The sequence below is a fragment of the Apus apus genome, chromosome 10, assembly GCF_020740795.1.
Source record: "Apus apus isolate bApuApu2 chromosome 10, bApuApu2.pri.cur, whole genome shotgun sequence".
NCBI classification, from domain to species: Eukaryota; Metazoa; Chordata; class Aves; order Apodiformes; family Apodidae; genus Apus; species Apus apus.
The window spans coordinates 7,523,412-8,076,824 of NC_067291.1; the positions used below are offsets into that span (position 1 = coordinate 7,523,412).

The 553,413-nt window shown below is 38.5% G+C and overlaps 7 protein-coding genes and 2 long non-coding RNA genes across 41 annotated transcripts; 5 read left to right on the top strand and 4 right to left on the bottom strand.

The window, feature by feature from the left end:
- Window positions 1-4,124: 4,124 nt before the first annotated feature.
- CGNL1 (cingulin like 1) lies at window positions 4,125-64,096 on the bottom strand. Of its 6 annotated transcripts, none has more exons than XM_051628994.1 (19): window positions 64,004-64,096; window positions 46,419-48,021; window positions 45,865-45,959; window positions 44,817-44,910; window positions 43,736-43,837; window positions 41,934-42,082; window positions 41,284-41,419; window positions 39,651-39,863; window positions 24,810-25,016; window positions 24,383-24,487; window positions 21,584-21,712; window positions 20,775-20,945; window positions 18,328-18,489; window positions 17,365-17,454; window positions 10,625-10,708; window positions 8,784-8,908; window positions 8,106-8,214; window positions 6,991-7,154; window positions 4,125-6,342 (listed from the first exon to the last, which is right to left on the bottom strand). In XM_051628994.1, the coding sequence occupies exons 2-19, from the start codon at window positions 48,000-48,002 to the stop codon at window positions 6,204-6,206; spliced, it is 3,858 nt and encodes a 1,285-aa protein (XP_051484954.1). In that variant the 5' UTR covers window positions 48,003-48,021; window positions 64,004-64,096; the 3' UTR covers window positions 4,125-6,203. The 6 variants fall into 6 exon arrangements, with proteins under 6 accessions (XP_051484954.1, XP_051484951.1, XP_051484948.1 ...); XM_051628991.1 differs by having other exon boundaries at window positions 4,125-6,339; window positions 21,584-21,736; XM_051628988.1 differs by having other exon boundaries at window positions 21,584-21,736.
- Window positions 64,097-85,196: 21,100 nt separating this feature from the next.
- Window positions 85,197-92,453, top strand: LOC127388970 (uncharacterized). Its single transcript, XR_007890524.1, has 4 exons — window positions 85,197-85,326; window positions 88,197-88,344; window positions 88,877-89,028; window positions 92,130-92,453. It is a non-coding gene; the product is annotated as an uncharacterized LOC127388970 (long non-coding RNA).
- A 2,141-nt stretch (window positions 92,454-94,594) lies between these two features.
- On the bottom strand, window positions 94,595-257,092 carry TCF12 (transcription factor 12). 10 transcript variants are annotated; one of them, XM_051629001.1, is made up of 22 exons: window positions 256,940-257,092; window positions 255,725-255,821; window positions 254,862-254,934; window positions 213,753-213,826; window positions 210,387-210,455; window positions 201,242-201,344; window positions 166,906-166,970; window positions 149,419-149,554; window positions 146,338-146,390; window positions 125,523-125,628; window positions 124,250-124,389; window positions 123,779-123,923; window positions 122,182-122,246; window positions 117,942-118,020; window positions 113,293-113,366; window positions 112,296-112,367; window positions 111,378-111,581; window positions 104,291-104,405; window positions 103,302-103,473; window positions 101,815-102,047; window positions 98,520-98,673; window positions 94,595-96,888 (listed from the first exon to the last, which is right to left on the bottom strand). In XM_051629001.1, exons 2-21 carry the CDS (start codon window positions 255,797-255,799, stop codon window positions 98,531-98,533), a joined length of 2,196 nt encoding a protein of 731 aa, XP_051484961.1. In that variant the 5' UTR covers window positions 255,800-255,821; window positions 256,940-257,092; the 3' UTR covers window positions 94,595-96,888; window positions 98,520-98,530. The 10 variants fall into 10 exon arrangements, with proteins under 10 accessions (XP_051484961.1, XP_051484959.1, XP_051484957.1 ...); XM_051628999.1 differs by having other exon boundaries at window positions 111,372-111,581; XM_051628997.1 differs by having other exon boundaries at window positions 111,372-111,584.
- A 443-nt stretch (window positions 257,093-257,535) lies between these two features.
- LOC127388532 (uncharacterized) lies at window positions 257,536-268,625 on the bottom strand. Of its 2 annotated transcripts, XR_007890398.1 has the most exons (4): window positions 268,526-268,625; window positions 260,254-260,346; window positions 258,362-258,467; window positions 257,536-258,233 (listed from the first exon to the last, which is right to left on the bottom strand). It is a non-coding gene; the product is annotated as an uncharacterized LOC127388532 (long non-coding RNA). The 2 variants fall into 2 exon arrangements; XR_007890397.1 differs by having other exon boundaries at window positions 257,536-258,467.
- A 22,611-nt stretch (window positions 268,626-291,236) lies between these two features.
- On the top strand, window positions 291,237-340,153 carry ZNF280D (zinc finger protein 280D). Of its 4 annotated transcripts, XR_007890396.1 has the most exons (18): window positions 291,237-291,394; window positions 295,285-295,430; window positions 299,231-299,296; window positions 299,399-299,769; window positions 305,239-305,356; window positions 312,097-312,206; window positions 313,890-314,116; window positions 317,636-317,793; window positions 318,217-318,317; window positions 318,413-318,559; window positions 319,147-319,281; window positions 320,816-321,060; window positions 321,879-322,019; window positions 323,672-323,734; window positions 324,301-324,419; window positions 324,607-324,643; window positions 327,188-327,285; window positions 338,309-338,393. XR_007890396.1 is itself a non-coding variant. In XM_051628121.1 (17 exons), the coding sequence occupies exons 2-17, from the start codon at window positions 295,292-295,294 to the stop codon at window positions 338,943-338,945; spliced, it is 2,814 nt and encodes a 937-aa protein (XP_051484081.1). In that variant the 5' UTR covers window positions 291,242-291,394; window positions 295,285-295,291; the 3' UTR covers window positions 338,946-340,153. The 4 variants fall into 4 exon arrangements, 3 of the variants coding, with proteins under 3 accessions (XP_051484081.1, XP_051484082.1, XP_051484083.1); XM_051628121.1 differs by lacking the exon at window positions 327,188-327,285 and having other exon boundaries at window positions 291,242-291,394; window positions 338,309-340,153; XM_051628122.1 differs by lacking the exons at window positions 299,231-299,296; window positions 327,188-327,285 and having other exon boundaries at window positions 291,242-291,394; window positions 338,309-340,153.
- A 21,447-nt stretch (window positions 340,154-361,600) lies between these two features.
- On the top strand, window positions 361,601-377,402 carry MNS1 (meiosis specific nuclear structural 1). Of its 2 annotated transcripts, XM_051628137.1 has the most exons (14): window positions 361,601-361,679; window positions 362,618-362,830; window positions 365,525-365,780; window positions 366,221-366,340; window positions 368,993-369,080; window positions 369,451-369,564; window positions 369,761-369,888; window positions 370,801-370,903; window positions 371,758-371,987; window positions 372,733-372,949; window positions 373,029-373,136; window positions 374,596-374,853; window positions 375,742-375,867; window positions 377,086-377,402. In XM_051628137.1, the coding sequence occupies exons 3-14, from the start codon at window positions 365,728-365,730 to the stop codon at window positions 377,182-377,184; spliced, it is 1,644 nt and encodes a 547-aa protein (XP_051484097.1). In that variant the 5' UTR covers window positions 361,601-361,679; window positions 362,618-362,830; window positions 365,525-365,727; the 3' UTR covers window positions 377,185-377,402. The 2 variants fall into 2 exon arrangements, with proteins under 2 accessions (XP_051484097.1, XP_051484098.1); XM_051628138.1 differs by lacking the exons at window positions 361,601-361,679; window positions 362,618-362,830; window positions 365,525-365,780; window positions 366,221-366,340; window positions 368,993-369,080 and adding an exon at window positions 369,314-369,337.
- TEX9 (testis expressed 9) lies at window positions 376,378-402,235 on the bottom strand. 11 transcript variants are annotated; one of them, XM_051628139.1, is made up of 12 exons: window positions 402,115-402,231; window positions 401,944-402,035; window positions 400,963-401,026; window positions 399,351-399,421; window positions 395,159-395,207; window positions 394,003-394,088; window positions 392,457-392,635; window positions 388,509-388,591; window positions 385,998-386,171; window positions 381,705-381,839; window positions 381,083-381,217; window positions 376,378-378,779 (listed from the first exon to the last, which is right to left on the bottom strand). In XM_051628139.1, exons 1-12 carry the CDS (start codon window positions 402,139-402,141, stop codon window positions 378,702-378,704), a joined length of 1,173 nt encoding a protein of 390 aa, XP_051484099.1. In that variant the 5' UTR covers window positions 402,142-402,231; the 3' UTR covers window positions 376,378-378,701. The 11 variants fall into 11 exon arrangements, with proteins under 11 accessions (XP_051484099.1, XP_051484101.1, XP_051484103.1 ...); XM_051628141.1 differs by lacking the exon at window positions 381,083-381,217 and having other exon boundaries at window positions 402,115-402,235; XM_051628143.1 differs by lacking the exons at window positions 401,944-402,035; window positions 402,115-402,231 and adding an exon at window positions 401,656-401,919.
- A 25,684-nt stretch (window positions 402,236-427,919) lies between these two features.
- Window positions 427,920-477,712, top strand: RFX7 (regulatory factor X7). The gene is made up of 9 exons (XM_051628254.1): window positions 427,920-428,319; window positions 449,655-449,688; window positions 456,858-456,940; window positions 457,769-457,891; window positions 463,881-463,997; window positions 466,577-466,661; window positions 467,282-467,489; window positions 469,341-469,636; window positions 470,583-477,712. Exons 1-9 carry the CDS (start codon window positions 428,174-428,176, stop codon window positions 473,895-473,897), a joined length of 4,407 nt encoding a protein of 1,468 aa, XP_051484214.1. The 5' UTR covers window positions 427,920-428,173; the 3' UTR covers window positions 473,898-477,712.
- Window positions 477,713-486,435: 8,723 nt separating this feature from the next.
- Window positions 486,436-540,379, top strand: NEDD4 (NEDD4 E3 ubiquitin protein ligase). 4 transcript variants are annotated; one of them, XM_051628222.1, is made up of 29 exons: window positions 486,436-486,503; window positions 497,687-497,760; window positions 499,349-499,427; window positions 499,972-500,010; window positions 500,449-500,502; window positions 519,952-520,002; window positions 521,286-521,347; window positions 522,959-523,061; window positions 523,958-524,127; window positions 524,718-524,835; window positions 524,961-525,128; window positions 525,923-525,988; window positions 526,641-526,760; window positions 527,147-527,353; window positions 528,335-528,412; window positions 528,641-528,695; window positions 528,784-528,842; window positions 529,760-529,825; window positions 531,967-532,196; window positions 532,595-532,716; window positions 532,813-532,883; window positions 533,348-533,443; window positions 534,507-534,580; window positions 534,723-534,783; window positions 535,353-535,412; window positions 535,504-535,611; window positions 536,204-536,300; window positions 538,397-538,469; window positions 538,546-540,379. In XM_051628222.1, the coding sequence occupies exons 1-29, from the start codon at window positions 486,462-486,464 to the stop codon at window positions 538,646-538,648; spliced, it is 2,706 nt and encodes a 901-aa protein (XP_051484182.1). In that variant the 5' UTR covers window positions 486,436-486,461; the 3' UTR covers window positions 538,649-540,379. The 4 variants fall into 4 exon arrangements, with proteins under 4 accessions (XP_051484182.1, XP_051484183.1, XP_051484180.1 ...); XM_051628223.1 differs by lacking the exons at window positions 486,436-486,503; window positions 497,687-497,760; window positions 499,349-499,427; window positions 499,972-500,010; window positions 500,449-500,502 and adding an exon at window positions 504,677-504,718; XM_051628220.1 differs by lacking the exons at window positions 486,436-486,503; window positions 497,687-497,760; window positions 499,349-499,427; window positions 499,972-500,010; window positions 500,449-500,502 and adding an exon at window positions 504,725-506,596.
- The last annotated feature ends 13,034 nt before the right edge of the window (window positions 540,380-553,413 follow it).

Genomic DNA, 553,413 nt, shown 5'->3' on the forward strand with positions numbered 1-553,413 from the left:
CAGCTCAAATGGATTAGAAACCAAAAGCCTCCTGGTTCCCACTGCTCTACTTCCAAATATTAGACCACCCTGTCTTCCCTGGATGGTTCAACTTCCTTTGTTTTCCTTTCGGTAAAGTGTTTAAGTGACAAATTAAAAGGCTTGTTGTAACTCTGTCAAAAAGCTCTTTTACTCAGCAAATACCCAATATACCAGAACTCTGATGAAGATGGTGTGTGTCAGCAAGGATTTACAGTAACCAGTGTGTCCACAGCCACTGAATTTGTGTATCAATTTGTGTATCAATTTTAAACAGCCAGGATTATGTTTTCAGGCAGGCAGCAAATCAGCTGATGCAGCACACACCGCAAAGCACTCTCCCTCTCTCTGCCTTCAGTGTATGTGCACTTGCATGCTCTAGTCACAAAAACCCCATGACTCCTTTTTCCTGAAATAGTATTTGCTGTGCTTTAACCAAAAGACTTGAAGAACAAAATTAAAAGTATACCAATCTCAGTCTCATCTTTAGTACAGAAATCACATGTTGGCAGCCTCAGCCAAGCCAAGTTCCAGGTCTCAGTCCTTATCTCCCAGGAAAATAGAGGCCAGGCTGGTCTAAGAATAGCCAGCTCTGTGGGTGTGAGAGGTGAACTTTTACTCAACAGCTCAGCTCTCCTATGCACTGGCACTGCTTTCTAGAAAAGTCAATTTCATTTTTGGCACAGACTGAGTTTTCCAAGGGCCAAGTCCCAAACAGTCTCATATCTCATTCCACTCCAAGGACAGCAATGCTTTCTTTCTCACTCACAAAAAACACAGAAGTAGACACATCTTTGACAAAAAGCCAAATCCAAAGGAAAATACAGAAACAAACATAACCTCTTTCTAGAAAAAAGACAGGATAAAATATAAGTCATACAAAATCAATGCTTCTGATACTGGCAGGCACTTGGGTATTCAAGGTTTGAAGATGTTGACAGCATCTCTGCAAAACAGAACTACATGTGCCACAGAGGGGTAGGCAGCTAGTCAGTATCCATTAACAGTGCATCCACAGAAATATCAGAAACATATGCTGCTCCTTTACCAGCACTATGTTTTGTCATATCTGGACTCCCTTGTATCTCTGCTAAAAATACATCTAGGAATTAGGCATTTCCTAGCACTACTCCAGTGTGCTTCCTGCCATTCTGATCTTGAACCTTTACAGTCTTTCCCTGGAAATAAAAGATTACATCCATTCCAGCCCAAGTTAGGTAGCTGTAGGTTCATCTAATGCCAGGCTCTTTAAGTGAAGCGAAGGTAAAAATCAAACTAATCAGAACTGGATCCTGCGTGGAGCTTTCTTACTGTCTGTATTGTCTCCCTTACTTCACATTATGCCATTAGCAGGTTTCATCCTAGCCAGACTGCCTGTAACCAAAGTAAAAGGACTGCTTGATACTAGTGAAAAGAGCTTTGTAACTTAATATATAAAGCGTGGTTCAGACAGCCTGTTCTGCTGAAGAAACAAAACTACCCAGAAAGCAAAGAAAAACTCAAGTTACCTGTAAGAAGTTCCTTCTCTGCACTCAAACAGAAGTGTTCCTACAGTTTTCCTATTGGCAACTTGGAGAACTTAAAACTTTCCTCATCCACTTATGCTCAGAATTTAAGTAAAATGTTTGTATTGCCTGTTCTTCTGCTAATGGCATGAAACTTCAGGATCTGAATAAAACAGCAAATTGTTATTAAAAGTGGAGAAAAGATCAAGTGTTCCTTCTTGCATAAAACATACAGTCTCTGCTTGCTGGTACTACCCACTGCCACACTTCTACTGAGGTAGGCGAGTGCAATTCTCTACTGCACGTGACCTTATCCATTGAACTTCCTCTTCTTCTTAAGTCCTTCCTTTCTTCCATGTTAAAATAAAAATCTATAATACAAAAAACCTTTATATTAATTTCTATACCTTTTTCCCAAAAGCTCCATGCTCATGAATAAATTTTGAAATAACAGTGAAATTTTCACCACTATAACCTAGTAGGTTCAGGGGATTAAGTATGTGACCTAATTGGCACTTATGCAAAAAGAACAAGTTACATGTGTTATAAACCCTGGCAATCTCTTAAAGAATGTTGCTCATTCAGCAAAGTCTTTGAACATTTCACAGTGTTGCTTGATAACTGCAGTTGGTAGATATTAGCAGTTGAAATGTGTAGCTCTACTTGAAAGATAGGAAGCTTCAGTTAACTAAAAGCATCAACAGTTAATTACTGAAATATGCTGTGTGATCCAGAAAAGGCCTAAAAGCTGAAGCTACTGAACTGTGTAGCTTACTCAGCAAAGCACACAGCTGGTCTGTAAAAAATGAGAAATGCACATGGCTTCTAGAATAGTTTAGAAAATCAGCTATAAATTTGAACAGATTATTTAATCAGGAAAAAGGAAATAATTAAGTTGAGAAGAATTAGGATAAAACTGAGGGATATGCAGATTATTCAACAAGTTATAGAGTCATCCCCAAGAGACTACATTGGAGGGGGGTAACTTACCTGGTTATTGAACAATAAAAAATAACTGACAATACTGAACTAACAAAGTATTTGGATAGTACAGAGTTTTCCTTAAATAAGGTGCAGCACAGGGAAGCAGGTACAGGGGGAGAGCAAGAAGACTACTTTTCCTTTCTCCATGAACTAAAGAGATATGATGTTTGAAAGACCTTAATGCTTCTATGAAAAGAGATGCCTTTTAAACTCAAGGATGCTGAAACCCATTACATGTGACAAATATCCCTAATTTTATTACATGGATAGCGAGTCAGAAGCTTATGGAGGTTAGGAGGATTTTGTTCCCTTGTTTGTTTTACATTTACATATTTTGCACTGTATAGCAATTGCCATTGAAAAATCTTGGAGCACTTGCCAAATGGTACTGATTTAAAATATCAAAACACAGTTATAGATGTTCACTTGAATTATCCTATCTACAAAATCAGGCTCAGAAAACCAAGAGGATCTGCCAGAGTGTAACAGATTAGTGAAAATGCTCAAAATAGAACTTCAATTTTATTTTCCAAACCAGGAATTATAAACAACCATGCAAGTCCTTTTAAGGCACAAGTTGTCAAGAATTGAATATGGCAATACTAATGTTGCACAGTTGTTTGAAAAACCTGTGTATTTAGGCAGAATAGAATTTTAATGTGAGGAAATGCTGTTTTTGTAGAAAAACTCATCACATAAATGTCATAAAAATATCAGTGAAATATGAAAGGCAAATAATCCCAGGCATGACAAAAAATTAATTGATCATCATAGATCACTTACACTGTGAGAGAAGCATCCACTATCTAAGTCATCAGGTCAGGCTTATATCAAAAAAGTGATTTAGCTTGGGTCTGTTTGTTTATGAGATATGATGGTATCATCAAAAAAGCCAGAATTCAAGCCATGTCTCTGTAATACATCAGAAACTCTGATGTTTGTACAACCTTCTAGCGCCTGAACATCTCTCAACCATGTTTCTTCACATCTTCTCTCTCGTTTCCTTGTATGGGTCACGAGCTTCTTCTGGAAGTTGGTAAAAAACAGAAATGGAAATATCATGAAAATTTTTCTAGACTATAAACTCTGACTTCGGATGAGTTTTGATCAAAAACTGCCATGAGATGGAATGAACAAATAAGATGTACTTAAAACTCTTGTCAGTGAACCCTACCCTCACCACCACTAGCAAGTATTGATAAACAGAGCTACAGTCTGCTTTAGATTTTCTTTGATTTTAGTCATATCATTTGAGAACTCTAAAGAGGAAATGCCATTTCCAAGTCTAAATGATCAAAACACAGACCAGTTCCTTAGACACTGGAGGGGTGTGTTTGTGGTGTGTGTGTGTGTTTAATAAGCAGGATCCCTCCCATTAGGAGACTGCAGCAACACATCTCCCTCCTTCTAAGTTCAAGTGAGAAAAAGAATTTTCTAGATATTATATCTGCCACCTGCTTTACAAGTAACAAAGAAAGTAGCTATCCAAAAAGAAGAAAATGCAGAAAGTTATTTACAGCATCAGTATTTCCCATATAATTATTTTCTTATTTGTTAAACGCACACATCTTCCATATGAGATTCTATGGTCATATCAAGCTACGGGCACATACAACGTAGAGCCGAAAGAGCTGTCTGACTGTTTATTTGAATTGAATTTGTCTTTTACAGTTTAGTGTAACTGGAGGTAGATGCAATATTAAGTGATTTTCTTCCAGTGGTTTGAAATAATAGTAATCTATGAGCATTAGGACAGAGCACTGGATATTGGAATCAGTTGTTTAAAGTGAAGCCTACAGAAACATGCAAATGAAACGACAAAATCAAATCACATCAGGTTATATAATGATTGTCAGAACCGTACAGTGCAGGTCCTCCTGGAGGAAAGGCTGTTTCTATGTTGTCAAAACAGTAAAGCTAGTACTTCAAAAAATAAGTATGCTACTTGGAAGGATATACAAGATTCAGAGTATTACAATGATGATGTTAATATTATTTCAAATTTATCTCAAACCATTAAAATAAAGTTTAAGGCAATTACATGGCAAAAGAGTCTCTAATCTGCTATGCATTAATACATTTCTGATCCTGCAGGCAGGAATTTCATTTCATATAAAGGTATGAAAATGGATACTGCCATTGTCAGGACTTTTGCCTTAACTAAGTCTATCAGTCTTACTTTCAGAACTGGTAAGTTTATCCTCTTCAGTAGATGCCTTTATGGGAGTAACGGAAGCTCCCAGGAGCTTCAGTTTAAAGTACTTTTCACAATTACATTACACTATTATTTGGTCCATTCAGTGAAGAAGTGGTTACTAACCTGTAACTGGAGACAAATACTAATCATCATACAGGACTTAGCTATCAGCTGTTTAATTAACAAAATTATGTAGCAGAGGCCTTTCCTTAGAATTCTAGATTTTTAAAGGAGCAAAAATGGTCCAGTGTAATATAAATGGCAACAAAAATATTTTTAGCAATAAAATGGAAAACGCTTTAAAAATAAAATCTGCAAGGCTTTTTTTTTTCTTTTAAATTTCCTGCAAAGTTTGTTGAACAGATCTGCACCCCAAATACAGATACTTCTGTAAACTGAAATACTAATATGTACCTGCAGACTATACAGTGCAGTACAGCACAAGTAGTTGCTCAAGAACATCTTAGAAAGCAGTGCTTTGTGTTGCCAGGTGCATAAAATTTTGGGACCAAATAATGAACAAATTTAAGCATGTACTTAATTCAAAGACCACAATTAATTTTACTGGAACAAGTGGGACTCCTTAAAGACTTTAAGATAAGCCTTCTCCTGTTGTCTTCAAATCAGCAGGCCTCTAAATGCTGCCTCTGGCAGCATGGAGTCCATTTCAGGAAATGAAAGATACCAAGTAGTACCTGACCTCATTCTCACCCTTCCCTACTAAGAACAGAAAGTGTCCCAAACGAAGCTTACAAGAAAGCTGTAGGCAAGCCTCACTCATCATTCAGATTTGATGGCCCTTTTGAAGTCAACAGGCAGGATGATAATTTGATCTCTAATATTCAGAACACATACAATAAAACTTGCACTGGTTTCAAAATGGAAATGTACTTCCTGGCTCAGGCACTGTGATTCTGCTCTGTAAAGCACAAAATGTATTAATTTTCATTTGTTTTCTTCTTAAACAAACCTCAAATATAGCATTCAGTATAAATTTAAGTACATATGAAACTGATTTATATAATATTTGACACTTTATAAAATAGTACTGAAGTAGTCAATAAAAAGATTAGGTTTAAAATATTTACATTTTATACATAATCTCCCCCTACTTACAATTATTAAATAATCTTCTCTGGTTTCCTTAGTTTTAGGGAAAGGCTATTAATAATTACAAACTAATTTTGAATTACTTTTAAATGGCTTTTTACTTAAACAGAATTTTAGCAAAATAACATTTCCCATGTTAAATATTATCCCTGTGTTTTCAGTAGTAGGTAAATATATGTAGCTCCATGTTTTATAGCTGTTTTATAATGCAATCCTGTTTTCCATAATAAACAGTGGAGATTTAAGAAATAAAATGGCACAGTATGGATGGAAACATTATATTCCCAACTTTTAAATCCCTTTGTCGTTTGGCTTCTTGATTATCCAGTTTCTTGATAAGATATTTTAGTCATCCAGTACTTTCAAGGAATCACAGATTTGATACTTATTTAGGTTTTTGTGTCATCATCTTTTGAAAAATTATTTCCTGCAGCTGCTTCACAGACACTCTCACCATCCGTGCTGAAATCATCATCGTCATCATCATCAGAATCAGCCAACACTTTACTTGGTGACTTCTTCAGTCTACTAAAACAAAAATACAAGTATCTTTGGTCTTAAAACTGTACATCTACATGCAGAACACTTATGCAGAACAGCTTAAAGCACTGACAGGTAGCATTTACATATTTAAAGGATGTCAAAGAAACTCGTGCTCCAATAGGGGTAGTTTATCACAGACTACATCTCTTCTGAAAGAAACACGCAAGAGAATGGAGATCAATTCATAATGGTTTCAAGCACCTCAAACTTAAGACAGAGAGGGGAAACTGTAAACTGCATAGTGAGATATTCAAAGATGGCTGAGGAAAATTAACACAGGATAACTGTACCTCTCAGTCATTAGCAGGAAATTTTATTACTAGAAATGATAAGAGTGCTGAGTCTCACCACCTTTTTCCATGTATTTATTCCCTGCCTCAACTACTTTATTCAGCAAGCAGATCTTGGAAAGAAGGTTTGGGCACCTAGAGCACCCTGGAAAGAATTGGAGAACTTTTGTGGAAAAAGAAAATGCAGAAGAACTTCACAGGTCTGTCTCTTAAACTCTGTCTGCTTATGACAAACTTGAAGTTTGTTAGAGAAAGCCCTTAGTTTATGGACTAAAGGAGTAAGAGATCAATCTTGAGGGTGGTGGTGTAAAATGTAATTGTGAAGTCTGACGAGTCATCCTACCTTAATTCCTTCTTTGCAGCATTAAGCTGTCCTTGCAATTCCTCATTCATGTCTAGTTGCTCCTCCAGTTCTCTCTGGAGTTTCTTTTTAGCACTTTCCAGTCTGTCTATCTCTTCTTCAGCTTCTTCAACTTGACGTTTCATTGCTTTCAAACGCAAACTCAACTGAAATATTCACATGTCAGCTGATTAGAGGACTATTTTAATAAAGGAATTTTATTCTTCCAGCATCTATGAGAGGGAGAATAAAGACACAACTTTGCCAGTGCAAGTGACACTGTAATCCTATGTTTCAGAAGTATTAGAAAGTCAGCATTAGACTTTGACAAAAGTGATGGGATACAACTTTTGAAGAAAAAAACAGCAACAAATTAATGTAGCTTTGGTAAAGTATGACTGTATTATGTCATAGCAAGAGGTGGTATTAAGTAAAGGAAGACTAGAGCTATTAGTGTGTCTAAGTTAAATAACTTTTCTGTACTACAGATAGATACTATAAAACACATTTTAAAAACCCAGAGGAATTTAAAAGATTGTTCCCTTAACAGATGCCTTGCAATTTGAAACAATGTTCTGCCTGGAAAATGAATAGCAACTATTTGACTCATGTACTGAAATAAATTTTAAGCAAGGAATCAAAAAAGACCACAGGAATAGTAGAACACGTTGCTATTACAATATCAGTGTATGCCTAATACTTATAGCTTATATTAAACAATAAATAGCTCATCTCTTTTAACAACATCTTATGGTGGCAAACCAGAATATATTATTTGTTGGTGTATGTGTTTATAGGATCACATATTGGTGTGTGTGTATATATATATATATAAAAATATATATATATAAAGAATCATATACTGTTATTGGCTTTGTTTCTTAAAATGACTTTAGCACTGCTTCTATAAGGCTTCCTTTTCATAATTCTAGAAATTAATAACAATTTATTACTAGACAAAAGAATATTATGACAGTGGGAACTGCAAATCTCACTAAATGGGAGTTCATTAAAAACACAGTAATCAGTATCTACTTATAGTCTTCTCATATCTTTTGTTTATCATTTATGTTAATAGGATTAATATCAGATATTTGCATATTAGTCTTTCCCTCTACCTGGTCTTTTTGATCAGTCAATGAGAGATGTTCATCATCTACTTGCAACATTAACTCCTTCACTTTTCTCTCAAGTCTGCGGTTACTTAGTTGGAAATTAGCTCTATCCCTAGAAGAAACAAGACAAAAGACAAGCTTGTAAAAAAACCCAAAACAAATGGAACGGAAATATTTCCAATCCTGCTGATGTAATTCCTTAGCAATCTCCTAGGAATTGAATAAATACTAATGGCCCCTGCTTTGATTTACTGATTCCATGTAACGTAATAAGAAATTTGTTCCAAAGCTTTAATCACCAAGGGGAATTTCTTCTGTACCTGGAGCAACGTTTACAATTAAAAAAATACATTTCTCCAAGATTAAACAATGAAGTGAACATGAAAACAGAAGTGTTAGATGATAGTTAATTTCTAAGCCTGTTACTGATATCAGACATTGCTAAAGTAGATCAGATATGGAACTATGTTAGCACTGTGCCAAGTTTTAAATTTATAGGGCAACTTCTAGTGAGCTTTCTGTCAAAAAGAAAATTTGCAATACTTGTATGAAACAGTAACCACTGTGATTCGGTGCTTGTGAGAAAAAAACCAAGTTAATTGTATTAGAGACTTAATATTAGTAACAGGCCATATTAACAAACAAACATGCATGTTTTGATCTTAACATAACTACTTTCACCTCTCTTCATTTTCAAGCCGTTCTTCTAGCTCTGTGATCCTTGCTTCCATTTGAGCAACAAGTCCCTCTTTACTGGATCGGTAAGAACCCTCCAAGTGAAGGATTCGGCTCTTCAAGTCTTTGTTCTATGGTTGGAACATACTTGATTACCACATACATGCTCGTATTAACAAGTATCACCTTACCACAAAATCAGTTTCTCCAGGCAAACATAAGGTCATCAGTATATTTTTATTTCAGTAAATATGGAAAAAGAGTCACTGAGATTTCACTGTTTGCTACAAACAAATCTTCCATTACTGTGCTTCATTAAAAAGAAGTTAGTGTTAAAGCTTGAGTTAAATTTTTAGGATCAAATGGGCCCTTGAATTTCAGATGCTTGCAAGCCTCTCCCAACAGCATTTTTTAATATGGCAAAATTTTTCAAATAGCATTGGATATGTCTTAGTCTCCACACAATTCTCTTGTCAGTTTCTGTATTTTTCCCCTTTATCTCACCGGTGTATGGCTAAAACAAGTAGACAAAGAATTTATCTGCATCCAACATTGCTTTAATATATCGAAGTTGTTACTGTGAGTTGTTCCCTGCCCCCTTTCTTAACTATCCAATGTTACTCCTACTGCATAAATAGTTTGAAAAACTTTGCAAGCAGACTTTTTGCTGAGATTTATAGTTCGGGTGTTTTTTTTTGCCATGAGGGGAAAAAAAAAAAGGAGGTACATGAGTACATGAGGAACAGAACTTCAAACCATGGTCTAAACCATGGCCACAGATCTCCAACACTAAAATGCTACGACAGAAAGTCAGAATTAAAGCATAAGAACGTACATGGGACGCCAGTAGGTGGCGTTCTTTTTTCTCAAACAGTTAAGATAGCATTAATTTCACATAATTTAAGGCACCAAATTAGGTGTCCGATATAAATGTGTTCTCTAAATTCCAATTACAACCCATCTTATGCTCTAGAGAGTGTCAAAAAGCTAAGATAGCTTTTCTCTGGATCTCACCGAGGGCCTACAATAGTAGTCCTGCTTTCAAAGACCTCTGAGCTGCAGAGTAAAATATTGCAAAAGGCTAGAAAGTATTTTTATGTACTTTTCAGCACAGATATTGAAACGTAGGAGTTATGTTCCTTCCTAGGCAGAGAGCAGCAGTTCTCTACCAAATCTGTATCTTTTCTTGCAGAGGAAAGTAGTTTTTTCACTTCTTTGGTACTACAGAAGAAAATACTCAACTAAAATCACAACTGCTTGAAATCATGATTCTCAGCAGTGGTCCTGAAGTTCTGTCAAGACTTTGAAGAACAGCTCCTCCAAAAGTGGTCAAAGGACGTACAGATAAACTAGGTAAGAGTGTCTTTGATATTGTAGTCTTTTCTGTATATTTGCTTTTTAAAAATCTATATGGATATCCCACTTTTAGCCTAAAGCAAGTGTTCCATACCAACTGTCTTTGATGCTCTCATGTATAGACAGAATCTGTGTGGTAGAGAGATGCCTGCACTTGCTACAACAAAAATGTTGTATTATATAAACAGATGTATGCACAGTATGAGTGTTTAGTATATGAAATACATAAACTGTAACAAACCTCAAGCTAAAACAGGACAAACAGAAGGAAAAAATACTAAGTGGTCACTTATGTCAATATTATATTTTGAGCATCAATATTAACATACTAATTTTAAAAATCTATTCTTAGTAACACATACTTCCAGCAGCACAACACGGTGGGACAGTGCCAGCTACTGTATTCCTTAAACCCTTCTTTGCATTTCCTAATGAAGGCAGATACCCAGCCTATTATCTTGCTAGTGTGATGATATGCCAGCCATAATTACCTGTCTTTCCAGTGAAATTTTGTCACACTCCAAATCTTGCTTTATAGCTCTTTCCTGTAGAAGCTCTGTCCTCATTTGTTCAATCTATTACAGAAAGACAGAAAATTTAATAATTTTTTTAACTTACATTTATCTAAACAATACTGCATGTATGTGCGTGTGTGTATATACACATAAACTACACATACCTACTGTGATGAGAAAAAAATTGCTTTCTTCAAACTCAAGAAACAAGCATGATTTCAGATGAAGTTCAGAATTACAATATCAAAGTAAATTTTCCACTTCAGGAAGCCAATGTTATTCCCAGTGCTTATTCTAGGCATTTTCCAGTCACATGGGGTGCTGTTGAAATTCAGTATATATATTCTGTAGCAGGGAACTGAACTCTAAAATGCTGCATAACAGCCATACCATGTAGCAGGGAACAAGAGTTCAGGAACATAACACCAGTCTTCAAAGACCTTCTACAGTTGTTTTCTTTATACTTAACTCTGAATAGACACCTTACCTTTAAGCTACTGTCTACTTTAAAGTTTCAATCTATTAAACACAATCTGCTAACTGCAGAGAAGTGCCTAAAACTCAGCAAGACACTCCACAAACAATTGCAGTTTTCATTGTCTGTGAGACTAGTAAAAGCTCTTTTTCAACAGACTCTGTGACATACTGGATACGAACACTGCTCCCCACCTCCAGTCTATTTTATGTCTGTCATACCAGGAGAGCAGGGACTGCTGGATTAGGACAAGGGGAGGGTTTTGGTTGTTTTTTTAAAACACAACTTTTGCTACAATTTATGTAAATATTTCAGTTGCATATTCTGTAACCAAAAGGAAAGCATATTCTCCATATGTAAGATGTTAAACAGAATCAAGATAATAACACAGAATTAGTTTGGTTTATCTCCCTGCTGGACTTGACTGGAAAATAAATATTCTGAGGATCAAAGAGAAACTCTAAACTGCCTAACAGCTGCTACTGAAACTTCGGGGCTACAGGAAAATGTTTGTAGTGCCCAAATACTTTTCTTCCTTCTCATTCCTGCTGTGACTGCCCTCAAGTCTTTACAAACGCCTTTGAAGGCACAGCTAAGGTTACCACAGCATTTGTGCTATTCTCTGCACAGAGTTTACTAGGATGAATATCACCTGGGGAACACAGTGAGCATCTATGCCAACTACTGTACCTGCAAAAACACTGACAAAGGTTTCAGTGGCTACAGCATTCCTCCCTTCTTTACAACAGTTAGGTATGAGCTTACATAAACACATGCCACAGTTAGGCAGCTCTAAGTCACAGATTTATCTCACTTAAGGTGTTTCAAAAGCCATTGGGAACTCTTGCATTAAAAAAAAAATCTAAAATAAATGCTAAGAATGGGAAGGTTAAACAAGTACAGCACATGAAATTTTACCTTAGGTTCTTTTTGTTATTTTAACACATTATAATATTGAAATATCTATTTTTGGTTAATCATATGTTTAAAATAAGTAATTTACACTGTTTCTGTAGCTTTGAAACTAATATATAAACACAAACAATGGTAGCAAGGCGTGCAGTTGCATGTGTTATGCCACAGAACAGTTTCAGAACAGTAAAAGGCACTTCTGAAAACCAAGGTCATAACAGTTACTGGACTACAAATGTTAGCACGTGGCTGTATTCTCAGCAGCTGGGTAAATTCCTAAAAGCTCTCATTGTCGCATAGAAGCCTAATAATGATGTTTTATACAGTATATAGCAAAATACTATTTTATATATTAGAATACTATTTTGTAGATAAAATTAGAATCATTCATGTATGCAACTGCTGTGCTTATTCACTAAATATATGGAAAAAAGTTATAATGTGAGGGATTACACTGAATTTATTCCACTATAATTGCTTTAGCCATGAAGACAGACACAGTAAAAATGAAGCAAAATTTGTAGGAAAATGAACAACTAATTAAAAATGCAACTGTTAACTGAAGAAAGGGGTTTTGTTTTATGTAGGAACTTGCTTAATGGACCACTCTGAAGTTCTACTGTGCTCTTACTGTGCTCAAAGGCTGTGACAAATTTGTGCAACCCTCCTAAGATCTCAAATGAAGGAATTATTTAGAGGACAATTATTTTATTTGCAAGATGAGTGCTACTGTTGGTGAACACCTCATAACAGCAACCTTGTAGACTGAGAGAGAAAATATACTTTATCTGACTAGGATCAAAAAGTTACTTGCAAATACATACAAGAGCTTGTAAAAACAGAGGGGCAGCAGGACATGATTCTTGCTGGGAGAGGTGGAAACTGCTTTCACTTCTCTCCTTACACTTTTCATAAGTAAACACATAATTAACATGCACAAAGGAAAAAAGCAGTTGTCTGCCAAAAACGTGCTCAAGCTTATTCACTTATTTCACAGCAGTTAAGATAGGGTGTGGGTACATACCATGTGGAGCTTTATGCTTTTTATGCTCTTTCCTATATCTAGTATATTCTGATTATGTTAAAAAATTTAACTATTTCTGCAGCATAAAGCAACAGCTATCACAGTTGAATTTGAAGAATGCTAAAAACAAATAACTGAGGAAAGCAATAGCATCAGATTTTACAAAGGTTTAGATATAACAGCATTTTGTGCCAGCTGTTGAGTTCATTATTAGTGGAAGCAATTTGATTTCTAATGATATTTTAGATGCTATCACCATTGTCTACCATCTTGGACTAGGTTCCCAGCCTATGTTTCTTGTTAATACCTAAACAGGGAAAAATAAAATATATATATGTATATTGACCTACATACACAATTCTCAAGTATATGACCAAAAAAACATGGTGATTTTTCCGAAAAAGTGAAAGCCAAGCAAACCCCTTCGTCTGACATAAATGAAAAGCAATTTTCATGTCCACATTTTTGTTTGCTTCCCTGGTGCCAGCCAAAGAGCAGGTACAGAGCTACCCATTGGGAACGTTTTACCAAAAGGAACTGAATAATGCAGGCCAATGCAAATTTTTAATTCTATATTTATTCTAAAATTGTCACAAAAACTAACTAGTCCATTTTTCACATTTACTAGAAACAACTCTGAAGCTAACAGACTCATGTTTGCATTTTCACAGAATATGAGAATTGATAAGGAGTATATGAAGTATTTCTCAATTATGCCTGCAAAAACAGAAGGCAAGAGGTACTTCATTGCACTTCTTTGTAGGGAGAAGAAAAAAAAAAGTACTAAAACGTGCCCTGTCCCTGCTCACTTTAGGCTCAAAGGACAACAGAGAACTCTAGCTTTCTATGTTTGTTGACCATCAACCTCTTTCCAGCGTTGCTAATACCTTATCATTTTGTCGTGGTTTGGGCCCAACACAACACAAGGCCCCATGGCTGCTCACTCAACTCCCCACCCACACACACTCTGGGATGAGGACAAAGCTCCTGGGTCAAGACAAAGGACAAGGAGGGTTCTTCACCAATTAAGTTCCCAGGCAAAACAAACTCAACTTGGGGAAAAAAAATAATAATTTAATTTCACACTAACCAAACACACACGGGACACAGACAACAAAAAGAGCAGGGCTTGCATATGCAACCCCCACCACTCCCTTCTTCCTGGGCTCAAATCACTTTGTTCCCGGTTTCTCTCCCTCCTTCCCCACAGTGGCACAGGGGGGTGGGGTTTAGAGTCAGTTCACAGGCTGGTGGTTCTTGCCATGCCATCATCCTCAGGAAGAAGGATTCCTTACAGTCCTTCCCTGCTTCCCCATGGGGTCCCTCCCATGGGAGAGAGTCCTTCACGAACCTCTCCTTCATGAGTCCATCCCACGAGGTCCAGAGCTGCTCCAGCCTGGGCTTCTCACAGAGTCACGGGCTGCTTTGGGAAAAAACCCCCCTGACCCCGGGTCTTCCACAGCTGCGTAATCAGAGTCCAGAGGCAGCAAATCCTCTGGCCACAAAATCCAAGTCCACTGGCCAAGTTCACCCCTCCTGGTGCCTTCAAGGGGATGTTCCACCACGTTCCTCCACGAGTGCAGGGGGACAGCTGCCATCTCGCCATGGGCTGCAGGGAAACTTCTGCTTGGGCACTTCCTTCCCCTTCCTCCTCACCAACCACCAGCACCGCTTTCCTCCCGCACAACTCTTCTCTCTCAAGTGATTCTCTGCTCAGGTGTTACAGCTGTTCTTTCATATGTTAATCGCTGAGGTGCATCTGTTGTCCCTCTAAGGGCTCCTTGGCTAGGTTTTGGAGCAGGGGGAGCTTCTCAGCTTCTTACCGGAGCCACTCCTGTGGCCTTTCCCCCGCTACCAAAAAACCCACCAAACCAAACCAGAACATTTAAAAACTAATGGGATATCTCCCACCTTTCCCCCAGTTATTATTATTATTTTTTTTTACTTTTACTTGCCACTTCGTTGTGGTACTCCTTGACAATGAGGTAGGCAAGGTGAGAATAGTGTCTCATGCAGCCATTCCCAGATTCAAAAGGGTGTTTAAATTAAAAAAGGATAACATTTCATGGTAAATTAAATGTGATCAGCTTTGCCAATGTTTATTCAAACATTTAGCTTTATATAAAACAGAACCAGTTGTTTCAATTATTTTTTACTAGAAATTTGAGTATTATAGTTCATTATCAGTATATTAAAATAACCCATTTATAAAAAAAAACAAAAAACCAAAACAATTACAAAGTACAGATATTACCAAAACAAATCTATTATAATTTCTCATGTCATTATAAATGCCTAGCAGACCCTGAAATACTCTTTAGTAATTTGACTACTTCATCATTCTGGCATAAAATCAAAACAAAGCAACCTTTGTAACTCATGTGTGAAACAAGAAACTCCAGACCTCAAAATAAACATGTCTTCTACCCGTTATGTAACATTTTGGTCACCCATCTGTATTTCAGGTTTCCATTCAGTTAGCAAATCAACTTCTTATAGTGCCTACTAGTGCAGCTGTGACTAAGGTTCTTCTATCCCAGGCTTGTAACACAGGCATAGATTCTAGTATTAAAGGCTTCCTAATTTAACAATACCATGACCCCACATCATTATGGGTTCTTTACATTTTATTTCACCCACTGACTCAGAATAGGTACAGTATCAATGGAACAATAGCAAAAATACTATATTGCAATCAAACAGAATCTCACCAACCTAAGTCTCAACAAAGTCTCAAATACCCTTGGTGTTTCAAGGGTGCATGAAAGAAAGCTGAGCTCTAATTCACTTTAAAACTCCATGTGTTTCAGTGGAACATACAATGGCATAGAAACTAAGATTTTACTTTCTATTCTCCCTCCAAAATTAAAGCTATTCAGAAGAATGCCAGCCAGTCTTTTTTTCTGGAGAAAGGAAGAGAAATGAAACCAGAAAGGCTATAGCTGATTGTACCTCAATGCAAATTGTCTTCTGGACTTCTGGTAAATTACTGATGAGGTATAGTACTTAATGTAAAGCTACAGAAGTAGACATGCTGTAATGAGTTACACATCAGTTTCACATCTTTCAGAACATAAAACCAAGGCAAAGAATGTTGTCTAGGCCATGATACTCCAAGACAGCCACATCATCATATTCCCTTTCACAGAATAATACAAAAATTGCATAATACTGCCTACTTGGCCATGGATGCTTTTTCACTCAACAGGCCCTATCCTCTACTTTTCTGGTTTATTATAAATCTTTGTTAGAGGACTTGTAATCTCATGTTTTTGGATTAATATTACTAAGGCCCCTTTCTTCAGAACAACAAACTCCTAATTCTCTTAAACTTGGTGATTTCCAGCTGAATGGTCTCCTTTCCATTAGCCCACTCCACTTTCCCCTACCTCCACATTCACTGGCCTTACTGAAGACAGAGGCAAATTAATTTGAGGATCCACACCTGGATTACATTTTACCTTAACTGATACCTCATCACACAATTTCCACAACTTCTTTCTTCTACTTATACAGTCAAGAACCTTTTTGTTGCTTGTTTGAATTACTATGGTAAGTTTCACTTACCTTGGCAAATCTGACTTCATCTTTTCATTTTCTGTCCCATGAGACACAGCCCTGTTAATAAATCCTACTTCCCCACTTTTTGGGCTACCTACTTATGTAATACTTCTGGAACTAATGACTGATGTTTTTATATGGAATATGCTTTTCAACTGTCTTATCTTTCATATATCTTAATAAGTTTTTACACTTGTAATGAAAACACAGCTTCCTCTCTGTTGAAACTGGCAGCATCTTCAGTTCAGCTGACTTCATTAATTAATGCCACAATTTCCTAAGCTCTTCCTTCTTTGAAATCAAGATCCTATTATGTTGGCCTGCTTTTCAGTACAGTTAAAAAAATGTGATCCTTCAATCTAAGGTACTTTCTACAACCAGGCTTTCACTGATAGCCTCACCACCTAAAACTAAGCCTAAGACAGCATCATGTCTGCATGCATCAATGATTACTTGATGAAGCTCACTGCATCAACAATATCAGAGAGTGATACTGTCTTTGCTCCTTATATGCAATCTCTGTCAGTTTTACAGTTAGGAAAACAGGAAAAAATTGGTCTGTGATGACATGGAGGAGTATATTTAATCATGTTTGTGAACTTAGGTTTGTTTTTTTTTTTACATACTCTTCTTTAGTATATAAACACTACTGCTAATAATTACTTAGTTAATCAATATTGTTTGTGATCTTAAGAACACTTGTACCTCATCATTATACAGCAGTTGGAAAAATTGTCCAAGTACCTGTTCTCTGCATCTACTGATCCTCTCAGACAACAAATCCGAATTACTCTTCTCTTCATCAAGCTCAAGTTGCAGGTGAGATAACTTGTCCTAAGTGAAAGAAAGAAAAGTAATATCAACACACTTTATAAACAACCATACTTCTGGGCAACCTGGTCTAGTGAGAGGTGTCCCTGCCCATGCAGGAGGGTCGGAACTGGATGATCTTTAAGAACCCTTTCAACCCAAACAAGTTTGTGATTTTATGATACTACTTTTGCATCCTCTTCAGATTGCTACCAGGGCATTCTTCCTCAAACTTCAATGACTCTCAAGCTGTTTCAGAGACCAGGCTTGAAAAGTGACATGCCTTTGAAAACACATACAGAGTCTAGAAAAAGCCTTTGAAGTTAATATGTGTCTGAAAGAAATAAAATAGAAGCTTCATTTCCTGCTAATCACTCCCACCAATTTTAAGAAAATAAGAGAAATTCTGTAATGTTTTTAGAGAATGTTATTACAATGTCCAACTTATACATTTGGAAGACAAGTTTCTTTTCATATGAGAAGTGTTTGCTTATCAAAGTCAAATGACAGCTTAGTTGAACTGAACAGTTATGAAGCTAACCCTACAACAACACAGTCAGAATAACAAAGCTACTTAGACTCCTGATAATAACTTATATTAGACACTAAATAGAACTTACACATATTTTTTAAGTTCTGAGTGACAGGTCTATGAACAAAAGTAATACAATTTTCTCTGATAAACTCCAGAGAAAATTAATTTAAAACACATAATGATACAATAGATATGCTAACAGATCACCTTTTGAATATATAAGAATAATTCCTGAAGTAGTACTACATGAATTTTCAACACAATCAAGCTATTTTGTTTCTTCTCAGGCAGAATCCATATGAAATACCAAAAATTTTTTAAACAAATCCAGTAAGATCCCAACACCCAAAAATATCTTTTACCTCCATTAGTTTGACTTGTCTTGCCCGATCATCTTTTAAGTGGTTTTTGGCTTCCAATTCATACTCCAAGCCTTTCACAGTCTGTTCTAGCAGCTGAGTTTTTGTTATTGCTTCATCCTGAGCTCTCTGATGGTCCCTCAGGTTTTCTTCCATAAGACGCATCTGAAATAATATTATGGAAATACACTAAATAACATACATTCTATAACTGATGTCAGTATAAGGAACTGACTACAAACATGACAGATACAAAAGCATGACAGGAATGGCATCAAGTTATATGCTTTTCACAGTAATTTTTGTTTTATCCACAAGATGGCACCAAGAAAATAAACTTAGATTAAATATCAGATCTGAAGAGATGCCTCACACTACAAATTTTATGGTGACAATTATACATAGTAAGATTTAAAACATCTATTTCTCTACCCAGCTCCAGCAAGTCAAAATGTGTACAATGTTCTAAATGGTTATATCTTTGGAAATTTTGCAATATTATTCCTTTCCTTTTCAGACTACCAGTACTTTAGCTTTTAAATAATACGTAGTTTACATGTCTGAGGCACTTCAATGACAGCATTTTACCAATGACATAACTGCTAACATATATATATATATATATATATACACACATGTATTAGTATAATTTTAGATACGGCAGGACTATCTGTGATCAGTCCTTGTACTTGTAACTTATGAATATATGAATTTTTTTCTTCAGCATTAAGTCTTCCACCATCTTCCTCTGCTTAGTCAAGTGCTTATTTTAGTGATGAAGCTAAAATAATGTATTAGTGATCGTTTCTAGAGTTTGCTACCTATTGCAAAGTCCTGACAGAAAAACACTGGACATTAGCATGACTCAGTGGACAGCTAGTTCAGCACAGAGAAATTCATAGCATTGCATACCTCAGAATGACATTGGATTGACAACTTTCACATTCTTTTATGTATCCACAGAGAACATAAAAGAGACACAGTCATGAAGAACTCCCCTATTGCCTTGGAAGACTGTTTTGTAACTTTCCTGCTAGAACAAGATTATGATACTCGTGTTGCCGTGATTATTGCAATCTTGGCTTTTAATGAGCCTCTTAGAAAGAACCTTTTGTGCAGTATGACACCTACCCAAGAGGATTTTGACAGACAATAGGCTCTTTCATGTTGAATGGAAGAACTATCTATTTGTACTTCTTGCTAAACACAAAGGAGGAAGAGATAATAAAGACTTTCAATTGTCCTGAATATTTAGTCTCTTTAGAAACTCTGCTGTTCAACCTGCCTATCCTCTATTTTCAGATTTTTTTTCCTCTTTTGCAGCTAGTTGCCATACTGCATTTCTAAAGCCCTAGGATTTTAAATATTGCTTCATGGGGATATAGAATTCTACAACCAGTAATATTTTATCCCTTTATATAGGGTTTGGATTATCTGTCAAATAATGAAGGTGTGTTTTGTTCTGAAAGTTTTTCTTTATTTTACAGTTGTAATAAATAACACTAGAAGAATTTTTCATAATTACTGTAAAGACAGTGTGTATAGATATTTACATACACACATATTTCATTTAAGCTGTATATTCTCATTTATTCAACTCAAAAGCCATGTTCTCAATACCCCAATACCTCAATATTTTTCATCTTTTATTATGAGTCTTCATCCCTTTACAAAAGCTCTCCAACCCTGAATGGAATGTAGAAGGAAGACAGAATAAAATACAGGAACTCTACTTTCTTTGATTACTGTTTTTTTAAATTGAACTTAAACCCAGTTTGTTAAGGGGAGAAGGCAATGTAAGGGAAGTTCTGAACTGGAAAAATCAAATTATTAAAATATTCTACATACAGAAAACATCTGTGACCAGTGTATTCTTATAGGTTTCCAATTGTAGAACCAGTATATATGCAGATCTTTAAGACTGAATTGTCTTTATGACAAAATTTGCATGCTAAGAGGCAGACACATTAAGGCTGGGGTTGATTCTTGGTTGCACAGACACCTTTGTCATTTAAATCTGCAATTTGACTCATACAAAGGAAGAGTGTATGCCAGCTCCTTTAGAGCCAGAATTTGGTTTTGTTTATGGTTGGGTTTTTTTTCTAAATTAACAGCTATGTGTTTTTCGCCTTATTCAACAATACTTTCATGTTCTTAACTCCTTCAGAAGGAGGCATTAAAAGAGCAGCAGATCATCATATCACTTAAAGTACATTCATTTGTCAAACACTACATTTATCCTTATAAACAGGAAACCCCCATTTCCCTGGCAGAAGTAACACCCTGGTCATCATCATGAAGAATGGAACTCAAAAGCATGTTGATTGAGATCAGTCTCTCATGATGAAGTACACAAACATGTGACAGCAAACATTCATTGTCTTGAAAACTATCTGAGCTGAATTCTAGGTCAAAGGTCAGAATTTGTCACTGAGTTTATGAGTCTTTACCTCATCTTGCATTCTCATGGTTGTCAGGCGTGATTTTTCTACCTCAAGGTTTTTCTCTTTTAATTGCCTCTGCACATCTGCAAGTTCCCTGCGATTTTTCTCCTTGTATTCATCAAGCTGGTTCTGAAGCTCCAGAGTTGATGTTCTTGAGACCTCTACCATTTCAGACATCTGGGAAAAAAGTACATATAATTTTTCTCTTAAAACAGTGCTACAAAAGTTTCTATCATGCTTAATAGACCAAAAGACTTTTTTCTCCAGGTTCAATATTCAGCTCAGTATTTTCATATGAAAAATTTACCAAACGTATTCCCAAACAAATTAATTTCTATGCAGAAGTGTGAAAACATTTGCTAATAGCATGCTGGCAAGTCTCTTCTCTTTTTTGTCTGTCAGCAGTTCTTCCAGCTGACTGACATAACAAACTGTACAGTGACACTTCAGTATATCAAGTTGTATGATTTACACACAGATGGTAAAACAAGTCTAATGCAATAGCATTTTAAGAATGAGCTGTAAACCACTGAAATATCGCTGCTGCATACAGCAGAACTGAACTCAAATCTGGCACCTTGTTTAAACAAAAAAGAACTGCTTTACAACAATATTTTGAGATAGCAGCATTGCAACAACTGTTTGAGCCCTGAAAGCTTTTACTGATAATCTCTAGGTTAAAGAGACTAACAGTAAAGTTTGCATTTCACTTTCTTTTACACATTTAAAAATATATATATTCTTTACAATTTGGCAGCTCCTTTGCTTCTGTCTGTTAGATATTTAGATTCCTATGGTTCAAAGTCAACTCATACCTCCTCCTGTAACTTTTCAACAGTCTTGTTCAGTTGCAGCCGTTCATTCTCCATTTCCTTCTTTATCTGCTTTAAATGTTCCTTCTGGTGAGTTTCATCTTGTAACCGCTGAGTTAATTGTTGCCGTTCCTGTGAAATACAACGGATGTTCTCCTACAGCAGATGTAAAAAATATATACAATGAAATGTAGACCATTTTTTCTAATGCCTTAAAGGAATGTGATTTATACACATTGTGCAGCAGTAACACCACTAGCTAATACAACATTATAATAAATTAAAAAAGTTTATGGAGTTACAGTTTTCTGTAACATTTCTGTAGCTTTATCCTTCCTATTAATTCCTAAAACAATGTTGGAACATTCATAGGAGCAATGTAGACCCTTTTCATGGTTCTGTTACATGCAAAGTATACAATCCCCTGCAGTTGCACACACGTCAGCAAATCCAACCTCTTGCACAAGGTTCAATATTTATTTCAGATTTCACATTTTTCTATATGCTCCCTTAAAAGTTTTTTCAACAACCTTTTTCCCTAGGTAAGAAAAATCAAATCAAATACAAATCTGTTCTTACAAGGAGTGAGAAATAACTAGCAGGGATTTTTTTTCCTATTACTGTGCTTCTATAGCACCCAGAAGCTTTTAAGCAAGACAATGTCTCATTGTGACAGATGCTGTGCAAACCAGACATTCAGTATCTGGGTTAATTTTGGAAGGGATTGCAGAGCTCTGCAGTATGCTCATCTATCAAGACCTCCAAATATTTCTGCTATTGCATTTAGGATGTTTAAGAACTTACCACCCTCCAACTTTTAAATGCTGTCCATCAGCAGAATAACTGAGTGCCACTAGCACATTCCAGTAGAAGAAAAGCAGGTTATCTTCCTGCATGTTGGGACTCTCACTTCTTCCTCTCTCTCCATAATAAAATACCTTAATGGTCCTACTCTAAATAGACACAAGACTAGAAAAAGGGGTTGTTTTTATGAAGTCTGAGAGGCACTGTTAACTTGATTAAAACCAGATTATGGACAGTTTACATGGTTCTACCAGAAAAATGTAAATAATTAAAGTAACCATAAATTGTAAAAAAAACATTCCAAAACATTATTTTACATTTTAATATTGGAAAGTTAGTTTTGTCGAATCTGATACCCACAATGCTTACTTTATTACACTTCAAAAAACTTTAATGTCAAAGCAATGGAGTATTTCTGCAGACAATATAATTCAGAATCTCACAAGATAATTGCTCTGTTATAAAAGAAAGAATTATCACCAAACATGAGAAGTTAGATATTTATTTAGATTTGTTGTCTCTCTTATGTTCCTGCATAACCTGTCAACAAAAGACATCTCTGATACAAACAGGAGTTATGATGGATGCCTAAGAAGTATATACATAACCCTAAAACATGCTGGGGGCTAATAGATGCTGTTTTGCAAAGTGTAATCCTACACTAGAATTTATTTAGCTGACACCGAAAGATTTTAAGAACCTTGAAAACCTTTAGCACCTCAGTTCTAAAAGCTGCAGAAGACTTGGGACCCTGATAATGTGCCATATTTGAAGAGGTTACTTTCCATCAGCCTTTCACGGATCATTCAGCTTTACTGTCTGTTTACACATCCTTGAGAAACAAACTGTGCAGACACAGGTCAGTGAAATACATTGTGGCAGAATACTGGTGCCAGCAGGATGCTGTTCTGCATTCCCAGTGTGCTGAAAAGGAAAGTAAACACCAGAGCAAATCTGGTAACTCTGTTTACTGGTTTATAATCCATTTATAGATAAACTTCCTTTTTAGATTTTCAGAACAGTAATGTAAAATCTGCATTGAAGACAACAAGGGAAAACAGTTGTTAAGTTATAAATGGGTCGCTACCAATGTACGTTTACCTCACTTTCAAGTCTGACTTCATTGACTAAGTAATTTAAAAACTGCTTCTAGCAGCAAAGCTAAGAGAATTCTAAACTATCTGATACTGTAGAAACAGATGTTTCTTCAGGACAAGTAAAAGGTGAATTACAAGGAGGAAAGATTAGGTTTGCAGCTGTTTCAGATACAGAATATAACGTCAATAGGAAGAGTTTTAAGATTCGTACACACTCACCTCCTTACTAAACAGACCTGAATTTTCATTCCAACCAAATCATTCCATCTTTACTCATATGCAATATTGCCAACATCACGCTGCACTGCTCTGAATCTCTACATGATTAATTTTTGGGCTAATCTGGGAGAAAGCATATCCCTTTCCTGGATACTGAGTAGACTGAGAAGCAAGGTGGAAAGAAGACATCATACAGAACTTAAGAGGCTGCAAGTCTATTGTTATGTGTTAAATTTATCTGGTTTTGTGACGAAATATACCAGGTCCGTGCAACATTTGCAATTAAGACAGGTTCATAAAAAGAGAATCCAATTTCCTGATGTTTGTCTACTACCAATATTTTTATGTATATTCAAGTACAGCTTTTTATTATTTTACATGTAAATACCTACAGACAACCAGAGCTGAATGTATAAAACTTTAGGCAATTTATTTTGCGATTCATCACCCTGAAATTTTCCTGGATCCATAGGAAAAAAAAAACAAAACTGTTCAGCAAGAAAATTATTTTAATTAGATGATGCTATGTTTGCAGGAAACATTTGAACATTGCAGTCAGGTCTGGACTGTAAAAAAAGTGTACTTCAAAAAGAATGAGATGTAACACTGCGGAAAGCAGTGGTGACTCAGGTAAACAAACAGGAAAATTAAAAATTAAATATTCCAAATTGCTTGTTCTTACCTGCATATCTTCTAGTTGGCTTTCCAAAGACCTTTTTAGCACTAACATTTCTTTTGCTTCCTTTTCAGCATTTTTCAAAGATTCTTCTAGTTGTTGCTTCTCTTCCTGCAATGATACAATTTGATACACTTAGAAATAGTGGGGAGGCCTTGAATTTAACAAGCAAATTGTGCTATGAAGCATGTTCACTCTGGCCTACAACTGATCTCCCCAGTTCCAAGCTGTGACTTGCTTTTACACTGGTTTTCACTGGGGAAATCTTTCTTATACTTGTCAACAACCTGCACTGTACTCCTTGACAACCTGCTGGGTTTGCTTAGCATTCCCAGTGGCATTGCTCATCCTCCTCTTTGTCAGTTTTTGTTCTACAGTGTAACCTTTGCATACAGGAAGGAGACCACATAAGAAGCTTGTTTTCTTAACTTACCTCATATCTTTTTACTTTTTCCTTTGCTGAATTTTCTTCTCCTTTCATGTTATCAATTTCTTTGTGCAACTCTTCAATTTTACTCTCTAGCTCATCAACTGTTCTCTTCAACTGTTCATTTTCCTCAGTCAGCTCTTTGACTTGATTTTCTATGCTACTTCGCACCTCTTGTGCGGCGTTTCTTTCACTGGCAAGGACAGCAGCACTCTAGTGAAAACAAATCATCACATATTTTAATAAAAAACAACTGATGCTGTTTTCTAACAGAAGTTTCCTATGGCACCACAGCAAAAATAGCTAGAATTTAACATTAAAATGTCAACAAAGAATTTCACTTGCAGTCTGTATGCATTACAAACGTATTTTTATTATTCACATTACTGTGGGAGAGCACACAAGGAGTGTTCTTCTTCCTCAGACACGTCTCCCTGCTAGCTGAAGTAACATACACCACTTGAGCAGTCTCATGCCTACTGTCACATATTTTCACTGTAGCATCTTCCTTCTTATTGCCCTAAAATATTTTCATTACCAAATCCCATTGTTAAGTACCTCCAATTCATCTAAAAAACTTAACAGACATCAAAAGCCATACGGACCTTTAAGGAAGAACAGACCAACAAAGAGTGTCTTCCACAGCAACACAAAACTTAGCCAGACTCATCCCACTGCTTGTTCTAACTAACAACATGCACTAACTGCATCCATGCAACTATTTGTGGGGTTGCAGAGTGAATCAGCTTAGCAAACAGGATCAACTCTAATATATACACACAGAAACAGATACAAAGACATCTCAACACTAAAAAGGGGTAGATGACGATGACACACAAGGGAAAGGTGTTCCTGTAAAAAAGCCCCAATCCATTTCAAAACATGGTTGAAATGCTGTGCCAGCACAGAAGAGCAGATGGTGAGCAGGCATGGACAAGCAATAGAGACTGTAAGACCCTTACCGTGATATTGGTGCAACTCTACCCACATAACTTACAGCCCACACTCAGGACCGTACTTATTCAGTAGAAATTCTGCTTCATTTTCAGTTACTGCCTGAGGATGGAAGTAGTAGCTATTGAGTTCCAACTTGTATTCAGAAAGATACTAGTATTTTTTTCAGGAACTCAAACCAGCAGAGAGCACAAAGATAAATTATAATAAAGCTACGCATCACAATTAATCACATGATGGTAGATTTTTGTTTTTTTGGCAGGGCAATTGGCTGCAGCATGTAACTTTTCAGAGCTAATCATCACCTCTGTCTCACCATTACCCTCTTGAAAACACTATCATTTATTATGGAAACCTTGAGTGGAAGTGTATGTGCCTATATTGTTATAACTTTGTAACTATGTTATTCTGTTATACTGTAACAGAATAACAAGGTATATACTGGTAAACATTTAGTTCTGTGGAGTCAAGACTTGGAAGCTCTTCCATTGACTTTTCAGTCAGAATCCCCTCCAAAGAACATAAAAGAATCTGAGATAGTTTGTGGTTCTTGCTCTTGTGCATTCAAGGTCTGATACAAAGTAATACTCTGCATAACTAGCTGATTCTCATGTACAGGCCCACTGCCTTCTACACTAAGACCTTAAACAACACTAAAACCAAGAGAGCAGACATGAGAGTCAAAGAATCACAGAATTGTCATGGTTGGAAAAGGCCTTTAAGATCATCGCATCCAACCGTCAGCCTCCCTCTGACCCCAGAATAAAATAAACAAACAAATAAAAGCCCATGAGTCAATCTAGTCCACTATTCTCTCCAGTAATCACAGCTGGTATTTATGGGCAAAAGAGGAAGAACAACTACAGGGCAAGCCTTTCCCCTTTACACACTTCCAGCTCTCACTGTTCTTCCTCCATGAATGTATCATCCCTTAATTTCTCTAATCCTTTTTGAATCCATTTATACCTTTGACCTCTACATTATCTGGTGACAACAGGTAATTTACACATTAATTACTGAGGCATAACATTTTTGCATGTGAAATTGTATTTAACTGAGTGAAAACAAAAGAAAACCTACAGAATAGTTTGGTAAGTCACTATTTTGTAAAATATTTTATGAAAGCATTAAAATCACTTTTCAGTTATGCTACTTTTGATTGTAGCTCCCAGTTTTCCCCTCCCTATTCCCAAAAGGAATAAGCAAAGTTATATAAAGGGTGTTTACAAAGTGCACCCTCACTAGATTGTTTTTTAGCAAGCAACAGCTTTAAAATCATGCAAATTAGTTTGATAAAGCAGTAACTCGGAAAACTCTCAGACTGTCTACAGGGTCAATGAACTTATTATACAAAAACTGGCAGCATAAGCAGGCAGACAAGTTCTGGTCTCTTGAAAATACTGAAAAAACTTGTTCTTCTAAATACATGACTCCTTAAAACCTCTGAAATAAATCTCTGCTGATGCTTTAAATTCTCATACACAGACATCTCAACAGCGTTTATATATTCCTTTTAATTTTTGCTTTTTGCATAAAGCAAAGTTTTACTAATTAGCAATCACTCCACCAGCAGCTCCTTTTTGTCTCATTTCCCCTTTCTGGAGCAGAGTGAAAGCAGCTGATGCATGCTGGGGAGCTCAGGGAAAGGAATGTTGATTTGTCTGTTCTTTTTCATCCAACCGCCTACCCGGGGCTGCACAGTACAAGGGCTGCAGCAGACCCACACTGTACCTGAAGATTCCACCACTTCATCTACCATGGTTTGCTCTACTTTCCCAACACAGGAAGAAAGCATAATTTAATTACAAGTACATGCAGACACACACAAAAGCAAAAAAAACCAAAACCAAACAAAAACCCCAGATCCACATACATAAATATATACATGAAAACATATATACATTTTTATTTAACTAAACAAGTTCAAAATGAAGTTCAACCTACACTGATGCTGTCATATCTAGAGATCTGTTCCAGCCTGCCTTTTGCTGTATGTATCTTAGGATCCTGTTCCAGCCACTAAAATTGAAATAAACTGGTATTCTGTCTGCTTTTTCACTATGTACTTCAGTAAGTTAGCAAGATCCTAGGCTAATATATATATATATATATATATATATATATATATATATATATATAAAAAAGGTAAGGAAGTATAAAGTGCAAGTTGCAAGTACTATCGTTACTAACCTAATCTAAAATCTTGGAAATAAATTTGGTACATAAGCAAAATCTGCAGTTCCAGCTGCCTGAGTGAGCAATATTTAAGCAGCACATGTCCATGAGTCTTGGCATCATTACACCTTCATATGAATTAACTATTCCCAAACAAATTCTCTAACAAAATTGCCTTCTTTCACCTGGAAGGGGTATGGTTGAAAAAAAAACCCAACAATAAATGCATACACTCACACTCTTTCTCATGATGGTATGAAAACTCTCTTAATATATACAGGGAGCTTTATAATATACACAGGGAGCTTTACTGCAATGTAGTTGGAGCATGGGCATTTTTCCTACATATCTTCTGTGGAGAGTAGGATAAATTTTCTTCACAATGCACATTTCACTGAACACTATTGTTTCAACACTTTCAACTTGTTTCAGATAAGACTGAAAAGAAACACAGGAGTATCTATCCTATCAGTTTATCTTACACGATTGTACTATGTGCATAAGGCATGAAAGATCACCTTCAAGATACCATTCAGGATGATATCAGGAAAAAACAATATACGAGTGTCTTAAATTTTATAGTGGAATTTAAACAAAGTCCAACTTCATAAATACTATTTAGATGTTCGCTGAGTAGAAAATGCACACATAATACCACTTCTCCGAAAGAGCCAAATTATACAGCTGGGTTTAGATAGCAAAAAAGTCTATATTAATTTATCCCCAGTGTAATGAGAGTTGCACGTAAAGCCCTTCACTGGCATAAATGAAGCTTCCAAATTACAATAATTGCTTTTGGCACTACATGCCATATCCTGAAACATATTGCCACAGAAAGTTAGGGTACCAAAAAACCCTGTGCCTCTTTCCTTCTCCACTGTTAAGTCTTACACAGCACCCCACATCACCTTCTACTTCCCCTCCAGGTCTTCTTTTGGGAAGACTGAACAAACATGATAGAAAAGAATCTCGCTATCATTACAAAGGATGTGCAAAGGAAACAAGAACTGAAGTGTATTTCTGACAGACCTTTTAGCAGCATCATTAGGGAAGAACCTGGTGGAGAGATAATCCTACCCATATAGCAAATTTACATATGGTTCAGGCAGCTATCAAACCATACATGGACACTGCTGAAGCAGAAACAGATTGTTGAGCTCTTTGACTATGGAACCCTATTACTGGCAGTGTACTCAACCAGCCCCAAGCAACTAGAAGACAGTATTACTCATGCAGAGACCATACATTTAATTTACCACTCTGTCTAATGTTAGTGATGGCCCACTACATTCTGCATAAAATTCCCTAATCAAACATGCCAGTAGAATATGTGAAAAACACTGCACTGAAATTAGAGAAATTACTATGTACACTGGTAAATTCTGAATGCAAATCATTGCACTTCACAGGCTAAAACTGAAAGTGGCAACAGCACAAGCAGTTTTAAACTGTACAACAGATGGTATTTGCCATCAGTCAGTGGTAGTCCTGTTCTTTCTGGGTTTGTCTACATGAGCAAGAAGGCACAGATATTAATTTAAAATTCCATTACTAGCTCACACATTCAAAAAGGGAGTTGAAAGCTGTTTGCAAAAGCAATGAATTATCCTTAGAGTGATAAGGATGAAAGCAGAAGGATAACTGAACGCTAATAGGCTAGTAAGTACAAATGAGGAAAAAAGCCAGACAGGGAGAACTCAAATGTAGAGATTGTGCTGTGGATCCATATCCTTTAGTCCACAGATTACTTATTTTGTAATGGTGCTGTTCATAAAAAAGTGTGAGTTGACAAAAGGTTCTTCAGTTTTAATGACACTACATGAACTAATGACTCCTGTAGGTACCCATTCATGAATCCTTTATGTTGCTACACTGAATATTTGGGAATGTTGGTAAAGTTCTGGCAATCATTTTAAGTACATTTATATAAATTTAACCCATGGTAACAGAACTGTGTAAAGTTCACAAAGTAATTACTTAAGTTGAATATGAAACATTAACAAACATGTTTTAATATAACATGATCTTTAGTTCACAGAATTGTGGATCAGCTTCTTCATAGAGTTGAAATGTGATTATGTACATAAATACATACAGAGCCCATAACAGACACAACTGGTTAAACAAGATACTTAAATACAAAAACTGGAATGAAATACTGTGTATTCAGATATATTTGCCATACCAAAAAACCCAAACGAAACAACACCCAATTCTCGAAAAAAAAGAAAAAACAAGGTGGGGGAAATTGTATCAAGCATTGAAGTGGGCTCTTTGGATCTTGAAATTAACACACTTCAATTCCTAGATTACAGTTTCTTCTCTATGATATATAAAACATGCTTATTTTCTTTTTACTCCCACTTGCTAGTTGTGGCAGTATGTTTTAGTAACCCCAGTTTTATTATATGATATAAAGGAATTGTATTTATACAAGGTAAAAAACCCGATAGCATTTTCCTTGTTATGCATGCTTTTTTGCTGGCATTTGCTTTGTCTTTCCTTCCAATCTGCCTGTCCTCACTCTGTCTCCCAGGGCATTTGATGCCTTCTATTCCCTACATTAAGCCTGTTTCACATTCAGATTTCCATCTCTCCAATCTCTGAAGGAAAAATACCTTCCTCTTAGTACCCACATCCTTGCTGACTTCTTAAACACACTCGTACATTCTTCTCATTTATTCTATTTAAACACATTAAATATTTTACTGTGCTTTCTCAAATCTTATCATGCTTAAACTCATTACTTAGGATGGAACAAACCTTATCAGCAGACTTAAGCTACAGACATTGGGTAAAAGAAGGTGGAAATGGGTTGCAGATTTCTATAAAAGTGGAAAAAAGAAACCTGTCTAGAAGAAAGACAACACAGCTGCAATGATAAGGTTCCACAATACAAAAATCCTCTGTGACTGCTTGAAGATAAGCGTCCCCATTCTGACATTGTTATTGGACCATACTGCACATGCAGTAGCTTTACTTACTAGCCCAACAGTGGACTCAAACCACTACAAACAAACAAACAAACAAAGTTATCCAAACCTAGAAGAAAGGCCCACTGCAAAAATCAGGTTCTGACCACAAATAAAGATCATACATTGAGGAATATAATCTATGGCTGTCAATAACCACTGAATTTTTTTAATAGCTCGCATTCATTTTAATTCTGAAGCTTAAATGATTAATCAATCAGCTTGAGAATAAGTCAAGAGTTTACAGTAAAAGAGGCTGTTTCTGCAGAAATAAAGGAGTGCTGCAGAAATGAGTGAGGCAGTAAGAGAAAGGATATTTTCACAGCTAAGGTACCCAAATACAGCCCTAGAGAACATGGAGTCTATTCTTGTCTTTACCAAAGAACTCCCGAGGCAAGCCACTCAGCCAAAATTTCCAGAGGGGATCAATGACTGCATGCCCCTTAATTTCCTTGGTGCTTGATTTGAGACATTAGGGTTTGTTTTCCAGTCTTGAGTGCACAGCTACAACTGAAGCCAGTAAAAATTATACCCATAATATATCAAGGACTATGTAACGGTTAACATGATGTTAACCTAGGCACCACAATCTGAACATGCACAACTAACGGATCCTTTCAACAGCAATCTCTCCACCTCTTACCTTCCTATACTTAATATGGGGAACAACATTACTCATGAGTTTGCAGCTAAGCTGAGAAAGCAAATTAAAGTTTATGAAATAATCAATATAATTATTTCTTCATATGAAGTTTTTAATAGTATGTACTGAGTAAACAAACAGACCCAAATCTGGAAACCATTGATAACTGAAATACTCTCTAACATTGTGTGTGAGTACAAAGCTAATTTTAACTCAGAACAGATGGATGAGAAGAAAGTGAGTGAATGCATGCACAATATGTGTGTACTATTTGATTTGGTATGTACACCTGATTGATAAATCTTTACCTACCATAGGTCTGCTCCTCTGAGCCCACCTAGGCAAAGCCACTGGAGTTCACACGCATGTGGCATTAGTTTTCAGCTTTGGGCCTAAGGAAGTTACTCTCCACAAGGGAATTTCAGCAGTGAAATTCAGTTCCCTCACTCCTCATCCTGCTCCTTTGAAGTGTTTTGCCTAACAAGAAATGAATCTAATAAAGTTTGGGTTTGTGTCCTTGTATATAGTTGTAAATGTGCCCATAAATATTCTAAACCACAGTAAAATTAGTCAAGGCCAAGTCTAAATAAAGCACTAAATACTGTTCCAACTCCCTTGTTGCAGAAATCTCAGTAAGGCAAATATGTTTATATACCACTGTAGAGTCAACTTCAGTGCAAGCAGTGAACAGATTTTTAAAAAAATCAGAGATGAGGTGCAATTAGTACAAAAGGCATCAAAATCCTTCCCACCAACCATTATTGTGTAAACCCAAAGAAACTGGACAGAACATACAAACAAGGTCCTCAAGATGGAAAGGAAACACTCTATTTCAACTTGAATACAACAAAAAACTTCTTGGATAGGAATGCAGAAAATGTTGTGTGGCTCCACACCTTTTTTTACCACACCCTCAACACTGGCAAAGACATGAGAGTGGTTGTGTAACTGATAATTAAAAAACTGTTTTGGCTGACTTAAATGTTTCAGCTGGTGAAATTCCCCTGTGGCACTGACCGCACAATATGGAACCTTTAGAGTCCTTTTACAAAATACAGGAAGAGCTAAAGTGAGGGGAAGCTAAGTATCTCATTCACAGCTTATTAGAATTGTTAAATTTTGGCTAGATTCAACATTTACTGGCACAACTCAGCTATTTTTTTCTAAAACCCTTTAAATTTCCTTTAAAAATCACACTCAACAGAGTAAAACTGAATTCAACCAATTAACTGTTTGTTCTGAATTGAAGTACAAATCTAAAGAATAAATCTCCATTCAAAATGAGCTAGAGCACAAATAGAAGATTCTTAAATCTCAAATTCAATCACTCAAATATTCTTTTCCATATTCACACTTGTAGAATCAAAGTAAAGGACAAAATCTTCCAAAACCTTCTGAAAAAGAGGGAATGGTGTGGCTTTCATTCTGTTTCTGGTGTGAAGTGCTTAAGGTATCAAGAAAGATACTGTCTGTTGAAACCATCTTTTAAGTCTCAAGGGTCAACTTTTAGGCTGATGCTGGATGAATTGTTAAATTTCTTGAACTACAAATAAAAAGCTTCATGTGGCTTCAGGGATTCAGATCTAATCAGCTCTCTCAGATGATCCTGAGGAGTTAGCAGTGACAGAGTTATCAAATCCCTATTGTCTTTTCGTCTCATTTTTGTATATAAGCAAATTAAGTTTCAATAAAACAACTAGACAATTATTTCCCTACATAGTATGTAGGTGATTTCAAAAGAAAGAAAAAACCAAAACCAACCTACACCCCAAGAAAAAAGACAAGTATTGTGAGTCTCAACACAGGGACAGCCCTTTAATTGTTATCCTTATTAGCTCTTTAATTGTTATCCTTATTAGCTAGTCAGTAAAGAGAGCTTCTGAAATCAGTATTATTCAAGTACTGTCATGTAGTTTTAAAGCTCATGAATGTAAATAACAGGTCTTTATTTCTGTTTGTAGCTCTGTTTGTAGTTCCGGTATTTTTTCCTCACTGTGCACCTTTAGGCAATTTTTCTAACCTCAGACACTGTTTCCTAAAGCAGCTGGAAGCCCTGGGATTAATAACATGGTAGCATTGTATAGTATGGATAATAAAATCTCACACCTCTATGAGAGGAATGTGAAAACTTCAAAACAAAACAGGGTGTTATCACCCCACCAAAAAAAACCCAAGCTTGTGGAAGAGACTAAATGGCTAAAGAGCTTTACTTACTGCTTTTCTGACTTATATTAATTCTTCCCATGTCCAAGTGAGGCTTAGCCTACTTTAACACATGGCTATGCCTTTAGAAGTTAACTGTTATCAGTTACCTACTAAAAAGGATCAGTATATTTTTATCTCTTAGTGAGGTATGCTGCAACCAACTTGAATACTCAGCTGTACTTCCAGAGGTTATTCAGTAAGCAAGTGCACAAATTTACAAGCAAGTCAGACTGTCTTTCCTTCTATTTGAGCTGGAGCCATTCTATAACTGGTTAAAAATTACTCACTTGTGACAGTTTAACAGACAAGACTTGATTCCTTGCAAGGCCATTGTCACTGATGGCACAATATCCTTAATGTTATTTCCAAAACTATTCAGGTTTTCACTTTTGAGATGTAATGACAGATTTAAACACCTACATTTTAAAATTAAGAATGCATCTTTTTTTTTTTTTCTTTTTTTTTTCTTTTTTTTCTTTTTTTTTTTTCCAGAGAGTGTATTAAACAAAGTTTCCCAATATAGGCATGAACTAACATTTACACAGTTAAAATCCAGAGCCAGGGAAGTATTAACCTCTCAACCAGTAGCTATAATCTATGTCGTATTATCCTCCCAGCTATGTAACCTGACATACTCAGACTGGCTTATACTAACAACTTTTTCAAGGTCAGAAGTTGTTGCAAAGACTACAGTAAAATATTAACTAGTCCTGTGTTCACATTGAACCCTACTGAACTGACTTACACAGTCAAACATTTCACACACATACACAAACAAACATACACTTTAACAGGACAAACCACTGGAACATACATACACTGTCATCTGCTGATAAGGACCAGAGATCCTCCTGAAGGTAATAAAGACATATCTGACTACACAGGCTCTCAACAACTTTCAGTAACAAAAACAAACAAACAAACAAACCCCACAAACAAACCCCTTACCAACCCAGACTCATTGAAATAGTCTTGGCTGAATAAGGTTCACAATGGCAAAGTGATTACTACAGATAAACAGTTTTACTTTTGGGGGGGGTCTTGTTTAGAACTTTGTGGGACAGTTTTGCTCAGAGGTTTTCTTGACACCACAACCAGTATAAAGAACACTCAGTTGTAGTTTTCCGGTACTGTCTGCATCCAAACATATGTCCCCACTAAATAAATGGAGGAGTAAATTGCAAGGAAGTGAAAGAGCAGAGGAGCTAGAATTTAAAGTTTCTTTTAGCACCAAAGACAAAGTCACCAAGTTACACCTTCAGTGCACTTTAGAGGCATGGTTATTTTTCTTATTGATGACACAACTAATATTCTGTAATTTGTTTGGTACTTCATTAAATGGGTGCCTAAAAACACACATGATGCTATTACCAAACAACTTCTTTTCCACAGAACAGACACTTACAGCAAAACATATCAAATATGCCTCCCAGATTTTCCATATACAGTTCTAGAATATGTTTCTAATAACAATATGTATTTAAGAAGTGTCTGCAGCCTTTCTTCTACCATCACACTTCTGTCAGTGTACTCTCTCTCACTTTCCCCCCACTCCATCTGTGTTTGTAGAACCACCCTGAAAATCAATCAAAATCCTACCAGGCTTTTAGAGGGCTGGTAATGAAAAATGAAAAAAATGGGAGGGAAAGGGGGGGGAGCAGGTAATGAAATAGGAAACACTGACTTGGACCATTCACTACACTATTCTTTTACTCTGAATACAGTTTAGATCAGTTACAAACCGGCTTCTACACTTGCAACAACAGCAACAAAGTGTTATTTCAACCTCGCAAAAGCTTCCTCAGGCAAACAGAGGAAAGAAAAAAAAATTATCAGTGGCATTTGAAATCTTGGTTCATCTTCTCCAAATCTTTTCCAATTGTTGTGTACCTTGTTTGAGGTGAATGGACTAGCCTCAGACACAGTATTCAGGATGCAGATTAAGACAGAATCATAGAATAGTTTGGGTTGGAAGGGACTTTTAAAGGTCATCTAGTCCAACTTCCCTTTTATGGAGGTATGTATACAAGGGCATAATGGTGCTCCTATGCCCACATAATTCCTACCACATAATTTGTTTCTTTTATCAAGATGATGTTTTTACAGAGCTGTTTATTTTAACCATTATTTCATCTTAGAGTGGCAGAAGTTAGTTGGGATCCTATTGTTTTTTCCATATATATTTTACAGGTATATATATTAAATCTGTCTATCACTTCATGTACCAAAGTGTCTCTGAGATGCTCCACAATCAGTTATGTCTTCACTTTACCCTGAGTAATCTGGGTAACTGCTGTTGATGTTTGTAGAGCATGATTTCTAAATTGGTTCTCAGTATACTAAATGTAGTTATGTTTTGTTTGACATTAAACCTATATATGCTACGCCATTTCTACAAGAAAGGCACATACAGTATGTATCAGTATCATTTACAGTGCTTAAGCAAGTTTTTCTTAAGCTTCTGCTTCTATGTGGGATTTTTTTATTAGCTTTGAAAAAGAAATATATCAGGGTAGGTAGATAAAGATTCAATATTCACTTTCATTCAAAGCCCTGTGCTAGAGTCATCTAAATTCACAATCACTTCATACAGATGAGGAAAAAGTAATGACTAAAAAAAGTTTCCTCTCATCTACAATGGTCAATACTGTATATTGCTTTCTTATTTTAAAGGAGTACACCTTTAGTTTGTAACAAGTGCAGAAGACCACAGTGATTTGCTGTTCCTGCCACTTGCTCTGGTAAAATTCCTTCTTCTCTATAATCATAGCATGTTTTAACACATACATGTCAGTTAAAGCTCACATGACCAACAAGCTTCATTGCATTCTTAAATATGCTGATAAATTAATCAGCTTCTACACTCTCAGTGTCTGTTTTATCATTTTGAGGACAAGGTCAGAAATATAATAAACCCTGAATGAAATAGTCAAGATCAGGCTTTTAGATAAGCCTCTTCATAATGTGATGATTACAGGGTTTTCTGAACAACACAGTTTGTGCCGACTGCTTCTCAAAACAAACATATATTTTACAGTGCTGAAGTAAGGGCAATTACTATCTCACAAAGATATATTATGGAAGAGTACAACTTTTACTATTGTTAAATGGAAATAATATGGTCTCAGACTTAATAAGCAAGCAATACAGTTTACAACAATCAGAGCCACCTCAGGATGACCACAAGCAAAAGACATAACACAAAAAATGAGTTTAAAAGATCAAGTGTAGCAAAGAAAATTAATATATTAATATCTGTGGCTTTATATAAAAATCTCTATTTAAACAAACAAAAACCCCCAACCTACCACCACATCAGTGAGCATGAGAACAGAATCACACGACACATAAACCCACTCTCCTATCAGATAACCCTGAGTATGTTTCTAACATGACTTCAAAACAGAGCTATGTGGCATTCTAATCACATACGATAAATGCACTGTACATCACTTGCCAACCTAGCTGATCTCCAGCAGCTGAAAAATCCTGCTGATTTAACACTTGCACAAAAAATACTGTCTCCCTGCAAATACTTCCTTTTTGGCTTAATACATATCACAAAACACACTTTTATTCAGTGTATGAATTTGGATGATATAGAAGCAACATAAGAACAGTCTTGTAAATACAGACTCTGATACACCATGATCTATCGAACATCAGTATCCATACTTTCTGTATAAGCCACTATTACCCCATTTACACACCTATTTTCCTCATTAAACACAACAGAATGGCCCTTTGTACTCATCTTTGATGTACATTTCTTGTACCTTCCAATATGAATCTTTCCAGCTTCCACTAATATAAAAAATAAATAAATAATTTACCAGGTCAAGCAGCACCAATCATATAAAACGTGATTTTCACAAAGTGTTCAGTATTCTAGACTAATTATAAAACCAGTAACAATATCATGTATAAGATCACTAATCTAACTCCGTGCAGAGACTGGTTATACTTTCCTGATAGATGATATATCAAACAACTAAATCTCAGCCAGCAGGCATAGAGATAATGATGGGCTTCAAAAAACCATTAAGGGTACTAATACTAGTGAGATTATAAAAAAGAAAAAGCCCATCTTCAAATTAAGCATGATAAAAGTTTTACTTAAAATAAAAACAATAGAAGCACTTGAAGAAAAAAAAAAAAAAGAAAAAGCAGAACTGGTGCTTAGAGCAACATTAATTAAATTTCACTTTTGAACATCCTATTAAATTTACTATTAGATAGACTACGTCATGCAAGTAAATAAATGCTATTTATAACTATCTCTAAGCCACAGCAACCCAGTCATAGAGCCATTTCCCAGACTATGTTATTGTTATGCCAAACAGACTGCTCTTTCATTTCTTGTCAGTTGTAATTACAGTTCCATAATTGAAATACAGTAAATTACCATGCAGTAACTTTGAAAGATGGTTCACAGAGGTTAGGCTGTCACTACAATTACTGTATAATAACAAATGGTAATTTAAATGTTCTACTTTTCTCTCAAAGAAAAAATTAATTCAGTTCAATCAGCTCAGATCAGTAAATATCTTCACAATGATGTAAACAAAGAGAAACAACATACTTAAGCAAAGCAAATCAATCTCAAGTAGAAGTTCTAGGCTGCATACAAAGATCAGTGTATATAAACTTCTCAAAGCACTGCAGAAAACTGCACATTTAAAAACAATCCTTTATATAAAGAGAATACTCTTTATCAGAATTCAGTCATATAATATCTATCCAGCATCTTCTGTATGTGTTGTTTGTAAAGCATATAAAGCCTTGGAAACATCTTTCAAGTTTCAAGCTTAATTTTAGTTCAGCTCTTCATCATGGTTTCAGCCATGACCAGTAGGATAACTGCAATTTTGCCTAATGACAATGAAGTGTAGATAAAAGACACAAATTAGCATGGACATTCCTATTGCATAAATTTTGTCCTAAAATTTTGACTTACACTGGTCAAGTGTAGCTTGCCTGTAGAAATTTTCTCAAGTATTTGACAGAAATAAAATGAGAGAAGAGGATACAGAAAATGCACAAATAGCTGTCACTGTAAAAATAATGCTCAAAATTATATGAGAACTGTCCCCTTATGAAAAAATAAATAAATAAATAAATATTTCAATAAATTCCTAGCTGCTGTCTCTGCAAAGGTAACTTCATGAAGGACATCTTTTGGAAAACAGTAACAAACATACATATCTGAAAGCCATTCCTATTCTCCCCCTCACAAAGACTTTTTGCTGATGCTAGAATAGGCAATTCCTTAAATTCTGTTTTCCTCCTGCTTCCAGGCACCCAATCACTGCTGTTTCACTTGTGCTGGCACTCATTTGACCATTCAGTAAACAAAATAAGCTCAATAACTGAAAAGAACAAAATATACACAACAACAAGAAACCACAACAACCCTGGTAGTAAGTAGTTGAAGGGACAGGTAGGATAATGTAACCTGGGAACAAGAGGTGACACAAGGAGCTAAAGACAGGAGGCTGCAGAGAACTGTTAGAAGCTCCAAAACTGTTATTTCAACAGCATCACTGGCAAAGCACACTGGCATTCTTGGGGTACCCTGAAGGTTTCAGTGGTTCTACTTAACCTAAGACAAGCAAATGGTCCTCTGTACTGTACTCCCATCTATTCTCTCAAATAAAGTAAGGCAAATGTAGTAAATAACTGCTTGAAGAAAGAGCCACAGCCTCAGCTGTGACAAAAAATCAAAACATTATATAAATGCATGAAATAAAACTTATTCTCAGCAGCTAAGAATTTCCTGGCCCAAATCTTTACCTATTTATTTTGCTAAGGATCTAGTAGTATCTGAAAGCATCTAGTATACGACATCAATGAGAGGCATTTTTCCCAGCAGAGATTAACTGTAATAATTTATTTCACCTCTGTTGCTTTCTCCAGGCTCTGTTGTAGACTGAGCAATTCTTTACAGTGTTGCTCTTTAAGTTTATCCATCTCCATGTCATGACTAGATACTTCTTCTTTTAGTGCTCCTTTTAAAGCTGTAAGCTCTCTCTCTCTTTTCCTCAAAATCTCTTCTTGTTGATCTTTTGCTATTAATACTTCTTGCAGATCCTGCTTCATTTGCATCAGCTCCTAAAGAACAAAATAAAAACAACTGTATTACAAATAGCTCTAACAGATATTCTGTTTGTTTCAGTGAAGAAAAGCATATAAGCATAAGCTCCCCAAGGCTAACTTTGTTTTGTATGACTGATGTATTCTTCGCAGCTTTTATAATAAGCCAAAAATTTACTAACCCCTAAGATTATTAAAAGTATAACATATAGCTGATTTTTTTAATACCTGATGCTGCAGAACTATGCAAATATTTTGATGGTGTATATTATGCTATCTGTAAACAAGGAAAGAATCAAACTAAAGTTGGGATTTAGTAACTCCCTCAGTTCTACCTTCTGTAGCAAAGAGGTAGATAAGAACAAGAAAAAACTTTTTTTCCCAAAACAGCAAGAGAAGTGAAACCAAAGATAATACTTTATTCTTTCCAGGAGAAAAGACAAGGAAAGTTGCTTCTGCAAGTGCTGAAGACAAAACAAGTGCTTCCCAACTGAGTCCATGTCTTTACACCCTTCCTATTCCCATCGTGTTCACCCTAGAAGTCATTTCCTCTCTCCAAATTGCTGGGAAGGAAGTGGATTGACAGTGAATTCAAAGAATAAATACACATATGCATGTATACAAACACAGATTAAATTAACAGCAACAATCAAAAATTTAAAGCTTCAAGAATCACCTAATTCAGCATTTCCCAAGCTGTGAATAACTGCACTTTCAAACAGAATGTAAACTTTTCCTGTACTGAAGCAGGATTAGTACATTTGAACCATTCCTGACACACACCATCTATGCTGTTCTTAAAAGACTACAGTGAAAGGGATTCTACTACCATCTCACATAGTCAGGTTTCACTGTTTAATTATGCATATTGATAGAAAATGTTTTCCAACACTTACTTTAAATGCCTGCAGTTTAGGGTCTCACTTCTTACTCTATCCCCACAGAACATAGAAAAATTTATCCCTATCTCCTTTATAGCTACATTATTGACTCTTCCCTCACTCCTCCAATTCAAATTAAAACCCTTCTTCATAGATAACATTTTTCAGTACTATCACCATCATTCCAGATATTGCCCTACTTATGTACAACTTTCAACCGCAGTGCCTGAGATTTAAGACAGGAGTTTAAGAGAGAAAAAAACCAATCTAATTGTTAAAACTGACTATCTGGTAACAGTGTGTAACTCAGCTGTCCATCGACCATTATGCTATTTGTTCTCCTGTTCCATAAAACAATGGCATTTCTACTTTGTATTCCTTTTAGTCCTAATGTAGTTATTATAACATGCTTCCTTAGGTCATCTGATAATGGTATATTGTTTTGAATTCATCGAATAGGAAAAGCTAAGGTATGCATTTCTTTTACATGCATCCTAGTTCCTACTTTTTATGAAATTCTTATTTTTTTCATCCTTTTTCTGTACTTTATAACTAACCTCAATCAGAAGCTCTTTCTCCCCTTCATCAATATGTTTTGCATGATCCAGTTCATCATGCATCTCAGAGAGCTGGTCTTGAAGATCTCTGATCTCAGTCTGGTGTTGTTCCTGCTCCATCTTGACTTGAAAAAGCCTCATAGGGGAAAAAAAAAGGCAGGATTTTTTACTTTGTAGAAATACTAGTTTGGTCTTTCAAGTACCAAAAAGAAAGAAGTATTTATTCCCATGTTTCCCACAAGGGAATGCAATAGAATAAGGCAGAAAAAATGAAATGTCAGAGGGGTAAAAATAAGAACTCTTTTAAGTAGATACCTAAGTGGAAAGTTTTACTTCATTTTACACCTGATATTGTATTATTCATAAATATGTTCAAGTGCTTCCATATTTTAAAGACTTGAACTACATATTATTACCATGAAATATTAAAAGCAGATCACACTAAGAGGAAGACTGAACTCAGCAATCTTTCTCTTCTTTCCAGATATTCTGAAAACATGCCTCTTTTAAATGGTAGAAAATTTCCTACAATAACAAATGCCACTCTGCCCGATTCCAATAACATATTCTGAAGACACAGGTACTTTCAGTCTTTAATGTTTAAGGAAAGGTCCAAATTCCAATGAATAACTTTTATAGAATTAACTTACTCCTCCAGGTTTTCCCTGAGATCCTTCTCATTTTCTTCCAGCTGCTTTTTTAAGGCTTCTCTTTCACATATGCTTTCATCAAGTTGCAACTGAAGATCTTTCAAGCTTGCTCGTGTAGCATCTCTCTCTTCTTTGGAATTCTGCTGATTCTGAATTTTGTACAGCAAAAGCAAGATAAGTCTAAACTTAAATAAGTTAAAGGCTTCTTCTATCAAAGAAGTGTTTTCAAGACACTAATATTTTTCACTTGTAGAAGTGCCTGTTCATTTACTAATACTAAAAGCTTGGAATGTTTATTTAAACACAAAGAATCATAGAATCATTAAGGTTGGAAGGGACCTTGAAGATGATCAAGTTCCAATCCCCCTGCCATGAGCAGGGAACCCTACCACTAGGCCAGGTTGCACAAAACCTCATCCAACCTGGCCTTGAACACCTCCAGGGATGGGGCATCAACAACCTCCCTGGGCAACCCATTCCAGTTCCTCACCACCCTTACAGTGAAGAATTTCTTCCTAATATCTAACCTAAACTCCCCTCTCTCAGTTTAAAACCATTATCCCTTGTAGTATCACCATCTCCTCTGATGAAAAGCCCCTCCCCACCTTTCCTGTAGCCCCTTTCAAGTACTGGAAGGTGCTATAAGGTCTCCCTAGAGCCTTCTCTTCTCTAGGCTGAACAGCCCCAACTCTCTCAGCCTGTCTTCATAGCAGAGGTGCTCCAGGCCTTTGATCATCTTGGTGGCTCTTCTCTGGACCCTCTCCAACAGGTCCCTATCTTTCTTGTGCTGAGGGCCCCAGAACTGGACACAGTATTCCAGGTGGGGTCTCACCAGAGACAGGGCAGGGGCAGAATCTCCTCCCTGGCCCTGCAGGTCACACTTCTTTTGATGCAGCCCAGGACACAATTGGCTCTCTGGGCTCCAGCACACACTGGTGGCTCATGTCGAGCTTCTCATCAACTACCACCCCCAAGTCCTTCTCCTCAGGACTGCTCTCCAGTCATTCTCCCCCTGGCCTGTATTTGTGCCTGGGGTTGTGCTAACCCAGGTGCAGGACCTTGTACTTGGCCCTGTTGATCTTCATGAGGGTGGCACTGCCCCACCTCTCCAGCCTGTCAAGGTCCCTCTGGATGGTGTCCCTTCCCTCTAAGGTGTCAACCACAGTTTGGTATCATCAGCAAACTTGCTGAGGATACACTCAATCCCACTTGTCCATGTCTCCAACAAAGGTGTTAAACAGCACTGGTCCCAATACTGACCCCTGGGGGATACCACTCATCACTTGGTTCCATTTGGACAAAAAAAAGCACTACTTTCCAATTTTTATTAGAAATGTGAGAAGTCTCCTCAGTAGTATATTGATTCTTCTCACAGGCTCAAAACACAAACCAAAAGAAGCCAAGCATGACTGTAATTACTTTGAATTCAGCACTGCAAAAATAATGCTGTAAATAACAAACAGCAGCTACATGAGTTATACAGTTTGTCTTTCATTCAGTATCTATCTCATCACAGCCAAAAGACTAACATTTACCTCTGCAGACACCAAGAGAAATTATACAAGCATGTGTGCAATATTTTTATTCACTACTACAAACTCCTACTCAGATACTAAGATTTCTTAAATAGCATAACTATCCTATAAGCAACTACACTTAAAACAAGGAGTATTCTGTAAAAGCACAGATGTATCTGGATTAAAAAGAATATGAAGTTAAAAAGACTCAGCTGGTTGATCAGCTGTCACTTAGAAAAGTGTATTAGAAATAGTCAAAAGTTGCATAACAACAAAGTGCCATACCCTCATTTCTAGATCCAGTTTTTTCTCTAATTCTTCCACTTTCCTTTCAAGTTCTGCTTTTTGTTCCACCAGTGCTTTTACTTCAGCCGAAGAATCAGAAACCTACAATTAAATAGAGATGCTTATTCCCACAAAGCCAAAATGTTCTTTGACAATTGTTTTCCAAAGTCTAAAGTAAAGCTGCAAACAAGGCTAATAAAGTGTAGCATCAACTGTCTGAGCTGACCAGGGACTTTTCATATGGGTCAAGCCAAGGTAATATTTTAAAAGGAATCATGATTATATTTTCATAAAAATTCTTGGTTATTGCTCTAGGCATGCTGCCAGTAATACAGAAAATATACAAACCCCAAGAAAAATTCAAATTCTATTCAATTATATTATGATTTAATTCATATATTTGAATAATATAATATATGAGTACTTGGGCCAAATTTGACTGAGATATCACCAATTACACAAAATGAACAAAGGGATTCATACTCATATGTCAAAACAGATTTTGAAACATTTGTCGGTAATTTCTTAAGATGTTTTGTATTTTAATTTTGACTAATGACTATTATCATTGCAACAACTGGGCACTTCCCCATCTTGCTTTAGAACTAAATGAGCAGTGTAGCATGTAGCAGGAAACACAAACTTCTCAGTAGACAGACTGTCAAATGCTGTTATTGAAATATGGCTTTTAAACGATATCATATAGATTACTGCTTTTCTAAACTACAATTTAAAATACTCTCTCCACTTAGGAATCTATTCACATCACCATAAAGAGAAGATGCTCCACCATTTTTTTTTAAACTATGTTTGCTGTTTTCTCAATCTAACAACCTTTTGACATTCACATTGTTTGTATCTTTTTCCTAAAATGCAGCTCTTGTGGCTCCTCTACATTATTTTTTAATTGTTAACAGATTTCCCATACGTCATCTCAGTGCATTATTAAAATTAAGCTATACTACAGAGTACTACAAGAACAGTCTAAATTGAAGTCACTGAGGTGGTTCAAATTTTTAAAGCCTTGTTTGAACACTGTATTGCTATGAAACAAGCCAAAACAACTTTAAAAATTGTTTACCTGCGTCTTTCCTGCAGCTCTTGACTTTAAAGTCTGAATTTTCTCAAAAACTAAGTTGACTTTCCTCTTTGTTGCATCATCATTTTCAGCACTTCTAAAATACAGACAGTACAAGTAAGCAACATCAAAGGCACTATTTTATTACCATCAAAACAAATTCAGTGTCCAGACTATTGAAAATCACCACTACAGAAAAAAATAAATCTAACAGGAAGACAGCAGAAATTTTCTTAACTACTATTTCATTAAACCCTCAAAAGAGAGGCTGATAAAAATTTATATTCCAAATGTTTAAAACCAACCAAAAAACAACCAAACAAAGAAAAAACAAAAAAAAACACAAACAAAAAAAAACACGCCAGCACTGAACTCTTTAATTGCATCTCTTCCATGAGACTATAGCTGTGGAAAGACAGGTGTTAGTAGGTATATTATTCAAATATATTGAAACTAGAAGTAATTAGTACTAGGTTTTTCAAGTCCTGACTACTGCAACATGAAAAAACACTTCAACAACTCCCAGAACCTGCTACATCAGGAATGCAAAGAAATTTAAGTGCACCATACATTTTAAAATTAATTTATCCTTCCTTCATCTTACAATAAGCTATCCTTAGAAAATACCAAGTAGGAGAGTTACAGGTGGACAAAGGATTAAATGCATAGAGAGCTTCTGTCAAGCCTTAAGAAATAAAACTTTTTTGTTGTTGTTTAAAAAATTCACAAGCTTAAACTCCCATGAGGTAATTATTTTAACTCTTCATTCTCCACATCACATGACGTGTAACTCTCTAGAAGTATTTAAAAGACAAAATATACTCTGATTCACAAATTTCAAATACATTTAACCAAATCCTGTAAAATGCCCTGTATAAGTCCTGATTCCATGGGTATTTTGAGATCCTGTAATGCCTTCAAGGACACAGCTGAGATACAAGCATTTCATTTAATCATAGCTTTGATTTTACAACTTCACATTTTAAATGTAATGGAAGTAAACACTGAGAAAATACAGTCTCCTCTCCAGAAGTTAACTATGTTTACTAACCCTTCCTTAAGGTAATTGTAAAGTATCTGTTTAGCAGTCTCTTCATTTGTTTGCTGTGCAAGATCTTGCTGGCCTTTTAACAGATCAGGAGTTGCCTGAAAGGACAAGATAAAATGTCAAAATATATAACCCTATTAGGCTTGTAAATACAACCTGTACAATTGAAGTTCTCCATTCAATTCTATTAAGAAAACATTTGTATATTGTGGACCTAAAGTTCACAAAGATCCACTGGAGAGAGAGATCCACTTTGGCTTACTACAAAAAGAAATTGAACTCCACATCAACAGAAGGAAAACATCATTTTGCATGAAGCTAGATATATTTCAGCATTCTACTTTCAGGCCTTTCTGTTTAAGAATCACCATTAAATCATTTACAATAACTACTGCAAAAATTTTTGGTTTTACATTTCTCCAGAACAATTCTTCTCTCCCATTTGGAAGTATTGTGTGATGGGAGTTTGTTCTAATGAAAAGCAGAAAAACATGCATTTAACGACAGCTTTATCATGCTGGAGTGCAAAAAACAACTTAGAATAAATTCAAAATTACCTGTATGTTAGGGACGGATGAAAATGTTTTTACAGAAATCTTCTTGGCTCCTGAATCAGGTGGAACTGTCATTCGGTTTGGCAACAACAAAGTAGAAGTTACTGTTCTAACTTCCTCTCTCTTATTCTGTCCTGGCAGCGTTAAAGACCTAAACACCACGTTCTCTGTATCAGCTCCATTTTGTTTATGATATTGCAAAGAACTGAAATTGCTGCTCTGAATGTCTTTATCAGGCATTTGCAGTTTTCCAACACTTCGAGCAGAAATCTTCATATCTTTGGAAGGTGACTTCTGATCTCTGGATAACTGCTTGTGAAGGCAAACTTTAGATGGTCTCAGCAAGTGCTCCGTTGACTTACCCAAGCTTTTACCAAATTCACCTAAATAATCTGTACTTATATCAAGCCCTAATGACAAGGCACTGTCAACACTTCTTGATCTTTTACGATCATCTGGATGAATTCTATTCCTTTTTCCTGATCTACCTCTTCTGTGAGGATCAACTTTCTTATCAAACTTTTCAATTAGCTGATCTACTCCTGGAAGTGAACCAGTGTCAATATCACGACCAGTTCCCGGCAAAAATGGGATGTATCTTCTGTTTTCATGACGGTTAACATTGTCTGCATAGATGGCATACTCCTGGTCATCAAGTAAAAATCTGTATAAGGAATTTGCAGAAGTGGGAGTAGCTGATGAAGATGATGATCTTCGTGAGTCATCCAATATTGGCCCAGCTGAATCCTGTCTGCGGAAGGGAAGAACATCTGGTCTAGGTTTTCTTGTCTCTGGATAAGCAGTGGGACTAACACACGGGGATCCTCCTGCAGATGAAAATGATTCTGAAACACTCACTTTGTTGGGGCTGATTGTGTCACTGGGACAATCCAACAACTGCTTATTTTTGTCTTCTACTTCTACTGACCTGTTCACCTGTACCTTCTTTGAATTTGCTTTGGCTGGCTCTGCAAGGTATGTATTTGTTTTCTGTAGGGACAATAATTTAGATGAGGAAATCCAAGGCTTAGCTTCAGATTTTTCATCTGCAAAAGATTCAGGTTTACTGCACACAGAAGACTGGTAATTGTCCAAGTTCAAGTTATTTTTTTCAGGATCATAAGGCTGTAAAAGTTCCGGATGTTTTTGAAAATTCAACAAATTAGAGGATTTCATTGTTACATCTTTAAAATCTGATAATCCTTTTTCCTTTTCATCTATATTGGTTATCTTAAGGCTTTCAAGCATACAGGGTTGCATATGCCGTGTTCCAGGAAACTTGGTGTGTTCACTGTTTTTGTCCTCCAAATTAAAAGCAGTATTGGAGCCTGTGGCTGGTTTGCTTACAGTCTGAGAAATGACCTGGTATTCGTTTCCAGGAGGAGGATTTTCTGACAAACATCCTTCTGTATTGTTTAGTACTATGTAAGGATGTCCGTCGATTCCTTGGACTCTAATACTGACACCATAAGACCCCGTCCTAGAATTTTGTGTATTTCTAGTCTTTTGAGTCTCCTCACTTGCAAGTTCAAGAGTGACTTCATAGTCTTGCTGAACGTGCTTAAAAGCAGCAAAATATGGGTCCATGATTATCAGACGATTATAGCTGAACAGAAGAAAAAATTACAAAAATGTCATTGTTTTAAATACTTTAGATTATTTCATTAATTACTCTATTCGACCATTCAGTGTGGCTATGAAGACTAACAGTAATATGCATAGAAATCAATACAGAAGCTATACAAAGCCCAAAGCAAATGCATTGTGATACAAAGAAAAATCTTTGACTGGCTGATTCTGGATCAATGTAATGTTATTTTATGACTGTAGATGTTAAGAAATAGTAATGGTTAAGATACCTACACAGAGTTAGTGTTAGCTGCTTTGGAATCAAATTACTTCAAATATAAGCAATTTTACTGCAATTTTTTGAGTGAAAGCAGCTTTTGTTTTGGGTATCTTCACTGTGTTTATGGAAAGACAGTAAATCTTCACAAATCAATGATCATTTTATAGTCAGCAGATAGTACTGGTCATACTAACATTTTAATAAAAGCTTAGGAGAGCAAAACACAACCAGGCAGCTTTAGGTTATGAGTTTAGGTAACTAAAGCACTGCAAGGAAGGTAAATATCCTCACGCCTTTGAATCGTACTTCTATGTACCTGTTTTTCAACATTTGCTTTTAAAGACGTCTGAACATAAACTTTTTCCTTTATTATCTCATTATCATCCATAAGAATAAACTTTTCTACAGATTAATTTAACAATCCCCAAAATTGTGGGCTTATTCCAGAAAACTCCAGTTGCCATTTTAAAACGCATACTTTGCTGAGCAAAAGAAATGGAAAAATAGTGCTAGCATTTCCAAGACTGACAGTACCTTTTCCAGAAGCAATAGGAATGCTATCCAGCCTATATGCCAAAACTGTTCCAGTTCTAGAACACAGCAAACCAAACCCTACCTGCACTTTTAATGTTAAGTGCCATTCTTCCCTTCTGTAAGAGCTGGTTTTGTAGGTAGTTTTACTTTTCTGTCTGTTGTGTATTATGAGTCAGCTGTCTAGTGGCAGAGGCAATGCAAGGACAGTAAGAGCTGTGTCTATAGAAGAATGGAACACAAGACTACACCAGACTGATGCAAAATCTGGAGGGAATAAACTTTTGAACTGAGCTAGAAAGTTAAGTAATCACTGAAGCCTGACAAAACAACGATCACGAAACGATGGTGAATAATCATCAAGAGGAAACAGAAACAACAGGATCTCTCACGGAAAAACAAACCTCTGCAGCCGGTTTCACTCTCCTGTGTATCTCAGCATGAACCATCTCCCTCAGATACTCTAATCAACAGCAGAATTATAATTTTTTCCTGACAGTGAATTAAGAAGTTTGGCTCAATATTAATACTATGCTAGTTTCCATGCAGTTCTTCCTTCTAGCAGGACAGATCCACTCAAAGACCTCTTCCTCTCTGTGAAGACCAAATCCAGCTCCTCAACAGCATACTTACTTAACCTGAAGGAATCAACATAGGTTTCTCTAAACACAATGCTAGATATCAACTGATTATTTTAATGAAGAAAAAGAGCAGTCTCACTGTCAAAGTCTTCCTTAGATACTAAATGATTTAGTGAACTAGTTAAATTCACCAAAAATAATTCAGTGGTTAAGTTCACTTAGTAAAGAGAAGTAAATAGACACTATGAATTTGATCTGCATTTAAGACGTCCTGGAGTACAAAGAGAAACAGAACAAGGGAAAAGCAAAGATGCGCCAAAGAAGGCTAAAGGAAGTGGAAAAATGAGGGAGCAAGAACAATGGAAGGAAAGAACAAGGATCAATACACTTCATTATCTTGGACTTCAATTCTGTGTATTCTTCCACACTTTTTAACCTTCTTTTCTGAATACTCATCTCACAATATATACTCTGTTTCAAATGTATAAGCTGAGACAAAACCAACAAAGTAAAAATACCAGAAGCTTATTCTAATCACCTACAGTCAATTAAGAGATCTCCGTTGATATAACAGGTCTTTGACCAGGGCACTGAAATCATCTTCTGAGCTGCACTGATAGTGGCCAAGAAAGGAGAGAAGGGGAAAAAAAGATACCACCATACAGAGCTGTAAATTAAACTATACACTGTAAGGGAATCTGACCACACTAGGTTGCTGGAGGTAGGAAAGGTAGGATACCAGGCTCTGCAGTCTGTTCTTAAACTGTTGCATGGGTCCAGCTAAATTCATCAATGTCTCAAAATCATTCCTTGTTTACTCCAGGTAACAAAAAGTAAGTATTTTTTAAAGTTCAAATGTTGTTTTCAAACAAAGCAAGCATTTTGAAGCTTTCATGCTTTCCATTTTTATACTGATGTTACATTAAGACAGCATTGATCTGAACTTACTATTACACGTATGTAATGAAATAAATATTTTCAAGTTTTAGCAAAATCAAAAGTATGAAACAGTTTCTCAGATTTCTAAATCAAAGCTGTATGATTGTCTAGGGAAAAAGCATTAACAAGACAAGATTTTGTAACTGAAAACTAGTAAAAAGAGACACAGCCCATGAAAAAGGAACAAATTTCTGTCTTATAAAGAGCAAGCAATTAAAGTGTCTCAGTGTTTTCAGAAAAAAAACACAAATTATTCAGAATGCTATCTTCATAAAAAGAAATCTGGTTTGCAGAATACATTGTGCTGATATTCTAAGTTAAAATCACTCATGGCATGTTTGCATGAGACCTGTAAGTGAAAACCCCCCGATTTATACATTATTGGTAGCACACATCTACAGTAGATGAATATATGAACGCCTTTAAAAAGGCTCTCCACTCAGCAATTCTAGCAAGATTAGAAATGTCACCAATAAGTTTAGATAAATTGCTTGGTATATGAAAGTTTACACTACACTTTAAAGCTATATGTATGAGCAAAGTTCATCTGAATTCGCCAACAGTGGTAACAATTAACAAACACAGAAAAGAGAGGTCGATAAATATAAACCTAAAACTTAAAAATAAGGATACAAATCAACCAACATAAAGAACAGATAAGCAAAAAATTACAATACATCAAATTCAGGGTGACTGCAAATGCTGTACTTTCAAGAGCAGCAAAGCTGCTAAAACTATCACATACACAAATACACAAAAAACCCACAACAAAACAAAAAGAAACCCTGAAAACCAACCACAAAACAACAAAACCCTAGTGTGTAGTGGAAACAGTATGTAGGTTAATAATCTATCCTAAATTAACCATAAATATATTTAATTTATCCTTAAAACTATGAAGAAATAAGTGTATTTGTCTTCCTCATGTGCATTATACTAAAAAAAATTTTTTACTATACAAAGGATAAAACCTTGAAGAACTCAAAGTGCTAAATGAACAAATTCTCAAATAAAACCTTATATTTTTCTGGAACCATGAAGAACTACTTATATAAATAGCCATTACATCTACAAGAAAATAAAGCAACTGGCCCTACCATTCAACTATTTGAAGGCTTTACTTAGATATCCTATTTTATAGGATGTGAAGCCAGTGGATAATGCTCCCTGAACTACATAGTATCAAGAAGTTATTTTACAATACATAAAACCATTGGGTTTGTAATACTGTAAACATTTTTAAATTTAAAAAAGCATTGCTGGTTTTCCTCCTGCACAGCCTTTCTGACTAAAACCTCTGATTATGTTAATTGTTAACTAGTTACACTCACATTTCTACACACACATTTTACAGTCATCAGTTCAGGCACTGGCAGGCTTACAGCAACAGATTAAGATGAGAGGACCGAAGCTGTTCCTCTTCAATCTCTCTGGCCCACTCCTCTGACAGATGTCACTATCTCAAAAATAAGAATATCTGAGCACTGATGGCTGAGTATACACCTCAGCCACAAAAATTTGCAGACTGACATACTCAGGTAAATGCAATCAGCTTTGTGTTCCATACTATTCCATCATTGAAATTCTGATATCTGATACAGTGGAAGAGCTGACAGCTGGGAGCACTGACAGCTGTAACTCTCCAGTTTTAATCTTCTTTAAGTCTGCTGAAGTCCTCAAATGTTATGATCAAACAGTTTGTTTACCCGTAAGCTTAAGAAAAGAAACTCCCTGGTTTGTAAGGCTGCTTGTTGCTTCCTTGTAGTTACTTACAAAAAATAAAACTTCTTCTATTTAATAGAGGATGTTATAACTTCTAATTCCATGTTTTCTGCCAAACCAGTACTTTTAATTTTAAATAACGAAGTCTTGCTAGTAATTTTATTTGCTGTCCCAGAGGAGTTTAAAAACAAAGTTTTCAGATAACAAAGCAATACATTCTTAATTAGGTAGAAGACTGTCATTCTATTATTTTTTTAAATTAGTTCTTATCTCCTATTGTGAAGCAAAGATTATCACAAGAGCATATAGAAATTAATCAGAGCATAAGAAATAAGTACTTTAATAAATTATTTTCTTTTTGCAAAATATTCCACTTGCTAAAGCTACAGATAATTTAGATAAGGACGTACAAGCATCAGTATCTTTCAGAGATTAAGAGTTCAGCTTCAGTTTAGAACAACGAAAATACATTGACATCTTCTGATTGGTAAATTCATCTGCTGTTCATACCAAACCACTTTTTATTGAGCAGCAAAGTTTCACCTGAAAACTTTAAAGCAGCCCAGAAAAGAAATAGCCTGATTTTCTACAGTTGCATCATATAACAATCTTAAACAGCTGGATTTACTGATCAGCAAGTTCAGTAAATCCAGTCATCATCTGGAGCAAGTCCAAAACAACATAGAATTAAAGATGCTGGAAACACAGGCACAAAACAAATTCACTCTACTAGGTAACACATTCAGTTTTACAGATATTATTGGCATGTGTTCACTGTATGTCCCAGATAACAGGATGCCCCAGCTGAACAAAACTGACTTAATGAGTTTACCATCGACTCAGCCTCAGCCTGCAGGCCTGAGCCTTTGTATCTACATAGGCCTTTCCTCACTCTGAAATCCCATGAAAACCATGCGTAATCCCTAGGTGGTCACATCCAGCTTCAACAGGCTACAGCAGGATCAAGTTCTTTAGAAAGTTCAGAGTACATTGGTTTGAAAGAGGCTTACTTCACTCCAGTGTTACCAACTGACTTAAAAAATGTAGGTCATAACATACTATCCCCAAACACAACAGCTCTAGCATGCTGTTATCTCAGCTTGTACAATCCTCCCCTCTCATTTTGTGAGCCAGCAACCATGCAGCCACACAGCTTTCCAGATCCAGAAACACCAAGCAGTTTTCTACCAGATCAGGGAATGATGGGATCACCTATTTTGGCAGCAACACAGCCTTCAACTGCTTGAGGCCATCACAAAATTCCAAACTGAATTTGTGTTTTAACTCCAGCTTCAGAGACAGAAACATATTAAAACTTCTGCAAACAAAATGGGCACTCAAAGCTACTTAGGCCTTTCAGTTTGGGGATGTCTTTTTAAAATAAGCCTTCATAAAGGTGTTAAAACACTAGGTTTTTAATATTAGCCTACAGTGGGTATGAAAGCCCCATATTTTATCATTACTCAGAAGTGGTTTCATTTTTCTGAACAACTTATTTTTGCCAAAAATAGAAAATATTACATTTTTGTTTATAAAGATAACTTGTCAGAAGAGGTTCTTATATCTGAAAATCCAATACTGCTGTAATTTGGAAGCCCAGCTACTGTCCCTGTCAACATGAGAAGAAAAAAGTGCTTTTGAGAAATATATTCCTGTGCCAGACATGGTTGTTCCCTTCAGTGGCTCTGCAGCCTTAACACCACAAAAGCATAGAATTGTGTCCACTCATCCATTTCAGTTCTTTAGCCAAATCTACAAGACAAACATATTAAAAAGGTCTCCTTAAAGAGGCACAATCTTTCACAGCTCTTGCCTCATATTACATGTATGCTCCCTTTGCATATATCTAGTGAAGGAATGTGGAAAAGTAAAATTAATCTGACTTTTCCTATTGCACTAGGACTCCTCCCTGGCTTCCTTGATGGAAAAACAGCAACTCCCTCATATCAAGTATCACAATCCTGAGACTCCTAAGACTGAATCTGCTGCAAGTTTTTAATTAAAACAAGATCAGGGCATACAATGCTATCTTCTCTTCAGAAGAGTGAACTTCTAGAATTCTAGAATTCATATTACATTTTGTTCCATGGAATTTATTTCCAAATTTTCTTACCACAAAAAAAAAAGTCCGTGTCAATATTATTTAATTACTGCCTTTTTTTAAAAAGAGGGACAAAACATCTGGATATTTACTCCACATTTTTCACACATGCACAGCAAAATTTCCAGGAAGGAACTATAAAATTTGTCCTCTAACTTTACATAACATTGAGTTTGCTCTCCAAGCTAAATAATGGACTCTGTGCAGCTGACTGCTCAGAAATTATCAGCAATGTCACATGAAGACAAAGTGGGTGTTAGGTCAATAATAAATGACAGTGCTATGGAAAAAGGACAGGAAATAACTTCAGAAGAGAAATGGAAGGAAAACTTGCATACTGTGAGGGTAAAGAAAAGGAAGCAGACAGGATAATTCATGGAAAGACCAAAACTGTAATGTTTTTACACTTGGTGGAAACCATCTCACAAACATGCTTTGCAAGCATTAAGGGAAAGTTCATCACTGCCAATCCTACCTACAATCTGAGACTTCTGCAAAAGGAAAATAGGCCTGGGTTGCTGTCCCTTTTAGTCTATAAAGAAGATAGCTCTGGAGAAGCTGAGTTTACCTGATCTACTGCTTACAGAAGAGCAGAAGGAAGAAAAGAGAAATTTTAAAGTTTTAGATATGGGACTGTAAAAAGGGACAGTGAGACCCATTTACAGGTAAACTGACAATATCCAGCAACAGAAAGACATCTGAAATAATAAGTTTTCCATCCTTCCAGTAGATTCCTTATCCCCATTTATTATTTTTTTTCCTACTTTAAGTCTATTTTTTATATATAAAATTACATTTGTATCATATCTGGCAGTCACTCCTCACAATTATTAGAAAGAGAATTATGACAGTTACGGAACACAGAAAAACTTCCACAGCATATTTTTCTTGTCCCTTTCTGCAAATGCCACTCCCTGTCTAAATTCAAAACTTCTGAATGGCCTACACAGAGGATTTCCTACAATATACATTGTCATAATTCAGTATATGCAGGCTGGCTGAAGGCAGAAGTGGGGGGAAAAAAAATTACCCTAAGAGAGGTTTATTTTATTATTGGTCAGCTCTTCTGACGTCAGCATCAAAGACCTACCTAAAATTTCTGTAAATTCTGAACTGGAAAACAGACCAGTTTTAAAACATTCATTCACTTGAAGAGCAGCTTGAAAGTTTCATGTCCTATCCTTTTTACATGTTGTAATGAAAGAAACTGTGAAAAATTCTATGCTTGAAAAAAATCAGGAGTTGCTGAGAGCCACAAAAACTTATACTTGATACCACACAGACACCAGGCCAAATCAAGTTAAGTCTTCAGCCTCTAAGACAGGGCTGACCTACTATTGTTACAGGCAGAATCTTACATATTTCATAAAAAGTAAGACAGCAATTTATATTATTCCAAAAACACTACGTATAGTCAAACTACACAAGCTATTTCTGAGCTTAGTACTAGATCCCATCCACCGCCCTACATACAGTCCCACCTTGTGCAGTCACTGCATACATCTCTATTACTACCTGGTGCAGTGCAAAGAGAGAAGGACCAGGTTTTGACATGCTGCATTCCATTACAGTCTCAGGACTGCACACCCAACATTGCATTGTCATCTGCACTGAAATCCATACCCATTGCCAAACCAAGGTGTGCAGAGTGCCCATGTAAAGAAGTAAATGCTAAGGACCACACACCCTCACTAAAGTGGGTCACTCGAGCCTTCCTTTGAAAGCAAGAAATAATTCCAGCCTCCACACCAAGAACCACGTAAGTCTATACCTTCCATAAACATAACATGATTTTTTTTGTTTGGTTTTTTTTGCTTTCACCAAGTTGTCATTAAGTATGGTAGTCATATGGCTTTGGATGCATAATGAAAAGTGAAGTCCAGCCAGGAACACTGATCTATAGGGAAGGCAGGGGACAGAAGGAGGTGTGCTGTCACAGTAATACATTGTAGTAGAGTATTTCAACGTTTCAGAATTAATTATTTTCATTTCCATTCTGTGAAAAATATCATTCTCTGTTCAGATTTCAGGAAACAGCCTAGGGATGACAAGTTACAATTTCCTGCAGGATGAAAATTCCAAAGAATACTTTTCTTCCATAGCTGTCAGTAGAAGCAAACAGTTATGCTCAGGTCAACATGGATTACACAGATTATCAATTTCTTCTGAAACACAGCATAGCAAACTGGGTGAGTTTTAGATTTGCTGCCTTAGAGACAAGGATGTCAGTTTCAGTTTTGCCCAAATATTAAACAATCTTATTCAGATGTTCAGCCAATAAGAGAGAGTATGAATAGCCACCATTCCAAGAACAGGAAGAGAATTGTATTTAATACAGACTGTCAATTGAAATAACTATTAACAGTAGTTAAAGGAAAAGATACTGTTCATTTGCTTACAGCTTGGTTCATACTCCCTCTGGCTGAAAAATGAGTGCAAGAAAGCCTCGATGTCTCAAATGTAAAACATCTTGTTAGTCCTATGAAAGTATGTGACAGATCAGCCAAATGCTTGAGCTGTGTGACAACTAACACATTTTGTTGGTTTATTTTTTGGGTTTTTTTCAAAAGGAAAATCTGCTTCAATGGCTGTAAGTCAAAAACAAGACATTTTGGCAGATGCCCAGGTCTCATAAATTGTGGAAGTTTGGTTGAAGACAAGGACATAATATATATCCCATTTTCTTAACCTGCTATATATGAATTCATATAGTAATAATTTTCCAGAATTTATCCCCCAAGGAAATATGGCATGACTTACTAACCTTGCTTAGTGAGTGGAAATTAAAGCCTTAATTTTTGTTAATGATAAAAATACTAAGAAAACCCTGATGTAATGTTCTAAACTATTACAACTGCAATGTATATTTTGTATCAGTATTTAAAACCGGTTTCCAGACTCTCCCAAATCATAAGCAAAAGGGAATCAGAGACAAGAAGTACATGAAGAGTATACTAAAAATCAATCTGCACCTGAAACAGAAATTAATTCATGTCATCTGCCCTGACTAGTGCCAGGTCCTATATCCTGTGATACTAGTTAAGTCACTGGAGGAAGATAGTTACATTTGTTGATTGTTCAATTGGTACAAGCTTTATGCAGACATGAATATGTGCAGAAGTGTAATTATACCACTATACAGTTTCATTTCCCACAGAGGCTCATATAGACCTGTACAAGCTCTTTTCTGCCTCAATCTGCTGGAGTTATCTACTTGCATTTCAAGGATCCTGACATCATTTATAAACTTCGAATACAAAAAGCGAGTAAACAACAAAACCTTATAAACACTTATCCCAGAGTTAATTATAATACACATTATATAAACCCATTCAATTTTTGTTCACTTTTATGACAAACTTGCAAAAGAGAATGCTAAAAAAAAAAGTTAATAAAGTCACCAAGGAGAGATCAAGAGGAAATTTTATTGTATATACTCTCTTCTAGTTTATAAAATTCTAAATATTCATATCTGTTGAAGTATTGACAGAAACAACAGCTGAGTGACACAAAGAAAGATAATTACAGATTCTAAAAGCAGTTTGTGATTTCAAATACAATAGCTGATCTGTATCCAAACATCTGATACTATTACACTCACTACACATGGGATTCTATGTTGTTTCACTATATTTTCCTCCAATTCTCAGTGTTAGAAACTTTGTATTTTTGCTCCAAGGAAGTTACCTTAATAGATCCCAATGATATAATTATTGTTTAAAAATAGTATCCTGTTCATATTTTTAAAGGCTCAGGCAAAAATCACAAGCTTGTTAAAACAGTTTCTTAGAAAGCCCTTCTCAAAGAAATGGAAACAGAGTTAGGGCAACCTCTGCTAAAAAGTTTTGCCAGTGCTTCAAGAACACAAAATTGTTCAGAATATTATCTTAAAATAATAAATACAAAAGGTTCCCCTACTCCAAAAATTATTCCTTGGCTTTAGATGTGACACATAATTGGACCTTATTCTCTGTGTTCCCACCCCCAAAATAATTATAATCTTGTCTACAGAAATTACAGTTAAATCAATACAACAGATGCAACCAGCATAGCCTTGATTATGCAAGTATAGCTTATTCCTAAATAAAGTTAAGGATGAGCTATTAAGGTACAACTGCTTGCAAAGACCAAGGTCTCACCTATATGAAGACACACAGAAAAGGGTTAATCTCTATGGAAATGCAAGTATTTAAGTACGAAAACTACATGTAAAATAGACTTTAGGAGTCATATTTACACAGCCAACACAAGCCCACATCTCAGATGCATTCAAGTTCCCATTTTTCTATTGTTAAACTTTGCCTTAATTACATTGTATTCTTCAAGCTCTTGGCTTCAAGCCCATCTAGTTTCTTTCAACTAACTCAACCATGCATTTGAAAATTTAAATATGCAGTCAGAACTGTAGGCCCAAGAACATTGTATCATCACACTCCATTTGCAAGACAAAGCTGAGTAGGGAAGAGAGAGACTGGGTAACTCCACAGAGGAAAGGACCTTCACAGTGCACTACACTGCTGCACTGCTCCACTAGATCAGTCACTTAAAGGATTTATGAAGCCTATGCAGCCAAAGCTGACTGGTGTGGACCTTGCTTGTACACTGAGCACAGGTTTAACCAGCTCCCACAAGCCACCACTCTTCTCACCTTCACACTGGAACAGTGTAATTACCAGGGGGGAAATGAGAGATGTAGGGCTGCTTCTTTATGAGGCTTGAAGTGTTTGTGAAATTATAATATAACGTTACACACCAATTGTTCTTATAAATAAAGGCTGCTCCTGATGAACATTTGTTCCCTGCATATAGTAGCTAATGGTATGCAAATGACTGTATGAAGGCATACCCCCAACCAGTACCAGTTTCAACAAGACCTAACAGGCTGAGAGAGTTGGGGCTATTCAGCCTGGTGAAGAGAAGGCTTCTAGGAGACCTTATAGCACCTTCCAGTACCTGAAGGGGCTACAGGGAAGCTGGGGAGTGGCTTTTCACCAGAGACAGCAGTGAAGCATGAGCTGTCCCTGGTGGAACTTGATTATCTTTAAGGTCCCTTCCAACCTTAACCATTCTATGATTCTAAAACATTCTGAGCTTGATTCACATCACTGAAAACCTTCCTCCATCTCTATGTAAATGTTCTGTATTATGCTTTATATTGAAAGAGATCACAAATCACTACCCACTTCTGAGTGCTTTTAGGTACATATAATACATATTCCATTCTAACAAACAGCTCCTAGATATAATTTTTAATAAAATTTAAAATAGGGTTGAAACATCCCTAATGTCTGGTAATTACTTAAAAGGCTTCCACAAGTGTCTGTGAGAGTTTACGTATATATACACAAAGAAATACATAGGCACATACAAATATGAATGTGTAAGCAGTGACAGCTGAGCCAGTAAGCCTCTTTTCCATAGTGTATTTATATAGTTTCCATATTGACATTTTAGCTACATTAAAATGGTCCGTGTAATGTACATAAATCTAAAGAATTACCAACTTCTATAAATGCCTGGAGTTAAACTCTTGTCATGCTCAGACTGCTGAGATTTGAATGGTAATGACTCCTACCATGCCTGGGGACACTCACAGAAAGGGGCTGTTGTGGTAATAACTGGGGCATCTTCCAGTCTTACCTATCTCCTTGTTGTTTTTTTTTAAGTAATTTTTCTCCAATCCTCTTTATTCCTCATTGCTCTGTCATTACCAGAATCAAGTAGAAGTGAAAAGATTATTATAGAAAATTAATTTTAAATCTGATACCGTCAATCTGGTTAATGCATCTCAGAAATACAAAAGATGGATCAATTTAGTTTAAAACAGTTTCACTTGGCTAAAAACTGAGAGGGACTCATGGAAAAATATACTATGTACTTCAAATGTTTGGCTGTGGATTTTGCCATCCAACGTATTTCACATAAAACAGAAGGTTATAAGCCTACACTTGGATAAACTCCTTCATGGAGGCTGCCAGCTCTGTTGTACCAGAGATGGTACAAGGTCACAGTAAATACATTGAGTTCTGATCTCAGACAGTGGTGGCTCCATGGCTACCACTTCACATGCATTCCTAACATGCCAATTTTTCAGGTTTAAACATTAAATTTTCATACTTGGCTATTCTGGGAAATATTACCATTTAGATTTAAGTCCACTTGGAGAGCTGGGGCCAAAATGTTTCTGAAAAGTGTTACTGTTTACAGATAAACATGCCTGGAACAAAACACTCCATGAATGTGTGAAGTACTTTCCCTCACACAATTACAATAGTAATGTAGCCCTCTCAGCAGGATTCTCCATTCTTTGTCCAAGTAAGAAGAGAAACACATAACCAACTTTTTTCGGTTTTGTACATTCTACAGCATTGGAGACGTATTAAAAAAAAACCCCAAACACAACCAACCAAACCAAAATTGTAAACTGCCAAACCTAAGTTGAGGATGCATCAAGTCAGTATCATCTTCCTCAGTATGCAGTTGGTTGAGACCCAGCAACAACACAGGAGGAATTCTAACCTCTTCACCTCAACCTGGCTATTCAAGTGACAGTTGTTAATCTCTATGTGGTAAAGATGTAGATCTTTGTAAACCCCGGCTATGAGTCATACCACCGAAGAGATCGAGTAGAAGATAACCTTCTTCTGCTCCGAAAAAAGAAGAAGAAATGGGACAGACAGAAGAAACACAAATTCCTTATGCCTGCTTTATCTGAATACACGGGCAGCAGGCAGCTCCATCATTTCTGCTGCCCTTCAGAGTCGCACAGAGAGGGTGCAGAAGTGAAAAAAATGGCCCGTTATTTTAATGTTCATTGCCATTTCTCAGATATCTCTCACCATCAGTAATCTTGACCAGATTCTTACTGGTTCACCTGTCAAGACAGGCAGACATTGCCATGGGCTGAACACCATTAAGCATAACGAGGCTCATGCACTTGACATTAATATACACCTTTTCAAGTTATCAACATAGTAAAAGGCTAAATATTAATGACAGTATCATCACTGACTTCGAAAATTAGAAACGGTAAAACAGCAGGCTGCAGAATGAAACTGTGCTGGTCTACTTTTGTTTAATTTCTGACATTAGCAGAATCATTTGTCCTCAAAATACTTAAGTAGCTATTTTAAAATAATAACCTGCCCGCTATGGTCCAGCCTAAATAAACTCTTTGCATATGTGTTCATTTCTTATTGCTTCATGACAAATTATTTAAAAATTCAAGTTTGAGGTCATGCCATTTCACCTACACATTTCAGACGACATTACAGATCCTAGACAAACCAGTTTCACCAATACTTCCAGAAAGATCAACTTCCTATTACATAAGGTAAACCAGAAGAAGGAACTGCCACCAATTCTTTTTTTTTTCAGTTTTGTCATCCTTTTACTGAGGTAGAATTCCTTATACAGGAGACACCACGAACCGTTTTTGTAGCCAATTAAATTCCACATCCGCCACGTATACCCTCTGTCAAGAGAACCTAGGTGCATTCTCAACCATTTTAACTAGAGACAGTGAGATCTAGTAATGCAATTAAGAGAAATTAAAATAAGCTGGTTCGCTGGGAGGCAATTCAGGCACCCTAAGAAGTTATCCCATTTAATAGATTTAAAAGCAAAACACAACTAAGTCAGATCCTGAGAATAAAAACAGTTGCATGACACAGTCATGGAGAAGACAGGCTCTTTGCAAGATCACAAATTCTCTAATCAAACAGGTTAGCAATGTTAAGCCCTCCCCTTTCATTACTATAATAACATTACTAACATTTGCTAAAATAATCCTTTCTAGTGAGTATTTGCACTGAAGTGGGATGTTGAATTGCAACAGACATTAACTGTTCCTGTATTTATGTAAATCAAGCAGGGAATTATTTTCCAACAGTCAATAGTTTCAAAAATATCTCTAAATTGTAAATAATGCAGGTAAAAATACCAGTCCCTTTGTAAGATAACTTCATTTGAAGCACTGAATTTTTTAGCTCATGATTTTTTTAATATATCTGAACACTAAACTGAAAAAGTCTAATTATCTTATGTTATGTGAAATATTACCTTAATGGCATAAGAGTATTTTAAATAAATATTAGAAGCATTGCTTTCTAATTTTACAGAATTTTCTGTTTAAAAAGTGTAGCTATGTCTGAAAATTAACAACATACAATAAAAAGCAGTATAATTGCCTTTCATAACATCACTGATTCTTCATCTCTGTAAAACATACTGCTTACAACATTACCCGTGGTACATTCCAATACTGTATGAAAAGTACAATTTATGTTTATAATCTTTTTCCAAAAGACCCAAGTTCAAGCTAACACTCTAACTATTTAAAAAAAAAAAAAAAAAGGCGGGGGGGGAGGGAAGAGAAAATTCCATTACAATGACATTTCTAAAAAATATTGCTAGTCAGACTAATTTTTACAAAGCACCTTTAAAAAGTAATCAGTGGTTTGGTTTTTTTGCCATTACATTTTTCTAAATGCTCTAAAGTTCTGTTAAAACCAGCTCCATAAAGAGACCCTTAACTATGAGATGTGACAGTTGTCAGAATAAGCATCAGGCACTGAACCTATCAAACTAATACGGGTATACCACAAACCATTATATCCTAGGGAGCTTATGATTCATCTACAGTATTCATTTTATATTAACGTGTACAAGTTAAACCCAGGGTAGATGTTCAGATAAATAAAACAACTTTCAAGGATGGATTTCCACTATTTCTACTTCAGTAATTATTTGAACTACATTGCAGCGATCTTTTAAAAACATTTACATGCCAAAGAGAAAAACAGGAAAAAGATAAAAGCTTTAACAACTATTCCCCTGTCAATTGCAGATGCTAATCCAAACTCACCACAAAAGTTTTATCGCAGCACTGATCTCCACATAAAGTTGTCATCATATGGGAGGGATATAAATGATGTCAGGTGCAAAGTTAATTGGGAACAATAAATGGCGGAACTGGCATTCTCAGCTTTTCCCGTGGAAAAGAACACACACAATGTGGACACACCCTTTTGCAAAAAATACGCTAATTCGTGAACTAAAAGGGAGACGAAGAAGCCCGAGCGCCCTCAGCTCAGGAATGCCAGGAATCCCGGAGGAATGCGTGCGGGCAGGCGGCCACGGCGCCCCCGACGCAGCGGGTTCCGGTGCCCCGCGGGGGGCTCCGCGCTGGCCCGCCCGGGGCTCCCGGCCCCCCGGGGCTCCCGGCCCCCCGCTCCCCCTCTGCGTCCCGCAGACCCGCCCGCCTCGGACAACGCGAGCTCACCTGAAACCAAAGGCCGGCAGCGGTGCTGCGATCGCCGCTCCCGGGCAGCCACGGCCCGTAACGCACTCGGAGAACGCAGCCGCCCCGGCCCCTTCGCAGCCGCGAGGGACAACTAAGAAACATTCCGGTCTTCGCGGCAGCTCCCGCTCCGCGGCCCGGCGCGGGGCTCCCCCCCGCACAACCGCGGCTCCCGCACAGCCCCGGGCAGCGCGGGGGGAAGGCCTGCCCGGCACGGCGGGCGCTCCGCCAGCCTCCCCGCGCCTCGCCAGCTGGGCGTGCAGGGAGAGCCGCCTTGTTCCTACCTCACACCCGGGAGGACTCGGCGTCCTTGGCCTTCGGAAAGCAGCGCGTTTAACGGAGCGAGGCAGACAGCCAGCTACCCCGGGCGCTTCAGCGCGGGGAGCCGCCTCCGCAGCCCCGGCGGCTCCACACGGCGACTCCCCCCGTGCCCACCGCGCGGCGGTCGGGCTCCTGTGCCCGCCCGGCCACGGCCACCTCGGCAGGGAGAAGCGGACGACGCGATGCCCCCACCTCCCGCTTCCCACACCTCCCGTCGCAACTGCCCGCCGCCGCTCTCCTCACCCGTCCCGGGCCTCCGCGCCTTCTCAGGGGGATCCCCGTCAACTTCGTGCGGTGGGTGCCGGTGCCGCCCCGCCAGCCGTGCTCGCCGCCCGAGCTGAGGGCGGAGTGCCCGCCCCGCCGGCGGGCCGGGCCGGGAGGAGCCAGCCGGGGGGAGCCGGCCGGGGGGACGGGCCGGGGGGAGCGGCCGTGGGGGGCCAGCCGGGGGGAGCAGCCGTGGGGCGCTCCCTCCCACAGGTGAGGCAGGGGCTGCCGCGCGCGCCGCCCTTTCCCGCCGCGGCCGCTGAGGGGAGCGCGGCGCGCGGGGTCTCCTCAGGCTGCAGCCCCCTGAGAGACACGGACAGACCGCAAACCCAGGGGCAAACACCCGGCCCCTCTGCTGTTCAGGCTGCGGGCAGCGGTACCGGGGCGGAAGGGGGTGGCTAGAACAGTCCTCTGAAGCAGGAGCCCGGGCTCAGGTCCTGTCAGCTGGAGGCCGCTTGACGGGCGGGCTTGTTTTCCCTCGGCGTGCGGAGGCGGCGGGCGAGGCTCCCGCGCGGCGCGGGAAGCGCTGAGGCAGCAGCAGGACGGGGGCAGGGCCGGAGCGGCTCGGAACCTGTGGTGGAGGTGAGAGGGAGGGAAGGAAGGAGTGAGGAGCCGCGGTGTTCCCGGAGAGCCACCTGACGGGGCACCTCTGGGCGCACCTAGGCTGCCTGCAGCGCTTTGGTTGGTTTTCACGGTACCTTCAGCTGAAGTGGGAATGCCGCAACCAGGTGTTCACAGATTTCTAGAATATTCTACATATCTAGTGAGAACTGAAGTGCTGCCAGACTGCATCATGCCTCCTGCCCCTGACCCATGTGTGAAGGAAGCCAGGTGCTAAGCACTTGTGGTTTACTAAAATCATACAAAAAGCCACAGCGACCATAAGCATCTCACAAGGATTGGGCCTCAGTTAATGTCTTCCACCCTCAGAAATTTATTCTCAAGATTTAAACCACCTAAAGCAAGCACCACTGTGAGAAAAAGTTACAGTGAATATAAAGGAAAACAAACAAAAACACACAAACCACAAAATTACAGATCCCTGTCTAGAGAAATTCAGGGCAGTGAACGTGAGAAGGAAAAATTCAGTTTATAAGCCCTGAAAGCCTCTCAGTATGGATAATCACACATCCTGTGCTGGAGGTCACTGCTCAGATTTCTCTCATGGCTGCTCTGTTACCTCTTAGACATCTGTCAAAACCAGCCTAGTTAGCAAATACCATTGTGTGGAATTGTATGGTGTATAGTATTCTGGATTTTCTGTAGAAGATGCCCCTGTCTTAATTAGGATGTATAAACAAAAGAGGTTGGACCAGAAAAGTAACTGTTCCCAATGCACCACCAATACTGACTCTTCTGGGGCACAGTACCCAGTTTTAGTTTCTGCGCTGGGGAAAAAAAAAAAGTTCACACAAGTCTATGATACATCAGAAAATTAAGTACATTCTGAGAATTTTAAAACTTGTATTTCGGTAGTTTCCAAGTTGGTATTCTGTAAGGATCTATTGACAGCTGCAAGACACAGTCAAAGGCCTAACAAGGAGATGGAGAAGTAGTAACAGACAGCAATAGCCTGTGACAAAATACTGATGGTTAATCAGTAGAAAGAAGTGTAAACTGTGGGAACTGGGCAAATTATAAACAGTTTTGAAGAGGCAGCTACTGAGGTGTTTGCAGACATTTTTCCACAACAATGTTTTCCTTTGCTGAAAGAATTAAAGTATTAGGTGTGACAGGGGCTATCAAGTTTTGGAAAAATGCACCTCTACGTAGAGTACCAACTTTATTCTCCATCAAAATGGTTGAGAGGAAAGTCAAAGATGTATGGATTCTCCTGCCCTTGGTGTTACAAAGACTTGTCAGAAAAATGCTCATTGCCAGAACAGCCCAAACTTGTGTTGCCACGATGATACTATTTTACGTATTTTGCCATTTAACATTTGCTTTTCATATACCTTTTTTTTTCACATAACCAGAGGCCATGACTAAACTTGGAGCTGTTTAAGTAACATATTTTTATAGTTTGCTTAGCTCCTTTCACTGTAGTTTTCAGAGAGTACATGAAGTTTACCTCCCACACCTCCCTTTAACTGGTAAAACTGAGAAACAAGGAATGGAAAAGAAACAAAGTAATTATTTATTATTTTTTTCCTTCAGAGTTACAGGAGCTATGTGGCAAAGTTTCTGGATGAAGTCACAGACATGCAGATATGTGACTGTATTTTATTACAATCAAAGTGTGAAGAAATATGCTGACAGTTTGTTCAGCCTTGTATTGTAGTTTTGTAATGCATGAAGGAATTGAACTGAATAGAAACAAAATGCTTGATTAAAGAGGTGTATACACCTACAATTTTCAGGTTATTGTTAGAGGTTAATTAAAACAGGTGTTCATCAATGATGTTATACAATAATATAGTTCCATTGCATTTAGAAGCAAACCAGGAAAAAACCCCAACATACACACACAAAAACAAACAAACAAAAAATCCCAAACAAACAAAAAAACATAAAAAATTAATTTAATGCTGAGACAAACCAGGCTATGATGACTACTAGTCATTATAATAGAGTCTATTATTAATTTTTTTATGAAGTTACCTGTCAAGTAGCAGCCCAGGAGACAGTGCAATAGCTGTCTGAAATGTTCTGCATTAAAAACTTAGAAAACTGTTCTCCTGTATTGAGTTACTGAGTTTCAGAAAACTTGTTTCATATGATATTAGGCCAAGGCTTTTTTTTTTTTTTTAATTAAAGGGGAAAAAAAAACCAACAAAGAGAAAAACGTGGGACCAACAAAATTGCTAAAACTGTTATACTGGCAGTGAGCATACCCAGACTGAAAAGGAGAGCTTTGACTGGATTTTGACTCAAAACTCTATCCTACACTTTATGAGCCTTTGAGGGAAGTTTAATATGAACCTTTAAATTTTCACTAAAACTGTAGTTAAAACTGAACATTTTGTCAGTTTCTTACAGATCTTTGGTATATTCTTAACATGGGTTTAGTAGTACTTGTTATAATAATGCTAGAAAGATGAAGACTTTATTCACTAAGGGCTATAGTCTAGCTGGAATACTGCAAAAGTACAAGGTTGTCCAGTGAGATAGGAATTTTTTGAAGGCATGTACTTAAACACAGCACTAACCTAAAACTGCACTGAAGACAGAGTTAGGTCACACACAAAATGTCATCTCAGTGCAGGGTGCCATTTCCTTTTTCACCCCTCATCCTGCAGCTTTTCTCTTTCTCTTCTTTAAATGAAGGCTTAGGTACTTGTTTACAAGACCGGCTCAACACTATGATTAATGTCTCTCTGTCCAGGCAGTGCATTATCAGGCAGTTGTGAAACACAATACAAAATGGAGTATGCAGCTAAAGCAAAAACAAACAACAGTGCCCTAACAGCTTGTGCTGTAGATTATTTCCAGCTGCTGGCTACTCCAGCACACCTCTGGAACTGAACAGCACTCCCTAAATTCAGCTCTCCTTTTGCATTGAGTCAGGCTGGCTTATTAGTGCTATGCTTGGGTCCTAGCAAGATGCATCTCTATCTCTTTCTGTTCAACTGCACATCCAACTGAATTTTCACACTTTAATATAGTCCCCAAATTTCTTGCAGGAAAGGATCTGATCAAATAATCACAGTGGAAAGGAAAAAAAGTCTCTCTCACAGTATAGAATGACTTTGAAACATTGCTTTTGACTCATCTTTTACAAATAAATATTGCAAATTTTCTCAAATTCTTATAAAAGACTAGGTGTCTGTTGCTTAAGAAATAACAACATCCCTGTTGTTACAGTATTCAGTAAGGTATTGAATAGACATTTTAATCTATTTCTTACTTGAAGAAATTATCTTCAAAATTCAAGTATTTTTTTCTAGTCTTTACCATTATTTTCACTGTCTTGTTTTCTCAAAACACTTTGTCTTAAGCAGAATGTTTACCAAGTTGATTCTGAAGTTGTATCTGTAAAATGGTATCTGTATCTCAACCATTTTAACAAATTAAACAGAGCACTTTTGAGTTATATAAGCATGAAAAAGTACCCTTTTATAAAGATCAGACAACTTTGGCTATCATAGAACACCAAGAAACAGTTCTGGTTTAAATACTACATTTGCTGTGATGTAAATTGACTTTCAGAGGAGGATTTGGGTTATTTGAAGAAATTTAATTTTACACTCTTAACAGATGTGTTTTGATGTATGAACTCTGCTTTTTCCTCAAAAGACAGCTGAACAGAGAGGCCCTTTGTTTTCTACCTTTGTCTTTGTTTAGGTTATGCAGGCAATTTAACACATACCTAGTGTACCAAGGAAGACAGCACAAAAGAATAGAATTACAATTTTCATGTTTTAAAATGTACTTTTTATTAAAAATATAGCAGGACAAAGTTTTACTTAGTGTATCTGTTAATTAATACTTTTAGTCAAATGAAGATTTGCAGACATTACGTCATATTCAGTTGTCTTAAAAAAATTGTGTGTGCCATTGATAAGAACTAAGGCCAATCTCTAGTAAAGAATTTGGGTTTCTAATTGCCACTGAAATAAAATTATTTCAATAGAGAGGTGAAATTTTAAATATATTCTTGGATTTAGACCCTGGTAACTTTTGGAACAGAGATAAAATAATCACTACCCTATGTAAATTTATTTTTTTTTCCTTATAGGCATGAATGGATATCTTAATTATTGGCTGGGGTTTTTCTTCGTTGGCTTTTTTGTTGCTGGATTCTTTTGTTTGTTTGTTTGTTTTTCTGCTTTTGGACAAAAATGAGGAAATTTATCTGATCCAAACCCTAACTTCATTTTGGTGTTCTGCCCAGTACACTTTTCTGATATTGGGCAATGGCACCACCTGGTGGCGACAGTCATTGTAACCGTTGGGAGCCTTTGCCAAACAGCCACGTGAGCAGATCGAAAATAAAGACCAGGAAAAAAAATAATAATATTCTTAAGATTATTTTTATCTCTAGCCACTTTCCTTAATCAAGTGAGGTAATATAATTTAAATAGCTTTGTGAAGTAATATTTTAGGAGAGATATCAACGTTTCAGGAATGCCCCATATATGAAACTTTAAGGATCGACTTACAAAGATACTGATCCTTCTGCTTTAAAAGTAAAGCATCACTTTTTATTCCCTTGCAGTACCTTAATTACTGATGCACTGAGGACATAAGAAAATATCAGTATCTCTGCAAATCTAGGCAAGATTCAGAGAGACAGGTTAAGAAAGATAGGTTTTAGAGGATTTGAATTTCCAGCCTTCATAGCTTTGTTTTGTCAGGACTGATGCAGAAAACTGCTTAAGCACTTGCTTAACTTAAAATGCCTTCTTCAGCCCTACTCATTTCTATATGACATAAGCAGTTATTTAGAATTAAACATGGAAAATTATTTAGGGCTGAACATACCACTTGGAAACCAAAGCAGGGAAAAGGGAGGGAGAATTAATGAGTGATCTAGAATCCTTTGCTTTGTCTTTTTCAAGGGGAAAAATAAATAAAAAAGGTGGCAGACATGCAACTTTTTAAACTCATTTGGAAGAGTGAAAGATGTAGCAGAATAAAGTCAACTCCTAAGTGAAAAAATATATCCTCTATATATTTTTAAAAATAAATTAACACCAGAAGACAGACTTATAACCTATAAAAAAAACTTGCACTGCAATAACAAACAAATTATAGTCACCATGTTAGTTAATCCTGTTCTCTTTAGGTAGAGGAGCTTTTTCCTGGTTAGATAGTGTATTGTAACTGTAGAGGGTGCTCTTAAAATACTGGTGATGGTTGTAATATATGGCAATCAGTTTATCTTTCTGTAAAGCTTATCAATGTTAGGATGTTTATATTTAGCAAAGAAAGTTGTTGTACAGCTAGTGTGTTTTATTTTGGGTCTGGGCAAGAGTCACTATAGACATTTCTATCCACATACATCCCTGGAAGCTTTTCTGGATTTACTTTGGTTTTGCAAGTATGTTTTTGCCAAACAATGGTAGTATCTTCTGAGAAAACTATTGATGGTGTCTAAAACAAATTGAAAGAAATTATAATCGAGTGTGTTTTTATCTGCAAGGTCATTCAGAGTTGGATAAGAGCTTATTGTTCCAAATATGTCATTTAAATATTCACAAAAATTCTTTAGTTACATGAAGTTGATGCTCCCACATTGTGCTATCTAGAATTCTGTTGGGAAGGATTTAACTTTATTTTATTTTGGTTTGTCTGTAGTTTAGTTGATTGCTCCACCATACTCCCAAACTATCTATTTTTTTATACTTTCCTAACTGAATTAGCAAGGGGGGAAAATCTTTGATACAATAGACTAAATCAAACTTTGTCCTGCTGTGGTTTTACCCCCAACCATACAGTATATATACGTTTATATTTTAAATGTAAAATTATGTGTTCCCTTCAGTACAGCCAAGAAATTATTAAGTTAATTCTGTATGTTTGAGAAATGTTACTTCTTTACAGAGAGGGCAGGGTCTGTAAGCCTCAAAGATTTTTCTTTTAATAATCAGAACTGCAGTAAGCCCATTTTGGAGCAACATGAAGTGAGTTAACATTTCTGAGGTCAGACCTTTAACTAGGCTGCAGAATTCTGCCAGCACTGCTCTGTCAGTCCTGGATGTGATGAGGTATGTGATCTTTGGCCAACGTGACTGTGTCAAACTTACCTATGCCATAACTTACACCTACAACAGCAAAGCTACTCTTTCTCTTGAATAGGTTGTTAGGCTGAGAGGAGATGAAACACATACTGCAGAAGCTGAATTTTCCCAATGTATAATTTTCCTAACAACAATTACTCTGCTTCTTATACTGGATTTTTACACCTATCCTGAGAAGGTATTCTTAGGCAGGAGCGCAGCAAGACTTTCACCAGTGGTCACTAATTTGAGATCCAGACATCATATAAGATTAACCTTATTTCATACCAGGCCTACAGAAGGTTTTTATTATATATTAGAGTGTCACAAAGGCTGCGACTCTTAGCTGCACTTTTGCAACAGCTCTACTGTAGGCTCAGTGAAGCTTGTTTTATTTGGGGAAGCCCTCTGAGCTTTTTGGCTAACTTCAGCAGCTTCTATTCTAGGGAGACTTTGCCAAGATCTCTACATTAGGAAACCTTTAAGCATAGACCAAGCTTAACAGATGTTTGCTGGCTTCTAATGGGATGAACTTGGCCTATTCCAATCTCCAGTTTCTGCACCAAATTCATCACACTATCAACTTGCAGGTTAGGGTGTGTCCATTAACATGCTTGTACACTATATCATGCAAAGGGACTTTACCTAGGTCTGTGGCTGCAGACTTGCCATATGAATAGTCAAATGAAATTCTGTCTTTGTGAAAGCTGGCAAAATAAACTATCCCTGCACGTCAGGCAGTTCTCTTCAATAGAAGAAATTATATTGTCTGAGCTCAGATGGTGGAAAATATTTCTGGTGTGAGTCATGTAACAGGGGAATGCAATAATAGGCCAAAGACAGGGAGTTTGTCTCACAGGGCTTTCCTTCCTGACAATTTAGTATTTAGTAGTAATTTGAACAGAAACCTAGGCGTCCCCCAACCTTGACAAATACACTAACTATTAAGATAAATAGTAATGCTTAATTATCTATCACAGTATTTCTAGTGAGCAGTTTTCACTTCCATAGGAGAAATCAGAAATGTCTCACCTAAATATCCCTTATATTGAGGTTCTTAAAATGGGAAATTAGAAATGCAAACCTTATACCCTTAGTAAGAGTCAAGGCTTGAACACAGACTTCCTTTGATCACTTACCTTCTATTCACTGAGCTATTAGGTAAAACAGATAATACTTTTCCTCCATCTGTTTTGTAAGAGAAGGTTAGCATAAATTTCTAACTCTAGGAGTGAGTTCAGAAATATATTTTGGACATTTTCACATCTCTAAAGCTCACATTAAAGGACCAGAATGTCAGGAACAGATGGAGCTCAAGACCCATCATCCTTTCTTCAGAGTTTAATAATGGCCAATCTGTAACCTATCAATTTTGATAACTTCTGTGGGGGACTCTCATCTTCCCAAGTGAGGAAGGAGGCAATGCACTTTATTCTGGGTTGGAGATTCCCCTAGCAGGAAAGCAGCACAGTACCAAAGCCTCTAACAAAAATAACTGAACACATTCTAAATTGAATCCACCTTTACTGGTTCACTTCTTAAACTCTACAATTTTAGAAAAATCTTAAAAGCTCAGAAAAAAAATTAATAATCTTGCATTGTACAGTACTTGTGTATTTCAAGCAGTGAAAGCTGTAAATGATGCACATGCTGGAATTACAGTAAGACAAATGGAAGTTTTCACTGGGAAAATGCAAACCAGAAGACAGATAGCTTGTTTTGCTTTAGGCAAAGCACGAATGCAAACATTTAAACTGGAGAAACTCCCCTTTCCTTCTGTGGCCCCTCTGAGCCATTACATTAATTACATGGAATTATTTACCTACTTCCCTTCATTTAGGCCCCAGGTGCAGACACTCTGTATACTGAAAATTATTTTCATTCTTATCACTAGACTGAAAAAAACAATATATGGAAACTAAGATTTTCCTTTCTGAAATCCAGGAATGTGAGGAGAGATGGCATATATATTGTGCTTGCCTGTTTTTTAATACCCCGTAACAAAACATGAGAGTGGTAGGGGAAGTCAGTGATATTTCTTTTTCACAGTACAATGAAAATATTTGTTTAATTTTGTTGCAGTAGCAGAGGCAGCTGGCAGTGTTTGCACTTACGTGTCTTCCAACACTCCACTGAAGAGATACTCCTTATCTTTGAAGAAAGACAAATATCTCATTTTGCAAATGTGCTGACCTGTGCTTACGCAGTGTCTCACAGCTTTCTTCTGTGATCAGAATGTGTCCTAAAAGTAAAGCCAGCCAGATCCAGGCATGCACTTTTCCATATGTGCAGCTAGAGAATTAATGGAGGCATTAAATATTTAGAAAATAAACAATCAATCACATTGGGGGCGGGGGGAATCACAGCAGAGACTCAAAACCTAAATTTCTAAATTGGTAGCAAATAAGATCAGTCTCGATACCTACAATTCTTTTTGGAAATATAACCATGTCTCAAAGCTCTTGCTTAGAGTTTCATTTCCAGCTTCCTCTGGGGAAAAGATGAATTAAGCTTTTTCTTGTGCTCTTACTGAGAACTTCTTCTGCTCTTGATTCTTCTGGAATACAAACAATAGACTGTTGGACGTTGACTGTATAGGATCTGTAAAAAATTATTTGAAAAAAAATCTATGACTATTTGCACAAAGTGTATTCAACGTCCGCCATCCCAATAAGGGACATCAGTCAATCCCAGGTCATCAAGGGGTGGCTACTGAGTCTGCCGCCCCCCACCACCCCTGTCTCAGCTGCCTGGCAGCCAGCCCACCCTCAGGAACAGCCAGCTGGCTCTGCTGTGCGTTTCAGCTTCCTCCAAGTTTGCGTGTTGACCTATGAAGCAGCTGAGTTTATTTTGTCCAATTGGATTATTTGTTGTCAATCCAGAGAGTTTTCCCATTGCCATGACTGCTGCTGATGCAGTCCGCGTGCACTTGGAGTTTTTAGCGTGGCCTCTTTGCTCTGTCATTTCTGCTGGTCTGCACTGACTCTTCAAAAGATCTGAACTGTTTCACACATTTTGTTAGTTTCAAGTCAGTTCAGCACTTCTCTGTTCCTATTGTCCAGATGCACAAGTTTCTTTTCTCAGTCTGCTAACTTCTGCCCCCTTGCAGATTCAGCTTATGAGAAAGACAAATCCTTCTACTTTCTTTTATATTCTCACCACATACCTGGGAAACTATACAAGCTACTAGATTCACCCTTCATTTAGATCTTTTAAAACATAGACACCTATGGTCATCATTAATGATGTATAGCAAACTTTAGTCAGAAATGTAACTCCCTCATAGAACTGTGACCAAACACAAACCAACTCATTCTGTATTCATCTTTTCATGTCAAAATAAGGGTATAAATAGCACCTGCCATACAAACAAAACTTTGGATTCTAGGGTCTAAATCCACACATTCAAGTATTTTCAGAGGCAATCTTTGAAAAAAATCACTGTTAAAAGTAGGAGAGGAGACTCAGAATAAAAAGACTATTTCCCAGAACATTTTTCTTCAAATAGAAAAAAATAATAATAAATTAAAAGTAGAATGTATGCCTAATCACTACTAGTCACTATGTCTACTGACACTAGTCAGTAGAGTTATCTCATTCAGTGTGATTTTTTTTTTTTTTTTAATTCAGCTAAACTCAAATTAAACTGCTTTAATAGATTCTCTTCCCAAATCCTGTTGCAGCTTGTCAGAAACTTCTTCCATGAGCACAGTCCATGTTAGCAGTTAGCATACTAAAATTTGCTGGCAGGTAAATTTATTACGACTGAAGCCTAGTCAGGATGGCATCTGAGCTTTGTCCAACTTAAATGGGCAGAATTACTCATACTTGAAGCTACTGATACTATTCCTGCACAAGTAAGTACCTTCTTGAAATGGGACCTCTGTCACCTGTAAGGATGAGCAGCTGCTGAGTTTAAAAAAATTTAAGCAAATCCTCTGGGAGATCTGGTTTGTATTCCTTACTCAGTGTCTAATACTCAGCTAATTCTACCTATACAGCATTTAGACATTCTGACTCTAATTCCTGTTAAATACAGTGTCTGAAAACTCGGTCAGGATTAGTATGGAAGTATATAAAATAAATATATCTTGGAAAAAGAATTAATTTTTAATTGTAATGTTGTGCATGAGAGTTAGTGATTACATTAAGCATGGAATCTGTGTGATTCACAATTATTCCTGCTATTTCTGATTTTTCACTTCAAATGGAATTGGGCCTATTGTTAAGAATGTTACTGAATTCTTCTCTTTGTTTTAAAAGAAAGTTGGAATTGATGAGGGATGTAGAGTGTTAGTACTGTCATAGTATTTGAGGGCAGGCAGCTGAAGAGCCTGAGAGATGCTTTCCCATAAGTACAGTGTTCTTCAGGCACAAAGACTTGGGAAGGAAACAATTCCTTCTAATTAGGAAAGTAATTTTAAGCAGAGAAATATGTAAAAGCTTAAGGACTCTTCTTGTCAGAAAGACATCTTTCTGAGAAGAATTAGGGCAATAGAGGATTATTGTTTTGTTAAGCCTTTGATTGAGATCTCAGACTTTCATCAGTTCTGCAGCAATGCAAGCAAGAGATCTAAGGCTCAAACACATCTCCAGAAAAGAGATCTTGGAGAAATAAAATAAAATAAAAACCCTAACTCAGACTAGGATTAAGCATTTGGGTATTTATAACTCCCAGTTGAGAGAAGATGAAATTTTCTGTCATTACCCTGTTACTTTTAAAAACAGAGGGGGAAAAAAATATCTTTTGATTTCTCAAAAAATAGTCTTAAGTTATTTTAAAAATTCCAGACCAGAGCATGAAAGATCCTTTAGAGGAAAACTCCAGAGCTGTTGTTTAGAGGCTGCTCCAGGGATAATCAAGATTAAAGCCTTTAATGAAGGCAAAGCTTACTTATCTGATCAGATCCTAGTATAATGGTCTAGCATGTGATATTATGCTGTATAAGTTATATAACTTTTTAAGAGCATACTTTACTTCAGCAGCACAAACAACATTTTTAACCTGTTCAGGTCCTTGAGAAACACAACAGATTTGAAGAAGAAAAAAAGAAGTATTGGTTAATAAAATAAACTCAAACCTTTCTATGACGTGGTTAAAATGAAAGCAAGACAGGAAACTATAATAAAGAGGATCAGAGAAACTGGAAATAAAGGTTGACAGGCTTGTGCACTGGCAGTTTAAAATCACGTACTAGTAAGCATTAGTGTTCTGCTTAAGTGTTTGCCCATGATTGCCTATCCCTAGGAAAGGCTAGAGATTACCCACAACTCATTTGTGTTTGCAGGTTTTCTCTGAGCATGTGTGGATACATCCTACCATTTATCAGCCACAATGCACTGAGGTCACAAGTACCCTGCCCCATTAAAAGACAGTGAGCCAATTGAAAAACAACTCCCTTCTCCCTTGGCACATCTGAACATATGGTGCAGGAGTAGCATGCTTAATTTTGGAACAGTCAGATCTGGGAAGAAGCTAAGCAGTTAGGCAAAATTAGGTAATAAAACTTCAGATTTAAAAAATCCTGTAGTTTTTCTGTCGTGACAACAGAACTGGTGGACTACAGCTTCAAGCTTTTCAGGGTTTCTCACACACTGAGAAACAAAGATTACAATATTAAAAGCTTCAGTAGAACAATAAAACCAGAAGCATGACCCTCCTCCAATGTGGAAATACCTTAAAGCTTCAGAAAACAAGCTGAATATAGAGTGCTGATGTACTCAGCATACCATGATGTAGGTGCATTTTATCATCAGGGCAGTTGTTACTCACAGAAAACATAACAACCAAAGAGAAGGGAGTTGCTTGACTCCTTATATGTCTAATATGTCACATTAAATAACTGTTTTAAGTTCCACAATACAGGCTTGTAACAATTGCCATTCCACAATTTACAGACATAGCCTGAGTATGGGTGGTGCTTAACTGGTGTCATTCCATCAATATCAAGTCTCACTTTTTGCATTGACATGAAAATATGGTGCCAATTCCTGCAGTTCAGACTGCTTCTTGCAAAGATAGATGTATCTCTTTTTTTGGGTGTAGTATTTACATGTAAGAGTTAAACTTCTCAGTAATCTCTTCATCCTTTTGCACAGGGAAGCTGCTACTGCCATGAGAAAACTGTCAGTTCTGTACAGCTTTTTCCAGGCTAAGGAAGTGCTATACTTTCATTCATCTTTAAAAAGAAAATAGTCACCAAACATTTTATACTTAAATGCAGACCTTAGGAGTTTTGTTCAAAGTGGTCTTCCAGAAAACACAATGAAAACAGTATCCCCTGGGACAACAACCAAGAAGCTTTCATCAGCAGTGAGAATACAAATATTCATTGTTTCTGTAGCCAAGTAAACACTATTTTTTTGGCACCATATATTCAATCAAAATAAAATTACTTTTGGTTTTCTTCATCATTTTTTTCTTCTCCCAAGATGCTGAATATTATTGATTTTGGTTAATTGGAAAACAGTAAAATTAGCCAGCATAGAATGCGACTTTATTCCCAGATAAAAGGACTCTCTTCTACTGCATCATGACATGATCTCACACTGATGTAAATAATGTAGAAGAACGGATAGCAGCAATTTTCTATCTGCTTAATGCAATGAGTTCAAACTTTTGCATGAGGAAAAGGCCAAAAGAGGATGTTTAAACAGTACTCAAAAGTAGCTTTTCTTTCTGTGTCATATATCAAATAATTATTTTTGCTATATTGTTAACTAAAATGCTGGAATGAGGCTTCAGAAAGCTTTTGCTAATGTATTTGCACAATGAAAGCATAATACCCAACAAGGAAATGTTTCTGCAGCTAGAAGAAGGTAGAGGGGGGAGGGGGGGGGGGGAAAAAGACAACTTTAAGATACAATAAATGGGACAGATTTTTTTTTCCTCCCTCCTCACCAGCTGTACAGACTGCTGGGATGGAAAGAGTGCACCACATTCAGTTACTTCCTTCCACAACACACCAAGAAGCAGAGTAACTGATTTTGTTGTCCAGCTTCAGAAACAGATGTGGTTTGAATTTCCATGCACATGGTCATGAGTGCATATGCAGCCATAAGCATGTGTACATGTACCCTGCTTATTTCCACTCGAATGGGAAGGCCTACCTCTAACTTTTGCAATCACCCACAGCCTATAGGCAGTTCATGCACAGCTCCAGAGCCAGGGTTATGCTTTGTCACCAGCAGAAGGGCTGTGATAATGCACGATTAGTCCAAATCCCTGAGAAGAAGCAAGACAGCTGGGACTACTAAGCTTGGCATCCCTGGATTGTAGTGATTGAGTTGTGCACTGGAGTAGGGAGACACCTGGAAGCCATTTCCTGCTTGTGAACAGATCTCCCTCCCCCTTCCTCTCAAAGATAAGTACATGCAATGTGGCTTTTGGCCACCATGAGGTTTTTTTGATTTGTAATGTCAGGAAGGTTTGCTTTAAAGGCACAAATCCAGGACTTTCCTTACATATAAAACTTCAAAAGACCAAATTTTTCCCTCTGATGCTTTTTTTTTTTTTTTAATCTCTTCTGACTTCAAATTTTTCCAACTCTGAAAAAGGCTTTGTAATTTCATCTTGAAAAAGTTTGTTTGCCAGTAACAGACTAGAGACTGCTTAGGTACTGGCCTGAACCTTCACCCTGCCAATACCTAAGCCACCAATTGTTGCTTTGTAGCCATACCTCACCAACAAGGCAAGGAAGGCCCAGGGGAGGTAGCAGAGATTAAGCAGAAGTCCAAATACCAGGCAAGTTTGCAGTGACACAGCAGGTCCAACACAGGGCAGATGGGCAGTCTGCAGGTCAGGGTCAGCCCAGGAATCATCAGCCAGGACCACAACAAGAGGCAGAGAAGATGAAGCTGGGCAATCAGACCAGCTCACGATCTGATCAGCAGGATCCATGGCCAAGCACAGGCACACCTAAAACACAGCTCAGGCAGGGACTGAAGGCTGGGGCTGAGCTTAAATGAAGCTCCTAGGCCCATGGGTTGGGGTGTGGGTGGAGGCCCCAGGTGAGGCTGTTCAGGGACATTAAATCCTGTTGGTGCACTAAGGCCCATGACATAAGTCAGTAGAACATCCAATCTCAGATCTTCATGCATAAACAAGGAAAGGGAGAATTATGATTGTGGTTTGACCTGTGCTGCATTTTCTGACCCCTGAGTGCCTGATTTCTCAACCATGATATTACAGCAATGCTATGTCTACCCATAGTTTATATAAACACAGAGTGCATTTAACAACTGACTTATGATGTGATACTTCTGTTTCCATTGAATTCTAGACCATCGGTGTACTAAAAAATTTCTGGTCTTGGAAAGAAGATCTGATCTATTCAGTTTTTTCACTAAGTAGTTACAGATGCTGCTGGAGTATTCTTCTGAATGTACCTTCACATTTATATTTCATTCCTTCTTTCATTGCCATTAAGCATCTGTTGGATCCCAAAACTTGGTTGATATTTCTTTATTTTCAAAAATGTCTTCTTTGCTCATCTCAGACGTTTAAAATTATCAAATTATGTGATGTTCAAATTGTAAAAATTAATTCAAACTTTTTTTTCCCAAGGCTTAGAGTTGCTATTGCAGAGTTGCAGATCACCTGATTTCTGAGAAATAGTTTGATCCACGGCTATTGATAAGCAATGTTTTCTTTTTCAGCTTTCCTGGCTGAAGTAACACATGCTGCTCTCTCATGTTCTGGGACACAGAGCAGGATGTCAGCAGCATTGCAAGATACAATTATAACGGGTACACTGTGCTTCTTGGAATAACTCCTGACAGCATGTTAAGTGTCCAGTTGGCTAACTTAATCCTCCACACTATAATTAACAAAATGCATGATTGTCCTGTTGGCAGAAAGAAGATTCAAAGCATACCAACTTCTACCAAGTTCTCACTGGGGAAATTCAGGCAGAAAAGATCCATTCAGTGCCTCATATAAAGGGATTTCATCCCAGCACGTTGTTTCAGTAGTTACTGCAGCACAGTCATTTGCCTCTCTTGTTCTGGCTGGGTGGAACTAGAAGCAAATGAGAAACAATGGGCTTTGTTCCAGGTGAATAAAGTGAATATTTAAGGAGTTAAGAGCACCTGTGCTGGGTCAAACCAAAAAGCCTGACTAGATATTATTCCAATAGCCATATCAGACTTCATAATCTGTCTCCTTTTGATGACTTCTAGCAGATCATACCACTGCTCTACTTATAGTCTGACATTTTGTTTTTATTTTCATAACCTATGTGCATAGCAACACATTTATAGAATGAGGATGTTTGATGCTAATAAGCATGTTTAGCCAAGACTTTGCTGAGCCATGGCTTTCATCTATGTCTGTACTTTCTTTCTCTCTCTATATATATATAAGATTAAAAAACCCCAAAAAATTAACCCCTTAGCTTCTGGCTAAAGGATTGTGAAAAGCATGTATAAAACAACATTAAAAAAATGTAAGTCAGTGAAGTAATGAGAGATTGTTAGGAAGAGGAAAGATTCAGTTTGATCACTTAAATAATATCATTGTACTCTGTATTTTTAATAATAATGCTATCAACATCGGAAAAGCTAGACATGGTCTGATAATAGACTGATGCATCTAAAAGGAACCAAACACTACAGAGAAGGATTCCTGCCCAACATAAAAATGAAAGAAAAATCTTGGCATGAATACCAGCAAACTGTAGTTTGCATCTAGTGGAAAACTGAGGGCTCATTGAATGAAAGGGTTAATGAAGGGATTACAAGAAGAACTCCAGGCAGCCCATGGATTCAATTCCCCCAGATTGTTGGGACAAGGCAAAAGCTGCATATCTTCATCTCTTGTAATTGCTTTGTTCATTACCCTTGTAAATCCCCAAAACAAACAACAAACAAGCCAAGCCCTCCTGTCACACAGACACAGTCTTGCTAGTTATTACAAGAGTTCCACTTGTAAAAAAAACTCTGATCTACTTCTGTGCTTTTTAACATATTATCCTCTTACTAGGTTGGAGGTCAACAGAACTCACAATGAAAATATTGAAAGTTGTTTCCTTAACAAACTAGTACTTTACTGGAGGCACATACTCTATCAGACTGTGATAGTGCAGGCTTCATATTTATCCTGAGTCCAATTTAGAATTCTGCAAAGACAGCCCAGTTGGACTTAATTATCTTTAAGGTCTTTTTCAACTTAAATGATTCTATGATTCTATTGTGGGTTTCTGCTACAGCAGGTTCAATGTATCATTTAGTTTCTCTTCCAGCTTCTGGGGCAGACCCTTTACACTCCAGATTTCTCTCACATGTTATCAAATCTTTTTGCATTCCTCTCCAGAAGCTAGGCAGTGTTTTTGCTTCCCCCAGGCCTGCTGTGTAACTTCTTTCCCTAGTCCAAAGCCAATCATTCACCAGTCTCCATCCCCATCAAGCTGCAGCTTCGTCTCAGGGAACAACAATATGCTGAGGCCTGGTAAACTGCTTCTCACCCCACATTTTCCTCATTCTGCTCTTTTTTTCGTAGAAGCTGCTTATCAAATAATATTTTTTTAAATATTGTTGGTCCCAAATATGACTTAGTGTTAGAGGTATAATTATATTCATTCTCAGCAAGGAAACAACTGCTTAAGTCAAAACTTATCCCAGAGTTTTCCTCTTTGGCAATAAAATGTCTTGATTTACTTTCAGTTTGGATGAAGCTCTTAACAGACTGCATGCTGCAGAACTGCCTATTAATTTAGTAAATTCAGATGCACTTCATGCTTATTTTACATGGGTAAACCTTTGTATTTGAAGTAAGCGAGCTTAAACTGTGCAGCATAATTAGACGAATGAGCCTCAGGTCCTTTGTCAAAACATTCTTTAATTGCTGGATTTTAGGATTATTGGATTAGAAGATTAGATGGGATGCCTAGAAATCTTAATTTGGAGCATCTAGAAAAGTAAGGCTATAAACCTCACAGTTTATATAAATTGCTGTAGTAATTGTTCAAAGATATTTTCATGCTAGGACAGTAAGATAATAACCGTTTTCTCTGACCTCCCTTCTTTTCTAACACATTTTTTATTTCTAAGGAATTTACTAACTTTTCTCTGTGAGAGTCACTTGCCAACTTTCATGTAGCCATGGGTACTGTAGTTACTCTGACAATGGTCTGTGCATCACTAAGCTTCCTTGCCCATATGTTACTAAAGGAATCCTGATGCTGACCAGACTTGCATAGCATTTACCTTGCAGTGTATGTTTATTACTTAATTACACTGATCAGTAGGCACTGCTACATTTTTATGGCATTCTTACATTTACAAGACATACTCTGTTGTCAAAGCATTCTGCTTTCGTTAAACACTGTCTCTGAGTCCCAAAGAACATGGTGGACTACAGGCTCTCCTCTTTTTTTCTCAGTGGAGTAATAGATTCACTAGCAAGTGCAGAGACTTCACACCTGGCACAAAGAAAGTTGTTCTGTCAGTGTAGCTTATCTCAGTTCCAGAGGATACTTAATACTTCACTCCTCAAATCTTCTGTGATAAAGATTGCTCCAGCTGCTGGTGCTCTCCCTGCTTGGTCCAGCATGTCACACACCACACATATAGCTATGAAAACCACAAGAGAGACTGTCTATATGCTGTATATATGAATGAGTAGGAGTAGAGAAGTAATGGCACAATGATAGATTACCAAACAGGGAGGGAGACTCTGGGCCCTGGTTCAAATCCCTCTTAAGAAAAATGCTGTGAAGTTGGTCATGTCAATATTGAGCATAAATGTCTGGTAAATTCTGCTGGGGGTTCAGAACCCAAAGGTTTAGAGTCCAGATGTTTTAAACGAACAGTTTTACTCTTTCCTGAGATGGTTTCATACATGTTAGGAAGATGACTTTTAATTAGTATATTAAAGAGTTTCAAAAGTTAATACTAATACTCTGTCATTATGTGTCATGAACAAACAGAGGAGGAATTCTGTTCACAAGCAATATGGAGACAGCTGTGCTAGCCACTAACAGAATAGTCGTCAGCACTTCAAAGCACCATATTATATTCCCATATCACTTGGTATGTGCACTGCTAAAATGACAGTATTCAAAATGAAAGCCAGAACACTTAAGTGTGTCCCAGTTTGATGAAGATCATGACTGTCTGAACAGAAGGATCAATATAGGAAGGTGTAAATCATATTCTTATTTGCTGTGGTTAAAAAAACAACATTGATACCATTTTGGCATCTTCTAAAATAAACTGTACTTTTTGAGTCTGACAGTCTTGTCAGGATTTAACACACCTGAATTAGCAGAGTTATATGTAGTGAGAGCTGACATATTTTCAAATTGAAACTATAGGAATAAAAAACTAGCACTTTATCACTTCATTCTTTGGTGACAGGACTCTATAAAAATAAAATTTTTCCACTAAATTGCCACTATTTAAAAAATTTCTGTCTGAGGTAGCACAGAACTCTCCAACTTCCTTAAAATAATGATCTGTGTTTCTGTTTAACCCAGGGACTGATACAAAATGTTTTACTATTGGGTAGCATAAAATAAGGAAATGAGTAGCTTAACAGATGTTCAATGGGATGCATTTTTTCTTTTCTGTGGGTACCCACTCCCTACTGTTGAACTGAAAAGAAAGTACTTGCAAAAGCCACTGACTTGCCTAAACTGGACAAGCAGCCTGACTAAGTCTTCTCCAAGAATGAGAGGCAGGGGAGTCTCTATGAATGTCAAGAAAGGGAGCTGTAATGTAGGGCAGGCCTTTTGCCAGCAGGGAATCTTCAGGTTCTCTTTTCCCTCATTTTACATCAGTTTAACTGTACTGTCTTCAAAGGATATTCCTCACATGCATCAATGTAAGTCAGAGAACAGCCTTTCTTCAGCTACACATCCTCCAGAAGCACACACTTCTGTGAGACATTGCAGCAAAACTCATCTACAAAAAGCTAAACCAGAACCTGTAAATAGGGACAGAGGGGGGTATGAATCACTTGCCATCCCCAACATCCACCCCATGCCTTTAAGTGTAACTATAAACTGGAGGCCTGGAAATCAGGTGAAATCTCTGGCCTCTTCTGAAATGCTCTCACAGGTAATACTATCCCCAAAGAGCATGATACCAACCACACATGATTTGGGGGTCAGTAGAACCACTGCTAACTCAATCAAGTTATCAAAGATTTTTGTGTGCCACTGGCTCTAAAAAGACAGTTGCGTTTTTTTTGCTTCTTTGCCTCTTAAAAGATACACAAGATACAGTTCTAAAGAGATTTACAGAAAGACAGGACAGTGTAGAAGGTTATACAAAGTGTGTGAATTCTGCCATTTAGATTATAGAAAGATTTTTGTAATGAAGAATATCCTTGCCAGAAACAGTTTCAGGTTTCTTTGGTATTTAGAAATCCTTTGCTAAACAAAGTAAAAATTAATTATAAACAAAATGAAGTTTCCTTTGAGCCTGATATTCTTGCAGCTGCACTCCACTTTTAAGAGTAACCCATTAACAATTAATTTAGAATGACACCGGAAAGCAGTCCCCAAACTTTTAATTAATATCTTTTTTTACAAGCTCATAATCTTTCTAGACAGTAAACTATCCCTTAAATTAGTTTAACTCTGATTTCACTTACCCTTGTAAGCAATCAGCATCAAATCTAGGGTACAACACAGTACTTTCTCATTTAAAATGCTTTTAAAAAGAGAACTGACAGTTACTTTTTACAGAGTAGAAACAGCATTTTATGAAGGTCACCCTCAATCCAGGGGCAGAACTGGAAAAAAAATATTCTAGGTTCTTGAATGATCTTCTAATGTTCGATTGATTAGGCAATGGTGCTGTCTCCTGTTTCAGTATCTTGCAAGGAAGGGATTAAATTCTGATTCTGAGTTACATAATCGATTATTTTCCTTTATGCCAATATCAATATCTTAGAAAGTTACAGTACAATATTCTAGCTATAATATAGTGAATTCTTGTCTGTAAATGTTACTTAAATAATAAGTATCAGTATAGGACAACTTAGGGGTCAATTTTTCATTTGAATTTATGCTCTTAATATATGTATCTACTTTTGAAAACTTTGCCCTTAAAGTTTTGTGTCAGTTTTACCCATATGTCTTAAATATAGAACCAATCTACATGAGATTGTTATTCAGACACATCATTGTGTCTTGAGAAACAGGAGATAATACTGTGAATTGGAAAAGATGCTGAGATTAAAATCTTCTTTGACCTCTTGGTAAGTCAACAACTTTTATATAAATGTTCTGAAACATGCAATACATGTGCCTGTTGCATATGTGTATTATGAGGAAAAATAAAATCCTTTACTCACCTAAACCCATCTTCTTATGTAGATGCTGTAATGAGATACTTTTTGATATGTAAGATCACTTCAACCTTTCTTTCTGCTTTGCCTACAAAATAAAGAGGTACAAAAGTCACTGTTGGGCTTAGAGTCCGAGAGGGGTTTTTTCAGAATTTTGAAAACTTCAACTGTCAGAATGTAAAGTCTTAAACTTATTACACATACAAGGGAAGGAGACGATCTCATTTAAAAACTAATCAATGTTTTGTATCTAACAGAAAACCATGAGAAATATCTGTCTAAGCATTGGATGACTCTACTATATGTTATTCCTGGAGGAGATTGAAGTAGGATGATTTTTTAAGGTAATTATTACCAAGTGGGGATAGAACAGTTTTAGTTTGGTGATTCACAGGGATGCCTTGTTTTAATTTTTACTTTTCATGAAAGATGAAGAATGAAGTGAAAATGGGGTATGAAAAGAAAAAGATTTGCTTATTAGCCTCCTCCATCTTAAAGAAATCTAAAAGTCTAATTTAAAAATGTCTCATTAACAAGAACTAAGATGGCTGAGAAAGGTCAGTGATGTTGTGGAACTTAAATGGGATCCTGAGACCAGAAGATATTTCACTGTCTCTAGTTGTGAACAGTCTGTCTGTGCACTCCAAAAGTATTTGTCTAGGACATGTACAACTGAAAATAACATGTCCCAAACACCTTCTAGAACAGTTTTATTAGCAATAGGCATCAGCTTGTGCCATGACTTTACAATACTAACTTTGCACAGGGGAGTACCTTTAGGTTCCTTCTATTTTTCCCCCTCTTTTTAAGACAACACTGGGTGAAAAAAAGACATGATACAGATTATTAGCTAGTGAGAAAAACTGAAAATAAAAAAAAAAAGTGTTCAATCAGTAGGATATTCCTCAGCTGAATATCCACAATATTTCCTTAAGTGTTTGCTGTCAGTATCAGCAGCTGAGCTAGAGGCCTTATTGCTATGACAATGTCTGTGTTTCTGTGGCAATGATAATTCCATTCCAGAAGCCACAAATTAGAAAACGGTTTCTTACAATGAAAAACCAAACGAAACACAACATGATCTTCCTCCTCTCTCATGTATGCTAACTGTAAAAAGTTTCTTTGTCTGGAATGTGGCTCTGATTACATTTCTCTTTCCGAAAATAAACATGGTGCAAAAGAAAAGGATATGGGGAGGGGGAAGCCTGTCAATGGGCCACCCTCAGGAAAACCTCACAAGATCTACTGTGTGACTGTGCAACCCATGGAAGAGCTAAGGAAGTGATCCCAGCTTGGTGGTCTTAGTTTTAATTAAAACAAATGAGGCTCTTTCAGCTGCTGCAGATAAATATTTGATGAAAAGAGACAGGGACAGATGTCAAAAAACTGTAGTAAATATAGAATAAGACCAGAAGAGCAAATGTTACAACAGCATTTTATATACAAAAAAAACCAAACCAAAAAAACACCCCCAAAACTTTACAGATTCCTGTCATGTCTAATTTACCAAAATCTTTCCAAAAGTGGGAAGATTCATTCTTCATATTCGTTTAGACAAAGCAGAGTGAAAATACAAATGCATATAGATAAAGAAATGTTTTTGAGTCAACTTGTAGCACATTATGTGCTTAAACAAAAGGGTTAGTTCTTGGGCAACTGATGAGACAGAAGACTTCAAAGTCATCTGTATACTTCCATGAGAGTTTGTGCTGATTTTTAGATTGACTAGTAGAGTTTTGCTCCAAAATATACATTAAGGATGCAAAATGAGAAAGTACCCAGCAAAATATAATAGCAACACCCCTATTGCAATAATCTGCAAATTGCGAGGGTACTAGAGAGCTATAGTGTCCAACAATAGGACATCCACTGACATAAAACAAAAGTTAAACATGTTCAGATGAGAGATGAGGAATATATTTTAAACACTGAGGAAAAGTAACCTTAGATTGCAGTAAACTTTCTATAATCCGGTGATTAAATCACCCTAGAATTCTAATGAGTATGTGTTCATTAAATTGAGAGGTATGGACCTCTATAAAAACTACAGGAGGTACTTCATAGCTTGTAGAAGGTCAAAATAAATGATAATAATTCTCTCTTCTGGCCACAGCACCTGCAAATTTTTGGTCTTGTGCATAAGATTGTGTCCTGTAAAAATCCTAATCCATGGATCATGCAAAATACCTGCCCCTTCCATTTTTGCAAATTTCAGACAAAACCAAAGAGTGATAGTCTCAAGTGCAAAACAATCAGACAGGTAAATTTTAATTTGATGATCAACATAGAGAACTCAATAGCAACACTGCTTGGCACAAATTTGCTTGTGATCCAACAGAACCAGTCTGAACCCAACAAGCTCCCAGAGATAACAGTTTGTCAATTTCCCATTTCAAAGGCAGTGTGATAATTGAGAACTTCCACATACATCACATGGAAATCAAACTTGCAGCAAACAGCAAAATTTCTGATAAGGCCTAAGCCGAATTCCATTGAAGTCAATGACAAGCTTCAGCAGCTTTCAGGAGAAGTTGAGTGAGGCTCGAGGCAAAAAAACAACTCAGAGCAGTTATAATTAACTCAATCCTCAGTTAGGACAGAAAAAATGTGAGAGGATTCTTTATAAGGGGTCCCTGGGTTGAGAATTCCCATAGTGAGTTGCCAGGATCTCTGACAGCTTTAAGGGACCCTTGCAGAAGCTGACAGCATTTGGCAAGGTCACCATGTCCCCACTTACCATGCCCAGCTGAGAACTTCCATGGAACCTGACAGCAGTTACCCTCTTTATTTAGCCTCAAGCCATCCACGGGCTGTCAACACAAGCTGCAGCCAAACTGTTGTACCAGAGTGTAAACACACAGTGTGGCTGATGAAGCAATAGATAAAATGAGTAGGCAGAAAGGGGGCAACAACTTTGCCTCTGTTTTCTAAACAAGTATAAGGACGATGAAATGTGAAATGCCAACTCTATGGCATGTCCAGTGCAAGAGGAGAGGCAGGAAACCGATAGATACGCAGCTTCTGCACGGCTCTGAATGGCTGCAGCTTCAGATCAGCAGTGACCACACTGGATGCACATGCACCAGTTGCAGATAAACACTCGAAATACCCATACACCAGTTCTGCAGTAATGGAGCTATGTCCAAGCAGCACTGTCATTTACACAGGCAGAAAATGAGCAGCTTTTCTAAGGAATTTCCCTTCTGTTTTTCAGAGTGCAAAGGAAATAGACAAGAGACGTGTTTGGTGCTCCTGATCATCAGTGTGGTGTTTTATAAGGATCCATTTCCACAAAGACTTCTGTGCTGAGTGAAGTACAAAGAGGAAAAAACAATTTTTCTCCAATTCCTTATGAAAAAAAGGTAAGAAGCCCCCAAAATAATAATCACTGCTTCCTCTCCTTTACAGATGAGGTTAAGACAGACAGAAATGAAAGAACTCACCAAGGTCATGCTACACAATCAGGATTTAAACTCAGAACTTCTGAATCCAACCTCAGTGCCTGAACCACACATTCATTTTCTTCTCTGTATTCCCCCCAGTATGAGGCCATGTGGCCACTACTGGTGAAATGAAAAACAGGTGCAGATCCATGAACAGATGGGAGACCAGCCCTGGCTGATCTCTAGAGGATAATACCAGGTTGTTTTCCTGCAAAGAGGATTCCAAAGAACCACAGAGGCAGCACCCCTGCCCTAAAACTGAAGCTGCTCTGCCTCACACTAAACGTTATCTCCACCAGCCCAGCAAGTGGTAGTTTTGAGGCATGGTCTGTTGTCTGTCAGCAAAGGACACTGCCTTCCTGACCTCTCAGACTTGCAATATTGACATCTCTGTTTTCCAGGAATGCCTATAAAGATTGTAGAAAACTAATTGCAATTACATTCTTTGCAGGAACTGCAGCCAATGTTTCAAAGTTGCTGAAACATGAAGTTTCTTCCCTTGAGTAGACAACTTTGGAATGTCTAACCCTCAAAAAATGCCGTTAGTCAGATGCAGAATCTTTCTCTGGGAAAATCACTAGTGGAATGGGACAAATCAGCCAGGTAAGACAAATAATGGATTTGTTCTGAATCTGTAAGGACAGATCTACTTTTGATTTCCAGTTCATGGGGAGCTGATGGCTTCCTCCACAATACCTGGTTAAACAAAGATCTTGGGCTGCTTTCTCAGTGAGAGAGTGATAGTAGATAACTGACAGGGCAATTGCCTGGTCCTAAGCACAGGATGGAGTGCTAGGATGCAAAGTACTTCCATGCCTTCTCTGTCCCTGCATTGGTACAAGACACATTTCCCTCCATGTGTCACCTGACACACCAGCCAGATGTTTTAGAGAAGGCACAGCAATCCTCAGTTTCCACAGATTCACAGAGCACATATCAATCCCAAGAGGACAGCACTTGCTAGAGGACAGGGTATGTTCATAGAATCATAGCATAGTTTGGGTTGGAAGAGACCTTTAAACATCATCTAGTCTGATTCCCCTGCAATAACAAGGAACATCTTCAACTTGATCAGGTTGCTCAGAGCCCCAGGGATGGGGCATCTACCACCTGTCTGGAAAACCTCTTCCAGTGTTTCACCACCCTCACAATAAAAATTGTATTCCTGATATCTATTCTTATTGTAGCCTCTTTTAGTTTAACACTATCGCCCCTTGTCCTATCACAACAGGCCCTACTAACATTGCATCTTAGATAACACTGGTTCCAACCTTCTCATAGGTTTCTTTTGCTGCTTGCAAAAAAACTCATTTAGTGCCTGTGTCTGGGAGAGATTGTCCGTGCTAAAGCTGCTTTTACAGCAAAAACACATGTCCACTTGTGCCAAAAAAATAAAATAAGACCTGTTTCCTTAGACTCTATTTAAATTGGGGGCACAAACCTGATCTGCAACAGGAAGGCCAAAACCCCACTGCTAACATAAATGTATTCTGCTCATGCTAAACTGTAAATCAGATTGGTTGGGAAAATCGATTTTATCCCAGTTTTAGCAAGGTTTTCAATGAGAACATTTTCCACAGATGACACTAATAGAATTTAACAGCAAGGACCACCCAGGACACTGGGAATCTCAAACAGCTTGGCCTCAGGTTCTCTGATTTGTTCTCAGCTTCATACGTGCTCTTTGAGAGACAAAAAAATCTTGCATTTCCTTAATTTTGAACTTGGATTTCTCTTCCAGCCCAACATTTGTGAAAGCAGCTGGTCCCAGAGGTAGAATGTTCCAAACCCCCTCTGGAGCCAAGTATGTACATTATGGAGTCAGTCGTGACACCACTTTATAGAGAACAGTCAATGAGTTCTGGATCTCAAGTACCTTTCCTCCCTGCAAATAAGTCCCCTTCCCCCATTCTTTTGGAAAGATCTTAGTCTGTATTGGAAACAGAGGATGTAATTTATTTTTATCGCTTTCCCTGTCAAACTGGCCAACTGCCACAGGGTTCTGCTTTCAGATGTGTCAAGAGGCAAGAGAATCACAATGGAGAACCATTTATTTCAATGGCTCCTCCTCTGTTTCCTTATCTTATTTTGAGGCTACCTACTGTGCTATCTTATCACTCTTTCTAATCCTGCAAAACTTCTCTGCAACGTGACCCCTCCACAGAAAGAGCTGACCTCCTTAGACCTCCCTGCTTCTCTGCTCCTTTCCTTGCACAGCCAGTTGCTCCTTTGTTACCTTAGGACTCCTTTCTCACTGCCTATCTTACCCCCTCACTCCTCCTTTTCCTAGTTGATTACATTGCATTACATTTCCTAGCTGAATGTACATTAAAGTGTGTGGCCTCCTTGGGGTATGCTTAATTTCTCACTGTCCAGCCTGCCCTTTGATGTCTGCTGAAGAAGGATACATCTTATTTTCCATCTCTTCACATGTGTCTATTAATTACTCTCTTCAGGGAGACTGTTTACTGACTATCACTCTGTTTACAGTTGAGTACAGCTAAACATTTGGTCTTCACAGCTCCCCCTCTTCTACACCACCCACCCAGTTTCTTCCCAATTGTTGCAAAATAGATGTCTCTAAATCACTTTATAAAGTCACAGATGCAACATACATACATTCCCACACCCAGCCTCCTGCTCTCAAACACTCTTTTTGCTTCAGTTCCAGAGAAGTAAATAAAGACTTCACATTGGCATTTGTCTTCAGCTCTCTAATAAAAAAGAAACTGTGAGGCTTAACAATTTGACCTCTCTGCTGCACATATTCCTACCTTGGGTACTGTAGGAAACCCAGAGAGATCTGTAAGCATCAGACTTGTGACCTGTGAAAAAATAATAAGGTCTCAGTATGAAGTACAGAAATGAGAAGGGCTATCCTATGCATAAACTGTGCATGTCTTTATGGGACCAAGGGCCCTTGGGAAGCAGACATTTCAGTAGCTTTGGGGGGTGTGTTTGTGTAAAAATTACTCTAGCAAACGTGTAGAAGAGAAGAATTATATGGTTATAATGCAACAATTTAGATCTAAGATGAAAAATCCTTAAAAAGTCCTTCTCATTCCATATGGAGCTTAAGTATTGCAAAATAATATGAAATAAATTTAAAACAAATGTAGGCCAAGTGATGTTTTTTTCAATGAATAGATTATTGTCAATCTTTTGTCTTAAAACAGTATTTGGGAAAAGGAAGGAAGCAGATACCTCAAAGTTTAGAAACTGATTTATGACAAGGTGTATGAAGCCCCCTGAGTGTGAGCACAAGCAGCAGAGAGTGAGAGGAAGGCAGAGGGTCGTGCGCTGACCCAGCTCAACAGTGGAACAACCCAAATACCCCAAACCATTCCACTTGTGCTTTGGCAATGGCATCCTCATCTCTACAATTAGAGATGGTTACATTTTCCATCCTGAGAATTTGGGCTGAATTTTTTTTAGATTTTTGGAAAAAATAACCCAGCCTTTTCAATAATTTGCATAAGAACTTCTGTTTTGTGGATATTCCTTCTTTTGTTACTATTCCTGAGAAATTTTGCTGCCCATAAATTTACTGCTCACAAACAGAATGGTGACAGAGTCTGATATGTGTTTACAGGTCCTTGTATCAGGAATGTTCATTTTCATTGAAAATTACCTAAAAAAAAGCTACTGGTTTAGTAAGCATGTGTTCAGTTTAGGCTTATCAGACTTGTGATGACTCCTTCCAGCCTGCAGGGTAAGTGCAACGCTGCATGCTGCAATGGAGAAGGACCTGCTGTCTTCCACACGCTAAGGAGGAAGAGTCAGTTGCTGCTCCATCTGAAGGAGGCAGCCCCAACACTGGGCTTGGAAGGAGCAGCTGCCAGCATGCATCAGGCTGGAAGGGAGAAGGGCTGGACCTAGAGCTGCAAGCTAGAAGGCACAGATCCTCAAGGATAGGCAAGGGGCCCAGGCAAGAAGTGGCACAGGTAAGTGAGGCTGTGGTATCTCTGACACTTACCTGTGGGTGCTGGAAGGGACCTGGCATTGCTGAATCTCACTGTTGCAGGAAACCAGCACCACACTAATAATTCCATTAGTTAATTAGCAGAGGTGTGTGCCTGGAAATTAAAGGTTTTAAGCTTGCTTATAACCAATACAAATTGGCAACCGTATCCCCCCAACAGAAACTGGGGGTGGGGCAGGGCTGGGAGAAGGGAGGAAGGAGATCAAGGAAGACCTGTGGAAGCACCTATAGACAGCTCAGTTTACACAGCCTTCCAGTTGAAAAGTCAACGGATATAGAAACAGTAGAATTAACCAGGGTGTGGTTACTCTTCATAAGTCATCCTGGATATGCAAAGTAGCCTCACCAGAAAAACAGACAGGGAAGCTTAACAGGCACACGTCTGTTTTGCTCTCATTCACACTCTTCTCCCTGGTAACTCCTGTAAATGCAGAATCTGTATTTATATCCAAAAAACTTTATAACGAGAACTTTAATGGCACATTTGTTATACTTCTATATAACAAGATAATGATGACCAGCTGGCTACAGATAATGACAGGCACTAATTTATATTGGGTTACTACCTTCCTATTCTGTAGGCTGTCATTTTATTGTTATTTTTCTGTTTTTAGCATTCTTCCCCTCTTGTACTTGCATTTTATGATGCCCACATTTACTATTATTGCATGCTAAGAAAGGAATGAGCATTTTAAAAGCTTTATGTTTAATTACACTTTCAGCTATTAATTAGTCATGTAAATGAGTTAAATGGACATTTAATTAAATGTTACCCTTTTAAAAGGGTAAACTGAAACCAGAGCCCATCAACTTAAAACCAATATTGCATGCATTTATCTTAATTAGTCAGGTAGTGTTAGGGATTAATGTACTTTAGGTGTTATGTTCATAATCAGAAAGAGTAGCATTTATCTCTCTACAGCATAGGGAAGATCAGTTAAGATGTGAGGTCCCATCTGCTGGGTACTGAACAAACAGAATTTGAAGTGTATTTGCAAGTCTTTCTTCTGTTATTCTTCACCTTTAAGAGATAATAGTGATACCATCTTCAGCTATTGCAGGTGTCAACTGACCATTCTGATGAAGATTCAAAACATCATCTGACAATTTCCCCTACCTTATCATTTTGTATTTAAATATAGATTTCTCTCCTAGAGAGCAAGTTGTCAGTATTTTGAGATGGAGATTTTTCATTCTAGCACATCAAGATTCTAGTCTGAGTGAATGAGGCTGATACAGTAAATATCAAGCCCACAGCTGCCCCAGATTTAGCACAGACATGCTGAAAGATGTGCCTACAGGGCTGAGCCTCAGCTTCCATTTGGCCAGACACCCAAGAGACTTGCCTGTGGTTAAGGCACTGGGCTGTGACCAACACTTGCCTGTATGTGCAGACTGACCAGTTCTTTACAATGTAAACTAGGTCTCAATACTTCAGTTTTCTAAGGTTACAAAGAAACTGCAGTACAGAGCAGTCACACTGAAATACACCACATTCAGTTAAACATCATAACTTTATATATATTTATAGTACCTCTATTTGCTTTTGTCTTTCATGTGCTTTTCCCAGGGATGTTTAGTTAGAGAAGAGCTGAAAAAACTCAAGCTTGTACAAAGTCTGCTCGTCACTTGAGGCTTTTGGCTTAAACAGTTGTGGACTAGGAATTGCATGAAGATTTCACCACTGTCTGTGTAGGCCTGGGTCACTGCACACTTCCATTTTTTTGTTTACACTTGCAGAAAGAAAAATTGTAGAAAATGTGAAAGTTTAAATTTTCAGGCTTAAGTGAATTTTCCCTCCCCATTTCTCCCCCCTAAAAAACCCCCCTGTGTAGATGCATCAATCAGTTCAGAAGTAGCTCAGCACTGAACTTCAATGCACACAAGTCTTAGATCTTAGAAATCTATCTTGAGGACAGGCAAAGGAAAGGAAAAGGGTGTAGCAGGAGACACATGCCTGCAGGATCAGGTTCTGCTCACAGTCACTATCTGCTGCTCCTCCTCAGCTCTCTGGGAACATCTGTACTGGCTTCACAGCAGCACTTCTTGTGCTGCAACTTAGGCTGCTCACTTTGAGAATGTCTCAGGTTTTATTCAGATAAAGGTAGGAGCTGTCTGAGCTGGTGTTTTTCAAGCAACACAACCTACGAGGAGAGAGAAATGTAAAAAACTCACTGATTTACCATGTTAAAAAAAGATGGCACATTTATTGCTACATAAATGTTATATACATAGTGTTTTCTGTTACATTGACAGAAATTTTTTTGAACTTTTTGCTGCTGGTTGGGAAGGTTTATCAGCAATACCTTGAAATTTGACACAGGGTACAAATCGGCAATAAACCAACAATGGAAACTGGAGAACAAGATGAGAAGCAATTCATCTCGGACAATTAGCTCTTACAATACTCCATAGGTACTACACGGTATGCTAGAACCCTACTATGGTCTTACAATGCTATTGTAAATTTCTGATATTAATGAACAGGTTATGGTAAATAACCCTACATTTTTACTACCTAATATAGTAAAATAAAGTAAGAAACTTTTTACTGAAAACTTTTTCGATTTCAAAAATCTAGAAAGAGTAATATTTAGAATTCAAGAAATTTTCTTACAAGATTATTGTATAAAAGACTAGCTACAGTGAAAAATAAGCCAAATGTTTTTTTCTTTCTATTTTATGAAGGAAAGCTTCTGGGCATACTGCAAAGTCTAATATAGCCAAAAAGACAACAAGCTTAGAAGGAAAAAGGCCAGGCAGTGGCACGTGATCACTTTCACACGTCATAAGCAACAAATTTTTTAGCTGATAAACACTGAAATGAAGAACAAGGCCACAGATATAATCAGGTGTTATTTGATGATATATGCAAATTAAAGTAATAGAAATGAGTCCACTAATTCCACAAACTGGTTTGTTAGGAACCATCCAAAACATGAGCTCAAAATCGTTAGTTTACTTCAACAATTCATCTTTTGTTCTTTCAAATTAAATGACTTCATAGAAATTACTGGTTTGTTCCTGTTTTGTGTGTGAACCAATTGCCAGTGATGAAAGATGCCCTGTATAAACAATAGCTCAGACAACCTTGGCTTAGGAAATTTCCTCCCATGGTCATTGCAGTGGAAGACAGTTTCCATGGAAGTTCAAAGGGATGTTAACCATTTCAACACATCTGTGACAAAGGAATACTTATGGACACTGTTCTGGTGGAGAAACATTTAGAGGTTTGATGCTATTATGGCTTGGGAGGGGGGTCATTTGCTTGCATTTGATTCGCACTATTTTTTTTCTCCACTGACAAGCCATACAAAAATGACAAGGTAATTAACATATACAGTAAGGAAAAACTGGTGACCATTGCTCTTATATTCCATTATGTAAGTAAGCCCACCTGACTGGTGGTTGTATCATCACACTACCTGCCATGGTGAATTTAGGATTTTACTGTTCACCACAATTACAGCCTGAAAAAAATCTCCTTTGTATTTTAATGCATTTTGTGCTTACATACAGCTAACACTTTACATGTACTAGATGTAGTACTTACTGCTTGGAAAACAAAGCAACTCTAACAAAGTAGATTCTCCCCACCCAATTTACACTTCACGTTACAAGCTTTACTATGAAGCCTAGAAGCCTAAAAAGGTTTTGTTTATAATTAGAAGAACAAAAAAGATGCTTGAGGAAAGTCTGAGGGAAAATAAAAATCACTTTTTAAATCCAAGAAATGTTATGGTCACAGTATTGCTCCTGCCTGCAGCCTTCACTAGGCCTCTTACTTCCTTGAAGCACGGAGCTCAGTCTGGAAGGGGAACTATGACCATAACTGTTCAGGTTACCAGAGACCAAAAATAACATAAAAAAAGCAATACCAAGGAATAGTTTCCTATTGCATGGAAAACACTAGTCATATGGCAAAAGGAGAGGAAAGGACAACAAAAGACTTTTCCCTTCCTTTTTTAAGACACTAATAGGTATGCTGGGAATGCTACGGGTCAAAGGTTGTCACTGCTTTGTTCTCTGAATGTGAACAGCTTTAGTAAATGCTGGCATCCAGCTGAAACTTTATCAGCTTTTAACATGTTAACTTTTCCCTTTATATGTAGACCTTTACAGTTCCATAACAATAAATAAAATTTGTAGTTACAATGCATTTGTCAATTCAGTTTAGGCACAAGGCAACTTCCACAATGAGTGGAGAGATCACAACAGTCTCTGATTGTGCAGAAGCGACACACTGCTTGCAACAGAATGATATGTTCAGAGTATTCCATGGGCTGAAATTCCATCTGAAGATCTGGTGTCTTCAGTCCTGATGCAGGTGTTGACCAGTAGCTTTGATCATAAGATTGCATCTGGGTTTCTTGCTTCAAGTGTTTTCTCCTGTCAGGTTTGTGTCTTCATCTAATGTTAGTTGTCTGTGTCCTTGTGAAGAAAGGTCACCTTCTGTGTATCCTACCAATAATTCTGGAATTCTAGAAAGAAATTTGGAACAAGAAAGGGCTATTAGGAAAACAGCCAGTAAGAAGCATAATATCCACATACTAGGTAATGAAGTTAAACTGTATCTTAACTGCAGTTAAGTGCAGAAGACAACCACATTGAGAAGCCTTAAAATCCTTGTTCCCACAGATAACCATATTGAATATGATGTATTGAATGTTTACGCTCAGGAACATTCTATCTGGACTTTCTGGATATGAAAGAAAGAATAATCTGTAAATCTCAGACCTCTGATTTGCATTTGGCTTTGCTCTCTAAAACAAGCAGGAACCAGTACCCAGTGTGATGGTTCTGCTGCAGGTGCACATGGCCACAGGGTACAGAGCCTGTGCAGCCTTCTGCCAGTGTCACACCTGGTCACCTTACCACATTATTGCTACTGAAAAAGCAAGGATAAGAGTAAACTTTGAAGAGTGGTTATTTGTATTAGTATGGCAAGAACAGACTATAAAGCCTGCTGTAAATCAAGAATTATCTGACAACTTAGAAGTAACTCGTTGCTTTGGTATGAAATGAAACAAATTAAATACATTCAAAGCACCTTGTTTTCCTAAGAAAACCCATTTCATTTATGAAGAAAGAAGCTGCCTAGAAGGGATGGGGGAAAACTACTGACTTGAGTAAGGCTTTATTTTAATGCCTTTTCACTGCTTTCTAAGGAACACGAGGGAGCAGTAACTCCCATGGGATACATTCTGGCAAGATACGTGCCTTTACCTTAAGCTAAAATAGAAGCAAAGCAGGATATAGACATAGCAACAACAAACCTCCCCACACAAGCAATTTGGTAAAGTTACAGATAAAAATAAGGGCATCAAATCCAATCTCTTACTTTTTTAAAGTGGCAACAGTTCTACTGCTTTAAAAGACATGGAATATCCAGATATTTTTTTTCTTCTCAGTCAAGTTATTCCCAATTATTTAAAAAAACCAACCAACAGCAGGTAATAAAACCAGAAAGACTAATGTTCCTGTCAGTCCCTCTCCCATCAGTGTGTTTTAAATCAACTATTGCTTTTGGAAACACTGATTTATCTTGCAAAGCTGAAAACAGTTACTGGTTTAAACCTTAACTGTCTTCACTAACACAGACTGTGAATTAAGATGGTGTAACAACCTCTGTTGGACAAATGATTCAAGTCAGAATGACTGGCCTCAAGCCAGACAGCAAATCTCTGAGATGAGAAGCCTCACTAGCAGTATCAGCACTAGGAAACAATACATGGATTTTCAAATGAGCAAATCTGATATTTAGACCATTTATAGATGTATAATTCATCTCTATTATGCTTGGCTTATCTAGCAAGCTGTTAACTACTCCTCTGATCTCATGCCAAGGCCACCTGAGCCAAGTGATGTCGCCACTGGCAGCAACGTGTGGAATTGAAGACTTCAACAATAATTTCTCGGGGTTTTGTTTTCTTCTCAAGCTGCACAGATCTGCACGCTTTTGGTTGCGCTCTGAGATATGAAAGTCCTTGGCAACATAAAGAAGTTTGGTGCTAGTGACAGCTCAGTAACTAAGAATGAACACATCCAGATCTCCCAAAAGTCAGCCAATTAAAAGCAACAAGAGCCACCCCCCTCCAGACAATAGCCTTACCTGGCTGGTGTTCACATATGACCCATAGGGTTGGTAGTTTCACTCAGGCCAGGGTGGCTTCCTGGGTGTGGTGTTGGCGGCTCTGCCGATACGGCAGAAACTTTTTCTTCTTCCCTTCTCTTAAGGCAGGCTGCTTTAGGGTTTAGGTTTCGTTCTGGAACAGAAAGATGATCGTTAACATCCCACACATGGATACCAAGGGGAGTATCAAGACATGAACCACTGCACTAAAAACAGCCCCACAGCTTCCCTCTTCTAACTACTTACGTCCCTGTGGTACGATGTAGGTGTCTAGGGCTGCAGACAAGCACTACTGGAAATTCTACCAGGCATCTCCTGAACTGGTATTACTTTTTCCCAAGACAAATTTTACAAGCTGCCTACATACACCTTCAAAGAACTCTTAAAAACTGACTCCCTTGCCACCAGAAGCTGTTGAAGTGCAAAATAAGAACTGTCTGTAATTTACAACGTAAAAAAATAGATTTCTGTGTTTTGCTGGTGTGTTGAAGTAATACCAACTCTAGCAACCCCCACAGAAGTTTTAGTAGTTACTGCTTCTTCACTTAACTATTAGCTTGCTGTTAGAACAGGGGAGGTAGAATGCCTTAAACTGGCCTGTGAAATAATACTGTGACCACCCTGCTTAAATCAGAAGAGTACAGGGACAGTCACACAGAGCCAAAGGATTATTTAAAAAGAGTATTTCCTCTCAGTACTTGATAACAGCCAGTTGTGGATTAGCCAGCAAGATACTGCCAGCAGTATGCCTCCACTTCCCCAGTTACCTTCAAGAGATGTAGGTTTGGATCTAGTTTTCAAATAATTAGTTTCTAAAAGTCAGCAGTTTCTGTTGTTCAAAATGGCCTTTCATGAATCAAAATCTAAGAGATGCACATGGCAATGGCCAGAAAGGCACACAAAAGGTATGTGATATATTCTGCCAGAGCACATTGAATTTAATCAACATTTTGAGGTATTTTTCTAGCTGTCAGTGAGTTCTGTTGTGCAGTTTAAGTCCTGCAGATACAATTTTAACTGCAAGGAGACTGCCAGAACTGAACCAAAAGCACAAGCCCTTCTCTTGCACTTCACAGGCACCCCTCTAAGCAGCTGCAGTTTGCTGACCCCTGTGCCTTTTACAAGGGGTAGAATCTAGCTAATCTGGCAGAGGCAATTTTGGACAGACTTGCTAATTCTGCCAAGTCATTATCAACAGCTTCCAACTGCACTTTCCAAGGATGAGCATTGCCTACTTGAAAAAGACCAACCAGCTAACTTTTCCTAATCACAGTTGTCTTGGTTTAAATGTGGCTTCCCTTGGAGTTTTAAAGAAGATTTAATTATGTGAAAACTTTGAAAGGAAGTTAATTTACAGTGATTTAGGGAACCAAGATAAAAATCCTAGCCTAGAATTAGAGTTTAAAATCTGAAATGTTTCATTTTGAATAGCACTGATCACAAAATTCAAATCACAAAGCTTCAATCCTAGCAGAAAGAGGAACTTGTTCTTGCAATTATCTAATGCCCTGGTGGAAGCTCTTCTGGGCGCCAGAGAAAGCCCTGGTCATGCACTTTCTGAACAGGTGCAAAGAAAGATGGGCAAGAGAAAATGGGGAACACAGCCTCTGTCATGGTGTGCTGGTGACAGGCTTCCTCACATGCAGAGACAAGAGGGGGAGATGTATATGCAAGGAAGGAAAAGCTCTCCATTTACACTGCCTGTAGGGTAGGTCCAATTTCACTGTAAGCACATTTAGAAAGTATTTCAACCAGAGGCAAAGTTCAGAAGCAACCTCTGGCCAAGGCAGGAGTGATTTTATTGGTTTTCACACAGACCTTGCTGTGGATTAGAAAATCTGTGAGAGCAGGGAGATGGCCTGGATGGTTTTTAAACATTCAAAACTATGCTTGATTAATGTTATTCTTCCTTCTTTGCAATACTCAGATGTATCTTCTAGACTATAGCAAACATTTTGAGACTAAAACCATTTCCAAGATCCAAGTGTCAGAGATGCTGAAATAGGGCTTTACCACAGTGCCTCATCTGCAGAGCAATAGTTGCTCTACATTCCTTGGAAGAACTCTGACAGGAGACTGTGTGTTTCTTTATTAAAAACTGGGTCAGTAAAACTGCCTAAAAACACAGCATCTCATCCTTACTACAAAGTACAGAAGCTTGTGTTAAGTTATTCATGTTGTCACTTTCAATAAACTTTTAGTAATTGCTTTCATCTCCTGTGCAAAATGCAAGTAACAAATTAGGAATTGGAAGTAAATCCAAGGAACAAAACAACAAAACACAATGTCATCATTCAGTGACATCAGTGATTCAAAGATGCAGCACATCAAGCAAACGTGACCACGGATATCATGCACATCTGAAAGACTTTTCCAGTCACTTGATGCACTTCCATCAGTGACACACCAGGGAATATGGTTATTCACTAGTCCAAGCCAGAAAAACATGAGGATGCTCAAGGAGTGCCAGCCACACAGCATGGCAGAGACTGGTTCAGCTGAACCAGGCTGTAGCTGACCTTCAACCACCACGTTCCCACTGCCTGACCAGCTCAGGGCTGACCAACAGTTCAGCAGGATAACTCAGAACTGGTCTTTGACACAAGATTAAAGGGAGGCTAAAAGTCTAGTGTAGATTCACCAACACAGGAGAGCAGAACAGCTGAAGAACTAAGCACAATTCCTAGCATGAAATTTGCCTAAGAGAATGAACTGCACAAGAACTCTTCCTACTGCCCCTTGCAATATGCCTATTATTTCTTTCCTGGAAAAACTCAAAGCAATCAGAGAAAGAAAATCCATGCAAAACCAGCCCTGATTCAATTAAAGTACAAGTGTTCCTTCGTCCTCCCCAGTATGTGCTTAATGCAAAAGCCTAAGTAAACGCAGTTAAATTCACTGCATTTTAATACTTCAGTTATGTGGGGATCCTCTTAAAACAGATCCCTTATTTTTTATAAAGCTTTTGTACTGCTAAATAAGTGCCTGTTACAATTTAAAGCAAGATGTGTCAATATCTTAACTAATTGATTTACCTTGAAAACACAGGTGAAGAGATGGCTAATTGCACAGGAAAAAAACGAGGAAGATCAAAGTATAACCCCTGATACCCTCCCTTAACACCCCCCCATTTTTTTTAAGTAGTCCTTTTCTCTTCCTAAAGAACTTCAGCAAACATTAACACCTTGTGCATCTAGTGATGCAGGTATAACGAGACACTGCTCCATGAACAAAGCCACTGGGCAAACTGCCACAGCACCATGGGGCTACTAACCTCTCACTTGCTGCTCCAGACTGAGGATGACTGCCACAGCCTGGTGAAGAATGAGCAGCTTTGTCTGTGGCTTCTCACTCTTCAGGTGAAGCTGACACATGCGGCCAAGCTCTTTGAATGCCTCATTGATATCTCGTACACGCAAACGTTCTCTGGCGTTATTTGCCATTCTCCTCTCCTTTTCTCTTTCTATTTTCTGCTCTGGGTTTAAATCCTCATCTTCATTAGTACTGCTGCAAGAAAGTATAAAATAAAGAATATTGAAATATCACTGGGATTTCAAAAACAAATGATCCTGCTGCTGGTTCAAAATTTTCAGTTGACTCATCGAAACGTTTTCCCACTTAGTGTATTTCGTATTGAAGCATATTTAGATAACTATTAGGTATCAATGCTTAAGTATTCAAGGTAAGTTTTGCTGTTCCTGCCTTTTCTTTAAAATAAATGTTAAGCGTTTTTTTTTGCCAGAAGAATATCCACAGAATATTGTCTAGAGATGGTAAACACCTCTAGGAAGAGCAGTGGTAACATGCTGCCCCTTGAAGCAAACCAGTTCACCCAAGTACTGACAAATAGTTAAGAGGAAACTCAGCCACCTTGTCAGGTGAAAAATAATTTTTAACAAATAAGATTCTGCAAGTTTTCAACATATCAGCTTATATAAAAAGGCACTCTAGTACTTTTCAATTTAATGTGCTTATTAAAAAGTTTCAGTTTTGTTAAAGACCTTGCTGTCAAATTTCAGAACTATTTTTAAATCTAATACCCAGTGTAGAGCTAAACAGTTACATTTAGAATTCTTGTATTACTTCAAATGATTATATTTAGTTGCACAGCCTTTTTTTCAATACAGGACTGTCCAACTAAGTCTAGAACTGTGCAAAACCTCCACTCTACTGGAGTTAATACACTGAAATACCATTAAACACATGTGATGATACAGACTCTGCTGCCTGTGGTTGCACAATTCTGACTGTTTACTGTTATTTCACATTTCAACACCTGTGTCAGGCCTATCAAGCAGATCCAGAAGCATTTCACCCAGTGTCACCTCCAGGTTTTTTGTCCACAGCTTGGGAGGGGAGGAAGTGTGTAAAAAGGGTATTTACCTACTGTATTCATCCCAGCCTGAGGCTTATCACACTGCCTCTCTGCATCACTGCTAGCTCACATTTAGAAGCACAGCCCTGGCCCAGGTAGCAAGTCTCACAGAGTTCTGACATTCCTCCATCTATGCTGGGCAGGGCCCTCCAAACCTTTTACTACTTACCTGTACCAGCAGGTACTAGACAAGGCACCAACTTAAGGGAATGCACTTTTCAGGTGATTTTCCCAGAAAATCCTCTATCTTGTATTTAAATAGATGCAAATACTGTAAACTATATCCTTCTATTTCTGCTGCCTATTAACAGGTGCACTGAGGTAACAATTTATCAAACTACAGATTATTAACAAAGCTGTTTCCCTAGACCATGTCACCAACCCACCTTGTTCTGCCTCTAGATGAGACCTTGATATCCTTCTGCGAGGACTCGTCATCCGATTTCATGTCATCCGATGAGGGGGGTTCATGTATATTTTCATCCTTCTCCTTATGTTCAGACTTGATTTCTGCTGGACCTATAGCCACAGACTGGCTCTGTAAGCCACCTGACAGTGCTGCAAGCAACCAGAGAGCAGTGTGAGTCTCACAGGAGTGAAACATTTAAGAGAATCTCAGGCAAATATTGTGGCTGGGAGGCCACAGCCGAGCAGAAGCCTGGGAAGACAACAGGATGAACTACACTGGCCCCAGAAACAAAAGAAATCCTGGTAAAATGGCTGTGCTGGGACATGTCATGGGATCGTAATTCATATAGCAACTTGATCAGTAACAGCTTAATCTAAGAAAGACACTGTTAAAGAAAAAAGGACATGTAGCAAAGTAAGGAAATTTGCACCTCGTGTCTGGGCTGCAAATCTAAGGGCAGAGCTGCACGGACATCAAGGCTTGGGCTTAGGCCAAACGTGCAACACACACATCCCTGCACTGTGCAGGCACATAACAAATAAGCTGAGTTCTGTTTCCTGTAAGCTTACTTCTTTAGGCTAAAAACTGAGGGAACTGTAAACACTTGTGTGGAACGACTTCCTTTCATTGCCAAGACTAAAATCTGGGCCCAGCTCCCTCTGCAGCCCCGCTGGCTGGTTCAGAAAAGGTGCAGCACTGCAAAGGGCACTGTGGCTCCTTAAGCCAGGAGAGTGTGACTGTAATGTAGAGTCTTCTGCTGAAACTACACTGGGGCATGTCTCACACAGGGAAACTGCTGCAGGAATCCCTAACAGTGGTGATTTATGACATTTATAGTTTTTTTTATTTCACAACATTACCTATGTCCCTACCCCTGTGTTGATGCAAGTTTATCCAGATCTACAGCCTAACTGGCTCTGGATTATTGCAGACCCTGTTCAGCATTTAATATTGCTGGAAAGTTACCTCTGTAGCTTTCTTGTGTTTTATGATTTAGTTCTGTGCTCTGAGCAGAAACTGTACTGGGAAGAACTGAATGGTTGCTGTTGAGGCTGACACTTTCTTCCCGATGAGTCCCAACCTAAAGCAAAGCAAAGCAAAGATTTCTATTAAAGATGTGATTCAAAGAAACAGTCTAAAAATAGAAGTTTAAAAGATTTAAAGTATTTGCTAGATTAAAGACCCGAGTTAAAAGTTCTCAGTAAAGGAAAGATTTAGTGGAAAGATGCTGTTACACTAAAGCACTTGATGACTCCACGCTGGATTAAGCCATGTTTCAAGCAGTGACCAACACCTGTTTGGAATACCGTAGCAACCTAGCAACATTTTTTTCCTATTTTCCCACAGAACACTGCAGAATTCTCCTTGATCTACATGTGAAGGGGATAAGAATTGATTAATCTTCTATTTCTTTAAGCTAATACAACTAGCAACTCTAGTACTTAGAACATTGTGATCTGTGAAAGAAAATAATGGGAATAATGATCTTCACCACATGTGAAAGGTGTGTGTGCCACCCTGTGCTCATGTGTACAGATACATAAACACACATTTTGAGAAAACTTATAAATAACATCTCCTCACTTCTTGTTGGCTGAAACAGGATTAAGAACTGGATCTAATACAAAAATATTATTTTATTAACTTTAGTAATTCTCCCTCATTTTCCTCCTTTCTCAGATAAGTGTATTTGGTTTAGTCCCATTACAGAATCTTATCATACAAAAATCATCCAGGCAGCTAACTAGTCTCACCACCTCTCTTAGTATTTTTTAATCTGCTCCTTCAAGTGTTCCAATTAAATTTCTAAGCAGCAAGCACTAAGATGAAGAGTCTTTACGAAATTCTAATTTTGTATTAACTTGAATTAATGATACTTATGTAAGACAGACATGAGTGCACAAACCCAGCTCGAAGAGGCAAGTTCGTCAAAAAACTGCTGCTCAATACAGAACACTATTATCAATGCAAACCTCTATAAAAATAATATTCTTTTGTTTGAAAAAGGAAGAGGTAAAGACACACTGCTTGTGTTTAAACAGTTTGAACATGGGCCATTTACAGCTTTTGATTCCTAAAGACACAAAAGTCCTTTAAATATTTATAATATAACCAACATAATAAAATTAAACAGTAAAAAAACTGAACAAAGATGAGGGATTCTAATATTATTTGTATAGTTACAAAAATTGGCTACAGATGAAGCTTTTTATTGGAACAGTAGCAAACATGTCAACTAGAAGATTAAGCCTTTAATTAAATAGGTTTATTGCCTGGAGTTACACATGAGAACCACTGTTTTTCAATAAATCCTTCAATCCTAGTAAACTGCTGAGCTTTGAATCCCTCTTGAGTAATTAATGCAGCTTTTACCTTTCATGTCTTAGTATGGGTTTTACCCAGAGAGAGATAAATACCCTTATGCAAGTTTATCCTTTGTTTAATACACACTCGTTCCTGCAAGCTACCAGCAACCCACAACTAATACCAGGTCATTCAGGGCTGCTATTTGTATCTATTGTTCTGCAGAAAATCTCCTCTTGTGTACTGCAGAATATCTGTTGCTATTTAAAGTATATTTTATCTTCCCTTTGTGTACAATAGGCTTTGTGAGCAGTTCTACTACGATACAGTCACCTCAGCTCTTGCCACTGTCAGGAATTCACTGGAGTACAAGGCAGAGCCCAGCTCTTCCAGCCTCCAGGACAAAGCTCTTTACAAGGGGAACATGAAACTCATTCTCCATACTGAACTTCCAAAAAAGTCTTTCCCCAGTTTTGCCCTGCAGGTTGTGTGTTTTATTTTATTCTTCCAGTCATGCTTAGTCCTAACACACGAGGGTGCTTTTATTCAAGCTAGAGACTATTAAATCACTTCAGGGCCAGGTTTGTTCCAAAATCTACTACTTAAAAAAGGCAAAAATTTCTTAAAGCTGTGTACAAATCCAGCAGCTGCCAGAACTCTGGCAACTTTCAAATCTAGAGCTAATCTAGAAGTGACAGATTAGCAAATCAGTTCTGATAAAGGCAGAAAATAGGTTGGAAATAAAAACTGAGTTCAAGTCCATGTTCCAAGTCCCTTGAAACAGGCTTACAAATTCAAAGCATACAATTTAGATTAACAAGATTTTTACAGAAATCTTATCAGCTAAAGTCTTACAAAACTGACAAAAATGTGAACTTTTATCTATGATGTCCTAGAAAATCTAAAAAGGCAAACAAAAAGCCCCCAAAACCAAAAGACTTGCTAAAAGTCAACGCATCTCACATGAAGGCCAAGAGGTCTGTTTCCTGCAAGCACAAATTATCAGAAACGGCTTCAAGGTACCAAACTGCATCTTTAGTATTTTAAACATCGAGTTTAGAAAATTTAAGTTTGCTTTTCTTTCCCTCCATTCCCACTTCACAGAAAAAAAAAGGCTCCATCTGCATTTCAATGGGGCACAACCTCGGCCTTCCTCTAAGTCTTCTGAAAGGCACTTTGTACCATCAAGGCCTTCAGAACAAACAAGCTGCTGACACGCTTTATTCTGCTGTTATTTCTAAGTAACTCCGGCGGCGGCTGGGGCGGGGGGGTGCCCAGCTCCGGGGGCACAGACCCCTCCTCGGGCGCCCCTTGCACAGACGCCCGCAGAACGTTTGCAGCCCCCCCAGCCCGGGCAGGAGGCGGCAGCCGCGCTCTGGGCTGTCCCGGCCCCCCGGGTGTTGCAGAACTCCCTTTCTAGCCCCATTCCTCCTTCCCATCTTCCTCCCGCCTCTTCCCGGCCGGTCCCGGCGGCGCGGGGCGGGGCGGCGCGCGCTGCCCGCATTAGCATACAGCTGCCGCGCGCTGCCCCATCTCCCGCCACCCGCCCCATCTCCCGCCACCCGCCCCATCTCCCGCCACCCGCCCCATCTCCCGCCACCCGCCCCATCTCCCGCCACCCGCCCCATCTCGTCACTCCCGCGTCCTTCGGCCGTTCTTTGAATGGGTTTTATTAAAACCCGCCCGCTACGATCCCAGCGTCCCCCTCGTAACGGCTGCGGGGCTTAATTTTATAGGCAAACAAACGCGGAGTTAATTCGCCCTTTCATCAGCTAATTGAGCCTCCCTTTCATGATCCCTCCTAAGGAAACCCCAGCCACTCCCGGGCACACAAAATGGAAGGCAAATGGGAAGGCTGGATTCACGCACACAGCACAAAACTGAAGTTTTCCGTTGCAAAGGCAAAATATTTTAGAGACACCAGAGAAGCAACGGGCACAGACAACGTTTCTGTTGAAGGCATTTAAATCACTCACCTTTACGCATTTTCTCTAGACAATAACAACCTAATTCTCAGCAAATCAAGGAAGTTATAGCTCAGTAAAACTAGTTTGGGAGAAGCAGTAGTGCTGTATGTAAGGCTGCAAGTTGTAATTTAGCAGGTGAACTCTATTTTTGGCGTTTCAAGAAAGACTTGCACATGGAACAACCTGCAGCCACATCCAGACTTCTAAGTTTTTTTAAAAAAATCTGAGTGCAGAACGTGGTTGTTGATTTAAGTGAGAACATTTGGGATCTGAAACCAGAAAACTAGTTAAGTATTTTTGGCAGCTAAATCAAAACTAGCCAAAACCTGGCCACTGTTGACACACCACTGCATGGAGGGGAACCGAGAGTGACACCTGGGGAAGGGACAGACCTTGTCCTGTGAGCCTTGGCCCCACATCTCATGCTTCTGGTTGATTATTAATTTTGAACTCCTAGCAATTAAAAACTTAGTGAACTGGAAAAATATAATAATCATCAGTCTTTGTTCATATTTGCTTGAGGACGTATCTACGTATATTTAAAAGCACACTTTTCAAGCCATACCAGCTGGCTGGTCGAGGTCATTAACATCATTTTAACTAAGGTGAACATAATGAAGACAATGAAAAGGGCTTTGGAATAAAGATTTTCACACTTCAGACAGCTCAAAGTTGTGCAGCGGGAGCACATCCCCTGTGGAGAAACACCAATGCTGGGAGGGCTTTGAGCAAGAGCAGAGGCTGGTGCTGGCAACGCTGCCTCAGCTGCCCTTCCACACTCCTGTGCTACAGCAGGCACAGGGAGACCAACAACTTTCTTAGATTCCTGCTGTACCTGGAAAAAACCCTGTGACTTAAGGATTGAGTTTCATCCTTAACTGAGCTTCCAGGCCTTTTATTTATTTATTTTTAATCAATCCAGGCTGTTCTTTTTTCATTGTATTACAATGACAAATAAAAAGCAGCTTGGATAAGAACAAAAAGAGTATTACTTCTTAACTTTTCAATAATACTTGAAATAAAACACAAATCAACTTCAAAGGCCACTTAGCAAATATTTGGTGAGTTTGAAATATTAAAAATCTATTTGAATAAGTCTAATGGCCGGCCCAGCTAAAAAGAAAACAAGGCCATTCAGAGCAAGCAGGAAATGAAGTCAACTAGAGTTTTAAAATAAATCTGGCTCAAAAATTAAGCAAATGTTAAAATAAAACCATGTCTGGTTACACTAATTACATAAAAAGGAGTTAAATTACTCATTTCCTAGCTCCTTCTGCCAAGATCATCTTCTTCAAGGGAAATTCAATTTAATTTTTTTTTTCCCTAAAGAACAAAAATGTTTTGTGTAAAGATCCCCCTCCCTCCCTCAACAAGGAAGTTTCATTTAGTGCTGAGTCCCAACGAACATTTCTTGACTGAAAAGCCCTACAAGCACGTCAAACAAAAACAGGCAAACACCCTTATCAAAGCTGATATTTGTCACTGTGTTAGCTAATACTATTTTCTTAAAATTGACTGCAGGTCCTCTAGAGAAAAGTAACACTTCATTCCTGAACAAAGTCTAGATATTACAGTTCAAGTTGTGTGTCAAATTCTCTGCTCTTAAACTTACTACCTCAAGAAAAAAAAACCAGTAAGTACAGACTAAAATTAAACGATTATTGAACACTCTAAGAATTACACCTCATACTTGGGAGGCATTACTGAAATGCAGTTGTCACTAACAACCATTCAGTTTCCACTCCAGCAAGCTGTGCCAACCTCTGCTCTGTACATATTTCAGGACTCCATCCTGAGCCATGCTCAGTTCCTGCAACTGCAAATGATGTCAAGGGGCACTCTTTGGGGACTGGGCAAGGCCATGACAGGCCCTCTGTTGGAGCCAATTATTCTGATGTAACAAAATTAAGGTTAATCCAAGAAATTCTTTAGCTGACTCACTTTTCAAGCCAAAACTGATCTGCAGGCTTGTTCCACACAGTGAGGATGAAATATAAAAGCAAGTATCTTTTCCTTTTTCCTAATTTAAGCCTATTTCTAACAGACAGCAAATATCCTTCAATCAGAGCTGCAGATCAATCATTAGATGATAAATTGAGCCTGTATTACATTGAAGTTACACAACTGCATTAAGCTAGAGCAGACCAAGGAACCTTTATTCATTTTGGACAGTAATTTTCTGCTGTGACCTATTTCAATCAAAGCAGAGTTGATAAAAATATTTATCATAGCTTAGCTTAAAAGAGAAACAGAGATTTTTATGTACATTTCAGCACTTTCTGCATTTGACTGTATCTGGCTTAGCAGTATCAGAAAGTTCCACAAGTCAGATAGAGAACAATTTTATCACTGCAATTTCAGTCACACACTTTACCACACATCATTAAGACCTAGGGAAAAAAAGTTCTCTTTTGTATGACTAAATTTCAGTCTGCCCCAGAATGCTGTAAAACTTTCCCTTTAACATTTAAAAAAATATTAAATATGAGGCAGTATTAAAAAAAAATTCTAAAGTATTTATGCATCACTTCCTTCATTACCATAAGTAACTGTAAATTTGTACAGAAACCTGAAGCTCGGTATGTGTTTGGAAAGTACCCCCCTCCCCAAAAGCCCCCAGACACACGCAGCTTATAGAAAGTAACCAGTTCTGTTTGATGTTTACTGCAGTGGTTCTGAAATTAATATAAATGGATGTGTGACGTGCGAATGGGAGAGCCTGGAACTAATTCTGTTTTATAGAATACAAACCCTTCAGCAATTGGGGTACCTAATTATTTTGATGATAGGTGAAATTTTGCCTTGATCACACAGTACCCAGCTGTGAATCTGTTTTATAACAGAAAATTTCACAGCATGTAACTGCTCTTTAAAATTACGCTGTAAACATGCAAACACATGGCACCACTAAAATAAGCATGTTTTTAAAAAGGTCTTTTCCCTTTAAACATTTTTAAGAAGGGAGGAATGAAAAGGAACAAAAAGGGAAGTGAGCAATGCTACAAATAGATTGCATTTACTGCATAATGCTTTTAACATACTTCTGATCTATGAAAAGCTCAACTACATTTTTTCAGAACAGTTCACATTTTCAAAGAAACTCAAAAAGATGGATTGAATTATTTCACTCTTCTTGGGAATTAATCTGAAAGTTGTTTCCTCCTCATTGTTACTTACACTACAGCTGTGCTCAAGCTCCTTTTCATTTAGGAAAAAAAGTTTAAATGTTGAGCCTGCGCACACTATGGTTCCACATTCCAACAGCTTCCTCCCAGTCCTCTGCCAGCATCTGCTATTGAAGACTAGTTCCAATTTACAATAAACAGCTTTTCCAGACCAGAACACTTGAAATTCAGTCCTTCTTGACTGCTTTTCCCATTCAATCTCCCTATTCACCATTTCAAGGAGAAAACTGTTCTGCCAATTATTACACATCTGGAAAAAATGCATGTATAAGCTGAAATGCTCTCAGCAGAAAGTTTCAGCTTTCTGCATATGGTCACAGCAGGATTTTATGGGCCACTGACCAGGCCAAAGTCAAAGTTTTCCCATCTTTCTCCTCCGCCTCATCTCTGCCCACCCCCACCCCAACCCTCTAATTGGAAACCCATAGCAGGTGCAACCTGTCTGCCATCTTTTCCTCCACAACAACCTTGAGTAGCTTCTTCTTGATTAATATTAATCTTACAGTCCAGTTTTAACTCCATAGGCCCTAGGATAATTTAAATGCATCAGCTGTAATTGCTTTGCATAAATATAGATGTGTTTGAAAATACCGTTACCATTGATGCTTGTCTGTTGGTTGTTACAAGGCTAGATGCTCCATAGTTTGAGTTCAGGCTTCCAATTGGCCCATTGTGGGATGGTCCCAATAAACTGTGTATATCTCCATGGCCACCTGATAGGCTTGTTGAAGGCCCCACAGCATGATTCCGTAGTACATGGATGGCATCATCGAGTCTGTCCAGGCGATCCTCCATCCGAGACTGCTGTGGGGAGGGACAGGGACAGTCATCACTGAGGAGCTCTGCAGACCCACCAGACCCCAACAGTTTCTACCTCAGAGATATTAAAGCCAGAAGGTGAAACGTGGTATCAAAAGACTTTGAAAGCACCTACCAGCACTACAAACAAACAGGAAAAAGGAGAGATATCTGGAGATGTTGCTCGAGATAGCATTCATTCCACAAATAGGTGGCAGCTTTTGAAGTGAAGCTTATTATAAGGTTAATGTTACTCAGCTTCTATCACACGGCATAAACAAGAAAAAAAGGAAGTGCTACAAAATAAGCATCTAATACAGGACAATAAAGAATGATCATAAAATCAGCCTCACCACGTTGGTAGCAATTAAAGAGGCAGTAGCTTTTTGAGAACTTGCATTACAAAAAAACTGAACAAAACTTTAAGTTATCATTTTCTAAAATGGATCTTTAAGATTAGGTATTTCAGAAATAAAAGCAAGTTATGTGTGTTGCTGGAGAAAAGTCTGTCTTAAAACTACTTTCCTTTAATAAAAAAGACCAAAAAAACCCCAAAGCGAAAGCAATTCTGACACTGCAGCTCTCTAAAAACTCAAATAGCAGAATGTTGGAGTCAAAAGATGGGTCATATGCTACACTAATTTAAGTTTTTAATGGGGAATCCAAAGGAAGCATTAATTGAAACACAAAAAGGCACCATCTAAAGTGAAATAGTACCTCACAGACATCCTTTAAGAAGGACATTGCATCTTGCAAATGCTCGTGAAGTTGCTGTTCAACTCGATTTTTCTGGCAAAGTCAAGACAGAACAGGAAGCAAAGCACAGGTTAAGATTAATTCAAAAAAGAGGTGAGGAAACAGCTGATGTGCATGTCAGCAATAAATTGTTAGTCAAGTTAATGCAACAGAGATCTGACTGTATTAAGATAAGAAAAGGCTAATACTTAACACTGAAGTTATGTTAGGATTCTAAGACGTAAATATCAATTACATTTAATTGCAAAAATATTGAGGAAAAGAAAACTGATTTTGCTTAAATTTATTCCTGTTAGACAGAAAAAAACCCAAACATGTCACATCTGTGGAAACCAGAAATATTAACAGGTTATCAAAACCTTCCCTCAAAATCTTCCCCTTTGCTTCCCAATGCTGTATCAGAAATTTAAGAAGTCAGTAACTTAAATCCTCTGCTGAATCTTCACAAGAAGAAAATGTACAATGCTGTAATTATTTTGTGTTTCTCTGTAAAATATTTCATCAATTAATAAATGAATGTTCCCTGATAACAAACCATAATTACAAATAAAAATATATTAATACTTTAATGACAGTGTAATGAAAGCAAGCCCAAGAGACTACCATTTCAGGGAGACAGAGCGAAGGACAAGTAAATGCGAAGGCATGAAGTCTTTATCTTTTCTCCAGACTGAACTTTAGATAAGAATTAGCTATGGATTTGTGAAAAGGTACCAGAATCTCATAACAGTGCTTTAGCACCAGCTGTCCTCAGCACAGAAGCCTGATGCCCAAGGAACAGATGGTGAAAGACACACCCTGCACGTCTTATATTGTTCAACCGAACAGGCCATTTGTTAGCAAAGAATTCATTTGTAATGCTATCCTACTGTTTCCTTTAATGATATGCAGGATTTATGCAAAACCAAGCCTTCAACTCTTAAGTAAAAAGTACTGTGTTGCTTTCAGCAATTCTTACCAAGGAGTGTAGAGAGTTTTCATAGTTTGGAGATGAGGGGGCTTGTCCTCCACTCCTAGACCACTGACTGGCACCTGTCAAAATTGTCTAGGTTAATACACAGATTTATGCAGCATAAATAGGAAGCAGAGACACAATGTTTCTCAACACAGTTAAAACCAACATATTCCACATAAAGGTAAGCTAACATATGGGCATATGAAGGAGGACAAATTCCTTCGTTCTGCCTTATCATGGGGTAATTTTTAGATCCTGACATCTGCAGGGTTAGACACATTATAAGTGATAAAACGGTGACATCTCCCAAGTACTTCAACATTAAAACAGTGGACTAAACACATACACCCTGTATCTGAAATACCTGCCTTCCACCAGAGTCACCATAAAAAGTCTGCTGAATTCTTCCTTCTTCAGATTATGTTCAGTATATGTAGGCTTATCTTGATTAGCATTAAAATACACAACACAATGATTTGAAGAAATCAGACACTGAAATAAAGATAACTGGAAAACCATTTTTATGACACCTGTCTAACTAAATCTAGATCTAAAAGCTTTCTTTACCTTGTCTATCTCTACACTATCCCCCTTTAGACTAGAATGCATTCCAAGTTTAGAAGAGTAAAAATACACTTAAGTTACTCCTATGTGATATTTCTGATATATTTTAGGTAAACTGACAGCTGAAGAATCACTGGCTCTGCAACAAACTGGCTATTATATCTGTATTACCTATACACTGCAATTTCAAATATATCCATTCTGATACAAATATACTTAATTACCATGTAAAATTTAGAAATAACTACATGTGAAATGCAGTAAGTAATAAAGCAGTACTTTTAAAACAAAGCCTTAAGTAGTACAACATGTATTTTTCTCACCAACTGATAATGCATCACTTATAAAGATACTATATGAAATTCTATGTCCATTAGAGACAGCTTCCTTTCAGCCATACAAATGTAATAATAAAGCAATTACATTAATAAATTATGGACATACAATCCAAAGCAGCTCATTAAAGGAAGAGCCTGTGGGCTTGTTCTTTCAATAACAGCCAGAGCTGTATGTCTGGAAAACTGGTAAAGGGTTTAATAACATTACAGCTCCTTTGTTCGAAGAGCTGCAAGTAGTTACCTTTTAAAGAAAAGGTTTTATTTAACAAAAAAGAGTACAGCTTGCATAGCTATTAAAATACCTAAATATTTCCTTTCTAATTGAAAAAAACCAACAACCAACCAAATCCAAACCATCTCCAGTTTCATAAAAGCCCAGAGCTGCCATAACTGTGCTGGAATTCTCTTTTAAAATACAACATCAGTAAGTAAGTTTATAATTACCAATTTTCACTTCACACAGCTACTCTGGGTCTGGATCTGAAGTCTCCCTATCTGCATTATTGTCATTCCTGAACTTGGGAATAATGCTTGAAGTCCCACTTACTTTTGCAAAGCATTAATGAAACAACTTTAGAATATTTTGGCTCAGTGTAACGTAGAATTTTTTTATCTGGTCAAAACTCCATTTTTAGAGTCAAGACCACAGTCAAGGCTTTAAGGAGTGCTCACTACCCACAGGATCGAGTGTGCTACTTCCTACAATAAAGCATCAGCTGAATATTAAGCAGATAGGCAACCAGTTAAGAAAATCAAGCAAATTGACTCAAGGCCTGTGCATCCAGTCTGATGAGTTTGGATTTTTTTTTTTTTTTTATGGAAAAAAAGATACTATTTTCTTAATGTAAGACCAGAACTAAACTCTAAGTGGGACTGTTCACAAAGGAATCAGAGAAAAGGGGGGAGGGAATACCCAACTCATCCTCTCAAACGCACAACCCAACTGCAACCTGCAGTTTTTAATCACACCTCTAGTAACGCTAGTGCTCTTCCCGAGCGGTGCCGTGCCCTGTCTCCATGTCTACGCAGGTTGCCAGATGGCACCGATTTCCTGCTTCCCTCATTCCACTCCCCCTCTTAGAAGTTGTGCATGAAATCCACCAATTATGTTAAAAAGCATCCTGGCACCACAAGCCCCGCAATTAACAACTGCAGCTTTTAGCGCAGCACCAACATAGCAGCATGAAAAAACAAATAAGCCAGGCAAGTGTCAGGATTTACAGGGGTCATCGATAGTAATCACTGTGGTATTGTTCTTACCCCGAGTCTCCCCAGCACTAATCCCTGGCTCCCTTTTCAAACACAAACTCGCAGGGCAGTCGGCAAAGGGCGGGTTTTGCTTCCTCAGAACCCACCGAACCCCTGTGAATACCTCTGATGCTGGAAGAAGGATTCTTAAAATGCCGAGGCTCCCACCATTCAGAGCCAGATATAAACTTTACACACACACACACACACAATCATTAAAACTATGCAAGAAGCTAAGCTCTGGGCATGTTTCTGTAAAATTAGAAATTAAATGAGGGCAGGGAAGATGAGACATACACCACTGCCTCAATACTTAGGGGTTTTCATCATGTTGTTCTCAAAGCTTTTACTTAAATTAATTTTAAAAAAGTTGTTAGTCCTTATTCAGTAACAGCCCAACAGTCAGACATGACGTTATATACTTAAGTGTCTCAATAAGTTACTATCTCTTAATGCTTCAAGTGGCAAATAGTGTACCCACAGCAATTTACAATTAAAGGCTAGGTAAAGCATTAGTCAAATCTATAATAGTAAGAATGCTAAATAAACAAAGGACTGCAAAAGAATAAAATAATGATGAAGGCTAAAATGTTCCAAATATATATTATTTTAGCATACAGAAAACATTTTTTTTATCTGCAATAACTTTGTGGGTCAGGAGAGAAAATGGCTACCAGAAGTATAAATAGCAATAAATATAGTAGTAATTACTTTACATTGTGCTTCACTGTGTTCCTAGTGACTCAACTGGGAATAAAGATAAAAGTCCAGATTCATAAATGAAGGTAATTAACTACTGGAGCAATTTACCAAAGGCTTGATAAATTCCATATCACTGGAATTGAAGGGGGTGGGGTGGGAGGGTATAACTGTAAAGCAGATGCTAAGTTTGCGCCCGAGAAGGATTTCTCTATTATTTGCTTCTGTCTGCACTGCCTTAGTCATCAAGTACAAATTCTGGAGAGTTTCGCATTTCATACATGTTTGAACGAAGGCATCAACAGCAAAGGGAAACCCCAATTTTTAGGGACCTTAAATTTGTATTCTAAAACCAGAAATTAGCAAGTTCTTTCATGCTTACAAAATCGGGTGTGGTATCTCAGCAAAGAACTCAAATTAGGTAAAATTCTAAATAATTGAAAATGTCACAACTTCTTTCTTCCAGCCACAGAGATCTTTTCAATATTTGCTTTGATGTTAAAAACAAAATAATAATAATTTTCTGGTCTGATCTGCCTTTTCAATACAAGGATACACAGAATATTTTTTGTCAACTGTAATCACTAAACCAAAAATCCCTTTAATCCCATCATTACTAACTGAACATGTTTTTTTCAGTTACAGGAACAAAATGCCCAAAGCTCCTGGTCAGGTACAGCATGTCAGATATTCATGAATCCATTAAGGCCACAGAAAACCAGAACAGTGTCCACTAAACGTGAGGGAAAGATGAACATTTTCTGAGTGACACTGCAAATATAGAGATGCATATTCACATATGTATGTATATGAAGCATTCTGCATGTGATAACTTTATTATTCAGCTGGATTACAAAAGTGTTCGGCCCATTCTGTACACCTTTCACTGCAAGTTATTTTCTTTAATAAAAACTCTGTTGCATGAGACTGAGCAACAGCCAGGAGTCTGCTGGGATACATTAAACAACAAAGAATGGGAAAACAGACTGTTGTATAAATGTTAAATAATTTAACAAATTGCACTATCGGAAGGAACAGGGTTAAAGTTACATCATCTTGCTTGTAATTCTAGTTCTTTGTTAAACAACAAATTTAAGTCAATGGAGCTTTCACAGTCCTCTCTATATGGAGAACAGCTGTTCAACTTTTACTAGACAGCTGAGGCCACAGTGTCTGTGAAAGCTGCACTACCCACTAATAGCTGTAGGCAGCTGCCCACAGTTCATCTCCACACTGGAATGCTTCTTCCCACATTCACACTACAAACACACAAAACACAGGTGACAGAGGTGGCTGCAATACAGAGCATTCATTTTGAAAAATGCCAGAAATTCTTCTCCCATAGAATGAAAGCATTCATAAAAGATGTGAATGAAAAGCTATCCTGTGTAAAAACCGGATAGTCTCTTTGCCTACTATATTTTCATTAGAGGGAACACACATCTGCTGTGTTTGTCACTGAAAGCTGTCACAGAGTTTTAACGTTATAGCTTTAAAGAAAACCCCAAACAAATCACTCATTTCTCTCCAATGGTAGAGATCTGAACAGATATCTCTATAGCTGTGATAGCATATGGCCATTCAATGCTTTCAACGATTATTTGAATAAGCTATTTTTCAAAGTCAGTTGCCAGAATTTAAGGGAATGCTTGTAACAAACACTTTAAAACATGAATTTATAAATCTGGGTTTAGTACAATGGAAAGATAAACAAAGTATAGAAGTATCTATGCAAGGAAGCTACTGCTGATTTCTCTAGTGATTCCAAGCAAGAAGTTTTAAAAACAACACACAAGTCTCTACCTGTAAGAGGCGATGGTGATCCAACTGGTGTTGATGGATTCGATGGAAAACTACTGCTGGTGTGATCAGGAGAATAAATCTAACAACAGATGGAAGAGTTTGGATATCAATACATGTCATAACACACAATCAAAAAAAAAATGCTATTCAGATTCCTTTTATGCTTTTACTTGTTACTCTTAATGCTGGATACATTAAAAAAAACAATTTCATCCTTCAATCACGGCTCTGCTTCATTACACTCAAGGCTCTAAAAAAATCTGGGGAACTTTAATTTTAAAGCAGTTACCAAAATAAGCACAGCCTGTATTTGCTAGTGACAAGATGAAAATTGATCTGCCTTCTACTTTTACAGCAACAGAAATGGCAGCCTTTTTATCACTCTAGGGGAACCACGTATCTAAGTGTTACCAGTGCACAGATAGTTGTAACAAACAAAACTTCAGGAAAATGCAGAGGTATAATGACTTCCCAAACTTTGGGTACAGAAAAGATTTTGGCATTCAACACAGGTTATCTTCTAAAAATTAATTATTCACAAGACAAAATACCAAGAAAGCATTCAGCTCCAGTTACTATTTGTACCCACCAAACAAAAACCAACTGAAATTTTGCTGATCTTGCTTTGTGTTGCAGCACATAGTTTTCCTCTTATTTCTATTTCAATTGTTCCTTGATATACTAAATCTCAACTTGCAACAACTCATTCCTTCCTATTAACGTAAAATGCAATTTTGTTAATAAAATGTAATTGATAAAAACAGAATACATAATGCTTAAAGCTTTAATTGAAACTTAAAATTTCAAGATTCTTGGAAAATTCATTTTGTGAAGGGAATTGAATAGGTTTAGAGGCTGACTATGGACTTTAGAACATATTTTCATAGGTCATCAGTTCAAACGTGTTTTACTTGAGCAGGCATCAGGATTTGTTAGGCATCAAATGGCAGTTAAAAAACCTTCCCTGGCAGCATGGTTGATGTCTCTTTACACAGACAATACGACATTTTAGCCTTTAGCTGACAATAAAATGGGACTTGGTTAAGTTGCACTTTGTATTTTTTGAACTGACAAACTCAGCACACAGCAGACTACATTCTCCCTCCTGGTTTAGCATAGTTTTTAATCAGAAAAGATCATCAGATCCCTAGTGGGAAATATCTCTTCCTTTTCATACATGCTAGAAAGAAAATACACTTAAAAGAACAAACTCTCTCAGACCATCCTAGGAAACTCATAGAATGTACATCAATATAAAAATAAATCTTGGGTGTCAGTATGGGAACTGTAGAGTTCCAGACAGATAAGATACAGAAAGTTACAATTATGTCAGAGCAAAGGCCACAAAGTTTCCTTTGAAAGAGGTAATTTTCCACCACTCTACCTGCCAATTTAATATTTTTGCTAGATTTTCTGAGGGAAAACCTACTTTAAACCAAAGCCACAAGTAAAACACGAGGTCAGAATTCATTCTGCATGCAGTCCCTGGTCGCTGTGCTGTTAAATGACCAATGATGAACAACCCTGACACCTTCTGCCAGGCTTAAACGGTAACATGACTCATTTTACTGCAACAAATGAGACTCCTCCTCCTATCAGTCATGGTCCATTCCAATCAGCAGGGTGCCAATATGCCAAGGTCTAATGAAAAGGCGCTTAGACAAAAGCTGCACAATTGAGAGCCTGCAGAGCCAAACCTCAGAGCTGTTAGTCCAATTTTTTAAACACTACAGTGTACATTTCAGTTAGGCTTTGTTATGTTAATGTTATTGAGTCTAAAGCAACAAAGAAACTTAATTCATGAATTACTTTTAGAAGTCAACTTCCCTACATTTTCTTTTCTTTTGTGAGGAGACCAGTGGCTATTTAACTAAGGAGACGGTACAAAGGCCTTTACCCTAGTTCTGAGGTAGGAATCAAAACATAAGTTATCACAAAGAGGTCTGATATAATCAACAAAGTTAAACAGTCCTCCTGTTTGATCTCCTCTAAATTAAAGACCAAGTGTTTTGATTTGGCATTAGGCAATGAAATAAACCAGATGTTTCTCCTGCCATATAACCCTCCATGGGCACAATCTTAAAGGGTTATTGTTTGGCAAATGTTCAGGGAAACACATTAGAAATGGCACGAATACCCAGACTTTCTTTTCTTTCTATCTATACTAGTTCATTATCCAAACTAATGCATAATCCACAGGGCTTTGGGAACTTTGTGTAAATACTTTCATGTACAATTCTCTTTCTTGCCTACCCTGAGATTAAGACCACAATTATCCAGGCTTAAACCTAAAATAAAAGAACCTTTGCAAATGTATTATCTGGCCTTACATGTTTAATCACATACTATTCTGTATGGTCTTTAATACCTAAACTGAAGAACAAATGTCGTATCCTCTGATGTTTCACACATGAAAGGCCTATTGTGAGATGTACATCAACAGAATTTTAGAACTAGAAATTCCTCTCAACAGTTGCAGCAGGAGCATTGCAAACCCTAACAGGAAGACACTGAGTGCCGTCTTAGGGGAAAAAAAATAAATGTAAAAAGTTAAGGCAATCACAGTATTTAAATGGAACTTTGTTCAAAGAGAAAATACTCCTGGTTTAGTAGCCATCAAAATTCATGTGCACCAGCTTCACCTGCAGGAGAGACCCCCTCCCTCCCCTCCACAGCCCGAGGGGGCTCCTCGCCGAACGGGCACAGGAAACGTGCTGGGTGCGCGTGTTGCGGGGCGCAGGGGAAGCAGATGGATGAGGAGAGGGATTTGAAGTGTGCAGACTATGGCATGCACTGATAGAGCAGATGGAATGCATCACCATCAGCTATGACAGAAATGATTTATGGAATGACCTGGCTGCTCCTGCCAAGCAACAACATGGGATGACAGAAACAAGTTTCTATGACAACCAGAGCCCACCCACTAGTTAGATTAAACATTTCTGCCCTGATTTCCACTCTCAATATATTTAGAGTTTTTCCTCAAAACATCAGCCTGGTTTTCTCAGCTAATGACTTGGGCAAAAATACCTGAAAGGATGAGAAATAATTAAAAAAAAGGAAAATGCCAGGAAGCCCCACAGGTCTAACTGGCCAGCACATCAGACTTTCAACAGAAATTTTGGTTGGGCAGCAGAACAGCAGACATCCTAATATATCTGCTGAGTAATGAACAGCCTCAAGTATGTAAGCATTGCTACTTCTAGGAGGCAACATGATCCCAGTTATTTTCTGACAGGTCTCAAACAGACAAAAAGAGGGCAGTGTTAACTGCCCTCTGGACTCGCCAATTGTTATCTGCTTGCTGAATCCCCAAAAGCAACAGTTTTTTTCCTCAAAGCCAGTAGGTCAGAGTTCTCCTACCCAATATGGACATTACAGACATTATCAGATCTGGTAATCTTTTAACATATGACCCTCTGAGGGATGCAAGGGCAACATGATCTGCACGAATACACACGTTTGCATTCTCTAGTATGAGGTGAGGGATGCAGAATCGAAACCAGGAACAGTCTTTTGGGGCTGCAAAGTAATCAGCTGCCTTTTAAATCAGACTTAGTCTCCCCTTCACTACATACAAGAAAGTGCTCGCCCAGTCACCACTCCACCAACTCTGAAATGTCTGCTACACTGTATCAATTACAGTTTTATAAAAAAGCCCATCTGATTGTATTAATGGAAAAATAATGGCTGTACAAGTGCACATGCGAACAGACTGAAGATCCTGGTAATGTTTTTTACATTATCTACATTATTCCAACAAGAATTAAGAGTTTAAACTTTCTGCAACATGCAGAATTTTAAAGGTTGTTCCATAAATTACAGCTATACAACACAGCATTCAAAACTTCTCTGTTTTATAAGGCCACTATGAAAACATTTTAAATCTTGAGGCAGGATCTGCTCTAAGAGTAACATTAAAAATATTTGACTTTAACTAGAACACTACAGAAAAAAATCCCTAATATTTTTATTATCTTTTACTTTGCCTAAACAACTTCCTTATCTGCCCTGATTTTTTTGATCACCTGAAAAATAAATAAATTAGAATAGTCTTCTACAAATAATTTTGCACTTGCTTTTTTATACACATTTGTCTACTATGACATTGTATCATAGCACATTATTTTAACTTCATACATGAAAACTGCTGATTCCATATTATAAAATGGACACATAAATAACAGATGCAAAGATCAAAGTAAGTCTTTCAGATCTGAATATTCTAACTGCTACTTACAGATGCCAATGCCTTTCCAAGTGCATCACCTGTCTGAGAGCTTCCAGCACCATTTCCTCTGTTTCCTGTAATGTGGAAAACAAATCCAACACTTACTTTTAAAGCTGAAATTGTATTTACTTTTATTATTTTATTCATCACATACAGTTGAACAACCACTTTTTAAATGGATATTCTGAGGAAGTCAGTGTCAACAGAATCAGTTCTCATTATACTTAAAAATTTAATTAAAACAATTAGATTTAAATGTAGATGCTCTCCTCTTAAAAGTCAAACACAGTATCACCATGCTAACTTAAGGACCCACAAGTGCAAGCAGTTAGAAAAGACTGAATTTATTTTCTAGGATCACAAGCTAATTTTAATGAAATGTGAAAAGAAAATAAAAATCAGAAAAATTTATTATTGCAGCTTATTTCTAAGCTGTTATCACTAAAGTGCTGCATGTTTCATTAATTCTTAAAGTCAAATGCACTGAATAGTTCCTTTTGTGACTCCTTGCTTCCCCTGCTCCAATTCCTCAAGTTGTGCTCTCATCTTTATATAAGAAAATCCCTGAAAAGCTCTTATCCACCTAGCTTTTTGCCACCCCTACTCCTAGTTGCATGTCAGCTGCTTTGCATGCCCTTTTGCTCCACACACCCTCAAGCCACCAGATCTGAAGCCCTGCCAATTGGAAACACAGAAAGGACCTGAATCCTCTCAAATACCTGCTTTACTGTAGAAGACAAACCCTTTAAAAGTGAATCTTTCTCCAGTGATCAACTTCTAATGACAAAAAAGATGTATTCAACATGAATGTATGTTATTCACATCAGAAATCTAAATCATGTGACTCTTGCTATTTCAAGTTTGTGGCAAGCTTGGATTTTCCAGCCTGAATTTCCCAGGCAGATTCATTAACTGGGTTCTGTTTAAAGATCAGAGTGTAAAACATGTTACCGAATGAAAGCCAACATAGGCACTCTTAACTAAATTCCACTTACTTAAATGAAGCTAAGTGAAAATCATATTGAATTGACAAAGGGATATCTACAAGCATTTAATTTCTATGGCTGTATCCTAAGCTGTGCAAATACGTGCAAGGAACAGATGATCATCCTGTATTTCCTGCTTTCTAGGTAAGCTCGGAAGAGACTAAGCCAGCCACCATCCTGGCTACTCAGTAATCTCCAAATCAGTTAAGAGAGGAATTTACTATGTAGTTTATCAAGCTCCCCAAAGAGACAGTCTTCCTGTCTTTCTCTGGCACAGCACCTTGATGATACAGCAGCTCTGACAACTGCAACACCGGAACTACCAATATGAATATGCACATGTACTAAACTATGGAGGGATAATTGCTGTTAAGTTAGACGAGTACAATTTCCTGAGCTTAGGCTGGCTGTGAAAGCAAATAAACCAGTAAAAGTCTCAGTCTGACTGCAAAACAATCTGCCTCATCTCAGCCATACTGAGGACAGAAATGTCACAGTGATACAGTATCCCTGATCTACAACCATCCCATAAATTAAATCTTACTAATTTTGTGCGTCATGCAGCCCTAGATTTCATTTTCTTGTAAAATTAAAAAAAAAGCAGGAAGGAATTTTTTTACCCAGAATGTTATCTGATCCATTGACAGGTGGAGTGTGTGAGGCAGCTACATAAGGTGAACTGCTGGTGCTGCCACGGTGGAAGCTAGACATTGGAGGAAGACTGGCATTTATATCTGTAGGTGAGACCGAGTGCGGGGGATAGCTCTAGAGAGAGGAGAAGCAGATGTAAGACATTATGCAGTCTTTAAATAAATGTTGATTTTTTTTTTTTAAGACACGAAATAAACAACACCCAGCTTATTATTGAAGAAAGGGACTCATCCATCCTCTGAACAGATTGCTATACAGCCACAGATTTTTATTTATACAGCAGACATAAATAAAAGGACATAAATCTAATACAGTAAGTTTGTGATTTCTGACAACTGTTTTTTTAACTGACACATACGAAGAGCAAACAAGACATGAATTATTGTAGTCAGATCTCCACATACAAGTACAAAGACATGGGTCTGTGCTGCTTATCTTACCAAACGGTCATGTGTGTGCAGGCTGCCGTAACTGCCGGACTGGGACATGTGGGAAGAGGAGCCTCCCAGCATCCCACCATAGCCAGGCTGGCTCATGCCATTGGATGAACTCCAGAGGTCAGAAGAGTTGTGGGTCCCATCTTTTTTTTTTTTTTAATATATATATTTTTTTAGAAAAAAAAGACAAGAAAAATACATTTAACGAAGAACAGCATCGAGTTCTACTTTCCTTTACAAAATCGTTTTAAAAGAACACAGAATTCAGCTACTCCAACTAACATCAACAGAGAAATGGTGGCTGGTTCATACTGTGCCTTCTATTCTCATGCCACCACACTGTTGCTATATTTATAAAAAAACCCCAAAACCAACAGAGGCTTTATAGATGAAATACAATCCAACCACAGCTGAGAAAATACCAAGTACTTCTGCTAATTACACAGACCTTCAGTAAGGCCAGATTTATATCAAGAGGGTTGATAAAAATTCCAGACTGAAAGAAATAATAAAAAAGGAGGTGGAGAGAAGTTCAGCTAAGCAGAGCTCATCATAAATATACAATGCAAAACATCTACTAACCTCAAATAAGCAATTTATAGTCTAAAATACCTTAGTACCATAAAAATATGAAAACGTCATAATAGCAGATCTAACTAACTGAAATAACTACATTACATAAGCCGTAAACCCACATGTCAATGCTGCTCTCCTGTAGCACAAACTGAGGTGCTCTGTAAATTCCTGTACTAAAGACTCTGCTTTCAATACGCTCCCAAACCTCGTCAGGCTGCAGTACAAGCTAATTGTAGGACATGAGGCTGAAGAAGTGAATTCTGCTCTTGCTTTGTTCAAGGCAAGTCCCCTTCCCCCCCCTTTTTTTTTTGCATGCTGGATATACAAGCATTTGAGAACTTAAGACTGTTAGCTGATATTGTACAGTCAAATTCCAGAACAGTCAAGAAGCCCTCACCTCATTTTTCTCTATCATTCCAGTGTGCTGCTCTGAAGCCCCTACAAATCAAAGGATGGGGGATTCTGTCCATCTGGCCTGGTGTATAATCCCCTTAAATTTCAGTCAGCAATTAATGTCATGAGAAAAACTTTAAATCAAACAGGCAGCTCCCTTCATCCAGTATATAAAATTTAATGATAGGCTCTAGCACAATGTGTTACCTTTACGCTTCCTCATTCATTCAGTACAACAGTGGCCAACTGCTGATTTCTACCTAAAGGGCAAGTGACATCTACCCATTTATTTAGTCATTTTACCCACCTTGCATAAAGAAAGTGCTAGCAAACATACTGCTCGGTGGCTTAGGAGACGGGTAACTTGGAGATTCTCTGTTGAAATCATCAGAATTTGGGGATGGTGCATACACCTAAATATTGGAGAGCAAAAAATCCACGTTAGCACTATTTAGGCGTCATGCATTAAAAAACCCGTAACAGCATGCATATACAAAGCACAAATAAAAAAAGAACAGTGTAGCAAGCTGCAGCATTTGTTGCCCTTGTTTTATTTGCTTTTTAGCAAGTTGCCACAGTACAGAGGAACTACAGTAGAATGATCCTAACAACACACTTTCTGGTGTGCCAACTCAGCCAGGTGGCCTGATAAAAGCTTGAATGCTGATTTTGCTTTCTAAGTGCATGACTCGTACAGACTTGTTGCTCAAGATAAAAAAAGCAAGATAAAACAACTGGGCCCCAAACAAATTTTTATTTTAAAACAACTGTATGTCTGTTTGAATATTTAAGTAGCTGGCATCCCAACAGTTAGAAAGAAAAAAGAACATCCAGTGACAAGTGAAAAGATTTTAATGCAACCATTGTATCGTCCATTCAGAGACTTGCACGCTTTTGTACAGTCATAAAAAATACATGCACTGCAAGTCCTGAGGAATAATCTTAATACAGCAACATGGACCAAATTATTTTCACACTGGCCCAGCATTAAAGAAAACCAGCAGAATTCTTCTTTTTCAATATATCATCACATTGGAATGACCATTCTCAACTTGCAAGCACTAAATTTTCTTAAGTTAAAAATTGTAAAACACCAAAAAATCATAATTATTAGAAGTCCTTCAGTGCAGTGACTCTAAGAAGAAACATAAAGCACATTTAGGAATAAGTCAAATCAACAAAGCCAGTATTCACAGACTCTACCCATAACATCAGTTGTTCTTAGAAATGCTCTTTCCTCATAGCAGTATTTTGGTCGATACACTGAACATTACAATACGACTAGTGTATGTTAAAAAGGAAAATCTAAAATTAAAAAAAGGCAAAAAAAAAAAATGGCAGCAAAGAATATAAAATAGAACATCGAAACCAGAGCATATTTTTGCTACAAAGTAAAAAATGTGGTATTTTTATTTTTAATCATTCACCTTACTTGTAAATACATAAGAGCTTCATAAACACGTGTATGAAGAATAGTTTTTAAACTTTAAAGCTCACACAAAGCAACTTCCAAAGTGCACGATGCCCTAAAATTAAAAAGCTAACATTTTAATCCCTTCCTATGCAAATAGAGGCACACGCGTGTTTCTACACCATTAACATCTCTCCCTTGTCTTTCTGCTACGCTGTTTACCAAGCAGGAAAAGGGCCAGGGAAACCAAGCCGGGCAACAAAAAAAGCTCAAGTTGCCTAAAAGAGAACCATTGTTCTCCCGGGGTTGACTGTTCTGATACGGATATTTAGAAAGTGAAGTGGGCAAGTCCTGCTACCATTTGCATAGCAATACCCCTCCTCCCCACTCCCGAATGCTTTCCTAGCCTGCTGTTGTCAGACCAAATGGCTGGGCATGTGCCTGCAGACAGCACTCTTTTATATCAGAGAGACTGAATTACCACTCTCTTCGACTCGTTTTACGTCAACAGAATTTCAATAAAACCTATCAAACTACAGTAGGATGGAATCAGGACCAGGGCACAAGGAATTAAGCCAGGGCACGGCTGTCGATAGGAGCCATGTACTGAAAACGGCTGCAGGTAAAGAGACATTCGATAAAAAGGAGTCAAGTGGAAAACTTACAACTTTTACAACTTGCTTGTTTCAACAGCATTTAAAAACAAAAACAAACGAAAAAAATTCAGAAAGAAAGCCTTCAAGGGAGCTTTTGTTCAGTATTTTACTTGCAAATTTTAATTAATGAAATAAATGTAAAGATGCTTACCAAGCCTGAGTGACAGAATGACAATACGTTGCAAGCAACGCTAGCAGTACATATGTATTTACTATATATGATGAACGCACGTATATTCCATGCCTCAGACATATTTTAACAGAAATGTCACTCTTGTCGAATTGTAAATAGGCACACTCATAAGACTGCAAACATATTAGGCAAAACTGGGCTTATTTTACAAGTTCTCTGTTGCGCAGAACAACACAGCATATGCTATAGCTGATGGATAATCTATCACTGTCACAGGACAGCAGTGGAAACAAAGCTTTATGACTTTTAGCACTGCCATGGAGATACACACTGATTAATGCCAAATCACCTACAATGACAATTATACTACTTTTAAACTGTAGTGTTATGAATGAGATTCATAAATACAAGCTTCAGACTGAAATTTTAACGTTTTACGTAACTGGGTGATTTATAAAAACTGATTAAACACTATGTCAAAAGGGAAACTAAACTGAGAAAATCCTACAAATGTATCATTTACAGGTACATATGTATAAGCCATTAACATAATAAAAATGTTACGAATTATGTTAACGTAAAAGAGGCCCTTCTAAACAGCAACATGAAAGTCCTAGCGCAGACACATAACTTTATATAGTTTCTGCTTGTTTTGGTATCTTAACTATAGCTTGCAAAAACATAGTTGCAATGTTATGAAGCTGCACTTGTGCCAGTCTAGATTTTTCAGATCAAAGGGTTCTTGCGGCAAAACACAACTGATGTGGTCTCAAAGACTTCATTAACTCCAGATGTGGGGAAATAGCCAGCCAATTCCACCAAAGGAGCCAGTCTCTTTTAGTTACAATCAGAACTACCCACAAATTAAAACCAGGCCTCTGATGTCATCTGATCACCTGCAGATGAGCACCAGGTTTTTTTCTGGTTAATGACCTAATCATAATTTTTATGTTGTGTTACTACAAACAAAATTTAAAAGCAAAGAAGAAAATTTACTAAGATTAACTTGAAGTCCACGAGATGCAAAATGCAAAGGTTTTAAATAAAAAAAGCTGATTAAAAAAAGGAGAAATTCAACTTCAACTCAGGAAGCGGGGCAACTAGTTTATCTACTCTGAAAGCCCCACATGCCCTAAGACCCCTACCCAGCCAAACACAGCCCCTGAGGCTTGTGTGGCTATGCCGCAGCTCCCTGCTCTGTGTCCCAGCTAAAGGCCTTTCTCCTCTGCAACAGCTGAGTAAGGGAGTTATAAATGTGACGTGGCTGCTCAAGACGGCCTCTTTTAGCTATTAAACTGATAACAGTAACATCCAGGAGGCATCAAACCAGTTTTTCCTGGCTGACATTCCCACCAAGACAAGGAATATTGTTAAAAGGTCAGCCTGTCTGTAGAGTCCCCTTGAAGGGGGTCTCCAGCAGGTAGAAGAGGAGCCCATCTTCCAACTTCCCTTGAACGCACTGCGCCCGAAGGCATCGATGTGTCTCCAAGCTGACAAGCCAAACACTCTCCAATTATGAATGGGAAATTCCCTGCCGATAAGCGCACGCCAAAACCAGTTTTTTTACATGACTTATCAAGTGGAGGACTCGACTTTTTTGGAGCTGTGCTAGAATATACATCAATCCTAACCCTGCAATGCTTCTGAAGGGTAGAGAGCCTGCGCAGAGGAAAGTAGAACAAGCAAGTTCCAAAGGACATCAAGTCAGAGATCTACGTTGGTCCTTTCTGCACCCTGACACGGTTTCTGTTTCTCCAGTGGGAAAAGCAGGATGACAGCTGAGGTTTTTTTTTTGAGGGGTAGTGGTGAGAGCTGACTTCAGAACAGAGCTGAGAAGACATTATCTGTACTACATCAGGTTTAAGCAAAACAAACACGTCATCCAGTTCTGAAATCTGATTAACACACAAAATGAACGCTATCATGAAAGTTACACAGCCCTTATATACCTAAAACTTACCAAAGGATTATACAGTGGGCTTCTGTATACTAACACAAGTGCCAATAACATGAACATTAATTTGATGATCTGGGTTTACAAGATTTTATGCCAAGTAAAACTTCAAAGTCTCATTCTATAAATGCATTTAATAAATATAACACTTTAAAGTCCTCCTGTTGGCATACTTCCTCTCAGGCAAATTTCCCATAATCTGTTTCAAATTCTTAAATATTTATCAATGTTTAATGTTAAAAGCAAACAAAACCCAAAAAAACAACAAACAAGGAAGCAACCAAACCTTACTTCCGATGAGCTCATACTAACTATCTCAAGACCAAGGCTTCCATACTGTTTATGAAATTACGAATTATGTTACTAAGTTAAGCCTAGTTATTAACAATTCTTGGAAGTTCAGAAAATATTTATCAAGCTGCTGGGGCCAGAATTTTTTGAAATCAGTAGAGATGGATAACCTACTCTGTAGCTTGTAAACTCTGCTAAATAACCTGTCTACACTCCATCTGCATCAGTCATGCACTAAGCAAGTGCACACTGATGATTTGTACATGTGGCAAAATTTTACAGTGCATTGTCTGCAGGTTTTGTGGCAAAAACTAACTCTGCTGAGAGGCAGCACTGGGAAAAGGAAACTTGTGTTCATGTTTATAGTATTTCTGACAACATAATGTACTAAAACTTCAGGAATGTAGAATAGTAACTATAGTTTTCCAACATTCCTCTTTACAGCAAACCAGAAGCTGCCAAAACAAGAAACCCGCCCTAAATTGTTTAGATGATATTTCAGCTGGATGATAAAATTAAAAGCCCTAGTATACAAGATGAGGACGCCATATCCTCAACCACACTTTTTGTTTCCATTTCCAATACCAGGTGTAAAGGTTCATACATTTAAAAAACTTTCTCACCCCCTAGAGTAAAAATAAATTCATCCTTCAAGAGAGCAGAGCATCAGTCTTGTCCGCAAATCCAACCATCATTTTTAAGGATGGTATAAGACTCAAACCTCTCAAAGTAGCTAAACTGAACTCCATATTAAATAAATGTTCATGCAGTTTAGGCATGCCTGTTTGGGTATTTTTGAAATGCATAATCCCACTCCAATTACACAGAACACAAATACTTCCTAGTTTCTTCCCCAGTAAAAGACAATTTTCAAGTCATGTTAAAAAGTGACAGGCAAACTTACCAAAAATTCAAAAATTCAGTATATGGAAACCTTTTGGTCACTTCTTTTTCTTTTATTTTTTAAATTGTAGTGTGAGGCAGAGAGGGAAGGAAAAAGAAGGTAAGGCAGCAGGAACAATACCAGAAATAAAGATATGTATGTAGTGCTTGAAGATTCTTTTTACATTTAATTTACTAAGCAAAATCTCTTCCCCTCACTCTCCAAACTATGCTGTTACTAAAGGATGCATACAACTAAGTCTTCAAAAATTCCTGATTAAATTCAGATTTTAAGGAAACAAAAACTAGAGAAGTTGAAACTAATAAGCCTGTATCTCAACCTGTTCCCTGTATTTCACAAGGCTATTCTAGGAGTGGTAGGAATCCCCATATCACCAGTACTGACCACAACAAGATGCACTAGCAGATTAAACACTATCTTTTGCATTTGTTTATCTCTTCTCTGAACTCACTAGTGTACTGTCAGTTTCTGCAGTTCTGACACAGACTATTGTGTTTCTACAAAGAGTTCAACACACACGTGATTATGAAAGCAAACGGGCTGAGCAACCAGGGATGTTACTCTGTGGTGCTCATGTTTTGAGAAATATAGATCTGTCCCATACAGCACCTGATCCCATCCCTAGCTGCTTTCATTTGCCCAAGGAAATGGACATAACCTTCACTTGAAAGCATCAATAAAGCTTGTTGCAGACAAGACACCCTTCTGGCAGGGGACCACTGCTCAGCAGATTGGCAGCTCAATGCAATGGAGTGGAGCAGGGAAAACTCTCTTGGGCTGGTGTGTTGTAACTCATCGGGTTTTAGTGGAATGGGGAGGGGAAAAAGAAGGATGAGGAACAGGGAAAAAAAACCAAAAAACCTCCAGCTGACCAATGTTTACTACCTCTCTTTATTCAATGTCCACAGCCCTGTGCCCCTAGAGATTTTCCAGATGATCTTATATTTGTCCTGACTTACAAATGTTAGCTTTGACCTTGTTGAAGTTGCTGTGGGCAGCATATGGTACAGAACTGCTTTAATTGTACTATCCTCCCTTATACTAACTGGCCCAGCACTAATAAAACCAGAATTTAATCATTCTTCTTAGCACCTGGTTGCTTCAAAATTTACAAACTGAAAACATTCTACATCGATGTTAAAAGACTGAGTCCATTATTTATTGTGTAACAGCTACAGAGAGGCATGCTGCCGTGTCATCCCAGCATCGCGCAACATTATTAACACGTTTCTCTCTGCTACAACTCTGAGAGCAACTGCCACAGACGGGCATTTTCTCCACTAAAAAATAACAAAATAGACACAAATACATACAAGTATATACTTACACCTGTGTGTATTTATGCATCTGTACATATGTGCTCATACGTGCAAACGTGCACGCACATTTATAGCCTTTTGCGCTCAAAATTCTCACGGAAAAAAAAAAAAAAAAACACTTTATCAAAAAAACCCCAGTATAAGCTACAATATAAACCCCCACTAATCACAAAGCATCACATACATGCAAAATAAATATATGTTGATTTTTTTTCCCTCTCTTTTTAAAAAGGCAATGTAGGGCGCTACTGTGAAAAATGCAGTAACTGCACCTTGGAAAAGGTCTCAATAAAATCTCAGCCTATGCTAAGAAAAATAAATTCAATAATTATTCATTTATTCAGTAATAAAAAACACTCATCCATAGACTGGTACCTCAAATTATCCATACAATACACAGAATATGATAACGTGTAATATATCCACCAATTTATCCTCGTATGAAATAGCAGTCATAGGCGGTAAGAAATAAAATATTATCAATATTGTTCCTCAAGGTAGTTTTGGTATTAACTGACATGTTACTCTATTGCAATTTATTTAAAAATAACTCTACAGCACAGTTGGAAAATCGCAAATTTATTTCTAAACTTGTAGGCTGAGAAAAGTGGAAATCCTTACTGTCGATATTTTATTCTTCATGCACAAAGATATAAAACACCTATCAATTAAATATTATTTTGGTGCCATTATCTTTCATAAAATGTAAATTAAAAGGTCGCAGTGAATAAAGAAGTTTGCTTAATTATTAGTTTAAAAATAATGTGTTTTAAAAGTATAACTTAATTTTTTGCTATTATGTAGATCTAAACATATTTGCACTTTTTTTTAAAAAATGGGATTAGGTACTTTTATAACATTTTCTATATATAGCAACAGGTGAAGGGCAAAAATAAAGAAAAAAACAGGCAAAATCTTCTAATTCAGTGCCAGTGCTTTATTGTCTCTACAAAACAGATTAAGATTTTTTTCTTTTTAAAATGGTGAGAATTCTTGGAATACCTACTTTTTTAATAACATCTGTTATACACAACAGTAAAGATTTTACTCATTAGTATGGGATTTGTACTAAAATGCTACTTTTCACTTTCATGTGTTCCTTCTAAAACAAACAAATTTTAAAAATTGAACATCTTCTAATTGTAAAACCCTTGGCTCAATTTTTAAACTTTTAACTTGTGTGCCAGTGAACACATGACACATCTGGGTTCTCAGATACTTGTTTTTTAGCTTAATATTAAACTTTCTTCTGGCTTAAAAATGTACAAAGTTGACAAAAACAAATCATATTTAATGAAAAGTTTAAAATACATTTTCTATGTGTCACTTGCCAGTTCCTTTGTGTGTAAATAAATAATATTTTTTTTTATACATCAGCAGGTATCAAGGAATGTCTATGTCCGAAATCTAATAAAATAATCTAGATAAAAATGTGAACTCAAACAATGAGGTACACACTTAACTACTAACTGATCAAACAGTACAAATACAAGCAGTAAGACATAAAAAAATAGGGTATTTTCTGTTCTCTCATTATGAGAAGGTTCATACAAAGATTTGGCATACACAACCAAGCTGTGTGCTTCAAAAACTGTAGCGCATAAACCCAACCCCACCAACTTCACATACCCTCCTTCTGTATATTTAAATTAGTAATTTAGTCCAACTTGCAGAATTCCTAGGGGGAAAAAATGCTAAAAGCTAGTGAGAAGCTAAAAAAAATAAGAAATAAAACCTTGGGCAACATGATATGTGATCATCATATGATTTGTCATCTATTTACTAACTCTTCAAGCTCATAAAGGTCACCTCTGACCCATAGCAGGCACATGCTATCAATTTTCAAGCCATGGTCTCCTACAGTACCAGCACTTCCATCTACTATATGCCTGGAAATACTTAATAACATCAAAGCCTTTTTTCCTGCTACAAGAACAAAGAGAAATGTTGTAATAGAGTGATCTGTGCTCTAGAAAGAATAAAATCAAAACTCCATGCAAGTTATATTCCCTTTGCTTCAGGGGTATTGTATAGTTAATTTTACTTAAGTCTTATATATATCTTCACATAAAACTTCAAACAGATTGTTTTAGCCTAGGAACAGACATGAAAGAAAAATAATTTCATATTTGAAAGACAGCTGGCATTTATACCAAAGGAAATTAAATAGAGACCAAGCTATTTTACTCATTCCCCTAACCTCTTCTCCAGTATCTATTCAAGAAGCTCATACACGGTGTCTTTAATGAATATTAAGACCCACAATCTTGGCAAAAAGTTTACTAATGAAGGCAAAGCTCGCATAGGCCCACGAGAGGAGAAACAGCAGAAAAAGCAACAAACAGAACAATATTAGCATCTCCCTTTTTCTAGTTAATGGTATTTTTATACCAGAGGAAAGCCAAAACCACATACAAATAAACAGAATAGAAAAAAAATACCGTGTTATATTTACCACTGTACGCTAATTTTTACACACAAAAATCACACCTGGTGTCATAGGAAAACACTTTAAAATTGTATCAAGCAAGAAACAGAAATATCCCATTCGATTTCCATAAAGTTAAAACACAGAAAGATTTAGGTTTTTCTTTTTCAGAACGCTGCTTTTCTTTTTTCCCCCTCCCTTCAGTGGCTGCAGTAATATTTTTCTATTTACTCCCGAAATCAGCCAAGGGCAAGGCCCAGCCCAGCACGGGTCCCGCCGGCAGCTCCCGAGGCACGGGGAGGCAGCTCCGCGGGGCTGCGGGAGAAGAGGGAAGAGCCCAAGAAGCCCCGCACCGCAGGGACGAGCGGCGGGCGCGCAGCAGCCCCGACTGCCCCGGCCCTCAGGGCCCCTCAGGGCGCAGCGCGGGGCCGCGGGTGCTGCCCCCGCCGGGCCGGGCCTGCGGGGACCCGAGGGGACTCTCCTGCCGCCCCGCCGCACCGCGCAGCCCGCACCCCCCGCGCAGCTGGCTCCGGAGCCCCCCGGCCCCCCGCCTGCCCCGCCAGCGGAGGCGCGGGAACCGGCTGCCCCCTCAGCAGAGCCGCGCCAGGGGGAGCGGGAGCGCTGCGCTCCCAACTTGTACTTGCCCGCTGCCCGCCCGGCAGCTCCCGAACAAAGGCGGCCGGCCTCACCGTCTTCCCGTTGTAGTAGTACATGAGGGAGTTGCTGCCCACCCCGGGGACGGGGTACGCGCAGTACATGGCGCGGCTGGCGGGCCGGGCTGCGCTGCGCCGCCTCCCCCCGCCGCATCCGCCCGCCCGGCCGCGCGCCGCTCCGCGCACATGGAGCGCTCCCCGGCGCCTTATGCAAAGCAGGACTGAACCATCTGCCCGCGGCGCGGGGGTAGGGCCGGGCGCGGCGCCCGCTCCTCTGCCCCGCACGGCCCGCGCCCGCCGCGGGGAGGGGCCGGCACACGCACAGCCCGGGGCGGCCTGCGCATCCCGGGACAGCGGCAGAGCCAATGGACACGTCCCGAGCCAGTGAATCGCCTGCTTTCGGGGTTAATTCAATTAGAGCGCTTGTGGCGGTGGAGGGGCTGCTTGGTGCGGCTCCAGCCGTACGGCCATCTGGCTCTGCCTGAAGTTGCCTCCAACTTTGGCAAACGCTTCCCACAGCCACCGGGAGCTGCTGGGGTGAGTTCCCGGGAGCAGCGGGAGACCCCGGGCCGGCAGCCCCCGGGCCGGCAGCCCGCAAGGAACCCGCGCTCCCGGGGCCCCACACAAAGGCAGCACGGACACGGCTTGGCTTAAAAACAACAAACACGGACGTGCTTCCATGTTATGGAATCATCCAACGTCCATCTCTAAGATACCATACACAGAGGAGGATGGTCCCTCTGGCAACATGAGCCCAGGCTCCCCTTATATCGGCTGCTACATTTTTGTATGAGAAGAGCAATTCTGTGCCCATGTAAGAAAGGGAAGAAAAGTCACGGGGGATGGGGGGGAACCCCCGACAACTTTGGCACATCACAAAAATATGAGTCGTACAACACAGCAAACAGACTGCAACTTCCAGCCCCAAAATACCTCAATATTTGCCTATGATCTATGCTTGGTCAGTCTTTTTGCTTTCTTCAATGAAGAGTGGTATTAACTGACATGAACTCTTAATGAGGGGTACTTAATTTTTTTTATTTTCTACAAAAGAATGCAGTTGGCTATTAACTTGCTCCTGGTAAGTCAGATATGGATTTCAAACCAGGCAAAAAAAACACCACACAACCCCCCACCCCCCCCCCCCCCCCCCCCAAATACAGAAGAAAAAATGCAAAACCACATTTCTCTGCCTCTGTGTCAACTACCAATGCTGTGCATTCTCCCTGCCTCCCTTCTGAAAAAAGCGGGGGGGGGGGGGGGGGAACAAACAAAAAACAAAAAGTTCAATTCAGAAATTTACAGGAAAAGAAAGCAAGTTGCAGAAATTTGGATCCCAAGCACCTCATGTGTGAGGGAAATCTTCTGAACTAAAAAGATCCGCAAGGGTGACAAACTGACTACAGTAGAACATGGTGTCCATTATCTCAGGGCATAACTACTGTAGTGTCTGTAAATATACAGAATATACACATGCTGACAAAAAACATTCACACCTCCAGCCTCAAGTGCTTTTTCAGTGAACTCTTAAAACCATTTAGGAAAATACTGCACTCAGAGTATGTTGGCACAAACACCCTGAATTTACCTCAGCTGAAGGACACTTGCATTTTTACTGCAAGTCAAACACCACATCTAGAACTCTTTAGCTATGCAGAAAAGCTAATGATACCGGAGCTGAACTCTTCTCCAATACAAAAGGGGCAGCAGCAGCAGCTGCAAAAAAGAACACCACTGTACTTCAGACTATTAAATCGCCAGGCCCGCAAGAGTGACTTGCGGCTTCCTTCTTCCCCTCGGGACCACAAAGACCCATTTCAGGCCCCAGAGAGTCCCTAAGACGCTTTGATTTGCAGCTAACAATGCCATTCCTTAAAGCTTCTCAATGATGTGCAGGACTCTACAGATGAGATATGCTAAAAGATCTTCAGATCTTTGCATGTGCTGCTTCTCATGGTGCACTAGATTAAAAACACTAATTCAGACTAATGTACAACATAACAATAAAAGTCTAAACACTGGAAAAGGTGCTTTCAGCAGCTTGCAAGAGTTGAAGTAGTAAGAGAATCTTTCCCCCCCCCCCCCAAATAATTCAAGCACACCAACTTTTAAATAATGAAAAATACTTCCGGAGTAACTAGTCAGTTCTTTGAAGTAGATCATCACCAACATAGTTGTAACTGCTGTGTCTCCATGCATAAATGCTCAATTTTCAAAATATTTGTATTTGAGATGAAGAGCATGATCAAGCCCCCTCTCAAACAATAAGCATTATCTATCCAAGGAATTGGAAAACTGCTGAAACATGCAGCAGAAAAGAGATTTAGTTTACCATGTAGCATTGAGAGGGGGGCTTCTTTGTATCACAACTGTGCTGTACTTGTCCAGCGCAATTGTAATGACGAATACACACGTAATATTAGCCAGTAATATTTACTAACACAATTAACATTTATCAGTACAAGGAAAAAATTGACTTTGCTCACCATCACATGTGTAAGACAGCAGTAACAATATGATCAATAAAACTGAGTAACGCCCCTGCAAATGCTGTCTGTTTGTGGACAAATTAGTCCAAAGACTGGTACCTCCATAATGAGTCAATATATGAATTTGCTCATGAGTTACTTCCCCACAAATCAAAGGGATAACAATTTCATTTTACCAAAAAGGAAACTGGTTGTCCTACCCTCAGTAACACTGGTGGGAATAAAATCTTAATGTACAATATTTTAAATTTATCACTGTGCTCTACACTTACTGTACAAAAACATTGTTTCTCACAGGGCATTTGCTACACAGATTCACCGTGTAGGATCAAACCATAATTCCACCAAGCATATCAAGCTTTAACCCACAGGAGTTTACTTTCACCAGAACAGATGAAAAAGGAATCTAAAATGGAAGAACTGGAAAGACTGCACAGAAATTGTGATGTTGCTACCAGTAACTCTGTGTTTGCAGGAGCTACTACAAAATAACTATTCCAAAAGCTCTTGAAGTCCAAAGTAGGTTTTTGTTTTGTGGTTGCAGTTTTTATAATCCCCATTTAAGCCAAGCAACAGCTGCTCTGAAATTTGTTTTCTTAAGAGAATCATGTTACAGTGAAATGAATCATAGATGGATCAGCGATACTGTACTGGGTACAGTTGTTTACTCCATTTTTCCTTGGTGACAAGTCAAGGGTTAATCTTATGACTCAGCCTGACAAAACAAGTCAGCTGGAGACAGGGCCAATTTTTTAAACTTGATTTCAGACAGACATGCCGTCAGCAGAGGAGCACTGAACTGACATGCACTTTGTAGCCTGAATTGTTTCCACTCATGACCCTGTGCTGTATGTCAAAAACAATAAACTGCCTGTTTCTAAAGTATGTAAAGAGATTATGAAATGTGATGCAGAGCAAAATACTGACCTAATAATAAACCAAACTACCTGTAGGAGAATTAAAACTAAGATATTTTCTGAATGAACGACACCTCCCTGAAAACAAACTTTTATGTGAATTACATTTTTGTCCAACTTGTCCGAGCCACAAAGCAAATACAAAATAAGCATATGTAACACACCATTTGAATTTATAAAAAATAAACAATTTATCCAGAGAAATTAAAACCAAACCATATGAAATACAATTATCTGTCTGAATGGATGGGAGCCATTCTCTGGTCAAATGTATTCCACAACAAGACTGAAATATCAAAATACTTTTTAAAAGTTACTGCTTTTTATCACAGATTATTTCAAATGGGTCTATCCAAACATGACAAATAACAAAAAACTGTAAAATTAAATATGTGCAACTAGAAATTTAAGTTCCTTTTTCACCAAGAAAAACAACTGTGATGTGTAAACCCAAGTATCACAAATTTCCTCACAGAGATTTGGCTTCAGTCCTGCTGAATAAATGGTAAGTTGGTAAGAGCCCAAGCCTGCTTTTGATAGGGACACCAATTCTATTATTCTTACTAATTTCCATTTAGTTTCTTAGGGGCTAGGTTAACCCACTACCTTTCAAAACAAGGCGAAGGCCACCGCCCCAAGAAGTCTCTCGTTCCTCCCCACCCGGTCCACGGTTGTAACTTATTATCAATTTCAACCACATTTGACAGAGGAACAGAAGTTCACATGTGATAAAGTTCTTACCAGTTCTAAGAAAACTGGAACCTGAACAGGAGAGACAGCTGCAACTGACGACCCGTTGAAATACAGGCAAAGAATGGGGAATAGAGGAGAAAAACCAAACTCCAAAAATTATATCCATACTGAACAACCTGCTGCTAATTAAAATATAGAAAGTAACTTCAAGCTGATTATCTTGCAACAATTCAGAAAAAAAAATGTAGGGGTCTTAGAACTCCCAATTTAACTTATTTTGAAACCAAACATTTATGAGTATTAACTATAGCAAGGCAGAGCTAGGATCATCAATACAGGATGCACTGAACATCGTGCATAACAAAGCTGTTAGAATAGACAGGATTTCAAGGCATAAGAAACAAACCTGCCTGCTTTAAGGGGGAAGCACATTGCTTATTATGCCACCCTTTATTTCATGAATTAGCTAAGTAAAAGTTAAGTTTCTTTAAAATCCTGGAAGTATAGCCTTCTGTTGTTAACCAGCCTTTAAGCATGCTGTTCAGCAGAGACAGAGCAGCCTAACCAAATGGAAGACAGTAATAATAACCCAGTGCACTAAATTTCATAGGCAAAACCCCCACAGTACCGGAAGGAAAATGTTTTAAGCAAACTAGTTTACTCATCTATGCATAAGCTAAAATAGTTTAGTAGTTTTCCTGTTCCAAAGGTTTGGTTTTAACTTCACATTTAACAAGAAGGGACAGTTTGAAGGGACAGAGAACAGACAAATACTAATGAAATTGATATTAATTGCTAAGCAGTACTTTTACCTAGGACTATTACAAGGGTTTTGGGGATTGGAGGTGGTTGTTGGGTTTTTTGTTGTTGATTGGGTTTTGTTTGTAAAAAACTTCAGTGACCTATGAGAGATATGGGTAAAAAATAAAGTTTCTTATTAAAAAACCCTAACCCTGGAAACTACAGCTAGGAAGTTTCTCCGTAGTTTTCCAAATACTATTGAATTTAAAATGTTTTGGTTTTTACAGAAATACTCTGCTAGAATGGAAAGGATGAGGAAAACTGTGCTGTATATCATATGTTTTTTAATTAAACACAAAACAATCTGCAGAGGTTTTAAGACTTGTTTCAAAGTCTTCAAATACAACTTCAATAAAGTATTGCTCAAGTTCAGGAAGCTTTATGATTTTGCTGAAAATATTAAGCACCTGAGGTTTACAAGCCTCTATATGAAGATCTCGACCACCTGTATCTGCATTAAAAAGCAAATAAACATGTTTATTATCCTGAGGTGATAAATTATCCCATCAGAAGCCAGATGATCAACATCCCAAAATGTGCTAAAACCCTACCCAATCTAAAAATGCATACAGACCTTTAAAGAATTTTAAAACCTGACATTAATTAGCACAGTTGTGGTACTGAAACTTGCCAAAGACTACCTGAACTACAAACCTTTTCACATCAGCTCAATATGGGCAAGAGATTTATTCGAAAAATGAAAAAGGTGATTAAGGGGTCCCTCTGCTGGTCCAGCCTTCGCAGCATTTAACTGTTATTTCATTACTGAAGTACAGTGGTTTTTTCACCTTCTCCCCTTGCCAGAATCATGCAGTTCCACCTGCACTTGTGTGGTCTCCCTGTAGGTGGCTCCATAGTCAAAACCTGAGCCCAGCCTAAAACATAAGTAACACGCACACTTTTCGAATTTATTAAAGAATTCAGGGTCAGAGAGGCTTTAGAACATTGCATGTCAAAATGCACAGAGCTACTTGCACTTCAGCATGTACTTCCTTGCATCTCTCCCTTTCTTCTGTACTCGAGCTTGCTGCTTGCAAAAACTGTTTGAAAAGAAGCCAAGTGAGCTATCAAAAGCCAAATGATCAATCCTTCTGTCATCCACACTTAGGAATCTGCCTACTGCTTCCCTACAGAAAGAAAAAACGCTGTAACAACTAATCCTAGCTATCATTGCAAGTGGTATGAAATCCCATAACTAAATCTCCAAGACTGCAGAACTCGCTTTCTTTTGTAAGTCTTGACATCACAAGAACTTCTGTGGCACTAACACAAGAGATAATTTGATTCAATTTCCTCCCTTCAGCATGTAAATACACATCTTCACCTGAAATTTCATTTCAGGATTATGCGGTGCTTTAATTTCAGTACCATTATTTCAAAAAAGCAAGCGTTTTTGTATTGCCCATTTCCAACAAACTGCAGTCACAGGCAAAGCAAACCACTCAATACTTGGGCTGAGCGAGCAACTGAAAGGAAACATCTGAGTTCAACAGCATGTAAAAGTCCAGCAACTACTGAGCAACGTTGCTCACTACTTTTCCAGCTCACTTTAGGGAGTCTAAAAGCCTTCCCACCAAAGCCACAAGTATTATCAAGCAAAAGACATTAAGAAACAGTCTTCAAAAAAGCTTTTATCCTTATCTTTGTTACAAAACACCACACTAATTTATAATAATGGGCACATTACTCTTTGAGGTAAAGCAGAAGTAGCAGCAATTCCAAATAACTTCTCCTTAAATTACACAAGTTGCAATTCAGTCATGTTATTTTTTGAGATAACAGTTTCAGAACTATGCACAGAATTAAGGTTCTTTTATGCTGATCTACACTTTAATTTAAGAGCATCTAGTATGGTTATTTTGATACTTTGGAAAAATTCCTAAAATCAAATATGTCCAGTGAATCCAAGTGCAAATAATTTGACAATATTATTATATATCCCTCACATATGTCTATGCAGCATTTTCAGAGAGAAGATCCCTCAATTAAGCCACTTCACAATAGTTCACCACAGTCAGATGACAGAATAGTTAAGACTGACATTAAGAAAAAAAATGCTATTAAGAGAGGGTTTTGTAAGTACCTTCGCCCTAATCCAGTGAGAACTTGATCTGAACTCCCACAGCAGGACTTTGCAATAGACTGCTTAGTTGTTTAATGACAGCTAAATGTCCTCCTATGACAAAGGGCAGTGGGATGCTATAACGTGAGGTTACTACTGTTTTCAGATAGATTTCATATCAAGGCCGTCTTTTCTTGAATAAATACAAAATCTCAAGTAAACACTTTTACTTGGTTTGTGACACAATTTAGGTTGTTTTATACACTTGCTTTTTGTTCAAGCTCACAGATGAACATGGTACTCAAAAAAGAGCATAGAGCAAGTCCCTAAAAACTTTATCCTTTGAAACAGGTGACCAAAGAATGAGCATAAAGCAGAAGGGAATATGAAAGACTGAGTCATGAGGAAGAAATAGCAAGTTCTCTGCTGCATTATCCATAATTATTTATTTGCTCAGTTTGTTCTGAAATTGCCTTCTAAAACACAGTACAGCACCAGAAGCAAGGATCAAGCAAGGATCAGTCGAGCCACTGCTGTCTTTGGGAGTATTCACAGGGCTGGGTCCTTTCCACTCCAACATTTCAAATAATCTCCTTTCACCCTTTGGAAGGGGTGGAGGAAAGAGGGAGCACAGAAAGGAGTAAGATCTATAATTTTTATTCTAGTACCACTGGTATCTTTGAGACAGTTATTGTAATTTATTTCTCAAGCTCAGTCTTAAGAGACTCACATAATGACAGAAAGAGAAGTGCCTGAAATGTTTGGGAGGTAGTTCTATGCATGCAAACCAAGTTTTCTCTAGTTTTGCTTCATAAAGAATTATTGGAATACATTAGCACCCATGGACTATATGCACATTATAGAGGTAATATGAGAAACCTCTATGATCAAGCTACACATTGTCTTTAATGTATTGAAAAACATGAGTCTGAGTTAAAAAGAGATCTCTGGCATTAGAAAATACTCATTTGAAAATATCTTATTCAATAACTGGCAATCTAAAGTTTAATATTAAACTGAGAATCTGAGGTACTATGGCAAGTCTAAAATATTCAAAATAGTTATTAGAAATGGCATTACACAGAAAATAATCACGTCTTTTCCCCTTTATATGTCACAGCAGATTTTTCTGTAGCAAAAATCAACAGACATGATGTATTCCAGGTTATTTCTCTGATACAAAACTAATTAAATGGCAATAGAATAATGATAGATATTCATACTGTTTTTCTTAGAATTATGACCTCATGATAGTTACTGATTGTGGTGCTAATCATAAATATTAGTTTGAAATATATTCTCACTACACATGTAAATAGTATGTTTCTGCTCACAGCCCATCCATAATTAGATGGCAATCTCCCCGTGCATTTCCAGGGAGCCTTACTTCTTTCTTCCCCCACTGCAGACTGAACTGCTCTTTGAAAACCCTGACCCTCTGCTCTTCCCAACTCAGCCCCACCGATTACTTACTGGTTTCAACTCTCATGATGTTTCTTGGCTTACTTAAGGTAACTCTTATAATCAGAAAAATTCTCAGGAACGGAACAGTTCTGAATGAATCTCTGAGGGTAATGTACCTCAGTGAACATCATTTCCCCCCCTTGCTGTAATACAAACAGCACATCATAATGTTTCTGTCCACTCAAACCTGCCTTGAGCTTACAGTGAGTAAAAATAAACCACTGATTTTTAAGTTCCTATGCTCCCCAGAAGGCTTTAAATTTAGTAGTTGTAGCTTAACATAAAAGCTTGCATGTCAACATTCAAAATGTTTTGGGCAATGACTCACCACTTAGCAACTTACCACAGGGAAACTTAAAAATGCATTTGCCTGGTGCATTTATTTTTTATAGTCAAAGGACAAGTTCAGATTGAGCTGCATTTCAGAAAATAACTGAAGAATTCATTAGCACTTTTCTCTGTAATTATTTTTACTTTAGGCCCTGATAAGAACACATGAAGAAAGATAAATCTCAAAGCAAGTAATTGCATAAAATACCATGCAAATCGAAACATTAAAAAAAAGTAGGGGAAGATTTTAAAAAAAAAAATTCTTAAAAGATTGTTACTAAATTAGGGTTATCTAGTAAATTAAATTAATGTTGAGTATCCACTGACATGGTAACTCTATACTAACACAAGCATTGCAGAAAACTATTTTAGAAACTGGAAAATCAGTCAAAGATTTTTATAGTAACACTAAGTATCATCTTTCTTGTGACTTTCCATATTACAATTACATTTTTCTGCACAACACATCAGCTGAATAATTTTTTATCTTTCCCACAAAACATTCTGACTTCTTACCAAGGTATATTTAAAATATAAGCAATACTTACATAATTATCTACTCAATTTAAATTTCCTATGGTACTCAGTGAAATTTAGTTTTGTGTCATCTTCCAAACACATAGTATTTAGTCTAACTTTTTTAAATGTCATTTTACCTTAAGGCTTTATTCAGCACTGAAAGCACCGAAACAGAGAAACGGTACTTAAAAAGTGCAGCAGTGCATTGATTATTCACAGAAACTGCACTTTACTGCACAGATTGGTACAGTGTTAATACAAATAAAATTTATCAGCATTTTGTTGTCTCTCCTCACCGAAGAAGAATTAAATTAAAACCATTTGAAAAATACTGCTTCTTAAAATTAAAGCCTGGTAAGAGAAACGAGAGAAAATTTTCATTTGCTAAAACAATCTCTACCTGGCTGACACTACTAAATATTAAATATGTAATGTAAGCTTTATTACTCGCCTAGAATTACAGTAATAAATTACATGAAAATTGCACTGCTATGTGTTTTAGCTTCTCTGACATTTTAAATATATTTTTGTTAATCTAGCAAAAATCATCTGCTAGACTGTAAAGCCACCCCACATAACACGCAACTGTTAAAATGTAAATTGCCAAACTATTTTTAGCTGCTGCTGAAGGGGTAAAAAAAAAAAAAAAAAGGGAGGGGGGAGACTGGGGGAAGGGGGGAAGGGAGAAGAATATTCCTGGCCTCGGGAATAATGATTTGAGGCATTGTGTTCATTTTGTTTATCAAGCAGCTATTCAGCCTCTAGTGGGGCCCAAGTGCTTATGCAAGCAAAAGCTTTTAAGAGTGCCTGCAGCTGCAGTCCTGGCTTCCAGGTAGGCTGCAGGTTCAGAGCACAGCTGCCCCAGGCTAGCTGTACTATCGCAGCTCCATCTGGAAGTACGGCTAAAATAGGATTTCAGATCCTGGTTTCTGTATATATCACCGCGAGCAGGGGGAGGGAGAAGGGGAAGTGAGGGAGGAGAGAACAGGGGAGATGCAAGGGCTAGAAGACACCATCCATACTTCAGACTTAATACGAAATAAAAAGATCAGACCCATTTTCCTCCACAATATTCCTGTTGCCAGTGCAGTATGTTCTATTCAGCCTCTCCGGCTCTGAGTTATGACTCATCCCAGTGCACCTGCGCCCATGTGTTAAGTACTGCCAAATAAAAGCCCAACATCCATTTACACAACAAAGAGATGTACCCCGCAAGGCAGCGCAGCTTCCCCCTCCCCTCCTGTTTGTTCTGAGCAGGGGAAAAAAAAAAATCATTCTGTCCTTCACTTCACTGGGGATTTTTCACTTCACGTGGATTTTAAAATGCAGATTCACTTATAAACAATTTTCTTCCTTTTAAGAATAAAGGATATTTAATACCAGAAAACACCCCAATAGCATTAGATTATCACAGCCATTAATGATTTTTCCACCAAAACCCTTCCAACCTTTTTCATCAAAGCCCTTTATTCTCGAAGGATACATTTTCAAGCAAAGAGGGATCAACAAACTAGTTGCTTGAAAGCTTTCCTGATGCTAGGCTGAAGTTAGGAAAGGCTTAATGAAGGCTTTAAAATCCACCAGGGCTTCACAATGAACATCTGACTCGGTGATTTATGCATATTAATAACCTCAGTCCTACTGAGGCAAGCTGAGCTGTACATGTCCTCCGAATCTTAATGTCTTCAGCTCCACTGGGATTATTACAAATGTAAATTTCTAAGATTCTCAGCTATTAATCTCTGTCTGTCCTCCTGTTCAGCAACATAATGACTAATTAAACATCAAAAGACCTGTACAGGAGATCTTCTTTGACAGCTCCTGGCCCAGCTCTCTTCCCAAGGGAGGAATTCAAATGACAGGGACAAGTGGGTAGGAGCATATGAGCAAGCTACAAATCACTCTTATGAAATCTAAAAATTCCACATCAGTTGTGTATTTAGTCCTCCAGAACCACTCCCAATTACCTAGCTTAGCTGTTCATGTCCAGCACATAGATTTCCTCATGCTAAGGTTAAGCAATTTGCATGTGTATCAGGTAAAGAGAGCACAATTTGAGCTTCATTAGCTTACTATAAGTAAAAAACGTGGTACTTACAGAAGAAGGCAAACCAGGGGGCACCTTTCTTACTTTCTTTGTCTGTAGAGGATCTGTACACAGAAAAATAATGTTCCATCAAGTATCTATGTTACAGATGAAAAACAACAGCTATGCTATATAGTTTTTTATTTCCACAATGGATTTCACATTTTCCCATTTATTGCATTTTTTTATTCTGTGCCAATGAAATTTGTCTTTTACATCAATAAGAGTGTGCTTCAATATATAACATACTGATGTTCTTCCCCAGAATAAAGCTTTGCTAATTAATTACTTTCAATTCTTTCCATAAGGAAAGCAGCTATTCTTAAGAACACTAACACTGAAGGTTCACTGGTGCCCTTTACACACTTGCTAAGAAACCAAGTAAGGTTTTGAGATACATAAGGAAGAAAAATGGGGCTGAATAGCAGGAGAAATGCTTTCGCTTTCTACATGTCAAAGTAAAAATAGAACTATCAAAAAGGAACTGATGACATGTTGAAGTATAATTTATACTCTAAAAATACTAACATGATGTAAATTTCTATAGCTTTTAAACTACAGGTTTGTAAATAAAGATTGTAAATCAACAGCAAATCTAATGACCTAACTACTTTTCTTAATAAAGGCAATACAATTCAAATTTGCATATAATAGTAAAGTTGGAAGTATGATACCTGCTTCCTTCTACTAATAATTACTGTGACATCACAAAGATAGTGAGCAATTTCACTACCTACATCAAGAATCTGAGCCAGTTTAGTCAGCTGCTAATAAAATGAATCTGAACAGTATGCATGAAAATGAGAAGTTAACTGGTGTTCTGAAGACAAGCATCTGGCAAGATTACCAGTTCTAATGCTGACTGACTGAGTCTTCAATTAAAATACAAAATTCCTATTTTTCTATTTTCATTCAGAACACTTAATCACAATTTTATGATATGAGAAGATAAAGGTGAGATAAGAATATCTGCTGGATATCTTTACTCTGATCATTCCCAACAGGGTATGTTCAAAAATAAAATTAAAGGACTTCTGGAAGAGGTATTTACACTGCACTCAGTCACCTTAGGAGGGAACATGGGTTAGTTTCAGTGAACTTCAGTAGCAATTTCAAAGAGTGGTTAAGACCCCAGTCAGGCAACTCCTTCTCAGGGATAAAATGGCCACAATTCAACTTCTCTTTAAGTTGTCACAGCAGTCTTGTAACATTTAACTGTCCCATTAAAAAAAAATTAAATAACATTCAGACATACTTTCTCAAGCCATTGGAAATATGGCTTGAGATAAAAGTGTTCTTCCTTTTCCTGGCATTTTTGCAAAAACATTCCCATAAGATGTACCACCACCTGCCATGTCCCAGGTTACAGTCCCCCAGACTCAGACATAACAGAACGAGGAATAGCATCCTGTTACCAGTTTTAACAGGTTTAATTAAACCTCTTGAACTTCTCTTTCAAATAGAAAAAATACTTAGAGTACTACTTGGAAAAGACCACACATAGCTTCAGTTTGTTTAATTTAATAATATCTGGAACTTTGCAAACTTTATTCAGTTTGCACAACAAACTAACTGAATAACATATTCAAGAATATAACAGAGACGAGACAATCTTGTCTGGGATTACTCAATGACTGCTTCACACCAAAAACTTTCTGCCCATGTTGGTATCACCCTCTGTCCAGCACCCAGAGTCATGCTCTAACAGCCCCCTTGTTACTCAGAACCATAGCAGGTTACTGTTACAGTAGTTTCTCACTAAAACAGGTTCAGTGGGGCTAACACTTATAAATGCTAGCAATAATAATTAAAAACCCAACTCTTTTCTATTAAAGTTAAAACACAGCGGCAAACAACTCCACAGAACATTCCTCAGACTGTTCCTCTTCTGAAACAGATCTGAAGAACTTGTCTTTGATTCTTGTATTATGAGGAAACAACCATTAAATGGCAGTTGTCTTGACAACAAGTTTAAAAGTTCTTAAACAATGGTATTTTAAAATAAACGCATACACACACACTATATAGGTAGAGTTCCAAAGTTGTATTTCTATTAATAACAATTTAAAAAACAACTTCAAGCATGTTCATTACTATTTTAATGCCCAACAAGTTTGCAGTTGTAGTTAATACTAAAGCTATTACAAGAAACAACTTACATTTGATGAAAGCTTGTTTTGGGTAAAGTTAAATGGTTCCAAACAACAAGTTTTTATTACGGCAGAGAAGTGCTATACAGAATGAGAAGCACTAAAAAGCCAAGCATGTAACTAGAGTAATCCTAGTGACACAACATGCTAACACTTCAATATGGTCTTTTTTAAACTAGAATATCAGGTTAGAGTCTGTCTTTTTGTACCAAAATATTCTTTAAAAACACGCACACCTAATTATTCAGAATAGCTTATAGCAGAAACTATAGAACAGCTGGCTCATTCTTGATTCCCTAATTCAATAAAGTCTTCAGAGCTATGAAATATTACCACTAAGACGAAGCAGGAAAATTCTATTTATCTCTAAGTATATCCAGAAAAAAATACTATCATAAGATTATAACTATTTTAAACAAGTTCCTGCCTGCTTATTCTGCAAGGTTTGATTTTAGCATTAAATACTAGTTTCCAATTGCTAAAAACTTTAAAGGCATGTTGAACCAATTACAATGAACTATATATTGCCCTGAATAAAGTTACTTTTAGCATATAAAAGGATAATTGTTTCCCCTTTGTGTCTTTCCCCTACTAAATAATGGTAATGACCTCAAGGTCAGGCATTTCCAGGAGTTAATGATGGCATGGGTTAAGGGCACTCAGCTGGTCATCAGCTCCTATCCATCTGTCATTATTGCTTTTGCAATTAAGGGGTTTATTGGAGTTTCTTGTTTGTTTTATAAGCAATACTGACCAGTGTTGAATCCAAACTAGCGCTTCAAAGAAAATGCTAAGAGTTCCAGTTTATCTCTGTATAGCAGTTTGCTGTAATTTGGCCAGTACAGAGCAATCTCCAGAACGTAAAATGAACTGTCAAAGAAACTAATAAAGTCTGCAGAAATGCATCATGAACAAAAGTTTTAAAGCTGTCTACATTACTCACCAAGAGCTGGTGAGTCATGAAGTGGTCTTCGGCGTTGATTTGTGCCAGAAAACGGATAGTAGGGTGTTCCAGGTTTTCCTGAGGATGACAGCTGACCTGGACTTCCAAGCCCCATATCTGACCGAAGCAGACTAGACTGCAAAATACAAACAGAAAAGTAAAATTAAGCTCTAGAATAACTCAGTTGTTGATTTACCAGGCTATCAAACTATTAACCACACATGCTGCTCTTTGAGTTCATCACAACTTCTTGGGTTTCCAGTGCAGGTCCTAGAGTTCCACAAACATGGACTTTTAAAAATTACTATTCAGAAAATACACTATAGCATAATTTGGAAAAGGCACAGCAAGTTTGGCTGTGATCCTCCAAAAAAAAGAAAAAGTAAACATTTCAGTTTAAAACATCTGAAAGAAATCAATTCATATTTAAATTCTAAACAAAAATAATAATACTTTGTTCAGTTTGCAATGTAACACCTCTTCTATTATACAATATATACATAAATGATAAAAACTGCTAAGAGTTTATAGTGTGACATTGGGTTTTAGCACATACTTAAAAATCCAGACTTACATTACATTCATAAAAACATGGAATAATTGTCCAAAAATATAAAATGCAGACAAGAGATAAAATATTAGCTTTCTGCACAGGACATAAAAATTATGACATTTTTAAAGCTTCAAACCACCAATGTAGTTGAACCCTACCCTTTCTATGCAGTGAATACAAAATTATTCTTAAGACTTAATGAGTGCACTATATATTGTTCGGCCTCATGCTGTTTGGGTTTCTTCTGTGAAACTGAAATGAATGTTGGTGATTTATGGTAACACAGTTTTTGCATGGTTGATACTGTGCTTGGCCTTGTTTTAGTCTAAAAATCCCCATGCTTAGAGCAAAACCCACAGAACTTTTTGCACAGAAAACATACTACTACCAAGCAGTAAAAATGCATTTACTGCCTCATCACTCCTGGCTGTTGCATCCAGCTTCCTCATGCAGCAGCATCCATTCCATCGTGCACATCACTAAACACACTTTGCTTTTAGTATTTGCAAAATCAGGTAGTGTTTTAAAGGTCACCATGGAACCAGCAGCCTTCAAAAACAAGTCATTTGAGGTCTTCATACTTGGTCATGATGTAGCGCAGTCTCCCCATTCCAAAGGAGGTGAAGCAGGGCTGCCCAAGGGCAGGACAGCAGTTGTGTTTTGCCCACATTCAGACCGCTCCCTTTCCATCATCAGAGGATGCCAGGACAGAAACTGCTGACTAGGGTAACTTTTACACCAAAACAAATTTGAAGTACTACCAAGTTGAAGTTTCTCCTTTGACCCCACTGCTCCCAAGCCAGGTTTCCTCCTCCTCTCAAACTGCTTTCAAGGATGAAGACCACATATTCCCAGTGGTCCCAGAGGCTGCCAAACGTGCTGGCAGGATGGAGGTAGCAGGAACCACTCTGGCACTGCTGCCTTCAAGGGCTCTGTCAGCCCACAACAATATGTGCACAATGCACCGCGGCTCCTGGCTCCCCTCACCTTCCTTTCTGAGGTGTATGTGCCCTCCTTCATATATAAACATGTATTTTCCAGGTTATGTTATATTGTTCAAGCTGGTTCTTGCTGTCTCACGACTTGTGGAAGGTGAGGCTACCTTGGCTCTCAGTGAAGCACCAAACCCCTTCTAACTGGTACTGCACTGGGATTGCAGAAAACCCAGAGTTCATGTAAAATTACAGACTACAAATAAAACAAGCAACAACCTCAAGTGCATTTCTCCAGATAAGTGATTTTGCATCGTAACCCGGCTGAAATTTCTCTCTTTTCCTTGTCTGGTAGCTAATTTGAGCATGAAAATCTTTATCTTTTAATTGAAAAGAGGGGGATGTGAAAGAGTCATGCCGTCACAAACTGAAGGAAGATCCAGAAGTGTTAGCTATGTCTTACAAATCTATCACACAGTTTGAAGAACAAAGTTCGTAACGATTAAAAATGTTAAGGCATAAGAATAAAAAGTTTCCCCTCAACTAAATTTCTTCATTCTTACTCTTAAAATAAAATAATCTTTACATCAGAGATGTATTAAACGTATTGAAATGAGAGAGCCTTACAAGGAGTGAGGTGATCTTTGAAAAAAGTGCACAGGAAATAAGTGTGTGTGTGGTGGAACCTGCTTGTAGACTGTTTCAAGATTTGCTAATTTTGCCTTTGACAAACAGTTGATTATTTTGCAGAAACACTATGATTATCAGTATATCTGGCTTACATAGCATATGTCTGAATTTAGCAAAGTTGCTATTCTAATAATCTATTAGAGTGTGAGTGAACACTGCAGGAAACCCGGGCAATGTTTTGTGAAAAGCTGTTCCTTCAAATCAACAACATCCAAAAATTGATATCAGTTCTGCGCTTCACCCAAGACTTGACCTTGAGCCCAAGAATACCAAAGGCTGAAAGCAAAAATTCTTCACAGAGCCTGTGGGGAAGGGAAGAAAGTAGCCAAAGCAAGATCCCACTCTTCGAATCCCAAAACCTCTGAGGCTGGCAGGGAACCTCTGGAGGTCATCTAGTCCAAGCCCTGCTCAGTCAGAGCAGCTGTCAAACGCTATTAGGAACTACGTCTCATTCACTGTAAGGACAATCCCTCCTGCTCCCCCCCAGCTTCTCCTGATCACTGGCACTGATTTTCGAAATGCAAGGGATCCATACAGATGACGCCATTAAAAGGACTTGGAGGGTACTTAGTTTCTCTTTTACTGTATTCATTAAGGAGGGGGGGAAGGAGGTGACCAAAAAATAAAGACTAAAAAACTCCAGTAAAAACTCCCAAATTCACTTCTGCCAAGCCATTCCAAAAGGCGTGTGTGTGTGTGTGTGTGTGTACCTCTTCCAGACTTAACCTCCAACCTTTCCCTCCTGACATTTGCCTCCCTTGCTTTTGTCCTAAGCATTCCAGTTCTTGACAGTTTCATCAGACCCTGAATTTCAAAGCAGTATGACTACTAAAACAACACAATGTATAAGTAATATAACACATACCCAGTAAATCTCAAGCTATGCAACACACTCTAAAGAAGTTTGCTGATCTATATTGTTTGGGTAATTATTTTTAATTATAATTTAAAAAAATACAAACCCACAAAACCAACAAACACAACTCTCTTCTACCATTCCCACAATCATGTGAAGCATCTGTTTAAAATTTTATTATTGTTCCTCAGTCTTCCAAGAGAAAATAAAAATAGATGTCATTAGTTCAGCTTATTGATTCTTCTGCCTGTCTGAACCAATTGAGAAGCAATATTGATTAGGACTGATCCTTTCCTGAGGGCATCTGATAAAGAAAGGAATACAGAAATACCACTGAGGATAACAAAAAAGCTTTGTATTATCATCACCAGGCTTCTCCTGACTAAGTGCCCAAGGTCCCTGCGCAGAAGCGGATCCCTCACACACAGAGTTTGCAGCGCTCTCCATAGAGAAGGTTCCCACTCACTCCGAACCTCATCTGCCAAGCACAGATCCAATTACTAAAGAATAATCAATGACTGGTTATTCTCCTGGACGCTGCCAAGTCTTGTCTGCATTACTGTTATAAATAAACAGGCATCACCCTTAAAAATTTGCCTCTTTGAATTTTATAAGGCATATTTTCAGCTTCAAAATAAACAAGTTTATTTAAAGCATTATTTTCCGTAAGGATGTGTGTTCAATAGCCAATCAAAAAAGAAAAAAGAAACCATAAGAAAGACTTTTATTACTATCAACTAAGAGCACAGCAAGCCTGATTCTTAAGAGAACAGAGAACAAGAGGTGAATACGACTGTTTTACTTTTCAAATATATCCCTTTCAGCAAAACCAAGAAACATTTTTGACAGCCTTTGGGGAAAGAGCATGGCCTGACCAAAAAAATAAAGGCTTTTACTGGGCCACCATATAGAAAAATGCCTGAAGAAGTGAATTGCAAGGGAGTAATCTATTCAAACATTGCAAGTGTGAGACAGAGAAAAGAACCAGATCTACATATGGGGGAGTGTGTATCTATGCACCTTTGTCACAGAACACAAGTAACTTGGTATTGCAGCTACACATTGTCCACACACAGTCAGCTTCCATTCCAGCTAACAAGCTAATCAGCCATAAGCTTCAACCAAAATGGTATGCCTGAGATAAAAATCTCTTTGTTCAACACATATTAAAATGTTTTTTAATTGAGTCTTTCAAAAAATTTGAGCATAAAAGTAAGAAAGAGTTGACTACTTTGGAAGTTCTCTTTTTCAGCTCAACTCTATGAATGTTTAGAATCCAAAAGATACAATTTCATGCCAAAACACCGCTCTGCCTTCAATGAACTTCTAGGACATCAGCCAGCTGAATTCTAATATGTTGGTAAACAGTTCTTTGATTTTCTTACTTTGATATAAAAAAAGAAATGTGGACAACTAAAGGCCCACAGATGCCCTTATAAAATATTCCTTGCAGTATTCCAGCATTTAGCCTACATATAGTTAGGACAGACAAGCTACCCAGCAAAACATATAAACATTTTTAGCAAACACTCCATGCACTAACTAATATATATAAGGCTTTCCCTTTTCAAAAAAATATATTAGCTTCATGCTTCTTGGTCTAAATCTCATTCACATTCATTTCTAAAATGCAAACTTATTAGCAAACAATTTAACAACTCAGATTTCCTAGTGTAGCCTTAGCCAAACTATGCGATAGTCCTATCCAAATACAACTGTGTGCCTTTACATTATTCATTATTTTCTATCAAAAGAATAATACAGTTGAGAATAAAAGCATTAGCCCATTATATACAACTGATTATGACAGGGACATTGTGCTGGCATAATAAGGCAGGCTGCTTTGGCAGTGAAATGAGAGTTGCAACTTACCAACTGCAAACTTAGATCTTGAAGAGGCCCTGCCCCCCAAATAAATTACTCAATTAGATTTTCTTTTTCCTAGCTTGTTTTGGCTTTGTTTTTGGATTTTATTTTCCCATTAGCTTCCTTTTCCAAGAACTTCTACTTTGAGTCCCAGTAGTCAGGCTGTCCCTAGTTAAGGCAGAAAAAATGCCTGAAGTTTTTTTTTAAAAGTAATTAAGTATTTAGTTAAAAATTGAGAGCTTAGATACATTATTTTGCCAAATTAAAGTAACAATAGCACTCATCTCAATCAAATCCCTCCATTATCCTGACACTTGGTTGTAGACAAACCCACTTGGCACTTCTCAATTTCTTAGAATTACACAGAGCAGACAGTAAGTGCATTCCTTGCATTACTGTAAATTTGAAATGCTGCACTGGGTAGAGCAAAAGTTTCACATACATGTGAGCCATTCAGATGGCTTAGAGCATTTATATAATGTGTCTTAATATTTTGCACATCTTGCCATATAGGTAAACCTGACAATTTGCATGCACTACTTTAAAAAAATGTAAGAAAACTGAGAAGTCAAACTATGCTAAACTTGCAAAATCTCCCACATAGGTAATATACACTGTTACTGTGATTGCAAAGGAAAACCTAGCACAAATTTAAAACATTAACAAATAATTCCTCTGTGAGATACTAATACAGAGGTTTGGATTGCAAAAAGACCATTCACCCAAGTTCCAAGTCATGCAGTTTAAGCCAAAAATATAACCAAGATACAAGGAGTTGAATTTTACTCAGGTCTCCAGTCTTTGGAAACTGTAATGACTACGCACTCCAAAATAGGAGTTGAATTTGGAAAAACACTGACATATGATGTAAATTCATTTAAAATTTAAATTTTAGAGATATGTTTGCAATTATCAGCATGTTGTTAAAGAATTTCATCCTGAGACTATCATCAAATAGTAATGTGAAATACAGCGTTACCATTTGGAGAACAAAGGGACCCTGAATGAGTAATCAATAGCAACTGGCAGAAAATGAGGGATTAATTATGCTCCTCTCTAGTGTTTTGTCTCAAACAAGGTTTCATTAAATATATTGTGCTAACCTGTACATCTTCAAACCATTACCAATAGATTTGATCAGATACGTTTCTGGTCTGTTTCAGGAGGAGGAATGTGTCAGAATTAAAAAACAACAACAACTACAAACCACAAAACAAAAAACCAAAACAACATTGAAAGTGTTATATGATAACTTGAGCATTTTTTCTTGATCAATTTAAAGGAAATCAAGGGTTGCTAATAAAACATCTCAGGAGAGGATCTCTAACAACATGCTGATAATTGCAAACATATTCCTTGTTTAAAAAAAATACTCAGATCTTACAATCTCAATGTAGTCTCTTAAAAATTTAATTATCATCTCCTATACCTAAAGTGTCATGCAGGTTTGAGAAGATAATGACAGTCATCCATCAACTGCATCCTGCCAGTGTAATCAGGCTAATCTAGCTCACTGGAGCCAAAAACAGCTACCTAGGGTACTAAATACTCAAGTGATGCAACATCATAAACAAAGTAACAGACATTTACTTTTACTGTCTTCCCAATTAATGTTAACACTGAACAATATCAAGGTATCAACAAATTCTTTTTTTTTAAGCCACAGCTTTTCTGGATGACCATGAGCTGCTTATTCAATGGTGTATACCTAAGCAGAATCTACTACTACAGATAATTCTGTGTGTAAATACACAAACTGAGCACAGGGAGAGAGGAGAGAGAAGGAAGCAGTTTATTCAGCATTCCAGATATATTTTCTTAAGCAGTGGGAGGAGTAAAGATTAAACGTCAAGGGAAGGAAACATTTTTGCATTCCTTCTGCATCTAAATGGCTTTAAAAAACCAAACTGATATGTATTTTTTGAATGTGCCCCTTTTCCTTCGCAGTAGTGGCTTTCTCTGCTCTGATATTGCTTATTGGCAAAACTACAAATTCTGCCTTAGCTTCTAAAAGCAGCACCCTGCTGCTTTTGGTCTCCAATCCCCAAGGTTATGCTGGCTCAGCTTGTCTTCGCTCATCCCCCCAGGCAAGGTATTTTTGCATTGCTGACTGAATCCTAGGAAGACATTACTAAGCATTGTGATTACAGGTCAGGCTCCCCTCCCTTTGCCTTTGAATCTTTTTGCTACATTATGAAAACAGTAATTTGAACAGCTTCCTTACTGTGATTATACAAAAGCAGAAGGTTTGCAGAGAACTGCAAAATGTCAGAAGAAAAACAGCTGAGGGGTTACTCAACTACTTTTTAATTTTTTTGGTACCAGTCTTCCTGCTTTTCTCCATGATTACATGAGCATGAGAAGTCAACATTATAATGAAAGATGTTATGCTCAATCTTATTTACAGAAATTAGACTATAATGGATATTATAAAGCTCAAACTATCCTTGCATCTGTTTTTTCCTCTACATCTTCAGTAAAATAATTTCAAAATATTTCAGACCATCAGCAGGATGTTTCATGTGTCTGGTATGTAAGCTGTGCATCCCTCCCACACCACCAAGAGAAAAACCTCACTTGCTCAAAGCACCAAGTTAGAAAATGTGTAAGGTAATAGAATTCAGAAACTGTCATTAATATAGAAACCAGATAACTGTTAGGACTTAACATGGAGGACTCACACATTTTCATATATGATCTAGTGAAAGCAAAGTCCAGTACTAGGATGCTTGTCAATGGATGGACAAACCCAGTAAATATCTTAGGCTACTATCTCCTCCCCTTGATATATGTTATCCTTCTCTCCCTGCTCTTTAGGAATCTGTGGCATTAGGAGCACTATCATCTTGCAAAGCACCCCAACACAACTAAACCAGTGCAAGCTGGATGGTTTAGTTTCACAGAAGAGGAAGCAAAATGGCAAATCTGTCTTGTGCTTCTTTTTGTCCATTGAAATCTGCTCAAGCTACAATCTCTCCTCGCCCATCCCAGGCAGCAACCAGTAAACAGTGCAGATGCAAAGTTTGGGAAAGGACTTTCTTTCCCTGTGAAGTAAGAAAGGAAGGTAAATGGGGGCTCAACATCTTAAGTTGTTTATAGATAGAAAGAATAAACACTTCAAGAGAATCCAAAGGGCAATCCAGGTCATTCAAACAGACAGATATGGCTGGGAGAAAACAACTGAGCCATTTTTTTCTCCATCCTCCAGTCATACCATAAATTTGTAACTGAGAAGCACCCAGCTCTGAGGCAGTAAGATTAGTGGCAGACAAATAGTAATTGGCCAAAGAAATTGTATCTGCACTCTATGGTGTGACAGGCTTCCACAGCAATGTGTAAGATACTACATATATATTTTTTATATATACACGTATATTGATTTACAGTATATTAATTACCTTAAATACAATAAAAAATTAAAAGGAGGTAAGAAAATTTAAAAAAATTAGGAGGAAGCCAACCCCAAGTAGTATGAGAGAGAAGGGCAAAGACAAGTAACAGTTTGTCTGCTTAAGCCATTCAAAATGATTCCCTGCAGAACTGCTTCCCTTTTATAAATAGTATCTCTCCCCCAACTAGAACTAATTCCTAACACCTGCTACCCACTTCATTCTGGGGGTATGTCTTCCCTGATTAACTTCAGGTGGTCACCTCCAGCTCTGGAAAAAGGAATCTAGCCTGTGCTCAGTACATTTTTACTTTCTAAAAAGGTTCTGCAGGCTTCTTTTCTGTTGAGAGACAGGAGATATTTTCCCAATAGCACAATAAGTGATTCACTTCTAATAAATCATAATAAAGAGAAAGTTAATATTGTTTGATTTTACTTGAAGTAAAACAAAGCAAAATAAACTCAAGTTTGGAAATTCCATCTGCCCTTAAACTATATATCCCCTCTCCCCATCTCAACCTTTTCAGATAGTATCAGCTGGCAGAATCCAGAGTCCCTGCTTCAGTTAGCATTGTGTCAGCTTTTCCTCTAGAAGCTGTTTCCCAGAGATTGATAGCTCAGCTGTAAAACTTTGCTTTGGGGAGACACTTGATATCAAAGGTGTCAAAGAACAGGAGATTAAAAACAAAAATTTACAAAATAAATTCAGTTTGTCAGCTTTAAAGTTATACTGATTTTTAAAACCTCACACATTTAAAAGCCTTAATTTGTTTATACTTCAATAACTCAGTACTACTTGGATTTAAATTGGAATTAGGTTCTCCATACTGTTTCTAAAACTATGTGAAGAAGGAAGAAAAGCAACTGGTGCCACAGTCTGTAGTCTAAGGCCCCATAGATAAGAAAGGCCCAGAATACATTTTTCTGCCTCATTGGAAAGATTAGTCTAAATCATCTTCAAACATACTGCTAGCAGGGAGCAGGAAGAGCTTTCCTGTTGCTGTTTAACAGATATATTGGATGGAAAAATAATAAAAAGAAAAAAGAAAAACTCTTGTAAGTCCATAGCTGATGCAATCTGACATCTTTTATTTTTTTTTACACTACAAAATAGTAGTCCCTCTATACCACCTATGCTTTTTATAATTAGCATGTTTACTGTATACATATTTTTCCTTATTTTACGCAATTACATTGAAGAGTACATTTACTCTCTATTTATGTATTATTTTAAAAATATATAGTTTCAAAATATTGAAATAAAGAAAAAAAGTGCCCAAAGGGATCCAAGACACACTAGCTACAAGGTTCAGCCTAAGATTCTCCAAAGAGAGAATTATCCATACTCTAGTATCTCTTCTGCCACACTATTACTTCCTCTACTGTCTACCACCTAGGTGTGGTTTAAATACGCCTATTTCCAATTATTCTTAATATTAGCTACTTACATTTTTTATTAATTTAAATCCTTTCATTAGAGTTTTGGGATTTTTTCCCCATCTTTTCAGTAACACTACAATATCACTGGAGCAGATGGCACATCCCCAACACAGAATAGCTGCCTAATTATTTCTCTCAAGGAAGCCAAGCAGGGATAGAAGTCTTAGACACAAGCAATAAAAAAAGTTTCAGGATATGAACAGAATTCCTACAGAAAGAAATGAAAACTTCAGAACTCTGAATGCCTGTGAGAGGGCTTGCATATGCAAACTTCAGATGTACAGCAGGTTACCCAAGAAGAAACTATGAAGTCCTCACTGGTCCTACAAAGAGCCACCTAATAAATTTGATCTACACAGTTGTCCAGTACTTCTTTCATCTTCTACCAGACATCTAGTGCTCACTATCCTTCGACATATAATGCCACAAAAGCATGTTAGTAGTTGTCTAATACAATGGCCCTTGTATTAAAGTCAGAATTGTTAAAATCTTAGCAAAGCATCCTAGGAGCAACTACAGACCTGTGCTGCCATGCTGCTGCTTGGGGCTACTACACCTGCAGATCAGGAAGGGCTTGTTTTGAAGCAGCCATGTTTAGAAGTGTGATGTGCTATAAATACCTTTTACTTCTTTGACTTACACATTTTAAGAAATATCTCAGCTGTCAAATACCACTGAAACACAACTCTAACCCAGTCTTCTCAATTACTCATTTCTTTCACTCTTGCCACTTCCAAGTTTTCAGTTCTTACAAAACATTTATTTCAAATTAGATTTTTGATACTGTTTGCTTTTCCATTTTTGTCAGTATATCTTTTTTGCTCCCCACACACATTTTTATACACTCTTACTTCCTACTGTTCACATTTTTGCATGTGCTTATTCTTTCAGCTGTTTAATATCACCCGACACTTTCCTTAAAAAAAATCAGTTAATCTTCTCCATTATATTATACACATCTTAAAATTATACTGTTTATGAACATATTAAAAATACTTTTAAGTTGGTGCTATTCAGTTCCATCAGTTTTTCCCTGTGCTGCTATCTACATCCTACTATGAATACTTTTTTTCACTCTTGCTTGCATATTCCTCGTCACCTCACCAGTACCAAAAAAGTTCCCATTTGTGCCTCTGCACAATATAAGTGAGCTTTAATGCTCTCCCAGGCCAACTCCGCTGTCTGGAGTTCTACTCTTACTGCACTTCCTCAACCCCTGAGATGGCTGTCAAAGAGAGGCTGCTCTGATACTCTTTTCCCCAGCACTGCAGGATTGTTCTTCAGATTTGCATTTCCCTCAAGCTGCTTTCAAGTCTTTTTAAATTTGAAAGAGGCAAATTACCGACTATGTGACATACACTTGCAAACATTTGTTTTGCCAAAGTGATCATCTGTTAAATTGCCCAAGAAATTGGTGCTAAAGGCACTTTTTGGGTTTATTTCAAAGTTTGTATAGCTGTTTGTTAAGAAGCGACTTAAGGGGTGTTTTGCACAAAAATAAAACTTTTTAGTCTGTGAAGGATGTAACAGGTAATAAACATTTTTCATACTTGTAAATTTATTATTAAATACAGTGCTAAATTTGCAGACAGCAAGATGCAAACCTTTAATGTTCAACATTAAATTGTGAAGAACGTTGCTCTTCAGTTAATTAACAAAAACCACAAATTTTTGCTAAGAAATCATCAGTATGAATCTCAGGTTCTCAATACCTATCCTGTATTAAATTCTGTCATATTTTTCAGCACAAACAAGTCAAGCATACAAAAATGCAGCTTTCTCTGACTGGCACCCAGATGAGGAGAATGTATCTGTGTTGAATGGTAGCAAAGGTGGAAGATGGATGAGTTTCTTCCAACTTATTTTAATAATCAGTGAGAAGTCACCTAATTTTTTCTCCAAGGTACTACCCAAATAACAGCATTCATGTAAAGTAATTTAAGGAACAAAAGATGCTCTGAAGAAGTACAAAGGCCACTACATCTGTCTTAAAATTCCAGTTAAGCGTATATTTTTTCCTGATAATGAAGAAACTGCTAAAAATTCGTAAAAGTTGTCTGAAATAATGTCTCAATATGTTTACTTGAAGTATATTCCCATAAGGAGCACTAAGTATAGTGCTAATGTGCATAAAATGCTACTGTCATACTGCAAAATTCAGGCTAATTTAATAATGCCTGATGTGCCTTACATCATGTTGCAATGATGCAATAATATGCTGCTAAATGAGTCACCTCACATTAGCTTCACAGCAATAGCAGAGCTGATGGCTATTGAAGGGAAAATGGTGTAGCAATATTACTGGAAACATTGATGGATTAGCTTTCTATTGGATTTTTTCCTTCATCTAAAAAATAAAGATTCCAAAGCAGCCTTTTTTTATTACCAATATGCACAAAATTCACAAATAATAGCAGCAGGAATTAGTTAAAAATCCATCTGCCACTAATAAAATATATATCATGTACACAGCATCATATGAATTCTTCATATACTGTGCAGCACTATATTTCATACTGTATGATAATATATGTATGTAATGTACTGTATATTGTAGTAAATATTTTACGCAGTATTACACTTTCACATAGACCAACGTATTTGATCAACATAATCCATAGCTCCTTCCAGGATTCATGTATTTTACAGATTTTATCCTCAACTTTTTTCTAAAAGGGTTTTATGACATTTAAAGTCTCCCATCATCATATAGAGAGTTAGCAAAATAAAGTAAATTAAGATGCGTATCTTTACAGTAAGGTTACACTTTAAACAAAAACTGGTGAATGCCTCTTTAGTTCTTGTCTGACATCCATTACATTTACACTTGATTTTAGCCGCTTTCTGGCACATGGGATAGTATGTGGACTTAACATTATGAAGTAAGGGTACATATGTCATCTCCACATGTCAAAAAATCCATAATGTGTATTTTTCATGCAAGATTATTTAGAATTGAAGTAGAAATTAAGGGGATAGTCACAAATAATTTAATGTCTTCAGCCTAGTGATGTCAGTGGGGAGAGAGAGACTTGACCAGGCAGATGAGAACAGGCACTGCTAGGCTGAAGAAGCATCCCTCCGCCTGTCTGCCAATTAGCCAGGGCACTTACAGGCTCGTGGGGATAAAGTTAGCTTCTGTGAAGACCCACAGAAACAATTAGAAGAATTAGTCTAGCAGCTACACATGTACTGCACATTTATCTGAATTTCACTTTGAAAATAGTGCAGATTCCTGGCTTTCTTAGAGCTCAGACCTGTCAAAGCAATGTGCAGTGACAGCTGGGTACCGCTTTGATGATACTGGTAACAGTTGTGCCTTCAGCATCTGAAGCCTGTGCTCCTTTCTTTTATATAAGCTACAGTTTTCAATATTAAATGATATAAAGTGTTTTCTTCAGATTTGTGTAAACAAGAAGTTTTCTGAAAACTTAATCTATATCCAGTTTCAGATTTGCGAAAAGATGCTGTTCCCCAGTCTGCAGTTACACAGCTAACAGGAATGCTGGAATCCCCCACTAAAATCACAAAATACCCCCTCTCTCCAATTCAAAGACACAAATAGAGACATCATGTCAAGTCATGTAGCAGAACATTTCATCCTGACCCCAAAATACAGTTTTTAATCTAAAAATCAGCTCCACATATATCTCTATTTGTCATCTTACTCATCCCCTTAGAGTCTATAGAAAAAAAGGCAGAGTTGGAAGGGTGCAGAATATAGTGAAGACCTGGCACAAGGAGAGGAGTACGCACTAACATACAAATAAAAACAAAAAAAAGAAGAGGATTCAGACCCTGATTGCCAAGCACTAGACAAACATGTTTTAACGAAACACAGAGACATACACCATTAGCCTCATTAAGACTAACACTGAAAATTAACAAAAAACACAGCTTAAGACAAATGCAACTACCTTACTCAACACTGTTATTTGCATTAATGGGCCCAGTGCAAAGTGCTATACCCTAAGATGCTCCTTCTTGGCTTGCTTAAAACACCTGATGGAAATACAACCTCAAATTAGAGACTTCCCATTTGGTAAAATATTAATCAATTAGCCATATTTACATTTTTGTGACCAAATTTTACACCCAAATCACATTTCTTTATCTAAGTTGCTTAGATTTCCAAGCTACAATGCAAATCAATCAGCCTAAATATAAAGCCTGCAGGTAGCTAACAGTCCCTACAAATCACTGTTTAGATACTTTTCAGTAAAGGCTGAGAAGTGACAGTATGAGTCTTAAGCATCTGAGTTTAGAGCAGTCTTGAAAGTTTTCCTTCCAGACCTCTACTAACTTAATAGGAAGTAAAAATCAGAACTCATCACCCATCTAGAGGGGGTTATTAATATAGCATTTACAGCAATAACATATGATTAGGACATTGGTAAGAGAAAAATGGTTTAGAGAGTATTTGGACAAGTTAGGCATTTGCAATGTATCTGTACTCAGTAAGATACCCAATTACACTGCCTTTTACCCTTCTTGCAATTTCAGAAACTTTATCTGCTGTCTCTGCAAATTCATGGTTCAGAGAGTGCAGAGACTAAAAAAGAATAAGGTTGGTTCGTTTGTTTTTCCAGGGAGGAACAAAAGCAGAGGTCTGTAATTCCTCAACAACTTAAGTTTTGAGGTTTTTTGAAAAATACTGGAAGAAATAGACTGCCCACACTAGAAGATAATGAAGAAGTGATATGGATTCAGCTGGAATAAACTATGTCAAACCAATCTCCTTTCCTTCTCAGAGAGCATAAGAAGTGTTTTAATAAGGCTTTTACTACCTTCACATTGCACAGGTGAACTAAAGAAGCAAGGATAACTCTAACTACCACTGAACACAGAGTGCAGCTGTTTAAAAAACAGTAGCTAGGAGTTCGTGATCAACACTGCGTGAATACATTAACTGAGACTTTGCAGGCGTCTCTTTTGGGCACGATTCCACCTCTTAATTAGTGACTTGGATGAAAAATGAAGACCACATTTACTAAATGAGCAAAGCAAATAACCCAGAAGGATCTATAAATGCAGTGCAAGCCTGGCATTCAAAATTGCACTGACAAAGTTAGAGAAGGTAGAAGCAATGTGTTAAAAAGTAGATATATTTTTGCATATGGAACCCGTAAACTTAAAAATATAGGCTGAGGAATGACAAGCTGGCCAGCAGTACCATAAGAAGGTATTAGAAAATTTTAGACCATCACCAATCAAAGTTCTCAGATATCAGATATTTGTTATGGAAAAGGCAAAGAGCACATGGCAAAAAATTAACAGTACTGTCAGAAAGATACAGGAAATGTCTTTTTGCCATTGTCCTTTGCTCAGTTTAAAACATTGGAATTCCCTAGGGTTGTGAATCTACTGGAGAACATCTAGAGCAGAGCATAAGCTTTTCTACCAGTATTTCAATCTAAAATAGACCCTGCTACATATCCACTAGTTGAAAATATACCTGCACTATATTCTGCACTACACACACTAATGTAAAAACTAACTAAATGTATGTCTTATCTTTTCCAAGAACTCACCATCTTAATAGACTGGATTTACAGCCCCTACAGACTTAAGGGAATATATAGATCATTCTCTGCATCCACTGTCTGCAAGACAAGTTAGATGCTCTAATTAAAATATTTAGATAGGGTGTTAGGGAAACTTTTTAAGAGTAAGTGTGTTTAAATAATGGAAAACAAAACCCAGTATGGTCATGCAGTCTCCTCCACCTCTAGAGTTTTTTGAGAGCTGACTATGTGAGCACCTGGCAGGCACAGTGCAGTTGATTCTTCACTCAGACTGTCAGAATGACCTCTCACGATCACTTTCGACCTTCTCAGCTACAATAGCTTTCAAATATTGTAGCTACAGTGAGAACTGTATTTCAGACACTGCCATGGATTTACTGAAAATATTAAAAACCCAAAAAAGATACATGCATTTCACCATGTTCCAAGTAAGCAAATGATTTCAAACAGTCAGATTTAACCGATAAGATAAAATTAAAGTACAAACTGTAACTTATCACATACATTTAAATGGAATTAAAATGTAATTGAAAGCTAACTCTATGATAATTTTATACTATTCTGAATACAAAACCAAAAGAGGTTTACCTACAATAACATTTTTCCCATATACTGAAGACATTTTAGAGAGAAGAAACTAAGGAAGAGGAAATAATAGGAAGCATATAAAAAAATAAATAGCAGAAGTGAGATTAGTAGAAACAAATGTGTAAGATTTTAGCTTAAAAATATCTACATGTAAAAAATTAATATTAAATGGTACTAGATATGAACAATTAGGAGATATAAAAGCATTTTCCTCAGTGAGAAGCCAAACAACAGAAATTACACTCATTACCACAAAGCAAAACATAATTTTATGCAAAGTTAACAAACTCATTTTCCAATCTAGAACATGAACTTAATGAAAGAGTAACATGGAAATTAATTTGCATCCAAACTCACGTCAAGTTTAAGTTATTATATTTAAATATGGTACATACTGAGTTATTTGAACAATAGTAATAACCCTAACACAATGTTCTACTGTCTAGACTGGCAATGCTGTGAAGCTCATAACTTGAACTGAAGGAGGTATACTGTTTTTTCTGAGAATGTTACTAAAAGCTCAGCCATACAGCTACAAATGGGTCTTTGTTCGCCACATCTGTGTTGCAGAGAAGTAGTAAAGGCTGCAAGAATGATCCTTTCTTAATAGGGAAAGTGATGTTAGGACTGCATTGCCACATGGTGCTGCCCATTCACACTTGACAAACTAATAGTTAAGATTTGGAACTGAGGTGTCAAGCTCCTATGCTAAGTTTTATCCTCCAGAAGAAAGATATTCCTGAAAATATCAGCTCAAAGCAAGCAGTCTGCTTACAGTAAAATTAAAAATCATTCCTCTTTGAGAAAACAAGCATAACAAATTAATTTCTTAGAATTAAAAACATAATATATTAGTTATTTAAATATTTGTCAACAAATACTGAGTGTAATCAAATGCTAATTATACTTTTTAAACATTTAAACTTCCTGTACATTCAAAACACTTTTAAACAGAGCTTTCTTAATGTGGCTCATTAGAAGTAACATGGAAAAAAATTTAACTCTAGAAATGAGGATTTAGAGACATAAAAAGAAAGTTTTCTTAATTAAAAAAACACATTCAAAACCACAAAACAATACAGTATTAGGCTGCATAACCTAATAGTTAAAAATTGAAAGCCTAGTACACTGTTTTCCTTAAAAAATACATGATCTCTGCTAGGAGTAACAACTAACTAATGAACTATAGTCAGCAATTGCCACTGTTTTTTTAGAAATCAGATGTGAAAAATTCTAGCATCACAGACCATTCGTAATGAGTACTGGTCTGCAACTCTGTTTGAAGACTTGGAGAGAGAAATTAATAACTGCAAAGAATAAGAAAACTCATTTCATTAGGATATGTAAGAAAGATGCGACACGCGCAACCGGAACACATTGCTCAGTACGTTCAGACTAGCCACAATCACCCTTTTACTAAAAACATAGAACTTCATGGTCATGAACTACAGAACGAGTTTCACTTGCATGTAGCAAAATATCTCCTCTAAGAGGAAGGTAATCTGACCACACAGAACCCAGAAAATTTGCTCTGCAAATTATGGAACACATTCTTGTTTATGATGTTTGGTAGCCTGACACGTATTAGTAACTTAAACTGAATATAAGTTTAGATTGTTACATTTGCTTTGAATCATCACTATACTTACTTGGCAGCCTGGTAACCCCGTATCTCTGCCGTACAATGGAAATGGACCTCTATCCGAGGTTTTTCCTACAAAAGAAAGACATTTGAAATTAGATTAATCTTAGAATCTGCTGGACATATGTATCACTTTTCCCTACGTCCACAATTCAGAAAATCTGTTAACATCATAGTAAATTTACAAAAATTAAGTTACATGAATAAAAGTATGCTTTTTGCATGTAAAGCTCTCAAACAGCACTTCTGCAATAGATGACATACTTACCTAACTCCATTTCTTATGTAAATTATGTGTATAGAAGAACTACTGCAACTTTTATTCTTATAAAATCTCCCTATCAGTATGTTTGAATAGAAAGGGCAAAGGTCCAGCTTCACTGCCATTATTAATGTGCAAAGGTAGAGAACACTTTCAGACATTTCTCCTTCCTACATGAATCAAACACATGGCTGGTATCATCTGAGGTGATTAATATACTAAACAGTAAAATAGAGCAAACAAAACCCCACGAAAAGTAAACAAAAATTTCAATTTAGAACAATACAAAAACGCACATCAAACTTCAACCATGGCCGAGTCATTCAGATCTTGACACTCATCCTTTAAATCCTTAAAATCCTTTTGTGTCATGTACATCCCAGTCAGGTACAAAACTCAAGGAATAACTAGTCAAGACACCAAAACAGACTCTTGTCCTCTGCCATAGATGCACTATTTGCCTGCAGGGAGCACAGACTGAACACAGCAGAGCCACCACTCTCTGACATCGCTATGAGAGGTTACAAGACATTGGCAATGTATTTATCAATTCCAGAAAAAACTAACTAGTGTTGAATTTGTTGGCTATGCCACCAAATTGTCACGTTTGTATATTAAATTCAGTTCTCCAGTAGGGCTCAGAACTTTATCAATCAAGATTTTTTTTTTTTAAATAAATTAATTCAAGTCTCTGCTGAACAATGTCAAGAATCAGACAATCATCAAGTGTGTAACAGAAGACAGCAAGTGCATACGCCTGCCCTAATTATGACACAGTTAGAAGAAACACCCCAGAACACCATTCAGAGCATTAATAAACTGTGATGCCTATTTGAAAAATCTTTTTACCCAACTAGGCATTCCCTTTTCTAAACAAGGTGTGTGTCATCCAGTCCTCACAAGAAGAAAAAGTAGCCTTTCTTACACCTGCCTGTCCCAGTGACAAATGGCTCCAGGCTATTGCAATTGCTCTCCTAGAACAGGACTCCCTTTGCTTTTTCTGATCTTCTCTCTTACTACCAAAAAAATCCATAAATGTAATTTCATACGAGGAAATATTGAAGTATGTTTATTTTAAAAGGGCACCTTGTGTAAGCAGAGAGGAAGTCTGAATCTCTTTGAACAACATCTTTGTAAGATTATAATCTTAGTAACTAGAGGTAGTCTAGTCAACAATAGTTTGCTTGAAAAATGGCATCTCTGTTGTAACAAAGGAAGGAAAAAAGAACATTTTTCTGCTGAAGCAATTTGCCTCTAACAACTACCAGGCACCAAGCAAATAAAATACCTAGCATGCAAAATTATATGAAGTAGGATGAATCATGCTGTTGATATTAAACCAGACTCAGCATTTTCTTTCCAGAAAATGAGAATCTTGTACCACATGATAAACAACTTTGACTGAAGTACACAGTATTCCAAGCAGGCTTTAAAACAAATATTTGTACAAGAGTCAATTACAGAGGCTAGAAAAATTATTTAAATTATGGTTTGTGTAGCAAGCAAGAAATTGTTAGATAAGAACGCATAAAGTCATGTTATTTAAATGTTATCACTTAAAAAAAGTTTGGTGGGATCATACTAAAGGAAAAAAATTGATTAGAGGAGTCAAATCTATACTCAATTTGGTTAGAAGAAATTATCAAGAAAAGTAAAGGCTGCCTGATGCTGCACTGCCTAAATATTTATCATGAATTAGAACTAGAACAATGTACCATTTAGCCTGTGTTCAAAGGCTAAGCTTTTCTATGAAAGGTTTTTTTGGAAAGTGACCTATGATCTATTACAAGATGGTGCCTTTCCTAGCAAGAGTCTCTCAAACATATCCCAGTGCAAGCACTTAGATATGATTCTCAAACCTCCAATAGTGTCACCGCATTAAAGGTACACATTTTTAAACAACATCAACCAACAGGCACAGACTGCAGAAACACATGTTGTGCCCACACTCAAGTCCTATTCATTCTTCTCTCTTGGATTGTGGAACCACACCCAGTTGTCCCTTTTGCAGGACTGGAGAACTGTACTAGTGCCATGATGTTCACATTGACATAACAGAACAGGAGAGAGTTGAGTTGTCCTGGGCAATGCTACAGCACGTGTCACATTCATGAGAGAACAGGCAGGACTCCACCTTCAAGCTTCACTGATACTACATCAAAAAAATGTTTACTTATCAAAAGAAAGAGAAAATACTTAGCAACTACTCCAGATAGTACTTGAAAGGTGAGTGTTTACAAGTTTGAGAAGATTATTTCCTCGTTGGTTTAACAAACAGGTAAGTTCCACATAATGTCTGATCAATGCATGGGCAGTCTCTGGAATCCAATAAAGATCAAATAACCTCCTAACTTACATGCTTCAAAAGTTACTGTGCTGTCATTTTAGAAGCAAAATCTACACCTTGCTTACATCATGGTAAACTTTTCAGGTTACATATTGGTAGCTCTATAGCTCAGAGCTTTGTCCTCCAACTGGATTTACAGAATCAAAGAATTTTTGGAGTTGGAAAGGACCTTAAAGATCATCGAGTTCCAACTCCCCTGCATGGGCCCGGACACCTTCCACTAGAACAGGCTGCTCAGAGCCCCATCCAGCCTGCCCTGAACACCTCCAAGGATGGAGCCCCCACATCTCTGGGCAGCCTGTTCCAGTGTCTCACCACCCTTAGACTGAAGAACTTACACCTGATCTCTAACCTAAACCTCTCTTTTTTTCAGTTTAAAATGATTACCCCTTGTCCTCTCACTGCAAGCCCCTGTAAAAGTCCCTCCCCAGCTTTCCTGCAGGCCCCCTTCAGGTACTGGAAAGCCACTATGAGGCCCGTGTTTCTATCAATAAATACTTTAATGACCTAATCGCTACCTAACAGGCTTAAAGGCCCAGCATTATGGAGTTAAAAGAAACCCAACCAAGAAAATCCCACTAAGCATTTTGAACCACAAATATTTTCTAACTTCATAAACTTAAAATCTTAACACATTCTGTATGAACTCCAACATTAACAGGCACTTAGTAAATAATTATTTTTCTCTTGCAATGGCTTGTCTAAAATGTGATATGATCACGACTTAATATAGCTGTTGAACACCACACAAGGAATTGTATTCCATAATAAATCTATCTGTATAACAGCTGTGCAGCCTAAATGCTCTTACCACAGAATGAACTGAAACAGTGAGCTGCAAAGTGATAGCGAGCTGAAAGCAGCACCACATTAACTCAGCTGAGGACGACTTCAGTGTCTGTGCAATGCCTGCCAGGAGCAAACCAGCCTTTCCCCACAGGTCCTAGATACTGCTTGCTTTACGAGAGGATGACAGAACATAACTCTGCAAAAAACTACTTTAATTCCCACCATTTATTTTTTTACAGACTAAACATCTTTCTATGCATTGCTAAGAATTTATTGGGTTGGCAACGTGGAAATCACCAACATTTTTAAACGAAGCAATGTTTATCATCCAGTAAGAACACCACAGGGACCACAGCTGGCAGCTGCTCTGTTTGTCAGACATGAAGTGTGTCTGCCCTCCTTCTACAGAGAATGAGCTCTCAGGGAATCCTGAAGCCTGTTTTTACAGTTTCTAATCATAATTTCATCATTGACAATACTGTAAACTGGTCACAACAGATAGCCTACCCAAAAGTCAGTTTATAACAGAACACTGTTGATACCTTTGAGGGTATTTTTTTCTTAAGTTACTAAACTGGTGTGGGTAGATTTGGCTAGAAATCAATTTTTATACTTCTTTCTTCCCCTCCACATCCTGGAAGAAAGTAACCAGCAACTTAGTCTTTGCTACTCAAGGAATTAACACATTCAAATAATTTTTCACATGCAGATCTAATACAACAAGGAGCAAGCTGCCAGAGCTTACTGACAGGTGCATACAGATGATGCAAGAAAAATACTCAAAGTGAGTATTTTCCTACAACTTGTCACAAAGTAAAAGGAAAATACATAAAGTTTACAGAATAACATCATTGTTGCCTCCAGTAGAAGCCTATTCTTTATTTTTTTTAAATGTTCGTGTTAAAAATTGTTATCAGGCAATTATTCAGTATGGTGAAAAAAAATTATGTTTTATTAAAACACAAAATCAGCCCTGCTCCTAGGATATGGTGTGCTGCCTTCTTCCTAGAGGCAAGACGGACTGACACATGCAGCCATAGAAGTTTTGCTGTTTTACATTTCCCACAGCACTGGAGAAATTATTTCTTTCTCTTCTACTGCTATATAGGCATACTCATTAATAGAGGCTGTCACAATCTTAGACCTACAGTCTTATCTCTAATATTTTAAAGGTACATAACATACATGTATAAATTGTGGATACACAAAAATATTAACATACATTTCTCCTTATAATACTTGTGACCAAAACTCACAGAAGTTAAATGAGATATGAAGGAACACAATTTGAAGAAAGTGCTTAAAACAAATGACCTCCTATTCTCTTCACAACAATTTGTTTAAGTGTTATTGGCTAACGGATGCCAAGCCTGCTGCTGGCTACACTGAGGGTGTTTAACAAGCCAGTGCCAACGAGTGCAGCTGCTGGACTTACAGCACCCTCCTCCTGTTCATCCCAAGCCAATTTACTCACTCAGCTATGAACAATGAAGCAGCAACACAGGAAAACGCCAAGTGCAAGTGAGATTAGTGATAAACTACAGGATCCTTACAGAGGTCAGCAATTAGCAGGTCCCCACTCGTAATCACTTCCCTACCCTAGCCTTTATGTCATCACACCTCCATCCTAGCCCAGCCTTCTGACTGCAAGCAGCTTTCCAATCAATTACCCTCGAAGTCTCGCAAACTCATCCAACACTGTCTTACCTTTTAATAAACCAGTCAAACTTACACCATACAAACTATCTGCAAACTCCTAATAGATTTTGAACCTTCAGCTTATTAAGTAATTAATACATAACATCACATTACTGGATTTTGCAATAAAGTAACAGAAGAAAAACCACCAATATTTCACCAGGAATGCCATGCCCAAGGGATGATCAGCAATGCAGTCTATACAGGCAATCATAAGAACATTGGCCTATGTGTTCTTGAATAACAGATAAGGAAATGGTATGTACAGACTGTGACTAGTGAAAAGAACACATTTTCAATTTAAATTTTTTCCTATACTATGACCATTTCTAAAACAAATTTTTGCAATATGGGAGAAGAAAAAGTTTAGCAAAGCTTGCTTTTAGTACTGTGGATTTGCTTTCTACTCCTTATTTCAGTCAAAATTTTGAAAGACCATGATCCTACAGAACAACTCCAATAAACTGCAAGAAGCAAAAGATTATGATTGTGAATGAGACTTTTGGGACTTAATTGTCCAGTCTCAGGTCTGCCAGGATTCACCTGGCATTTCGTAGGATTGTCCATGCCATAAATTCCTATTTGTAAGATAGCATTATAATTCTGTTATCCAGTTCTGTTACTTATTTGGAGCAAGAACTGCTTTTCATATCTAAATGATCCAAAATATGGGAATTCTGAAGGTGGAATTACCTGGAATCAATTTCCCATTATAATGGTTTCAATACAGAAACAATGCTTTGGACAAATACTAAATTATTGCTTTTGTTGACATTTGGACAGGATCACATGGGGAAAAAAATAATAAATCTGTTGTGCTTTCCAAAGATTAGAAAAGTTCAGATGTTCTTTCATGCTTGAAGCTGTGTGGTCCCTTGCAAATGTCTTTTGCTTTAAAGAATTCTACTGATTTAACTGACCAGGCAATAAATCTCACAGTACATTTATTAAGACATTAAACATGTAAGTCAAGGGATTTCTCACAACTTCTTTATGCAATATTTTAAAAAGAAACAATGTCAGTATGATAAGTGATATTAAAGAACCTGCTTCCCAAAGACAAGCCTTTTATACTTTCATCTCATTGATTTGTAAGTACTTCTAAGAGAAGATGGGATATTTTGTCAGTTTGCAGAGCACTGCACAGATCTTGTGCTATAAAAACAATTTATTAATGCTCTTATGTACTTCAAATACACAGGAGGTAAGGGCGGACTTAATTCTACATTATATTTGGACTGACCCCATGAACTTGTTATTTATATGCTCATGTCAAACTGAGAACATTTCTATTCCTCCAGTGGCTGATCCATGAAGGTTCCTCCCTCACTGCCATCCCTGTCCCTCCAATTACCAGGCTTAAACTGTGCTAACTAACAAATCAAATGTTTGCAAGGCTAAAAGAGACTGAAGTCTCTGGCATGAAGATGCACATAAGTAACTAAAGGCAAGTGGAAAAGAGGGAGTACAAACCTCTTGAAGGAAGAAATAACTTTCTTTTCCTTCTCTCTCAAGCGTATGTGGGCAAGTACCTGTGAACCAATAATTCCTGATAGCCATTCTGTGTTTTTGGTTTCAATTCTCTACTACTATGTCCATCCTAGGATAAACTAAAATAATGTTACTGCTCTAATAACCCATTGATATGTGCTATGCATGGACAAAATATCTGTGGGAGAAACATGCTTAAAATTACTATACTAAAAATACACTAAATGTGAGGAAAATCAGGGATGTACTATATCCAGAAGACAATAACCAAATGGAATATACACATTCCACCCTGACGACAAGAAGGCATTTCACTTACTCACCTCACTTATCTACCCCATGTATTCATAGAGTATCCAAGTGTCTTCACTTTGTCTATTAAAACGATTCACCCTTTGCCAATCTTTTCCAAGGGATTTAGTTGAAATTTTCAAGCAGCTAAGATGCTACTTCCAACTAATTTTAAAAGCAGCCTTTGCTCTCTTGGTGTGGAATTTGTCCCAGATCTAAGGGTAAATACTCAGCTTTTATTAGTGACTTTGAACATCAAGTACATTATTAAATCTAAAGTCAAGAAGATTTTATAATTAGAAATGAATAAAGAATCCACACTCTACAACAAAATGCTACACCTGTTTCCAATTAAAATATTATTTTGGTGACACTACTTACTACAAATTCCTAAATTACTTTATATATATAATTATATAAAAAATAAAAATTACTTACTTCTGTAGGCATCTACAGCTCTGCTCAAAATGTAAGATCTATTAATTCACATAAAACTTGAAGTCAGCCTTGTCAACAAAGAAAGATTCCCTCCTCACCCATTCTCTATATAAACACAGGTACAAACATGACAAGCCATTTATGATCACCTCCCATGAGGCAGCTGGTGAAAGCATATACCAGTAGTCTGTTGGACAGAACTTTTGGCAGTTCTTATCTGGATTACTTGCTTATTCAAGCTCCACTCTTCCCAGGCAATACAGACAACCCAGTCATATAGAGAGAGGTTTGTAAATCAGGTGTTCCCGAACTGTTGTCTCCAGACTATCAGTAGCTGCTAAATTGCCAAAAAAAACCACAAAAAAAACCAAAACCAAAAAACAAACCCCACAAAACAAAACCCAAAACAAAACCAAGAAAACCAAACATCAAACATCCATTAGATGCAAAACAGTTTTCAGACAAAACAAAACAACACATTAAGTATTTTCCAAGTATTACTGCTACAAGAGAACAATTTCTGCAGGCACTGCAAAGTAACCAAATTTATCTGTTAAAACAGGAGGGGAAATCCTCACTAGACAGTGCCTGACACGAGCCATCCCGTTTGGGGGTTGAAAACTGCTAACTATTCACATGCACTAGATGCAAGCACACCAAGCCAAAAGAAGGTGAAACAAAAACCCCATAAATAATAGTTAGTCTAGATCAATACAAGAACCTATAATGCTGAGAAGTTAAAATAGGTGTTCTTAATGTAGTATAAAACCAGAATTTACAGTAAGGGACCTTAGACTGTCCGGAAATTGAAGCAATCCTACCAAGCCCTGAAATACTACGGATAACTGCACAATAAAACACCACTGTGTTGCAGAAAGACAACTTGGAGCTACACAGAGAACGAACTTTTAAATATCTGCTAAAAAATACTCAAAAAATACAGAACTCTCTAAACCATCCTCTCATCTGTAGGCACCCACATCTCTATACGTTAATTAAACCACTCAATATTTACTTCCAAGGCACCTGAAGGATGAATACTGTTTTTTAAAGTCATATAAAAAACCCAAACCACACCATAATGGCAAAGGAAAAAGTGTTCACTGTTAATTCTGGGAGGTGAGACAAGTGGCACTCTTGATTGAGAAAGAAAAAAGGCTTCATAAGAGATCATAACAGTCGTGGAAAAGTGACTGCAGAAATGTTAACAATATCATCCCAGGTCCAGACATAGTAAAAGTGAAGGTAAGCCTCAGATTTAAAAACATGAAGGAATATGTTCAGTGAAAGAAGGAATAAAACTTCATATACCACTAAATACTGCCTAGCTACCCATCTTTTCCAAAGGCATCACTGTGCTGCTTTAAATGACCCAAAGCAGATAAGGAAAACACTTTTCCTCTGCACGTTAAGAACAAAATGAATACTCATGGCAATATAGGTAATTATTTATAGAAAGGATAACACAAATAAGAACGATTAAGTGTTTCCTATTTCAACAGTAAGGAAGATGTAAAAGCAATTGCTAACATTCTGTACTTTCATATCAACTGACTCCAAAAGGATTTAAAATATTTTTAAAATATATATAAACCAAGAAGTTCTCTCAATTATTAACAATGGTGTTTAATCAGTCTTAGACTACTCAGGAAGTGAAGATCTCTGGAAGAAAGTGCATTTTCTGCTATATTTAAAATAAGCAAGTAGGATTACCCAAATAGTTTATTCCTCTGACAGCAAACAATAATTAAATCACCACTATGGATTTTTACTAATGAAGGATTAGGTAGGTTAATGATAGCGCTAGTCAGCCTGAATTTGTGGAAAAGGTGCCTTTTTACACTGCAAGCTGGTGGAACGGAGCAGATTTTTGTAAGAAACATGCCTTGATATGATAAAGTATTTTTACAACAAAAACTTGATTACTTAAAAAGAACAAATTAAAGAAATAATATGACTCTTAAAATAATAATGCACTAGGGGAGAAAAGCCAATCATTAGACAAGGTTTTAAAATTCAACTGTAAATAGAAGATTATCACTGAAGATTTTTCAGTGCCATCAACGTGACTCAAACCTTACCCCTAGATTTAGTGGTTTGGTTTTTTGTTTGGGTTTTGGGTTGGTTTGGGGTTTTCTGGTTTGTGTTTTGTTTTTAAATCATCAAAGTGACAATCTAAATGTGTTACTGGAAATTCGGAGCTTGTTGGCAGATTGAAACAACTAAAGACAGGTCACTGATCTGGAGTGCTCTGAACTGCACGTACAGAAGCAAGCTGCCCTTTTATCCAGCCAAGTGCAAAAAAATGCCTGCAGGATCAAGAGAAGGCCCAACAGCCTCCTGTTCTGTAACCAGATTTATCCTGGGGAGGAGAGTGGCAGCTATAGAAACTTTCCATGGTCCATTCTTATCCTAACCTTTTCTGTCCACCTGCCTATGTATGCAGCTCTGCAAGTGACATACTGGCCTTTGCAAATCCCACAGGAAATCTTCCCAAGCATTGAGCAGGAAAGCCCAAAAGTCTACCTTGGAGCTAAGAACATGTGGTTGTGGTACCTGAAAGCATTGCAAAGTGAAACTCTTCCTTCTAAGCCTAAATGGTAATTAAGAGTGAAAGTAAAAAACAGGTGAGTTTTGTTTCTTTGTATCTGTTTTACCTGCTTGTACTTCAATTCCCTGCACTACAGAAGGGTAACTGTGGAGCCTGCAAATTATTATAGAGGTCTTTTATACACAAACTAGGATTAATTTCAAAGACACTTTCCCATTTCATATCTACCCTTTATCTCTGCTGTGAGCTCTCAGCTACACATTACTCCTTGATCTCATCATAAACACTTAAAAAGAGGCTTTTCTTGATCCTGCTCTCTCTTGAGTATCAGCATCTCAAGCACCTATTTTACTTCTCATGCAGTTGCTTTTCAACCTAAATTTGTGTTTTTCACGATAATTTTGTCATAACCAACTATATAGTGTAGATGGAATCTGCCCTGCCTCATGTCTTTATCAATAGCCTGGAGCACAAGACAATGTGCACCCTAAGAAAGTCTGCAAAAGACTGCAATTTGGGAGACATAGTTAGTCTGCTTGAAGGCAAAAGCACCATTCAGATGAATGCAGATGACCCAGAGGACCGAGCCAGCAGCAACCTCACAGAAGTCAACCACAACTAGTGTGAAGTTCTGCACCCAGGACTAACCCTCTGCAGTGCTGCAGGCTGGGGACCAAGTCTCCTGAGAAGGACCAGTGGTCTTGAAACGCAAGATACAGGTGAGACAGCAGGTGTAGGGCAGTGATTATCCACTTCTAACTCAGCACCCAGTACACTGCATCTAAAATATCACATACAATTTTGGATCCCCCAATCAAAAAACAAAACAAACAAAAAACCCAAACCAAACAAAAAAACCTACACAAAAAAACCCCAAACAAACAAAAAACAAACAACAAACCACAAATCAAAAAACAATCTACCCACCCCCAAATACATAAAACCCAACCTAAGACAGTGAGGAAGATAGCCAACAGGAAGATTCCCACCACCTCTACTGGACACTGAGGGAGACCTCAGTATAATGCATCCCTTCTTTTAACTGGTATCACATTCATTCCAGAATCCTGGATTCTGAAATACTGGAACTAGCAATTTTCCCTCCAACATCCTGTCACTCAAATAACTTCCGCTTCTCAAATTTCTTTTCTCAGCTTCCTTTTTCCCCACAGTGCTGCAGCAATGACTTTAGGTATCTTATTTCTGTGTTGTTTTCTCTTCACCTCTTGCACTCAGATCTCATATTTATTTTTCCCTCAACATCCAAATTTAACTGAAGCAAACAAATTTAAGCTTTCCAATTCAACTGAATTAACTCCCTTATTATTCTTTATGTATTGGCTCTGCAAAAATGCTCATGAATTTTAAAAAACCCACACACTATTACATACCATGCCTGTGAGAGCACTTTCTTGGATACCTGGACTCTGCAGCAAGTTTTATGATTTTTGCTATGCTGTATGAAACAGTAAATGATACTGAATGATGACCAAAACTATTCTGCTTTGAGAAAACCATTTGAAGTAACAAAAAGGATCAAGACTGCTATTGAAACATCTGGACCTCTCAATTTTTAGATTAAAAATTGTACAATTGAATCATTGTAGGAGTTCCATGCTACAGTTGTATCTTAAAACTTTCACTTCTTTTATGTGAATTTAATTCATATGTACATCCTAATAGAAAGACAAACTAGTACTGAGGTGATTAAAATTGTTGCACTCTTAGTTTTAGGGTTATATTCACAAACTTTATTTTAAGAACTGCCTTGGAAGCAACTGATGTTTTATGCAGTGAACTGCTATTTTCCCAGATGAACAGAATATCCATTCTTTGGCTCACAGTTTCCATGACACTAAAAACAAAACATTCATCGGCAGCAACTCAGTGTTTGATGGTAAATGCAGCTGCAGCTCCCAACAGCTCGCAGTGCCTCGGCCTCCTCGGCCGAACACAGACGCTGTATTTCCCCAACGCAATTTCATTGTTTTACAGACAAGCCCTTTCTAGCCAAACTCAAACATTTCAAACCCTGCTGGTGTCCTGTCTTGAAATGAAAAGCCATTCAACCCTGAAAGTAATGATACTAATGTGAAGTCTTCCAAATTACTGAACAAAGTATATATCCAGAAACAAGACTTTGGTAACAGTAGCATTTGCCCCCACAGTTCACGAGGACATTTTTGGCCAAAAAATTTCAAACTTTGCTCCCTGTTACAATTCCAACTCACTTGCTATGAGTGAGCTGTTGAAAAAATATATTACAGGGACCATTTAAAAACTGGTAAACTGAGGAAGTCACATAGCAATTCAGACACAAGGAACAGCACTCAGCTATCAGTGCTGCTTGTCTCCCCAAGAGGAGCATTATGGCTCACACCTCTCCTTAGAACAAAAGGTATCATGAGAGACAGTCCTTTGCTTTATGGGAATATGCAAGACAATACTCACATTAGCTAATAATTTAATCCTGCCTCCTATTAGCCAGCTTTTCATCTGTTTGAGATTTCATTTAAGTACATGGTCACTCACCTTTTCACACTCATCACACTGTCACACACTCCTTGACTTAATCGCATTGGTCTCATTCTAAAAGCCACATTGAAAACAAGACCCAAACAATACTCTGCATTTATTAGAATAACTTTTAGGTATCAACTCTGTAAAGCAACTAAACACATGTAGTCACAAGTATAGGAATGAACTAAATTCAGCGGGAATTGCTCATATAAACTACACACTTAGGAGAATATTGCTGGACTGCAGACCAGAGAAATCTAACCCAGAAAGATGCATCACCTCCATCAGTCTATTTTTCGTGTAGTCCTCAAGAAAGTAAAAAAAAAAACAACTCAAAATATAAAAAATGTAAAATCAATAATAAACAACTTGCAACTTAAAGGAAGTGCTATTTTAAGCTAGAAACTAATTTATTGAAATTATACTGACTGAAATCCATTTCTGTTTTTTTCCGATAAAATATAGCATTTGTACACCCTCTCCAAGCAAAGAAATTAAGTCCTGGCTCACAACATACATGTGTTTAAGGACAAGAAGGAACAAACCCCCATATTTAACTACTGAAATACTTTGAAAACAACTTTCCAAGAAGATCGTGAAATGGAGGAGAGTTGGTGGCACATCTTCACCTCTCCCAGGGTGCTCCCTCTTCCTCTGCTGCTCCTGCAGCCCCTCCTGGCTCTGCTGTCCCCAGGCACTGCTCTGCTCCCCGCTCGGCCCCGCGGCTGCTGTGCCGAGAGCTCCCTCTCCTGTTTTAACGGGCTCGACTCACGCTGAAGACGGAGCTGCCCACACGCCCAGCGATCAAACGGCGTTTTAAGAAACGTCTACATCATTACAAAACTAATCGGGTGGGAAATACAGCCTCAAGGCTTTCCCTTATACCACAATGGAACAAGACTCCTCTTCCAACCAAGTTCCTTTAAAATACGACTCAATAAAAACATTCATCCAAATACTGTAGAAATATTAACAAATATTAATACATAAATAAATAAATCAGTGCTTTTTACACCCAAACCACTGACTTCACCTTGAGAATCAGCAGATTCTTCAGGCTCAAAGCGTGTTACAGAAGCTTACTGTCAAGTGGCCCATGGAATTTGCTTTCAAGCATTACTCTTAATAAATTTCTATTGATGGCCTTTCTACTGACAACCTACTGGACTTTTAGAACATCCTTACACTAAGCCATTAACAAGACTGCATCATCAGTCCACTCCCCACAGGCCACTACAGATTAGAAGATCAGAAAAAGTAAAGCCTGCTTTTGTAGCTTTTCCAGGAGCTGAATAAAAACCACACACACAAAATAAGCTTTCTTACGCAGCACTTACATATTCAGTGATTATTATTAACTGAAGTGTAATCTGTGTTGCAGGTAGTTTTCACTGTAACCTAGGAAGAATATTAATATAATTTGCAAATACAGTCCTGCAGAAGTTCCTTGGTGGGTCAGCAAAATGCTGATACAGGACATGAATGTTATCTTTAAAATTTCAGTTTTATTAAGTGTTTGCTGAAGTTCTGACTCTTATTTTCTTTCTGAAGCCAAAAATGAGACAAGAAGTCTAAAAGCCATTAGAAATAGTCAAGTCCCCTTACAGTTCTTGGAAAGAATTTTCTTATCTGCAGGTTTAAATTCTTCCAGTTTAGTCACACTGGTGCACATTTCCCTATCCTAGTGTTTCCCAAACAGTAGAAAAACTAGAGAGATCCACCAGCTAACATACTAGATATTATGTTTTCTTCCTCTATCTCAAATACAGACCAAGTTTTATTTAAAATGTTAAAGATATAGCATGTGTTTTCCTGAGACTCTTTTTGCAATGCTAGTGGCAGTAGCAAAGAAGGGGGACTTCATCATACTAGCGATAATATCCTGAAGCCCACAGTGAATTCCCACCTGGCTGTGATTAGCACACTTACAGTCTGGCATGCAGGGGAAGATGAATGAACCCAGAGGAACTTAAAAGTATAATTTGCAGCATGAAAACCTGAAAGAAACCCTGTATCTTAAGCTAACACAGATTCTTCACAGGTCAATAGCTACTGATCCTTTTTATCACTGCCTTCTCAAAAGCAGACTCTTTCTAGCTGTTTACTTTCTGAAACTTCGGATAATGATTAGAGATGCTAAATTGGGATATCAACCTATGAAGTCAGCAATGTGGGAGGAAGACTGGACAAACAGTATCTACTATAATCACAAGTACCCCTCTTCCCCAACCATGAACTATGACTTCTCCATCAGCTCAGGTACTTACCTCAAGAGCTAAGTAAAAAATTAACAAATTCATATTCATGTGATAGTGCTTTAAAGAAAAAAAGTCACCACATCTATTTTGGATAACAAAGGTCAAGATCTCCAGAGACTCAAAAACCTAGTGTTTTAAAAGAATCTCCAAAACCACTATCTAAAAAATGTCTGCTTTTCAGATAGCAAAGCACCCAATTTTATTTGGAGTATAACTCCACCACAAGTGCACAGGAATGCTGAAGCCATCTCGTGGAGCTCTATTTGACATCCTAAATATGGATTTATGGTCCTGATCCTTCAAACATCTACATATGTGCTTAACAGGATTATGCGTGCTTAAAGTCTCTTAGATGTAGAAGTATTTGTAAAATTAGGACTTACCTTCGGCACGCAGATCATTCAGTAGGATGCATTAGATTTATGCTGACTTTTGTTACACTCAAGGACATTTGGACACTTCATATCAGGCAACCACTGAAGTAAGCAAACTATTTGGACAGTATTTGACCTCCCTATATTACAAAAAGCTTCTAAGTTTTACTTTCTTCCTAAAAGAAAACCAGGTACCATCAGAGCATCGACAAACCATCACAATGCTAATTAACTGGTCATTTTGCTTATGACCAAACCAAAGTCACTAAAATTAAGTAACAATCAGGTATTTTGTTTCACATGTTTTTTTTCCACACTCTCCTAGAACATATCCTTCTAGAACTAGAACTATACTAAAATATTTTGAAAAGTGAAAATACTTCAGTTATTTGAAAAATCTTGTATGTGTGTGTATAAGCAACAGGACCTCACCAGTGTTTCAGCATACCCAAAAAGAGTTCAGCCACAGATATACACAGTTCCACTGAGATTTTTCTTCCCTGAATAAGACCCATTCTTTTGTTTACTACTTTCTAATTCTTTTTTTAAAAGTCTTTTTTTTTTTTTTTTTTCCAATTACAGGCAGGAAATAAAAAGAAATGCAACTCTTTTATGTAAAGTAAATCCATCTGGATGTTTGCTGCATCCTATATTATAAACTTGTGATCCCCAACCAGAATGAGTTATAGTGAAGCTGCAGGCAAAATTGTCTCCATATACCACAATCCATTATCCCTGTCAAGTTAATGTTCCATGTTGAGCCATATGGTGTGGGTACACACTCAACAAAGGAAATTCCTTAAACTTGTTATAATCAGCACTTACAGTCATCCAAAAAAACTGACATAAACAGCTTTATTGTGTTTAGTGCATTTCAGCTGATATCCATGACAAAAAGAGGAAGCTTCAGGGGGAAAAAAAAAAAAAGCAAAAAAAAAAGCAGGAGGGGGGAGTAAAGTTGCAATAATAAAAAGGGGGGGTGGGGGGAACAGAGAGACTGTACATTTCATAGTTACACAACATTTTCTTAGCAAGTGATTTTCAATTACAATAAAGCTCAAGCCTCCTGACACTGACACACTGTGCCAGGTTAACAAGAAACAAACAAAAAAACCCACACCCACCAAAACCCCTACATTAATACCTCATTTTCAATGCAAATAAGAAATCCTATAGTTTCAAAGTGCCCGAGTCATGTAAAAGATTCTCAATTAGAGAAAAAAAAAAATTTAGTTTTCTTGACTTCGGAGTGAAGGTTTGCTTTCAGTTATTATATAATTACCAAGAATTTAACAGTCCTTCATTAACAGTACAGTAATTTAAGTAAAATATCTTTCTGTGCATTAAGGGTAGGTCACAGATGAATTAAGAACTCCCAGAAGCCTCTGCTACCTGGCACAACCCATCACATCAAGCCTAAGTCAAGGTACAAGTAGAGCAGAACTTCATTCCAGCCCCCGCAGTGACAACAATAAAACGCTGAGAAAACACACTATCAAATACTGAACTCAGCATCAATTTCTGTTAATTACAGCCTTGTCAGCAACGTGATTATTCAAACAGCTCATGCAAATGTTAATGAGTCCTTATTTGCATATTTATTTTTTCCTTTGTTGAAATGTCATTGATTATTACATTCTACAATGATGAATGCTGCTGATGATGTGCTCTGATATGTAATTAGTCATTAAGTGGAATGAATAGATCAATTATGAAAAAGGAGTGAGATTAAGAAATATCAAACAAGACCGCCCAATGTAACTATAGAATTTTTTTTAAAGGAACTAAAATAATTTCTTGGCAGTTAAAATGCAACATCAGTAGTTTTCAATAAATAAACTACTACTTTTCTGAGGTTAAATAAGATCTTCCACGTGCACTGCTACTTGGGTAATCTAATTACAATAGCAGAGAGCTTTGATAAAAACAGTAAGAAATCCGCAGAGTAACACGTAGAGTTCAGGCTTTGGCTGTTGTGTCCTGTCCCTCCCCCAGTTTTTTTAAAAAGTTACCTATGTCCCAGAGCTGCTCATGATCAGACCACAGACTATCTGATCTTTCAGCAGAAATTAAAACAGCTCTTGCTGCACTTGCAGCAGCCTCACTTTGTTCTCAAGGCACAGACTGGTACTGCCTTTTGCAACTGCCTGCTCTTAACTACTCAGCCAGCGCTCGCTGTTCGTGGATGAAGGGGAAATGGGAGAGAAGAGGAAGGAAGGAATAAAAAAAACAACCCACCAACCCCCCCAAAAAACCCACAACAACAACAAAAAAAACACATTACTGCAGACCAGATGGGAACATTCCACATGACCAAACCAATCAATCACCTCGGTGGGGCGCAGGTGCAACACAGCCGTGTAGCAACACACCATTTCACAGTCTATCGGGCACAAACACATGGTCACCAATCAATGGCACCCCCAGGACGTGGGGGGGAGGCTCTCTCGAGCCTTACTGGTCCATGCCTGATGACTTCATAATCACACATCATTTCATTCACTGGAGGATACAAACCAGCATTCTAATAACCTTCCCCCGAAACCGGTCATGTTGTGCATATTAATAGAGTGCCGGGTAGAGCTGAACCACCGGCTCCGCGCTGCAATCTGAGCAGAGCCTGCAAGACGGAAACAACCTGAAGCTAAGAACTTCTGCCCAAGGAAGGATTGTTGGCTCACACCCAGATCAATGGCAACATTATTTATTTTGCCAAAATAAACCCTGCACGATGCTCACACCTTTCACAAAGCAACCCAGGAACAATAGCAAGCGAGCAGAGATAAAGGACAAAGTGGAATGAAAATCAATGGAAGAACAAGCTTCTGCACTCTGCAATAGGTTAGACAATTCTGAAATGAACAGGACCATCAGTAAAAATAAAAGCAAAGTTACAACTATAAAAATTATCTATACGCTTGCCAAAGCTCTCAGTTAAAGAAATAATTTTACTTGGTTTAAACCAAGTATCACAGATTAGTTTTAAAACAAGCAGATAAAAAAAAGACACGATGTGATGCAATCACACCACACTAAGACTTGAATCAGAGCACTAGCTGCTTTTGACTGCAGTTTGCAAAAAAGACCAATTACAAATGTTAATTTATGTTTGTGTTAATAATGACTTATAATATACACTGCAGACATAAGGACGTGGAGACATTTTGGCCAGAGCTTATCACACTATGCTGCTAAGTATTCGCACTGTTACAAAGGTACTTGGAAAGCAAATGAGACAAGGAGTACGTCTTCTCTTGAAATTACATTATACCTTGGGTCTAAAAGTCAAATGAGTTGCAACTGAAACCTAAATGACTACACAAACTATTAATACACACTTCTCAAGTTTAGAATGCTGTTAAGTGCCCAGGTAAGCAGGGCTTCACCATCTGGTATCAAAGAGCTTAGTTTTACTTGTGTTTTTCTTAAATTGATTATATGAAGAGCAGACATCTCCGAATTATACAGTTAAATCTGGCAAGTCTGGCATCTGATGAACACCCTCAGCTCTGCTTTCAGGCAAACGTTTGCTAAGAACTACTTGGAGAAATAAGTTTAGTAGGCATGATAAGAGTTTAGTTGTTAGGTTGCACTCTATAGCACTACATGTCACTTCAGATCAACGGCAAGTCCTCCTTCCCATGGCTACACAAAGGGACTACAACATACTTTCATTCATCAATGCAAGGAGAGGGGAAAAAAAAATAATGTCAGAAGGATAAAGCACATTTTATAATACAATTCAGATAATTTGGTGGTTCGTACTTCTGCAGGCTCGTTTATCTCCTTGGCTTCCTCAGTTTCTCAAATATTTTGAAAAATACACAACAGCATTTGCATTTTGCTCTCAATTCAGAGTCTGGGTATGATTCACCTTTTCATGGGGTCAAATCTGAGTTCTGTAATCCAAAAACTTCCCACGATAAAAAAGGTGGCAGACTCATAGACAAAGAAGGGTTCAAGAACAAATGTGAACAATACCAAAGGAATATTCACAGCATTTTGCAGGATTATGTTGACCAGCAGCAGATCAGGAAGTGTTCTCCCTCACTAGAATACAAAAACCATTAATCAATAAATCATTAAATTAAGGGCCTGATGACCAGTTCTATTCTGGATACTTACAGAATGCTAATTACTGTAGTATCTGGGGAACCCATAGTGTTAAGATCACAATATTTTCTTTAATAAGATTGGGTTTTTAGATTCAATTAATCTTTTTTTATTTTGAAAGCTCTTGAAAAGAAATGAAAAATGTCATATAATGAATTAAGTACTAATAGTAGTCACACTTCATATGCAACACAGAGCAAGTTGATAGCTATGCTAGACTTGACATGTCTTAAGAGGCAAACATCTAACAGCTGGTGACAATCACAATGGAAAGGACTGTGAGAAGTTTGACAAAGAATCTCACTGAAAATGAAAAAGCCTCTGTAAAGTTTACCCTTACCTGGAAACATTAAGCAATAGGAAGAACAAGGGGACAGCTAAAGCAAGTGTCCAGGCCAGTCTGAGCACCTCATCTGGGCTCCCTTTGCTAAAATGCTACACATGTGAAGCCAAGGACACGTCCCTCTGATAGGAGGCATGTCCCAGACACTAAACCTCAGACAAAACTGAGCCTCTCTTCTCATTGGCTAAGGTGGGAAAGGAGTGGGGTTTTGCTTGCTTGTGCCATAATCATACCTAAAAAAGCTCAGAAAATGAAGGTTCAGATCCACACACGGAAAATAGAGCACGAAGGGGTAAGATTTATCAAAGAAACTTCAAAATAAAGGGTATTCCAAGATAGTAAAAGATGGTACTGCTTGTGAGCAAGGAGATTTCTACAAAGACAGCACGAAATGCAGAAGAGAGAAATTTTAGTGAACTACTGGAAACTATTTTTTAAGAGTGCATGGCACAGACATCAAGGATCCAATTGTTATATAAATTATATAGGCTATAAGGAAATCAAGAGAACAATAACAGGTTTTAATCAGTTTGTTCAAATCAATGAAGAAGTTATAAAACAGTAACACGAGTTTTCATTCATAACCATTACAAAACTCCTGAGACATTTCTTACAGCAAAGGACTTCAGTGAAAATTTGCTTATACTACATTTCTTGCTCCTAAAATATACAGAAGCAAAGTTATCAATAAAGCATTATACATAATTGACAAGTATATCATGTATGTATTAGTAAAATGTATTCAGTAAGAAGTAGCTTTGATTTATTCATTCACTAAAAATTAAGACCACTGTTTGGAATGAGAGCTAGAAGTCAATGAACAAAACAGTTATAAAAAATAACTTGTCAGTGCAATGGTAAGTGTTTACAAGTCTAACCTGAAATGGATATCAGCAAGTACTTCTCACAGTTTCATAAATACAGCAAAATTAGTGTTTACAATAAGAAGAGGCAGAAATGCGTCAGAACTTACGAGAGTTGACAGCTAAGACTGAAAGAGTTTTGTGATTTCTTGTAAAAATATTTAAATGAGACACAGTCAATGCAAATATTACCCTAACAAGCCAAAAATGTGCATTTGCTTGATACTAAAAAAAAGCTTTAGAGGAACATAGAAACCCAGCTAAATTGAATGCATTTAAGTTTAGATACAAGCTACTGCTTAACTGGTCCCTTTTATCTAATCAACTGTATTGGTGCTACTCAGCTTTACCCAGGGTCAACAAAAACTATTCATTTGATGTTTTGCCTAACTGGATTCCTTATGATCAGCTGCCTGATTTCCATTCAAGCTTCACAGCTGGATTCATAATTAAAAAAAAAGAATATTAAACCTTACTCAGGCATAACTGCCTTTGACTTCAAAATAAGCATTTTTATAATTCATCATGCTATACTTTCAGGTATTAAATCAAATTTTCATTCCAATAAAATTTTGTCAATGTGACAGACTGCGCACATTTAAGAATTTCCAGTAGCTGTCCAAGCTGCAAATGTAAAAAAATCTAACAACCCCAAAATTTTTAATGAGAAATTAAAAAAAAAAAGTCAGGAAAAGGATCGAGAATGTTTCTTCTATCACTAAAAGTCTTGTTGCAAAGAAGAGTTGGAATCACATTAAGGCTAAGTTACTTTATTTTTTAAAAGGTATGAGGAATGTCTTGGGATTTGTTTTTATAGTATTTACTGAGTTGGTTCTTTAGGAGTTATCTTTTACATTCTCAACAAAAAGAGGGATTTTAAAGTTATGACAGAGAGAATGCCTAAACTACCTAAAGCCATTTTATATGTAAAGGCTATGCTTGATAATGAAAGTATTTTCCACAAGATGGATAGTTATTCTAAACAAACAAACACCAACCAACAAAAAAACAAACAAAAAAACAACACCCACCTAATATAATCAGAAAAAAAAGTAAAGCCTGTGGAAATTTTTTTTAGATTCATCTTCCAGAAAAGAAAATAGATGAGCAGCTCTGTCAACAATGCTTATTTAAGCAAATATATTAAGAGTGAACAGGACAGAAAGGAGAAAGGCAGCCTAAGTTGGAAAAGGTGGTTCTGTGTAAAAATGCAAAATACTAAATATGGCCATCTATTAATTCACAGTTACATTTCCATCCCCTTTCTAAATCACTGCAGAAGTCTGCTCCTGAGGAACAGGTGGATTTTCTCAGGGGGAGGAGGCAAAGAAGGCAAAGGGCCATCTCCTCCTCCTGCTCATGACGACAGAGCTTGAACAGGCTACACAGGGAGTTAGGGGCTCCACTGATCACTCAGGGAGGGGAGAAATCAGGAATACACATTGCCAGAAAGTCAAAAGTAAAAAGGCAGGAAGGACAAGAACATAAATAATTACCATGGAAAAAAACAAAAAGAAAGCTCAACATAAAATTTACAATCTGTAGTTTGTCACCTTCTATATTTTCTTGCTGACCTACTATTTCTATAAATTTGCAAAAATGGGAAAGATACATCTTGACACAATAAAAATGGTCAACACACATCAGTTTAGACCACTGGACATGAATTGAAGTTTACTTGCTACAAATGTTGAACTATTTAAAAAGCATTGTCTTAATCCTAAAAACATTATGATACCTTTGCAAAATATTCTTCTTAGGGTGGTTCCCAAGGCTGCTTCTAGCAAATTTATGGACCCCTGAAAGCAGACAGTTGACCAGATCTATTTCAAGACCTTTTCAGTATCTTGAAACTTCAGGTTTTATTACCAGCTGCCACTAATCCTGTCTTACAGGAAGAATGTATCCAAAGAGAGACACAAGCAGGAAAGCCATGAAAGTCATGACACACATTGGTTTATCAACAATAACTAAAAAACAAAACAAAAACACAAAAAACCAACAACCCACACACAAAAAACACAAACAAAAATAAACCCCACCAATACATTTTGGACAGTATTCTACACTTACAATCACTTGACATAATTCTTGCAATAAATTAAATTAAAAAAAAACTTCAAACAAAAAAATTGAAGTTATATTGTCTTCTTAAAGCCCATCTAGGGTTTTTTGTGCCTTTTTTCCAATACTGGTCAGCAGTGTCCTCTGCATATGTATTTATACAATGTGACCCCTTTTGTTATTTAGAAGCAGAAATAAAATTGTGCAGAAGTTTGGATTTAGTACTTTCTAAACTGGTCACAGCAGAGTAAGCTCAGATGGCTCAAACTGAACATCCTTAGGGAGACAGAGCCACCCCAGAGGCTTTGTGGGCAGAAAATCTTTAGGCAAAGTGATTCATCATGTGTGGCAAGATGACTGTGACATCTAAAGATTCTTGCCTTGAGCAGCACGGTACATACTACAAGGGATCAAGCATTCTGGAAAGTATCCATGCACATCTCAGAAACTTCAGTAAAAAGGACATGTTTTAAAACACAAAATACTGGACAGTAAAAACATTCATGTGAATGTGCTTCTTGCAGTGGAAAACTATGAAGTTCCCCTTCAGCATGTCTGACCCATGCTGTTGGCCTAACACAGAAAAGCAAATTTTTACTAATTTTACATTCAAACTCACTCTTTCAGAGTCTTTCCAAAGGATGTTTTAATATCTGCCTCATATTCCTTCCTCCAATGTAATTAAACCACAGCCTTGCAGGTTTGTTTAAAAGTTTGCCATGAATAAATGATTATTTTTCCACTTTAAAGCATATTCTCCTATACTGGCTTTTATTATCTCATCTGTTCACCACAACTTCTAGCTACTCTAACAGAGTATCAGGGAATGCATTACTCTTTCTTCATTGTAATATAAGAACCAGTAGTTTTGATCTTCCAAATCTAGTGCACAGTGATCTTCACTGTGAACTAGAGTATTTACTATATTTACCCAGTACCCCTGTTCAGAATCTGTGTTTAAAGACCACTTAGATGATACCCCTTCTAAATGTACAAATGTCTCAGAAACAAGCAAAAAGACCCACAGAGGAACAGAAGACAGACTCCTCTACCACGGCATCCCATGGACAGCACGGGCCAGTAACAGGTGCACAAAGAAAAAACCTCAAAAAACCAGAGCAAATGTGAATGATGATACACTCTAAATTTCAACAGTCAGGTGTTAGAGCCAAGTAAGTCCATAATGTTAGCAAAAGCAGAGGATAATCAGATTTAAAACTATTTTCTTTATATTTAAGATGAAGGAAACAGAAAGACAATAGAACTAAGAAAAGCAACACATCTGCACAAAACCACCAAAAAAAATGGGCTTTCTTAAAACAGTTTAAAAAGTCAACAGACCAAAGAAGACAGAGAAGCCAGGTAAAGGGAGGAAAAATCCCAAAATGCAGCTGAGTGTGAGCCTGATGGAAGTGCTCAGGTGGAACAGTGTACTGATCCAGATGGGTGCATTCAAGGGACAAAAATACAGGTTTAGCAGCACAGTAAAACTACAGTAAAATTATACTCTATAGATTTGATGACAGATGATTCTATTGATGATTTTAGTGTGAATTCAAGTTTATATTGTTTTCTACCGCTGATGTTTTGGCATTTTTTGAAGGAAATTAACTGGACCAATGACAAATAATTGTGTTATATTAACAAACAAGAAAGCAACATAAAAGTATCATACAGAAAACAGGAGAGATTGGATAGAAGGGCAGTGGCAGCTTTAAAAGCATAGCTCGCCATTCAATAGCACTTCTGAAATTGATTATCAAGGGAATAACAATGCTTTAGAGCACAGGTTAAAAGAAGAAAAAATGTTACTGGGGCCTGGGTAACATTTTCTCCCAGTGAATCACTGCTTTTCAATTTGGTGTTTTATTTCACATGGTTTTACTGGCATTTGCACTATGTCTCTATCATGAGACCAAGCTGGGGGAAGAGGAAGAAGCACACAAACCAGAAACTCGGAGGAGTAGGATCAGCAGGGAAACTTGCCTCCTTCATACTGCAGAATGTCAAGCAAGCACTGAAGAGGGAGTCAAAAGTCAGTATGCTCATTTGAGACATTTGTGCTCCAAGTTTTTTTCCATGTAGGTAAAACGAGATAAATCAATCAAGAAAATCCAGTATGTTTTTAAAATTGTTCTTTATCTTTACCCCGTTGTAAATATATTGCTGAAAAACACTGTTTATTATGTATACATGAGCAAGCTACCCTACATAAAAATGGTTGCCAACAGGACAACCACATGGACTTTTTTCTTTCTGCCAATAAGCCATATTCCTTTTCATAGTTTGCAACTGTGCCACTAAACGAATGAAACCCAGCAGTATTTCTCTTCTCACCCCCCTCCCTTTATTGCACTTCTCCAAACTACTAAAGGAACATTTCTAATCAACTCCTGTAACAGCTTTACCAAGTTGTTGTTCGTTGTTGTTTTTTTTTTTACCTTTTGAAGCACATTTCTAGGAAGATAAATTTCTAATGTAATAGCAAAACCAGAAATTAAATAAGAAAGTGTATACACATATAGTGGACAAAAATATTCATTACAATTGTGCACAGGGCCTAGTGCCAAATAGCTGTCAAACAAAGGAACAAAATCATACAGTTGTTTGGCACTCAAGGCTGAAATCATTGTGAAACACGCGCTGTTTATAAATGGTCATTGATGAATAAAAGCAGTGAACAAAAAAAAATTAAAAGACATGCAGCCAAGCACCAGAAAGACAAGCCAATCATCACTCCTCCTCCCACCACGCTCAGTAATCCAACAAAACAAAATAACCCCCAAGCCCCCAGTATGCTGGGCAAGAACAAGGTAGCGTGGGTAAACTGAGCACGGCATGAACAAGTGACTTCAGATTGTGCTCCCACAGCTCAGCCCAAAGTACCCAGAGAAGTGATAGATTCAGACACCTGAAAAAATGAAAGGCACATAGATTTCTCAGCTTTGTTATTTATAAAGTAGTATTTAAAACACTAGTAATGCTAGTGACATTTCTCTTAAGCTTGAAAATATCAATCTCAGAAGATGTAAAGAAAAATTGTTTCAGTGATGGTAAAAAATATACTTGTGGATCTTTTGTCATAAAACAGCTCTGCTGAATAAATATCACCTCACCTATTACTGAAAATAAATATTTAAATCATGTCAGGTGAAAGGATGACATTTCTCTAAGTGTAAACTAAGGCAGAATTGTATCCTGGAAAATAATCAAGAACTCAGTTTCTCATCTTGCATATCTTCCCAATTTCAGTATCTTTCAGAACATGAAGTTGTATAATAATGTAACACACCTACATGGAAACAAAAGCTTCTCTAATATTAAAGAAAAACTAACCTATAAATGGATAAAAATCCCATTTTTTGACCAATATGTAGTGTGCTAAATGTTTTATGTAGTATAAAACATACAAGCTTCTGCAAACTGCTCTGAAGTTAGGGCGACATGATCAGAAGATCAATTTTCATAATGCAATGCAACTTTCAAAATAGGTAGGGCATATTTAAGAAATATAGTCCTGTAAGGAATTAATTTTCATAAATCTCTACTATCCAAGCAGGACAATCAGCCTGTAGGCTAAGATGGAAAGTACCTCAAGAGTCCAAATAAATATATAAATATATTTAATCTGAGGAAACAGCTTGTAATAGACTAGCAATATGTGAAAGAAAAAAAAAATTATGTCACAGCAAAAGAATCCAGTCAGGAACAGAAGTGTTATTTATCTCAGCAAAATAGTAAGGCAAACTTCACTTTGCTCCTATGATGCAGAAAATGTACTTAAAACTGCAGTACCCTGATAAAGAGTGTACAAGCACACTCTTCCCTATCTCTGCAGAACTTATTTTAAACATTATACAAATTTATTTATGATACAGTCGTGCATTTAGGTACTCCATGCAGACCCCAGGGATCAGCCTTGAAGCTTACAAGACTTAGCAAGTCACAGATTACTCTCAAGACTTCTACCTTCTATGTCTCCATTGTATAAGAGGAAGAAACTGCAAGATGCCTTATTTGTATTGCATGTGCCGAACGTGCCAGGCTTATTTTAGAGGTCTCTATTATACTGGGAAGTAAACTAAAATTTTGTTACAGTTATTGTAAGGATAGTACTGGTTTTGCACATGGTCTGTACAATATGATTTAAGGTTTTACATTTACATATCAGGTATTTTAGCACGCTTGGTTCCCAACTACCTTTTAGGCTCCTGGCAGACCTCAGCAGTTTCAGGAAAGACTAAAATGAGTTTCAACTTATTTCAATAGTAATTGCTCTGTTTCTTCCCCATTCCCATTTCAATGAACTTTTTGTCACTGTAATTAAGGCTACTGCTTTCATTAAAGGCATCAGTAACAGTAATCCCACATACTGCCAGTTTATTTAATCCTGTATATAACACAACATCACATAAAATGAAGTACCAAATCTCTTCCCATTTCAGCTTCAGACAGGGAACCCCTGTGAGCATCTTCCAAAAACCCCCAACCACACAGCACTATCCCCACCAAAAGCCATCCCTGCAAAATTTCCACACATTAAGGATAACAAGGTTTCAAATTCTCGAAGTGACCCTCCATCTAGATGTCTAAGAAATAACTCTGCAGAATTTTCAGCTGACTTCCCAGTATACATCTCTTTGTTAGAGTGGCAGAAGTTGAACACTCATCTGAAAGCCTTCAGAAGACACCAACCAAGAAAGCTGTGCAAATAAAGCAATGTATTACCATAGCTTCACAGAATGAGTTGCAGTTTCTCTGGTCTTCTACATGTTTCTGTTGCATGAAAACATCACCTTTCAGAAACAAGACCTTGGTGCAATGTTGGACTGAAGTGAAAGTGTCCAGATGTTATTTTCAAAATCAAATCTGAAATGTTTGGTTTATTTTAATCATACTTATTCCACTAATCCACTAGAGAGCTGAAAAATTGCACACCTACAGCAGCTTACAACTCTAGGGAAAAATGCAGTGGCCACTCAGGGAACTCACAAAAAACAGTAGTAGACATCAAAAACCTCCATGCACCTAAAAACCAGAATAATATTTTATAGGCTGGCTCCTTCAATTTAATCTGTTTTCCTTTCCCCTCTGAGGTCTCTGTGGATCTAAACAAAGTCAGGTTTGCAGCAGCAACAAACATTTGACTCACTAAAACCCAGTCTCCAAAGAAAACTATTAGCAACTTCAAATCACATTAATGCAAATACTATAATGCCTCAAATCACAAAAGCCACTTCTTTCAGCAGGAGTGGCCTAGTGACAACATTCTGGGTGATCAGAATTTCATCACTGGATACAGTCTGCTGCATTTATTAAAAAGAGGACTGCTAGCAACTGACAGGCTACAGCTACATGCATGCAAGAATGAAAAAAATTAATGGAATGAAATAGAGATTAAGTAAATTATTTTTATGCACCTGGTGATAAGCAAACATCTTTATTGCAAAACAAAGACAAGCCATGAAAAATTACAAAATTATCTTTTAATCACCAGTGAGCCTTCTACAGTCTCCTGTTTGAACAGGATAATAGTTATATGCAGATCCCTAAGCAACTGCCTCATGGGGAAGTGACATCACCAGTACGGGAAAGAATGCCCCCTCCTCCCTTTTCCCTGGAAAGGAGCTTGGCACCTTCAGACAGACTGAAATTTAAAATCCTACAGCTTCACCCAGCTGATCCCATCCACTGGAACACATCTACAAGTGCCCAGGGATGGCAGGAACCACAGGAGAGAAATATGCCCTTTCAGCATTTCATGCACTGATGAGCCTTGTAACAGATAAACATACCCTACAGCAGCTAAACTGACATGTTACAACAACGAGGAAATGCAAGACTTAAAAATTTCATCAGATTACTATTTATTCCCCTTTTCAGAGGCAGAATACACTGTGAATAAATCAACATTCACATGTATCACACTGCATTAACAGAAGCCCAAGCTTTGCAGAACAAATTTTATAAGAACTAAAATATATCAAAATTTAAAAGCCACAGAATTGCATGTTTAAATTCTCAGACTGGCAATTTAGAAGTACTTAGTATGACAGAAATTATTGGGTTTAAGTGTGAGACCTTTTTGAAGAAGGCAACATTTCATCTTCCTCCAGCACAATTAACACTAGGGTCACACTTTTCCTCTCAGTGTAAGGAAAGCTAGTGCCCAGGGCCACCAGAACTGCAGGTTCTGCTCATGGGACATGCCTGTGAATCCTGTGCAGATGCCTGTGCCACTGGTAGCATTCAGTGAAGAGGTATCATCAGCTCTTCCTAGTACAATGTTAAAGAGAAGGATTTTCAAGGACAGATTTCTTCACTTTCTTACTTGCCAAGAAGAATTTATTTTTTTTTTTCCTTGGAACTACAGCCCAGCAGACCCAGTCTGAAAACAACTGCAGCACTGATTTGGAGATCATAAAAATCTTCTAAACTGGCACACTACCTGTGCTCATTAAGGATGAACTGCCTCAGCACTGGGGAGCAGCCTCGCAGGCAGCAGATGCCACTGGGAGCGAGGCCGGCCGCTGTGCACCTGCTCACCCCTCACCTCCCTGCGCCGGGAGCTGCTGGGGGCACTGGGGAGGAAGGGGACAGGGGACAGGCAGGCAGGCAGCTGCAGCCTCACATGCACCTACCTGGCAGACCCACACCTGAGCACCACCTGAGGAGGATGGCGACGGCCCTTCTGCCACAGCTGCTAACTAGGAAGAGGATGATAGTCTCTTGGGGAGAGAGCACAAGCGGACACCTGCTACAGCATCACATTACAGAGGACACGAGCTCCCCACTGCATTGGTAGAAAGCCTTGAGGTATTACTGTATTTAAATAAATGTTAGGAAAGCTATTTGATTGAAACATTACAGTAAACAGAAGAGAAAACTAAGCTTAACACACACTCTTGTGAGCAAAAACCCAAGGGTAAAAATGCCCGGCACTTAGCACTGTCACTAAATGACTGTGTAATTTAATTTCCCAGAAACCCATTAGCTTTCACAAAAGGAAAATGAAGAGCAGATGAGAGCAATTCTTTGGTGTGAGTGGAATTTATTTCATGTAATACCTGCGGGGGGGGGGGAGGCAGGGAAGAAGATAAATCTGAAACTGTACCAACAGATATAAAAAAAAAAAAAAAAAATTCACAACTCTAGAAAGCCTCAGCCTGCAGATCAGCAGCTTTGGACCAGCAATAACCAGCATGCCAGGTCCAAGGTTTTACAGGCGGAACTGAAGAGAGCCTGCCTCTGCCCAATATGCCACAGCAGAGCCAGGACACAGCCAGAGGCAGAATCCACCCCAGAGCAGGATTGCTACCCCAAAAGTCATGCTGGCAGAAATGCAGCCATTCTTACAAACCAGCACTCACAGGCAATCGAGTCAAGTAAGTGAACAGTAACTCTAAAATCAGAACGCATCCCAATCCAAGTTTTTGATCACTCATATGGATAATTAATCCACAAAATGAGCCTTTAAGGTTCACAGCAACTTGAAAAGACAAGCTTTGAAAATTCATGGCATTTGGCTTCAACCCATCAAGCACCTCTCTGTTCCTGCCTCACTTCACTCCACACGGGAGTTTCTGCCCAGCACATACCTACTAACCACCTGCTACACTGGCACAAGACAGTTCAGCACTAACAGAGGATAAAATAAATGCTGTGTACACATATATATATATTTAAGCAATTTACTTGCAAACCCCATTTTGTGAATCTTGATGGCAAACCACCCAAGTGATTCAAGCGTATCAAGTACAATCAACATCAAAGGAAGCCACACTGCAGAAGACCCAAAATATATTTCTCTGCTTCCGTTAGAGAGTACTATGTCTGGTTCTTTCACCTATTTATTTCAATCAGGGCTAGAATCAGGCTTACCATTTATATTCACAATATAAATAGTTATAGAGTATAAGGAATTACATTTTGATTAACAATCTGAATAACTTGGAGCTCTAATTACTGTAACAAGCTTCTAGTCCCTCCCCTCATAAATCCTGGCTGAAGTTCGTCTTGACTTGCTTATGTTGTCAGGTCCTCTAAAATCTTAATGCTGGCCATAAAAAATGTATCATGGCCCTACCTAACATGGATGAAGTTAGTTTGTTAGGAAGAGAAGCCCAGTCATCACCTCACTAGCACACTAACAGAGGCAAGTATTACAACATCAACAGATTCTATGAAATAAACTAGTAATTACAACCTTGTAGCTGGTCTACTAGCAATCAGTGTGTAGGTGAAGTCAGGAAGATGCAAATGATCTAGAATCCTCCATTCCCACATATTCCAAGTTTCCAATTATTACAGCTTCCAGTAATCTTGGTTGAAAGGTCTTCAAACCTCAAGGCTAGCTCAGGAATACCCAGAGCTCTAGAACTTAGCCCAGTCAAGCTTTAAAGCAAATAATGAGAAAACAGGGAAGTATACTTCACATAAAACTTGGAAGAATTATCTCTTTATGCTTCAAGGGACCAATTTCAACATGGCAAGCTTGTATTCAACCTCCATCTTTTCACTCACTATTGACTAAGTGTTTAAATTACTTTTTATCACATACAAGCTTGTGGAACTGTGTATTACACTGACTATGAACACAGCACAGAAGTTTTGTGTTTATCTTTTCTACCTCTTGTGGAAAGACAGAGACACAAAATAAATTAAGTCACCCACTTCAAACATTCAAGACAGATCAACCAAAACCCCTACAATTTATATTCCAGAAAGATCTGCTTGCTTTCTTCCTGACAAGCAGAAGTAGAAAAGCTCAGTAGAATAAAGTCCAGGGAACAGTTCACCAGAAGATACAATGTCACATTCTCAAGGGGTCCTAGCAAAAACCTCTACTTGTAAGTGCAGAGTACTAAAAGGCAGCACAATTACAGAGAAAAAAATCTTGTATCCTTGTGAATAGTTTTCTAGAACATAATTAAAACAGAAAGTGTTGAATAAGCAAAGATTATCAAGTCTACAATGGAGCTACAATACCATCAATATATCTTAGCCTGATTTTCTACATATCTCTATGGATACCAACAGACTAGGCTGGTGCCAAGAGGATGCAGTGGTTTTACTTAAAATACAAGCAATGGCCCTTCTTTTTTCGTACTAATGAATCAACAGGATAATTCTGGAATTCATTAGTGAAGAACACTAACCAATCCAACATAATAGCTTTACTTCCTCTGCAAAACACTTCAGAAAATATCTAAATGAATATGGAAATGCATCTTTCTGTGGCAAATTGTTCATTATTGAATCATTATCAACTCTTGTTAGACAAAATTTCTCTCTTTTGCAATGTACAAGATCATTAAAATGTTTGAGAGCTCCATCATGAAAGACAGTGGCACTTTATAATCCTCTATCTCTTCAGGCAAATATGCTTACGGCTGAACATAATACACAAAATAACAACATCCCCTTGACACACAATTCTTTCTTTTAATAGTGCTCTTAAGTGTTGACAGCAATGGTGAAATATGTTGTTGCTCTTTTTTTTTTTTTAATAGTTCTTAACTATTTCAGTCATGAAAAAAATGTTGGGAAGGGATGTGTTTCTTAGACCTTCAGCATGGTAACCCAGACAATCTACCGTGCCTATTAGCCCAGTGGGATATTTCCTACAAATTCATCAAGTTCATGTTCTTAGCCTCCACCTCTGACAATCACAGAATAATCAATCAACACATAAAATATCACCTAGAGTAATTAGGATGAAGAAATTGAGATTTTTCATTCTGTCTATGGGAATATACCCACAATTTGATATTAACAAACTCTGTAACTTTTTTTTTTTCCTGAAAAGCTTAAGACAACATCTCATTTTTCTTTCCAATAACAAAGAGCCATAAACACAGGCATTGGCACTACACAGAAAACTACTTTTTTATGTAGCTGTTATCATTCCTCTCTCCAAACTTTCAGCATCAGCTTAGGATACTCTGCAAAAATTCTTTATATGAAAGTATGATATACAAACCTACATCCTATACTACAAGTAAAATTAATATAATTTTAATATATTTTACTATCACAAGCCAAAAAGCCCCAGGTGGATTACATTTAAAGGTTAGAGTTTTGAAGTGTACATTTCTTTGAGACACATTCTGAAAACTTTCTTAATTCTTTGCTGCATATAGCAGTAAATGAAATACTATTACTCCAACAAAATAAATTCCCTAAGAACTGTTAGCCATAAAGCATCACAAAACTATTCCAGTTCACAGCTGCTTTGGCTAAGTGACTGACACATACACATCTAGCAATTAATTAATTCTCTCTACAAAACAATCTCAATGGAGGCTTATTCTCAAAACGGTATTAATGATGTAATTCTATTCTGTCTAATGGAATCACCTAGCAATTTCTTCACTAAAACTGAAAAACTAAGTAGATTTAGTTACACCAATTATTTTCTTCATATATTTAAAGGCATATATTGTTTAGAAATTGGATGGCTCAAAATGAAAGCATGAGCCAATAGTCTGCCTTCGGTAATAAATATTAAACATTGTTATATATGTTTGTAAAATAAAACTAGTATCAGCTACAAAGCCTAGAGCCATTCCATACATGCTACAAATCAAAATACAGGAGAAGCAATTGAAGTAACTTGTCTTTTTAGTCCCTTGTATTTAAAAAAAGACTACATAATTGAAACAGTATTGGGGTGAAGCTCTACTCTGCTTTATTAAAATTAACTAAGGGAAACTACATTTTAGCTTTACTGTCTTCAGATATAAGTATCATGGACCAACTGCCATGTACTCTCTCTAAGCAAAGACTACAGAGACAGTAATTTTAAAATTACATATTTTAGGGTTCAGACATGAAGATTTAAACAAAATTCTCTTTTCAGCAGTAGCTGTGCTTTGTCTGCCTCTATTTCAGAGAAAATTAAAGTAGTAAACAAAGACTGAGCAAAGTAGAAAGATTTCCAAAAGAAATTGCAGACCACCAGGATTTGGATTTAGGTAATCCACTTAGATTACCATGGCTATGTCTTAAAAGGACAATACTGAGATCACAAAATAGGTCATGTCTACAAGACTCAGAACATAAGTGAAACAATGCCTAACATACAAATTCAGAACAAACATTCAGAGTAATCTCTAAGTTTAAGATACAAGAAAAAAAAAAAAAACCTTGTTCCAAGATCATATGTTGCCAAACAACAAGTATTTTGCAAACAACATTTTTACACTCCAAGCTGGAACAGGGAGAAGAGTTTCAAACATTACCATGAATACATTAACATGTTTCAGATAACACAAAAGCACTGCCGATGAAGAAAAAGCTTTTGATACCTCAGCCCAGAATATAATACACATTTTGCTTGATTGTTTCTCCAATTTCAAAAGCAGAAAATGCTAGACAACCACAAGCCCAGAAGTAGGAACTACATTTGCCCAGAAAAATAGGAGTTTGCATCTATTAGAAGTTAAAACTTGTCCAAGAAAACAAATACAAAAGAAATTGTAAAATTAAAAATAAGAGGCAAGTCATCAAATGACAACTGGAGAAAAGCCTCAAGTATATTGGTAGGTAGTTCAGGAATCCATAGTGTCCGAAAAACATTTCCTTTTTAAATGCACAAATTAAAAATTGCTATAGATGTCTTGCCAGCAAAAGTTAAGGAAAATTCAGCTTTAAAATAATTTAGAATTTACAAGGCATATGTAAAAATCAAATAAAAACACAGCAGTTCTTTAGATCAACTCCAGAAAATCTGTGTGATTACTTCTAAAAAGTCCTGGACAATGGCCTTTATGAGGGATTTGCCCAACATAAAAAGATTTCAATAGGAAAGTCAGTGTTGCTGCAGAAACAGAGCAACTTCCAGATGCTTGACATGTCAGGCCTAGACAAGGAAATGAAAAATGTCTCTTTCTGACCAAAGAGGCTTTGAGGGGTTACTCGTAAAGAATTACCTACTTACCCATCAGATTTGAGTTCATGAAAGGTGTCGGGGACAATCCTTCATGGGGCCCTAATCGACTGTCATTCAAGTGATCACTGTAATGAGGACTGTCTGCAAAACCCTAGAGAAAAAAAAAGACCAGAGTATTAAACAGATTATTTGGCAGCCCTGCTAATTGAGTGTAATGACACTTTCCTAATTAAATGTGCGGAGTCACAATTGGTCATTAATCACAAAAGTTGGCTTTCGTGTCTATCTCACAGAAATTACTCCCTACCCACATTTTTCTTCCTCTCACTCTTTTATTTCTCCCCCATCAAAAAGAAACCACGTAATTTCCTAATAAGCAGTGTCCTTAAGGACAATATTTCTAAAAATTGAATAGTACAGAGGTATTTTGATATTTGAATCCTCTTAGCATTATGTCACTAACCACTGAAAAGAGTAAAATTAGTCTGAAGAACTCACAGCTGGGTTGTTGGGATTTTTTCCCCTAAGGTTTCTGTTTGCATTAATAAAACAACACAGTAAGTCAGGAAGAGTCACTGACATTAGGAAAAATGTTAGTGCAATTGGGAAGAAAAAAAATCCATTTCCCCTTGCAGCCTGCTTTTATTGTAACAGATTAATAGGCATTTTGACACTATCACACTACTAAACAGCACTGCTGCCTGACAAAAAGTTCACTTCCAATTAGTGATTAAATAAACAACTTTGTCACCTGATTTTCAGACAAACATTCAAACTGAAATACTCTTCTGCACTTCTCCAGCATTATGTATAGCCAACTTGGCAGGCTTGGAGTGACCCTTATACAGTCAGGAAACACTGGCTTATTGAAACTTTGCATCAAAAGTACAGAGACAGAAAACACAGAAGTTCGAAGATGCACGTATTATTAACCCCATTACTTAAAATTCTCTTTTGGACATTTCAGAATGTTTTCAGCTTTTCCATATAAAGGTATAAATATGGTATTTGCAATTCAGACTGATCAGATGTGCTCTAAATAATTTATTCTACACCAAAACATGACAGATATGGCACTCGAAATTGTGCCTCCCTTGTAGCCATAGTTTTGAAAAGTATTTTGTAAATCTAATCTTAGAATTCCCACTTAGTCAATTCTTTAAGTCTGGTAAGAGAAACCTAAAGCTCAGGCCTAATTAGGGGAGGGAGGAAAATTGTTCAGTTACCAGAAACCATCCCAAGTGCCCTGGGACTTTAAAATCATCAATCACTGAACATTTATCATTTTTTCAGACCGCAGGCTCACATTCAAGACAACCTTAATGGGGCTGAAACAGGCCTCACTATCTCAGCAAGTGCTGTCAGTTCTACCAAAGGGCCAGTAACTGAGGGCTAAATAACTGTCAAATCACTACCCCTGCTTACGGATGCATGTCACAACTCTAGCTGCTATTCAGCTTTAGGAGTAATCTTCTGGGAGTCCCAACTCCCAGATGAATCTTTGGCTGACTTTATCTACTTCAGAATCGGTGATACACATGTGATAGGCATTCAGAAACAATCTCAGTGACATTTACAACTTGGTTATGACCACAAGGGTGTCCTCTGGTAATCGTGACCTAGCCCAGTCTGTCAGACAAGCAGGGTGTAGCAGCAGCTGCTGAGGAAACGGAGTTGCTCCTAGCTAAGGTCACCACATGTGGTTTATTTTTGTGATGAAATGAAACAAAAATTACATCTGCTGAATAAATAATGAAAGAAAAATGTGCAAATAGAAGACCAAAAAAATAAAGCTCCTAAGTACATAGCTTCCTATTTGGCTCTGCTTACACTTGTTGTTGTGGGTTTTTCTAAAGCCTTTTTTCCTTCAGACAATACATCAACTAGATTTTATTTTTAAAAAAAGAAACTAGGAAGGGCAGTACCAATGATAAAGGAGAATCCAGATCTCAGACATTCATGAAGTGGCCCCTAGATCAGCCACAGAAACTAAAATCTTCAAGATAACTTTATTTACAAAGTAAAATACGAAACTACCAAAAATATAACAGGAGTAAGACTCATTTCATACACTGTTACACATCATGCAACACAATCTACTTAATGCATAGAATCAATAAAGCTCCAGCCCAAGTAAATACTACATACTCCTGCCTTAAATAAATGGGCTGGAGAACTGGGTGGATAGTTTACACAGAAAGGAATGTACTACTGTCAGAATTCCTTCAAATAATACTTTGCATATTGTTCTCTTCCTATGCCCTCTCAGTTTTCAGAATGCAGTTGTGTCCAATTACCACAGCATCAAAGTTGTATTTTTACACTACTAGACAAATCAACTACTGAATCCACTGAAAAAAAGCTCCAGAAAGTTCTTCAACAACACAAAAGCCACAGAAAACAGAACATTTGCTATACAGGTGGGGGCTGGAATGTATTAAGGCATATGCAGGCACTTGAAATAGAATTTTTTTTTTCCGAATTTAAATTCAATTTCTAACTAAAACTAATTGTATCAGGCATTTAATTCTTTCATTACAGAATTTACACTAGTGCAAAGTGTAACTTCTCTCAGCCTTCAACTACAGTGAACCTACAAAAAGAGGTCTTAACATGGCCACCATCCTTGACACCAGTTATTCAGAGTCTTAGTAATGAGTTATGGATTATCAGCTCAAGCAGCCGAGTTTTGTTTGGGATTAGAAACCCTGGGCTGATTCCCACATATAACTCTCCCATACTAAATGAATACGAAATAACCACAAACACACACAGTTTTCATTTAACAAACTTCTTTTGCACTTCACAAAAGCAAAGTAAGCAAAACCAGAAGAGCTTCAAGGACAGTGATTTAAATTACAGTTACTTCAGAGCATTCTTCACATTTAAGCTGTATTTCATATAATACTGCATTCCTGATACCATTCCTTGCTTTTACATCTATATTATTAACTTACATAACAAACAGCATAAAGTTCTACTGGTAAGAGCTGTCATAGGTGAATCATAGATGAAAACTTAGAAGCTTCCCATAGCTTCTGAAAACTAGTGGAAGCTTCTAGTTGTACAAAGTGTATTTAACAAATATGATAGTGCAAATTGACAATGCATGTTTACTGCTTAAAAAATGCAGTTGAGATCCTTAAAAAGACTGTCCGCAACACCAGTAAAGAACAGTGGTGCATCCCACCTGCATGACAGAGTACCAAAGAACAAACACCATCAGCTGGCATCTGACCTCACCATGGCAAAAGCAACAGAAGGTGGTGGGAAGGACAGATATAGTTTCTATCAGGGCCCCTTTTCAAATCTCTATTTTAAAGAAGGTCCGATAATATATATTGCCAAATTTCATTCCTTCTTTCTGAGGAAGGAAGGAAACTTCAGTTCACAGGAATTTTGAAGACTACTCTCTGAAAGGAGACTGACTTGGTCATAGCTAGATTGATACAGGCTCCAAGCAGAAACAGGAGCTAAATAATTGTGCCAACAACTATCCTCTCTCATAGGAAGAACTATCTGATCGTACACAGTTCTGACTTGACTTTACTGGCAGGGGCTGGTGATGTTATTCTTTGACCACAGGTGGGCTTTCAAAGCCCTTTGGAGGATTGCCACATACTGTTACCTGCAAGGCAAGTTTGACATAGAAAGGCTGTAAGGAGACATCCCACGCTGAGTACACATCACTACTTCTGCCACCTTTGCTCCCCAGCAAACGTACCAATGGATTAGAACCCATGAGAGTGCACTGTTTGAATATTTAGCAAATAATCGGCAAAAAAGTCCCTTATCCCAAGCTATCTCCTACAAAAGTCCCTGGGATAGATGAAAATCAGACCTAGTTGTGGCTCATAATGGAGCTGCCAGATCAATAAGTGGGTATTTGCATTTTAGCAACTTACAATATGGCCTTTAAAGTTAAAGCACTAAAATGTCACTAAAATGAAGTTTGATGTGGCTACAGACCAAAGGATAAAATTTCATCAATGCTGCTTCCTATTTCTCAAGTTCTATGGTTTGGCTAGCCTTGGCTACCAGTTACTGTTTAAAACTCAGGAATACTGAGATCCCTTCCAAGCTAAATTTAGCTATTATCATATGAATCAGGCAACAGTCATCTAAATGACTAATGTGTAAATGAATGACAGTGGATCTACTGCTGAAATCCACTTTATTTTGGATTACCTGCCTCTCCAAACTAATCTGAGATTTCTAAAGACAAACAAGAGGGAATAAACACAAGGGGGAGAGGCAGAAAGATGCAAAGACCCAGAGAGACTGACTGCACCCAGGACCATCGTGATGAGTCACTGACTGCAAATTAGCCAAGAGGCTCTAGGCAATAGCCATACCAAGGTGTCCTAGCTAACTTAAAAGATTATGGATTATGTGATCATGTATGTTTCCAGAAATAAATCTTTTTGTTTTGGAAAGAGCATTTTCAGTCATTGAGTCTATGTATCTGCCAACGGCTCCTACAGGAAAGACCACAGAGCCAAAATCTGACTGGGTTTGTTGAACACAAAGATAAGGAAGAAGCTTGCAGAAATGAAGGTAAACTAAAAAAAAATCCATATTATTCCTTTATGCCTTGAGGATCACATATGCTACATTAGTTTATCTTAACTGAACAACAAGAAACATTGCATTGACACAGGTCATGGTGTAACTCCATTTAAATCACCTAGTCTTGCAGCAAACTGGCATTACGATCAAAAACTAAAATGAGAAGCAGTTTCTTCAACGATCAAACCTTTTCTAACATGACCAATAACAAACACACCCAGCAATCTGCTTTTCTCTGGTGTAACAGTACCAACATCCTCCATAAGGACAACGCACAAGTCTGTCACAGGTCAAAGAGAAAATTACCTTAGTTTTCCAACAAGGAAAAATGCCAGGGTGGGAATGGAGCAGATGGATGATGATGGGAGACTCCCGACACTCCTTAGACTATTTCATCCATATTATTATCAGCTGCCTGCTATAATCCAAGAGCTAAGAGATCAAGCTGAAGACCTGTCCGCTGTGCCAGGAAACAGACACCTCTCCCCTCTGCAGGCCCTGCCTGTGCCATCATCTCCCAGCCAGCTGAGAATAGGCAGTACTTTCCACCCTATCTCACTTCATTGTACAAGAAACTTGTTTAACACTTATCAAACAGAGGAATGAATGCAGCTGGCTGATGGAGATCACACAACTGCACCAGAAACAAGGAGTTGTACACTTTTGAGTTTTAATTATTATTCCCATTCATTATTAGCGAGTTTTAACCTTACACTACAATATCCTAAAGTCATAAATTTAGCTTTATATGTTTCTTGGTAACCTGCTACACATGGGGGAAAAAAACGGAGCTATCACTACCACAGATTTCAGGTCCTATTGGGAAGTCAAGAGAGCTTTCACAAGCACTCTCCAAGTGTCACCATAAGTTAGGTGCTTTGTAACAGAGCTCCAAAAATATTCATTAGCTTATTTCCACATATCAAGTTGAAATGGATGAAAACTACGTATGCAGAAACGGAATATGAGAACAAGTGAAAACATGTCTTGTTTATTTTTAACCTGGTAGAGTTTTGGAAGGGGGAAGGGGACATAACACATTGAGCAAGGAATCTATTTTGAAATAATCACCATTTGTTTCCAGCTCTAAATCCATTTCTAGGAAGTTAACTCAGTGAACGGTAAATCTGATTTTAAATAGCTAAACCCAGTGGCCAGTTACACCTCTCAGCTCTTGTGAGATAAGTATCAACACAATACATAATGGGACCGTCCCCAGACCACACTGAAAACTAATTGTGAACAGATTCAACTATGATAGGTAGTTACAACCAAAACTAAACACCAAAAGAAAAAAAACCCAGTTCTCCAATACAGCTCATAAGACTGAAACCAGATTTTTCTATCTCTTACCTAAGCTATAAACCAGGAAATTAAATAATACAAGTACAGCCAACATACTAAAAAGAAATGCTTAAAGATAATACTTAGAAACCTAACTAAAGCATTCATAACTTAAATACCAGAATTTGCTTTAAAACGTGCTGCCTGTAATCAAATTACAAAGTAAGCTGCACTTGTGAAAGTGTCCTGTGCACTGAATATGGGATACTTAATTTTGGCTTTGATTTTGCACTGAATCATCTGCTTATAGAATACATCAGGAAAAGCAATTAACCAGCAGAACCACAAAACAAGCTCCCTCCCCCGCAAAAAGAAAAACCAGAGGACAAAAAGGACACAAATACAACAGACTTGATAACACTTACTGTATTTCTGTGTCCCTCTTGTCTTGTTTTGCTATTTAACAGCTTCCTTTCTTGTTATGTACCTGAGATTAAGAGGTATAAAATACTATTTCAAAACCTGCTATCTCATTACTATTTTTGATGACTTTGCAAGTTAAAAGCACTACTGGTGGTAGGGGCAGAAAAAAGAGTTTGGGCACATAAGATTTTTGGGTTCCAATTCTATCCTGAGCATTTTACATCCAACAGAGGGTATAACCTGTTGACTGATGGTACCCAAACCATCTAAATCTATGCTGGGAGACAATGAAAATGCCCACAGTTAAGATTCTGGAAGAAAAAAAAAACCTCAGCTAACTTATGCTAAACTTTAACAGTTAAAATTATTATGTGTGTATATATATAAAAAAGGCTACACAGCAAGGAAACCTCTTATGAAAACTATTTTTAGATTTCCTTGATTTGGAGACAGCAATCTAAACAGATAAAACTACCCTGCTCCTTTTATTGCAAAGGCATGTTACAGCAAAATCAAAACCACGGAAGAAAACCTTGCTTCATGAAGTAAAAGCAATCATTAGCCACACCACACTAAAAACTATGGTAGAAAAAGTGTCATTAAAAATGTTTATCCCAAAAAAGTGATTATACCATTTTGCTTATGAGCATAAATTATAACTCCCAAATGAAGTGGGAAAGCTAAAAAGTTAAGAAGCACCTCACAGCAGGAACCCAAAACTTTCAAGTGCTATAGGGCAATATATTATTGTGCAGCAAACACACTACTTGGTTCAAACACCTCAGAATTTACTTCAAAGAGCTCAGTAGAGCAAGGCTTTCAAAAAGCAGCTCTGCAGTCCTCTGCAATAAACACTAAAAGCCAGCTACCCCTCTAATGCAAGGGATTACGAACACACGCAAAAATATCTCTAGCTCTGTATCACACAGATAAGGGATGAACTTGCATATGTTAACCAGGAGATACTCACTAAAAAAAACACCACTTTTGCACATAGAGAAGTAAAAGCAAGATCTGAGAGTTGAAGAGAAATAAAGTACCATAAGAGACAGAAAATTCTGATAAGGACCTCAGCACGTTGCAGAATTCTGGACTTGCTAACAACCATTCCTGAATTATTCCTCTAAAAAAATAAAAGATAAAGCTTTCCTACTTTTTCCCCGCATAACAAATATATCTTCTAACTATTCACTGGTCTAACAAAACATCTGATCTATGCAAAAGAGATTCTGCACACCTAAGTCACTAATGTCTCAATTCGTACCTTTTCAAATTGAAGATAGTCACAGCCAATTCTCATACAAATACCCTCTGCTCTTTCATTGTTAGAACAATCTTCAATATTACTAGGTAATGAAAAATCAAGGCTCTTATATGAGGTTTTCTCAAGCTTGTAGTGCTTCTCAGCCTCCAATGTTAGTTAAAAACACCACTGAAGTAAGAGTATTTTAGCTTTCAATAAGGTATTACCAAAGAGTCTTAAAAAAATGAACTGCTATGGGATATGAAAGAAGGATCTTTTGTGAATTAATTATTCATCAAAAAGATTAAAATACATAAACATCCTGGCCCAAGCATAGGTATATACGTCCAGTTTTCACAGTGAAAAGAAGTTACCAATGTGTTTTCCCCACATCCCCCAAAAAATCTACTCAAACATTCTTTAACAATTCCATAAATGTATCAGAGAGTAGGTGAACAAAAAACATAGTACATTTTGATAACAAAATTAATTATAAAAATCATTCTAACTAAATGTTAGTGCAGAGTTGCAAAGCAAGTTCTCCACGAAACTGGCAATAAAACAGCAGATAAAATTTGCTGTAAATAAAACAAACAAAAAAATGTTTAAAAACTTCATGTCATAACAATGTGGTAACTACTGTACAATATAAGAAAAAACATCTTACTATTTTTCTACAATGTTGGAAACAATATTACTTTAGAGCTCAGTGACTGTCAAAAAATGCCAAACTTAGTAATGGGTAAGAAGGGAACAGGGAATGAAAGTACCATTATGTCATAGCATCGATGGTTTACGCTCTTCTTCACTAATGCATGCAGCTGTAATCACCCAAACCCTCAAGTCACACAGAAAAAAAGAAAGATTCAGAGAATGGCACTACGAGCTAACCACAGGTTAGAAGTTACTCTACAAGCAGAGGCCAATAGGTTACAATTCTCCAGTTTGTCTGAGAGGAGGAGAGACATACAAGTGGCATGTGAATTAAATTAATAAATAAAGTGTGAAGTACATCAGTAACAATCAATCATTACTATTCAGAACACAGGCACACTGTGGAAATCAGTGAAATCACTGGTCTGCACACATAAAAGAAAAACAGAAGTATTTTTGCTAGAAAATGCTTCTAACTCTTGCCAAAACTGTAATCGAAATCAGAAAAATTCACAACTTGCAGAGAACGAGTCCACTAATAGCGATAAAGAAAATGTCCCAAAGGTCAGCTCTGTCCAGGAAATCTCCTAAGCCTCTAAGTGCTGGGCTTTGCCAGGACAGCATGACAGTAAAGGTGGCAAACTGTTTACCCTATACTTACACTCTTCCCTTAAACATCATTGCTGGACACGATCGGACCACCTACACTGACCTGAACAGACCTTGGGCAGGAGCTGGAAAAGGAGTGGAAACAAAGATCTCCTTTAGCCAGTATTCCACCATCTTATTTAACCAGCCTTTAACATGTATCACCTGTAACTATCAACAAATTCCAATTCTGTTTATTTGAAAATTGCTTATCTTTACGTGCCTTTGGAAATCCCAGCCAATACTGGTCTAACAATTTAAACTCTTAAATAATTTGGTCACTGTATTGTGACCTTTAAAGGAAAATTCCAATAGTCAGCTGCATGCGGGGGGGGGGGAAATCACACAAAAAATGAAAAGAATAAGTGGTACCTCTTGAGATTTCAACTTTTCTATGTCTGTGGAGAGGTCTGAGCTTTTTCCATGAAGACTGCCATTTTCCTGTAAACAGGCAAGTTGTAAGAACAATTAGGAGAAGGATAACATTCTATATTGAAATTACGGAGGAAAGCACTGGATTTTGAAGTTGAACATGTAAGACAATAGCAACTTATTTAAACTCTGTTAATCTTCACAAGGAATAACCTAGGAATGTAAAAGGCTAAGTGTACCATTTGCCATGGCTCCTAAGAAATTTTGATCTATACTCCTACAAAATGGACCCACACACACATCAGCTCTTCCGCTGAGTTGTGTGATCTGGCAGGATATGAAGCAGCAGTCAGAATTTGTCCATGCAAACTTTACTTAGACTGGTAGAAAAAGTCCAGTGCTTTTGCAGTTATTTCAATGCAGATGAATTAATTTCTGCCTTTTTAACCATTACCAATTCTATGCAGATAGTATATTTTTCTAGTGTTCATCACTTCTTTGGGTAAAACACAGAAGTGGAGTTTTCCTGTAAATGGAATACAGTTATCTTTAAAAGAAAACTGTTATCATTTAAATGCCATCCCAGACAACCATTCTTCACAGCTTCATGTAGGGCCTCTAAAGAAAGGTGGGGTTTTGCCCCTCCCACTATAAATTTTTTAGGTGTACTGAAGACCTGGGGAAAGGTCTGTATTCATCAACCAAGTCCTCTGATTTCCTCTGGATAACCACATCAATTCTGCATAATACTTATTCCAACCCTCCGGGACAGGCCTTCCTCATGCCTCAGTGCATGAAGATATGCTACATAATGCATGGAGAAGAACATGCTTTGTAATGTTTCAAAACCCAGCACCAGAGACAGATGCCTTCTAAGACAACCCAACCACATCAGGCTCTCAGGAAAATCTAAACCTACCAACATCCACTACCTGGTCAGTGACCCTGCTGGGAACTGATGCTTCAGGAATGGGAAGCCAAGAGTTCGTGGCTAAATTGACCCCATGGAGAAATTTTACAGGCAGTGTAATGTCACATGCTGTGCTAACATGAGACTTGCTCTTAAATTTGTATCACTTCGCAGAGTTTCCAAGAATAAAGTTCATATAGGAAGACATTTGTAAAAATATTTAACTAGTAATAATCTTTCACTAGAATTCAGGGCTATTGGGGTGGTTTTTCCTCCCCCACGTGATTTCTGCTGCTTTTAGGAAAAAAAAAAAAAAGCCCTATCAAAGTGAAGGTAACTTTACCACCTCAATACTGCAGGAACAAATTAATATTTTTTTACAGAGAGATGGCAAAACATACAAAAAATTGCTTTGGGAGAGAGAGGGAAAAGGTGAACCCAATTATTTAATTCTTGGTTTATAAATCAATAAATTTTGTGTGCAAGTAATCAGTCTTCTCCTGTTCTAAATTTTATACCAATGAACACAAAACCATCCTATAAAATAATTCAATTCAGCCACTAATACAAGTAGGGAAATAAATCTATACATCAGTGTTTTCAAAGTCCCTAAATTTCTGAAAAAATCCTATAGCATTAATTGTCAATCCTCTAAAACTGAGCATACTTGTAATGTATTTATCATGAATTAATATGTATCTACTTAAACAAAAAAAATATCTTTCAAAAAAACCCACCAACAACAAAAAACCAAAACCAATCCATCAGAAGTCATAAATAATCGGTGTTTCAGAACGAGCTCTCAGTATCATCTCAAATCACTAGCACGTAAGACAAAAATTCTCTGCACTTAGCCAGCAGATGAAGAAATACTTCAATAACATTCTGGGGATAGAGTCCATCAACTTTTAACAATATATTCAATTTGGCTTGAGTCCAACTGACTTTAGCTGAAACTGTCCTAACAAATTATTATTCATCAAGAACTGTTTGCTGGGGGATAATTTTGGGGTTTTCTGGGTTTTTTGTTTTTCTGGGGGTTTTTTTTGTTGTTTTTGTTTGTTTGTTTTTTAAATATAAACTATTTTAAGTCCTCCTTTATTACCAACTTCAGCATATAACGGTGTAATATGTGGAGGGTTCGATTCTTGACCAGTGTTTCCTAATAATGACCTTCAATTATAGTAGGAAAAAAACAAACCGAAAACAAAACCACAAAAAAAAACCCCAAAATAAAAAGAGAGGGGGAAACACACCAGGCACCCTGACTTCTTTACATTATTGGAATGTATTAGCTGGCTGATTAAAAAGAGTGTTATTTATAAAGCCACACCACTGATGAATCCTAAGCTCAAATTCCAGTTAGGTGAGCTTAATTCATGATCGGTTAAAACCAATCAGCAACATCATAACTGAGTGTCAAAACACCAAACACAATAAGAATACAGGTAATTTACAGCTACCTAATAAGGTTCCATTTCAAATGTAGGAAAGGCATCTAAAAGCTGGGTTTCTCAAATTATTCAGGGTGTTTTAAAATAATGCCTAACTCGTATGTTGCACAGAAATACTTCTGCAACCCATAAAATTGTTCTATATTTTTATTATAATTTATTTACCAAAGATTAATGGAAAAATTAGGACTCCATAATACACCTTTCTAACGTTCTCTTCCAAAGTCAGACAGAGGCTTTAACAACATCCAGTGGGCTGGACAAGACCTTGCAGCCTACCCACTTGATTCTCCAGCAAGAGAAAGCTGCAAAGATGCAAGAGCCAACACAGATCTCTGGCTCAAGGGTACTGAAATCTGAACAGAACTAGGCTCCCCATCAGTCACACTGCATATTTCTAGTAATTAATTCACTAGGTACTTAGCTCATTGGCTTTTTAGAGAGTACATATTCATAAATAGAAAATTGAGTAGATGAAAGGGAATGTGATTAACTAAAGGGAAAGCTTGCTTTTGACTATTGGGGTTTATAAAGACAATGCTATTTTAGGATATTAGATACTATCCAAAATCTTTAGCTCAATATACAGGATGGATGATGCTGCAATGGGAACAGGAGGAAGGTATTTCAAAAGAGAAGCCTCTCTCCAAAATCATGACACAGCACATACTACAGCTGGCTAACATTAATGGAGAGGCAAACATTCCCCACCCCTTGTAATGTGAGCTCCATTTTCAATTTCTGACTGTAAGATAAATAAAACACATGCTCACCATTCAAGCATACAGTTCTGTACAGTTTATTGTCATAAATTCTTAATATATTTTTTAGCCATACAAATCTGAACGGCTCTGGCAGCATACCAGAGTCACCAAAGTCTCCAAAAGATGCTAATCTGTATTTAAAGGAGCTGACCCTTCAAAAACGTTGCCAAATCATCTGCTGATTTTCACTGTACATTCCCATAAACTTTTACTCTGAATTATTACATGGGAACCTTACCCTTGAAGATTCATATGAAGGACTTGGCTGACCGCTTGTTCCCCAGGACGTGGCACCTGTTCGCTCATCCATACCTAGCAATAAAAAGAAAAACACAGACCTGTAAGAAAAGACAGCAAAAGCATCATGTTGTCTGATGCAGCCTGAAAGCAAGTTCATCCGCTTCCACACACTAAAAGCAAAATCATCTGCTTCTGTATACTTATAGCAATATTTCTAAAAACAAAACTCAAGATTCCGTGTTAACGAAGCTGGCTACAAAGCAACCTACTCATTTGGACACCTGCAGCTGATGAAAACAGGAGCATAAAAAGTCAAGAAGATTTGCCAATCTGCAACGCCTGCCCTACCCAATCCATAAGAAATTAGCATGAGTAATAAAACAAGCACACAAAGTTAGCCTGAGTTTTTGCACAGCCTGATTTCTCCTGCATCTTAAGCACTGAATATTGCAGCACATAACTGTGAAACATATACTTGGTTCTTTACTCTTTGCTCTCAGATCTTGCTTAAGAACTGTAAAATGTGCAAAATTATTTCCCCTACTTGGTCTTTACACAACATGCAAGATATTTTAGCATGAGGGGGAAAAAAGGCAAGGCAGACTGGTTATATTTCAATGGCTTAAAAAAACCAAACCACAAAACAAACCACAGAGACTCATGGTGTCTGCCCTGCTAGAGGAAGAATCTTTTTTTAACTCTGTAACGGTTCTTCTAGAATCAGTTCCCCTTATGCAAATCCAGGTTACAGCTCAAAAGAGAAAGGGGAAGGAAAAGATAGAGAGACCTTTAAACTCAGTATCAGAATATAAATCCCATGTATTATCTAGCCAACAATTAGAAATATTGCTGTCATCATCCTGTCCAATTACTTTCTATTCAGCATTAATTGGGTCAAAGGATCTTTAAACTACATTCCAAAATAATTGCATGAGTAACTGAATTCCTACAGTCTATTCATTAATATAGGATAAGATTACTACTGTAGTGATTAGGTTCCTGATTATCGGTATCACAAGATACATTTTTTAATGGGTGGAACATTTAAGCCTAAATGGCAGACTTCAGACTTCCAGCCTACAAAACATAACTCATTAGTTTCCTGTTACCCAAACGTCACACATAACGAGGTTTGATATAAAGCATAAATTCTTTATGTGATGCATAAACTATTTATGAAGCTTTATAATGTAATAATTTATAAATAAGAACTAAGTGTCACCATTTATAAGTAAGAGCTGAGTGCAAGTTACTCCATACAATCACTCCTAAACTCCAGCTTTACATTGCAACTATAAAATTTTTGTGCAGATACCTCAGACTGGCCATGCTACAAAATAAAATACAAAGAACTATTGTAAATAACTACCCACAGAGTAAGAGCATGCTAATAATTCTACCCACAGAGTAAGAGCATGCTAATAATTATTTCCTTAAGAACTGTGTTTTGTGAAGCTACAAAATCCTGTCTTGACAGACTGGAGAAGGCATGTTAAAGTACAGAAAACCCAGATAAAAACTAGAGACACTTTTTATGTACTGCAGGAAAGATCCTCAAGGCTGGAGAATGCTCTTTGAAAATGCAAAACCACCACTATATTATGCCAACAGTTTGTGGAAGTTTACTGCATTTTGCAGCTGACAGCATCGTTGTTATTTCATTGTAACTGATCCAGGAGCTGAGTAAAAAGTCGTGGCTGGCACTGACAAAGGCAAAAGTAATCTTTTGGCACAACTGACTCTTTTCTGCCAGAAACAACAGCCCTAGTAATCCAGTGATTATCATAACAAGTCTTCCATTGCTTTAGTTTCAAAGCAGACATATAGAAGAAGGAGGGGGAAGATTAAAAAAGAAAATCTATCTTACTGTAAGAAAAAGTCTTCAGGAAAGTCTAAGGTGCAGTACATGATACCAACCCAATTCAGAAATATGTTAGTAAATAACGGTTATGCATAGAGTACTTAGATGCATGACCCCCGCTCAGTAGAACATATTATTCATTTAAAACTTTGCATCAGTGGGACATAAGGACTTACATTATGGTTCTGCTAAATCAGCACATGTATAACTAAAAATGAAAGTATTTTAATTCTACCATTTCAATTATGCAAATAAATTGTTTAAAGAAACGTCTCTAAACCAAAATGAAACAGCTTAAGATGGGGAGGAAAACTAGTTTTTAAATACTTCCAGAGTCCTTCCTTATAAAAAAGCCCTGTACAGTTAGAGTAGTCGGGAGTCTCAACACACTTCCTTTTTTCTACCAGGTGTCCTATTCCTTTTCACACAGTAATTTTTTTGTTCTTAAAAGCCCATCCAGACCTACCCTTAAGTCAGAATTTGCACACAAGGCATGTGAATTCACATTTTAGATGCTCCTCGAAGGCTACTAGGAAGAATTTTCATACAATGCACACTCTTGATTTACTGCTGCCTGACATCTGGATTTGACTTAGACTTATGGTGCTCAAGGAATCTGTTCTGGATTGTACACTCACATTTTTCCCACCAATGAGAGATTAAAAACAACCAAATGCTGTAAGAGACAAAGATCCAAACAAACCCTGGATCACAAGCAACCAACCAAACGTTGGATCACAATCCAGACAAACTGTGGGCACAAACAAGCAACTCAAATACAAACAAAAGCAAACAAATACAGCCAGGCAAAGGTACATTAATGGGCCATGAGCATAAAATATATCCTCCAGGCAGGAGGAGAGCCTGAAGCAGGGAACCCACAGTGAAGAAGAACACAAGAGTCATCTATACTAATACATTCAATAAAGTCTCCCAGCAAGTGTCATCAACAGGGTTCAAGCATTTTCCTGGGAAACACAAAACAGAATGGAAGAACTAGAGGGATCATCACCTTCACATAAACCCTCCCACAAGGAAACACAATGTCCAATTCCAGTATCCACTAATTCATCACGGATGTTAAATGCACAGGAAAGCTGTGACAGTATGGAGAGCCCTGAGAGACCTGCCGCACAGGGAAAGGCTAGAGAATCTCAATCTGTTTCGGCAATGCAAAAAAAGGGGGAAATTTGATAACTGTTACAAAGGTCTAACAACACAGACATATGCACTTGGGCAGGCAGAAGTGTAACAAGGTTCTACCCCCACTTCCTCACTTCCTTTTTTTGATTCGTATTGAGGATGGAAAGTAGCTGAAGACTCATGAGTTTATTTCATAGTTCTCAACGGAAATCAGCTACTTCTATAGCAGACAGCCCATCGGTTACCCAGGGAATAACTCAGTAAGTCTGATGGTTGTTGAAGAGGATTCAGCTGGCAGTCTGTGTCTGATCTGGATCCCACAGCACCTCCACAGCACTTCCCACTGCTGTGGCAGGAAGGATGGGCAGGACATTGCCCTAACCACACAGGCCACATCCAGGACCTCAGTCAGGCTGCAGGAAAGGCTGAACCCTTCCTCACTCACCGTGGGAGGATCAGGCCAAGCTGTCACAAGAATGCTTTCTGGCTTTATACACTGACTTCTAAAAAGGCTTTGCTTAAAGTCACTTTAAGATGGTGCTGTGAGCACTTAAAGCTCTTCTAGAAGAAAAGCTGAAGAAACCTGTTGCCTCATTATTTTAACATATGTATTCATTCTGAAGAAACACGTCCAAGCATTCATCTAATAAAAAAATTGGATCTTACAATAAAACTGAAATTAAAGTTGTTGTTCTTGCTGGTATAAGACACAGACAACCATATTTAAAAGTTATTTCAGGAGATAAAGGCTCTGATGTTAGTGTAAACAAGATAATATACTTTATAGGGTTACCATCTGCTATGATGTTCAACAAATAAATGATTTGACCAAAAAAATCACATTGTAGATTGTTATACTAGATACTCAAGGTATGAGTTTCTATCTTTTATAGCTTCTTTATCCAATTTTGTTTCAGAGTAATGATCCTTCAGATAAGATTCAACAACTGAAATCAATTGTAAAAAAAAAACCAACAAACACCACAACCTGGAGAACAAACCACAACACTGTTGATTGTATTTTGCATCTTAGGTACCCAAACAAATCAATCTACCATTAGGCCCTATATTGCAACAGTCTATTTTGAAGTATGATACAAATTATTACCTAAGATTATATTTTAGATCTAGACTTTATACTAAAGGGATGCAAAGAGAAATATTTGATGGAGAAATACTATTTCAATTAAAGACTTTAAATATCAATAGGTTAAGACTAGTTCTCAGCCTTCTCTTGTTGACTCAAAACAGAAAATATTTCTCATTATATAGTAGACTTAGTATTTTTAATAACACAAGAAAATAAATTATATTCTAAGGAAGTACCTGAAATTTACAATTCAGAGTAACAAGTAAAGACAAACTACAGCTCCACATGAAATCCAGGCAACCTATTAACAGTCTAACCCCTTCAGATGAATCATTACAATTAGGTAAAACACAAATGACTTTCATTTCAAACTATACAAGTAGAGGGCTTTCTCCCCACCCACCCCCAAAGGAAAGGCAAGGAAAAGTACTTCAAACATGAAAAAACAAACAAACAAAAAAAACCACAACACAACAATGAAAAAAAGAAATCTAGAAACTTCAAACCTCACTCTACAGAGTTTCTTGGAGAACACCCTGATTGCCTTCCAGCATACAGATACACAGTTCCTCCTGTACCTCCAGATGAAAAAGGAAAGTTCCTCTCTAGTAACAGAACTACTGATTGGAGGCACCAGTGGGAGTAGCAGAACAGTATCACTTTTTGTGCCTTTTGATCCAGAGAAGATTAATGGAAGTGCTATGGATATGTCACAGAAACACTATCTTGAGCAGAGTTATCTGGTTCAAACTCTGGACTGCACAATTCCTTCAGGAATCTTTCTGAGATAACATTATTCAATTGCACGATGCTGTTCACTCCTCCCTGTATTGAAAAAAGGAGTCACAGACTGAATGTTTCATTCATCATGTGGTCTAAAAGTGAGATTTCTCCTGGGTCAACTGCTAGTTTCAATAGTCTTCCCCACCTGCCCAGTCAGGTTTATAATCACAGAGCAGAGGCTGATAACTCCCAGCCCACAATGGCAGAGATTTAAAAGCGTAACGAAGCACTGCAGGGATGGAAGATGCCCTGAGTAGGCATCGGTTGTCTCAATTATTACCCATAAAACACTAGCTTCCATTTGAATATTTTTCTTTGCAAAGATTGGCTTGTAAAAATCTGTTTCAAATATCAACAGTGGTTATTAAGAGTAGTAAATAAATTAATTTGCATTTTGGAAACATTGTTTATCTTGTAGAAACCCAGAGCACGATTATCTGATGTAGGAAATAATAAATATCCACCGTGCCAGTTATTGTGGAACAGGCAATAAGAGAAGCTATACAAAGTTAATCTCTATCCCTAGAATAAGCAATTACAATTAAACCTTCAGTAAAACAAAATTATTCAAATGGGAGGAATGTACAGCAAGCACACATCTTGCCTGGTCAATGACCAAAATTAGACCAAAATTAGCATTGATAGGTGTTAAAAATTAGTTGCAATGTAAAACCTATCAGCAAATTGAATTCTCTCTTTATGGAAAGCTGTTTAAAAATTATACTTTCGTACAGAAAACTATTTGCAAAAGCAGTATTTTCTCAGGTCAGAATATAACATCAGGGTGTACGCTTGAACTTTTTCTAATACAACAAAATACTTGTATCATATAAAGTCAGAAGAAAATTGAAAAAATAATCATGCTGGTTCAGGAAAACTGCTGAAAAGCTTTGATTTAACAGTGTCTATTAACATCAAAAGCCAGTACCAGTAATACAGTTCCTGTATAGCTATCAAGTATGTTTTAGATTTATTTCCACTCATTATCTAAATACAATTTGCTATTAAAATAATAATAAAAAAGCAACTACTACTTTTAACTTAATTTCAGAAACAATCCTATTCATTTCTTGTAATAAGGCCCATGTATCCCCCAAGAACATTAGGTTATTCATTCCTGCAATAGCAGAGCTCTTACAGAAATGTCACAAGTTGCCTGGGTCTCTCTCCTCATCTTCTCTGCTTCCTAGAGTCTAAATCACATCACCAAACACACCAAGGGACCTAGCATGACCTGGAGGAAAGCATATTTATAATACCAGAGCACTAAGGAGTAAAGCTAACCTTTGCACCTGAAAAAAAAAAAAACTTCCTTTTATTAATATTGTTACTCCTTCGACTTCCAAGTTAAGATTCTAAAAGAAAAATTAAAGTGTTAATCTCTATGGATCATATCCTATATATAAATAATATCTTACATGTGTGCACACAGAGCATATTTTGAAACCTCCCTCATTATAAATATGAATAAAGCAACTCAGCTTGTAGATCAAGCCTCTAGCAGGGGTACAACCCAGAGCTTTTATTCACATGCAAACACACAGACAGGTAAACTGCTATTAAATTTGATCATGCTGCTTATTCTCCTCTCTGATTTGAGCCATGAAGTATCAGATTGAACAGCTCTAACAAGCAAGTCTCAACCCTACAATATTAGCTATCATAATAATCCATTCTACTGGCAAATTTTCCTGTGGTTACTTCAGTTATGACTCAACAGCTTTAATTAACCACACGCTTTTTTTAAAAAAAATAATATATATATATATATATATAGACACACACACACACATATGTTTATATATACACACACCAAATCGAAGCCAGTGTCACAAGACTGCACACACCAGGCCAAAAATATTCAAATATAGCTCATATAGTCAACAGCTACTGTTACCAACTGTATTACAACAGTACAGAAAACTACCAATTCAGGCACCAGAAAAAAAGACAAGCTAAGTTACAGTGTGGAACTAAGGTGCTAACCCTCATAAGCAAAGAAAACACTGCAAGTGTGACAGCTTTTCTAACAGTGTGTCCAAATAGGCTAAGAAAAAGCACTTTCAGTCATTTACTGTATAACGAGGTGTCCAGTGCACTTTGACTCTTGAAAACAAATTCCAATATTATCCTGAGGTCAGGATCCTTTCATGGTGTTGATGATTGTCATGCATCTTTATACACATATAATTAAAATTATCCAATTGAGCAAATTAAAAATACTTTATTGCTATTTAGATGACCATTAATGCATAAACACTCAAACATTTTAAAGAAAAAGAGACTCTCTGAGATACCAAGCAGCTGAAGAGCAGAGGAAAAAAAAAAGAACAACAACAACAACAAATTTGTGAGAAACATCACTTACGCTGAATTTCTGAGTGAACCAAAGGAGAAATAAAGAATCAGACAAAACCTTGCATCTTAGTGAGCCAGAATGTTGAGCTCTAAGTATAGCATCCAGTATAGCCAAGGAAATGACAGTGCAATTTAATGTTTGCACTTTTATGATTGGAAACTAAGATATCTACAGATATACAGGTCAAGATCACAGAAGTCAAAGTTTGATTTTCAGAAGATCTAGACCAAGCCATTTTCTAAAAGCATGTGGAAGAAAACCCTATACTTTGCTAAGGTACACACAGTACCTCTGCATCAGATTCTACGCTACTCTATGCTAATGAAGCATTAAGTCTATCTATTAAAAGCAGCACGGCATCTCATATTGTAACAATACACCAACTTCTTACATTTTTCATAAAACAAAGTACATAGAATACAAATACATTTGAGGTTTTCCCATTTACCTCTGGACAGGCATATCTTGAAAAAGATTTCTTACTATTACTTTTTCTAAAGAGCACATCTAACAGACTCACCCACAGGACTGAACTCTCACTACTGAACAAAACAGAAGTTACACATCAAGGGTTGTGTGAACATAAGTTCTTCATGAGAGATTTCTAGCTCTTTCAGTTCTGCTAGGGAAAAGTGTCTATTATATTAAAATGTGAGCATTAAACATCTTTTAACTCTAAAACAAGGTTTATCTGGTCAGTATTTAAACAGGGAAGAATGCTTAATGGATAAATGCAATCACTGCACATCTGTTCATCTAAGCCAGAGATGTGGTAGGCTTGCTCTAAGTCACATGTGAAAAAACAATAGAATAAATACACCAAATGTTGACTTAGGCAATCATTACTACCTGGTTTACTTATCTCTCTCCTCTTTTGCCAAAAATCAAGAAACAACCCTCCATACTTCTTCATTTTCATCCAAGAAAGAAGCTTTTGCAAGGTTAGGGCTTCGACATCTGCCCTGAAGCACAATCAAGTTCCCTGCTCTTTTGTCCAAGGGAAAGATAGCATCCATTCTCTCAGCAAAAAAGCTGCCTAGAGTAAAGCATGTTTTCTTCTATTATTTTAGGCATGGAGAATAAGAAGAAATAAAATGTTTAAGATAAACTATTAAAAACTTTCAAGGAGCATCACTACATGCATTTATGCAGTTGAGCACTTGAGCTGATGGAAGGTAGCTTTAGCCTGCAGTACCAAGCATTACATTTTCCAGTCTGCATTTTGTACTAACTAGCACTTCCCCCTAAGCTAGCTGGAATGTAGTAAAGCTCCTGCCAGATGTTCTCCTTTTGCAGTGGTCCAAAACCAACAGTTCTCAATAATTCCATTACTTCCAAAAATCATAGCCAGAATCCAGTCTGAACAAACGATGGAGATCTGGCACAGCCTGTGCTGCCAGCAGGGTCCTCAGACACCTTAAGAAAACCCAACAAACCCAAACACACTGAAAAAAACGAGAAACCTTCATTTCCTCAACATTGAGGTATTTCTTCTAGCCACTTCTTTGACAAAGATTTTATTGGTATTTTTGAGCCTCATTCTCAAAGCAAGAAATTGTGACATTCTCTGTCAAAGGAGAGAAATCTATCTTTAAATTTCCCAGATATCATTGTATCTGCCCAAACATTTGCTGAACCAGGCTTCTTGCTGCCTGGGCTGTTAGCTGCCTGCTGAGTCAGGCAGGCAGGCTTTGTGTTGACAGCTCCCTTAGCATGAGTGGCAGTAAATGATGGTGTGCCCACAATGCTGGAAAGCTGATATGATACTGTTCAGACTCCTACATCGACAAACGAGGTGGAAGGAAGATTGCTGCCTGATGTTAATGGGCTTTGCACTAACACACAGCACTACTACTGCAGCAATCAAGATGTCTGAGGAAGCCCAGTTTACCTGCAATCCCCCAAAATATTTGTTTCTGTTTGTTAGGCGCTTCTAACTCCTTCCCTTTATTTAAAAGAAAGGCTGTTCCTCCCATTGAACCCAGATGTTTCACCACCGGTCACTAAAGTAATAAGTGAATATACCTGTATTCACTAGTTTCTTCCTTCATAACCCAAAGGTACTAGCTGACCTACTAATTTCTGCAGCATTTCAGAATCACCTGAATTTTAACATTATTCTGCCAGTGTTGTCCTTGTTGATACATCTTCTAAGTCTGGAAAGATTACCCTTCAGCAACAAAATTACACCTTTAGAGGATCAATAACGCAGAAGTAACAACTCTGCAGTAGTCAAGACTCCCTGTTCAGTACTGTGGTATTTAAACGCTGAAGAACAATTACAACAGTGTAAGATTGCTAATAGCAGAAATACCTGACTATTCCAAAAGGAACTTAAAGTAGTATCCCATTAATTAAAAAGAAAACATATTTTCCTATTCCAGAAAATAACTACTAAATCTGGCAGGACCCAGGTTTAGTGGAAATGAATCCAGAAATAACTACATTTGCTAGCAAAGATACCAAGATTTCTCCAACTGTACTTCTTAACCAAAAGAAAGACTTATTTCCTGTTTGAAGACTTCCCTGCTCTTCCTTCTGTTTCTTCTGCTAGCTTTTCATATAATACTCCATAGTCTGGCTGGACTGAGTAACATTTCTCCTTGGCTTAAATCCTAAATATCACACTTTTTATAGAAATGTGAGTTTTCAATGCTTTTATTGTAACAAGTGTTACATGAGCTAAAACACTTTTAATAAAATGCACTTAGAAACCATACACACTTCAGAAGCAGAACTTTACTGGAAAAGTTAGAACTGGAATTTATATTCAAGTAACCCCATTTTAAATTGCCTTCATTCTCCAGCAACATTACATCTGGAACTGACGTACCTGTTGCTGTTAATGAAGTGTATGCATGCCTTTTTTTTTTTCCTTTCTTTTTTAAAATTAGGACAAAGTTGCACTTTGAATAAACAAAAAATAATCCTGCTGCTTCTCAAAGTATGCTGCTACAGCAGTTCTGTAAGTCACAGCTAGAAAATGCTGAAAGCCAATAAAATGTGGTAGGCAGTCTTTCCGTGGTGAAACATATTCCTACCTGGTAATTATACTTCCTACAATAATAATACTGTATTAAACACTTCCAAACATCAATTTGAATAGTCTATAGACAAAAAGCAAGGAGCAATCAATAACTGGTTGTTGTGTTTTTTTTTAATTCTTCCTCCTAGGATGTATTAAAAGTTTCTCCTTCTCAAAAGCGTCAGTCTCACAACTTCTTTCCTATAAAACTTACACCTTAAAATTGAGAACAGATTTCCAGGGATATTTAATGAGAACACAGAAGCTAATTATTTTACATTAAAATCAGAACAAACACTTCAAATTTAATATTACAGGTGAGTAAGAATAAGTGGAAGGACACTAAAAGCCTTCAATGCCCTAGCACGGCAGAGCACCAGTCACCACCAGCACAGTGCCCGGCAGGTCCATTAGCCAACGTGTAAGCTGCAGCCATACAAAACCTTCTCGTGCCAAGTAAGCACACAGGCCCCACACAGGCAAGAAACATTTGCCAGCTCCTCACAAGGGATTTTGATGCAGGAACCATTACCAGACGACAGCTTATGAGTCAAGTTATACGTATGCACACACAAGCCCATCTCACTGACCCCGAAGGGCTGGCTGCCACCCAAAAAAGGCCCATCCTGGTCCCCTCTGCACTGCACTGTGCTCACTGCCCCACTTTTATATCTTCCTCCCTCATGCTAGTGTCAGTGTTCTGTAGTGATCTGCAGTAAACCAGTTCAGGAAGAAACAAGTACAAAACAGAACCATAAAAATCCTTATTGGTTTCTAGCCAGATTAGCTCATAGAAGTATTTCACTAACAGGCCAGAAGAATGCAAGTGTTGGCAGAAAGGAAGGGGAGAGCATGAGAATCAGACAAGGCCAAAGCCAGGGTTGCATCAGTGGCCAGGGAAGCCACCACATCCCTTTTCAAGCATTCACTAGCTCTAAGACTGGCTATATTTTACAAACACAGTGATTTCTTCAGGGGGGAAGAAGGAAAGACATCACTGTGTGGTGATACATAAAATCCTGCAGTCTACTTTGGGACTACTGCCTTTACCATTGATACTATGCCACTGTGTGAGAAAAACAACGGAATAAATGCATATCTGAATTACACCAAACACCAATAAGTTTTATAATATATTAAAAATACTGAATCTGCCAGAAGCAGGTTACCAGGAAGTTCAACACTGCCTGAACACTCACACACATACTTTAGCATTCACTTGCTAGAAGTTTCACCAAAACTTAGAGGAAGAGTAAATTACTTCAGAGTAAATGGCAAGAAAACTCCAATAATTTCCCTTTCCTTTGTTTCTTTGGTAATTAAAAAGACAAAAACCAAAAATCTTTATTTAAAAATTTGTAAATTCACTTGAAATTTTAGTCAAGTCTCTGGTTCTGCGTGCCACTATAAATTCCTATAGCTCACTTTCTCATTTGTGTTTTAGAATCTTAAGCATCACCAGAACAAGCCAATTCAAACATTTAATCTCTCTGAGTAGTGACTTTGAATTCAAATTTTGTTGGCCTTAAATCCTGCATTTGGTTCTCTTAAGTTACTGCTTCTAGCTCTGGCAATGGCTTTCAGACTTTGTTTCACTTTGTGCTTTACTTTTTAACACACCAACACTCCAATATGATGGATTTTGTGTAAGTGCCCAGCTTTGCTCAGCCACTAAAAAGAAAATGTTGCTGTTTCAGGGGAATTATCAAATGAATTTTCAAATAAATTTAACAGAAGACACATTCAGATAAATACATAAAGTAGCAAAAGAGGAAAAAAAAAAACAAAACAGTTTCTGCCTTTTTGAAAGAGACAACCATGACTTAGTATTTGGGAAATAATTTCTTCTATTCCAATCACAAAGAATATTACCCTTCAATATGTTACCACTTAAATGCTTTGCAGATCACACTTTGTGGAAGGGTAGTAAGGCATCAGGTGTCTCTTTACATCCCAAACCATATGTGAAGGATTACTGACATGGGTTCAGAACATGTCCCCTCCCAGATGTAAGAGAAGATTCACAGGTGTAATAGGGCAATTTAGAATAAACATTTCATAGAGCTCCACGCAAATGTTCACAACGACTGAATATGCAGAGTGTATTCCTTTAGAAAGGCTGGCCCACATATTTTTAAGAAAATGAAGAAATACTTGTAAATTGACTTGAATTCAGAATTCAACATTCTTCACCTGAATTAAAAAAAAAGCAATAAGCTCACATAACTGAAGGGCTATACCAGACTGCATTCATGTCCCTTTCTGTCTGGTCCACAGATACATGTGGGACTTTCCCTGGCAGTCAAGCCAACACAAGCACCTTAATGAATTTTCAGAAGTTATATGAAAGCTGGCCGAATTAAATAAATACACATTAAAGCACCTGGCATGACACGTTACACAAACATAAAAACTCAAGTACAAAAAGTTCCAGTTGCAATTCTGTTCTACTTCGTTACATATATCTTAGATTTTGAAGCTTATATTTAAAAGGTCTAACAAAGGTAGTAAACACACACATCACCCAGGTATTTATAAGCAATTCAGACTTAAAAAAAATATATCTGCATACATGACTGATAACAGTATCAACTTTACATTAGAGAATACCAATTGTTGTTAGGACTGTACTCCTTGCTTGACTTTTATTTTTAAAAAGAAATCTGAAGCCGCTTCCTTTTACATTTTCAAATTCACTGCTGAATTTTTAAAAATCAGGGGCATGATTTACCTTGAGTAAGAAATACATTCTTAACCAATTATCAAGAAACCACAACATTGTATAAACTTCATCCCCTAAGATCTCTTTAGCCTAGTTTTCATTTTCCTAGAGGACTCAAAGTGTATCATTATCTTATTACTAAATCTATTATGGAAGGAATAAAGAAAACTAAAAATAAAATAAAATTTTTAAATGCTATGAAATATTACATTAAAAAGAAGACAGAACAACAGACAAAAAGCCAGTATGGAGAAACAATCTATAGCTGCTTTCATTAAAAAAGGTTCCAAGTAAACAGAAACTCCACACGTGACCTCTTTAAGATCTCTGAAACCCCCAAATTACCAAGGACTAAAACACCCTATTTGTATAGAATTTCAACTGAATATAGGTAAACTCCTTCATTGTAAAACCAAAGTTCAGTAGTTTACAAAAGATTATAAAAATACAGATGAAGCTAATTAATCTTATTTTCCATTAAGAATGAAGCACATTTGAAGCCAAAATTCTATACTTGCTGCACTTGATTAAACCCAGAGTAATGCCATCTGTAATTCCAGTTACAGGAAAGTACTGGAAGAATCTGATGTGGCACCTGTATTGATCTTGTGTTGTACTTTACACTTCTCCACCGAGAGTCAATTACCCACATCCTTCATTCTAACACAAGATTTAAAAGATTTTGTTAAATCATAACAACAAATTTTCTGCTAAACAGAAAATTTTAAAATTATACAAGGGAACATCTATTTCAAACAGATCTATCAGACTCAACATTTGGCCCAAGAAAAATAATGACTACAATTACAACAGTATCATTATTATGTGCCTGCCATCTTTTACCCAAGGAATTCCACTCAAAGCCATTTTTAAAACAGCTTCAAAATTAGTCTGTAACTGCAGCAATCTTAAGGCTGTTAAGCTTCCAGACCACAGCCAGTTCATAGCAGGGCTGATTAGTTCAATCACAGCACCTTGTTAACAGCAGCTGAGAGCTCCAAACTGAATCTAAATCACCTCAAGCAACTCAAAGCACAGGGAAAAGTAATTTATCCTCAAAGCATCACAGATACTAAAGTAAAAAAGGACAGATAATCTACAGAAGCTTCCAAGTTAACCAAAACTCTATAATACATAACATTTCCACAGACAGCACATATTTCAACAACAAAAGAAGTATTTAAGAACAAGTCTAGAAATCAATTTCATGAATGCTCTTGAAGTATGGAATACTTCTAAGTTTAATGTTCTGTTTGAACTTAGTGATTGCAAATATGGTTATAACACAAAAAGCTATGCGGAGAGGGAGGAAATATGCTATTGATAGAGGGTTCACTTTTCAAATGCAATAGAAGTAAATCAAGGCCACCAGCAGTGTAAAGAGAAAGAATGAACCACCTGTAGAGGTCAGTATTCTAAAAGCATATCAATAAAAATGAAGCAAAATACACCCAACTCTCTATTCAGGAGAAACATTATAATGTGTGTGCTTAATAGTGATAATCTAATGCATCTATATGGATGTATGCATTTATCTCTGTCTTTTTAACCAACACCATAGAAATCATTATGCTCTGCCTAATAAAATGTGTAAGCAGATGAAAACACAAAAATTCCTGAACTGGTTCATCACAGAAGTAACATTTGAATAAAACCAGATTCATATGGCAGAAAAGAGTCACCAGTGTGATCAACTGTTTAATGAATTTAATGTCAAAATTTCCTATTGCTTAGGAAAACAAATATATAAATGGCACATCTATTTTCAAATTTACATTCACAGTTTTCCATATTAAGTCAAATGGTAAAATTACTTCCCAGACCAGAGTTTTGCTCAACTCGCATCACAAAACATATAAGCTATAGTAAAATGTCTTTCCAGAAGACTGAGAAACACATCAAAAATAATTCAAAAATTTAAAGTACATACTATACAACAACTCAAATGTTTTTTACTAGATCATGAAAATGAGTTAGATGTTAAAGAATGCCTGTATGGTGCATGCTGTGCATGCTTAATATGCTGTAAGGTGAAAAGTATCATAAGAATTCCAATCATTGCATCTTTTCTCTGAAAGTGTATGAGACATACACCAGGCAAGATACCAGGTTTAATCAAAACTTTCTATTGATTTCAGCAGGAAACTCGCACAGAAAACACCTGCTACATAAAATGACTGCTTCATTTCTTTTGGCAATTGCTCCTTTGTGATGAAATAGAGAGTAGCAACTTGATTTTAAATTATGAAACTGAAAAGGAAAGGCTCACAGCTATTACAAACAAAAAAAAAACAAAACCAAACAAAACAACCCACAAACAAAAAGAAAAAAAAAAACACCTAACAAGCCTCCAAGCCATAACTTGAATGTCTAATTCATCTACAAAATTCTGGTCTGGAATTCAGAAGAGTTTTCAAAACATAACTGGTTAGGCATCAACACTACAAGGCAGGAGAAAGTTACCATATCTACTTAGCAAGTATGACACAGAAACCATATTATTGCTCTGAAATGGGTCAATAGGACAGAGATTTAAACAAAACTGTATTTGCCCTGGAGCTCTAGCCGTTTTTAAAACACTTTTACCTCATATTCTTATGTTTGTTTATCATTATATTTGGTCTTTAGGACACGCTACACATCATTACTTATTTCCTGATTGCCAATCTTTTCCTCTGAGAAACACTTTTTCTCCAAGGTTCTCCAAGTTTCCATCCTCTTCAATACACATCCAGCTACTGTATTTGGACCTGGTGGGCAGGTACCATCACTTACGTGACAGAGGCTGGCAGCAATAGGCAACAGGTTGACCTTACAAAGCATTTGTTGAGGAACCTGCTTCTGCCAAGCCAGAGTCTTGGCTGTTTGAATTTTTTTCTGTTACAAACAAGGAATCCACTTATTAATCCAGAACACTCATGTTATCCAACTAAGCACACAAAAGAAGCAAAAAGTTCTTTGAATAACACAACCTTTGAGAAATCCTATCAGCAGGACTCCCTGCATCAAGGAGCTCTGCACTCTTCAACCTATTTAAGCAGCCAGAGTGTGAAGGAATTACTTCAGTGCGTGATCAGAATATTAAGTATCTCACACTGTCCAGATCCACAGCAAAGCTATCAAATAACACAGTAACTATTTCAGAGCAAAACTTTTCTGCTGACTGCCACAGTCAGTAGCACCAATAAAAGCAGCATCCTCAGCTTTGTGCCACATGCTACTCTGAATTGTCTACCATAATTTGGAAAAAAACAGTTATAGCTGGCAAACATCATCTATAGGCAGAACCACTGTATGTGGTGACAGAGACTGTCTCCCTACAACTTCAGTCTCACCTAATTTTAGGAAGCACTGAAGTATCCTGCCATTTCTGAGAACCTTAAGTGGATTAGCATTTATTAAAAAACACTTACTGAATTCCTATCTCATAAAGAATGCCTTCCGTAAGTCTCCAACTGAAAAATATTTGCAGACATTGTACTAGAAACACCTCAGACAGAAGGTACAATTACCTTGTCAACAGATTTCCACTGCATACCTACATCTGTAATATGTGGTAGCAAAAGTAGACAAGAAAAAACACTGAAATAAAATATGAAAGTCTGAAATGGTTCCATAGCCCAGAAAATATATATTTATGTGTGTGTACTAAAAAAAGAACAACAAACCAAACACAAAACACTATCATCCAAATAAAATCACTACCTCCTTTAGTCATTCCAGTTCAAGAATCCAGGTTAAAAACAGAAAGAAAAAAACCCTCAAATTCACAAGTCATTTTAAAACTGCAGAAAAAGGTATTTTTCTACTGCAATTACACAGGGAAAAAAAAAAATATATGACCCAGAGAGAGTTTCAGCAAATTTGATGTCCCTGGTGACAAACCTGCAGAGTTAACCATGGACATTCATCTTAGTTTAAAATCACTAATTTCTCTAAGAATACTGCGGATTCCAAAAAAGTGCAAACAGGAAACTTCCAATGCTGTATCTGTCTCAGCACTTCAAAAGAGTGAACCTGGTCTAGTAGCTTCTTTACAGAAGGTAAGCAGCTATATCTTGATACAAAAAGGTAAATTTTGCAGAAAACTCCCCCAAATTTATTATGTATCCTTTTCTAGAAAAGGCTCTGGAAAAGTTCACTCTCTACCCAATAAAATTTTCTATTAGGCTGTTTTTCCTCAAGTTCCTAAATGCATATGAAGAATTCAGCAAAAGCTTTTCTGATTCAGTTGTAAACAAAAACAATCTGAAAGGAATTAAAAGTAACAACAATTTATCTACAGCTTGAGAACGTTCACTAATGACAAAGATGATCCAGAATCTTTGAAATTATTTCAAATGGTTGAGCTATAATACACAAGTACCATTCCTCTTTCTTGTAAGACTGCATCTCACCATTTAAGTAGTTTCTTAAGATGCAGGCTAAAGCTGAACCTGAAAAAAAATTAAAACAAACAAAAAAATACCCACACTTCAAAGTATCTACAGAATTTTTTAATCAGACATTATTATCTGGCAGACTGATAAAAACGTCACTAGTAAATCAATAGCTGCATCACTGCAAAGAGCATTTCTTCTGACTTTTTACTAAGAAGTCTGTTTCAGAAGAAGCAATTTAACCACAGCAGAAATGAGAAACTAGCTCTGTCACCAAGAGAAGATTTTAGCAAGCTTTTTTAAAGAAGAGAAACACCTTGAAAAAGTAAAAAGGAAAGAAGAACACTGGAATAGGACTGTTCTCCTCCAATGAGTGACTCAAGAATCCAAGAGGCAGACACTAGTTACAGAAAAGAGCAGTGTTTCCCTAGAAGTATTCTCTCCATATGTTAGCATATGGTCAACAGATTCAGCCAAGTAAATGTTCATAAAATTATTGTCCAGATAAAGCTATCCATAATTTAGCAATATAAAACAGAATTGTAAATTTTCATTACCTACTACAGCAGTGTTTAATTAAGCACAATATTGCATGTTTTACTGAATTAATCATTGTAACATATATAGACTAAATACTACAGCAGAATGTTGAAAAGGTGTAAAAACAAGGGAGATAAACAGAAGAGATTTAGGTATTAATTCAACATTAGATGCCTGGCACCAATGTTCAAACTTTTAAAAGGAGCCACAAAGAAAATAAAATTTTCTTTTTACTTTAAGTTTGACCTATTTGTGTCTGTGATGACTCATACATTGAGGAAACTGAAATTTATTCCAGAAATTGTTTAATGTGAAACAATAGCTCTACTTAAGATTCAGCCAAAGTTGCAAACTCATTAACCCTCCATGCTGAACACTACACTTTCTTCATTATCATAGGTAAGTGCCTTCAGTTACAGTTGTTCCATAAGCCTATACATTTTCTCCAGTACTGTATTTTATATTCTTTACAGTCTGCATCAGAAAGGAAAAATTAAAAAAAATATATTAAAATCAAATGGATATGAAAACAGAGACTTTGTCTGGAAGCAGTCTCTTAGAAGGCAGTCTCTGCCACCATTCTTGATGGGTTTTTGGGTTTGGGGTTTTTACCCCCCCCAGCTTAATGATGCTCCCAGCATTGGGGTGGGTCAATGGGGTGTTTGGCTGCTATTCATCTCTTCTTACCTAATTAACAATATAAATTACTACATGTCTGGCAACCTGCAGTGAAATTGAATTTTAGCCAGGTAAAAAAAGATATACTTGATAAAATATGTAAAACCACAGTCAGTAAAGATTAGTCTTGACTATAACACTGGATATAAGTTTACCTGGAAACTAAAAACTATTTGTGCTCTACATGTATTATTGTAGTACAGTCTTCAAAATTACATGCAGCATTTGCACGGAAAACATTTTCAACTGATATATTAAGTTTATAATTCTCTTTTACATCTGCTACATCTGTCTTTGGAAGCAAATATGGGAAAAGAATTACTTTACCAGATTTTTTTTTACATATTAAAAAAGGTCCCAACTAGATTCAATTAGAGAAAACATAAGTTTTTATTAATGACTGCTAGAATAAAAAATAGAATAAAAGGAAACAGAAAAGAAATAAGTGATGCTGCAAGACAACCAAGAGGAGTTCTAGGGACTCAGGGAGTGAGACAGGTTGGGAGGGATAGTAAACAAGTACAGGACAAGGAAAAATAAGAACGAAGTCAAAGTCTTTGAAAAGCACCAAAGACAATATTTTCTAATCATCAGCATACGTGCACACAGCTCCCTGTCTTATCCTCCTCCTCCTGATCATTTCAGTAAGCACTCCATCGTAACCTCTCAGATGAACACCCCTGCCTTCCAGCATGCATGCACGTGGCCCACCAACACCCTCCAGTGGGCAGGGTCCCCTGCTTCCCACCCAGCCTTCAGCTGGGCCACCAGCAGAGAGTTGCAGCATCAGTGCTGGACCCTCCTCCTAGCCTGAGCAGGACTGGGTTTTGGATGACAAATGAGGAAGATGGTCTACATGACTACCTTGAATAGATTTGGCTTTAAAAATAAAAACAAGAAACAAAAGCAAGGCCCCACACAGCACCTCTGCCTACATTTTAATCAAGAATAGAAAGAAAGGAAAATTAGAGCAGGCACTACCTGGACGGATTTAAATAAAAAGGACAATTCTTTTCCATAGCAAGCTTCATTCTATCATCCAGGTGCCACAATAATATCCATTTTCCAATTTAACGGGAGTTGACCATTTTACAAAAGAGCAGATAACAGTCACAGGCAACATCAGACCATTAATGCCACTATCTCCTAGAATGGAGAAAAGTATTTAAGCATGCATGATATTGATTTGATAAGATTTAAGATACCAGCACACATGCAACAGTCCAGTCTCTAAGACATTTAACATATTGATATTAAATGGCTGGATTAATGGATCATAAAGGAGCGATACCATAAATTAACTCCGATACATCTCAGCTAAGTTGCTGAAAAAGAGAAGAGAAAGAAAAAAGAAAAAAAAGAAAAAAGAAGAGATCAGCATTCTAGGCTTATCCCTCGGGGAAAGCAGCAGCCTATCATGGCACACATTACCTCTGCCCCTTGTTCATCCATCTGCTGCACCCCAAGGAATGCCACAGGGGAAGCAAACATGTGGAGCACAGCTAATAACAGCAATTCTGTCCATATTAGAAAGTAATTATCACCCTTTCCTATCAGGATCAGTGCTTCCAGAATTATAAGCAATTTACCCTACTAAATGCAGTTTAGAATTTAACACTCAATAACTCAATAGCTTATTTCTAAAAAATGCTGATTTCGATCTGTATGTAATACGAATTATATTTCCTGTCTTTTCTATACAAGCTGCTCTCCTGCATCTGAAGATCTAATTATTTTTTTATTTTAGTGAAGGTATGAAGAGAAAGGATCTCAAATATAATCCTGTGCATTTTACCTCTTGGTTCAAAACTGCACAATCGCTGTGATTAAGTCTATGTAAATCTAACAAAAAAAGACAAACATTGGTTTTGCATTGTATTAGCAATTTTCTGGAAATAACAGCATGATTCTTCCCTACCAAATATATTTCTTTTCCTGAGGTATACAGACCATAAAACTACAAAACGAGATAAAAAGCTGTGAATAGCATTTTATATACTGACCTTGCAAATAGAAATCAGGGTATTTCCTTGGTCTATTTTCATTCTATCAAACTAAAAATTAACAACTTAGAGAATTGCTGAGATCCCTCCGCATTAGGCTGCTTTATAAAAAAGTAATTATATACTTCAAAATAATCAAATTAACATGTTTTGTTTTAATTAACATTTGAGGCACTACTTCTGCACACAAGCAGTCCAAATGTTCTGCAGCACAACCCAATGAAACAAAAAACAGGGAACACCAAGGAAAAAAATTTAAAAAAAAAAATCACGAGTGCCAACACCTGAATAAAGACAATCAGGTATTGATCAAAACAGTGCTTTTCTCCCAGATATTCTAATTTCTGTTTGTTTTCTACCCAGCCACTCCTTCAGCCAAGTAATTCTTTGGTCCTCACAACCCTAAGTTTCATATCAGTTACCAAGACCCAAGTACCCTGTTCCAAATTCCCTCAAATCCTCTCCAAGTTAGCCAGCAGGTGCCACTTTTTTAAAGAAAGACAAGGTCAACATTCCCCTAAGGATCTGAACAAAATGCCTCCTTGAGCAAGAAGTCTGGGATTTGAACAGGGGTCTGCCCTCTTGAGGCTGCACATGCTGGCTCAACGCCTTGAGGTAGCAACGTCAAGAACTGTTAAGGAAGGACTTACAGAAAAGTCTTGAGGATGTAAGTGAAAAGTATTCTAATGAAAATCACCAAACTACTTAGTTTGTACCTTTGAAGAAGATACACTGATGTTACCATGTCAAACATTTTTAGATGGAAATCTAACATTCCTCTAAATAATTAACTCAGAAGGTAAATAGAATGTAGAGTTAGATGATGAAAAACTGTAAATATATATAGCAGAGCACTACTTTTTGTAGACAGCCAGATGTAATACCAGAATATATTCTAAGTACTTATAAAGCTCTCTGGTTTTTTTAATCAAGAATAGTCAAGACTATATTTGTGATTAACTATATCCTTCAGCACAAAGGGATACAAAGAGCAAACCTAACGCAAAACACCAGCAACTTGGATTAATAAGATTACAGCACATTAAAAGGTGCTCATAAGCATTTTCTATAAATGAAATGTAAAGCCTGATGACTACATACGATCCGGAAGACCAACCTAAGCTCATAATGAAGGTATTGTGACAAAGCTTAGTGCCTAAAACACCAGCAGAATGGTGTAATTTTGATGTAGTCAAAAATTTTACACCTATTATAAAACAGCCACGATCAAGTGACTAGTTTTAGGGTAGTAGTGTTCTCGTTTCTATAATCCATGTAAAACGTATAGGCAGAGAGTACTGAGTTTATCTAGTCAGTAATATTACTCCTTCCTGCAAATCTCACTTCTCAAAATGCAGCATTTTTATAATGCAATGGGATATGGCTGGAAAATTTAAGCCATACGTCAAGTACCCTGAAAGAAATCTGTAATAATACAGGCATATTTAACTAAGTACAAAACCATTTATTTTTCTCAAACACAATGAAAAAAAAGGGATATTATGTTCTTCTTTGGGACAAGCAAACTGGCAGACTAAATATATTTATTTAGTATTTATTTATGTATCTATTCATTAATTGCAGTGAAAGGAGGGGGAAATCTAAAACCCAACAGCCCAGCACTCAAATCACACATGCCCTCTAACAGCACACAGCAGTATTTATCTAAGGGAATCTGCAAAATATCAAGAAAAATTAGTTTTGTTTCCTCACCTTTACAATTTTGAGCAGCTTTAAACCCGTGCCCACCAGAAACATACACAGCTATTTTTTATCATCTGGATCCCTCCAGAAAAGAGGGCATTACCACAGAAGATCATCTAGACTAGTAATGAAACCAGTTTTCCAAAACAGACTTGTCAGCAGCAATGAGAAATAGCACATAAACTGCTCTATTGACATCCTACTTACTTATTACCCTTAGCTAGATTCAGTAACTAAAGTTACATTAAGATAATTGTACAACTCTACTTCAGCATACAGCAAATACTGCATTCCTTAAAATCTCTGCATGAATCATCCCCAGGCTTAGGGGAAAAAAAAAAAAATCTTTTAAAAGCGTAAAACATAAAACCCAACATCATCAGTCCAATCAAAACATCAATTAAGTCAACACCAGTTGAGGTCTTTATTTCTCTAAATGAGAACTCAAACCATAGATTTACAGATCAATTCCTTTTTATTTGTAAGAGTTCCCAGAAGGTCACTGTGCATGCACAATGCATATGGTGTGCTGAGAAGTAGTAAAATAAGGGTACTGACACAAGCTAGTCACCTGTTCTTTAAAAAATTATTTTTTAAAAATCCCTTCTATAAACTGAAGTACTTAAAGGACTTTTTTCTGCTTGTTCAATTAAAAGGAAAACTCAATTCTAAAAAATAATAATAATAATTAAAAAAAAAAACACTCTTACTTTTTAATGCAATTGACATGCAAGCCTTTCAGTAGATTATAATCCTACAGCTGGGTGTCCATTTCTTACAATTCTCATAACAAAAGCAGATTTTTAAGTACAGGTCCTTTCTGAGAGAGGATATTTTTTTCTTATATACTAGCAACTTGACACAGGCCATAATATAAAATCAAAAGGCAAACTTCTTAATCAACTTGTCACTCCTAAAAAGGCCAGCTCTAACCTCAGACATCCAGATAAATACAGCTGAATCAGAAATTGCATCAGGAAGAAGGCCTTGTTGTTGTTTATAATGTGCAGCAATTTACTACCTGTAAGTACCTTCACAGTCAGCACTGGCAAAACAAAAGGGACATCACACTCAAATGTAGGCACATTCAGCCATCTTCTACTTCACAGTATTTACACTCACAAAACATTTCCTTCGTTGCAGTGTGCCCTGTGTGACCATGACATTTACTTTGAAGTTTTCCATTCCCGGCTCCAGCCACATTTTACAGATTTTTTTTTTTATGGACATGCAATATAATTAAATTTTATTTGAATGCAATAAGCACAAAAACCTTCCTAGGACTACTTTAACTAACTCTCATGCTAAAGAGCCCTAGAGGAAAGTGCTAAGAGAAGTCATCAAAATCCCCAAACATAAAGGCAAAATAGAAAAGCCAAAGACAAAAAAGGCCAAAAATCTGTTATGTCCAGCAAAGGAACGTTCAAAAATTTCACATTAAAAGTTTTCAGAAGTGTGTTATAGACACACGGAGAGGAGTGCACAGAGCCCTGTGTCTCCTTGCACACTGTTGCACACACAGGTGGCCACAAAGTCTCCAAACACTCAATCTGCCAGTGGTTCAGGGGTGACTGCAGCCCCTGCTGTGCCTCCCAACTACCTTTTCAGTTGTACACTTCCAGAAATATACATGTGAGAAGAAACTTTAAGACAAGTGATTTTTAAAAGGAAAAATCTTTCAAACTGCTCAAAGGTAAGTATACCAATCTTCATTCAAGGCATTCTGGAAGAACACATATACAAGTAAAAGTGAATCAAAGTATACTTCAGAGCACAGTTCCTATTCTTAATATTTATATCCATGCCACTCCATGTGTCATGTATTCTTTTCTTGTAGACACACAAAAAAAATAACACTTCTGCAAGACTCTGTTGTATCAAAAAAATCACAGCATCAAGAACAGCAATGGAAAAGAGTTACTGAATTGTCCCTAGGCATTTTGTCTATCAAGACATGTTAGAAAGATTAACTGAAAGTGAAAAACACAACACAGAATACAGCATTCAGGACTTGGCATTCATTTGGTTCATGTACAAATGCCTAGAGGAATCACATGCTCCTAGGAGCAGTTAACTGTATTAATGACATGGATGAAAGCAAGTCTAGGACAATGCAAAAGACCAAATAAAATTTAAAAATTACTAGACATCAGCTGAACATCCAGACAAATTCAAATTCACCCCGTGCCAAAGAAATCAGCTTTACTGGTTTTCTTGCTACCCAGTGGCAATTCTATTAAGCAAGTTGTAATTATGACATTAATACTACCAGAAGCAGTGCCACTAACAAACTGTAACCAAATAAATAGTTCAACAGCTCATCTTTCTTTTTGCTTGGAGTTGAGAACTGAGTTCATATTTTAAAAAATTAATTCAGAAATTGAGAAGTATTCCACATCAAAGCCAGAAAAAAGACAACCCCAACTACCAAACCCAGTAACAGAAACCTGGTAGTAGACAGTAGTAAGCACACAGGAACAGATGTGGTCACCTGCACAAAGAACACCAAGGGCAGGGTAGCACAGTTCTTTATTTCCCAAGCTTCAAAGTTGAATACTACTCTTTACAAATGTTGAGGCTCTTAAGCTTTGTTCCGAGAAGAACACAATCCTGCCAAAATAAATATCAAAGTTGCTTTTGTATTCTGTGTCATTACCACTTAAATCAGAGAAATATTCCTCAGTAAGCTGGAGAAGACATCTGTCTAGAATAACAAAACAGCAAAGCATCAAAGATATACCCTGCACATGAACAACAAATAAAGAGGTAAGAATCACTAATGTTTCTTGCACATCAGGTACGTTAAAAAGCAAATAACCTTCCTACAATTTGAACAGGATCAGTCTCCTGTGCCCTCATTCTTCTCATTTCACTTTGCTTCTCACTTCTACCTCCACATTTCCCCAGCTTTCTCTCTCCCCAAATACTACCCTCAGTGAAAATGTCCTACTTTTCACAAAGGCTGCTCTGAAGTTTAAGAAAAAGTACCGCTAATCACTTGAACTAGACATAGATGAGAAAGCAGACACTATTTTTAATTTAAAAGAGCCTCACAACAAATATCACATTCAGTTGTTCAAATGTAATCTATAAACTGGGGTGAACAGTTAATTCACCTTCCTAAAGGAATATTTAATTCCTTAAATTGGTTCACACTCTCTCCCCTTCAGTGTTTACTGAAACACTGCTCCTGTTAGCTATATCAGAAATTCTATTCAAAATAAAATAAGACAGAACAAAGTTACAATTTTTTGAACACTTGTTGGTTTTAGCCTAACCTGTCTGATTTTACTGAGGTTTATAGAATGTAAAGCAGCTTTTTTCCCAAAAAAAAGCTAGACCCAAATATAAAAAAGTCATAACCTGCTAGTTTGCCAGAAGACACGAGTTTAATTTTGCATTACAAAGGACTGCTTGATAGCCAAGGCATTGTTTTTCTCTTAAAGGACATTTACATACAATGTAGGTTTCACTAGTTAAACACAATTGAAAGCAAAGCAGACTGTTAGTATGTAATAAAGTATTTGTTTTCAAAGTATCTGTAGTGCTTGAAGTCCTCCCCTTTGACATGCATTTACTCATCAGTACTTTTTAAACTTGCCCTCACCTCACAGAATTATAAGAATAATTTTTATTAAAGGTTCTATTTAATGGTACACAGCTAATTTTTATGACAGAAGAAACAGACAAGTTAAAAAGCACTTCAGGGGAAGGAGAAACTATTGTTTTGAAACTAAGTTCCCTGTGATCATTAGGTTAGATCAAATTTGTTTCATAACTTTAAAACACATACTGCTGTGGCACAATTAGCTTTTCCATCTCTGTTAAAGCATGGATTCTCTCTACAACATCCCAAGGGGTATTTATTAAATATTCAGAATACAGGCACAGTAGCACATACAAGTTGCATTTAACACAGCCTCATTTCTTCTTTCAGTCAGAGCAGGTTTTGTCAAAAAACCCACTTGATTACTGAATCTTTTTAGACTACTTGTTACCATATCCATGATTATTAGATCATGGCCATAGGCTAGACACTGGTACATATAACCAGCTGTCAAAATTAATTTAATCTGTTAAATACAAAGAATAGCTATGGACAGGGCTGTTTTCTGCTTATGTATTAGGAAACCTTTTTAGACTAGTAATTTTCCTTCTTAAAGAAATGTAGGCAAGTATATTTATCCATGCTTTCTTATTTGGATTCGATTAAAAAAAAATTACAGAAATTAGACATACATGTAATCTGTGAAGGTGTGCTGAAACAGTTTCTAGAACATTGCTATGAGTCCTAGACTGAAATCTGCACTTTCACATTTTTAAAGAACAGAACTGTAATAGTAGATACAGTAAGAACTGATTAAAAAAAAAAAAAAAAAGACACCACAAAACTCAAAACAAACTAAAACCTTATCAACATAAGTAAAAGAATAAATTAAACAAGCAGAGTCATAGAATTTATATATAAAAGGAGGGAATGGATATTAACAGAGGAAATATGTGCAAGCTTATTTAATTCTGCTTAGGTCACATGAAGCTACTCCTATTAACCCATTCACCAAGGAAAGTAAAACACACTGTCTCTTCTACAGTGTAACACAGCCCTCATTTTAGAGCTGAGAAAACTGGAAAATAGAAAAGGGGAAAAAAAAAAACACGGAACAAAACAAAACAAAAAACACCCAACACAAACAAACATCAGTTCCTCAAAGGGACATAAGAACTATACAGCAAGATACGAATAGACATATTTCCTCTTAGCTATGTCCTTTGAAACTCAAGATTATCCTCTCATATGTAATACAATTATTGAAATAATACAATCTTTGCAAAAGTTTTTGATGGAGATGCTTGTTTGAGTTTATTTAAATTACAGAAATAACAGCACTAGGTATCAAGTGAGTACTAGGAATTTGCTATACCTAGTGAATTTCTAAGTATGAATTTTCATGAAAAATTTAAAATAAATTGTATTTTGTATTTCGTTGATAATTCAGTATTCCATAGCCCTATAACTTAGCAGATGTCATACAACAGTAGCATAGATGGAACCAAAACCAGGGGATATTGAAAAGTATTTCATATCTCAAGACAGAAGCCCGCTACATTAATTTCAAGCTGCTCATTGTATTTTAGAATCAGTCATCCAAGTACAAAACTATTTCGTAATTAGAATTTCAAAAGATAAATACCTAACTTCTCGTACTAAACTCATTCCAAATGTTATCTTTGCTAAGCCTGATGAAATCAGGTCAGTATTAATACATACTTACATATTCAGAACACAATTAGCTTGTCTCAAAATATTTCAGTGAACCTATTGTCACAATCCCAAAACCAGTGCCTACTCAATGAGTATTAATTGACTCAAAGGCTAAAAGGACACATAAATAGAACTTTTGTTGGAGCTGTGAAAGACCTTTTTTCTCCCCAGACATGACTTGAGACCAACAGGGAAAACATTTAGAGGAAACTTAGTTTAGTAATGTGGTGTTCATTCCCAAGGATAGCAAGAGTTTCAGTACACATGTCTGCTGATACAGCATTAAATTTGCTTAAAAAGGGAAAACAACAACAAGCAGACACCTTGCAGGGTCCAATTCCCTTGGTTCATGCACTTAATGTGATCAATGCTGATGTCTCCTTGGCACAGGATCTGGTCACTATGCCAAGGTCACTTACACCACAACCTATCTGTCCAGGTTAGACCAACACATATAGAAACTGTACATAATGTGTCCTGCTCAGAGCAGAGCAGAGCTTGGGAACGTTCCCCAAGGCCAAGCCAACCTGAAGCATACACTTCTGTCCTACTCTGAAAAAGGGACAAAAGCGGTGGGGATTACAAAACAAAACCCAATCTAAAGATGACCGAGATGGCACATGCACACATCTGCTACAGCAGGCAGAAAGTTATTTTCAAGTACAAATAAAGTATCGATTATTTCATTCTTCCTTAACTTCACCTGGAACGGGGAAGAAGAATGAAGTGTTTATTTAATTCTCATCTATAGCTACTAGTTCAGTGATAAAGCTAAAGACTATGACAGAAAGAGCTGCAAAGGATGGAGCAAACTGTATGGTTACCTTCAAAGTTCTTCTCTTCTAGAGGCTCTTTCAGTAATAAAGGAGCCCTTAAACATGGAAAGTTCACATGAAAGAACATGTTCTATAGTGTTAATCACATTAGTTGTCTCCTGGAGATGTAGAGGTGTTTTCACTTTTTCCTTATATTGTTATTAAAAATTTGATCTTTTTAAATAAGGAAAAAAATTATCAACTCCATCCTCACAGGACATGTCACCGCTGCCTACAGTATCTTCACGATACAAGTTGCCTCTGAACTCCTACACTTCATATTGGGGAAGAAATACCAATTTACAAAAAAAAAAAAAATAAAAAAAAATTTATATATACCTGACAAGACACAAGAAATTCACAGCCTTTTCTTCATTTGATAAGAAAACCACACTCTGAGAAGGAAGTATTTATACACAAAGATCCATCCAGGTTTCCTATCCTACATAAGGTATCTTTCCCATATAAATATAGAACTATGCATCACAAATTATTCTCCCCCATTAGTGTCTCATTTAAGGTTCTGTAATATAAATAACACGGGAGCAAGACAACCATTTCACTTAGAACAAAGAAAAACATCAAGTTGAAATGCATTACAAATAAAGCAGTGTATTTTTACAACTGTCTTGCAGTAAACAAAATCATGGATGAAACTCTAAAAATATTTTTTCAAAGTACTAAAAGGGACAAATACTGTAGGAAACTATGAAAGAAATACAGTGATACTTTTGCACTAAACACTACTTAGCTGTTACAACAGTTTAACTTACACATGCATTCAAGTTAAGTGTGTTCAATGTAAGAATTGTTCACAGTATAAGATTCTAAAAAGCTATAGCTTTATGAACAGGCAGTTCATCCAACCATCAGCTGTGAAAAAAAGAAAATAATGTCTTCTAAAGAAATCTATACTTCCTGCTCTCTTCACTACAGCTATGTGCTAATACTGACAAGGTGTTTTCAGATCAATGCACCAAGCACTTTAGGAGATGCAACAGCTCTGCCAAGAATCCTGCCTTCAAAAGGACTTTCATTGCTATGGCAACAGCATGTTCTCCAGTATCCAATTCGGAGGCAACCTATGACACATACAGGAGAGATGGCCAAACTCTGACCAATTCCTCACAGCAGCACAAGTCACATTGTCACACACACACACACCAGTTTTCACTTGCAGAAATCTAAGGTACAAAACACAGTTTTTTGATTATAGCTCCCAGGGTACTTAGGTTACCTGCAAATAAACAGCTGCATCTAGGAGAAATAATGCCACTTTATAAAACAAATATAGAACCCTAAAAGGCCAAAACTAATATAAGCATTAGCATAGAATGTAAATTACATTACACAGCATCGCCCACATGCAGACGTTTACCTCTCTGCTGATCCCAGCTTCCCCTAACAGAATGGGGGGAAAGTGCTAGTACATAGCAAACAGGTGACTGAAGGCATTACTGAGTACTCCACAAGTGTCTTGAAAATCAAGTGGGTTTAATGAGTATAACAGACATGCATAAATGTAAATTCTATTTTTACTGCAACACTAAAAACAAACAGAAAAATGCCATCTCTTATAATGCTTCACCTTCTAGCCAGAAACAAATGCATAGCCTTGACATGTCTTGAAATTTATTCACCTAACATGTAGTTTTAAGCATCCAGGCCAAATATACCATGCTTACACAAAATCTTACAAGTATACTACTACACAAGGACTAGCCAATAACTTAAGTCGTCAGAAAGAACAAGGAATTTAAGTTGCATATCAATTTCTGCACTTTTATTACAAGATGGATTTGAAAGAGTAGACAAAACCCAGCCTGCTGTTGCTCACCTAAGTTAATTCACCCTAGATGGTCAGATGTATCTTTCCTGTAACACAATGAGAAACCTAACAACATGGTCACATTCTTTACGTTCCTGACAACCTTAAAATAGTTCAGCAACCTTTAAGACGACTTCTGGTTGTACCATCCAGCACTCACATACTGAAGACTAACACACAAGCAGAAACTTTTCAAAAAGAATCACAACCTTCTTTAAAATATTAGTGGAAGAAAAAATATTAAGTTTCATAGAAGTTGACCACTTCACACTTTAAAGGGATTGAGGGGAAAATAAAAGGCATTTTCGTTGATTCACAAAGGTCTTAAAAGACTATTAGAAGAGTATGTTCTGGAGAAGATATGGTCTCCCATCCTGTAGGGTCTTTCTTTTCTACCTTTTGAAGTATCAGGCACTACCTAGCTTGCTTTGCAAGTAGCAATATTACAGATTATTTTAAAAAACATTCCAAATAAACTGATTAAATGAAAAACAAAGGGAAAAAAATGGGGTTTTGTTTGTTTGGGGTTTTTTTGGGTTCTGGGGTTTTTTGATGGGTTGATTTGGGGCTTTGGGGAGGTTTTTTTTGGTTGGTTAGTTTTTTTTGGGGGGAAGGGGAGCTGGTTTGATTTGGTGGTGGTGTTGTTTTGGGGGTTTATTAGTTGAGGAGCTTTTTTAATTCAGCATCTTACAAGTAGCTGAAAGAAAAATACCTAATTCGGATGTTCCTGTCATAAGTAATATTGATAAAGTTCATGGTGGTTTTCTGTGTGCTCATTACTGTCCTCTGGCAAGGGAATACGATATCAGAGATATTTTCAAGGTTACCAAAATAAAAGCATTACACAGAGCAGAGAACACATGTCAGACATTACATGCATTGATACACAAAGTGGCAGAGATGTGCATTTCTTTTATAAAATCAAATGAAGGGAAAAATTTCTGATTTACCGTACGATTCAATCACCTTGCATCTGAGCATCACAAGCAGTTATCTTGCAAAGACACGGTACAAAACACAGCCATTTGAACTCTGCAGTAGGAAGCACTAGACATTTTTAGAAATATACAAAAGCATTTCATTACTCCAAAACTCGGTCATCTTCATTAAATCACCATCCCTTCATAAAAGCCTTGGCTTCATTTAGCATTCAGGAAGATGAAAGAGCAGCTACCCTCCTTATGGATTACTTCTCTATTACAAGAGAATGTTTTGCACGTCAAAAGCAAACATTAAAGGATTAAATGATATTGTCATTTCTGCTCTTGTTTATTTGCAGTGGGCAGTGAATAGAATTGCAAAGAAACAATCAGTGATTATTTTAAGCTGTGTTCTTTTGCAAGGATTATGACTCATGAAGTTGTTGCACAAAGAAACTGGAACAGGATAGGTGTCGCATTGCAAATCATTGAAACATCAAATATAACAGAAGTTTGTCCTACAAGCAAAACTGTCTGGTTTAATAATTTCAGAGTAGCCACAATAACACCAAAACAATAGTATCGTATATTCAAATAAACAAAAAATAAAAATATAAACAGTTAATTCCATTCTCCTACGGAAGACTAAAAATACTCTAGGATTTTCTGAAGTATATTTATCTCCACAGCATCCTAATGCTAATGCAACACAGTAAAAAATTTAAGAGTATTTAGTTACAAGACATCCCTGCAGCATGCAAAATATCAAATTCAACGACTTTATCATGGATTTCTCTACATCTTTTAGGCTTTAAAGATGTTTTCCAACAGAACTAGAGAAACCAAACTGGCAAAGCAATGTTATTTTAAATTAAACTCTTTACAATTTTCTCACATATTATATGGTAACAGTTACGAATTGCACCCAGTAATTTTTATGTTTCACTAAATCTTCTCTCTAGTTCCCTTCTTATTGCCTCACTTAAGTAAAAACACAGTTTATTTTGGACTTTAAGACATATTAAAAATACAGATAGTACAAAAAAGCTGAATGCACATTGATGGTTTTTGCACTTTAGGTAAGACTTGGAACCATTCAACACAAAGATTTTGTGTGTTAACCTGAACACGGAAGAAGATAGGAGGACTATAAATCAATTCACTCTCCAAAAACAATGTTGCACCTATTTAAATTAGCAATATTTTTTTGTTCATACTCTGAACAGAATAAACAGACACCAGGTAATACTGCTGACAAAGTTCTTGTTTATATTGAATTAAGGGTAAACTGTGGTTTCATTTAATACACAGAACATACACACTCATGATCCGATATTCATTGGTATTTTACCTGCAAAACACACAATTAGGAATGACCAAATTTGCATTTTCTTTAACTAGGCATGTTTTTCTATTAGTTCTGCCTATTCATCTTTAAATTAAAAGAAGGGGAAAATACACTGTCTAAAATGTAATTTTCACAAATCATGTCTCAGAATACACTTCCATTTAAAACGCCAACCCAGACTAATTCAAGTTTCTCCCTGTTACCACTGCTTCACCTTCAGCAGCAGCCAAGAGTTCTTCCAGGGACAAGGCACAAACAAAATACTTCCTGTAGTTTTGTTCATGCAAAGGAAAGTAGAAGAGCAAAAGCAAGTGGTTCAACTAATTACAACAACTCCACATAACTAACAACCTGATAAAGACACATACACCACTGTTTCTGCAGTTACAACTGGTACAGAAAAAACAAATCTGCAATACCAAACAAAAGCAGACTTGAAAAGCATAATATAAATCTCACATGCTTACCAAAAACAATAGAGGCAATCCCTGCAGAACCTCAGGAGCAGTAATTCAGGTCCATTGCAATAAACAGCATTAATTCAGAAAAATAATCTATTAATTCAAAATTGTCAGTTATAGGTAAATACCATCTACCCATTTTCCACTTACCAACAAAGAGAAATAATGTGTATTACCAGAAATGTACACTTTTTTCCTTCTTTTTTTAAATGCAATTCTACAGCATGAGCAGTATTTGAAGTTTTCCTTAGCACTAATATTGAAGCATACAACTTCCCTGTCCAAGACAAACCCCACTTATTTTTATGGTAAGAAAGATTAGCCTACCAACAGGGCTGAAAAGTAATCCCTTTCTATCAAGTCTTTTCCACATTTCATTCCAAGTACTCCTTTAAAACACCAGCAACGATTATTTTTATGTGATCAAGTGAATTTTGTCTACATTGCATTAGTAAGAATGTGAAGTTTATTTCATTTAAAGCAATTTCAGCTCCTTCTAAAAAAAAAAAAAAATAAAAAAAATCACACACAAGAAGAATCTAACAAAGTCCTAAAGACTATCCTCTGAAGACAGTGAGATATTATTAAATGTAACAAAAGCTGCTCTTTCTGATCATTCTTGGCATTCAGTTAACTTCTTCACCAAAAAAGTATGTCCTTTATGTTTTTGAATGTTGTGTTTACAAACACAGCTTTGTTTTACAAATGAAAAAAACAAGGCACTCATTCAAGACATTTAAAAAAATTATCATTATCTCATCTTAGACTCATAATAGAAAAAAAAAAACACAAAAAAACTTGCCCCTACAGCCACTAGTAAATAACGGATTGTAGTATTTTAAAAGTTCACAAGTACTTCCAAATCATCAGGCTGAGGTACAGAATAGAACTAGGGACTTCCTGACTTTCACACTAATAAAAACCAACAAATTGAAGAAGTGGCCATCACAACTGAAAACAGAAAAAAAACAGAGATATAAAATACACTTCCTGTCCTTAGAATTCTAATTATGCATTGAAATAACACTATCTCCCTTTTGCTTATGATGCTAATAAAAAAACCCAAGTGATTAAGGTGTATACACAATATAAAACTAGTCAGAAGTGTTCAATAACATTATCCATCAAATAATCCACAAGCAGAAGAGTGCCTTTTCTTATTTACTTTTTAAGTTTAGTGACTTCCTCACAGGAGGACACACACAAGTTATTAAGTTTTGCCATATACTTCTGAAGAAGTGCTAACACACTAAATTATACAATGCCTCTAAAAAAAGCTTTTTAGAGAGCATACTTTGTTTAGTGAAGGCATTTATTGACACTCAATTTTCAAACAAGATAAACTAATATTTCTTTTGAAGGAAATTTAAGATAGGAGACTTTATTTTATCACATAGATGACATCTGGCTCTATTAAGTAATTTCAAAAATTTTTATAAAGCTTCTAAAAATGCTCAATGCTATTGCCCAAAAAACATAATCCTTCAGTATTAGTTAAAAAAACCTGAACATCTCCACAGTCAGGAGAAGTCAACTCCAGAGGTCTAGTAAACTACTCAAATTTATACACATATTTCAATTTTTAAAATGGACTACACTAACTCAAATTTTACTAGGCAATGTGGTATTATTATATTAGGGCCTTAAACATCCTTCTGTTCATAAACACACAAAATTTTCAACTACGAAAAATTTCACTATACTTTTTAGCAACTTGAAGAAAATACAGTTTACCAATGTTATAGTCTACAGGAGATTAACAGAAATCATACAACAGTATCTATAGGCTCAATTATGGATAAAGTAGAATTATCCAAGACAAACAGCTGTCATATCAACTAGATAGCAAGATGACTAAGGGGTTCAGTCCTCTTTGTGTGACAGCTGTAAAGAAGTGGGGGGAAGGGGTTCTTTGGCATGTATGTATGAATGACAAGCTTTTAATATAAAATTCCCTTGCTAAAGACCAAAAGAAGACCACAAATAAATAAAACCAAGAAACCTAAACCTTAGCAAAAGCTACAACCATAATAAATGTTCTACAGTAATTAAGGGACTGAGTACAAGTTCAGCTGCCATTCAAGGATACACAAATACACAAGGAGCAAATTTATACCTCTCTTTAAAGAAAAGGAATTCCTCAAATAACATACATTTCTCCTCAGTCTCTTTGCAGGATTCTTCCTCCACTTCACCCAAACCTTTTGTCCTCATGTTCACCTTTATATCAACACAGCTCTCTGATTAAATCCAAAAACACAGAAGCAGACAATTTCTAAATCATATTCCTTCCCATATGCCATTAAGGCCACTCTTCAAAGCATCTGGATACTCTTCATCACTTAAAATAAATCAGAAAAAAATGGCAGATCAAAGAGATACTGGCTGGGGTGGAGAGTGATGGTGGGAGGTGCCCCATCCACATCAGGAAAGGGCAAGGCACTACTGTGACCCCAGACCTTCTGAAGCCACCCAGAAATAACATCACAAAGATCTCCTTGCATTGTGAAACAAGAACATTGATACATGGATTGAAGGCTAGATGCTGTGCTTGTAAACACAGTGCTGCTCTCACTCTAGAAAAAATAATTGCTGGAAATACAAGACTAACTTTTTGAATTAATACCTTCTACATGCTAATACAGCAGAAGTTACAGTTTCCCTTATTAACTGTGTCAAGTGTATCTCTAAGCAAAAGATAGGCCAAATGCCACTAAAATTCCTAAAATTAGTTATCTGGGAGACAGCAAGAAATTTCTGATCAATTGACACTAGGTTTGTAACATCACCTTAACAGCCATTTCAAAACCATAGCAAACGGCAATAAATGATGAACAAACACCTCCTTGTCTGCTGCCACCCTAGATGTACAATACCCAGCTGTTCCTGTAACTTCTCCTTTTTTCCTCTTTTTTTTTTTTTAAATCACAAAAATTCTCAATATCCACATGACCACAGTGCAAGACACTGTGCTTTAAAGTTGGGTTATCAGTTCACTCCCTTTGCCCAATCTCCTCCTCTTTCTTTAACAGGCCTATGGAAGCAGTTACTTAGCCCTTTTTTATATGCTGTACTTCTCAAGACCGTTCATGGAGTATATGTCTGATCTTTCCAAAGGCATGGGAAGCAGAGGAGGAAAGAATTCAGCAGTAGTGAGACAGAGGTTGCCAACAGGCAAGCTGCAGTGTCACTTACTTAATAGCACTGTATCACCCTTCTAGGTTTCTAAATGAAACGGGTGATGGATCCAGACTGAAATCTTCATCTCACTTGCGTTTGGCCTTTTTGGAGGGTAACCCATGGGTCTCTCCTGCAAACAACTAGAGGGGAAAGAAGCTACAGACACCTTTCTGCTTTCAATCATGAGGCTGCAACTCTTCCCAGGCTCTTCAGAAGAGGACAGAATTTAGCATCCCTCAGACCCAAGGTGAAATACCAGGTTACCAGGTTGCTATTTCACTTTTAATGGAACTAGAGGACAAACTAGATACTAAAAAAATAAAGCCATATAGCTCCATGACCTAATGTTTACTTTAACAGGCCATGATAGATTTCTGGCATTTAACACACAACAAGCTTATCTTCTTTTGAAAAGCAAACAAAACCACACAGGATCTTAACATTTTGGATGGCAAAAGCAGAAATATGGATCAAATTCCTGAAATAGAGGCCTTCAGGTTTTTTTAATTTTCTTTTTAAACCTAAAAGTGTCTGTCATGACCTAACACATCATAGGACAAGACTATATGACTACATGAGACCACTCATCACTCCTTAATCCCTGAATTAGGAGCAGGCACTAGGAATTTCCTATACCTCAATGGGAGACTGCACCAGAAACACACATAAAATTTTATCAGAGAATTGTTTCTTCCTAGGAATCACAGTTCTATTAAAAAGGATCAAAAAAATAACGTATTTTGAAAGGTTAGGAGAGCTAATTTAAATACATTAAAAGTTTCATCTTTCTGCGGTTTTCTCCAAGGCTGTAATTTGGCTGTCAGAGTTAAGAGTACCTTTTCTCTCCAACAGCATTTACAACACTGCCCATCCAAGTAACTCACACAAGATTGTTGGGGTTGGCTGGTCTATCTGTTTACAAGGAGCTACCAATGCAAAACTAAAAAGGAAATAAGGTCTGACAAACAGTAATCAAGTCAGGTTTTGCTAATTTTGGAAACATTGTTTGGTAACTTAACAGACCGATGAAGAATTGCCATTGTGTCCAGTCTGAAGACACATGGCCCTAATTTAGGGACATTCAGGTTAATGGCAGGCTATCAACTTAAGTGGTCTTTGCATCAAGCTACTAATTAGTGGCCTATCCCAATCCATTCCTTACTAATTCAGTACTTTGTAGACAGAAGCAGAAAGGGCAGCCTCTTTAATTTGCATTAAAGGGTACCAAACTGATACAGATATCTAAACAGATACATTCAGAAGTGGGTTTTTTTACATGTTTGTCTAGTATGAGCAGAGTCTGGGTACATACAGGATTTCTGCTAAATGCTGTCTGCAGACAAACACGTGTACTCATTAACTTCAGAAGAATCCTACAGGCAAAATAAGTGTCCAAATATATGGACGACTTCACTCTTGATCTGTATTACTGGTCCAATTAGTAGGCTACAAAAGCTGAAGACAGTGGGCCACAAAGAAAAATACTATCTCAGCTATAGCATTCTTTAACATCTAACACCTTATTTGCAAAATAAAAAGGGTTTTATTTTAAGGTATCATATCCGAGATTAAAAGATTTCCGTCACAGGAAAAACTGAAATTGAGATCAAACCTACTGGAAACCATAGACAAATGGCACTATTATTGCCTATTGCAGGCATGTGAATATTGTGTGGATTTTAATGGCTTTACTGTAATAAATAAAGAGCATCAGACAGAATGGGTAACCATCCAGGTTTGTACTGGCATACCTTCTGTGGTTTTGACAAAAGCAAAACAAAGAAAAATTCACTGTAAATCATAAGCACTGCTACTCACCATAGAACCAACACAAAAGATATTAATTTTTAAATAAAATCTGCAAAAAAGCCTGATTAAAAAGCTCAATAGAGCATATCTCTGACCTTTGCCTTCTCCTTCTACAATTTCCAAGACAGAAATGGCTTTATCTTCACAAGTTGATTTTGGAGGAGAAAAGAATGGGAAGTTCTGTTTTAAACAAGAGGTAATTACAACAGGTATGACAGGAATATTTTGTGGCTTAACTCACTGACTTACATATCAGGTTACTTTTCCAATATGTTTATTTTCACCAGTAGTCTGACCAAGTTGTTTGACTTTATCAGCAGCTTACATGACTTACTGTCATAAAATACTACATCAGATTAGTTCACTTACTTCATTTGCAGCTTTCATTCACAACTGATTGACCTGCAGAAAGCAAGCCTGCCCCATCACCAAACTTTAGCTATCTTTTAATCAAAACACAATGTTCATATCCTAATCCATGACAGTATTCTCTTACAAATTATACATATCAGTCATATTAGCTGTTTTATTTATGAAACCCAGTTACACATATACTTTTACAGTATCATCAAAAGAAATACACCAGATCAAGCTTGTTACATCAGAATTAATACCATATACCCTAATATTTCCAACACTTTGTTAAGCCACACCTGAAAAACAAACAGAACTTAATCATCTTTGAACAGCAACTAATTTGTCCTTTTAAACTAGGAGCCTAGGGGATGGCAAGGAAAATCAGATTTCCCAGAAGTCATGCAGACAAGCAATTGATTTTCACCTACTTGATGGGGACCACTAGACTGCATCTCAAATCACTGATAGGTTGAGAGGGGCAGGGAAGGTATTTTCAGATTTATTTTAAGTTTAAATAAGAAAAAGAGGGCTGTATAACAACAATCAAACACATTATTATTCCAACCAGGAAAACACCTTCCTTTAGCACGCTTGTAAAGACATCAGTAAAACAAAATAACTGAGTTTAATGGGAAAGATACTGAAGCAAGCTTCACTTCTGTAATTGCCATCAAATCACAGAAAGTCTCTGTAAGAGGTAGCATCCTTCCATATTCAAAGAAAGGATTTTAAAAGTATTTTTTAGGAATCTGTGCATACTGCGCTTTTCCATGCTAGATAGCTCAAAGGAAGATATACCTCCCCCTTTCATGTTTCTCTTTAAAAAGTGGCCTATAGCCATAAAAGACAAAGTTTTCAAACATTATTTGTCCCAGAAATTACAGAACACTTTAAATTAAAAGCAAGACCACAATTAAATCACAATGCTAGACATTAAATGTTTATACTTCAGCAATTAAAGTAGTCTTTCTACAACATTTAACAAACTCAGAACACAACTAATATAGAAGTTTGTCACCTCTCACTCCTGCAGAGTAATCCCCCCCTAGGTCAAGGCTTAGGTCACAACATTACAAGAATTAGATCATATAATCCCACTAACCAGTAAATCTCTACAACAACAAATGTTCTGAACTAAAACACACAACTATATACCATTACCCTTTGCAAGCGGAATTCAGCTGAGGGTGTAGCTTGTTTGACAGCTGCAGTGTATTGCTCATTATTGGTATCTATGTGATGATATACCTTATTGGTAAAGAAATTCAAGGAGTCAATAACACTGTTTCTCTCAGAAAGCTAAACATCCTGATATTCTCCCTTTTTCTGAGCCATCCAAGGAAAGAAGGGGAAACAGCACACAGAAATAGGGTGAGCTGAATTACCTAAGACTGATGTAAGAGCTAAACTAAAAATCAAAGTTTTATTATTCAACAGGAAGTTATTCTACTGATTCAGGAGAAGTGAGGGGAGAGGGAGATGAGATGCTCAGGTTTTGCTCCCCACAATAAGTTTCAGCTGTCTGAATGTCTTTTAAACCAAGCTTTTGAGAAACAACTGTCTTGAATATCTGTTGTGTTGTTTGTTTTTTTTTTTAATAAATAAATAAAATATTAACTACATTGTGTATGGACTTGCTGTCTTACTATTGACATTAATTTAAACTTTATGTACTTTCAAAGAACAAGACAAAACCACTTATAGGATAGAAAAAGTAAAATTCTTCAAGTATGTTACAATGACAAAACTTATTTTCATTAAATAAGATGTGGAGATAGTCTCTCAAGAGTTGGCAAAACTAAACAATTCAGACGTTTTATGGTGCTTTTAAAAGAAAAATCTAAAGTGTCACTAAAATGCAAGGTTTCATTCAGGCTATCAAAGTAACAGCTCTGACAATAGAAGCAGCAAACAGGTAATGGTACTGCACAACTTCAAGCAACTACTTCACTCCTCTACTGACACTCTAAACATTTATTTTCATGAAACTTAACTAAAACCACAAACATCTCTTTGTTACATTCATAAAAATTAAAAATTCACTTCACTGTATTGACAGAAAATACACATACATAAAAAAAAGAACAAGACACACCATCAAAAAGCTACTTGAGTTTATCTTTAGTAAGTAGTAATAAATACACCCTTTACAAGTATGATGCAAAGTATCCGTTAAAAAACTGCACTTATTTCCTGTTGCAGGCTTAGCTTCTAAGCCTCGAGAACAGCTATTGGGTGGAGCTCAAGGAAAACACACTGAAGATACAAAATAAACGCAACATGTAAACACAGTTACTTGTTTTCCAGATGCACTGAAAAAGGTTCTACAGGAGAGAATTCTACACCTCAAGACTCTGAGCACAGTGCTAGAGAATTGTATTAACCTTGTATTTTCCTGGAGAACTGAATTTTAAACCATATCCTTGAGTCAGCAGTATATAATGATTCTGCATTTTACTGAAGTGTTTTTGCCTTTCACACAGGGCCTAGGAAATACTTAAATTGAATGATTAAATTTGATTTTACCAAACAAATAAAACCAAAGAAACCATTCGTTTTTAACATAACAGGTAAACAGACAACTTCCATGTCAGCATGACTACAGGTACTCAACACTTAACTGTACTGGGACAGGTAGCCTAAGGCATAGAGAGGAAAACTGTGGTTAAAGTTAACAAAATGTATATAAAGTCAGATCAAAACAGCACATCTCTCACTAATCTGCACATCTTATGAGAATATGTACAAAGGAAAGATTACCATACTTTGAGCACATGAAGACTAATATCTACACCAAGACCTAGTTACATGAACTTTATGTATCTTGGATGCATCTTACCTGATCCACTGAACTGGCTGCTTCCCAGCGTAGTTGGTCTGGTTTTCCCACTATTAACAGGAGGCGAAAACATCTGCAAAAATGGAAAGAACATGGGTTTAAATTGTCTTTGAAACTCTGAGCTAGGTGATTAATAAAAATTCAAAAGAAAAAACAGCTGATTCTTTTTTCTGCTAGCAAACAGAATGTAAGTTGCTTATTTAGACCCATAAAACCAAAAAGCCCAAGCACTCCTTGCAATTTATTCACACCACCAAGATCTCTCTTTCACATGAACACAACTTTAAAAAAATGTTAAAAAGACACCTACCACTATGACCGGAGTATAGAAACAGCTATCCATCTTAAATTTTGCTACTCAAAAATATATTTCTTACTGATCTGTGAGCTCGAAGTCACTGGATAAAGAAAACTTTTGAGAAGTAGCAGTTTTGTACTGCACCTTCCCCAAGTCTGCTGAGTATCACACAGAAAGCACCTATAATTTTCTAAGCCAAAATTACTGCACGAACCAGCAATGAATAACCCCTGTTATTTCTGCACATCAAAATTCCTTTTGGCTTGTTTAAAAAAAATAAGAAAGAAATAAAAATAAAAATAAAAAACAAAAACAACAAAGTACCAGTGCCACACACCAGCTTAACAAACGTTAATTATTAGATTATGCCATCACTAGGTCAGCCTGATTTTAACCAGTTAAACCAATTGACCCAGCTGGTATTACAGTATTAAATCTGGAAGTCTAGACATGACATCAAAGTTCAGGTGTCCAACGTGGCTGAGCGGGGCCCAGCCGAGCCCCACGGGCGGCTGCCCCTGCTCCCCAGCGCGCTCCACCGCGAGCAGCCCCCGCACGATCCTACCGCGCTGAAGTCCAGCAAGTCGCTCAGCTCCTTGTCGGTTCCTATCGCCGCCATCCTCTGCTGCTGGGAGTTCATCTTCCTCCGCTCCTCCGATCACCTTGGCGGGCACAGGGAGAGAGGCACAGAGGGGACTTCACCACCGGGCTGCTGCCCACCCCCCCGGCCCCCGCCGCAGACGGGCGGGGGGTACCGGCCCCCCCGGCTCGGGGCCGGGAGGGGATCCCAGGGACCCCCCTTCACCGGGCGGGCTGGACCAACCAGCAGCGGCTTCTCCGAACTAACCAACTCTCCTCAAGTTTCCTCAGGCTCCCTTTTCTCCCTCATTCCACTTCTCCCCCAGCTCCACCAAGGCACAGCCACGCCGCAGCGGGGCCGCCGCCAGGAACTATGTCGTGTGTGTGTGTGTGTCCCAAGGCAAGCGAAAGCAAACAAACAGCCGCGGCCCGGCGAAGTGCGGAGAATTAGCGAGAGATTAAGTGACTCACTGTCTCCGCAACAATGGGGCTGCCGAGCGGGGCTGGAGGTGCCTCAGCAGGGCCATCTCAGCCCCGGCATTGCCGCCCGCCGGCACCCCCCGCCCACGGGCCGCGCTCGCCGCTCCGCGCTCAGGACCGCGCCGGGGCGGGACCCGCGCACCGCACGCGCACACGCGGCGCGGGGCCGGGGGGGGGGGGGGTGTGGAATGCGCCTGCGGCGGGGGGGCGTGCGCGCGCCCGCGCGGCGGGAGGGGGAGGTGGGCAGGATGGGGCGGCGGGTCCGCGCCTTCCCTTGTGCCCGGCGGGCGCCGCGGGGGCCGCAGCCCCGCTCCCCTCCAAGTTTCGGAGCCGCCCCGGCGCGCCGGGGCCAGGCTGCGGCCGCCGCGGTCTTGGATGAGCGCAGGGAGCCGCGCGGCGGGGAACGCGCGCCCCGAACGCCGCCCGCGGGGAATCGCTCCTGCCCGGGGCCCGAGCGCCCGGGGGCCGCGGCCCGCCCAGCCGCCGGCGGAGACCCCGGCACGGCAACGCCGCCCCGCCAGCCGGCCCCGGCCGCCGCCTCCCGGCTCACCGGGGGCGCCTCCTTCTCCTCCGCGGCCTCCCCGCCGCTCCCGGGCAGCCCCGCTCCCGGGCGGCCGCGGCCCCTGCCCCTCACCGCCGCCTCTGCGAGCGCCTGGCCGCCCCTTCCCTCCCCCCACCGCTCTCTCCCAACTTCTCCCGGCCCCTCGCCGCCCGCACTTACCTGCTGCCCCCCGTACGCTCCGGTGCCGAGGGCCGGGCCGGCACGGCAGGCGGGCCGCGGGCTGGGTGGGAGGCGACGAGTCGAGCGCTCCCCCCCCGCTGGAAGGAACTTGTGGGTTTCCCTCAGGCAGACATTTTTTTGCTTACAGAGCCTCAGCACCACGTTCACGGCTCCGGCTCCGTATCCCTCCGCGCCGCGCGCCGCCACGGCCTTAACCCCTGACGCGCCGCTCCGCTGCCGGCCGGGAGCTGCCTCCGCGCTGGCGCCGGCCCCGCGACCACCCGCCTCACCCCCGCGACGCCCCAGCCACGGGGGGATAGCGGCGGGGCCCGGGAGCGGGGGACCTCCCGCACAGCCCACCGGCGGGTGTCGCGGCGCGGGGAGGAGCGGAATCCATCGGTCCCCAGCCCGGTTGGGGTGTACCGCAATGGGCACCCGCAAAAACACGCACCGCACGGGAACGGAGCCCTCCCCACGGCTCCTCATCTCGTCTCCGAGCCGCCAGCACAAACCTCGACATGTAGCGCTGGGCGCAATGCACATGCCCCAAAATGCATTTGACACTCTTGGCTCCACACACCCCAAAATGTGCCTGGATACTTTTAATACAGCAAGATACAGTCTTAATTGGCAAAGTGAAATTGCATATGAATTACATCAAGCTTTAAACATTCATTAGCACTTCCTCTTAAATACATACAATTAAAAGCATAACGCTATGTATCTTAAGGCAAGAACACCGATTCAAACAAACTGCCGTTCTCCGAAACGGGTGATGCTCAGGGTGAATCAGCCCGAGGGTTCCCCTGCGGGAACGGGAATCAGCGGCCGAGGAACACGCGCCCTCCTTTGGGTCCTGCCACAAACCACTTCTCTGCTCCATCTCCTTCGGGAGAAACAGCAACTGCAGCCTGTCCTGCGGGCAGCTGATGTTTGGAAGACGCTCAGACACACCCGCCCAGCGGCCCAGCCCAAGCGCCGAGGAGCGCGGGGCCGTGCGGGCAGCCCCCCGGGGCCGTGCGGGCAGCCCCCCGCCCCGCCGCACACACGCGTCTCCCGAGCCTACAGAGCCCCCAGGTGGCACTGACTTGCCACCACCTGGGGCTCGGCCTGCTCTGACCTCTGGCTCCTCTCTGAGAGTTAAAAAATAGTCTCTGCAGCTCCTGGCATATTAATCTGTTGGAACAAGGGGCCTTACAAAGCAGGAGGACAGCTCCAGGGAGACAGACAGTAAGTCATGCTGTGCAGGGGAATCTTCATCCCTCACAGGCTGCTGCTTGGCAGTCCCCCAGCTCTGGAAAGCAACAGGCTGTACAGAGGGCTCTCCAGCCCCATGCCCGTCTCTTCCAACTCAACTCTTCCCACCCCCAGATCCCCACTGTGACATCTTCCGCAGGAAGGGGAGGGTGATAGCAAACTTACCACCCCCAGGCAAAGACAAACTGGAGATTCGGGAGCCTTCAAAACGTTCTCCTCCGTTTTTCTCCCGTATGTGCCATGTACTGGATGATCATCTGGCCTTGTGATTCTATGAATATTCATATATTTGCCACTTAGAAATGCAGGAAGCAATTTGTATTAAAATATCAACACAATGACTTCCATTCTTTGTGCCCGAGGGACATAAATACATACTTTTTTTCCTTTGATGTATAAATGATACTTCACTTTAGACGAAAGCACCCAGTGACTGAGATCATTATATGTTTCATGAGGAATGGCTCTGAACATATATTTGAGTAACAGGGAAGATCCCCTATTTACATACTATGAAAATACTGTTGTTTCTCTTGAGGCATTACTTTTTAACCAGTATTGCTACTCAGCACCAGTTAGTACAGCTGCAACAGTGATAAGCATAGATTAACAAACTGACTAAATCTTAAAAAGGTGGAAGCAATAATGCTAACGTATTTGTAGTGATGTGTAATTGTATTAAAATTAAAACTTACTTTAAAATACATTTTATTTGCCTTCTGACCTAAGGTTTTAAGATTCACATGCACAGGCTTTTATTTGAAGCCTGAAATGCCAAGTGGAAGATTATATATCCATGTAATCCACGAGATAAGGTTTAAAGATACACAAACTACTGTTAAGATATTCCATTTGGCCCACAATGGCATGTCACATTCTTATGCAGACACTGGCGGGAAGCACACTCATTAGCAAAAGTCACAGCAACCATTCTTCTGCATTACATCTCTATGGGTTAACTCTGAAAAACTTAATTTCCAAGTACCTATAGAAAAATGACTGGAACACAAATGAAGTTTCCAGAGATCACTGCAGATGATGTAGCAAAGGAACATATGCTTTAGCCCAAAACACACCATGAGTCTGACCTAGTGGAGATTGCTCTGGGAGCCAAAATTGTGATGAGTTGGTCAATTCAGAAATTTCAAAAAAGCCTCATTAGCTTGACTAAAACTGTTGTGAAAGAGATCAGAAACTATCACATTGGGTATTATAACAAAATTCTAAGAAGAGATTTAACTTAATGTTTCTTGGGGACTGAACATCATCCGCCACACTGGCGAGGTCTGGAAGCCTTAACCTATTCGGGTTTTAAGCCCTCTCATGTAACACTGATCAGACTGGACATGCACACTGGAAACTTCGTGGCAGGATAATCTACGCCCATGCAACATTGTCTTTCACCTCTTCTCAGAATCTCCAGCCCCTTTCACAACCTGCTACTTAGTATATCCTTTCATCCCTGCCACTCCCTACACATTCTTCCTGGTCCTTACAAAGATAAAGAGGGTTTTTTTTTGTTTGTTTGTTTGTTTTTTAAAAAAAGCCTTGCACATGCTTATCCTGTCACAGGCATCCACAGAAAATAATGTGGATGAGATTAAAAAACAAACCCACCAACAAATACCTCAAAACAAACACTCTGCTTTTAGCTATTCAGAGATCTTGATGAGAAAATATGACAGAGATAGACTTTATAAATATTTTAAAACATGAAGAAAAGGGTATCTGAAACCTAGTTTGGACAACTTCAACAGTTTCCTATTTGCAACAAATATTTGTCATTTCATTCCTGCTTCAATCCCTAGTTATGGTTCTTTCCTGGCAAATGTGCAAATCCAGCAAACACACTACATGAACTGTACAAAAATTAAAACCTTCCAGCTTTGCTGTGTCACATTAGTACTTTCTTTGAACATTACATAGAAGGTTTAAATGCTGCTGTCTTCTGCAACTGTTACACCTTTTTTTTTTCACTTTAAAAAGGTCTTCACGTCCTAGGGATCAGCAGGTCAGATGGACAGCACAGAAACATAGGCGCAATCATAAACACCAACCATTTTACTTGTGATTTCATGAGCAAGGACTCCAGCAGTCAGGGCTGAATTCCTGAAGATGCCTTCCCAATCATATTATCATTGGTGAATTTTCTATGGAGACAAATGAATTTATTAGTCTTGTGGATAAATATCCTTTCCTTAGAGAAGCCTTAGGTCTTCCATGGAGTAGTGCAAGTAATTGGCAAGTTTACTCACATGCACAGAGTCATCAGTGAACTCCAGACTCAGACAGAGCATACAACACAACTGTAAATCTTTATGGTAACAGCCCTGACAGCTGATCTACCAACATCAATATGGTCAGATACCAACCAGAGCAGTCAGGGAACTGCTAGCTGCCAGATGGTGATGGCAACATTCTTCCACATGCTTCAACATGACCATGAAAATGAAGAATTACATACAGGACATAAAAAAATTAAGAGGAATATGAAAACCAAATCACTTGAGCACAAACTCCTGAAAATAATCACACTCATACACTGTTTCCACAGGCTTCAGGAATTGCTGTCAACCTTAAAGGAAAAAAAAAATTGATAGAGCAGACAGCTGCTGTGCATGTGAGAAAATGTATTCTGTATTACTATTTAATGTATCATGCCTGTGTGAATAAAATAATTAAGCTTGCACGTCTCCTTTTGGTTTATTTATTCACAAATTTACAGACACTGAACTGATTCCCCACTACCACCCAAACTGTACAAGGGTATTCCCCAACTGAGCATTTGAATCAGGATGGAGTTTTCACTGGAATGGCTCCTTTAAATCAACACATATGTGCTCAGCCTGCATCCACAGTCAGCAATTTGTCCATGATAAATGCTATTGCTCAGCAAATTCATAGCCCTAGAGAGAAGTCAGCAAAGATCTTCTCCTGCTCTTTTTTTTTTTTTTTACAACGAATTTCCACCCTCACCTAAACCACTGAATCCTTTCCACTGCTTCTAGTACACTTCCCAGTACAGCCAGCAATAAGAACACAACCTCGTTTCCTTTGCAACTAACACGGACAAAGCAATTCCATTTCCTCATGCATTTGGATTAAGCTCTCAGGGAGGCACTGTGCTCTTTCTGCAGTTTTTCCTTCCAAAGCAGACTTTGGAAAAGTATCCTACAAATAAGCTTACAGCTCCCTTCCTACGACCGAGCCTCATGCCTGCGCAGTGCTCGCTGCTATCAGTACAGCCCATCTCACAGATAACTGAATTTGCTGCCTCACTCGCTGCTATATTTATCTCGCAGTAATTAAAATTATATAACGTTTATATTATGTAACATATTCTACAACAGGAAAGATTCAGAACACTTGCGGGAGGCTGTGACGGCCAGACCTCTCACCAAGAAGCATGACTTAGGAAGGGAAACAGGCAGAGCACGCCTGGTGACTGCTGTGAAGTAAAAATTTCACTCTGTGGGTGCTCTGACGGCAACGCTTGTTGCTGCTGCTGACAAAATGTTCCCTGACAAGTACTTCTGGCTGAGCAGGGTGTAGGAGAAAGCTTTAGCTCGCCGCGAGGGACAATCTTCATAGGAGGAAACCTTACAGAAGCACAAAGTTGACTGGGGAGAAGGAGGAGGGGGGGGACAAAAAAAGCCATTAAAAGGAGAAATTGGGGCGGGAGGCTCCCACGGGAGGCAGCGGGGCCTGGCACTGCACAGCGGGGCCTCCCGCTGCCGTGACCGCGGCCAGAGACCCCGGGTGGGCCCCGCCTTGGCTGGGCTCGGGGGCCCGCCGGGCAGCTCAGGGCGGGCGGCAGGACCGGGGCCGCCGCGAGGGCCGGAGAGTCGCGCCCCGCGGGCCGGTCCCTCGGGCGGAGCCGCCAGCGCCGCGGGGCCCCGAGCGCTGCGGACCAGGCGGCGGCGCCCGGGGCTCCTGAGGGCGCGGCCCGGCCCCGGCCCGGCCCGGCGCCGCCGCGGGGAGGGCGAGGTGGGCGCACCGAAGTTGTCCGTGCCCGCCAGGCCCGCTCCCCGAGCGGCTTCAGGGCCCCGCCAGCCCCAGCGGGGCGGCCCGGCTGGCACCGGCCCCGCTCCTCGCCGCGGCGGCCGAAAGTTGTGCCGAGCCGAACAATGCGGCGAGGACTATTTGTCCTTCCGCCGGCCGGCCGTGCCGGGAGGGGGAGGGGAGCGGCGGGAGGGGCGGGGGCTGCTCCGCGCCTCAGGCTGCCGGGGCGGCCGGTCCCTCCCCGGGCTCGAAAGCTGAGCGTGCCCAGCCTCGCCGGGCTTCGGGTGCATGTGGAGCCCGGTCCCGCCCCGGGGCGCGGGCCCGCGCTGCGGGGCTGGCAGGGCGGCAGCAGCGGAACGGCTGGTCCCCGCGCGGGGAAGGAGCCTCGTCTCCCGGTTTGCCCGGTACCGCCCCGCCGGCGGCGAGAGGAGCCAGCCCGGCTCCCCCTCGCAGGAGCCCTCGGGCTCCCCGCGCTCTGCCGCGCCCCGCACACGGGTCCCCGGCCCCAGCCCCGCGCGGCTCGCAGGCCCCGCACCCCGGAAAACTTCTGACCGTCCTGCTCGTCGTTCCAGAAATGAACCTGAACATTATCGGTGGCAAACTAAGCAATTCAAATCAAAAAAGTGACTTTAAATTCACTCAGGAAGGGGTGTTCGGGTACTGATTTTGTTTAAGCCAACCTTTCAAAACTCACCTAAAAACAAGTTTAAGCTAAACACAGTATGTTTTCTTGCCTTTTCAGCACCTTGCTACTTGAGAGGAATAAGCAGTCACAGGAGATTTACACTAGGTTAATAAAGATAATCTAAAATTATACTGTCTTTAAAGATTACTTAAAAAAAATTTAGTATGGTACGAAGCTGAACTTACTCCTAAGAAAAGCATTCATTCAATCAAAAGGAGATCAATATCCTTGGAGAAGAATGCTCCTCTCTAAAGAAGTATCTCAGCCTTTCTGCTCAGGACACCCTCAGCACAGCCACCCCAATTCCTTCTACAAGGCAACACCGTGACAATGAAGAGGTGCTGGAGATTACAACAAGGGATCATGCAACTGAGATTATAAAAGGAAAATATTTCCAGTAACTGTAAGTTACCTACACCAACTATATGCCCTTCACTACAAGTTTTTATGATCAATTGCATCACACAGTTTAACATGAGCCATTTCCAGTTCTCTGTAGGACAAACTACTGGGGCAAAGCATCTTTCACCAAAAAGGCCTCTTGCACTGCAAGACACTGGCTGGCCAGACTGGAGTTAATTAGGAGAGCAGTATCACCATTTTTAGCCTGGTTTCCTAAGGAAATCACTTGCAGACAACTAGAGTGTTCATGTGGATGGATGTGGCTCCTTGTAACTAATCTGCTAATTTCAAGGAACACTAGGAGATCACATTCTCACACATTCAATGCAAATGGGGATTAGAGCAGAAAAAAAGGACCAAAGGACCACTTGTTAGTGACCAAAGAACACAGGCACAGGGTGCAAAGCCACAGGAAGGTAACTTTAGGTAGTCTTGCTTTCTAGCAGAACCATTTCTGGTATTCTGCCTGCCACCAGGGAGCTGGAACCAGCAATCTGTTTTTACACAGACCTTTTTGAACGTTTCCCCACCTCCAAAGTTCCACAGGAGCCAGGAAATAATTGCTTTAATATAATCAAAAGCCATATAACCCACAGATAATGTCTTCCATTTTAAAACTGCTTGAAAGAATGTAACTGAAGTCTGAGCATGGCCATCCATCAGCCAGTCCCAGATGGGCCTCTCATGCATGGGATTCCTGCTGAACAGTAATTCCCTCCTTGGCACTGAAGGGAACAGAACTAAGGGATGACAAAGAAGACCAAATTCACAGAGGCAAATCACAGCTTTGAAGAACAGTAAGAACTCTCTATACCAAGGACATAGAGCTACCCTTTAAGTTACACTGAAAAAAGTTTCACTTCTTAAATGAGTGGAGTGAGAATATATTTGGGTTAATATTGTTTTCTGTCATTGGTTTGGGGTTTTTTTTAAGGTTTTGGGAAGAAAAAAAAATCTTTGTTCTATTTGAAGACTGTGGCAATGTTATCTTAGATGGACTCTTATAATGAAGAAAATTGTGAATATACAAGTATTTCTCTCCTCATATGTTATCATGATTATTTTGTCCAACAAGGTTATCTGCAGAGCACATCAGATTAATTTTCATTTGGGAATACAATTGTGGGTAGTCTCCTTGTCATATGTATTTGTAGTTTCTTTCTAAGTAAAACAAATTTCTGCCAGAAATAAGGGACAGTCTTGCAAGTGCTGTTCATAGACCTATTGACTGACTACATTTAATGTTCTTTTTCACACTAATCATATGGTATTAAGCTCCACAAAATACATCTCATCTTTCATAAATTGCCCTTATGTGGCTCTTAGAAAAAAAAAAAAAAATCTGGAGTTTACTCAGTTATCGAAATACTGGATTATCTAAGATCCAGAAAATCCTGGTTATCTGTCTCAAAGTACAAAAGAACCAGTTTCCGAAATAACGTGACAGGATTCCTGTGTATAGCATATCACTCCTTTGACCATGAAGTGTTTCCATGACAGACATGCAAATATTCCAGGCCAGATGACTTCAACAACGGTGCTCACGCTTTGAACGAAGTAGTTTGCATTATCTCATCATATCTCTTTTATCATATGCAAATGAGACATCTTTTACATCGCGTGGTTTTAACATTGTCACGTGCAGATACTTACTGGAACTACATAGTTTCCAGATGCTACAGAATGGCACAGCAACCTATCCAAGAATGTGTCCAACAGTCATTTCATGAGTTTGCAAACTAAAAAATAGCACATTACTACAGAAAATTAAGCACATTATAGCATGTAGTAGATAGTACTATATACTCTCAAGTCTAGAGGTAAATACACTTCAAAGAAAGTGAATTTTTTAGGTTTTAGTTTTAACCCTTTTTGTTGGGGGGGGAAGTATTTTCTTTCTAAATGGCGTATTTAAGCTTTCAATTCTTCTCTGCTTATACAGCACTAATTCTAACTTCCAGAGCCATCATAAATCACAGGTAATCCTGCCATAGCTGCAGGTCCTGTAGAGCTGGCATGTGTCAAACAGGCTTCTGAATGAAATATGACCTTCAATCAAGTTTCAACAGCTTGTAAGCACAGAGAATATGATCATGGCCATGCAGCTCAGACCAAGTTCTACCTAGTCCAGTAAACAACAACCCAGTATAGTGTCTTTTCTTTTTAATTTAATCTCTCATATGTTCTCAATGTAGTGACTATTCAGTAGGGCTCTGGAGAGTGGAGATGAGTTTGGCTCTGTGCCTGTTCCTGGAATTGCACTGTTTGCAGAGCAGGGAGAAAGAACCATCAGTAGCCAGTACAAACACCCAGGGAAGTGTGTAAGACCCAGGCATGAGCAGAATCATGCTCTGTCTGGCATATTCCCCCTTCTGCCAATTAAAAATATAACAGCTTCTCAAGCAAGAAGTTGTATTTTATTATTGTTCTTAATGGCTATTGAAGGCTTATCTTTATTAATTTATTTGGTTCACATTGAACTGTTTTAATTACTCAACAGTTGTCCACATAGAGATCATGAAAAAAGAGTCAGCTAGTAATGAAACTTTTTATTACTGTTAATGGGGCAAACATATTTCAAGAGGGCAACTCTCTGAAAGTCAATAAAGAAGATCCAGTTCTTGAGGAGATAGACTTGTATTTGTTCTCCAACAAATACAAGATAAATATATTGCCATTGAAAGCTCTAAGGACCAAGTTTGATTTTTGTATAAAATCTGAGATTTTAAGTCAGTCGTTTCACAATTCCCTCCATCACCTTATCTCTAGTTATAAAATTAAGGTCTTACAACATGGAACATACTGTGATTAGTCCAGGGTTTCATGCTTAGTTTGCTACAATATGCAAGCTACTGCCTCCTGGCTGCTGGGCAGACCAAGCAGAATGGTGAAAGGTCAGTCTCTCTCTGCATTCTTCTTAGTACGGCTCAATTCCTATTTTCATGAAACTTGTAAGGATTTTGTATCATTGAGTAAAGTACCCTCTGTTAAATTTAATTAGAATTGGAAAATATTTAAAGTTATTCTAAAGACAGACAAACAGATGAAGTGGTAGTGCAACCTACCTTCCACACAGAAAAAAAGAGAATAAAACTAGTTATAAAAGGTACTTGCCATAATACTGTTCTGATTGAAGTCAATGGATATGAAGCTATTGGCTTCAAAGGAGGACAAAAGTATAGCCTGTCTAGTGTCTCTTTGATAAAATTTCCAGAATAAACATCACAACCTGTCAAAATAATTCATATTACATGTAGAAATTTTTCATTAAGTGCCATAAGAAAAATTGTTACTTTGAACTCAAGAGATTTTTTTCTTTCTAACATTGTTTTGTATTAATCCTCTGTTTTTCAAACTGCACGAAAAATTCAAATTAGTTGTATCGCTCAAGGCAATTCCAAAGTTTATATCCATTGTTGATGGTGATTGAAGTGATGGTTATTAGAGACCTAAGCAGCTGCACTGCCATCAGGGTCCTGGCTCAGAACTGAAAATTAAGGGGTTGCTGAGCCCAAGCTGAAGTTCAGAACATACTTTTATCTCTGGGAGGCAGGAATTATGATACAGTTTGCAAATTTTTTTCAATGTCAAGACTCAGCATAAGGTTTTTGAAAGGCTACTGTTGCATAATTGTCTGAAGGCTGCCTTTAGCTTTAAATACTACAATCCTTGTTCTTATTTTAATATTAAGAAAAGTATTTTAGCAACCAACATAGAATACTTGCAGCAGAAACCATAAATTTAACTTTCTATGTAAAATTACACATATTTAGTTTCTCAATTTACTTTCTGAGGTCTCTTCCAACATGAATTATCCTATGATCTTGTGATCCTTTGATTCTTCGTATTAGTTGGCTTAACATTTCTTTTAAGGCATTACAGCAGCAGACAAATTGCACATGAAAACCACAGAACTTTCTCACAGAGGATGGAATGATGCTGCTGCTGATCTATAGTCAGCCTTTAGAAAGGTTAGCAATAAAGTATCAGATAGTTACGCAGATGTAGAAAAAAAAATGGAAACAATTTGTTTAGCATGATATAAAGCCAAATTAAAACTAGGACAGAAAGCTTTTGGGGGAATATACACATGGAAAATAAAAGTGGCTGCTACCACTGCGACCCTGCAGGGCCTTACAAGATAACATAGAATGTGTCAGTGTGATTTATTTTTATGAATTATTCCTATGGGCATTATATATGTATTCTGGGAAGATTAAAAGGAGGGGGTTTTGTGTGATAGTACATTAAGAATCATCATAATTACTGCAGTTTTATTTTATAAAAGATCCCACTCACTTAAAACTGTATAATAGAATAAATATTATATACAAATTCCATCACAGAATAATTCACAAGATTGAATAAATTTTTAAAGCAAATTAAGTTAGAAATTAAAGAGATGAGGTAATGAGCAAAAGTATCTTCCAATTTTGAAGCAATGTCAGAGACTTACTCCCTGTATTGTAGGATTTTTTTTATTATATCTGTTAGCCCTTCAAGAACTTATAAAGTGGCTCCCTCCATTGCCCACTTGTTTTAGAGAGGTTACCAAACCGTCCAGTCTGTCTGCCTGTAGCAGCACCAGTTTCAGAAGGATCTGTAAGTTCAATCCATGCTGATCAAGACTATGACTAGCTCAAAAACATTCTTTCCAGTGGGTTTCATGTCTTTCTAATGATCTGCTCTGAAGGTCACAGTACACTTGATACAGGACTACTACAGAAGTTTGTATAATACTTAATCACAATAGAACAGGGTATTTTTCTGCACAGTGCAGTACAGAAGCTCCAAGAAGTGCACAGCCTATTTGTTTCAGCATCAGAAAGCATTCAATGCACAGCCTCCAGAGCCTGCACTCATCACCTTTGTCCCAAATGGGACAGGATGGCAGACAAGATGTATACGCACAGATGAAGATTTATTACATGTAACACTGGGGTCTTAACTCCTTAAAGTAGAAGACACAAGCACAGTAAAATTGTAGAGAAATTGGAAGATTGGAACAGAAGTTGAAGTTAGAATGCAAAAGGTATCTTCACCATAAAATTTACTACTCATAGTTAGATGACACAATAAGGGTTAACCATTAAAATGTTGGCAACTTACTTATTATCAAGTTCTATACTAGGCCTAGAACATTAATTATCATCTTTAAAGGACTCTATAATATTAAAATTTAATTATGAAAATTACTTAAGTTTACTAATAAAGACAATAAAGGAGTTAATATCTCTCACCCTTGCCTGTCCGCAACCGGGTGTCTCTGGGTGGGTCTTAATTCTGGAGAATTAGTCTCGCTGGCAGGTGTCCAGGCTGGAGAGGAGAAGGTCCCGCAACCTCCTGGGAAACTGCAGGGGAGTCCCCCCCCAAAGATGGGACCAGGCTTTTATAGGATAAAGTGGATTGACTGCTGTAATTTAACTATTTAGCTGTAACTCCAACATCTCTCATTAGAGAATACAAGCAAAACAGTAGAAAAAAAACATGAAGGCCTTGTTCCCACCAAGCAAACTCTGTTGTTTATCTGTTCTTTCTTACTTTATCTCTGTTTCAGGCCTAGTTGTAGCTGGGCTGGGCTCCATGTTCTTCAACACCACAGAGCAGCTGGTGTTAGGTAATGTCAACTTAGCCTCTGTTTGTACCTTTCAGGGTTGTAACCAGCTCTTTAATATAGGCTTAGATCTAGTTAAATGAGCTTTCTAAAAATACCCTTGGACACAAAAGCAAGAGAAATCATGAAAATTGATTTGGTCATATTCTGGAGGTAGTTATGAGGTGATTTATCACTTATGAAGGGACTTCAAAAGCTCATAAGCAATTGGGGCACTATGTATCAGAAAAGAAGTCAAGCTTATAAACGACTCACCAAATGTTACAGAAAGAGAAGGATGATGCTGGGTATCTGAGGGAATGGTGATTTATGTCCAAAGGCTGGCCTAGAGTAGAAAGCAGTCTGGTGAATGGAAAGCATGTGTAAACGTTCTCTTGTTTTCCCTATGCTATGTTGCTAATAAATATATTTTTTTCATTACATTGCTTATGACAACAAGACACTATTTTATAAAACATGCCATGAAAATTGTAGAACCTGTGTCAGGGCCCTGAGTGCAGTAATAAGCTCTCCTCTCAGCAATTGCTCTGACCAGCCTCACCTGAGACCTCCCCACACCCTTTGACCAGGGACTCCATTTAAACTCAGTTTGGGCCCCTCACTCTTCCCTGAGTTGTGGTTCAGGTGTGCCTACTGCTGGTTCTGTTCCTGAAGTGCTGCAGTGCCCCCCTTGATGGGCCTTGGATCCTGTCTTGCCTGATGATTACTGAATGTTGATGGGATCTGTTGCTGTCCTGCTCCATTTACCTGTGTCTAGTGCTGTGGGACTGTGTTCTGATGGTGAGTAGTTGCCTGGTCTCCACTGTGCCCACCCCTTAGCTGCCAGCTAAGCTTCCCCTGGGAAGCTACCTGCTCTTGCTGTTCCCTGGCACTGTGCTTAAACTGCATTCCTGAAGAGAGAAGTTGGGTTTCAGTCCAGAAGGCTCTCTGAGGCAGTGTGTATCATTAAGATCCTACTGTATAATTCAAACTCTTTGATCTAGAGAATAACCTAAATAAGCAGTACAAGAACATAAGTAGCCTCTAATTCATGTAAGTGGTGATAATGCTTAGTTTTGACCTTCCTGCTCTGAAGTATGCAGTGTTTGTAAAAGTGGTAATGTAACAATTTTTTCAGGGTTAATTTGAAATTACACACTACTCAGATCACACTGAAAGATCATGAGAGTCTGTATGTGAATATTGTTGACAACTGAAATCCAACTACCATCTTTTCATGCACCCTTCCACAGCCCTCCCCAATTGTGATTCATGAGAAATAGTAAAAGTTGTGCTTTCTAGAAAACAGGACTTAAGGACTTGATTCTAAATGTGATGTATGTTAAAGTCACAAAAATAGTATGGAAGGAGAGGCTCAAGGCTAAAACAGCAGGTGTTTTTCAAGCTAGAATTAAAATCAGTTGGCAGCACTGCATAGGGGAAGCTTACATGGTGTCTTCCTGAACTCTGATTTAAGCAAGAGTTGGCAATTCTTGTTTTTATTAAGCTAAGATTATCTAGCATTCTTTTCAATAAATTATTTTTTAAAATCACTTCTAATCAGGCCTTTTCACATTAAAATTTTTTTTGTGAGCTTCCTGACAGGAAAAATCTGATAATTTCTTGGGTACAAGCAAGAGTTAATATAAAATTGCAGATTTTTTCTAAGTGTTTTGAGCAGTAGCTTTATGACTGTGAAGTCTGTCAGGTTTTTGTAATGGCTTACATTTCAGTATCAGAACCGTGGGTGGCATCAGGTGCTTAAGTTTTGCACCATTCAAACCTGGCAGCTGTTTAATTTACTTTTGTTGTGTAATAAAACCTTTTTGGAATAAAAAGGGAAAATTTTGGTAAGCGCAGGATCACTAGGTGCCATTTTAGTTGCATTACACAGTTCTTCCCAGCATTTCATGAGTATAGGTAACGATTTCAAAGGGACAGATTCCCTAGGTTTCTGAGTTATCTGTGCTCAGCTGGTGAGGACAGACCAGGAACAGGGCTGGCAGCAAGCATAAAATGAGTGAAACAGGAGGCAATGGCTCACCACCTATAACTGCCAGTCTTAATGGGGTAAGTGGCTACAGCACCCTAGGGTAGGGTGGTGAGGGTGACCCTAAGTCCTCTGGGTCACTGCTAAGTAGGAAGGATTAGAGCATGTCCCAGGTTGCTGACATCTGTTACAGCCAAAGCAGAATAACAACAGCAGATCATCTGTAGTACTCTTCCAATTCCTCTTGTCTCTCTATATAGCAGAAATTTGCTACAGCAAAGAATAATGTATCCATTTTAATTAGACTTCTTGCAGTTCTTGCATTAAGGAGTGCCCTGGTCCTGGCCACAAGGAAGGTGACTGTCACTGTCTGGGCTGATAGCTGTCTTTCATGCTACTCTTTGTCACTTGCTGATTTACTGTAGACATTGCTAAGAGCTCATAATGGTCAGCATGAAGATTCTTCCTGTAATCACGACTGAAGGTTTACCCCATAATTTCTTATCCACGTTTATGTCATTCTGGGGGTAGATTGTATTTCCAGGTGCTATTAAACAAGCACATTTCAAAAGGAAAATTTTTTAAGCAGAGCATGGTCAGGCTCTGTCCAGTGACAGGACAACAGGCAAAGGGCACAAATGGAAATACATTATATTCCATCTTAACTGTGGAATTAATTTCTACTTCATTGTGAGGGTGACTGAATGCTAGAATAGGCTAAGAGTTATTGTGGAGTCTCTATTCTTGGAGACACAGCCTTGGGCAACTTGCTCTAGCTGACCTTACTTGAGCAGTGGTGTTGCATTGTATACAATTTAGGTGTCTTCCAAACTCAGCTATTCCATGGTTCTGTGATTAGACCACATTCCTTAATGTGGCCATCATATGATTGATGCCTTTTACTTTGAGATTGGCTAACTGATTCAACAGGGCAAGGCCTCATGACCACTGAGAGAATGAAGCTGCTAAGAGATCCACAACCTAATGGTGAAAATGAGAAAACTACAATTAAGCAAATCACATTAGTGTCTATCCTGACTTCAGTGCGTTTGAGGAGGAATCCAAGAATTGGGCTGACTACATGTTAGCATTCTGGAATTGCCCCAAAAGAGAATTGTCAGCCAGCATCTCTCCCCACAGGCACATCTTCCCCTCTAGTCTTGAATAGGCAGGTGTTGTTAACTCAAGCTAGTCTATAAAGTTGCTGGAGTCTCAGAAGAGAGATGCTGCTGAGAAGACTCTCTTTGGGATCTGCAGGGTACTTTTACTCTTTAAAATGTTCTGAGGAGAAGCATGATCTATTGCTTGCTGCACTGTGTTTGTAGGCATTACTGGTTTATGAAAGGGAGTAATTTTAAAGAATTATAAAGATTACATGTATTCTGATGGAAAACACCCTTTGTCTTAGTACTTTCCAAATAAACAGTTTAAAATTCAGCATCCTTACACTCTGCTTCTCCCCCTAAATGTTAGAGATTGTGTCATTAAGATGTATTGGAATGCTTCCCCATTTCAAAAGCTATCCATACAGAAATGTTTATCTTGCCTTCAAAGGGAACAGCATAAAAAGAAGAAAGAAGAGACAACCATGCAGGTTAGCAACAGTTACACTGTTATATAATTGATGCTTTAATGACTAGGGGACTCAGTTTATACTTCTGAAAACAGAACAAGTACAGCAGGAAGGTGATGAAAATCAGGTTGGACCCATAAAATGTGATTAGACTATTAGCAATAGAACTTGCACAGACCACAAAGTTACACATGAGCATTAGAGAGCCCCAGCTGTACTGGCCTGGATAAACTCACTTGTTTAACAAAGAAGCTAAAAACAAAATAGCTCACTTTAAAAAGACAGATGCTGAAAACCAGAGATTTTTGTTATGCTTCCAAATGTATCCAGAATGTGTTGGGCTTTTTTAAAACTTTAAAATATGATTTCCTAATTCCTTTCAGTGGATAGCAGTTCTAAAAACAAAACAAACCCCACAATTTTTAAGGAAATAATCAGTAATTTTTTGTTACTATTCCTATGACAAAGGAACTAATTGTATGTATCACATATTTCAAATGTTAAGAGTCTCAACAAAATCTGAGTATGTATTCAACCAGCCCTCTCAGCAGTTAGATGAGGTGTTAACACACCATGGTCCTCCTTCCCTACACCACCACGAAAATAACCCACTTTCTTACCTTTTTACTATAACAAACTCTTTTATTCATTTCTTTTACAAGCTGCTGTTGCCACTATTCCCCTTCCTGACTCTTGACAGCTGACTTGATGGCCACACTTCCACTGACTGCTGAAGAGTAACTGTCAGACTTACAAATAGCACCAGTCTTACGGTATGAAGTAACTTCTCATTTCTGAATTTGCTTCTAATGTCTATCATTTCATTATGTATGTGCTGTTGTAGAAATGATAAGTATGTAAAGTGTGAAGTGAAAAAACAAGCTTTGTTTTCTTTTTTGCTCTTTTGCTAAAATGGTCAAATCTTTAGGAGTTAGTGCAAAGCAGAACTCCTTGGCACAGCATGGCTAAAACCCATGGAAAGGACTACGGTCTAAAAGCAAACTTAATTACAGAAAAAGGAGGAAAAAATAAGTTGAGGATGCTAAGCAAACAGTAGAAAAAGTCCTTAAGGAAGTATGATGGTGTTGAATGTGTGATATGGGCCAGTTTTTGAGGAAAGAAGGGTTATGTTAAAACAAGGTGTGGGCCCAGAAGCAGAGATTGTTGGCTATAGGTGTGTTTTGCAGACAATAGGAAGCTGGGTTTTGACTGGCCATCTGCTCTGCACTCTACAGCTCCAGCTGTGTTAGCTCAGAGGAGGAGGTGCAGCTGTGTCATGAATATATGCAGTGTAGGAGGGTGTGATATTTATGGCAAAGATAAGAATTGATGAAAAAGTAGGACTGGACATGCTTTAGGTTTAAAGATGTAATTTAAAATCCTGTTGTTTATGATTCAATGTTGAACATTTCCTTGAAGTATTCAGAAACCTGAAATAAGAGACCTGATTCACAATTTTACTGTAGTATGCATACATACAGATGTTAGGAAACAGCACACAGGTGCCCAGTCCAGTTGTTCTAAACACAGTTATACAACCACAGAATTTTTCTGCCAAACAGAATGATCAGATGTCTTTGGTTTGATATCTAAGAATTAGGAATTTATTTTAGATAGCTCAGAACTGTGAACACCTTGAGCACAATTTTTTTATTATTCATGGCAACAAATCAGACTTGGAATTAGAGGTGGTCTGGGCAGACCAACAAATTGTCATCACAAGACATCCTCACTGATGCAGCTTGTTGGTATTTATACTATACCATCTTGCTGGTACTTATACTTGTAAAAAAATATTTTTAATTGGGCTTTTTTATATTTATGTAAACTTAGAAAGAGCAGATGTTACACATGCTCTATGTACTGTCCCTTATAGAGAGATGGTGAATAAATGATTTTAATATAGCTGCCTAGAGATAGACCTTTCCCTAGAGGACAATATATAGCTGCCACAGGTGAAGCCATTTGCAATGGCTCATATACTGGTAGAGAAGTATTAACCAGCTCACCAGTTACTATCAAACAGGAGCTAACATGCAGCTGCCACAGCCCACAGCACCAACAACAAGTTAGCTGGCAACGGGGTGGAAAAATAACTGCCAGCAAGAATTCCTCATTTTTGCTGTGTAAAAGAAATGTACATCGGATAGTAGGTAGTGTCTTGGAAAAAATATTCAGCTAGAAGCCCTTGAATAGGAAGCAGGCACATTCCTGTGCCCAGGAGAGTTTGTGACAAGTACAGACAAGTGTGAAAAGCTTTGATAATAAATTCAGAGATAACGTTAATCTGAAGAGTTGGTATCCCTGGAGCATGGAAGGAACGGGTTATTCTTTAGTATTCATTAAAACACTCAAAGCAAATGGGTATTACTCTGCCTATGAAGACATTCTCAGGAATCTAATTCTACCGAGTGCTATTGCCTTAAGAAGTACTGTAAGAGAGTTAAAATCCTATGCCTTCAAGAAACATTTGTTCTCAGTGGAAAAAATGGGCCACAGTAAATCCTTAGATATAAGGGTGGACATAAGTAGCTGGCATTTGTTTCTCATTTGTATTTATCTTATTTCATTGCAAATTTTAATTCATCTCTTCCAAATGAATATGGAACATTTCATTTGCTGATCTTTCGCATTAATGTGGTCAATATAATTGGAGTTGAAGTGAGCTGTTTGCCAGACTTTCTAACTGCTGCCAAGAAAAACTTGGGTGTCATTTTAGAAAAATCCATGAGTGGAGGAGGAGGAGATCATGACCATCTGTCTATGCATCAAAGACTAAATCATTATAGGGGAAAAATAACTCCTCTGTTGTGTTCGCCAGTCATGTTCCCCTTTAAAGTAAGTTCAGTTAGTAACTTTTGAGGCTAAACACTTTCAATATTGTCCTGTGGGCTCAAACATTTATAGGAAGGAAGATGGGGGAAAAAAACTGAAAGACAAAATTGTGAAATTTGGAAGTGCATAAGACAGCAGGAAGACAACATTAGAAGGAAAATACAGTTTCCTTGGAATCCTCCCAAATGCTTGCTGTAGTATCCCTTTCAGTTCCAGGATCTAACATGTCTATAGAAAAGGAAGCACATAGTCTCTTGTCCTGCAGACAAATGACACACATTCCATGCCCCATAGCATTTACAGACTTCTTGACTTAACATTCAGTAAAAGGATAACAGACTAACAGCATTCAAGTGACGTGACAGTCAATATGCACCTGGACCTACTTGAGCCTTACAACTCCTGTTGTCAGTCAGGATAATAGTCTGAAAAGTAAACATTCTACAAAAAATCTGCATAGAGAAGAGGGGTATTATCTGCAGTATAGCTCATACTTTGTTCTTTTTATTTGGTTGTGGATTTTTTTTTCATTTAATGCACTGCAAAATTAAAATCTTGGCATCAGGCTGAAATCCATCATACAGAGCTAAACTATGAATGTCTTGAAAAGCCATCAGTCTTTCAAACCAGGACTCACTGTTGCAGGAGTGCTGTGGGCTCCTTTATCAGTAGTCACTGTGACATAAAGGTCTCTAGGATGAGAGAGTGAAATGACAACAAATTGAAAATGCCAGTAACCATGGGAGTTCTGTTTAGACTGCCACTTTCAGCATTGCTACTGCTCTAGTTGAGTCTGCTATAGTAACGGCTTTAGTTTCCCTTCTAGCACACTCTCTCATCAAAATATTTGCATTTTGTAGGGTATGACACCTAAGTCCAGACATTGTTACTTAAAAATATTGCTCTGGCTTCTCTGAGCATGAATCCTTCATAGTGTCAGTCTTCAAAGGAAAGATTTACAGTTCTTATCAGGAGTATGGGATTTTTCTTTGTATTGAGAATCTGAATTCTCTCCTTTGAAGATAAGAAACCCCTGCTATCACAGACTTTATCTAAATACGAATGGGTCTCTGGATTTGATAAACTATTTAGGTCTACTAGGATCAAATCCCAAATACATGCACATTGAGAGTTCAAAAGGTGAATTAATTTCACCTTTGTATGCTTGCTGTTCTTGATTCCTGTCTTTCCTGACAATAAGTAGAAAAATAAAAAAACAATAATTATGGCTTTTTGGAGTTACACTTCACATTCTGCTCCAGCATTTGAAAATTAAAAAAAAAATCCAACCATTTACAGACCAGTGTGACTTTGAGAAAAATAATCTATTGCTCATTTTTAATAAATGCAAAATGAAGCACAAGTCAATTTTTATATGCAATCAAATGTCAATAGCCTGTCTCACATACTTGAAATGGAACAAACATTTTAAATTTGCACTAGATTCTGAACACAGAGCCACAGCATTCCATCACATGGGGAATCTTTGACGAGATATACATGTATGTGACAAGTTTCTTCTTAACAGTAACTATGAAGTCTTACTTCAGTCTCAGGTAATAAAATGCCATTATAAAGATAAATGGAAAATGTAACTAACTAGGATTTTTAAGAAGAACTGACAATTCAGACAAATTATCCTTTTACATTATTGAAGTTGAATACTATCTTGAAAAAGAACTCAAAATCTGCAAGTTCTCTATAAACTCAAATTAGTTCACTGCAATTATACTGTTAAGTTTACTAAAATGTTTGTTTGCATCAGGCTTTCTGCTTTATTTGCATATTAAACATCCTTTCAAGCCTTTAGTCCTTGAGTTAACAATGCCATGAGATTTGGGTATTAAAAAAAAAAAAGGCTAAAAGAGTAAAACCTATTAAGCACTCCTGTAGCACTTGTAGAAACCTAGAGGTAAAGAACGAATTTGCTTCATTATAATGAAAAATATATATGAAGTATATATATTGTTCACAGCATTCTTCTAAGGTTAAAAAAAAAACAACAATAACAAGAAAATCCACTTTTCTGCCCTTCCACTGTGTCACAATCCACACGATCATCAAATAGTTGACCATGAATAGTAAAATTTACTGTCTGAGCTGAATAATAGGATATCCTGTAAAGCAGCAGTGTTAGAAATCTGCATGGAGGATTGAACTGGAAAATTGCCAAAAGTTCAAGGGCCACATCTATTTTGCATAAAATGGAGCAGATGGTAGCTGACTTCATCTTTGATACCATGGTACAGTCCACAGGGATTATAAATCCCAGCATGAAACACTCCATTTCTTTCTTGCATTGAGCAGGTGATAAAGGAAGATACAACAGATCTTGCAGATATTTTGAAACAGCAGCTCTGAAAATAGGGTCTATGCTGCATTGTTGTTTTCCATCTAGATTTTTCTAGCAAGAGTTCTGTTTTTAGCACCCACAAGTAAAAGCACACAGTTGATTAATCACTATGACTAATTGGCAGTTTCTTGGCTATATTATTGGAGCTTTGCCTGTGCTGGCCCAGAGATTTACTCTGTTTTTAATGAAGTCTTTTTGCTATGTTAAATGAGCATTTATAAACTTCCATCACTACATTTGAGCCATCTGATGCCATTCACAGGCATAACCAGATCAACTAATATATCAAATGCTGAGAGTCAGTATTTGAAATTCTTAAACTACTCAAAAAGCTTGTGGGACAAACACATTGCTAAGGAGAGGATGTCTTAGGTTGTCCCTGAAGACCATCATCTAATAGATACATAACATGCCATGAGCATTTAAGACTATCAGCTTTTTTGGTTGACAGGGTGAGAGATTTAAAGCCCAATTGAGCAAATCTTAAATTTAAAAATAGTTCCTCTCATATTAAGCAAAGCAAATAAACAAAAATAAAACAATACTCTAAATAGAAATCTTAATGTGTGCATCAGAATTCCAGGAAATTCACACCATCTACGTAAGCAGACAAAGGAAGCATATGACAGAAAAACACGTTATGGATAGTATTCACTTCTTGTAGGCGTCTCTGTGCTGCACCATATCACATTAACACTGAGTATGATTTCTGATTTGATATAAAGGTTCTTAAATGGTTTTAGCTGAAGTTCAGGGGCAAAATACTAATCTGAAAACACAGGCATTCCCCTTCTCCCATGGAGGTGCTGCCAAACAGTGGACATAACTTTGTAGCTCTCTACTGCTTGTCTGGATCTCTGGCTAAACCTTTAAAAACTGCCCAAGAGCTGAGGGAAGCTCAAATAAATTAACTATTGAGCTTGCTGGGGCTATAGCTCACACTATTGGTACTGTCCAATTTGTCAGGAATAGTTCCAACCTCATGATGTGGTAACAGAGAGAGTTGTATCCTCTGCTTCAACCAGAACAGCATTAGAGCTGCTGCTATTTGTGTCAGAGTCTGACTCACTGCAACACCTAAGGGCCACCACGGCAAGCTAGGTAGTAGTAAGGTTTACTGCTTGCCAGGAGAACTGCCCTGAGCCTGCTTAAGCAGTAATATGTCAATTTTATGGAAATGAGAGAACGTGAGAGAGATATTATTATATCTTTCAATATTACAGGCAGTTTAGCACCCAGGAATTTCTGCTCTTGTTGTAATACTGCAAGAGGAAAACAAAAAATCAAGGGGAAAACACATTTAGAAATGATTGCAACTGCATCTTTTGTCCCACTGAGGATTTTGCTTTCAAACAATGGCTTCCTCTCACAGCTTTTCATGCTTAATTATCATTTTCATCAGTACGGAGTTGTTCTAATTTGTTACTTCTATGTTCTGATTATGAAATATGACAGAATTCTAAATATTTAATGGGAATGGGATTATTAGCAGTGTGCCCTTGTTGCATGCTGCATTGTTATCCTCTTTAGTATCATAAAATATATGTAATGTACCTGTAGCAAAGAGACCTTAGTAGAACATAGAGATGGAACTTAATTCCTAAAGCAGTCATAGGTCTGCAAGTGTTATTCTCAAGATCTTGATGCAGTCTTTTTAGATGATTTTACATTAACACCAGCAAAAAAATATATCTTTGCATAATACATGCACTTCATGTATAAAAAAAAGATGCACTGGTACAAAATTATCAGTTTGATTCTACCCTAAAATTGAAAAGACCATTAGTTTTGGTTGGTGTTCATCAACAGAAAGTAAATTTATTATTTAATATTTTACTGTATGGGATATTTTTCTTGCAGATCATAATGCCTCTCAGAGTATTCTTGGTTCTTTGCTCACCATTGAAAATGATTTCTTCTAATATTCTCAGAGAAAGTTCAGACTCTGCCAAAGGTGTTTAAAGAAATATTCTAATTTGAAGCTGAATAGTTCTAAACATTACGGTTTAAGACTTTGAGAATAATGTAGTGAGATCTTCTGTTTGAGTGTTAAGCCAATGAATGACGATTATAATATATGGTAGTCAGTGCAAGAACACAGGGCTGGAAAGCCTTCTAGATTATTCACTTTATACTACATATGGATGATTGGTTTCTTCAGAACTGATTAAAAACAGAGTATTAAACACGCTGGGTTTTTTTCACTATGAAGATGCTTTGTCCTATATCTATATAGTTCATAAAAGAAAACTAACTCAAGACTGACATAATCAGAACTATTGCTATTCTGAATCTGTGAATTTACAGTTGCTTCATTTAGTTGCTCTACTCATTTCTCTTCAGACAGAATTTTCATTTATGGCATCTGACACAGTTCTGTATTCTAAAATTCAAGTTTGGAGGAAAAATGAGGTTGTCAATTTAGAAAACAAAGATTTCTACAATAAAGATCCTCTAGTAAGAGTCAAAAGATTTTTTTTTTTTCATGTGGCTCTTACACATGCAGGTATTAGGAATAAAAATTTCAATCTACGAATATGGAGGACTGTAATTTTTTAAACTCATAATTAAGAAACCAGACATAGGCAAACAGTTTGTCCTACTGCCTGCAAAATATTCTGGTCAGAAGCTCTATGAGAAGGAGATGCCCAACCATGGAGGGTTAGGTTTACAACAGCTTTCAATCAGGCAATCTGTTTTTTACAAAAAATATTAATAATCTTGTTGTCGAGTGTAGATTTTTATTAATACTGTACAGTCATCCATTTTTAATTTTTTTAATTGCTGAGACATAAGCTATTAAAATAGAAGTTATTATAAACCTCAATACTTTTTTTTCCAGCTTGTTCTTTCAGCCTTGAAAACCCCCTGAAACTATTCAACTGGAATAGAACTGTTACACTCTTGGGCCAAACTCCCTGATTCTTATTTTCTCAGAAATAAAGTTACTCTCTACACTTGCCCCCCATTCTACCTCCAGTTTCCCCACAAAAAGAACCAGGACTGCATTCAAGCAAAGTAGGATTTCTATAATTTTAAACAGCAAACTCAAAAATAATTGAATCAGTTTTACCAACCTCCCCACCTTAGGAAAACAAACCAACCACAACCACAACAAATCCACAGAAGGTAAAGGAATGCATATGTTGCCTTGTGCTTTTATATTTATATATATTCTTTTTTTTTTTGCTAGGTCTGGACACATATGCACTGCATTTTCATAGCTATATTATATTTTATTTCCAAAACATTTTCCACTACTCCTGAGAAGCACAAAACTATGAAGATAGTAATGAGTGCCTCAAATATTAATAACTCACACTTTTTCTGTAAATACTGTGTTTTCCATTAATATTCAGCTTTATACACAAAGATAACTGATAACAGCAAAAGGGTACCTAGAGCTGATCAATTAATCATAATGGCTTTCAAAGCACTGTTCTAGAAACTGTAAAATTGCCCAGGAGAATTGATCCTATCCTAAGGGCTGGCAAAGGTCACAATCCTGGTAGTGGATCCACATGGAAGCAATTCTTGTCCAATACACATCCTTTTGTGTAATTCTATTTATAGAAAATACACTTCTGACATCTAAGGCATCAAGTTTCTACTTCTTTAATTTTGTTCAGTGAGTTTAGCTGCCTTCTGATCTACAGTGCCACTCTAGGCTTAACAGTCATGTTAGCCAGCTATGCTCAATGTTACCAATTTTAAAGTAAAATTCTTGAGTAGAAATGCAACCAAAACAGTAAATATCTTGGAAAAGACAATGCAAAAACTGTTCCAACTTCAATATATTTAATTTTACTATGTTACAGCAGAAATCTGTACAATTAAATATTTTTTAAATCTAGTTAGCAAAATATTTGATTTATATATGGTGAGAAAGCTATGTTATGTTAATGGACACAAGAATACCTAGCTTGGACTCAAAGTATATTGCTTTAAATATTTTTTATGTTTAAAAGGGTAAGTTTATCAGATGAATACATTTTATTCCTCTCCAAAATAATACCAAATGGAAAATACTCTAAATGAATTAGATGACTCAGATTCCATAGAAGCAGGTTCTCTTCCTCTATTACAGATCATTAAGTGGTTAACAATGTGAATGAACATGGCTGCTTCTGCAAATTGTTTTCAATTAGCTTTTGAAATAGAAAACTAATCTGAGAAACAGCTCTAAAATTGTACCACTAGTTTCCCAAGTGAGTACCTTCCTACTGAACTAGAAGAGCAGTCCTGGAGCATAAGCCATGAGAGACTGTTTATAATTAATACCTAATTTTTCACAGGTGCATTTTTACACATTTTGCCAGAGTACTGGTATTTTATCACTAACTCTGATTTTGTCAGACTGAAGCTTGTAGTTTTAATCAACACAGCCTATACTGATAGAAGGTGTGTTGTTAAATTTGTAAGTCTGTTCCACCTGGTTAACTTCTGGAAGATTATTTTATTTAAAAATTAACTTCTTGTCAATGCTGGTAACCTAAGTTGCAGCACTATGTGTAAGTCTTGAGAATAATAATTCAGAACGGAAGGCTGCCTTTAAGTACCCCTGCTCCATATATACCACTGCTTCCTGATATTTCATCCTTATCTTTCCTCAGAAGCAAAATATTAGCCTGTCTCCAACCTTCAAAGGGATGAGCTGTTTTTTACTGACTTGTACATGAACTTTTAAAAAACTAATTTTGGGGATTGGCAGATCTGATGAGTAATCCTGGCTTTTAAAGGATATGCACAGTATTCACATTAGCTTAGAAAACATAAAAAAAATACTATTTTAAAATTTTCTGTCAAATTCAGATAGGCATCTCTTTATTATTGAAGTTTAGTATCTGTACTCCACCTGTCTAAATAAAAGCAGAGCAGTTGTGACTGATTGTTAATGCTTCCCAATGAAACCATATACTAGAAGTGGGACACTAGAGAGAACCAATAGTCTGACAACTTTCGTTTGTGACAATGACATTAACTACAAACCACAAACTGTTTAGGGCTTCAGTGTTTTGCCAGACATTTAAGGTCTAGAAAAATTATTTTTTACAGTACATAGATTTGTCCTAATGTGTTAGTACAATTAAGGAAATCACCCTGTACATGTCTGCTGCAGGCACATTAAAAAAAATAGATCTGTGGGATGTAGAATGTTATGATCAAGATCCCTTTAAGAATTCTGTGCAGCCCCTGCTTTACCTGTATTGTTTGTTAGGACAGATTTTTTGCCATAACATTGTTAGTTGTGATTTAATACTGCTTGTTCATATAATTAGAAGTCATTTTTAGCTCTTGTGACACCAGAATGGCTTTTTGTTGTCCAAGCCCACAAGAATTTTCAGCTCGTACCAATGCAATACTATGAATTGCAATCTCATGAAAATTCCAGTTTCTCCCTGTAAAATATTACTCTAAGATGAAAAAAGCATCCATCAAAATTCACACTCCGATAACCACTATGTGGTTCTACAACACAGAAAAATCATATTTAGTGCAGGTGGCATGAAAAGTAACATTGTCCAGACAGAACTTTTACAGAAAAATTAAAGGATATTTTCATTAGTTTTATGCACTTAGCACAGGAAGCTGGGACAATAGGGAATATTGAGAGGAAATGGAGCACTATGGGGTGTTGAGAAAAAGGAAAGAGAACAAAGATAATCAACTAGAAGTGAGGTTAGCACAGAAATAGTGCATTTCCTCCCTCTTCCATATGCTGTGTAATGCAAAAAAACCTGTTCTAGTTTGAGACTTAAGACTATTAGAATTTTAAGAATATTTGTAGGATGCAGAAAAGTAATAAAGTGAGCAGAATAATTTGTGACAAACAGCTGACAAATGTTAAAGTGGTGATAGGGTGGCACAGACTGTCACTTGGACTCTAGCTGTGTTTTGGCAGCCAACTCAGACTCCGATAGCTCACATACCACCCTTTGCCTCAGAGTTCAGGCATTTGTGGGATATTAATGGTGCTTTCCCTTTGTTAATTCAAGTCTGTGAGAATCACAACAAATGAAACCTGGCTCTTGTTGGTGAACTGATGGAAACCACAGTTGTGGCATTCTCAGATCTCCTGGGTAGAATGAGCATCTCTTCATTGTAACTCTCAGTATGGGCACCTTCCACGCAGGAGGTGTTTTTACAAAAATTTGAAGCTCTTTATTACTTTGAAGATGTATCTACCCTTTTTATCAAATTTGCCTCAAATCAGCCTATGTGCTCAAAACCTATTAACAGGGCACATTTCTGCTATGATTGTACAAATCTGCTTTCCTTAGTAAACTAAGCTAAACACTTCTAGGAAGCCAAATGGAAGTTTAATCTTTAAATGACATTTTGAAAAAAAACCTGTATTACAGATATTGCTACCAAATTTAATGCCATGTTAATACTACTATTAAAATGTACCAATGTTCATTTTTATATGAATTTTTGATCTCTCCTCCACATTTTCACAAGAAATATAACATTTTCAGTCTAGCTGTTTTGAACACTTGAGATGCTGCAAAGCAAATTACTGCCTTGTCTGCTTCAGAGCTAAATCAATATTAATGCCAAAGAAGTATGTATCACCATGGTATTCAGGTGAGCTTTGCATTTTGAAGTACAAACGTATGCAGGCTGACAGACATGTACTCCAGGTAGGATGTATGCATTCTGTTTTGTAGTTTTGCAAGGGAACTACAAACTGGCTAAATTTTGGTCAAGGATCAAACACTCAAGAATCTGGAGATGATGGAGAGTCTTTGCAATATTAACTGTTTAGAGTTGCTGCTCGCAGCTTTTTTTCTTAGATTTTCTTCAAGGCATACAATAATTTCTGCAAAGAGTACTATATATGCTTAACATGAGGGAGCTTGAAGGAAAGATAAACAAGTCAACTTTGCTGAATATTTTGGCAAAAAGGAAATAGCTGTTTAGATATAAGGGCTGTCGGACAGTTTCAGACTGTATAAATAACGCTCAGTGGATTAGAAAACTTATGACAAAAGAAACTAGCCCAACAAAATCAGTTTTTAAAACCACAGTTTTTAAAAATGTTATTGTACTATGTTATCATTCCTATGCTACAGAGGAACATTGTAAAACTGAAGAGAAAATGTTACCTTCTTGAGACTTTTCAATAGAACCTGGCAAAAAATGCAGTTTAAGGCAAGGCAGTGATACACATGAAACAGACTGTTTCAGAGGGGCCAACCCTTTCTTTTGATGGTGCCTAATTTTCATAAAGCAATGTGAATGCAAAAGCCTAGGAAATGACTGGCTCGGATCCACAGGCAAGAACAGGAGGGTGGAAGTGATGCTGCCTTTCATCCAAAAGTGCAGGCACTAGTGCATTCATCTGGGAAAAATGCAGGAGGCAAAGACCTCTGCCCTTTTCCCTCTCCTGTTTGAGCAATCTGCTCACTCAAACTAGTAGCAAATTTTAATAAATCTTGTTTTGTTTCACGTACTCAGAATTACTCCAGCCTGATGTGTAAACCAGGAACTGGGGAGGTGGGGCACCCTTGGCTTTTAATTCCTGTACATAGACATTTAAGATTCTTAAAGTGGAAGAGGTAAATCAGAGAAGCACACCCCAAATACCTGCAAAGCTCTGATTAGATCAGACCCATAGGATGTGTTCATTCTAGGGCTAATAAGGCTTGGGCCTTACGGAGCATAAATGGCTACTGGATCCAACAGCAATCCTTCCTGTTTTCTGTTTTGTTATCCTAATAATTTATTTCCTTTAAGTTTGCCAGCTCATCTAATAAATAAAAATTGATTATTGGCACAGATTTTCTCATAATTCATGGACATATTTTACAGATGTGATTATAGTACCAAGGAATTGGTTCCAGTTCTAGCTTTATGAACAGCAACTGTGAAGCAAATACATGATTGCTTGTAAAGAATATACAGAAATCTAACAGTCTAAAAGTGTAGCACTTTCCCCTTGCTGTGGTTTGTCCAGAGTTGCTGATACCTCAGCAGAAATGATGAATAATATTCTACTAAAGCAATATTACATTCAACAGATTTTCTGTCTTGATTTGTGTATTATTAGTTCCTTTCTTTTGGATGATGAGCAAGTAATTACTGCTTCTAAGCTGATGTTTATTCTTCAGGTATTTTTAAAATCTTAATAGAAATCATTCTCATGCAATGTAAATTAATTTATTATTTCAAAGCAGGTGCATAATTTATTACTTCCAGTCCTATCTGCAGTACTTTAAAAGCAGCATTGGACCACTGTAAGGTTCAAGTTTTAAGTAACTTTTTGCCTTTTCTTTTTTTGAAGGAATTATCCTTTTTGTCTGCCCAACACAATGTGGATTGCTTGTGGGAACCCATATGAAGAATGGCTAATATTTTGCACAACTTGTTGAATTTTTACAAATCACAACAAAAGGAAGCACCATAGGAGAAACTCTCACTTCCTGTTACCAAAAGTGCACATGCTGCTGAATATCTGCTCACAATATTCTGATCTAGAGTATCTTGGCAAAGTAATGTACAACCCCTTTTCTGTCTCTGACAAGGATTGTGAGGGAAGAACCAATCTAGCAGTAAATATTTTGCAGTTTGGCACTTGTCAGTATGAGTTGGCAATTGCTGTCAATAAGACAACTTCTCCAATAGATACACATTACCCCTTTTGATGTATGACTGTAAACTTTATCCAGTAGTGCCATTTTTAAACAGGAGTATTGGGTGTATGTTACATTGCTATTATGTCACTCTTCATGCTATTTAAGGGTTCTGCCAAGTATTACGTCTGGTGTCAACCCAGTGGAACAATGTTCTTTACTACTAAATTACTGAACAGAGTGGAAGTAGAGGCAAAGGCTAGATCAAGTAGTTATTTGCTTGCATTTTCTTCACAATGTGGAGTACACACAATAGTAGACATCTAAGATTGAATTTGTACTAATATGAATGATAAAAATGAATCCAATAGACAACCTACATGCCCCACATCTCTCTGACTTGGACAAGCAGTTGTCACAGATAAATGGATGTACATATCATTTTTCTAAAATCAACTGCTTAAATGAAAACTAAATTATTTCAAGGCTTTCTTAATGTTCATCTACTAACTTTATTCTAACCTAAAGTCACCATGAAAAGCTTCTGAAAACAAACATTTAAAAAAAAAATTTTTCTTTTGCATCCAAATAAACCAGATTTATAATAGCAAGGGCTCCGTAGCCATTTTCACTCTAACAGAGCTTATCCAATTCAAACATTTCTTGTAACTTTAAGCAATTTAGAGTATGTTCTCATCTGATGAATGTTAGGAGTAATGTTGATAGGAGAAATACATGCACACTGAAGAGACACTGACTCTTCTAGATGTTAATTTTTATTATTCTGCATGATGGTATATGGAAAATGTTTAAGAAGACAATTTATGTTTTGTGTCGGGTTTTCTTCTTAACTTAGAGAAACACACTTTCAAAGTGTAAAAGATTAGAAGCTTACGCTTTTTTTCAGAGTTGCATCTTAAGACTTTTCATATTGTCTCAAAAAGGAAACTATAAACATGTTACATATGCCTAACAAACATTATAAAATAATATTACAAACAGATTAGGTCACCCCTAGTGTTCATACTTGTGCCAGATTCCTGAAGGTATGATGCTGTAATAACAAACCACAGCATACCAAATGCAATCAATTTTACAAGAATACCTTATGGAACATTTGAATAAACCATACATGTGTTGAATAGTGTTTGTTTTGCAAATGTTCATTTGGTATCTGTTTGTGTACTGACAGGTACAGGTTTCCCATCTGAACATATTCATTCTAATAAAATTTTGGCAGCTGCTCTAATTGCAATGGTATGCAGGTTGGTACTTGCTGTGTGTGTGTAGTGCCTCTAAGAATAACAAATAAGATTAAACAAATCCATAACTTCAATAATTATGAGCAAGACCTTCTCAATTTGCTGTAGGTTTTTTACTGACACAAAATCAGAACTAGACAACTGAGCTCTGAATCCCAGATTACATCAAAATAGCAACCAGACACAACATGGAGTTCTCATTCAGTAGGAATTTTTTTAAAAGTCATCACTGGGTATATATCTCACACTAGTTTGGTAGCCATTCCCCTGATAGCTTAGCACGAAATGTCTGCTTCTGACATGTCTTAACTTTCTCTAGAAATGCTCAGTGATAGGGACTTGACAGTCTCCCTAGGTAACTCTGATGAAGTGAACTTTCATGTTACTAAGGTAACAAACTCAAGTCATATATAGCATTTACTTTTCAGGATTCTGGTCAAGATGTTTCGTAACATGCTATAAACCCCTTTACTCTTCAACCGCTCTCACCAAATATTGTTTACTAACTCTACCGTAAAGCTTTAACCTGTTTTCCTAAGTTTGATAGCTTTGTTCTCCTAATATTCTGCTTGTGTTTCTGTGTAGATAAATTCATGAGCTCTATTTAAATATCCTATTCATCTTCTTTGTATATAGCATTTATCTCCAACTGGAACCCTGCTGGCACTATGACTTAGACCTTCAAGTTCTATGACAGAGGCATGCTGATTTATGGTGACATCTGTGGTACTTCAGTCAAGAAATGTGAATTCCCATTTTTTGGATGCTATCTCCCATTCACCTCCACTGTTTGTGGAAAGAGTTGGGGATGTTAAGACTTTAAATCTAGCGGGACTGCTTAGGTCATCACAGTAATAAAAAGGATTTCTTAAGATGAATTTCAATAGCACTAGTTCTATGAATTTCTTTATAACTTCTTAATGCAAAGATCATGTAATTTGTAATGTATATCTGACTTTCAGTCCCTAGTGGCATGGTTGATGGTTTTCTAAATCAGCCTGTAACTACAGATGAATAAAACGCTAGCTTGTCTTATGATGCCATGGAAAGAGGTAAGGTGGTTTACATGTTTTAAGCACACGTTCTGCTGTTCTTGCATAGCAAAGTTTCTAAATTATCAACTACGTTTCCTGGTTCCCCACTATCTACCTCTTCAATCTTGATCTGGAAATACAAAACAATTCAACCAAGCTATTTGTGTTGCAAAAAACCTTGATGGAATCTTTGCCTTGTAGCTACATATGGATGGGATGGCTTTGGTTAAAAATCAAAAGCATCAACAAGTTTAAAAGTTTGGAGCCAAGGTGAAAAGTAATCCAGCATTTGCAGACATTGATGCATTGTTTAAAGACCTAACATCTCCCAAGTCATTTCCATGGCTGATGAGGAACATTAAAAGGGCACCTCCGCTGCTGATGCAGTCTATGAAGTTTCACATCTTAATATTAAGGAGACACAACTGACCTATATCATAGTACACCAAATTTTCAGTCTCTTCTTTATAAAGAGCTTTTTCAGATATCATTACACTTTCTACTTTTTTCTTTAGTTAGTCACCAATTATTTCCTGCAACACACAGTTTTAGGGCTTTCTTATTAAATATCTACTAAGCTTAGCCAAGATGCTTATCTATAAACTGAGGGAGCCTTGGAAAGCATTGGGGTTTATTTATTTGTTTATTTATTATGGGGGGGTATTTACTAGCCATCATTCATTTCGAATCACAGAATCATTAAATGGTTTTGTCTGGAAGGGACTTTAAAGATCATCTAGTTCCAACCCCCCTGCATGGGCAGGGGCACTTCCCACTAGGCTAGGACCCTCCAAGCTGCATCCAACCTGCCCTTGAACACGTCCAAGGATGAGGCACCTACAATTTCCCTGGGTAACCTGTTCCAATGTCTCATCACCCTCACAGTGCAGAATTTCTTCCTAAAGTCTAACCCAAATCTCCCCTCTTCCAGTTTTAATCCATTCCCCCTTGCCCTGTCATTAGATGCCCTTGTAAAAAGTCCCTCCCCAGCTTTCCTGGAGCCCCTTCAGGCACTGGAAGGTGCTCTAAGGTCTCCCTGGAGCCATTTCTGAGTGAACACTTATTTCTCACTTGGTAAATTTCTTTTGCTACTATGGCTTTGTAGGATGATGCAAACCCATGACACTGAATGAAGTCTGCCCAAGGACTGAGGCAGCAGCCTCAAAGAACAGGCAGTGTGCAAGAGTGCACCTTCAGAATGCTAAAAATTAGTAAATTATGTACAGAGCTGATCTTAATTCTGTTATTTCCCACTTTTTCTGTGCTTTACATTGTCATCTTAAAATTCTTTTTGTACTTACATTGTTTTAGAAGGAACATAAACACCTGCAATGATTTCTCAGTAGGTGAATGAGTAGTTGAAAATGTTTCAAATAACTGGACTTATACCTGCCCATCACTTCTGTCTCAAATACATTCCCTTATCTAGTTCCCATTCTTTTTCTCCACCTTCTGCCAATGATATTTCTTTATTTTTTTCTTCTATTTTGGCAGGATGGTATAGTTTAATATTTGTTTGATTACTAAACTGTAATAACCAAATTATTTAATGGCATAATCACTAAGCAGCAATTATTTAATTACTAATTCTGTTTTTTTCTTCTGTTCTGAGAGGTTCCAAAGTACTTTAGAGTTTAAGTTCACAAGAAGTACATTTCACTAATTCTCCTGAAAAATACCTATATTTGAGAGAGAATTTACACTATCAGTTGAGGATGCCTGAAGGCAGCTACAGCAAATGTCACCAACAGTAAGATGTGAGAAGTATGGGCTTTAGAAAGTTGAGCTACAGATTATATTAGGTTAAGTACTTTCCTATTATCTCCAAAATTCACCAGAAATATTTTCATATTTTACTAGAGGAAGAATCACACTTTTTGTTTAAGTATGGTAGAATGAGCAGCAAAACTGAGGGAAAAAATATCTAAACACGGGAGCATTCTTAGAAAGATGTTGGTCAAGCTGAGAGAGCAACAGAGACAAAAGGCATGAGAAAAATAACTTCTCAAGTCACCTTTTCAGCTAGATTTTCATATGCAAATTGCGTTGAGTGACAATGCAGTTCCTTGCAGCACTGTTTTCTCCAGTGACTGTGGCTTCACTGCCCACCTAAGGCCTTGTCCAGCAGTTTTGCAATGTCCTACTGAAAGTAATGGGAATGGCTTATTAAGCAAAGCTTTGGAAGAGTTTATTATATATTTGACTATGTTGTTTAACCACTAGGTAACTGCTATTAAAACCCACAACACAGGTGCCTGGTGCACCTCAAGCCTGAACAGCATTCAGTGTAGAATCTTACGCTCCCCTAGCTCCAGTAACACGCCGTGCATTATAGCCTCAGTTGTCCGTATTCAACGATCCCTTCGGGTAGAGCTTTCTCCAGCTGCCCTTTGCGTGTGCGGGGCAGGCTGCGCCGCAAGGGAAAGGCCTGCCTGCCTGTCACGGCCTACCAGCCAAGCGCGGGGCGCGCGGGGCCTGCACGCGCAACTGACAGCGGGGCGTGCGGGGCCTACTTACAGGGAGCGGCCGAGGTGACGGCAGCTGGCGGGTCCTCTCCCCGGCGCGGCGCGGGGCGGGGCGGTGCGGGGAGGTGCGGTGCGGTGCGGTGCGGGCCGCGGCGGCCGCGCAGGCCGCGGGGTGTGAGGCCCGGCACATGGCGCGAGGCCCCGCCCCGCGCCGGGGCTGACCCGCGCGCTCTACCCGTCAGGCAGCGCGCCGGGCGCCGCGCGGCCTCCCCCGCCTCCCCCCCTCCCCGCGGCTGAGGTGGGGCGCCGCGCTCCGGCGATGTGAGGCGGCTCCGCCGGCGCCGCTGCCTCCCATCCCCCCCCCCCCCGCCAGCCCGGGAGGAAGGGAGCGGGGCGGCCCGTCGCGGCCTCTCCGGACGCGCAGCACGGTAAGCCAGCCCGCTCCTTCACCTCGGCCCTCCCGGCCCGCTGGCCTCCCCGCGCGGAGGGAGCTGCCGCTCGGCCCCGGGCGGGCCGCGGGGGGATTGTCGCCCGCGAGACCGGCGCCATCTTAGGTCGGAGCGCGGCCTCGCATCCCCCTCGTGTCTGTGAAGCGGGGACCCCAGGCCGCGAGGGCTTCTTCGGGCCGGCCGCGGGGCCCCGCCGGGGAGCGGGGGATCTGCCCGCAGGGGCGTCCCTGGCAGGGCTCGCTCCGCCCTGCCTGTGTGGTCCGGTGGCCGCCGCGGCCAGGGCCCCGGGCCGTTGGCAGCGGATGCCGGGCTTGTCGCCGGGCCTCCTCCCCTTCCCGCTGTAGAACGCGGGCCTTGTCCAAAGGCGAACCTGCAGCCTCAGTGGAGTCCTGGCGGTCTCCCGGCGCCGGGGAGGCGGGACGCGGGGCCGTCAGGCTGTGCCGGGGGCGGCGGCGCCGGGGGCGCTGCGGGCAGAGCGGCAGCTGCTCGGCTGCCCGCGGGGACTTGGCTTCCTCCCGCGGCCTCGCACCCATCGCGGCTCGGGGGTGTGAACTTCTGACGGGCTTGAAAAGGCAACATTGCCCTTCCCTAGGCGGAGCTTACAGCATATCATAGCAGAGAGGGCAGTGTTGGCTGGTTTAGTTTGGTTTTGAGGGAAGATGATTTATACCGTGGCTTTTTAAAACTTAGAGATTCAGTTTCAGCTTGGTCATGGTTCCTTCACTGTTGACACCATTGCAGTACTCAATAAAAATACAGTTGCTCACAGTCTTGGTGGAGCAGTGGATTGCACACTCTTCTACAACTAATGTGATGCAAAGCTATGTGTGGGCATGGGAAGTCAACTGAAAAATCCAACATGGGTGCTCACCATATTATCTGTGCTGTAAATAGTGTGGCTTCCCTGTTGATTTGAACTGTAGCTATTAAACCGGAGGGAAAAAAAGTTTGAATAGTTTAGTGATAATGCTGCCATGGACAGATGTCAAACAAAGGTAGTCTTAGAACTTTCTGGTTACTGTAGGTGTCCTCTTTAAGCTTGCTACCAATTTCGTATTAGTTACCTTGTTTCAGTTATTTCAAGGTAGTTTTAGAATTCTTGAGTATTGGAAAGCTCACTTGACCCTAAGAGTGGAACAGGTGAATTGTATCTAAAGTAACAAATGGATTTTCAGTAAACCTAAGTCTTAATGCAGCTACATTTGCTTTGAGTTTCTATAGTATTAATTTCTGTACATCTTGAAGGTGCACTTCTATGGACCACTTTCTACAGCTGTTGCAGTTTTTACTGATGTTTGTGTCAGTTTTGTTTTTTCTATGTGAGTACTTTTAAATCTTAACAGTACTAAAAGCAGGTTATAAATACAAGTAGCTTTTAATAAAATTTGGTCTTACACATGCTTACCATGACAAATAAAGATGTCTGAACTGGTTCTTTTAAAACAGATCATAAGAAGCTTATTGTTCTTTTGTGCAATGAGTTCAAGGTTTTTTCTGTCATTTATCAGGTTTTTAGTTAATTACTTGTCTAGTAGCTATAATAATGTTCCGTGGAATCATGTTTTTGCAGATCGTTGATAAACTGTGACTGCTTAATGAACTTTCATGACTAATCTTAGTTTTTGCTGGGCACTTACCTTTTAAAGCAGTGTCTTGATATAGTCTAACGATAATTCTAACAAGTTTTAAATAACTTGTGAACAATTTTTACACTTTTTAGTCCAGACCAAGGTTTTTTTATTACATATTACATTTAATTGGAGTTTTGGACCTCATAGATGCATGGCCTACCTTTGAGGAGGTGTGTGCATAAATGTGTATATATGTTTATACATATTAAAAATTAGGAAAATAAAGTCTGTTGTTAATAGATCTACCTGTCTTAAACTGACATCTGCATCTCCACTGTGAAGTATTTGGGGAGAGTCGAGGCACAGATTCACTGTGGGTTTTTTGGCTTTGAGAGCAACCACTAACAGGATTTCTGGAGTGCATTTTCTGTGCTAATTTAATTTCTAGTTTAAGAAGCTGAGAACTTGGAAGGTAGTTGTACTGTAACAATGGAGGTAGAAGTTGCCTTTTGCATTACAGACCATTTGAGCAGTTCCTGCACACCTATAATCAAATCTCTTCCCCCTTTCTGAGACTTTGATTGCTGAAACCTCACGTTGGTTGTTTTTTTGACCTCTCAGTCGTGCCGGTAAAGCTGTTAGTGGGCCAGGATATTTTTAACCTGCACTGGTTCATGTCATAGTCCTGTGAAAAATAGTGCTAGCACAACTGAAGTAGCAGTGCAGAAGCAGGGTGGGAACTCACTTGGCTGGTGTTGTTGCCAGGAAAAAAGTCAGTGGAAGCTTGGCTTCAAATCATAGCATAAAGATGAAAAAAAAGATTAAAAGATCTGAAATAATATTGATGCTTGCCTTTTGAAAGCTGCCATATGTTTTGGGCCACCTTTTGAAAATATCTTAATATGTACATCCTTATTCATAAAATGAAACATCCATAAGAGATGCTACCAATTGGTGTAACCTTCTAAGTCCATGCCTATGTTACCAAATCACAAAACTCTGCTGCATTACAGTGTCAGTGAGGTTATCTTGTCTCTTGTTAGAATTCTGCTAACATATAGATTGCTTGTGCCTATTTTGTGTTTTTAATTTAAATTACATGTGCTTTCCTATTTATCATTTCCATGAGCAAAGTCTTTGAAAATAGTCTTTCATTTTGCCTTGAGGTCTAGTGAGCTTTGTCTGAGTGTTAGTAAAGAAAAGGTGTTCTAAAGAACATGCTTCCAAAGATGAGAATCTGGTTTGATCCTCTTTCTAGGACCTGGCACATGGCCCCTGTTTCTCTGTCAAGTGGAAGTTGGCTTCATACTCTTTCACTTTTCCCTCAGCAAGAATCTAGTTTAGTGTCTTATTCTCTGCTTTCCTGCTACCATGTTAATTCAGCACCCTAAGGTGGTGGAGTGTAGCTTTGCTATTGTATCCCCAAGATTTAGCATGGAACACTAGCAACCCCATTCTCATGCACTTTAACGCAAGGAGAGGCACCATTCTGTTTGCTCCTTAGTGCAAGAAGAAGTCTCCAAGCACAAGGAATTAAGTCTAATGAGATCTGTGCAAAATTTTTATTAGGTCCTAATTGATACTGGAAAAATATGCAATGCATTGTGGGTATGGCTTTGGATTTTTAGTGTTGTTGTGGGGGTTTTTGTTTGAGGGGGTTTTTTGGGGGGTCGTTTGTTTGTTTTTTGTTGTGTGGGTTTGGGGAATTTTGTTTTGGTTTTGTTGGGTTTTAAAGAAAATGTGAGTATATGGGAAGCCCTGGAAAAATACTACGAAATTGGTGGAGCTGTAGTAGATTACAGGTTTGGGTGGGGTTTTGTTTGGTTTGGAGTTTTTTAGATGCAAGGAGAATAAAGCTGTAACTAGTGTTTCAGTGACTCAGTTGTGCCAGGTGTATTACATACTTCATTGTAGGGTCTGCATGTGTTTTGTGGGTCACTTACCTGGAATAGGAATATTTTTTTAAAGATACCTTTCGCTGTTATTGCAGAAGCTTCCTTTGATAGTAGTGGATTATATAAAAGTAGTTTAAATCATGGGGATCATATCTTTGGTCTTTTTTCATCTTTAGTAGCAAAGGTGAGAATTCAAGTAATTATCAGGAAGATGATGTGCTGTCAGTCTTTGAAGATCATCTATATCAGATCAGGTTCAACCTGTATGGAACATGAGAAGGGGGAGGAAGACTTCCGTGGGATTATGGTCAAGTGCAGTAATCTCTACTGAACAGTGAAACTTTGTTTTTTTCATGACAGTACTGAATGTTTTGGTATGTATGTTTTGTTTTTTACTGTCTAGTCTCAAGATGGCAGAATTATTTATGGAATGTGAAGAAGAGGAGCTAGAACCATGGCAAAAGAGAGTGAAAGAAGTGGAGGAGGATGATGACGATGATGAGCCAATCTTTGTTGGGGAAATCTCAAGCTCGAAGCCGGCTAGTACATGTAAGAGAATATTTTCAGTAATTTAAAACAGATATTTCAAGGTATAAGACTTCAAACTTGCTTTGAAAACACATAATTGCTAACAGTAAGACTTAGGAAGTTCTGCATCATAAAGCTGTTCTCTAGTTTGCTGTCATACTGAAAATTGGCATTTTTAAGAAATTCTGTCCTAAAACCCAGGTTTTGGGGCAGCTCTGTCTAGCTGTAACCTTAAATATCTGAAATCAAAGCGAGGATATTTCAAGGTTTTAGCATTAACAGTATGGTTAAAAATTCAATATATACAATGCTGAAGCCATGCATGCTGTTGCTCTTAATATGGTTAATATTTAGTTAGATACTTAATAGTGTCTCCCTACTCAAGGAATGTGCATGAATGTAAGTCTTCATGTTACGGTCCCTGTTGTTTTTTCCACCTCACATTTCATTTGTTGGTGGGCAGACTGAATGGATGGGACATCATTCTGAGAAAACCAGGGTGACTGTCTTAAGTGTCTATAATAAAATCACAATCAGGAAAAGTGATTATTGTGGAAATAGTAGAAGTCTCTGTTAAATTTGACATTTTTATTATTCAATTAATTAATCCCCTGTAAAGTAGTTTTTTTCATCAAGTTCTGTAGTTTTCTCCTAATGCAGGCAGTGCAGGGAGTCAGGTTAGGTGGTTGGGGTGACAACAGATGTGTCAGGATTCCATGTTTGTCCTGTTCTTGGACTTTGTCAGGTAAGTAAAGGAGAACATTATTTTTGTTACTTAATTTTAGTAATTAGAGTATTTGATTTCTGTGTTTGACCATCTTGTAGTCAATTGTTAAGAGGCTTGACCTAAGGTCTAGCTATCAAATACACAAGACTTTTCTTGGTGAGGTTTACTGCTTTCAGTTTCTGCCTCATCTCTGCTATGCTGGTATCCAAGATTGCCATAGTTGTTTTCTGAAGGTGTATAATTTGCAGTGAAGCATTTCAAGACAAATAGTTAAACTAACCTCTCTGTCACACTGCTGCATGGACTTTGGAACTATTATTAGCTGTTCAGTCATTTTAGTTCACAGTATTTTCATCTTGCATCCAAACTTTGTTTTACTTTGTTACTTACTCAGGTGGTAAGTCTAATGCTTCTTACACTAGATTTAAACTGTGGAAAATTATTGTTTAAGTATTAGAGAAATACTGAAGCTGCTGTTAAAGTTCTCTCACCTGAAAATAGTTCTTCAGGTTTAATATTTTGAAATATTTAAAAAATATTCTCGATCTGCTTGAAAATTTGAAGAATATTTTTAAATTACTCTAAGAAGTTTTCTGTTGATACAGACTTCTAGAAGAACTGGAAAATACCCTCACTGTTTTCAGGGAAGTCCAGAGACCTCTGGATTGCAGTTGATCATTGGAAGTAGGTCATGGTATAGAACAACTGTGAAGCCACAAGGCGTATGTTGGATCCACAAATATGCCAAGTTATGTTGCAGTTGTCGTAGTCTCAAGATTTTTTGTAGCCATAAAGGATAGAAATAGTTCAGGTGAAAAGTTTAACTTTGCTTCAGCAACTTCAAGATCTTTGGTAACAGATGAGAGACATACAGTGTATGCATCTTCTGCTAGTGCTGTCCATACTCGGTCCTGACAAAAGTAAAATCACTTATGGTATAACTTTTTACTTTATCTCTCTTCCTTCCCTTTCCTCAACTTTTCTCTTTGTAATCTACTTCTCTATCAAAAACAGCTATGGAAGAATGACCTCAGTTCTTCTCAGGCTTGTAAGTAGTACTACCTGGCAGTAGTCAGGCTTCAGTTTGTTATTGGTGATAGGGAAAACAGTGAACTCAACTCTGCTTATCACTGTTGTATATTTTCTACCTGAGAAAATTCCTGTCTGATCAGATGAAAAAGTAGATGACAAATGAAGACTCATGTGTAGTTCCTAATTTTTTTGAAAGTTGTATTTTCTGCAATACATAGCAATGTCTTTTAACCTTTTCTTGACAATGCGATTACCAGTTTTTATACAGACTGGTGTGGAAAACTTGGAAGGAAATATTTGACAACCCAACTTTGACCTGCTGGCACAGTGTCATGTACAGTGGAAGTGCCTCTTCTGATGTACTGGAGGATTAGTTTGACTGGGATGAAAAGTAATTCACACTTTGTTCTCTTTACTGTTTCCTGCAACTGCTCATTTTCCCTACAGTTACTGCTCATTTTTTCTTTCTTCCTTATTCATAATAATACAAACTTGTAATTTGTTGCTACTTTACATGTTTTTGTGTGTGTTAGCTTTCTTATACTTCAATGCTGTTTTACCTGAACACGACAAAGAACACTTTGATGGAGAAGGGAAAAGGGCATATCAAGTCTGTAATGAATCAGTTATGTAAATCTAGTATATAATTTACAATCACCAATTTCCTGAAATGTTCTTTTTAAAAACAGTAAAATCTACCTTTGTATTTTAGAATGTGAATTGTGTGTGCATCAGACTGACTGAAGCTGAATGTTTTGTGAGACATAATTTGTAAGATAGCTTTTTTTTGTAGGTAGACTAAAGGTTTTCTTTCATTTCACTCTGGAATTCAAATGTGAGATTTAGATTTATTAACTAAAGTGTATACTCAGTTAAATCCTGAATTAAATTAATCCTTGCTCATAGTTCAGAGTTGTGTTGAAGTAAAAATAGTTATTACTATTACAGGATGAAGTTTTGTCATATCTTAAAAAAATGCAAACCTGTTTGGATCTGTTGGTCGCAGCTGCTTTTTTATTAGTATTATCTGAATGCAGGTGAAAACTGTAATCTTCTGAGCTCTACTGCTATTAGATTTCTTTATCAGCCTGAGCAGTGTTACACTAATAAGCCATTTCTGGTGGAAATAGCCTTAAAGGTGTTAAATAGAATGTGTAGATCTCTTGTTTAAGATCCTGATGTAATTTAATTCTGGTTAGAGAAGGTGGTTAAACCATGTTGGTTGGCTATTGGAGCATCAATCTAATTTAATACACATTATTTTCACATCGGAGCAAGAAACTTGATAGCAACACTAAGGAAATTGAGAATCTGGTAGTATAAAAAATACTTTTATTTGAATATATGTGTAACATTCTGGGATGATCAGAAACCTCAGACTAAGACTTAAAAAGTCAGGGAATATTGGTGGCATTAATTAGGGAGTAAACATTGAATCAAAGACATTCCATGTGGTTCTGATGAGCTAGAACTCTGTTTTTTAACTACCATGTAGAATATGTAAGAAAATCAGTCCTCATGTAATGCAATTCCAGCATGACTCTTTTGATTACTGGTCTATTTTTTTTTCTTTTGTATTGGAAAATGGAGATCATGAAGTTAAAAAAAAATAAATAAATTAGTGTTGTGTTTTCCTGTAGCACAGCAGCAAATTGTGTAGTTACTGGTTTAAAGAAAATTAATCTTTACTGTAGAGCAGTTGTGGTATTTGGGGAATTTATCATATAGATGAGAAACAGAAGTGAATGAATGCATTATAATCAGCCAAGCTAAATATGCATGAAATGTCATTTTTTTGTTGTTTGCACTCTTACTTGTGTGTTAATCTGTCTCCAAGAAAATAAAAATTGAGATTCTTAGGTGAACTAGCTTAACCTAAGAGAAGAGGAGTAGAAGATAATTTGTACAAATTGCACTTTGTTTTGCCAGGTATTTATTTTAGAAATATTCTAATTCATAAGTCAAATCCTAATTGGCTTAATTAGTGGATATGAATGCTATTTTTAATTTGAAAAGCAATTAAGCTATTAACTGCAATTAAGATAAATGTAACTTTTGACAGATATATTGAACAGAGTCAACCTCAGCTCATCACGAAGGGGGATACAGAATGGTGCACCCAGTAGAGGTACTTTATTGTCCTAATATGGTAATTAAAAAAATGCACAACACTTACGAAACATCTGACTGCAAAATTGCATAAAGATAACTTTGGAATCCTTTGCAACAGGTACAGTTACTACATTCGAGCCTGACAGTCACCATTATGCGACACCTGCCTCCAGCCCCAGTGCCATGCCCGTTTCATCAGTCTTTCAGTCTGTATCCAGACCTACAACTAGCTCTGTAGCAGTTCAGCTATTGTCTATACCAGTGAATGTTTCAGAAACTTCACAAATGCTGCAGAGACCAGTTGCTGGATGTTTATCAACACAGCAGATGCCTGGGTCAAGTTCTGGAATACCACAGCCTGTTACCAGACCTGTAACCCTTCCAGTGACGACACAGCCAGTATCAAGAGCTATCACGGTTCCTGTAGTGGATCAACCTGTATCCAGGGCAGTGACTACTGTAACTGCACAGCCTGGGTTACTCAATCAGGTAAATTTTTATTCCCTTAAGCTGTGAAATACTTAGGTGCAATTACTTCTGCATAAATGAATGAGGAACACACAGATTCCATCTAGTCCTTTGAATAGATTATAGACTAGCATGATTCTGTAAAGATTCTAGAACCATAACCTTGTGTTGGTGAATTAAAATACATATTAAAAAATACTGACTTGCAAGACTCAGATGTTAGCTTTAGTAACAATGATATTGGGATAGCTGAAAATACTAGACACAAGGGAAATCAGTACAGTTTTAAGATATTTTGCTTATGTTGTGTGGAGAAATTATGGAAATTATAATTCTCCAACTTTTGTAGATTTCTCTGCTCAGAAATGGATCGTCTGTATCGATAAATTAATTACACTTTGGTGTTTACAGTAACTTTGTGATTTTCCCACCTGATTTTTATAGTGCCACTCTTGGGATTTTCACTTCTTAAGAGAATGCTATAGTGTTATGTCCTATGGGGTTTCTGCTTTTTGGTTCACATGACAGTTGTAATTAAACAGTGTTATGTTAAGGAGGGCTTAAGCAACCAAAAGTTGCAGAGTCAGTAGAGGAAACAATTCAGCAACCTGCTGGCTTTGTCCAAGAGAATGATGCACATGGACCATGTATCATATACCTTCCTGGACTGCCATACAACCTCAGAATGAAAACTTCAGGGAGAAAAGTCAGATGCTGGTTTTGCTGCCTTAGGCATTGGACGTTTATGAAAGAGAGAATAAATGTTAAATTTCTGTATTTGTATGAGGCAAACTATGGTGGAATACCTTTACTGAAACTAATTTAAGCTGAAACTGTTTAGACAATGATATATTGTATTAGCTACTACTGTCAAGTTAAAATTAAGCCTGACAGTAGGCACTGTCTCCACCACCAGTGCAAATATGCACACCTGCAGTTGTCTTAGCTGTCAGTTTTATGGTATAAATAAAAATTATGCAGCCTAATGTATTCTGCTTTTGCTGAACAGGAGAATCAGTCTGAATGAACATAGTTAATAAGGCCATTAAAACTTGAGAATTCATTGGTGTTCTGAAGACTTGTGGCTAAGCCATTGCTGATGGTGGTTTGTATTCTAAGAAGAGCAATGCAATAGAGTAATCCCCTATCAACTAGGTAGCTAAATCTCAGGCAGATTCATTAGGAAAGAACTTGCAGTTTCCAATCTTGAGTCTTCAGCAGCTGATTGATAGTTTGCAGAGAGAAACTGAACGTGTCTAGTGACATGATTTAGCTAAATCAGTCTGTCACTGTATCGAAGAAGGCCTAAAAATTATATGATCAGAAGTCCAGGTATCAGTAGGATATGTAGATTGCCTCTTTGTAAAGCAGCACATTAATAAGAATTATCTGGCACTTCATGTGATGTGTACACATATTTGAAGTCTGAACTTTATTTTTATAAATATTTATGTATAACATAGTGTGCTTTAATAAATTCTTCAGAGGAGTGCTGGGATGTCTTGCAGAATCACTACTGCAAAAGGAAGCACCGTCTTCCCTTGCACGTACCTACTCATGTTTTGGTTCTATAAAGCTGCTAGTGACCTTTACATTGTTGTTTTAGAAAACCTTAGAGTAAAGAAACCTAGGAGAGCTGAACTTTTCTGAAAGCTGTATGTAAGGCAGACATAATTCATAAGAAAGTGATTTCCTTAAAAGACAGTATGCATACAGCACTTCCTTTTGTGAGAGTTCTTTCTCATGCATCGAGTTTCCTTTCAACAGGAACATCACAGATGAGACTTAAGTTTTATAGTGTGACTTTGCCAAAAAGTGCAGGTTGTTCTTCCATGGCAGAGTAAAGAAGCACCTATTTAAAGAAGTTGCAGCCTGAAATATTATTTTCAAGGTAGATGATATGGAAAAGGATCTCTAACCATGTATTGTTAGTTAGTTCTGCCTATTCCAAGTTAGACTGATGTGCATTAGAAAGCAATGCATCCATTTCTGGGATATCCAGTGTATATACGTTGTGGGGTCTCTTAAAGCTTCCACTGTTGAAATTATCATATGTTACATGGCTTCTTTACAGTATTGACATTTTAGCCATGGCTTTCATGACCTCTTAATTTTTCTAAGTTATTCTACATGTAACATTTTATTTTTTAGATGTTAAGTGTACCTTTAGGATGATTTTTCTGTTTTTTTTTTTCCATCCTCGGCACATGCTGAAAGTGCATATTTATTCTCTTCAGCTTTAACTTTCTAAATTCAGAGTTATTTCCAATTTCAGCCTTATCCAGAATAATTTGTTTTCTTGATTTTTTTTTTTTTTTTTAATTGTTTCTGCCACTTGACTATGTTATAATTTTTAATGGGGAAGGAGGCTTGGTTGTTGTTGGTTTTTTTAGGGAGGTACAATAGTTCACCTTCTTGGGCAAAGATTAGTGATTTTTTGGTATCAATCCTGCCACATTATGTCATTTGTTCTTAGGGTCAGATGGTATACTGCCTATATCTTGATTTGTGTCCTTGGTTTGAATTAATTTGAGAGTGTCTTAGGTGTTTTGAAAGTTTTTTTCCCCCTTTATCTAGTTTGTATTTCACTTGGGGCCACTGTTTTAAATTTATTATTTTCTGCCTTGAGCTTTCTGTGACATTTTGATTCACAAATTTTTTGTTTCTTACCACTTCATTCTTCCTAAATGGCAAGGGCTTCAAAGAAGTTTTTTTCTGGGAAATGCTTGACATATGGATTTTCAGCTTCCAGATGCTGAAACTTACCTTTGAATTTAAAATACTGTGATGTAAAGGGGACTGTAAGGTATGACTAGACACTGTGTTGGGAACTCTATTTAGGTGAACATCCCTCAGGTTGCCTTAGCTCTTAATATGGTGCAATATATTTTAATATCAGGATGTCAATTTTTTTTCTGTGGGAACTGATTGCTTTTGATCACTAACTGGGTTGAAACACGTTTCCTCAGTTTCATAAGATGTAGGTCTATATTTTATCAATATTTTAGTATTCCAGTTTTGTCATTGAAATACCCCTTTCCAATCACAGGGTTCAAACTCACTGACTTACTGTAAATGTTTAGATTTCGTTCTCTTATTAATGCACTATGTTAATGAGGTTCCAGAAATTCTGAGTTGGATTTGGCTTCAGTCATACAGCATTTAAAATTCAGTCAGAGCTACTGCTGTTGTATAGAATAGCACAAGGCATCCTCTTTAAGAAAAAATGGTTCTTAGTGAAGAATTCAGGGTTCAGAATGATCTCCAATAAACCTCAGCCAATTCTGTCCATATTGTTCCCCTACTTAATAGGCATTTTATTCAGTCTGAGTGTAATTAAACTTCTAGTTGTTTCTAGTTAATTTTGGCAGAGGTCTGATACCACTTCCGCTGTGTGGACTTGGTTACCAATTGCCATGTTTGTTTCCACAGTTAGGAAGTGTAGGATGCACAGTATTTTCGATTATCCTCTTAGAAAACTAAGAGTGGTGGTGGATTATTTTTCTTCACGTGGGCAGGTTCCCTGCTCATGGCAGGGGGGTTGGAACTTGATGATCTTTGAGGTCTCTTCCAACCTTAATGATTCTATAATTCTATTGTATGGCTAATGTTTCAAATGTAGGTGTTGTGTATAGTTCTCCATTCTAAGAGCCTACCACAGGCTTACCACCTGAGCATTAGATGTTCTTGAACTGGAGTTTGCAGGTGGAGTTGATTTCCTGGCTAGTCTGATACCACTGTGACTACAGTAGCCTGCACTGTTGTGACTGCTGCTGGTGTGCTGTTACTTGTAACAAATACAGCAGAGAAATTTTGTAACGTTTCCACAGCTACTCTTGAATATATGTTTCAGTTGGTTAGATTGGATTAGGTCAGTCACCTGCAGAAAGAATGGTTCTTCATTATCATTAAGTCCTGAAGGGTCTATATTTAAAAGTTAGTTGTACACAAAAACACAGGGTAGGGAGAAGCTTCTTTTAGTTAAAATATTTTCTGGTACTTAGGAGCCCTAAGCTAGATTATTATACCTGTATGCGTACTTGTGCACTTGTTTAGACTTTTTTCCATAAAGTTTAGTCAACATGGTGGTAGTTAAAAATGTGTTAACTTCCACAGGAATATCTTCAAATAAATATTATAGTTGTGAATGAGAAGCATTTTGTGAGGTTGATCTTTATAGGAAAAAGTGTTTTGACCTTTGTCTCATGGATACACAGGTGATTTTTTTCTTATTTTTATGAAAATGGAGCCACTCTTTCCAACTTTTTGTTTCACAGCACAGCTTGGTGAAGTGTAACGAGTTGAATTATTTCAAAGTAGAAGGATAAAGTGCCAGTATTTTCCTGTTTATGCCTTAATGCTGAAATGAAGCCTAACTGTATTCTAAGGTTTTTCTTAAGTCCTTATTGCTGTTGCTGAAAATATTTCCTTTTCCATATTGTTTGTGTTAGGAGGAATGACCTATTAAAATGTGAGCAGTATTGATGAATCTTGGAAAGCATGAGTCTTCTACCTCATCCCTTGAATATCTGTAAAGATAACTAAATTTCATATTTCTTTTTCCTCCACATGTTACCTATTGAGTGGTCAGTGGAGGTGTTCAGTTTTAACAGTGTTCAGTGTTGGAGCCAAGAAATGCATGTGGGCTATTTCATTTTTTAGGTTATATGTAGTACTAAAAGGCAAAACATTTAAACTGAAGAGTATAAGGATACCTATTCTTGGAAGTGCTCAAAGCTTATTGTAAGAAGGTGCTGAGGAACATGAAACAACTTTTAGAGTATCTTGTGCTTTGAAAAATGAGTTTGATTGTATTATTTCCAGAAGTTCTGTGAACTACTCTGCATAAAAGAAAAAAACCCTTAGTGATATCATGAATGGATGTCATTACCAGTCAACATGCTATAGATACACTTTTATTAAAGCCTGACTACTTAGTAGAAATTAAATTATTTAATATCTTATTGTTTTGAGAAGTTTCTGCTTAGTGCAAGTTTGTGCTACTTTTGAGTTCTGTTTTCTCATCTTATTTCATTATTCTCATTAAAATGTAGTTAGCTGTTGCAGATGAGTAACAGGCAAATTCCTGAGTTTGTGTTGAAGGAGGAAAGCATGATTTTTTTTAAAAAACAGTATAATTTGAAACATCATCAGACTTTTGAACGAAAGCAATTACAAATAGCAATTCAATTAGGTTTTGCAGTATTTTTGCAATATTTCATAAAATGAACTTTCCAAGGTCTTCCAAGTTGTTTTTACTGTTCTGATACACAGCTATGAATAAACTAACAACCAATGATAAAGAATTGCAAACTTATTAAAATGTCAAACTAAACTATTTTAGGGAGATTGTAATTAACTTGATTTACAGCTGAGTACTTATGAGTACTTTTAAGCAATCACATGTTTTTAAAATAAACCCTTTGAAGCCTGCAAGTAAAAAGATGTTAAACCTCAAATTTCTTTTCCCTCTTGAAAATATCTTATTAGGATTATATTATGGATTCTCCACCAGCTGCACCAGATAATACATCTGGTATACTGTTTGGTGTGAGACAGAACTCGGGAGTTCCACAGTACCAGACTGGGCCAGCAGTGAATGTAACAGGTGGGTATAACTGTAGTAGTTGATAAGAGAAACAAAAAGCCTAATGTCATTTAACTGTAGCGCAGATCTTCGGGTTATAGCTTAAAATAGGATTTCTAGAATATAGTATAGCTACTTTTTTTTCCCCCCTGTACATAACACTGTATAATGTTTAATGAAATAAACTTTGGAGCCTTGTGTTGCCAGACTTTGCTTTTCTGTGCATTAGACTGACTGTGATATCAGCTGGTGTCTTCTTTTACTGCTCATTTAGATGGAAAAAGGTATTGCCAGATCCACTGTAATTTTTACCAATAAAATCTTATTTTCAGTATATCCAGTATTCTTTGACTAGCATGAATAGGAATGACTTAGCAAGAGAGACACTGTGAAGAGTACCAGAAGAACTTCCTGAGTCTGCTGAGTGGAGTCTCTGTGGTGATGATCTTGGTTACCTGACTGCTGTATGTAAGAGCTGGAGTAGGTGGGATTGAAAGTATCTTGTCTGAAAAAGAGGGGCAGGGAAAGAGTATGTAGTTTGTCAAAGAAATTTTTTTATTCTTATTAGCTAAATTGTGTTTCAGCAGAAATTAACCTACTGAAAAACAAAAAAACCCACTTTTTTTGTCACAGCAGATCAAGTAGATTGGAAGCATACAGTTCATTCACAAACAAGCTGTATCTTGGGATTTCTCTTGTGTTTTGTGAAGGATTGTACTTTTGTAATAACTGATCAGAATCCTGTCATTCAGTCCTTGTCATAATTTACAGGTGACAGTCACTTCTGATTCTTCAATGAGGTAACAGGTTATGTACAATGAATGGCCTAGCTGGTCATAGTAACCAGTTATGTAAAGCAGAATGATTGCTAATTTATTCTGCTTTGTGATGCTTTTGCATCTGTAGTTTAGGCTTTTATTCCACGTACTTTTCAATGAAGGGTTGATACTTGCATTTGTCCAATTATTCTGTGATGTCATTTTTAGTCTTACTGGGTTAGATAGCTTTTTGTAAAGTAAGAAGAGGCTTTATTTATTGCAAATGTATTCAGTATTCTAGCCCTTGTTCTCCAAAGAACAGATATTAATGTTTAATTGTTCGTGGGTTTGTTACTTGATTTTTCTAATCTAGGAGACCTTCTTGCATATTTAAATATTACTTGTGTTAGTCTCTTACTGAGAAAAATTAAATACTTAAAAGCATCAAAGATTGTAATTCAGAGTGTCTTATACCATACTTGGTCTATGTTTATTTCTGTAAGATGGCAATAGTATTTAGAAATGAAAGGGTTATAATTTTGGGATGAAACACAAATCTTTGACACAAAAGGCAGATTTAAGATGCATTTCGTGGTTTGGCTTGCATGGGGAGTGGCAATGTGCTTATATTCATGTTGTTTGTATGTGGCAATACCTACTTGCTGGTGTGCTGTGCTTCTTCCAGTTCATCTGCAGCACCGTGGGCACAAGGCAGTCTGTAATATGATATTTAAAAGCAGAATCTTTTTGGAAACTGGCTTGTGATACTCTGCAGGACAATTTAACTTCTGTACAGGGATCATTAAATAATTTTTTTTAGCTCAGTATAGCATAACTGTTTATTTCTGAGGTCTAAGCAGGGAAGTTACAAGCTACTGATGGACACTGATCAACCATTTTATGCATGCTAAAAATTTAGTCTGCTAAATAGGTGGTGGTAGTAAGTTAAATAGCAGTGGTAACTCTTATCTGCAGGTTGGATAGACTCTGGGAATGTCTGTAAAATTCTCCCACAAAGTTTACCTACTCAGAGGAACCAAAAAATGCCATAACCAATAGAAAAACTGTTCTGTGGTATTTAAGAGTTGACTGGCCTGTTTTCATGTGTTTATAGCGCTAGATTAATGGGAGGTGTTGGTGAGGGACAATGCACTGGAGGCCTGAAACAATTTGGCTATTATTATGTCCCTGTTCTGTTCGTTTGATATGATTGTTACCACAAAATATTTGATGCTTTTATTCCAGGTTACCATTTCTGATGTCTTTTGCCATCATTCATAAAATCAGGCCTAGGCAGCAGAGATGCAAGTAAGTGTAGCCAACTGTTTCATAATAGCTACAAAATAGTTACAAAAGTATTCACTAATAGCCTGATATGAAGGTCATAGACTCCTGAGCAGCCTGAAAACCAAACAAAAATGGTTTGGCGGCTCCTTTGCTCACTTGTGTACCTGGAGTCCCTGACAGTTTCAGCTGCATGGTCTGCTGGATAGAGGATTGGACAAATTAGTTTGGAACATGGATGGTTCAAGGAATTCTTGTGTCTACACACTGAGAGAGGAACTTCGGTTAAAAGAGGGATCAATCTCACTTATGCCAGCTAGGTATTAAATAATACTTGGAATTGGTTTGATTTTTTTTTTTTTTTTCCAAAATAGACCTAGTTTTTTTTAAATGAGCAAATGACAGAATTCAAATGCAAACCTATATATATTCTCCTAGTATTATTGTAGTTATTCTGAAAGAGAATTTATTCAGTCAGAGTTATACAAACTGATTTAAGAATGGTCACCTTTATAAATATATAGAAGTTATCCATTTTTTTTGTTACAGATGTGTCAGGCTTTTTTAAATTGAAATTGTTACCAATTTTGTGAACATGTAAAAATAGTCCTTTTTTTTTTTTCCGAGTCAGGTTTTCTACAGTAAAATAAAATACTATACTGAAGATTCTTGTAAAATCAGTTAGACCTTCTGTCTTTTCCTAGGCTCTCATTACACAACTACACATAATTAATTGTACAGCAGCAGTTCCTGCTGTAGGTTGATGTGTTCCTGTGTGACCTACTCTAGGGGATCCTGCTCTGGCAGGGCGTTGGACTAGATGATCTTTTGAGATCCCTTCCAACCCCTATGATTCTATGATTGTGATACAAAGGAGGAAATTAGAATGACAAGATAAGTACATAACAAGTCAATTTGGTTTTCCTGTATATGAGGCATAGTGTGTTAAATTCTCCAAGGTGCTTAAATATTAGTATTCCCTGCTGGGATTCTTTGCCTCTTGTCTGGATGGTCTCACCATTCAATCCACTATTTGCTAGGTGTAGATAGTTACCACTGAGTAAACACAACTTGGAGGTGGGAGGGGCTTGTTTTGTTTGTTCTCACAAGAAGTTTAAATAATTTTATGTGGCACAGGTTTACTCTGCTTGGTGAGAAGACTTCAAAAGTTATTAATTTGGTTTCCTATTACACCCAAAGAAATCACTGGAGCAGCTAGACCACTGAGAGGGGTATATACAAGAATGTCCTTAGTTCAGGTAATTGTGTCTGAAACTGAAGTCTGGTCTTTATCATAGTTTATTATAGTCTTAAGGCCTTTTGCAGTCTGTGATTGTGAGAGATTTACAAGGCCTGTGCTGGCACTTCAGACTTGGTATGTAGCTGTGCTCTTTCAGGTCTACTCGAAGACCGATCTCTGGATTGAGATCATATCATCAAGAGTAGTCTTACAGTGATAGAGACATGGGTTTCAGGACAAGATGGAGCCAGGTATGGGCATGTTAATCAGGCCCCAAGCCTCTGAATTTCCAGCTTACTTTTTAGTACTTTAACAATAAGTAAAACAGCTTTTCTTTCAGAAGAGAGCAAGTAGTTGTGCTGTGGTTGGTCATTAGAAGTCTCAAATGTTTTACAGAGTTGAATAACAAACTAAACCAGTATTAACAGAGGACAAGAAAAAAGAAGGTTTTTCATCAGAAGAGCAGAGGTTGTTCTGAATAATGCACATTGCAAAAACCAGCTGTTTAGTTTAACTTTATCACTGTGAACTCATCCTGACTCAGATTAGTGTGGGTCAAGACGTGAAAAATAGGCCAAATAAATTCAGTTGGTCATAATGTGATTTACTTGGTTTTGGGGATGAATCTGTATCTCTTTGCATTTAACTTTTTCCACTGGCCTTAGAATAGTCAGTCTGAGTTGGATATTGGTTTTTTAGCTTCTGTAGGACTTACTACATTAGGGAAATACTAACTGCTTTAGGTAGGTTTGTCCATCCTTTAAAGTATAGTCATCAGTAATGTGTTCACAGTATACTGTGGGGAAAAAGACTGAAGTTAATTAATGTAGGTCTGGATGAGAGTAGTTTTGTATCTAAGCACCCTGCTACTTCTGAAGGTAGAAGTGTAACTAAAAAAAGCCAAGACTAATGAGGTTGGTGCTGGAAGCAATTCAGCTGTTTCACCTACAGTTAACTCTCCAACACTTAACACCATCACAAAATTTATCTTCAAAAGGTGGGGTAGATCAAATGGTCTAGCTGTCAATCCTTGCATTTGGAAAGAGCTAGTGCTCTTGTAATGTTTAAGTTGATTGAGATTATTAAAGTTATTAAGCCAGTGCAATCAACTAACTCTGTTCTTGGGCTGTAAAATGTAAAAAACGTTTCTATGCAAGGATTTATATACCTTTATAAATTAATAGACCCTGTTCAAATCTTAGATCCTTTTTTTTTTTTTTAGCTATGTTTGAATTTTGTAAAGCAACAATTAATTGTTTAATGGCTGTGAAGACAGATAATCAAAATAAATGTCCCTGACCTCATACTCTTAGTTCAGATGTTCTATGTCAAAGAAGGGAGTTGAAATCTTAAAAAGCCAACCAACCAGAAAATCAAGGTTGAAAGAATTCTGGGACTGCTAAATTTATATACTAATTTTGATTAGATAAAAGGAAGAAAAAAATAATTGTAGGAATGTCAGGCTAGGCAGCAAGGACTAAGACTGTGGGATCTCTGTCCTTGGGACTTATGTTGATTGGACGTGGCTCTGAGCATCCTAATGAGGTTGGGCTTGCTTTGAGTGGGAGGCTGGACAGAAACACCTCCACAAGTTCAACCTAAATTATTTTGTGGTTCTGTACTTAAACTAGCTATTACAAAGTGTGTCTTGCCATTCTCCCCTTTCTTTCACAGCAGTGTTTTTGATACAGTTTAAAATAGTGGGAAGGGAGGAGGGAGATTCTATTTTCAAAGAGAGGATGTCCTTTGCAAGACCTTTTCCTCCCTAAAAGAAGAGGGGTAGTTAAGCTGTTTTGGCATATTAATAATTAGATTCACTTTCCTCCTGAGCCAAAAGGTACTTTGCAACTGATAGTAATAGATGAGGATTTATTCTTTACTTTGAGGTATTTCCAAAGAAATAGTCTCTCCTATAATGTTAAAATGAGGAGCTACCTACTGTGTGATTCTGTTGTTTAGAGTAATTTAATAACGGGGTTTTTGCATGTCTTGTTTTCAGTTGGTTTGCTATCAGACTCTTCCCCAGCATTCAGAAGGAAATGGCTATAACATGGAATAATTTTGTGGCAAAAAATTATCCTCAACCCTCTGTTGGGTGAAACAGATACTGTGCTGCAGTGTACGGTACACTGGAGGTTCTTAATAAATGCAGTAACAAAGGAGTAGATCATGTTCATTGAGAACATTATTTTAATGAGTTTGTCTCCAAGCTGTCCTATGCTAGCATAGCAATTTCTAATCTGTCACAGAATCCAGCACTGAAGCACCACAGAAAACGAGATGTTGCTGCACAACCTGTTTTCCTCCAACTCTGCTTGCACTGAGTTGTGATGTATCAAAATGTTTCACAAACTGTAATAGTGAAGACTTGCAGCACTGTCTTGTACATCTCTTGCATGACCATCCACTCGTGTAGGACTTTCTGCTTAATTACAGTTCTTAGCAATACTGTTATCTTCAAGGAGAAATACTGTTTGAGCCTGGACTTGTTTGAGTTCCTGGACTCTGCTAGACTATTGTTTTGAAAAACTGTGTAACACTGTTGCATGATCATCTCTTAAATCATATACTTCCTCATTCCCTTTTTATAAGGTGGATGTATATTTGTGTGTTTGTTTTTGTTACATTTTTTCATAGCCATGGCAGAGTACAGCTGACTCTACAGTTAAGATGTAACTTAAAATTCCTCTCGTGTGTTTAACTGTTCTTCTGAACTACTTAGCATGGAGTCTTCCGGATCTGTGAATGACTTGAGAATGAAACTTTGGAAAAGTAGCTCTGGCTCTCATGGGTTTTGACACTTGGAGAAAGCTGGAAGCCTATGGGTTTATTCATTTCAGTTTAAGCTAATGCAAAGCATTTTTTTGTTTGCTCGAAAGGTATTAACTATTTTATGTTGATAAGAGAAGTACTATTTCTTTTCATTATGCGAAGTAATTATTTAGAGGATTTATTCTCTAGGTTCTCCAAAGACACCTTTGCTCAACAGAAATGATGAATCTGAATAAGCCTAAGTTCCAACAAGTGTCCAGAGAGAAATATTCTCATCATTGAGAACCAGATGTTGAAATTTTCTAAAACCAGTTATCTGAACCCTATTGTGATAATGATCAGGTCATGGCATAAAACAATGTTAATTTGAAAATTAAAGTTCTTAAAACCATTTAAAAAATCCATCTGATCCAGGGGTGGTGGGGCACAGAATTAATGCTTTGTCTCTGTTATCCTGCCTTCAACCCCCTTCTGTTTTTTCATTATTTATTTCTCAAACTTTGTAGAAGTTGGTTATAGGTCTGTATCAAATGGAACAAACTCAAGCTTGGTTTGGAAAAAAGGGTAGTTAAAAGACAGTTGTAAAATCTTATGGTTACTACAGCGACATCAATCCTAATAGTTTTCATTTGAAGTAGCAAATTTTGCTAAAATAATAATAGTGTTCTGCTTGAATCCTGAATCTTAACATATTTTAAATTTTACAGATACAAATGTTGCATCAAACACCATTAAAAATGGAGGACCTTATCCACGAGCTTGTCCAAAGTGCAATATTCATTTCAATCTGATGGATCCTCTAAAAAATCATATGAAGGTAAAATATTTTTGGGTTGGTAAACATTACAACAAACTTATGTGGGCTGCTGTTTGGTTGTGAAAGGGTGCTGTGTTTTGGTATGAAGATAGGCTGGCTTCTGGCTGTGATCAACTGAAGCCCAAATGCTCAATGTCTTTCAGTTACAGAAGGGAAGAATGCAGTAGGGAGCTCTAAATTTTGCCACTTTTTGCCTTATTTTTCAAATTAACTGAAGCATGTTTGCTGTCTTGGTATGATTTCTCTTTGCCACAGCTGTGACTTCTTTAACCATCAGCCAGATTTAGGTGAATTTGATTAATGCTTATGATAATAGCAGTCAGTTGACCCACATCTGTGTTTGTTACTAAGACATCGGTTTTTATCTGGATGTATCACTTGGTAGCTAAAAACGTTTTTAAGCTGAGGGGAAAAACTTAATGTGTAGTTCATCCTCAAACACTGAGAAACAAAGCTCTCAGAAACTAAATAATCACTTAGCATGCTTATAAGACTACTTGCTGTTTTTTCTGGAACCATGTTTCCAGGAAAAGATTATTATTTGGTGAAGATTCATGCAATTCTCAGGCATGTGAATTCCATTTCAGGGGACAGAGACATGGCTTTGCACTCTGTATACAATATAAATAACCCATGCAAAAATTAGTATGGATTACTGTAATAGAAATCTGTGAGGCTGTGAGTTTGTGTTAACACAGATCATTCTAATTTACTGGGTGTAAGATACTGTAAATAGTAGCTGCTGTCCCCTTCAGCTTCCAAATACAATTAAGAAATATACATAATGGTGGAAAAAAATCAAGGGTTTTATCTTTCTGTAATAATTATTTGCAGAGAATAGCTTTTGCACTGAGTATGAACCAAATGGAAAGAATAATTGAAGAAGTGGGTTTACTTAGTATTATTTAATTAAATTTTTAGTTAAGCTGTATACCAAGTTACACTTCAACAGTAGGGAATTGACTCCTTACTTCTAGACTTACAGAAAATAGTCCTGCACATTATTCAGCAGCAGAAAGATCTGTCCTCTGAAGCATTTTGATTTTGTTCGCTGTTGGAAACTTCATAGCATCTTCTGTATGAAGTACTTAATACTTTTTAAGCTTAAGTTTCACAGTGTAGCTATGGAGTTAAACATTCATTATGTACACTGTGACTTAAGGAAGCTCGAACAGTGTATGTGTTGTGTACCTTAAAATTTTTTAATTTTTCAGTAATGCTGGAAATAACTTTTGCAAGTTTCAACATATGTCCTCTCAAAAGAAAAACTTTCCAAGTATTTCTCAGTAAACTCATAACTGTCAGCAAAATACTTGCATAAAAGCTGCTTTTCTCTTTCTCCTTACTAAATGTAAATTAAGTAGACATTTTTCTAATGAGTCAGGCCACACAGGTATTCTGATTTCCAGCTTAAATTTATTACATGAACCTATAAGAATAATCAATTTTCAGTTTTTATAATACATAATGTTTTACTACCTAAACACTACTTAGAGATCAGTTCCTCTTCAAGATCTATATGTGAATATGGATCAAATTGATGTGTCAGAGATACAACATTTGTGTCTAGCTCTACATAGTGAGTGGCATTAATTTTTAAAGTGCTGCTGTTGTCGATGCAGTTTCTTTAGAGACTAACACCCTTGTCTCTGTCTGTCTTTTCTCCTCCCTCTTTCCATCCAGTATTGTTGTCCAGATATGGTAAATAATCTTTTCCCAGCAGTGGCCAAAACAGAATGTTCAAGCGCAAGCAAGATTGCTGAATCTGAGAAAGGAAAATTGATTATGTTAGTTAACGACTTTTATTATGGGAAGCATGAAGGTGACACCCAGCAGGTACAACAGGAGCAGAAGACTCATACAACATTTAAGTGCTTCAGTTGTCTGAAAGTTCTTAAAAATAACATAAGGTATTTGAATTCACTTCCTTAATTGTTTGGTAATCACAGCCCGTAAGACTTAGTCTCATGCATTAAACATTTGTCTCTCTGGAATAGAACTTTTTTTCCTATTGAAAACTGATAATATTGGGTGACTGAGCAGAAATTGAATTAATTTTTACTATGTGTGTATGGCCATTACTTAGACATTTTACAGATTAGAGTACAGGTTTTGATGGTGTCTAACACAAATAGTACAGTTTTAATGATAGCTGTTCTAGGACTTCAGGGTTAGAAAGGGCAACACAAAGTATTATACAAATTGCCATCTGGATTGGTAGTGTCAGATGCAAGTGTTAATTCCCTTCAAGGATGCAAAACGACTAATAGTTGGTGGTTTACTTACGTAACATCTGTTACTTTAATGGAATAATTATGCTTCCAAATGCTGCAAAAAACTTCAGTAGTTTGTTTTAATAGGTAGACAAGCCTATGTCATTATTCTTTTGGAAGCTGAGGTCATAGAACTTCTTTACATGCATTCTTCAAAGGAAGCTGAAGTAGCAGAATGTAAAACTGAAAAATGGACTGTTCCTTCAAAGGGCACAGTCTGCAGGTTAAATGAACAGGTTTATGCTAACATTAGACCTACATTATTGAACAAAACTTGAGTTCATGTAATAATAAACATTAAATTTGCTATTAACCCTGAAGTATGTGTAAATCCTAAGTAAAAGTGCTGATAATTTGTCTTTAGCAGCTTGAAAACGTGTGTTAGACTTGAAAAGAGTTTACTCTCATGATTTTGTAGTTTCTGTTAGTTATGGCATTGCAGTTTATCTTTTTAAGAGCAGTAGACAATGTTTGATAGGGCTGAGAGGTTTTTCTTCTGTTTTTTTTAATACATAATACTTTTCAAGTAAGTTTTTCCTGCAATATCATGAAAACTGGTCCCCAAAAAGAATACTTTATTAAGATGTCTGGGTTCATTTAAAAAATATTTTTTTCAGGCACCATTTTCTGCTCAGCATATTTGTGAACTATGGGTGCTGTGGTGCCTGTGTGTTCCACAGCAAGTTATCAAAAAGCAGCATTTAATTTTTTCCTTGAATTTCTCAAGTCAACTTGCAGCCATACTAAATTTTGCTGTAACTTTGTCTGTGTAGTCCATAGTTCTGTAACTTCAGAATTTTTACCCTTAACCATTTATAGTGGGTAAAATAAATACAGAGTTTACAGTTGAAGTTTTCTAAATCTTAATTCAGTGCTAGTGTCAGTTCCTTCTGTTTATGTACCTGGATATCTTTTGTTAGCTTTTTTCCCTTTTCTTTTTGTAAGCAATTGCATTATATTAGAAGCTTGAGCACGATACGCTGTTCTTGCTCATTTGTTTTTTCCAAGGTGACTGCTTACATTGCTCTTGTGACTGTGACCTACATTTAATAGCTGCTCTAGTTGTACTGAAATGAAGCACATTCAAAATGGAACAGTTTTTGCAGTTTTATTTTAGTGGGTTGTGCAACTGGCCTATTCTTGTGCTGTTCCACCAGTAGCTGTGACCCATCAGTGTTGTCGTGGGTGCTTAGACATCTCATTCAGAATAGGTTCCTACTACAGATAGGTGGGCATATTAATGAGGAATAAGTGGTAGCTTGAAATGGAAATACACCACCAAGTTTTTCCTGCTCTTTTGATTGTCAGCTGCACAGTGGCATTCTTTGATAACTGTCCTTTGTAATTCAGCTTAAGTCCTAAATGCTTTATACAAAGAAAGCTCTTGGAACCCTGCCAATTTTGAATTGAGGTAGTTTCAGATAAAGCTATAATGTCCTGATGGTAGCTATGTTCTTACTACTTGATAGTTTTCAGCAGAGCTAAAGTTATACTTGCTTCAGAATGTGAATTTGGTGAAGTGTGAATAGCTGACTAACATGTTTTGTTGTTGCCGCCTTTGCTGATTTCCCTTTATTTCAAGGCAAGAATTGTCTAAGCAAACATGATATGTTACATGTTCCTTATATAATAGTGAAAATGTCTTTACGAGCTTTGAAACATAATTTCTGACATAGTCAGCTTGCTTAACTTGGTTGCTTTTTTATTTAATTTTTTAACTAATAGTTATTCCTTAGATTGAGAGGTCCTTACAGAGTAAAGTTTCTAAAGAATCCTGTACGTGTTGCATGTGGTGTTTCATACACAGAATTACAGAATGGTAGGGGTTGGAAGGGACTTCTAGAGATCGAGTCCACCCCCCTGCCAGTGCAGGATCACCACAGAACATAGGGCAGGTCACTCAGAAACACATCCAGATGGGTCTTGAAACACTTCAGAGAAGGAGACTCCACAGCCTCTCTGGGCAGGCTGTTCCAATGCTCCGTAACCTTACAGTAAAGTAGTTTTTCCTCATGTTGAGATGGAACCTCCTGTGCTCTAGTTGGCATCCACTGCCCCTTGTCCTATCACAGGGCACGACTGGGAAGAGATTGGCCCCTCCTCCTTGACACCCACCCCTCAGATATTTGTAAACATTAATGAGATCCTTTCTCAGTCTTGTCTTCCCTAAACTAGACTTCCCTAGACTTTCCTAGCCCCAGGTCTCTCAGCCTTTCCTCATAAGACAGGTGTTCTAGTCCTTAAGTCATCCGCCTAGCCTCCGTTGGACTCTCTCAAGTAGATCCCTGTCCCCCTTGAACTGGGGAGCCCGGAACTGGGCACAATACTCCAGGTGTGGTCTCACAAGGACAGAGTAGATGGGGAGGAGACCCTCCCTCAACCTGTTGAACATGCTGTTCTTACTGCACCCCAGGATACCACAGGCCTTCTTGGCCGCAAGGGCACATTGCTGTCCCATGGATAACATATTGTCCATCAGGACTCCAGGATCGTCCGTGGAGCTGCTTTCTAGCAGGTCCGCTCCTCATCTGTACTGGTGCATGTTGTTACTCCTCCCCAGGTGCAGGACTCTGCACGTATTTTTGTTGAACCTCATTAGGTTCCTCTTTGCCCACCTCTCCAGCCTGTCTAGATCTTGCTGAATGGCTGCACAGCCTTCAGGTGTTTCGGCCAATCCTCCAACTTCATATCATCAGCAAACTTGCTGAGGATACACTCTGTCCCCTCATCCAGGTTATTGATGAAGATGTTGAACAGACTGGACCCATCACTGATCCCTGGGGAACTCCACTAGTTACAGGTCTCCAGCTGGACTGCACCATTGATCAACACACTCTGGGCTATATTGTGTAACCAGTTCTTAATCCATTTCACTGTCCATTCTTCTACCCCCCACTTCCTGAGCTTGCTCACAAGGATGTTATGGGAGACAGTGTCAAAAGCCTTGCTAAGGTCAATGTAGATACATCCACTGGTCTCCCTGCATCTACCCATTCACTCACATCATCATAAAAGGCTATCAGATTAGTCAAACATGATTTACCCTTGGTAAACCCATGCTGGCTACTCCTTGCTTCTTCCTTGTCAAATACTAAACTCTACCATGTCATGTCAGTGAATGTTAACCTTTTTGCACCTGTTTACTGTCATGTAAAGGTTTATGAACCACATGAAACATCACTTGGAGCTTGAGAAGCAGAGCAGTGAAAGTTGGGAAAGCCACACAACCTGCCAGCACTGTTACCGTCAGTTTCCCACCCCATTCCAGCTGCAGTGCCACATTGAAAGCACACACACGCCTTACGAGTCATCTAGTAAGTCGGATTGTATCACATTCAGTCTTTTTGTGAGCTAAAATTTTTAGATGTTTTTCAACTTCTAGTTTGCTGGTTTGTAACTTCAGACTTAAAGCTATTGTACTTGAGAGTAATAATCTTGAGGTTTAATATAGAGCTGAGCACTCCTTCAGTTTATGTTAGAGTAATGTGTGTGGAAATAAGTTTTTAAAGCTTTTTGTTTTGTTTTATTGAAAGCTTGAATGCAAGAATTCATGCCAAGAGCCTTGCACTTCTGACTTCCTGAAATTGTACAGGGCATTTCTTCTGAGGAGTAGAAAAATCATTAGATTGCTTTAACTTTATATATTTCTATAGTCCACATATGTGTATCTATTATAATTTATCTACTTATGACCCCAAAGGAATTTTTACTGTTTTCTTGTTTTTCCCTTTTTCTAGCAATTTGTAAAATATGTGAATTATCCTTTGAAACTGAGCAAGTTCTTTTGCAACATATGAAGGACAATCATAAGCCAGGTGAAATGCCGTATGTTTGCCAGGTATCTCTGAGTGACTGTTTTGTACTTAGATTACACTACCCCCAGTCTTCACTGTCCATGAACATTTAACAAGAAAGTCAAATTTTTTGTTTTAGGTATGCAACTACAGGTCCTCAGCTTTTTCAGATGTAGAAACACATTTTAGAACAGTTCATGAAAACACAAAGCATTTGCTATGCCCATTTTGCCTCAAAGTAATTAAAATTGGAGCACCATATATGCATCACTACATGAGACATCAGGTAAGCAGATATTTTCAATCATTAATGCTAAAATCATGCTAAATATGTCATGAATATCTCAATAAAAAAAAGCTTTGCTGATTTGTATGGCTGTTACTGGGTAAGAATAGGTAAAAGATATGGTAGGAAAATGATAACTGCTTCTTTTGAAAAGGCTTTAAGGAATTGTTAGACTGCCATCTTTTTGTTTGACAGCAGCTCCCTCTTAAAAAAAAATGTGGAATATTATTGAAATACTATATGCTATTTAATTTCTTCATTGAGTTACAGTGATATGTTCTGTTTTTCTTGAGGTTAGTAGCAAGTCTTTCACTAGTTCGAGTAGAGAAGAAGAGTATGAAGTACTGTGTTGTCTTTTAGTTAATAACCCGATTCTTCCTCCTTTTAGTAATGATGCTGCCATGCATTTTCAAGTATTTAAATATTCTCTCAAATTCCTATACAGTATCTTTGCTTTGTACAATATTAGAAGCTTGTCCTGTCAGTGTTTTAGAAACTGGAGGACTATTGCTTGAGACAAGCTAGGGTTGGAGTTTTGTTTATCATGACATTCATGCTTACTATAGATTCTTTTCTATTTTTAAAAGAAAAAAGGCATATACCGTTGCACTAAGTGCAGGCTGCAATTTTTGACATGCAAAGAGAAAATGGATCACAAGACTCAGCATCACCGAACATTTAGGAAACCCAAGCAGTTAGAAGGATTGCCTCCTGGAACAAAGGTAAGTGTTCATGCAGGAGAATTAAAAGGGGCAAAGGAAGGAAATGCATCGATAAAGAAAGGAGTGGAATAGAATTAACTGCTTTCCTCTGTTCTTTTCCAAAGCAAAGTGGGGTTTTTTTGCCACCTCTAAAACTCTAAAAAATATTCCTCTTGCAAAAATTGCCAGGCACAGCCTATGATGTCTTCCTGGTGATCTCTGTCCCATTCATGCATATGCCAGTTGTTCAATCAGTGTTGCTGCTTTCTTGAGCATTTGGTTAATTTGCCCCACTGATCCTTTCTTGTGCTAGGAGAAAAGGACATAGTCTGAATTATGGACTGAGGTGTCTGCATCATTTCCTGTGAAAGTTCTTCCACTTGTAGAAGGTGGTGGCAAAAAAAAAAAATCATACAGAGTGCATGACCTGCTTCTCCGTGGACAATATGTACTTAAAAGTTGAGTTCACTGGTCTTATTTAGCCCCAGTATTTGAAGGCGGGGGAAAGGCTGCCATTTTCTGCTAGGTGTTTTATGAGGTAAACTTAGGTCTCCTCAGAACACTTAGGCTCTCTTTAAATCATTTTTGCATTTCTCAAGAATGAACCACTTAGACTCGTTTTTTTTGCTGTGGATTTCAGAACTTTTTACTACGGTGTTCTAATGAAGTGTGAAGATTTATGTCCTTTCAGTTAAAAGGGAGAAGAAAATTGAACATTTTGATCAGCTGCAATTTGTTTGCTGTAGAATCAGGAAGGGAAAATGACTGAAGTTTATGTTGATTGTGTTGCTTGGCAGAATGTAAAGCACTAATTTTCTATTATGTGACAATAATCCATTTTTCTAAAGATTTCAGGTTCTTTATGGTCCAATAAAAGCTTAGATTATGTTAAAATTTTGTTTTTAGTAGACCTTGACAGGATGTAGATGATGAGAGTGAAGAGCTTGGAACCAGGTTCAGATGATGACGTGCTTCTAAACTAGAAGTATGGGCAAGAAATTAAAATTAGGAGTCAAGCTGTGAGTGAAAACTGGAGAACCAAATTTAAGGCCAAGACAAGGGAGTGCAATAATGCCAGATGAGAGTTCAGAGACCAGAACTGGTCCTTGGAGGGCTCTAGGATGAGGAGGAAAAATGGCTAATCATGAGGCAACAAGACGTGGGGCTTTTGTTAAATCTAGGCTCTAATGGTATTGTTTGGAATTATTCTTCATAGGGCTAATTGACCTGATCTTTCTGTTTCCTTTCCACAGCTACATTTTTTGTTTTAAGAAAGCAGGATGTAGCCAGTTACAGGTCTGAAAAGAGAGCAGTTTTGCTTTGTCATGGCTAACTGTTTCCACCAGAACAAGAGCTTTTTAAAAATCCAGTAGACCATTGAGGTTAACTTTACTCTTGTCCACAGTATTGCATATTTTTCAAAGCAGTCTTTACTGAGGAGTGTTTCACATGCTATGATTTTTATCCTAAATGGCTTAAACTTCAAGACAAATAGAAATTGGGACTTTAAAAGCTTGAATCTAAATAAATTATTTTTTTTATTTCATACCTGTAGGTGACTATTCGAGCATCTATTGGATCTCTTCATTCAGGATCATCAGCAACATCTTCTGTTAGTACAAGCACTTCCACATTTCAGTTATCACCTAAAGCTAGAAATACAGCCACTAAAAATCATAACAGATCTAATACAAGTAGATCAAAGGCAAAATCAAAACCAACTGCATCGAAGAAGCAAAATGTGTGGACCAACAGCAAAAAAAAAAAAGAAATTGCAAATACAGCATTGCATAATCTAAGGTAAAATATTAGCACTAAAATATCTTCATGCTTTGAATGTAAGTAACTGACCATTTAGTTATCTTTCAATAACTTCTCATACTGCAATACAGAAGATTTGACACTTCAGTTTTGCAGAATAAGTGGGTGCATAAACTTTCCACATAAAAGTACTGTAATTCTGAATCTTCACTCACCACATTTGTTGGTGGCAGACTACTTGATGATGAAAGAACAGCTGTTCTGGAAACTTTTCAGTTCTAAATTTAGAGTTTTTCTCTGCACAGAGCCAAAGACTCTTGAAATACAGACTCATTAGGCAGGTTTATGTTAGAAAGAGACCTGTGGGAGGGTACGTGTCTGCCTGGGTGTTCTTTGTGCATTTTAGTATGGTGGTGAAAGGATTTTCCTCCCTCATTTTTTTAAGGGTTTTATTTGAACCCATTAATTTATAAGGTTGACTCTTGTCTGTCCTGGGAGGTACCTTAATTTGGTGAGCTACCAAAAAACCCCCGAGAAAGTTAACAGCAAGCTGTTAGGAGAATGCTCTCCTTGTATTTATAATTTACTGGGGTTGGCTATCCTTATTTTAATAGTTCAATGGGTGTTTTATGGACTAGAATATAATTTCATTGGCCAAGATAAGTTAGGAGTTTTCTTCATCAAAGATTGTAGATGTCTCCCTTACAGTAAGGTGCTAACAGTGTTACATTTTTAAGTTCCTATTTTTTTTCCCTAACATAGGTAAGCTTGCTACTGACTTCAAACAAAAACTTGAAAACAGTTATCTTGTCTTACAGTGTTGATATTAACTGTTAACTTTTTCATATTGCTGTTAGGTGTCGTTTGGGAGCTCACAAATGCATTGAGTGTTACTCAGAAATAAAAGATTTTGCAAGCCATTTTCCTGCTTATGTCCACTGTAGCTTATGCAGATACAACACTAGCTGTAGCAAAGCCTATGTGAATCACATGATGAGGTAAGAACTCTTCAAAACTTTTACTGGGTTATCAAATACTTCCTTAATTTATATAAGATGTTAGGTGTTTCTATTTGCTGAATTCTTAACTGGGTCCAAGGACAGGCAGGGAAATGGGTAAAGGTGGATTTTTTTACTTCATAATGAGGGCCTAAACCCTGTGTTCATGTTCTGCCAATAATTCAGGAAGTGTTCTGTCTTTACTTTGGAGTTGCTCCGGGATCTTCCATACTCATTTCAGCCAGACTTAACCAATAATGACTAATTGCTGCATGTTCTCTGGGTTTCAAATTGAATACCTCATCTGATTTTACAAGTGCTCAATGCATAGAGGCACAGCTACTGCTAATGAAATCTGTACTAAGAATACCGTGTACAGGATGTCTCAAATAGCATACTGAAGTGGATGCTTTTTATTATATTACTTCTGGTCATCTGAAAAAATAACATTCATTTTTGCAGGAGGTTTGATTGTGAGGCAGTATAGGGTAATAGTGATGATAGCTGTAAAAAAGCTTTTTAAGAAAATGAACTAGTTACTTTTCAGAGCAATAGAATTTTACTGTTCAATAATTAGACACAGATCATGCAACAGTGAAGGTAGAACAAAATTTTGAAAACCTGCTTGTTAATCCTGTCCCCTAAACAAGCCGGATGTAATGCAGAAGAAAACAGAATGCAGTTGTCTTTTTAAATATGTATTAAATGCCTTGGCATCTTTGAATGCTTGAATTGTTGAATTTATGATGCAGATCTGTAAAAGTTTTTGTTTATATTTTATATGTTGACTTATTAATTTCAATGCTCATGTAAGTCATAGACTGAAATAGCTTACATGCTTTTATCTATATGACCTGTTGGTTGCATGCATATAAAAAGAATAAAAATTAATGTGCTTCATTTCAACTGTAGAAGAGAAAGTTCACTCCAGAAGGGGAGAGGGGAATCTAAGATAAATTGTTCCTACTGTTGCCCATGTTCTGGGTGTTACCAAATTCAACCACGCAGCACAACAGCTTTGTCTCCTTTGTCTTCTTGACACAATAATGCTCTCCCTACTTTGACCCCTCATAGCATCTATCGTCACCTTGTTTGGTGAGTTTAAGGAACAACGGATGGCGATTAGGAAGGCTGTCAGAGGGAGGATGTTTCTGCAGTAGCAGGCCCTGTACTCAGCTGCTTGCTTTTTGCTTCATGTGGGAGTACAGTGTTGGCACATACTTAACCTGCATATGAGATAACTTACAGGTTGTCTGAAAATGTGATTTGTCTCTTTTAAAGTCATAACTTTAGGAAGTGTGAGTTCAGCAAAGCTTCACTTCTTTTGTGGAGCACTGTGCAGCTACAGCCATGATGCTTCAAGAGCTAAACTGCTGATGGAAGCAATGTAACTATGTTCTTGCAGGACTGTGAGGATGAAGTTAAACCTTGCCCATCCCAAACTCGTTATTTGTGAGAGTGCTAGAGCTAAGATTTACAAGCCTGTAAGCTTTCAGCAATTTAATTGTTTTAGAATAGAGCAGGTCAGTAATTAAGCCTTCTATTTCATGCCTTGTCGTAAGGAAATTGCAGTACCATGTGTAATGTAGGGGATATGTGGAGGAATGTACTCAGGAAAACCAGCCTAAGTGGTAATGTTTTCTTATATTTAGTTTTCACAGTGCTCGTCCAAGTAAAAGATTTTGGATCTATAAGAAGCATTCAGAAGAGCTACGGTAATTCTGCTTTGTTCAGTTACAGATCATTACGTTTTCACTCAGATAGTGAACTGATCAGTTAAATGAGATTAGAGCCTCTTGAATTTCTAAGCTTCCACAATTTAAGAAAGGGAAAGGAAAAATATTAGCTCTTCCACTAGCAGTGTTCTGTTCAGTGACAAATATTTGTTATTTGGCCACATTTATTAACTTTTCTTAACCCTGAGCAGTTTTAAAAAATATTTATTTTTCTTTATTTTCCAGTTATTCATAATGTGCAAAATGGGGGGTGAGAAGGGAAACAACAAAGAACCAACCAAAATTGAGAAGCTCATGCTTTTTACAGATAAATTTGTGTCTGAAGTGGTGTTCTTTGCACTACATCCAGGATGGAGATGCCCTGGTCATTGACTGGGATTTCCAAGTACTAGCTGCAGTATAAAAAGTAAGAGTAGGTTTTTGTGAGTCATCTCATCTAAAGCTGGAGGAAGTATTTTCTTTTCTTTAGCCTGTCCAGTTGCTGTAAGTTAAGAAAATTATTTTTACAACCATGTTGTATTTATACTTGTTTTTACTTTCTCTAGAGGTGTGACTGTAGTATGTCTTAACTGTGATTTTCTGACTGATGTTTCTGGCTTGGATAGCATGGCCACACATCTGAGTGAAAGCCACACTCACACTTGTCAAGTTATTATAGAGAAAGGTGAGCACATAAAATGTCTCTTTTTTATGTAGTATACCCATATAAATACTTAGATGTGGATATCTCTGTGTTATTGCAGTCCTTTCTTCAGTTGCATTATTTCTGTGCAGTTGGATTTGAAAGTGAGTACTTCTGTATTTTCACATTTTAAAATATTTTTAATTAAATCCTTTATTTTTATTTTCAGTTTCTGTAGATATCCCAGCTGCTGAACAAGTATCTGAGTAAGTTTTTTTTACTGCTTAATGTTTATTTCTATTGATTTAGTGATGGCCAAAATTTGAAACTGGGTTTCTTTTGAATTTCATAGACTTTGAAATATATGGGTGAACACAGACCCTTCCTTTACTAGTGTCTTTTGCTCTTACCACATCCGCAATTACAAGAATGGGGAGATAAAATGATTACCCACTTCAGCCAAAATCAAAACCAGGTTTTTGTTCATTTTGGCCAAAGAGATATAAGTAATTCTTGCAGTATTAAAACTTCTCAGTTCTGTCTTGAAAGTCTAGACATAGTGAGACCATTACTTCATCTTGCTCTTAATACTAGCTTTATTAAGTGTTTTTTGTTCTTCATGTAATAGTTGTATGAATGAGAAAGTTACATTTGTTGAAGTAGGTAAAATTCAATCTTTATATGTATATCTTTACAAATCATTTTCAAAATTCAAAATATGACAGTGGTATACTGTTTTGTATTAACTTTTCCATTTTTCAAAGAAAAATTAATATGAGGAATTTGGCTTTCATTTTTTTAAGGATTTGAAAATGAATCTGCAGTATTGTGTAGACTGTGTTGCAGAGTTCGTTTGACTTTTTTTTTTAACCTTAGAAGAAGCAGATGTACCATTCCCCATTATCCTGAAACAGTACCTGAAGCTTTAAAATGTAGCCTGTGGGCCTACTCATGCTTTAATTGAGAGTTCAGAGGTGTGTCAGTTGAATCAAACATTTGAGTTTTCTCTTAACTATTTCAGAACACAGGAACAAAAATGTCAATCAGACTGCAAAGGAAGGTATTTCAAAAGATGAAAGAAAATCGTTTAACCCTGATTTAACAACAAGGTGCCACTGAGTCCGTGTAACTAACCTGTAGGAGGATTCTAAAAGGGGTAGCATATTCTCATGCTTGATGTGAACTCTTCCAACAGCGAGAATTTCATAGGTCTCTAAGCATAAACCAGCCTTAATTGAGTGTTGGAAATATCTCCAATAAGTTATTTCATAACTATTCAGTATTTTGTTTCTTTGTTTCTTTAAAATGGCCAGTAAGAGGGGATACTGGAATAATCTGTCATTTGATCCAAAGAGGGAAATACTTATTATCTCTGGCTATGAGTAACGGTAGAGCAAAATACATGGTATAAACCTCAAACCTGTACTGGTAACTGTTTAGCATGTCATGCATTTGAATAAAACTGGTGATCTGATGGGATGACTAATAGACATTATTGAAAAGAACAGTGAAAGGAAGTTAATGTGGGAAAGCATTCCAAATAGCCATTTGAAAACTGAAATTTCTTATTTTGGAGCACAGTATTGAAACTGGACAAAGTACTGGAATGAGTCATCTTGGAAGGTGAACTATAGTCACTTCATTAATCCAAGGTGGCTTCTGTCCTTTAACAATTTAGATTTTAGTGAAACTCGGACAATGTAAAAATCAAATGTTGATCTGTGATACAACGTGAGCTTTTCTATTTGGAGTTGGAATTAGGTGTTGGGAATTAATACTTGCTGAATTGTATATAAGGAAAATCTATATTCTATGAAAACACTTAGGAGTGTTGGATATATGATGTATGAATTAGTGAGAAACAGATGGTTGAGCACTGAGAAGGTTTGAAGTATAATCAAGAATATGTGCAGGTTTGTTTCTGCGAGCTGTTGGATTAGGACAGATGCAGATAGCCTTTATTTTTGAGAGGTCTGATGTTGGCAGTAAGATTAGTTGCTGGTACTACGTGAGGTGATAAAGTCAGTGATGGTGTTTTTTGAAACTGCCTGCTTGTAGACTTCATTAATTTCATTTATTCTTGTCCTGTTCCGTATACTAATTCTGTGATACTTTGGACAAGAACATAAAATTGCTAAACCTAAGAGCATGAGGATACCTGTGTAGCAGATTTTCTAATTTGTTATTTGACATGCAGAATAAGCACAGAAAATTTTCTTTTTGCGGGGTGGTTCTTCATGGTACTCTGTGGTTTGTTGTGGAAGAGGAACTTGCAGACAATAGTCACTGAGAAACTACACAGTAAAACTTACGATCTATGAATGTTTCTTCCCATTCTCTGCCCTGTAATTCAGTGAGGTATGATTTGCTTTTGGGGGTCTTCAGAATCATTTCATCTTTGGAAACGATAACTCACGGTTACAATCTCAATTTTTGGATCTTCTCTTGCATCTCTCAGATGGTATCTTTTGGTATCTTTTATTATATAGCAGACTGTCTGTGTTGTAAAACTCATCTGGAATGCTAATGACCAGATGTGTTCTGTGAGCTCAGTGTAGGTTTAATGAGACTGTCTTTGGACCAGAATCCTGCCATTAGTAATACAGATTACCTAGCTGGAGATGTTCCAGCAGGAATTGCTTTTAAAATTGTTACTCTACATAAAGTTGCCTTGTTTATTTGGTACCAACCTTGTGCTGAACAAATAAGGCTTAATAACTATGCCAGTACACTTCTAATGCTCAACTCTCTGCTTTGCGCAACAATTAACATATTTTTAAATGAACTGACAGCAGACATTTTTGTTGCAGGGGAGTTGAAAGTGAGCAGGTATCCTATACTGCCTTGGCTCACTGATACATCATTGTGGACCAGAAAGTTGAACCCAGTCCAGCTTGGGATTATTTTGGTATGTAAGCGAACAAGGATCTGACCAGACCTTTTCCTTTCTCTTCATACATTGAAGCTGTGGTATTCTCTTCCTGCATCTTTTAGGCAGCAGGTCTGGTCTTTTCTCCCAATATTATAGTCTGACAAATGCCCTCTGTGATAACGTTCTCGGCTTTGCAACGTTTACTTGCAGCTTTCTGGGGGCTGTACTCCTTGGAAAAGAGGCTTATCAGGAGTTTCACTTATGTGATGCAGTGTTTCTTTGCTGCTAATTTGCAGTGTTTCTTTGCTGCACATTTCCAGTTTCCTTGCTGCCTAAGTCTATTGATACCATCCCAAGCTAGAGTAGTGTATAAATAAATGATATGTATGTGTTGACATCAAAGCCCATTTGTTCTGAACTTCCTAGCTTCTGAAACTAAAGGGCTTTGTCTCTGAATGTTGACCGAGTCCTGCTCTGTTTAATATGTCAGTAAGTTGCATTTTTGTCTGCTGGTGATTTTCGGTATATAGTGGCAAAAGATGTTTTGAATTACTTCTGTCACGTGTAATTGCTTAAACTGAGTCTTGGCTAAAGGAATTTATTAGTTGCTTTACTCTGGTAGCTAAGCTTCTTTTTGCGCCTACATAGGATAGGAGGAGAGCACATGGTGGTAGCAGGTACATTTATTGAGCCTTGATTCAGAGACGGAAGCAGCTACAGATCATTCACACCTTGTTCTTTTGGTATCATCTCTCATCTTCAGGGGTGCTCTACTTGAGCTGCTGAGTCATCTGCTGCTTTTGATTTCACTGCATCTGACTTCATCTTGAGTTCTAGGTTATCTATGGCAAGTTTATTCATCAACAGGTTGTCTGGATATACAGTGGGCTTTTCTTTTGTCATGATGTACATCTAGTGGTCCTCCAAACTCAACCTTCTGCTTACAGGGGATGTGTCTTGGTTGACTCTTCCAAGCTACCTAATAGATTGAGCTAATAGGTTGAGATCAGTTGTTTCTATAACCTCCTAGAGATTATTTCTGATTAATGCAAGCAGCTCTTGATTTGCAGCACTTCTCTTCTGCATAATCAAATTCTGTGAGATTAATCCATTTTTTACTGGTATTTGTGTCCTCTTAGTATTCCATCAGTAACAGTTTTGGTGCTAGTGAGCTTCTGAAGCCATTGTGGTGTTGCTAATACAGCAAGGATCCTGCCATTCATTGTCTCTTATGCGTGTTTTTTGATGGAGCATCTCAACACTTACTCTAAAGTCTCGTGGTTCTTTTTTTTTTTTTTCTTTTGACAGAAGCTATGTCCCATCTTGAATGCTGCTGTTCAACTTCAAGCATCTGTTTCCTATTACAGTTTTTTCTTGCAGGACTTAATTTTGTTTTGGCACAGCAGTATTCAGAACAGCGTAGTTGGTTTGTATTTTCATTGTCAATGTGCTTTTGCTTTTCAGAGGACATTGAGTCTGATATTTCACTTTGGTACAGGTTTCCAGCAACAAAAAAACTGGAATATAATTGCAGATTTATGTAGCTTTCAGAAATGTTCCCTAATTTTCCAGAAATTACACCAGATTGACACAGCAATTTGAAGTGACGTGAATTATACCTCTTTTGAATGTTAATCTGAGACATTATCATTTGGGTTTTTTACAGCTTTGCTACAGAAATCTTTTAAGTTTCAGGCTTGGCATTGAAAAACTTAAAAGCTGCATTCAGGTTTGCCAGCTTTGAGTAAATAATTCATGGAGAACCAATGAGCATCATGGTATGAGATTTCCATTTGTGCGAGTATCTCATAAAAGTTATTCATGTGGCAAACTCATAACATAAAAACAATACTAAACCATACATGTAAACTTGCTTGACTTAATATTAAATATCCCTGATGGTCCCAGCAACTAGCAAATTACATGAGTAATGCCACATATTGGACCACATCTGCAATATGCATGGTATAACCAGTTTAGCTTATGGTCAAAGAAATAAGATTTCATTTTTATAAATTTTAACCTGTCACTTCTATGTTATTTTTAGGAAGTTGAGTGTCACTGCGTTATGGGTTCTTAGAAGACATGTAGTTGCAGGGCAGCCTGGCTTGAATAGCACATTCTAAATTACTTCTGTTTTGAAACGCTTTATAACAAGAAAGTAAATGCCTGTTTCTGGAATTTTGTTAAATATTTGTGACTGTTCAGCATTGTATATAATAACACTTCACTGATGATGATAGTTATTATGTAGCTGTCATTAACAGTGTAACACACCTAGTGTAGAGCAGCTTTTTCTTCTAACTAGGCATTCATATCTGCCTTCCCAGTAAGTGCTCATAAAATCAGGTATTTGGGACAGAACTGTGCTTTATGAATCATCAGCTCTATTTAAGAGTTATAATTTTCAACATGGGGAATTTCTGCCAAAAGCTGAAGCTCTTAAACCCAAAGACCTTTCCATTCCTGTGCTTGTAAAAAGGACTTATAATGCTGAGTATGGTTCAGTTTAGGAGTGGAAGGTGCCTTATGTCACTTAAATAGCATAAAGTTGTTTTCTCAAAATTCTTGAAGCTACAGTTGTCCTAGAAAAGGTTACTTTTGGTTAGGGGTGGACAGAAAGGGGATATTTGGCAAAATAATCCAGCTCAGTTAGAGTACTGCTTATCCAAAGAAGCTCCTTGGTTATAAGAAAATGTGAGGTCACTGGGAAGACAATTAGTCGCTTAGGTTTTGAGTTCTCTGTGTGTGTGCAAATATACATAACTTTATTATGTGAGAGCAGGGGAAGCAAAGAGAGTGTATGAAATTCAATAATGAGAATACTCCCATCTATGCTTTATGCATTTTAGAGTCTTACTTTTTTCACCCATTCCGGATCGCTTCCGTTAGTCCTAGGTTACTCCTTACGTATCAAATTTCATATCAACTTGAATTTAGACTTTAAGGTTCCTTAATGTTCTTACTTACCTGGCTTTTATTTTGTCTTTTTGGTTTTATGGCCAATCCATTATATTTAGTATCTTGATCAAGCTAAAATTTTGTGCACAGCTGCTATGTTTTTGAGGCATTTTTAAAGGGATTGACATTATTCTTAAATAGTTTATGTAGAATAAAGAATCTTTGAGGAGTTGTAGAGAATTAGAACTCAATCTCAGAACTGCTTGAAATTATGGACCAGCAGGCTGTGCTTAGCAGGTGGCCCTGATCTTTGTTTTATTTTCATAATGTTCTTGCCAGAAGCACTGTAGCTTCACAGATGTAAGAAAGTACGTTGCCTTTGTTGCTGTCTGAGAACTAGGGGATTTAACATTTCATTTTTTGTAAGTGTTGGGAACGTCACAAAGTGAGTCTTTTATGGTTTACTACCCGTTTATGAAACTTCTATTTATTACAAATTAGAAGGAACTGCTTTCTAAAACCTATTCCTAAACAGAATTAAGGTTGAGAATATTTGTCAGGAATTGAAGATAAACCCTATTACAAAATTTTAGTAACCCTGTTTTGCTTCCAAAACAGCATAAAGTAGCTAATTTGAATCTGTTTTTGTAAGCTATAAAACATAATCACAAAAATCTATTTGTTTGATGCAGAATGTTTCATAGTCATATATTTCAGTGGCAAAGCTTAAACTTATTCAGACAGTAAGTGTTTTGTCCTTGGATATATAATATCTGATTAATTTGTGTCTAACTTGTTCTGCTTTTTCAAGAGTGACTTTAAATAAATTACTGTTTCTAGCATATTGGTTGAAGTCATTAAAGCAGTGAAGCTGAGCTTAATATTTGATGTTGCATCATCTTTTACTAGGGTTCTTACCCATGATTAAAAATTAGAGAGTATTTCAAGTCCCTGGCCCAGAAAATGTTTTGGCATTTGGTTTACTCTGGATATTTTTTTTACTGTTAGGTGAGCATTGTTATAGTGCTATAATAGCAATCTTATTTTAAAACAACCTTTTTTCTTAGTTATTTTTGCCACCTTTTATTGAAAATCAATATGCAGTAACCAAATTTGTTATAAATGGCTGTTAACCTTGTTGGTTACATGCTACAGCATTAGCATTATAAGGTGTTTATGGTGTGATGAGAGTATGTGCTAAATGTCTTTAAAAGTTCTGGTTTTAGTACTACTTACTTGGATTAAATTAGGAAAATATAAGTAGTTGATATAAATCTAATACTAGTAAACCTTTTTCATAAAACTTAAGTTGATAAAGCTGTTTCTTCTGTCAAGTGTTTTGTACCTTGTAGACAGCCTTTAAGACTCGCTGAGGTCATGAATTTATTTATGATTAATAACATTATTTCAGTATAACAGAGGCAGCAGTATGGTTCAGCAGATTAAGTTTGCCTTTAATGCAGCATCAACAAAGAAGATACAGGCATAAGCAATTTTGAGGGTTCTGTTCAGTTTTTATTTTTTTATAGGAAACCTTTGAAAGGTTACATTTTATATTAGAACTGATGACTTAACAAGGTTTCATAGGAGATACTTCTTGCTACCTCTGTGATAGCATTTTCTTATATAAACACAGAAAATCAATTTTAGTGATGTTGTGATAAGCTGCTTAATTAATGGGTTTTAAAAGTCAATACATTTAAATAATTTATAGCTCATCTCGGGACTGTGCCTGTGAAGGTATTTTGAGGGAAATATCTCCTTCAAATAGTAGTTGGAGGTCAGCTCCAATGTTTTACAGTTGCCCTAAAGTAAACTACAGCTGTGCTCTGGGTATTTGGGTCATGGTAGAACATTAAAAGAAAACTGAGCTTGTTTTGCAGAATGTTGTTGTTGAGTAATAATGTAGCTTTATGTGCTTTTTAAAAGTGCATTTCAGCAAATTTATAATTTCACATCTTAAATACTTCTGTCATAGTTTAAAAGGCCTTCATGGCGAGGAAATGGCTCCTCATATAGGATAGCAGGAAGTGCTAGAATAGGAAGTTTGGCTAACCATCTTAAGATGCTTTCTTCCTGGTTTTCATGAGGTGAGATAACTGGAACAGGTTACATGAAACTAGTTTATCCTATAATTTCTGTATAGCAAATAAAACATTTTAAAATTCTGAAATGCTCTTCTGTAACTCCAAAGTGTGTTTAAGCTCAAAATAAGTATGAACTCTAAAAAGTTATTTCAGATTAACAAGTTGCTTTATCTTCAACCTTATCTCTACCTTAACCACACAGTGTTTTAAAACATTGAACCCTAATTTGTTATCTACTAGGTTAAAGAATGAAATCTCCATTACAGAGAGAGAAGCCAAGTTGGGCAATATGGGCAAGATGCCCTGTAGCACAGGAGATTATTTTAGAAGACTGGTGTGGCTGCTTTGAAGTGGCAGCTTTCAGTCACTTGCTTTCCCACTGTTCTAAAAATGGGAGGAAAAAAAGTTGTCTTTCTTCATACTATTTAAGTAGTTATTGGGAAGGATTTAATAGCGACTGAAAAGTTTCTTCTGTGACAAGCATTTTGTTAAGAATCTTCCTTATACTTAATGTAATAGCATCTGTAGGGCTAAAACACTGTAATGCTTAAAAATGCTTATTTTCCTTTCTTTTTTTGAAGATTAGTTCAGACTTTTTCCCTCCCTCCCAATAAAAAGCTGTCCAGACTTACTTTGCATCCTGTTCAGTAAGGCATAATTGAGATTATGGATCTGAAAAAGGCTACAGGAGTGACTTGAAAGTTTTGCTTTGCTTCTGTGTTGTTTTTTTAACTTGGAAGACTATTTGCAAACATCTGCACTGGTAGACATGCTCAGTTTCTTCTACATAGCAGATTCATGGGAATGCCAATGTGAAATTATTTCTGCAACTTTATATTGCAAACATGAATGTGAAATAAAAGAAATACCATTAATTATTGCAGAAAATTTCAAGACCTAGTTTATCTGAAGGAAAAATAGAAACACCACCTTTTGAAAGGTAAATATAATCAGCTGCATCTTGAAATCAGATATTTAAAACAACACATGCTGTATTATTTCTCAGGTAATTGGGCAAAAGTATTTAATTGGTATTTTCATAATGTGTATTTTATATGATAGAAAATCTTGAATGGTTGTTACTCAACAATATGGTTCCAAGTGTTGAAATACATCCTTAGTCATGCTGAAACCAAATTAGTCAAGATTCAGAACATATTAAATACATTGTACAAATTGTTAAAAGAAACATTTTTATAATATTGCATATGAGTTAACCTTTTACTGGGGCAATTGGAAAACAATTTTAAAATAAAATATAAAATGTTAATTCTTGAATATTCATTTAGGATTTTAAAAAGCCCTGTGTAATTTGTGGACAGCATACTCAACCAAATTCTTAACAGATCAAATATGTGAAATTGTTGGGTAACTAACAATTTTAGCTATACACTTTAAAACATGCAGAATTGTGGAGGTTTTTTTTATCTTACTGTGAGGAATTAATTTAAATCTTACATATTGCCTTTGGTGCATATTGTGGACAGACTTATGCTTCATATAATTAATCTAATTTGTTACACCATAGCCTGAAAATGTCTTACTCTGGTTAGCAATCTTTCACAATTGTTGGTGCAAATTTAATCTTTAAAAGTTCAGTCAAAACATAGTTAGTTTTTGCTATATATGTGTTTATAGTGTCATTTAAAAAAAAAAAAAAGGCAAACTGCTTTCAGAGTCTCTTTATAGGTTACTTTTCTATTTAGAAAAGGCTTTGCTTTCTCTAGTCATACAGTGTGGGCCAAATCATTTGAGAGGTTACTTTAAAATGCTTAAGAGTCGAGACTAAATGGTTCCGGTATTAGAAGCTAACTTTGTCTTTATGCTATGGGTTAGTAAGCAGTCACTGTACTTCTAATTGAATATGATGTACTACTTTCACCTATCCTTGTGTTTAAATAGGCAAAAATAATTTTAATATATTAATCTGCTTCCTGTTAAAACTTCATTTCATACTGGTTTATGGGCTTTAGGACAGACATCTGGAGTGTTAAAGCTCTAGTACCAGTGTTTCTCCATCCTCACTTTGCTCTGTTATTAAGCCAAGTTTTGAGGTAGTAGGATTTTAAACCTAGAAATATTCAGAACCTAGCTTCTCTCAGTCTTATAGAGCACCCAAATCTTGCAGCTTCTATACAAAGAGAAAAAGAAAAAAAAAAGAAATCCCTTCAGTTTCTAGGCTTCAGCTGCTTGGGGTGTGTGTATGTTTGCACCTGGTAGACTCATGTCCTGGATTCAAAATTGTCTTATACTTGAAGTAGTCTTATTCTAAACATTGATTTCATAGAGATCATGTGGCAGCTGGTTCATTAGTGTAGCCCACATTTGATAGTCTGGCCAGTGTTTGGTTCATGCTTTTGAAAATGAGTTCATTGCTTTTGTTCAACGAAAGTCAGATTTTACATTTTAACTGTCACTGAAATCCTCCTTTTTATGTAATATAGTTATAATCATTCTTGCCTTTTCCAGTCTTTGTCTGGATTTTTTGTTTTCTTACACTTTAACCAGTATTTTTTGCACATAAGAGTATGTTTAATTCCTAGTATTGGGTGGAAGGCAATGCTTTTTCAGCTACTGACTTAGTAACAGAATGATTTCTTGAAATTCTATGTGATTTTTCTTTTTTTTGTGAGATTTTAGTGTGTCACAATTGCTATGTTCCACTTACTCAGCTGCAGTTCTCAGCAGAGATAAATTATTTTAGTGGAGAGCTGTTCTATCTAAATAGACTTATTGCTGTGCTTACTGATCTAAAAGATAACTGTTCTTTGTGGTAATTGTTTTTGTAATGGTGATTGTTGTGCAAAAACTTGTTCAGTTTTATTTTTATACTCTTATTTGGTATAAGTAACTCACAGGAAGGTATGCTGATGAGATTGCTTTTTTTCTGCAAGAGAAATTAATGTATAGGGTTTTTTACTCTTCCTCCTTGCTTCCTCTCCCTCCCTTTCTGTGTTTTGCCAAAAATAAGTGAGAAAGAGGGGATGGGTTTGGATGAAGGCTGGGATTTTGGTTACTAGAAGGTGAGGGAGATTGTGATGGATTTATTTTTTTTTGTATATTAAGAGCAGATTTGTCCTTTGAAGAATTTCTCCATGTGAATCTTGCGTGTGTGTGTATGCATATATGTAATCCATCTGGGATTTCCAGTTTGCTCTGTGTGTACTAATGAGGCATTAGTCATCCCGTTATTGAAAACTTTTTTTGCATATCTGTGGTCAAAACTTCTTACATAAAACATAATGTGGTTGTTAACTGTGCAGCTACATCTCATCCTCAAGATGCTTGAAAAGTAGTAACTGAAGATCATGTATATACATTATTTCACTGTATTTTCATATGAAAACAATTCTAAATATTTGCTAGCATTTGTATGGCTCTGTATAACTTAAATGTTTCTCTGGAATAGATGAGGTAATTAGGAACAGTTATGGCAAGACCAGGTATGTCAGCTACAGCTGATGGGTGGTTCTGAGTGTTGGCTTTTGTCCTGGAACTTTCCTCAAACCGTTTTTCCCCTTTTTGTCTAGAAGTTTGTGAGAGAAGAGAAGAACTTGGATAGAAAATTTGTGTATTTGAGAATGTCACTTACTGATTTATAGTCCAATAAATGGAAAAAAAAAATCCTTTGTTTGACACAAGTAAGCAAATTTAGGTTGTAATTTGGTGAATATCCTGAGCAAAGTCCTTGTTATGTATGAAAAATTGGTGAACAGGATAAAAAGATTCTTATGACTACCTCAGTGACCAATTTCACTACTCAAGGATATCTCAGCAGCCTCTTATCCCTGCTAAAAATATTCCTCTTGCTTATATTTGAAGTAGGAAATGGAATATTCTTGGATTAGTTTATTTAGGTGGAAGTAAAACTTGAAAGCATATTTCTAAGTGTGTCTAGTATGTAGCATGTCTTCCAGAATAACCCTTTTCTGCAGAACTCATTTAGCATATAGGCAAATCACGTGAATTGCTTTAAGTTCCTGGATCACTAGAACGACATGTCTAGACTTTCAGCTTGAAAATATATCATAAAAACATAGTAGCAGGAAATTGGTTATCCCTTGTAAGAGTCTTGGACCTGCCTGTTGCTTAGGTAATGTTAAAAGTGGTTTTAGCAAAAAATTATTTCAAACCATTTTTTTAAGTATTTGAAGAAATAAAATACAAAGGTATTTTGATTGATGAGGTATTTGGTGATATATTGCTCACATCATGTCACTGTTCAGAGACTATTTTCAATTTAAGTTTTAAGAATCATAGAACTGTTCAGGTTGGAAAAGACCCTTGGGATCACCGAGTCCAACCATCATCCCTACTCTACAAAGTTCTCCCCTAGACCATATCCACCAACACCACATCCAAACAACCCTTAAACACATTCAGGGATGGTGTCCCAACCACCTCCCTGGGCAACCTATTCTGGTGTCTAACCACTCTTTCTGAGAAAATTTTTTTCCTACTGCCCAGTCTAAACCTGGCCTGTTGCAGCTTGAAGCCATTCCCTCTTGTGTCACTAATTACCTGCTGAAAGAGATCACCACCAGCCTCTCTACAATGACCTTTCAAGTAGTTGTAGAGACTGATGAGGTCTCCCCTCAGCCTTCTCTTCCTTAAACTAAACATTCCCATCTCCTTCAAGCATTCTTCATCAGATTTATTCTCTAGGCCCTTCACCAGCTTTGTTGCTGGTGTCTGTTGCTCTGTCCTTGCTCCAGTACCTTGATATCTCTGTTGAATTGAGGTGCCCAAAACTGGACACAAGACTCCAGGTGTGGCCTCACCAGCGCTGAGTACAGGGGGACAATCACCTCTCTACTTCTGCTGGTCACACTATTCCTGATACAAGCCAGGATGCCATTGGCTTTCTTGGCCACCTGGACACACTACTGAAGTTGAATTGGGAGACTTACTTGCTTCTGATTTCACTTCTATATAGAATTGTATCTGAAATTAGACCATATGTCCTTCCATCTTCCCCTTCAATTTATTTTGTCTGTCACCATCACCTTTTTAGGTAATCTGAGCTACTTATTCTGATAAATTTTGAAAGGTTTAGAATTTATATTAAACTTTTAGCAAATTTAAATCTTCACAGCAAAAGCTGAGCTCTATCACTGAGAGGATGGGAGAAGATGATGTTCCTATAACAAATGAAGAGAAATATTAGAAATCAGGATTTAGGATTTTGACTGTTGGACTATGAACATGTGAGCAAATTGCCTACAGCAATAGAATTGGATTATTTTGTAGTTTTGTGGGTACAGCCAGCATTTGAAGGATACAGGTTAGTCTTTCTTTGGAGCATTCTGATTTATTTTTAATTCCTGCTCACCTTAAAACACTGTATGCATGTGGCTTTATTGAAATGCTACAAGGCTTAAACACTCAGTTTGTATACCAACTTCATACACTGTGGTTTAGTTCTTATTGTACAGTAAGTTTCTCATTTTTACTTGAGTAATTCAGTAATAGATTAGTAATCCTGATCTGTATTTCCTTTTTATAAACATAGTTTTACTCTGAAAAGTGACTGAAAATGCTACTTCACTTTTTAAGTGAATCCAAATTTATAGTTGTCTAAATTTTAGATTGAAGTTAATTTAGATATCCAGGGGTTAGCATTTTTCCTCACTTTACTCAGATTAGTATTGCAGAGTCAATTTGATGGCATAAAGGCGTGAACTGGCTACTCTCCTTTGCACTTCATCAACAAAAATTTCCAAGTAGTTGTATCTGCATCTGTAGAAGAGGCTGTGAGGGAGAAGAACTTAGCATTGTAATGGGAAAATTCCATGTATCACAAAGGGGAAAACAGCCTTCCTTTCTGGAGATGAAATCCCAAGAACTAAAGAGTACTAATTCACTGCTAATTACAAAGCTGAGTTTGTAAATAGGTAAGAAAAACGCGACTGTTAATTAAATTCAGCCCATCTTGCTGTGGAACACTTGAGAAATACCAAACAGGAGATCTACACCACCACTTTGAGTGTCACTTTGCAGAGTACAACCACATGTTGCTTTGTTTCATTTGTTACCAAAATAACCTGTTGTGTTTGGTTGTTTTTTTTCAGCAAACAAGAACATGACTCTTCAGATGAAACAAAAGAATGCAAAAGAAACCAAACTAAAAAAACTGTATCAGCTGAAAAGAAAGAAGAAAATTCATCGCTGTCAAATACAGGAATTTTTCCTAGTTCAGAACTCCCTGACAACAGCTCAAAGAATTTTTTGCATGAAAAAGGAGTATGTTGTGATTCAGATAATAACAAACAGTTATTAGATGAGAAGCAGAAATGTATTAATGATGAAAGTGAGTTGAAAACTTGCCAGAGTTCAGATAATGTTGTCTTGAATGAGCAGACTAAAATACATAGCTTGGATGAAACTACACTTTCAGCAATGAACGCAAGGGATTTAAAACTAACATTGGGTGAAGATGTTAGTTTTGAGCAGTTCTTGAGGAAAAGAGATGACCCTGAATCCGTTAGTTCAGACATCAGTGAACAAGGCAGTATTCATTTGGAGCCTTTGACTCCATCAGAAGTACTAGAGCATGAAGCTACTGAAATCCTTCAAAAAGGTAATGTTGCACCTTCATCAAAGAAAGCTGGACAGCTCTCTGAGCAAACAGATGAGACTTCTAAAGAAAGCAGTCCCAACAGAATGGAAACAACTGTAAACAAGACAGATGAAAATGAAGAAAGCTGAAATTATGTTCATTTTATTGTTTGTTATAAACAATGCTAAGAACACCATGGACCATTCCTGATGAGTGTGCTCACTGATGCTAACAATTAAAAATGAAAAAGCAGGAGGGGGAGAGGAAGGAGAGAAAGAGACACTAAAGGGAAGCTTTGCATATGAAGGTAGCATGTATGTGTATGTACAACTGAATTAACTAAATTTACAAGAGGTAGCACGTTCAAATTTATCTTCCTGTCTCTTGGATGTGTTATATCTTATTAGATTGATATTTGAAAGGAGTAATAAATTCTAATTTTTATAGTTAACTAGCCCAGGATAAGGTGATTTGTTTGCCAAGAAGATATTTTTTTAAATCCTTCAGTGTGAATATCATTAAACTGTGGAATTATTATGAATTCACTTCTGATGCTGAAATGGAGCACACTTGTAATGATGGTTATTGGTCTGCTGATAATTTGGGTAAACATAAACCTTTGGACTTGGTGTCACATTCCTGTCTGTAAAAGCATGTAAACAGAATTATACAAAGCTATGCACCTCTGTACAGGTGTAATCCTGCCAGGCTGTAAGCTTACCTTAATAAACTTTCAGTGAAAGTGGAATTATTACAATAAAAATATATATTTGTGGGGTTTTCAGTGCGGGCTGTGCAGAAATACTGAACTTAATAGCATAAAGTAGAACATACTGCTGAAAGTACTCTAGCTGTTAGGCTTTTACCATTGTTTAATTATTCTTAACTGTAGACCCATAGGAATGGTCTGTAAGTCACACCAAAGTACAGTTTTATGTAAAACCTGTTTTAAGCAAAAAGAAGGAAAACCCCAAACTGGAAACACCAACTGGCATGTATTCTGCTGTTTTGCAGCTGCTACTGGCTAACTGTTAGAAAAAGGAGACAAGGGCATATAAAGTAGAATTGTACAGTTCAAATTTAGGACTTTTTGTAGTCTAAATTGTGTACAGAAAGATGGCTGCTGGGGTTTTTTTTGTTTTAATTTGTGGGGTTTTTTTGTCTTCTAGTTAGCAGCTAGATTTAGGAATGCATATGATTAGTGGTAGCTTGCTCTTATGACTTCATTGCTCCATTTGAAACATTCAGAATGTGCTTTTGAATTACAGTTTTGTTTCTAATGAATGTTAAATGTTTTGAACAGCTGTTAAAGTACTGCTGTAAATTATTACTTTTTGAGTAAATATTTGCAACAAAATTGTCTTTGTGCATAATTTTATGCTCAGCTTGAAACTTTGGACGTAGTCTTCACACATTTAAAAAAAGATTTAGTGACCCTTCCCGAAAACTATTTTCTTTTTAAATTGTGAATTTGAGACTTATTTGAGGTTTTTCTTTTGTTGGGTTTTGGGTTTCTTGTTTGGTTTTGTGTTATTTTGGGGGATTTTTTTAGAATTAAATGATCAAGTGCCTATGCATAAACATGTTTTTGTAGATGTGTATTGTGCTAACTTTTCCTGATTTTATTAGAGGTATTTTTCTGGGCCATCAGCATGCAACTGAAGTGTCTGCTCTGTCCTCCTAGGATAACTGGGCTCAGCTGCTAAATGAGTCCAATCAGCAACAGTATTAAAATTTAGAGACCATCCAGCTTATTGCTGGAGACTGTAAATAAGCCACTTAAATCTCAGCATCTCAAGAATTGCTTCAAACTCTTTAGAGTTGTATGATGTAAATTTTCAATTGCATCTTAATTTTCATCCATGCAGGTTTAGAAGACTTTTAAAAAGAAAAGTGGAACAGTTTGCCTAGTCACAGCTCTTCAAGATCTGACACTTCAAGAACTTCAAATAACAAGACACACAAAAAAGCTGAGAGCAATAAGTTGCAGTATTCTTTTATTATTTAAAGATTTTTAGTGAAATGGTTAACTCAAGGTCCGATTAACCAGTCTAATGTCTTCATGCGTGTGCCCATGGAAGATTATAAAATATAGCATGGCAATGAGGACAGCTTAAAGGATGTGTGTGGTACTGAGGGAATCCCTGAATGCATCTCTTTTAAAAGTCAGAGAAATCTCTAGAATTTTTTACCTGATTTATGATCTTCCATGCAAATTATACATTTTGAAGAACACTGTGATATGTGGTGTTGGAAAATATTAAGTTCAACTGGAAGCAGTTATATGAGACTTGCTTATAAATTCCTCATATTTGTCTTTTATTATGCAATTAATTTTTTTAAACCATTACCATTTAATAAGAAGAATTTGACCTCGTACTCTTGAGAAAAGTTGAGAAACTCAGATTGAAAAGTCTGCATATTTGACAGAAGTATATATATATATCATGTTCTCAGATATTTAATATGTAAAGTGTTGTTTGTTTTAAACTATGTAGAGAATGCTTATACAAAAGGTAATGTTGGGTACAAAACACGCAAATATTCAGTAGCCCTGCCAAAAGAAAGGAATGAATGAGAAATAAATTGTTCAAGGAAGACCATCAGATAGCTTTCAATAGGCAAAAAAGTTGTGTCTTGAAAACAGTGGCATGCTATTTTTGTGAATGAGAAACTAACATTTATTACAATGTTTCCTCTATGAAGCAATTGATTCGTTGAATGAACACTGTAGGATGCTGCATAATTAGGAGGATTAATCTCTATCATGTTATTTGGAAGGTTTCCTAGAGATAAGTTATAGTGGTACTTCTAGCTGAAGTCACTGATGAAGTTCAAGTTAGATTTTGTTGTTTGGATGGAACAGCACACAGTTCAGGTTTTTTGTTGTTTCAAGTTTCTTTTCCACCCAGCTGTCAGTACTTCTTACTCTGTGCTACTCTCTTTTTGTACTTATCTCAAGTTTTCATTGCCTTAACCAAATCCAGTAATTTAAAGTTAATTGTTGGTATTCATACTAGAATCACCATTTCCCCTCATCTCAAGAGATTTACCACGTCTGCTTGAATAATAATTTCAGGTAACTTTTTTTTGTAAGAAATCATATGTCACACATATGCTATATCTTTATTATTTGCACATAATGGAAAACTGTTGTCATTAGTAGCTTGTGATGAGTGTGTTTTCAGTCACTTGGAGCTTCCTCAAGTGCAGCCAACATCTCTGTTTGCCTTGTGCAGTTTGGGGAAGAAAGTGCCGTACCTATGGCTCAGTTTTTCTTTAACAGAATGGATAAGTAAACCAAGGGAAAAAATATCTGGTCAAATTGTAGCACATACTGAGTTCTAAGTATGTGGTGATGTATTTTAAACAAGAAGATTTTTATAACAAAATCATGTCCACTTTTCTTTTCCTGGAAAGCGGGAGAGAGAAGATCCCTGGGCAGTTGGTGTTAAATCACGTTCTGTGGTACTTTACTGCTGGAAGACATGAAAAACTGAAAGTCCGCGTAAATCATCTTGAGTAACACTTGGTGTTCTGCAAAGATATCAAAGCTTTTCTGCAGGCTTTAAGCATTGTTATATATATGCTGGCATGTAGAGAGCAGTTATTTTTTTATGCTGTAGGATACACTGATATTCCATAAAAGACTGTGGTCATAGGGTATCACAGTAGTGTTCTGTTTGTAGGATGAGTTTTATACCTGATTGTTCTCTCTTTGTTTTCACTAGCATTTGATTTTTGAGGCTTGTGAGCTTATTTTGTCTAGTTGCAGGCTGTATTTTTGATGTATGCTTAATATGCCTCTAATAAATAAAAAAGTGGTAAGTATGATTTATGATTACTTGAATGGTTTTTGCATTTAGCACATTTTCACCTGTTCTCATGTAGCTCGAAAGGACAGGTTTTATTTCTTAGATGAAAACCAGCATATTATCTCTTTGAAGGTTACAATTTATGCATAATTTTTACTCTATTTTTCCCCATTAATTCAGTGCTAAAGGGGAAAATATGTTGACTGGAATTTCATATTAGTTTACAGACACTATGAAGAAAGTTCTTTGCTATGCTCCTTTGAGTTTTGGATCACTGTTCTAGCTGTAAGACACTTAATTAAAATTTTGTGTTCAGTCATTTTATTGACCCAAAATAATCAAGTTAAGTTGATGTTTCATGTATTGCACTAGATTAAAAAAAAAAAGTGGAAAACATTTGGCTATGAAACACTTAATTTTGAGAGAGATTAATGTAGTTGTTAAGCCTGCAAGGTGCTATAAATAGCTAATGTGTTTATTCATGTAAAACTGCTGGTTTTGTTGACTTTTCAAACTTGTTTCACAGAGGCTGAGATTTTTGTCACAACTACAAGGATAACTGGTGTTCTGTCTATATCTGCATTTAAATTTGGGCAGATTTAGCTTAATATTAATAAAATTAGATGCTTAATCTATGGGATGTATCAGACAATTTAGAATAAGATTAATTCCATTATCAAAAAGTGTTAGCATGTCAGCAACCAATTCTCCATACTTTATTTTTCAAGTAGCATTGCTAAACAAATCCTTTATGTTATGAATGTGATGGAAATGAGCTTAATTTTATATTTCAGTTCACTGAATTCTCAGTGTGAGGTGTTTAATTCAAAAGAGCTGTTTTCCCAAAAAGTTTTGATGAATGGGATAGCATATATAAAGACAGTTGTCTTATAATGCTGATATATAAGGCTGATAGCCTTGAAAATGGAACCTCTCTATGATTTACTCATAAATAATATCATTGAGAATTAATCCTTTTGACTACAGGAGAGTAATATGTAGATCTGTTTCTTGCAGCCTCTTGTGAGGCTGTTCCAAGTTTCATTCTGATTAACAACAAATTGATGTCCTTGCTTTTGTCTCTATTCAGGCTGTAGAAGCCAAACATGAATACTTTATAGTTTTAAAATTTTATATATTTGAATTACCTGGTTAGTTGCTGCCTGAAGTGAAAGGTTGATGCCTGAATTTTTTGTATCAGTTTCTCAGATTTTCAGCTGAGTTCAGCCGATATTTTTATCTTTCCACTTAATCTTGGAAAGATTTAACCTCTTCTTTGAGCTAGCAAGTTAATGGCACATGTTATAATTTTCCCAGGATATTTAGCGAAATGCAGTGTATTCATTAGAGATAATTTAAACTGCTTCTTTTTCCCTGTCACAATCCTTTGCATCTTGAAATGTCTCCTTGTCTTGACTGTTGGTGTATCATCAGCTTTTAAGTTGTGGCTCATGATGGAAAGACACTTCTACAGAGGAGAATCAAACATAAGTTCAGAATTTTAGTCATGAATAGTAATGTGCAACATGCAGAACCTCCTTCATCTGATAACGTGAAGTTTTTCTACTGACTCCTAGAATTGCAACTTGAGGAACCAGAGCAGTTGGCCACATCCAACTTGGATGGCTCTGAAAGATAGCAAAGAGCTACCTGATAGCCTTATCAGATCAGAATTCCCAAAAGAAGATCAGGCAACACGTTCATGGTAGGAAAGCTTTGCTTCTATTTGTGTGAATTTCCACTCAGTTTTCTTATATAGTGGACACCCTCTTGAGACCATAGAAAGGCCAGTTATCCTAGAGGAGATGAGTGCTTGTGTGATCTTTGATGGAACTTAAAGGAAGTTCTTAACATGTCATGTATGCTGTTTTATATTAATATAGTAACGTGAGCCTTAATGTTGAATAATGACATTTTATTAATCTTTGCTAAATAATTAAGTTCTGTCAGTTCTCTGAAGAGTCTCTTTAACAATACTGTTTAAAACAAACATCCTTTGAGCTATAACTTGTCTCTTTTCAGTGACCTTTGTCTGATACAAGCTGGTAAGTACCACAGCAGAGAAGTTATCAAGTCAGGCTGTGTCAAGCCTCTGTTTTAAGGCTGCTAATCACTTAACTTTTCTTGAATATAACCTCTGAATTTTCTTCGAGTTTGTTATAAGAGAAACTTGCAACAAACTTAGGATGAGCCTCCAGCACAAGAAGGGCATGGACCTGCTGGAATAAATCTAGAGGAGAGCCACAAAGATGATCCCAGGGCTGAAGTTTTAAGATGCAAGAGGGTAGATTTAGATTAGATATTAGGAAGAAATTCTATAGTGTGAGGGTGGTGAGACACTGGCAGAGGTTGCCCAGGGAAGTTGTGGATGCCCTCTCCCTGGAAATGTTCAAAGCCAGGTTGGACAGGGCTTGGAGCAACCTGGGCTGGTGGGAGGCGTCCCTGCCCATTTCAGAGGGGTTGGAACTAGATGATCTTTAAAGTCCCTTCCAACCCTAACCATTCTATGAATTTACATTAGCATGACAAACCTATTAAAGCAGAGCATACTTTTTAATACCTTAAAACTTGTGTTTGATTCATCTTTTGTCCTCTGGGTTCCTCAGATGATGTAAAAGGAGTTGAAAGTACAACCTGTATTTAAAATACAGTAAACATACAAAAGTTGTTTCCTAGCAAAAGTTATGCAGGTTAGTTGTGGATGGAAATGTATAATTATCTGCTCTGTCCAGAACAGTTTTATTCAGTGGAATGAAAGAGAAAGTTCCCTTCCTTCCCTTTGCAGTTGTTACCCTCAGTCTATATAAAATACTAGGGAGAGAACAGTGCCAATGTCAAACCAGATGTTGCATTTGTGTGGTCTTTAAATATCTGAAGCAACTTTATCATAAAAGATCTTTGAAATATTAGGCTGGGAGCTAAAATTCAAACTTTTAATGGATACTAAAAATAATGAACTGAGTATTGCAAAAACCTAAAATGTACTGGAGTGAGGATTTTGGCATCATTCTTCTCATTAGCCATTGGCTGTTTCATTGTGATTTCTTTGCCCATCCTGCAGGGTTTTAAAACCCTTCTAGTTTCTCCACTAGACAGTGGATTGTGCTCTTCACTTGTTAAATCTGCCTTTTCTTTCCAATTGGTGAATGAATGAACATAACAAAATTCAAAATCATTATTCCCAGCCTGTACTTTGCTGCAGTTTGTTGCTTCAGTTTCACAACCTCAGGAGGGCTGTGTACCTGAAAGCTTATCTTTCTGTTATAGCCACAGATACACTTGAGAGGAAAAAAAGGTTATTCTCTTCCCTTGTAAACCTGCATCACCAGCACCCTTTGGACTATCATACAACACCATCACAAATAGAGTTAAGGGAATTTTGCTTATAAATAATTTATTTTACTTAACCTTTTCAGCTCTTTTAGAGGAAGGTAGCTGAGTTTTACAGGTGTCCACGTTTAATCTCATAAATTTGCTAAACCGAGGCTTGTAAGGCTCTGATTCAGTAAGAATGTTGTCAGTGAAGCAGCCCTTTCCCCCATAGCTGGTAAGTTTCACTTCAACCAATTTTTGCAGATACATGCTGAGCTAAATCACAGAGATGCTGATCAGGCTGAAAAAACACCAGGAAAGAACAGCATGGCCAGTTTAGGCCATTGAGTTGCTACTGAATGGGAACCACAGCTTAAGAAATGGAGTTTTGGAGTAATCTATAGGGAATTTTAGACAAATTCCTACTTTGTTGGGGCAAAAGCATTTCTGTAAGAGGAATAAACACTGAGCTTTCAGTATACCAAACAGCTGCAAGTAATGAAGCTATTGGACCAGTTCCTTTGGAAATTAGCTGCTTATTAAGCCTGGATCTCCAGAGATGTTACTAGTTGTGTGTATTTCAATTAACTGCTGCCACTGAAGGTAGAAACCTTTGAGTATGACCTGTACATCCTTCAGGCTAAATGCTTAAAGGTAACAATACCACTTCTGTAATTCACATGGATGTGATGTATGGTTGTAGATCTATACAAATTCAACATATTTAGTTCAAGCAGGTATGTTGCAATAGGGGCACCTGTTGCAGTTACAGAAAACTTATTTTCAGTATAAATTCTGAAATTTCAGATGTTATTGTGCATTAGTTTAGAAAATAGAAAACTAGTCTGCTACCTAAGGAAGACCTTCATAGAATCATAGAATCATTAAGGTTGGAAGGGACCTTAAAGATCATCAAGTTCCAACCCCCCTGCCATGAGCAGGGAACCCTACCATTAGATCAGGTTGCCCAAAACCTCGTCCAGCCTGGCCTTAAAAACCTCCAGGGATGGGGCATCAACAACCTCCCCAGGCAACCCATTCCAGTTCCTCACCACCCTTACAGTGAAGAATTTCTTCCTAATCTAAATCTTCCTAACCTAAATCTCCCCTCTCTCAGTTTAAAGCCATTACCCCTTGTCCTATCACTATCTCCTCCCCAGCTTTCCTGTAGCCCCTTTCAAGTACTGGAAGGTGCTATAAGGTCACCCCAGAGCCTTCTCTTCTCTAGGCTGAACAGCCCCAACTCTCTCGGCCTGTCTTCATAGCAGAGGTGCTCCAGGCCTTTGATCATCTTGGAGGCCCTTCTCTGGACCCTTTCCAACAGGTCTGTATCTATCTAGTCTTATCTTTCACTCATACTTCAATTTTTAGTTATTTATGTATGAAATCTTATTGGTAAGTAAACTGGGATGAGGAGTGACTCAAATCCCAGTACTGTGGGTAATGAGGAAGAATTCAGCCCAAAAGGAAATGTTTGGAAAAACCAAACTTGATAGAGGGTAAGAGGTGGCAGCATAAGAAGTCAGGTGAAGTCTTAACAACATTGGACTGTTACTGCATTCCCATTATTTTTCCTTGTACACAAAATGCACACTTGTTTATGTGCAACTATACCAAATACATAACTTGGTTTTATTTTCCCTGATATAGATGAACAGACCATGAAAGAACAAAAGGAATCCTATTTTTTTATCATGTTACAAGAGTTCAGCAACAATCCTGCTCTCTTAAGTACAAAGTTGTTGGAACAGATTGTTGTAAAATTGCCATAATACTTGAATTAGAACATCTCGCTAATCCAAGCACGCTTCTGACTAGGTGAGCTACTCAATGGAGGGAAATGGGATTTCATCTCCACTCCATAGAAGTAGGTGAGTTGTGCATTCAGTCACTTTGTGCTAAGGAATTAGGGCTCCCTGTGGGCTGAGGGATGTATTGTTCCTTTCCAGGACAGCTGTGCCTCTCCAAGTGTTGCTAGGCTAATGCATTTCCACAAGGCTAAAGCTGACCCTTTCTAGTACAGCTGATTCATAGACACTATTATATATGGGAAAGTTTGTTCATTGTTGAAATTAAACAACAACAACAAAAAAAATTCTGCATTAAAGTAGACCTCTTTTCCTGACTCTGAGCTTTCACAGTGATTTAACTGCACTAGGGAACTGCAGCTTAGCAGTGGTATCTTGGAAGCTTTTAAGAAGCTGTTACCACTTATTTCCATTTGTATTTTGGCAGTAATAAAAATGTATCTGTTGTATTCTCATGTAATACGTGGTTTATATTAATGTTATTTATTTGTTGTGTTTACACAGTCCTTAACAATGCATTGGTTCTTTCCATTAAAATAAAATTGTCTGAGAGAGCTGGCAATCTACTTGCACTTTTATGAGTGATCATTCCTCTTTTATATAATTTTTTATGTGACCCTGCATAAAATAAAATTGGGGGAGCAGTAGGAATGAACTATGAAAAAATGTTGTAAAGGTCAGTCTCTTGCTTATCTCTAATTAGAGTGGGTAAAATATATCCAGCCTGAACTGCTGACTTCCTGCAATAACAGCCATATTCTCTTTCTTATAGGGGATACTAAAGGTACTTGGAATTCTGCTGAACACAATCTCCAGAGAAAATACAAAGAAGCAAGCAAAGTGTCATTGGATTGTCAAGATCCTTCACTGCAATAAAAGATCAATAAGATTCAGCAGCAAATGGAAACTTCACTGTGAGTGGAATATAGAACATAGACAGGAAAAATGCTTCTGCTTTTGGTCTTTTCCTTGATGGCAGTAGAGGTCTCTATCAAGAAACACGAGATTCTGTGCAGCATCTGACCAAACTCTGTTATCAGTCACTTCACAACACAAAGAGATTTGACCTGACTGCAAACAGATATTCTTGAGTATAATGTGCACCAATTAGGTAAAGGTCAGTAACTGAGAAAATTAACTCAGTCCAAACTTGAGTAATAATTCTGTCCGTCAAGCTAAATATATTTCACTGCCTTATCTGCTTCCCAGGAGGTGAAAAGCTCTTTCTGCACTTCACCAATATTATCCACTAGGGTCTCTTGTCTGCTGAAAAGAACAAGCAGAGTAGGAAACCTTTATGCTTCCCAGAGACCATATTAAGTCAGTACTATCTTTTTATTAGTGCAACACCTTGCATTTTGGGGATGCTGTAAAAACACTTTCAGTTTAACTATCCTTGTGTTCTTTCTCATACCATAGGAAATGGACTTTCCTACATTTTTTTTACACAAACATGTCTTTACTGCTCTGCTATCAGTTTGACTGTGTATTTTAGTTGTGCATAGTAATGTTAGTAATGTTTGAGATATAAAATCAAAGTGCAGAGAAAAAAGAAATGGTTTTATGTATTTGTAGGTTTAATATTCAACAATTTCATGGTGCTTCTTTAATACCTTAAACTTTGAATATTATGCTGGATCAGTTCTAAGGTCAGAAATATACTGGACCTCTCTGGAGAAAGTATTTATTTTACTCTTACTTTATGTTCATGTTAACTGGAAATTCAGAGAAAAAACAACAAAGATAAAGATTTTTTATTTTTTTTTAAATTGTCCTCCCTACTGTGACAGCAGGCAGAGCTCTGTGATTGTAGAGGCCATGTCACAGAGCCAGTGATCGGACTCTTCCACACAGTGCCTGCCCAGTGGAAGCTGAAGAGGAAATTACTGAAGCTGAAACCAGCCGAATGAAAAGCAGATTCATCTGTTTAGGTTTCACAAGAGTGTCCTTTAGAATTCCAGTAGGTTCTGCATCAGATGCTTGTATTTTTACTGTTCTCATCATCAGCAAGTTCTGTTTTACAGATGGTGCATGACTAGAATAGTTAAAAGGTAAAAGTTGATCAAAGAAAGATAATGAAAGAACTATTTTATTCCCCACATTAACTGTGCAGATAAACTTAATTGACTAGGAACATGCACATCTAAGGAAAGGTTCTCAGTGCAGGTGCTGAGCTTGAACAAAGAACTGAGCAGCCCTTCAGCTGATGGTGGAGAGGCTCTGTCTGTCTGCGCATGCTGCTGAGGTGCACCTGACAAGCCATCCTGAGTGTGTGGATGGATTGCTGCAGCAGTTGCCTGTGAAACCACAGCTCATTAATCTTTGCACCCTTTTATGGACTGTTAGAGTATATGGTGGAGTAAATGAATTGCAAGGTTAACCAGCTGTGGTTGTGAAATGGAGACATGCTTAACTAGATGTGATTTGAGATGTTTAGAACTAGTCTCTGCAGGCAGTCCAGGCAATGATTTCTCCTATTACTACAGAAGCAAGAGGGTAATTTTTTTTAACAATATAATATCTTTTTCAAAGTACGGGTGAAAATCTGGGTTAAACTCTCTGAGGCTCAACTAACTCAGTAATGAGCTAAGACAGCTTGGTGTGCAGTAGCTGTATTGATGATTGAATCTGTAACTACTGCAAGAAGATATTAGCAAAATTGAAAACCGAAGTAATTGGGCCACCTTTAGACTTGAAAAATTCTTTGCAAAAGAGCAGAGACAGCAACTGTAAAATACTCTAGTCTTCCTAAAATTGAATTCAAGAGACTTCTCGTCAATGAAACGTGATAGGTTTATTAAATATACTGTAGAATACTGTATGAGAAAGTTGGTTTCAACTGCTACATTTTTCCTCCTTAATTTCAGCTGTATGTATGCTACTGCAGCTTCAAAACATCTGGGTACAGCAATTTTTTTCTTTTCTGCACCTGCAAGTGTAAGTACACACATAAACAAAAAAGAAATTAAATCTTTCACAGAGCCAAAGAGAGAGAAAAAAACCAACCAGCCATGAAGCTCAGGGGAGCAGTATGACAAGTGCTGAGCTGTAAACAAGCTTGAGAGGGATTTAATTCTTATGACAAGCGCCAGTGGTAGCATCTCACATGGACTCAGCATATGCACACATTTCAGAGGAGGAATCACAGAGGACTTAATGCAAATACAAAAAAGCTCAGAGCACATCAGCCTATACTGTTCTAAAAATAACCTCTCTAATCAGAATGAGATAGGGTTGTAATTACATTGATTTTTCAGAATTTTGCCACTTGTAAGAGGGTTTCTGGTTTACCCTTACACTATAATTAGACTCTAACTTATAAGCTGCAAAGTCTTTGGGGCAGGAATTGTGTCATATATTTGTAGGACGAGTACAACAAGACCTCATTGGGTGGTGTTTTCAGGGTGATAGTATAATCTAAAGGCTGAGTAATAGCTGCTGTACTCAGTTTTAAATAAGCTTATTTTAGGTGAGAAGCTTTGTTGTTTTTTTTAAGGAAAGAGAACTGAGATGTAATTTGGTATCTAAATTAAAATTTAAAAGCCTCTAATGCACATTTATTCCCTAATTACAGTCAGGCCCTTTCTCTTTCAAGTATGCTCATAACTGCCTCATTTCTAGCAGCATTCTGAGAAGCACATACCACAAACCATACCCTGCAGTCTGTATTTAAGCAGATTTCCCTATGGCAGGTGATGAGTTAGTGCTGCAAGATCTAGCTGGTTTTCACTTAACCTTCAGGCAGCTTTGAGATGAGTAGCATGCTCCCTGTGCTCCAGCCACTACACAGGTTTAATTCATTTAGGAATCAAGAGCAGTGCTCTATTCACCTTAAATCTCCAATCCAGCTGCTTTCTTCTCTGCTTTCCTCAGTCTGCAATAAATTAATTTAAAGGTTAAATTTACTGGCAAGGGGTTAATAATACATGGCACTATGGCTTCGGGTTGTCTGCAGGCTCAGCCAAATGTTAGTGTGTTGGGTTGTAGTTAGTTAAACTGTTATTAACCATAGTTTAGATTTCATTGCACAAGGAGGCAGTCTCTAGGAAAAGAGTGTATCTTCAACCCAATCTTTCTTGCTAGTTTAGGTAATTCACAATTGGAAGGACATGTTATTTTACAAAAGTTCTATTGTGTTTTAAACGTACTGGATTTTAGATACCATTTTACAATGCTGGTATTTTTGGGGTTTATCTGAGGCTTTTTTGTGTGTGCAAATTATTCTTCATTTGTATGATGTAAATACTGTTTCTCAACCTGGGTGTGTATTTTGGACATCCCATGTACTTCAAATGATTGAAAATGGCCTTGCATTTGCAGTTTGTTATTTTGTTATTCATGCAATTAACAGGCTTGACTTCAACAGTGGAGTAGTTTTTACCTTTGGCATGGAAAGTTAGAGCTACTTTTTCTTCTCTTTCGCAAACACTAGTATCTTGTTTTAAAATGTTGGGGTTTTTTAATTTTGGTTTCTCTTTCTATAATTTCTTTTTTTTAAGGCTAAGGAAGCATGGAGGGAGCTCATTTTGTTTTGATGTTGGTATTCTAATGGTTTGCAAAACTGCAAATAAACATTATGTCTTATAGGAACCTGCTTTACTGATTTAAAATTTCCTGGATAAATCAATGTATGGCAGAAGATTAGAATGTCAAAATCCTTTTTTACTAGGTGGCTATAAGGAAAAATTTTTAACTAATTCTTTGTTACCAGTGGAGATGGAAAGTCCCAGTCTGAAGTGTCCATTATTTGTAGATGTCTTGGGATCCATGTCTAAATAAATATTCAAATTGGAGTAAGTTAAACAAGCATTAAAATCCAAGCATCCCTGAATCTTGAAAGCAAAATCCCAGTGTAGTTTGGATCCCTTAAAGTTGATTTTCTTTTTAAATGTTGAGCATAGTGCTGCGTAATGCAGAAAGCCACATAGTTATTTGCCCAAAATTCTGGAACTTTAAAGAGCTCTTGTGTGAAGGTCAGACATGTTTCCCACTGAAAATCATCTTTTGCATAGATCAAAAGCTAGGATCTTGATTTAACAAAGCAAGTTAGAGTGACTCCATTTATACTGCAATCCTTTGAAAGAATGATGAAGAGGACATTTGCCAGAACACTAAATTATCCTAAAGACATTGGCTGAGTTTAAACCTTGCTCCATTAACTTCAACCCTCTGTGGATGCGCAGGCTAAACATCAGTAACCTGCAAGATTTGTTAAAGTTTTTACTCTTCTAATTCTCACTGGAGTATTTTAATGTTGACAGCTGTTAAAATTCTCAAACTGGAGCTTTACATCCATATTTTCTTCCTCTCACACACCTGTAATGGGATTCATTTGTTTTCTTTGTTATTCCCTCTGCTCATTTAAACGTAATGTGCATTTCTCATCACACCACTGGATTAACTTTTATATAAATTATAAAAATGCACAGTTACACATATACATGCATTTTTTCCAGAAGAACAGAGCATGGGATTTTGGTTTTTAATATAAAGCTGGCCAAAGATAAATACAGTACTACAATCCTCATGCCTTCCTTTAAAACAGAAACAAAGAAACAAAAAAGTATTATGGGGCCAGTAAGTTTTGGCATTTTGAAGCTCCTCCTGAGTTTTTTCATCTTGTCCATCCCCTCATTGAGTGATGTTCCAGGAGTGGAGGAACTCATTGCATTTATAATTCTGGTGTTTTACTACCAGTCACAGGCTCCAGATCCCTCCAGTCCATCATTTCTGCTTTATATTAGCTGGAATCATGGCTTTGCTAATTTTTTTCCTGGGCGGGGTTAGCTAGGGTGAATATTGTATTGCTTCAGGGATTATTCATTTCCAGAGCCTTTATTCTGCAAATGATGTGTTAATAGGACATGCTAATGGGTGTTTTAATCTGCTGTCTGATTGAGATTCCTGTTGAACCAATCTTATCTGCCTTGGTTCATCTACAGTGGGGACAAGTCAGAATGCCAGCCTTGTATTTGCAGTTGAGGTAACTCTAAACCAGCTTGTCTACAATGGCTGGTCAAGCTGAGGGAGGATGGCTGAACAGTCTGAACAAAGCTGTTAAACCATACAAAGTTTTCTGCTGCCACAACTGTGTTCCTTTGCAACACCTCACTTGGCCCACTTGAAGTCTTATTGGTGAGTCTCCGTTGTACTCTGGTCATAACATGGATCAAGACAGAATAGGTCAGGCATACGAATTATGAGTTCAGCTGAGATGTAGTCATTAAAAATCTAATCTGCAGAAGATGCATGTTGCAATGCTGGTCAAATTACATTCTAGTAGGAAGTCAGACTTGTATGTATCTTATTTAATTCCCTTCCTCAGTTAGCAGGGAGCAAAAGAATAACCTAATTGAGATGGGTCAGTGTTACCTGCCTCTGCAAATACTCTATCCATACCAGCAGTGTTGTCCATTTAGCAGGAAGAAAGGCCTGCTGGCATGAAGACTCCGGGTATCAATTTGCTTTTTCAGCCTGTACATGAGGCTGGCAGGTTATTTGCTCATCAGTCAAGGGTGGTTTTTTTGGGATAAAGTGATATGAAGCTGTGGTCCTTGTAGGTGTTGACAAAGATGTGGGTTAGACTTTGGTAATGCAGTAATTGGTCTAGCAGTCTTGTGAGGAAAGACAGTAATGCAAAGAAAATATGTAAAATACTACATTCTAATCTCCCTTGACTTTTGTTTTTAGCTACTTAAGGAACTAGAAATAACGTGCTCTTATTTTAACTGTGCCACTTTGGCATTTTAACTCCAACCCTTATGGTTGTTTTTTGTGCATGCAGAAGGCCAACCCAGATTTGTAGTTTTGAAATATATAAATGTGGTATATTTTTTTTGTTACCCAGTTATCAAAAAATCTTGTAAAAAGTTTGCAGTGGGAGGCTGGAGAAAGGAAAACTTCTAATGGATCAAAGTTAGAAATGTGGGGAATAAGCAGCTTTCTAAAATTAGCCCTCAGTGAAAATCAGGTTAAGCAAAGCATTTATAGTACTTATAGCAGAGCTAGAACAAAGTATTTCCTTAATTTCTATTCCAGTGTTTTCATTTAAAAGGCCTTTCCTGAGCGAGTGACCAAAGTATAATAATCAAAGTGAGAAGCATCAGTCAAATAGAACAAAAGATTCAGCGTGGAAGAGTACAGGTAACTTCAGTGTTACAAAAAAAATTAAAAAATTTAAAGAAGTTCCTGCAACATACTTTGTATGAAGGTATGCTTTGAATCTGGTTTTTATTTTTGATGGTGTAAAATTCAATCATATTTGCATATTTGAAGATTTTGACATCTCATTTAATTTTTTCCTGTCATACCTTAAAAGAGACTGTGTAGTTTTTAATAATAAAAATACTTTTTTTTCTAACAGACACATACTAGTATTGAGATGTTGCCTGTGTGTCAGGCATAAAGAATAATGTTGTCTTATTATAATGTGTCAAAATATTCTTTAATGAGGAAAGATATATAAAATGTACAAAGCAGGGTAAAACAGCTACTAATGCCTTCATTACTTTTTTCATCAAAAAATGACAGTCCTATCAGTAAATGAATGAGCTAGAAGGAATAAATGGACAGCTTGTAGAAATTGCTTTCACAGTGATCTCTGAACACAGAAGATGCAGTTTTAAGCCTTGAAATTTCAATGCAGTCATTTTGGCAACAGCAACATAGGAATGTGTTAGGTGTCCAAAATGTTTTACTGTTTATATTCTGTAGTTATGTTTTGGAGTATTTTTTAGTTTTAAATACCTTTTGTGAAATATGACAGTGTTCTACCCTTGAAAAATTGTTTAGCCACTAATATTAGTCTAGAGTGTATAATTCAACCTACTAATTACACTTCTAACAAGTATAGTTGTTGGGCCTTTCAGAATTAATGAACCTTTTTGTGTTGCTCAAGGCATATCCGAGCATAATACCATGATCAAAATTATGACTGGACCATTGGTTCCAGGACATGATGTTGGGGCATAGTATTTTGGAGGCTGATTTCAATAATAAATTACAGTTCTATGATGGTTCTGCTAACATCTAGAAAATAGAAAACACTTTCTATAGATTAAGCAACATAACTTCCAATAAACCTCTGCAAGGACTAAAGAACAGTAAATTGTTAAACACCTAAGTGCTCATTTGTTGTACTACCTGTTTAATTATTTAACACCTACCTCCTTCCTGCTTTAAGGTATAATCTGCATTAGAAATACTATCATTAATCAGGTTGCTAAACTTTAAATCATGTATACTGCTCCTGCTGTTTTAAATCTGTACACAATGTTTACCTGAGAAGCAGTGAAAGGACTGAAATTTATTTCAGGAGTGAAATTTATTTCTCATAAATTAATTTATTAATATATACCCCCAGCTGGTTTTTAAAGTGCTAGCTAAAATTGATGGTGTTTAGGCCAGAGCAACTGAGAGAGATTAAAGTAAGAAATTCATTAAATTATCTGTGCAGAGGTAGTACACTTGTGACTTCTAACAGCCAAATTATTTATGCATTTGGAAGTGTAGTTTGCCTACTGCTGATACATTCTTGAGCTTCACATGCTTGGTTGGGCATCTGATCTTGTAGTTAGCTTGTGCTTTTAAGAGAATGCTTACTGCTATACATAGCACAGGATTAGCAAAGTCTGAAAGTATGATGACTTCAGTAACATGAATATCCATCCACAGAATCCCTCAGAAGAAAACTGACTCAATGCCTCACTTTCCTGTGCACACTTTGTTTACTGGTTAATGTTTGAAGTCTGAGACATGGAGGAAGAGGGAGCAGAGGAAAGGTGATGGTTTATTTTAAAAGGCACATTCCAGCCTTTACTTAGTTTATGTCTATTTTATACAGTTTAAGTTAGCTAAATTTCAGTGTATTTGTCTTAATGTATTTGTCCAAGCAATCTGTCACTTATCTAGTAGTATTTAGTTACAGATTGAATTTTGGTGCCATCATCTGTTACAGTGTATAATTGCAACGTGGGCAGATTGGGAACCTAAAGCATCTAAGATTATACTTTTTGTATTGCTTTTTTCACATAGAACTTTACTTCTTGTACTTAAAGATCTTATGCTTCTTTAAAGGCAAAATCCCACTGAAGTCTATATAGTGGAGCAGCTGCAATCTGTTGGGCTGGGTGTCATGTGTGGATACTAGTGCAGACAAAGCATAACATACACAGCAAAGTAAACTAGACAATGTGAACTCTAGAAGAGCATCTGTACTGATTTTAAGTAGCCGCTTATATAAAGTCTAAAGTTGCTCCTGAGATTTTACAGCAAGAGTGTGTGTTGTAGTCCTTATTCTGTTTGGAAACTTCCTCTCTTGGTCTTGATAAAGAGTTTGAGCTGCATGAACAAAACTATTTGAAAGGCGTTAACACTGACTTAGTTCTGCTGCTCTGGAAAGCAGAGCTAGAACTCACATCCACTTTTCTGGGAATGAAGTATCTGCAAGTATTCTGTGTTCTCTTCAATACTAGCATCTGCAGAAAGAAAAATTACTGGTTTCTTTCCTTTACCAGTATGGTATCTTTAAATTCAGCAGATCATCCTGAAACAAGATGATGATTTAACATAATTATCACTTACTGGTAGTGGATGCCCACACTAACTGGGCTTTTCTAGCTGTGAGTGTTGTAGTAGTAAGGTTCCTTTCCACATTGGTAGGTTGTTATCACTGGGTGAAACTCTCTTAATTTATAGTCTCAGTCTCAGCCTACATTTATCAATTTATATCAGAGTCCAGCAAAAATAAATAAGTATGAAGATACACGAGAGATATCTGGTATAAGAGTCATACTTCTTAGAGTGGTGAAAGAGACTTGGCTTCACCTGAGGGCTGTGTGCCTGAAGTTTGTGGGTGGAAGTCATTGCCCAAAGATGTCTGTGTTTGAGTTGTTCTTTTTCCAGTAACAGCCAGTGGAAAGAGATTCTGGCATGATCTCACTCTGAGGTAGGTGTTTGTAACTGTCAAGTGTATCTGCTTCTATCCATTGGCACTACTAGGACTTTGGACTCAACTGGAGCTGCTGCAGTCTGAAATTTCCTTAGATGAATCTTGTACAATATATCCACACTGTCACCATATTTCTGTTGCAGGGAAAGAAGCTCTATGATCAATATCTACAAAAAGTTGTCATCTGAAAAGGAAAATCCAGAGACCAGAAACAGAGCAACGTCCTGGAAACTGACCCAGCTCCGAGCAGGGGTTCAGACCAGATAACCACCAGAGTCCTGTCCACCTACACCTTGTGAGTGTTTTTGGGTTTCAAGCAGGTACCCTCTCTCAAGGGTGAGAATCCAGGGGAAAGTTTATAATGTGTGCAGGTTTTTTGTGTGTAACTCTTAGCAATGAAACAGATACATAATATGTGTAACTAGATGACAGATCGGTGCTGCACAGTAAGCTGCCCAGGTGAGCTCAAAACTTGTCACTGAGTTTTGCACTCTCTTAGTCTTCCTGTTTATTTTGTGCTTCATTAAAGTCAATCTCTGCTGGACAGACTGTCACTCAGACTAGGCCTGTCCCACTGTCTGCACTCTCTGGGGAGCACCCTTCATCCTGATAAATGGTCTATTAGGAGAGCACATGTCAGAGAAACCCTTTGTGAAGCTAAATAGATTAGAGTCTCTTCCCTCTGAATAGTCTCAGTGGAATGGAGTAGGTGTGATTGCTGAAGTGGATTTAGAATGAGAAGACACTTTTTCCTCAGGGCAAGAAATTCCTCTGAGTGTTTAGAAAGGTACAGATTAGTTCTAGTGAACTTATAAAGGGAAAGCTCTCAGCATTAGCACTTGCCACCAGAACAGGCACAGGGTGTTGATGGTCTGGAAGTTGCTGAACTTTCTCATGGTGCCTGCCTGGGACCTGAGTAGAGACAGCCTTTCTCTGTGGAGGTTTTGTAATGCATTTCTGTAACTACAGCAATTGATAGTAGTTGAAGAAAGGTACTAAAAAGCTTTTAATATTCTTGCAGTGTAGTTTAGCAACTGCAGCTGTGTCAGTGGGACTAGCAAAGGGAGAGAATTTCTGGTTCTTACAGATCTCCCATCCCCTTCGTTGTGGTATTGTAAATAATTTCTGTGCTGTCCTTCACTTTGTAAACACAACATGGTAAGAGCAAGGCTAGAAAATCCCTTGCAAATGGGAAAACTGCTCTTGAAATCGTCCATTTACAAGTGTTACTTAGTATGAGTTACCACACAGCCAAATGCCTCTGGATCATCAACCTGGTGCTGCCCCCTCCCTGGTTCAGGTTTCCTCAGGCAGGACATGGGGAGGGGAGAGAGGAGCTTGGGTTGCTCCTGTTGGCTTATTTGTAGAGCTCAAAAGTGCTAGGGAGAGAAGGATGACCTTCCTCAGTTGTTCCTGCGGTTAGTGGACCTTTAGCAGAGGTTAGCTCTGTTCTGCAGACCCTCAGAAGCAGCTTCAAACTCCTGAGGTTGCTGCTGCATCTTTAAGAAAAAAAAAAAATATTTTTTTTTTTCCTTCAGTGTATTCATGCCTTCCCTTTCTCTGCATTAGTGAGTAGGCATGAAGGGAAAACTGATTTAGACCTTTCCCTCACAACTCTGTGTCCGGAGCAGCCATTTCTGTCGGCAGCAGAAGGCTCCGCTTCTCCGGCGTTGAGCTTCTCTGTGGCTGTTGGAGGTGTTGCCGGGTGGCTGCGGGAAAGGGAAAGCCTGCGTGAAGAGGGGGCAGACAAGATCTCGGTGCTTCTTTTTTGCTGCTTGCAGGAAGTAACATGCAAAATCTCTCGTTTTTACCGTCGTTGGAGCCAGTGTAACAGAACCGTCTTGGCTCTGTTGGCACCAAAGAGGGTGGAAGGTCCTCATTGGTGGCATTTGTACCAAAAGGGAGGGAATGCTGACAAGAGATTCTCTTGTGGCTATTGCCCAGGGAGAGGATAGAGAAAGATTATCCTGAGAGAAGCTAACTCCAAATGAATTAAAAGAAGATAAATTCACATTTTCTGGTAGAGTGTCTTCCAGGAAAATATATCAAATCAAACAGAAAAAAAAACACACAAAAAACCAACCAAACAAAAAAACCCCAGCAAATTCAACATGATTTTTAATGAACGACTAAGCAAATATTGTAGCCTTTTTTAATAACAGTAATAAAAAGCTACAACAGTCATAACAATTAGCATGTTGTTAACTCATGTAATCACATGCAGTTATTGTTCCTAAACTGCATCTTGGTTTTTGCAGCAGTAATATATTCTCTGTCTGTCTGGGAAGATTTGGTAGACAATAGCTGCAATGATGGTACAAAAGTTGAAAGAGGTAATGTGGGGGAAAGGGAGTTCTGGAGGATTTTTTTCAGCTCGCTCTTTTGTTATGTATTTAAATGCAAATCTTTCAGGAGGGGGGGGAAAAGTGTCAAAAATCTGATAAATATTCAGTAGCTTTGGTCAATTCATGGACATGAGGCTGAAGTTACAGAAATGGTGAGTCATACAGAAACTTGTTCAGGGAAACAAGGCACTTCTGATACTTCAAGTTAAAGGAAGAGCAGAATATAGCAAACTCTTAAAGGCCCATAGTGTATTTTAGTGTCTTCTAACAGTGTACTTCACAAGTCATCTTTTAAAAACAAAAATCTGGTTTTGTATCAATGGAAACAGCTCTCCCTGGGCTGGACACAGTCTGATGCAAACAGGTGCAAAACCTCATTTTCCCTTTCTGTCCCTTGGTAAATCAGTGTGCAGTGTGGCTTTTACCCTGGGGCAAAGCATAGCAAAAATGTGGCTGCTCCCTATGACTTCTGTGGTACTAAATCTTCCTGCAGTACTGGGGGGCCTGGAAATACCAACCCCTTCCTCTGCCAGTCCTGAAGAGGGTGTGAGAGCCAGCTCCTCCACCTGAACAAAATAATTGGAAGCTATAAATATGTTGATTCTTTAATTTATTAAGGTAAAAACTTACTTGACCTATTTTTAAAATGTTGCTGTTTCCAGGGTAGCAGCAATAAAAATAACACCTGAAAGAGACCTAGGGAAAACTAGGATACATGTCATGAATGTCATGTTATTTCATGGCTTTATGCTTAAGCATCTTATTTACTGCATCTACTTACACTTAGGAGATTACCAACTAGAACAGGTTCAACACGTTGTTTAAATTAAATCTATATAGCATAAAAAGAGTTCACAGTAAACATATTAGGGATATAAGTAGAGATGACAAAAAAAGTGTGGTTTCGTATTGTGTACTGGTATTTTTATTCCTGTCTTTTTTTAATGTTTCTCCCATGCTTCGAGTTTGCTACAAGGGCTTTGCCCTTACAGTATGACAGAAGTAAGCTTATGTTTAGCGTTGTTATTATTATTATATCATTTGCTAGTAAGCTCTGCCTATTTTATTGCTGAATTATAGATTTTTAGCAATATTATTAGAAAATAAATGTCAACAAATGTCTAGGATTTTGTTCTGGCTTTACCCAAATCAGTTTAATTTAAAGTGTTCAAATCTGAGATAAAATACAGCTTAGTAAAGTGCATAAATATATCCTTAACAGTTGTTTAGCACTCACTGGGACTGGCCAGAAAATTAATATTTAGTGTGGGCTTCCTTAATTTTGCAATGAGAAACTTTCCCTCCGCCCCCCCGCTTTCTTCTTGAGGAAAAAGAGACAAAGTCTCTATTTGATGCAGCTGAGGGCATGGAAGGTGGATCTACTACATCTAAGATCACTGGGTCCTTCTTTTAAAGCAGACTTGGATTATTATTCTTTGTTTGTTTTCTTGCTTTCAGTCGGGGACAAACTGCTACAAGGACTCAAGCTTGTGTCCTGAAGCTCAAGGTGTCCAGGGAAGGACCTGTGCACCTTAGAGACTCCCTTCTGCACCCTGGGTCTGAACTGGTTGGATGCCATTCTCATCCCAGGCTGTGTGCAGGGCAACAGGATGCTTTCCCATGACTTGCTAATCTGTCTTGGATGCCAAGCAAGGTGAGTATTTGCTGACAAGCTGCCTGGAATGCAAAGAGAATCAGTTTTTCAAATACTGACATTCATAAAAGGAAAGGACTTGCCTCTTCCCTCTGCCCATGCCCCCAGCTATAAAATAAAAATGTATAGTTCTTCAGGAAATTGGCACAGGACATAACAAGTAGATAAGAATTAATTGTTCCTTTCAAGTCAGTTTTTAAAAGAGGAAGATATTTAGGAAGTGAATCTTGCCATCTAGGTAATAGTAATTTTGTTTAATGCAGCTGCTAGTGAAGAGTCTGGTGTCAAAATGCAGCGGTACTTGTAAGTAGTAATCAATAAACATGAATTACTTAGGAGACACAGGATAAAAATGGACAAGTATTAAAACAGAATCAGTACACTGTGTAAGCATTAAGGAATGTGTATGAATTCCTTGTAAATTGATAGTTCCTTACATTCCATTTGGAATCTCAGTTTATGTGCATAAAAACCAAGTGTAAGTGAAATGTTTCATTATCTAAATGTAAATAAATTATTCATACATTTTAAATGAACTGCATAAACTAACTGTTTAAGTATCTTAAGTTAGAACATCTACAGTATATAAAAGCAGACATGTCTGAACAGATAATATGAGAATAAGTGACTGCATTTCAAATAAATAACAGGCACCTAGAAGTCATGTGAGGTCAGCTGGGGAGCAGAGGGATTCAACTGAGCACCACATTTTAAGACAACCTGAAAGGAAGAGATGAGACAATTTAGGAGTGACTGCTTTCCCTGTGCAACTGGTAGAGAGATTTCCATACCATTCCAAGGTGGAGGAAAAAAAAAAATCTGTAGTAGAAATGGCAATACACAAGAGACCTGTTCAGGTCTTTGTGTTGCACAGGACAATGAGAGAGTCCCATTAAACACAGGCACTTATTCACACTTTTTGCTTATTCTGTCTGCAGAAGCTGGATCCCAACAGAGCTCTTGGATCCTGAATAGCCTGATGGGAGATGTCATTCCAGACCCACTGACAGAAGAGGAAGAAGAGTGATAGTCCTCACATGTAAATGAAGTGAGACAAGGCCTGAAAAATGCTTCACAACTAGAGCAAAATAGAGACCAGGAACTAGGAGTGCTCAAAATAGCACTTAGGAGAGCAAGCATCTGTGGGATGGGTAAGAAAATGCCAAGAAAGAAAGTAGAGATAATCCCTCTGAAAATACTAAAATGAGCTTCTTAGCCTACAGCTGTATCTCTGTTGCACGTGTCTGATTAGAAATGGGGACAGGAAATGTTTTTTTGTAACCAGACAGGACTAAGGCTCCTGACTGGCAGCACAGCACTTTGTGGCTGGGAGCACAGTGCTTCCCTCTGCTCTGGGTGTCCTTAAGAGCCCAAACTGCCCTAAGGACATTCTGGGAAAATGGGCCATCCCCTTTTCTTAGGAAGGTTGCATCAGTCAGAGCATGAGACTTTGTGATTTGCAAGGAGCAGAGAGGCTGAGGAGAATGCCAGTGGTGCATCTGGAGAAGTGTCAGTCTTTAACAGGGAGGGATGTACACATTCAGATGCAGTACTGCTGTGAACACACTAATCCTTTTGATGCTCCTGCAGTGTAACTATGACAAGCATTGTTGCAGGCATGCAAAAAAGGCAGTATGATAAAATAGTTTTCTGAATGGTATGCAGCAAATTACAGACAAAGCCAGAATTCAGGCACACCTAATCCTTAGTCTGTGTCAAATCCTGCTAATTGCTCCAAGTCTCTTTGCTGTTGTCACATATAAAAGGTAATCACATATTTGAAAATGTTGCCCCTCTAGTTGCTTGGAGAGCTATTAAAGAATGAGGGATGAACAGAAGGAGACTGTTTCTCATTGTTTAACAGAAATGCAGGTCTGGCAAACTTGCAGGTTGGTGCTCTGAATCACAGAAGAGAGACTTTTCTGGCAGTGTTTAAAGTGGAAGTGACAAATCAGTTCACAGACTGTAAGAAAATTAATCTGAATATTGCAGCCCTTCACTGTTGGGAATTTCCATTGCTTTCAGTGTCTGCAAGATTAGCCCCCATTTTGCAAAGGAAAAACCTTACCTGACAGGGTTTTGAGGAATGGTCCTCTTTGAAGAAGTAATTCAAACCACCAGTTCATTCTAGAGTATTATTAGGCACCATCATCCTTGCGCTGCAGTTATTAGTTTCCTTGTGCATGGAGTGAATTAGTGCCATGTTTCAGCTGGATTTCATGATTGTGTTATTCAGTGAGTAGTAAAATCCATTCATGTCAGCCCTTTGAAATACCAACCATGCAATGTCATGTTTCATGGGAGCTGCTTATGTTAGAGAAAGAAAATGTTTGCACAGTAGGCTATTTAGCTCTTCTTTGAAACTGAACTTTTGGACAAGCAGGAGGAGGTAAACGGGGGGAAAAAATCCTGACAGATCTCTAGATGGAAGGAAGTTTCACCAAGTTCCTGGTTACTCAGCCATATGAGTTGCCTCAAAGGCAAAAACTCCATGTGCCTTCACTCTGCTGTTATCCTGCTGGAGTAAATGCATTTAACAAAGTTGTTCAAGCAAAGAAGTAAGCCTAGCTGTGCAAACGTCACCACTGGGCACTGCACATTGCAGAGGCAGAGAGGGCACATTTCTGCTTCCCCTGCCTGCTTCTAACCCTAACCCACCACCACCTTGCATTTGTGTGTGTGAATACACAAAGTGTGTGCTTATTGTATTCCAGGTCCACTAAAGTTTCCATTCATAATCTTAAAGTTCCTTCTCATGTTTGTTTTTTTTTCCTCTCCTGTGACACTTAAAATATCTCCTGCCCTGTAACCAGAAGTAAAAGAAACACATTGACATTACTTTCAAATGTGTATTATCTAAAAGGCAAACTCATGTAAAATGTTTTCCAAGTGAACTTGGTTAAAATTTCAGAAGTGTAAGGAGATGGGGAGTGAGAATTTCCAGCATACCTGACAATAGAAGGAAAGTAGAAGCTGTTTATCTTAGCATAGCCTACAAGATTCTGTAGGTCATCAGCTTCAGGTGACTTGCCCTTATTAAAGCACCAAATATGTTCCTAGACTCATTGCAGCAAAAGCCAAGTTGTTTGACAGCAAAATAATCCCTGATTCTTTCAGGAGTAACAGAAAGGTTCAGTTCAAGGTCTTGAAAAGGAGGACTTTTTCTCCGTGTTTTGTCCCTAGTGGCTGAAAGAAAGGACTAAAGAAAGTTGTATACAAAGCCATTTAATGCAGCTTTGCCATAAGGCAAGATAATAGTGCTTGAATGTTATGAACTGCAGAAACTCCATGAACACATTAGATTTTAGACACTTAATCTGTTCTACAAACTATGTACATTCTTCTGCTAAATAAGAGGAATTGGGATTCAAGAAGCAGTACATCCTGACAAATCTCTTCCTAAAGGCATCCATTAATATAAATCAACAGTAGCAGTTTTGTTTGATCATTTATTTGCAAGAATCATTAAGGTTTATTAGCATAATTATTCCCTGTGGGACTTACTGTCACATAAATGAAAAATGGCATTATCAATATTTAAAAGACGTGTGGAATGCTCTCAGTACTTAAACAGTGCTCTGCAGGTGGTGTCCAGCTGTAGCAAATTAGGTTTGATTTCTAAATTGTAGAAATACGATTTCAATGCAACTGTTTATATCAAAAGTGTTTGCTTAGTGTGCAAAGCCATAAACACACACCCAGACTCTACAGGTACTTGGTACAGTACACGTATGTACATTGTTTGCTGATTTCATCTGACCAGCTTGTCTTCAGATATCAAATGAGAAGCGAACGTTGGTTACTGGTGGAATTCCTTTTGTAATCTTGTCTTTTTTACTTTGTAGTCTTCTATAGCTTGACCTGAAATTTTCCCAGTGAAATGAGAGGACTTCTTCCCTCATCCTCCTGTGAAGCAAAATAGATCTCCTTTTCTGCAGAGACACAGAGAAAAACCCTGCTTTCCTGCAGTAGTTCTGAGACCAAAGTCAGCTGATGCTTCCATACCAGCTCTGTGCTCGTCTCAATACTAGGAGTGAGCTGGGCTTACATGAGCATGGTCTGGAGCAGACACAGGGACTGGTGCACAGCAAAGCCATTGGGGTAAGGTTGTGCTGGTCCTGCCCCCAAGGGGCAGCTCATGTGGGTCCTGGGCCCCCAGCCTGTGGGGGTTTCTAAAGGGTGCCAAGGAGGCTCGGGTCAGGAAATGAGTATATGGGGATATAATTATGATAACTGGAGGGAGGTGAGATGGGTGAACTGCCTGCTTGTCATCTGCTGTGGGGAAACACTGTGCATCTTTGGCTCCCCTTGCTGCTCCTGGAGCAAGTGGCGAGGGGCAGGCATGAGCAAGAGGAGCACACGCTGCTTTGGGAAGAGGTAACAAGGGTCCTGCCCAGACCAGTTACCATCTGGGCACTGCTCAGTGAAAGCCTTTGGGTGAGGGGAGGGACTAGTGAGACTCCAGCTGCAGGGTGGCAGGGTTTGTTTTGGTGTTATCCTGCCCTTTTTACTAGAATAACAATTATTTCATGTCCAACCAGCAAAAATACCCTCTGTAAGAAACACTGGAGTGTAATGTCACCGTGGAGTAAAATCCCTCTGTGGACCTTGAAACTAATGTATGCAGTTGTTAAAAACAGTGTGTCTTCTCAGAAAAATAGGTGAGTGCTTTATAAACTTGAATAAATCAGTAATAAATATTAATAGGAAATGTTAAGAACTCTGAGTTTACCCAGAAATACACAGTATACGATGCTGTGGAGATAAATCTATTCTCATAGTTGTAGCCATGTCAGCCTGTAGGCCCAGAGCTCACAGCTTCTACCCTTGACCAGTAGGACTGAGAAGACATGGAAGCCCAAAAACAAAGAACATAGCACCCCTAAAACACTAATTTATGCTCGTGCCCTTTGCACAAACATCCTTTCTGGACTGAAACCCTCCATTTATTCTCTTTATTCTTTGAAAACTCACTATTACAGATAGATATTAATTATAACTGCATTTTTCTCATCAGGAACAACTCTAGTTGTGTTGAACATGTTTAAAGCACTGAGTATTTTTGTTCCTTGTAATATTTTTGTTTACAGCCCACAATGTCATAAGTAAAAGATCACTTCTGCCTACTACGTATTTTCCCTACTACTGCAGGATAATTATATATATATATATATATATATTCTTGACAGTGATAGCCCCTTAGCTGAACTAAATCTGCTCTCCCATCCATCACTCAGCTCAGCTCAAGCAAAGCAAGCGTTAGTTTCTCTGTGACTTATCTAGGTCTTTAGTAGATCAATAGCACAGCTCAGATGTTTCAGACTCTTCCCTGTTAATTCACGTTTATCTTTTCATCCAAAGAAGGTAAATTACCTCACAGAGAAGCTGTGTTGTCCCCAGTAGCAGTTTCTAATGTTGCAAAGTCAGCATGACCCACATATCTTATCTCAGCTGGAATGCATTTGTCACTGTCTCATGTTATGATCATCTGGTAAAACACCCTGGAAAAGTGGTAAACCTGCAAAATAGCTTCACCCTTTTCATTTAATGACCTTCTCTGCTGTGTGCTCCTGCATCACCTTCAATTTAAACTGCTAAAGGGAACTTTATTTTTCCCTTGAATGCTCCATTTCACCATTTTTATCATTACCATTAGCATAATTTTATCATTAGCAAAATTTTCATCCCTCAGCAGTCGTCTGCTGCCATGAGGTGATCAGTTGGTGGTGATACTGAGAATGGAATAATGTATTAATGTTATCTTAACCCTGAGAAAGGGCTGCTGGGTTTAACTCTGCATTTGTACAGGGGGCTGCTAGTTCTGAAGCTTTTCAGGCCCTGGGAGGGTTTAATGCTGGTAGGGAAAAGGAATGGGAAGCAGGTCACAGTCCTGCAAGCTGTGACCAGGCTGCTGAGAGAAGAAATGCTGTGTGAAACAAGAGTTTGACAGCAAGAATGTGGCTGGGACTCATTCTTTTCTGAGCTATAGTCAAGTAGATATTTTGTTATCTGTCTTTCTTAACACCTCATAAATTATATTATGGGAAGAAAAATATAAATGCATCTGACTTTTAACAAGTCTGGCCCAGCTGGTTGCAAAACCATTACATTTTTATTCTGTTCCTTCAGCTGCAGTGAGCAACTCTGGCCTGAACTCTGTTCTGCAAGTGTTAAATTCTTAGGTCTTTAACTGAGGAATTAGTTGGTGCCATCAGGGAGATGTCTGTTGGGGTTTTTTTGACAAGAGGAAAACATGGGCCTGTTTTCAAGGCAGTGCTTGGCTTGTTTCTAGGTGAGGCTGCACAGGAGGGAGGGAGCAGCACCAGGAGATGGTTCCCCTGCAAGTGGAGGTGGCTGAGGTGACCCTGGGGAGAACAGGATGTCCTAGGAGGGCACAGGATGGAAGTGCTTGCCCAGGTGCATCACCCGTGTGCCTGCACCCCCAGCAGGTTTGTGTGTGACCCCAGTGGGAGGTGCTGGGGTGCCCAGGGCAGCCAGCAGCAGTGCCCGTGGGGAGGGCACCCAGGGGACAGGGCTGGGCTGGAAGGGCAGGGGGAGTCTGAGATGCCAAACACTCACTGGAAGACAGGAAGTCCTGGTTGGATATAAGGGGAAAAAATAAAGATGCCCAAGGTTCAGGACAGGAGTTGGCAGTTTTGGGGGAAGCTCTCAAGAAAAGATTAAACCAGCAGCTATTTTTGAACTGGGGGGAAACGATTCATTTCCATCTGTAAGTACTCAGATTAAGGAGCAGGACAAGGGTATATTGGGTGTTTCTGTGCAGTTTCTGGAGTGTCTTCCCCTCCCTATTTTCTGGCTTGGCTGTGCATGCCGAAAGGCTGCTGACCCTGCCCTGGAGCTCCGCACACAGAACGCCTGCCAGACTGACCCCGCGGCTTCCCTCACCTTGGGGAAAAGCATCCGGATGTTCAAGGCAGGAGTTTCTGAGCACAAACTGCCCCAAGTGCTGAGGATAAAAGCATTCTCCGGCTGCGTTTTCCCCTTTGCACTGCGAACAGGCTGCAGCAGATCTGACACGTGTGGGAACCAGAGCGCGAGGAGGCACCGAGCTCCGGTGACCCCAGAGGGGTTTCCCTTGGGAATCCTGCGGGTATTTATGCTGCTCCTGCTGCGGGCGGGCTCTGCTCGCGGGCAAAGACACGGCGCTAATTAATGTTAAAAAGAACTTGGAAGCCACTTGTTGGCCTCTGAGAGACAGGTGGGGGTTTTGCCTTTTTTCTCCCGCTTTTCCGTCGGAACGCCTTTGCTGCCCTGGAGACTGGATCAGGGTATCCTTCACGGGCTCGTTTCAGGCGCTGCCGTTCCAGGAGGGAACTTCGCCGCTTACCGGCGGTTATCTCCGGGAAGGAGGGAGCGGGGCCGCTGCTGCCACTGTGCGGGGTAAGGACGGCACCCCCGCTGCTTGCGGGGCGGGCCAGGCCAGCCCGGGGCGCAGAGCGGACACCCCAGCCCCGCCCGCTCCCGCCCCTTCCCGCAGGGAGGGCGCGCGGGCCCAGCTGCCCGGCCCGCCCGGCCCCGCTTCCGGGTCGTGTCGCCCGCTCGGCCAATCAGCGCGGCGGCTCTGCCCGGAAGTGGGGCCGTTGCCCGCCCGCTCGTTGCCATGGCAGCGCGGCGGCCGCGGGGCGGGCGGGGCGATGGTGAGCGGGGCGAGCGGCCCCGGGGGGGGAACCGGGCCCCGGGGGGGGGGGGGGGGGGGGCGAACGGGCCCCGGGGCTGCCCCGCGGTACCGACTGTCTCTTGTCGCCCTCAGGCGTCCGTGCAGCGGTGCTCGCGGCGGTGGGAGGAGCGCGGCGAGCGGCTGTGGGCCAGCAAGCGGCAGGCCGCGCTGGAGCGGGAGCGGCGGCTGGAGGAGGCGATCCTGCAGGTGGGAGCGGCGGGAGCGGGGCCGGGCCGGGCCGTGCGTCCCGCGGCAGGCAGGCCGTGGTGCCGGGGAGCGCTGCCGGCTTGGCCTGGCAGCAGCTCTCTCCTCTGGAAGTCACGTACGGGCCACCTGGCCTTGCGATGCGCCTGCTTCGGATGCGCGCGGAGGAGAGTTGTTACCGAGACTTTGTCCTGATTAGGCAGAAGAAGCCAGGAAACAGAGAGAGCAGCAGCAGGAGCAAGAGGAAAGGCTGGCGGCCGAGCTGGCCAGGCTGAACCGCGAGAAACTCAAAGATGAAAAGATGAGGCAACAAGTAAGAGAGAACAGGTAGTGCTTCAGAGATCCTCAGTGCTGCATTGAACTAGCTGTGAACCAATCCCAAGGCTGCAACGTGTGTTCATAGAACTCTTCCCTCTGCTGTCTGCCCTGCTCGGTTTTTGCTTTTCTTAATCACATTTTGGACTGAACCTCAGATGCAGTGAGATTACAGCTTGAGATGTTTTCCAGCAATAGAAAGGAAGTTTTAGGGTGCTAAAATCAGGTACATGCTTTGCTTTTTAGAATAGGCTTTAACTTTTTGGATATTTGTAGCAGAGAAGATCATAACTGGAAAAAAAACAACAAAGGAGAAGGTAGATTTTGAGGAGTGCTGGGGAGAAGGATGTGATGGGGGAGTTACTGGAGGGCCAGGGAACAGGGTCAGAATGAAGTGTACGAGGGGAACATGAGGGAGGGGAGAGTCTGGGCAGGGTGAGGGGAGGTCAGTTAGCTGGAGAGAAGAGAGACTTTGTAGAAGTTGTAGCAGAAGCAGAAATTAATCTGACCTGGAAGGAAAAGCCATGGAAGGTCAAGATGTGATAAAAGATTACTTGTAAGCAAATTATGTCAATAAGAAAGAAACTCTCTGATCCACAATATTTTCATGTTGAGTAGGTGCTTATATACATGTGTAGGTGTACATGTTTATATATGTGTACACAGTTACAGAGTTAGGTGTAAATTATGCAAACTTATTGATAATATGTATAAAAATATAGATAATTCTTGGTTTGAGACAGGGTTTGTTTTCTTTTTCCACTCTTTCACTAAAGCAGTATATTTCATATAAAACTGGGCTTTTCCCTTTAGAAAATAAATTTTTGAAACTGTTTAAATAGTGATGGAAACTTCAGGTTTTTTCCCATAGGCATTGACCTCCTTGTAATAGTGTAAATTTCTGGTTTTTTCTTTTCCCCTCAGTCTTGAACTTCGAGACTTGGAAAAAAAACTCAAGTCTGCATACGTGAACAAGGAGAGAGCTGCACAGGTGGCTGAAAAAGAAGCTGTGCAGTATGAGAAAATGGTAAGTAGCTTCACAGTGCCTGCCAGCACCTGAGTGCTGCAGCTCTGTGCATTGTGCTGGAAAAATTCCTTTGAAGTTGGCCTTTTCATCTAAAACAGTTAGATTTAGGTGGTCAGTGTTCATTGAAAAGATATTTTGTGTTGCAAAGGACTAATTAGCTGGTGATAACTAGCCATAAGGGAAAGGCTTACTCTGCCATTGCAATTAAAGTAGCAGTGAATTAAGTTGTATGAATAAATATAGCTTTTATTTTTCTGGTTTTGTAATTTTTTTCCAAGTTTAAACTCTGATAGAGTTTGCCCAGTAAATGCTTGTTGTGGTGAGTCCTGATCTCAGGATCAGATTGTTGAAAATGTTACTTCTGTTAAAAAAAGAGCTGAATAACTGCAGAGAGTTGTGGCATTTTACTTATGCATAGAATAATGCAGCTGATCAGGGAGATGATTCTGATTATATTAATGGTTTAAACAAAATTCAATTTAAGCAAATTACTGTGAAGACAGCACATTTATTGACTGTGTTCTGTGCAGTTAAACCAGATTTCAGTCATGCCCATGTGAGCTGGTTTCACTTACACTGAGTGCTCTGCTGTGTCTTGGATCAACACGTTGCTGCCTTTAGGTATTATTAGATCTTCTTAAGTTGTTTAGATGTTGATGGTTCCCTCCAAGGGTTCTACTCTCTGAATTGAGCTATAAAGCACATTCAGGCACATTCAGGCACTCCATTTATAGACTGAGGTGGAAACATCTGATTTTTGTAATGCAGCGTAATTCCCTCTTGCACTGTGTCATTTCCCTACCCGTTGTGTTAGTGGGAGTAAAAAGGAGCCTCATGTTGCTTTCCCCCTGTAGAAACGTGAGGCTGAAATAGCCCAAAAGATGAAGGAAGAGTATGAAAGGGTAATAGAAGAAGAAAGTTCTGCAGAGCTGAAGCGAAACCAGGAGAAGATAATATATCAGCAGGAGCTGGAGAAACAGCTTGAGGAGCAAGAGAGGAAGAAGCAGGAGGCTTATGAAGAGTTCCTGAGAGAGAAGCTCTTGATTGACGAAATTATAAGGAAGATCTTTGAGGAAGACCAAATGTAAGTTACTTGGATTTCATATTATTTATTAGTTTCAACCAGTTAATCTAAAGCTGTGCAGAAAGCTAATTGTTAAACATTTATTTCATAGTCTAAGGCCCATTTTAGTTTTTCTTGGTCATGTTTTACTAACAGGAGACCGGCTGGCATGGGCTTTGCTGTGTCAATGTCAGAATGTTCTCGACATCCCAGTCAATCTCGTGTCCTTATTCCCCAAATACAAAATGCAGCTTATTCCAAGTTGTGCTTCTGTGGGAGCTGTTGTGTGGGGAAACAGCCACGTGTCACAGATTCCTGCCTCTGTGAGGCCTTATGCTGCAAGCCTGTCTGCTGGGCAGGGACAGGAGAAGAGGTTTCTGAGGGCAGGGGGTGGTGTGTGTGTGTGGAGGAAGAGTTCAGTGCAAATACATAAGTAAAAAGTGTAGTAGATTCTAGTGTCATTGGGCTTCCTTCTCCTTTCTGTTCTGATGGAGCAAGAATAAAATGGGGTAGTGAGGAGTACCTGTGTGTATGGTCTGTCCTCCTGAAGAAGAGTATTAGACATGAGATTCCCTTTTGGGGGCAATTCATTAATAAGTATTTTCCATTTAGGCATTTAATTTCTAGCTGAGTGGGTAAGGAGAGTCATTTAACATAGCCTCTGGAACATATGAAATATATATTTAGAGATATAGCATATGGTGTGTTTAATGTTACTGTGCAGAATGTTAAATAACTATTGAAGCATTTTTTTCTATTTTCTAAGGGAAAAACAAATTAAGTTAGAGAAAAAGAGAGCAGCTCATAATTGTAATGAAGAATTCAAAAAAGAACAAGCTCTCTGGAGGAGAAGGAAAGAGGAAGAGATAGAAGAAGAAAATAGGAAAATCATGGAGTTTGCCAACTTCCAGCAACAAAGAGAAAAAGATCGGGTGGCTAAAGTTCGAGACACGGAGGAGAAAAAACAAAAGCTTCAAAACATGGTATCAAAACCTGAAACTGTAGAAAGAATTGTCATACAATTCTTGTCTTTCATTTAGAAATCCTTCCTTCTTGTTATAGCTTGCCCAAAATCTGGAAAGAGAACAACAGAAGCGTGAAGAACTGGAACAAATACGACAAGAGCTGTATCTGGAAGAACAAGCGGAGAACGAAAGGAAGAAGGAGATGGTGAGTGTTGGCAGGGAGATGAAGTAGTACCTGTGTATTGGAGGGGACCAGGGGGAACATTCAATTTCTCTGGACTTCCACAGGTACAGGAATGGATATTTTGGCACTTGTTGGATCCCAGGTTTTCATGTGTGGCCTGTATGTTGTGTGTGCCTGTGCATGAACTCTGCAGGTAAAATGCAAGTGGAGACTTGCAGCTTTGCCGTAATTCCTGCAGAACATTTAGGTTAGCAGAACTGGCCTGGATGAAACTTTAATAAAATAAAAATACTTGTGTATATGCAGGACAGCATCTAGCTTATCTAGTACTTACACCTGTGGGCAAACTGATCTAATTTAAGCAGACCAGATACAAACATGTAAAAATCAAACAAAACCAATTTGAATGACTGATCTAGAACATGGGTAATAAAGGAATGCAGGGGATGGTATTTTGCATAGTCTTCGTCTGTCCCCTCACTTCTGGTCTCTGTGATGGAGCAGCATTCATTTGGGCTTTGGAAATTGTCACTGGAGTCGTGTTGTTTAAAGAACATTTTGTGAGCCTACCCCACATGCAATTCCTTCTGCATCTGAGGATGTTCCACAACTTTAACAATGCTGCCAAGTTGTTCATGGGTCAGGGCTTTGTTTTTTTAACAACATGGCAGAGTTAGCAAATATACAGTTTGACTTTTGAATGGTTTTGAGGGACTTCCTTTGCACCCATTTTGTCTGTGAGCTGTCTCAAAGCAAAAAGCTTCATTCTGCCATGGTTTTAGGTATATTTATTAAAAGAATTTGAATCGTTTCCACTTTATTTTCTGGCATAAAGCGTCTTGTCTCCAATGCTATTTCCTAAGTGTTCTTAGCCAGACAAGCAGTTTGTATATTAACTTCATTTTTGGAGGGAAAATTCTGTCCTTTGAGTTTCCTTTGGTGCCCATAATGTAGTTATGTTTTTATTTCAACCAGGAAGACAACTGAAGGTTTTTAATACCCTTTTGATCCCCTTTATACAGTTATTTCTCTCACAAAGGAGGATGCCAGTAACTTTCAAGTTCAGGTTTAAGCTGAGTAGTCAATTATCTGCTTGCTTTTTGCATGTCCATTTGTGTTTGCCTGTGGGCCCCCTCAGTGTCTTACCTTGCCGTGGGTGACAAAATGTAACACAGGCTGAGTTACCTAACACTCTTATTTTTAGGAGCACTCTCTTGTTGATTCACTTCAGACTTGTGGGGTAAAAAACAACACCCTCCTTTTGTTCTAGACTAAATTTTGAGACTTTTGAGACATTTTCCAAACTGGTTAACACTGGAGAGCACTGTCAGACACGGAGTGTTTGCTCCAGTTATTTATGCTAGAAGGTAACAGCTACAGCATATTTATTCCAAGCTAAATTGGGTAGGTTGGCTGATGATGATCAAAGTTTTCTGAGGTGTGTTCAGTAACGTAGCATTTTATTGCATTTCCTTTACAGGCAGAAATTGAAAAGAGAATTAGGCAACGTCTGGACTTAAGGCAAACATATGAAGAGCAACTTGCTTTAAAGATGTCCATGCAACAAGCTATGCAAGAAGAGGAAGCAGCCTTCAGGCAGCAGATGTTGGCCAAGTTCGCAGAGGACGATCGCATTGAGCAGATGAACGCTCAGAAGCGAAGGATGAAACAGCTTGAGCACAACAGGGCTGTGGAGAAACTTATTGAAGAGCGTCGCAAACAGTTTATTGCAGATAAAGTAAGAGAAGTTTTCACCTTCACTCTTCGGTTTAACCAAAATGTTCCAATGAGAATGCTTTTGTGTTTGGCAGGGAAAAGGTGACAGGGCAATTGCAGAGCCATGTGCAGGGCGGAACCAGGCCTTTTTTTTGGTTTGCTGACAAGAAAGGATTCTTTCTAGAGCTGACTTTTTGTAGCTCAGGACGTTGGAGGCAGCAGCACCCCTTGCCCCCTGTGCACCTGACAGGCTCTGCAGGTGTCTCTTCAAGAGCTGCTGTCCTGCTCCGTGTCCCTGCCCAGCAGCACTGATGATGGTGTGTGAGAAGGGGCAGCCCCAGCCTTGGTTTCTGATTAAGTCTCTTTTAAGTATCATCTCAATAAGAAAAGGTGTAAATTGAAAACAAGCCATGGAATTCCATACTGCAGTTTTTGGACCTGTTTATAAACCACGTGTAATATGAATTGCAGTTTCTAGTCATCAGCAGGAGAACACTGTTTGTCCTGTTTCTCCTTTCCCCGGATTAGCACAGTTGGGCACAGACTGCCTGGTCTGAGAGCCAACAAGGAAGCACAGCTTCAGTGAACTACCCATAGAAGGGCTTCTAGTCTGAGACAAAACACTTAACCAGCAGACTAGGCCCACACCCTGCTTTCTGTCTTCACTTTTGTCTGAGATTTTTTTCTAGTTCCCAAACATTTCTTGTTTGAACAGTGCTTTGTGAATTTTACATGTGCTTTTCCATCCTTTTCAAATTTATTTCCCTTGGCCAGGAGTTAATAAGCAGAAGTTCAAAATGTACTCTACAAAAAAACAAACCCTCTTTATTCTGTGGTGGGTACTGGTGCAAAGAAATGTTCAGAGAGTACATTTCCTGAACAGTTACAAAAAGTTACTCGTTTCTTGCAGGAGCGTGAACTTGAAGAAATGCGGTTAGAGGAGAGAAGACAAGAAAACATCCGTGCAGTTGTTGAGGAGGAGAGACAGAAGCTCCTGAGGGAACACGCATCTAAACTACTGGGCTATCTTCCTCCAGTAAGTGAATTGTGTTTAAATGCTTTGAATCTTTGTCCTGTAAATCAGTTTTGGACACTTCGAAGTAGCAGAGCTGTGTAAATTCCTAAAGTCATTGGGTGTCCGTATTGCGTCAGCTCTTCTGTGCTCACCTTTTCCATTTTTCTTTTTGAGCTGGGAAGCAATTTACAAAAATACTCTGAGTGAGAGGCTTTGGACTCTACTGCCAGAAGTTGCTGAAAGCTTCCACAGCACTTGGCTCATCCAGTTGTCGGGATATGGAATGTTAAGTTCTAAAGCAGGACTTTTAGAAGGGCTCCACCATATCTTAAACCCTGTTTCCACCAAATTTCCCAGTTGGGATTTTGGGAGCAATTTCTTACAGTGTTGGCTGTCTTTTGAGTCTTCTTCACCATGGAAATGAGGCCTCCTCTGTTGCAGTGCACTAAGCTGCAGTGCTTACAGATGCACTGCAAAGCTCCTTCTGCTCATCCTTGGGTTTTCAAAAGTTAAGAAGATGGAAGCAATTAGTGTAATAGGAATAAAGTACAATTTATTTAGTATTATACTTCATAGTCAGAAAGATCACCTGATGTTACACAAATAAACAGAGCTGCTTTAGGGATGTAAAAATGCATTTACAGTAGGGAAGGAATCCCACAACTATTTAAATTAATTTTTTTGCAATACTGGAAAACATTGTAAATACAGCAGAGTATTGATTTTTATTCAGATATTAATACACTAATTTGGTGTGTGAATTTGTAACATTCAGAGTGAGTGAGTTTTTCTAATGTGAATTTAAATAAAAGCTAACTCAAACTGGCAATATTTGTATACAATTTTTGGGTTTGAATTTATTGTTGTAGTAAAGCTTGTCTGTTTCAGGGGGTCCAAGGCTCAGACCCGTTCCATGGTATCAAAGTGCTACTTCGTTCTTTTGTCTGCTTCAACAGTGTCTGAACATCGTGGTCAGACATCGTGTCACTTCACTCAAAATGGCTGAACAGAAAAGCACTACCTAGTTGTGAAGTCTCCAATACAAATGCAATTTGTAATTTATTTGTTCTAAATGCTGCAGGATCTGTTCTGTGGGTTATACATGTTTTTAGCCTTAAAGTTAATTTAGAATTAGAGATTTAGATTTATGGGTTCCCCTTCTTCCCTCACCCAAACATAATTTCTGATTAAGTTGCTCAGTATCAGTATTTCTGACATGTTTCTTTCTCCTGATTGCAGGGAATCTTCAAAAACGAAGATGACATTAACATGCTTGGAGAGGAATTCAGATTGGCTTACCTGAATAGAAGAGGTAATCCATGTTCCGAAGAGAGGTGAAATTTCCACCCCATCGCATCTCCTGGTTCGCCACTAGGTGTCGTCTGACTTCTAATGACAACTTCCATTTGCTGTTACCAGCGAGGAACTCTCTTAATACCCATGAAACGTCTCCATTTTAAGACCGGAGTTGTAAACTGGTGAGAAGCTAGTTTTATTGAAGTGTGTGTTGTACCAGCCTTTTCATCAATAAACTATTCTGGAGTTCTCGGTTATGCTCAGTTAGTCATGTAGGAATGTTAAAAACCTTTTCTCCAGCAGCTCTGCAGAAATCTAAGCTAGCATAAATTCATATGTGTATTTATTTCAGTGTGGACTCAGAGTCCCTCAAAGCACTATTTCTGGTTGAAATGTAAAGATCTCTCTGCATTGGAATCACACTATTAAAACACTAATCTCAATGTATGAGGAGGAAGATCCCAGCTACATTTTTCACTTTGCTGTTCATGTTGCTTTGCTGGTGAGGTGTAAGCAGAGGCACTTTTCCTCTTCAAAGTCAGAATCACAGTTTATACCTTTGTTTTGGTACCTGAACTTGCTATTGATGTGCCATGTTCCTGCCCAGTTACTCTGAGGGAGGGAGTCCATTGAACCCGCTGGGGTCTGACTGAGGTTCACGCACACAGCACAGGCCTTGATTGCTCCTGGTCATCATTGTACACGTGATGTGCTCAGCTCAACTACACTATAACTTTTATCTAGTTCCTTTTTAAAACAATGACATAATGAAATCATTAGGATGTGGTGCTTGCAGAGCATATGTGAATATGGAGCCATTGCTCCTGACGGTGCCCTGAAGCAGCAGCTGATGGCTGGGGAAAGATTTCATATTTTCATCTTGACTGAAGCAGCAGTTTTAAACAACACAACTGTAGCAGATTGTGGGATCCACCTGGATAGTGAGGGGCAAGTCTCATGTATGGTTTTTTGCCAGCCAAGGGTGTAAGATGGAAAAGCTAAACCAAGTCATGATCATTCCTATAAAAGAGCTGCTGGTGCTTAAATTAGATGCCAGACCAACGTGCTTTGGGGGGAGATCTGTTACAGGGAACAGACAAGGCCAATTTTCCAGCCACGTGTTTTGAAAAAGGACATGACATTTTCTTCTCAACTAGGTCACTGGTTAATTTATTTTTGTTGCAAGCAGGAATTTCCTGAGACTAAAACCTGACTTCTTTGGACTGAATGTTGCCTTAGATGAGGTATAGTTTAAAATGCTAAAACAGAGCAAACAGGTAATGAAGTTCTCTTGATGGAATATCCCTTGCATGGTCTGTGCTTCTCCAGTCATTACAGAATGGACAGCATGGCCTGAAACTTGAGCAGGATTTGTCTTTCATATGATAATACACCACGAGCTGCCAGGCTTATAAAAGTTAAACAATTTAAACATAAGCAAAATCAATTCACTGGGATATACAGTTATTAACTTATATTATTAACAAGCATTCATATACGGTACTAAAATAATATACATCTGACTTGTATTTCAAATAGAAGTTGTTTCTTTGATGGAATCAATTGTTTCCCCACTCAAGGGCTTTCATGAATTCCTCTTCAGTAAAAGAAAGCATCTTGGCAGCTTCAATGTGCATCTTAAAGGGGAAAAAAAAAAGAAAAACAAAAAAACCTGATGAGCAGAAGGTAAAATAGTGTGAATGACCAGTGCAAAATCCTGTAAAACTGGGCTAGCTGAAAGGAGCTTCAAGTCTAACCTTCTTTTGTGTCCTGTCATATTTTTCTGCAAAAATTTATAGTGTGGGGATAATGTGATAAATTTTATGCTGAACATTGCAACTGCCACTGCAGTAAAACAGGACCAGTAGCTTTTCTTAGTTCCTTAAATTGCTTTAAAAATATCTTAGTTTTAAGGAGGCATGGAAATTACTGAAAATCTGACAGCTCCTGGGGCCTCTAAAGAACTGATGAATATACAGTTTAACTTTAAAGCTTTTACAGTCCAAGCCCTCACGAAGCCTCATTGTGCTGGGGCCTCTAATATGCCTGTCTTAGCGTTACCTGAGGATTCTTACAGAAGAATTAACACCATTAAAAATTAGCAGTCGGCATCAAAGAGTGCTTCTACTGCCCCTTAACAAGGAATTCCTGGAGCTGACCCCTGGTAGCTGTGTTGCCATGTGTCACACATCTATGGTCCACTGTGGCACTGCTCTCAGTGGATTAATGTTCCAGAGGCCAATGAGCTATATCATGCACAGAGCACGTTTTAAGTCAATGCTGTATTTTTTTCATTCTCAAAATAAGCTTGGAAAAGCTAGAAAGGCCAGCCAAAATCTAAGCTACATCTGTTAGATGAATCCCCAAGATCTCTCCTGCATCCTGTTACTGCTAGAAAAATTCTTTCCTCCTGGAAATGCAGGACCAGCCCCAGTTCCTCTTATTCCAATTCCTGTCTGGCTTTGTCCTGTGCTGGAGAGGTATTTCCATATCACAATTTGCAGTTCTTAGGGTAAGTATGTGTATTTTGTTACATGAAGTTCCCACTTCATGCAGAGCTGTTCTTCCTCTATGGGGGCTCAACAGCTTCCAGAGTGTTTACAAAACGTCTGGTGATCACTGCAGCGCTGGAAGTGTAAATCAGTTGCTCTGTGTTCTTATCTCAAAGGTTGGTCTTTCTAAGGTGCTCCTGCTCAACAAGTCACCACCACACCTTGCTTGCTTTAGCTCTCTAACAGCTTTGGTTTGAGAGCACAAAGAGAAGCACCTTCCCTCCATCCTGAAATGATGGAGGACCCATTAAACTTAGCAAAGCAATGAGGGGTGAACCCCTCCAGGATGTTAAGGTCCTGTCCAGACAATGGTGAAGCCCCCAGCTCTGGGTGTGTCTTGTGCAGCCTTGGAAGGAAAACTGATACAAGTGAGTATCCCAAGGATTTGGTAAGTGGAAGGTGTGATAGAGCTGTAAGACCTAAGTGCAGCAGTAAGCTGAAAATTGTTACATTTGGGCTCTTAGTATACACTCCTTTCACTTTAATTTGCTTTCATGTGAACTCACAGATTCTTGAAATTTCTACCATCAAAGCTCACTTGGCAGGTCTTTGCTGAAAATACATGTTGAGAAATATCAGGGGTTTACCCACTCTGCAGTTTCCGAGGTTTCTCTTTCCCTGTTCAACACCCTCTCCTTTTTGGCACACCAGTACAGCTTTATCAAATACAGCCATTAAATGCGTTTTTAGCTACTTTCTTTCTGAAATACTAATCCACTTTTTGCTACACCACCTTTCCATGAAAGCTCTATCACTGACTGCTCAGCATGGCTTGTCAGCAACTATTCTACTGCCCATCCTCTCTTCCATTTCAGCTTCAGCTACTAAAGAAACTGAAAGGCAGTAGTCCCTGTCCTTCCCTTCATGCCCTGAGGGAAAGGAATGGAGAGACATGAAATAAGTGCAGCATGGATGGGGACACTCATGCAGATGTCACTACAGTGTGTGTGATTCAAAGTATGGATGATATTCCATGAATTACAAAAGGATGGAGAGCAATTCCCCTCCTTCAGTCTAGTAAATTCACACCTAGAATAAGTGGTCTCTTTTTTTTTTGGTCTTTTTTTGTCTGGCACAAGGTGATCTGCACCTGGGCAGAATCCTACATGTGTAGAACACCACAGAATATAAGCATGATGAAACAATGTTAATAGTAGTAATCCCTCATGGTGATGGGGTATCTTTGAAGCTACAAGGGGAGTCAACTCAAAAGAAGATCAGCCTTTGCTATAGAGCAAACGTTTGCAGTGTGCACTAGTAACCATCAGGCTGCTCCTCCCTTGCACTGAACCGTCCCAGTCTCGGGGCTCTAGTTTACACAGTTATCAGACAACAGACATATTAGCTAGAGGTTGTTAACTGAACTGTAACAGTACTCTGGCCCTTACCTTTTGTCTCTTTAAAATATCAATTAACTTTAACTGCTTTTTGAAACCAGTTATTAGCTCGCCTTTTTGTTTCTGCAGTTTCTTGTTTTCTGCTTTTAATTCTTCAATGATTTGGAGTTCTTGGTTAGCCACATCCTACCGTGGGAAGAACAGGAGAAATGCATTATTCATGGCAGTGGTGCTTTAACCTGGCATTATGTAACAAAATTACAAACAGGGGCCCCACATAACATTTCTGGAGATAAATGGGAGTAATCAAAATATTCCTGTGTCAAAACATGAAAAAAGAAATTAAAAACTCAAAGATAACAGCTGTGGTTTGCCTGTGTGTGTGTGTGTTAGGGGTGTGTGTGTACCTCTCCCTTTTTCTAAATGCATCTAATTTTCTCACAAATGGGGAAATTCAGGAAGGCTGCAGCTTCATTCTGTACATTTCCTTCTCCCACACAGGCTGCAGTAGTGTTGTATGAGGTAACTTAGCAAGCCCTTTGGTGACCTGCTCTAAGGTAATTTTGGGACTGGCTCTAAGAGACACGATAGGCAGGATCTAAACCTGATCAAGCCTTTTATCTTGTTCTAGCATGACTGAGAGACTGCAGATTGGAACTGGTTTTAACTGTACCTTGTTACTTTGCTTCAGTTTATTCAGCTCCACTTTGTACTTTTCTGCTTCTTCCAGGGCTCTGTTTAAGCGAACTTCTGTTGCGCCCTGACCGGCCGAGGCCTGCTTTTGTGCCCGCTTGAGAGTCTCCAGTTCCTATTTAAGAAGGAAAGGACAAAAATAATGGTATTTTAATTGATCCCACAGACCACACATTTACGGCAAAGCTCACCCTTGGAAACTTGAGTCTGTAGACTTCTCTGGCTCGTCTCAATGCCTATTAATTCCACCATTAGAATATCCCCTTCTCCTTTAAAATCTTGAAAAGTGAACATTCTCATCTTTGTTTTCAACTGCTCTTAGAATAATTATGGAGCTGATCATGTCAGACCACAGGATTGACTGAAAAACCCTTGTATGTTCAGTCAGAAAAAGAGGAAAAAAATGTCAGCATGTCCAACCTGGCAGATTTTGGAAGGATGGCTAGTATTCCCAGCTGCTGCTTCCCCCTTGTTTCTTTTACCTCTTTTCCCCAGATATTACTACATGAAATTACCAACAAAAATTTAAAACAACCTCCTGGAGATAGGCTGAGGGTTGTAACTATATCATCTAGCAGAAAATAGTTCATCAAGTGTTTATGGCAACAATCAAAACAGCTCCCTCTTATCTTTGATGATAGTATTTCATAGTGCTGTATGTGGGGAAAAGAGAAAAAGATCAAGATGAGGAACAGAATAATGAGATTAAAGATCAGGGAATATAGATAAAAGACAAAGTAAAGAAATAAACAGTTCTGGCAGAAAGAGCACATCTTGTCATTTGTGAAAAAGAAACAGACCAAAAAAAAAAAAAATCAAATTTTTAGTAATGAGTACAGGGTGATTCTTTGAACCGAATCAGGAGAGAGAGGGGGCTTGTTGTTAACCTTTCACCCTCAGACTGCTTTATTTCTGAGTAACTGCTCTATTTTCTCAATTCCACACCAGCTCTTGTGGTGTTTACTGTTGATTTCCACATCAGTTATCCAAGAAATACAAACTAATTGACAACTGTGTGCAGCAAAGACTTTATGGTAAAGTTATGACTGGAACTGGTATTTCCAGGAAGCTTTGAATCTTCTCCAAAATGGATGAAGGAAACAGGAGAGTAAGATGAATCTCACTAATCCTCCAAAATTCTATTGGTCAATGTGCCTCCTCCAAAAGTTCACAAAACCAGATGTTGCTTCAATATTTTAATTTCATTGCTAACCCGTCAATCTGATAGATTAAACAAGGTGGGTGAAAGCCTGGCTAGAAGGGCAGCAGAGCCCCTGCACCACCTGGGAATGCCAATTCCTTTGCTGGAGACTGATCCCCACTTTTCCAAAGAAAATAACCTCTCTGTCTTTATCAAGATGATGGAGCTGTGAACAGGGCAACTAAATCTTTCAGGCTCTGTATTTTTCAGTCCATGAATATGAAAAGCTTTGGAATACAGCCCTTCATGCACTTAATGACCAAAAAAACCAGCCTGCATGCAATGCAAAGTACATATCAGCTAATCATATAATTAGTGGAAGATTTCTAATAATTATTTTTGTGTATTTGACATTTACTGTCATACATAAAACAACAAGGAATTTTTTTTGCAAGTCATCCAGTGAGGGTATATTGTCAGATCCATTTGACTCCAAGTTTTTAACCTTAAAAATGCTTGAAATAAGTATTTTATTTTGTAAGGCAAGGTTTCTGCCAAGTTTTCAATACTTAAAAGTAAAAGCTGGATTAATTTTCTCATATGATGTTTCTCTAAGAGGGAGGAAAAAAACTACTGTGTTCTAAAACTGCATTCCCCTTTCAATCTCTGGATTTTCTCCACTGTTCTGGCACAGCTGAGGCACTTGAGTATCAGTAGGGACTGTGACACCAGAGAGCTCATCTATGAGTAGCCCTCCCAGCAGGGAATCTCTCCTCCCAGTAGCAACATAGACAGGCCTGCTACCTTCAGACAGCTCAGCAACACTTGTTGGCCCCCTAAAATATCTGAAAGACAATGTTTGCTTAACATCAAGCCCTTCTTCAAGGCAAAATATAAAATACCTGCATAAAGCCTTAAAAGGAGTAAGAGCACAACTTTGGTATTTCCTTAACCTTTATCCAACCTTATAGCTACACTGAATTAATAAGTGAGAGAGAACACAGAGGAAGGAATGTTCTTGTAGACAGGTGGGGAAAAAAGACAGGAGAGATTATATAATTTATTCCATCAACTAGATGAAAAAAAAAAGGGAATGCTGGAAAGAAGAGGATAAACATTTTGGGGACCATCAGAATTCAGCTGCTTGTCTGAGACAGATGTTCCAGCAGAAATGTTCACAGACACCAAACATCAAAGGAATGAAATTTAAAAATAACAAACTCATTACCATTTTTCAGGTAAACTGAAAACTAGGTGACAATCTTTGCCTAGGCACATTTAAAAAAAGTAGCTAGGGGAAGGAAGCATTGGAGAGCATGTATCACAACTTAAGCCTTCTATTATTTATGTTGCAACAGAAATCACAAAAAATAAAAGCCCCAAAGGCAGAGGTTACATTTATGCTATCTCAACTATATAGAAACCTGCTACAATCAAAGTAGGAGTCTTGACAGTTTAGTGGCACAGCAGGAAGAGTTCAGGCCCATGTTCACAGGAAATTGTTTTTAAACATATGAGTAGAACTAATCTCCAAATACATCAGTTATATCATGTGGAATAATCCTTCATACCTAAACAATAAAACAGTTTTCAGATTGCTAAGTTCATGAGAGATTTCAGTGTTAATGGCAAACTGATCTTTAAGTGCCTGTTTTTGGCAGTTTGATATTTTTTACATCAGAAAAGTATGTTAAATAGCTTCTGAATTAGCAGAGAACCATTCATTACATGGACCTGCCTTTTTTGCCTTCTCAGTATTTTAAAGAATTGCCACTATTTGTCATTATCATGTCTGATCAGTAACCTTGAGATATTCCAGAAAAGACAACTTCTGAGAGCAACTGAAGCAACTGAGGGTGATAGATCCAGGACAAAGAGAAATGAGGAAAGCAACCACATTTTGGATATGGTCACTGTACAGCAGAAGTGAATAAACTTTCCATTGCAACAGGCATAATCTAAACACTGGGATAAACTGTACAAGAACCTGCACAGGCTATCTGAGGAAACTGTAGAAACTGACATTAGAGAAGGCTCTAAGTACAGGTTAAACTTCTGTCCAGGATGGTTTGGATATAATCTGTCCTGTCTGGGTTTAAGAGAATGGACTAAGTGACTTTGAAAGCCCCTTGGTTCTATTTACTGTGAGCTGAGGAGCAGTATGTCTACTACTGCTGAATACATTTCCTAAGAGAATCAGCAATCAGGCTGCCTATTTAAGAGAACCTAAAACTTCCAAGTATCTGCACAAAACGAACACAGAAACTTAGAATATTTTCTTTTTAAAATGCCAGAGCTACATAATGTTAAGGTGAAAGCATGCCTATACAGATGAATAGTATGCCTTAATGGAACTATGATGAGACTTTGTTAGGCTGAGTTGCTCTCTGTTTTCTCCAAATTTTTAGATGAAATGTTCTTCTGGTTGTAGTAGGTGTACTAGACAATGCTATACGTGTTGCATGATTTTGAAGTCAACCTCTCTAGCTCTGAGTAATTAAGGAAAAACACACGCTGCTCTTAGATGAAGGTCCAAACAAACAAAGCTGTCCATGCAGGCCATCTGCTACAAGTAGGCACAAATACAGTTTTGCCTCTGTGGCCTGCAGCAGGAGCCAGGTTGTTGTTTTGATTTATCCAGATTGGAGAGGCTGGTTTTCAAACAGTCCATTTTCAAGAACAAAGACACATCCTTTCCTCTACCTGCAGAAGATATTAATTCAAGCTGCAGTTGTTTGGGGTTTTTTCTTGAATGTTCACTAGGTTCATCAGTTTACCACAAAAACTCTTATTACCAGAAGTAATTAATAACAATTATAATTAAAAGCAGAAAAACAAAATTTGTCTGCCTCTTTCCAATATTCCTTTGTGAATTTGATAGCAGTTTCTGGTTGTTTTGTTTCTTGCAGGTCTTTAACACAAGAATTTAATTTTAAAATAAAGTAATATATGATAGTAGAAGCAGAAGAAAGGTAATTAGCAAAATACATTATTTCTTCCTTTAAAAAAAAGTCATTAGACCATTTAAAAATACAATTTCTGAAACTGTTACCAGAGATTAAAATGCAGAGCGTGATTTCATGTGGGGTTTTTTCCCTTTAATGAGATAAATGATAGAAATATGTGCAATACCTTTTCTAGTGCAATGACCTCTTGCTGTAACCCTTCACTTCTTTTGCTTGCTGCTTGTGACAACATTTTGTACTTCTCAAGCTGTGAATGTTGCACACTGATGGTTCGTTGCAGTCTGGCGTTTTCTTGCTCAGTATCTTTAAGCTGAGATTTCATCTTTTGATTTTCATCATCCTGTTTGACAGTAATTAGCAAAAAAAACCCAACTAAACTATTGCAAGAAAGCAGTAGGATAATGCTATATTAATGTTATGTAAACAAAAGGCAGTAAAAATACCCATATTGTAGAGATAATTATTTTTTTAAAATATGTTATTTTTCAGTGTTTCAATCCTTCATGATAGATTTCACAACAATTTTTAGAAAGGAAACAACTAAAACAAGCTAAGGAAACAAAACATCGATTTACCAGGACAATACTTCAAAAAAACATTAACACTTTTCTCATTTAATTTTATGCAGTCTTTTACTTGGACCTGTCTTGTAACAATATGTAAAACATTTGATTTCTCAGAGTTCAAAGGTTTTGAGAATTATCTAAATGTTACAGAATAATATGAGTAACAGTGGCACATGGATATTTAATGACATCGTTGTGAGAATAGCTAAATGCACACATTAGGAAAAATTCTGGGAAAAAGAAGAGACTAAAATCCATTATGTTTTAGGAGATTATCTGGTTTTGACTTAAAAGCAAGCTAATGATCCAGGATACATCAAATATTCAAATTCAAGATTCTCTTAACATCAAGTGAATCCTGCATTAGCTTCATGACCTACTGGCAATTACATCCCACAGCAAGCATTATCATTTCAAGGCATTTTTCTTTTATAACCTTTTAAACTTTTTAAGTGAATACTAATGCAGATTATCCAGAGATACATTATGCCTTTCATTTCTTCAAGAAAAAGAAATCAAGGCACACGGAGAAATGGAGCTTCTATGAAAACAAGTATTTCTCTCCTGTCTTCTCAGCCCCAGGAAGACATGCTTCTCCCCTGGGAAATAGATGAGCTAACTAACTTTCATGTAACTACACACACCTCAGGAACTCACACTTATATTTAAAACAGATTTACTGCTTCCTTATATTAATTGGACTGTGAATTGGAACAAAACCCAAAATCTATCCCAAGGCTTTGCCAATATGAATTTGTTACGACCTTCTGAATGCAATAGAGTTATTTTAACACCAGAGAAACCAGTGCCCAAAATGATACATTTACATACAGAGTGCCATGGGAGCAAGACAAGAGTAGGTCTAAGGTTGTCCTCTGTCACTTGCGATAGAACTGAATTCTGTAGTATTTTTGGCATAGAATGATGAAGTTCAGTATCTACTGATAAAATTATATTTGATTTGAAAGTGAAAATGTCTTTAAAATCTAATGTAATAACATCTTCTGATCACAGCGTAAAAAGTATTGAAAGGCAGAAGCAAATGTATTGATAGAACTGAAATAAAATATAAAGTAGAGATATAAAATATCAAAATTTAATTCCTTCTAAGGATTTTCTCCTGATACCTATCTCAAAAAACTTATTTATATCTCTAAATTGAAAGCTTGAGAGAAAACACAGAGGTGGTTTGCCACATGTTCTAAATGTTATCATCACATTTGGGCCTGGGGAATAGGCAGAAAACCCATTCTGAAGAGACCACAACAAACAATAATTGTGTAAAGTGGAAAGTTAGTTCAAAAACCTTGCTTGACTACAAATGCATATAAAAGAGGTGATCCCTCTGGTAGACAGACACAAACTATTTAAGGTTTTACAGTTCAAGAGATATTTGAACCTCACTTTAAAACATTGTCAGACAGTGCAGATCATAAAACTCACTCATAGTACACTGTAACAAGTATAATATGTGTAGCTTCATACTGCCTTAACTTCAGTCTGACCTGCTCAAACATATAATTCCAAATACAGTCCTCTGTATCAAATGTAATCTTGAGAATGGAGAAAGCCTCATTTCTGTTTTGATTACAATAGTCCACCTACAGTGGATTACAGATCAGTTGCTTCCACACCTTTTTTCAAGGACACCCAAAGCACCTGGCTAAATTTCTCAAGCTTTTTTATTTCTCATTCTGCCCTAAACATCTCCCTCCTCCTGTCACCCAGCTCTGGATATCACTCATCTTCTCTCTGCACACTAAAAGCTGTAATTGACTGCAACTGTTTCCTCCTCCTCAGACTCTGGTAATGGTCTCCTTCCCAGCAGTGATGGCTGGGAAACTCTGCACCACCACAGGGTCCCTGCAGCTGGGCCATGTCTTCATTCCCAGTGTTCTTTCCTGCTTCAGATTATTTGTCATTAAGTATATATCACAAGCATTTAGCCCAAGATCATATTTATACAGAAATCATTATCCTTGACTCTAATTTCTTAGGAATTTTTAAAAAATAAAACCTTTCCTCTTAATACTTAAAAAGGAATTCTGTTGTGATTATTTCTTAAAGGGGAACATACTCCATTTCTACAGATAAGAAAACTCAGCTCTTACCATCTTCCTGCATTCACACACTACGCGATCCAGCTCTTCCTCCATAACACGTGACTTTGCCTTAAGAAGTCTGATTTGAACTTCTGTGAATATAAAATTGACATTGAATATCCCCAAGTACTCATTATTCAATGCAGAAAAGAAGCAACACCAATAGAAGAACTCATTTTCATCTCCGTGTTTTTAAAAGCACACTATATTGTTTGTAATTATTGAAGAGAAATAAAACCCCAGATCACTATATAAATGTAGCAAGTCTCTCATTCTTAGGCAAAGTTTTTTATAGAATTTTCCTTTTAATGACTGATCTCTACATCTTTAAAATGTGGAAGTCTCATACTTCTCAAAATTAAAACTCATTGGAAACTTTTGTCATACTATGCTATACGTTGCAGCTGAGACTGAAGTAAAAACCCCTGTATTGTAGGGTATGTCTACATTGCAACCAATCTGGAGCTGCAATCTGTGTAGTTACACCCAAAGTAGTTTTAAACTGCTCACAACAAGGAATTAAATGCAGACTACAAAACTCTCCTAAAAGGCAAATACCCCTCCCACACAGTAGTCTATGCTTTTTTAAACTACACTGCTAATATTTTTCAATTAATAGTTTAAAATTAAATCAATTTCATCAGAAGTTGGGGGTTTTTTTGTTTTTTTTTTCCAAATGAAGTACTTCCTTGCTCTTGGACAGCTAAGAAACATACTACTGTCATGGCAAAAGAAGCTGTGTGTGAACAGTATGTGCTTTTACTCCCTATTCCCCAGCATTTCCCCAGATCATTCATAAGGAACTCCCTGTGTGAAATTCCACTGGCACAAAGCATGGAAACAATATGAGGATCAAGATGAGCAATACAGAAATAACCACTATTCATAGCCGGTACAAGAGGAAAAGAATAAAAGTGGAGGAGTATGTGGAGCTGAACGTGCAAGGGTGGATGAACACGTGTTCGTTTGCTGTCACAGGAATTCTCCCCTTATCAATCAGCAACTGCAGCTTAAGTTATAACTCTGCAGAGGCCAATCATAAATAGGGTTTAGGAAAACACCAAAAAATAAGATACAGACTGACTTTCTTTCCTTCTGTTACAACTGTGTGAGCTTCTGGTAACTAGTGGCTCTCCTGAGATGGATATTATATTGAAGCCATCAAGTTCAACAGTCTTTCATGTACTTCCATACTATACAGTTTGATTTTCTTCATAAAATTTATTGTAGTTTGGCATTCACAATATCCTGTGGGTATGAGTTGGCTAATTTAATTATGCATTATGTGAAAGAAAAATGCTTTGTATAGCTTGCTTTAAATCCAATTTGATGTGGCATTTACTAGTGTTTGCATTACAAAGGTACACCTTTCCTTTTCCCATTGCTGTTTTCATTGCAGACTATTTCATGTTGACCTCAGTTGTTTTGTTTTCAAATTAAAAATTCAAATTCACATTGTTCCACACTTCTAATTGCAGCTATAGACTCCTTCCTGCATCTTGCCTGGTTCTGCATCCTGGTTTTGAGATGGACTGTGCAAAACTATGTCTTATACTCAAGATGGGGTAGAAAAATTACACTGTAGCATAATGATAACAGTACAATTTTTTTCCCCCCATTTTCTTCTGACGGATTTTTAACAGTTTGCCTCTTCCACTGTGAACAAGCAGTAAGTTTATGCTTTTGGAGATGTCTTAATTAGTAATAACTAAAGTAAATCTAACTCAGACGTAGGTGTATAAATTGACCACAACAATTGACATTGTTTTTTCTATCAGCATTACTTTGCACTCATTAGTGCTGGACATAAACCTCCATTCTATTACCTTGCTCAATACTGTAAGACTCTTCTAGAACACTTCAGTGTCATTTTTAACTATCCTAATACAATAACTTCAAATACAAGTTTCTTTACCAGCTATCATTACATTTTTCCAGATTGTTTTTCTGTATATTGAACAATGTGAGCTCCATGACAGATCACTCTAGGACTATCCCACTATCCACAAAAACTGGTTGTTTCTTTCTTCTTTTACTCAGATATTTGTCCACAGACAAATTCTCTCTGGCTTAGACAGCTCTGTGTCATTAAGAGCACTTAGTAGTAAACCTTGTTGAAAATCCAAGAGCACAACTAGAACCAGATCAGCCTTAGGAGGTACCTATCACTCAGTATTATTTTGAATTCTCACACAAGGTAAAGATGGTTAAACAATTAGCTTCCTAATTAGTCAATATTAATTGCCTGATGAGGCTGATAAGGGGGAGGGGAATCACTTATTAGGACGGTCTCAGGTTATAAAGTAACACAGAGTTTAGAGAATGGTAAACAGGAAAAGAGTATCTGAGAGACTTAGCTATCCTGCAAGCAAGGACAGGAGCCTTTAACTCCTGAGATAACCTGAATATTAACATGAAGTGAGACAAAGGATTCAGGTATGTTGTTTATATGTGTAAGGGTACATTAGATAAAAATTGAGCTTACTTTTCAGCCCTTTAAGTATCTGTGTGCTTCTGTCATTGCTTTTTACTGCAGAGTTGAGTTATGACCCATGAAAACTGCTCCTGAGAAAAACAATGTAAGCTACTGTGTTGGCAGAAAGATAGCTGCCCTGTGACAACCTGTGATCATGAAATAAAGATACAGAGCCTAAGTTCAGGAAGGTGCAGGAAGCTTAGGAAAAGGGCAATGGAACCTTATCAGCACATGGGCTGAAGAAATCCAGCACTGGCATGGGAGCCTAAGGAATCCCTTACTAGGAGATTCCCACTAAAGGATCAGCCCACCCTGTAATAGGGTCTATTTAGTATCTACATCTGCTTCCTTGTAAGAACACTAATGTGTGCAGTGTGCTCTGCAGTAATGTATTTAGCATGTTGAGGAGGCACTCAAGAGTGTTCTAAATAGTCACTATAAAACTTAAAAAATAATAAAAAAATCAATCCATGGCATTTTAATTTCATTTTATCGGGAGTTGCATAAATAATTATCAGTAATCAAATACGTGCCATTGGTCCACAAGATCAAATCACTAGACACCCATCATTTCCTGAGTCACCTTGAATTTATTTAGTGTAAGCTTCCTATGTAGTCCAAAGCAGTTTCTTTTTATTTCAGGAACAAAAACTATAAAAAATGATATCTGAGGATCTGTTTGGGGAGACTTAGTAACAGAAGACTTGTACTGAATTCCATGAGGTTAGAAATCTAGCTGTTTCTGTGTCAGCATGTCTGTTGACATCAAGCTGTTAGATTAAAAGAAGAGGTTTTGGGCATTTTGTGCTACTGCAGTGAATCTCTGACTTCATGCTTGTGTTAGCACTTTAAGATTCTACATAAGCCCACTTTTATTACACTAGAGCCAAGAAGACACATGTGCACCAAGCCTTTAGCTTCACTGGTAAACTCTGCAGCCCGTCCTACTGTATTTCTAGGACAAACATTAAACACACTATTTGGATTGTTTGAATTGGAAAGTATCTGGAAGATTCTCATTCAGGCAGTGTAGCTGAAACATTACTCCATTTAAACCACTTGCTGAGATCCACAGCACTGATCTGAGGAAAGGCTTTTCCTTCTAAAGGCAGGATCTGTGCAAAGGACTGAAGGTTATCTTTCTGGAAATACAAGCTTAGCATTGTGTATTTCTATTTCTCCAGTGAAATGAATAAAATGTTATGCACAGAGTCAACATATGTAGCCATCCAAATGTTTTCCTACAGAGGTGGACAGCCAGATAAAAACTCACTTTTCCCCATGATGATTCATGTGTGACCTAAACTTCCTCTAGGGCTACGTAAAGAAGAAAAACCTTCTTTTCCTTTTAATTTAACTTCAGGGCTTTAGAAATTTCTCTGTAATTTCTAAAAAAACTCTTCCTGTTTTCCGCAGGAGAAGCCATTTCTAACAGTCAGAAAGCAAGAAAAAGAAGTCCTTAACCATGGGAGGAAACCTACCTGCTCCGATTTCATCTCCAAAGCTTGGAAGAATATCATCATCTGGACAATCTGGTAAGCCTCCTCTCTCTACTTTTTCTTCAATTTTGCTTGTTGGTTTTGTTAAAGAGAAATCTACACAGTCCTCCAGTACTGCAACATCATCAGCACTTTGTTCTTCCTGGTTTCTTACTTTTGAACTAAAACAAACCAAATGCTAGATTTTAAATTTATAATACAAAAAGTAAATTACAAAAATACAGGTTATTTGCTATTTTTAAGAGTATACAGAGTTATTTATCTAATAAAATATCATTGTTTGTATTCATATGAAAGATGCATTCATGGCAATTTCTCATTTTCTTTAAGATACTTTTAATGTAAAAGAAAGAAACAGATGAATGTTCTCTTGCCTTTAGCTGCTGTCCTCTGTCTAATATTCTGCTGTTTTCTCCCCTTCATGTTAAATTTTCTAGAACTCTGCCCTCTCTAGCTCTACTCCTTCCTTAATACCACAATTTCTGTACCATTACGCCTAGTCTAGGAAGCTTCATGGATTCTGGAAGTTCCATACCAAAGTGCTCATAAAACCAAAACACAAGCCATGCGAGACATCTGCTACACGTTATCTCCTCAGCTTTCATTTGTAAAAAGATGTTAGCTCTCACAGGATCTGAAGTTCCTAAATTCTTATTACAATATATTCTCATCCCAATGCAGCCTCCAAACTCCCCCTAGGTGCTAATTTCTCCCACTACTTTGGCTTCACCCTACACATCCTGCATCTGCACTTCTAAATCTCACAATGTGGTGCCAGCATGACAGCCTCTCCTAACTGGCCAACGGAGCTCCAAAGGGTTCCCAAGTGACTCCCAAATCCTCAAAGAGAGCCTCAGCTTTTGTCAGTTCCATGTTCTGCCACCTCCTAGACAATTTTCATCCTGTTTTGGTATTTGTCCGTATCTTGTGGCAGTTTAATTTGCCCCCAAGATTTTATGCATTTCTCTGGTCTCCTCTTTTGCCCAGATCTCCTTTTACATTCCTGAATTTGTCATCTACAGAGCTTCAGCTTTTCAGTTTGAAACCCCTGAAAGCTGTGGTGTTATTATTGAGTCTTTCTTGTCATGTGAGCCCAAGATCCACCAAAACAGGGGAGACCCTCGAGGGCCTCATGTTTCCCATCACAACTCTGATCCCAAATCAGTCTGCACCACCTAGGTGTGCTCTCTCAGGGTGCCTCAGAGGATGTATTTCCCACACGTATGCTCATTAGGCATCCTTCCATTGAAGGAATTAACAGACTTTCACTGCCAGCCTTGAGACGTGCTTGAGCAGAAAGCAACAGTTTCATTGCAATATTAATCACACACCTTCACTAGTACTTTTTGGTGGTTGATGCAAGTAAACAGAGATAGCTGCATGGTGGGGCTGACTGAGGAGGGCCAAAAGCTTGATACATTTATTTATACAAATATATATACCTGCACACATGAAGAAAAATAACCTGATAGACAAAAATAGCAACTAAAAATACTTTATTACAAACAAAAAAAAGTGTTTAATATACCTTGAAGTTGGTCTTTTCCCCTTGCTTCCAGAGGATGGTCTGTTCTGAGCCATGGGCATAGAAGAACGTTTCTTCTTGTTTGCCAGCTACAATTTTTTTCAGGAAGTAGTGATTTAGTTAGTTAGTTAGTTAGTTAGGAATTACATTTTTCTAGTAGTTTTCATGTTTTGTTTTTTTTCTTTCATATACTCAGACTCAAGGATACCTTTCAAAGTACGCTTTTCAAACTTTAAGAGGCACAATTTTGCCCTTTTATCTTTATTTGTCTTTATCTTGCAACTTTTGTGTCCATATGCCCAAGTTATAGTACATCCAGTAGTCATTTGTTTGTGGGAGTTTTTGCACAAATACTCATAATAAAGTCATGAAGAAACAAGGTGCTCATCTATTATCAAGATATTAGGTACTGGACTGACAACAGAGTGTATTTCTTTGACAAACGTTTATCATACCTTCAAATACATGCTATTTTTATGCATTGTTTTAATCTTAAAAATTCCCTTTAAATAATAAATTCCCTTTAATAAATTTCTTATAAAATCTAACAGTATGCTTTTTTACTTTCACTCAAATACTCTTAAAAAATTAGGCTTTTTTTTTTTTTTTACACTGTATTCTGATAAAAAACTTAAGACAGTATTTTGGAGGCTTTAGCTCACCTCTTAAAAAATTCAATGTAATTGTAATTAGAGACTATTGAGTTTGTTCCTAATTTCAATCTCCTTTTCCCGTTATATTTGCCTTCCTGTATTCAGTTATTTTGACTACTTGTTTATTATTACATCTAGAAGACAGCAGTACTGCATTTAGTATTATACTGGTGGGGGAGGGAAGGAGAGAAAGGAAGAAATGAATTATGTTCTAATATTTTTCACTTGGGCATCTTAGTTTGATGTTCAAAACTCTGAACAGTTCTGTCAATGCTTCACAGTCAAGGAAACTTAGGAGACAAAAACTAAACATGATGTAAGTCCACTTAACCACCTGTGGCACTGAGAAACCCACTGTCCCTGTGGCACTGCTTTGAATATAATTCCCTTTTGGCTTCCCATCCATTAAGTGGGAACATTAAGTGTAGCACAGCCTCAAAACCAGAAGTAATATGTGGAAATTACATTAGAAGAGAAATTAACCAAAACAGTTTTGACTCTGATACCTTGGCATGTGAGTGTGTAAGAGATGAAACTCCAGGACAGAGCGGATCTCTGCAGGAAAATAAAATAAATTAAATTCACTGAGCATATATATATAAAAAAAATATTTTACAATAAAAATTCAATTCCCTCATCAGATTCAGGAGAAAAACATTTTATATGTCTAGAATAAACAATATAGCTAAGGTGGGATCACAGACTAAGTTCAGTCATTAATTCAGTCTCATGCTCTGTCTTTGCATTCTACCCCATTTTCTGGTGAGTCCAGGGAATCTAACACAATAGTTTACTTATGTACCAGAATCTGAATCTCATCTCTTGCAATTCAGGCAATGGCTGCAACTGCTGGCTTATTGGATCAGTGATTCCCTGCAGGGAAGTGAGGGAGTACTTAACCAGTATGCAGAGTGTTATCAGCTCCAACAAGACAGGCTGACAATCCATTACCAAAGATCACCAACAGCTCAGTGCTTAATACGCCTACCTGACACACAAATCCCTCAGCTAACACAAAGAAAATGGAGATATAAGCCAGTGTCCTCTACATCCTAAGAGGGAATGTGATTGGATGCTCAGATTGACTGTTGTCAAGTCAATTGACAAGGACTATCCAGCGAATATGAGCTGGAAGCAATTTATAAATTAAGCCTCACAGAATTTTCTCTGAAATACATATTACAAATATTGTATCCATTTTACAGATGAAAAAAAAAAAAAGAGCAGCTTTCTTATCTGCTTATTTGGCTGAAAACCATGCTTCTTAGTAACTGAACTTCAAGTTAAATTATGATTTTTAAAATCTGCTGGAAACAAGCAGAAAGTTTTAGCATGGTGTGTATTATTCAGGTCAAGTTTCTTGTCATATATGTAACTTTTTTATTTCAGACTTATTTATGTGAGTCTGTTATTGCACTGAAAGACTACTTTTTCCCCACCCTTTATATATATATTTTTTTTACTTCAATTAAAATGCTGGCTTGTAAAAGATTTGGAATACAATTTAAATTTCAGACATCAAGTCTCTTCAATTTTTTGCCCAGCTGATTCGAGCAAATGTTTATATGTTGCCTTTAAATACTTCACAGACAACCATTCATCAACAAGAATTATCTGCACAAAGCTCCAGATTTTATTAATCCAAAAAAAAACTAACCCAGCCCAAACTGGAGAAATCGTCTGTGTGTGGCTGGCAACAGACTTCAAGAATAGGATGATTAGTTTTTGTCTATTTACCCTATTTTCCTCATGCTTCCTTCCTATTGGCTAGCTTTGGAAGCATGCAGAAGGTGAGGATTTGCTGCCACAGAAATAGCTGTTGTGTTATTCTGAAATACATGAAAATACAACATTTTCTATACTCAATAAAACAATCTGTGTGGTTTTTTTTTCCATTAACGAACTAGTTTGTTCCTACTGCATTTGTTGTCTCAGGGCCTCCTTTTTTCTTTTCTTTTTTTTTTTAAAAGACAACAAAAAACCAAAGCAAAACAAAAAAATGAACCCTTACTTTTCACTAAATTCCTCAAACTTGTTTAGCCTTAATGCTTTCTTTTCTCTTCCCCATACACGACAACACATTTTTAAAGCCAAATAATACAGTGAAATCGATTTGTAAATCCTGAAAAAGTATACAAATAAGTAGCTAGAGGATGGTGGCAACACTGAAGCAGCAGCTAAGGTTTAACAATCCCATCTCTGCATGTAAACATGAGATGCATGTGCATGAGAAACCCCTTTGTGTTTGCTAATCCTATTCAAAGCCTATAGCAAGGCTGCCCATGCGCGAACAGTTCCCATCGCCATGAGCCTAGCAAGGCTCTGAAGAGTGAAAGTGTAAACAAAAGCTGATTTCAATGCGGTGCCACTGGAGCTGCTTTGTCTTTACGGAATTCAAGCTTCTCTGCAAAAATTATGCTATAAAAGCTCCAGGAATACTTATTTTAAAATATACACTGACGTGGAGAGAGACTTAAATATTTGTTGTCTTTTTTATTTGCTTACTCTTTTTTTGTCTTAACGTATCTTTTTTCCCCTGATACTTCCTCCTCCTTTGCTTAAGTTTCTTCCCTCCTTTCCAGCTGCTTTAGTGTTCTTTCTCCTTAAAGGAATCAGTGGCAATTTCAAGTGGGTATTTAAAAAATATCTGAAGTGCTTCCTTTAGATTTATGGCCTATCCACTTGCACAATTTTGAAAGAAAAAAAATTTAATTAAATATTAAATACTTGGAACTAATCTAATTGAATGGCCTCAATGTTCACTCATGGATAATCAGTGTGTCTAATTCCTAGCACACATTTCTAATTTTTTTTCACTACAGCATGGGATTTCAATTCTTCTCTCATGTAAATGTTTACCAGAACACAGACTGTTGTTGTTTGCAGGTGTTTTAACTTATGTAGGTAGTTGGTAGATCAGCTGCTACTCTGACATGTTAATTGCCAACATTTTTTTTAATTCTGCCAGCACTCTCAGTTATTTCAAATGCATACCATCAAAGCTTTTGTTGGGCTGAATCCTCCAATCCTGATAGTCCATAAAACAGCCCTATAGCTCAACTCCAGTGTGATGTTTCTTAGACATCTGTCTACTGCCCAAAATGCATCTAACAGAACCTAAAACTAAAGCCAGCTCCAGAATTTGTTTGCAAAGCAGGATTACACAGATAACATGTGGAGGTTTTTGGTTTGGTTTTGGTTTTTTTCCCTGTACAACTGACAGATACAGCTTTAAAATAGCTCAGGAACAATTGTAGCTATAGTAGCAAACTTTTTATGTCACAGACTTCCTGCCACACCTTTCTGTGTACTCAAAAACTCTTTTACATTCATAAAACTCCTCACTTTTTGTTTTTGCATTTAGTCTGCACAAAAGTAATTATTTGATCATAGAATGGTTAAGGTTGGAAGGGACCTTAAAGATCATCAGGTTCCAACCTCCCTGCCACGAGCAGGGACACTTCATACTAGACCAGGCTGCACACGCCTCATCCAGCCTGGCCTTGAACACCTTCAGGGACAGGCATCAACAACCAGCCTCCCTAGGCAACCCATTCCAGTTCCTCACTACCCTCATAGCGAAGAACTTCTTCCTAGTATCTAACCCAAATCTCTCCTTTCAGTTTAAAACCATTACCCCTTGTCCTATCCCTGCTCTCTCTGGTTAAAAGACCCTCTTCAGCTTTCCTGTAGCCCCTTCAGGTAATGGAAGGTGCTAATAAGGTCTCCCCAGAGCCTTCACTTCTCCAGACTGAACAGCCTCAACTACCTCAGCCTGTCTTCATAGCAGAGGTGCTCCAGCTCTTTGATCATCTTCATGGCCCTTCTCTGGACCTTCTCCAACAGCTCCATGTCTTTCCTGTGCTGAGGGCTCCAGAGCTGTATGCAGTATTCCAGCTCTCTCCCAGCTGCAGCTTAACATTCAAAGGACCTTGTAGTCTGGCCCTATATCTTTCTTATCCAGGTCAGTGAATTCATAAATTCAGGAACCCACCAGATCAGATCCTTGATAAACTGTGTATTAGTCTACCTTCAATTCACCTACTTCCTGCACTGTCAATATATAGACCCTTGAACAATTAAGTAAGTAATAATGCCTCTGAACAACTAAGCCAATAGGGCTGTGCATCCACTCCAGAGCTAACAGGTCTGAACACACTGCCCCAACCCCAGAGCTGTCCCTGTGTTCACACAAGCCAAAGCTACGCCGGCCTGGGACGTGTAATGATTGCCGGGTTCCAGAGGGTGGCAGCTGAATGTTTGTCTGTCCTGGGGGTTTGTGTTTGTCTTATTGTCAAGCACTTCCTGTCCCAGGAACATTTAGGCCAAGTTAAATGTGAACCAGTATCTATTTCTGTGCTTTGTCAGCTGAAGTGGTTAAAAACCATCTAGAGCTGAGTGTCTACTGCTTTGTACAGTAAAGAAACATGTTACCTTACCTTGCCTTTTTACAGATGTCAGAAATATAGTCAGTATCCCAGATACAACATTTCAGCAAAATTAAGCCTTCCTTGAAATAACAAGGAACTACACTTACTGAGTATCGATTGTTTCAAACAATAAGAAAAAATTTAGAGTCCACCAACCTAGTATGCTGCAAAGATAAAACAGGAGCATGACTAAGGCACAAGTCAGGGTACACAGGATCAGTGAGAAAGATTCCCTGCAAATTATATCCAGCAGTTGTAAAGCACATACCTCTGTCTGTCATCTTCATATGCCTTAGTCTGTGCTGAAACTGGTCTAGATAGTATCTCCTGCTGGCCTTTCTTTATTAAAAAAAATAATATTAATTAAAAAGCAGCAGTTTGGGGGGACTATAATCCATTAATTACGTGTTTGTAAATCACAGATCACAACCACTATAGTCTATTATGGGAAGAACTTCTCAAACACAGGAAAGGTGGCTAAAAATTAAAAGGCCATTGCTATTCCTGAGCATTTATTTCTGTTCCACAATATGTAATTGCCCCTTGTCTGTAAAACTTTTGCCCAGCTTCACATCATTTGAGATGCTGTAACCCTTCCTCCTTTTTTCTCTGAAATACAGGAGTAGCAAATGCACAGAAGGTGGAAGAAATTTTCAGGTTTTCCATATTGTGCAATAATCCTTAAAAATAAATCTTTATTCATGCCATATGACCATAATTGGACACTGATATGTTATATGTACTTTAGAGAATAATTTAGTCTGAATGTTCAGATAGCTTCTATGTTGCTAAGTTACAGTTAAAAAGCATAATCCAGAACAAATGCAGTTGTCCTCTTTGGCGTGATTTTTTTGTTGTTGTTGTTATGGTGTTTTTGATTTTTGGTGTGGTTTTGTTTTTTTTTTAAACTTAAGACTGGTTTTCTTTTGTTGTTAAACGTGTATCTGTGCAATCTGGCAGTGCCACGTGGTATATTAAGTGTCCTAAGAGTATTTGATCGTCTGCTGTATTTAGAGAAGGAAAAAAAAAGATTGGTTTTGTTGTTGCTGTTTTTTAAGGAAAGGGACTAGATGCTATTTTGGATGCTTCATCTGCTTCTGTTCAAATGCCAAGCAGTTAGTCTCAGCTTACCACAGCTCAGGAGAAGAATGTTTCCACAGGACATAAAAATGAAGGGAAACAGTAGGGAAAGTGCATATAAGTATAGCTTTCCAGAAGACCGAATAATTTGCTTTTAAAGTCTTATTTATTTCAGTGGGTCCACTTATAATGAATGCATCTAATATGCAGAACAACTTCTCCAAACTGTTTTGGGTACAAATGATACCTCCCCCATTCCCTTTTCTTAATTTGTCCAATTTTCATATAAAACTTTATTTGGTACACAGACACAGCAATGTTAAAAGATAAAACTGACAATAAACAGGAAATTCTTCTAAGAAAGTTTTCTTCTTACTAACTGCATATTTTCTATTTATGTTGCTTATTCTCTGTATTTCTTCCAGCTTGAACAATGTAGATCCTGTTTCACTAGGATGTTATTGCAACAGTATCTGGTTTTAAAATACTATTTGTTTTTATTTCAGACATAAAACTGCCTACAGGTATTTTCCTTAAACATCATAAAGAAGTTTTTTTATGTGGTTTTATGCTCTATGCATCTGTGTGAACATCTACCTACCTGATGAAATTACATTTAAACTTCTTTTGGATGTTTTCTTAGTAGAAGTTTACCATTTTTTAAAATATATATATATTAAAAGCTTAGATTGCATTTGACACCAAAATACTTTTAGTTGTCATGATCTAATTTCTTTTGAAACTTGACCCTGTGTGCATGTGAACCAAGGCTACGTTATGTGACTGCATAACCTACTCACCATCACTTCTTCAGCCTGACGCACCAGTTTTTCTGTTTTTGCCTCTAATTCTGCATTCAGTCTCCTGAAAGAGCAAGAATGCTTGTCACTGAGTTTGTGAAAGATTCAGGAGAAATAAATGGAAGCATGGTAGTATCTCTGCCTGAAATAAGTTAAATTTTAATAAGTCCTAGAAAGGAGCACTGAAATATACACCAGGGTATTAACAAAGTTAAGTTTCAGTTACTTCCTGGGTTTCTGTCAGATCAATAGTAATAAAACACCTATAGCCATTAAACAGGTTTAGACTCTAATGATGGGAGGCAAAGGGTATCCTTATTTTTGGCCACGTCATTGCTTAATGCACATTTTACTCCTTTCTTTTCTCAACACTGTTCTTAGCAGCCCTTGCCTTGGGCATACTCAGCAGCTGGGGCTGGGGAAGGGGTCACGTACTATTACATTTCTTGATCCCATCACTAAAACGCGTCCCTGGGCCTGCAGGCTCCGATCAGCCGGTGCTCGGGCACCCTCCCCGTCCTCGTTGTTCCCGCAGGGACCGCGTTCCCGAGGCCCAGCTCAACCCCGGGGCTGCGGGCTGACAGGGAACGCCGCGCCTGCTTTTACAGGTGCTTTCGCTGCCTTTGTCACAAGCTTTAGAGCTTTTAAGCTTTTTTTTTTTTTTTTTTTTAACGGGCTCAAGCACTTATATACTCATCATTTAGAAGTCATGTCAGTGTTTTCAACGCAGAAAAAGCCGACGTTCTAGTGCCGGGGGCGAGGCCTGGAGCGGGCACGGCGCCTCGGTGCTGCCATCGGAGCGCCCTGGGGAGCCGGCGGAGGGGCTCGGGCCCCGGGGAGCAGCCCTGGGGAGCCGGCGGAGGGGCTCGGGCCCCGGGGAGCAGCCCTGGGGAGCCGGCGGAGGGGCTCGGGCCCCGGGGAGCAGCCCCCGGCTCCGCAGCCACAGCGAGCGGGGCCAGGCCCGCGCCGCCGCCTCCTTACTTGTACTCCGCCTCCCGGGCCAGCCAGTCGCCGCTCCCCGCGCCGCTCCCCGCCGTGGCCGGCCGCCCGCGGCCGCCGGGAGGTCTCCGCACCTGCAGCGAGGACGAGTTAGTGAGCGGGGCGGAAAGGCCCGGCCCCGCCGCCCCTTCCCGGGCCGGGCCGCCGCCTCACCGCGAGCAGGCCCCCGCCCGCCGCCATCTTGTCCGCGCCGGGGCCGCTGCCGGGCCGGGCGAGCGGGGCAAGCGGCGCAGCCCCGGGGCAGCCCCGGTTGCCAGGCCGCTGAAACGCTCTGTTCCCGTTGCCTTGCCCAGCGCGGTGCCAAGGTGACGCCGCGTCAGGAGCCCCGTGGCAGCGGCAGCAGCCTGAGGGCACAGGGACAAGGGCCTCGACCCCGAGGCCGGGGAGCGGCTGGCTCCTGGCCTGGGCTCAGGGGAGGGGAAGGGGACAGGTCTGAGGTGGCATTACAGATGCTGTGGTAATAAATCTTTATCACAATCCTGCAGTTTGAGCCTTTTAGCCTTGCTGCATATTGTCCTACCACCCTCCCTTCCCCTCAGCATATTAAACTTCTCCAACTCAGGCATCTGCACCGCTGCAGTGACTGTCCCACCCTGCTGCTACTCCTGTGCTGCCGTCTCTGCACGTCCTGTTTCCAGTTTTTTACAATGATTTTAGCTTTTAGCCTTGTGCTCTGCCTTAGAATGTCTCCATTATTTTTGTCCCTTGCCCCCACACTGTTTGATTTTGCTGCATTTCTCCTTCTCTGTCACCCACGAGCCCGTTCCCTCTCTCATCCATCTCATCTACTCATTCACATCAGTTTCCTTCCCCAAGTTCCTCACGGATGCTCCCCCTCCACGGGACAACAGCCCTGCCGTCCTGCACCCATAGGTAGCTGAGTATCTATATAACAGGAATAATATAGTTCTATATCCTGACTTACATGAACTGTATATTATTTTAATGAAGATCTCTACACAGGGGAGATCAGAAGGGCTTAGCTGACTGGAAGAAGAGGGTCTGTGCGTAGTTGAGGGATTTCTGCATGAGTATTAGTTGCAAAACAGAAGAAATGCTTGGAGGAGATTAACTTTGAGCATGGAGACATGGGGTGTAATGGGATAAATGGCGGTGAAATGAAAGACAGGACAAATGTGATTAGTGGAAGGCAAAAAATAGAAATATCAATACAGAAAAGGAAAGTGCTTTGCAGTAAAGTTGATAAAAAGGGGGAAAAGAGAGCGCCTATGGAAAAAGTTGTGGAGCTTTTGAAAAAAAGGTCAGTCAATAAATCAGTCCATTACAATATTTTCAATTATTTTTTTTTACTAATAGGAATAGCAAGAGGTCAATGGTGGCCTTTCAAAACTAGATTTGCAGAATTTAACTCCATCAGTTATGCTTTGGGTTTGGAGAAACAAGAAAGGGCAAGGTCAATAGTAGAAACCAAACATCTACGGGGGAAAGACAGATTTTGTTAAGAAGCAAACTGAAGATTCCCTGAGAGGTTAAAGCATCATAAGCAAAGTGAGGTTTTAGAAACCTCTCCAGTGAAGCTTAGGAAGGTTCTGGGGGATTTTAAAAGAAACAGGGGAGGTAGAGAAGAGAAACAAGGTTGGCACCATGAAAGCTACAAGGACAAACATGCTCTTTCCCAAGAGCAACACTTTTTTTTTTTTTAAAGACAAGTACTATTTATTTTTGCAGAACTAATATATGATCTTAGTAATATTCTTACTGTTTTTAAAATTCTTGTCCAGTACAGCTGTATGATCATAGCACCCTAAAAATGCCCAAAGTATTAGCTAGAGGATCTCTGCTAGTTAGACACGGAGGCAACAAAATCACTGGTTGAGATTAGAGAGATTAGAGCCACTGGTTTTCTAGCCAGATTTTAGCTAAGTCTTAATAAACAAAAGAGGGGTAATTTTATTATATCATAAATGATTAAATATGTTAACAAACATAGCAATGCAAGACTCTTTGTTTAGAGCCCTCTGGGAATAACAACACATATATATTAGGATTGCACATCTGCACAATTTTACTAAGATCCACACCATGATTTATTTAATATTGATTTATTTTATTGAAATATTGTACCAACTGGACTCAGAGTTAAACTACTTATATTTGAAATAATATTAAAATATTGGTATTTTTAGACAAGTATTTCTTAGTGAACTTTAAAGCATTTCTCTAGAGATGTAGAAAAGTGAAATAAGAGGTTTTGTTACATTCTTGATCCCTTGCTCCATTAAGGTTTTATCACTTTAAAGTTGACCTGATGTGACCTTGACAGTTGTGGTTAATTCTCTAATACATAGCTGGTAACTGGGTAGAGAATAGGCTTATATTAGTGATGACAACCAATAGCAAGATACATAAGAGCAAGGAAAATTTATCTCAGTATTTATCTGAAAAAAAAGAGCATTTGAAAGCATAGCATTGGTGTGGTATAAGATTTAGCCAACTTTATTTGTAAGCAGATTCCTGTTCTCCATTTAATAATTTGTTGAAAGTTGGCACAAACATGAGTGTAAAACCAAAGTGGTTTTGTTATTTTGAAATGAAGCATACATGAGATTAGATGCAGATTTCAAACAGATTGATCTCTGTGATCATAATGAGCTGTAGCTGGGACCTGTTGCTTGGGACCTCCATGATTAGAGTAGTACATTGTCTGTATTTTCCAAATATTTCAGTTTTTCTTTCTTTGTCTTAAGGATGATAAGATCCCAGAGTTAAATGGCTTTAACAGAAATGATAGATTCTAAATTAAGTGGTTCCCTGCAATGCCTTTGTTGCTCTTCCAGCGAAGGAAGAGGTAGATCACAGAGCAGAAGAGCTGTCACTATGGCTGGGGGGAGTGGTTCAGGACAGAAAGGTATGCATAGCTGGAATGACGTTAGAATAGTTCATTGCACAAGACCACTGAGGATCAATCTTCAGTGTTTAGCTTGATTAGACTAAATAATATATTATTTAATTGTCACCTATGGCTCTCTTCCTTCTGCAGGCACAAATGTTGTGATCTTTCCTCCCCCAATAAAAATATAAAAGCATGAGATTTATATGTTAAGCTATTATCTTTGTACTTCTAGGCACTTTTTGTGATTCTTATCTTCTTACTGGCTTAAAGATTCATTATACATAATTTTCTATGCTAAAAAAAAAGTTGTGACATTTAGTAGAGACCTAGAATGCTATCAAGAGGCAACACTGTAGGAAGGGACAGGGTTTCACTGTATATCACATTACTTGTCAGAAACAGAGGAACAAATAGTAGTTCAGGACAGCATTTTCTTCCATAAAAACCATTGCAAATGTGTCAGGCCAAAGAGACTCCAGCTGATACCCTTGCTCAATTTTTGTTCTTTTTTTTTTTTTTTTTTTTTTTTTTTTATGAGGCCCATGCTAAACAAATCAATAGCATCATGTTTGTGCAAAAATGCTTACCATTTTTAGACCAAGAATCATGTTAAGGGTTATATATTGTCTTTTGTGTGTGGTAGAGCTAGATTAAATTATACTTATATGAGAGGCCTGTAGTAAAATATTATCTCTGTTGATCCTACCTCTAGAATTAAGTCTTTTGCAGGACTTCCTGCTGTACTCTCCATCTGAGGGGAGAGGGCTGCTTTCCTGAGGCAACATAACACCCAACATGTCCTTCCTTGAACACTAGTTTATTTGAGCAGGACAGTCTGTACTGCTTAGATTACCTGCTCTGGGTTAAGCGATGATGGGGACACTGTTTATGGCACCACACTTACAGTCTCAGGTCTGAATGCTGGTACATTTCTCAGCCAACACCCATCTGTTCAGGCATGAGAACCCAAAGCAATCCAACCCACACTGGGAGGAGGTTTGGGTCACCACCAGGGCTGCCTGTGTGTCTGTAGTGCCACATGGCATGGCCACAGCTCCTGGGCTGCTGCTCACACTGTGCCTGTCACCAGCACGAGCAGGGCCAGAGCCTCAGCAGAACAAAAGCCACAGCCTGGGCACCTGAACCCTGCCATCAGGAAGTGAACCAGGGTCAGGCAGGTGGTTGTTTATTTACTTATTTATTCTAAATGTACCAGAGAGGATGTCAAACTTCTATCCAAACATATCACTGTAACCTAAGGACCTGTGACACTCACAGCCCCTACACACTTGAATAGTTTCCCTACCTTAAATTTCTGCTTCATCTTTCTAGTTCCAGTTTCCTGGAGGGGGGAGAGAGAAGAGCAGAATTTTGTAATGAACTGTAGGTGAAACTGAATACTTAGCAGCTTTCTGAAAAGTTTTGGGTTTTTTTTAGCTCTAAATACTCATCTCAGTTTTTACTTTAGAAGGTACAATTACTATTTCACACTCCTATTGGGTGGAGTGGATATAATGTCTGATCTTAATTTTTTTCTGAAAATCAGACTAAAATACATCTTTTTTTTCAATAATAGGAAAAAATAATAACGTAAACTCCTGTATAGCATTTTCAAACATTAGTGGAGTGGTAGGATCTAGACAATGTGTAGCTATTAAATCAATAATCCAGACATTGAGGGAATTCCCCAGACAGCTGTTGGATTTTTCCCCCTAATCAGTAATAATAATCCAGTGGTGTTTGAAATGGCATGATTGTACATTGGAACATATTTTTGTGCTGATATTTTCTCATGCATCTCTAACAGCTCCCTAAAATACAAAGAAGACCAAGTGTTGTTAATAGCCATCTATTTCTGATTAAAAAGATGTTTGATGTTTGAGTATTTGGATACATAAAGTCTGCAGAAAACCTTTAGACCTTACTGACAAATATCCTAAGCTGGTTTACCATTGGTACAATCTGATATCTTTTGTTTTCCAGCAGCATGACCCTGATGGATGGTAGTTGCTTGTGTCAAGTTTTGTGTGGCAGAAGCCAGAGAGCTGTGTGGAAACTGAGCACACAGAATTTGAGGGACAACGGGGCTGGGGGAAGGGCAAGCTGACCTAATAAGTCTCTTCCATCTCCAGTGTCTCCAATTTTGCTTTCATATGGATTTCAGTCTAATTGAAATGTTTATTCTGTTTCTAGTAGCTGTGTAGACATATACAATACCTAGTCTCTAGGCTAGTCAAAGTTTTTTTGTTATATACCTATAACCAGCATGCTTAGGCCTTCCAGATTGCTATTTAAAAATATACAGACATTTTTCTTTGTTCTTCTCTGCTTCACTGTGCTATTGGGGTTTACTTATTTCAGTGTCATCCTTCCTAACCTAATCCAAACAATAACCTTGGCTCAACAATTCAAACATATTGAATCCCCAACCAGAGTAGTTTTCCCTAGTAATACTCTGATTACAGCAGCTTTTATGTCTGAACAGGAAAGGACCTTAAACACTAAATCTCATCAGCACTGTAAAAAATAAGTGGTGAGCATCAGTCACATTTTCTTGAAATACCACAAGTCTTTCTTGAGGCCTAATCCTTTAATCTCTGGATTTTGGGCACTTCTGTTCTGATTACTAGGGATCAAAAGGTTTGGCAAATACTCTTCAGACCACTCTTCAAAGTGGCCACTGTCATATTACTAGGGTGTTATGACAATTATATGATTTTTTTGTTGTAGTAGCTGGTATTTTTGGAAAAAACATATAACTTCAGCAGTGCAACAGTCTGCCACATTGAAAATTAATAAAAAAGCACATAGTCCTCCACTGTGGCAGTTCAGAGGATTTCAGAACATGTCAATGTCTAAGTAAAAGAGAAATATCCTTCACTGATGATGGAAATTCCTCCTACTGTGTAAGACACAGCATCTTCTAGTGCAGAGTACCCAAAAGGGCTGCTGCCATGTAGACACAGGCTGTTTTCCCAGCTTGTTCCCAAAGCCACAAAGTAGTAAGTCTTTTTACTGAAACTAGATGTCTTGCACCACTTCATACCTGAAACACTCATGTGTGGAGATACATCAGAAAAATAAATTTAAAAAAATTTTTAAAAATTGCAGTTCCAGAATCAGTCCCTTGGACCCTGCTGCCAGATAGTTTTGTCAAAAGATTTTTTTTTTTTCAATACAGTTTTACTCTAAATGAGATTACTTCCTCATCCTATTTCAAACAAAGGCTACCTAAGTTGAAACAAATCTGTGATTCCTTCTCCTCAAGTTTAATTTTACTTATTGCAATCTAGAAAAAAGATTATGCTAAATAATTTTACATATATTTGATCACTTTACATACTAGATCTCTGTCTGAAGAAAACAACCCCCTCTCTCTTAAATTGAAGACAGGCAGCAAGCTGCTTTTAGGAAGGAATCACTCACTTCTCAGCAGAGAGGCATGCAATTGAGAGAGCAGATTTCTGAAAAAGAAACAATCTTGTCACTTCGATGCAGGGCCCTGAAGTTACAACAGGTGCAAGTGCAAATCTATCCATGCTATTCCTGCCTTCATTACTGACTTCCATTTAGTGTTCCTCTCCATGCAGTTACCAATAAGAAATCCATTTCTGTGTTTAGTACCAAAACCCAAGAGCCTGAAGGAGCCAAATATTATTCTGCTCTTTCAATGAATATTTTCTTTGCGTAGGTGTGTCATCACTTGTATCCAATTCCTCTTCCCTTGGAAGATTATATTCTGCTACATGGCATAAAATTGACTTAGAAAACACTTTTTTGTACTGTTGCTTTCATGGGGCTCGCCACATTGTATATTTGAGCGTGCATATCAGGGGTGAATGCAGACGAGGTCTTTCAAAATAACTTTGCTGTGTTAACAACACACAAACAGATCTGGCCTTTACTATCATCCTGCATATTTTTGTTAGTTTTTCATTCAGTGCAGAGTAAGAGAATGGTTCTAAAATATTCAGTGAATGTAGGGTGGCATCACTAAGCAAATTAATATTATGTAACAAGTACAAACAAGTTCTAACAATTTAAATGTATCAATGTTAGCATCCAATCTTAGCCTTAAACTAGAATAACACGTTTGGGCATTTGTTCACTCTATGTTTCTTGATAAAAGAAATGCTAATTCATTCTACATTGCCAGTTCAGTCCTTATCTTCCCTGCTAATGCCTACCTACTCTCTGTCAGAAAACTTGTGCCAGTGCAATAAAATGGATTAAGAGTCAACCTTCGTGCCCCCTGTATAAACTGCCAGTATGAACACACCTGACTTGTTAGTGCATTGAACTGCATTGGAAAATTATTTCAGCTTAGGGGAGGTGCAAACCGTTTCACTAACTGTAGTGAAAGGTGTGTAGCTGTGTGTCAGCTGGGGGAGAATGATATTATTTTTTAATCTTTTGCCTGTTTTCGTAAATGCCAACAGCAATTGTTATTCCAGAGCCAGCAGAAATTCATAGGGGTTTTATTTTTGTTGTTCTGCCACACAAAGAAGAGGTGTTATTTTTGTAACAATGTTTGATAGCTTTTAAAAATACAAGGCCCAATTTTTAGGCATGCTGAGCCCCCACTATTGCTACTGAAGTTGGCTCTTGCTGCAGTTGCCCCATAAACTTCTAAGGACTCCCTCAGCTTCAAGCTCCAAGTACAAGATTGGGAAACATCTCTGATGTGTGCATGGCCACCAGGAAAAGCACTGAGGCATTTGTTTTCTTTATACATAAACTCAAATTGTACTGAGTCTTTTGAAAGGCCCATATACTGAGTGTGTTGTCAAACTTTGCCAAGGTATCAACACAGCCATCAGCAGTGTGCAAGTTAGCTTAAATGAAAGCAGGGCTTCTCTAATGGGAATTGTTTTGTGAGAGGGAATGCAGAGCTAAGATTTGGATGTAACTACTGTGAGACAATCAGGCACAGTGAAACATCTGTCTTTTAAAGAAACAACCTGTGGCAAAAATAACACCAGACTGAACACCGAGCTAAGCTCCCAGGCCAGGTCCATCTGACAGAGATCTAAAGGTTTCTGTTGTATGGTCACAATATTTTTTCCCCCTAGTGCAACTAAGATTTTCCCAGGATTCATGCTTCAGAAGGTAACTTTTAACAGATAACTGAGAAGACCTGGAAAAAAAAAAATAAAAAAAAATCCACATAAGATTTCAAATCTCTGATAAAAACAAATACAGAATATATTAGTTTCATACACAAACAAGGTGGGAAAAATGCCCTTGCTTCTGTCCCATTACTCCTTCCTGTTCTCTTTCCCAAAGTTCAATCCCTACTTTAATTTAGGTTGATGTACAAGCAATGTACAAGCAGGTAAAAGGCTGTGCATTTCTTTACAATTCATTGTCATCTGGTTTATTAACATTATTAAATAAATGTCTGTGTTTAAATGCTCTGAACGTTTGGTTAACAAGGTAGGAGGGAAGAAATATGGCTGATGTCAATTTTGAATGAATCAGCTTTTATGCCTTTGGCTGTCCAAACACCAAAGCTGTTTAAGTTCAAAGACAAGGTTGTGGGTTCTTTTCCCTAAAACCTGATCAAAAGGAAAAGATCCATTGGAGCAGTTATTTTGTTTACTTAGATTTGGACATTCTTCTTCAGTGTTGGCAACTCAGATTTTCAAAGATCGTGCCACTGCATAAGAAGCAGAAAGAGGAATGTAGAGATGAAAGTAAATGTTCACTATCAAAGAAAAGCTGATCTCTCATGTAATTGGATAGCTTGATCAGTGAAAATATTAATTGTAAAGTTATTGCTGGTATCAGTAAATTAAAAAAAAATTACACCTAAGCATTACATGTAAAGTTATATTTAGTAATTTTTAAATGCAAAATCAGCATATTAAATAGGTCTGATTATAAACATTCTGTAGTGCTTCTTTTAATTGTATACTGAATCTTAAAAGATATTTAAGTAGAACTAAAGCTTAATAAAATTCTAGACTGAGATTTTAATAAACTTATGTCATAACTCAAGTTCTGTGAGAATCACCTGCCTATCATTTCTCAACCAGGCTGAACTAAAAACTCTTACTGTGGATGACAGTGCAAACCTAGAGTCCAAAGGTGCACTAAAAACCTCAACACAACTGATGCTGTGCAACAGCACAGCACATGAAAACAGCTGTACATACAGCACATGAAAAGCTGCTGTACTCACTGTAAAGGCATTATTTAGAGAGGAAGTAATTATCTCTGACATGAGTTTTAATGCATTCAATGACAACAAACATATTGAGACTTTTCTTAGGGACCATCTTGTTAGACATAATATGTGGTGATCGTCATGTAAAGTTGCTGAAATCAGTTTTTCTAATATTTTAAATATTAGAAGATGAATTGTTTTAATTAGAAGAGGAATAGTTTCAATTTGAAATAACATTAAGCAGATCTTAAAACAATAAAATAATCTTAATACTGTCTAATTAGCTAACTCTTAGCAGAGGACCATGGATTTCTGAGACAGCAAACTCTCATGGGTTTGCTCACAGTACTCCTTTTCTCTGTTCTCTTGCTGTATAACAAATGTGCTGTAGGCCTGAGTAACTCAGGTGTTTTTATGCCCCATTCACTGGCCAGAGGAAAAGTAAAATAGAGTCTGTCCCAGGTCCAGAGGAAATCAGAGACAAAACTCTCTCTGGCTGATTTGGGAGATGATGCTAGAGATCACCCAAACTGAGGAAAAGGAAAACAGATCCCTAGAAAGGGGTGTCGGAGCACATTTAGCCTTGGTGAATGATCTAAAGAAAGCCAAACTGGGACAGCAAAGAAAGAGATGTTGAGAGTTGAGCACATCAGTTGTGAAAAAGCAAGAGCAGAGTTAGTGGTGCTTTGTCTGATAACTACCTTTTAAATCAAGCACAGGGAAAGAAGAAGAAATCACTTAACTAGAATACAATGGAAAAATCTTTGTAATGTACTGCTTGTGAAAGAGAAAAAAAGCAGGTAATGGCAATGAAAAACACATTCCTTTTTTCCTTTCTATCTTTGAAGTTAGTACAGCATAAACAGCAGTCATGCATGCTCTCCCTGGGCTACCCTGGCACCATGACTAAGTGCTGGCCTGTAGTAGAGAAACCACCTCTTCTAAGATTGTGGTTTATTTTCCATGGAGCTTTTCCAACTGTGTTGACATGAACTGTAAAGCTACACATAGTGTTATTTCATGCCATCTATAATTGTGTTTTTCCTTATGTGGTCAGCTGTCCAGTTGGAAATGAAAATCAACACCCTCTTCTCTGGGCCACGATGAACAGCCATTAGGTAAGTGCTGACCACTGGTGTGTCTGAGCATTCAGTGCTTTGTAGAGCAGTGTCCAGGTTTCTGTCAGGGGAGTTGTACAAAGCTACCTGTGTGACAATGGCAGCTGCTGATCCGAGGGGGCTATGCTGAACAAAGCACTACTTGTGTAAAACTGTAACCATATCTTTCCCAACTTGCATAATATTTTTGTAGTTTTCAACTGACAGAGATTTGAGCTTTGTTGAGATTTATTCTAATGTTGGCACTCTGTTTCTGGAAAGCTCATATATAGTGCTAAGCATGTGAGCTGTTATCTAACGACATTGCTGAATCAGATTTCTAAATTTGTTTCATCTCCCTTTGAGTGGAAATTGATCCAGCTTCTGAAATGCTGCCCATTCTAAGGAAAACGTATTTATTTTTCCAAAATGACGAGTTAGTTAATATTTGCCTTTAAAGTTTGGTTTCTTCTGGTAGAGAAAATAGTTTAAATTATGTCTGGGCTGCACTAGAACTAATTTCATAACAAATATATAAAAAAGGGAGAAGCATATCTAGCATTTCTGCAAGTAATATGAAGCACCCTGTTTTATTGTTGGATCTATGGCTATGTGGTATAGTTTGAGATTAATAAGATCTATTATTTTGCTTTAAATCTTTTCCTAATGTTTCAGCCCCCTGAAGTATTTATCCTTCAAATTAGTAACATGGTACGAAACTGTACTGTCTCTTTCCAAATTCTTGTAGAATTTACTTTTATACATGAGTTTAGGTCAATTTAAAACAAAAAAATCATGTTAGCCCTTTCCAACCTTCACTATTTTTCAAGGTTTTCTATTCTGCATATTATTTTTATGGTAGAGACCAGATGCAGACACCAAATTGGGACTGATGCTGTGTGGTCTGGAGTCTTTGCAATGTGTATTGCAGTCGTTGGCACAGGGTAGACCTAAGCTCATTAACTCTGCTTTCTACTCACGCTGTGATATTGGTGTCTATGTGACTTTAACCTTTCACCCTTAAAATATCTCATTGTTACTGCTTCTGGTTTAGGTCTGTCAGAACACTGCTCTACAGACAGTTCACAACCAACTAATACTCAGACATTCATCACGAAAACAGAGAAGATAGTAGCAGAGTGGGTGAGAAATTACTCCTTTGGTTGAGGGAGAAAAACTGAAGAGTGGAACCCGCATTTCGTTATCTCAAACACCAGAGAGTGCTGACACTGCGAATCTGTCAGCACATGCGCACATTTTGAGAATAACAGCTATCATGCCCAAATTCCATGGCATCTATTCACAATAGTCCCTCTTTCTCAGTAAAAAAAGCAAGGTTTTGGTGCCCTTTCTGAATTTGTTTTCTGCTGAAAACTATGTATCTTAAAATCTGCATGCAGCTGAACTCTCTGGCCAAGGCCGATTATTTTTTGTTTGTTTCTACTTTGACCAAAGGGTTACATTGACAGTTTCCTAGGATCCAAGATTGTATTTAATCTGTTTAAAGAGATACCTAGGTTATTTGAATGAGAAAGAAGGAAACGAAAGTGGCCATGTCTATATGTTCACAGGAAGCAGCAATTACTGTCTAGCCTTCTTCCCCAGGAAAGCCCTCCCGATTGCTACACGTACCACGTAACTGCTTGGGGCACGGGCACGCAGCGCTGCCACCCAAAATTTCCAAAAAGTATCAGAGAGCAGGAAAAACTAATACACACCAGCAGAATAACAGGAATTAGAATAATTCCTGCTTGAACATAACCAAAGGTAATTTCACTTGCAATTGTCAAACTGAGCTAAGCTGGCAACCCAAGGAATGTGTGTTTGTAATCAGCAGCTGTGCACTGGCAGCAGAGGCTCAGGCATGGCACACTCACACAGTGTCACCTCTTTCAAATTCACTCTGCCCATATAGTAACCTGCCTTTTGCCTCTTTGTTTTTTTTTGGTCGCAGCTCACACATCTGTGAATCATTCAAGAGGAAAGTTTGAGAGATGCTATGTGTCAGGTCAATCCAGGTTCATTCACTGTATGTCCTTAGAAAGCCAGAAACACTGGTGTGTAAACAATGGGGGAGGGGAAGGGAAGGTTTAACAAGACAACCAGGGTTAATCTTTTATTTCTATATTGTGTAGAATTTGGTTTTCTAATTACACACTAAACTACAGTTGTATTTTCTTTAATTCAGTAATACAAACATGGCAGCCAATTAATATTCCTGCTCTCTGTGTGTTGTGAAGGATGCACAGAGAAAACCTTTGTTACCTTTCTGGTGCTAAAGGAGCTTTTCAAGTTAAACCATATTCCTCTACACAGCAACAGTGAAGTAAATGACAGCATTAATTCAATCCAGAATGCTTGACAAATTGAGAGGGGTTGTTTACCTAGTGTATGAAAAAGTCTCTTGGGGATGGGTTTTATTGCGATCTGCATAGTCATCTATCTTCCTATACTGCCTGGGCTCATGTTTGTGAGTAAAACATATACAGTAATTTAGCAGTCAGATAATCCCACAGCTATAATCCAGACAGATTTAGCTCAAATTTCTCCAGGATTTCTATTATCTAGATTTAGCACTGTGGTGTTGACTGGATATTTGAAATTGCTGCAAATGTATTTTTCTGCAATAAACAACATATTTTGATGTTCTTATAATTGAAGCTGTGGAATCTTCCTGGCATTAACCATATATAAAAATGTATCTTTGTGAGGAGAGTGATTGCACAGCTGGAGCACAGTTTTAATGGATTCCAGCTATTTTGACTACATACCACATAAGATCATACAGTGTTTATACAAAAATCAATGTAACATATATGAAAGTACTAATAATCTGAAGAACATTCATCTCCACACATTGTCTATTTGAAAATAAACTCAACTGCTTTAATTTAATGGTGTTTAATAGAGTATATTAGATAATATAATAATACAGAGCTTTGCTCTCTTACAGATAAGTACATCAGAGCTTTTATTGTTTTCAGTTTCTTCAGACAGAACTTCTAATCTTCCCCTCTCAGCAGATTTGAGGAAAATAAGGAATCCAGGGGGAGAAAGAGCATCATTATCTGCATAAAATGAGGGGATATTAAGTCCAAATGCACTGGGTACCTTTCACACCAGAGCACCCTTTGTCCTATGTTCCTCTGATTAATTGCAAATGTATTCAAGCAAGCAGTGTAGACACTGTAGAGAGGGCCCAAGTGCTCCTGCACCAAAATGCCAGCCCTCCCACACTTGCTGGCATTGGTGGAGCTGCAGGAGTTAGAATGCTTACGTGGGAGATTTTTGGGAGGGAAGTGTACAGTGGGGAAAATGGAAAAGCTGCTTCTTTTCCTGGAGTAGCCTGAGTGACAGTGTCAGAATTGAGGCAAACTGCAAGCAGGGCACTGTGCTCTGCCTAGTAATTGTGTTGCAAATGCACAAAGTATATTATTCACCCCCAGGCCAGATCTTCTGGGAAGAGGCTTGTGCACACTTGGCAATAATTTGATGCTAATATGATGTCATCCATAAGTGTCTGAGAAATTAAAAGTAAGCAAGCCATTTGGAAATGTTTGGAAAGCAAACCAATGGGGATTTGATGTTTTATTTTTCCTCCCTTAACTGCAGGATCCAGACTCCCTGAAAGCACCTCCCTCGTGCTATATTCCAGATACCTCTCATTGTGCAGTATCATCAGCGAAAATAACTGTAAAAATCTTGAGAGACCTTTCAGTGTGAAGAAAGAGAGAGGATTTTCATTTAGTCAGTTGTGATAAAGCTGTTCCAGGTATAAAATTAATTTCTGCAGGTTTGCCAGAACCATGGGGAAAAAAAAAAGTATGAATGAAAGAGACCTTTATAGCCAACAATCATGCTGCTGGGTAGAAACCTTCTGAAAGAAATTTGCTGCATCTCTGCAGCAGAACTTTTGGTTTCATACTTGCTCTGAGTTTCTCTCTGCAACACTACGGTAACTAGGTTTCAGAAGCAGCAGTGCTTACCTACTTGGGACGAAAAAGAAAGTCAGAGCACTCACCTGCTTTGCTCTGATACCACTGCTAAAGCAGTGGGCCTATTCCTGTTGCACTAGTAGCCCCCACCTCTAGTGTGAGAAATTACATTTATGCTGGAATATCTATCAATATCCAAATTTGATCCCCAGTAAGTCAGAACTATGAAGCTGTAATGCCAGTGAGATGGAAAAGCAATCGGATAGCTGTTAAACTGCTCCTTCTTCCAGACGGTGCCTGGGGCACCAGCTGTTGTAGTTAGGAGCTGTCAAGTCCCAGTTCCCTTCTTTCTCAAAACTATTTCCTTAGACTTCTAAAAAGTGGCATAAAAAAACCACACAGATGAGAAGAAGAGTTTAAAATGAACCCAACATAACTGTCTTAGCTGCATCTTTACTTGAACAGAAGTATAAATCAATTTAAAGTTTTACAGTTTGTGTCAGAGGAAGTTGCAAATGCACCCACAGGCCTTCTCATTGCTGCACGTAGCTGCTCAGCTCACTAGTTGGAGTCTGGTTGCCTGGTTTGGGGTTTTTTTGGTTGGTATTTGTTGTTGTTTTTTTCATACTACTATATCTCATTCAGCAATTATTTTGAGTCATGCTGAGGACGCTTTTCCTCACTCCCTCTGGATTTTCATTTGCTAATGTAAATGCATCTCAGTCATCTTCCTAAATTATTAGATCCAGAGCTTGATGGTGCATACTGAGCTTAGTTGAGGTAGCAAATCAGCAAAGAAAGACCAAGAAATGCAAAAGCCCCATGTAAATATTGACAAAATGTTTTTATGACTAAGCTATGATCATTCTTTGTTAATTTGTCTATGCTTTCAGAAAGGAAGAGAGGAATTTTGAAATGCAGAGTAGTATATTTTTTACAACAGGTAATTGTGTGCTGTGATTGTAGAATTTTCTATTCAGGAAATCTCTCTCAGAACAAAAAATTGAAATTATCTTACACTGAAGCCAGTCTGGTATGTTTAAAAGTAACATCAATGTGTTCTACATCTGCATCTGTAATTTGAGATTAAATACACCATGGATAAGGTTAAAAACAATCTTTTCTAACCACCTACTAGGCATTTATGCAATATATTGTTTCCTTTTTGACAGTTAAATTACTAGTAATAAAGCTCTGTATCTCTGCCAGGACAGTGTTTGTTCTCTAACACAGTTGTGCAACTGCATCATCTGCTATGAGCTGAAACCAGTACAGTGAGGGCAGAATCTGGGCCTCTGGTATTTAGTTAATCATTCTGCATGCCACTAGCAGAGCTCATACCTTTCTGCCCTCTCCCCTACCTCAGTGCTGAACGAATAAAGCAGCTCACACTAGTCAATTGCTGCAATTCTGAAAACAGATTTTCTGTTCAAGTTGCCATCTGCACAATCATCCATTTCCTCTTCGAGTAGCAAACAGCCAGAAGGTGCAGAGGGAAGAATCTCAGACACGACTTTGGTAGCTGTGCCCTGCTGTTTTTTTTTTAACCCATTGAGGTATTTTCTAAAGATGCTCTTATTTCCGTGTGCTTGGCTGGTGTTATGGTGACCATAAGTGTGTATTATCAAGTTACTGGTATGGGAGTAGCCCTGCCAGGAAGCCAGAAGGCATGTTCAGTGCAAACTGTTTTTAGAAGCCTAAATAGGCACAGCTCGAAGTTGGGTGCCTGCTATTCTGTGTTAGTAAAGGGACTAAACGTTACTTCTCCTGCCTCCTGAACGTGTACAGAACACAGCCTGTATCTCAGAAAAGGCTCACTCCTGGGTTGGTGTCACACTTGGCTAATTGGCCCTTACAGCACTGTATGAATAGCAATGTTCTTAATCTGAAGTTAGACAGTTGGATTTTTGAGCTTGGGATCTGCTAGATTTTGGGGGAAGGACTTTTTTAAAAATGAAAGGGGAGAAATTAAGAGAAGAAGCAAGCAAGCAAACAAATGCCCCGTAACCCCCAAAATGGGAAATGTTAATGAAAAAATTTGATTAACTCATTCGAGGGGTTAAAGTGAAACAAAGAGTAGAGGGAAAGCTGACCCTACTTCCTGTCTTCCTGATGTTGAAAGAGACCTGTTCCTTGCTTCACGAAGGAAAGGAAATTGTCTGTCTCAGGAAAATCAACTTAGGAAAGTGACGTACAGATTTATTTAATTTATATTTCTCATGGTGATACAAAACATCCAGCTGTAAAATGCACTAGTTTGTAAACTTAGCTGCTCCCCTGGAGGTTATTCAGATTAAAACTGATGAAAACCTCTGAGCACCTTGCCAAGCACTAAAGATCAGGATTTTATCAATTACAATCCCACACTTTCCTCCTATGTCCAGATGATGTAAGTTGTAAAATGACAGCTTTTATATAAATTCCCATAATTTCACACACAATATTTACTAAAAAGCTACTTAAATCACCTTGTAGGTTCACTTTAAAATCTCAGAGGACATCACATGCTCTCTCATACTGAAGTTTATACCTTAGTCTGTTTTACTTTTGAATTGTATGAGAAATTTTAGAAGCCTGATAGTATGGGAATGGCTGTTTCTTGGCTGTATGCAGTGTTGATTTGTAAGAGTAGTGATATTTTAACTGTTCAACTGATTAAAACATGGATAAAGCATCTTGATAAAGGATGCTGTTCTTCTCCTATGCAAACTGATTTGTTATTGTGTTTTTTTTGCTAGGCTGACAATCCAACCCAAACACGTGGGTTAAGACCACAAAGATCTCTGTGGGCACTAAGAAGGCTATCTCCATCACTGCTGACTTATTCACTGCCACACTCATCTGGCCCGAGAACCCCCACCCAGCTTTTTTCACTCCTACCCCTCTTCAGATGATATCTGCCAATGGACTGAGTTCCCTCAACAGCTCTCTGGCTTCATCTCCATCTCAGTGGTACCTCTCCTGATAGCCTAATTTTGGCTATGAGCTAGATTCAGTGCCTAGATAGGATAAGTATAAGATTTCAGCCAGATGGATTATGAACAACATTTTCTTTTCAATGTTCTTGGCTCCAACCCCACAGAAGATTGCTTCAGCCCATCAGAATAAAATCCCATCCTTCAGGCAGCTGAGCCAGTTGCTTTACTTTAGACAACTGCAGTGTGTCACAGTTCCACAGAACAGGTATTCCACTCAGAGCTTCAGTTTTCCACCTGAAATCTGGATGTGCTGCTGACTTCAATACACACAGTGTGAAGAAGGCATAAAGAATATGGACCTGTGTCTAGTATCATAAAGAAAAAGTCTTTAATTTCTTGCATATCATCCTGATATGAAAAATTAATGTCTATGCTCCACTAAGTTCTATCCTGGTGAGGAAAACTCCCTGTGAAGCTTATAAACCTACTCAATATGAGGGCTGGAGCACCTCTCCTACGAAGACAGGCTAAGAGAGTTGGGGCTGTTCAGCCTGGAGAAGAATAGGCTCCAGGGAGACCTTAGAGCACCTTCCAGTACCTGAAGGGGCTACAGGAAAGCTGGGGAAGGACTTTTTACAAGAGCAGGTAGTGATAGGACAAGGGAGAATGGCTCAAAACTGGAAGAGGGGAGATGTAGGTTAGACATAAGGAGGAAATTCTTTAGTGTGAGGGTGGTGAGACACTGGCACAGGTTGCCCAGGGAAGCTGTGGCTGCCCCATCCCTAGAAGTGTTCAAGACCAGGTTGGATGAGCAACCTGGTCTAGTGCGAGGTGTCCCTGTCCATGCAGGGGAGTTGGAACTAGATGATCTTCAAGGTCCTTTCCAACTCAAACTATTCTACGATTACTTTTTTTCCCCAGCTTTTTTCTGATTATAACTGAATAAGGTTTAGTCCACCAGTCCTTACTGAGAAATTCTGCAATCAGGTATTCATGCTGAGAAACACTTTTCAGTGGGATTCTTTGCAGGATAAGACTTTGCCAGCTATTGGAAGTGGGATCATTGCAGAGATACTAATATCTTCCTGCTACTTACCAAATGCAGCAAAAATCTGGCTGGCATCTTTGTTAATTATTTTAAATGTAGCAGACAAAGATAATATTCTTATTATTATTATTGGAAGAATGTATGACCTATTATGAAGTTGAAGTTGATATATGAGCAGTGCTTGGAGGAACTACCAGTGGGAAAGCTCAAACTGGACCTATGTGCATAATATTCTTGTCTGGCAGGAAGTAGTGGGAGTGATATGTGAAAAAGGGTTGCTCACAAACCAGTATCCTTGGGAGCTCTCTGGATTAGTGTTCCTGCACTTTGTGATACTCTGCAAAAAGATACTCTTTCCGCTTGAGCCTTTTTATATCACAAAGCATGCACACAAAGCCATGTGTGTAACTGCTCACATTGGTTCTTCAGCAAAGGATACAGAGTAGCAACAAAGGTTACAGTCCATTATGGAGGTTCCAATTACAAATTTCAGTGCAAAATAATGTTAATCATTAAAGCAAAGGTATTCTTAAAACTGTCCCCCTTACTAAAGATTGCTTTATCTTTCCACATTATAGTGGAATGGATACCAGAGAAGCCTTTGTGTTGCCTTCACTCACAGCTTTACTGGAATAATGAACAGCTTTCATAATGAAGTCCACGGCCTGCAAAAGATTTGTATTCCAAGTGTATGTGTAGAGCTTGTTGTTCCAGATTGTACTTCTTTCCTGAAGCAAGCACTGACAAGCTCTTCAGTATGTTTATTACTCTACAACACTGTGAGCCAACTGATATTTATTACTGGCTGCGTGTTAGGTCAATCCAGAGTTTCACCACAACAAGGTACATTTCAGATAGATTGTGCCTGAAGGGCATTATCCCTTATGGATCAGCTTAGTGGGGAGAAGAACCTGCATCTTAATAAGGATGTGATGAGCTCCCACCTCAGCCTCAGGGGAGAGTAGGTAGAGTGACAAGTCCTGTCCTTGTATTCCCCAAGCACAATGACTCTTTATTTATACCTGGCCTTTTTCCAGGCCTCTTGGATGGAGGAAAGCCTCCTCATGTCCTGTCTCACTCCATATAGCTATGCTAAGGCCAACCACAACTGTTGGTATGTGTATTATATTGAATTAAGTTTATGTAACTTCACAAATACATGTGGATTATGTGTAAATTATGTTCATAGAGCAAAGATGCATCCATAAATGTATGTGCTAGACTGCTCCATACATAGAAAATAGAAGGTATTTATTATATATTAATTAATATTGCATGTAGAATTTCCTCCCTCTTTAAATACCTTGAACATCCTTTTCTAGAATGTAAATGTACATATACAGATTCTTTTTGCTTTGACAGCTGACCATTGTATTTTATCTTCATTCAACAGAGGCAGCCTTGGTTTGTTCTTGTAAGTACTACCTTGTGTGTCTTTAATCTAAATGTCATTATTGCCAGTCTACTTTCTACTTAAGTTAATTAATTGATTTAAATATGGATAGCAAAAAATGATACTAACCATCCTAAAATTTGGATAGTTAATAGGTCAAATTTTAAAGGATTTGGGCCAGCAGCTTTTGGCCATCATCTTTTTAATAGTTTGTCCTTTCTTAGTCACTTGTTTCAGAACAGCATTACACAAAAGCCACTGCTGAGATTTTACTGTTCAGTGTAACTTCTTCACAAATACTGCTTGAGACTCATTGGTCTTTGCCATTGTACTCGTACACTCTAACACTTCTGCCTTACAACTAGAGCCACACATAGGTGTGGCTAAAGACAGAAGAGCAATGGCACTATCTTGGACGTTCAAATCCCATTTCTTTAAGGGACACTTTAAAGGAAACTAGGCCAAAAACTTGACCTATTTTAAAAGACATGGCAATCTGGTCTTTTAAAGAATCATTCACACTTCATTGAGTCCTTCTCTCCTATACCATGAAAAATATTGTACAGTAGCAAGATTCAGAATTCTTCTATCTCTGTACAGTTTCTCAAACAAATATTGCAAGCTGAAGTCTCCATTTGACAACTGAATTTTTCTCCATCAATGATATTGAGAAAAAAAATAATCTTAAAAATAACAAATCCCTAAATTCAACTAATTACGTGTATCTATCTAAAACTGCTACTTCACTGCACTTTCTCCCCAGGATTAGCTGCAATGGATCCATTTGGCAACCAAGAGGTCCTAGGATCCACAGAAGAAATTTTGCTTCTAGGGACTTTCATGTTCTGAATTTGAAAACCAGCAGCAGTGAGCCATATTTCTCAGTTATTCTGCTGTTAGAAATCTGGCTGTGAAACTCTCTTTACTTTGTGTTGGACTCCCGCCAGAGGAGGCCTGGTTTCAGCAGATGGTCAGGGAGTGGAGGCTGGACGTTTGCTGCTGATGAGGCAGCAGGAGCAGCGCTCCCAGGCACAACCAGCGGCACTGCAGGTGCGATGACTGCTGGCAGAGAGGTCGTGAAGAGACCATGACTCGGCCCTTGGGGCAAAAACCTTTGTGGACAAGAGGGTCCTGACACAGTGCTAGGAGGTGTTGGAGCTGCTGGCCAGGAGACAAGCAAGGGAAAGGCTGGAGTTTTGACCAAGATGAACTGAAGTGTTAAAACCAGATGGCCATAGACCAGCAGTGATGAGATACGACTGCTCTGATCTGTGACAGGACACCTCACTGTCTTGTTGGGAGTAGAGAACTGAAAGAAGAAAGACAAAATGGAAGGCTATGGCATGGTACTGTTGTGTTGGTTTACCTGTCCTCTCTAAAGACATAATGTGCAGGTAGCATTTTGCTTTCCCTACATTTCGGGGGGTCAGCTTCTCCGAGACCAAAAATCTTCAATGTATCCTCAGGCTGGTGTTTGATCTTTCAAGGCACTGCCTGCTGACAAGATGGGGAATCAGAGGGCGGCGCCATAATTGCAAGTGCTTGTGTATTGCTGGATCGCTGTCTTGCCAATTTGTATACAGGAGAAAATGCAAACAAATTTCCCAGGAGACCACAGGACTTAGAAAGCCTCCAGGATTCCTTCAGACAGCAGTAAGATTAAGGAATTCCATAGTTTACATGGGGATCCAGAGCTTGGACCAACATAGCTGAAGTTCATGGTTCCTGTGCCATGTGGCTCTGCATTTGGGGACTCAGTGCTCTCCCATCCTCTGCTATCAGATACGTAGACCCTCTGCATTACTGTGTAGTTGGCATATTTTCCTTACTTACTTACTCCAGCTGGAAGACATGCAGGCAGTATATAGAAAACCCATAGTCAAAACTTTTTCAGCTGAGCCCATTGGCCTTACATTGAGGCAAAGATTTATTATATTGAACAGAGAAGGCTGTCTACAGAAATGAAAAAGATTCAAACTATCTGTATCATCAAAGAACCTGGACGGACCTTGGGAATTTAATCTGGCTATATTGTGACTTAGAGAGTGCAAATGGTCTGTGTATTACCCCAGCAAAATGTCATATACCTCGTCTGACCAGTGTTGGCAAGCTACAGCCAGGCTTGTGTGAGCTTAGGCCATCGCTGTCTTGCACCCAATGATCATCCACATCTGCATGGAATAAGAGTTGCATACCCATTCCTTAGTGCCTTAAAACTGCCTTGCAGAGATATGAATTACTAAATGGATGTCAAAGCAGAGAACTGGAGCTGTGGCTGCCAAGAAAACTGTTTCTGTAACTAGTCAGAGTGCTAGCTAATACTCTTCCTTTGCTGGGAAAGAATTTGTGATCACAGGGCCTATCTCAGACTCCCTTAGCATTTTTTGTAAATATTTCCCATTATTTGTCAGATTGAGATACACCACACAACACTTTCATCCGCTTCAAACAGATGCTGCAAGACCCAGCAAAGCTTGGCAAACTCCTGGTCAAGCAGGCTTTTCACTGCCAGGTTTGATCACAGCCTGGTTTCTCCTGTCAGTTGGTTTGATACGAGTTCAAAGGTTTCCTAGGCAAACTGGCTATTTTAATTTTTTTTTTTTTAATAATTGAAACCATAAATTCTGAAGTATCCATTAATATTTGTTAGGTGAATTACTAGTTATTGCAGTTTCATTTTAAAGGTGTTACACATTGGTTAGGTGAATTACTAGGTATTGCAGTTTCATTTTAAAGGTGCTACATATGAACAGAGGTAACAAAACCAAGAGAACCAGAGGGAGATATCTTGGGCATTGCTCAGGATATATCAAGACAGACATCCACAGGGAAGGTGAGTTGCAAAAAGGCATCAAAATGGAGTTCACTGAACCAGCATTTAAAGCTTTTGGAAAGTATCTTTTTTTAGCAAGCCTTTAAAGTCAACTATCCTCACAGAATATGCTTTATGTTTGTCTTGAGGATAAAAATAGTGAGATTTAATTATTTATCTGCCTCATACCTCAGGTCAGCCTCTGAGCGTGCAGGTCTCTGGCCGTGTGCTAAACAAGAGGTGGGAGATCCCTCTGCTGACAGGAGAGCGGGAAAGGCACCCTCCCCTCAGTGCTGGCTGCGAGCGGGGGAAAGGGCAGTGAGGCGTTCCTCCTTGGAAGCGTGAGACGCTGCATTCCCCGACTGTCAGAGACAATTCATAACAGGGAAGAAAAGACAAAACAAAGCCACGCTAAAGTACCGCAGTGAAAATCCTGGAAAATTGGTCAGACAGAATTTTAGCACAACTTTTCCCCACAGAGAGGGCCTGAGTGAGGTCCTAGGCTCCAGGAATGGAGGGAAAATGAACACAGCTTTTGGAATTTACCTGGCAAAATGGAGTTGGCTCCCACCTGTCACAGGACCATGTGGTGGAGATTGTCTTCAGGCAGACAGGCAGCTTTTTCCTCAAAACATCTCTCTCATTCTCTTTTGAAGATCATCCTCTAATGAATTTAACTGTTCAGTGCAGCAGGCTTCTGGTGCTTTTGAGTTAGAAAAGACAGGAATTTTAGCACTAATACAGCAACATCAGTTTCTAGACAAGCAAAATCTGTCTGCAGAAAGAGAGAAGAGAAGAAGAATCCCCCAATCTACCTGCTCTGAGCTCAGCTCTTGTGCTATTCAATAAAAACAAAAAGATCCTGGTCCTGCCAATACTGATCAGGTTTCTGACACGCTTAAAGTTTCACACATGCATTCTTTTACAGTAATGAGACTTGAAATCAACTCCTTTCTATTACTTTTGTGTGTGTTTTATACCGTGCTGACCAGCAGCTCAGTCTCTGTGTCAAATAAAGGTACTGGGAGCCATTAGGTACAAAAGCTCCAGCAGACAGTTGTGGTCCTCGGTGGACATTCCCTGGAGGCCTCCAGTCAGTCCATTCAAGTTCAGATTCATCTCTTAGCTGTTAAATAATTCCCCTCCATGTCTTCAAGTTGATTCTGTCAGTACCAGCTCTTTGCTTACATGATTATTCTGGTTCTATTTGTTGTTTTTTGCTTCAGTTGTATATAATCATGTAAGCTGTGTATAAGATGCTGCCATTTTTCTTTCCCCCATTTGTGCAGGTGCACAGACCGTATCAAACACAAGGGCCTGCCTGTGGGCCTGCCTGCTGCATGGAGGGGAAAATTCCTCACCCGGTGTTAAAACAGGCCTGTAACAAACCTGCACCAAACCCTGTGCTCAGTTGCTCTGAGGGAAGGTGAGGAAAGTCCTGAGGGAGAATTACCCCTAACGGGAAGAAGGCCCTTGGAGAGCAGACCGTGGGCCTCCCTGGTCTAGCTATACACAACACAGCCACATTTCTTTCAAGTGTCATGGTAGAGAAAATATGTAAAATTCTTCTTTTCGTCTAGGCCTGAGGAAGAAATCTCTTATTTACACAAAATGGCACCCTGATCCTATTCTGGGCCTCTGTGCAATCTTACTTTAGGCCTACTGCTCAGACCCAGCAGTAGAAACTCGCTAACAGTTCAAAGACTTCACACCAGAAAAGCACAGGAAGAAAAAACAAAGATACTTTTTTTTTGAAAAGAGGTGGATTGATGGTGAGATATGAGAGTACAGACACAGCTTTTGAGGCCCACTGACCACTTCCACCACAAAAATGCAACCTAGGCGTCTAGCCCACTTATTTAATCTCTGTGCCAATTTAATCACATTCTGCCCTAAAACACCTGGTGTGATTACAGAGAGGTGGTGGCAGCCCTGGGGTGCCAGCCTGTGCCTGGCATGGCAGATTTTGCAGAAGAGATGTGGCTGATTTATTTTTTGGTCATAGGATGCCCATACAGCTGTAAATAAGTGTGATTACAATTTGACATAGCTAGGAACTAAATTAATGAGTAATAAATAATAAATTTGTCTTCCAACTGCCGGTTTAGACAACAAAACACTGAAAGAATGTTTTTCCAATTTATTGTAATGGCCTATGATCCTGCAATCATGATACACATCTGTTGAACTTCATTCTGATGTGTAGGCCCATTGATTTCAATCTGGGACCGATAAAAATGCATGGGCCAGAATATTTTAAGGGCTGGGATCCCTACGGGTAAAGTTCTGGCCAGTCAGACTTCAAAGCATCCAACAAAAGTTCTCAACAGGGACATCCCTGGCTGTGTTGACACAATTGTTATTAATTGAAAATTGCCACAAAACTAGAAATATCACCAGGACATTCACTTTTATCTTCCTGTCCGAGTTTACGTGCATATTGATACAGTTTTCCTGCAAAAAGCATAGTGGTCAGGGATTTCAAATTGATTAGTTTTCTGTTTACCTTGGATTACAATTTTTATGTGTATTTTACTCTCCTGTTTTGGGTGCCCTTCAAAAATTTCCAATTAAAGTTAAAAAAAATGCTTTTAATAAGAGGCAGGAACAAGAGAGCTTAGTTTTTGTGGTCCTGGTGAGCGGTTTTGTAAGAAGAAAATCACTGTCATTGTCATAGCCATAAATATTCTGAATTTGGAACAGTGGAAACGTAAGTGAAGATTTATTTTCGTCAAGTTTCGCTTTGGTTGGTGACATGCTAATTTACAAATACTCGTATCCTAAGTTTAGCAATGCCGTGTTTCCATGTGTGTATTTACATATTTAGTCGTCTTCAGGCCCACGTTTTCTGTGACCAGCACAGGCCAGAAGTCATCCCTTTATCCTTGCGTACCTCCCTCAGAAAGGGTACCTGCGTCCCCACCCGACCCCCGCCCGCTGCCCCAGCAGGCTGAGCAGAAAAACTGAGGATTCCCGTCGGAACACTGCCAGATTTGGAGTGACTGGGAAGCGAGGGGCAACACAGGGGCAGCTCGAGCCGTCTTCGCTGTGCACAGCAACGCGGGGTGAAGGCCTGCGGTACCAATGGCACCACGGCCCCGCTCGTGTCCAGGGGACGCGTGAGAAGGCTGAGGGCGAGGGACGGCCCGGCCTGACACTGCTCCGTCTTGACGGCTGCTTCCTCAGGGATGTGTGAGCACTGAAGAATTCATCTATTTATTTATCTTTTTCCACCGACGAGCGCTCCAGAGCTCTGCCCGCGCGGGGAGGCGGGGGGGATGCCGGCAGCGCCCCGGGCGGTGCAGGCGCTGATGTAACGCTGCCGCAGGAGCGGGCTTCACGTGTCTCCAGTGTGCAGCTCCGCGCCCGCCGCACCCTACCGAAATCACGCGCGTTTACGTGTGTCCGATCTTTATGTCTGTAAGAAAACCGTACGCACACACAGAGGTGTCACTTTCGCCGCCGGCGCGCAGGGGGCCCACCCTCTCGGAGCGGGCCGCGGCGGGAGCCGCGCACCCCACCGCGCGGCGCGGGCCTGCAGGCCCCGGCCCGGGGCCCTCCGAGGGGCCGCCCCCCGGCCCCGGCCCCGGCCCCGGCCCGGCTTGCCGCCGGCGGCCGCGCCCCCGGCCCCCTCCCCGGCGGCGGCGCGGGGCGGCCCGTCTGCTCGGGCAGTGCCGAGCCTGCGCACTCGGCGCCCGGGCGGGCACGGCGGCCGCGGGGCGAGGAGCGGCGGCGCGGGGCGGGCCGGGCCAGGTGCTGCGAGGCGGGGGAGCGCGGAGCGACCCTGCGCGGGGGCGGCGGCGGAGGCCGGGCCGCCATGCGCCGTGCCGCGGGCCGGGCTGGCCATCCTGCGGCGTAGCTGCGGGACGCGGCTCGGCTCTCCGCCCGTGATGTCCCCCGGGCAGCAGGGGAAGGCGACTCACTCGAGGGCTGCGGCAGAGGCCTAGTGCGGCCAGCTCCGCTCCGCGTTCCCGCTGCCGCGCCCCATGGCCGAGGAGCAGCAGCCGGAGGGGCAGCCGCCGCGGCGGCTGGCCGGCACCCCCGCGCCCGGCGGGGCCCTGCCGTCCCTGGTGCCGGGGCTGCAGGGCGGCGAGGCCAGCGCGCTGCAGCACAAGATCCGCAGCTCCATCTGGTAAGGGCCGGGCCCCGCCGCCGGGCCGCCCGGCTCGGCTGCACCTCGGGCCTGGCCGGGGTGCGGGGGGCGCCGCGGGGGTCGGGGAGGGGGGGGGGGGGCGCGGCCCCTTTGTGCGGGGAAGCGCGGAGCCCCGCGGAGCCGCCCGCGCCCTCCGCCCCCCCCCCCCCGGGCGGCCGTGCGGAAAACACGCGTGGCTGGGGCAGGTGAGGCGGTGGGAGGGCCGGGGCTGCCGCCGCGCCCGGTGCTTGTTATTTTCCAGGAATGAGGCAGCCTCCGTGTGCCGGGGCGGGCGGGCGGGTGAGTGAGTGGTGCTGCCTGCCTGTGCTCGGCGATAATCGCAGTTACCCAGCGGCTCTGCTCGGACGGATGGTACAATCTCACCTGCTGAAGGCATTTTAATTAGTCCACATCTTACACAGCCCTCGGGTTTTATGCCTTTGTTGTTGTTGTTTCTGTTTTCCGCGTTCACACGAGACCCCCAGCACAGGGTGTTGATGCAGCAGGGAATGCAGAGCGGTTGCAGTCAGGGTGCATTTTTCCAGCCTCCCTGGAAACCTCTGTTCTTCTGAGTTTCCAGTCTGGTAATTGAAATGCAATTCTGTCTGAAACTTGTGACGGTGGTTTGCAAGTTCCTGCACAGGAATCCAGTTTTGTTGTTTTTTGTTCTTCAAAAAATTAAAACAACATCCATAATAAATTTAAATCTTACTTAGGAATATTTATTTTGTGTGCATTTGGGGGAAAGAGATAAACTGAGTTTAGGTTGCCCTGAAAATAAAATACCCTGTTTTAAAAAAAAATATCTGCAGGAGGCTGTCACCTGCAGCATTTATATTTCGTGTATGTTTTTAAAAGCTGCTTTTGGCTGAGGGGGATGATAAAGTATTTTGAAAGTTGGCAGCTGTAAATATAGGTTACTCAATATATGTTTTCCTTTATATATACCCGCCAAACATATTTTTAGATACATCTAGTCATCCTAATAAAAACATACTGCTCTAGCTTGCGCATTACTTTATTCTATAGTTAGATTTTATGAATTGATGTAGCCAGAAAAGAAAGGGAATGTGAATATGATTTTACCTTCAGATTTTTCTGTTGAATGGCATACTGAAACTGCATTTATAGTTTGATTGTTGGTTGTTTTTTTTATTTAGACAGTAAATAGTAATTCATTGTCCTTAATGCACACTTGCTACCTTTTGTTTTGGTTTTCTCTGCAATGTGACCTAGAGAAGGAATATGAACTGCAGAATTTCCTGTCTGTTTACCTCATGAAATCTTCACACCCTCCTAATTTATTGTGGTATTTAATGATGGCCTTTTTATATTTTCTTCTCTTTCCATGAACGTGCTCCTTGGAAATGAGCCTCACAGAGCATGTTTACATTGCATTCAGATTAGGTATCATGTCCAAGTTGAAGACAAAATGGCTACTAAGTAAAACCTTTGCTTTTAATACCGGTTTCCTTTTCAAGGAAAGGGCACATCTGTTAGCCTTGCAAAGGAGAGCTGCTTATTTGATTCAGGTAAAGTTGATGAGTAGCTGGAGCCCACGTTTGGTGCGAAGGAATGCAGTGTTTTGCCTGATGTAAATGGCTTGCCTGGTGCCAAGTGCCTGTGACCAGCAGAGGTTTTGCCAGCACCTTGCAGCCCTGTTTCCTGCTACCTTCACAGGCATTCCTTCCTTGATACCTTCTTCCTGCATGGGGCTGGAACTTCCCTGCTGCTTTCAGGCAGTATCCATTCCCTGTGGGTTAGACTGTTGAAATGCAGTATTTGAAGATAAGGGTTGTGTTTTTTTTTTTAGTAAGAAAACCTTTGCTTTGATATCTTCAAATCTTTTGTCTTGCACTACTAGAAATTCTCTGTGTTGTGATTAAGCAGTCTTCAGTTGAGGCTGGAGTTTGTTAATTTGCATCTTCATGTAGATGCGGTGGTTGTTTTTGGGCAGCAAGGATGCAGAGCATTGCCAGGGACGTCATGCACGCTTCACTTGGAGTGAACAGTGGAGTGACTCCTGTAGTTGCAGTCTCAGATCCACTTATTCTGTCCAGTGGGTGCTGTGTGCTGGTGATGGACAAACAGTGGGAGAGATTGTGGAGGGCTGCTGGTGAAAATGGCAGTGCTTGGTTGTTAACAGAACGAGGTGTAACGTGCAGAAGAGAGCTTCCTCTTTTCTGCCTTCCTCCCTCCTCCTCCCCTCTTCCCCTGCTGTGCCAGTTGTGCATGCTGGCAGGTTGGTGCCTTCAATTCCTGCCTTGCTTCCCAAGGGGTTTAGTACATTTAGATTAGTACTCTTCTGTATCTTTTACCCCTCTACATTTTCCTTTTTCGGTTGCATGTTTTTAGTTAATTTTGTGTGTTTGTTTTTGTTTTTCAAGAGTTTCAATCTTCAGATTATGTTGTCAATGAAGATAGTAGTTAGCAAAATATAGCAGCTACTCAAATACTGGACTTGAGGATCACAAACAAGTCTGTGCTTGTCCTTCCACTGTACATGCAAATATAAATATAGTGTGTGATGCAGGCCTCAAGCGGGGCAATGAGTTATCCATTATCTAAACTCATACTTCATTTATTCTGTTTATTAAATTAAAGTGTAGTTTGACAAAAGTAGCTCAAGTACTTGTGAACATGTGGAGTCCCTTAAAATGAAACAATAGGTCAAGTCCTTCTGGCTGAAATTGCAGGCACAGTCAGTGTATGTGCTTGCTACGAGTCCATTCAGTTTTGGGTTTTTTTTAATTGGGTTTTTGCATTTAAAGTGACCTTTAGTTTGGACTGAGGGAAGGGAAGATAAGAGTTACTTAGCTGTGCTTAAAAACAAATCAAGAAGTATTTTTTTGCATTATGACATTACATACAGGTATTTAACTGCTATTTGGTTACAACAATTGAAGTTCATCAGTGTCAAACTGTATTTTTTCCCTAACTGCCCCACTTGAACATATCCAGTAAAGTGGTGTCTGTTTTCAGTTCGTGTTGTGTATGTGAGTTGCTGAGCAGTTGGATGTATTCTTATGGTGTCGATGAAATGGGCAGAAATAATATTGGATGTCTTTTTCCCACTGATGGATTAGAAGTCTAGACGGGGAGAACATGTCTTTTGGAGCCTAGCCTGGCTGATTAGAGTCAGGTTGGGCGGGTTTGTAAATTGCCCTGGTCTTCACTGGACACTGGGCCTTAATCTGCCTGTTTTTATTTCCCTTCAGATTCATTAAAGCTTTCATATTTATTAATAGTTTGTGGTCCAGACATTAGAGCCTGAGGCAGAAGAACGCTCTAGTCAGCTGTCTGAGCATATAGACTAATGGAGTTTCAATTATTTTCATCTGGTGAGGGTGCTGTATTATCAAATGTGTGTAATTTGTATATGATGTTTCTATACCCAAACATGTTGCTTAAGACAGAGTCTACTCAATATTCTGTTAAGTTGCCAAGGAATATCTGGTAGCTGAAGACATCCAGTGATATACATATGTAAAAGCAGTGTGGCACAAGGATTGAGATGCAGAGATGACCAAGGGGGGAAGGTGTCAGCTGAGGATCTGCTCACACTGGCATGAAAGAAAAAGACCAACAGTTCTAGGCAATTTAATCCCTCTGCTCACTGTATTAATCTAAAATCCAGTCTGTAGCTGCAAATGAAGGAACGGACGGGTTTGTTTTCCTGTTCACTGTTGCGAGTAACTGGTGATGATTCTTCAATGAGTACTTGTTTACTGTTGTAATAGTAATCTGGTGCCTGCATCTGTGCATGAGTTGGCCCCAGCTTCTTTCACCTTGCCTGCATCTCAGCTTTTTTTGTCCTAAAGGCATCTGTTAGGATTTGAATATAGTAATTCTGCTCAAGAGATTAATTTATCTCCTCTGCAGTATCTCATGTAAACTGAGCTGAGGACCAGGCGGTGTGGAGTGGAGAACACAAAGCATTGTTTTTGCAGCCATTTCAGTTGGATATGGGTGTGGGGTTTGGATCCATAATTTTTTTTCTTCAAATCTCTCTCTTAGCTAGAAGTTGTATTGGAAAACCACATGAGCTAGGCTGGGCAGTGCCAAAATTATATGACTTGAGGCCCAGTTTGTCTCATATTGAAGGGGGAGTAGGAGGTGAATTGTGCCTTTGTTAGTTTGGGGCTTTTGGTATCATGCTAGAAAACCAAATTAGCTGAGTGAAACACCAATATTTTCTGATCTTTGGAAGACACTGTTGTTTCTTAGGACTTGCATCATTTCTGCTCTTTCCTGCAGTTGCATCCATCACTCCTCATTAGGCATTGTCAGCAAGCGTGGATCGTCATTTAGCTGTTGGCAGAGCCAATGTTCTGCAGTTTGGAAAATGCCATTGAGATTTTTCATAATAGGAATTGCTACTAATTTGCATGGTTGGGTCAGCAGAAAAAAATGATTGACAGTCTTGATATTTTTAATAAAATACCTGGCAATGAAGAGGGAACCTTAAGGGGTACTAGTTTCAGGCTCTTTGCAAATGCAGGTGTGAATATCTTTCTGGTCGTTTTCTTCTCCAGTGGAAATTCCTGTGACACCTTTTATGTATGTTTTTAAAAAACAGGTCCCTTGAGTCAGGTTGAATTAATCCGTAGACCAATCCTTCTGCATTTACTGTCAGTTTTCCGTAGTTTGGAAGAGGGAGGCAGGGAATTAGAGGGAAAAAAAACCCAAATGTCTGTATTTTGTTAAATGGTCTTTCAAAACTGAGTGGAGAAGTGAAAATTTCCTGTAACTGGTGACAAATTCTTTGTGGTTATTCTGTGCCCCCAACTCAGAATCCACCAGCCACCATTCCTTTCTTCATCCTCATTAGTTCATTGTTGGAGGTGGGAAACAAAACTTCCAATTCTTCAATAAAGGACTGCTAACTATTATGAGGAAGAGCTAATAATTATCATTGACAGTTGTACAGGATGCAGTTATTTCACTAAATCTGTGTAACATCAGGAGTGTTTTTACCTGCTTTGAAAAAGTACTTTGAGCTCCTCAGCTAAGAGATGATGTGTAAAACTGCAAAAGTTTCTTGTCACTAACCCAGTTTTTCCTGTCTCTGTGGTTCCATTGTTTACAGGTGATGGTGAGACTTGCCTGTCCTGAATGTTTTTCCTGATTTAGTGTATGAGCAGTCAAATACATTGGAAAAAAAACTGAGCTGTGGACCATATTTTAGAGTGATTCTTGATGATATCAGGGAAGGTCAGCCTTCCTTGGGCAAAGCATTTAGCAGCATGTCCTTCTCCTTCACACTCTGCTTCTCCAAATGGATAGGAACAGAAAGTGGAATTTGTTTGACTCCATCTATTTCTGTATGAATTGGTCAAGGTAGCTCCCTTGTAGCCATTGTGAAGAAAAATGCACTTCTGATGTGAGGGACATCTCCTCAGGAAGATATTTCCATAAAACAGTCTATCTGGTCACTTTATGTTCCTGTTTCTCTGTAATTGTAAACAAATTCTAAACTGTATGCCGGGATGTAACCATCTGTGTTGCGGATCCCTTGAATTGGGTGAAATAAATCCTACAGCATTTGCCACTTTTCCAAGTTGACTTATTTTCCTGGAGCATGGCTGCTCCATCCCTTCCATGGGTTGTTTTGGAGATCTTCCATTCCCTTGAACAAAGTCCAGGTACTCCCTTTATCTATTACTACACATTCCTGTACAGAGGAAGCACTCCTTTTTGGGGGAAACCCCCCTGGAAGAATTCCTTCTCACCAAAGTGGATTAAAAAAGCATTTACTATTCTGTGCTGGCATGCACCCCCTTGCCTTTGGGAAAGCCTTCCTCCATGCCACCGGGAGCGGGCAGGTCAGTGGCCACAGCACTTGGTGCCAGATCAGCCTGGGAGGAGAAGCAACTTCCCAAAATGGGACATGGCCACCACGGTGGTGGAGTTTCTAGGTCAGCAGGTGTAGAAGCCAGTTTGGTCTGCAGGCATTTTTGTAAGGTTAGAGAATAAACCTGAATAAAATGAATGCTGACCTTTATGTAACCTTTTGAGAATGGAGTTGAGGTTTTATTGAATATCCTGGCTGCAAGTTGGACAGAATAGCTTTGCAAGAAAAAGATCTTTGTAACTCTCCTTTTAGGAAGAGTGGAATTTTCAGTCTTGCTCATAGGTTTTGTTTTCTTTGCTTCTTGAAGCAATAGAATCTAATAAAGTATATGAGGGGGAAAACAATATTCAAGTATTAAAAGAATTGGTTAAGTTTTAATGCTGTTCATTTAAAATGCATAGGAGAGCATTAAATTGTTGACTTCACAGCATCAAATGTATGCAGTTCCTTATTTCATCATCATTTTTTACTTTCCACTGCAGGAGTTCCCTTTGCTGAAGCAAGTCAGATGGTGTGACATTGTGATTCAGAGCAGCATTTCTAATGAGTTCTTAATAAGCACAGAATTGCAGGATTGTCATCCCAGGCCTCCATAGCTGGGTTGCTTGCCATTTTGGGCAATTCTGCTTGATTTGCATGTGTCTGTATGTCATTGGTGAGTAAGAATCCAAATTTGTATCTGAAAAGAACAATTGGGGGACCCCCCCAATTTTTTTTTTTCCTGGATGCCATATAAGTTAATCAGAAGAAGATTCTGTAACTGGATGAGATGACAGTACTGCTCGGGTTTGGGTGATCAGATTTGTACTGAAGCACTGATTAATCTTTTAATTAATTTGGGCTTGGGGTGGTTTTGTTAGTCTTTTTTTCTTTGTGTGTGTAGATTTGAGAGCAGGGGTTGAGCTAAATGTTTTTATACAGATCCCGTAACTTATGTATGTTGCCTTCTCTTGTTACTCTACTCTGCTGCTTGCCAAACAGAAGTATTTGGAGAAGGGCCAGAGCTGCAAAATTCAGATCAGGATCCAAATTTGGATTTTTGGTTCAAGCCTTTCTAATATCTAGTATTACAAAGCCTCATATATAGATAAGGAACTCCTTATTTTTAACTGCACGGTTGAGGAGATGAAGGTAACTTTCTAGCTTGCCTCCAGAGCAGTCCAGGTAGAATCCGGGACTGTATGTTTGAAAAGTTATTGACAGGTGGTGCAAAAAGTAAATGGAATAGATGAAAATGCAGTGCCCTGACATCAGAAAGAGCCCAGCCAAAAGGCCAGCACATCTTGGTACTTCCAAGCCAGTGAGAAGAATCTCCTAAATACATCTAAGAATTCTGGAAGTGCTGGGGTGTTTTCCTTCAGATTTCTGGGAATTTTGAGGTTTTGATTTGTTTTGTTCTAAATGGGGTTAGCCAGTATCTCAATTTTAATACTTTCTTGATTTAATGGAAAAAGGATTATCTGTCATCAAGTAGGATGCTCGTTATCAGCTGCTGTGCCGTCAACAGGCTTTCAGTAAGCTGCGATGTGTTTTCTGGCTGTTGAATGTTTAATCATTAAGACAGTGGAAAAAACATTGAAAACTTCCTAAATGTTTTCCCTGTTGCTTGTTTTTAATTGCTTGTGATTGCATTGTACCAGTCGAAGGGTGGGGGGGGGGCGGGTGTTGCTGCAGGTGGGACTAGGGATGGGGATGGTCTGTGTGGGTGGGACCTGCACCCTGGGAGTCCTGGTGGAGGAGCTCCCATGGGTGGCAGACCCAGGCTTTTGCTTTTGGACCTGCTTGGCACTGCACCTAGTGAGTGGTCTAGTCTTTATCTATTGCTACCTGAGCAGTTTTCTTTTTTCTAACTATAGCCACACCACGTAGTGCCATGTGTGGCAGTTGTGGAGGTAGGAAATGTGTTTATGGTTGTGGGTCTCTCACATACCTGTGCTCCTCCAGACCAGTGGGTCCTCCTTAGCTTTTCTCTGGAGCTGGCTGGGGATGGTCTCACTTAACAATTGTCAGGTACTTCAAGTTTGGGAAGAAAATCTTGTTCCTGGGAAGAACTTGTTTGTTAAATGAGGCATATTTGTGTCTCCCCCTGAGAGGAAATTTGTGGTTAAATGTCATGGTCCATGATTTATGGCAGTCCTTTTTGATGGATGGTCTCACAGGCATGGAGGCAATCCATATTTCTTAGTCAAAGATTCGTAAGTGCCATTATAAGGTTGTTGGGACTCCTGCCAGTGAAAAAGTTGGATTTCACGGGACAGCAGTCTGTCTCCTACACTGTTCTGATGCAGATGCTTTGTGCTTCTCACAGTGTTCCTCAATGAAAGGTAAATGATCCCTCTGTGATCCTTGTGCTGATTATATGTAAGTCAGTAGCTGCAGGTGAGGCTGACTGGCCAGCCCTCAGCCCTTGTGTGAAAGCTGCAACTCTTTATGCTGCAGTGGGACTGGCTGAGGTAAAGACCAAAACCAATTTTGAGTTAATCTTGCAGGAGTCAGAGACATGCCACAGGAACCCTTTATCCAAGCTCCGATGAAGTACGGTGTCTCTTTCATTAAGGGTACATAAAAATTGTGCCTATTTCTTTATGGCTTGATTTTATTTATTTACTTTTTTAATTAAGCCTGCTAGGGTTATAAATGATGAGCTGTGTTAGAACCTACAGTTGCTGTTAGTGGTCATGTAAACTAAATAAATTAGCTGATATTTAAAAGACAATGAAATTACTGGCAGTAATCACAAGCTGCACACCTGGAACCACAGTGTGCTGAAGAGCTAAGCCAGCTTTTGGCTCCAGGAGCCTGCTCTGCAGAATTACCTTCATTATGCTTGATTTCAGTGGTATAGTTGAATGATTAACTCATAAAAAGTTGAGAAATAAATTGGCAGCTGAGAGGAAAGTGTATTTGCCTCTTCCATTCAACACGAGTGAACTGGGATTCACAGATCTAGTTTTAAAAGTATGGAAAGGGATGCTTTGAACAGAAATTATCAGTTGTATTTAACAACTAGAGATAGTTTACTGAGTAAAGTAAAAAAACTCAAGTAATCAACAAATGTGTGAAGACATAAGAAAAATAACTTTATTTTTCTTTTTACAGCAGTTTGGAAATGCTGCTTTGTGTGTTTAATTGCATCAGGCAAAAGTGCGTCTAAATACTGTTTGTAGTGACATTTCAGTTAAAAATTAATCATGTAAGTAATAATTTTATAATGCAAAAAATACTGAAATGCTGACCCTGAAGATTTGGTAACCTGTATAATTCAGTCCCTGATCCATGAAGCAACTTGGACAACTATCTCGATTACTTCTGAGGAGAAGCAAGGTGTCTGATTACCCTGTAGATATCTGCTTAAATGTACACTATGAGTAGTTGTATTTACTGGTTAATGCCAGCTAAAAAGATGGTAATACCCTTTCTCAGTCTGGAAATAAAAATTAAAACAAGATAATTTTTTTGTTTTGTTTTGTCCCTGTAAGTTTAAGCAGTCCCCATTTAGCTTTCATTGCACATATCCCTGTGGACTGCATCCTTTTCTCACTAGAAGCTTAATTCTCTTGGATGAATTAAGAACATGAGGTTCATTTACCATCATGGTTTGTACATTCAAGTCAGTGAAACTTGTATCTTAATTGAAAACCAAAATTCAGATTGTGTCTACAGTGGTTCAGTGTGTGGAAACCCTCTCTCTGTGAACACTTAGACACACATGGATGTACTGGGATGTTGTCGATCAGTAGCTCCAGCTGTTCAGTGTGAAAATATTTATAATGGGTGTTTGCAGTGCAGGACCTAATAATTGTTATTTGTCACTTCACAGCAATTTTTGTCACTTCAGTGATAATGAAGTTTTCTGAATACTTGAAATACCAATAACTTTGTGGCACATTAGGCCCTGTGTAAGATCAGGAGGTAGCTTGAGTACGTTGTATTTTTCTCCTCAAGGTGGTCCTTCCTAAATTGTCAGAGTCAGAAAAGTGAGCTGCAGCTTTGGCTTGATTGGTTCTGCTGCTCAGTAAGGGAGTGGCAAAGCAGCATATAGTTCACCTTGAAAATGGAAATCAAACTGTGTTAATCATCAGGAAAAGACATTTTCATTCCCTTAGTGCAGACATCTGCTCTCCCACTGGCACATTTATGCATGATGTGGTTCACAGGAATGAAAATCCAGACCAATCAATGCTGTGGTGCTCTTAGACAGTGTCTCCTTCTGGAAGGACTCATAAGACAAGTCATTGTGGGTAACATTAGTGTGAGACTTTTATGCAGGCATAGCTCAGTAAATTGTTAGATGCTGAAAGATGTTAGCCAGTTACCTGCTGCAGCCTACAGATGAATTTCACCATCATGGTTACCTGGGTGAATGGTACTGTAGGAGCTTCCTGTCTACATTGGTCTTAAATATAGTTCCCTGCTGCTGTGATTTTGAAAAGGCAGAAGTTTAATGCAGCTTTTCTGAAATCTGTTCTAGATTTAATCAAGAACAGCCATTTCTGTTTCTGACTGTTCTACTAAGAAAGTTGTGGTTTAACTCTGCAGTTCCCTGGGATGTTTCAAATGGACGTATTCTGAATAATGAATCCATGCAGGTGTTCCTTAAATTGTTATGATGGGGTGCTAAATTCAGTGACCTGCCTGGCTGTACCAGGACAGGTCACATGCCCTCCACTATGTTTTTAAAAGAAAACAATGACAATATGAAAACTTCTAAAATAGATACCAAAATGCTTACGGACAATGCTGTGCCTGCAAAGCAGATGTGTTATTTACTTACTTTGAGAAAGGCTAAGTCCTCATTTTTTTGGGTGCCATCCTCCCCAGTTGCCTACAGAAGTAGGATGAGGTGGCAGAGCCAGGCATAGCACAGTTTGCCTTCGAGAAGCTGCCTGCATACATCGTCCTCTGAGGTGGTACTGCACCCTAAAATTGTGAGGTCAGATGCCTGCTCTTCATAATTTCCATTCATAAATTAGGTTTTAGAGGAAATAAATACTCTGATAGATTCCCTTGTTGATTCATCACAGCTGTAGAGGCAGCCTTGTGGTGAAGGAGGAGGCAGTGGATGGAGTGAAGGTGACTGAGTGACTGATGCTCGTCTGCCCTATGCTTGTAGTTTCTGCAGTGCTGGCAGAGGAACTTCTGTCCTGGCTGCTGTGAAGCTGTGCAGACCTGAGGGATACCTCAGCCCGAGAGCTGCTAAACATCATCTTGGGTTGGAGAAACTGGTCCTGCAGTGCAGGCTCATGCAAGGTGCTCATTTGACACAGTTAAGCTACCACCTAGGAGTGCATGCAGTTGTGTTCAAACCCAGCTTTGTAGGTACAAACTGAAGTAGGTATGAACTTACACAGGTTTAACTTAATTAACTTTTGTGCAGTTTTAATTTTAAGGAAGTGCAGCTTACAGGTTTAGACAAGCTCTTGAGTCTGCAAGTAAGCTAAAGTTCACCTGGATTGCAGGCCAGGGGAACTAGAACTTTCCAAAATAAATCCTTGAGAATTAGAGTAGCACGTGTTTGTAACTTTTCTGAAGATCCTATTTTAGCAATTAAAACAATTTTAAAAGATGCCATTAGGATTTATTTTTTTTTTTACCCCTGTGGGAAACTGTTCTTTTCTTCCCCCCCAGTACCGGCTTGCAACAACCCCCAGAAACAGGGCGTGGAAAACTGATGGGTTATACTGCTTTAGTACTCAATGAACTGACCTTTGAGGTAGGCAAAAGACTTCTGGTTACTTGCAGCTTTTTATTTGCAGAGACCAGGCAATTTCTTTGCCTAGAGTGGGTTGCAGCTGGGATGCAGAGGTGAGTGAGAAATGTCCCAGGGTGCAGGTGCAAGGCTGAAGGATGGAGACCTGAAAGAACCTGTTGCAGCTGAACAAGGAAGGGGAATTTTTGAGATGGGAGGTTGTATGGCTGTCACCATTAGGCAGCAGTGCATCCTGCGTTCAGCTTTTAAATTTTCATCTCCAAAAAAATCAAGGACTGAAGCAGGGTTATGGGATGTGCCAGTGGGCAGTGTGGCACAGGTCAGGGAGAGAAGCTGTGGCAGCGAAGCCATCTAGCATGAAACAGGTGATCGTTTTAGTAGGCAGATGCTTGGAGGGTGCTTGTAGATACTCAGGACATTACTCAGCATGAGGAAACCTAAGAGGTTGCAAGGATTGCATTCCCTGGGAGTTACCAAGGTCAGCACTTGGATACAGGTTCCTCAAGTGGAAAAAAGGGTGCATAGGAGCTGTGTGGTGGACAGCTGTAAGAGGAAAGGGAGTGAGGAGGAGGAATGCAGACGTCTAGAGATTGGGGCAGAAGTGGAGGTAATAGGATATTGCAAACAGCATTGGGCTAGATAAAGGCTGGATTTGTTTGCAGAAAGACTGGCTGATGCCTATGGGTGAACTGTTCAATATGGAGGGGAGAGATGTATGTTGGTGGCAGGGAAGAGGGACAAAGCATGGGTCAGTGAAACCCTGTGGGTTAAGCTGAACCTCCCTAGTGCAGCATCTTTGAAGGGCCACCCAGCCCCTTTGCATCCCTCAAAATATATCTCTGCTTCATAGCGTGTCAGGTCCCAGGGAGCATTGAGCACAGAGTGTGGTGTGAAGGCTGGGGCTCCTTTCCAAGCTGACAATGGAACACCTGCAGCTGTTGAGCCTGCATGTGTTGGAAAAGGGATGGCTGTTTGGGGTGTCCAAGTACTGGCTTGTCTTGGTGGGACCTGGGCAGTGTGTGGGGCTCAGTGCTGGGCTTGGCAGTGCTGGAAGGTCTGTTCTGCAGGCTGGTGCTCAGGACACAGCCCATAAAGGGCTTGGATAGGACTGGGTTGTGGCACTGCTAACCAGATGGTACCTTCTTGGGTACCAAGCGAGTAGGGTAGTGAAGAGGTACAACCAGTAAGCAAACTTGTTAACAGAAAGTAACTACGACACCTGTGGGTCATGGAAATGTCAAAGGAAATAATGAGAAATAAAGAAGACAAAACAGATCTTTTATCAGCAGGCTTAAATCTGCCATCCGGGCACCTCTGCCAGCATTGGAAAATGCATGTGTTAGGAAAGCATTGCTGTAGAGCTGCTGATACTGGGAGCTTTTATATTGGATTCGGCTGAGTTTTGTATAGCCATGTACAATAAACAGCCCTGTACAGATTTGTGCATTTATGGGTATGCATTAAACATAAGCAGAGTGTAGAACCATTCCTCTTTTCTTGTGAGTCTGAGTATTGTTGCACTTTGCTGTCAGCCATCTGTAGCCACCATTCCTGAAGGGAAGGGTAGCAGAGGGCCAGGTCTGTGTGCCCTGTGGCAGGCTGCAATGCACAGCAAGGTGCTGCCTTCCTCCTCCTTCTCTTCTTGGCTCTGCAGGCAAGGAAGTGGAATGATTTTGTGCATTAATGTTTTGTAGATGTGCTTTTTCCTCGCTTTTTCTTTTTTTTTTCTTTTTGTGTGTGTGTTTTGTGTTTTTTTTTTTTAATTTTTATTTTTAATAAGTACTGCTGAGGATTGTCACCCCTTTACTTTCACTAGGCATCTGTTCTTAGAACCATGTGGGAGAAAGGCTTAAGAAGAATGTCATCATGCTTTATAGCACCTTCAGCTCAGACCCCTTTGAAATACTAGCCGTAAGCAATCGTGGTGATAAGGCTTCTGCTGACCGTAGCTGAAAATACCACAGCAGATCTTTTAGCTATCTGTATTTAGAAGCAACCAAAGATTGATTTGTTTTTTCATAATTAGTTTTAAAACCAGAAGTTTTCATTGTGAAATATATGAGCTGTTATGATGGATGAGTTGCTGTTTAGCCACAAACCTGCCTATCTGGTCACTATCCATTCTTTCTGCTTTGAGTGGAATGTTACTTTAGATTAAGTTCTTACTCAAGCAGTCTTTTTTCAGGTCACTTTATTTCGATCACTCTGTGCTTCTTGTATTTAGCCTTTCTAGGCAATTGATCTTTGTAGACTGATCTTAGAACAATGTCCTGCAGTGCCTCATGTAGATTGTTATTAATAAATATAGGATGCAGCTCCTTTGAAGTCATATTATCTTCCCACATAATGTACAGAGGGCATCATATCCTTGGGATAGAGAATCCTGCCTGAATATAACAATATGCACTGATTTTAATGCAGAGCAATGCTTGAAAGAACCAGGGTAAGAGCTGTGTAAAAGCATTTTCTTTGTCTTGTAAGCGTTCATTAAAGTAACTTGTGGCAAAATACTGTATTTAAATAAATGTAAAAAAGCCTCAGGAACTTAAATGACTGTCTTATTGCTAGAATAGAGCACCTGGCAGTGTGTGGTTGTTGTAAGTTCTTCCCAGTTATTTTAAGAATTGTGGAACAAGCCTTTAATGTTGAATACAGCTAGATTTCTTCAGAGAGCTAAAAGCAATGTTTATAAACCTAAATTTCAGACATAGGTATTCTGATGTCTGCCAGCTAATTATTTCTTGGCAGTTTATTACAATGGGCTACATTTGAGACTTTGTAGTTTCATTAGCAGCCTTATTGTCCTTCTTTATTCAGCTGTTTGTATAGTTGGCGTTATTTAATACTCATAAAATCATCATGGTGTCAGAAATGGAGAGGGGATTTAATTTTTATTCTATATGAACTATTTTAGTTGCATTTATTTCAGTAGCAAGTGTTGAAGTCGTGCCTTTGACCAATTTTAACCTGCATTAACTTAAAACGTCATGGCATGCTGAACTTCTGCTTTCCTCAGCCCATGGTGCAGCATTGCTCCTTCCTGTGTCTGATGGGAAGCTGGGCTGGCTTCTTCCCTTTGGCGAGTACAAGGAGTTAGATTAGGTTACAGGGAAGATGAAACGGTTGCAGCTCACCCCTGTTGCACCGCTTTATTGGCTTGATGTGCTTGTTGCTCTCTTAATTTTGCTGAGAAGGGTGGTTTGACTGGAATTGAGGAGGCTGCCTCCAAGCTGTAAGAACCAGTATTTACCAATTGGTGAATATTTGCTTTGTTTACTTTTTGTGACCTGAGAGTTGGACACTTTTTGACATTGCCAGTGAGCACAACTCTGTGGCTATTTTTATGCTTCAGGGAAATAACAGTGCTTCATATGCTTCCAAGATGCAGTTATGGTCCCTGTGGCATTTCTCTGGAGTAAGACTATGTCACACATTTGCATATCGGAAGATTTCATTTGTCTTGTGTTAAATGTTTTGCTTCTGTTGGCTTATGTTTGCTCTGGGTTCAAGTGAAGGCCTTGTCTCTTTGGCACCGAGTTTTCCCCAGGGGAGAGGGCGGTGCAGGCAGGGATAGAGCCCCTAGGTGGCATCAGAAGCCACCTGATGTTAGGCTCCTTCGCGCCAGAGGGTGGGAAGTGCGGATGGGAGGGGAGCCCTGCGCGCCGGGATGCCAGGGCTGGCTGGCGGACATGCCCGGCTTGGGCGTGCTTTCCTTTCTTAGTAACCTGTGCTAGAAAGGCTCTTCCTCAATGAGCTGAGCAGTATAATATAGTCGACATTTCACTAATGCAAACATGCTTCAACCTTTTGCAGCCCTGCTTTCTAAATATTTAATTGAAATGCCTTTACAGCCATTTTACTTCTTTATCAACGTGAGCCAAGCCAGACAATGTAACATGGCATATGTTAAGATGTTAATTGAGTAGCAGCATGCATAGGCGGCTGGTTCATAATTTTCTCCTTAGATGATCCTTGGCTCCAGTTTAACGTTTCTTTGTGCTTCTGAATGGAAGGTTATATAAAGATATATTTAGAACTGTTAGTGTAAGAAAGAGAAGCATTAATTCAGTAAGATTAAGGGCTGAGTCCTGCAGGCACCACTGGGACACAGCACTTGTTGTGGTAAGGGTGTGATAATAGTACCTTTCTGGTAGTACCACTTACTGTAATAGGGCTGGTAATCCTTTTATTGACTGGCTCCTCACAGCATGCAGAGTAAATTGGTTGGTTTTTTTTTTTTTAGATGTTGCCTGATGTTGGCAGAGTTGTAGAAGAGATCAAATCTTTCCAAAAGGATGTGTGCTCAGTTTAATAATGACCCTCTCTAATGTGGTTTTCAGAAAGATGACTTTGCCAGAACTGTCACTGTTTGTATTTAGTAGTGGAGTCCAACTTGCTTTCCTTGGGAGCGAATGGAGTTTTCTGCAAGCAGCAAAGAGGCAGGAGTACACTACACAGGAAAAAATAGCTCCTGAGTGCTGCCAGCACCCAAATATCTCCTGTGCCTTGGAGACATGGGCCTGGCAAGTGCTGCCCTACCTTGTTGTTCAGAAGTTTGACAAACAACCCTCATAGATTGTGTGGGGTAGTGACTGATGCAGTGGGAAATGGAGGCTTCTCAGAACTGAATAATTTTTAAAAGGCCACATGGCCATTCTTCCTTGGCAGCTGGCTCTAGCTGCTGTCTGGGGTATCCTTCTCATATGGAAGGCTTGTTTTCAGGTATCTGGATAAAAATATTGGGGCAACAGTTGTCTCCATGCACCATTAGGGTCGTACAAGTGAGCAGTCGGTAGGTTTTCCTGTGGCTTGGAACATCCCCTGCTCCTGTTCTTTCACCAAAGCTGTGCTGAGTTTTTGCTGGTCTTGTGCTGACCTCCCAAGAGAAAAAACTTAAAGAGTTTTTTGATTTGGTTTTGGCTTATTTTGGAACTTCATAAACCTCCTCTCCCGGTTGATTGTGTGAGAGAGAATTGTCTGGTTTACTATCTGAGATGGTAACTAGTTAACACTGATGTTATAAGTAATTGCACACTGGTTTGCTTTCTAGTTGCAACTTTTCTTAAGGTGTCCCCTGTATCAGGTAATAATGTAACGTAAGCAGGAGCCCTGCAGGGGGGAACCTGCACTGTTGGGTCAGGAGTTGTATCCTGTCTTCATGATGTATGGCACAGCTGTTAGCAGTAATGGAAAGTGGTTCCTTTTCATAAATTGCATTAGAGTTTGGCAGAAAAAATGTTTTCCCTAGCCTGTCCAGAATGTACCAACCAGGCCAAACGCAGCTACAGAGGCTGTGTTCTGGAGGGTGTTCCAGTTAATGCAAATACTTGGCAGTCTTGGACTGAAGAGGTTACAGAGTATCTGTGGCAACTTCACTGATGGTGTGAAAGTTGTAATGAAAAAAGATCACTCTGGCTTCCAGAGTTTAATCTCCTAGTCAAACCATTATGATATTTTGCACAATAAACTGTGGCTCTGCTTGTCCCCTGATTTTTGTTGAGCTGGACTTGTTGTTGTGGACATCTTCCTCCATTTGAGGATTGAGTCCCTGCTAGTGCCTGGATGATGAGAGCTGTGTCCCAAGTGGCTTTTGGACCTGGGAGGTTGGTCCCATGCCTGAGCAAACCCGTAGTGTCCTGGAAGCCTGTTGTCCCAGTCCTGCTTGGGACACAGCCAGGAGCCCCCTCACAAGCATCCTCCTCTGCACCCTGTGTCCCAGGACAGAATTTGTGCTGCAGCAGGTGTGTGTTGGCTCAGTGTGCTCACTGTGCAGGTGTTCACCCAGTGTTTGTTACACCGCTAGCTTTCCTAGGGAGTGACTGATCAATTGGAAAGCTGGTAAGGGTTAGTTTCGTTGGCTGTGAAGGTTTAGAGTTAACCAGGCAGTGGCTAAAATTTTGAGGACTTTATTTTACCACTTCCAACCACCTTCCTCTTTCTGGTCTCACAGGCACAAGGCTTCTCATATCCCTTGTGGTTATATGGCTTCTACTATTTGCAGCAGAAAGTGTGCTCAGAGCAACTGAATTCTGCCTCCTCTTGTAATTCAGTAGTCTCATATTGCTCAGCATAGTTCAGCTATCTATTCCTGAAAGTAAAGTATTGCTTAGTTAGAGAAACACTGGCAGCATCCAGCTTTATGCCACTATGGAAAAAAATTACACCTTGCCTTCTTCCCCCAGCTTTGTCTCCTCCCTCTCTCCCTCGGTGCAAAGTAAACCCAGCTGCACACCTGGGGAGAGAACACACTCCTCATTCTGGCTGTGCCAGGTCAGGACTGTTAAAATGGGGCTGGTTTGAGTAGAAATACATAAAAAGGTCAGGGAAAGCAGACATGCATACTTTGGCATAAGATAGAGGAGCTGTTTGAGGAAATGCTTTAGTCTGATTTTTCCCCCTCCCTGTCCTCCCCAAGATACTTTTGGGAGTTTGTCAGCATGGCTTCAGCATTTAGGAGCTTAAATTACTGCAGCCTTTGAAAGTTACCTTCAAGAATCTCTCAGAGGTCTTGGGCCTAAAGGTTAAGGCAAAAGCTGAGGCTGATCAGATGGGCTGGAGGCTTTCCAGTAAGGCTTTCTGCTGCAGACCCAAAGCATCCAACATGTGTTCCCTGAAAGGACACAGGACTGGGGTCTCCATGAAACACACTGGCTTTTGTAGGGAGCCATCCTGCTATGCTCCTCTAAACCATAGGCTAAGAAGAAAAACCCCTTTTCTCTGCTGTTTTGCTAATTAGTAGAAGTTGGGCTCTTGTTTCTGAATGGGTAATGGTAATTATTCAAAGGTGAGTGGGTTGATCCAGACTGGTGGTGTTGGGGCAGAGTTGACATTTTTGAGGAGCATTGCTGTAGAAAGTAGAACAAGACTACATACCTCTCGAGTTGCTCAGTGTGTTTTAACTTCCAAACCCTCTGCCTGGTGGTATCCACTGAGCAAAAGTTTCATTCTTGGTTGTGATAGTGTAATTTATTTTTTTAATTATTTTTTGGCAAAGTTTCGATATATAGTTTTATGCTCCTAGGTTCTTGTTGTTGATATCTGGTGCAAGCTGATAAATCCAGCACAGCTGTAAAAGCAGCCACCTTTGTTATCATTTGTAAGAGACAGCTACCCCCAGAATCAGAACAGGCACCTTCTTGTCTGGGATGAAACTGCTTGAAGTAGCCTGAATTAAGTTTTAGATCAAGTAAGTGAACTAGTTTAACTTCAGAGAGACTGTCAGCATGAAGAGCTACACAAGAGATAGTAACGTCAGGTGGGGGTGGGTCACAGCAAGCCCCCAGCAGCAGCTCTCCAGAAGGAGCAATGCAGGTTGTTGGCTTATGGTGTGGTTTATGAGTTTTGCAATGGGCTCGGGTCCCTCCAGGATTCAGATGGTTATTTTCATTAGCAAGAACATCTATCAGTCCTGCAGCTGCTTCTAGATGCGTAGCAAAGCTTGTGGGTTGCAGCCTCCAAGCATTAGGAAAGGCTCCGTGTAGGGCCTGATTCAGCCTTGCTCTGGGGGTTGCTGGCTGCACTTACTGTAATTGCAGTAGTAATTAGGTAAGGGATTAATTTGACAGAAATAAAAGCAGACTTGTATATTTGTAAATGAAATTTCAGCTTTTAAAACATATCTGTCTTGTTAAAGAATGAAATGGGGTGGAAAAACAAAAAGTGGCAAATACATTGTAACTGGGATGGCTGTTCCTTTTCCACCTTTGCCTTGACCTTTTATCTCCTGATTCGATGGAGATGTGCCCTGCAGTGTCACAGTGTCACCTGGTGGAGCTTTTCTGTGCGGTGCTCAGGACCACAAGAAGGTTGCTGCTCAACACCTTCCCAGTCAAAGGGCTGTTTCTCAGGGTTACTGTTACTTGACTTTGACATGAATCAACTCTACTAGAAGGTAAAGAAGAAGCACTTATGTCATTTGACACAGGCTTTATGGAATCAGGCCATGTTATCCTGTGCTCTGATTTGGATGAAAGAAGCCTCAGTTTACTACTGACAAAGTTTAATGATGTCCTCCCTGTATACTATGGAGCAGGAGATGAAAGATTGCTGTTAAAATAGACACCATACTTACCCGTGCTGAAGCCATAGGACCTTTGCCTTTTAAAATGTCACAACATCTGCTTGCAGATTGGAGGACATGACCTTGACTATGCTTTTTGTGCCACCAGTTGACGAGAAGGAAACACAGAGAAACTGTATTTGCTGGCTTTATTATTGCTCTTCTGCTGCAGCTCCTCAACACTGTTGATCAGTGCTGTAGGAGCAGAGGTCATGACTGGAAAAGCCTGAACTAATTTTGAGAGTTTTCATTTACTGGCTTAGACTGATATTTGGAGATCAAAGACAGCTCTAGGGATTTTGGGTCCAGCTGCCTTCTGGCAACTTGCCTCTTTCTTTTTGCAAGAAGAAAATATTAAAGCAAATGGCCATGCTTGTGCACACTTTGGAGAACCTAGCGGGATGGGAAGTGGTGCTGGCTGAAGCACATTCTGGAAAGCCTAGTGCGAAATGTTGCCTGCAAGTTTGTAGAGTAGAGGTTGGATTTGGACTAAATTTGATCTGCCTTTACCCTGCATCCCTTTATCTTTCATGCCCCTTTACTGCATTAAGCTACCATGTGAAGCCATGGGAGGGGGTGTCAGTATTAGCAGCTCCTGCAGAACAGATTTTTTGTCTGTTTGGTTTCAAAATGAGTTGTTGTAGCAAGCAGGGCAACCAAGCTTCTGCTTTTTTGAGTATCTGATACAACAGTAGGTGCTGGTTCAATAGCTTTGGTTCCTATCACCACCAGAAACTTTGGCCTTTTGTTTTGCTTGTTTCTTAGTTGTTTTTTTATCCATCTGATACCTTACTTAGCCTTTCTTTTAATGTGGTAGCACCTGTAAAAGGAAAAAACTAGGAACGAGGTGTTTTGTTATGTTAACAAGAGACTGAATTATCGTTTGTCTAGTAAGAAAATAATCACTCCCTGAACTCTGAAGATGGTTGTTTAGTGCTTGTTCATTAGGTGTCCAGCAGTAAAGACTCTTGTTTTTTGCGTATTAAAGCTCCTGCTGCTCTTCAGAGTAATGACAAAATGTCTTCCACTAATGTAGTCAGACCAAGCACGTGAACTACGGCACCCTTAAGAAACACAAAAGCTGCTTGTGGGTGTGTTTATATGAGGTAAACGAAGTTCCATACCATTTGCACTCTGGCACATGCACTGGTGTCACTTATGGCATACTTTAATTCAGTCCCCACCCAGTGTATTCTTAATAAGCCAGCTAGCAGGTAGTGAGACCAATGTGGAAAACTCCTAAGTTGCCAGTGGGATATCAATTGTCTGCTTTGTAGAAGCTCGTTGGAAAGCTAGAAAGAAATGCTTCGAAGTGGTGGGATTTACTGAAGTGTGGGGAGAGAGAGGTGTTAATTGTGTTTACAGCTGAACAAGTAAAATCCATCTGAATTGTGGAAGAGCTTACAATAAAAGTAGTAAAATCCATCCTGGCTGCTTAACTACTTGGAAAAACAGCTCCCTGTTGCAATGATATTTTGTTAAAAATACAGTTCTTATATAAAAAAGCAAACCAGCAAATATTAAAAGAAATAGTGAAGTTTGGAGTGACAAAAAATAGTTGGATGACTATTCTTCCATAGACTAGCAGGATATTTCACAGCAGGAGATTAAGCCTGCAGTACAATGATAGAATTTCTAATATGTAATATTTTTGTCATTGCTGTTTAGATTAATTCAAGATTTCTATTCTCTCTTTCTTCCCTCACGTCTAGCAAAACTGTACAATCTAAAGTGGACTGCATTTTGGTAAGTACAACTCCAGAATGCTTTTTAATATTTAATAAACTGCAAGAGCAAAATAGATGGCTCTGGAGACTGACAGCTGTTATGAAGCCTTTCCTTATCAGTGCTCTGAGTTACTACTGCTAAATGTGATCAAGATTAGTTCCTGTTGCCAAAAAACCACATTATGTGGATTTGGTGTTTGTTTTCTGTGGGAGTATTGACCTCTCATTGCTACCAGCAAGTGGCTGTGATTGCCAGTTGTAGAACTGTCAGTATAGATACAGCACAGGAAGGTGACTTACTGCTTTTGTAAGCATTATTTTATTAAATGCAAGGGTATGTACTGCACAGATCAGAGTATGCAAGAAGCTAATTGTGCCTTCAAGTTCCTTTGCACTTTAGGCCTTTACTGACAATGTTTGTTGCTTTTGTTGTTGTTTCCTTGAAACAGTTAATTAATGGCTGGTTCTACATGTGAAGGAAGGAGCTAGATTGAACTGCATGTTTGTACAAAACCTGACAGACTAATGTCCTTGTCTGTGAAAATCTTGCGGGTGTCATAATTATCAGATACTTTGTTTATTTGGGTTTTTTTAATCTTAAGCTTTTAGTAAAAAGTTGTGCACCATCTCACATACCTTCCCAGAATCGTGCAACACTACACAGTTAGCTCACAATTAGGACAGGGAGATAGTAGCATTTTTTGAAGAAGGAAAGCTTTTGAAATGCAAAAACGTCATCTTCCTTTGTGCATTAAAAATAACAGGATCTAGCCAGTGATAAGAGATTATTTCTGGGAAGCAAATATCTAGCACTAACTCAGAAAGAGGTTTTATTTGTTTATTTTTAATATTGAGCAGGTTGCAAGTTTCTTTAAATCAAAGTCTGAAGTCATAAATTTTAAGACTGGAAGGGATTTCTTATTCTGACCATCTACCTTCAGCATTTCATCCAGAAGTACCAGTGGGTAAAATAAAAAAGATGATGTAGACAACCATCTGGTTATTATAAAATAGAATCTGTTCAGCTGTATGACTGAGCTAAATAAGAAAATTCCTCCCAAGTCACATTGTCAAAGCCTGATTCAGATGACACTGAGTTCTCTTTCCTTAAAAGGTTGTCTTGATTTATTGTGGTAAGAAGTTTAAAGTAAGCTGTATTTGTTGCATTGCAAACAAACTTTGCACCCAATTTTGCATATGCTTGAAAATTCTTGGATGAATTTTTAAGACCTAGGGTACAGAGTTAGGAGTTACCAGTTTGTATAAGCCCATTCATTTTTGTAGGTCATCAGCAGTGTCCTGATGGTCTAATTTTCTGTTCCAGATATCTCCTTGTCTGTCCTGCTGATGAGTTCAGAGGAGTCCTGTCAACAGTGGAAAGGCCACTTTAGGTTAGCAAAGGTAGATCTAATGCTGTTCAGGTAGTTTAAGAAAGAAAAATCCAAGATTGGAGTACTTCCAGAAAATAAAAATAAAACTGAATTTCATCAAAATGCTTTCTGCATTTTGACATGCTTTTGGAAAGCTGTGAGCTGCAAGACAGAATCTAAAAGTACGTTCAGCTAAAAGGCCACGACTGTGCAGCTGTAAATAATTTGTTTGGAGCATCCTTGCAGGCCTGTCCAGTTTTGTCCTGCAGGAGGTAAATGCGCAGGATGACTCTGGTGGAAAGTGTATGGGTTTGTCAGAGTGATGCTGTGATGGGGCTACCAGCTGCCTGCAGGGAGTCCAGCTACAAGCTTATGGACAGGCCAGAACATTTCCTTTGAGTACATGTTCTTACATGGTTGGTTCAGATAGAAACTTTTTCAGGGCCTTTAACTCAGTCTTTTGGAGCATAAAGGGACAATGTTGCTTGTCTCCATTCTTATTGTAAGGAGGAGATTTGGGACTAGCTTTTGGTTGCATTGTAAGGTGCTGATGATAAAGCATTTAAACTTGATCAGCTTGTTATCAATCTTAAAAAACACTAGAAAAGAAAAATCAGAGCTTGTTACCCTTTGTGTTTGGTAGCACCAGTCACAGCCAAAGTGCACAGAGCCACATACAGGTGCTCTTTAGCACATAAACTGCCTAGTTCAACACAGGGTAGCAAGAAAGAGAGCAATACAAAGAAGAAACAGAGTTGATAGTAATAGTCTTTGTTGTGGCAGTAGCTAGCAGCAGAAGACTACAGAAAACAGCTTGTATAAGGCTACTGGGACTGCAATTACTCACAGAAGAGACCAAAGTTATCTGCCTTTTACTGGTTATACCATGCCACATACATTCTGACATGCTGTCAGTTTCTGGAAGATCATAAGAAAATAATGGTATGCTGTGCAATCCAAAAAAGATAATTAGCAAGAATTGTGGTGTAAACAGCCATTAAAAATTCATCATAACATCTTTTTAACTGTAGTAAACATGTCTAGCAGTAGATTCTCTCATGACTTTGCTTGTTGTATTTTTTGCCACATGCCAAGTGAACTCTTGAACCTGATTTTTAAAATAGTATGCTCCATATAATCGTGCAGCAAGAAGATTAGGGTTTCTTTCCTTCTTCTGAAAAGAGCTCAGTGCTGGTGAGATAGTGCTGAATCGATGGCCATGAAGACCAAAGCTGCTGATGGCTGGAGCAGATGCAATGTGGGCACAACCTTTGTGTAAGATCTGTTGGAGTAATGTGCCTTGTTCTTGGAGAACAGGAGGAAGGAGAGAAAGTGGTAGCTTGTCATTTGTCTTTTTGTCCTTATGGAAGACAGGCAGAAGCTCTGTTAAGCTTTGGCAGCTGTGCTTGGACACTGTCAGTACAAAGCTGCCATGTGTTTTTAGGGCTTGTTTGGAATATTTAGCACCTTGAAATATGTTTCTGCTTCTGTTCAGATAAAACATATAAAATGTATTTATTGGCAGATTTTTAGAATAATAGGTCACGTTTTGAGTATTTGCTGTTTTCTGTCTTGGTCATATTTCCAACAAACCATCTGATCTTGAGCAAATTATTTAACCTTTCCTTGTTTCCTCTGTTCAGAAAGTGGGGAGAAGATTGCTTGACTACTTTGCTATTCTTAGGCTGGTTGTTAAATAATAAATGTTTGTTCTACTGAAGTATGACAAGTTTTAGAACCAGTCTGCCAGTAGGTGCATGTTACCTTGCCATTGGCATAGCCATTTTTACTTGGATTATAGTTATCCATAAATCCTCAACATATGGAAAGAAATATTAAGATCAACCCACATTCTCTAAAATAGTAATCTTGCAGAAGCTTGCAGCAGTGCCCCTGGACTTAAGCTCTACTTCACCAGAACTCAAGGACAGAAATAACCTGTAATTCTACCTTCATTGTGGAAATATGAAATAGTTCAAATTTGAATGACAGTTTTCATTGTGTTGGTTAAAGAAATTGTCCCTCAGTCTGTTCTTCCTCTATCTTATTTAAAGTTTGGCCTGACTATTTTCTTCTTTAAAACATTCCAGAAAGAGCACATTCCCTAGAGTTTTCCAGTGATAATCCCTTTTGACAACTTTAGATTGAAACTTTACTAACGTTTGTGACCTGACAGTAGATCAGCAGTCAGAGAAAACCAGATAGAGAACCAATCCACTAAGGTCAGGAAACCTTAAAGGATGTTCAGTGGTTCTGGAGACTCACGTTCATATCTCTAGGTTCTGTGGTTCCAGCAGGAACGTGAATAAAGTAATGTATCCTGTAACACAGAATAAGTCCTTAACTATATTTTGTGTTGAACTGATCTTTTTCTCTTTGTGCTTCAAAAAGTTTCAGTGTCTCTCAGAATGAAACCAGGTGTCAAAACCTGGTATTTTCATTAAAAAAAACCCCAAAACAAACCCACAACATTTTGGCCGTACTCGTTTATTTCACAGTTTTTTCTTTTTCAATCAAAATGCATGTTTGAATAAAGAAGAAAGTTGCTTCTGTTCCTAAGAGATCTTTGTTCTGTGTCTTTCTTAAGCAGCAAAAGGAGCAGTTCTGTGTGGCCACTGAAAATGCAAATATAAACACATCTCCAGTTTAATTTATTTGCTTTGTATTTTGTGCATTTCTTCAGTGAACTGTCTATATTTGGTAACTGTCAAAACAAAAATATCAGAGATTTCTGCTCTTTTGTATGTTAGTGAAAGTCTTTGCTTAGCTATAACTTGAAGTTTCTAATTCTTTGTCCTTATTCTATCCTAGAATACAAGATCACTTAGATATTTTGAGTACTTTATATATATTTTTTGGCTAAATTGAAGCCAAGTTATGAAAATAGGTATGAACACTGCTTCTCTTCATCTTCACTGCATCTTCCTGTATCTAACGTGGTTCCAGTTACGGGGAATAAATATAATGTGTGAAAACCAAGAGACCCAGAGGTGGTGCTTTGTGCTGGCTTCACACCTCAGTCCTGCTGGCACTTGAGCATGTTTTTTCTAATGCAGCTTCAAGAAACAGAGTTTATAAATAGGCTGTGGAGAAGTAGACAGCCGTCATCTGATTTGATAGAACCAGTCAATCAAGGTCAGCAAACTTCAAGCAAAATGTTAACCTCGGTCCTTTTAAGTAGCAGAAAAGGATTCCCTAGACACTTCTTTACTTTCTGTATGGGTTTTAGAACTGCTGTAGCATGAAGCTTGAATGGGCCACACAAAGGGGAATTTGTTGAAGATGATGCCAGCATCACAGTCTTCCTTTTGATGCTGTGACTCCTTCCCACTCTAATGACCTATTTTTTCCACACTGTTGACCTATTTGGGGGGTGGTGGTTGAGAAATTTTAGTGTATTTTGTATCCTTGTTTCTTTTTGTTTATTTCCTTATGCATCCAACTTAGCACAAAGAAAAATTCATGATGAATGAATCTTTTTCTCCTCGGTCAGTGGTCACGAGCCCAGCTGAAATTTTCTTCCACTTCTGTAAATTCTTGTCTAATTGTATGAAGAAATGTGAAAGTTTTTGATACTTTGAACAGTTGCAGTAATGGAGTTATTATGGAATTCACCAGACCTTTAGCACTAAGAACTGGTGGATGTCAGCTGAGGTTGAAGAAGTGTATATTTACCACAGCTGTAAGCCAAATTTTGAGAGTTTTAGAAACCTTTAGAGAAAGCAGCCTAAACAAAACACAATGTTTAAGGTATTTTAAAGCTAAACACAAGAACACGTTTCCTGAATCTGCTTGCACTGACTGACACTTCATCCCTTTGCTGCCACTTCTTCATTTTTAAGATGGTTTTCTCTAAATAGGTTCAGTCACATCTAATAGGCTTAGGTTTATCTAATTATCACCCAGGTAGGATTATCTCCATGAACTGCCTGTGACTCCTGGCTGTGTGTCACCTCTCATGTTTGGAGGAGATCCTGCCCCCTGGGGCTCCCCCACAGCCATCCCTGGAAGCTGAAGAGGTTGTGCGGAAAGTTCTGCCTGGGGCTGGGTGTGGAGAGGGAGTATTTGAGTGAAAGCTGTGAGATAACATCGCTGTCCACCTGCTTCTGCTGAGGATATGAGGAAGCCATAATCCTCAGCTGCCTCAGCTCTAGTGATACAGTTTTGCTGATGAGAGAGTCAGCGGCTCGCTTGCATCCTTTGGAAAAGCCTCTGCTAACAGAATCCCAGTGAAATTTTTTTTCTACACACGTATGATTGGGGTTTTTTGTTGGTGATTTTATTTAATTAGGAGGTTTCACAGGCAGGCCTTCCTGTGTAGTGGAGCCTCCACAGCTCAGGCAGGGCCCTTCCACACAGTCCCTTCCTTCTGCCAGGACACATTAGAAGTTCCTTCAACTGCAGAGGGCACTGAGGCAACTTCAGTGTCTTTTGATGAAAGGTTTAATGTTTCTTCTAAAACCTTGCCCTTTATCTTGGACTCTGGCACATCAGATTTAAAAGTGAGAGCTTGTCTTCCATTTCAGTGTCAGAATAATTAGATACTTTGTTTTGTTTTGCCTGGGATGCTTTTGCCCCATTGATTATTGCTCACCATGCAGGGTAACCTCACCTGTCCTTTGCTGTTTAAAAAAATAACAGCTAAATTCCTCAGAGAAGAGGAGGTCTAATTAACAAGTACCAGTTTTCTTCTAGTTGTTTATATAAATAATATATAATAATACACATATATAATATATATCATTAATTTTCTGTAAATTCTTCCTTTCAAGAACATTGATCTTAACAATAATGGGTTTCTTAAAGGAAAATCTACCCGTCCAAATGGAGGAAGGAAAGAATGGAGAATTTGACAAAATGTGTCCATGTAGAAATGTCTCTCTGGGTATTTGGTGGTCTGAGCACCACTGCTGTGTAGCTACAGTAGAGCCATGCAGAAACTGGTGTCAGCAAAATTTAGGAGTTTGTCAGAGGAAAACCACAGATGATGTGGTTTGCTGCAGCTTATAAAAGCAAGAAATCCAATGTCTGTTACCTGGCTGCTGCTGGAAGTGTTTCTCTTGGCTCTCAGAGTGTCTGTCACCTTGCTGGTGGCCCAGGTCTCTGGAGCAGTTGTGTGGTGGGTTTAGTGGTGGGGGTTGGTGGGCACCTATGCTCTCCCAGTGTGGCTCATTCCTGTGCCCAGAGGACAGGGAGGGGACCCACATGTTGATTGCAAAGCCAGTGGAGGGCAAGTGGGAGCTCACCTTTCTCTAGTACTGCTGTTAGGTTTGTGCCAGCTGATCTGGACATGACTGGGGCAGGTAGGGAGCCCCAGTTTGAACTTCAGGTTTTCAGATTCTCTGCTCCCTGTTCTGCTCATTGCTGAAATAAACAGCCAAGTCTCACTGCCTGTCGGTTGCACTCTTCCTTTTGGAAAAGGTTAGGTTGGCAGTAAGGCACCAGTAGAAGAAAAGAGAATTAACTCTCATCAACAAAAGTTGTATTCTGACTTTAAAAGGGATTATGTGGGTCTGTACCAATGATGCACCACTCCATGCACTGCTGCTGCAGCATCTTCCTGAGGGAGAGCCCATTTGCTCCTTGCTGACCAGTGCTTTGTAGTGTGTGCAAATAAATAGAAAATCACATTTCTAGTCCAAGTGCTCACAGTCACATTCTTTCATATATGTAAATATTGCTTGTTTAAAATTATAATATTTAGGAATACACTGTCAGATGACAGTTTTAGCTTTCAAGCTCAACTCTTATTTTTTGCTTTTTCTCCCCCTACCTCCCTCAACCCATCATTTTTAACCTAAATACTTTTGTTATCTAGCAAGAAGTTGAGAAGTTTACAGACCTAGAGAAACTCTACCTCTACCTTCAGCTGCCTTCGGGTCCCAACAATGGAGACAAAAGGTATGTGTGTGAGTGTGTAAATGTGAGCAGCTAGTACTGAAAACTTACTTTACTTCTTGTGGCACTTAGCTGTTGAGCCATTCACACAGTGTGTTTGGTAGCAGAAGCAGCCTTTATTAAACATTAGAGACTCTTATTTTCCTGAACATTGTTTAGTTGGGTTGTTTGTTTTTTCAACTTTGGAATCTTCAATGCAGGAATAACTTGAAAATGTAACTCTCCTAATATGCAAGAGTCATCAGAGAAGGTGTTTTGCAGCCTAAGTGTTCCTTTGCTTTTTATGTGGAAGCGATAATGTAGCAACACAAATGTGATAGTGAAGGAAAGAAGGAACTCATGGTTATTTCTGGTAACATTTGTTTGACTAAAAAAGGGTCTAGAAAACCAACCTGCAGATCACATCACCAAATTAGTATTATTTCCCAGTAGGGTAGTTATAGGCAGGCTAGTGCCTACAGGAAGCTCCCTGAGCATCTGCTGGGAAAGTTGTGTGTTTCCAAAGGGCAGCTGGCAAACTGGGCAAAAGTTTAGAGGTGGTCAGTAAAGAATAATAAATTTAAGAGGGGAAATAGGTGAACTCTCACTCATCACTGTCTACTTGCAGCTGTATATCAGACAAGAAGTGGAGTGTGGAGTCTCTTTGTTAAATTGTGGATGAAAGAGGGAGACAACTGCTGCCTGTGCCTCAAGGTATAGCTAAACGTGAGGTACTGGCCTTTGTGGTCTCTGGTGTCTCTCCACCAGTGTAGGCAGACAATTACCAAGTCTTGTAACTGAGGAGGAGCTCTGGAGTGAAGTCTTCATTGGCATTACTTCTTCTTTCACTAGTGATCAGATCTCCATGTCATCCAGCCGTGCCCAGCAGATGCACGCCTTCTCATGGATACGGAACACCTTGGAAGAGCACCCTGAGACATCCCTTCCCAAGCAGGAGGTTTATGATGAGTACAAGTGAGTGCTCCCAAACTGGATCCATACATACATGTCCATACAGCAAGCATAGATAGTTCTGTGACACTGGCTCTACAGGTGCTCCACTAGAACGTGTAGCAGAAGAAGGCCTGATACAGTAAGGTACCTCAGAATGTCCTAGCTGCAGTGAGGCAAGCAGTGTTCATTATTTCTGCCACTGAAGATATGACCATGCTCTTTAAATTGTGCATTATACATGCTGAATGAAAGGTACAAGCATTTCTTAACAAGTAAATATCTGTGTAAATATTGCTTTTGTTTTGTGGACAGAGCAGCAAGGGTAAAAATACTAGTTACTATCTTACAGTACATTTTGATCTGCTGGTATATACATACATATATGACTGTGTTGACAAGGACGAGGGGTTGAATTGTTCCTCCTGGAAATGCAGCTGTTTTGCACATAAGACCCAGCCCATGACACCTTTATTGCCAGAATAATGCCTAAATACTGGACCTTTGTGCAGAAAACCTGATGTCTGCAGAGGCACAATATATCTGAATATGTATGAAACCAGTAACCAGGGCCACTGCCAGTCTGTGTTGTCAAGTCTCAACGCTACCATGTAACGAGGAAGCAATTAGTAGCAAGGGAGCGGGAGCTGCCTGATGGAAGTTGGATTTGAATTCATTTACAGAACATTCCCCACGGGGGGGAATCATCCTCGGCCCAGTTGTCTGGAGATGAATAACGGATAGATGATCTAGTATGAATATTTCCATCATCTGAATGATGACAGCAATTTGCAGCCGGTCGAATCCCTTCCCCTCCTCAGTGCCTGCAGGATTCAGCCTTCAGTAATTGTTCCTGCAGGGTTGTCTTCCTGTGAACCCCTCCTTTTCATTAACTCTCTCTGGTCAAGTGGGTGTTTTTGTTTTGGTGTGTGTTTTTTTGTTTGTTGTTTTTTTTTTTCCCCCTTCAGACTGAGCTGAAAGATGATGGCATTTGCTTGCCTGGGGTTGATAAACATGCACACACCTAATTCTGCAGCCTGGCCGTGGAGTGGTGACGCAGCCCGGGCCCGTGGCCAATGGCACCGGCGCGCTGGGGCGGCCAATCCCGCGCTGCAGCCGCTCGCGCAGGCACAGCAACAGCGGCAGCTGCTGTGCGGGAGAGATGGGAGCCTTCTTCTTAAATATATTTCTTATTCAATAATTTATGGCCTGCTTCAGCAACAAATCTGCTTGGCTTCCATGCTGTGCCAAGCTGCAGATGCCCGGAAAAAACATCATCTACAGATTGTGGAGTGTGAAATTTGGATGGCTTTTGTATGTAGCTGCATCAAGTATTTGTGTATTGTATGTTATTTCCCCCCCCGACTGAATCAGGGTGGTAAGAAAATATTCAGGAAAATATCAAATGTTTGGAATCTATTCTCCTTTGAAAGCATCTGTTCTGTTTTTAAAATGTTCAGTTTCTTTGAATATTTTCATGAGTTATACTAGCACACCAAAAGAAGAGTAGTTTTGGAGTGGGAGGTGGGGAACTGGCATATAAATAGATAAGAGAGTTGGTTTTTTATAAGTCACTTTTATTTACCTAAGGATGTTAAGACCTCTCAAAACTCACTTCTGCCATTAACGAGTTAACATTTCTCTCTTCTGTGTGCAAGGATGGGTGTTGGGTGAGCTTACAGTGAGCAAGCTTATGCACTCTACACATATAAATCAAAGTTACAGGGGTTCAGAAGGATGCCACATCATGCCAGCATCTCCATTCCTGCTGTCAAAATAAGTTTTGCAAACTACTGGGCTTCTGCATCACCTTTCAAGTGTTTTTTTCTTTACTACGAAGAGGGAAAGGCAGAAGCTTGCAAGCCACAGAGATCCACCATTGGCAAGTGTTGATAGTGTTTCCAGCTCTTCCACGTTTCATTAGCCTCTTCTCACTGAGTTTATTTAACTTAGTGACTCTTTATGTTTTCCTACTCTTAATTGTGAATTCACATCTCTTAAGTGGATGGATTCATCTCTCTTTTGGAAGGGATAAAAGAAATTAAAAATGCATCACAATTTAAGGCAGTAGCACTTGGAAAGATTGAGAGCTTGCAGCTGAATTTCAGAAAGGAGGTAGATAAGAGTTCACCTCTCCTGTTGGTGCTGTGGTGCTGTGTGCACTGACAGCAAAGGTTGGACTGAAAGAAGCTGTTTTTCTGTTGGACATGCATGGTTCTTCTGCCATCTTCTTCTGGGAGTTATGGAGGAGTAGTCTGGAGAGGATGGGAACTTATGGGAGGCTGCCTAATATGTTATCCAGCCTACAGAGAATGGATGCTGCTTCCCATTAAATCTAAATGTTTTCTTGTAAGTCAGTTTTCCGTGAGTATCTTCTCCCTTGTGGAGGTAGCCAGGTGTAGATTTAGCTGAGTTTTCACTCGTAAGTGCAGTCTTGCAGTACTTATGCAGATAAAATCCCTATTTGCCCACTAAATGTTTTGTTGAGCCTTCAGTAAACACTTGCATCCTCTTATCTTGCTTCTACTGCAGTAACACAAGGAAAAGTTGTTCATATTTAAGTTTGGTGCCCTGAAGATTCATTTGATACTCTTAATATGGATTAAGAGGTCTTTGAGTCATCCCGTATCTCTTTCCTTTAGTCTGTAGATCATTAATCCTTGCTTTACTGGCTGCTGGGCCTCTTGATGCCACCTGATGCATGGATTATGTGTGCTAAGTGTTAAGAATGTTAACCAAGAAGTTAGAAGAAGTTAGCACAGAGGAGGGCAGTAGGTACAGTAATACCATCTCAGTTAAACAAAGAAAAGACATAGAGTACATACTGGTCCTGTTTGATAGCACCTTAACGCCTGTTTTTAACTCACTGCTAGGAGCAGGGTGGGACCTATTGTGTTGTAAAGTCCAGTGTCCTCTGTCATAAGCAACTACATACATATTCCTTTAAAAAACTGATCAAATTCCATCTAAAGCAGCTGTTTCCTATTTCTGTTGCTGCTGTTTCATTTTTCTAATGGTTTTTCAAATGTCTGGTTTCCATCCTACCTGTTTTTTATGACTCCTTTCTGTGCCAGCATTGTTCATCAGCTTATGAGAGCCTACCTCCTCACCTAAGGTTCTTCCCTCTAACCCATTTTTTAGAGACCAGCTGCGTTTCTGGATTGGATAAGCCAAGATCTTTGTCTCATTGCACAGAATAGTTTCTTTATAATTTGCTATTTGTAGTGTCTCTTCTGCTCAGGAAGCTGTATAAGCTGGGTTGGATAACCTGGCTGTCTTCATTGGGTTTTTGGTTAATCTTTTTTTGTGGTTTTGTGGTTTTTATTCAGGTACACTTCCAGTGTGTTTTATGTCTTGAGTGCATTTAATTCCAATATTTTACAAAGAAACAAAAAGGCATTCTCTCCTTATGCTGTAGGGAAGCTCTGTACAAAGGGACGTAAGCAGCCACATGTCCGTTGCCATTCCTGTCTCTTCACAGACCTTCCCTTCCCTCATCTGTTTCCCACCCACCCTTCCAACAAGCAAAACAGCTCCTGGGCTCAGTGATGTGCCAAGAGTGCCAGGAGCAGAGAGAAGAGCTTCAGGGAAGAGACTCCTGGTATGTGTTGTCAAGTCAATGAGAGACCACAGATGGACATGGAGGGTTCTCGGCAAAGCCAGGAGGAGGAGCGGCCCTGTAGGATTATCTGTCTGAAAACTGAAATTACATGATAATAATAATAATAGCTCAGAAATCACAAGCTTGTAGGAGCTGCCAGCATGGATACAAGAGAACCATTTTGTTGCTAGCAGTTTTCTTGAAACAGATGTGTTAGAATTGAGGAATGGATTAATATTTTTTTTTCTCCTTATGTATTTATTTTCTCCTAGGGAGGGAATAATTTTATTTTTCAAGTTGATTAATTGGTAGGTTCCTAATGCTGTTGAGTTTCAGTCAAAGATACTGGTGACTGTGGCAAAGAAATTCATAGAATCCTCCTTTGCATCCTAGTTGAGACTTAAAGTCCTGTGACTTAAAGCATCATTAAGTGACAAAGACCACCTTTAGGAATTTTCAGAATGAAGTTAAAATCCATTGGAGCCTGGCAAGATACAAGGGGAAAAGAAAGGCACACAGAGATTCATCTATCACAGGTAAAGCAATGTCTGATTCCTAAGAGGGTGCAGCAAGGCAGGAGAAGTATTCCTTTGTGTTAACTTCAAAGGGACGTACTTAGAATCTAGATTTGAGTGACATGCATCAAAATGAAATATGTTGGTATATAAATTGGATAAAAATCTTGTTGGTGTCCCATGCAGAAATTAGACTAATGGCTGACTGCATACCAGATTGTGGGCAACATATCCTGGTTTGGATGGAGTGGCCCTGTAGTTGAGGGAAGTAGGTGCATACAAGCTCTGCAGTGAAACGTGGGAACCGAATAGCATAAATCCTGCAATTTCTCATCATCAACATCATTAGGTCTGTGGTGATGCTTTCCAAGTGGAAGATAGCTGCATGCAGATAAGGTAAAAGCAGCAGATACTTGCTATGTAGTAACTAGTATTTTTACAGAGAAAATAAATGCAGTGCAAGTATCTCAAATAATATATACTTCTTTCTATAGAGCTACAGTTTTCACAGAAGACTTTCTGCCTGGTCTACTTGAATGCAAGTGCTGTTGCTAATGTTTAGTGCTCTTTCTTCCTTTTTTATTCTCTGAGCAGAGATTTGCTTGCATGTATGTACCTGATTAGAGTAGCAGCCAACACAGTGTATCAAGTTACTGTTTTTCTGCTCTCCTGCTGTTGTCCACACAGGATTGTGTACAGTCACCTCTTTTCAAAGGCAGGTTTTGTGTATTGCTGGTAGGACTTCCCATGGGAAAGGAGGCTATTGCTCTTGGTGCTGAGTCTCTGACTGTAGGAAATCTGAATGAGAATGCTTGGACTGTATGTTTTGGGCCATAGCATGATATGATCTGTGAATACCACAAGGCTCTTGAACAAAAGGCAATACAGCACTCATCTTTGTACAGCCTTAAGCACTTGCTGTGTAGGTAAACCTCCCAGAGCAGTTCCCAGGTTTCTTCTCTGTTTTCACGTGTTTGTGATTTTCCAGAACCTTCAGCTTTTGCAGCATAATCAATGATTCTTGTTCTCTGCCCCAAGGAGATGCTTTTTAAATATCTTAGATGTTGAAACATATGAATAGATTTTGAAACAAAATTCCTTCTCTTTTTTTTTTTTTTTTTGAGAACTGAAGACAGATAACAGTGCTTATTTTACTAAAATGAGTAAATTTAGCAAAATAATTACCTTTTGTTGCTTTATTCCCCTATATCATCAGGTTGGTAGGACACAGTTGAAATCTGTTAATTCAGGACTGTTAATGAATATAAGGATGTCTATAATCAAGCAGCTCTCATAGTTCAGTAGTGGTATGGTGGTAAAAGGACTAGGTCCTCAATACATGCGTATGTTACACTTATAAAGGTGAAGCTGGTTCCCTGGGGAGGTATGTTTTCTTAAATGCAGTTTTGTAAAACTCTACAAAATGGAGGTTGTGTAGGCAGAATCTTTCTCCTGACACTGACAAATCTCTTACCTACTGCTTTTCAAATATTCCTACAGGACTTAAGGCCTTACCATACTCAAGCTGTACTTCTGGCTAGAACAGTGTCTCTGCTTTTGTTGTGTTCTAAAATAAGTGAATTGAAGCGTATGCTTCAAACTAACTTGTGGAGTAAACCTTAGCTGTTGACTAGATAATGCCACTACTTGCTGTCTCCACATGACTTGTCTTTGAATTCAGTAGAGAACAAGGCAAAAACTGTAGTATTAATAGCTCTGTTTATACATTTTTCATGCATTCAATTCGTTCTGTATAGCTTCATTAATGTTAAATGTGGTTCTAAATATGGATGGGTATAAGTGTTCTCTTTTGAAAACCTTTGATGGAGTCTAGCATGCAGGCTGGCCCCTTGTATTAACTTTGGTTGCATTCACGCTTTCTTTCTCTTTGTTGCAGGAGCTATTGTGACAATCTTGGCTACCACCCATTAAGTGCTGCTGACTTTGGAAAGATCATGAAAAATGTCTTTCCAAATATGAAGGCCCGTCGCCTGGGCACAAGAGGCAAATCAAAATATCCTTTGCTAGAACACTTCTCAGTAACTACTTCTGTGCTTGCCTGGAGAACATCTGTCATTCTGGCTTAACTACCGGCTAAATGTAGAAGTAATGTTAAATAAAAAATGCAGACACTTTCCCAACATTCTTTAAAAATTATGAATTGCAGTAGTGTTGGATTGCAAGATACATTCGAGAACAAGTACTTAAATTTAGGTTCTGACACTTAGTTTTCACAGCAGCAAGGAGCAGAAGAAGCTTCATCGTTTAGTGCAAAGGAAGGTATTGGAACAAAGGACCTTGCCTTATATATGTGCAGTAACTAATATTTTATTGGCAATACAGCTCAGAATTATCATAACATTTCTTGTGCACACCACTAATTTAGAAGTTAGTTGTAAAGTCAAGGATCCTTCTTAAGCTGTGCTACAGATGTTTCATGAAACTGCTACTCCTCAACTGCTAGTATTGCTTGAAAGAGGGAACTGGGAAGTTGTCACAAAAGCTGACTTCAGACTTGGAAGGCACAATCCAAGGCTCGTCCTGCCATCAGAGATGGGAGATGGATGGCTTCCTTCATGGCATGGTGCCTATTCAGAGATGGGAAAGCCAATTCAGAGCAAGAACATCTAGGGTGGGGAGCACTGTCTCTCTCAACTGCAGAGTCTCATTCCCTGTGCCCAAATCTGGAATGTGCTTCCTTCCCTCTCTCCCTGTGTTAGAGAAATAGTGCACCCCAGAGGTTGTGCCATTTAATTGTAACTTAAATTACAATTAAAGTACAAACCTTGAAGTACTGAAAAAACTCATGTTGTCATAGTGTAACTAGACATAATTGTTACTGGCAGAACTACATACAGTTAGATCTTTGGACAGGTTAGTTTGTCAGTTCATAGGCAGCCACTGTGAAGAATTTGGGCCAAACGCTGTGCAAAAGAGTGTGCTCATACCACTGGTGGTTCTGCTTCTTCAGTCTCGGGGCAAGAAGCTCTGCTGGGAAAGAAATGTAATGATCAAGTATAAGGGATACAAGGATGTGAATTTTTCTTAGGCTTTTCTGAGACTCAGCTGTAATTTGTCTAGTCTCCAGCATGCTGAGGTGTTCCATTAAAAAGCCAGAAACTGTTAGTGATTTTCAAAGCAAGCCATGTTTTCATTAGCAAGAATTCTGTCTTTTCCAAGTTAAGAATTATGCCTTTGCTCAAGGATCCCTAGAAAACATTGTGAAATAATGCAATGCCTGCTGCATGCCCCAGGGTTGACTTGTTCTGTTCTGAGTGCTGGTGAGGCTACACCACTGCAGTAAGCAAGGAATGGAGAGCATTAAAAGGCCAAAAGGCATCAAGGTGCTTGTAGGCTCTAATTAAAAACCACACAGAAGAACTATCAGTAATGATACAGACTCACACTGGCCTTTGCCAAGGTCTCACTTGAAGCATGTACTTACAGAGAGAATGAAAGGCTAGCAGGCAGCCCAGAATTATTTGTCTTCCACAGAGAAAAAAAAAAACTTCCATGTAGTAGTAAATGGAAAAGTTATGTTTCAGTTAAATTGTTTCATGAAATACAATGTTGGATTATCTTGCAGTGGGGTCCAAAATTTAGTAGTGGTGTTCTGGACAGAACTAGAGAAATTTTAAGGAAGAAGTAATATGTAATTGTAGCTTTACCCAGGGGATCTCTTTCAGTTCCACGTTTCTAATTCAGAATGATTAAAGTGTGACCTTATCTCACACTTACCTTAATACCTAGCCTCTTTACATTTATTTTACTGTAATTATGCTCCAGTGCAAGCAAACGTAAACTCCATGGTACAGGAGGGAGAAACAAGTGAGTAAGAGAAATGGAGGGGCTATATTTTTGTGTACTGATTTGATGAGATCATTGTAACAACAAATCTGGGTATTTGTGTCCATATTTTTGCAGATGAATTGTCCTGGGTGGGGAGAGAGAGACAAAAATTTTGTGAAATCTTAGGAAGAAATGTCCTCATCAGTCACTTTATTTTGTCATGGGGAACTTCTTCAGTTTCTGCAGTCTCTTAGGAGAAGGCAATGTCAGGAAATTTAGCAAAAAGAGGCAAAAAAAGGAAAAAACTCATAATAAAGTAAAACCTAAACTTGGAACAATTAGTTTCCAAACTCATGATTAGTGATCACTAGTAATCACTATTCACTAGTTCCTAAACTAGAGAATAGTGATTAACTTCTGGAAATGCATTCTCTATGTCATTTTAGGCCTGGTTTAGTAAAGGAGTTGGGTCCAAATTTATGTTAATGTTTTAAATATTGAGTAGCTAATTGAAATTACTTTGTGTGTTTTAGTGGTTCTTCTAAGTTACTATCAGATGGAATTCATCACACCCAGCATCACTTGCTCTTTTTCATAGATGGAAAAGCCCAACAACCTGCCCAAGAATGCAGCTATTTATAGACTTGATTCTGGCTGGCTGTGAGACTGTATTAATGACAGTAATTCTTAGGTCTTTTGTTGAGTTTGCTTATAAAGCTTATGAGGGGTATGAGGAATTACTGCCCTTCCCTCCTATCCCCCAATTTAAAAGCAGAGACAATTTAGACCTTAATTCTTTTTCACATATTGCTACAGTGGACTGAGGAAGAAGGCTTTTGTGCACATGCCAACACTGCCCAACCTTGACTTTCATAAAACTGGAGATGGGGTATGATATATATACTTGCTTATTTATCTATATTTCTGCAAATTAACATTGTTGGTTTTCTGTTTGAAGTTTTCAAAACAAAATGAAAAGCTGTTTAGTTTTTAAGATCTCTCTTTACAATACTTACATTCTGAATCATTGTTTGATGTTTTTCTGTAAAGTTTGGAACAAATTGCAGTGCTATTAAAAAAGCTAATTTAGGGGGGGAGCAGACTTTCACAGTGTTGCCACCCACAAGTTATATCTTTTGAACTCTGTTTTGGTTTTATTGCATATATTTTTTTAAAAAAGTCAAAGCTTGGGAAGAGGAATCCCAGTCAAAGAAGCAGTTTCTGGGTAATGGTGGCTGCTGAGTTGATGAGAGTCCAAATGCAGGGTTGGTGGATTCTCTCTGCAGTTTTCTTCCAGAAATGTCAGCTCCATATAATGCCTTTGGAATGAACTAGTAGATTAATGTTCATTTGGAATTATATTGATGTTGTGATCTCATTCTTGCAGTTTGTGAACATAATTACACCATTTTTTGTGTGTTTCTAATAGTCGTTTGCTCTATATTCTTGTTTTTGTGCTTTAATGACCCTTAATAATTAAAGTAACCTTTCCTTCTTTGTTTGTTTTAGTTGGATGGGGCAGAGCTGTCGGGGCAGCTGCAAAGTGCTGATGAGGAAGTTGTCTCTGCAGCCTGCCGGCTTGTTTGCGAGTGGGCCCAGAAAGTGCTGAGCCAGCCTTTTGATACCGTCTTGGAATTGGCTCGTTTTCTTGTCAAAAGTCACTATATTGGTACCAAGTCAATGGCAGCTTTAACAGTAATGGCAGGGGCACCAGCAGGTAATGAGAGAACTTAATGCTGAGTTGATGAAATAGGGGATCTCTTTTTAAGTGTAATAACACCTTAGTTTGAAGGAGCACTTCTCTTCAGGGCAGACTTTAAGCACTGATTGTAGAGTGTTGGGTGATTTTAGTCCACATTGCTGCAAATTACTTTTCTTGCAGATAGTCCATCTAAAGGGATCTGAATATAAGCAGTGGTCTCAGCTTTAGTTAGTGATTCTCCCACTCCTCTGATGAAGACCCATGTCTTTTAAAACACTTCAGGACATGGTTAACTAAGCCTGTGAGTAATTGTGCTGGATTTATGTACTTGGCTATATCAGGAGTTGGATGCCAGTACAGTGGTGGTTTGTAGACAGACTGCTGGGGCAAGCTGTGTTTCTGTTTGATAACTTGTCCTAATTTGGAAATAATTATCTATCTTAATTTTCTCTAGAGCAGATTTTTTTACAGGCATTTCTGATATATCAGCTTATGGAGCTTTTCCCCCTTATTTCCTTCAGGAGAAAATTATTTACTTCAAGGAAAAGGGCATTTATTTCCAGTGCATGCCTCTGGAGCCTGGATACTAATTTCTGGATAAGTTCTTTGTAGAATGGCAAATAAAATATTCCCATTCCTTTTTGTTGTGAGGAACTACAATGTCTTTATGCATTAACTGAGGAAAAAGCAAACTTTGACCCTCAAAGAAAAATGTGTTTATTTTTTTTTTAATCTCAGAAATGGTACTTGGCTTCAGTATTCAGCTCACATAGCTGACTTGTTTTCCAATAATTGCAATATATTTGGGAATTTCACTGCTCCGTGAAGATAGAATTGTAAAAGTATGTTGCAGTGTTCAAGCTCTCATGGTACGATCAGACTGTTGCTGAGAGGGTGGGCTCCCAGACCACAGTTCCTAAGCATATACTGTGTATCTAAAACCAAATACTTGTCCTAAAATGGTGTTGGTTAATTTATAATTAAGAGTTATTTTTTAAACAGTGAAACCTATGAATAGTGAATGAACTGGTGTGAAAGCAATTTTAGGCAGTTGAACAGGGTTAGTTGGTCACTGAGAGAGGATGCTGGTCCTCTAGACTGTTAATAAACAGATGATCATAAATGTGATGTGATTTTGTAAGGGAAATTGTTACCATCTGCACAGATGAGGCGAATTCCTTGTTGTTCTTCTAGGAAGCACCACTTGCTTGCAATCAGCAAAGGCATTGCCTCCAGAAAAAACATTAGTCCATCCTGATTTCCTTATTTTCTTCACCTTCTCTTTTTCTTTTTTCCCTGGACACTTCTCTTCTTGCCCTTCTTTCACTATTATCCATGATCACATGCAGGTTGTAATCCATCCTGATACTGTATGCATTGTTTTTAATCTGCTGAGAGCTGCTCCTCTGTGACAGAGACCCACAGGTCTCTGGAAATATTTTGCATTTTTAAAGCTGCCTTAGAAGTGGATAACAAAACAAAAACACGGTAGATGATGAATTTTAAAGGTTCATCTAAAACATATCCACTGCCCTCTGCTGTCAGTTAAATTAATTGCATTGTTTTTTAGATTTTGCTGACACAAAGGTTGCAATTTGGGATTACTAGAAACAAGATGCCAGTACGTAGTATTTTAGCAGCTAATGCCCAGCTTATCTAACAGATAGACCTTTTGCCACAAATGTGTAAATAAACTGAAACACTGAACAGAATTGAGCATGAAGTGGATGGGAGCACCTCATGGAGGAGGTGTTCCCAGAATGGTTCTGGAGATGCCTGCCATGTATTTTGTGTGGTTAGATACAGAAGTGGCACTACAGCAGACAGGGTTTGTGTGGTTATAATTAATTCTTCTTTTGTATTTAGGAATAAAAGGGATCCCCCAGCCCTCAGCTTTTATACCTACTGCTGAAAGTAATTCCTTTCAACCACAAGTGAAAACTCTGCCATCTCCTGTTGATGCCAAGCAGCAGCTGCAGCGTAAGATCCAGAAGAAGCAGCAGGAACAGAAACTGCAGTCTCCTTTGCCAGGAGAGTCTCCAGCGAAGAAAACGGAAGGCACCACAACCAATGGTGTAGCCAGTATATCTAATGGAAGTCCTGCAATCCTGTCTCCTCCACCCATTGGCATTGTTGTGGCAGCTGTCCCCAGCCCAATACCGGTAAAGTTCTCCAGCACTTCTCTAGAGAAACCACCTTATAAGAGGTGAAAATTGCCAGTAACTAAGCAGCAGTGTCAGCAGGATAGAAAAACAGTTTTTGTTCAGAGGGTTGGGTCCCTTCATGCTTTTCTGTCCCACTGGCTGTGTCATAACACGTGAGTTATGGGATCGACAGAGAGGCAGCAGAATTCTGATCACATAGCATAGGCCAAGTTTATATTTGAAGTCATTGAGAGTGGGGTTTCAGCTAGCAATAATTAAGATTATATGTGGGAATAATTGCCCTTGAGAGGAAGCTGAGGCAGTCCACAGAGATGACTCCAGTTGTGTGAATCACCGAGTCCCTAATACAGAATCTAAATTGCTTTCCTTTGCCCCGGTGCATTGAGTGACAGCAACAATTTTATTTTTGTGTGAACATCTGTAGTATGAAACACCTTTGCCATTCAGCCATACAAAACTGGGCAGGGAGGGAAGGTTATATGGTTTTAAGATGTTAGCTATGTTGTTGATTTCAATAGGTAAGCCAAGTTTTCTGCCTGATAGTGGCAGTGCCTTTGTGTTTAACTTACTTTAGAAACCTTAACAATAAGCAGTGTTTTGAACACATCCTCTCCTCTTTAACCTTTGTATATCTGTCTTTTTGTTCCATATGGTGAAGGATTGTATGAAAATGACCCTCTCATTAGCAGAAGAGCAGACTAGTGTATAGACCAGTGCCTTATGCCTTAAAAATTGAGGCCATGTATCTGTCTGCCAGTCCTTAGGCAGACAGATAGAAATTGTCCTTTACATAGTTGAAGAGCTTGTTTTGAACGTGGCATTCACTGGCTTTGGCGTGTTGAGCTGTGTTGTCCTTTACCTTTGAAATGCCTGGAGATGAGGCAGCCAGTGGGCTTTGAGGACTTTCTTCATCACCACACCTTTTGTTTTATTCTCTCTACAGGTGCCAAGGACCAGGCAGTTGGTGACATCTCCAAGTCCTATGGGATCGTCTGATAGCAAGGTCCTGCCACTTAATGTTCAGGTGGTCACGCAGCACATGCAATCAGTCAAGCAGTCACCAAAGACACCCCAGAACGTTCCTGCCAGCCCAGTTGGTGACCGCTCTGCCCGGCATCGCTACCCACAGATCTTACCGAAGCCAGCAAACACCAGTGCTCTCACCATCCGCTCTCCCACAACGGTGCTCTTCACCAGTAGCCCAATCAAGACTGTTGTGCCAGCTCCACATGTGAATTCCTTGAATGTGGTAAAAATGACAGCAATATCTCTTGCCCCAAGCAGCAGTAGTGTACCCGTCAAACAGACGCCTTCAGTTAGCAGTAGTGCAGGAGCAGTGGAAGAAGGTAGGACTGGTCCACAGATCAAAAATGGATCTGTTGTTTCACTTCAGTCTCCAGGATCTAAGCCTAGCAATGCTGTAGCTGCACCTGCAGTCAAGATCAAAATGGAACCAGAAGCACTGCTGGATGAGAACTCAGTACAGGGCCAGGAGAGCTCTGAAGTGTCTAAAACCATAAAGGCAACCCCTGGCCTGCCTTCTTCTCAACTAATTAATTTTGAGGTTGCAACCTTGAAGGATTTAGCTGATGATGTCATGGAGGCAAAACCAGTTAAGGGCTGTGATCAGGGAGCTGAAGAAGCAGGGACCAAATATAAAACACAATTGAATGAGATCACACCAGTTTCTTCAGCAGGCAATAATCAAAGCACTCTAAAGCTCTCAGTTGCCAGTCAGAACCTGTCCAGCACCAGCATCGGTTCACCTCCCACTGGTGAGTCAACAATTAATGACAAAACGTGCACTAAAAGTCCAAGAAAGCGACAAGCTTCTACACTTCAGGATTCCCAGGTTCTCCCTGTAAAGAAACCACTGGTGGAGCAGCTTTCAGCTGGTAATGCTGTGGAGGCTCAAAAAGCAAACAGTGTTAAGAAGTCTCCGCAGGTTGGATCGCTGGCTAACAGTGACAGTACAGCCACACTTGCTCAAGTTCCCAGCAACGTAGCTCTGCAGGTACCTGTACCTTCTGCAGCTGCAGCAAACTTGGCAACAGACCTTTCTTTGAGCACCAGTTTAAGTATCAGTGATGTGACTTTAGAAGAGCAGCTTGCAGCAGCAGCATCTCCAGATATAAAAGTAAAATTGGAAGGAAACATGTTGATCATAGAAAATGATTCAAAATCTGATGGCAGCTTTAACCCAAACGCGTGGCACCATATCACCAAAACCTCTGACTTTGCATCTGTGAGTTGTGAACAGCAGCAGGATATCAGTGTTATGACTGTGGGAGGACACTCTGGCTCTAGTGACCTACAGGAGTCAGTGTGGGAGCCAGTGCACTGCGAAGACATTCAGCAGGATGTGTACAGCCAGCAGCTGCAGACCCAGATCCAGGACTCCTCCTTGGCTCAAATAGAGGCACAGTCTTCAAACCAGTTACCTCTGCAGTCTGAGCTGAAAGAGTTTGAACATACGGTCTCTCAGTCAAACGAAAACTTCTTTTCATTTGATGATGACCTCACCCAGGACAGCATTGTGGAGGAGCTGGTGCTCATGGAAGAGCAGATGTCCATGAATAACGCTCATCCTTATGGTGGTTGTCTAGGAATGGCACTTCAGAGTCAGACTGCAGCTCAAGGAGCTGCCGTGTCATCTCATCCAAGCGGCGCGCACTTTTACCATTCGATCCATAACAACAGCACTCCGATCCACACTCCCACTCCCACGCCCACCCCGACTCCCACGCCCACCCCGACTCCCACGCCCACCTCTGAAATGATCGCTGGATCTCAGAACATGTCCCGAGAGAGCCCTTGCTCGAGGCTGGCTCAGACGACTCCTGTAGACAGTGCCCTGGGAAGCAGCCGGCACACGCCCATCGGCACGCCGCACTCCAACTGCAGCAGCAGTGTCCCTCCCAGTCCCGTGGAATGCCGAAACCCTTTTGCATTCACCCCCATCAGCTCCAGCATGGCCTACCATGATGCCAGCATTATCTCGAGTAGCCCCGTGAAGCCAATGCAGCGGCCTATGGCTACCCATCCTGACAAAACCAAGCTTGAGTGGATGAATAACGGCTACAGTGGGGTCAGCAGTTCCTCAGTTGCAAACCATGGCATCCTGACCAGCTACCAGGAGCTGGTGGAAGATCGCTTCAGGAAACCTCATGCCTTCGCCGTTCCTGGCCAGTCCTACCAGGCTCAGCCACGCCACCACGACACTCACTTTGGTCGTGTGACTCCTGTGTCACCTGTGCAACACCAGGCAGCCCCTGTCAGTAGCACCACCAAGCAAGAGGGCTTTGCTGTTCCCGCTCCTTTGGACAGCAAAGGAACTGGTTCCTCTCTCAACAACAGTCTGAGGTGCCGGAGCGTGAGCCCTGCTGTCCATCGCCAGCGCAATCTCAGTGGGAGCACTGTTTACCCTGTTTCAAATATACCACGCTCTAACCTGGCACCTTTCGGAAGTCCGGTGACTCCTGAAGTTCACAATGTATTTGCTAATATCCATGCAGACACCAGTGCCAATAACATAGCACAAAGAAGCCAGTCAGTCCCCTTGACTGTGATGATGCAGACGGCCTTCCCCTCTCTTCAGAAACAAACAAACACTAAAAAAATAACCAATGTCTTGTTAAACAAACTTGATTCTGATAGTGATGATGCAGTGAGAGGTTTGGGAATGAACAACATGCCCTCAAATTACACAGCCAGGATGAATCTCACTCAGATTTTAGAGACATCCGCCCCTTTTCCTAGTGCCAACCCACAAAATATGATCAATTCCAGCACTTCAGTTTATGAATTCCAGACACCAAATTACCTCACAAAAAACAGCAGCACCAATCAGATCAGCTTTTCTTCTGGAGATAACCAAGCACAATCAGACATCGGAGAGCAGCAATTAGATTTTAGCAGCACTGTAAAAGACCTTTTAGGGGAGGACAGTCTGCCAACAAACCAGCAGCTGGTGAATCAGGTGGCATCAGATCCCAATAACGTTGCATCTGTCTTTTCCAGTGACATCAGGTTGTCTTCCGAGCTCTCAGGCAGCATTAACGATCTGAACACTTTAGACACAAATCTACTGTTTGATCCGGGTCATCAGCAGGGACAAGATGATGATGCTACACTGGAGGAATTAAAAAATGACCCCTTGTTTCAACAAATCTGCAATGAATCCATTAACTCAATGACTACATCAGGTTTTGAGTGGATGGAGAGTAAGGATCATCCTGCTGTTGAAATGTTGGGTTAATCTTGTTTTATAATATGTATGTAGCACACTGTATCTAAAAGACAGACGTATTGTATTTGTCTTAATGGAAGTGCCTCCTGCAGCAGAAACACTTGCTATGTTATTGCATTTTAAAAAAAGTTTGCTGTACCCATTGCTCATTCTTCAGCAGGGAAAAGACAGTCTTAGCAATTTTAAACAAATCTCTGAAGGTGATGGGCTATCAAAGAGCCAGTATTAAAATTTGAATTTTATAGTGTTTCCCAATCAACATTTCTTATTGTAGCAAATAAAGAAGTGGTTAATAGCCAGTCAGCAGTGACAGCCGTGGTTGAGGCTTTGGGAGGGTTTGAAGCAGAGCTTGTTAGCAGGCTCTCCATACTTTGTATTGCTGGTTACTTGTTACTAGCTGATCCAGACTGACCTTAGTCATTCAGGTCTGAAACACAGGGTGCCTGCAGATAGGTGGTGGTGAGGAGTGGGTGCAGGTGAGCCAGGTGACATGTAGGTGCCTGATCATTGTGTAACTGCCCAGTGGTGAGCTGTGGGAAATCTCCCACAGCTGGTGCCATCAACATTCCTAGTAAAGCACAGAGATAGGCAAAACTAACATGAACGATCAAGGGAAAAGAAAGATGCACTAAATTTTTTTATTTAAGAGAAATAAGTCTATGTAGTTATTTTATCCATTAATATTCATGACATACTTGATTTTTTAGTTCTCACTTCAGTGTTTTTATATTAGGTAAAATTCAGGAAAAAACATACTGAGCACTGAGATTTAATCTAGGTATAACACCCTATTTTAAAGTGATAGGTACTGTTTAATTATTTATCAATGCTAGAGAAGGAACGTGATATTTTCCCTCTTTTTTTAAATAAAAAAGCTGCTGAAGCTCATTTAAATACTATTTTTAAAAATTAATTTTTTAAGTTTGCTCTTTCCTAACCTAGTGGAGGGTGTAGAAAGATATTATTCTGTGTGTTTCAGTGGGTTGAGCCTTTCTGTCTTTCTTACTCTCTCTCAAGCAAAAGATGAGTAAAATATTAGAAAAAGTGGTTCATCTAAAAATATTTCATATAGAGCCATAATACTGCCAGGCACTTTACAGGTACACAGTAAGACATTCTTTTGCTAAAACTTCTTATAAAAGAACATGCTATTTTAGAAGCCTAAATTCCATTTTTGCAAGTGATTTGACAGGACTGGTGAATCTTAATTTTTTTAAGAAGTTTTTAGCCGCCCCTCTGGCAGATGAGAGTTAGACTTCTGCCTGACTAGTTCACTTAAACCAAAAAAGACCTTTTGTTTTATCAGCATGGCATGAATCTCTGTCATGGTCAAAAGAGAGAGGTACTTAACCAGCTGTGTCCCTGGTGCTAGAAAGAGGACTTAGAGAGGCAAGCTTTTACAAGAGTTGGTGCCCAGAGGGATGCTACAATACAATACCGTCCCTTAAGCTGAATATAAAATTGATTGTTTCTCCCATGAACTGACACAAACCAGAAAACACAGCAGAAAACATTTTTCTCTCTTACATTACTTCTTTGAATGAGTGGTTAGCTGATTGACTTTATGCTGCTGCATCGACACTTGAGGTGCTGGTGTATTGCAGCTTCTCTTGCTCTTGCCCCAGTTCATCACCAGTCTGTGGCCTCCTGCAGGGATGAACAGTTGTGCCAAGCACCTTATGGGGCCTGATGACACTGTGCTTGTGTCAGAAGTTTTGCCATTTCGTTAGGAACAAACTTGAAGAGTTCATATCCCTCCTTGAAGCACATGGATGTGTGATGGTGTGGTTTGCTTCGTTTAAGACCAAGTGACCCTTTCAATTTTTGTTAAGGAATTGGGAAGGAGACTAAAAACTGCCTGTAGCCTTCTGCTTGTTATCTTGCAAGGTGTCTGTCAGGAAGTCTTGAACCATTTTTCTTTCAGACTGAGGTTGCTGAGGGCAGGGCTGGAGTTGTGTACCTGCCCACGGCCTTTCACCAGGGATGTGCTGAACATCATCTTAGCTTGTTGGCTTCACTGGGTCTTGAGAAAGACTCAATACCTGTTGCTTTTTTTTCTCCCCAACCCTGTGCAAAGTGCCAGCACTGCTGTGAGTAGGTGGAACCCACCTTCTGGAGGAGAGTGGTGGGGAGGACATGAGTGCTGGTGCTGTGGGGAGAGCCGTGTGCGTGCTGCAGCAGCCCCTGTGTTTGTGTGACCTGCTGGCCTGACCTCCAGGTCACTAACGCAGAGACTCACGTGGGCTTGGGGAAATCAGTTTTTTGCCTATTTTCAAGCTTTTTTTAAGAACGTTTCTCAGAGGGCAAGAGTAGATTTAAACCTGATGGATTCTAAATTATGCATCTGCCACCAAAGGTTTTTAAAAATGCGTTTGAAATTATTTTTAAATAAAAGTGTTACTTTGGGCCTAACGTGACTTCATTGGCAGAAATATTCTGTAATCAGTGGACTTGAAGCAAATGCGTGTTTAATTTAAGACTTGTTTGCCAGTGTTCAATTCAATAAGGATTGTTTCAAGTAAAATCCAAGGCACAGACACAGTTTTGTACATTGGGATGTATTATTTTAGAGGTGTTTGTGTGTTGGTGTTATCATTAATAATGTTAGGTCCCTTTACTTAGTTCTTTACTACCTGTTGAGACAGAGCACTACTGCACACCAAAGTATGCAATACCCAAAGGAAAATCCTGTGATTCTGACAAATGGGAGCCTGTGTCAGATAATCCAAAACTAAGAATTTGAGACAGTTCTGACCCCTTGTTTACATTATTGGCTTCCTACTAACGTGAGAAATACATTATTTTGATAGCAGCTTTTGCTAAAGTATACAGACTAGTGACTTTGTACCCTGTGTACAGTATTGCAGCAAACACTTTAAATTTGGTTGCTTGGTTAGTCCAGCAAACTATCTGGGTTCATATATTGCACTAAAATTCTGTTGAACCTGTGGCAGGCACATTCCTTAGGATAAATGCAACAAATACAGCCCACAGTTTGAAAAAAAAAAAAGAAAAAAGGGCAAATGAAAAAAAAACCCTTTTTAATGTGTTTCATTATTAAAAGGCAAAATGTCATTAAAAGTGACAGGTGAAATTGTCTTATGTAGCAATGTGCATTGATCTCAATGAGATATTTCTATTTCTTATTCTCTTACATGAGAATATTACAGCAGGAAAAATTAAGTTTAGTTTGCTTCACCATGTTAATACATGATCACAAAACGTGCATGAGTGTTAATGACTTAATCTTGTACAGTACTAGATATATTCCTGTAACCACTTTTATTTTTTTTATTCTTTTGCTGTATTGAAACTGGTTCAGTGTTAACCAGGTGAGCATAGTTATTCACAAGTTATTTACTTTTTTATGTTAACTAATTCAGCTTAGTTATTGTTGAATATGTTCCTTTCTTGGATTATTTTTTATTGTTCTGGTGTTGAAAAACATTTTTGCATAATTTTATCATGATAAGAATTCATGAAGTAAATAATTTGCAAATAATTGCAATAAGCACTGACTTCTGAACTGAAAAGAAGGAAAGCGTTTCTTGTGCAGTGCATCTGAGGTTCATATAATAGTCTTGTACTATACTGTGCTTTATTTACTGCACCATAAGGAAAGAAAAATACCTGTTCCACGTTTTCATTTAGTGCAGGAAATCCAGTTTCTCCCCTCTTCCTCAGTGTTTTGTTGTCTGTTGTACTGCTGAAACTACAGTAGTTGAATATTGCAGTAGCATTTCAGTTATTTTTTTTATTGAAAGTGCTCAAAATTGTTTTTTAAATGTTTTCAAAAACAATAAAAACATTTTATATTACAATGACTGCTGGAGTTTTTTCTTTATATGGAGAATGACCTAAAATACAGAGCTTTCTAGTTTGTGCCAAGACAGATGACAGCTGCCCAGCTGTGCTGACATGCTGCAGTTGCTGAGCCCCGTCATACACTTAGAGCTGATCATGCAGGTGAATCTTGTTAGCTGGGCTGCCTTGAACAGGCTGTGCTCTGAGAGTCATCTCCTGAGAGAAGTTGGTGATAATGGGCTTCTGACCATTCACTTGATATTCCTTTTCTGCAGGCCAGTGTACTTCTACGTGGGAGATACTGGTGTGGCGATACTGTTATATCTGGGGGATAAAACCAGCTGCAGTTTATACAAACCCAGCAGTGTTCCCATCAAGGTCTACGTGAACACAATGGAAAAGTGTTGCCACAGAGCAGAAGCTGTCTGTAAGAAAATGAAGGTGAGGATAAATATTCAGGTTTTTATGCCCAAAAGATAGCACTGGTTAACAGACTCAATCCCAGACTACAGAGGTGAGATGAGCTGGCAAGTGGCAGATTTGATGGTGGCATAAATGACTTGCGTTCGTCAACAGGAAAAGAATTGTCAGGGAGGTATGAGACGTGAATGAAAGAGCCTCATTAAGACAGATCAGTTTTAACACGACATATATCTCATTGGATTCTAAATTAATGTGCTCTTTTAAAAATAATTTTCAATAAACAATTCAGAGAAATGCTGTTTCACAGTCATAAAAAATGCAAATTAAAAATTCCCAAGGAGTAAGATGGAATATAATGTAGGAGATATAAAAGGCTATTTTAGAAATTGATAGTTCATCTGAAGTAATCATGGGTTTTAATCAGAACCTCTCAATTGTAAACTGGAAAGAATTTGCCTTAATGATGATTTTAAAGGCAAACAAATCTGTGACTGAATGGAAATAGATTAACAGAAAAGATTTAAGAAGGTAAAATGTCAAACGAAATGTGTAATCAAAGTAGCTGCCTCAAAATGTTGAAGTAATGAGCCTTGTAGGTTTCAGAAAACTTATGTTTTATAAAGACATCAAGAGTAATTTCTAAACAACTGCTTTTTACATCTCCAGAAATATAAATCTGCATGTGTGCATACCCCTGGTATTCTGGTAAACAGAATTCTCCCTCGAGGGCGATAAGGATTGCTGTGTTGAGTTAGCCAGTGGTTCATGTAGTTTGTACAAAGTCTCTGACAACTGATACCACTATCTTTTCCAGAGAAAGAAGCCCTGCATTATTAGGTGGTCACAGAATGACTTGTGTCAACATGAGTGTCAAGGCTGGAGGGTTAAGTAAACCTAGCTGGATCTGCCTGTGTAGCATGGCTGCTCTCACTCAGGTAAAGTTTAAGCATAATATTTGATGGTCATCATACTCACTTGACAGCAAAGTTTTAATTATCTAGGCCTCTTTTGATGCATAAGTCTGAGATAACCACTACTTTGATCTTGCTGCCCTCCTCCCCTCTTACAAATGGCTTGAGTTATGCTTGGATTAAGAGAGGAAATACAAGCAAAATGTATTGTGAGGCTTACAAATTGTAGAATAACTCGGGAAAGCATATTCCAAACTGAAGACCTGACTAGACACAGGATGTTTTTGAATAATGCTTATAAGGGAGTGCAGTAAAACTTCAGTGTAATGTTCAATATGAATGCTCATGGAAAACTTTCAAGCTGCATAATGTTTCTAACAGTTACATATAATAATCCAGCCCAGAAGACCATTGCACATAATGATGTGATCATTATGCATATATATGTGATGCTCGTAACAGTCAATTGGAATATGCCCAGGCCTTTGCTGTGCCGTGCTTTTTCCCTGGCTGCAGGGTAAACTTGGCCAGGTGACCACAAGAGGGGAGGCTGCAGGCAGCTCCCACTCCCTGCCACCCATTAGTGTGTCCTTGCCTTTAGATAAAGTGCAGTGAGACATTCTCATGTGAACATCCTTTCTGCTTGACAGTAGAAATTATTAGAGGAGTTGGTTTTTTTTGCAAGAAAATCCCATAATACATGTACCTTAAAGGTAGGAAAAAGGAGATGCATAGGAAGCTGAAAATACATCTATTTATTCAGGAGTTGATATATTGTCTTATGTCCAGTTATTAAATTGATACTAGTAGATTTTTGTGAAGACTGAACTTAACAGGGCACTTCTGGCTGCTGATGGGGCCGAGTCTGTCTGTAACCTCAGGTGTTCTGAGCACCATGTGGAGGAGGGTGGCTAGCAGGAATTAAGAGAATTGATGTTCCTACAGACTTCCTTGGGTAGCTCTCCTACCCTTTACTACAAATCTCTGCTTCTCAACACACTTTAGAGCTATTGGGCTCCCTCTTTTCAAATATCCTTTTTGGTTTTTCTTTTTTTTCTTTTTTTTTCTTTCCCCCCCCCCCAGTATGGGTAGGAAAACACAGCTATGTACAAGATTATATTATAAACTAACTGATTAGGACTCCTTTCTCTTTCAAAAATAACCTTGAGTGTTCAGTTTGCCCACTCTATATCAGTACTTCAACAGGATGCTTGTTCCAGGGGCTGTGATAATAATTTCCCAGAGAGATCGTGCCCAATTTCTACTTGTTCTGAGGCAAGAAGAAGCATTTTTAAATGTGCTGTTTAAAAAGCTATGTATTAGCAATAGTTATTTCTGACTGGAACAAAATGCTATATGATTCTATTTCAAACTGCTTTGAAAATTTTAACAATCTCTCCTGCTATGTATATATAGATGAGGAGGGAGCCAGAGTGTCCTGGAGGTCCTGCTCAGAGGTTCTTGTGCTAATGGCATAGCATAATCTACTCTGACAGGGATTACTTGTGGAAAGCAAAACTGTTGCTGGGGCCTAAAATGGCTGTCTCTGCAGCAGCAAACTAAGAGACCTCAGTGCTTACTAATAAGGAATTGCTGACGACTTGTTGGGCTGCACATAACTTTACAATTATTTTGCTGCTTTAGGAATTATCTGCAGTTACATTTTTTATAGATAACATTTACGAAAGGTAGCTGTATAATACAGGAGAGTATTTACATTACCCTTTGTCTGGCAGAGGTAATAGGTCTTCTCAGTCTTAGGTATCTTTTACAGCATGCACAAAGCTCTACGTCCTTCTCAGACATCCTGTTTTTTTAGGAGAGGTGGGATTACTTTCTACACTAGCCAGACCTGAAGATGTCTGGACACTTCTGGGGTGGTGTATTTGTCTAGTTTAGCCATACTGGTAACTAACTCCCAATGACAACACCTGCAATTCCATAGGAAGCTGATCAGTGGACCAAGGACAACAAATTGAAAATCTGTGTACTCAAAAGTAAATGAACACTAAAAAAAGCCCTCAGAATTAATTAAAAGCAAATTAAAATGGCAATTACTTACTACTCCTGGTTTTCTAATGGAATAAGAGAGAAATACTATGAGAAGGAGCATTTTGTGTGAAAATAAGAGAGGAGTAAAGATGGGAGAGCATGAGTGCTGCTCAGTCATGTGGCCAAGTCAGAAGAGCAGCTTCCTCTGGTCCTAGTGATGTGTTCTCCATGGTTTCTGCATCTGCAAGCCAGTTCAGCAAACCACTGCAAACTCATGTGGAGATGTTAGTCCAGATTTTGGGGTCTAGTCACTGATGACAATGTTGAGATAATACAGGCACTAACACCTGCCCTGGGCCAGCTCCCTCCATCCCTCCTACAGATTCCTGTCCCCCAGGAAAGCTGCAGAGATCTCCAGCTCTCACAGGGGGAGGCTGTGAGAAGAGAAAGGTGTAAGAAATGTTTTTCCTGATTTCTGTGACTAGTATAACAGTTTATGAGGAATTTCTTTTGGAAATCTTTTTGGTTTGATGAGCAAACCTGCACAGTAAGAAGAGCAACTGTAGTGGAGGTGGAAAGTCACATACATTTTGTGCACATGCATTTGAATGAAGCAGTAAACACTTGTCTGAATCACCACCACTCAGATGTCATCTTTCTCTCCCTATTTTCAGCTTGAGGGGCAGGAGAGCTGCCAGAACAGAAATCTGGAGGTGCTGAGCTCCAGTCAACTGCTGTCATGCTGTTGCCAGCTTAATTCATCACAAGTGATCCCACAGTTAGCACAGTCATTGTGGATATTTCGGCTCACAGCTCAACTCATGACAATGTTGCAGAAGTAAGATCTTTCCAGGAATTACGTATTTAGGCTTTTTTTCTTTAATTACCTTGAGGCTATAATTCTCTATATGTGTACAAGCAATAGGTGACAGATGTTCTTTTGCCAGTGAGAGATCACGACAATCGAAGAAGAAGCAGCGGAAGGCCTGGATTCCGGACCATAGGGATGCCTTTGGACCCGTGGTGGTAGCTATTATCCTCTTTCCCCCTTTTTTTTCTCTCATCTTTCCTATTTTTCTTCCTATCGCATGCTGCTTTACGGGCAAGACCAATAAAGTCATCGTGTGTTGATAACTCCCTGGGCTTGTTGCCATTTCAGTTTTGCACTTCGGGATCACAGCTGAAACAAACCATCACGCATCCACCAAGGACTGTGACACCTTGGGAACACAGACCCACACTTTGAGAACAGTGTTAATCTTTTTCATGCAGTCTGCCCTGAAAAGGAGCTATTTGAGTGGAGATTTTCTGGTTCACATCTGCTCTGTCCCTGGGTGGTGGTCCTGCCTTGCTGTCATCCTGCAGGGACAAATAGAGCTGCATGGTGTGAGACAGCTGGAGGCTGGGGCTTGGCAGCAGGCAACACAGAAAGCAACATGTGTCCAAACAGAAGGTACATCTCTTTTCAGGGGAAGGAGAAAACTTGAGGAAAACAGAACCAGTGACTTTGGAGAACTGAGAGTGAAAAGGAGCTATAAGGGGCTCATGAAAACTCGAGCATGAGTTAACAGCAGAGTAGTTGCAATGTGATGCAATGACAACAGTCGGTCTGGCCTGACTTTTACCAGACTGAAGTTTTTGCTTATAAAAGCTAAGGTTTCATTTTGGACCAGTTTTGCATCTTGTTATGATGGTGTTTGAAATCTAGTATTAAGCACCAGGATCTAGCACATATTTGCATGTACCTGTGGAGCCAAGAAGAGTGTTGAGTGTTGGGCTCTGAACTGTATCTCTGGCATTAGTGTCATTAATGAGTCATTGCCATGGTAGTAGATAAATTGAGATTATTGGGCTATCAATAGATATTTACTTGTCTTAGTCATAGCAATGACTCACTAGCAGTATTATTTTTTCTATTGATTCCCTTTTGTGTGTAGTTTTCCTGTTACCTGTCACTGTGAAGTTGTGAGTGGTTCATCATAACATTTTCTGTTGCATGACTCAGTAGAACAAAAAACAATAGGACAAAAATCCTTCTGTCCTTTGCATCCAGATTTTTTGTTTGATTGAGGTTAAAATGACTCCCATTCCTTTGGTTTAAGGAAAGAGCAAAGAAGATAATTTATCCAATTTGATTGAAAATTCTCTGCAAGATTGTCCTATATTTAATAAGATAAAACATGCTGTCCTAGCTTTTGTAACTTCATCATTATTACAGTTAATATGTATTTTTAAGTTAGATATTATTTTACTACAATAGCCTGTTGGAATTCTGAAACAAATCTCCTTTTCCCTTATTATTTCTTACTTAAAGAACAAACAGTGCTTATTTTTTTCAAAACCCTTCCATATTAGAGTGTATGGATTCTCTTCAGCATAAAGCATAAGGAAAGACCCAAACCAAATATTGTACATGTATGTAAGATTCAGACCACAAATTTGGTCTATCAGGCTGACTGCCATAGTCTAAGAGATGGAAAATGTTTTTAAAGTTTGTAATTTTTCCATCTTTCAGGGGACTGAAGGTTAATTTAGATGTCAGAAGCCAATCTTTTTTGTTACCAGATGAGAACTCACTATTGGGATGGAGTAATGAGATAAAATATTAAAATGTTTGTAATGGTCTTGATATACAGTTAAAGTGTTCCATTGTGCTTAGAAGATCCAAATGCAGGTTATTCTCAGCAACTGAAAATCAATTATTTGCAGAGAGGAAAAGCTCTCAAGAGCTCTCTTCCACTATTAGTCTGTAATTGCATAAAATATTAAATGCTGGACACAGATATCTTACATAAGAACTAAATGTTTGATAACAAACAGATGGTTGTTTATTTTCACCTGTTTTTAAGTAAAATAATACTTCGTTTTAAAATTCTTTTATTTTGAGTGAACTACCAGATGGAAGAATATTGAATATAACTAGAATATCAAATATAACTATTGATCCCACTGAAAATGCACACAGACCTTATCTTAGTATATGGATGCCTCTGGGTAACAAACTAGCCTTGCTGATAGCAGGTCATCTGCTTATGGATTTGGGATCTGACTGTGTTGTAACTCCTGTTCTGGACAATCTGTGGTCTTTCCACACAAACAGTGAATCAGTGAGATCTTATTTGGGGCTGTGTTACACTCTGCTACTTAAATAAAAGTAATATAACAAATGGAGTATGCTAATGTCCTATTGCAAATTTCAAAAAGGCATTATTTCAAATTTCAAAGGGATTGATTGAAAATTAGAAGTTAACGTTTGAGTTTTGATGTCTTATAAAAAAGGCCAATAAATAACATGCTAATAAAATATTCATGAACAAAACATTTGTTAAACAGTGTTTCAGGATGCTTGAGAGTGCTTCTTCTCACAGGCTTCTAGTGTACAGAAAAGCAGAGACAGAGACTGCAGAAAAACAGACAGTTCAGGCAAGTGACAGTAATGTTGTAGCAGGAGATTTACAGGGATAAATAAAGCAGTATATTTTATTAGGCTAACCAATACAGTTTTGAAAGAAACAATGTAAGCTTTGGAGGGTCTTATGCTTTCTGTCTGACATGGTTTGCACACTAGCAGAGTGTAAGAGGCTGCACTGCAAACCAGGAATTCATGCTCCACAGCCACAAACCACACGTTTTTTCTAGCAAGCTGTAAGAACACTTGACTGATGAACGTTAGGCTCAGTCACAGAAACAAATGCTTCTCAAGGTAACTGGACCAGGAAATCATGCCTTCTGTAACTTAGGTGGTTTTTTCTTCCTCCTCTGTCACCCAGAAACCTCCCCCTTAAATTTGGACAAGCCTCTAAACTTGTGCTGGGAGACTTGTAGGCAAGGCTGAGTGAAGGAACTGGAGAGAAATGTTGGGTGTCCAGAAGCTCGATCCAGAAACAGAAGGGAGCTGTTTCTTTTGAACTACCCAAAGGCTTATCTGGGTCTTTTTCCAAACTTCATCAGTTGGTCTAATAAAATACATTGTTTCTCCATGTTCATATTCATGGCCAGTCGTGACTATGAAGACCCTTGCCCAAATGGCACTTTTTTTCTCAGTTGCCTGTTTTTTTTCATAGGTAATGCCCTGTATTTATCTTGGAACATGTACAAACTGGTGTTGCTATTGATATTGCCTTTCCTCAAAGCCTCCTGCTAGCCCTGGGAGGAGAGGACAAGTGTGTGTGCTAGTGGGCAGAGGCTTGTCCGAGTCCTGATGTAGTGCTGTTAGTTACCTGGGTGTTTTGTGGTCAGCTGGAGGCACAGTCCAAAGTTCTGAGGCTGGGTCTGTGTTTGTTTTGGAAAGGGCAGAGATTCTCACTGAATGATGAGAGGAGCAGGTCACCCAGGTCACGAGGGGCCAGGTTGGATGACAAAAGATACTGATTCCCTGCCAGAACAGGTGCTGCTACATTTGTTCCTTGCTAGTGACACACAGGATTTTCCACCTGTTCATTCTAAGATCAAGGTATGCTCCCTGCACTTGCAGGCTGTGCAGCACCTGGAGGAATTTGGCTCAGGCTTGTAGAAAGGCTTATGGCTACAAAGCTCATACCAAAACACCCTACTTTACTTATAGTTTCGTTGGCACAGCTCTTCCTGCTGGCTGGGAAGGCCGGTGGGCAGGGAGGGACCCCTGAGTGAGCTGTTGAAGGCAACGTGGATTCGAGCCATTTACAAAACCATCATGGAACCAGGTCCTTCCAACTGGAGCGTGGGTAACACCACCGAGCAGTGCTTTGGGAATGACCTCCGGTGTTCCTCGGAAAGGCTGTCCTGCTCCCTTGCAGCGTGCTGCTGTACCGTGTGTCACCTCGAGCGGGGCAGGGCAGGAGGTTTTTGAGAAAACGGGAAGTCTTTGCAGCACGGTTACCTCGACTTCAGAGCAGGCTTTCAGAGTTCCTCCCTGTGTGCGTGTGCGGCCGGCCAGCTCCTCGGGCAGCCGGGACTTCCTTCCTCCCCCCCGCTCCCCTGGAAGGCCGCACTCCCGCGTCCCGCCGGGAAAGCTCCTCGACGCTGACAAAGGTTATTTGCACCTCTCAGTTTTCCCCAAGGGTTCGCCGTTCCAGGACGTTCCCCGGCTGAGAAGGGTTTAGGCAAGACCTCCCTCCCCCAGGGGAGGGAAACGTTCAGAAGAGCGACGTTACTCAGCCCCGGCTGCGGGGCAGCCCCGGCGCGGGGCGGCAGCGCGGAGCCCCGAGGGCCGGCAGGGCCGAGGAGCCGGGCCCGCCCCGCCGGGGGCCGCGCGCCCTCTCGGGCTGCCCGCGCCGCGCGTGTCTCCGGGCGGGGCGCGGAGCGGGAGCCAATCGGAAGCGCGGTCCCCTCCCAGGTGGGCGGGGCCCCGGGGCTCCGCGCCAATCAGAGGCGGCGGAGGGAGGGGAGCGAGGCGGGCGGCGCGTGCCCGCGGCGGGCGGGGCGGTGGCGGCGGTAAACACGGCGGGCGGCGGGGCGCGCGGCTATGGCGGCGTCTCCTGCGGAGGTGCTGGGGCTGCCGGAGGAGGTGAGGCCGGGGCCGCGCCGCCCGCCTGTCCCGCTGCCCGCCTGCGCGGGGGGCGAGCGGCGGCCTCCTGGCGGGGCCGGGCCGGGTTGGTCTCCCCTCAGGGCGAGGGTTTCCTGCGGGCCCGTCGCGGTCTGGTGCGGGGGAGCGGGGCTGAGGGGCGCGGTGCCGTGAGGGGCCCGGCGGGCCCGCCCGCGAGCGGGCGGTGCGGGGCGGTGCGGGGCCGGCACCCGCAGCGCCAGCTCTGCCCGGCACCGACCGCCGGGCCGCCCCGCCAGCCCGGCGGGACCGCTGGCGGCTGCCGCCCCGCCTGGCACCGGCGTCCTGTCTCCGGGCGGCTTTTTGGAAGCCGTGCGAGCCTCCCCCTGCAGACGGAGAGATTCGTGCGTGTTGGGCAACTTCCTCGTGACGGGGCTGGATGGGTGAAGCGGGGTTTCTTCTCCCCCCGCGGCTGAAGAGCAGCCTTTGTTTCAGGCGCTGTCACAGGCAGTGCTTGAGCCACTGAAGCGATGGGGGATTAAAATTGTGCGGAGGTAGTTTGGGGCCTGAGCTTTTCCTTGCATTGCTCGTTCCTGCATTGCCGTTAGCGACAGGGGGAGACCTGGTGTGCGTTACAGGTTTTTGGTAATAAACTCGTCAGTCACTGAGAGGGACTTTCACAGCGACTTCTGCCTGGGCACGTGGATCTTTGGAAGTGGCTGGTACTGATGGATCTCTAGGCAGGTGGGGTGGGCTTTTGCTTCGAAAGTTTGGCTTGTGCATAGCAGGGAATATCAAGAAGAAAAAGGGTCACTTTTTTTTCGTTGCAGGTACAGGAAGGCTAAAAGCTGTATCCATCTGAAGGGTGTTGGGTGACCTGTGTGAAATGTCAGTAATGTTGTCTCTGAGCCAATAGGATGTTTTACCAAGACTCTCTTTGATCAGCTCTTTTTGTGTCTAGGCAGTGATGATCTGTGTCAGTGCACACTTGTTGCATCCTTATCAAGCATTAACTTCGTTAAAACTATTAAATATAGTTTGTTAGCATGGCTCCTTTTCTGAAGTTTTGCTTTACTTCTGGAGAAGTAACTGTGAAGCTCTCGATTTTTTTTTTCCCTTATCCTAGTATTTTAATTGCATAGGAATTTTAATAGAAAAGTAGCACAGCATGCTGCAAGGGCTCTTTAGCATGTCCCATTGCAAGATCCTGTTTTCAGTTGCTTGTAACTTTTTGAGGCCATCTAAAACATTCCATGCCTCAGGCTCCCTTTTATAAGGTTATTACGTTTTGATCAGTATACTTGTTTCTTAGCCTTCGTTGCTGTGGGGAAAATACTTTGAACTCTGGTCACAATTGAACAATTCTGATTTCCCCTCCATCCTTTTGAATGTGAACATATTCCTTTGGAACAGCTGGGGGAGGGGGGAGAAAGTTTGAGTATGAATCTCTGTCAAATCCAACTTTGACCGTAATTCGAAAGTTTAGCCAAACTTTTTCAAGTTATGAATGTGAAAAATGCAGTTTGTTTATGATCAGAGACTGTGATATTCAGTTGGTGCTTATTGATTCACACGTAAAAAACTTCATCAGTTTTCTTCATAGTTTTCATGTGTGATTCTTCATGCAAATGACAAAACAAATGATCCTGGCGTTATTGGAAAACTGCTGCCAGCTGCTTTTGCATAGGGCACTAGAATGCAAGCTACAGTTCTGCCTCTCTGGATTGTGTTTGGGTTTTTTTTTGTCCCCAGAGTTTAAATCTGGAAGACTGCATATCCAGAATCACAACAAAAACGCAGTCAGAAACCCAAATAAGATAGAAAGTACCATCAGGGACTTCTGTAAAAGCCTCCCCTGCACTCGTTTTTTGCATAGTTGCTCTGCATACAGCTGCTTCCCCAGGGCTGCTCTGTGACCCATTCTGCAAGATGGATTTGCTTGGGTTATGAATCAAAATTGGTAAGAGAAACTTATTATCTGCAAAACTTCTTGCCTTGTTGCAGCTACTGCATATGGTTATATGGTAAATATAGTCATTGTAAATAAATAATCAAGGAATGTTAGGAGAAGTTGATCTAATTGTTGAGGCAGCTGAATAATGCAGTATAAGAGTGTGGATTTTTCTTCCCCCTACCCCAAATAATGCATTTATTCCAGATTTCTTGGTTAATGGCATGTTAATAATTTGAACTCAATAAGGGATTGCTAATATGTTGCCAACAGGAACAAAAGTATGAAGAAGCTGGGATGAAAAGGAAGCTGTAGCTCAGGTTATTAAATATGCTTTATTTAGGTATCTGAATTTCAGTGCTTGAATCTAACAGATGCAGTTATCCTTAATTTCTCTGATTTTGTTTTTTCTTCTATAAAATGGATATAGTATCCTCCTGTCACCCATAGGACTTCTTATGATTTACTTGGGTGTTGAAATAACGAGCACTAGAAAAGTGAACGGGGAAAACTAGTAATTCTATGTTCAGAGCAGGGTATTAGCAGTGTGTGGAAAATGAGGCCTGGGGTCACATGCTGAAAAATGAAGACATGAGAAAATACAACATGGTGGTTTGCGAGCAATACCAATTTTGTTTACTTAGTAAGGGGTATTGTCTCTTAGAAAGAAATAGTTTTTGATCCTGTGGATATACAATACAGGCGAAAATGGATGTAAGCTAGGAACGATATTAGACTAAAACTAAATGCTGACCACGTTTCTGAATTACTTTTTGATTGTGAATTATTTTGCATTGCAGGATAGTGCATAGGAAAAAGCAAATGAACAGATTATGTACCTTGCTACAGGTGATCTCAATGTAGGCTAAGATCTCAAATAATACTTTTTAAAAATACTTTTTATCCTCTTGTTAGCTCTTTCAAAGAGGAAAAAAAATGCCTTGAATTATACTATGCAATTTTAAGGTCAGACTTTCCCAGTGCTCTTTGCCCCAGGCTGCTTGAAAAAAAATCAGTTGGGAGCATTAACTGCTGTAGACTTTGTTTTGACCTGTGAATTGGGTAACTGTGCCTGTTGTTGCATACTCAGGATACCTCTGCCTTTGAATATAGTTTGAAGTGTTGATTCAGATCTGCTGGAGCAGACTGACACAACTGCTGGTTCAGTTCTTTGTCACAGCAGCAGTAACTTTGCTGGTGCACTTAAGTGTGCTTGTTGAGTTGGGGTGTCCTTAGGCATAGGATTTTTGGCTGAGGCACCCATGGAAGGTGTCCCTGCTCATGCTGGGGGGTTGGAACTGGATGACCTTTAAGGTCCTTTCCAATCCAAAACATTCCATGATTCTATGATTTTCTAATACAAAACTTTCAGGTTGCTAAGACTTGAATTTCTGTAGATTAAACACTTAGAGTATTTTCTGATGCTGAGCTATTAATTTTATGTCCTGTGTAGAAAAGCTGTTCTTGTTTTCTCTGGATTTCTCACATAAGATTTCTCCTCAGTGTATTCGATTTTATTCTGGAAAGCCTTAGATATATTTGTATACATTACTTTTTGTTCCTTTGTTTGTATACTTCTGGAGTAGGTTGTTTATGGTTATTTAGCTTTCCAATGATGAACTGTGACTGGTGTGGATATTGGGCTGCACACGTTGAAAAGTGGTTTGGTGTTTTTTTTTTGTTGTTGTTGTTTGGAATTTGTCTGGGTTTTTTTGTTTATAAAGTAAAATTCTGTCGACAAGTGGATAGCTCTATTAATGTAGTCTTGAATCTTTTCCTTAATTTGCAATCAAATGGACATGCTAAATACAGACTAATAACCTCCAGCTTTTCTTGAAGGATGAGACTTCCTTATTTACCAACACAAAATGCTCCTATGGTACAATTAGTGTTTAAGTTCCTCTAAGGAGTTAGTAAGATTGGACTGTAACCAGCAGGTGGAAGTTAATGACTTTCATTTTGCTTACAAGATTGATTCATGTAGTTCTATAATAGGAATCTTCCTGAATCTAAAACTTGCTTTGAGAGAATTTCTTCAAAGAAGAATAGTTTGGCTGTGTTGGTCACCAGCGGGGAGGAGGAGAATGAGAATGCTCTCTGGGTTGTGAAGGAATGGTCAAGATGGCAAAGTCTGCTTCCCACTTTCCTCCTCATGGTGAAATGAACTGGTGATGTCAATGGAATTTATCATTTAGAGGTCACCTAAACATATATATATATGCCTGCCTTACCTTGCAAGGTCTGAGTTTTGCAGGAAATCCTTTCCTTCAGCTAAGCCTCACAGTTCTGTGGGGAATTCTTTCAGATGAGATGGTAGCTTTTAGCAATAACTGCACTGGGCCTATTTCTCATGCTGTCAACTTTGTATCTGTCTCCTGCTGGAATTGCTTGAGCTGAATATAGCTTGCATTAGTGCTCCTAGCTATCCTGATCTTGTGTGTTGTAGTTTTTTTTGTTTAACCATCTAAAGAATTTTATTTAATATTCTTAGTACTGCTTTAGTATTTGAGGAAGGAATTAATATTGAGAAATGTTGTTTTTAAGGTTAGACAGGTGAAGAATATCAATATCTTAGGGACTGGTTAAGGGACAATGTTCTGTGCTAACCTCAGTGTAGGTAACAGAAGAGCCAAATCCTTAATTATTCAAATTATGAAAGGCTTATATGAAATTAAAATACTGCTTATCGCTCCAGGAAATGCCATTAGGGAATTTTTTTCTGTTGTGAAACATTCTTAACTTTTTTGGTCACTAATGATTTCAAGGTAAGAAAACAAAACTCAAACTTTTTAATATAATTTGCAATAAGTAAAGTGTCCTTGGATGGGAGATACAGGCTAGGAAACTTGCTAAGAAAAGGTTCTTTTTAGCTCATGAAAAAACAGCAATTTCAGCTCCTAAAACTGGCAGATGCAAGAAGCTGTCTAATCAACTGAAATACATTAGACACTTCAGCTGTAAGGAGCTTTCAGCATAATTTCCGAGCTGCTTCTAGGCTTCAGAGCCTTCCATGTGATGATGTCAGTCCTTAATCAATGATTTGTGCTTGAAATAGAAGCTACTAGTAGAAAAAAGCTGGGTACCTTGAGTAAGATGTCTCATAGGTTTGAGAAGCACACTATAAAAGGAGTTATGCACTCATGACATGCATCTCTTAGGCTAGTACTTATTCTTTAGCAGGGTCTTTGGCCTAAGTGCCCTTCTACCCAAGCAAGTGTCCTAACTTTTCTTGCTGGTTATAGTTGTTCCTTAATGAGGTCAGCAGTCTGTGTAGGTGTGCACTGGAGAACACTGTAAAAGTTTATTTTTATTTTTTTTTAATTTATTTTTCCCCTCTACTGACCTTCTGGACCTCAGTACATGGGATGGGAGGGATCACTACATGGGATGTGGAAACATGTTTAGCCCATTGAACAGCCCCTCTTTTTTATTCTCTTGAACTGGGCCAGGCTATTTTCTGTTTTCAGTTTTGAACTTCCAAACTATTGGTATGTTTATTTCAGCTTGCCTTATCTGCATGCACAAAGCTGAATTTTCTGTTCTCTTTTTATCTGTGCAGTATATGCAGACATGGTTTGAAAGTTAAGGAAGCCTTAATATATAATTCCTGATATTACCAGAATCTTAAAAGGTAATGCTGCTGTACTGTTCTATTGTTGCAGTATCCTTTTATGCTCTTTTCCTGGCTTGATTTAGTGGTAGTTGATTCTTGACCTATCTAGCTGGAACAAAAGAATAACAGGATGTTATTGCCTAGCATTGTTTACTATGAAGTGTGCTGTTAGACTACTCAGGCATTTTTATGTTGGGTTCTTCAAGAAAAGCTGTCTAGTAGTCCAGTAGATAGCACCATTTTATGTTTTACATAATTAACCATCCCGGTTACGGTGTTTCCTTACATTCTGTCTAAATCTTTTCTGTAGAAGTATTTTGAAAAACCAAAACTTGAACCAAAGATTAAAATAGAAAAGCCAATAAAATTAAATTTTCAATACTAATCTGATATGTACTCTGAAAAACCCTACTCCTAATTAAAAACCTTTCTCTTCTATTGCTTTACCATTATTTTAATTTATCTGGATTGTCTTTACACATCAACCTTTTTCTGTATGGTTGTTGTTTATCTGAGTCTGACTCCAGTCCGTCACTTGCTGGAGTTCTGAGATGTGTCAGGAATCGCTGTTCAACCCGAGAAGTGGATTGCAACTTGCTGAAGACTCCTCTAAAATTGTTTGGACTTGAAGTGTTTACTTTAACATCAGAGAGAGCCTTTATAGCCACTGAATTAAGTAATAGTATGTTACATGTTTTGTCTTAATTGCTTCAAGCAAAGGAGAACAGTTAGTAGTGTAATACATTCATAGTTGACTTATTTGATGTTGCAGACATTAGTGACTGGCAAAGGTAAATGCCTCTTGCTGGTGTAACATTATAGTGTTTCAGTGCACAAAATTAAACATTTTGAGCTTTTTTTTTTCCACCTTCCCCTGACTCAGGTATGGGCAGCAGCTAAAACTTGTAAGGTGAGAACTAGATGATTTTTAAAGTCTCTTTCAACCCGATTCTGTGATACCAGCTCAGAAACCTCCTATTTCATGATCTTGTTACATACTTTTAGTAAATAGATTAATTATTAGAGACTGTGAAAATGACACATATTGACACAGCCATTTGAAGCAGTTAATCTTGAACATGTACTTTAAGATAGACTAATACAATTAGCAGTACAATAATGATAAAACCTGGAAGTTAATAATAAGGTGACTAACTTGCTGATTCATCTCTCTAGAAGGTGCTTTGTCTGACTTAATCAGAACAAGAATTTTTGGACAGTTCAGTTTCTGTAATATGAGGTAGCCTTATTCTCCCTCATATACCCACCCCACAGCTTTAAAAATATAACCCCTAAAAATAATCTATCCTTTAATTTGTTAGGAGCAGACTAATTGATATAAACATTCAGTGTTGTTTGGACTTCATTTGTATGCAGCCACTCCGTGGCAGATTGAGTAATGTAGTAAATACTACTTCTTTTCCCCCACTGTTTTTACTTGATTAATCTTGGGGTACTTGTATTTTCAGAGGGAACAGCTTAACAGCTCACAGTTTCAATGGTGAAATGATCTGCTTCTGCTTTGTATATGATGATGTCTTGTGGGCCATTATTGTGTTCTCTTCCTTCCCCCTGTGCCCAGCCTCCAAAGTGACTGGCAGTCAGATGTTGTTCAAGAAGCTGAACATCCTTTCTCCTTATATACAAAGAACCCCTGTACAACTCTGTGCCCAGAGCTGCTGCCTTTAATGGGCTATTGTGTGTGTCTCAGAAGGGCATGTCTGTGTTACAGAGCAGCTGAGTACTAGGGCATTATACCTGTAAGACTCCTCCTGTGTTCATAGCAGCAGTGAATACTCTGTCTCTTCACCTGTACAGATGAAATAAATTCAGACTGACTCCTTTGAGTTAATGTCAGGACTGCAGAAGTGTGCATAGGCATTTATGGCCAGGAAGAGACTCTTGGGGAGATAAATTGTTTTGAGAGAACAGCTTCCTGGACAAGCTTCTGTGCTATTAGACAACAGTTGGCATGGTCCATATTACGGACTTAAGTGTCTATCATTTCTTGTACCACCAGAACAACTGGAAACACTGCAGAGGAGGAACAGAGTAGTAAGGTCAGCTTCAGAGTGTCTAAAGTCAATACAGAAGAGGTACAGGGATGCAGCCTGTTCCTGGTCTCAGGCCACCAAAACACTCTTGGGCTGCAACTGCCTGTGGATCTATGGAAGCAGTTACTGATCCACCATTTCTTATATGACTTGAGTGCAAAGGGGACAAATAAGAATCTCCTGAGCAAGGTGAATAAATACGAGGTTCAAAATTGTCTTTAAAACCATGGAATTTTTGTTTTTAACCTGTTCCACATAGATACCAGAATCCAATATCTGATGCTTTGTCTCTGTGTAGAGCTTGCATCGCCTAGTCTTTAGCTGCATTAAATTAGCTTAATACAGTCCTGGTACTCTTTGGCTCTTCATTGCTTTCTGAGATCAGTGTGTTTGGGGCAGCTTTTGTGAGCTGCAGCAGCAGGTCCTGTCATCAGTGAGTGGGGAGAAGGGTCATATGGTCACAGCACAGACATGTTTCCTGTCAGCAGGCCTCTGCCTCTGCAGGATGTGCAGGGTTGTAACGTAATGGGTCCTTCCATTGTAAGGCACTTCTGACCGCATTGGATTGAGCTGTCTGAATTTCTTCCAATCTACCTTGCATGCTGGTGTGACCAGAGAATGGGGAGCCTGACTTCTCATTTTAAAGTATTGTCCTTGCTTGTTAGTATGTCTTTTTTTAAAACTTTTTTTTACTCTAGAAGAATATCTCTACATGGCAGTTAATGAGCAGAGGTCAGTTTGCTTAGTTATTCTGCTGGGCTAACTAAAATTCTGTTGCTGTCCTGGTTTGGCACTGACCCCAAACAAGTAATAGTCTCTCTTTCAGCAAGGCATCTTCAAATCAACCTTCAATATCAGGTTTGTGGCTTCTAGTTTCCTAAGGTCACATAAAAAGCAACTTGTCTTTCTGTAAAATATCATTCAGATCTGTGTTATGATATAAATAAATAAATGGCATGATAAAGCCAACTTTAAAATCTAAGGAGTGTGGATCTTAAATTTGGGCTTTCCCATGTGTGCAGTGTGTTGATGCTGTGTTAAGCCTGACTCTGAGATGCCTGTGCCCAAAGGCACCTAATTGCCTTGAGTAGCTGGGAAAAGCTTGTTGTCTAAGCAACTAAGCAGATGCAAGAAAAGATACATTGTCTTTTAGGACAGTGTATCCTACACCAATGTCTGCTCCTGGTAATTTTCGGAGAATGAGACATGAGATTGTTTCTCAAACTGAATGCTGACTGTTGAGTCCAGTGGGCTGTGACTGAGGACACTGCTTTCATTGGGAGAGGGCAGTGGTGCACTGAGTGAAGTGCAGAAGTGCTCGGTGTGAGTGGAAATGCACACTTGGTACTCTTCAACTTGAGTAGTCTCTGAAATGGACTGATTTTGAATGTCACTGAAGCCTGTAGTCGCTCTCTGGATGTGACCTGCCCTAGGTGGTCCTGCTCTGGCAAGGGGGGCTGGACTTGATCATCTGCAGAGTCTCTTTCAACTCCTAACATTCTGTGGGATTATGATGGTTCTGTGGGATTATGATGGTTCTGTGGGATTATGATGGTTCTGTGATTGAAGATAAGCTGGATGCTTTTTTGGAATGTGAGACAAGGGTGGATATTTGTATATTTGTGATACATAAAAATAGTAAGTAATTATTCTTAATTTGATGCTTACTAAGTGTTAGTTCTTTTTTCTTAAATCTGGTTAGTTCTATTGCTGCCATAAAGCATCAATAACAGTTTATGCCTTAAAGCCTGATAATGACTAAGAAATTTGAAAGTCTAGGACACATGCTAGTGGAGACAATTTTCTTGGAGGTGAAGGTGAAAGTTAGATTTGTGATTTGGTTGAAATTTTCTTGACCAATTGGCTGTTTTGTCGGTAAGTGGTTGTTGTAGATGTTGGTCTTGGTGTTCTGGTAATTGCTTTTAACTATAGAGGGTCAGAAAAACTTGGTTGCTTTTTTAAAAAAAATTACTTTTATTTAGTTGTTTATTTTCAGCTTTACCTTGTTAGCCAGTAGTCTCTGCCTCGAGATTAGCATGCAAGTCCCTGTTAGTTTTATGAAGGCCTCCACTTGATATTGGTTGGGGAGTCCAGCTCTGTAGTTATATAGGAGACCACTGATAAAGCAAATTCTGAGGGCTTCCTACATGTCTCCTTTTGAAAGCACTTTCAATGGTATGTGGAATTCAGGAAGGCCTCAGGGACATAATCTGCTGCTTCACCCATTGTATTTGTTTAACTCCTTAACCACTAGACTGCATCAGCTTTCCTCGCAAGGGTCTCTGACTAACCATTGCCTACAAACAGTCCTTCATCTGCAAAACTTTTTGCTTTCCAGAGAAACAGTGCTCATTTGTCTTCTTCCTTTGACATGGTCACAGCTGTTGGCATTTTTTTCTCCTCCAGAATTCAGTAGCTTATCAGATGAGCTGTATAAGACTGCACAGCTATATTAATTAACAGGAGTGCAATAACTTACATTGCTCCTGTGAAGATGTAATTTGAATAATGTGTAACTGAAATAGTTTTTTGCTCGTTAAAGGTCTTAAGTTGTGCTGACATGTCATTTCAGAAATACCAGTATTTTGAGTGTGTTGTCAAATAAAAAGAGATGCAAGAAGTCTTTATTCTTACATTTTTTGCAGCATTCTTTACTGCTTTATTGATCTGTTCTGATATATTTTATACCCTTTTCATGCCTCCCAGGAAATCAATTCATGGCCAGAGTCTGTTCCCACCCTCTGATGAGTGCTGAGTTACTATTAGGTGAAAACTGACTTGATCTGTCTGCGTTTATCTGAGTGTTTAATGAAATTTCTTAATGAGATTTAAATGGCAATCCATTCCTTGTATCCTAACAGATCATGCACATGTGCACCAAAAATCCTTATCCCTCCACAGCATGTTCTCACAAAGGTCCTTGTTTACTCTGTAGAAAAGACGGTTAAGAATTGCCTTCTGAGAAACATGAGACTGCTTGTGGAAACTGCTCCCAGATGCTCTCCTTCCTGGGAGCAGTAGGAGTCACTGGGCTGTACAAACTGTGGCAATGGCAGCTTGCTTTTACAGTTGCCCAAGGAGAAGAATTTAATGTGTGTGCTGTGCAGTATGTGCACACTGCATCCAGTCTGATCCAAGTGTATCGGGAGGATCACTAGGGAAAATGGGGACTTCCACTGCCGGAACAATCTGGAGTTTGTGCAAGAAGGCTGGCAGGACCAGTTAGCTGCATGCTAGGTTAACAATCCTGTCCTACAGAATTAAGCCCCCTAACTCAAAATCCCACTCCTTCAGAACACAGAGAAACAAATTAATTTAAAAAATGCAAAACCCTGCTGACTTGACTTGTCCCATTTTATTTTATTTTCTACCATCATATGCGGATATGATGATGATGATAATAAGACTTTAAAAGTGGTAACAACAGAATAAATTTGCTGCTGAAACTTAGAGCTGTTTCAGATAAAGTAACTGCATTACTTAGTCTATAATTTTCAGTGTAAATTCAAAGTTCTGCCTATAATTGCTCTACCTTTATAAATTAAAAATAAATCTGAATCCATCTTGAATATATTATTTTGTATTTTAGGAGAATACTCGAATTGTCAGGGTGAAGGTTATAGCTGGAATTGGCCTGGCCAGGAAGGATCTCTTAGGAGCCAGGTAAGGATATATGTGGTTATTGTGTTAAGGGACAGCTGCTGCTTTATTGCTTTATTTTCTGTCCACAGCTATTTAGATCTTAGTGAATCCTGCTGTGCCTCTTTAAAAAAAAATAATCAGAACTATTTTAACTGATAACCTTATAAAGTGATCAGAGACTATGTAAACATGAAGAGAGCTGTTTCCTTGCCCGACAGCCTCCTGGACAGATCTTAATGCATTGGCAAAACAGTGTGTGGTAATGTTTAATTCTCTGCAAGGTAAAATAGTACTGTCATGGAGGATGGTACAGGGACATATTTTACTTTGGGTGGACTGCAGCTAAAATAACAAGAGTCCAGTTATAATAAAAATTGTCTCATCTGTGCTTTGAAGACTTGTAATGAACACAACACTAAACACTAGTAGCAACAAGACTATTTCAACTCAAATTATATGTAGGGGAACAGCATCCACCAGTTCTATAGATGTGGTAAATCCTTGCCAGTGCCTGCAGGCTCTGGGTAGGTACAAATTTAAAAGCTAACAATGTGTATAAGAGAAGAAACAATCAAAGTGGCTTAACTGTTTTCTCACAGAAAAAATCAGACTTGGTAATTAAAATGTGTTGTAGAATCTTGTAGACTTGGCAAATGGCAACATGTAGCTTGTACCAAAGTAGGGCCTAGAAAAGTAGGGATGGGTTTAGTCCTGGTTCTGCGTCAGCTGCTTTGGCGAGCGGACAGGAATGCTGTTGTTTTAGTGCGAGCAAAATTGTTACGTGCGACATCAGTTTAGCATCAGAAAAATTTCCTTTGTGATACTCGTATTTTCCCTAAAGCCAGACAGTCTCTCTTTATTTTTTTTTTCTTTTTCATGTGCAATTTTTTTTTTTTACTTTAAACAAAAACGGGGCAGCTTTTCTCATTATTTAAATATGTGAAAACTGTATGCTCCTTTGCTGTATGGCTGACAGTCTTGGTCACTTTGTGTTAATTGAATGCCTTGTCTCTGTTTATGAAAAATAGATACTCATATAATCTGTTCATTATATCACAGGAAGGAGGAAAAAAATCTGAGGTAGCAGGCCATTTTAAGCAACCATATTAAGACACCTTCATTAACAGAAAAATTCAGGTTAAACTCAAACTTGGTGAAGCTGATAGAATATATAGTAAAAATATTGCATGTTCAAGGAAGCACCTCAAATTACAGGTGTTTTAAATGTTAAAAACAAGATTTAAGACTTGAGGCTTTTGCAGTCACAACTTTTTTTTTTTCATATGTGTCTTGTTGAAATGCGTGGGAATTTATTGTATCTGTTCTCACAAAATAAGAACTGTGAAAGAGAATCACTTTGTAGTATATACAGAGTGTAAAATGGCATAGCTAGTCTAGTCATAATCAGTAACAATGTTTAGATTTGTTTTATCTCTAAAACTATTTAGAAAATTAGTATAAGTATAAATGTGTATGATGTTCATAAAATAATGGCAACTCCTAGTTTTATAGCTTCTATTAATTCATGCCTTTTAAAACTCAATTGCTAATAATGCTGACAAAAAAGGATATATAGCAGCATGCTTATCTTTTTCTTTGCCCTTCCCAGTGACCCATATGTGAAAGTGACAGTGTATGATCCAGTGAATGGAGTCCTTACCAGTGTTCAGACAAAAACTATTAAAAAGGTTAGCCATCTTATCTTTGTGGATTTGGTGGTTTTGTTTGTTGTTTGGTCAGGTTCCAGAGGAAAAGTTTATACTACAGGAAATACGAGAATTAATATGTCACTTGAGTGAACAGACATGGGGATAGGAATGTTCCGTGATCTACCCAGTTTCTCTGTTAATGGCATTGTTTTGGTATTTTCCCTTCAATTATTTTAGTGAAAGGTAGAGAAACACTAAGGAATATAAAGTTGAGTACTGTTTCAAAAATGCATAATTCATGGAAATACTGGATTGTTCTGATTTTCTGAGATTTTTAATGATGTAAGAATGTCTGTTGCTGTACAACTTTTATCTTTTTTATGTTTGAAACACAATCACAATACTAAAACATGTAAGACTCTTATGACTTAAACCAACAATAGCAAAGTTAAAGCTTTTGTATTTTATTCTTAAGTGGATTGTTACATGGGATAAAACAGATGTAAAACATCATAAAAGGCTCCAATATACAATTGTCACTATAACCAATGTTGTCTTCCTTTCTTTTTTTCTTACCATATAGTCCTTAAACCCAAAGTGGAATGAGGAACTCTTATTTAGAGTAAGTGTTTTTTGCAGCCTTATTACCTATTTTGGATAATAACATGTTAGAAAAAATGTTTTCTTACTACTTCAGCTTAAATCAGAAATATGTCCATAACTAGCGTTCAGAAAGGCTCACAAACTGCTTCTCTTAGAAATACATTTGTTAATATTTTCATTTGTGCCAGAGTTAAATTTTCAGTCTTGATGTTACCTTCTTTATTCCGTGAATGTTTAAAAGCATGAATGTGGATTTAAAAACAGTTTTGGATAGCAGCAGTCTTGGTCATTGGCTCTGTTAGAAATGTGTTGCGTAGTGGAATGGTAGCAAGGTTTTTGCTGTTTAATTTATGTCTTATGTATTTCTCTCCTTCTGCATAAATGTAGAGATTTTGCTAAAGACAAGTGCTGGAATTCAGCATATTATTTTAACTGTTAACCTATTGCTCTTTCCTAGGTTAATCCTCAGAAACACAGACTCCTTTTTGAAGTATTTGATGAAAACCGTTTGGTAGGTTCTCTTGTGTTAATATTGCAATTAAAGTAAGTTTATCTGGATTCAACATAGGTTAAAGAAGCCACACCAAATCATCTTAACTTATATTATGATACCTAAAGCTAAAGACAGACCTGATTCATTTACTCTTCTGACATTAACACACTTGGTGTTGCTCTGAAGCAGTTGTAGCACTGTTCTTAACTTCTGATATGTTTTAACTTATAAAATTGTCATTCTTTTGTAGCTCTTTTCAAATTACATTCTGTGATACTGAAAGGTCTGGACTGAATGTTTTATTTTTCCCCACAAAGTAATCTTGACAGTGTAGGTGTCCCTGTATGTGGTGTGAGAAGCTTCACCAGTGTGTGAGGAACTGCATGAACAAAAACATGTACCTTTCTTTGGACATTCTGAAAGTGGACAGCAGATTGTGATCTTGTAGATAGGTGTCACTCTATGAATGGCAGCTCATAAATAAGATAGCGTTTGTGCATTTATCTTCTCAGTGAAATCAAATGTCCTTCTCTGACCATGCTCTCATTTTATGGGTGAAAATGTCTACTTGCCTGCCTTTTCTGTCTGTGTGTTTTGTTGTAAATGAGTAAGGCTGGTAGCAGTACAATCAGGACACTTGAACCCTAGGACCACTTCACAGACATTTCTTCTCACTGGAATATATACCTTTTCCTTCTGCAATAGTTTGAAACTAATAGGAGGGTTTGAGTGGTCTTTATTTTGTACTCTGAACACAGCTTCATTTTGATAGCTGTTATCAAGGATCTCTTTGTGCTTGAATACTGTGTTGACTATGAAAAACTTACTGTTCTTTTCCTAATGCTTTCTGCATATATTCAGTAATCCATTGTATCTTCTATGGAGGTGCTGCTCTGTTAAAGTTGGGAAGAAAGCAAATGTATGTAGATATAAGTACAGACTGCCTAGAATAATTAGATTTAAGAATGAAGAGGCTTCATTTCTTGGTTAGAGGCATCACACAATGCCCAAACCATTTACTTCTTGACTAGTGGTGTTACCTGCCCCAAGTATTTCAAATATGGTCTCTTTTTTTTCAAAAACAAGTTTAAAGGGAATTGCAAGCATTTGTGGCTTACACGGCAGGTTAAATACGGCTTTTCAGGATGCTCAGATGTTAATATCAACATGGTGTTATGGGACTTCATGAAATCAAAGTACTTTTGTAGTCACTGGAACATTACTGCCACCCCCTGGAAGCCAGAAGGCATGGTTAGAAAGTCACGTTCTTCATTTTTCGGGGGGAAAGCAGATATTTTGTTTCTTTAGGGTAGAAAAGCTTTTTGACCTATAGGAGAGTCTTATAGCTGTTTTCTTAAGGAGAGGAACCAATAAAACATTTTATTGGTATCAAGTTGGAAATGGTGCTTTGTTTCCTATGTGTGATTATACTTAGAGATCAAAGCATCATGACCTCATCAGTCACTGTATAGTTCTACAATAATCCCAGTATTTTTCATCTTAATGCCCCAGATGTGTTGAGCTATTATAAATAAGCCAAATTGTTGCCTTAGCTGTGATTGTTTAGCATTGACAAGCTCCCCCACTTCTGTGAATTCATCTCCACATGTCAGACATCCTGTGTGCCTTGCACTCTTTCATGGGATGCAGCTATCATCAGAAGGTGTTTCATATTGCATTATTTTAGTGGACTTCAGTGTTAATCATCCTTTCTTTCATTTGTGAGACTGTCCTGCCAATGGATAATTCCTTGTAGCTCTGGGGGGTAAACTGAAGCCTGAAATCTGTTTTGTTTTAGAAAAGTTGCTTTCTTGAAAACTAGGCTCAAATCTTTTCTTCTTTAATGCTAGGAACAATTGGAGTTGTAAAATCTTTCCGTAACAGCTTTAAAACTTTTCAAAGATCATCTGTCTTGCATTTTGTAAGGGAACACTAAATCTAATTTGTTCTGGTGACTTGTTGTAAACCATTAGTAGGATAAAGGGCTTGATCAGTTTGTGAAGTCCTGAATTATGGCTGTCTTTAAAAACACATTAGAAAAATCTGTCAAGAAGGAAAATGAGATCACTTATGAGATGGACCAGTGAAGGGAGTAGATGTTTTTTTGCCATCTCTTCCTGTCTTACAAGAACTTGTCACAGTTACGTATATTTCAAATGAAGTGCCAAAATCTGTTACTGATACTTGGAGAAGTCAGTGATGTTAAGATTTAAATGGAGCCATTGCTGCTTTTTAAAAGAAAACATGTAATTATTTTTATGACCACTCTAAGTCAGCAAGACAGGATTTTGCATTTTAAAAGCCATTTTATGTTGACTAAAGAAGCTGTAGTTGGCTGGCTATACTTACAGAGTTATACCTAAGGAAGAAGAACATGTTGAGAAATTTGACTTAAATCTTAAACCTGAGTTACCAAAATCTGTAATCTTACCATTTTGTTGGAGGTTTCTTTACTAAAAATGGAAAAAACATTTCAGATGATCCTTTGGGCAGAGAGTTGCTTTCTTTTACTGAAAAGCGGTGTCTCTAAGGTGATAGCAATTTATTGTGTGTCATTTGAGCATGTTACAAACTGTGCTAGTAATAAACTGATGGGGAGAAAAGGAGCTTTAAGAAATGCTCTTTTTACCCTTCACTCACATATGTTAGGGTGGGTTTTGGGGTTTTTTGGTTTGTTTTTGTTTTAAGTACCTTTCTTGAAGTTTAAATGTAGCTTTTTGAAACTGACCAAAATAATCTTTTATGGTTTTCTCTTTCCTCTTCTCCCCTCATTTCAGTCCTCTCCAACGTATAATATTAGACAAAATCCACTTGGTAAAGCATAATGAAATAAGTGAACTATTGTCTTTGTTGGCTTTTTATGAATAAGCTAGTATTCATTAATTGCTGCATTCTAATAAGGGAATTCAGTTAATGGAAGTTAAGTAACCCCTGGAGTATAATTAGAAAACAAATTTGTTGCTTGCAAACAGGGTACTGTGAATTTGATTCTTGGTTCTTTTTTGGGAAGGAGGTATAAATGTTAATTTTACTGCCTTCTAGCTTAAAATACAGTAAAGGTTAAATAAATATGGAGCAGAAAAAATGCAGTAGTATGACCTATAAAAGTATAAATGGCCTAGTGTTCTCTTCTGTTTGCACTTTTTCAGCAGCACTAAGTAATTTCATGTTAGTGTGGTAGTGTTTAGTACTGCATCATATATGGCTTCTGTATTCAAAAGTACATTCATAGCCAAATGTTTGTTAAAAAAACCCAAAACAACACAAACCAAAACCAAAACCCCACTTAACGGCAAGATTCAATATTGTCTTTTTTCAAAAGTCCCACTAGGTGCCAGCAAAGGACCTTGTTAGACAATATGAGCCAGTGACACATTTTGTAGGAATTCTCGATCCCCTTACTCTTCTAAGAGTTGACAGCATGTTAACTTCTTCACATGCTGATAATTTTAGCAAAAAAATAACAACAAATGGGTAATTAGCTATGAATGCATGAGACAGTTAATATATTATAGTACAGAATAGCTTTATTCTGTAATTGTGCTTGGTACTTGTCTTTATTTCTGTGCATACTTGGCTCAGTGTTCTAAAGTTTGTGTAGCTGGTCATGTATTTGCAAGTCATATTGAACTCTAATGAATGTCCATTTATTGTGGGCTTCCAGCAAATAAGATGAGGCAGTTCACTTTGTAAGAACAGTTTGCTTCTTTCTATCTTTAACAGATGAAAATTGGAAAGGTTAAAATATAAAATAAAAGGTTAACATGGCTGGCTGAAAATAAATGCCAAATTATTGAGAATAGCTTGTTTGTGGTTCTAACTCAGTTGTATCTCACTGAAAATGGTGAAGTAATTGGCAGGAAAAGTTTCTACTATGTGCAGATCTTTATAAAGTATGATTGCTTAACAGCATATAGATTGTGAGAAAATGCCAGATTTCTTTCAAGTTTTATTTAAATAATGCAGAAAGACTTTCTTTTTAAGAGAGAGGAGGCTTATTTCACTGGTTTGTGCATAATTCAGACCTCAGCAGTTTGCTTGCATGGTTACTATTTGGAAATTCAATCCTAGACTTGATACTCAATTATATGGGACTTCATTCCTACCAACTTCCTGTAATTCTAAACCTATGGGTAAAAATATTAGTAGTCATACGCTGCTGAGGAAAGTACGGACACATTGACTCAGCTAGTGCAGCTGCAGCAGGAGTTGCTGCTTTAAACTTGGGAGTGCTGTAAGTTTGTTATTGTATTCATTTATGCAAATTACAGAAGATACACAAGGTCAGTTGTGTTGGTGAGTGTGTTGCAGCCGAGGTTGTTGGAACCTAAGTGCTTTGTAAATGAATGCTTTCTGACTGCAAGGAATCAAAGACGGTCCAGAAACTGCTGTTCAACGAGTGGCTGACTTATTTCAAGAGGTACAGTGGGGTTTTTTTAACACTATTATCTTGTAGAAATTAGGACAAAGACTGCAACTTTTATGGGCTTTTACTGTTGTGATGTGCTAGCTCTAGGTTCTGTGCAGCTGCCTATAGCCTTTCTGCTGAAGGATCTTTGTGGTTTTCATTTGCTAACATGCGTGGAAATGAGAACAAATGGCACGACGGTTAAGACTGCATTTTGCTACCCAAAGAAGCAACACAGATCCTTTGTCAGAAGCCTCTGAAGATGTTTTGGACAGTAACAACTGTGTGTACTTTAAAAAAGTGCAGAACTCTGCACCTAACGTTACACAAATGAAACTGACTTCTAGACAAGTTGCTCGTGCACCTGCAATGCAACAAGTAATTAATCAAGAGGAAAATGCAGCTATTTCTTCATTGCAAATAAAAAAGAGCACCTCACTGCAAATTTCTCTACAGTCAAGAAAGTATAGTGGATGTTTTCAGTCTGGTGATGCTGTAGCTGCTGGTGAAGACACTTCGTTCCTTGGTATTGGTAATGAAGGAAATTGTGGTGCTCGAATTGTGGTTGATTATCAATCCAACTATGGCCTTCTGAGCAGCAGTGCCCTGTGCAATGGCAGCCTTACCAGTATTGCAGCCAGTGACAGCGGATCCTTCAGCAGTGCTGGCAGTGACTACGGGTCATGTGCGAGTACCACAAGTGATGGAGGTTCATACAGTAACAGTGTCTTCAGCGACAGCAGTAGTAGCACTCTTTCAACAAGTGATGGTACTTTCTGTAGTAGTGTTGTACATGGAGATTCTTCATATAGGAGCAGTGCAAACAAATGTAATCCCTATAGGAACAACTCTTCTCAGGAGAATCTGTGTAGAAGTAATGCTACTTTTGATCAAGATGGTTTGTCAGTGAGAAAGAAGACTAAAATTCCACTGCGACGTTGTTCATCACTGGTTATTTTCCCTAGGAGTCCTTGCAGTACTCCTCCAGCTTCTCCAGTAAGCTCAAGTCAACTACCCCACAGAGGTGCCTTTCAAACATCCCATAAACTAATTATTTCTCCTAGTGACGTGGCACAAAAAGAAGATCACACCTTTTCCAAGGGATTCCTTTCAACAGCAATCAATGGACTTCGACTGTCTAAAACAGTTTGCCCTTCTGGCGAAGGCAGAGACGTTCGACCACTTTACTTGAATGCATCATTACAGGACAAAAGTCCAATTTTGAATGCTTCTGAGCAGGCCACTTGTAAAGAAGGTTCTGATGGCTTCTCATGTATTTCAGTTCATCTCACTCAAAGAGCATTTGCATTGAATAGTGAAATGGTTAATGGCTGTTGCAGTCCAGAGTTAAACCTGAACTCCAGTGCAAAATACCCTCCTTTAAAACTGGCACGTAGCACATCTGCATGTTTGCCCTCAAAAATAGATTCAGAATATCAGATTAACATAAATGAACTAGGAAGAACAAATGCACAGGCGAGCAAAACCCACCATGTTTTGCAAAGAAGTGTTTCGTTGGAAGGATCACATCAAAAAGTTTCTTGCTGTTTATCCAGCCCTAAATACAAGTGTCATAATGCAAGGACGTCTCAGTTGCACATACAGTTCAAACCTGGGAATGAAGGAAAACCAACTGGTGTTAAGAAAAGATACGGGACCTCTAAAAGAGAAATGTCTAGCACTTCTTTGTGGAGGCCCCATAAGGTGAGTGTTTTGGTTTATAGAAAAAACTGACAGTATTTTACAGCTTAAATTAAGTGGAAAATAATACAATTTACATTTGAGACCTAAACACAATGATTTCAGAATTTCCTAGTGGTGTCAAACTGTCACAATTGGCAAGTTTATTTTTATATTATTGGTAACGTTTGGTTTTTAAATTATTTTCTTAGAGTATGATAAATACAGTAGCATAGGTGAATACCTGTACTTAATACATTATAAACAATAATTTCCTGTTTACATTAACTCAAAGGGACTTTCTTGTCTAGTTTTCTAGACATGGGAGTTATGTAAACTTCAGATGAAGTTTTGTAGTTTTAAATACATCACTCCCAAATAAATTAAAAGTAATTACTAAAATTGCTTGTAAAAAGGGTAAAAATGAGTGGATTACTGTAGAGATTACTGTAGAGTCTTTTAGGTTTATTTCCTGTAGGCTTTTTTAATAGAACAGTTTGCTTTATGTAGAATTAAAGATAAGTAGTATTTGAGCAGAGAAAACTGTAAATACCATTTGTTTCTGTATACACCCTGAACCACAGGAATTTTCAGTTTCCTCTCTTTTTTTTTTCCTTCCAACCACTACTTCAGCCTGAGCAGTACACTGTAACTTAATACCTCTCCCAACAACATTGCTGTTCAAATTATAGTACTTGGGTCTAGAAGGCTTAAATATGTTTTTTTGGTAATGAAACTCATGTCCAACTAAACTGCAGAAGTGTGTTTGCTCTTTTTAACTCCGAAGGCAGTTCATAATATTAGTAAAGCATATACCAGACGAAATGTGAGGTTTTAGACTTATTTAAATAACATTCTGAAGACTTGAAGGGTACGAATATTATATATTAGCTTTAATTATTGCACTTTTTTGTTGAATCAGCATTCACAATTAATGTTTGCCAAAATTGTTTTAGGATCTCATTCTCTATGAATTGACACTACTACCATTTAACTAATATGCTTGTTTAAGGAAAAGGCTTTATGCCAAATATCTATAGGTATGACAATCCCTTTCTAAACTAGTCATATAACTACCTTGGAGGTATTAGCCTGTAATTTTTCAGCCTGTCATTTCCCTTAGAGTAGTGCCTGATGATTCTGCACTTTTTTTTTTACTTCCTTGGAGTTTCATACTACTTTATGGTTAAAGAGAGTTTGAAGAAAAACACACTTTCAGACGGGTAATCACTGTGCATCTTGTTTGGTGATTCCTCATCCCTAAAGCAAACTGTAAATTTGATGGTAAATTTCACAACAAGCACAAATAGATTATGACATATTTTAAGTAGCCTGGATCCAGTTATCTTTAAAAAGTATATTGTAAAAAGGAGAACATGTTGAGTCATGCACTTCAAGTACATATCTTGTCAACTTGCGCTTCTAGCCTTTGTGCTTAAGGGCAATTTATATGCAAGATATTTTATATTTTAATACTAAGTGAATTTTAATCGGTTCTAAATTTAGATAGAAAACAAGTTCAGGATTAGGTTGTTGGCAAACATTCCCAGAAAACCTGGTAGTACACCAGACTGACAATATTTATTTCAGTTCCCAGGAGCAGTGTTTACAGTGAATAGACACAAAATCTAGGAGACTTAACTGTTTAAAGCACTTGATAGTGTCTGTGGTAGTTGAGCATTTTTGACTGTGTTAACGTGCAGCATGTTTTAAGCTTCCTGAGTTCTTAAGATTTAATCTTCTGACTAGAACATGAGAGAGACAAGTTTAAAAATAAAAGAAAAAAGTGTCTGAATCCCAAATTGTTGTAGCTGTCTTGTACTTTTCATGTACTTGCAAATATTTAGAATTGTGCAATGTCTACATACAAATTAAAAAGATCTCTAATTTCAGAGAACTGGACACTAAAGGTTTCATAGCAGTGTACTTGTTTCAGGTTCCTTTATGCAACAACAGGCACGGGAGCCTTTCAGTCTTGAAATAGTCCTTTCAGTATTTACATAGAATTAGTTTTTATATCATGTCTTAAAACATGTTATCAATAAAAAAGATTCCCCTACCAAAGCAGGCAAAAACCATAGCTGACTTTATAGTAGTTCAGCAATTCACTGGAATAAAATAAATGCTATTCTGTTTGCTATTACACTCTGTGTGACCAATATAATAGATTCTATGGCAATAACTTAATTATGCAGGCCAGTTAATTATCATGGTGTATTGTGACTCATTTAAAAATAAACAACTCCCAAAATATTTCTCTTGACTCCAGTTAGTCTGGCCTAGTATATTGATATGCTGAGTCTGGGTTCAAATTTAACGAGTTGATACTGGAGTAGCATTTAGTAATGTCAGCTATCTGTACAGAGCAGTCATGAAATCAAATCAGTGCTTTGGTCAGAGACTCCAGAGTCTGAGGCAGCAAAAGGTCTAGGCATTCTTTTCTTACACTCCTGGCCTTCAGCCACCTCGTATCAGATTTCGTGCTTTCTATAATCAACAGCTTGTTAATAACTGACTTTGAGAAGGGGGAAAAAAAATGTATCAAAACACCATTTTTGTGACAACTGGCCTTGGATTGTTTAATTAGGTTGAAAAATGTGGAATGGTGGTGGCCCACATACCACTGCTGATCTTTACTGGAAACATATGGAGTAGGTTCTGCAGTAGATGATGGAATTTCATTTATGTGAAGCAGGAGGAAGAGGTAGTCAGTGGTTATAGGATTGAAAGTTGTCCTTGACTTTGTGTTTCTGTATTTGTTTTTTTCACTGCATCTGTCTCTTGCTTGGGCTACAAATAAATCTGCAACTAAAATGCCTTGACATCACAGGTGTGAACTGACAGGGTAGAAGTGAGTAAGGGAACAGTTTACATGTTGTTTTACGTATGTGAACTTTGAGATACAGAGCAAGGCAGAAACAGTGACTACAGTTCTACTTCCTGTGGAGCAAACTTTAAAAAAAGAAAAGCTGTGTTAATCTCTTCCACCAATAAAATATATGCTATTGATATTATCCATTTCTTCCCCATCAGTATCACTGCTGATAAGATAATATGAATGTTGTAATTGTACTTGCAAGTCTGTTGGAGCAACTGTATACCTTTAAATAATTTCTGTAACAGTTCAGGGAATAATAGTTTTACTATCCTCTTAATTACAAGTAATTTTACTCAAGTTTTGTCTCTAGTGAATCAAACACATTTTGAAGCAAAAATACCTACTTCAGAGGTGGTATAAAATAACAAAATATTTCTTCTACTGTTACAGTGTCTCTGAAGGAAACCTTTAGTTGGAACTCAAGCTTTTTTCACCAGGTTCTGGAACTCTGCCTTTTGTATTTGTAAAAGGAGATGCTATTTGAATATTTCAGTGCTAAATTTAAATTTTGTACAAACAGTAATTTGTGGGGGCTCTGTGTGAGGCTGTTTCTTTACACTAACTTATTTCCCAGCTGATCTGAACATGCTGAGGGGATTAGAACCTGTGCCTTGGAAGACCTTTATTCCCTTTATATATGATGCTGCACCACAAGTTAGCACTGAATAATAGTCCAAGGTTGCCTTATTGCTTGCATCTTCTTGAAATACAGATCTTCTGTCTTAGCAAAACTCCCTCACAGAAGATAACCAGGGAGAAGTGCCAAGAGAAGGGGAAGAAGACAACTGTGACTTATCTCCATCTTTGTGTATTGAGCAAAGGGGCTGCACAGGTATTGGCAGTGAGGCAGAAGAAAGGCAGGTGAAGCAAAAGATTATAGAGGCAACATAAGGCAAAGCACGAATTGACATCTCTTTATGCTATTGTGTTATGATAACCTCATCACCTAATTATGTTCATATTGTCCAGTATTGCCTATCTTGAGGGATCATGTTACAGGACTGTCTGTGGCACGTTGCTGTGTCATGGAAGTTTAGTCAAGGAGAAAGGGGGCTGAAAGGAAGGAGGTGTGTTTCTGAGGAACCACAGTGACAACTGTGTTAGACTTAGATCGTATCTTGCTATTTATATTGTCTCTCAGACAATTTTTAGAAGTTGGAGCATCAGAGCAGTCAAGGGAAGACAAAAGAAACTGTTAATCACTGTAGTTAACAATTTATAATTAGTTGTTGTGATCTCCTACTTTCATCCCTTGTATAACGATGACCTGTAGTGTTTTGATAACTTGTACTGATTTCATCTGTTTTCCATCTTGTTTTAATGCAGAATTTTTTTACAGCTTCTTCTCCACTTTTCTTCTTGCCTTTAGCTTTTGAATAGCAAACATCTTCAGGGGAGGAAAAAGATTGCACACAAATTAAGTGATAAATCTTACAGCCAAGACTAGTTTGAACAGTTGATGTGTGGAAGCATTAGCAGAGGAATCAATCAATTAATATTATTTGATATCAACTCCATCCCTAAATTTTTTTGTCAGTGTTAGTAAGTTGTATTTGGCAGCAGTAAACCATATGTGACTTTTAAAATATCATCATGCTCTTAAGGAATATCTGGTCTGTAGCGGAACATTTGAATACACTGTATTTCAAAGCTCTAGCACTTTGTAGTCACCAGCAAGCACTACATGTACATATTGAGGAGGAGTTTTATTGTACTCTGTACAAATTATGATTAACCTCATTCTGTTTGTAGTCTGCCGCTTGAACTGAGTTTGGGTAGGTTTCCCATGCTAACAAAAGGGTAAACCGAAATTGCAAAACTATGCAGAGCAGAGCTCCTGAAACAGTGTGTATATATATAAATATTTAACTATCTGGCCTTCACGTTGATTCACATGCTTTTTAATCTATCATAAGAGAGTGGGAAGCATTGGTGGTATGGCTTCTTTGAAATAGTCACAAGCTATAGTTACTCTGTCTTGTAAAGCTTAGTATAAATTTAAGGATGTGTTTAAAGTAAAATTGGTTCCCAAGGCAAGGTAAGAGACCTTCTTTCCTTTACCCCTGACTTGCAAAATAACTTGCAGGCTTTCAGATATGAGACCATGATCATAGTTAGATTTTTTTTTTTGGTGGTACATCCTTTCTGTTTTCTTTGAGAAATTAGATCAACACTTTGGTTAAACAAAAAATAATTTATTGGGAAATATGATTATGATGATGTAGAAATAGTATTTGAAAGCATTATAGCATAAAACAGAAGCCCTTAATAAAACTAACAGTACCTGCTTGTGTTCTTACAAGAACTGTGAACAAGCTCAGCTATGAAATTGTTGAAATTATAACTATAATAAATAATCTTTTAATTTATTAAGATTTCCTTATTCAAGGAAGATGGTGAGTAGTATGCCAGTATTTTTAAATGACCAAAAGGGGACAGGGTAGTGCAACAGACTAGTCTGGAAGAAATAGTACTTGGAATATAGTAGCCATGTGACACATTTTGTGTTTACAAGGAGGAAAACTGAGCACTGCTTTCATAAGAGGAAGTTTTGTCTTACAAGTCAAAGTAAGCAATGACATGTGAAGATGGGGGAGCCTGGGTAATGCAGGACTTTGAGCTTTTCAAAATAAATGACAAGGACCCGTAGCAGAAATTCTGAAAAATACTCTCAAAACATAAGTGCAGGAAAAAGCTCCCTTATTGATGACAACTAATTAAAAGATAAGAAACGAAAGTGAGAATTAAATTGTCACCTCTGAAGTTGCATAAAGTCTCATGGTAGTGGGTGACTAGACAATGGAAGGGACAATTTGAAAATCAGTGTTGATAAACGCCAAGTACTGCACACAGAGGAAAAACTGTTAATGATGCATGTGTGATAATGGTCTCCCATACTGGTCAGGAAATGGTTTATGTCATGGTGAGTGCCTCGCTGAAAATATCAGCTAAAATCTTGTTTACAGTTGAAAGGCAAATAGAAGGTTAGGATTTATTAGGAAAGGAACAAACTAACACAATTAAAACCACCAATATGGAGTTGTACAAATCCACACACTTGCATGGATTGCGTATTTCTGGTCATCCTTTTTCAGAAAGCATGTATCACAGAATTAGAAAAATACCAAGAAGGGTCAGAAGATTTGAATAGCTTTTATATGAGGAGATGTTATGTAGGCCAAGGCTTTGGCGGGGGGGGGGGGGGAAAGAAAGAGGTATAAAGGGAGTTTCATGAAGCTATAGTTCAGGGGAGGTGAATTTAAACAGAGAATCCACTCATAGAACAAGCATCTTCTCTTATATGTTGCTGAGCTTACTGCTGAAAGATGTGCATACTAAAAGTGAAAATGGATTTCAAGAAGAGATAAGTTGAAGTCTATCAAAGGGTATGAAATTCTCAATTATGTATTTTAACATCAGGATCAAGAAGTTCATGCCCACTTATTCATTAGAAACTGGGGGGTATATCAGAGGAAATACTATTCTTAACTGCTGCTTTTATTATTTCCTTAAGCATCTGCTCTTGGCCATTACTGGGGAAAGGATACAAGGCTACGCGGAGCGTTAATCTACCCGCTAGGCTCTTTGGTGCCTGCTCAGCCCCTGCAGCCACCTAGGATCAAATGGTAGAAATGCTCTTTCAAGTTCTCACCTCATCCTGGGATAGGAGTGTTCTTCTGTGTTCAACACATGTTTTCTCATCTTCCAGAAGTGGATGAATTTCACAGATGGAGCAAGCAAGCAAAACGGTCTGGCCTTTTCAGGCGAGTCATTTGCTTACAACTGACTTTCACCCTTGTCCGAAGGGTGCCCTGCGTTTCTGTTAAGTGTCTCTGTTTAAGTGAACTTTCTTCCTCACTCCCTGTGACGAACAGGACATGCTCATTTGGGAATGCAGCCAGCAAAATACTTGTAGCTCATTTCAGTGTTACTTTATGGATCAGTAATAATCCCTGTTTCAAGAGGGTACATAACTCTTTCTTCCCATCGTGGCAGTTTACAGTAAAGTGAAAAGTCTACAGATGTAGTTATTGTTTGAGACCTTGGGCCACTTTAAGCTGTATCAACTGGAACATAAGCAAACAGAATTTAAGAAGGACATTGGCGAGCTTCTGGCTGAAATTACATACAAACTTGAATTGGTGTCATTGAAGTTAGGGCATATTAAAATGCAAATGGGACACTAGTTATTCAGTAAGAGGAATGTGGGAAGAAACAGAACTGGATTATTTTAGACCTAGATTTCTCTGGCAATCAGTGATTTTCCTAGCATAAGGGAGAAGGTCTTATTCAGTAATGTGAAAGCACAAGGACTTTTTGAAGAAAAGTTTCCAAAATTTATTATGAACATAACTTACTTTAATAGAATTTCTACCTTAGCCAGTTGTACTAATAATTTGTTTCTAGTGGGTTAGATTTGGGACAAATATTGAACTTGCAAGGAATAAATCCAGAGTGTCTAACATCTGGCAAATTATAGGCAAATAAAAGCCATGTCTAGTGTGGGAACTGTAATGTAATTTTAGTAAGAAATGTTGTAGAGCTTATCCAAAATAAACAGTAAAACTGCTTTTGTTGTAAAAGTAATTGTGAGAGGATTATCTGTGTTATAGTTGCCTTGTGTCCTAGAGATTGAGGCGTCAAAGGTCAGTTCATGCAGACTGGTCCTGGACAGATAGGTTTTATAATTTGAGCATAGCACAGTTTAAGACAAACTTAAGTTCTGTTGTAGCCAGGTCATCTGTGTCATTAGACTTGGAACTGGGAGAGGTCAAAGGTAGAGCTCAGGGCTCCTGTTAAGATCAGCAGCAGCTGAAGATGAAGGCCAAGTGCAGAAGAGCTAGGAAAAATGCAGCGCGGCTGTCATGGGCCACCAGCTGTCTACTGGGGCAAAGGTGCTGGGGATGCCTGAGTCAGTGCTGATGTTGAATTTGGATCAACAGTAGCTGGGAACAGTAGGCTTAAGAATGTTTTTTGAAATGCTGGAGCAGAGTGAGGCCATTCAGCCTGCATCCAGAGCTGCTGTAGGTCTGTGTTTGCAGACATTTGTTAGAAGGGGTCAGTTCCTTGTACAGCCTGGGTTGACTATTCAAGTTCATATTTAGGGCTGGAAAAATCAGCTTCCAGGCTCAACCTGATTTTGTGCATCTGTGTGGAACTGTACTGGCACTAATAAAGTTCCCATGAGTGAAACTATGATGCAGAGATGCTCTAATTGCCTGCCTGCCTTTTGAAGGCAAATTGTTTGTTGGGGGTTTAGCCTTATTTTTTTTTTTTTTAAGTCTCTTTATTCCCTCTGAATAACAAGAAGCTCACTGTGTGTTGAGTCCTTTGGCTGAGTGTATTAATTAGAAAATGTGTTTAGTATCTCTCATACCTGTTGTTTCAGTTGCTTATTTCAGGGAGGAAATTATACCTGCAGTTTAATGTTTGATAGGGGTTAAACTTTTTGACTGTGTTAAGCTGTATAGTGTTAACTGGGGAAGGTACAAGTGCACCTGGAATTGTTACTACAAGAGTTTGTTATTCAAACTTTATTTGAAGTCCTAAGATTTGGTACAAAAGCTTCCATAAATAGATGCAGATTTTCTGTGTTTTCATACTACTATGAAGTTAACTGACTTGATGTCTGGAATGGCTTGTCAAAATACTACCTAATTAAGTATTTGGTACTGTTTTCTGAATATTTTTTTTGAGTGTTGGCTGGTTTAATATAGGAAGCCAAATCTGGGTTGGCTCTTGGCTTTTCATGAAATGTAATATTCCTGCTTTTTATATAGTAGCTTATTTGACACATCTGTTCATAAAACCAAAGGAACTCAAATTTCTGATGAATAAAACATAGGCATTACTAGCTTTTGACTTGTTTACTGTTTATGTTGTGCTTAAGTATGCTTCTGTTGTATTAGATGACTTCTTGTCTTCCTGTGACCTGTGAAGATTAGTTTTTGCATGCAAAAAAAAGCTATCTTACATCCCTTTGTTAATGAACCTTCTAGCACAAGTTCGCAAAGTAGCAAACACTGAGTGGATTAATATACGAATGTTATGAAATTACTCTAGACTGTGAACTTTAAATGAAGCTTTCTGTAAGGTATTGGTTTTATTGTGCAAGCTAAAAATGGAGAAAGAAATGATTTTGCTCTGGTCTTTGTAGAGAAGCAGTTCTCTGAAAATATCTTTGGAAGTGAGGGAGAATTAGTGAAAATAACTTTGGTGTCACTTCTAAATTCTGTCTGTTAAACAGATGGTAAAACTGCTGAGGCATGTTATGCTGACATCTTGCTGTTGAAGCAGCCAGCAGAGCTGAAGGTCCTGCAGAAACATGTTGTATAATAACCATTGATCTAATAGTTAATATTTTCTTCTGTTTTGAAAATGCTGATAGGTTCTTATGTCTCACTATCAGAGATAGCTGATGATAGATTGCAACTAAAAAGAAATGCCTATTTGTCATTTAAACAAATAACCCCCCCTCACCATCTACCTCTCCCTCTTTAAAATACAGGAGACTGGGACTTTCATGAATTTCATGCAACAAAGTTTTTCTTGCTTTGCAGGACAGAAAAAACACTTTTAGAATCTGTGAATTTGGTAAGATCTTAACGTGATAATTGAATTCTGCTTTTTTGAAGCTGTTATTTTCCCATGATGAATAGCATATGCTGGCAGTATTTTGTGGAAGGAAAAAAAAGCTCACTTTTCTCAATGCAGAGCTAAGAGAACTAAATAATATACTCAGTGCAGCATGAAAAGAAAAATACTTGAAGTTGCTAGTGTAGCTCTGGAAAGTTGGATTTATTTTTTTTTTCATTCTCATCAAGCTTGTAATGAATGGTCATGTTTGGGTGTTTAAGCAAGAAGAATGTTGGTTTTATAAGGGATCTATTGAGCTCTTGTTTTCTTAAGCAGCGATAGTCCAGATCACTGTTTGTTTTTTCAATTTGAATTGATACTTTATATTCCCTCCATTAAAAGCTGAATGCTTTCTCATTTTGCCATACAGCTGTAGATTTCCATGCAAAGACTGACTTCTGCACAGCTAGCTGTTAGTTTAGTCAGAAAGACTGGGAATATACTTCAGTTCTAATTGATGCACTAACACCAACAGAAATTAGTCACAAAGGTTGGTAAGAGAAAATACCTGTTACTTCAACACCCTAGTTTTATACAAGAGCTGTTTCAAAAGGCACTGTGGTGGATCCATCAATTAAGAAAGGCATTAAATTCAGTTAAACTATGGTTAATGTTCTCAGTACTGCTCTTAAGTCTGTGACTTAGATAAGCATGTCTTTTTAAAATCTGCTTTTATCTGATTTCTGGTAGGAATTGCAGAAAAAAAATCCAAAATATTGACTGTTAAGGCTTAAGTATATATTTACAAAATACATGAAAATTAGTTTTGGACTGGATTACTTTCAGTGCTTTTCCTCTTTGAGCACTTGCTTTGGTGTTGCAGTAGAGTTCTTTAAGTGTGTTGTATACAGCAGCTGTCTGTTCTCACATGTTTTTAATAACTTTCTATAGACTAAACCAATGAATCCATAAAATAGAAGGGCTCTTTGTTAGTCTGCTATATCATTAATTGAGGTTTATGCACTTACGGTTTGGCAAGCAGGAAGTTTGACTTTTCTGGCTGTTAAGAAACTAAAAGTTGACAAGAACAACCTACCCACTTGTCTGTCTTGAAAAAACTGGGATGCCTGCTCTCACAAAACAGAGATCCAAACAGTTTCAACTCCATTGATGTTTATTTGTTAATGTGTGTGATGTCTGTTTCAAAGCTTCTTTGGCACTTCTTTGAAGGCAGTAAGTCAGCTTACCATAGTGAGGCACATTGCTAAAGAGCATTCCTGCTATCTGATCTATGTATTAGTTGTTTGGAGGTCAACAAAAATCTCCACTGGAGGATTTTACTGTCTGGCTGGAGGAGAAAGTACTGTTAAAGGTTGGTTATCGAGGCTAGCTCAGCTAAAAATAGCAGGAGAGACAGCAGAGTAATAAAGTGAAGACCAGGAGCCTGTTCTAAAATAATGCTAGTAACAAACACAATGTTCTAAGGTTTTCTAAGATACAGCAGACTTTTGTCCCACATTCCAGTAATTTATTTGAAAGGCATGTTCCACTTGAGCATTGCCAAGAACTCTACAAATACTGAGCCTTTTAACATGTCCAAGGTATGTGCTGTGCCATTTAAAAAAAAAAAAAAAAACAACCAAAAACCTCATCGGCAAAATGATAGCTGTATTTTTCCAGAAGCTTGTGGTCTATAATAATACAGAAAGTTTTCCCTCAGTAGTTCAAAGAAGCTTCAGGCTCTTCAGGTATGAAAAAACTTACAGCTTTCTATCTCAAATGAGTTTGTAAACTAAAAAGGTGGGTATTCTCTTTTCTGTTTTTATTTCCTCTTCCCCTCCACCCCCTAATCTGAATGTAAGACGTACATAACTTGAAATTTAATTTGGAGTGTGTATCTGTAGATTTCTAGCCTGTTATTGTCTATGACAGGCTGTGCAGTCTAGTTGTGCTTTTTGGAGGTGTAAAATTTAGAGCTTGTACCAGTGGGAGGCATTGGTTCTCCATATACATGTATGATTTAAAGCTGAAATGGACAAACTTTGGACAACAGAGCTAAGGAAAAAAAGGTACTGGAATTATTAAATCTTCTGAGAAGCCCCAATAACCTTTAATATCAGAAATGTCTGAATGGAGAGTGCTGCTAATGGGTAAAAGAAAGAGAAGAATTGGAATGGAGTTTTAACACTGTAAAACTTGGCATTGAAAATTAAGAATACAGGTGTGCTAGAAGAAGGTGAAACACACGGCTTTGCTCTGAGGTGAAGAGATGTGAGCAAGATGCAGAGCCTTATGGTGGAATATTTTATGGAAGAAGGTCATCAGAATCCGTGGGTGATGAGTTTGGGTAAAAGCTTGTGGCATACAGAAAGATTTGGGAAGGGATAGACACCAAATCTTTTGTTAGCTGGAAAAATCAGGAAGACTAGAAATCCAGAGGCTGCACAGGCTACACTGTTGAAGACTTTCACAGTCCCTTACTCTGTCTATGCAAAAAAGTTTAGTTTTGTAATATAGTATAGATTTTTTGAAAATGCCATAACTTATACACACCTTGTAAATTTCATGTCCTCTTCATTTTAGCACACAGGCAGTGATAGGTCTTCATGTTAAATGATCCATATGAATAATTTTCCTGCTTTTGTGGAGGTTTGCAAAGGTTTTCAAATCACAAATTAACTTGGAACAACTCAGCATGTGCTCCAATAATCCAGTAAGAAGTCAAGTAGAGTACCTGGACTGTTGGCCAGTACTGAAATTACCTGTGTAAACTACGAAAATCTTAATTTCTTTGGCAGGCAAAAAGATCAAGAGCAAATTGTACAATGATACCAAGTATTGCCAGTCCCTCCTCTTTTACTACAACATAGGCTGGAGGGAATCCAGCTGCAGAGTTGTTGCAGTCATAATCTGGTTGTAGTTGGACAGTCAAGACATCCAAGGGCAGAATCTTTCCAATTTTAGTTATTGAAACTGAACTCTGCAATGTGTGTGGGCAAATTGTATTTTTCGTAGATATAACAAATTATAGCACATTTTCAGATGTCAACAGGAATGTCAGGCAGGGGGCAGGGGATATGCCAAATTTCAATTTCCTGCTGCCAGGCTTGGGACCACTGGAATTGCTGGAAAATACAAAGCACTTATCACAGATAACAAATATTTTTACTTCATCATATTTTTTGATAGTAGCTGTATTATTTTGAAAACAAAATTTTTCTTCTATGTACTTGTTTTAAACAGCTGCCTAGTCTTAGAGAAATTCTCATGCACTCCCAGGAGAGGTTTTTTGTTCTGTCTTCATCTGTGATAGATGTTTAGTTGCTTAAGCATATACCAAAACAATGAATTTATTGTAACAACTAAGGGGAAAAGTGTCTTTACTCTTCAGGATCAAAACTGGAAGAGGGGAGATTTAGGTTAGACATTAGGAGGAAATTCTTCAGTGTGTGAGTGGTGAGACACTGGCACAGGTTGCCCTGGAAGGTTGTGGAAGCCCCATTCCTGGGAGTGTTGAAGGGCAGGTTGGATGGGGCTTGGAGCAACCTGGTCTAGTGACAGGTGTCCTTGCCCATGCAGGGGGGTGGGAACTAGATGAGCTTTAAGGTCCCTTCCAACCAAAGCCATTCTATGATTCTGCTGGCGATGCTCACAGTCTCAGTCCTGACACTGAATTACTCTCTCCTGGTTTAGTAGCATTAGATGATATAATTTAAAAACCAATTAAAATCTGCACCCCCAGCTGCTTCAAACCTCATTTATTTTGAGGAAGGCAAAACTGTCCAAGACTGAGTGTTCTGTCAAATCGAAAGTTTCTTCAAATTCTTAGGAATCATTGCTGTGCTATCAGGGCTTTGGAACAATGTTTTCAAAACACTTTGCAACTTTAATTTTGTTTTGTTTTGTTTATTTTTATTTCCTATAGACGCGAGATGACTTTCTTGGGCAAGTGGATATTCCTCTGTATCAGTTACCGGTTTGTATTTATTGTTTGTTCTTGTTTTAAGACTCTAAAAGGGAAAAAATATTATTTATGCAACTATATTGGTCATCTAAGGAAGTTAACCATATTGATAATATAAGTGATTAAATTCTCCTGCTCTGTGGGGTTCTTGTTTTGTTTTCTTTTGTGGATTTGTTGGAGGTTTTTTATTGCTGATGTTTATTTAAAAATGTAGGTTACCTTCTGTTTAAATACTGGTTTCTGCTGCTCCAAGAGTTAGGAGTGATTTTAAGTTTTTCAAGAATAAAAAGACAAGGTTTGAAAGTCTTAAAGACAAGAAGAGATAGTAATTATTGTCATATTTCTTAAAATATTTTCTTTAAAGTCTATAAACTTTTAATATTCCTAATTCCCATGAACAGATATAGAAGAGGGTAAATGGGAAATACAGCTAGTGTTGCTTTGTACATTTAAAACAAAATATTTTAAGTTTTTTGTATGCCTTTTGAAAAGCACATTTTTAAAGAAAGATCGTCAAGAACTTTGGAATAAGTAAGCCTTTTCATTTTCTTCTGAGGTCTCAAAACATTAGCAAATACTAGCAGATTTGTCAGCATTTAAAGATAAGTTAACAACCATGGCAAAACCTTTCCAAAAGCAGTTGTTCTTTCATTCTGGTAAGAACCATGTCAGGAGTAGTTAGAGATATGGCCTGTTTCCTACTGCAGCTGGGATGCAAGAATCAAGCTAACTTCCTCAGTCAGGTGGGTTGGCCATAATGTCCCTCTGGGGAAGACACTCTGTTTTCACATCCCACTAATAAACTGGATGGCAATATCTAGAGTCTTTTGGAGATGTTGGTGCATTGCCTTTCTGGTTATATTTTTAGCATGAACTAATTTATTGAGCTTCACTTGAGTATTTTCATGGCTATTTTCTTACCTTCTTCAAATGTTGCCTTTTTCCTGTCTACTCTTTGTTTCAGTCTTCCTGCTTCCCTGTTCTTAATCACTTGGTCTTGCCCTCTAAATCCATTGTAGATGGATTTTTTGAAAGTCTTTTTATTTACATAAATACCTGTATCTTGGATAAATAAAATCAGTTTATAAATTCCTTGTTACATGCAGTTTTGGTTTTGCTTGATACTAATCACTAAGATTAAAGCTAGTATTGCTATTACTGTACTTAAACCTGTAATTCAAATATTTTAAAATGTTTTGTGGCCTTTAAGGAAACTCATTGTAGATTTCTGATAACTTTCTTTAACTTCAAGTGTTTGATACAGATTTTTCTTGAAAAAACTTGTCTTACTCTAGACAGAAAATCCAAGTATGGAGAGACCATATACATTTAAGGACTTTGTTCTTCATCCAAGAAGGTTAGTAAATACCACCCAAAAATGCTGATTTTCATACCTGTACTGTGCTCTTATGTAATTACTTGTACATTTGTAATTGTTGTCTAAATTCTTACTTCTTTACCAAAGAAGTTTGAGCATCAATGGAGTAAAATATTTGTGGTTCTACTAAAAAGTCAGCATTTGTTTCAATACTTAGAGATTATTTTGTAAGAAAGAAATAACTTTTCTTCATGCCATGATATAAGTAACCTTAGAACTTCATATGAAACATGTACTGTTTCACTGAGCAGTGAAATTGGTGACCAATGTTATGCCATAACTCATTTACCCCTTTTCAGTTTTAAATTGTTTCCTTCTTCCTCTTTTGTTTGTTGGTTTAATGTAACCAGTTTCATGTGACTTGAGTTATAAAACAGAACTGAAAAGCTTAACGTTTAGGAAGGTCTGTGCTAAAAAAACAGCGAATTTTTAAAGTATATCTTTGACACTTGTTACACATTTTCGTGTTTGGTTTTAAAATGCAGTTTCTTAACCTAAATCTGAGCGTTTTTTTTTGCAACCTTTATTAGAAATAAAGTACATAAAACACATGTCAGCATTTTTCAGATAATAGTTTCTAGTTTAGAAATAACATCAGAACATGTGGGATCTGTAGTTCTTTCTCAGCCACAATGGTAGCATAACTAGTATTTTTAAAGTATTTTGCACATCTCTATTTTAGCAGATCAATGGTTTTAGCAGATTTAATGACTGTCAAGTTTCATTTTGATCTCTGGTTTTCCTGAATATAACTTTTTATATCCTGTAAATAAATGAAGAATATTATTTATTGTCTCTACATAAGTTAATGTCAACTGGTTTTTGTTAGTCAAGGATCTGACCTCTTCTTGTAGTGGCTGCTACATGGATTTGGCAGTGCTTTGTAGTAAGAGGAACTTCCACAGGTTCAGGCACTTTTCTGCCTTTAAATCTTATTGTAACTTTTAGCTGAGGAAGAATTCTTAACATGTTAATACTCTGAACTACTTCAACGTTTGTATTGGGAAGTAAGATGGTAGGTTGCTTCCTCTCTGGAAGGGACGTGGGCTCTTCTGAAATCAAAATAGGATCTGAATGAACATGTTTACAATACATCATTACAATTTTTTTCTACATATCAGAAAATCTAGTTCACTTTTTCTGCAGGGCAAAAAATCCCACGTGCATTAAGCTAAATACAGAGAGGCAGCTGCTGAAGTATATAAGCTTTCTGTAACTTAGTTTTAGCAAAAGTAGTCCTGTACATTGAAATAATGCTGTATAGATTGTCTGCACATAAATTACTATATGAATTAAATTACTATATGTATTAATTGTTCTTAATTCTTGGTTTTTATTATTATGCATCAGATAATAGGAAAGTTTTCAGAAGAGTGAGTTGGAAAGAAAGGTTTCCAGTTGGTACATAATAGCAAGATGTATTCAGAAGTCTAAAAAGTCAGTATCACTATAGAAATTAAATTATAAAAAGCCAAGTTTGTATTGAGAAATTTAAGAATAATCCTCTACCTGTGCTTGTTCAGCTGGCTTATTTTGAGGTAACAATTTCACACGTGCACAATAAGAACATTTTTCTTTTCTCTTCTGCAGTCATAAATCAAGGGTTAAAGGCCACCTTAGACTAAAAATGACTTACTTACCTAAAAGCAATGGGTCTGAAGAAGAAACCACAGAACAGGCTGAAGAACTGGAGGTGGGAAAATATGTATTTATTGCTGAAAAACCTAGCAAATGTCTTCAGCTATTAAGGGTAGTTACAGGAAAAATAAACAGTAGGAATCACTAAATAGTGATAAATAGTTTTAGAAACAAACCAGTTAAAAGTGATTGCTTGTAACTCACATAAGTTGTAAGTCTGCATAAAAATTCTGGAGCAGTTTTTCTAACTAAAGGAGTGGCTTTTTCAGTGTATCTTAAGAAAGAAAATGTACTAGGGTTTTGGTTTTGTTCTGGTACTGATCTGCCCTGTCTGCAACTTTTCTTGTTTCAGAATTAATGTAAGTATTATTGCCCAGTATTTTTGCTGCTGTTTCATATTGTTAACCCAGGTCAGCCAGACACAGACACTTTGCTGATTTTAGAATGTCAACTCTCTCCAGTTTATAGGGATGTTTTATAGGGGTATCTGAACTACTTTACATTTGTAATCTTTTTTAAGCGCATCAGATTTAGATCTGATTTAGATTATTTTTAAGACTTACACAAGCCTAACCAGCATTACCACCAACTTTCTGTTACAAAATGGTATGCTTATTTGACTAGTACCTTTGCAGCGTATGTATGAAATTAAATGGATTTACTTTTAAAAAATCTGTTCTATTAATGCTGTTTATTTTCCTGGTGTAAGCAACTTTTGATGATAATATGTTTAGGGACTCTGAGTCCTTAAAGACTCAAAATAAGACTTAAAATAAGATCCCTGCATGCATTATTTGTGATTTCTTTAGAATTATACACAATAAAACCAGAGCCAATCTTACTAGGTGAAGATGTAGTGGAACTGTACTTTAAAAGGAGGGTGGTCTTACAAATTGAGATACTTTTTCAACTTTTGTAATATTAAGGGCATTTAATGTTATACTCTCTTAGCCTGGATGGATAATATTGGACCAACCAGATGCTGCTAGCCAGCCACAACAGCAGCAGCAGGAAACTCCTCCACTGCCTTCAGGCTGGGAAGAAAGGCAAGACATCCTTGGCAGGACCTACTACGTCAATCATGAATTCAGAAGAACACAGTGGAAAAGACCAACAGCTCAGTATGTCTTTTGGCCTGAAAATTCAAGTCTTATATTAAGTAGTGTAACCAGTTCACTCTAGTTAGGTTGAAAGCAAGGAGAACTAGACAGTGAACAGCCTGAGAATTAGTCGAGAGCTTTCCATAGCTCAACCTTCACAGCCACTTGTAACCATCACTGGCTAGCGGTCCTTCTAACTGCACAGTACTCTTCCAGTGCTCTGGAGTGTGCTTTCAAGTAGAAACTGGTTGCAATTGTAAGAGATAATAACTATAGTAAAGGAAAGGAAATGATTCTCCAGCTCTGTGCCTGGTTCCTCCTTTCCAGCAGAGACTGCATTGCTTTATTTACCTTGGGTTTTTTAATTATTTTTTTTTTCCCCTTCTCATGTGAATTACAAAAATAACACCTGGAATGCTTTCTGGTTCTTCAGTTGAACTTGCACTTCATGTTGACATGAATACTGAAGTCTTTTTAAACAATTTACCTTTTTGTAGCTTGTGACTTTCTTCTGACAAAATGACTGTAACTTAGATTTTTGCTGTTAGTCTAGCTTACTATTGAAAAGTTAAATAATGGTTCCTGTGTGCTGACTTCCCCCCCACCAACAGGGACAATGTAGCTGTTGCAGATACTGGCAGTGTGCAATTGGAGGCCCAGCACGTGTTCACTCATCGTCGGCAGATATCAGAGGATACAGAAAATCTAGACAACAGAGATTCCCCTGAGGTAAAAACATTCTAAATGTTTCTGAAATGCAAGGTAACTTTTTAGTCTAGTAAAAAAGCCTGTCTTAACTATTTGTAACTCGGAACTTTGTTTTAATAGTTTCTTTCTTTATTTTCTTTCTAAAGAGCTGGGAAATCATAACTGAAGATGAGGCAACAATGTATAGCAATCAGAACCTTCAGATACCTCACTCACAGAGTAATTGTGATATACAGATTAATCTTGCAGAAGAATTTAATACCAGACTTACTACCTCTGGAAGTTCAGCTACTGGACAGTCAGCAGCTTACACGGTAAATTATTTTTCTCATTGTTCTAATATACAGAAATGTTGATAATATTTTGCAGAAAATGTGACTACTGATAGAATTGGATCCATAAATACTCATGTTAGCAATTACATTTTCAATTTAATCTCAAATGCAAAGAATTTAAGAGTAATCTTTTTACTGTAGAACCCCATCTAAGCAAACATTTTATTCTTCCCCGCTTTGCTTATATGAATTCCTGCCTGAGATGAAAACATAATTGAGGAAATTCTGGATCACGATGAAATACAGTTGGTTAATTGTAGCACATGGGGTCTAAGTTCAGCTCTAGGCAGAAAGATAATGCAAATTGGGGACTGAAAACCTCTTCTTAAACTGGATGTCTCAAACACTCATATCTTGTCATTATCAGTTTAGTCAACTTCCTGGAAAGTTGTGTTAGTTCTGATATATCACAGACTTTAGTCTACTGACAAGGTAAAGCATTAAATCCTATACTGTAAATTCAATTGTAACGTAACTGGTTGTAATCAACTCTAATACTTTACTTGCCAAAAAATCTGTTGTTAGGGTTTTCAGAATGTTCACAAGCCTCTGTGTTATTCTACTTTAAAGTTATAATTGAAACTGAACTTAATGTTGCTAGCAGTGTTAAAACAGGAATTTCAAAACCATTGCATTAATTATGTTTCAAAACAAGTAAGACTCTTTTTTCAAGATTAAAACTAGTAGTTTAAAGTGTGATAGCCGTTGTTGACTGCTGCCATCCTTAAAGCTGCAATAATAGCTAATATGTTATTCCTCTTGACTGCTTCAAGAACCATTCCAGCAGAAGAGGTAGTCTGCAGACATACAGAGTTGAAGAGCAGCCTGCACATCCAGTGGTAGGTCACTTTCCAAAAAACACAGGCTTGTGTAGTGGAGAGGCTGAAGGATTTTCTTTATGTAAAGCTTTATTAAATGATGTGTTATGTGCTGACATTTTAAATGAGAATTGGTCTTCTGCTTCTGGCAACTGTCCTGACAAAATTGCAGTTACTAGTCAAGCAAGATTAGATCTCAGTTGTAAAGCTTTCATGTTCCAACTTTGTGCTTTTGGTTTAAAATGAGCTTCATGCATGGATAGAGCCTGCAGAAGGAAGAAGTCTTCCCTCCAAGATACAAATTCTGTGTTTAGTTTTTTTGCTCTATAATTAAGACTGCACCACCATCCTTATGTTGTGTTTTTTGTGGTGACACTGCAGACTATGAGCTCATAGGCACAAGTATTAGGATAGATCAGCCATGCCTAAGCCAGGTGTATAAATTAATCCTTGTTGATGAGGAGCTTGAATTAAAAAAAAAATAAATTAAAAATCTATAATTTCATACTACTCAGTAAGGATTGCAATACTGCTGTTCTGGTTTACCCAGTTTGTGAAAATCATGGACCTTCTGGATTATTTTGTTTTGTTTTAATTTAGCAGAGGAAAACGTTTTCTAAGTCAGTTTCAAAGTTTTCTTAACTGTTTTTCTTCTGGTATCATTAATATTTAGTTACTGCCTACTTCATCTGGATTACCCCCAGGCTGGGAAGAAAGACAAGATGAAAAAGGGAGGTCATATTATATAGATCACAATTCTAGAACCACTACCTGGATAAAACCAGTTGTACAGGTACTGTTGGTCTTCTAATTATAAATATTTTTATTAATGTAACCTTTTAAACAGCTCACATAATAGAAGTTTAGAGGCCTCTTTGAAGTAGAACATATGAAAGGCATAAATTGGACAAGTGCTACATAAAATAGAGAAGGTAACAAGAGTTAGCATCAGTAATATTCATGGCAAGCCACTCTACCATAAAAACCTTCTGGAGAGTGGTAAGTTTTAACTTTGCAGGCATAATCAGTGATTGTTAGTCAATGTTGTTACTAGACTAAAAAAATTATGTACTGTCTGGCACTTGCTTTATGAAACTCCTTTCATGACTGAAAAATATATATGACTAGAAAAAATGCGTTGCTCTACAGGACTTTGGTAATCTTTTTTACTTACCATAGGTTGCTACAGAAACAGGTCAGTTGTCAGCTGTGCCAAGTGCTTCAATAGGAAGACAATTACAAGCAACATCAAGTGATTCATCGCAACAGTCTTCTCACCAGCAGCCTGAAATGGAGCAAGGATTTCTCCCTAAAGGCTGGGAAGTCCGACATGCACCCAATGGGAGACCGTTCTTCATTGACCACAATACCAAAACTACAACATGGGTAATGGAAAGCTGCTGTCATGGACTGAAATTCTAGTTCATCTCAAGTCGAAGCTTTGTTGCTTTCAGCAAGCTTCTGTTGATTTCTGTGTGTCGTGTCTCTGGGAACATATGTAATAGAGATGCAAAGGAATTTAAAATATCTGATCATCTGTCTAAATTTACATAAACTTAAAATATCTGAACATTATGAATTTTTCAGACTGTATTGGTACTTGAAAGTTTAGCTTGGAAGGAGGAAAATACAGATGTATATAGAAATCTGTTTTTGCAGATGTAAAGCAACTCCTAAATGATACTTCTGTCATAACTAAAACTGTGATAGCTTAAATGCACTGTTAACTGAAATCACTTTTTCAAACTTAACTTCAACAGGAAGTGTATTACATGGTACAGTGCACAATGCAAATTTCTGTGAGTTCTTAAGGAAGTAGACCAAGTGTAGCTACAATGTGATTGAGGGAGTTGTACAGCTACAGTTCCATGGAGTGGCACTGCTCGCTACTAGGCAGTGCTAATAGATGGACTTAAGCATTTAAAGAGTAGGTCAGTATGACTGTCAGGTGAAAGAGAAACAGAGAAATGCATTAAATAGATTCAAAAGAAATACTTCTTCAGGATTATGAAAATACCTTATTTATCATAAATACTTTCTCCCTACCCTCAAAAAAAAACCCCAAACCAACTAGCCATCAAACCCAAAAAGCACAGGGTGTGCCAGAAACCATATGGAAAGATTATTTACACTAAAAGATTCAATTACACTAAATGGGATTGAGTTAGGGTTTTTATATATATTTATATAGATATATGTGATAGGTGATTAGCTGATCCTTGTATACAGCTACAAGACTGAGATTCCACGAGGAACTTATAGCTGCAGAATATACAGTTATTTAGTTGGTACTAGGCGTAGTTGGGGGAAAAATAAGCAGCCAAGCAGCAAAAGGATTTTAAGATGCTGCTTGTTTTGTTTTCAAAGGGAGATCCAAGACTGAAAATTTCTGCTCATCCAAGGAGAAAGACTTCCCTAGATCCAGTAGATCTGGGCCCGTTACCAGTAAGTAAACTATTTTGCAGATACAACAATTAAAATACATAAGCTATCACTATCAAAATTTGCACATGAGAAAATGCAGCTGCTTTTTTTCATACAAAAAATACTCTATTTGGAATTCTAGTGCTGAGAGTAGATGGAAGGGGGCAATGCCCTCAACTGCAGATCATATACGGAGTTCTATGCAAACCCTACAGTAAGAAATGTATAATAAGTGTCTCCTTCTTGCAGCCAGGGTGGGAAGAGAGAACTCACACAGATGGAAGAATATTCTTCATAAACCACAGTATGTACATTGTAATATTCTCCCCCCACTCAGTTTTGTTTCTGAACTTTATCTAAATCAATGGAACTAATTAAGAAATGTCTTGCAGACACAAAGAAAACACAATGGGAGGATCCTCGACTGCAGAATGTCGCAATAACTGGACCAGTAGGTTTGCTATATGTAGCTTTACATATTTTTCAAGAAGATTCCTAATAGAATCCAAACAAACTCTTGTCATTTATCAGATACTCAGTCTTTAAGATGAAACTTCTAGGGTGGTTTGAGCAAGGCATTTTTATTTCTTTTTAAAGACTGTTTAGAAAACTTTCCGTGGAAATGGTCTTTAAATGCCAGAAAGAAAAATCAGTTCCTGTAGTAGTAATAGAGTTTTCTTTTAGACTTGGGGGGGACTTCAGCTGGCTAAGAAACTTAATTTTCTTTATCTGCAGTGTCCAGAATAAAACTAGCTCGATTCACAAAGTAAACTTGGGGGAAGAGGGAGGAAGGCTTTAAAAGAAATGAATTTAATTTCCAACTGAAAAATAATTATCTAGTCTTGATACTTAATCTAAAGTACAAAATCACCAGAACTAATTGCAAAGACGGTACACATTATAATTATAGATGGATTTTAGTGTTCAGCTGATCTGTGTTTATTAATAGCCCACTTATGTAAACAACCTTCACTGTCCATGGAAAATAGAGGTGTTTGTAGCCAGGTCTGTCATGATACAGCAAGAAAGGATGTGTTATCTAAGTCACCAGAGGCATTTTGGTCACTTTGATCTGGGTCAGTCAGTGACGTTAGACAGTCACATCAACTAATAGTGAAGTACAGGAGAAATTCTGTTTAAGTGATCAGAACAAATGATCTGAACAGAGAAGTACTTTTCATTCCAGGTGTGTTGAACTGTCCATATATTTATAAATTGAAGCTCTCCCCTAATACTTAGTAAAACATCTATTCCTCTTTTCTTAGAACTTAAAGGCATTGTCTACGTTTCACAAAAACAGACTAGTTTATATTTCATTAATTGTGAGATTATCTCTAGCACTTTTTTCTTTTCTTTTTCCCTTCAAAGGCTGTGCCTTACTCCAGGGACTATAAGCGAAAGTACGAGTTCTTCAGAAAGAAACTGAAGAAACAGGTTAGTATAATCAGTAGGAATCCAGCAGACAGTAAATAAACTTAGGCCCCTAAGCAAAGGAAAGCCTGGGTTACAGTGAAAGGAAGTGGGACTTTGTAACCTGCTTAGGCAAGGTAGATGTACTGTCTGATCACAAATGCATCCGTGAAGTAGTGACTTGGCAACAGCATTTGATCTGGCAGTAGGGTTTGTGACTTTATGCCAGTGAAGAGACTGCAAGCAATCTCATTGAAATAGCAGAAATTTTAAAAGGTTACAGTTGTGAACCTGGAAATAGGCTGGCAACAGAGAAGTCTGGAAATCACTGATCTAGCATATAATAATTTTTGGAAATTTAGATTGTTTAGATAGAAATCAGTATTGTTATCTCAGCCTAGATGACTGTAATAAATTGCTATAGCCTTAAAATCTGAAGTTGTTGGCTCTCATTTTCAAGTTCTATTTTGAAGTGGCAGTGCCAGGTATATTTATAACACACAGCATAAAAGACTGTAAATAGCATCTGGATATCCAGATAACAATGAGTCTTCACACAATTGCAATCAAATTGTATATTCTTGGGAGATCTTTTATATCTAGCATAATAGCCTTTGAATTTAGACCCATATTTCACCATTTAACTAGCAAGTCTGGCTCTAGCCTTTCTGAAACTTACTCATTTTGAGCTGACCTGTAAATTCCACACAATTATGTATGCACCTATTTTTTTATTCCTAGTCAAACAAGCTTGGCATTCATTCAAATATTATTACCCTGATCTGAGAAATGATAGATGACAGCTCAGCCACACAATATAATCATAGACATTTAAGAATTAAATACAGGTGTAGGTTTTAAAGCATATATTACTATTGCCTTTTAAGCATTCTCATAAACATAAGTAACAGGGTAATGGCTTGATTTATATTGAGACTTACCCATTTTAATCAGCTAGGTTTTATTTTAGTAGTTGATTTTATTATTGCTTGAACTTATTTCTGAGAAGTTGTTTTGCAACTAAAACCGGGAAATTTTAATTTTTTTTAAATTTAGGGATAATTACGTCTTTCTGAAATTATGGAAAAGAGCCATATAATTGAGCCACTATGTAAATTAGAGATAAAATACTGGACAGTATTTTGCAATGTGGAAAATGACAAAATGTGCTTCCCACCTTCAGTAATTATTTTTTCTTTGTAGTTTGGATCAAGCTGTTGAATATAAAAAGGCATTATGCTTAAATGCAGCATTCATTTTTTTTTAATTGGGGCATGTAGGATAGATTATATTAAGGAGTATAAGAAAATAACCAGGAGGCATGTCTGAACATGTGGGTTTCAGTTTGATTTATTAAAAATATCTGCACTAAAAAATGAATTCTTTTTACTCCACATGTGACTAGTTCTTTGGAATTTCCTGTTCCTGATTTCACTTAAAATCCTGATTTTGCCTGAAGTAATTGCTGAAACAAACTGGCTGACAACAAGTGAAATAATAAAAAATACTCTGTTCTCATGTGATAGAATGACTCAGCAAAGTTTTGTTCCTGCTTTATTAGGGACTTGCTCTGTAAGCTCAGCAGCAAATCTGAACTCCTTGGATATTTTTATTTAAATATTTTCCTATATGGTAGTGAGTATCAACCTTGTGATTTGTTCCTGTGACTTCAAATTTTAAGTGGACTGATTTTTATTTTAATATTGTAAGAATGTTTGTCACATACATCTCAGGTTAGAGAGCAAGACACCTAACCTGACTGTTAGAATATTGAACTACAAGGCGAAATAAGTCAGTTGTAATTATTAAAAAATATTTTTATTTGTAAGCACTGAACTTTTTTTTTATCAAGCTTATAATATGAAGCATTTTCTGTGTTAAAAAGGATTCCAGTGCCTTGATGCGTGCACGTGCTCTTACTACTAGTAGGAACTTAATTTAACCCTATTTTCTTGGTATGAAATAAAACTTATTATCTGAAACTCTTTTCAACTTGCTAGTTGAATTGTGTGTAAATGGAGCCTCTTGTCAATCATACTGTTATATTTCCAAATTATTTAAGAAAAGGATTTGTGTGCCATTCTTTGTGTGTTTGATGAATCTCATAAAAGATACTGGGTTTTGTTTTATTATTGTGTTCCCACATTCTTTTTAATCTTTTTTAGAGTGATATTCCAAACAGATTTGAAATGAAAATTCATCGCACAACAATCCTTGAAGATTCTTATAGAAGAATTATAGCTGTAAAGAGAGCAGATTTCCTTAAAGCAAGACTTTGGATTGAATTTGATGGTGAAAAAGGTTTAGACTATGGAGGAGTGGCCAGGGAATGGTTCTTCCTTCTCTCTAAAGAAATGTTTAATCCTTATTATGGATTGTTCGAATATTCAGCTACGTAAGTAATTCAGGTCTGGAAAACATGAAGACTAGACACTTGCAACCATCTACTGTTTACAAAAAAGGCAGTGTGTAATACAGAAAATGTTAATCTGACTACTGTAAAATTAGTAAGATTTAAGCCGTTCTCTTTGGTGTAGCTCTAACTTACAAAGGTAGTTTGTGGTGTTTTAAATCTGTTATTTCTGCTGAGCTCATAGAATCTTCTATTGAGTGTTGCTTAATATTAGAGATTTATTAATCAAAAAATGATTTTTTTGACTTCATGAAAAGCAATGCCTGAATTAACCAGTGATGTCTTTCAGATCTTCAAATGTTGGAATGTACTATTGGAATGCTTCAATAGTACAACATCTTGTTTTTCTTTCTCTTCCCTGCTCCCTCCCTCAACTTCAGAGATAACTATACTCTGCAGATCAATCCAAACTCTGGACTTTGCAATGAAGATCATCTCTCTTATTTCAAGTTTATAGGTCGTGTAGCTGGAATGGCTGTGTACCATGGCAAACTTTTGGATGGTTAGTGTTTATATAATATGATATTTAGAATTAACATTGTGCATATTTTGAATTTTAAGTTACATACTGTTCAATTTATTTGTTCTTTTTTTTAAGCCTTTTTTATTCGTCCTTTTTACAAGATGATGCTCCAAAAACCAATAACACTTCATGACATGGAGTCTGTGGTATGTAATGTGCTTTGTACTGTGTATTGGGATTTCATCTTCATCTTAGTTTATATATATTTATATATATCTCTCTAATGACAGGTGAAGGTTGAATGCAGCACAGAATGTGATTTCCTTTATCTTAACATTTCCTAAGGCTTTTTGTAGTTATGCCTAACAATAAAGGGAAAATAAATACAGAGAGAGAGACAGAGAAGAGTCCAAAATACATAACTTCAGATAATGCTGTGGCATCTTACCACCCTTTTGCTACATGAGAAATTTGTAGTCCTGAGATTGCTAAATCTTCAGGTTTCAAATGTCTTTAAAGGTCTTTGTAGCTTTGTACAATTGCAGAGTCTCTGTATCCAGTTGAGGATTATCCTAGGTAGCAGCATTCACTGGGCTGTAATGGAGCTTCTTGTAGCTTAAAAGATGTCTGCTCTATTTTGTATTTACTGTTTTGTTATTCTCTCTCTCAGGATAGTGAATATTACAATTCTCTGAGATGGATTCTTGAAAATGATCCAACAGAACTGGACCTCAGATTTATAGTTGATGAAGAACTTTTTGGACAGGTTAGTATGTTTCTGTGAAGTAGAATAGGCAAAGCATGAAATAAAACTTTTGACCTGTGAAATTAGCTGATTTTTATCTCTATAGTATTAAGAAAGACCCTTCATTCACAGTCATGTGTGTTTGTTAGCTCAGCTAATTCTTTTAGCTGGCACATGCTCGTGCAGTGCTCTTTTAACCTGTCTGTGATGGGATAAAAGGACTTGGAAATAAGCAGAGCTTTAAAAAATAGCCCATGCTTTTTTCTTAAATAATACTTGTGTTGAAATGTAGCTGTTGCTGTGAATGCAACTGAGACTAAGATATGCATAGTCAGATTACTTGGTCTGGAGTGGAGATTGATTTTATGTGATCGGCTGGAAAAGCTGAGCCTTTTGGGAAATGATTGGAACAATAAACTTCACTGTGAGATACTAGTTTTTATTCTCTAAGATATACTAAAAAACTATGGAAGAAACAAGTTTGTAGTTGTGTGGAAAGCTGTCCAAGATAAGTCATGTAGAAAAACCACAGGTCTTGAAAAAAAACCTGAAATACAGGTGCCAGGTAGATCTAAGTAGGGTAATAGCATTTGTGGTCTTTGGTAACTACAGTGATCAGAAGTAGAAGAGTGCAGATTTCATCTGTAACAAACTGAAAATCAGATACTTGTCTACTGAGGTTCTACTAGTGTAAATCATTATGTAGCAGATATGTATATTGATTCACTTGTTTATTGGGACTGTTGCTGAAATTGTTCTGTGTTTTTCCTTGAGACTTGCAAAAAAGGCTGAATAATTGAATATACAGTTAGTGCAGTCCACATTCCTGACAACTTGTATGCAGATTTAGGTTATTTATTGTAGCAGGTCAGAAAAAATGCAATCTGGCATCCCTGAATAACACATTTTTTTAAAGCAATCAGCCAAATTCTTTTTATTCAGGTAATCCATGAAACTGGTTCTGTTTCTCATAGTTTTTGAATTCTGCAATCTTCAAGAGTTAACTAAATTACCTAACATTAACATATGAATTTCTGTTACATTAGCATGTCATTTAAGATCTATTTGTATGCATTGCGTTTAGACCCATCAACATGAACTGAAAAGTGGTGGATCAGAAGTAGTTGTCACCAACAAGAATAAGAGAGACTACATTCAGTAAGTAGCAGTCAGTGTGTGCAATATGTCTCACTGAATTGCCCCTCTAGTAGCAGAGGCTGTGTTAGTGGAATTAACAGAAGTTGCTGTTGTGTGTGTAAATTACTTTTATTGTAAATGTTTTTGTTTTGGATTTTTGCAGTCTTGTAATTCAGTGGAGATTTGTGAGCAGAGTACAGAAACAAATGGCAGCCTTTAAAGAGGTATAGTTTTAATTACAAAAGAAATTCTTCTAAAAATTCATTGCAACTAATCTTAAGCTTTTTTGGATACCCTGAAGATCCACAGATAATGTTGTTATAGGTATAAAATAGTCAGTGATACTCCATGTAGTGTCCACTTTGAATTATTTCAGACTTAATCTTTTTTGTATGTTTTTACTGAGTTTACTTCATATTAAAAAATTTAAGTAATTTCTCAGTCCTGGTTGACAGCTTTAGCTGTAGTGCAAACTGCTTAATGAACGTGGCAGAAATGAAAACTAAATCAAACTAGTAGAACTAAATTAAATTAACTGGTTTATCCTTATTTGTATAAATTATAGTACATATGTTACCCAGACTTACGTATTCACTATTTAGTGTAACACAATAAAGATACAAGTCAGAATTAAAAGTACTGTAACCAAACTGGGGACTGCTGGTGTCCAAACATCTGTATTTGCTGTATTTACTTGGCTCTGTTTAATAAAACATCTAAGTACCATTCATGGTGAACAAAAATGCTTAAATAATGTTGACTTGATTTTTAAAAACTTCCCTCATCTTTTTAGGGCTTTTTTGAGCTAATACCACAGGATCTGATTAAAATTTTTGATGAAAATGAGCTAGAGGTAAGTGTATCATGGAAAAGAGAACAAATTAAGTTGAAACTTAATGTTACTGACTTAAACATTGGTGGTTTGTTTTTCTGTGTCTCTGTAGTTATTAATGTGTGGACTGGGAGATGTGGATGTGGCTGACTGGAAGTTACACACAAAATACAAAAATGGCTACAACATAAACCATCAAGTAATACAGTGGTTCTGGAAGGTATTGTGAAGTTCTACTATTTTTTTTACTTAAAACCTGTTCCTAAGCTGCTGCCTTTCAGCTGTGCTAGTTTATCGCATGATTCATCAATAGGTGGGTAAATACTTGACCATTAAAACTCCTGAGAAAGACAGTAAGTAAACTAGAGATGAGATGTGTGGTAAGAATGTAAATACACTACTGATACTTGCTTTTACAAAAAAATTAAAAATCCATCTCTGACTAGGGTTAAAAATCTAGGTTTTTTCTGGCATGATTACACAGAAGAGGTGTTAAACTCTTCTGTTTAATAAATTACAGGAATTTGGCTGCTAGTTCATAGCACCAGAAAACTTCAAAGAAAGTAGGAGTCAAATCTTCAGGGGAAGTATTTTAGCAGTCTGGTGGGCCAGTAACCATACTCTAGTTACAGTGCCATTAAAAAACTGTTGCCTTCATAGTTTCTAGCAGTAGGCAGAGAAGTAGGCTATGTGTGTCACTATATATCTGTGTATATATAAAGAATAATTATGTAGAGAGAGAAATTACGTTGCATAAATCTGTTAGCTACAAAACTTTAAAAATCTTTAATTGTAATTATTATCATACACAGGCAGTCTTAATGATGGACTCTGAGAAGAGAATAAGGTTACTTCAGTTTGTTACTGGCACATCGCGTGTACCTATGAACGGGTTTGCTGAGCTGTATGGTGAGTGTTTGTGATTATACTCATAAGTAACAGAAAACATGATCCTGACGTTGTCATTATATTTGGCTTCAAATACAGGCACATTCTTTTTCAAATTTTACTTTAAAAAGTAGTATATACTGGCAGGTGTAAGAAGCAAAGTTAGAAAGGAGTCAGATCACACGTGTTTCCCCATGTTCTATAAATACTTCATTTTAATTCTGCTTCTGGAAGTTTTTTAATGTATAGGGTTTCTCAGAGTGTGGATTTTGAAGTTATAGAGAGCTGCAAAAATCCCTGTTTAACACATGATTGAGCTTGAAGAAAATTCTGTTATCTGATGACAAAGACATGCTGGCATCAGCAGTTAACTACAGATTCTTATCAGTTCCCAGCTGCTTTTATCTGCTCACACAACGGTATAGATACTATTATTTGTAAGGATATACTCTAAAGAGGACCACTGTAATGAAACAAGTTAAATGTAATGCCAAAAGAACGTAGTGAACCTACAAGGCAGAGACTGAAACAAGCAGATGGCAGCAAGGAGCAGACTTCAATACCAAAGCCAGAAAACCCACTCTGGAAAGACCATGGGCAAGCAGATAGGGCATCCCACAAAGGGTGGGAGTGCTTTGCTTACGGGAAGCCTGTATTCAGCTGCCATCAGCTATTATGTTTTCTGCTTTACTTGAGATCCTGTGCAAATGGCTGAATAGCCTAACTTGTGTATTTGAATAAACATTTCTTTCTTTGTAAACAAGACAGTAATTTGTTTAAAAAACACTAGAATTGTGAGCAAATACCACCCACCATGTGTCCTCAGTTATCCCTCTCTTCATCATAAGTACTCAGTTTATTTTCTTCTGTTCCATCAGTGAATGAGTTGTGAGTTCCAGTGGGAAGGACAGTGCCCTCAGCAGACTTGAGCCATGTGTCTGCTGTTGCACCTGAACCTTGGTATTGTTGGAGTTAGAGCACATGCTCCTCACAGTGAAACTTGATCAGAATTGTGCTGTCTCCAGATTCTTGTTTATTTGTCTGAAAACACTACCGGAGATAGAACTAAGGAATTATATAGGAGGAAAAAAACTGTTGAAGCTCTTGGCTTCCTTCTGCCCAGGGGTTAGGATATCCTTGGGCAGTCTTCCAGCCAAGTCCCAGTTTCTGTAATTCTATTACTGAAAAATTCAGTTGCCTTGCACAGTGCTTTGTTTCTTTCTCTTACAGCTATTTCTGCTTTACTGTGGCCAGCAGCCCAACCTCTCTAAACCCACTAATGATCACAATCGCATTTCCAGTACTTGCTTGTATCTGAAGAACAGTAGGTGGTTCTTCAGTTCTTTGTGTTGGTACGTGGCTTTTTGCTGCAGTCGGCTGCCCCTGTGGCTCTTCCCACCTTCGGGCTGCAGTCCTAGAGCTGGCTTTCTAGCGGGACATCTCCATCTTGTGGCCCAGAGCAGCATTTCTGCTCATAAATAGGGAGTTCTTGGTGTCCATGAGCAGATCCACCCACGTTTGACAACAGGGATGCTGAACAGATGTGGCTTTCTTGTATCTCTTGTCTTCCTCCCACCCTTCTTTGTCAGCCTCTAGTTAACTAGTTGGATAGCTAAAATGCAGACTTACTCTTACCTAGGTATTAAAAGGGAGTTCTATCTCCTTGTCACATGTAGAATGCACCATCAGTCATAGAGCTGCTTCTCTGCTTCATCCTTATTCCAGGCATTCTTACTAGTTACCTTTTCTAACCAGCCTTCTGCGTTGAAAAAACATATAACCCAAAGGAGAAAGTGAAGAGGAGCTGGCAGTGTTCCCATAACTACTGGCACATCTGTCTCACTAACAGTATCTTAGAATAGTGCTCAGGGTTTACTCTTACCTGTCTTGCTCATTCAGGTGTGAAAGTCTCTTGAAATTAAGATATAGCAAGAAATAATTAAAAGCACAAGTGAATTGGGATTATTGACCATTACTGATTATAGGCTGTATTTGATTCAAATAGGTAGCTCCTAATAATCTCAGAATTGGATTTTAAAAAACCAAAATATTTCATAATTTGGATTTCTAATTAGAATGTCATAATGGGGTGAAAATTGATGTGTTCTTTTCTGCAGGTTCAAATGGACCACAGTTATTCACAGTTGAACAGTGGGGTAGCCCTGAAAAGCTGCCAAGAGCTCATACTTGGTAAGTATTTAGTTTAGGTAAACTATGACCTTTAGAAAGAGTGATGAATACTGATGAGTTTTCATCTTTCTTTCAGCTTTAATCGTTTGGATTTGCCTCCGTATGACTCGTTTGAAGATTTATGGGATAAATTACTCCTAGCGATTGAAAATACTCAGGGTTTTGATGGGGTTGATTAAGACACTGACATAAATTACATCAGTCCAGTGCTGCAATTTCATTATAAGGGTTTACAAACAAATTTAAATTTTCCAGGGACTACCATTGTATTTAGTCACATCGTTACTGAATCCTCATAGTATCACTTGTAAAATAAGTAAGTATTAAAAACTCAGTAACTTTTGAAAATGTATTTTGCCATTTTCACAATTTTGTGTACTTTGCTAATAACAACAATATACACATTGGATTGACCAGTGCCAAGTAAGTAAAAAATTAAAGTGTTTTTTAAGCAGTTGCCTCTTCTACAGTATTTGACAGACTGTCCTGCAGTAAACTACTGAAGTAAAACTGTGAAGAAATCTTCGCAAAGTGTGTAAATTTGACTTGCTGCTTTAAGAGGAAAAACTGAAATTGTTAAACTGTTTAAAAAAAAATCAAACCAAAACCAACAAACAAAAACCAAACAGAACAAAAACAACAAACTTCATGTAATGTGCTGCTTCAGGCTGTTTGCTACAGATCTGCCCAAAGCACCTTATAATTCAGTATATTAGGTAAAATGTGGGAAAGTATTTGTTTGCATTATCAGCCATCAGTTTGCAGAAAACTGATTTGCTGACACATTTTGTTAGATTCCTGTTTCTCATTTGCTTTTCTTTAAACAGTGTAACAAAACCCCAGTTTTTTATATAAAACAGGCAAGCAGCATAATTCTTGAATTGTGAGGAGAAATTATATACTTTTTTGGTCTGAATTTGTATACTGTCATTAGTTTATTGAGTATTCATCACTTTTTGGGATAAATTTGTAGTTCAGCAATGGATAATATTTTCAATTCAGCCTTTTGAAACAAATTAATCCTAAAGTGGAATTTGTAAGGGTATCACTCAGTGTTAGTTACTGGTAGTTAGAAGCCTTTATTCTCCATTCTTGCAGTATTGCACTACATAACAATAAAGAACATGTTTACAGGGTTTTCTGGGCCAAATTCAGCAGTCTGATGTGTGCAAACTTCTCTAAACTGCATGGAGGTTATGCACATGTAACCAGGTGCAGAATTTGGTTCTGTAATATGTTTACAGGTTATGCTAGTTTCTATAGCTGCATTTTTATATTTTTTCTCCACTATTAGTCTAGAAACCAAATTTGTTAATACAATATAACCAAAGTCATAACCAACAATGTGCAATTTCTTGTAGATCAACTTGTCATATAAATATTAGTTTGATTTATTTTGTAAATGTGGGTATCTTTTGTATTAATGCAGACACTTTTTTGAGCAAGTGATGATTAAAATTATTAGTAAAGTTGGTTCTAAAAGAAAAAATTGATTTATATACCTGGCTTGCTCTAATTTTAACATTTTATTACCAGTATGATCTGAGGAAATGTGAGTACCTAGCTTTGGCCAACAAATTTCTGTTTAGTCACAGTCTTTATAAATATGCAAGGAGTAAGTGTAGCACATCTCTCTATAAAGATATGTAAATTATGTAAGAAATGTAATAGGTCTTAAGGGATATTTAAAATCCCACTGTTTTATTCTTTGACTAGGTCATTAGGGCTGAGAATACTACATGTAAATAAAGGTAACTTATACAAATTTCCCAAATCTATATGCGGTTTTGTAAAACATGAAATGATATATCAGTAAATCTGTATAGATTTGAATGTAGCAGGTTTTGTTGCGTACTTTTAAGTATAAAATAAGGATCCTGAGAGCAGTAAATAAAAGTTTATTCTAATAAGTTGTTACTTGGTTCTTTGAAGTGCAAATTGCTGGTCTTTAAATAGCAAGAATTCAGTAATTTTAGTGGGCTGGGACAGCAGTTCCACCTCAATATGCTGGTGTTGAGGTGCAGCAGTGCTGTTCTCTAGTGTTCTGCTCCCAAGGCAGGCAGCCTCTGAAATATTAATACCTTGTTTTTATAAAAGCTCTAGGTCACAGTGAGCCTTCATGGTACAGCCAGCCTAGGAACACTGCAGGGCAGACAGGCAGAGGCCCCACAGAAATGCCAGCTGGCTGCAGCTGAGGGAGGATCAGGCTCCTCTCCCCTGCTGTAGGATCACCCTGGTCGGCAGGTGCTCAACCAACAGACTGTGGTGGTGAGTGTGGCAGGGGTGCCAAAGGGGACCCAAAACTCTGCTTCAGGTGACATGGACTGCCAACAATGGTGGGGAGGAGCTGCAGGGCTTGGTCCCCAGTGCCAGCTGGGGCAAGCAGCCCTTGGGCATGGCTGGAAGCTCCTGGAAAAGGATGCTACTGCTTGGTCTCAGGCCACAGGGAATACCTGTTGACCCTCCCCAGAGCCTGGGCAGGGCTTGCCTTGCCTGCAGGAGCTCTGATGTGGACACATCACTGAGTAGCCCCATGAAAGAGCTGCAGAAGTGAGGAGACTTTGTAGTATCAGGGAGGATGAACAACAAGAGGTCATGAGGGTCTTTGCAGAGATCTTGTAGAGGCAAAGGACCAAACCACACAGTGAGAGTAAGAAGGGGCAGCTAGCTGAAGGACCTACTTGGGCAGGTGGTGGGATGGAGATTTCCAAGATGAATGAAGCTGGAAACCTGTGACTTCTGGCATCAGAAGAAAGGCTATTTCTCTACCTGTGAGTGTGGATTTACAAAATTGCTGTGGGGCTGCAATATGTCAAGAAATGAACAAGTTGCATTAAGGGAAGGTTTCAGAGCCAGGATGGACCTGAACCAAGTGTTCCCACCAAGAAGTCGTGGGTGATAAGAGTACAGAGAGTCCCTTCTGTGGGCTTTAAACTAGCTTTGCTGAGGAATGGTGATAACAGCTTGTAGTTAAGTAAGAGTAGAGAGGTCAGTGGTGCTTAGTAATGAGGTAGGGTGATAGGAGCAAGGCAGCCCTTGTGGAGAGTGCCACAGGCTGAAGGGGCTCACCTCCTGTGCCTGAACACAAAGGCAGCTGAGCAAAGACCAGGAGGAGCAAGAGAACATGGCTCATAGCTGGAGCCTCTTTGGATGTGGGGCATCTGTGGAAGGTGTGACAGCCTGGTACAGAGCCTCGTGGGTCTGGCTCAGAGGAGATACCAATATGGGATATATTCTGGTAAGACTTGTCCTAAGCCACCCGTTTGTTGTGAGGAAGTGGGCAGAGGGGTCTTGAAGCGTCTTGGTGAATCCTGAAATTGCAAACCCTAGCTCTTAGCAGAGACTGACCTGACCACCCTGATGTCTGCAGGAAGGGCAGCATGAGGGGATGCAACCTGGGAAGTTTGTGAAGGGGTCATGAATGACTGAACAAGGGTGCTGGCTTGGCCAACCAAGGTGATGCTCTCCTGGACCTGCTCCATTGTCCCTTTGTACCTGTACTTTCTGCACATCACACCTCCATCCTTCCTGTAAAATATATGCCTAGCCTTTGGGGGACGACTCTGAAGATGCTGCTTTGAACACTTAGCTGTATTTTCCACAGGGTCACTGTTCTAGCCAGGGTGTGTGTGCCAGCTGCAGACCACTGATGAGAGCATTGCAGACCAGAGTTTAACAGCTGTTTCCTTGTGTGTTAAGGACCATCTCTGTTATGCTGTCATTTAATTACTCTTAACACCCAGCAATGCCAGATGAGGGGTAAGGTAAGAGCTAAATGTATTAATCTGTTAAATAGAAGAGTATATAGGGTTGACATTAGGCAGGAGATTTTATACAGATCTAATTTAAAAAGCATAGATCTGTGAAGAAACCATATTTTAAGTGGAGACTTTACCAGGATGCTAATTCTAGAGCAGGGGCTGGGCTGTAACGTGGCAGAGAGAAGATACCTGCAACAGGAGGAGTTTTGACTTCCTCACCTCTCAAACCACTGCGCTGAAAATTCCTGCGTGGTTTTGGTAGCAGCTTTCTGGGCTGCTCCGAGCCTGGGGGGCTGAGGGGGGCTGTCAGCAAAACACTCTGCCGTTGATCATGGCTTCTGCAGGGAAATACTGATTCAAACCGCCTTCTTAATACAGGACCTGAAAAAAAAATCCAGCTGGGAATCCGGCCCCTGTCCCAGCGCCTCTCCTGCGGCGCGATGCCGGGAGCGGCCGGCAGGGGGCGGGCACTGCCGGAGCGGGGGGTCGGAGCATCCCAGCGCCGGTAAAACCCTCGGGAATTCTCCCTGGGACTTAACTTCTCCGGCCAAGAAAAACGATTTCTGTTTTGTTTTTCCATAAGGCCGGTGTTGATGGGTCGTTGTGTAGTAACTATTGCAGTTATTTAGCGGGGGGTGCTTCTGTTTCTGAATAAAGACGGGGCTGGTGGAGTGAATTTGTTCGGCTTGCCCAAGGTAAAGTACACAGATTAACCCCAACAACGGCTTGCAGTACAAACTGTTTATAATCCAAAGGGTTACTTAGACTGCTGCGGCTGAGGGTTTCTTAGATTTTCAGTCGATGTCAGTAATTCCATTTGTATCGACTCTAAAAGGTTTCAGTCTGAAATTGTCTTTCTCTAAAATGTATCATTTATTCCAAAGGTTATCATGTATGTGGAAATGCTTTGCACTCTGGTGGTACAAAAATTATACTTTAGGTAAGAACAAGAAGCATTCAACAATACCTTGGAGGTTTAGAGCAGTGGGGACTATTTCTCCTTCAAAATTAATTTAATCAAATTTTTAGGCTGGCTGTTACTTGTATCAAATCTTTCCCTTTCCAAGGTGGTACAGGTGATTCCTGTTGCATCACGAGGCAGAGCTGTGGTTTAATAGGAAGCTAGAACAATTTTTTAGTTGCAACTGAGGCTTCACTTGGGTTGCTCAACAGACACAACAGAAATTATTTTTAATAATTATTAAGAAATTACATCTGTATCATGTTAAACTATTGAGACAGGATTGATTGCTTGCACTTCAGACCTAAGTAAAATATATAAGTATAGGCTACTCATTTTCCTTCTCTATCTTTTTTCGTCTCTGAACTCATTGTTTCATAAACTTACTTTGCAAGCTACTTAATGCCTTGGCATTTGATTTGTTCTGTAAACCCATAGCACAGTTTGTGCTATTTGTCTAATTAACAGTGTCTTGACAAAAATCTGCATGTGTGTCAACGAAATCCACAGATGCCTCTGGCATACTATCAGTGTGAAACATGCCCTGAGTCAGCACAGATTTCCTTTTTTTTCTTTTGTGCTTTTTTCAGTGCAACTTTAATGCTACTTATCAAATACATTATATTATTATCAATTTCCTAGAGGGAAAACTACATAATTATATTGATAACATGCTAAACCACATGTGCAGAAATTAAAACTGGTTTTCTGTAGCTGTAAATGCTCTTTTTATTTTACTAATTTCTTGTGTGGCCCAGAAGAATGTTGATTGTTAGGAGAACAGGCTCTTCCGTCTGTCATTCTTCATGCTGTCTGTTTATTTGTGTTTTCCTTTCTGTTTCTCATTAATTAGCTTGTTGTGGTGCTTGAATTCTTCACATAGGATATTAGGAAATAATTTTATTTGTATGACATTGTTTTTTTAGGGCAGTTTATTTTAATCTTTCCCCTTTCCAGTCTTTCCTTTCTTCAAAAGAATCAGTGTACAGTTCTTACGATGTGGACTGAGAGGATCTCGCTTCTTTATCTGCAGTTAGAGCACCACCACCAAGCAACCACACCTGGTGCCATAGAAGCACCTTCCTGAAACATCTGTGTGTTTAAAAGGCAACCAACACCTACCATCTTCTATTTTTATGAATGGGAATTAAGCATCTAACAGCTGCTGTGTTGCTCTGTGGCATCACAAAATCAGTGGGAGAGGCAAGCACAAGCTTTGGTCGTCTTACACTAATTCATTTTTCTTTGAAGTGGAGACTTAATTGCTTTCTCTATGTGGAACATATATCATTAGCACGCTAATCAGAATACAAACAGCTTGCAAAGGGGATAATGAGGGAGAACTTCCATGTAATGCTTGGTTCACATCCACATGACTCTGTAGAAAAATGTTTTGTTTTGCTGAGCTGTCCTTAATCTGAGGTTTCTTGCTTAAAGAGACTTCAAACAAATTCTGCATTGTAGGTTTCAGGTTTTCATCCCAGAGAGAGGCTTGGGATTTTGGGGAGGGGGGGAAGGCAAAGTGGCTTGGAAAACCTGAACAGCCATTAAGTAAGTGAGCATGCCTCTTGAGGAAAGACAGATAAGGCTGCCTTCCTGCATGTGGCAGAATGTAAAACTTCCCATTGAAATACACCACAGTCTAAAAACATACATCACCATTTGTTTTTCTTAAGCCCTTTTGAGTTTAATTTAATGGAAAATGTTTTCATAATTGTCTGAGAGCTTTTCTGATATTTCCTATAAACTGAAATACTTCTTACTCGGGTTTTGTTTTGAAGGCTGGGAAGAATGACCTTTTAGAGTCTCTGAGCACACATGTACTACTATGCTCTGCTGCTTGGGAGTATGCAAAACGCTCAGGGTTTAAATCAAATTGCCCCGAGGACTGCTTACTGACCTTTTGAATGCAAAGCTGTCAAAACCTTCAACTAGACATCAGCTAGAGAAGAACACTTAGGGCAGATCAATGCAAATAGCAAACAATGTGGTTCTGACTTTCAGTAATTCCTGGTTAGTGAGAGCAGCTACTGTGCTGCAAGAGCTGCTGGAAACAAACCCCCACTGCCGAGGAGTTGCTGTGAGTAACGTGTAATAGTTATTTTTCAGGGAAAACCTTTTCTAATCTACTTAAGAAATTAAAAGTTTTCATTAATTGCCAAATCCTGATATAGTTATCTGAGCACGACGCTTCATTGACTTCAAAGGGATTTTTGTCTCCTTAAGGAATGTAGGGTCAGGCCCTTAACTGGTGATAACTTTCTTCAGTGGATTGTCAGATATGACAAACTATGCCACTTCAGCAGAGGTTACCCTCACCATGCCATCCCTTTGTCCTGAAAACCTGCTTTCTTCCTTTGCTTAGGTAATTGAGTTTCTGGGTGGTTAGAAGAACTTAGAAATTACTCTCTAGATGAAGCTGTGGTTTCTGTGAATGTTTTATTTACTTTTGAACAGCTATAATACATTATCTTCTAGTTATGATACATAATATAATAAATTCAGTTGTGGAAGGTCTTTGGTGGAGTTACCAATCCCCCCATTCTATAAATTGCTGCCCAGCAATTAGTTGTCCATCCATACTAGATTTATTACTAATTAGTTGTTCATGCACCCTTGTTGTAATGCAGTTTTAAATAAATGCCTTCCTTTCTATGTAGGCTTACAGAAATGGACCATAAACCAGGGGATTGAGAAGCTGTTTATTCATATCTTGGCTCTCAGCCCAATGATCATAGGCAACCTGTGTGAAAAGTGTTAAGCAACCATATATATGTATACACATATCCTGTGCTGAAGACAGAGTAATTGCTTCACAGGTCAGTAGAAAATAATTCTATGTACTTTATCAGAACATGACAACTGCTCTTCTCTTAGTCACTTAGAAGTTAGCTATCCAAAATGCTATTTCATCCAAGGCAAAAATAATATAGTTTAATTCTATTAGCATGTAGCTAGAAATTGTGCCTTTTTCAAAATAATTAATTTTTACTGATCTCCACACTGAGAATTCAAAATCTGACTGTAAACCATTCTAAAATAATTTTAATTTTTATCAATGTTTGCAATTTTTTGAAGATTAAAAATAGGTAAAGTTGAAATTTTTTGCATGTTTATGTGAACATGAGTTAGGAAAGTGAACAACATTTCAGTCATGTAAATACTTTTTTTTACTGGAGAAAGTCTAGCTATTTAATTTACTCTTAATGTGCAAACATGCTGGGTTGATCTCTCACTGTAGAAAGGAATTAATCCTCATCGTGCTGTATCTAACCTGAAGACTGAACAGCTAAAGTCAGTAGATCTGGGGCTGCACCCTGGGCTGGGATGTGACAGGGAGCTGAGCTGCAGGGTGTCACTTGGGGTATCCTGCTCTGGAGGTGTTAATGGGGAGGGGGCTGCAGCTCCCTGAGGATGCTTCAGAAAGGGCATTTGTCCATCTCTGCCCCTCCTGAAGCCAGTAGGAATCTTAGTATTCAAGAGGGGATGTGGACTGCTCTCTGCATGTTGAAGGTTTTCTTCTCTCTGGTCAGGCTGAGGTTGGTGTGCTTTCAGTGCTGCAGCAGTTTGCTGATGCTGAATGGGATGGGATGCCCCTCTGGCCCCAGCTGCTCCAGGTGGGATTTTAGCTCTGTGACTTGCACTGGCCTGGCCCTGTCCTGAACATATTAGGCCAGTTTAACTCAATAACATGTCTTAAAACCTGCCCCCCCCGCATCTCGCCACACACATTTTTTTGTCCTGTTTACTTAGGGTGAACATTTTGGCATGTGCGTGGTGTGTATTTCATTCATGTTTTACTTGCCAAATACAAATTCCATCATGTGCCAGCATTTGGCCTCTGTGGCTGTCTAGAGGTATCTGAACATAAATGACAGCAAAATGTTATTTAGCATTTAGTGAACATAACCCTGGGATAATGATTAGGTACTGGATGGCAGCACAGCTGAAACGGAAGTTATACTACCAGCAGCCTTAAGTGCTGGTTGCTCTCCTGATCTCTGCACTCTGCAAGCACATCTGTGTGTGCCACATACTAACCTGAAACAGGGACTTGATTCCAGCAAAAAAAACAACTGGTATTTCTCCCTCAAGTTATTTCCATCAGGATTAGCTCTCTCAGCCACACATGCTCTATACCAGCCCAGCAAGGGCACTGCAAGTTGCTAAGTGCTGAATGGCATCAGACTGAGAGTGCCTGTGGATAGGAATGGGCTGTTCCAATTCCACTGGGAGCCCTGGGCTGCCCAGGGCACGGTGATCCAGCCATGCCTCCTGCCTTCAGCTCCTGCCCAGCACCAGGCAGACAGCTCTTCCAGAGCCTCCAAAAAAAAGGAATCCTAGTGGGCTCCCAAGTGATTCCAGCAGCCGAGCTGAGAGAAAATCCCAGTGACTGCAGCTGATGGAGATGGTAATTTTGGCATCAAAAGAAATCACCCCTGTGCTGCCCAGCTTTTGGCTCCCCTCAGCTCACCCCCTGGGCTTGCTTCTTGCACCCGGGTGTTGCCTTTAGCGGTTCAGCCCAAATTCTTGGTAAAGCCATTCTGCTGCAAGTCAGTTTCCAGGAGCCCTTCAAACATCCCCAAAGCTGTCTTGTACACGGGGGCGTTTGCAGGACAAGCCTGTGTGCCTGTGAGGGGGAGGAGGTGCTGGGAACATGTCTTGAAGGCTTCAAATCTGTTTATCTTCACACTCCTGAGAGGCGATCGCTCTCCCATGACAGGGTAGTGCGCTGGAAGGAGCTGCACTGGCAGCAGGGAGATAAACCTATGGGGCACAGGCTGCTTTGGCCAAGTGGCCTCTCCCTGACCAGCAATTCCTTATGTCTCTGTGAGATGAAATGGGACAAGAGCAGCAGGAAGCCTCCTCCAATCCTTCTTTCTAATAGTTCTTTGTGATAAATTGTAGATAAGGGGAGAGACAGCATTGTTAACAAGCTGGGAATGCAAAGACAAAAGAAAGGGCTGCAATCTTTCACAGCAAAAATAAATAGGTAACTGTAGCATGGTATATTCAGTCATATGTGCAACTGCTAGTGAGTCTCTGAGTTGCCTTGTTTTTAATTTATTTTATTTCCAGTAATTGTTTCCTGATTGCAAACATATAGTGGAAAAGAGGCAGAAATGATTTGCATGTTTCCTGTTGTAACAGCTGAATGAAGGTAACTTATACAGGGATGAAAGGAGACCATATTTCATGCCTGTTGCTAAACAAATAGCTGCAGAACAGTGGGTTGTCATGATAAGAGAGACACTAACAAAAAGCTGGCCCTTTCTGAAAGGTTTGAAAGATTCCTTTGTAGATTCAAACACAGAAAGTGGTAACCTAGGAGATTCTTTCTGTTCAGTTATTCTTGGTCTGATACTTATTGTATTGACTCATTGCATTAACACTTTGATTTATGGAAGATAATATGAGAGTACAGTTCTGCAGCTTTTCCAGGATTTTGTTTTCTTATCAGGGAAAGGGTTGAGAGAGGAGGCTGTACTGAGCCAGTTAAAAATATATATACATTGCAAATGCAGTTTATGGAGCATCTCCACCTGCTGGCTGTTCCCACTGCTCGTTGTGATTTTCCACATCTGCATAAACCCTTAATGAAGTTATGCCATGTGTTTCAGTGCACAGATTCCAGCTGCAGCTGCCCATCTGCTGTCACTTTAGTCCCAGGCTGGCCAAACACTGAGGTTTTACCTCCCAGGAGTGCTGCATCTCCTGGAGGTCAGAGGAAGTAAATGGTGCTCTGCAGCTTCTGTGAGAGCCCGTGGCAGGGGTGTGTAGGCTGCCCTGGGAAACATTTGTGGTGGTTTGGCTGATCTGAGTCAGGGCAGCCACTGTCTCATGCTACTGCGATGCCTTCATGTTGCAACCCTTGCTTTTTCACCTTTCATTTTACACTACAGAGAGCGAGATTAGGGAGATAAATAAGCTCTACTGCAAAAAAAAAAAAAAAAAAAGAGGAGTTTTCTGGCAGGTTAGGTGCTCAGAGGAGCTCACTGCAGGCAGAGGAGCCTCAGCTGTTGCATGAGGGTCAGAAGAGAGAGCATGGAGATGTGGTAAACCCAAAATCCGCACCATAAGAGCTCTACACTGTGGGGAAGAGTGCATCTGTGACCAGGCATGCCTTCAGGTCTTTACTCTCTGTAGCTGTGTGGTTTGTTCTAAGTACTAGGAAGATCTGATGGCTTGCATCTAGGAAACAGCAGAGTGGCCGACTAAAAATACCTAGGTATTTTCACACCTTCCAGCAGCAGCAAATGGACATAGGAAAGAGAGGAAATGCACTTTGCCAGATCTCCATGAGGTTATTCTTCCAAACTGCCTGTGGTTACCTTCAGTGGCAGGGGAGGATGTTGGGCTCTTTCTCCTGCTGAAATTCATGGCTGGGTCCCCCTGCATTCTGGACAGATGAGCCTTCAGGAGTGGGGGTAAATGTCTGGGAACTGCCTCTGGGGCACTGTGAAACATCCCAGTCAAGGCTCACCCACCAGTTTTGGGCAGTGGAGCAGTAATGTGAAAGATGACTAGAAGGAAAATGTAACAAAAAAAGTTAGTGTGGCAATTAACTGTACTCCTTCCACTTTGGTGTTTGTTGGTTTATAACCAGATGAGATCTGTGTTAAAATCCCTTTGTCAAGGAGGTGTGCTTTTTCTGTATAGAAAGACTCCCTGGAGAGAAAGCTCATTAGTATCCCAAGGCCTCTGCCGAAGGTGTATTTGTCCATCTGTTAATGGCAGGAGTGAATGAATCTCCTTTGAGAAGGCCATGGAGATGGTAACTGTACAGGGGTTCAAAATGAACCAAGAATCCACTAAGTGACCAAATGTGTCAAAAGTAAACATTTGTATGGTGGGTCTTTATTAAGTTAGCTTAACGTATTGTAAATCTGTGAATACGGTTGTAACTGGGTCAGGAGTTTGGCACGAGAACCGGGAAAGTGTCTAAACGTGCCTACAGTGACACCAGATCAGAAACACTCCGAGCAAGAACTGTAAAGAAAAATGGGGCTTCTCTCAGAAGCAGAGTTAACGACACCCTGCTGGGAGTGCAGGGATGTGACAGCCCCTTCCTTAGCTGGGTTTTGAGGACTCCCCCAGCTGAAGGCAAAGCTGAGCTGCTGCAAATTGCTGTAATTTCCTTGCAGTTAATAGGACTCCAGCAACTACCACTATTCTCAGCCTGCCCTGAAAAAATTACCACAGCTTCAATACTGCTGCAGCCATGCTAAGCTACCCGTGGTGATTGTACCCTCTCCTCTGCCCTGGTGCCCTGCATTCTCCACCCTGGGCTTGTAGCTGCAGTGATCTCCATAGAGTTCACCCTGGAGCTCCAGTTCCAGGTGAATTTTCAGCTTCTTTCCTTTTCCTTAGGCTGCTAAGTTCCAGCTCAGGGGAGAGTCCTGCCTATTAGTTACCTTTCCAGAGATGCTGGTAACACTTGGGACAGCATCTATAAACATGATGGTGATAAGACTTCATTCACCTTTGGAAAGTTCCTCTCTCTCCTTGCTGGTTCATAATTGGACCAAAATTCTGAATTTTCTGTCCTCAGCCCAGTTTAGCAGTCCTGGATGGATTGACAGCTGCCCTCACACACATGGGGAAGTACAGTGGAGCAAAGCCCTGAGCTAGATCTGTTCCCATCCATCTGATTTTTAAACCCTTCCTTTTCAGGAAACATATAAACTGGGTTTGCCAGGGCTGAGGATGAAATGCAGCATAAGGTAAATCAGGTTATTTACAGACAGCAACCTGGACAGTATGCTGTTATTCCAGCTGTCAGTAGCACTTCAAGGAAAGCTCTTACTACTGACTTGGGTTTTAAGAGCTGACTGATAAAGTACTACAAGTTGTTATTTCTTTGGAAGATGTGTGCAGCTTGTTTGCAGACCCCAAAATCTGAGAGAAAGCACAGAAATGGGTTTATATGGGTGTGAGAAGAGCCACAAAAACTGGGAAGGTTTGCATGGTTTTCCACATATGCCAAAAATACAGATTTAATGAAGAAAAAAAGTCTGTGTTGGTGACAAAGAAAAATTGCTGCCCCGGAGCAAAGTAGGCATAGCTTTGTTTATGTTGGCTGGCAAGATCTTGTACTCATCCTGGACTGCCAGTCTGGGTTTCTCAAGATAAAGTTTCTGTGAGATGGTTTGCCAAGTAGATAATTGTGTTTATTGGCTCCATATTTACTAATGTGATGTATTTTACAAAGTTAGGGCTGGCAGTGCCTTTAAACTGTGGTTCAATGGGTTTATCAGCTTCCAGTGAAGTATGATTTTAGATATGTTATCTCAAGTCTGCACTATCTCTAATCCAATTAATTACTGGAAAATGTGTTAAAATAATGATGTGACAAATTAGGGAGAGCTCATGCTCATCTAGTTACAGGACTGCTTAATTCTAGCAAGGAATTAATTATTTGTTTTACTCAAAAGCAACGTGGAAATGGGAATACTGGTGTTTGCAGCTGCCTAAACCCAGACACAAGTAGCACTCCAGTGGGAAGCACTTTTCTTTGTTAAGCCATTTAAGGCAAATATTGCATTTGATCTCAGGAGTCAAAACCTCCTGCTGGCACGGTGTAGTGCAGGGAGATGGTAAAGCAGTTTCCCAGCCACAGCAGAATACAGCAGTGAGCACAGATGACACCACTAATGGAAACCAGCCCACAAGTAGGACTACAACTCGCTTGCTCTCTGTAGGCTTTTTAAGTCCTCTGGTCTGCTAGGGCCAATTCCTGCTTTAAAAAGGGCTGGTGAATGGGGCAAGGAGGTGTCCCTCCTGGAACAGGTGGGATAGTGCCCAACAGCAAAGCGTTGCAGGGAAGCAATCATTACAGCTAACCAGTTTCAGCCTCGCCACCAACTGACCAAAGCACATGGCATAGAAATGTTACTGGGTAATACATTCCCTACTGGTGTGTTTGTTTTCTAGATGTGCCAAAGTCATCTAGGAAATCCCAAATTCAGGTCACTCTGCTGTGTGAAACCAGAGTTTAGCAGGAGAGAGTATAGTACCAGCATGAACTGCAGATGGAAGTAATGAGTTTGCTGCAAGGAAGAATTAACATTTAATCATTAGTCCTCAAAAATATCATGAAGAAAATTGGTTGTAATTGATACTTTTTTTCATAGATCACACCTTTGTGACTGGATAAAGTTAAACACTGAGGAAAATTTAAAAATACTGGGTCAAATGGCTCCTGTTGCTGTATTTACTCCTTATTTGGACACCAAAGTGGTGCACGTGCAAAGTGACTGTGAAGCTGCCTGGCTGCCTTTTGGGTAAGTGATTCGCATGTAAAGCAAATCTTTCCTAATTACCTTCCCTGAAAGCTGGTGCTAAGATCAGACCAAGCTGAATGCTTCTGCTCGTGTGTTTTTGACAAGGAAGGAAGGTGATATAGGTCAAACTATGGCTTACATCTTGTTTAGATAGCTCTGATTTTTCTCCCGAAGGCTTTCAGAGGAGTCGCTATCAGAGGCTGTAGCCGGTCCCGGTGATGATGCAGCAGAAGGGACCAAGTTTGGCTGCCGGCTCACGGCTCTGTGAGCTTTGCAGTGCTGGCAGGAACAAAAAGCAGTAAAAACTTGCCTGTCACTGAAGTCAGCAGCTCTCACAATGAACGCAAACAGGGGGCAAATCTGCTGAATAAGAAGGTGCCTTCCTAAATGGTAACTTTAGAAACTGAACAGACAACAAAGAGCTTAGAAATAATTGGCTGCAAGCATGAAGCAAAATCAGGGGTGAGGATGAAACCTTAAATGACAGTGGCAGCATTTGATTTGATGGCAGCTCCCATACAAATCACCCATAAGGTGGTGATAACGTGGTCCTCAAGCCGTATGTTTGCAGTTGAGGTTGCATTTTGGCAAGCTGCATTTTGGACTGGTGTAGACTTAGGGCTGCTTTCTAGCAGAGACAAGTCAAGGGCAGCTCATCCTCGGCAGCAGAGCGCTGCCCTATACAGCCATCTGGAAGTGTTTTTATCGGTGCAGTATGAAGGGGTCAGTGAGAGCCGCTGACAAAATGGCACTCTGTTCCCGATCACTTCCCATCCTCGCATTCAAAAATCAGCCTGCACGCGTGGGAAACCCGCTTTCACCCGGGCATGGGCTGTTCTGCCAGCGCTGCCCAGCACTGCGGGCTCTGCCGCCTGGGGCTCGGGCTGAGCCCCGCCACCGGGCTCGGCTCCATCTCTGGGGCAGCGCCGGTGCCCCCC

What these genes read in the sequence shown, in the direction of transcription:
- CGNL1 (XM_051628988.1), bottom strand. Translation starts at nt 48,002, where the DNA reads ATGGACCCATATTTTGCTGCTTTTAAGCACGTTCAGCAAGACTATGAA. An exon ending in TCAGTAGATGCAGAGAACAG is followed by an intron (nt 10,709 to 17,364) that starts GTACTTGGACAA and finishes TTTCTGTAATAG; the next exon opens with ATTGAACAAATGAGGACAGA. An exon ending in CGGCTTGAAAATGAAGAGAG is followed by an intron (nt 8,215 to 8,783) that starts GTGAAAGTAGTT and finishes TGTTTCTTCTAG; the next exon opens with GGATAGAGCTAATTTCCAAC.
- TEX9 (XM_051628139.1), bottom strand. Translation starts at nt 402,141, where the DNA reads ATGGCGGCGGGCGGGGGCCTGCTCGCG. An exon ending in GCCCGGGAGGCGGAGTACAA is followed by an intron (nt 401,027 to 401,943) that starts GTAAGGAGGCGG and finishes TTGCTCTTTCAG; the next exon opens with GAGACTGAATGCAGAATTAG. An exon ending in GGGAAAAGACCAACTTCAAG is followed by an intron (nt 392,636 to 394,002) that starts GTATATTAAACA and finishes GGTTTGTTTTAG; the next exon opens with TTCAAAAGTAAGAAACCAGG.
- RFX7 (XM_051628254.1), top strand. Translation starts at nt 428,174, where the DNA reads ATGGCCGAGGAGCAGCAGCCGGAGGGGCAGCCGCCGCGGCGGCTGGCC. An exon ending in CCCAACAATGGAGACAAAAG is followed by an intron (nt 456,941 to 457,768) that starts GTATGTGTGTGA and finishes TTCTTTCACTAG; the next exon opens with TGATCAGATCTCCATGTCAT. An exon ending in CTGTCCCCAGCCCAATACCG is followed by an intron (nt 469,637 to 470,582) that starts GTAAAGTTCTCC and finishes TTCTCTCTACAG; the next exon opens with GTGCCAAGGACCAGGCAGTT.
- ZNF280D (XM_051628121.1), top strand. Translation starts at nt 295,292, where the DNA reads ATGGCAGAATTATTTATGGAATGTGAAGAAGAGGAGCTAGAACCATGG. An exon ending in CTCTAAAAAATCATATGAAG is followed by an intron (nt 312,207 to 313,889) that starts GTAAAATATTTT and finishes CTTTCCATCCAG; the next exon opens with TATTGTTGTCCAGATATGGT. An exon ending in TCAAGTTATTATAGAGAAAG is followed by an intron (nt 324,420 to 324,606) that starts GTGAGCACATAA and finishes TTTTATTTTCAG; the next exon opens with TTTCTGTAGATATCCCAGCT.
- MNS1 (XM_051628137.1), top strand. Translation starts at nt 365,728, where the DNA reads ATGAGCATGGTCTGGAGCAGACACAGGGACTGGTGCACAGCAAAGCCA. An exon ending in GTGTCTTCTCAGAAAAATAG is followed by an intron (nt 366,341 to 368,992) that starts GTGAGTGCTTTA and finishes GGCTCGTTTCAG; the next exon opens with GCGCTGCCGTTCCAGGAGGG. An exon ending in ACGAAAGGAAGAAGGAGATG is followed by an intron (nt 373,137 to 374,595) that starts GTGAGTGTTGGC and finishes TTTCCTTTACAG; the next exon opens with GCAGAAATTGAAAAGAGAAT.
- TCF12 (XM_051628997.1), bottom strand. Translation starts at nt 255,799, where the DNA reads ATGAACTCCCAGCAGCAGAGGATGGCGGCGATAGGAACCGACAAGGAG. An exon ending in TTGGAAAGGCATTGGCATCT is followed by an intron (nt 118,021 to 122,181) that starts GTAAGTAGCAGT and finishes ATCTGTTGTTAG; the next exon opens with ATTTATTCTCCTGATCACAC. An exon ending in AAAACTCTCTACACTCCTTG is followed by an intron (nt 112,368 to 113,292) that starts GTAAGAATTGCT and finishes TGACTTTGCCAG; the next exon opens with AAAAATCGAGTTGAACAGCA.
- NEDD4 (XM_051628220.1), top strand. Translation starts at nt 505,082, where the DNA reads ATGGCACGACGGTTAAGACTGCATTTTGCTACCCAAAGAAGCAACACA. An exon ending in ACAACAGAGATTCCCCTGAG is followed by an intron (nt 524,836 to 524,960) that starts GTAAAAACATTC and finishes TTCTTTCTAAAG; the next exon opens with AGCTGGGAAATCATAACTGA. An exon ending in TAGATCTGGGCCCGTTACCA is followed by an intron (nt 528,413 to 528,640) that starts GTAAGTAAACTA and finishes TCCTTCTTGCAG; the next exon opens with CCAGGGTGGGAAGAGAGAAC.